The following is a 576,716-nucleotide window of genomic DNA, read 5'->3' as shown; positions in this document are numbered from 1 at the left end:
AAAACAGTCATTTACAAGATCATCATTCTGAGTGGTTATCTTAAATTAATTGCCATTTATCATGCAGGCTAATTTGTGTTATGATATTCTGCTGTCATTTACTAAAACAGAGCCTCGTCCTGATGACAAACGTGCAATTAATACTTGGAACAGGGCATGCAAGAATAACTTTGAGTGATGAGCCACATGCTGCTTCACCAAGTGTCAAGACAAAGACTACGCAAGCATGATGCTACAGTATTTCCTTTTTCATGGTAAGTCATCTATCCATGAGCTGTTTTTTTTTTTGCATAATCTTGCTTGATAACTAACTAGCTAGCACAGTGTATTAATTTTTGTGATGGTAATAAATGCTGACTTCAAAGTGTTGCAGACTGTCAAAACCAATCAAGAATGAGAACACTAATCCCACTGGCATGACCCAAAGAATACATACATTCATCAGCGTTATTGACGATATACAGACGGATCATGCCTTGCTCTTTAGTGGCGACGCTAAACTAAGCTTTGTTGATAAAAACTTATTGTTGGGAAGTCCAAACTTGACTAAATGGGAAGTCAGATGAGGTCCAACCTGCTCACCTAACACATGATGTCTTCTTTCTGGCCAAGCTCCCCAACAACATAGTCTGTCCCATGGAATTCAGCCCACACAGCAACTTTGCCGCCAATAGGGAGGCATTTCCAGGGTCATGTGAGCCTCCGCCATGTTTTCTTCTCTTAAATTGAATTGTGGGTGCTCATTAAGTCAAACAAAAAACAATAACGCCGATCACATGGCCCACTGCCTTAGCTATTATATAATACATTGTGCATTATACCAGTTTGGACATAATACGTGAATTAAACCTTTGTAGGGGGCGCTACAGACAAATTGTGTTGTACTCATGTATGACAGCTTTCAAATATCACATTTTTAGACAGGCCCGATGTGTAAGTAAAGTCTGGTGAATTTTCAAAAATCATTTTCAAAAATGTGAACAATAATATTTTCTTATCTTGTAGCGGTCACTCCTCGGGCTCTAATTGGAGTTTCAAGCCAAGGTTATGCTTTTAAGATAGGGTTAGCGTTTCAAACTTGGGTAAGTGTTTCAAAACAAGGGGTTGGTTTCCAGGCGATTCAAAGTGGGGGACAGGATTAGGGTTTCTAAGTGTTTTTTGTTTAGCGAAGGAATAGTGTTTAAAACTAGGATCGGTGTTCCTAAAGATTAGGTTTTCAAGCTTGGGTGAGGGTTTCTAACAAGGGTTGCCGCTTCAAAGTAATGTTTCAAGCAAATGGTTTAGAATTTCCAAGTACAGTAGGGTTTCAAGTCAAGGGTTATCATTTCAAAGTGCTTTTATGTCAAAGTAGGATTTCAAGCAAGCTCTAACATTCCAAAATAGGGTTTTAAGTCAGGGTTGGCATTTCCAAGCCAAGTTTAGTTTTAATGTAGACATGGTGAGTGTTTTCAGGTCTGGGTTCAGGTATCAAATTAGGGTTATTTGCGCCAGGTTGTTTACCGCGTTCAGACACTGAACATGTTAATCGAATTTTTGATGGAAATTTTGACACCACTTCAAATTATTTCCTTTGGGATTGAATCCAAATATTAGAAACAGCATTCCTATGTGCACAGGTGTACCTAAGTGCCTGTAGATGTTCTACTGCACTCCGCACTGACCTGCTGGTAGTTCTCGTCGTCGGGTTTGAAGCTGTTGTCCACGGGCTGCAGCCTCAGGTTGACGTGCGGGAAACTGTGCAGCCAGTAAGTCCACCACGGCGCGATGTAATCCACGCGTGAAGAAGACATCACTGCCGGCGCGGAGATAAACAAAAAATAAACCACCCCCCAAAAGTTCAAAGCACCTCGTCAGTCCTGTCTCGTATGAGACAAAGGCGGGGATGAAAACATTTTTCCGTGCGTGGTGGAGACACGCTCTCCTCTTCCACGCGAGTCCAAACCACACACAGGAGAATGTTCGAATCCGATTAGATCCCACACTTGTTCGGCAGTGACAAGGAATCACGAGGAGCTGCTTGGTGTATCCCGTGTGTGTTTGGATTCACGACGCGCGTTCACGATTCAGCGGGAGCGCGCTTTGTAGCCACGAGTTGACGTGAGACGCTACAGGAGTGCTTCGCGGACCAGAGACGAGGTCGTTACTAAGTGTTTCACGTTCATTTGGGCAAATTGTTGTCCTAAGTTTGTTACTTTGCTGCTATCTGGTGGCCAACTGCGGAAATGAGAGGTCGAGCGTCACTGTTCAGACATGCCGTTTTGGCTGAATTGCTTTGCTGCCATCTTGTGGCCAAGAGAGGAAACGGCAGTCAATTTGCAATAATCGGAGCACAATTAGTATGAAAAAATACAAAACGCACATGATTTCAGGTTAGATTATTTCAAATTAAATCACTTTCTGACCTGATATGTTCAACCTCCAAAAATAAATGAGTGTAGAGTCTACTGCTCCTCCTGCATGCAGCTATCAGTGAATGTAACCACCAAATTGGATAGTTTATGCATGGACAATAGTTAGCTTTCTATTTTGTACAGTATCCCCATTGTAACACTAATAAAGTGAAAGTTAATATCTTAGTCCACACAAACACAAAAGTACATCAGCATACACAGAATGAACAAAAGTACATACAACTTGACTTTTCCAATTTTTATTACAATTTTCTGTACATCACAAATTTACTTCAGCTCTTTGACAGCCAGACCTTTAAAGACAAAAAAACCCCCAACAGGTTAGACCAACCGATGTCATTGGACAAAGTAGTTTCGTGCTCATTATCACTAACCAGGAGGAAGAGACTGCTTAAGCTTCTCGGCCTTCTCCTTGTCAGTGATGACCAGCGTGTACAGAAATCTGCTGCAGCGCACCTTGAACTTCACATTGTCCTTGTTTTTCTTGATCTTCACGGCTGCGGACACACAAAAGTGTTTACATCTCGGACTGTGAGGCTTTAACGCCCAAGGAAAAGTACTTCATGTGGACCACCGCTGTAATGGTGGGCTCTACATACACTTGGCATCCTTCCTCCTGGCCGTCAGCAGGAAATCTTTGATTTCTTCAATCTTGCGAGGCTGTAAACCAAAACAAAACATTAATATGATGTCCATGACATTTATTTCCACAGAACACATTGCTAAATAATGGCTGTTAGTGGACCGGTGGAACTGGGCTTTCTAAGACAGTCTGAAAGTCAGCACTTGGTCCATCGTTACTCTGGCAAGGGTGTAAATGCACCTCGGGCACAGCAGCCTGAGATGCTTGGACGCCTTGCTGCTAAGTATCAAATACAGTGTTGTCAACATGGCAAGTAGCGTAAAGGCAAGTTCTGAACTCCACAAAATATGGAGGATGTTAAGCCGTCAATGTTGTATTTAATGTTTGAAAATATATTAAATACATTAGGGGCTGCACAGAGATCCTTGCAGATTTTGTGCTCTCAATAAGCCAGAAAACACTAGACAAGAGGCCAAACAGCATGATTTAAGATTCCAGTAGATGTCCGACGTGTAAGCGAGGTTCATTGTTGGGTTAATATTGAACTTTGCAGGTGGTAAACCTCTTAAAGTGATGCGGAAAATGGACCAGGTCATGACTGGCAGTGGTGGAAGTTACCAACTTATCAGATGGTAACAGCTAGTTACTAAAGGTCTAGTAAGCGCCACACTTAAGACAGGAGTTTGCAATATTTGTATTTGAAAATCAGGATTGTATGTTAGTCAAGAATGTCTAACAACTATTAGGAACATTGCAATGAGTACTTAACAGATTATGAACCAGCGTCTTCACACTTCTACATTTTTTATAATCCATTCCAAAAACTGCAGCCAATTGAGAGCATTGTCGAAATTCTAGTTTTGAGAACTTTTAAGATTTCAACTACTAATGATAATGAATATTAACTTTTTTTTTGTAAAGGGGAGGCGTCCATCTTTCGTCAAATTAGGTATTCGTTGTGAGTGTTGTCCCCTCACCTCCGCGAATAGCAACCATATAGTGTACATATTCTCAAATACACACGCCTGGCAAGTCACGTTAGCATGACGTTTAGCAACTCCACCAAACACAACGCCATGCTAATGCTAACAACCTTCGCTAGGGGTTAGCTTCAGTTTACCCGCCGCGGTAGGAGACGCTCAATTTCTCGCCCAAAGCTTAAATGACGTTCCTGGTTCATGCACAACCCTATCAGCTAACACGAGGTATCATGAGTTTGTGACATTTTGGGTTGCTTACCATGGCGCAGTGTCAGCGGACTGAACGCTGAGGAAAGAGCAGACCAGACACAGAGTCAGATAATCGGCTACAATATAGCACACAAACGCTTCAAACAAGAAATTGATTGGTCAAACATTGGCTAAGGAAGGGTGTTATTATACGATACCGAAAGTGAGATGCAGTGTGTTTGTGTTTTAACGGATGGATGAAGATTACAAATCAATGTTAGTGTTAAAATGCTGCCCTCACCCGTACTAGCAAAGAGAGGATGAAAAAGAGGCGGTACTTCCGGTTTAGCGTGTTTATATATTGTAGTAAGGCGAGCGCACAGGGTCAAAAATAAAATTGCAAGAACCTGGCGTTATTAATACAGTATCAATATGTTTTACAAATCAAAGTAACAAAGAAACACGTGTAACATGAACATGCTTAAAAAAATCACTTTTGTTTATTCATACTTTTATTTAAAGGCGATGTAATTTTTATTGACACTTTGTATGTTTCGCTACACTAATATTGGGATTTGAGCAAAGATTTTAGCGTAAGTGTGGCCACGTGTGTGTGTATTAAATGAATAATGTGTGTTTGCCATGGCTTTAATAAGGCCTGTTTGTGTATTCTCCTATAAAATAAAAACTGGGCGAGATTTGTCAATAATTTACACCAGGAGAGGTCCTCTTAGCTGAGCACAGGCGCTTATTCAAGTTTGAGTGACAGGTTGGGCTCGTTCCCATGGAGACAACACGATTTTACGAAGATGGCTAGAGGACAGTCAGCCCCCCACCTCCCCTCCTTTTCTTCTCCATTATCAACCTATAGCATGCCAGTTAGTCAAGCTCACCCCTATAGGCACTCAATAAGTGTCTGGACTTGAGCCTTTGTAAAATTGCAACAGTCTCGTGTCAGTCATTATTCATTACAAAGACATGTAAACATGTTTACAATATGTAAACTGAACTGCTGGAAGGAGCAAAGTCATCATCATCATCATCATCATCATCATCATCATCTTCCAAACCGCTTATCCTATACAGGGTCGCGGGGAGTTGCTGGAGTCTATCCCAGCCGTCAATGGGCGAAGGCAGGCTACACCCCGAACTGGTCGCCAGCCAGTCGCAGGGCACACACAGACACCGTCACTGAGCGGGAATCGATCCCACGCTGCCCACACACAACTCAGGTGTGTGTACCGCTACACTATCAGTGAGGAGCAAAGTCCATCCATCCATCCATTATCTGTACCGCTTCTCCCCACAAGGGTCGCGGGGCGTGCTGGAGCCTATCCCAGCTGTCTTTGGGCAGTAGGCGGGGGACACCCTGAACTGGTTGCCAGCCAATCGCAGGGCACACAGAGACAAACATCCGCACTCACAATCACACCTAGGGGCAATTTAGAGTATCCAATCAACTTACCATGCATGTTTTTGGAATGTGGGAGGAAACCGGAGTGCCCGGAGAAAACCCACGCAGGCACGGGGAGAACATGCAAACTCCACACAGGGAGGCCGGAGCCGGGATCGAATCCACGACCTCTGAACTGTGAGGCGGACGTGCTAACCAGTCGACCACCGTGCCGCCCAGGAGCAAAGTCATGTTTTCTAAAAGGTTGCAATTATGCGTATTGACACTAGAGGGCAGTATTATAGTGCAAGTAGTAGCAGGTTTATCCAGTTTAAATGTGGCAGAAGTGGTTCATTCTGATTAGTCGCACGTTGGCTATCACAAACACTTGCTGTCAGGTATGGGCATAGGGTCAGGTTACTAATCAGGGTTTCAAGCAAAGGTTATGAGTTATAAGAAAGATTACAGCCAGGAGTACGGTGAGATTTCAAGCCTGGGTTAGGGTTTCAAACTAGGATTTAAAAGCCTGACAAAGTGTTTCAGAGTAAGGTTTCAAGCCTGGGTTAGGATATCAAACAAGGAATAGGGTTTCAAATTATGATTTCAAATCAAGTTTAAAGGTTTAAAGTTGGGATTCAAGCCTGGGTTAGCGTATCAAATAAGGTGCAGGGTTTCAAACTAAGGTAAGCCTGGGTTTACAGCAAGAGCTGGAGTTTCAAATTCGGGTTTCGAGCCTGGGTCAGGGTTTCAAACAAGGATTATGATTGCAAGCCTTGGTGTGTATTAAACAGGGTGTTTTCCCTGGCTCAAACTGAGGCTGTGGTTGTTCCATTCTGATCATTGACACATTTGAGTCAAACAAGGCAAGGCAATCATTTTTGCAGAGCACAATTCTTGTACAAAGCCATTCAAAATGCTTACAAACAACCACATACACGTGAGATACTTTCAGATGTCATGTGAGCAGCTAAATAGGACTGTTTTCAGAATGGACTTGCCCTATTACGGTACGTATAGAGACTTAAAATGGAATTCAATCCTTGCAGAAATCATAGGGGGAGCTGTGGATTCATAAAAGGGAATTTTTCAAACCAAGGCTGGTTCGAGTGTTATTTTTTGAACAAACATTTGCTCACTAGATGAGTCAGCCACGGCAGCCAAACTTGAACATAATAATAATTACGATTATGACTTCTCCACACAGACACACCAATCAGGAAGTTCACTTGCTGTTCTTCACCAGACATTTTGGTTCCAGCAGATCAAGATGGACGGCCAACTATAGTTCAATACCCCATTTGGATAAAAAGTAAACAAACACACTCATTTGCGCCTGCCAAGGGAAATGAAGCTTACTTGTGATTTCCAATCGTTTTGTCAATATTTCAACCTCTCAGCGGTGACAGCACAAAGCAAATCATCATCTGATGTTTTTGTGTAGCTGGAGGGTTTGCAACTTGAAATTTAAACTACAGTTACTCCTTTAAAAAAAAAAAAAGAATATGTCATCAGGTTGTCAGCATTTGCATTTGTAACTTAAGTTTTTCACAATCAGTTTGTAAACATCTCCCATTTATTTGCTCATCGTTTGTAACTCACCTTCATAATTTGTTAGCACGGCATGCTTTCAAGTAACTGCAATTTGTAACTCACATTTTTAGCTAATTGGCTTCTTATGTTTTTTTTTTGCAAATTAGTGAGTTTGTAAATCACATTTTTGAGCATTTTGTGTGTGTACAGTATTTCAGCTTGTTAGAGATTATGTTACACTCTACGATTTTAGCACCACATGGATTTTATCTTGTGAAAGAATTGGAAACTCAACTTTTTAACTATATTGTTTTTAATGTCTCATGTTTTTCAGCAGCTGGAGAATTTGAAACTCTTATTCGAGCATCTCATATTTTTTTCCAGATTGATAGAGAGTATATCAATCATGTTTTTTTTTTTTTTTGAATGAAATCATGTTTTTAACTCACCAGAGTTTGTGACTCACGTTTTTGAATGACTTATTTGTTGTGGTCTTTTTGCTTCCTAATCAGTTTGTAACTTACTTGTCACTAACTTGCATTGATAACTAGTTTATTAGCCTCACATGCTTCTAGGTAGTAGGAGCATTAGCGTGTTTCCATGGATATTTAAGGCGTGATGAGTACAAGAGACTCCATAAAATGATCAACTCCATAAGCAAGGTTGAAAATAGACTCTCTGCCTCATCGTTCCAACGGGCCCTTCAGCCACATTGGCGCTTAATCAGGGTATTTAAAGAACTTATCTCACTCCGCGATACCACCCGTTGCCCTAAGAATTTATATTAACATCTTTTGCTTTTGCATCGACGCCTAATTACTGGCGACAAAGAGCAGCTGGAAGGTACGTCGGTATTGGAGGGTGTGTGTGTGTGTGGGGGGGGGGGATTAATGGTCCATGTGAAATGAAAACAGCAAGTGAGATATTGAAACTGTGGCGATAATGAATAAGCCACCAGTCCGATAGAATTAAATCTCTTGGACACACAAATTGTGAGTAGGCTCTTTTGTTAGCATGCTTTCAATGAAATTGGAGACTTTTTTGCAGCCAATACGGTGACAACTATCCACTAGAGATCTCCGAGATCTACTGAGATTACAATTTAAAGAACAGAGTCAGGTAGGACCTGCTAATAGAGGACTCTAGGACTAAACGCCCTCAGGAACTGTTCAGCGTGAGACTTGAATCATGGAAGATATTCTTGAAAAAAAATATGTTTGGGTTGACTTCCGCTTTAAGACTATAATTTAAGTAATTTACATTTTCATGGGGGTATGATATGTGTCAGATTAGTATATGTTGATAGAGGACCAGGATCACATTACAAAAAAACAAACAAACAGGAAGTACTGATACAACTCCTTTACTTGGATAAAAGTAGAAAAATACAAATTCTGAAATGTACCTACGTAAACAAGCAAAAAAATATTTTTTACTGTTCAATTCAATTACATACAATGACATTTTTTATAACATGGCGCAACAACAAAAAAATTCCGCAGACAAATGTCAGCATGACATCAAATGAACTGTAGTTACCTACTTTGCAATCTGTGGCCACTATCACTGACATGGCAAAATGGACGTTTTGTAAGGTGCCCCTTGCTGTGACCCCCAGTGTGATGCGACGAAAGAGTCAAGAGACTGAGGTAGCCGCGGATGTCGGACGTGGCATTATAATTGCCCCTCAACTGCGTGGTGTCCTACCCGATCTAGGTCTCTTCTCAGAGTTGCTGTGACAGGTGCACGGCTTCGCTATGAATTATGGAGCACCCCCGTGGGGCAAATGGTGGTCCAAAATACGGCGAAGGGCCCAGCAGCCTTCATCCGTGTGACATCCTTCATTCCATACAAATTCAAGCGACAGCGTGCTGTCCTTTGTTAGATTGCCGCCAAGGTCAAAGTCTTCAAATACGAAAACCACATTGAGAATCCATCGTCAACAACTCAGAAATAAACCCACAAGTCAAACCTTCAGGACGACATATCACCCCCTCACCCCTTCGTTCGCACGCTTAGGTCACATGTTAACAAGGTCGAACAAATCACCTAAATGTATCTAGCAAAGCAGGTGGGAGAATGCTCTATTACTAATGAGCGCTGGTCAAAGAAAATGACCTCTTGTCTGAGGGAGACGGGTTCTCTCGAGGCTCACCACTTGCTTTCGCAGTACCAAATTATTTTGGATTAAAAACCCTGCTCTTAAATATACGTGCCCCGCGGCCAATCAAAAATATATGCAAAGTTATTGGGAAATAGTTTGACATTAAAATTAACATCACAGGTGCCCTTCTTCATCTAAAAAATGATCGATGCCATTGACTAGTCAAGTATTGATCTGGATTTTTATCAAAGGAAAACTTTAAAAACACATTATTGCAGATTATTCCGTAGACCGACGAGATTTACTTTGACAGAATCTCAATGCGACCTTGTCTCCACTTGCACTCCAAGACCCACGGACACTGTGGAGTGCCTTCCTCTAGGTCCAGTTTTTGAATCATGAGTCGAATCTCTGCCTGGACAGTTCCACGATGGTGTCCAGCCCCGGTGTTCTTTTTGCATGTCGTACCTAACTCAGGTTTTTGTGTTTATTGCTGGCCTGTGCGCACTTTGGAACACCCGTCTTTTGTCTTTGAGATTTTATTGTCACCATGAGTCTAGACTCTGGCTGAATTGTTCCTGATGGTGTTCAGTCCTTGTGCTCTGTCACTATGTCCTCTGTTACCATTACTTACAATTTACTGTCTCTTAAATGTCAATTTTGTGAGATCTCTGTGTGAAAGGGTCTTACACAAGCGGAATGATAACGCTAACAGAATCACTGAGGCTCAAAGAGAAGTTTGGTTACATGTGTTGTCTTGGTTGGGTGTGCAGACTTGGGAGGTGATTAAAAAGCCATTAGCAGAATGACTCTGGCAGGTAATTCACCAGGCAGTCATCAGAAACCCAGTTAGCGTCCAGGAGAGGCTCCCGCGAAAGAAATGACGGAGGAAGATATTATATCAAATTGCTTGTGTGGAAAAAAAAACCTCCTGCTAAATCACTGTCATTTCCCAAGATTTCATTTTGCATTGTCTCACCCGGCAGGGAATGTGACGACAAACTTGTTCGTTCAATTAAGTCCGTCTATGCTTATAACACATATGGAATAATAACACAAGAGGGCAAGGCGGGAGAAAGGACTTTTTCTTTGAGCCGTGACCATCGCGTAGTTATTGCGTTGACACAATGTGATTTTCTAATGTGTATTTGTACTCTACATTGACCAGCAGCTTTACTTCTGTTCTAATCTATTTCCATTCACGCCTTATTTGCTTCCATCTTTCATTCCAAGCTCCATTATCTTTGAAAATTGCCTCCCGCTGTTTGACAATATGAGGCCCCCAGACAAAACGTACAGCACTCGTCGCACAGTGGAATATTTCGTACGGTGTCTTGATAACCTTGTATGTTGCTATTGTTTGATATTTCCGACCTGAGTGTAATAAACACACAAACAGTGGCGGTTATTCCTGGCTAGACAGAGTCATGTTTGTATAGAGCTCGCACACAGAATGCAGGAGAAAGGTTTGTTTGGAAGATGGCGACAGTTACCATCCGGGTTGTACTAAACACCAAGGAATCTCGTGATCACAAACATAAAATAGTTACACTGACAAACGAACCTCCTCCTGGCTTTTTTACCACCATGGATGCCCTTCCTGACTACAAACCTTCCAATTTATGAAGGCTAGGGACCAGCATTGACTTGATCTAAATTACAAACACTTGAGCTCACTAAAAGAAAGACTTATTAACTGCAGCTAGTGAGATGGTAACAAACAAGATAAAACACAAGATGCTAACAAACGAACAAACTAACTGACTAACTAACACCTGCTAGTTAAAAACATGAGAAACAATGAAAAAAAAAATCAACATCTTTTTGAGCGTGTCTGAAATGTAAATGTGTTTGTGTTCGTCTTTCAAGAAAAAATGAACGCTAGTTGACAACCAAAGATTAAATTCATCCAAAGTGCCTAAGAATCAGTGGCGGTGGTTGGCTTATAGCTAATTGCTTGAACTCGCAGAGCGATTGGCAGAATTCTGTTTCAGATAGCTCACTCAAAACCCCGAGGCTGAGCGTCTTTTTTCTTTTCTTTTTTTGTCTTGCCTGGGCCAGTTGGAGCTGTTGTAACTCATAACTTTGACTTTTTTTCCACATCCTTCTCATTGGCTCTCTCGGGGCTTTGAAGATGGAGTTCATCCAGCTCACTCGTTGTCTTTTTATATCCTGGACATGTGAACTTGAGCCCCTGGGAGTATGAAATATAATACTGCATTTAACTGCCATTTATTAGAACAACAAAACTCTTGGGAGTAATAGAATTCCATAGAGCACTGGAAGTTTACAAGTGTAGTGGTCCACATAGCGTAGTAGAGCAATGACAAAACTCTCACAACTACTATAATGCTGTGGACCAATGGAAGTTGGCAATTGCAGGGTGGACCTTTTTGAAAAATAACACTGAACAATTTGAATTCCATCGTAGCCTCACAGTCGATAACCGCCAACAACCAAGAGACTCCTTGCCGCGTTATCATCTGAACCTCAGACGTATTCATATAGTATTCATTATCGTGGCTATCTCCTCCTCTTCTTATTGCACTTCGGCGCTCGCTATCTTCACTCACATTAACGCTGTGCCTGTAATTGCATTAGCAGCCACAAAAGAGGGATGGACGTGCGTGTCGCGTGTTCTGCGAGGTAAGTCGGTAATTGAATTTTAATTGTTTTGGCGGGGGCAGTCGAGGCATGTAAATAAGCAAAAGCAGAAGAGCCAAGGATTTTTGAGGGGATATTATTCAAAATCACTTCTTGTCGCAGTACATTACAGTAATAAACTATGGCAAACACCAAGAGTTGTCTTCTAATTTAATTCTTGCAAGGAAGAGGTGTACAATGTGCAATATACAATGTTTTGAATGGCTGCTGCTATAGTAATGATTAACATGTATTAAACACTGAGCCACTTCTTAACACATAAACTAAGTAACGGACGATTGAACGAATGAATAAACAAACTGCTGGTTGACTAACTGACAAACTAACTATACAAATTATTGTCATAATGAACTGACGGATGAAATGAAATGAAATGAAATGACGAAACAAGTGACTAACTATCTTTCCAACAGGCGGATTAACGAATGGGCAAACCAGATGAAGAAACAGATTAATTGGCTAATCAACTGATGAAACTAGCTAACAACCACTGATGTAACTGATGGAACTACCACACTGTTGAACTTAGTAACTTTGAACAAACTGAGGAATTTACAAACTTGCTTGAATTAACTAATTAACTACGGTACCTTACCAACGAATTCACAACTAACCAAATAACTTGTACCTTTTTTGAGCAAGAAGGGATGAATTGTTGTTGCGTTTCAGTGTAAAAGAAGTAAAAATTTGTTCTGGAGTGGGTAGGTTGTTGTCCCTGAACGGCGCATATCAAGTCCAACATTCTCTGTCACAAAGCTGTCAGAGCTCAGCGGATGCTTCTAAAGGTGAGCTCGACCCGAATAAATCCACTCGTGAATGGTTGTTTGGAGCACAAACACTTTTCTAAAGCCTGCGGCGGGACCCCAGTCACTAAAATTCTCATTTTCAAGCAAGCTGAATTTCTAAACAATCGCCACTTTGTAAGTCAACTAAAGCTCACATTTACAGGTAAGGCAGCATTTCACCATAATGCCACTTTTCTTAAAGGGGGAAATCAACCCAAACATATTTTTTTCAAGAATATGTTCCCAGCACGCCCACTAGTTGAAACACGGCATTCTGATTAATATTTCGTTTTTAGCCATTTCGTCAAATGACATCACAACTACTCAAGGCTCAGGGAACTACCAATCAGAGCTCGCCTGTTTTCTAAAGCTGAGCCGTGATTGGTCGTTAACTGAGCCCTGGATAGTTGTGATGTCATTTTCAGTCGACAGAATTGACAAAATGGCCGCCCCCAGACATGGCTAAAAACGAGTGGATTGACTCTTATTGCACAAACGCAATATTTATCAGAATGCCTTGTTTCAACTAGTGGGCTTGCATAGAACATATTCTTGAAAAGAAATAAGTTTGGGTTGATTTCTTCTTTGAGGTACTCACCCCAGAGTGCACCTGCTTGGTCTTGGCTGTGAACATACATATCTCCAGGTCCAATTGGATTAGAGACAGTGAGACAGTGGAATTGAAATAGTTGGAATACGAAATGGCTTGTGCTTCTCAGAAGTTATTAACCTGGGCCACTGCGGAGTGAGTGTGGTGCTGCCGGCGTGTGGAAGAGATCATAGAACGGGCGGGAGATCCTCCTCTGCGGCACCATTGTGGTCCGGGGTAGCATAGATCAAACTGAGGAATCCCGACAGAGCGCTCCCAAGAAAGAGCTTACCGAGAGGAAAATGGAGGAAACACTCCAAGGAGAGGACTAGCATACATCTGGCCTTTTCAAGATAGCGCCAGGAGATTTCGACTTCTCCCAAATCGGCTTGAGGTGGGATAATGTGGGAGTGCGCTGCTAAGTGACAGATAAGGCAAATGTCTGAGTGGACTGCAGTCATTGTGTTCAGGTATCGATTATTGAAGCACATATGGAGCTGTTTGTATTCCTAAAGCTGTGATGAGGGACTTGACTTAGTCGTGAATAATAATGTTATATATGTTGACTACTTAATGTTGTATACCCTATATTGTAGAAGTCAACTCAACAACAAAGCTTCCCTGTGATGTGTGTTCACAGTATCCTCGTAAAAGAAAGACCAAACTAACTGATACACTTACTAACAAAGTAAGGGACAAGAGAACCATCTGACTGATGGACGGACGGACTGAAGACCTAACACACAAACAAACTGATGGACAGGCGAATGGGTGAAAATATGGAAGAACTGATTGACTCACCAACTAGCAAAGTCACATATGAACTAAGTATCAGAATTTTTTACTTGTCCCCTACAGGTGCTCGTAACCAAGGCCACAGCCCTGCTCTGTCCCTCAGCTGTCCTTGAAATTGTTTCTTTGACAAGACAGCTTTCCTCTTTGCATGGAAACAAATGTCCTGCTGAGGCTAATTTCTCTGTGAGGATGAAGAGAATAGATATTAGCATGAGGTGCGCCGTGCATTGGCTCTCTAGACGATTCCCTGACAGTTGTTCCCCTGTGGCGTCCGCCAGACGCCATTTTTATCTCCCAAATATCTGAGTAATAGAAAAAGGACTCAATTGCACGCCGAGGGGGCTGACGTCTAAAAGCACCTCACTTGACCGAGACTTATTACTGGCTCTTTGGTGAAGTGATGTCTCTGCGATATTGCATCTGATAAGATGGCAATTTCAATAAGAGGCTTGGCCGGCTTGTACACCCCGGGCTGGGGGGCTGGACTAAAAGGGATATATTTCACGAGGGAGCGCTTGATAAAATGAGCATTTGCAAAAGTGAGATCAAAGCGATGTTGCCAGGCCTTCACGTAGGAACTTTGCTCCATTTGGAAGGCGGGGAGGTGGTCTCATGGTGGGAGTCACATCTATTTTCCACCCTGAAGAAGACGCCGCAGTCCTTTAGTGTACTTGGTGATGGTGGCCGCGGGCATTTTTGGGATGTGCACAGTCCCAAATTAAGATGACAGCCAATGACAAGGCCTGATGCTGAACAGATCTCACATCTTAACAAACCAAATATGGTGTGCGTGTGTGTGTGTGGGTGTGTGCGTGTGTGTGTAGTGTATGGCAAGGTCCTGAATGCAATGGATTGCGGTGTGTGGCAGACGTCTGCATCACGCTTGTCTACAACTGAGGTGAGCCATCGCGCATGTCTCAAGAGTGACGGCGTGGAAAAAGGGCATGTGAGAAAAAACAGGGAAGGGAATGCTGCGCAGAAAATACGTTTTTGGCTGTTTGATCTCTAAGTCCAAAAGCGTGTCTAATCATATGTTGCAATAAAGAAGTGGAGGGGCAACAAAAACCAACCCCTAAAAGATAGTTTAAAAGAAACATTCACTGACAAAATGTCAAACAAAAACTGCCTAACTCTCTACCAAAGTAACTGACTAACCTGGTGTCTTAAGAACAAACAAAATAACCATCTAACTAAGGGATGAACTAATAAACTTGATGAAATAACTGACTCACTCGTCTGTGAACTGGCAAATTACAAAAATGCAAAAAAGTAACTGACCAACTAACTAATCGACTAACCAACAAATAAACTAAGATTACCATGATAACATACAAAGTAACTAATTTGCTGAAGAACTGGCAAAACCAAAAATAAAAACACCAACAACAAATCAAGAAACTAACGTAATTGCCCTTGGTTTTAGCAAAGGTAATACAAACCCAGATATTGAAAAAAAACAGCACTGGCATAAATCAGTGTAATGTGAATTAATCATAATTCTTCCCTCAAATGGCTGAAAAGAGCATTTAATGAGGCTGTATTGTAAAAAAAACTTTGGGTGTGATGCTCTCAATGCCATTAGGGGGGAGCTTTTTTTTTTTTTTTTTAAAAGACTTCACGCGAACTAAAACAGTAACAATGGAGCTAAGGTTTTCTTAGTTACATCAGCTTGACTGAAATAAAAATGAATAAGAGCATCATGGACATTGCTTATGTGAAACTAAAGGGATCTCATAGTCCCATAGCCAGTGCACATCTTTGTCTAATTGCCCTGCTTTAACTGACAGCAACAACACAAAGGCACACTTGTGTGACCTGTTTCCTCTGTTTTCAGCAAAAAATTAACTTTTGCAAACTCCCAGCAGCCTTTGAAACTTATATAAACAGACAGCTGTATAATTAATGGCCAAAGCCAAGAGGAATTTATTCGAGCGTAAAGGTCATGCTGAGGGTCGGGGATGCTGTCTTTTTTTTTGGGGGGGGGCAGGGTGGGGGGCGGTCAAGGCGAGAAAAATAAAGCCACTAGATCTTATCACATATGCATTTTCTCGTGATAGCAGGGAAATCACATCAGGAATAAACACTATGAATTGTTAAGAGCTTATTTCCATTCCCGCCGTCCAGTGACCTCTGCTAATCTGCAGAGGTGAATATGGACCATTTTCTTGTTCTTTTTTTTTTTTTTTTAACTGGAAGCTGGAATGTGAGACGCGCCGGGGGAGTGGGAGGCACGGGTGTTGAATACGAGTGTATGTATATTTCATTACAGAGCCGCACTTTGAATTGATGTGCTTGCTGCTATTAAATGCCGTCTGCATTATAACGATGGAAAATGAAGCAAGCCTGTCATCACTGTGATCCCTGAATATTACAGAAACAAGATGAGAGACGCTAGATGAAGCATTTTCACCTTCATTCGGCCAGCAACCCAGTAGTCAAAAGCATTGGTTTGATGGAATAAGTGGAACGCGTAAATGTTTAGCATGTCATACTGACATTTCCTGGAAATGTCTGCTGTTGTATTTGGACTTCTCATTTTGTTTTCTCTTCACAATTTCTCTTCTTTTCTCAAATTTTGAATCACAGTGGCTGAATGATGGCCACTCATGAAAACTAGTTGCCGAACCCGGCACACTGCATGACAGTTCAGTGTTTAGCGGGCCTTATATTCAACTTGAGAGGGTCCTGTGAATAGAGGGAAAAACTTTGCATGTAGGAGAGCATAAAACTGTTACCTGAACTATGGAAATTGGAATTGGATGCGAGGCAGCGGTGATGTTGGCTCCTTGACATATTGATCTGCGTTTAGTTGAGATGCAACACTCATGTGCACTGTGGATGAAGTGGATGTCTTATTAGCGGCCTTTCCAACATGAAGGTCTTTCAGGGATAGATATTTGCCTTGGCCTCGCCATCATAACGCAGACAAAAAAAAGGAAAGACAGAAGTCAAGTTTGTTGTCAGTCAGGTTGAAGTCTATGCAGAATCTCACTGCTATTCAATTTTTCAAGTATGTGCTTGAATTTAATGTCAAGTTGAAGTTAATTTCAGTGACGCAAAAAAAGACTTCACAATAATTACATATCCTATCGCCTTGTGTGTGCTTGAAAATACAGAAATGAGATAGAAGGACAGAAGTGGCCAACTAAGTGGCAAGTGAGCAAACTAACTGACAAACTAACTTACTGACTTATTAAAAGACAAATGAACTGGCAGGTAATGAACTGACAAATAAACTGGCAAAAACTAACACAATCATTGATGTAGTAACTGACAAATTGACTAACAATGGAACCAACTAAAGAACTAACTGACTGAGTATATATGTTCTATGCAAGCCCACTAGTTGAAACAAGGCATTCTGATATATATTGCGTTTGTGGAATAGGAGTTAATCTACTAGTTTTTAGCCATCTCTGGGGGCGGCCATTTTTCTGTTGCCTGAAAATGACATCACAACTACTCAGGGCTCGGGTGACGACCAATCACGGCTGACCTGTTTTCTGAAGCCGAGCCGTGATTGGTCGTTCACTGAGCCCTGAGTAGTTGCGATGTTATTTTCGCTCGACAGAAATGACAAAATGGCCGCCCCCTGAGATGGCTAAAAAGGGATGGATTTTGCTGCTGAAACTCATATTCCACAAACGCAATATTAATCAGAATGCCTTGTTTCAACTAGTGGGCCTGCTGGGAACATATTCTTGAAAATAATGTTTGGGTTGATTTTCCACTTTAAGTGGGTTTGTGCTGAAAGTGGTCTCTTCTTGGGAGAGAAGACGTGCAAGCTACAACAAAGGTCAAACGTGTGAATTATTAAATGTCTTTACCTGGCCTTGGTGACATAGTCCATCATTTCCAAGACCATTTGCCCGCGCCATGTGTTTTTCAATCACGTTTGATGCCTTCAGGGATTCATTACTGGTTGGGATTCCTCTGCGCTCACAGTCCGCTCTCAGAACCATGTTGAATTTTTTACGAGGCCGCCACACCCGCGGGTGTTTCCACTACCTTTAAATCCATGGCAGACACATTGGCTTGCATGCACGCTATCATATCTATACATAATAAATGCAGCGAGACGATGAGCAAATGCAATTGCACCGCTCGGCTTTCTTTTGCTATGGAAATGTTTTCAAATGCATTCAAAGTTATTGCCATTATTTAACGCGCACTCTCTTTGTCTGCCTTAAGGAATATTCTCTTTACCCACCTGCAGGACAACTCTTTTTGTTCTTCTTGCATTACAAGTATAAAAACAAGTTGACCAATATTACTCTTAAAACTTAAAACAATAATTACCTTCATGTGGAAAGGACAAAGCTAGAAAGCAAAGATGAAGATGCTGACTGATAAACTAATTAACTAGCTAGTTAACAGTCTTTCTGATTAACAATTTGTCTATCTGTTCAACCAACAAACCGAAACGAAATTTTCCTAAATATGTCCTTTTTAATATTACAAATTCAACTTCAAAGTTGTCCTAGCTGCAAGTGCAGGCTACCAAAAGAGGCAGCTCGTTCAGAATTGAAAAGCCAGCACGTCTTTGTGTGGGTAGATTGATTCACGCGGTTCGCGACGGCGCAAGAGCCAATCATTATTGTCGACCCACTGAGTGATGACCTCGTTGCACATTGTCATATGCTATGCATAAATGCATGTGCATTACCTACAAATGTGACCGTGAGGAATTATTGCTGTTTCCTATGTTTTCCCCTCGCCGTCTTTTATCAAGAGCAGACCCTCACAAGCCATATCAGTTCCGGCAGAGAGAGTAATCTAACGGCATGAAGGAACGATAAATAACTAGATAATATCCTCCTCTAGGAATGATACGTAACAATTCCAACAACACATGAGAAGCACTGTGAAAGTTTCAACCTCTTAAGCGTTATGCTTCTCATTTAAGAATCAAAATGTTTAACCATAATTATTCATCTCGAAAGTAATGTACATACAGTACTGCACTGTATATCACAAACGTAAACGTGGCCTGTGATTGGATGGAAATGAGTTCAGGATATACCCCACATTCCAGTCAAAAGTCTTCTTGGATAGCAACAGTTACGTTCAGGATGTACCTCATATCTGGCATCTGTTCAGTGTACATTCAAAACAAAACAAAACAAATGTTTAATTAGAGTCAATAACACAAAGCTGCAAGAAAAAGTGGTTGTAAGTCTGACACTGCTTTATCTCCATCTTTTCAAATTAGTCTTGCATTAAGAAACCATACAGAAACATTTTTCTCACTTGCCTCCACAGCTCTTGCAACATTACATCAAGTCATCCTCAGTCCATGCACTTCTTGTCATTCTTTTGAGAACGCAAACTCTAGGGAGCCACGGTTAACTAACTTTATAACTTTATATCTTTAAATGGTCAAAATTACCCTAAAATGATTGCTTCAAAGAAAAATGGCAGACTTCATTAGTCTTCTCACACATGGCTTTGGGTTGTTGTCACACACGAATGCATGGTCGGGGTGGAAAGCTGTCTGTGCACACTTTACAATGGACAACTTTACAGCATCCACAAGTGGAGATCTTGCAGTTCCCTATAAACGCACTTTCGATCTCCTGCGTGGACTCCAGTTGAGCACGTTTATGTAGACCGCCGCCTCTCCTTTGCTGAATTTAGAGGGAATGAGAGGAGCTGCTTCCACTGGGAAGTAAATCGGCTGAGTTCAGTCCCACAACAGTACAAATGCCTGTTTCTACCGGCTCATGACTACGCAAATAGCAAGACAATGAAAACTCTGCATGCGCATAGATGGACCACGCTTTGCACTAGACTTCCACTGGACATGAAAATAAGGCCCTGAATTGGCAACATTTTCAGAACTGTTACTTATTGTCCATTTTTACCAGGATGAACACACCTGCAAAATGCCTTGGAGTATATGATATAGTTGGAAAATAATATTCATGATAACAATACAGAAACTTACTGTAATTTACTATGGGAAAATACAGTTTGTGTGTTGGTGAAAGTCCAAAAGGCAGAAAAATATCTATTTAAAAAAACACACATTATTCAGTATTTGCTCTGCATTGTGCCCTTTGGGAAATATCAGGACGTGAAATGATTGCAGGTACTTCAAGAATCAAAACCCAAAGCGGATGCTTAAAATTGAAATGCTAACTTCTTTTACAAAGGTGTGTTAATTCACACTGACGTTAAGGATAATTGCTAGCGAGCGTTCCCTCTTACTCCTTTAAAGGAAATGTCAGTCATCATTAGCATGCTCATTTGTCCAGTCCCCTCGCCCCCCGTGACAGTGGCGCGCTGACCCTCGCTCTTGGAGCGCCTGGGTGACCCTTTCAAGACGGGTTATCGCTTATGAAAAATGACTTCTTAAGAAACCCGATGTGACACATTATCTCAATATTAAACGGGAGTCTCAGCGAATAAGTTTGCCTTATTAATGAAGGTGCGAGAGGGGCTAAAGGAGCTGCCAAGCTAAGTTAAATGCCGCCGTCAATCGGACCGCCAGTTGACGATGGCGTCTCACCTTGTGTCACGTCACACTATTTATAGACGCATCAGTGTCCCATAGCTGATGGTGGGGCATTTTCCTCAAAAATGTCATCAGCGTAAGCTGCTAAGTGAAAATGAGAATGACCAAAAAGTCACCTTGCATCATGACCCTTAAACCTTTCACACTGTCCATCAAAGTCTGATCCTGGAGCTCCTTCGACCATCCCAATATGTAATCACACAAAAATTACACATTAATCTTACATAAATTGCTTTTATTCACATCTAGCAATAATGCTTACTCGAGTCTTGGCAATGAGGGCAGCAGTCCAAGTGATCCACCAGCTAAAGAGAGACACTGAGGATTCCCTAAGCTACACCACAGTGCTTAAACCAAACACTTCACCTCACCAGCGAGGCGTCTATGTCATGTAAATCCAGCCTAGTGATGTCCTGCAGAGGAAACCAATTCCCGCCGCTTGTATTTGCGATGCAATAACTACTTTCAGAAAAGAGTCAAATCCATTCATCCATTTTCACCCTCTTGCCAAGTTGGGTCTGGATTGTAGCTGTCAAGCTTTGTGGTCTACCCAAACATCTAACCAGGGAGACAAGGCATTTTTGCCCTGCTTGGTCAATCAATCAATCAATCACATTTTATTTATATAGCACTTTTCATACATAAAAATGCAACTCAAAGTGCTTTAAAACATTCAAAGCAAAACATTTAAAAAAATAATAATAATAATAAAAACTAAATAGATAATTAGAAAAAAAAAAAAAGTCAGGTCAGTGCTGCAGGAGCAGTAGTCCAATTTGGGATGCCCTCGTCCCCCAGCTGCAAGGCTGACATAAAGGGGTACCGGTAACTATTGTCGCAGCAGCATGTTCCTACTGTAGGTACACCTCGAGGCCTCCTTCTGAACACAGTACATACCTATCTGTGCCCAACCTAAGGGTGACACCTTGTAGAGGAAACCCATCCCCACACTTGTGTCTGACTACTATCAAAGCTTTTTAAATCAAAGGATAGATTGGTAAGCAGTTAAATCCATTCATCCATTTCCACCCCACTTAATTGGATTTGAGTTATAGGGTCAGCAGTCTCCACCCTCCAGAGGAAATTCATTCTCAATGGTTGTATCTGAAATGCAGTGACTATTATATACGATGATTTAAATGAAGTTAAATCCATCTATTGATTTTTTTTTTTACCCCGATTACGGTCCAGGTTGAAGGGGGAAGCAGTCCAAAGATTGCCCAGAGTCCTCTGTCTCGAAGGAAATACCGTGCTCCAACGTCTACCAGCTTAACACCATAGAAAAGAAATATAGATGCGTGAATAGAAAAGGAGTCTTATCCATCCATCCATTCTTTTGATGCTTATCCAGGTCTGAGTGGTGGGGTGTTGCAGTCTCAGTAAAGATGCCTCCACAGATCCGTTTCTCAGCTATTGGTTAGTGTACTGTACGTCTAATTCGAGGTCTACATCTCACCTCACCAGGGAGGTGTCCAGGCTCAATGCCTGAGGCAGTCCCTGACCAGCTCGTGACGGTTTTCAAAGGTCACTTGAATCATGCAGTGAACTTGGCTGTAACCTACTGGGGAAATTCATTACCAACACCTACATCCATGATGTAGAGCTTGTGACCAGGGGTCAGAAGATAACATGATCAATATTCAATATTCTAGATTCCTTGAACTTGACGTCTGGTGGAGCATAAATAATAACCACCTACATGTACATTTGCATCGACGTGACCACTGAAACTGACAAGTAAAGCATCGCTTCCAAAAGGAAATATGGACATCCCGGACACGTCTCCACGTGACCACACCACGGGATTGTCTGAGCTTACACCAAAGCCCGTCAGAGCTCACCGAATCAGACTCAAAGATAGAAGAATTAGCTGTTCATTTGCAGCAAAATTAATCTGTTTCCAGCACCAATCAAAAGCCGCAAGCAGTGTCATTGTCACCACTATCTCGCCTCCCCAGATAGTCGTGGGTCATTCCGGAGGAGAGGATTTTTAATTTGGTCACAATGATGACGGGATTGCAAACGACGACACACAATGGGAGCCTTTGTAACGGCAAGGGGCTCGCTCGCAAAATGGCAAGCTATCGTCTTGGGAAAAACTCTGACGCCAGCGAACGGGCGGCACGGTCGTCTTTTCACGCCGACGAAGGCCACACAACAGCATGAGTGTAATTGGAGCAGCCGCTGTTTGATAGCCAGAATTTAATCGCGGATCATTAATGCGCTGCCATTTAAAATGCCTCAGCATCCCCGGAATATAGAGAAGGTGACATTTAAAAAGCCCCCAGTTCTCCGACTGATGCCAAACATTTTGCAAGTCGCTGCAAATCAATTCACTGATGAGTTGCCTTGAGATATGAACAGCACAATTACAACCAAGGGGTGTGTGGGGGGAATTAGCCGCAGATGAATATACACTTTGGCAAGGTTGCAAAGAAGCACCGTCGGCTGCTGTTTTCCTTGATTGACATTCTCTACAGCTTGTCACGGCGAGAGCTGAGACCTATCACCTGTATTAAACAATACATTCGGCCTTGCCTCATACATAACCACAACACCTATTGGGTCCGTACGACAGAAAACAAAGATAGCTATAAAGACAGCAATTTCATTCCCCGACACGCTTTCTGCCTCTCAATGTCAACATCGCTCCTGCTACAAACTGAATCAGGAAATTATGTATGTACAGTACACCTGAGGGATATTGCATACATTCATTCGAAATAATGCGTCCCAGAGATTAAAAAAATGGCGTGTGCAAACATCTCCTAGGCCGCTGTCTTATTTGGAGAAAAACCAGGATGCTGCTTGGCTGTCTTTGACAGTGTTTGTGTAGTTTGATTAGATCAATTTGAATGAAAATATAAATAAATAAAGGAAATGCACCAGGTAAACCCTTACAGGTGGACCTTATAACAAGCAGGAATAAGTGCACAACTGCATATAGGAAATCCCTAACTCGTTAAGTTTAACTCTAACCATAACCCTAATCCCTACTAGTAAATTTAAGCATAAACTCTAATCCCTAAGCATAACAATAACCAAAACCACGACTATAACCAGGCTATTTTGACCAGCCACACTATCTGCATTTAACCTTAGAAGCAGTTTTTAAGATGGATTTAAATGAATTCATACTTGGGTCTGACTTCACTTCTGTTGGCAATTTAATAGCATAACAGCTAAATGCTGCTTCACAATGTTTGCTTTGAAACCGGGGCTCCACTAATTGAGCTGTGTTTGCAAACATCAAAGCCCTACTGGGTTTATATCTAATTAGCATTTCAAAACCATTCAATAATTTATAGACCAGTAACAGAATCATAAAATCTATGCTACAGCTGACTGGGGGTCAGTGTAAAGCCTTTAGGACTGGAGTACTATGTTTAAATCTCTTTGTTCTGGTATTCTAGGGTAGCTCCAGCCTCTCGCCCAAATTCAGTTGGAATAGGATCCATCTCACCCGTGACCCAATTAAGGACAGAACTATACAAAATGGATGGTTAAGCAGTCTATCTGGTAAGATAAACTGTTGTATCAAGGCAATCTGGCAACATGCAGCCAAGGTACTTGAGACAAAACCAACGCAGAGGCAACACAAGTACAACTCGCAAGAGTTGTACAAGAGTCAGAACTCGGGAGGAGAAGTCCAAATTTGGAGGCGCGACAAATCAGCGCTGACCTTTTTCGTTGCCGTACAGTGACGATGTTTACGACCTGTTCACATGCAAAACAACTTGGCTGTGCATCCGTTACTTTATATGACCTGCAAACTTTCCCCGCTCGTCAATTATGCTGATTTGTCAGTGCTGCTTGAGTGCTCCCTATTAGCGTTCTGTGGCGGACAACAAAAAGAATTGAGATTAATTCCAAGCACCTGCCACAGAAGAGGGCGAGCCTTCATCGTGTTGGGTCCAGGATTAAAGCAGAATTGATGGTGTATGTGGGCGGTGAAATAACTACATACACGGCCGCAGACCACAATGCCGTGATTTACCATGCTGAGTTACTGCGGCAAACCTTTTGACGCGCTTTAATTAGTAAGCATTTAACGCCGTTTTTCACGTTTAGCAGGGGGGTTGATGAATTGCATAATTAAAGGGCTTACTGTGTAAATCAATGACGGGACAAGAGCGGAGAAGCTAATTAAACATGCAGCATTGTTCCAGCGTTTAGGACACCTGTTGAATGTATGGATGATGGCGGAAGAGTTAGCATGCTAATAGAGCAGGAGGCGTGAAATTAATGCATTTCTCCATTATTACATTTGGGAGTAAAATGAAGGTGAATTCAGTTTGAAAGTCATCAAATGTTTAATATGGTAAAACTTGCACAGAAAATGGAGAGTCTGCATAAAAGAACTTCATAATGCTTGATGGTTTCTTCTCATTTTTGTGCCAGGTGGTCTCATAAATGTAATATTCTCTACAAGAAACCAATATAAATGTAATTTGTCAAGGTAATTTAGTATTTTTCATGTTTATTAGGATGTTTTAAAGTGTCACGTAAATTCACCAATCGCAGCCTGGCCTGGTTCCCTGCCCCCGTGAACAGGTCCACTGTGCGTGACCAAGTCGATGTCGCAACCTGCTCAGGTTTTGCTTTCGTTCTTGATTCCAACTGGGACTGGATCGTGTGACTTCAGGGTTGCAATGGCCGCTGACGATCGCGATCATTTTTTGCAATCGAGAGGGCGGCACAGACGGACAGACAACAATCACACAGCAGCTGCGCTCATTCAGCCCGACAGTTTGTCATGATGGGTACAATCGGCAGAGCGTGCCAAAACAGTCTGGAAAACACGATAAAGATGAGATAAAGAATAAATGAAAACACTGTGCTAACCTGTAGGAAATTAAAATAGCATTTTTTAATATACCAAAAAATCTTTTCAAATGATCTTTTTGATAAAAATCAGGCTTCTAACCTCTTCACAGTAGAGAAACAACTCTTATTAAAGTACTGAATGATATAAGATTGAACACTGATGCAGGAAAGGTGTCGTTCTAGTCTTATTGAATCCCAGTGCAACCTTTGATACAGTAGATCATTCCTGTTGGACAGGATGCAAACTTGGGTAGTATTAAATGGAACAGTCCTAAAATGGTTCATGTCCTCCATGGAGGAAAGGAGTTATTTCGTGACCATTGGAAGTTTTAAAGCTGATCGAATGCCCATGACATATGGGAGCCTTCAAGGTTCAGTCCTTGGCCCTTTTGGTCAGCGTGTATATCTTGCCCATGGGTCAAATTCAAAATTTCTAAATAAGAAAAGGAACATTTAATAAAAAGAAACATTACAAAAAAAATTACAATACAAATAAAAAAACATCAAAAAGTGAACTAAGTGCAAAGAGACATTGAGCGAAAAACAAACAATTAAATTAATGTAATGAAATAGAAAGAGTAACAGTTCACCCAGGGTCTTGTGTTTGAATGAAATGAATTGAAAAACAACATTTGAATCTAAAAAATGAAATAACAATTTTAAAATGATTTTACAATTATAAGAGAAAAAGAAAAAATGGGAATTCAAAAAGAAAAATATTACCAAAAACAAATTATGAAAAAAATACAATAGTTGTTGTTGAAAATAACTAATAATAAACTAAATAAATAAAGAAAATTTATGGATGGAAATGAAAAGAAATCATTAAAGACACATTCAAAACAAAATCAAATTAAATACAAAAGATTTCGAATTTTAAAAATGAACATTTTAATCCAAGATGAATGAAAAGTTTTTACAATTAAAAAATGTTAGTTAAAAATTTAAATAAAATCAAAGATAAGCAATTAAAAACAACATTCAACAAGGTCAGGCTCTTTTACTTTAAACATCATCATTCACCATCCATCCATTCATCCATCCATTACCCGAACCGCTTGTCTTGTCTTCGTCGCGGGCGTGCTGGAGCTTATCCCAATTGTCTTCGGGCAGTAGGTGGGGTACACCCTCAACTGGTTGCCAGCCAATCGTAGTGGTCCAATTCAATTCAATCCATTCTGTGAAACTGAAAACTGGTCCAGAGAAGATGGTAGACGGGACCCAGTATTTTCACTCAGCGAGAGTTATTATTCAACATATTTTAAAAAATATTTTCTGACAGTGGTTCTGAAGTGCCCTGGACCAGATTGTTATTGATTGCCTTGAGGCCGTTGCAGACATTTTCGCTTAGCAAAGCCCTGCCGACGTCGCATACGAATCACTTCACTAAACCGACTGTGACGCCTAATGTCCCATTCCCTCTAAACGACCCGTCGTCTGTTTTACATGCCACCATAGCGCAACTAAACACATGCTGAGCGCTCAAAAAGACGCCCACTGCGAGCGCATGGCTCGGCTTTCCTTATATGCTCTCCACTGACAGGCCCAGCACGTCTATTCAAACCCAGTGTGCGCCAATGACGCTGTCTAAAGGTCATTTCGGAATTGGAGGACATTCCCTGTCCCCTATGAAATTTTAAATACTGTAACCAACGCACAAAATACAAAAACATACACTTGTGTAAATTTATACTGCGGAACCTTGACTTAATGGACTAATTGGGGGAAGGGCTTGTCCATTAGAGCCAATTGTCCATTACATTTAAGTACTTTTTTTTCATGGCCCAAAAACACCCTATACATTACAAAACCATTGTTTTATACTTTTTTGTAGCCTAAAAGGCACTGTGTGAAAAGCTTTAAAGTGCATCCAAATTTACCTTGTTGATGCTTGGGGGGAGGATAATGGCGTTCATCTTCTTGAGCCATGATGTTAGCACTTTCTTTTTCACCTCTGTTACGATTAGATGCAATAGATAAGTGCTTTACGTGTACTGTACCAAAAATAGCATGCTCAAGAGACGTGTACACGACGAGCACCTGAGTAAAAAAAAAACAGCCACAGATATGAATAGGTTGATACCACATACCTTTGAGCTGTGTGCTTACGGTGATGCTAAGCTAATATCAATACATTCCATTACCTTTGATGGGACGGTCACCCCCGCTAATTTGGCTGGAATCTATGTCCATGCATTGCCTTTGATGGGAACACCGTCACTGCCAAGGTACAGTAGCTTCCAAATTGCCGTTTGTTTTAGCCTGCTCTAGTCTATTGTAAATCTGTACAGTATATCTCTGACAAAAGCAGTGCAACCCGGAAACATGTCTCTGTCTGTTGGTGGCACCACAGGGTCGTTTACTGGCTCGGTGGCGAATTGCAGCCAATTCTTGAACTAAAAGACTTAAAAAGCTATTTTAGAAGGGGCGTTTATAATGGATTGAAAAATATTTCTTTCTGTTCTGTTGAATCCAGGGTGTGATGGGTCCGTTAAATCGAGGCTCCACTGTACTGAGATTAAACTTTGCAGTAGCTGTGAAAAAGTGGTGCCTAAATAGCAATTAAAATACCAAATAGCGCTTGAGTCCCCACTAAAATTGCTTTTTTGTCTCGTCTGTTGGTCTATTTTTTCAAAATGCTGGTGCCTAAATTGGTCTGCAATTCTGGAACGATCCCTCTTAAATTTCCCTCTGTCTGTAATTTATCCACATTTGTTAAAGGATTACAGTTAGGTCTTCTGCTCACAAGAGGCACTTTAAGACTTCCACCGTTCAGCCAGCGGGGGAAACAAGCTGTCAGAGGTGGAAATTAAACGAGCCGTGTTCTGAGAGTCGACCTGAAGTGAAAGACTTTGTGCAAATATCACAGCGTGACAAATCACAGGAGCTCTCGTTACGGCTGCGGCGAGATGAGTCACACGCTCGCGCTTGCTGTCACTTGCACTGAAGCCGAGGAGGAAGATGATAAAGAAACAGAAATTCCCTGATAATTTGCTTGTACTTCTTAAATCAGTTGTTGTTTTTTTACCTGTTTGTTTTCATTCATAGCTATTCATTCCAAGCTGTATTTCTGCTTCTCATGCAGGTAACTGCCATTAGCTTAACTACCTTGTGGAAGAAAAATGAAAGCAAAGATGACTTGGCTGCCATTTTGTCTAGTCAGGGTTGGCACAATAATGGACAACACTAAAATGGATGTAGTGAAAGTAAATAAAGTATCTTTATGGTCTTTAATGGTGCCAAACAACAAATGTCTCACAGGAAAGTGATGTTAATAGGCCTAATTTTCATTGAAATTTTCGGAAACAAAGTCAGTTGCAAATTTCCAGAAGATGTTTTTTGGTCACATAATTGTTATTAATACTTCCTATTCTCTGTTGCAAAACAGGGAAGGGGGGAAACTGCACTTAACAGCAGTGATTAATCATTAGGCCTCATTAGGCATTGAACCACTTGAGTGCGCATAAAACCACCTCCTGTATTGTATCTCACATAATGTGTGATGCATTCAACTTTTATGTCTGTTATGGCTCCTTGGAGTGACTATGAATATGAAAAACAAATCATTTATTGACCCCATATTTGTACAACAACATTTTTGAATGTATCCTGTGTGTATACATTTTCCCAAAGTGGTAGTATCGTATGATATGGCATATTGTGTAATAATGTGTTTCTGTCACTTTAGGAAAAAGCCATGGATTTAAGCAGGCAGAAGACAGTGAAAGGAAGAGGAGATTGGATATGCTTGTGTTAGTTGGACAATTTATTCAGTTTTCTACAAAACCTGTGAAAACAGGTTTTCACATTGTACAGAAAATGCAAGCGTGCACTAAACACAATAAACAGCTCACCTTCGAATCAAAGAAGAAACACTGAAAAATACGGCTCGACAAACCGAAAACGTCTGAAAAATGTTTGTTTACCTTATTTGGAGTCATGCTCTTAGTAACTCGCTCCATCCTCCATATTCTTCTCTCCTCACTCTCTTAAATCATTAAACTCTCTTTCTCTATACTTCCCAAAGGCTATCTACCCAAACTGTAGTATCCAAACTATCAAAACTCTACCTAAACTGAGCTGATGGAAACTCTCAATCGACAACCCACGCTTTGAATGGACCCTGAGGGCTTTGCTGTCAAACCTTGCAGTAAAGTCTGAAACACGTTCCGAAGCAGTCCCATGGTACAGCCGGGCATTGAGGCTTTGGACGTTTTCATTTTTGACTTCTCTTGTAAATGAAGGCGAGGTGGAACGCTCCTCCATTATTTGACACATGCTTCGAAGCCTTGGCACAGCTCGTAAAATCACTAGCTGCCGTATGCAACAGTAAACATGGAAATCACTGACATGTTGACAAACAATGACAGACGCCTTAACTCTTTGATGTGAAATTACGTCAACAGGAACTTTTTTTTTCTTATGGAATTGGGCCGAGAAAAGTCTTGGGCAGCTCTGGTTTGATTATTAAGATGGGAAAGTTAAAAAAAAGGATTAAAAAGACTGACTAATGCCTGCATGAAGACAATGACAGTGACAGAACCAACTAATCAGTGGCGCTGCCTGTAGTGTTAGACAGGGAGATTGACTGGTGGCAACATAAACAGTGACTCAGATGCCAGCCAATGATTCACCTCATAATCACATCTTTGTCTTGAGACTAGGTGAAGCAACATGTGGCTTATAGCCAACTTTGTGATTTGTGATTGATCAGATATGAAAAGCAGGGGAGGAAAAACAGCAAAATGACAAATCTGCAGCGCTGCCTCTTAGTGGCATTTTCATAGTGGGCTGCAATTTGATGTTGCTGACTTTAATAATTATGCTAATGTACATTTTCGGGCTGATCAAAATGCCTGTCACATAAAACAAAATGTGGCCTTTTAGCCTGAGTCACTTTTGGGATTAACGCCGCCTCCCTGTATGGCAGTTTCAATTACCGCCCTAGAAATTGCCCGGCGACCGCCTCGCCGCCGCACCTTCCGCCGGCGACAATCTCCATCTCCCAAAATTGCAAGACGGGAAATCTCGTCACATCTTTAAAGGCGGGAGTTGATTGGAAAATGTGCCGAATTGAATTTGGGTTATGCGAGTCGCATCTCTCACGTCACCACTTGAGCTCTTGTGATTATTATGGGATGCAAAGCTGCTGCTTATTTTCATTCGTGTAGTGTTGTCGCTTTTTCATGCACCATAAGGACACTTTATTAGGTACACCCGCAAAGTCTAATAAGGGATAATGGTAATATATAATAAGTAGTAATAGTGGTATTATATACTGTAGCATACACTCAGAAACACCACTCATTCTCTTCGCAGTTTATTCCTTTCAAGAAGAGGGGCTGTATTAAACAAAGTAGAATGCCGCATACAAGGTCTTCTCACTTCTATGTTCACAAAAGAGTACGTAGGAAGAGGTGATCATAACAGCTGTTGATTCTGAATCAACTGGTGTGCTGGCTGAAGAAGGCCAACTTGTAATGGCTGTTTAGTCCGTCTCAAATAAGTGATGACTAAAAATGTTGAGGTTAATGCTGTTAACTAAAGGAGATGTAGTCGCAACCACTGTGGATTCTGTCTAATTTTGTCTGTTGGCTAACGGGTTAGAGGATGTAATGGGTTAATCTGAATAAAGAAACGTTAAAACGGCTGTTGTTTTAATGCCAATTTGGCTGCTTGCTGAAGAAATATTAGTTATAACGGCTGTTGGCCGTCGATTCAGTCTCAATCAGTTGCTGTCTTAAGAAGGAGTGGTCTTAATGTCTGTTGGTTTAGTCTGAACAAGTCTGCCGGCTAAAGAAGTATCGTTATAATTGCCATTGATTCAGACTTAACTATTGGTTGAACCACCTGTTGCTGAAGATGAAGTGGTTGAAACAACTGATTCAGTTTCAACTAGTGTGCTGGCTAACAAAATAGAGATTGTAACAGCTGTTATCTGAAGTTGTAGTGGTTTAAACGGCTGCTGATTCATTGTCAACTATGTCGGCTAGCTAAAAACGTAGAGGTTGTAACCAGGACTGGACTGGCCATCTGGTATACAGGGCAGATGTCCAGTGGGCTGGTGTCTTTTGGGGCCAATGTGGTGCTGTTTAATTATTGTTTTCCTCATTTTACTCCGAGAGACCAGCCCGCAATTTAAACGAACGATCTTATTAATCCATTTACAAAATGGACAGCAAACTAAACAATCAACTTTACTTAACTTTCATGATTTTGAAAATTGTGATTTTTTTTTTTTTTTACATTCAAATGACGCTGTTGGGTGCCAGATAATACAAGTGGCGCTTCATACTTCAGAACAAGTAGCCAATTTTACTTTGACAGCACCAATAACAGATTTTTCAATAAAAAAAAAAGTACTCAACATATTGCAGCGGTTGCCTGGAAACAGACGTTGTTGCCGTCACTGGATTATAAGAGCACACACATATTGTCAACACATGGCACCGCCGCAGTGTTCGTAATCTGCATCGCCGACGTGGACCGCGCACCCCGGGCTGGGATCATAAGCCCCTCGGGGCTGCGGAGCGGCTGATAGGATTTAGAGTCACATTGGCGATGCATTGTGGATGCACATAGATCATTTCTTTGTAGAGGACATCACATTGACTCGCAAATTTCTACGGCGCATCTTAAAAGTGCCTGGAAAAACAATCGCCACCGTTGCCCCTCGCTCTTTCTTCCTCCTCTACCTCACAGGTGGCAATGTAGCGCATGATGTAGCAGACAGGTTCAGTGTGTGTGCGTGTGTTGTGTGTGTGTGTGTGCAGTGGGTATGGAAAGGTTACATAAATAAACCGCGCCTTCTCTTTGGGCCACTTTGTGGCTCCCTCCCCAGGCCCGTGACAGCTTCATAGATTAAGCCCGGAGAGCTTGAAAGTTCTGCTTAGTATTCCAGCGAGGATGCGCTAAACGTGCACAGTTGCTCGGCACCACCACCACTACAGCCACCCCCAAACACACACAGAAAAAAAGAAAAACTAGAAAAAAATGTGTTCAATCTGCTCCTGTGAGCAATTTAAACTGAGAATAAAATGTGTGTGGTGACTTGAAAGAGGTCAGCCCACAGCCCTCCGAGTCCCATGGTGAAAAGAAAGCAGATTTTCACAAAAGATACAAAATGAAAGAAAAAGTAGCTGATGAAGTGGTTGTCATGTCTGGTTGTTTGTTCTGTGTCAACTGGCTTGCTGGATGATGAAGTAGTGGTAACCATTGAGTCAACTCCAACTATTCTACTGGCTAAAGAATTGGTGGTTTTTGGTCTCAACTTGTCTCCTGGCTAAAGCAAAAGTGGTCGTAATGCCCATTGATTCAGCGTCAACTAGTCTGCTGGCTAAAGAAGCTCCAACAGCTGTCGATTAACACCCATCCATACTGCTGGATAAAGAAGTACTGGTTGAACATGTGTTGATTTAGTCCTAACTATTCTGCAGGCTAATAAAATTATGGGGTTTTTTTTGCGGTGGTTGTTGAATGTGTCTAAACTAGTCTGCTGACTTAAAAAAACTGTAGTCATAATGCCAGTTCATTTAGTCTCAACTGTTCTGCTAGCAAAAGAAGCTGTTAATTCTGTCTCAACTAGTCAGCTGGCATACGAAATGGTTGTCGTCATGCCTGTAAATTTCATAGTGTGCTGGCTACAGCAGAAGTGGTTGTGGTAGCTGTTCGTTTGGTCTTCACTGTTCTGCTGGCTAAACAAGTGGCGGTTGCCGTCGATTCTGTTGATACAGTCTTTAGTCATTAGTTTGCTGGCGAAAAAAGATGAGGTTTTATCAGCTTTTGGCTAAAGTGATTGAAACAGCTGTTCATTTGGCCTCCGTTCATGTGCTGGCTGAAGTGAGGGTATGTGGTCAGACCTGTTGATTCTGCCGCAACTAGTCTGCTAGTTAAAGTTATATACGGTATGTCAAATTATTTTCTGATTGAAAAAAACAACAACCAAATATGATTCAAATGACAATTTTAGATGTGGAACCCTAGGACAAGGAGGGAGTCACAGCGCCAATTTCTGTGTGGTTGACGGTAGTGATGTCTGTGGTAGGGATTTCTCTCGAGTTGCCAGTCGGAATTCATGGGGCGTGATCATTTGCGGCCCTCGAGTCCAATTAAACTTAAGTCAGTCATGCTCAGATTTAGATTTAGAGTGTACCGTAGGCATTCCGTCATGCGTGGTCCTGATGCTGCGGGTGGTTCCTCTAACAAACTGCAAGCTGTGCCCCATCATTTAAAGCACACACACACACGCATAAATGCACACCCGCATGTGCACACAAAGGAATAAAGGTCCTGTGAAAAGGACTGTGAATTCACTCTATTTTAACAAATGCAGCTCTGGAATCTCATCCGGCGCCAGCAAAGGTGCGGTGTAGAAGAGTGTGTCAGTGTGAGTGTGTGTGTGCGTGTGTGTGCTCGCACTACAGTAATGTGATTTTATTTGTCTTTAGAGAGGCTCAGGCTTGTATATGAGGCGGCATAATGGGGTCACAGTCGATGTGCGGACCGGGCCGAGGCTCTTATTTCACAGGCGGAGAGATGGAATGTACGAGGCGTGGGGCCAGCCCAGGGGTCTGACTAATGAATTCTCTCCATGGGCGCCGCACCCCCCCCCCCACCTTGTAGCCTACCTGTAGCCCCCCCCCCCTCCTCCTCCGCCATCTTTCCAAACTCCACCTGGATATTAAAAGGTGTCAGGCCCTGCACTGCGGCAGGAATAATACAAGGACGCGGCGTGGCCGAGTGGATGAGGTCGAGCGAATGAAGACTGACAGATGGAGATGACCAAGCTAAGTGGGCCGCTCGCCGCCTGCCTTTCACACAATTATGGCTTTTTTTCCGTGATGGAAAGGACGGGAGGAAGACCAAGCAACGTTCAATGTAGCGGCTGTTGATTCAGTGTCAGTGAAATCTGCTGGCTGAAGAAGTACTGGTTATAAAGACTGTTGATTCAGTCTATAGTCTGCCGCTAAAGAGATGTTGGCCGTAACATCTATTGGGTAAAGCAGAAATGGTTGTAAGAGCTATTGATTTTTTCTTTAACTAGTCTGCTGGCTAAAAAAGTATCGGTTGTAATGCCAATCGGCTGAAGCACTAGTGGTACAAGAGCTGTTGTTGTCAAGTCTGCTGGCTAAAGAAGTCGTGCTTGTGTCTGGTTTCTATTTTGTCTTAAGTAGCTTGCTGGCTAAAGAAGCGGTCATCATAAGAGCTATTGATTTCAACTCATCTGCCGGCTATGAAGTCGGTTGTCATTGGTTCAGTCCAACCTGAATCTGTTGGTTGAAAAGCAGCTCTTGTAACTGCTGTTGATCAGTTTCAACCTGTTTGCATTGTAACAGTTGATGATGTCTCAAGTTGGCTAAAGAAATTGTGGTTGTGATCGCATTGATTTGGCCTCAATTGGTGTGCTTGCTTCAGTAGTTGCTGTTGCAACAACAGTGTTAATCAAGTGATGGTATATCACCTGATTCCGTCTTAGGTATTCTCTTGGCTAAAGAGGCGGGGTTATGACGGCTGATGAAAGCAGTCTCAAAACCTGTCTGCTTAAAGAAGAGGTAATTGTAACTCAACGATTCTGCTGGCTAAAGAAATAAAATGGATTTTTTTTGTGGCCATTTTGGGGCCCTAAAGTACAGTTGGGGAACTAACTCTGCAACAATCCAACCCGTCCAATAAAGTCATAACGCCTTGGTGTAGGTCACAAAAGAATACGACAACAACAGGATTTGTTGTCAGATGCTTGGACTAAAGTGAGGTTTAAAAGGGAGTCTATTAAGCAGCTGCTTGAAACGAGCTCTAATTAAAAGGATGGCAGCTTTATTAGCGCGTGCAGAGCAGCACACTTGATTAGTCGCATGCGTCTACATTCGCATTAAAGAAAATTCTTTTGCTATTGTGAAGGATGTTTAGCCATTGTTTTATTAACCATTACTGCTTTATCGCTGCATCAGTGAGTAGGCTTAATGAAATACAACCTCCCCAAAAAAATCCATCAAATGTCACACATTTTCTTTTAGTAAAAAACAAAAAATACATACAAACATTACATTAAAAAAGATAAACACATTAAAGAATAATTATGATTTTAAAAACCAAACACAAAAATTCGGTATATAGATGAAAAAAATCTTATTTGGGAAATCAACATCAATCAGCAAAGAAGAACAAGAAAATATATATAAAGAAAATGTTGGAATGCATTTAAAAAGAACATTGAAATAAAACATTCTACACAAGAGGAAATATTTAAATTCAATTTCACAAATTTAAAAAGTTCTAAATAATAGCAAATAGAAATGTGAAAAAATATGAAAATGTAAAAAAGACAATATGTAATTTTTTTTAGAATTTCATTCATTCATTATACAGTAAAAATTAAAATTAGTTAAATAGTTAAAAGATCAAAGTTCAAAGTCTATAGATAAAAAACAGAAGTTGAAAAATGTATTATGAAAAGTAAATGCACAAAAGACATGATAAACACATTAAATGAAATTAATTGTAAAAAAATTACAGTAAAGTGTCAAAGTGGTGTCATTTAACCCTTGACTCATGGAAAGAGACTTGAATTTGAATTTAAAAGCGTTTAAATTGGAGCAAATCTGCGCTTGACTGACAGCTCCTTCCAAGAGCTACCACATTTATAACGAGGCTGCACTTCCACCTAAATAATGGATGAAGGGATAAAAATTTCATTCTTTGTTATTATTGTCCTTAATGTGTCATGTGTGCTGTTGCATGGCCATGGTTCCAATTGTTGGAAAATGAGCGGCAAAGAAGTGTTGACAGTTCCTTTGAGTTCCTGCCTCTCATTAATGTCTAAATTGTCTAGCGGGCAGCCTGTGTGCGTGTGAGGTGCGGGTATTGGGGGGGGGGGGTGCTGCGTTGGCTCGCCAACATCACTCGGCCAGATGGCGAGAGGAAGCAGCTGTGACTAATGGCCGCGCAGACGAGCCAGAGCGCCGCGTGGCAATGTCACAACCTTGGAATTGGAATTGGAGGTTGGGAGTGAAGGAAGTGCGATGGAAGTCGATAGCCCGTCACACACAAACATCCTGATTCTGCTCCCCCGTGTTTTGCTTCTATCTGCATCCCCGGAGCACCTCCCGCCATCCCTCCAGACCCGCCTTTCATCTCCCGCCCGCTATTCAGCAGTAAAAGTTCTTCCCGATATCTGCGAGCGGCAAACATCTACTGTAACGCTGGCAAGCGGCGGGCTCATGCCGCTTGATGTGCGTTTTGGCAGGAAGCGTGCATACGGATGAGCGGTTAGACGCGGGTAACGGGAATGGGGCGGGTGGTGGTGGGACAAACAGGCTGCCATTTATAGATAGGCAAGAACACACGTTGACGGCTGATTTATGTTTTATTTGAATGGCTGGAGTGGTTGTGAGGCCTTTTTGGACTTCAGAGACAAGGATGTAATGAAGATGTTTGGGGGTTGTAGGTAATAAACTTAAAGATCCATCCATCCATCTTTCCACGCTTATCAGGGTGGGGTCACAAGGGCAGCAACTTAAGTTGGGAAGCACACACTTCCCTCTCCCCAACCACTTCATCCAGCTCTTCCAGGGGTATCCTGACACCTTCCGAGTTTAAGCGACATGCTAGCGTGTCCAGGGTCGTCCCTGGGCCCTCCTCCACAACAGGGAGGCATCCTGAAGGCATCCTGATCAGATGCCCGAGCCAGCTCGTCTGGCAAAAAAAAGAGTTCAGAGCAGATTACTCCAGTTTTAAAGGCTTTATACTGGGTTAGGGTTAGGGTCTCTCAGCGATAGAATAGATGTTAAAAGTTCTGCTACTGGTCTATAAATCCCTGAACGGTTTAAGCCCTGAATACATTTCAAGAAATGCGAATGGAATATAAACTCAGAAGGGCAGTGAGGTCTGAAGACTCAGGTCAATTTTTTTCTAGATCACAGATTTTTCTGTAACACCAGCCAGCCCTTGGGCGTTCGAGGGGGCTGCACACTGATGCACTCAGAACTCTCCACTGGTCTTCCGGCAGATGTACAGTATGTTGACACTCGAGCAATAGATAAGAAGCACTCCATGCTATTAGCGCTCAGGTGGAGAGGCGATAAGGGAGCTTATTTGGCCAAATATTGGTAGGTGTTTGTCTCTGTGCGAGGACGTGCGGAGGTTAGTGTCGCATGATGTGTCACCCACTCGCCGTTTGACTGACTCAAGGCCCTTGGACCCCGTGACGCCTCAGTGCCATTACGGTGGATTAAAGTGCAAAATATTTGCACGGAAATGCCAGTGGGGAGCTCTTAATAGATGTCAATCAGTCCGCCGTCTCCTCTTGTTGCGTGCTGGGAAAACTATAGTGCTTCAATTCATTTCCATTGTGTAAAGTAGTGTTTGTTACTATTAAAATACAAAGAACAATCACATTGCAGTACAATTATGAAGTGTCGTTGTGTGACCAAAAGTGCCGTGGGCTTTATTTGGACAGGAGTTTATTTCCAGTCATCTTTAACATTTCTATAGAGGAAGGTGGTTATCATGAATAATTTGTAAGAGGAGCTATCACATCAATCATATGTTGTGTGTCCATGTGTCAAGCTAACGAGATACAGCCAAATGGACTTTACCGTAAGCTATATCATTACATTTTACACACTGTACATATATTGATATGTCACTACTTTGTTTAAGTATGATCTTATAAAGAATTGTATTCCACATTTAGCGGATGTGGGTACAAAATGAAAAGATTCAGTGCCAGTTGCAAACCTTGGCGACCCTAAAAGGCAGACAACCTCCCCCCTGAAGCATCGAGTAGTAAGTGATTAGGTTAGTTGAAATGCTCGCCGGACTGCAGGGACGCAGCAAACAGGCCTCTGCTGACAGTGATGAACGAGCCATCTGGGCTTCTGATCGTTTGTCAGTCAGGGCCATGGAGAAGTCCATTAATCAAAACCATTGTGGCCCCGACGCTGTCTTTTTTTTTTTTTCTTTTCATAATACCGAAGTGCCATGAGCGCGTGCCGATGCAAATCAGCTCACTAACTGGATTCAGAGACTGTGCTTGAGGATTTTTCCCAGCAAACGCAACATAAATAGCAAAAATAAAATAAAACAGAATAATTAGAAAAATGTAAAGACACATCATACAATTACTATTATGTGATCGTTCCTCCTGCAATGTCAGTGTCATCTGATTGTATCATAGCTTGCCTCACGAGTTAGTCATTATCACTGCCACCTTGCACAACAAAAATAAACAGAACAAATAGAAATAATCCACAGAGTCAAAAAGTAGTCCAAGTCCAAGAAATGTACGTGTCATATGATCATGTGATCACTCCAGTTATGATAACCGCCACCTTGACGAATGTCACGAAATTATCCACAAAGTGTCGCATAGTGAAAAGATGGCAGACACTGTCAATACTTTAAAGAGCTTACTACTATTTTATTTTGAGTCTGCAGCTCGGATTCCTGGTGTTGAAACACCTGGAAGCCAGATAACAGAATTCCACTCATTGCTGGGGGAATCTTATCTTGGGAAGCAGGCTAATTAACTAGCAGGAGCGTCACTGACCGCTTCTCTCGCGCAGTGGATGCAGCCGATGTCCAGATGGACATTTTTACTTTTGTCCACAGGTGGTAGTGTGCTGCGGCCCTCCCCCGAGCACCCTCCCGCTAAGTTCCGGTAAAAGTTTTCTCGGGGGCGTGTCAGGTGTCGGCAGGCGGCTCACAGCGACGAAATGTCAGTAAACAGGAAATGGGGAAAACGCCAATGAGCTCAGCAGAAAGTCAGCAGGAGGTTAGGAGGACATCTTTGTTGCCGTTAATTTTGTTTGCACGCTAATAATACGCTTTGACGGCGTTGACAAAAAAGCGACTCTCTCTTTCGCTAATAGCCGTTTGCGTTCGGCGTCCCACAGCGCGCGCAGTTCAAGCGCGTCACCATCTTTGCCGAGTAATTGGTGACAAGGCATCACTTGTGACGTTTGACGCGCTGGTGTTTTTATTTTTAACCTCATTCTGAGTGCGCTCAAAAGAAAAGACAAATGCTGGCAACCTGAATCCTGTGGAGTTTTTATGCTGTGCTTCAAAGGAGGATTTCAAGACAGGAGTAGGGTCTCTAATTAGTTTCCAACCTGTGTTCAGGTTCCACATTAGGGTTTCATGCCAGTGTTAGGGTTTTAAGGATTAAGGACTATGTTTTCAAAGTAGGATTCAAAGCCTGCAAGACGGTTTCAAGTCACGGTTACAGTTTAAAGTTTGGTTATCAAGCCTGGGTTAGGGTTTCAAGCACGGTTGACAATTTCAGTCATGGGTTAGGGTTTCAAATAAGATTTGTGGTCTTATAACAGGACTGGGGTTTCAAATAAAGGTTTCAAGCCTGTGTTCAGTTTCTCAATTAGAGTTTTAAATCAGGATTTGATGTGCAATGACAGTTGAAGCCAGCATTAGGGTTGAAACAAAATTTGGGTTTCTAATTAGGGTTTCCAACTTGAGTTAAGGATTTAACTTAAGGATTCAAGTCGGAGTGAGGCATTAAAGTAAGGTTTTAATTAAGTTGTCAAGATTGGGTTAGAGTTTCAAATCAAGGTTTTAAAACACGATTACAATCTCAAAACAGGGTTAGGGTTTTAAATCAGGGTTTCAATCTTCATTTAGGGTTTCAAAGAAGATTGATGCTGTCAAAGTAGGGTTTTAAAGCAGAGTTGGGGTTTTGAACAAGAGTTTCAAGTCACAGATGGAGTTTCAAGGGTTTCATGCCAGAGTTAGCGCATCAGAAGTAGGTTTTAAAACAGGTTTGTGCTTTCTTTCTATCTCAAGCCTGGGATAGGGTTTCAAACAAGGTTCATGGTTTCAATGCAGGGTTTGAAGCCCGTATCAGTATTCATCTTTATGATGTATTTTTGCACTTGTGTCTTTTGCAATAATGTTGTTTTTTTAAAGTAAATTTTTCCGTGTTTTTGTACTAAGCCGTAAAGCCGTAAGAGACGTATTCCACCCGTAGCTGAGGTGTCCGAGCGTTCTGTTTGGACAAAACTCCTCATTTGAGCACATTAGACAAACACTGTTTGTGCCAGAGAGGCGACGCGGCCAAGCGGACGCTCGCTTGCCAAACAAGACTAATTAGAATATAATTATAGGCCACCATTGGACGCCGCCTCGCTTGATTTATGCTAATGAGACTGACAGTAAAGACGAGACTGTCAGCCGCTAAATAAAAGTGACACAAGTCAGCATTCAGTCGTACGCTTTGTTCAATTTGACAACTTTCTCAATCTCAATCTCAATTTTCAAAACCAAGAAGAGTCTTGAATTGATGTATAGGTGAAGCAGCATGTGGCTCATTGTCACGCTGTTGCGACAAAACCCTAATCCTGTCTTGTGGTCATGAGGTGCCTCATCTTCATTTTGATTGCGACAGCGGTAAACCTTGAAAGTCACAACAGCTCATTAGAGGACAACTTTATCACCGCTCGGGACGCTTCTCCGCTGACGCCTTGAAGACGTTTGATGGGAACAACAAATATTTTCCGTTCCTTTTTTTGCCCCCCTCCGCTTATGCAACACACGGTTTGTTACATAACCTAAAAGTTTCACGAGGAAGTGAGGAGGGTGTTTTTTGTTGTCCCTGCAAAGTTGACTTACACAAGTTTGTCACTGCAAGTCTCGGGAGATAATATTTTACCCTCAAATGCACTGCTTTGCTAGTGTAGTGCTACTTGCACTCTGTCAAAGACAACTTTGTGTGTGAAAGGTACTGACACAGAATGGGAAGGATGAGGTGACCTGGAATAGTCTACACACCCCTTTCAAATCAGGTTTTTGTGGTATAAAAATGTTGTTTCAAAGCATTTAGCTCATACTATTCAATAAAAAAACTAAAACAAATAAATGACTGAATTAATGTGGTTGCAGAAGTGTGCACACCCTCTTATAACTAGGATGCGGCTTTGTTCAGAATTAATCTCTCAACATTCAAATTCATGTTAAAATGGACTAAATTAAATTACCTCTCATTGATCCCAAGTCAAGTTTGGATGTTGTAGTAGACTTTTTTGGGCTTGCTAGCAGACACCTGAAGGTTTTGTGCTAACAATGACTAATATTCTGAACAGTTTATTATTATTATCTCCACCTTGATAAAGGCCCCATACAGTATTATGTGCACATTTTATATATTCAGTTTTTGCAGTTTTTTTCTGTGCTTTCAAATAAATTTACAATGTGTTACAAACCTTAGTCAAAATGTGCTTAAGTGTGTGACTGGGTAAAACTATTAAAAAAAAAGTTAGGTTCTCTAAAGTGGATTTTCACTTACAGTATCCTTTGAAAAATGAGATCACTCTATTTCAACCCTTTAAGGATTGTTATTGTTGAACATAAAATTCACTTTTTAGGTATAAATACATTTACCATAAGGTGGATGCTTATTAGCTTTCTTTTCAGAGAGCATCGCATGTTTTGCTGGCTGCGGGTCACTAAGCACATCAGCACATATTTAAAATGCATTAGTGACAAAAGATGCACTCAATTTCCATTCTAATCCCTCAGACTGATTACAAGGTTTGCCACAAGCATGACATTTCATAGACGGGCTGTGTGGCAAAGGCCAACAGCTGCTCCGCGTTGGTGGCGTTCATGAATCATGCTGATGTTCAGCGGATGCATTTTCCCGCAAAGAGGACACCAACATGGCCCAAATGAAAGGAAAATAACAGAGGAAAAAAAAAAACAGAAAAAACATGCAGGTTGCTGGGATTTTATTATTAAGTGAAATGCTTGGGAAACAGCGAGAGTGCAAAATTGCATCAGGAAGGGAACGATCTGCAGGATAGGCGGCCGAGTGCAATAATGGCCAGGTCCGATTACAAGAGATGGGTAAAGAGTTTAATGGGCGGACACATACTGGGAAACCATATTGCCAGCATGGAAAATGGAAGAGAGTGAGAAATAGTGAGAGGGATGGAGATGAGAAGAAGGCAGCCTGGTCTAAAAGTATATATATATATATATATATATATATATATATATATATATATATATATATATATATATATATATATATATATGTATATATTTATCTGTAAAATTCAGACCGTAATTTCATTCTACACGGGCGAATGTGCCACATGCTGCTTCATCTGGCTTACGTGACAGTAAAACCCAATTCCAGCAAGTTCAAGTTCATTTGTGTCATTGAGGCCCTTTTGCTTCGGATGTGATGACCAAAGCTGCGCTGTGTTGTTGTGTGGGCAGCAGTGAGCCAGAGGTTGATGTTGTCATGCAGGAAGTCCGCTGACTTCACCGCGCCAACGCCGATGAGTGTCGTCCCTGGATCTCCGAACAGATGCTCCGCACCAGCACTGGCAGTACGAACGAGCTGGAGGACACGCCAGCTATTTGGGGTAAATTAGTAAAGACAACAGTGGCTCCCCCGGGCTGATACGGACTCACCTCATGCATCGCGGTTTGGCTTGCCAGTGGCGACAGAGCGGAAAAAAAGTGGTGGCGAAGGCGGGTAGTTTGGCATTTATCACTTTGGGTATGTCACTTTGGCGTTTGTCCAGCAGGCAGGTGGCTGCTGAGGACCGCTTGCACCTCATCCGCGTGATTAGCCACTGGCTGTTGGAGAGGAGTTGATATTACAGTTACATACATACATACATACAAGCAGTTTTTGGTGGTGTAGGGAGGGTTTTAAACAAGGGTTGGGCTTTTAAATTAGGGTTTCAAGACAGGGTTGGAGTTTAAAGTTAAGGTTCCAACATCCGGTTTAAACATTTTTTTTAGCCTGGGTTAGGGTTATTAATAACAGTTTCACATAAATCTCTTATAAATTAAAGATTCTCAGTTTTAGGTGTGGAACTAGTAAGGTTTATGGATTCAAATTGTGGTTGGAAATCAGGATTGCTGTTTCAAAGTTGGGTTTCAAGTCAGCACAATTTGAACATTGGGTTTTAATATCAAACTTTTACACAAATTTGGGGTCATGCTACGGTTAAAGTTTCAAAGTAGAATTTCAAGACAGGACTGGGGCTTCTTTCAATCTTTCAAAGTTTAAATTGAGGGTTCAAATCAGGATTAAGGTTTCAAATTTGGGTTTCAAACCAGGATTGTGGGTTCAAAGTAGACTTTCAAGTCAGGTTTGTGCCTTTGATTAAGGGTTGTTTAATGTGTGTGTGTCCATTTTATTCTGCAGCAAGGGTTTGCGCTTTAATTTCCGTGTAATGCTCAATGTAGGACTTACTGTGTCGTTATGTGAAAGCGTCAATCTCCCACTTTGCTGGGTTCTGTGTAAAACGCACTGGCCAATAACTGCTCAGATGTTGCGTTAAGTGTGTGTGAAAAGGACTCGTGAGATTTGTTCAAGTTGAGTGGTGGACAGTTTAGCCAAAGTGACATGTTGGAAGCGTGCAAATGGCGACGTGTCTGGAACTCAGACGGCCATTTGAATAGTCTACCCCGAGGGGGACGGTGCCCCTAATTCCTTCGTCGCCGCTGACAAAATGGCGGAAAAGAGAAGACGGGCGGGAATTTACATTTTAATGTGCCTGTCCCAATCACTTTGGCCAAAAGAGCAAACAGCTCATAATGCCAGGAAACAACGCTTAACTTGATGCGCTAAAGAGGAAACCCAGCTGCAAGTCAATTTTCTTTACATTCACGTTTCCCGCACCACCAAAACAACCCAATACACACACACATACGTACATGCATACACAAAACAACTTCAATGATAACAACAACACAATAACAACCACCACCTCACAACATGAATCCCAACAAACACATACACACACAAAAGCAGTACTTTAATGAATATAATTGATTCTTGTAGTTTAAAAAAAAAAAAAAAAAGTGTTACTCAAAACAACCTTGCAGATTCAATCCCCTGCTGCCAGCACTTTCCCTCTGCCTGCGCCGAGCGCATTTTGGCCTTCGGATGACGTCAAAGTCGGATAAATGCAATCTGGCCGTTCAAACCGCGCCCGCATTGAAAAAATTCGGATACGTATCCGATCCAGGACCACATACGAAAGCGACCCAGCATTTGAAAAATTCGGAATTGAGCCCTTCAGATTATCATAAAAAAATCAGATACAGGTCGTATATGGGCAAAAAAATCTGGGTTGCATTTCCCTGCGGTGTGAACCTAGCCAAAGTCACATTTGCGGTTTCAAAACGCTGCCTTTCAAAAGAACTAATTGGACAGTAGTTGTACCATCTTCCCAAATGCCTCAGTGGTTAGATTTGTTAGCACTTCAATCTAATGTAAACACCTTTTTATTTTTTTTGGTTTGTTTTTTGTTTACACTGGAAGTGGAACAGTGGAAGACATTACAGAGAGAGGAAGAGGGAGGGTGAGAATGAGTGGGGGAGTAAGAGTAAGGGAGGCATAGAACTAAGAGAGGAGTTCATGGCCAAAAAAGGCAACAACTTTCAAATGAAATCATAGCATCCATAGTATCCGTTTTACTTCTCATTGTAGCCATGTAATTTTAACTGTATGTTTACTAACATCGCTTGCTAGCATTCTCTCAAGATGATTTGTGGCGCTCAGGAGTCAGCTTGAGTGGAGACGAGTTGTGTGCATGTGTGTGTTCTCGGGTAACAAATGCCTTTCACAATTTGAATGTCATGTAATAATTTAGCAAAAAGATAATTGAATTATGCTGTTAATGCTGTTAATGATGTTTACATGCTCCAATACTTGTCGCTGTGTAACTGCTTTGCTTGCCACCCGCCAATTCTCATGAAATACCTCCCGCGATTCCCACCATTTCCGAACCCTCGAGAAGAGGTGTTTTTGGCATGGTGGTGGAAGGTATTCCTACCGACACCCCTTTGTGGACATGCCTCTTGTTCAGTCTACGGATGAGTCATGAGATTGATGTGGGCGCAATTCAGAGAAAGACAAGGCACTTCTTTCCTTTATGTCCAGCAAGGAAGGATATTTCCGCTGATGTGGCCAGACCCAGTGTGTGGCAAAAATGTTTCCAAATTAGTCTTTTTCTTAACATTTTTCCTTACAATAGCCTATTCTTTTGCAGTTTTAGGTTTCCAAGTCCAACATAAACAAATATATCTGCTTGCTTGTTTGGTGAAAATAATAATAAGAAATGTTTCAACAGCGTGTGTGTATCTGGAAATATTTCTCTGCATGTGAACAAAGAGTTTTCAACAATTTAAACTATTTTGTCACTATTTTATATTCATAGCAAAGCTGTTGTATTTTTTGTTTGCTCTTATTTTGAAATCATTACAGTTCTGTTTCCTGTTGGGATTCTGCCGAATGTTTGTTCAATAAAGTTAATTATTTAGCTTTGTGTCAGTGTCCACTCCTGCCTCACGCGTCACAAAAGTGTACTAAAGATGAGAGTGCTTTTCATTATGCCTAACAATGTGTTGTTGGTTTAAAAAAAAAGGTGCAAGTATGAAGTCTTGATTTCGATAAACTACAGCATCGTCAGCCTCTTAAAATAATATTTTGACAAAGTTGATTTTTTTGTCTTCAACATCTCCTTTGGATGCTGCCCACCTCTGCTAAAATCGGCTGCATCCTTAGTTAAGCAAATCATTCAATTCTACACCTGAAATGAAATTATTAATACTTATAAGATAATCAGAATGTAGTACAGTTTTATTATTATTTAAGAGTTTTATTTAAGAGTTTTATTTTGCCAACTATACGTGTTATACCAGGTATGAGTCACGTTTGCGGTATGGGGGACCCAAATGCAGTGAGTCAGGATAAGCAAAGCGTACTGAAGAAAATATTTATTCACATAAATCCAAAACTCAAAGTAGCAAAGAAAAACTAGAGAACCAAAACTCAACAACAGGAGAAACAAAAAACATGACAGCGACAACTGCAACCGACTACAACGACACGCTACACGACAATGACCCGACAAGCACTGAACAAAAAACCAGCAACTTAAATACAAGCACACTGACGAGACAATGAGAAACACCTGGACAAGACACACAAGGTAGGAGGGAGCTGATTGGTTAGCACGAGGGAGTGGAAGGCTCACAGGTGGACGCAATAATCATGACAAGACAGACACAGAACACTGAGCGAAACATGAAAATGAAAAAAAAAAAAACCAGACCAAACATGACAGTATGTGGTTTTGTGATTTGTGTTTCAACATTTAATTACGTTTACTCATAATATTTTGACTTTATTTTCAAGATTCCAAAAGAGGAAAATGGTTAAAAAAACACGTGTTTTCTGGAAGCAATGAAAGAATATGAGACACGCCATTCAAGCTTAAGAGTGACTATTGACATGCGAATCCATATTTCCTTTCATTGTCCTCCTTTGCAAATTTTTGCTTCACCACCACAATAACCTTGGGAGAAGAAGTAGCAGCGCCACGGTAAACATTGTCATTAATTGCAATGACAGTCTAATTATAAAAATACTTTTCCTGAAGGACGACTGAATTTGTCACGTCTGTAAAAAACAAGCAACTCCCAAAGCAACAACTGAGAGGAGAGGGAGGCAAGGTGCTGCTGTTCCTGTATTTTTTTTCATTCCTTTTTTCTTAAAATCCATGCAATCATTATTCTTTTCACTGTGTAGCAGCAGCACGGAAATTTTCCCTCCATAGAGCAACAACAAAGGCAGTGCTCTGTCGTTTTCCTGTGTGTATGTGTGTGTTTTGTGAGACTTCACTGCATAGCTCCACCGAGAGGACGGCGGCAATTTGAGAGCAGCAGGCAGGGACTTGATTGGCTCTTATTGCTATTTAAAGTGCTCACTCACTCGCTGAGGCCTGCAATCGAGCGTCACCATTCAATACGTCCAATTTTAGCCTTCGACACAGGCCGCATAGCATCGCATCGGATATCGACAGATCGCACCGAATAAGTCCTCACGGAGGATCATCGAGTTGTTTGTCCCCAATGTCTGTTCGGAGCCTCTGTGACCGTCGCCAAGGCCGAAACATTCGAAACACTTCTCGCTAGTGGAGATATGTGAGTGGCGGTGATTGCTGTTCCACTCCAGTCCAGGAAGGAAAAAATGACCACAGAGTGGGTGTAACGAGATTGTAGTATTACAAAAAATATGATTAATGAAAAAGTGACATTATAAGCAACATTTCAGGAGTTTTTGAAAAAGGTTAAAACATGAGGAAGAAAAAGTCAGAAAGAAAGAAAAATGCTAAGAGTTGGAGAATAAAATTTGGTAAATGATGAGGATAAAAATTGCGCTGTTCAAGAAAAAGTTTGAACTTTAGAAGAAAATATCATAATAGCACCAGAAAAAAAAGGCAAATTATGAGAATATAGTTAGAATAAAATAAACGGGAAACATTATAATTTTATGCGGGTGGATTGTAATATGTGAATAGGGTTGGAATACTATGAGAAAAAAGGTTTTAGTATGACAAGAAAAGTTGAAATAGGATGAGAAAAAAAAATTGAATTAAACAAGCAAATCGTCGCTGTCATGTGAAAAACACTTATGTCCATTTTTTTTTCAATTTTCTTATTTTTACGTGAATGGTGTTTCCGCGTTACAGACATCGCATTAACGTGAAAAATATATATATTTTTTCCAAAATTGGACATGCGTGTTTTTCACAGGACAGCGACGAAATGTAGCATCACGAGAAAACAATGTAATGTTGCGATAATAAAATTGTAGGATTGCAACAAAAAATGTGTCACAATCACAAGAATAAAGTTACAATATGATGAGGAAAAGTCAAATTATGGAAAAATTTGAATTTGATTTAAAACAAAAAGTGTATTTTCTTTACAAGAAAAAGTTAACATATGACATGAAAAGCTGGTACGATTCCAAGAAAAAAGTCATTATTTACATGAAAGTTGTTAGAATATGAAAATAAAGTCAGAATTATGTTTTTACTTGAAAACCATTATTTGATTAAACATCAGAAGAGCAACTTTGAAACGTGTGGGTCGTCGAGAAGTGACATGCTTGTGTTTAATCTTGCCATCTACAGCTATTTTGTACCGCATACCACTCAAAAATCAGTAGATTTCTTGCCTGGCAACAACCCTTCAATGTGCACAGATGGATAAATACACTCTGGTGACACATGTACATCACAACAAAATGTACAATAACCATACAATAATGAGTCAAAATGTCTTTGATCACACATAAACAGCAACCACAAAAGTGGTGCTGAATTTGACCAGTAGAGTGGAAAAAAGAGCTCTCAAATGTGCCTCTTTGCAGGTGTGCCATTGTTTTGCCATAAAAGCTAATTGTGTAGTGCTTAATTAGCCCGTCATTTCGCCACTAAACATAACACTGACATCCTTTGCCACCATGATGATGATGATGATGATGATGATGATGATAACATGGAATTGTTTTGGAGATGTCAATGTGACACACACAGGGACACCCCCACACGCGCACACACGGTGGTGGTCCAGTGAAAGGGTTTTGGAGTGGTACGGCTGACAGGGGGTTGGCGGTGTTGCTTAATGTGGCATCTGTCGCACAAACCTCAGCGTCCAGCTGGAACAAAATGCCTCTGACCACGTGAGCACAAAAACGTGCAACCAGAAGGTGACTTTATGGCATCGCGAATATTCTGCGTACACTATGTCGACTTTGCAAGAAAACAATTCTTTTTGAATGTTATCCTACGACAAAGGTAGTAAAGGTAAAAGATGACCTTGGTTAGGCCTTATTAGCACGAAATGAAATTTGTTGTGCCGTTTTTTTAAAAATGAAGATTTAAAGTGGAAGTCAACGCAAACATTTTTTTTTCAAGAATATGTTCTATGCAAGCCCACCAGTTGAAACAGGGCATTCTGATAAATATTGCGTTTGTGGAATAAGTGCTAATCCAGTCATTTTTAGCCATCTCCGGGGGCGGCCATTTTGTCTTCTGTCGACTGATAATTTCATCACAACTGCTCACAACGGCCAATCACGGCTCAGATTCAGAAAAGAGGTTGTTGTGAGCAGTTGTGATGTCATTTTCAGTCAACAGAAGACAAAATGGCCGCCCCAGAGATGGCTAAAAACGAGCGCCTTTTGCTGCTTAATTTATATTCCACAAACGGAAAATTAATCAGAATGCCGTTTCAACTAGTGGGCCTGCTGGGAACATAATCTTGAAAAAAATATGTTTGGGTTGACTTCCGCTTTAAGTAGAAAATGATAAGGCATCTTTGGATTCTGCTTAACAACATTCCTTTACTTTCTTATATGAGCAAGAGACTTGAAAGATTGTAAGGATTCCAAAAATGCTTAGGAAAGTCTTTACAACAGGTTACTTATAACAAACCTTCACAAAAAGAAAGGAGATATCTTACCTATAATGGGTAAATGGGCTTTCGCTTGTATAGCACTTTTCTACCGACAAGGTACTCAAAGACCTTTAACACTATCTCCTCATTCACTGTCAGGAGCAACAAAGGCTTCAGTAACTTGCTCAATGGCACTTCCACATCGTCGCAAGGGCTGAGCATCGAAACAACAAGCCTTAAGGTTGGGAGACTCTATCACCTGAGCCATGCTATCTTCTAATAACAACCCTTTACCTTTTATTTATTTACATTTTTTACAATTTTTTTTTTTTAAGAAGCACGACTACATGAAGATGCTGGCGAGTTTCATGCTTACGAAGATACTTTTATAATCTTTCCCAGCTTCATCCAAGTTAACAATTCCTGACTCTAAATCTTTTGAGAACTTTCATGGTTCACTCCGGGCAATGCTTTTTGAGAGGAGCTTTAACCAACACCTCTAATCTCATCACATTGATTGGACTCGAGGTTGGCTGACTCCTGACTCCGATTAGCTCATGGAGAAGTCATTAGCCTAGGGGTTTATGTACTTGTTCCACCCTGCACTGTAAAATGTTGACATTATGTGATCAATGAAAACATTGTTTGTGCAGTATTAGTTTAAACAGACTTTGTCTATTGTTAACTAGATGAAGATCAGATCTCATTTAATGACCATTTATGGAGAAATGCCGGTACGGTAATTCCAAACGATTCACATTTTCTTTCTACTGTATACATAGTGGACACAAGATGGCCTGCAGTGTCTCATTGGATATAAAAGTTAATAAATTAAAAAAAACAACCTTCAGACTCACTGAATTATGTTCAAGGGTAAAAAAAATGGTCTTTGACACGCTGCTAGATGATGATAATAAGTCACTTTTTTTTATTTTTGGGGGGTGTCATTTTCCATGTACTCTTTTCTTTGAGAGCGCTTGCGAGAGATCTCAGGTGATGGAAGCAGCACGTCGCCGCCGTCTTAATGGATTTTTGATTTATGCAATATTTAGACAACAGCGTTTTGGCTTTGATGCGGCGGGATGCTTCTCTCTCTCTCTCTCTTTCAATGGAGCTAAATTCCATTAGCAGGTAAAAGCCCATCGCAGATGCGTACGGTGCGATAAACGGCCAAGTTGTTTTGTTTGCGCGCGGTGTAATGTACGCGCCGTGTCAAGAATTTTTTATTTGTCTTGCTCGGGCAAAGTGATACGCCGCTGCTTTTATTGTTTTGTCTCTTGAGCGCACGCAGGACGAAATGGATCATCCTAAAACAAAACAACAAATTGTGATAACTGCAGTGAATTTTGCTCTTATCAGGAGACATATTTTGAAAAGAAAACAGCGGCTCCCACAAAAGATCATGGTCAGCTCATTTTTGGATTCCAGGAAAAGTGAGTTTGTCTGTAACTTTCTGCCTGGGTTGTGAAAGAACACTCAGTGGCCATAAAATGAGGTACACTGCACAATTTAAAGACAACCTAATGTTCATGAACTCTGGCGAGTTACTGTTCCACTTCAGTCCTGTAGGTGGCGATAATTTGCGTTAAAATGGGCGCCAGCTGGCATTTGTGCACAGCAGCCCCGTCTGCTGAATCTAGCAAGGGAATCTAGTGGGTCAATATACAGAAGCCTCAATGAATAAATGAATAAATAAAGTAAAACAAAATTCCCCCAAAATACAAAAGTAAAAATTACTAATACCTTTAAATATACAATAAAATAATTAAATATAAAAAAGGAAATAAATACAACAATCTATAATACAAAAGTAAATGCATACAGAAATAAAATATACAACTAAAAACTAAGCGTACAAAATAACGATAAGATCCAAATATTAAAAATTATGTTTAAAAAATAAAAATCAATGAATAAGTAAATAAATAATAACAATCAAACCCAAAAGATATGATTGATAAAAGATAATCAATGAATTAATAGAAAGATCATAGATAAAAAATGAATACCATATTTTCATGAAGTGCTGAGATTACATTATACCGTAGTTTAGATATACATTGCGTATCAAGGTGTCCGTGGTATTACTATTCTTATTAAGATGGACAGAGTACTTTCAGATGTGGGCAGGCCTGTCTGTACATCTGTAGAATGCTCACACAATGTTCCCATCTAGTTAACGTTGAAGATGTATCCATGGTGATGAAATGTCATCTGCTTCTTTTCTACTTTGCACCAACTAGACTGAAAAAAAAAAACAATCTCCCATTTCCGTCATGCCAGAAGAAGGAAGGTGTTAAGAGTGGGGAAAAAGGAGGAAAAAGTTCCATCCAAGTCTTGAAGGTCGTCGCAAACTTTGCAAGCCTTTAAGCGTAGCTCCGGTGTGCTGTATTCTCCTTTTATACGTTCTCGGTGGCAGTTAAGTGAAAATAACTATCTTCTTACAGCAGCTTAATGAATCTGCATCCATGCTAGCTGCAGCTATTGTGCTGTTGCATTCCGGGAAGACAAAACACTTGTTTTGCACCGAGAGGAGTGAATCAAGGCTGGGAAAGACTTCCGGGCTGGCGACGGAACAACAAATCGACGGAATCGCGCTCGCTTCTGCCGTGTTCATTTCATGAGTGTAATGAGCCGTCGCTTTTGTTGCGTTTATACGCGACAAATTGCGTAGTGGCTGGCAGTGGTTCAAGTCAATCACGGTCGACGCCAGCTGTGCTTCTTGGCGACAGGAAGGTAATTAAAGCGACCTGAGAGATGGAAGTGTGTTTCATCAACACCTCGCATCCACAGTACCACCACCACCTTGATAAACAGCCAGCTAACACAACTGACTGCCTCTGAACTATTCTTATTTTTCCCTTTTTTGTATTGTTATTGTCAAATTTAGGTTTCAGTATATTCTACTATGGTAAAGTTCACTTAAGATATGTTCCAGAACAGAATGGTCTAGTTTAGGCTTACTTAATGTTACAATCCAGAACAAAAGGTCCTGTTAGGCTGTATTCCATAAGTAAATGGTCCAGGTTAGGCTACCCTCCAAAATCCAATGATCCACAATAGGCTATATTCCAGAATGGAAAGGTCTAGTTTTTTCTCCATTACAAAAATGATCCCCTTAAAGTATATACAATAATAGTCCTCCTTAGGCTGTATTCTAGAATGAAAGGGACCAGTAGTTCGGGCTACATTACAGATTGGAGTGTTAAATTTAAGGCTAAATTTGAGAACAAAAGTTTCCAGTTTACACTATATTCTAGGCCAGTGTGTCTCACTTTAGGGTATATTCCAGAACAGAACGGTCCCATTAGGCTGTGTTCCAGAATTTAATGGTCCACTTTAGGCTACATTCCAGAATGGAATGGCCCAGTTTAGATTACATTCCAAAATGGAATGACCCACTTTAGACGATATTCCATATCCGAATGGTCCACTTTAGGCTTATCCCAGAACTGAATGGTTGAGTTAGGGCTACATTCCAAAACACATCGCCGTAGTCAGTTAGTCATCACATGGATGTGACAGTATTGTTTGTCAACACACTAGCATGGTCAGAAGATTTACTTTTATTGATGACATCCCATTGACATAGTTGATTTAGTCATCATATTCACATGGTCAGTAGCATTAGTGGTCACATTGACGGGATCCCGAGAGCTGGTTGTCGCATTTACATGGGCTTTATCATATGTTGTCACATTCACAAGGTCAGTAGATTTACTCGTCCATTCGACATGGTTACTTGGGTTAACTGTCACATTGATATGGTCAGTAGTGTTAGTTGTCATATTGACATGGTCAAACGCGTTAGCAGCGCATAACAATTTGTCATGTAATGTCATCTGTCCCAAATCTTGGGACCTTTGACCTTTCAATTGACATGTCGTAGAACCCTGGTACCTGCTTGAAACGAGCCGACAAGGCCCCCTCCCGTCATCTATGTCCTGCAATGTCCACACTTGAACATAGTGACATTTGTGAGGTGCTTGGTAGTAATTGTCAACCACATGGCGACTCCTCGTTTGTTCCCATGACATTTCGCCTTTGCCTGATTGTCTGTTTAACGCGGGGGTAAGCAAAATTAATTGGAGTGCGGTCCTAATCTGTCTGCTGGAAATGTCACCCCTTTATTGTGACGCCAGCGTCGACTTGTAGGCCACACAAGAAAGGAAGGAAATTAAGAGAAATGCAAAATTACAGGAAGGGAAAAAAAAACGGTGTGTGAAGACTGTGACATTTGGGGCAAGCGTTCCATGTTTGTCCGCTTTACTTTTAACTGAAACGTTCAACATGTTAATTGCTGACATTTGCGCTTGGTATTTGCTGATTAAAGCTCTGCACTGAGCACTAGTCCTACTCATTTAACATAGACTATGATAACGCTCATATCATGTAATATAGCCCAAATTGAACCATTCAGCTCTGGAGTTTAGCCTAAACTAGACCATTCTGTTCTAGAATATAGCCAAAATGTACCATTCCAATCTAAATTATACTTTAAATTTAAACCGTCTTTTCTGTAATACACTGTAAATGAGACCATTTGATCCTGGAATATATGGTAGCCTGAAGTGGACCATTCCGTTTCTAGAATGAATCATAAAGCTGAACCATTACATTCTGGAAACTAGACAAATGTAAGCAATTCTATTCAGCAATACAGCCCATACCATTCCCTTCTGGAATGAACTGTAGCCTAAAGTGGACCATTGTGTTCTGGAACGATTCCTTATCTGGATCATTTCAGTCTGAAACATGACCAAAATTGGACCGTTCCATTCGGGTATCGAGCCTTAAGTGGACCATTCCATTCTGAAATATAGCCTAAAGTGGATCATTATGTTCTGGATTACAGCCCCCGACCATTCTTTTCTGGAATAAATCTTAGTCTGGATCATTACGGTCTAGATGCACAATTCTAGAATACAGCCCAAGGCAGACTTCTCCCGTTCTGGTAAAATGCCTAAAATGGACCATTCCATTGTTGGAACAAATCCTAATCTTGACCATCACCTTACAGTTGACCATTCCATTTTGGAAAAAAATGTACTATTCCTTTCTTGAATGCAGCTAGACATTCCATTGTGGCACCTATATTAAACTGCATCATTCCTTTCTGGAATATAGCATCAAATGGAGCATTTAATTCTGGATGATAGCCCCGAGCAGACAATTCTGTCCTGGAACAGAGTAAAAGCCGCATTTTTTTTGCTTAACAACGGGGGTGGCAAAAAAAGGGGATCCCAGAGTATCTAAACCATGGACCCCGAGAATTGAAAAAAACATTTCAGCAGCCTGTTGGTCAGTGTGTAAAAACATACTTGGAACAGGGATGTAGGCAATGTGCCACATGCTGCATCACCAACCCAAAAGAGATTATCATCTGCTCATGTGGCAGCCTGCACTGGACCGTTTCAGTCCCTTTCTAATTTTTTTTTATATTTTATGATCTTTGTTGCCTTGCCGCTACTGCCACAAGGTCAGGATCAATACTGATGTATTAGTTTCATGTTTCCTGACACCAAATCCATCTGAGATCATTGATGTCGCCTTCCCCCAATCCTCCGCAACAACAAGTCGCTTTCCTCGGCACTGTCATTCATCTACAAGTCTGGCTTTCTGGCATCCAAGTGTGTCACTTTATCATCTCTCGGCTGTGTCTTATTTTTTAATTTATATTTATGAAATTGGAAAGAAGGCACAGTCGCAGCAGATTGAAAGCAAAAAACAAAGATATTTTTTTTTCATTGTATTTTATTCAAAAGGACAACTCACCACACAAGCTTTGCGTGAAAAACACTTATATATTAAGAAACTCTTCTTTAAATAAACAACAGCCTGACCTCACCACTCTTTCTCATAGCATACATTATGGATGGACGATGGACAATGGCAATTGGCGCCATAGAAGTAATAAATCCCTTGCAAGATGTCGAAGAACCCGGGGGAGTCAATGTATCCTGGAAAAGTTGTGTCAGGATTGGATATTCTGGGGAAAGAAGATGAATAAAGTTCCATTGTTTCATTTTACAACATTCATTTTGAGCAGAGAAAGACCTTGGTAAATAAGGCAAATATTTTATCCCATAATGTCACCTGACATGTCCGATCATTTCTTATTTATGTCCTGTTTTGTCTCACGGTATCCCCTATTGTATCATTATGCCTCAATTACTTCCCATCACGTCCTTTTATGTGCCATCTTATCCCTTTATGTTTCGTAGTATCTTAAAATGTCCCTATTGTGTCTAATCATGTTGAATTATGTTCTATAGTGTCCCATAATGTCCCCTATTGCATCTCATAGTGACCCTTGTTGTTTAATCTGTCCCATTAGTACAGATTTTGTCCCTTCCTATTTCTCATCATGAATCGTTATGTCCAATCGGGCCCGATTAACTAGAGACCCAAATAGTGGGAATAAAATTCTGTGTTCAATCATCAAAAACAAAAAATGTGGGCGCAGCTGGCAACAGGTGCAAAAGTGGTGGAGACCATATTTAAAAGAGGGTTCAGAGCTTTAGGTAGCATCCTGAGTGTACATCCTGCAGAACACTGGACAATTTTCAATTGATCTTCTGGACCATTCTGTTCTGGAATACAGTCTAGAATTGACAATACCATTTTGGAACATCAGCTAATGTGGGGCATTCTCTTCTAGAATATATCAGAAATGGGACCATTGTGTTCTGGATCATACAGTAGTTTCCTTATGGAACAGTGTTTATCCTATACTTGATCATTCCATTCTGGAATACAGCCCAAAACTGACCATTCCATTTGGTATTGGAGGCTGGACCATTGTGTTCTGTAATCTATCCAAAACTGAACCTCTCAAAACTGGAATTTCACCTAAAATGGACCATTCTATTCTGGAATGTAGTCTAACCTGTACCATTCCAGTTTCATAATGGAGTTAATGCTACTCTTGTTTTGTTCGTTAATATTGCATGGAAAAATGTAGGCGGCAGAATGTTGAGTTTCCCATCCCTGTACCCTCAGAACCTGAAAACAATCAATTCAGGAGCGTGTTCATTGGCCTATGATGCTGCCTCTTGATCACAAACATACTGTACAACAAGCGGGACATGTGCCGCACGCTACTTCACCAAGTCTAACTGCATTATTATCTGTTCATGTGGCTCGTTGCCCAAGGTTATTTTTGTAAAACTCTATTCTGAGTAGCAGTCGATAGTTCTATGTTTGCGACCAGGAAGCTGCCTTTACTAAGTGTGAAGGAAGCTAGTGTTTTTCTCCAATAGAAGGAAAGAGAAAATATGGACACTTACACACAAAGAAGCGGAGGCACATTCCGCACATGGCGACAATGCTGGAGATCTGCAGCGCCCGGCCGCACTCAGGGCTCATGAGGCAGTTTCGCGTCTTAAGACAGCATTTGGGGCACTTGCTGCCTTCGTCATGGCGATCGTGTCTGCTCTCGGTCACCTGGACCCTCTGAGGCTGTTCCTGGTACATCTGAGGCTGCGCCTGGTACATCTGAGGCTGAGCCTGGTACATCTGAGGCTGAGCCTGGTACATCTGAGGCTGAGCCTGAGCCTGATACATCTGAGGTTGACCCTGGTATACCTGAGATTGAACCTGGTACACCTGAGGCTGAACCTGGTACATCTGAGGCTGAGCCTGGTACATCTGAGGCTGACTATAGTACATCTGAGGGGGGTTTTGGTACGGAGGAGGCTTTGCGTCCAATTCCTCCTCCTCGCTGTGAACGACCGACATGGCGTGGATTACAGAGGCGTGTGAGGCGAGGATGTGTCAAAAGGCTGAAAGACAAAAAGGAGGGTGGGACAGTGTCAGCGTTTTCTTGAGCTTTTCTAAAACAAAAAAACCATCTCTCAGAATCCTTTTTTTTTGTAGCTTTACAATTCCAAGATAAGATCTCCCCCAATTTTTTTTTCATTGACCTTTTATATTGATATTACATTTTTTCCCCTATAGCTCTACAATTTAGCTCAACTATTTTCTAAAAAACAACCAAAAAAAAACTTGTTTCTGATGCCACTACAACTTTAGGCTTCATTACAACAAAATATTGACCATAATATTGCAAATTTTATCTCCAAAGAGCGACATTTTTTCTAAAGATAATTTAAAAAATACTTTTTCTTGCAGCGCTTTGACTTTGTTCTCTGATAGCAACTTTAACAAGAAATACTTGACAAGCATCTTCTTTCTCATAATATTGTAATTTTATGCACTAATTTTTCTACAGAATAACATAACTTTCAGAAGACTTCTACTTTTTGAAAGACAACAAATGAGATTTTTTTCCCCTATGACTAATTTTTGTACAGCAACTTTATAAAAATGTTTTCTCAAGCAATATACCAAAATAATTGTAAAAGCTCACCCCCTCAAAAATTGCTTTTTTAAAAAAAATTTTCCTCCTCAGATCTTCACTCTTGTTCATCCAAAATCCAAGATCCAACATTATTTTTCTATAAAAAAAAAAACAAACTACTTTATTTTCAGTTGTCAGAATGCTATGAGTTAATTCTCAGATTTGTAATATTACAACTTTGTTCTTTTCATGCTACAACTTTATTCTCAGAAAAAAACATCTCCCACCTCATAACACGACGACTATTCTCAGGTTGTAACGCAATGCGAAACCCCGCTATTTTTTGTCATTTCTCATCACAACTTTTATTTCTCAAAATGCGATGACTTTATTCTTAGACTGCAACTTAACAAAAACACCCTTTTCCTCATATGACTGTTTTTCTCACAATGCTATGAGCTTATTCTCAGATCTTATTCTCACTTTTTTTTTTTACCTTGTAGCCTAACTTTCTTGTGAAAACATTCCATGTGCATATAGCCATAGTTTCCACACCCCTGCTTGACAGTATCCATGTGTCATCATGTGTTGTTGTTTTGGAATTATTCACTCGGGCGTGTTTTCCTTTATCACGCTACCATCTTACAAATCTGGTTGCAATCCTTAAATAACTTTTCTATCTGGACTTCAACCTGCCGGGTATTTTTACTCCTCTTGAGTGCGAATCATGAACATTTTAGGCTCCTTTTTGAACACATTAGCCAGTAAAGTCAGATTGATTCTTCCACATTGATGAACATTACCTTACTGCTCCCCTGGCAGACGTGATCACATATTCCGCTATAACCTGGATTTGGAAATAATAACATCTTATACTAGAGGGGAGGGGTTCCGCATTTGATCCAACCGAGGGTAAATTCGATTGTCGGCATCCACAGGGGGCACGGCGGCATTTTAAGTGCGCCTCCTCCCCGCTTTGGAAAGTTGGTGGCTTTTCAATCATAAGTAATGAAATTCCATCAGCCTCCCTGCAGCGAGGGAAAGGCCCATTAGGAAAAGGAGGGAAAGGGAAATCGTGCTCTTACCTTTGCGTTCTGTCGCTTTCAATCTGTTCTCCCAACACCGCCAACACTCTCAACACCTTCGACAGAGTGGTCACATTTGGGGCAGAGCAGGCGTGTCAGCAAGTCTTACAGGTTTTCCAGGTGAGACGCAGGTTGGGTGTCTTAAAGGCGCAGTTGTATAATTAGTCGGTGCAGGACACAACACGTATGACACAACACAAAAGGACAGCGCACCAGTTATTTGCTCTGATTTGACATGCAATGCCAACCAAAGAATAAAGTATACATTACAAATTACTCTTGTTCATCTCAACTGGTACATTTCCAACTTTTATCTTTCTAATATTACGACTACGAATCACAGCTATATTCTTCGAAAAAAACAACAACTTTTTTTCTGCGATATCGCAGATTTTTCTTTTTTGGTTATTTCAGTTGTTACACAACGTAAGGGATGTAAATGCTGTAAAAACATACATAGGGTTGATTGAAAAAAAGTGTTAAGTCATTATTTATTTTCTGGTACTATTAAGCCTGCCTCTCATACCTGTTATCTTGGGGAAAAAACTCTAACAGGTTGATGACAAGTAGCGCCTGTAAAGTGTGACATGCATTAACATAAATCCAGCAGGTGATTCATTAGCACAAACCACAAACCACAAACCACAAACACACACACACCTGGAAATGCAATCAAGCCTCAATAAATAAATAAATAAATAAATAAATAAATATGGAATAATTAATGTTTGATTGGTCGTCAGATTTAATTTGGAGATGGAAAAACGATTCCAAGGCAACAACAAAAGAGAAAATAACAGAAATCACAAAGAAAAAAACTATACATCATCGCCAACTGAGCATCTCTTTTGTTTTTTCTAAATAAAAAAAAAAAAAAAGGATCTTCAGGAGCAACCACAGGGGGCAGTAATATTCCACTCAGGTGCGCTGCCATAGAAGAAGATGGTAAACATAATATGTATGTTTACTGTCTTGGTTTTAAATTGAGCGATTCCCTGCTGGTGATGGGAACATTTTTATTGATATTGTTTACTGACATTATTAAAGAACACCGGGGTCCTACCGAGTTATTAATTTGCAACTCATTTAAAGTTTCAAAAACAATTCTCCAAACTCATTACAGAGCCTATATGACGCATTGTGATGAACGTCACAGCATGCGGCTTCCCTTTTTGTCAGCTATATTCAGAAATGTCACAGAGGTGACAGCAGCCTCAGTATTAGTCAGGAGATCGTGTATATTACATGCTCCTCATCTGCTTGACAAAGTGTGTCGGAAAAGTTCCAGGACTGGTGTCACAAAAGACATATTTCCAATCCAAAGTGTTTTGCTTCCAAGTAATCCCCCTGGAATCTAACGAACTTTTCCAGAAAAGATGCAAACTCAACACAGGGAGGCCGGAACCGATATTCGAAGCCTGAACTTAATATCACTTTTCCATAAGCCCTTTACGGGCCTATCATTTTGTGTCGCCTTCATTAAAACAAAGTTCTTACTTGCAACTTTGGCTGACAAACACATGGCATGTGAAGGTGGAAGGCAGGCTCTTTTGTTGTGTGGTGCTGTTTTCACAGCACACGCACACACACACACACACACACACACACGTGCACAAAAAACATTAAGACGACAGGTGCGCCATCAAGCAGAATAATTCATCGTTTTCTTGCAGCTACTTCTTTGTGTGCGCGCGCGCGCGTGTGTGTGTGTGTGCACTCACAGAGTGCATCGTGGGTATTGCCAGATCCAACTAAAGATGGACTGCCTGTCACGTTTGTGGGAAGATTTTGTCTGCATGGGCAACAGTGCAACACCAGCGATAACGACGACCACAACAAAAAATAGTGAATGGCGATAAGGCAGAGTTTCACACCACTGTAGCAGCGATTACGCCAAATATACGATTGCCTATAAATGGCGCATTTTAGTTTGATTTTGATGATTACTGGGATACATATACACTCTTTTTCTATCGTGCAAGGCAGAAATGATCATTAATGCTGTTTTTTACTCCATGGATTAATTATAGTCAATCTGATTTGATCCTTCAAGATAGACATGCTACAGTACAATTTTCCAACTTATGTCACAAAGTAATGCATTAAGTCTGTGAATAGTAACTTTAATCGGACTACGATATTAGATATAGTAATGTGTGAGATCACCAGTTAGTCAAAATGTCAGGCATTATTGAGGAACGCGTTGCTTAGTAACAAGTTCACCGATGAGGAAGCTTTTCATGAATAAATATGACGTGTGCACCTGTGGCCATGTGTTAACTTTTTTTTATTATATTGCTTACTGTAACTGGAAACGGTGATGAAAATGATGGATAATGAGCCACTAGCTGCCACACCATGTCTCAAAATGAAAACGTGATCATTTTGCTCCCCTGTCAATCAGCGAAAAAAATATTTCTTCATATGAGTGCTATTGAGCGGAATAGCTTCACATCTGTGTTCAGTGAATCGGCGTACTCTTTTTTTTTTTTTTAATAAATATATACTGTACACACATTCAATTACATTTATAGTATTCGAAGCTGGTGTCTGCTATGCTGTGTCATCTTAATTGAAAATAGTCTTCTCAGATTATTACTTTTTCTTTGTCTGTCACGCTGTAATGCGTTTCTGTCAGGGAGGCTCGAATGTTTTAATAAACAGGAATGACTTTTATTATATTATACGCTACATTCCCGTACGTCTCCTAATTGACTCACACATTTTCCACCCTCTGGTGCTTTTCTAGTAACATTTCACTTGTTGTTCTTCCACCTATTTCTGCCTCATCATATATGCTCGTCTTTCTTAATCAAATTTGACACACCTGTGTTGTTTCCTCTTGGAACAAGTGTTCGCCCATCTTTGTCTACCTCACCCAGTGTTCCACCACCTGTGTCTCGCTCACGTTAACTTCATTCATCCCTCCCACTGAATGTCCAGAGGCCTGTGTCTCTCTCAAATTGTAAATAATAAAGCACCTGTTTCCCTCTCACCTAATGCTCCCTCAACTGCAAATCTCACCAAATGTTCATCTCCCAGAGATCCTGTTGCGCAGAAAGCTTATCCACCTGGCAATGATCCCCCACCCATGTCTACCTCAGTCACATGTGTCACTATCATAAGCTGCGAACACACCTGTTTCCTTTTCATTCTCAGTATTCTCCACCTGTGTTTATCATCTCGCTCTCACTTTAATTGAGAAGCTATTCAATTTGTTATAACTGCATTTTCCTTGGTTTTATATTGAGACACAACCCAAATTGAAGGAACAACTACATAATCGAATAAACAAAACAGTACATATTAACTTTGTTTGTAAATATTTTTTATACAGGGAACTAGATACAAACAAATTAACGAGACAACGAGGTACACCTGGACAAGGCCGCAGTAGCTGGACAGAGCTGATTGATAGACACACGCAAAAGGGCTGACAAGAACAGGTGGAAACGAAACCCTAATGACTTGACCAGACATGAACAAGAGACACTGAAAAACATGCCCTAGTGAAACAAAAGTAAATCCAAACAAAGTAATCAAAAGCAAAGTTCGTGACAAGAGGTGGCTGGGTGCGAGGTAAGACATGTGGCATTTAGTTGCCTGCTTTGTGTAGTTGTTGGCCGAGGGACAGTCAAACCCACTAAAATAAGACCATTTCAACACGGCAAGAAATAGGCTGTAAAAATATGACTAGAATTCTTGATCCTTTGGCTATTTTGTCGAAAGCGTGCCCTCAGACATCGAGTAATATAAATTATGATGAAAAAAGACATAAAAATGTTCCTTTTTAAATAGTCAAAATATCTTTGCTCTTTTAACGTGGCAGGATGTCAAGCATGTGTTGGATTCCATCTTAATGAGCAGATGCTCTGCTGCGTCACCGGTTTCACGACACCGGGACAAGTCACCGCACACACTTGCAATAAGGTAATGGGGTGAGAAAGACTTTGATCAGCACGTTTCTGGGTTTTTCTACAATCCACACTGATGTTACACCCTATCGCAGGGAGCTCGTTTTAATTAAATGGAATTGGACGCGCTTTGATCGGCAGCCTGCACCCATTGTCAAACGTTCATGCCATAAATCTTCTTTTTGACTTTCCAAAGCACATCTTTGAAGAAGAAAATGTATCCCCCTGAATAAGACATTCTGAGAGCAGTGCAATGAAGATATTACTGTTATATTGAATAAAAACATATACACAATAATCCCAAAAAGGGTTTTTGTTGTTTATAGCATTTAATTTTTATACTAAGCTGAAATTTATAGTAGGCAGGGGCAAGGATCAGGCTGGCCGCGTAGAACAAAAATGTTTTGACATTTGACAATAACGAATGGCTGTGACCTCGATCCTTCAAGCAGCGCTCCATTAAAACCAGCATCATTGTGTAATGCAGGGGTCTTCAATCCTGTTCCTCGAGGTCCGCTGTCCTGCCTGTTTTCTATCTCTCCCTGCTGCGACACACTGGATTCAAATGATCAGGATCGTTTATCCAGTTTCTGCAGACCTTGCAGATTATCTGAACAGTGCAACAGCAATGAAATACTGTATAGGGTTGACAGTACAGTAATAATGACACTATTGGGTGCATACATTAACACTATTAAGTGTAAATGCCAACACTATATAGTGTGAGAAAAAATACCCCATGCCTCACTACCTTAAATAAAACGCATTATAAAATTGCAATTCAAAACACTTTTCTTTTATTAAATCAATTTCAGGGAGCTCATAGAGAACAGCAGTAGGGTGCAATGCATGTTTTTTTTCATGTGACAACTGCCCATCATGCCAATAAAATCAAGTCAGACACACCAATAACTGAACAAATCCTCCTCAATTCTAAATATAATAACATCCGTGGTCAGAAGAAATGCTGGTTTGCCAAACGGTTAATCATCGAGAAGCTTAAATCACTTAATGGTTGTTCAGATGTTGAGTGATGATGGATAATACGGATATTAACTTTTCACACGAACACTTCAATACAATCAAATGCCTTCAAGGACACTTGGCTTTTCATGTCTTATTTACATGTTGCATTTCAGAGAATAGGCATATTGTTTGTCAAGGAGCTGACAAATGGCACTCATTAGACTAGACAGAGTCAGCTGCATTACTCAGGAGTCTCCAAAAAAAGTCACGTGAAGTATTGACTCTTGTCTTTGTAGTGTATTCATTTTGACTATAAGAAAAAGATTTTTCGAATCGTTGTCTTAGCGATTCAGAGAATGAATGGATGGATGAATTCTGTCTTTATTTACATTTTACATAAATGTCCCACTTCAGTGGAAATGGGGTTTGTAAATGCAAACAAGTTGTATGTTGTTATGATCAACCGTAGATAGTAAACAGATTTGTGTGCTTATTTTAGACTTGAATCTTATATGAAAGTAAAATTTACAGATGAGGATTCATCTCTGTGCTTTGTGGGTAAAGATTCAGTAATTTACCATCTGACTTCCTGTAAGGCATGCCTATATAATAACCTCCCCGTCAGCGTTTGTGTGTATATAGGAGGGCGGGTCAGCACGTGTAAAAAGGTGAAATATAGCATCAGTGAAGGGTGCAGAATAAACCCGACCACTCCAACTTTTTTTTTTTTTTTTTTTTAATTTGGATTGGCAAGCCAGCTGCCAGCAGGGTAATATTTTATCCACAAGTCGTTTTCTGAGCATTCCTGCTCCGCAGTCGAGTCGAGTGCCTCTCCATCATGCTTGTCCAAAGGGATTTTTATTGACGAACACTGAGATGGGATTGGATGCCGTGTGCGTGCGTATTTGTGAGTGATTTTATTGCATTGCAGCCGCAGCAGGGGACTGTGTCGCTAGGTTACAATAAAATAAGCTCATTTATTTGTTGTCACAGACTCAGCATTTGACTCCTGACTGATTTTATTTGATTTTTTTTTCTCTTGCACCACCTGTCTATCTCACCCGGTGGTCTCCAACTTGGGCCTCTCATTCACCTGCCCACCTGCGTCTTTCTCGCTCAAATGTTCGTTAGCATACTAACCCAACATTGCCCCGATGCTCTCACCTTTACATTCCGCACCCTTGTCTCTTGGCTAATACCCAGCCACCTGTGTATCTGTTTGCAATTCATACAGTACACGTGCTGAGAGCAGAAGGGTACACAAATTCTGCTGTGCCGCAAGGAGCAAGCCTTAATTGTAGCAAGAAAGGTTGGCGGTGGGAGTGCTTCAGAATTATTTGGTTTTTTTGTGTCAAAGCCGAATTTGTTCAAGGACTGAGTGATATACGGCACACGTGAATTCTCAAGGTAGAAGATGTTCCGCCGACAACCAGTGGAGACCCAGGGTCATGGTTTTTTTCTTCTTTTGAGTATAAATCTTTTGCCCCCTTGCTCTGCCCTTCCCTCACGCCCGTGGCCGCTGCCGTCTTTCGCCCGTCTTGACCGATAAAGAGGCACAATTTATATCCATGGGTGAGCAAAATTAAATAGACCTGGCACGAGGTGAAGATAAATGGCTAAACACATTTCTTCCCCATTTCTTATTTCCAGAGCATTTTCTCTTTTAAAAAAAAACTGTTAGACTGACAATATACAGTAGTGCAATAATAACAACACATTCTCCGCTAGCGAACACAAAGGGACTGCAGGCCAGTCCTGTACCTGCCATACTTTCCCTCCCTTTAGTCACACCTCACTACAATAAACAGATTTTGTGTGGGTGTCACACAAAAAGCAGCACATATGGCTCCAAAAATGTTGAAAGCCAAAACTTTGTTGCCAATAACACAGGCAACAGTTTTGTAACAACTTCCGGACTCGTTGGCAGGAATAGTCTGGGTTACTCTGAAACCAAGGTAGTACTCTGAACATTCGAAATTTGACCAAACGTCTGCCTGCCTACTTGGAACAAATTGGAGAAGACAAGTGTGCGGTGAAGAAGGTGCACTTACTTAATCACCCTCAAAAATGTTATTTCAAAATGATTTCTATTACAGACCTTGTTTTGAATGTCAGTGTCATTTGCTTTTATCGGCAAAGGGGACAAAATCAGTTCAAATTGAAAATCATATACTGTATATGTTTTTATTTTAAGGCCTTATAGCCCGGCCTCTAGCACGTATAGCATCAGAGTGACTCATGAGATATGAGGCAAGCGGTGAGCATCAAATTAACGCTTATACAACAGGGCTGAAATTGGAAGTTGCTTTACATTCCAGAGAGCACAAAAAATACACTACAGCGAGGAGGCAAATTAACGTGACGCCGCAAGAACACTTTGCCCACATTGCATACCGAACATCCCCAAAGGGATTTTTGATTCCTTGAAAGAGTTTCTTGCCACTCTCTCCCAATTTGGACCTGACCTTTTGCAGGGCGCTCACAATGAAATAACATCAACTCTGGGAAGGATGCAATTAGTGTCGACGTGTGCACAACTCCCGGCGCAACATCTGACTTTGCGGGGCCTGCTCCCCACATCCCCCTGTCCACCTCCACAGGCCCCCAACATCCTGACACGCCACTTGTTTTACTGCTTAATTTACCGGGGCCACACGCGAGTATTTATAGAGCTCGCCGTGCAAAAATCTGAAACATGCAAATTAGGCCCACTCGTAAATAACAGAAGATATACGGCTGCGTAATTGGAAACAGGTAGAGCGCACTTGCTTGTTATTGATGACTCCGCTTCACGTGCCCTTCTCGCTATGTCGAGAGTGCCGAGTGCCTTTGAGGACAGTGGGCCGAGCATCTCGCTCAACTAATTTATGTCAGGTGACAAAATGGGAGGGGGGAATACATCAAATAAAATGGAGGAGCAGCTCCCTGTAGCAAGAGGCGGCAATAAGAGATACAGGGTGGGCCCACCTGGTTGACAATAAATTCAGAGTGATTTATGGGTGACAGCAACGCTTCCGCGGCACATCTCTCACCTCCCGAGTAACTGGAAACAATTGTGTTTATGATCATGAGGCAGACCCTCGTTAGGTTAAGTGTGACAGAGGCTGCCATGTTTGACATGCCATACTTTGAATGTTTGCTCTGTCCAATTTCAACGCTTACTTATGTCCGCCTTGTTAAAAGCGTCAATGAACAATTGTATGTTTACGCTTACAAGGCTGGTTCTGTTCATTGTGACAGCAGCTGCTGTGTTAGAAGCGCTGTACTTGCCTTTGCTGTGCCCAATTTTCTTTTATTTTTGGCTATTTTATTCCAAGTAATTGGAAACAATTGTATGTTTGTGATCAAAAGGCAACTCCCGTTTATCATAATTTGAAGTTCTGCACTCTGTGCATTTTCTCTGTCGAATTTCGACTCTCATTATTTTTCCATGCCTTGTTGAAAGTAACTGTAAACAATTGCATGTTTATAATCATGAGGCAGCTCATTTTTAGTATAAGTGTGACAGCGACTGTCATGTTACGTCGGAAGACCTTGTATCCACTCTGCTTAGTCTGTTTGCCCTGTACAATTTCTCCTCTTTCTTTTTAAAACCATACCCCTTGCGCCGCACCCCCAAGAAAGCCCCCTCGGCGACTATAATTCTTTGTTTGGCATCCAATTATCGTTCTTTCCATTTGCATCGAAACGCAGCACAGATGATTTCAAACGATGGAATGAACCGGTTGCCATATGTCTTCACTCCATCTCTTTATGTTTTTAATCTTGTGTTAAAAATAAAATAAAAAAACACACACCCTTTTTTTATGATGTAATCGGGAGCGCCATCTGTCTAATGAAGGGAGACGATGAAGCACATGGTGCATTTGCATGAGCGGGGGGTAAAGGCGTTGCTCATGCTGCGCTTGTGAGAAACGATCACGTCGCCCGGTCACATGCTTCCTCAAGATTACAATAATTTGTTTCTGGTCTGCCAGATCATTTCACTCTGGACCATTAGGATTTCTCTCACGTGTTCTGTTTCATTCATTCAGTCATTTTTTTCAAAACCACTTTGTAGTCATTCTTTCTTGAGATGAACACAGTCCACAATTGTGTGTTTGCCATCATGAGGCTGCTCATGTTTAGTACAAGTGCCACAGCAGCTGGTGTGTTAGACGGGAGACCTTGTACATTGCATTCAATGTGTCTGATCTGTGCAATTAGGCATCTTTTTGGCGAGAAATGAACAAAAGAGAAATCTTGGAGCGTTTCCCAGTGTTTTTGTTTGTTTTATTGCTATTCAATCATTATATTTACTGTAAACATGTTTGTTCAGGTTTTTCCCCCCTGAGCTGAACATAAATATATATATTTTTTACCATTTTAGCTCCTTAAGTTATTGTTTCTCTTCCTTCCCTGCATCCACCGAGTCTTCTCTGTCCTCCGTAATGCAGCCAGAAGTGGGCTGGAGGTGGGTTCTCTTTCATTGCATGAAGTGATATGAGGACCAAATCTTTCATGCGTCACGTGTATTGACCTCCGTCCCCGAAGGCTGCATGTTGTGTCACATGGCCAGTCCATCTGTTTGGAGGCTGGCAATGAGCATTAATACCGGTGTCTTCCCCTCCCCTGTCCATTTGCTGCGTTTAACCGGGTCTTGACAAAGCATCCACTTCCAGGTGTAATATCCCAAGAGGCGTTCTCTTCCTCTTCCAAAATATGAACGATGCCCAAGTAGTCGCCTGTGTCACTCCAGCTCGTTCCCCCGGCGACACGGCAGAAGTGGCGTAGTGCTCTTCATCACTTCTGAACAGAATGAGATTTCCTCTGAGACGTGTCTCCGCCTCCGCCATCTCATCCTTTTCACTCCAGGCTCCCGGGGCCTGGACGTCACCTCCGATGGTCGGCGGCTCATCACAAGGCTTGCTTGTTGTGGACATATGTCACCTGAGACACAGGGACAAGTGTCTGAAGCCTCAAGGGGAGGAAGAATGTCTCGCTTGTATTTTATTTTATTCCTTTGTGATTGATAGTCAACGATTTCTTTAGCTCTGTGCTTTTTAATGGAGTAGCTTTACGGTGGCATGTGAAAATTGGGTGGAGAGGCTATTGCATCCTCAGTTTACGATGCTTTCGAGGTTACTGCAAGCAATGAACTAGTTTGCACAGCGGCGTGATTTGTCATGTCACGGAGCACAAATTCTGTATGTAGGTGTCCACTATAATTACATTAAAAATAAAAAAATCTAGACATGTACATCAGGATTCACAGTTTTTACTCAGTATTTTGTTGATGCATCTTTGGCAACAATTACAAGTCTTTTTAGATATGAAGCCGCAAGCTGGGCACACCTATCTTTGGGCCTTTTCGCCAGTTCTTCTTTGGCATCTCTCAACCATCAGGTTGGATCAGAGTTTCTCTCGACAGCCATTTTCAGATCTCTCCGCAGATGTTTTGTCGGATTCGAAGTCTGGAGTTCTGGCATGGACACTCAAGGACTTGCACAGAGTTGTCCGCAAGATAGTCCTTTGATATTTTGGCTGTGTCCTTAGGGTTGTTCTCCTGATGAAAGAGGAACCGGTGCCTGTTTCCGGATGCATTGTATCTGTGATGCATGAGCGTAGGTTAGTGATATACGTTTACGTGTTGCTGGGGTAAGAATAGTACTTTGTCGTAAACCGAGGACCCCCTGTCCGATGCTATCTTTCTGCCCGTAGGGGGCGCCTATAAATTTCAAGGGTCTTTATAACACACAACACGAACATGCTTTGACCTTGTATAGCTATTTAGAGTTAGGAGTTTTATGTTTTATGGACAGTCGTCAAACTTCCCCACCATGCTGTGCCCAGACACCATAATGAAAAAGTCCTATTCTCTGCAAATTAGTGTCGCCCATCTGTATAGTGTATGTAAATTTGGTAGCCATCAGACTAATCTCTAGGACAGGTTCAGCTTTGAAGGACACCAGGAAGGAACTTGCAAATTTGATCCCAAAATGGAAGACCTTTTGTTGCTTTCCGGGAATGCCTGTTTGAGACTTTGTTGTTGGTCTATGCATAATTGGCATGCTTGCAAAATTTCATCCTGCTTAGTCCAACTGGTTTGAAGGACAACACTTTCTAAAAAAAAAATCTTGTGGTTGGATTGTTCGAGATTAGTGTTTTATGATTAGTCATCAAACTTTGTCACCATGCTGTGGCCACATGCCGTGACGAAACCTCAAATCCTCTGCAATTTATTGCCACCCATCTGTCTAGTATAGTGCTTCAAATTTGGTAGACATTGAATAAAATCTCTATGACAAATTAGTCTTTTAAGGTCTTCTGGAAATCGACCCCGAATGGCCGCTTCAAACCAAAATGGCTGACTTTGAGGTTTTTTTTTTTATAGTGGGTTTACTCATAATAGACTCCAGGGCTTCGAGGACTGGATTTTCGGAAAGCATTTCAGTGGGTTCTATCGATTATTTGGCCTAAAAACAGCAAAGAAATCAAGGAACTTATCTAACCAGAAGGACAACAATGAGAGCGCAGACCTCCGGCAAGGAAAAATTGAAAAAAAATTATGTGTTTGATGTTTAACTATCAGTCAAACAACTTGTTAATTACTCCAGTTTTTCAAAGTGTACTTCCTGAATAATAGAGGATGCAAAAATATGTTTCAAAAGGTCAGACTTTTATCTTCAGGCCATTGCCATACAAACTGTGAAATGTGAAAATAACACCCTTGATCTGGCAACGGAGTGGGTGCTAAAGCATCTGCCTCACAGTTCTATGGTCTGGGATTCAAATCTCTGCTCCGTTCTTCCCATATGGAGTTTGCATGTTCTTACTGTGCAGGGTGTACCCCGCTTCTGAAACCAAAGTCAGTTAGGATAGGCTCCAGCTAACTTGTAACCCTCATGTATGAAACACTTTGTATGGAACACCCTTGATCCAGTTTTTTCCTTGGCACATGTGCTTGGCTTGCGTATACAATTTCACAGAATCTTTATTTTTGAGGGGTATTATTGCCAACAAACCAACCAATCAAAATCTCTCACCTTGCATGTTTTGTCCTTGATGGTTATAAGTGACATCATCAGAGAGACAGAGATACTGCATGTTTGCTAGCTTCGAGCTGAGAGAATGTACAGTACGTATCAATTGTCTTTCTTCATTTTCTGTTAGCATTCTGTGTTTTTCTCTCTCTCAATTCATTTGGACCAATAAAATCCTGACATTCATGCAGCAAATCTTCAAACCTGCGGAGGCGTTCAGAGACACATCCGTCCATATCCAATTCATACGTGGCACATTTGAAGCCTTCTCACTGTCGGTAATGTGTCAGACTGTTACCTTTTTTGTGTTGACATCTCCATCATCTGGCGCCTTGCGGGGCGGTGACAGAATGACAGAACGTCGTCAAAAACCATCTGTGTCCGGTCATGAAGGCCAATGACAAACGTCCATCACCTGATTAGTCTGAGAGAGAGAAAGAGAGAGAGAGAGAGAGAGAGGGTAAGAGAAAGAGAGAGGGGAAATGTGCATCTTACTGCCGACAAAACAAGCGGTGTAATTAAAAGTCAATGGCTTTTGCCTTTGAGGCAGATTTGTGTGTGTTTTAAAAAGCTAACGAGCGGCCAGTGATGGCGACATAATGGGCACACGTCACGGCCACCGTGGTCCATCTGCAAAGATGGAGCCGTAGAATTGTACTCTGACCTTCATGCTCATTCCTTCATCATGCTGACATCAGGCAACTTGCATTTCTCAGCCGCTCAAAGGTACATCGTTCTCGTCGGTCTTACACAGCGAATTATTTCGCGCTCAAGAGCCCAAACGATCCGAGGCATTGATTAACAGCGGCCGGCCGAGGCCTGCGGCAGTTATTACCAACTCTGTCATGCCGTTTTTAATGGAAACCAGAGGGGGGGGGGGGGGGTGAAGGCATGTATCATCAGTGCGAGCACGCTTTTGAATGATTTATCAACAGTAATTTTGGCGCGGAACCCGTGTGTTTCATTTAACGAGCGTATTTGCTCGCCATGGTGGGAAATTAATAAGCAAATAATTGGCAACAAAATGGCGTGTCACCCTGATGAAATATGGAAGAAAAAAAATACGCTGAGCAATGCTGTCACGGTCACCCGATGCTTACCGGAACCTTCCTCAGGTTATGTGGCATGGATGGGAATTAATGAAAATTTCAGTGGGAAAATGCTAAGAAAAGGACATTAATTGAGAATAGTGATAGACGATTATCGGGCTGATATTCGACCTTTCCAATCAATTAAAAATCAGATGATTTTGAGATGTTAAATTCACTGCTGGTACCTGCTGGCCCATAGCCGTGTTGGGAATTCCCTTTTTTTTTTTGGTCTTTAGACAAAAATAATAATAATGACTGATAAGATTACCTCAAGGAACAGAATTAAAGACCCCTGTTATAAGACATGCTACACTGCCTGGGAGCTCCCTGCACTATTTGTTAAGGGGGAAAAGGATTCTATGTTCTCCTTACCATTATCTATTTCTATTTCTCTATCCACTTTCTGAGATTGAATAAACCTTTAACATCTGAAAATCTGTATAATAAATAATAAATGTGCTTAAAGGCATATCTATCATATGAAGTTTGTATAATTAAAATGTTGATGCCAATACTTTCCCCTATACTGAAAACGAATATCATGTTTTCATGAAGCACTATATTATCAAGTACTTTTATCCTTATTAAACTACATATTACACATTTTTTTGTTGTTCTTTTTGGGGAAGGTTGGTGTAGATTATTGACATTTCCATCAAGTGCTTTAAATTAAGAGTGTGGTCAGAAAACAAAATAAATTCTATATCTCAAATAATCTCATAGAACCGATGTGTTATAACAATCAAGGGGGTATTGGTACACTGAAAATAGCATCCCATACTTTGGATTTCAGGTTATAGTTGGGTTCGTATTTGAGACAGTAAAGGAACAGTACACGAAAACAAAAACCTGTTTTTCTTATGTGCAAACAGGAATACATATAATGACCTTTAAAAGGAATAATCTTAGCCAGAGGTTTAGCTGCACTGTATTGGATTACAAAGTAGACGTGTGGCTACACTTCTTGTCCCTTATGTAATATGTGAGAAGTGATACTGTTTGACTCTATACTGTACTGAAAATACAACCCATTACACTCCGAATACCAATAATCAACAATCTCATGGCTAAATTCCTCTTGGACATTTTGTCAGTGCATCTTAAATGTTTTCAGACACTTAGCTATTTAACATTAAAACCGTGTACATTGTGTCACACCCTGGTAGCGTTTTTAGCCCTGGCGCCGATAAATTTGGTTTTGTACATGGGGAATACACAGGAATTCACACTGCAATTCCTGCAGATTGACAGTGAAATGTCTTGTACAGGTTGCCCTTTCAGAAGGTGATGAGTCTTTCCAAGGAAATATCTTCAAAAGGTTGTAATGTGTGACACGTGTTCTGTTACTCACACTAGTGCTTTTAGTTGCCCTTTTTCATGTTCTATTCATTGAATCTTAGAGTGTAGTTCATTTTGTCCATTTCCCTGTCTGGGTAGACTAAGTGTGACCCAATTAAGATGCCAGTTTGAAAGTGGAGCGCTGTGTTAGCTTGCTGATAGTCTGCAAACCAAAGATTAACAATGAAGAAAAACACGCAGCCATTCGGCTTTCGGATCTTTTTCAAGAGGATTCTTTCGGAGTTTGAAGATCTTTTGATGGCAAAGAGGACACAACTGTACCCAAAGTCACACTTAAATAATCTGCATAATTCTTTCACGCACAGCCTCCCTTTTACACCCCCCTTCATCCCGTTCCACCATTCCCCATCTTTCCCTTCCCTCCATTTTTTTTTTTTGTTATCAAAGAACTTGAGAGCTGCTTTTCATAGCCAGAAATAAGAAGCCTGTCCCACTCGAGTGGGCAAAGTAATTGAGAAATGAGTGGAACAACAGCCGACGGTTATTTAAAGCTTTTATTTATTTATTTGTTTTAGATGGTATCTGGTCTCTGGAGTTGACGAGCGGGAGGAAAACAATATTCATTGTTTTAATGGGACATCGCCCTCCGCCGTCTTATTTCCTTCCACCACCTTTTGGGGTTTCTTTCGAATACATGCACAGCATGTTAAGTGGTCTTCCGGATAAGACATACATATACAGCAACTTTAATCACCAAAGAATTATTATAATTAAATAAAGTGCATTTGACAAGATTTCCCTTTTTCAATTTGGGTCAATGTTCATTTAATTGATTCTGAACTCCACTTTTAACTTCATTGCTATTTTGAGCAGAACAATGCCATAATGCAATTTGTGTTACGGAGATGCAATACTGAGGTCACCAAACCAGGTAACCTCAGCCTCCATGCCTTGGCAGAGCCTAAAAATGCTGTCCATAAGAGTTATGAACAAATTTGGTGACAAAAGTCCACCTTGGTGGATTCCAACCCTCACTGGAAACAAATCTGACATACCGGCGGCAATGCGGACCAAACTCTGACACCGGTCGTAAAGGGACCTAACAGCCCATATTATCCCGCGCGTGTGGATTGAGTTACTTTAAAGAGAAGAACGCTTGGGAATACAAATTACAAATGACTTTCTAAGGTTTAAAGCTCATTAAGCCCTTGCGGTGACCTTCCCAAAGTTCTGACAGCAACGCCGATCAACTATCTGTGAACTGCGCAGTCTGACTCTATCAAGCGAAGCCTGCTTAATTTTGACAGTTCAAACATTAAAAAAAAAATAATCTCAAAAGAAGTCCGATCGTTAGGCACCAGAAAACTTGAAATGGTTGATTAAATGTCAAGTATAAACGAAACTCTGTCAAACGTTAAAATCTGTTACCTTTAGATCACAAGGGAATAGCATCAATAGCATCAAGCAAGCATGAGATGTTAACATTAGCTGTGTACAGTTTCACTCTGTGCTCCTTCTTGTCAAACTACACAAACAGGTGGACGCAAATGAACCACGCCGGTCACATGAGACAAAGAAATGAAGAAAAGGTTGTTCAGAAAAAGATGATATGTGTACCAGCTCAAAGTGCTTTATTTGAACCTTTTCTGCGAATGACCACACCTATTTAACCAAATCAAGTGTGGTCCCTGAGCACAAAATGTTGTTCACTCCGACCATATGAAAAGGAGAAATGTGAGTTTTTACATTGTAAATTGAAAATGGCTCACTCTCATCAAATGTTCCCCCAATGAAGTGTTAATAGCATTGGAGTGTACTTAGAGCACCCACCCCCACAGCACCTCAAAGCACCCCTGATAAAAGGCCTTAATGGTAGGGAACAGTGGAGCTCCAGGCTGCTACGCAACCGCTGGCACTTGTCCTGGCCAAAATGAGGAGTAAATTGAAGGCCAACAAAGACTCCTCAATTCTTCTCCGCAGAGTCCAGCCTGCCTGCTGTTTTATTTTATTATAACACTTAGCATCTGGGGAAGTACACAGGGTGACATCGTTTCCAAACCCTGATTTCAAACCAACACTGTCTTGAAACTTTAAACCACAATTTGAAAACCCATCCATTGCTTGAGCGTTAAATACTGTCTTGAAACCTGATTTGAAATTCTAACCCTGGTTTGAAAGCCGAATTTGAAACTCTAACCCTAACCAACGCTTGAAACCCTAACTTGAGATCCATGCATGGTTTGAAACCCAAGCTCTCGTTTTAAACCCTGATTTAGGCTTGAAATCTTACTTTGAGACCCGACAGACCCTAATTTCATATCCTAAAAACAGGTTTGAAACCTTAATCTGATACCCAAGTCTGTGCTTGCTTGTAACCCCAACTCAGGCTTGAAACCCTAATTTGAAACCCAAACCATTGGTTGTAACCCTAAATTTGAAATCCTAAATCGAAACCCTTGAAATCATGACTTTAAATACCAACCCTAATTTGAAACCCGACCCCTGGCTTCAAACCGTAACCCTTGTTTATTTAACATTAAATTGAGTCAGCTCAAGATGCAGATATCAAAAGTTTCCCTTTCTGCTCATTAGTGTATAAACGAACCTCATCGAACAAATTCCAAACGATCAACTGATTTTTTTATTTTTTACGATGAAAAGTTCATCATTAATCTCCATCGTAACCTTTTCCATTGATGTAAAAGGGTCAACAATAAAAGTGAAACAAAGTCATAGTATGACAGCTTGCCAGTATAGAAGAGACTAATGTGCGTGTTTGTGCGTGTGTGCACGGCGGTGTAATCACGCTTGTCGCCCATCCTTCTCCTCCTCCTCCGGACCTCCTCTCTCCCAGCCTCCCCTTCCTTTATTTATTTAACCCAGTCTCATCCCATCGAGCGGGAGATCAGTCTGCGGAAAGGGCAGATCGCCAAGGCGGCTCTCTGTGACAGAGCGATGCATTACGACATTAAGATGCCTGCGAGGCGCAAGAGAGAGAGAGAGAGAGAGAGAGAGAAAAAAATCAATCATGCACTCTCGCATGCATTAGCGAAGGGCACCTCTCTGCCTCTAGTGGGGTGCACACCTGGCTGGGATTGTTTGGCACTAAGTCAACCCTCCCCTCAACACACACACACACACACCCGGGACACACCATTAGCCTTGTAAAGACGAGCACATCTGAAAAATCGTCACCCATCCCGATTTCTCGTAGACGAATGGCAGCCGTTTAATTGTTGGCCCTCGCTCATCTATTTTCCTGCCTCATCCGTCTTTTTCCGTCATCCATCCTGGGAGGACGCTCGCATGTTTGCGCATCAAACGCAGACGAAGACGACAGCTGATAAATTTGCCTGCTGTCAAGTGAGGTGGCGCCGGAATGATCAAGCGTATCGACCGTAAATGCGTCCCAATGACACCGAGACGTTTACTTGCGTGCGCCCACCAAAGACATCATGGCAAAGTTGGCCTCCTGCGGTGTCTGTTGGCTCACTTTTCCTGCACTGCCTCAGTATGCCGCAAGATTACACCGAAGCACTGGCTAATAGGAAAATAGTAATTGGTATCTTTTTTTTTACAGATTTTGAAGGCCACATACAAGCCTGTGTCTTGGCACTTTCGGCGCATTATTTTTTCAAATCATCTAATCATCTGTAAGCCATGTATTTCTAAGGGTAACGCGGGGGCAGCTAGAGGGTTAACCTGTACAGTTCAAAAATGAAGATGGCAACCATTTGCACTCTGGAACCAATAATTTCAACTATAATTGATGTCATTGGCAACATTTAGTTGTTCTCAAAGTTGACCAAATGGAAGTTAGACTTTTTTAAGCCCTGGTAGAAATAAAAAAAAAATTCTGTACGATGTGACTTTGAAGCATCACTTTGTATGCCGAGTCCTTTAAACAGTTGTAGACTGACAGGAACATTCAAGGTGGATAATTACAATAGGTGTCACTTTAGTGCGAGACCTTGTGAAACATTTTAACCCCATCTGAAGAAAATAACAGCTTTTTAATTATCTCTCAATGTCTTGCATAGTCTGAATTGCCTTGAAACCACTTCATCGCTTAATTCAGTAAATGGGATAAAGAAGCAGCAAAGATGAAGTGGGACTAAAAAGTCAAACATCCTTCAAAATCTTTGCACAACGTTCTCCTTTCTCAAGACTGTTGAGGAGCAGTTTCAATATGGATGTATGCATGAGCTCAGGGTAAGGCAGACTTTTCTCAAGATCAGAAAGAGGGTGAATTTACAGTAAATAGCAAACTGCAATCTCAAGTAGTCCTGCTATAGCTCTCTCAAATGCAGTACGAGTCCCATGAACAGGTTAAATGTTATCTTCTCCAAGGGTGCACCGGTTACTACGGTGATTGTATTGTTTGCAGTTTCTCCGGCCTTTCAGAAGAAATAGTCCATCTCGATTCATGAAATGACAGCTGAGAATGGAGGTCAGATAATGCAGGGTCATTATTGCGTCATTTTTTTTTTTTTGTGAGGGGGGGAAGGGGGGTTGATTATTTTGCTACAGACTTCCATTAAAGCTCTACTTCTGACCTTTATGCAAAAAATGTGGAAGCGGCAGCGCTAACATGACTGTTCTACTTTGACAGCTAAAGCTTAAAGATGACTTGGCAAGGGAGGTCTAATAAAGCCCCAAATGTCCTCCACAGGGGATTGGCCTTATGCGTTTGAGCAGAAACGCCAATTACAGAATGTTTCAAGATGTAGTGAGATATGCCAGGCCATCCCAGAGTGTTTCTACAACTTCATCAGCGCTCACCGGTCCACACTAATTAGGACTAATGAGTCCACACTTGAGGAGGTGACAGGCTTGAGAAAAACAGTTCACCTGCTAAGCACCAGCGCAGCACGTCTACCTTGAGAAAACCTGTGGACTCTCAAGCAAGCTGTTCCATTGTCTGCTCACCGCAGTCGTTCGGAGTGTTTGAAAGTCGCCTCTTCGACAACTGTTCAGGCGGTTATTTTTGTTTTTATGTTGACCACAATGATGAATAATTACAGTAGTTCCCCCTGTAATATTTTTCCAACCTGATATTATCAGCATTATGCCGACAATGTCTTTTGTTTACAACGGAACTGCAGTCTCTAGAGAGAAGACTGCCAGACTGGGAGAAAATCTTATCTGTGTTAGTCGTAGAACACAGCATCTTATATTTTTTATTGAGCAGTTTCTGAGATAAGATGGAGTTGATATCTCATCTTATCAAGGCTTAGCTGCTCGCATTACCACTAGTTTTGACTCAAACAATTAACACTCAGTCATCCTCTGAATAGAAATGATTGCCTTTTCATTTGGGGTTGATTCAACCAGTCTTTTCTCTTTTGTTTTATGGTTTTAATTAAAGAGTTTTATGCGTGTCACATCCATAGAGGAAAAAGATAAGGCGTTGATTCCCACACTCTGAGTAATACTGAGCGGATGGCCATTATTTTTGTCGCGGCTGCTCAGCGTGTTGTTTGCAGCAGACGGTCGTTCCGCTAAATATTCCTCCGGCATCCTGCAAGCATGTTGGGCTTTACACGCAGGCTGCATGAAATTGCCGGGTGAAAGCGTCAGCAGTGTAGCTGTCAAGATTGTGCTTGAAGATGATCGGACAAGATGACCCACTAGGCGGATGGGGTGAGAGCCCGGTTGTGACGTTTGGGTGACAGCAACCGGCCCTGGAGTGGTGAGGTGACTTGTGCTAACAGACAGACGCTGGATTCAACGTTGGAGAACCTTGGCTGCTTGTCAAACACAACAAAAAGGGGCACGGCACAACTGACAATTCACATTTAAGAAGATTGGATGTATTTAAATAAAAAAGTACAGGCTCTGAAATGTACTTAAGAACAAAAAGAAAATGTAAAAAAAATAATTGTTACTGTCAATTATACATAGTACCTGTGTTCCTATAACTTGGAACAATTGAAAAAAAACCCCTCTGCAAACAAAAAGTATTCCTCTTATTAAATTTCATTCACTGCCAGCCAAGTAAAAATGGATCTTTGCAATCTATGGCCATCAATGACAGTGAACTAAGTGAGTTAACTTACATAATGCTTGTACTGAGAAGAACAAAAACAAATCATGTTACGTTTATTTAGCTCAAGAAATAGCTAGCGGTGGCTGGACTTTCATGCGATTAGAACCTGCTTTGCTACTTGTGTACTGAGTAACAGAAAATGCTAAATTCTATGCTAAAAAAAACCAACAACACATTGCTTGTATGTGTTTTTTAAGAATAGACCGGGAAGTTTTGAACACGACACGCTTACATGTTTTAGCCTGTTAAATGTAACACATTCGACACGAATCATTCGTTTGTGTAGCCGACACCATCAAACCGTTTTTTGAAATGAGGATGGGGTATATTTTTTACTCTTAATCTGTTGCTCTTTAAAGTTAATGTTCTTCCAAGTCACTGCTGTGTCTGATTTTTCTGCCTTATAAGACCTTAATATCTAAACAGCAGTTGACTTGACTCTATTTATCTATCTAGGCCCACCCTGATTTTTCTAGGCCCACCCATTAGCCACGTTCTGGCTCCGCCCCTTCCAAAAATTACAATAACAAAGTATGTGTACTTCGTTACTTCCAACCACTGCAAACCTGCAAGCGTAACAAATGTCAGAAATAAGCGTGAAACAAAGACAGCGGAGCAAGAGGTCGAGGTCAACTAATGCTAGAAGGATGACTTCCATCATCAAGATTGAGCGTGATTGTTAACGGAACAAATCAGTATCACGAAGGCTCTCTTTCATGTCAACTTGTAAGCCAATAACTCCCGATTCGTGCTCATCTTGCAAATTGCGGCAGTATCCGATCGGCCCTCCATGCTCCCGTTCCCATTAGAGAGAGCGCAAGCACGGGTGACAGGTTCAAATAGGATTGGCACACGGGAGTCTGCTTCTTGTCAAAATGATGGCACTGAAAATGTAAAACAGCACAGAGAGAGAAAAATTGGAAGCGCTCTGTTTGACCTTGAGAGCAGCGCAGAGCGGTCGAAAAGATGGCAGGCGTGAGGCGCTAACGCCGCCTCGCCTTAATGCATACATCGTTTTCCAGCATAGGGAGACAATATTTGGAAGATAGCCAAAGTGAGTGACATTTATTTAAAATTCTACGACACCGCAAGACGTTTTAATTAGGTGTAAGGCATCACAATTTGAGTAAGCGCAATATCCCTAATTATACATTTATGTCACCATTCATCACCACGGGCCTGGCATTTAATTAGTAGCCAAGGTACAAACGAGCTATTATTAACGTCTAAATCAAATAAACCCAAACTAAAAAATGAGCTTACATTTGCAGAATCGCACAAAAAAAAAAAATCTCATAACTTTACTTTCTGCATGATACCATCTGGCTGCTCTTTTTGAGTCAATTTTTTTTTTTTTTTTTTTTTTTAAACAGGGGATCTCAAATGTCTACTGGCCTCTCCAAAGGGCTTTCAAAGGTTATGAGCTTATTAATTGGAAAGGGCTGAAGCAGAAACCTCTATTTACTGTGGGTAATGCGCAGTCTGTTTACCCACCGTTGCTCTATTTGAGTGCCTGAAATGGGAATGCTGCGGCGTATACAGCTTGCTTTTCCACGCACTTCTTCAACATTGAACAGCTACACATAAAACTAGTGAAAGTTTGAACCCTCCGACGCCGAGAGAATTATTTTTCTTGGTGCAAAGGCCTTTTGTCCGTTTGATAACCTTGGAAGATCAGTTGCACTTCCGTCCCGTTGTCCTTCGACATCTTCCTCCTCCGCCGCCTCCGCCCACGGGCTAGTCAGGATTCAGCCTCTACTTGCGTCCTGTCGGATGGCGCCATCGCGGAAGGCCAAATTCTGCACGCTGTCAAGAGCCTGCTTCTTGTCGGCACTCTTCTTCATTTTCTGACAGAACTAATCAGGCCCTCGATGAAAAGTGTCTGCGGTGGCTTGTTTATCCCGCAGAGGCATGTAATTTTTCCAGCCTTCCGTTTGATTCAGCCCCTCTTTAAACTCTGAAAAGGCTTTTGTGATGGACCGTAAAAATAAAGACGAGCAGTAAAAATAATCTCCAAATGTTTGAGAAAGAACTCAAGCCAAATGTTGTTGGGCAGGTTAGCGGTGTATGTCTTCTTGCTGTATGGGGACAAGTGGTCATACCTCCTTTCAGTTAAACACCGTGTCGTATTTTTAGCTATTGTGGCAGGCGTGATCACTATATCTTCCACACTACGTCCTTGAACCATGACTGTGCCACAGGATTAATGTACAGTATAAAATCCCCGCCATGTGCGTCTCTCTGGCACAATCCATGGAAGTATCTTGTCTCTGCTGTAGAGTTTCAGCTATTATCTCTTCACGCTTTCAAGTATAGTTGGTCTTTGACGTGGGCAAGAATCATATTCATTTTGAAAGACAGGTAACCCTAACTCAGCCAAACACCAACGGTTCAGGTAGCTGAATTGAAATGCTGTCAGGAAGTGTGGCGGTGTTTGTGTCTCCTTGCTGGGCAAAATTGGTCATACCTCCTTTCAACTAAACGTGTGTCGTATTTCTAGCCCTTGTAGCAGATGGGACCAGTATATCTTCCACACTCTGTCCTTCAACAGTGACTGTACCAAGGATGAATGGATATAGTCACCGCCATGTGCATCTTTCTGGGGTAGTCCATGGAACTCGACAATCACAGCTGTAATCCAGTCTTCATACTTTCTGCTATAGCTGGCAAAAATCCTATTTGTATTGAAAGATAGGTAACTCTAACCCACACTAAACCTAATAGCTGAGGTCACCGAAATTCAAATGCTGCCAAACACTCTGTCTTTGAACCGTAATGTAGGATCAATGACTACGTTTACATGCCGACAATATTCGGGTTAAGGTAAAAATTCCGGCTTCTGAAACATTCGGGATAACCTGTTTACATCTGTGAGTCGTGATGCAAGCAGACGTCATTTTTGCTTTTTACTTTCTACTGTCAATAAAACACATTCACACACTCACCACACTAATAAAGGAGTCGGTTTCCTCCTCGCTCCAAAAGTGTGGTTCTGTACTATGTCTGAAATACGCCATGTTTGTGTATCTCTGCTTGTGTATTTCATTTTCTAATAGTCCCAGTTTTTAAGTAATCGTCCTTATACCTCCCCCTCTGTCTATTAGTTTTGACCGACACCCAAGAGTCTCGAGGTAGCTGCCACTCATCATCACTCTGCCGACTGCAATCTTCGACAGCTAATCAATGCTAATTTTGCCTCGCTCTACTGGTTGCGATTGGGCTCTGTGCATCAACTATCTTATGAGTTTTTGTCACCAAGTCTTTGCCGCCGCCGTATTAATGGATGGCGGGTGTCGGTTTGGTCTCCGCAGAGAATGTCTCCAATACATCAGTCATTCAAAAAGAAAATAACATCAAACAAGTGCCAATGGCCTTGTCAGCAAAAGGACCCATCATGGAGTCATTTTATATGCGGCACCTTTGACTTTGCTCGCCTGCTCAATAAATAAGATATGGGCTCGACATTCAATTTTAGAGGAATGCACCTGAGTTATAAAGCTGAGTTATGAATCAGACTACATTCACACAAGAAGGGCGGCAAGAGTGATGACTGATTGCGAGATGCAGACATTTAAAATTCAGCATCGCCGTGTAATGATAAAGCACAGCATGGATGCATGGTACACCCCCCCTCTCTTGGGGCCACATCAAGTTTTTTGTCAGGCCTTTTTTGCAGCCATCGCCGCTGCCGCCGTGACTTATTCACATTCCCGCTTATTTGCTTTCACCAAGCGCACGCCCCTGTCGCCATTTTCCAAAGGTGAAATTATGCTGAGCCCAGCAGGAAAGTAATGAAGGCACAGCGAGGCAATAAGGAACTCGTGGTGAGCTTGCTTTACAGAATAAACTATTTCAGAGATCAAGAGGTGGCGGCCGGGGTGGCTAAAAGGAGTGTGGGAAGATGCGAAATTCCACCGGGTGAAAGGAGCCAAATTGGCCGGCGAGCAAACGTAGCAAGAGGATAAATCAGCGGTAGGAGTTTCTTCTCACAGGGTCTCCCAGTAGCTCCATCCTTGGCTGGAAGAGCATCTTTACACAATTATAATCTGCTGATGTCCCCCTCCCAGCACCCCATTATGTCTTCAGTTTCCCTGATTAGGTCCTACTTGAAATTGTACGATGAACCTAAAATGCGCTACAATATGACCTTTCCAGGTGAACCTAATTTCACCTTCTCTACACTTTTGAACTCACATATCCAACTGTTCATGCTTCTGTGATTTTTGCACAACGTGCTGGTGTCGAACAAGGAGCTCAGTGCAAAAAACAGGTGTTCAATCTATGCATGAATCAACCAATTAATTTCCTGATTCACTTAGAATTGATATTTTACTTTTTGATTGTTTACATTAATAGCCTATACGTTTTTGTCATACAAATAAACACTGTCATATTGACTTCACTACTGCATTAGTGTCGGTTAGTGACAGACAATAGCGGCTTCCGACTTGCATACAAATTTGTCGCTAGAATGGAAGTCCGACGCAAAGTCCGTGTGTGCGCAGCATGGTGTCTAAATTTTATGATAATTCCAAATATTCGACATAGATAAAAAGGGGTGCCCGTGCGTGTTAATCGTTGCTCGCAGCTTTAATTAATGTTTCGATGCACTGCCTGGCCTGGGGTCCTTACATCCGCACTCTAATGCTCGCCACATAATCACAGACTTCCCTCAGCTGAGTAGGAAGTGAAATGCTGGGTAAAAATGAGAATTAGCGCCCGCTGGCCTGATTTATGCACCCCCCGCAAGAATAAGGGACTAATCCCAGCCTCAGCTGCTCTCACAGGCCTGTGCCGGTGGGGCGCAATCGTGCCGCTGAGATGCCGCCACACCAGCCAAATTGGAGGCTTTGTGCTCTCACATCCAGGTATTTTTCCCCAGTTATTTTTTGTTTTTTTTGTGTGAATATTTACAGTAGTTGCACAGAGTGGGCTGCATACCACCCCCCACCAAAAAAATAACCCTATATTTGTCTGCAGGATCTAACCTGTGGCGGCGTGGACACAAACGGCTCTCGTAACCATTCATTTTGCGGCTGCCCAATGGCGTATTTAGAATGGACATGTGCTGTATCCTTTATTTTTTTTATATTTACATATGTACAATTGTATGTTTGTGATTAGAAGGCAATTCAGTGTTCAATATCAGTAGCAACAGCAGGTCTTTCTTGCAAGAAGTACAGAGTGCACCGAAAGACACGTTCAAGATGTCAAAAAAAAATTAAAGGTCATTCGTCATTGAATATTGAAACACCAAAATGTTCAGCCAAACCATACAATTTGGTTTTTTAGCGTAATCCCAAAATGTCATTTGAAACTTGCGGAAATCATCATAGATGTTAGGTTGATTCTGAAGCTCCAAATAACTTCTATTCAACACACACAGAGCAAACACGTACAAACAGACCATACGACAACACTCATAGGCATGTATTCTCTGCTTAATTGGAGCAAAGACTAACTTTTTCTGTATTCCATCAAATTATTTGCTCGTTAGCCTTTCCAGTATGGAACATTCAAATTCCAGATTTTTCCCTTGTTGTGAAATGATTTAATAATAATTAAAATACCGCATATTACCTTGACCAATAGCTACAATGACATTCCTGTTTTTGCTGTCGTTTTTCCACAAGAGCACGGCCCAGCATTTAATAGCCAGTTATGCCCCCACATCAGCCTCCCTGGAGGAACACTGTGTGTGCGTGTTACTGGATGCCTGGTACCTACGCTGTAAATAAAAACTGTCAACATAGCCAGCCTCCATACTTTTTTCTGTTTATCTCTTAACCCTGCAGGGCGCGGTCCACACCTGAGCTTTACTCACGACTGACTCAAATAGGTTTGGTTCAATATATCTTTAATTAGCTGCGCAGAAGCGACATTGCTTGTTATGCCCTCCCAAACGGATCCCGATTCCAATAGTGGGCAGCGGCTGATTGCGGTCTAAAGCAATTAAGATGTCACGCAGCTTGCGCCAAGCTAGGCCCGACGGCGTCGACAATGCCACTTTTCTGGAATCAATTTGCCATTTTCAGGGTCTAAAATCGCAAATGAAGTCGATTCACAGTAAGGTATTGAATAAGTGCAAGCCAGTAATGTAATTGTTGTTTAATTCAAATGAAGCAAATGGCTTCCTTTCATTCGTGTGTGCGTGTGCACGTGTGTGTGGTAATGGGCTCAGTCTGACACTTATTGCGTATATTGGTAATGTGTCTAGCTCCACACATCCATACTGCATCCCCGGTGAAATAAAAGGCCCATTTTATAGATTTAGGCTTTGTCTTGGACCTTCCCTGCTATAATTCACTGCATAATAAAACACCACACAGACCATTTTGAGTCAGTGAAATGAGTATACGGGACCAGAACAGATCATGAATACATTTGCGAGTGTTCCTGGTGCTCTCCCTCATACCAGAAAACCGTCTCCATCCCACCATCCATCGTTACCGCCGTGCCCCTCGCTGATCGTGTTTGAATTCCCAACCTGCCTTCGCCAGATTAACAGCGTGTATAGCGTAATACCATTAAGTGGCCCGTTTTTTCGCTTGGTTTTAAGATCATGTTTTGGATCATAGTGGAAACAGTAAGTGAATAAAATGCAAAACATATAAAATTGTGTAAAAAAGTTTGTGTGTAAAATTAAAAAAGTGAATCCTCCATAAGTGAAAGGTTCTCAAATATTAGTCTATTTTATAGTCTTTAGCGCTCATCCTCATTTGGGTCATGTGTAATCTGGAGACATTCCCAGCAAAGCTGGGGACACCCGGCACTGGCAGCCAGACAATTGCAGTGCACACATGTAGCTGGAAACCCTTACCCTAGTTTGAAACACTAACCCTAGTTTTAAACCCTAGCTGGTAACCCTAACCCTAGTTTGCTACCCTAGCTGGAAACCCTAACCTTAGTTTGAAACCCTAGCTGGAAATCCTAACCCTAGTTTGAAACCCTAACCTTAGGTTGAAACCCTAGCTGGAAACCCTAACCCTAGTTTGAAACCATAGTTGGAAACCCTAACCCTATCACTAGACACAGACAAACAACCATTCAATGACATATTAACACTTAAAAAAAACCTATAAAATAAATTATGAGATTTGTTTCTGAACACATCATACATGTTTGAAGATAATTACTGAAAACAAATGCAAAGACTTAGACCCTAACCTACAGTAACCTTGTGTGACACTTGTGGGGATATAGCGTTGAACTGTTTTCCACCATTTCAGTTTTCAAGATTTTTTAGGCATAGCTAAAATGGTGCTTACTGACATAATTGGGTGTGCAGCATGAGTATGATTGCAAAACACAATACTGCAGATACTGACTCGTACGGCTTGGCAGCTCCTGGCTGGGTTTCAGTTGCAAACCCTGACACGTTTTTTTATGTGTGAAAGCTAAAGTGTATTGTTGATTGACTGTTGAAAGCCCCGCGCGCGATGTCCTGGTGGGACATATTCCAGCCAGCAGCGGCTTTAAATGGATATTCTGCATACATGCAGCGATGTGTAGACATAAGAAAGACATGTGATACTTGATTGACAGTTGAGCGGGGCATGGTTTCATTGCATTGCATTTAGCAGACACGTCCCCAGCGTTCAAGAGCAGGAAGAAAGGCTTGATTTTTCATTATTTTGATGCCTCAATATAGATGGGTCTTTTTCATATAATTTGATCAGTAACAGAGTAACTGTTTATTTTGCTGTCTGGCATTTTGTGAATGCAAAATGGCTGACACATCCTGGAATTTCAGTTCACATATCCCTCTAGTGTATTGCAACAACATAATGAGGCTGTTTTCAGTGGCATTAACGGAAAGAGTGAGAAAGTCAGACCATTTGTAAAACACCAAAAAAGAACTTTTAAGGAACGGAATTCCATCATCGTACTTTTTCCCTGATGAAGGTGCAATTCCTCCTTGTCTAGGAATTCTTTACAATATACATATGTATTTACTAGTGGGTTTATTTTTCATGCACAAGAGAAGTGCTTATATAACAAACGGCCGTTAAATTCATGTTCCACTGTGTATGAAGCGATTAAGATATGGATAGGCGCAAACAGACCGTGACGTGGTCACGCGAAAATGGCGTCACGAGTAGTTGCGAAACCGTGTCCGGGACACTGAACCACTGTCACACACTATGTTTGGATGTGTAATGACAATTAATCAATACAGCTTGTAATGTTGCAGGTTTTAGGAGAAGGAAAACGTGTTGAGAAGGCTGAACATGAAGTTGACCAGCAGCTCTTGAGCAAGTTCACACACACAACGGCAAACTTAGGTGGTGAGAACTTTTGCCACTCATTATGGATTTAATTTGAATGTTTTGTGGATTGCATTTACCGTACTAAGCAGGGATCCCAGAGCAGGGTTATGATAGTTTTGGCCAACTCAAATATGAATCTGCAAATTCAGCTCAATATCAACACATTATTACCATTACTAGGCCTAATTTCTGCTGTATTTAACCACAGGTCAATGTTTATGCTAGGAGTTAGCTAACATGCTACAGGTGGTCAGACAGTCCCACTGTCCTTTTTGAAGTGCTATGAGAGAATCACCCTTTCGGCATGCTGAGAGCACTCAAGCAAAAAATATTTTTTATTTAATTAATTGTACACTTGAACAAATTCATTACCTTCATACAAAGATATTCAGTTGAAAAACAGGTACAAATGACCAATTATACATAGAAAACGACCCGTAAATGGTGACCAATACATCCCGTCATGCCTAATCGTTACCTTGGAGGCACGGTAGACACCATCAAATGATCAGCATTCGTTTCGCAAATTGCAAAATGCCTGCCCCTGACATGCATGCCTTTTCAATCCTGCTGACTCACGCTCAAGAATATGCCAAAAAAATAGCATGTGCAAATAGCGTGAAAATATTCATCGTTCATTACCAAGGAAATGGGACACCATGCTCAACATGTAGCATACTCTGAGTTATAGAATGAAGAAGAGTTTAAAAAAGAAAATGTTAACATTGTATTTTATTGTGCAATTTACCAAAGTTGTTCCGGTGGAAGTATAGAGTACATTACAGTGGTAATTGTCGGAGGTACTTTGTGGACACAGAAAGACACGAGCATAACAAATATCTATCTGCCCGATGTATTGTCACAAATCTCAGTAAGGTTGCTTATTTTACTCTGCTATGCGATATTGTAAGCAGTGAACTCTGGTGATTGATTATAAAGGGAAAAAATATTGACTCTCAAAGTGGGTCAGCGTTTCAGCTTCTGGCTGGATCATGCTTTAAGAGAAGTGTAGGTGTGGGAGTCTTTTTTAAGCAGTAAAATGTGAAACCCCAATGACCTCCCCTGACCCCTTGTTGATGAATGCCACCCGATTGGATGTGCTCTGGCACCCAAACTGTTAGCGCCCCTGAACTTCTGATCACAGAATTGCCCCTAATATATAATACATATTCGCTGCTTCATTAATCTCTGTAGTCTGTCGTCTGTAAAGCCCTCTCGTCTACGTAAATGTTGACCGTGCATTGATTCATGTGTCAAGGCACCGAGATGACATGAATTTCCTCTGTCAAACAGCGAATGGGATGTCACCCGCGCTCCATTTTTGGTTCGTGCTTATTGAATCACAGGGTAATCAACTACATTTTCTTCTGGACGGTGATAAATTGCTGTTCATCACGGAACTCTGTGATGATGACCACATAGCTGGGGGGCTCGCTCGGTGGGGGCGTCGGAGGACAACATGCCAGGAAACATTTCAACTCTTCTTGTCTCAGGGGGGGATCGGAATGAGAGTATGAGGCCACCACTTCAATAAACTCCCTCCCATTGTGTAATACAATAAGCATTTATCAGCTTGTTTTCTCGTATAATGGCTGACTGTCGAATCGCATCATCTCCCCCATACATCAGTCTCTCTGTTTATTCTTGTTGTACCCCCACCACCACTACCAACAACAACAACACCCTGCAGCGAGTGGAAGACTTTAATGTGCACACCAGTGGAAGGATTTTAATTTCTCTATTAGCACACACAATAAAGGCAAACATTTTCAAGTGAAATTCCTGACGGGGATGCAAAAAGGCAAATTATCCATCCTGGTCATTATTATTAAATCGCTGCTATGTGTGCGTGCGTGAAAGGAGATGCACATTTCCTTCTTTCATCACTAATATACCATATAACTTCGACAGAGTAAAATTATATGAAATGAATGTCCATTTTATTTTCCCTTATTTTCTCTGGCGAAATTTTATGAAGAAAAACAATTACATTGATAATAGATAAATAAAGTACAAGTCCCCAGAGGCAATGTACCATTCAAAATATCTGGTAGTGCCGTGTACAAGTGGAATGGTACAGTGTACCGTGTACCATGTTGTTTACATCCATGCTCCTCTAACAGTGGTGTATTTGCGAGTGATTTAGTAGTGTTACTTCAGTTACATTTACCTTTATTCATTTTCAAAATATGTTAGTGTAGTCCCCAAGGTGCAGAGCGAAAAGTCACTCTTGTCACACAAATACATGTACTCATTATACCTCGGAGCACATCTGTGAAAATGGTCAGCTGGCATGAGGCTAGCATCACTCAGTTGCCAAGTGAGAGGAACTGATAAGGGGAATCATCAAGCAAAGCAAATAATTCCGTTTCTAGGAATCCAATGACTGCGAACCAGTTTTCGATTCCCAGAAAAAGTATGTTTTGTGTCTGCTGGAGGGGAAGTTGTGACAATGTGTCAAAATGTCTTCTCAAATACATTCAAACTAGACAGGCAGAGGCTCAAAAGGTTCTCGAGGGGGTCATCAGCTTGGCTAAAAACTCCTCAGATATCGTGAAGAGTCGGTCTGCTTCGGATCCAAACATCGGCTCTTGTTTAACGGGAGGCACATCTCTAACGCCCGCTGTCGTTCCAGCCTGGGCCAGCAGGAGCACTCATTTTCCAAAGCGTCATTAATCTTACTTTTCCTCAGCCTGTCCTCCTACTCTCGCAGGGTGGTCTCCCTCGGGCGCTCATTTAGCTCTCCTTACTGTACAGAGCGCACAGTCTCACACACTCACTCCAATGCCCTCCATATGTACTTTGCTCTTCCCTCCTGGCAGGGAGAGAGGAAACAGGGGTGAGACGTTGCGAGGTGCATTCGAACATGCTGATTTTTTATCGTCAAATTCATTTTTTTTTTTTTATATATCTGGAAGGAAGTATAGTCATGCAGTAGATCACCTTGAAAAGAACAAAAAACGAATAAATGGTAAATTAACTTAAACAAATAGAAATAAGTATTTTAAAAATAAGCAAAAAGTCCAATAATTTATAAAGAACAATACATGAATTATAGAAAGTAAAATATGGTGATATTTTAGATCAGATGTACTGTATTGGTCTTTTTATCCTTGTCATGAAGCAGCATGTGGCTCATTGCCCACGTTTCTTCCTGTACGCTTTCTTTCGAGAAAGTAAGTAATTAGATGTTTAGGACCACAAAGCCTAATCCTCTTGTTGCTGTGTCCTACAGGTGACAAGATGCTACTAGTAACATTAAAAGAGAAGCAGGGATTTCTGGCAAGCACCAGCCATGTCCAACATGTGATAGCAACTGCCTGTATTCTTCTGTCATGAGACAACCAGCAGCATTAAAGGAGCAGCAGGGATTTTGTGGCAAGCACCAACTTTGTCCTACAGGTGACAACAATCTCTGTATATTCTTCTGCAAAGATCCTTCCAGCAACATTAAAAGAGCAGCAGAGATTTGTGGTGAGTCCCCTCTGTGCCCTATGTCACCTATGGTGACAAAAAAATCACCCCTTTATTCTTATTCAAGGCATATTTCTATGTCTTGTTTGCAAGCCGTAATCTTGTTGTGTTCTTTAGGTGACAACAATCTCCCTGTTTTTTTTCTGAAAAGAGGCTGGCAGCAGCATTAAGAGCAGCAGTGATTTGTGGCAAGTACCATATTTGTCCTATAGGTGACAGCAATCTCCCATACTCTTCACATGTCTATGTTTAAGAGCCAATATTCTTTCCACAGGTGATGACATTCAGCTCATATTCATTTGCAAAGAATCTTATAGCGGTGTTAAAGAAGTGGCAGGGATTTCCACCAAGCTGTGCCTACATGTGACAACAATTAGCCTGTATTTTTCTGCAAAGAGGCCTATGCCAGTGTCAAAGGAGCCCCAGCGATTTCTGGTAGGTACTAGTTGACTAGTATACTACAGTTGACTGCAATCTTTTGTATTATTCATATGTCTGGTTTATGGCATTATGATTGAAGTATTTTCTTACAAAAAAGGCTTACATTAGATGACGTCTCCTAAAAGGGTTTCATGGTCTGAAAATCAAGGTTTGACATTTTTTAGACTGAATTCTAAAGCGTATGAATAGACTGTCTGCGTTAGGGCTACTTTTCTACGTTGGCAGGAGTAGCGAGCCATGACATTTTTTCATACTCTTGGACTTGGGTCCATTACGCCTCATTCCGGTACTCTCAGAACAAACTTTTATCGCATTAATTGCCAGCGGACACATTTTAGCTGGAGACAGGAGTAGATTCCGAAGGGGAAATGGCACATGTGCTTTTATTTTATTATGAAGCGCTAATGGTGTGTTGTTTTTGACGGCTATGCTGCCCTCCTGATGGTTTCAGCACTTGGGTGCAAATGAGAGTGGCCGCTATTTTGCTATCATACATGTTTATAAAACTATTTTCACAAATGGACTCACTACACTTTCAAATAGTCACACTTTTCTGCTGATGTATTGTACCACAACAAGCCAGACCAGGCGTAAATATGTGCTCGGACAATGGAGAAAATGAAAGCATGAATCCAGAGTGTGCAGAATAATTTGTCTCAATGAATGAGTCGCCTGTGCTCAGGTAGTGGGACTGATTTTCACTCGGATCATTACTCCCATGCTAATTATCCCAATGACTTCTGTGCCCCAGAGTAATGCCAGCAATAATACATGAGCACCTATCTGATGGTTTAAATCGCTATTTTTTTTCCACTTCCAAGGCCATTTTGAAAGCTAATTAATGCACACGAACTGTTTGCTTTGCATTGAGCAGAGAAATGTGCTTTAATGGTCTCCTCGGGCAGCAGAGTCGGCTCTGGCTTCACAATAACTGTAATTATTAAATAAAGTGAAGGTCAGCAGGAGGGAGAGTCTGACTGCCGCTCAATGTGTCCATGATGGAAACTGAGAAACAACACTCTCTTCGTCACAGCCACTTTATTGGTCTGAAGTAACCGATATTCATAATTGGTGGTTAACTCATTCTATCCCAATGACATGTCATGTCATGTCATCTTCCAAACCGCTTATCCTATATAGGGTCGCGGGGAGTTGCTGGAGCCTATCCCAGCCGTCAATGGGCGAAGGCAGACTACACCCCGAACTGGTCGCCAGCCAGTCGCAGGGCACACATAGACACTGTCACTGAGCGGGAATCGATCCCACGCTGCCCGCACACAACTCAGGCGTGTGTACCACTACACTATCAGCGGACCTCCCAATGACATATTTATGTCATTTCACAATGGGTCTGAAAAAGTCCGGTACTGAATGAGTTTCAATAGATGTTTTTTTTTTTACTGTTGTTTTTTTAAAAGCTTATTCGTATCGATGTCATATTCATCAACACTTGCCATGACATGGCAATAATTTTGAGGGTGATAATCATTAAAACTTCAAAAGGCTGCAAAGAGCTGCAAGCTCTCACATGCACTCTAAATGAGAGTGATTAATGCTCCTAAGGCTTGTGATGACAGCATGACAAAGGAGACAATGACACCCAACTGTTTGTTTATGGACTTAAGAGGTTTTGCTGGGATCAGTCAGTCATGCATTGTCACACCAAAATGCAGTGATGCATCTGATAAACTCCTGGACTCTTGAATCGGTAATTCGGACTAGCTCTGCAAGGTTACTACTTTGAGACCAAAGCAGCTTACAAACTAAGGACAAACGTGTCCTGTACTTTGAAGAACTTATGATGCATGTGCCAATGTTGTGGTAGTGCCTCTCAAAACCTTCGCAGAGGCGAATTACATATGGCTGATGCTTGAGCAGGGTGTATTTGGAGCTAAACGCAAGGCAAAGTTCATCATCAAGGATAAGGATAAGGTAGATTTTTTTGCCAATGGTAGAAGAGTCTAATCTTCCTTATGCATGTTCCATGTTCACATAGCTGTAAAACACAATATTATGTGGACCTTGAAAGATCTGTGAAAATCCTTCAAAACCGCTGGCACGGTGGAGGTGGCTGCTCGCAAAATGGCTGGTCGTTAGAGTCAAAAGAGTTGCAGCGATTTCTTGCAAGTACTGGCTGAATCTTACTGATGACAGCATCGACTTCATAGTTTTAATTTTGACTAGTCCCTCAAAAACTGACCCAAATATCACCCAATATTTCTGGCAAGTAATGGCTGGATCCTACATGTCACAACAATCAACCTTTTTTGTTTTGGCTTTTGACTCCTCCTTCTGAGATAGTGCTTTGAGCAACAGGAATTTTTGACATGTAACATCTGTGTGTTCTACGTGTCACAATAATGTCCCATATTCTTCATTTGTATAGAAAATGAGTGAGGTCACAACAATTCGGCCCAGTTTAGCTTTTCATGGCCACAGTTCAAAAAAGTAAGCTTGAAATACCATACCCTGTGAAGTATGGGACTGGCAGTAGTGTGGTTTTCAACTTTTTTTTTTCTTAGTCAAGGTAGAGTGCATTATTAACAGTTCCTAAACCTTGAAGTATGTCAAGATTTAGCATAGAGTCGAATTCAAAGGGTTCACACAGAGAACTAGACATTGCGGCACTGTGGTCTTGTAACAAGATGTATTTCTCTGGGTTCTCTGCACAGCGAGGGTAGGAATTTCCAGACTAAAAAGCAGACAAACCTCAAGGCCCCGCAGCAGGTGACGTGCACAAACGAGTGGAATAATTGGTAAATAGTCCCACGTACGCTCTTTTAAGCAACGGTGTCACAAGTGCGTGACAGCTGAGATGCGACAAAGGTGGATGACAGAAAACTGAGGCGGAGTGATTCACTGGCTTCTGATGTTGTTTTTTTTTTTTTCTATGGAAGGGGGAGTTCGGAGGCTGGAACGAAACGTTCCAAACGCTGCTCACATTTGATTTTGTCGTGTTCACCATTCGTTTTTTTAAGCCCTCTTGTTTGTTCTGTGCCTCACGGCCAGTGCTTTAATAAACTTCGGGATGGTGTACTGGCTCTTGTCGCCTTCCAGATGATCGAGATGAATAAATGAAGAGTAGGGCCGCCACCGCCGCATGTTCCTGGCGCTCCCGTATCGCTTCCCCCAGCTGTATTTATTCCACTTCTGACAGGAAGCGTAATCCTGAGTGACTAATAGACAGGTGCGGCTACGGAAAAGCCGACTGCGCGTCACACTGGTGGTGAGGCGAGGATGAAGAAATCATTCCTTTCAGACTTTTTCCGTATCCCGCTACCTCAATCTTCTCAAATGTGTACTACTGCTACACAACAATAGCTACTCCACTACTGCAGTACAAGAGCTGCAGTAAAGCGATCAGCATGTTCACTTTTGATTGACGCTGTCTATGAATTCATCTTTTCCTGTCAGGTTGGAATTACCTGAATGGTTCATATTCTATTCTGGCAAATGTGCCTGTTCGTTTTAAACTAGGGTTAGGGATTCAAAAACGGTTTTCAATCCACTATTAAAACTTTAAGCAAAAGTCAAGATTTCAATTTTTAATTTTGATTTTAATACAACGGTTAGGATTTAGGGAAAAAAAAACAACCCCAGACTGAGGACCTGTAAGGTGAGCACAGTATGGATTTAAAAAAAAAATCCCTAAACAAAAACGAAAGCAAAACCTAAGCAAACAGGCATACATTATTACACAACGCACAGACTAGCACTTGTGGAGCTGCGGTGGGGAGTGTCGGCGGGAACATCACAGCCCATCTGCAGGGGGCAGGCTTTACAAGCCATCTCTCTGGGTGCCACCACATCCCATCTCCAGGTGCGCCATAATAGAGGAAGGGGTTGGGGTGCAAGCTAATGTAGGATACTGGGCTATTTTTAATCCATATTGGGTTATTTTATCGCAGCGGTTTTAAGGGTGGGGCTCGAACTAGTATCATGGTTTGAATCAAGGATTAGCATTTCTAATTAGGGATTGATTACAGGTCAGTGGTTCAAAAATAGGTTTTAGGTGAGGAATAGTGTTCATGGTATCACATTTGAGTGAGGTCTTGACGTAATGATTTCAAATTATGGTTTCGAGCCAGGATTAAGGTTTCATTTTAGGGTTTTAAACCAGGGTTATGGTTTTCAGACAGAGGATTATTTTTATAGTTATAGTTTCAAATTAGGTTTTAAAGACCGGGTTACAGTTTTATGTTAGGGTTAGCGTTTTGTTGAGTTTTCAAGCCGGGGTTTGGTAGTCAGGACTCAAACTACCTTATTTGGGTGCTTCACGTTTTTCAAAGTAAGGTTAAGGTTTTAAAATCAGGTTTCAAGGCCTGACTAAGGTTTCAGTTAGATTTTAAAGACAGGATTAGTATTTCAAATGAGGGTTTCAAATCAAGGTTAGTGTTTCAGAAGCGCATTTAAAATGATAGACAGACCGAACGATGGGTGATCACTATTTGGTCGGACAAAATTGTGGATGAACGGATGGCAGAGGGATACGCCGGCTGTAGGCGGAAGGCGATACACTGACCGCAAATCTTTAGTAAAATGCCCAGCTAGGGAAATCGAAATAATCCGCTAAAAGACATAATTCGATTCCAGTTCCATCATTGTACCCTTTTCAACAAGGAGTTCCATACGCGTCAAAGAACAGAAATCTATCCTGGTGTGTGTACATACCGTACATGCATGAACATATATGTACACACAAAATCACACATAGTTTTTTCTAGTTTGGGAATTTGTCTCCACAAAAATCAATCATGACCTCTCATTATCGCCCCTGTTGGTCACCGGCAGACAAAGGCGCGCTACATGACAGTGTGTGTGTACTGCTCATTAGAAGTGACGCCTTCGTGTGGGAGCCTTTTCTCTGCAGCGGACAATTTTGATTTGTTATGGCAGCTAACAGCGAAATGTATTTTGAGCTGACATGCGGATCTGATACATGTAAATGCGATGGGTCAAAATATTTTTTGTAAAAACGTCCCGATTGCCTGGCTGCTCTACTTGGGAGGTGTTGAAGTTGCTGAACCATGCCATTCATTCATCGCATTTACCTGTTGCGATCTTTAGGATGCCATGAGTCCTCTCAATGGTAATACAAATGTAAAAAGAAGCCACATACCTCACGTTACTTCCTGTGTACAATAATTCCCTATTCACGGCTTGCTATTCAACCATTCAAAAAATCACCAGTTGTGATTTTTTTCCCCACCTCTTGCCTCTGTTATTAAGCTATTTCAAGTTAGGGTTTCAAGCCTGGATTCAGGTTTCACGCCAGGATTAGAAGTTCGTATAATGTATCGATGGATGGATGGATCAAACAGGTTTTAAACAAGGGTTAGGATTTTACATTGGAGTTTGAATTTAGGTTTGTGGTTTCCAATTTGGGCGGCACGTGGTTGACTGGTTAGCACGTCCGCCTCACAGTTCAGAGGTCGTGGGTTTGATCCCGGCTCCGGCCTCCCTGTGTGGAGTTTGCATGTTCTCCCCGTGCCTGCGTGGGTTTTCTCCGGGTACTCCCGTTTCCTCCCACATTCCAAAAAACATGCATGGTAAGTTGATTGGACACTCTAAATTGCCCTTGGGTGTGATTGTAAATGCGGATGTTTGTCTCTGTGTGCCCTGCGATTGGCTGGCAACCAATTCAGGATGTCCCCCGCCTACTGCCCGAAGACAGCTGGGATAGACTCCAGCACGCCCCGCGACCCTTGTGAGGATAAGCGGCATCGATAATGGATGGATGGATGGGTTTCCAATTTGGGTTTCAATCCAGTGTTTGGGTTTCTGACTAATATTTTTAAGCATGATATTTCCATCATCATCATCTCCATATTCTTTCCATATTTTGGTATCTGTGTTTTCTGTCAGCATCTTTTTTGCCATTGCCTCTCCTTGTGGTTGTTGTTGAATAAATGTCAGGCTCATTAATAACTCGATAAACTTGTAAATGTGCGGTCCAACTTTCCACAGGCTACTGTTTAATTAAACCGCATAGCAGATGGCGCCTTTTGGAAAGCGTTTCCAGTGGCGGCATATGCATGAGGAGTCATTAAACTTGACTCTGGTGAACCCCGGGAGTCGCATCTCCTTCTCCCCTCTTCCTCCTCATCCTCACGATCAGACTGACAATTGTCACCACGCCCGGTAAACACAGCGACGCGACTGCACGTGGATTCGTTCCAGCAAGTGAAAGGGAGGAGGAGGGGGAAGAGGAGGATCAATTTGTGTGAATTAGTGTGCATTCCGGCTGATGGAAGAGCTGTCTGTTTCCTATCTGTAGCGTTGGGATTTAGACGAGTGTTCCCATCAGTGGCAGACTGGAAAGGCAAGCTGATTCCCAGTGATGTGCCTGCCAAATGAACATGCAAACAAAAAAAACACATGCACTCAAAAAACACTTTTGTTTTCATTCCTTTTCTTTATTATAAACCATCATATACCCCAGCGTTTAGGGTATATGATAGTTTAGTTTTAGCTAACCTCTACCTTTAAATAGAATGCAGACCCCAAGCACTAACCTTATTACCCTATAAAAAACACTTCATGTATTTTTTATAGGGTAATAACATAAACAACTGACCACTTTAAATCACTATCTCTAAAGTTGCTCGATGAGAAGAGCAGGCAGAGGGGAGCATCCCTGCCCCTCTGAGATATTTGCTGCTGGGTACACCTTCAATCCTTGGCAGAAGTGGAGAATGGTGTGCCTGTCAATAATGTCAGTTGAGGGTGTGGCATCTACATTTTGGCCTTCTGATAACAGGTGTGCTGCTGTTTGGAGTTAGCAGTTTCCTGATCTATCGCAAAACTCAGCCAACGGGAGCAGCTTCATCGGAAGAGAACAGGCTGACGGTCCTTCTGGATGGTATGGGGCGGATGGTCAATACTCAGACTCATGCGGTGACTGAAATCAATCGCAAAGTGGATGCGGCTATCACGCCCGGAAATTGGACAGAGGGTTTGTGGATCCCAAAAATTCAGAATCAGACAAATCTCGATAACAAAAGATATTTATTACAGAAATTGCTGGCAAGACAGGAATAACCAAATTCAAGCAAAAAGACGCTTGCAAACGGCAAGGTAAATAGCACACTTGAAAGTACAAAAACGAAATAGCAAAATCCAATTGCACGAAAAACAAAAACTCAGTCAAAATGACAAAGAAACTACAAATACTTACAAACACCAAAATCTAGCCGAGAGTATGAGCATGAACGAGGAGTCTAGACAACAACACTTGAGCCTGACAGTGAGCAAGGTTAATAATCTGACAAGGAATGGTAGCAGGAGTCCTTTTAAACCCTGGTGATTACAATGGGAAACAGGTGCGCCACTAAAGGGAACACACTCCACTCCAGCTGGAGCTTCAGACAGAAAAAAAACAAAAACAGAGCCAAAACCATGACAGTGACCCCCCTCAATCGATGCCCCCTGGTGGACTACCTGGTTTTCGACGGGTGAGTAGCATGGAAAACATGGAGGAGGGATGGATCCAGGCTCCAGGAGCGGGGGACCCACGGATGCTCCTCCGGAGAGTAACCATCCCAGTCGACCAAATACTGAACCCCACTGCCAGGGTGCCTGGAGTCCAAAATCTCCTTGACTGTATACACCGGGCCCCCCGTGCGCAACACGAGGGGGTGGCAGAGGAACAGGCGGTGGCGCCAGAGGACTGGACCCCACGGGCTTGACTAAGGAAGCGTGGAAGATTGGATGAACCTTGAGAGTAGGCGGCAGGCGGAGCTTGACAGAAACTGGGTTCATGATCGCCTCCAACTCGAATGGTCCAATGAACCTGGGTCCCAACTTGCGTGAAGTCCCGGCCAAATTCAGGTCCCGAGCGGAAAGCCATATCTTCTGGCTGGCACCATAGGTGGGTGCAGGGCGTCGACGGCAATCTGCAATCCGCTGATTGCGTTCGGCAGTGCGAGACAGAGCTGCAAGGGTTTTCCCTCCAAACACGATAGTCCCGCTTAAGGTGGCGCTGAATGGATGGCATAGTCACTTGACCTTTCTGAGAGGGAAACAGAGAAGGTTGATAACCATACGCGGCCATAAACGGAGACTGAAATGCCGCTCGACGAAACCAGGGTGTTGCGGGAGTACTTGATCCACGGCCCCGAATGCAGATTGGTGTAAACATACACAACAGAGAGCGGTTTCCAGGTCCTGGTTAACCCCCTCGCTCTGCCCATTAGTTTGGGGATGATACCCTGATGACAGACTCGCCGTGGCTCCCGGGGCATGACAAAACCTCCTCCAGGTTTGAGATACAGACTTGGGTCCTCGATCAGGGACAATGTCAGCAGGTATGCCGTGGATTCGGACCACATGGCGGCATTTAAAATGGACAAAGAAAATGTGCGGACATTTTATTCTGGCCTCTAGTCTAGAAAACTAAACACACGTTCACGCAGGCACACATTACTTTGCATTGGAGTCAAGAACACTGTTCCCTATTCAAACTAATTCAGCGATTGTCATTTATTGTTCGTTAAATGAGAGCAGAAGTAGTTTTTAACTAACATAATTCACACGCTATTACCTTAAAAAAAAAAATCAAGGACGTGTGCACAAAATGCTTGTTTACAAAACAGTGTATACAAATTTAACAAGTTCCAATGTTTGATAAAATCCTGTGTGAAATCTTACTTTTACAACCTCACTTGCCGATAGCGAATGAATACACGATATCAAAACTGACTCGCTCTTCCTGTTCCTTGTTATTTACAGACAAACGTGAGAAATGACACATGCCGAGACAAATCAAAATGCTGTTGATATTGTTCGGGGAAGTGTCGGTAGAGTCTAAAGGTGAATTCATTCACAGCGAGTATGTCATTAGCAATGAAGAGAGGTCATTGAGGTGGCGCGGTGTATATGTGTTTCAATGTCCGCTTCACCAACGCAAATTGAAGGATGCGCACATGACATCCTGTCCTAGTGTACCAATGGCCGCTATTACGATGTAATGGAGACATTTTTCATCAGCTTTTGAATGCTCTCGTATTGAAGCAGACGACAACATGTTTATTATTGCTGCAGAATCATTTATTGCATTGACTGGCATTTTGCTGATTGTTGACACTTGGTTTTTTTCCCTGTAAGTATACAAGTACAATGTGTTCTGATTAAAGGTGGCCATTGTCAGAATTACACGAAACACAAGCCTCTTTGTGATCACTTTTTTTTTTTTTTTACTGTTACTCAGAAAAAAAACCTACAGTAATGATGAACCACATGCTGCTACATTATGTTTTTGGGGGGTTACTGTCAACACATTTTGCCATCTGCCTCAATTTCCCAATTTCCTCTGAGTACTATTTGGCTGTTGAAGTGTTTGTTTGTGTCTTTTGAGCCACCGGATCCAAAACGGCTTTGTGCTGATCACCATAAAAACGGAAGACAAAGCGCTTCTCATAAAAACATCCGATAGCATTGATGGATTCTGTGGCTCTCAAAAGTCTCAACACTTTTGAGGTTTAAAATCGGTCACTTCCTGTCCCGCAGCGGTGCGTCCGTCGCTTTTTGCTTAAGCTCGCCAGGAAGCGCGGAAGAGTGTGCGGGCCTTCATCTCGGCGGGACCACGTTGCTCTAATTGCCGCGTAAGTGAGCGTGCCAGTCCGCCTTCATCCCCACAAAGCCCCTCATTAGGAGCGGTCCGGATGGCGGGATGATGAAACGGCGGCCCCGGTGTCATCCTGCTTTAATTGACACGTGGCGGAAGCAATGCTCGCTCCCTCGGATTCCACCTGAGCCTCGCCTTGCAGCGAGCGCCGTTATAATCACCTTGTCAGTTTTCGACATTATTAGCTAGCCAGCTTCTGGAAATATCCATTGTGATCTACAGAGGCAGGAATGGTGACGTCTAACTAGAAAACCATCTCACATGTCCATTGAATATTCTTAGGAGAAGCTGAATTGTCAGTCAAGGAAAGTTGTTAAAGTGCAGGATCATACTGATAATTTTGATATAATATGACGTTTCTTATAGAAATTTACCGCCTCAAGAACACAGCCATACAACTGTTTACAACACAACTTACACACATAGTTACTTGGGTATTCAGGCTGAAATTTCAGGATGAACCCAAGCAACCGTTCCAGGTGAACTTAATTTGACCTATAAACATTTGAGTACACGCCTAACCGTTCAATGTTTCAGTACTTTTTTCACAGCTTGAGAGAGATTCTTCACAGATTCTGAATAACATTCAAACACCAGTCAGTCACAAATATATTGATTTTGCATGATATTCAACACCAGTTGGAGCAAGGACTCTATATTGTTTATGAAAAATGTACAATTAGCACTTGTTCCTTGTCAGCACTCATGTGATGACGTTCCAAATTCCAGGGAGTGGACAAAGAACGCTCTTGATTTTGAATGACTATTTTAACCGTCGTCGAAAAAAAAACTTGTATTTTTCCGCATCCCTTCAAGTCCTCTACAAACAGGCTTGACAGCGCCACTCTGCATATTTATTTGGCTTTTTCCATTTATTTATTTCTTCTATTTGGCTATTGAGGCCATCTGTCTCTCACATGCTGTTTCCTCTTGCTGCTTTTGAATCCACCAGTTTATAACAGCACACCGCCATCTGCCAAAAGTCATGTTTTTAAAGTGATGGCATATAATGTAGAGTATCTTTGACCAAACCAGTCATAGATATACATTTATATAGACAGATTATTGCTAGGGGTGGGTATTTTATCAATGTCATCAATAAATTCAACTTAATCCTTGTCAGGGGAATTATTTTTTTTAATCATCTTTCGTTGTTCACAGCGTGTCCCTACTGACTTGTAATGCCTACACTAACCGAATGGCTGCCGACCCCTTGAACAAATACTTTTCAAAAAGGCAATTTTAATTCCTGCTAAAAAAAACAGACAACTGAGCGGAATCATTTTCAAGAAATAAGCCCTGGGGAAGGCAATCACGGAGTCAATTGCGCTGAACATTACCAAAGACATGGTGCTCATTTGTATGTTGCAAAAGCAGTGATTTATTAGCTTGTTAAAACTTTTCAACCGAGGTATGTGCTTCCCAGATGCAAATATTTTGTGGCTTGATAGTACATACCAAAGTTTCCTGTACAAATCTATGTGATAAAAGAGACATATGGAGCAGCTGAGATTGACAGTGGATTTTACGATGTTAAGTTTTTGAACATTTTTTAATGTTAAATCAATAAGGATTATGTTTATATGCAAGTTTTGACAAAAGGGACCTTATTTCAGATAATGCACTTCTTTCAAAATTCTCTGTTAAAAAAAGTTTTATTTCTGTGAAAGTTGATGCTTGGAAAGAAAAACAAAGCATGTTTTGTATCAGGAGGAATGCAGCAAATCCCAGAAGGGAAGCATAACAAAAGAAAAATATGTTCTGAATAATTTTATTAACATGTATTTTTTTTCTGATTGAGGGGAAATTCCTTGAAAATCTGAAATCTGATTTAATAATAACAACAATATGATGGCAATGATAATATCGGCTCAATTTTTCCCATCCGTCTCAATGATTCGACTTGTCAATTGAGAGCTGTACATGACGACCCTCCCACCACGAAGCCTACGTCACAGCAGGCTGGTGCCGATTGACAGCTTGGCCAGCTTGAGGCGGTGGAATGGAAGCACCCCACCATGGTCGTACGCACTGAATGTTCGAGAGTGTGCGATTCCCAAAGCGTCTGGCAAAGGCAACACGCTTGCGTCAAATTAAAAAAAAAACCACACAACTAAACACAAATTCAAAAATGATTTCATAATTTACTAAACATTTAAAAGTATGCATTTTTTCATGAATCTCACTGGGTGGGCAGTCTGTCAAACTGGGTGTCCCTGTGCACACCAGGCCCACCCATGGCTCCGCCCCTGAGTGCAGCGCAGCGTCAATGTAGTTTACGTGAGAACAATTAGGCTCAGCCACTTAACTCGCGCATTTTCTCGTTTTGCCCATCTATTTGAGCAAGAAATGATGCAACTTCAGCAATTTTGACAAGGAAAACATGCTTATTGGATTAAAAAAAGAAACAAGCCAGAGAAGTAAAGTTGAAAAAGTTTTATTTAACCAAATTTGGGCAAATGGTGAATGAGGAAAAGAAAAGGTTGCACACTGATTTATTTGACAACGGTGCACGAAAAAGATGCACGACAAAAAGCGCTTGCTGAAAATACAAGTAATAAAGTAACAAACAGAAACGCTTGCAATATGCAAAGCAGTAAAACGTGCTTGCAACACGCAAGGAATAAAACAAAACTAGAGATATCAAAAGAAGAAAACTATAGAAAAACGCAACAAATAGACAACAAAGGAGGACAGGGAAGTTAAAGTATTGCACCAGATAATAAACGCAGAAACACAGTTCAGCAATAGGGATGAGCAAATCATCCGCCACCTTCTCGACAGCAGATTGATAATAGACTGCCGGTGTGCTGAATGAGGGACCGCCCACCAGCACTGGAAAAAAACTAAAAACAACCTGACGGCAGGCAGTGTATACGTGTACGTGTAAAACATTTTAACGTAATTTCCCCTAATATACGTATCCACTTACGGGATGGCAGTTATAGAATGCGTTTCCACTGTCGGCCCCTAAGTGTCAGCATGCCCCGCGTTGCTGCACGCTCCGTCTTCATGTGTGCTCATAAAGAAGCCAGGCTCGTACTCCGCCGCCGCACACGCACACGCACGCCGCGGCGCACCGCACAGCCAGCCGGGCTCTCCTTCTCCTCCTCCTCCCCTGTCACGCTCCGAGAGTACCCTTGTGACCGTGTCTTCCTCTTCCACTTCTCCCTCCGAATTTACTCTCCGCTTGCGTCAAATAGCTTTTGCTGAGGGTGACAGCGCGCCGTCGGTGAGGTTGGAAGTTTTTGTCCAGGGATGCGCGCGGCTCTCCTGCCGAGTCCCGAGGCTCTATCTGCGGGCTGCCGCTCCTGCTGGTGACCCCACGGAGGACGGTACAAGTTCGAAGCGGTGCACACAGGTGTTCCTCGGTGGAAATGGACCTCATGCGGACACCAACCGGAATCGTCTGATTAATTTCTAACATTTTTGGGAACTGCGCGCGCTGAAACATCCCAGCTCTCGGACATTGTCGGACCGCTACTGGCGAGCGCTCATCAACAGCTCGGCTTCCAGGACATCAAGCACCATCAGCATCCAGCGGGGACTCTGCGCACGCTCATACGGCACTTGTTGTACTCTGTCCTGCTGTCTTTTGGGACCATGTCGCCTGGCCCCTGGCGCTCTTCGATGTGGCACGCCACGTGGATTTTATCTCTCCTCTTCTTCACCCACTTCGCGCTTGGTCAAGGTAAGCATTAGTAGGGCAAAGGTACATTAGTAAAGCTTTTACAGCTTTAGTGCACATTCCTTTCTGGGCCTGACAGGTCCCAAATTTCCCCTGAGTCCAGTTATGAATAAGCAGTAGTGTAAGATGTAAAATCTACATGCTCAACGTAGATTGCGTCCAAGACACAAACCTCTCCCGTTATAGAATGGTAGTTGGCAACCATCACCTGATTTGAAGGTGCATTTCACACAGGTTGACCATTGAAATTGTGAAAACATCTCAGATTGTATCTTTGCAGTTTCTGCCCACCCAGATGTTTTATTTTCACTTGCTTGTTGAATTTTTTGCAGGGGTACCTAAAACTGATTAACTGATTTCCCTGAAGGATTAGTCCAGGGAACATTCCGTGACATTTTAGCGGTGATCCACGTCTGTTAGTGTTGTGAAAAATGTATTTTTCAACATTTAAGTTTAGAGTCGTCACCCGAGTTAGGGTTTATAGTCTTCAATTTTGGGTCGGAACCGAATGGTGCGAAAAGGCAGTGTTCAATTTGATGCCGATCTTAAGTTGGGAAGCCTTGTATATGGTTGTCGGAGTCCTCTCTGAACCAAGTACTAAACAGATCTTGGAAAAAAAAAAATCTCTGAAACAACCAATTAATTATGCACCTCTATCAGTTTTGAGAACAATTCTGCATGACATAATTTCCATCCGGTGGAACAGAGAAGGCAACACTTGGAACAGTTTCTCAGTTCCTTGCCATCATTCCGTGTTCTTCAGACCAGGATCATCGGCAATGTCAGAAAAGGGCCTCGACTTACCGCCGCCATTCCGTTTGGGATTCAAGGCTGCATACAATGGGGCAGTATTACCTCTCAAGATAGACTCCAAGCCCTCAGTGCACACTCAATAGCAGTCAGTTGAAATGACGGCAAAAACAAACAAGGCTGATATCCATCATTCATGAGGGTACATCCGAGTGGCTGACATTTACAGGGGCCGGGTAATCGCGTGTGCTCAGGATTAAGAGTCCTGACATTGCCTGATTCCTTACCTTACCGCTCTGTCGCTCTCTTAACCAAGCACCCAGGAGATGGCGCGGATCTACCAAGTAGTTGAAAGTGACCCTCCATGGGAGAAAATGCTCACCTCATTTTTTTTAATGACCAGCCTAGCAAAACCCCCTTTTAATGACGAGAGGATGGCTTCGAGGGCCATCAAGTCTCGCCGAGCGAAGACGGATGGCCTCGTGGATTCTTTTTCCTAAAACAAAAGCTTGAAATACTTTTGTAACCTGACATTTGTTCAAGCGCTGAACTTTTTTTTTTTTTTTTAAATGGTGAATCATCAAACTTTACCGCCATGCTATGCCCTCACACAATTTCAACATTTTTGCATTTCTTGCAATTAAGTGTCCATCCATTATTCCATTTTCCACAATGCTTGTCCTCATTAGAGTCACGGGTGAGCCGCATCCCAATTGACTGCCCTGCCTGCAAGAGGCGGGGTACATCGCCAGTCACTGGACAAATATAAAATAACAATGATTCAGTTATTTTTTAATGAAAGGAAGATAAAACAATGTCATTTTGGCGGAGTTCTGGAGACAGAAAGTACAAAATAATTTTAAAAGTTGACTTTTTAGAAGAATAATCACATTATCCTTGATGAAAAATGAAAACGATGAAAAACAGCAAGAGCACCCACCGCCCCATCCCAAAAAAACAAACATAGCGCGTAATGCACTTTGGTTTGAATGGTTTCAGGGTTCGGGTCACAAGAAATATGGAAAACAATGCAAACAGCTTTAAGTAAATTTGTTTGATAAATGATTGTCAAATATATAATACTGTCCGTCCCGTGATTTTCCATAACCATGTCCTCATTAGGGTCACGGATGAATAACTATTCACATTCACATTGATACCTATGAACAATTTAGTTTGCAGTGAACCTAATATACACGTTTTGGAATGTTTAAGGAATTTGGAATAAACACAAACAAGCACGGGGATAATATGACAACTTTACACAGGACGAGTTACACCCTGCACCTGAGAACTGTGAGGCAGAGTCCACTATTTTAGTTTAATTCGAAATCAGGGTTGTTGCTCTGACTCGGACTGAAACGACATTTGAAGCAGTCGGGTCCAGTGTTCTATGTTTCAGTTTGTCACCGTTGGTGTGGTGGTCCATGTCAGGTTTATTTTGGGGCTTTTAATCTTGTTTGGCACACATACCTATGCATCAGTGCTAATAGATAAGACCTGCAGGCTCCAGGCCACTTTGGGAAAAGTACTCGAAGGTCGTTAGATTATCGTCCTTGAGGATGCTTTTGGCAGCGTGTCAGCGTGTGTTTGGAATTCTGACTGTACGGGACACAAACATTGAGACACAGTAATAGAAGTCAAGGGCGTCATGTCTGTATTTTTTTGACGGCCTGAGGAGATTGGATTGGAATTGTGTGCGTGCAAGAGTTGGGAAATTGGATGCGTTCTTATCATGAGTGGGCAAATGCACAATCTTGGACATGCAGGTGCAATGTGGGGTTCTTCTGTTTTCTTGGTTTTTCTTGACTTTTGCACTGCACGCTCACACACCAGAGTTAATGTAAGGGTTTGGATTATCGATTGGCAATTGTAGATCATTTTCTTAATTGATCTTTTAAAATACAGTAGTGTATTCACTTAGTAAAGGAGAGGTCTTTAGTTGGATCAGAGTAGTTATGAATGTGTTTTAAGCCTCAAACATCCTGAAAACGTGTCTTTAGATCGCTGACTTTAAACAGTAGTTTCAGACCCCTGTCGCAGTGTTTCTCAACCTTTATTGAGCCAAGGCACATATTCCACATGGGAAAAAAATCTTACGGCACACCACTTAGCAAAACGATTCACAAAAAGTAGTTATACAGGTTCATTATGTATTTTATTACTTTGCCTGTTACTATACGTGGTTGGCAAAATAAATTAACAAAACCTTTTTTTTTTTAATGAGAAAATATGTATATTTTTTGTCACAATACTTGGGATAGGATAATTTCCCGCGGCACACCTGATGATCTCTCACACACTAATTTGCCACAGCACACTTGTTGAGAATCACTGCCACATCGTTGCTGAAACTGTAATTCTGAAATCGAATCTTTTTTGAAACCCTTACTTGGGCATGAAACCCTAATCCTGTTTTAAAACCTGAAACCCTAATTTGAACTAACTCATATGTGAAAGTCAAATCCAAACTTGAAACCCTAGACCAAACGTGAATCCCTCCGGTACTCATGGTTTAAGGCGCTACTATTAACGCTCTAACCCAAGCTTGAAACCTTAAATTCAAAACCTTATTTGAAACCTTAACCCTTTGTGGAAACATAATCCAAAACCCAAACAGTGGCTTCAATACCTAATTTGAAACCCTGGCTGTCTTCAAACTATAATTTGAAATCTTAACCCTGCCTTGAAACCCGAATTCTTTTAATGCTATAATCCTGCAATTTACCTTGCTCCCTGAATTACATTTGTTGGAAAATCAGGATGGTTTTAATGTTCTAATCTTTTATATCTATGAGGGGAAAACTGTCATAACATCGTCATAATTGAAGAAAGAGATTTTTGTGATGCAAATAACTGTGACCCAAGGACGACGAATAGATCAAAGTTAAAATGCATCTTGATGATCTTATAAAATTAACGTCACAGAGCTTGTCAAATCAACATTTGTTAGCCCGAAATGAATGTCTTCTTTTTATCTCATAATGAAAATGAAGCGGAAAGCTAAAAAAGAGGCATCTCGAGACTGGCGTGCTACTGATCAGACTTCGCCGGCGGATCTGACTTCTTCGAATTGTCATTCTTTGTAATTGACAGCAAGATGATGTCTGCTTTCTCGTAGCACCTGTGTCCTGTGCAGGGAAAAAGTAAATCCTTACTTCCTGTACTTTTCACGCTTCAGGTTGGAGTCCAGTGGTGGATTCCTCTTGGGAATTAGTTTTCTCTCTCATCTCAGGGAACAAAACCTCCAACTCAAGATTCATTACAGTCCGGCAGAGAGGTGCCAGTGGAGAACCTTGTTTTTGTGGGGTTTTTTTCCTCTCTGGATAGCAGCAAAGTTGTAATGTCGGTGTATGATAATGTGACAGTGGAATCGTGACAAATGGATTTTGCTCCATCAAATGTTGACACGCAGAACATTTGTCAGACGTTCGTGACGCAAATGAGAGACGACGTGATGAACAGCACTTGACTGGTGAGTTGAGGTGCAATTAACACAGATGTTTTGTTTTGAAAAAAAAATACTTGCCAACAATGAGTAGAGAGCTGTGCAAGCCCAAGAAATTCTAAGGTGAATGCTAAGGATCATAGACAGTGCTTTTTAACACAGGGATGGGCAAATCATTGCACGTTTTCCATGAAAAATTGGGGCTAAATGGAGAAAAAAAAATCCTGAAAAAAAAAGGAAAACCCTCCTAAAATATTGAAAAAAAAGAAGAAATGCAAATTTGCGGATATCGAACTGTGAATGTGCATCGGCTGTAGTTTTAAGTTGTAGTATCACCATTCACCAATAGGTGGCAGACTTGTCTTGGTGCGCTTACACTGGGTCTTATACTGTCCTATACTGCACAATGAATAGGCCCAATATTTTTGGAGGATTTGGAATGATATGCTGACCAATCATACGTAGTACCTCAATATTTAAATTTTGAGTGAGTTGATTTGTGACAAAATGCACAAAATGAGTTCTTCCACCTAATGTGTGTTTGCTGTTCAGCATTTTTGATGGGTGAATTTTTATGTTGTTGTTTGCTTCCAAACCCTTTGTTGTTGAATCGTGAGTCTTCTATGCATGCATTGAGAAATGTATTACGACAAATGAAACATATTAACAGCATACATTTTGCACATATACATGGATTTTGCCAATATTTGATATTTTTTGTCATACAGGTACATCTGGTTGAAAAGAGTGTGGTCCCATGTTGCCCCTCAAGTAGCACTGATGAAAAGTTGTGGCCTCCTCTATCATTTAAATTGCCTATTCCTGATTTGACATAATTGCTGGCTTAGAAGGCCACTGCGAAATGGACTACTGATGACTGAAATATTACACAATCCCTAAAAGTTGTATTATATGGTAGGACTGCATTTTAAGAGACCATGTTCACTTACTTGTACCCTCAGGTAGAGCGCATGTACCAATTTGACATTCAACCTTTGCTAGCTCAGCTGTTTTTTTGTCCGTTGGATCTGATTCAAAATCAATAGTACTCTGCTGCTTTTGCTTCTATTATAAACAAATCTTTTTAGAGCTTGAAGGGATGCTCAATGTAGAATTGAGAGTGACAAACTTCTATGATTGAAATCAGGCCAAAAGCGAGGAATACTGGAAGTTGTTTTTGCAAGGAGCAACAATGAGATTATAGTATCATGTTTGCCTGTCACTACAGGCCTGTCACTACAACTCATCCCACTCTGTATTAGTGCTTTCCCATAGTCAGGAATTGGTACTGCCAGCATGTATGATTTTTATGTATACTTACTACTGTGTTATATATGCCGTATGTGCCTTAGCTTGAACAGTGCACTGTTTAACTCCACAGTCTCCATTTTATTGCAGCGAGCCATTTTCTTGCCGCCCTCATACTTTTAACAACAGGTACGTCCAGCGTGGTGTGTTCTTTGTAGCGTCTAGCTACTGAGCTACTGAGCAGTGGAAATTGAAAACAGCCATTACCTACTAGGCTTGCAAAGGGATGGAACATTTCCGGTGAATTTCTCCAAATTTTTGGAAATGTTCCTAATCGGAAAAATGTGACTGCTTCTTTAGTCATTTATTAATGAACACACATATATAAACAGAACGACTGGAAGTACTTAGTGGCAAACAAGTCCAGAACATCCACCCCGAAACTCCCTTTCATAATTGAACGTGGCAGGTGCAGGTCAGGTCGGACAAAAAATGGCGCCACCGACGACGACATCTCGCTCATTGGAGGGTTCACCGAAGTGACAGAGACGCAGAGTAATCAATGTCATTTCCACCCAAACGGTCTTCCCAGCGTCTTCCTAATTTCCTCATCGCATGGCGAGCCGCTTCTCATTTGTCAGGCCCGACACACGGAGAAGTTTCCATGCTGCACGTCGTCTCCGCAATTCGCAGGAAATGACCGGCCGATTGGATTGAACGATTTAGAACTGTGCAATTTTCTCGTGTCAGCTGAGCTAAAAATTCACAAATCTATCTTTAAATGATTGCTCCCAAGAGCAGCTACAACTTTGATGTAGTCAGGTTGGAAAAATATGATTCATGTATGCTGAAACGTAGACGTTTAATTGTTGTTAGTCGACAGCGGGAACCCAATTGATTTTAGGAACGCCAATATTTCTGAGGTCTGAGATTTAAATCTACCTGTTTATGACTGCTCTTTTGACACTTATTCCTGCTAACATCCACCTTGCACAGTAGAAGCGGACAGATCAGCTAAAAATATTCTATTGAGAAAAAAAGTTCAGAGTACCTATTTGCACACGTGCGAGTTATGTCATAAAATAACTATCACTTGTCAATTATGATCATTAACACCATGCACACTACAAATATAAACAAAATGACTAAAAGTAATCATAGGTTCATCAGAAAAATGTCATCACATGTGTCACACACTGGCACGTATATTCATGTAAATGATGACTCCAGTTATTCACGATAATCGCTACCTTGCACAATTGGAATAAGCGAAACGACTGGGAATAATCAGTAGTCAACAAAAAAAGTCATATAATTAAGGTGATGGTTCTTCCCCTCTCTATTTTTGATGAAAGCGTATTTGCAGAATAGAGATAAACACAACTAGAATTTGTTCTCAGTGCAAAATGTCTGGCATGCTCTGTCACTCACAGACATGCACAAGTACAATGTGCTACCATCTAAAAATGCAATCACTCCTCTCACTACTTATTCATCATAACCTCCTCCTTGCACAATAGAAATAATCCGTAGAGAAAAAAAAAAAAAAAAAAAAGTCCTCTTCATGCGTGGTCGTGGACATTTCACAATCAATGCAATCAGTCCTTTCAAATTGTCATGTTACTTTTTCGGGATAAAGGAACATCTTGGTCGATTGCTAAAGCAGCCTGAGATGTTTTCCAGGTCCACAGTGTCCGGCAGGCTAATTAGGCTATTGACGAAAGTCTGCGATAGTTACTTTGCGTAAGCGTGCCGGTGGGACATGCGAGCTCATCGTGTTTAATAGGGCTGGGACGATACACTTTTGTCCCAATCCGATACGGATCCCGATACTTGGGTTGCGATCCGATACTTAAATATTCTAAAAATGTTTTTATATATATATATATATATATATATATATATATATATATATATATATATATATTAAAAAAAAAAAGGGAGGCATGTGTTTCCAAAGTTTTATCGTAAGTGGCATTTGACATTTATTCAAGTGTCATGATTGAGAAGCGCATAAACAGTGCCAGTTACTGTTCCTGATACGCAGGAGTGCAATAAATAAAACTCCATTCACAAAGCTAAACTTTACGGACCTCAAATGTTCCTGAAGTATGTGCAAAACAACATAACATAAGGTATTGAACGTATCCATACTTGATCAATGTATCGATACTTGGTATCAGCATAAAAAGTGTCACAATACATCACGATACGATATTTTTTCCCAGCCCTAATGTTTAACATTATCCAGTTGTGCTTTTATTTACTTGCTGTGGCCTTTGAAGGATGCAACAAATGTGTAATTGTGGCTCGTGTTTCACGCTATACAGTATATTCCGGAGGTGGCAGAGGTTGAAAGCGCCTTTTGTAGTAAACCTTGTGTATTTACAGCTTCTACACTTTTTTTTTTTTAACTCTTTGATATGCTGAAAGTAGAATGCTAATACCTTACACGTGTATTGTGCTCTGCTTTTGAAGCTGCTGGTGCTTTTTTTTTTTTTTCCTTCTTTTTTTTTGTAGCCCACTAGTGCTAACGCTGCATTGTTCGCAGACTTGTGAATGGAGATTTTACATGAGGGCACACCACACTGTTTAATATCACTTTGCGATAAGATCGTTCTCAAATGTAGCCAAGATTAATATTGCAAGTCAAGGCAAAATATTGTATGCTTTCTCTATGCCTACCAAGATGTCGTTTTACAAGGCAGTTTTTGTTTGAATCTTTTCCTTGGCTCAAACATTCTTTACCTTAAAAATAAAGTGATTTTTAACACAGGTTCTGTGTAAGTTTATCTTAAACTAAGTACCTTAATTCTATACGTGCAGGTATTGTAAATACACGTGTTTTTAGGAATATCACCATTGGAAGATCATTTTGCTTAAACTGAGTAATACATTCTAAATTTCATTACTTTCCCCACCGCTTGTTTCCCAAACCTAGTATTTGCAGTGTAGCTGCTCTGCCTTATGACTTGACAATATCCAAGCATCCACATTGGCATCTGGAAGCCTTCAGCACAGACGTAATCATACACCCTTCAAGAAAAAAAAACCCCCAGACCTCTGAAAATAATGCCGGACTTGAACTTTCAAGCTTGGGCTTTAATGCATGCTGCAACCAGCAGGGTGGTAGACGGCCTCTCCCATGGTTAAATGAACCATAAAGTGAGTGGAGCCTCAGGGGTCCCTGACTCTACTTGTTCATGCAGATCCGTGTCTATAATGTAAATACATTTCGGGAATCTTGGGAGGTCACCTTGTGAACCTTGTAATCGCAATTTCCCCCTGGGAGGTGTTTTACGGCGGCGTACTGGGATAAAATGTCAATGTGTGTCTAAAGCATTGATAATAAAGATTCACTCGTTGCATTCCAGGAAAGACCAGTCCCCTCAAAGCCACTTTTCCATGAGGGATGGATGTTTTTTAATCAATCATGTGGAAAATAATTTGTTGTATTAATTTCATACTGGCCATGTTACCCCATAAGAGAGCCGTGTTTTATTGAGTGAGTTTAGCAGGATCATTCAATGTGGAATGTCAAACAGACCGAGTCTGGTTTAGTAATAGTAGTCGACTCGCAGTGTCAAAACATTGTGTGCAAAGTGTCTGACCAGATTCTGAAGTGTAGTTTAACGTGTTTCCCAATTTTTTATTGAGCCAGCGTACACATTTGACAAAAATCGCATGGCACACCACCACAGCAAAAATGTCACAAAAAATGTGTACAGTACAGAGATACCTTGATTTAAGAAATTAATTACTTCTGTGCATTAAACTCAACTGTGACCTGAATTGAGTCAGAAGTTGCTCAGGTAGAGTCTGAGATTCGAGGCAGTAATGTTTCAGTTGGTCAAACTTTTACCCCTACCCCTCCACTCATCGTGAAGTATTAAAAAAAACAAAAAAAAAACACTGTGCCTATGTGGCGGCCAATTTGACAGTGTCGACTTTCCCATTAAAGGCAATGCATGGACATTGAAAACAAGTCGTAACTTTCTCAATTCTCAACCGATGGTCATGATGTCATGCTAGTTACATAGCCGACTGAGATATCACTGTCATTCCTTTTTCTACATATGACAAATTTGATCCTTCACTTATCACGCACATCAAAGATTACTGATCAGATAGCAGCGGAACACACAAATCTGCTATTTGTTGACACACACTGCATGGGGAATAACGGCGCTTTCTCCCTCCCCCTATGATGGTTGGATTAATCAGACATAGCCATATGCTAGCGTGTTGCAATTACACTTAAATCTGACCACGGAAACAGCTGTCGTTATGTTGCAAAAGGACAGAGGACAATCCAAATTGCCTCTGCTTTGATTTGTATGGTGCTTTGATTTCATGAGAGACTGTTTTTTTTTTTTCCTGCTTCATGCAGTCCTAATGATAACTGTTAAGACTTCCTTTTATTGCTTCCAGGTGGTTCCGAACTGCGGATGTACAATGACGGCAGGATTTCTTTTGTCACACCTCATGGAAATGAAAGAAACTGCTCAGAAAATCCCTTTGTCCATACAGAATCAGAATGACATTTATTGTCATTGTACTCCGTGTACGATGACATTGGAGAGACTCACCTATTCAGTGCAAATTCGATATGTTCAAATACTGTAAACAGGGTAAAAGGTTCTAAAAATAAACTTTGCATAGGATATTAAAAAAACATTCTTACACACAAAAGTGGAGTGCGCAGATACTAATAAGATGAGATTTTTTTTTAGATTCTGACAACTTTGAAGAGTCCCTTGCTTTCAAAACCTGCAGCACTGTTGACATTATTTAACCTCTGCCAAAAGGTTTGTGCTACCAGGACTATAATCATTTTTTTGGTCAAAGTTCCGACACCTTGGGTCTAAAATGACTTGTGCTTTGACTTTTCACAAATGAGTCATTTTCAAGGTTTGAATAGAGTGCTTAGAAGTGGTTAAAATGCAGACGTTGTATATTAATCAAGAGACAAGGACAGAAGACGTGGGTGACACATTATGAAACTTCTGTGTTCTTCTAATGTCTATATAGTTAAAAAAAAAAAAAAAAAAAAAAAAAGAAGCAGTTTGCATACTTTATCTAGCATATTAATCTTTCACAACTGTAACAGTGCTTCATTTTGAACCTTGTCAGAAGTGTATACTGCTATGGGTGCTTTGAGCTCTTGAAAAGTGCTAGAATTTTATGGTGCTTGAAATTGTAATTATTTATCTTTTAATATCAAATCGCCCAAGGTGACACCGGGAACCACAATTGTCCCGGCTTAAGTGGCAGAAGTGTGATTGTGTGAAATGGAATAGCAGAAAGTAGAGTGTATTCATTTTCAAAGGCAACTTTTTCCCACGTCTCTGGACAATAGGAAAGGGTCCAACACAAAAATAAGGTGTTGGTGAAGGCAACCTGTGAATTCCCTGGCTTCACGGGTGGAAGGGCAACTGCCTGAAGGGAATAGCAAGAATTGTGGATTCCTTTTCAAAGGGACTGATACAGAATGAGGGGAGACAATGCCAACTTGCAAATTTCCCAACTATAGAAGTGGACTGTGGAAATAGCAGTAGTCTGACACCAGAATGTATTAATTTTCAAAGGCTGCTGTTTCCTGTGTCACTAGGCCAATGTTTCCCCAACTTTTACTGAGACAAGGTACATATTTTTCATTAGAAAAATCTGACAGCACTCCACCAAAATGTTACAAAAAGTATAAACCGTATATACTGAAATAATGCTAATCTCGTTTAAATGTATTCTCAGAAATTTACTTATTCAGTGTGAAATCTGGGCCTATATTTTTCTGTATGAACAGTAGCTGGTAACACGCACAGGTTAATAGATACCTTCTGCTCGTTTTTACGTGTCACACCCCGTGTCGCTAGAAAGGGGTTGACGTAAAATTGTGATGGTGGCAAAGGCGACTCGGGAATTTCCCAGTTTGAGGGGCAGAACGACGGTCGCATGAACGTGAAGAGCAGTTTTATGTCTGTTTCCTTCGTGCAGTTGGCTGTGTGAAACATATGGTACAAAATGTTGTCCAGTAATTTCTCTGCTTCACAGGCTTAATGAAGGCTGCGTAAAAGGGAATAGCAGAAAGTTGGAACCATGGTGTATTATGCTTGGTAATATCCTGTGCTAATTTATTTCGATTCATCAAATTAGTGTCACACGTGACCACTTAGTGCTCTTAGCTGTCGTAACTTAATGGGAGTGACCCCGCGATAATGGAAGGTGTCGACGTGAGAGGCAGCTGATTAGACGCGCACCCTTACTCGACCTCAGATTTAGCACGCTAGCAGCTAGCTCGGAGGCAACAACAACAGCGCAACGGTGTACTCACCAGATGTTGGCAGAAACGCACACAAAAGATAATCACTCTCTCAGACCTGAGCGGAGCAGGCAGGAAGTGCTTCATCCATCTTTTTCCCGTCAATACTTACAATTTTAATTACACCTGAGTGCTGTCAGCCCGCCAAGCCGCCAGGCACCAACTATTGATTCACACGCTGGCTAATTGATTAATTGTGTTCAAGGGGACACTTTTCCCTTCAGCTCCATCCCTCGTTTTGTATCTTTGAATGTTATTCTTTGGCTTTGTAGCACAGGTTGTTTTATTTTCCCGTAGCTTCTTTGCATATGTTGTCGAAGTGGATGCTAATGATTATGTCAAGAAACTTTTGGCCATAAAGTTTAAATACCTGCAAGTTTAAAGACTGAAAACTTGTCCGGATTCCACCCTTCTCCCTCAAATGCCTTGGAAATCTTCCCAAATGAATAGGGATCTTACTTTGAATTAGAAACTCAAAATGTTAGAGGTGGCTTGTCAAACATGTAGCCCGGTGCATGTAGCCTGGTCCTACAATGTGGCACACACAACAACGACAACAGCCTACCATTTTGTTCATATAAAGTGCTGGGTTTTTCCTTGCCATCTGTGTTCTTCCTATAAAAGGGAGGGGAAAAACAATACCCACAAACACACAAAAAGTGCTTTGCACACAAACAATTTGGGAATTGATTGTATGAGAATGTGATGGTCTTTACAGCGCTTACGGGTCGAGGAATCAGAGAGAGGCTAAAGGTAGTTTGTGAGAAATGACGGCAAAGTGCTTTGAAGTGACTCTCCCACACCAGAGCCTTTTGTTTTAGATTTATTCCCCTCATAGATGTACTCGCTTTTTCCTGAAAATATCCTTTATTTCAGCACTCTAGCTGCCACCTCATTCGATACATATTTCAATATTTTGACAATTTGAAGGACACCGTACAGGGAATTAATATATATTTTTTTGTAAAGATCAGTAGAGAGTAGCTCAAAGACCAATTTGAGCAAATGAGTCAAGATTTGAAAAAGAGGAATGACATTATTTCTCTTCACAAATTTCCTCCAATCAATTAACTGAATCAAAAGAAATTAACTCATTCTATCCCAATGACATACAGTACTTCAAGTCCATTTTACCGTGGTTCAATGGGAAGCACTTTCCATTTCATCCCTTCATGTGAGCCGTCCTTACCGTAACTGATTCCTACAATCACATTTTTTGTTTATGTTAACAGATTGAACACCTTCAAATGACCTTTGTTGTTTCTTCATACAGATATTTTTGGGGGGGGGGGAGCGTGTTAAAATTGGACGAACGCAGACATGTACAGGACATGATCTTTCGACCCCAGGACCTCTTCAAACCCCCTACCCTCAAAATAGACTTGAACCCACATTCCATCACTTACCAAGGCTTGCGAATAAGCTCGGGGAACTATGCGGTGGTAATGGTGATGGTCTACTGTGAATAGACAGCAACACCTGAGGAGGGGACTTGACAACTTGTCCGCCCCTTGATTGACACCTCTGTTAAAACGTTGAGAGTAGGCTTTTGATTGACAGCTGTCATGATACCGGGGCAACTGGACACCCAATTCAGAAGGGCGCGATGCATCTCGAAATGTGGTTTGCAGGCAGAGAGGGAGTACGGGGCTTGCTGTCCAAAAAGCCATCCAACTTACTTGATTTTCATGCCTCTTTTATACTTGTTTACGTAATCAATGTTGGCCATTCTTCCTTCCCTCAGGCCGCTTTCAGCCACTTTCGGTGCAACTGGCTCGGAAAAGACGAGCTGGTGATCAAAGCCCACCAACATCGATCGACCGTCTCTGATATTTTTATTACAACGTCTGTCAGTTGTTCTTTATACCTTTCGTATGATTAAGCATTCTGATCATGCAACCGTTACATTCCTCCGGCCTGAGGCCCTGTGCTGCTTTCTTCATGAAACCGAGACTGCCTCCGGCTTAGGGCCAAGAGGTGCTGCCTTCGCTTTTGCCTAAAATTGCTGAAGGCTTGTCATCCATTTATTTGCGCTAGGACTCAAAAAGGGTTCACTTCGTTTGTCTTGTCTGTCTATGGCCCAACAAATACCTTTTATCGTTTTTGGACTAGGGGTCTCAATATCCTTTGAAACTAGTCGCCAAAGAGGTCATAACCCTAACATGAGTAGTCTGCTATTTGACGGTCTTAGAAATTGATAAGGACACAATGCACATGGTTGTAGTTTATTTGGAAAACTTTATCATTAGTGTGGCTGACTCTTGAATTTGAATACAAAGAAAAGCCTTAAAAATCATTGTCGTGTCTGTTAATCCTTTTAACAAGTTTCCAGTTGTCATCAGTGAGGCCGTAACCCTAACAATATTGGCATCATAATTAAATATGTAAACCAAATACCATGCACCATTACATTTTCGAAAATAGTTCTAAATAGAGAGAGTCAACAGGAAGGTCTTTTTGAAAACTTTTCCAAAATGAAGCACTTGGTATTCCTTCAAAAAAAAAAAAACAACACGACTTCAATTTGCTGTTCAAAGGTCTTAAAATTCCACAGACACAGTAAACATTGCTGTTTTCTTTGGAAAACTTCACAAACAACATGGGTTTAAATTTGATTTAAAAAAGTCTGAAAACGTCTAAAATAATAGCTGTCTTTCGATGCTTTAAGGATCTGAACAAGTCTTCAATTTGATTTCTTTAACCATGCCAATAGCCTGTAAATAGTGAGTGTAGTGCTGTATTTTGTGTGGATTATTAAATGAAATACTCAACAATGAAGGCCTACATGTTTTCCTTGCATTTCAATTGGCACTGTTTGCAATGCATTGGTGCAAGAAAGGCGTATGAGACGGAGGCGGTGAAAGATTGAGAGAGACAGGCAACTAAAGGGGAGGGGGGCGCCTAGGGGTTCGTAAAGGATGAAAAGGGGTCTTGGCAGGAGTCTTAAGGGGCTAATAAAGTGAAGTTCTCTCAGATTAGTTCGCTAATAGAGCTGTAACATCCTCTGCTGCTGCTATGCCGCTTGTGATATGGAAGGTGAGGCCCTGACGGATTACCTGCTGTGAAGAAGCTCCCCCCACCACCACCTCATATTCTAACATCACTGATTTGCATTTGCGCCTTTCATATATCATTTTCACAAGTAGAGAGACAACTAATAGAGCCTGTATTTATTTTCTTGTATTTTAGACCGAAATCACTGGAGTGAGAAATTGTGTTGCAGCTTCACACATTCAGATAATTAGTTGCAGCAAGTGCTTTCACCGCAAAAGGTTACTACCCCAGAAATCCAGAAATGTGTCAAACCGCACTTCATACTCATACTTTTCACCAGTTATTCCCAACCACTTTCATGTGAGATTATAGGTCTGCCATGAGAAATTTTCCAATTTCACTTACTGCAGTTAATCTGAAAATGATTTATTCGCTACAAATAATGTATCTTTTTTATTCTGTGTATGCCAGCATGGTACAGTGACAGGCAGAACAATGAAATGCTCTTCCACTATTTGGCAGCAGAAAAAAATGTATTTCTGCAGAGCTATCTTGTTTTATTCGTCTTGTTTTTTTTTTCTTCTGTGTTTGACGTGTAACGTGTACATTGAGACTTTGCTTGCCCTATGATTTTTCTCACGTAAAGATTGGGAAACAGTTGCTTACACTCATGCGCGACAGTCAGAATCACTTGCTGGGTTGAAAAACAGATTCAAAAGTGAAAGTTTTTTTTCACTGTTTTCTGTTTATATGTTCAATAAATTAAAAAACAAACTGTCAGTCCGCAAAACACGAAAAAAGGCCACCTTAGATTGTCATCGTGTGTAAGCTGTTGTCAGAGGTGGAATGAAAATAGCAAGCCGGAAGTTAAAACCACATCTCTTTGTGTTTAAAGTAATTGTTGCTGTCCCGCACATCTAATTATCTTAATTCATAAAGACGCAATGAGGCCAATGAGCCACTTCTGCAACTTCTGTCGAAAAGGCACGGGCAGTTTTACCATTGGCGCTTTCATTGAGTAATTTTCTCAGGAAAACCGTGTGAAAGGGGCTTCACCCTGGCCTCTGCACCTGGAATTTGATCTCTGTCCTTTGAAATCCTCTCCAAACAAGTGTATGTGAGTGAAAATGGAACATCACAGCCTAATATCGGAACCTACAGGAAGTAGCTGGCAGCCATTATTCTCTTCCTCTTATACTCCTTGATGAGAGCACAGATGAGTGTGTCAAACCCACTCATCTGTTGTCCTTCCACTCCTGGTCCACTTTCATGACAAGAAACCTTTCAAGTCCTCCCTAATGATTGTGCTCCTTTTTCCATGCTAGCTATAATCGAACTACTTCCTTTCCTAAGAAACCTCTTGAATGTTCCTTCAACATCAACATCTTTGATCTTTGAACAAAATCGTGGTCTGTTGACGTCAATGGCCAATTATGTTAGTTTTTGGGTTTGGTAGCTTTAAGACCCCAACATCTAATAATGACACAATAATATTTTTAAAAAGAAAAAATCAGACCCCAATGCCAGGTTTGCTTGTCAAAATGAAATTTGTTAAGCATAACTATCATGAGGAGACCTCCAAAAAAAAAAAAAAAAAAAAAAAAAAAAGCCTCACGAATCCATGTCTGAAAAGACATGGGATGGTTTCCATTTGGCTTTGTAGTGGTCAGGACCATTTTCAATGAGTCCTTCCAAGACAGGCGTGTCCTAGACGTTTTGTCCGAAAGCTACCTGCTTTGAAGCACGTACATTAGACAATTCAGAGACTCTATATTGCGAGACATTTTTGTGCTTTTCTCTGTGTTTAGGCAGAGCATGATGACAAAGTTTAATGACTTGTCATGAAACCCCAGAGTTTAATAGCAGAATCTCAGTATTGGCGGCGGGGTGGGAGGGGTTTCTTTCCTCTTGGCAACATTTGATTTAAGAAGCATATTTATACTGTATATTATTAATAGACCCACAAAGAAGTCTCAAGAAACCATGCTTAAAAAGACACACAAAGTCTTTAATTTTGCTTTGAAGCGGATTGTTTGGCCGATTTGGCCATTTCTAAGTGTTTAAAAAACAAGACATATGCTGGATATTTTGTCCAGTTGCTACCAAAATTTGAAGCTGTTGTACCAGAGATTTTGCAAAATTATGAAAAAATTGAAGTTTTGTCCAATTGCCATTTCCAGCTTTAAATATATTAATTTCTGTTTCACTTTAAAAATGCCTTTGTCCTGTTTCTTAAGGGGTTCTGATATGCAATCAACTGTTGAATTGATTTGAATTGAATGTTGGCGGATGATGTTATTTTGAAAACGAATATCATTAATGGCCAAATGAATGAAATTGCTTGCAGGCCTGCGTCCTAAGTGGAGTTAAACCACATGCCTATTCTGAAGCGCGCTGCCAAAATTGGGTGTTTGATACCGGTTGAACAAGGGATGCGTAATGAGCGACATACATACATACACACACACACACACGCACGCGCACACACACTAAAGTGCACTTCAGACTCACAGCACTGCGCTCCAGGCCATTCTTTTTCAACTAACCACTCCTTCATCTTTGTCACAGCTTTTATTTTCTCCTGAAAATGTCCATTCAAAGTGATGCATTTTCGCACCCTTAATTTTACTCCGCATGTGCAATTTTCGTCAAAGAGGAGCGACAACCTTCTCGTAGTCTAGATAGGTGTATGGATGAATAGACAGATAATTCATCTACAAAGCAAATGGACTTTTTACACTACACTACACTTTTGGTCTGTAAAATGATTTATGTTAAGCAAATTATCCTTTAGTGCTATTTTTGTACTTCTTGTGGGGGGAAATAAATGCAAAATGGAATGCAATATCACTGCTATGTGGAAAAACTATAAATCATTCAGCAGCTTGCAAATGCATTAGAAGATATTATACGATAAGGTAAAACGATTCGTGGATAATAGCGGAATGAAATGGGGGGGAATCAGACTTTTCAATATCTCCGAAATAACTTGCACTGCAGTTCCCACAATGACAAATCCCCCATCTTCCATTCTCCTGAAATCTGTGTCAATGACATCTTCCCCGCATAATGAATTCACTGTGCTTTCTTTTTTCCCTATATTTAGCTCATCCTTTATCTGAAAGCGCCAGAGATAGTCTTATTAGCTGGGATTACGTCTGATAGGGGAGCTCTTAATCTGTTTTGTGCTTTATCAAAGTGACATTAATTGAGAGGGTTTGTAGACGCCCGGCGGTTGGAACGGTCTCCCCGTTGAACCCCTCGGCCAAGATTCCTGTCTTTGTGGCGGCACGAGCGGGTACGGTGGGAGTTGAACTGAGGCCGCTGATGCTGCAATGATTAATGAGGCGCGGGTAGTGGTATATCTGTGTTGAATAAGGCTGCGATTACACCTGATTGGCTCACACATGACTAATGGCTTCAAACCTCTCTTGAATTTAATTCTACTTATGTGTGTATACATGAATTCCTGCAAAATAAATATTTCCCGCCCGGCCCACCGGTTTGCACCTTCAGGGATCGACACTCACCCTTGATGAGGGTATCGCAGTCGATGTGCGGGACTACTACTTAAACCAAACACATTTCCGCTTCCCCAAGGGCTGTTATTTCCATTAGGACCTCATGAAATGGCTTTTTGTTTACTCATTAATATGTGCTTTCAGTAGCCGCCACGTAATTTGTTAGCTCGAGTGGGAGGGCCGAGGCGGGGGAGCTGTCGGCGCGGAGCTGTGTGGGAGATTATTGCAATGCCCTCTGCCCTCCAAAGACATGTCTGCGGAATTGATTTATGGAGAGGAAATAATGCACAGGAACTCTTCGCAGTGACTTATCTGTGGCATGATGTCGCACAAGCGGCGATGATGGCGCCTCCTCCCAACCACTGATTATTAGAAATGACACACTCGGAGAGCTTTTTCAATACAATGAGGACCAAAATGGGTGATTTCCTGTTTTATTTCAGGGCACAGGTTGAGACTTTTTTTTTCTTGCGCCCTGTCATGACAGACAAGCTGACTGAAATCTGCATTGATTGGTGCAGCTGTTTGCAATGGGCAATTTCTTTTTAGAATGGAAAATTGGGGATTGGACAAAAATTGCCACTTTTAACCAAAACCAACCATTTCAGGGAATAGGTCCTTGGGACTACATCCTGTCACGACAGACAAATCCACCAAATTCAGGGTTGATTGGAGCAGGCAGTGGTGGATTTTTTTTTTTAACGTAATGATTGATGAAAAAAAACATCATTATTAAGCAAAATGGTTGATTATTATAGGAATGGGTGTCTGAGAATTTGTAGTACAGCTTGAGTCCAACACATCTCACGTTGATTAATGAAACTGTTGGCAGGGGGTAATTTTTCTGGATTGCAATTTGGGGATTAGATACAATTTGCTACTTTCAATCCCAAATAGCTGATTTATTGTTCATTTGAGGGTACGGGTCCCTGTTTTTTTTTTCCCATGTGTCCTGTCGTGATAGACAAGCCCACCAGAGTGGAAATTTTTCTTCAAGATGGCAACTTGGGGATTCAACAAAAATGGCCACTTTGATCAAAAAATGGCCAACTTCCTTTTCAGTGTCATCGAGACTTTTTCATGTGCCCTGTCTGTCATGTTTTGGTTTGGGGTTTTTGGTTATTGTGTCCACCTGTGTGCCTTCCACTTCCTAGTGTTAGCCAATTAGCTCCCTCCAACTCGTGTGTCTTGTCCAGGTGTTTCTCTTTGTCTGGTCGGTATGCCTGTATTTAAGTTCCTAGCTTTCGTTTAGTCCTTGTTGGGTCATTGTTAGTATCTCTGCTTGTCCTATGCTGTCTGTGTCTTGGTGAGTCTTTTGTCAGTGCGTAACCTAGCGGTGTGAGTTCCATTTCGTTATGTTTCATAGATTCAAGCCTAGCTTCCCCGGTCATGTTAAGCCCTGCTTTCTTGGTCTCGTTACGCCCCGCTTCCCCGATCACGTCAAGTCCAACTTTCCGGGTCACGTCAATTCCAGCTTCCCGGTCATGTCAAGTCTTGCTTCCTGGGTCCAGCCTTGCTCTCCCAGTCTCATCGAGCCTTGCTCTCCAAGTCTCGTCCAGCCTTGCTCTCCAAGTCTCGTCCAGCCTTGCTCTCCAAGTCTCGGCCCAGCCTTGCTCTCCAAGTCTCGATCCAGCCTTGCTCTCCAAATCTCGTCCAGCCTTGCTCTCCGAGTCTCGTCCAGCCTTGCTCTCCAAGTCTCGATCCAGCCTTGCTCTCCAAGTCTCGATCCAGCCTTGCTCTCCAAGTCTCGATCCAGCCTTGCTCTCCAAGTCTCGATCCAGCCTTGCTCTCCAAGTCTCGATCCAGCCTTGCTCTCAAAGAACGTCGAACCATGCCTCTTCTGTCACATATCATTAAAATCACCTACACCTACCCCCTGTCTCACAGTCCTTTTTTTGGGTCCACCACGCCACTCCTCGACACTGTTTCCCGATCGTGACACTGTCATGATAGTCCATCCATCCATCCATCCATTATCTGTACCGCTTCTCCTCACGAGGGTCGCGGGGCGTGCTGGAGCCTATCCCAGCTGTCTTTGGGCAGTAGGCGGGGGACACCCTGAACTGGTTGCCAGCCAATCGCAGGGCACACAGAGACAAACATCCGCACTCACAATCACACCTAGGGGCAATTTAGAGTATCCAATCAACTTAGTCATGATAGTCAAGTATAGCAAATTTGAGGTTGATTGAAGCTGGTGGAAAGGGGTGTATTTTTAGGTTTTTTTTTTTTTTTTTTTATGACAACGATCTCCTACATTGTGGTCTTGCATATTTCTCAAAGTGTAATTGCCCATCTGGCTAGGACCTTCAATTTTGATTTGGGGTCATTTGGCTGAATCCCTTTGGAGTTGGTCGAAGCACAAACATATAACCGTTGTTTGACAGCTAGTTCTCAGAAAGTCGCTGATAGCGCCACATTCAGGTAATTCTCATGTACCTACGCTGCCTCAGACACCTCAGCACAGCCGGTGGAATCAGTCGGACAGGCTGACTGTTGCGAAGGCAGACATTGACAGTAGGTTAGTCCAAAATGTACGCATGTTGAAAGCCGCGCTTGCATTATGGACTCCCATCCAAGAAGCCGGAGACTATTACCATTTCATTAACCCCAGCTCACCTTCTCTGAGGCTCGTTGTTGACTTGTCATTTTTGGCTTGCCACCCCTCTGCTTAAGCACATTGGCTGCAATTGCTGTCAGTGTGTGAGATGGCGTTAAGTTGCGGCTTGCCGAATGCACGTGATGGTGGATGCCTCCATTGGAGTCCTAACCCTGTGTTCCACCCAACACACCCCACCGGACTTGTTTTATTGCTCAGTCGTGTCCTCCCTACCCCCCGAAAAAAAACAGGACGCAGCCAGCCTCGGCTTGTTATGTTCTTCCAAGGACAGAGAAGAAAAGTCGAGGAAGCATCTGTTTGAAAAGCAACTCAAGAGTTGGCTTATTTTGGTCCACTGCTCATTAGAGCGTCCCCGCCGAACATTCGCCATCCGCTTAACTGACCCACCGTCCGCCTCTGTGGCGCCTCACTCCAAAATATGTTGCTGTCACCCTCTGATGAAATCGCCCTAACAATATAAACCTCAAAATACGGCTGACATATCTTTTATCATTTCTCCAATTGTTTTTTTTGCCATCCTTGTGTGCAATGTGTTTTGTTTTACATATCTAACCACCCCCCCCACCTTTGTATGCTGGGGTCAGTAATGAGATGCTTTGGTTTCTTTTTCCTGCCACAGGCATGTTTTCTTTCTCCACACACAATACATCATCATCTTCCTTCCTTCTTATGCTTTCTTTTCTCCCACTTTTAAGAATGAGCCCCCCCTGCGGTCCTCATTTGTCTTAGCTCTGTGAAATATGTATGAGCTCTTGTACATTTGCCCTCCGGGTAGACACAGGCGGCATCACCCGTGGCCTACAAGGCCAGAATGTTAAATTGAGAGGCTTTGCCTTTCCACGGAAGTGGCGCGAACCAAACAAGAATCATTATCGATTATGCATTTTAACAGAACTTCCTGCAGTGAACGATTGTGTAACAACACCTGTAGCTCCGAACTGTTTGCAGTTTGGACTGGCAATTGCTGCCTCAACTTAGTTCTTGTCAAATTTGTCAGGGCTATAAAAGACTCTTCTCTGGGGTATGGATCACAAAAGTTTCAGGAACCTTTGGTGTAGCGTCTGATTTACAGGCCTACTTTGGTTTTATTTCACCAGTCAGGTTAACCACCTTTGTTATGTAGCATTGTTAGAGGGGGAAAAAAGCGTCGATAATGTCTATGAGATTAATATTCTTGTAAAAAAGCATCTTACACAGAAGTTGTTCAAAAATACTTATCTGAGCTCTCTTTTAAACCTATGTAAGTCACACCCCACTGTTTTCAGTAAGGTCTGTGTGCCATCTGACGATCAATGTTTTCTTTTATCGCAGATAGATGGTCTCGTCTAACTTTGACATCCTGACATCTTATCAAGCAGAACCTATCCCCAAATCACAAACATACTCAACAGTCCAATCAGTCATTAGTCAGTATTAAGCACACAAGCTCACATATGTGAGACTTAGTTGTGTAAGAATTTAAAGTGAATGTATACTTTATCCATCAAGGATCTGTCTCATTGCTTCATGATCAATGTTTTCTTTGGCTTCTCTTTTTCACCGCCTCGTGAATGTACCAAGAGCTAATAGTTGCTGGGACTTTTGCAGACTGCCAAAGCAAACGTCGTCACTCCAACCCTAAACCATCAGACTGGAACCCTTTCCACTCTGCCCAACAATGTCACTTTTCAATGTGAAAAGTATAAAAACAGAACCTTTTACAAGATTAGTATTAGCATTTAAAATTGTAATTATCAATAATACCATATTGAGCATATCTTTTATGTAATGTATGATCAGTCAGCACAAAATCCTAGCAATAGCGTTATCATTTTGGTGATGTGAATGCAAGTGCCATTGAAACGGATGGCTACATCTTCGGTTTAGCATGGTAGCTTCTTCTTTTCACCTCACCAATGAGAATCTTGTCTAGGTGTAGTGCTTTTTAAGTGGACTCGGCTAATTGCCAGCATGTTGTTGCGTTCTAGATTGTTGAGATAATTACCCAAGTTACCAGCAAGTGCCACTTTTGCACTATTTGGTGTTCATTTGTTCCGACTATGAATCATTGGGTCTGGAAACCCATCAACCAATTTGCACAAGAGAAAACAAATTGTGTGAAAGCATATCATTATTGTTTTCATTTTATAACATTTCTAGTTTTATTTTCAGCCATCTTTTCATTGTTCAGGATAGGCTCGCGACCAGTCCAAGGGGTACCCCGCCTAATGCCCGAAAACAGCTGGGATAGGCTCTAGCATGCCTGCGACCCGAGTGTGGATAAGCAGTTTAGAAAATGGATGGATGGATTTTCATTACTGATCTCCTTATTTCTTTACTGACCACCTTCTCTCATATTTGCTTTTCAATTTTGTATACATTTGCTTGCTTTGCTGAATTATATTTTTTCAAACTACCTTTCCTCCTTTCTTTCTGAGCTCTTTCCTGCCTTTCTTCCCTCAGACACAATTTTTTTAATGCATCCTTCTTTTGCTTCACTTATACCTAATTTTCTGCCTTCCATCCTTTCTTTTTTCCAACATAATACACCTTGCTTAACTTCCTTCATCACTTAAACTGCTTTTCTCCTTTCCTCCTGACCTACTTTCTTCCCTCATTTCTGTTACTTTTTTCCATCCCCCAGACCTGCTTTTTATTTTCCATCATTCCTTTCTCTTCTTAAAATGTTGCCTTCTTTCCCTAAAGGGGACGTCAACCCCCAAATTTTGCTGTGTTCTCTGCAGCCCCTTCAGTCTAAACACGGCATTCTGATTAATGAGTTTGTGAAATATGAATTAAGCAGTAAAATCCAGCCTGTTTTTCCCATCTAATTTCCCATGTAATGACCAATCATGCCTCAGCTTCAGAAAACAGGTGGGCCGTGATTGGTCATTACCTGAGCCCTGAGCAACTGTGATGTCATTTTCACTCAACAGATAGTAGCAAAATGGCCGCCCCCTGAGATCGCTAAAAATGGGTCGATTTTGCTGCTTCATTCATATTCCACAAACACAATATTAATCAGAATGCTTTGTTTAGAGTAGTGGAGATACATAGAACATATTATTGTGAAGACATTTTATGGGTTGACTTCCCCTTTAAGGAACAAAGGAGCTTTTCGTCCTTCCATTCTGAACTCTTTCCCTGCTTTTCTTCCACCCGTTTCTGCCTTATTTTCCATGGACAGTTTTTTTAAATTTATGAATCTTACTTCCTTTCTTCCTTCCTTTCTTCCATGTTCTTGCCTCAAATTATTTGCCATTATTCATGGTACATGCAAAAAAAAATTATAATACCTATTTTTAGGCCCACACTGTGTATAAACAGTTTCATCTCTCTCATCTAAACTTCCCCTCCCATCTGCCGCTAATTGAACCACAATGGCCGATGAAAATGACCGAGAAATGAGGGATGAATGAAAGAGGGAGGGATATTTTCCTCAAATCGTGGTGTACTCTTGCGGTTTGGATGTCGTCCCACTAATTGAAACAAGAGGCCGCAGCATTGGCTAAACTGCAGCTGCTGTAACTCTTTAGCCTGAGCTCGCACACTCGAGCATTCATGACTCGTATGCCTCGCTGCTTGTTTTGGACTGCCGAGGGTCTGAGGGTACAGTGATTAAAAACCTTTTGTCTGTAATTTCGTCTGCGCAGCACCACCATAGGTTTGGGAGGGTGGATGGTCGGGCGGGCATTATGTTGACACGTTGAGGCATCAGGTGAGCCGCTACTGTACTTGAACGAAGCTGGGGCTGATTAACATTGTTATTCATTCATGAGTTCGAGGCTTGGCGAGGCAGAACCGTTACATGAGATGCTATTAACAAATGCAATAGGGCGACAAAAGAAAAATCCATTTTTGCACTATTAAAACAATGGTAAGGAGTAATTGGAGTAGTGCATGTTACATTTATGACGATGTCAAAACCTGAACATGTTAAAATGGATAAATGTTATGAACTTTAAAGGGTGTACATATCATGTGTCAGATTCTACTTTCCGGAGGACTAAAACTGATTCAAGTCCTCGCCGGCACTCCATCTAACGGGTTTGAACTTTCCCTTTCCCTCGCCCGCAGTAACGCGGCCCCGTGGGTTGATGAAAGCTCTCTTAAGCCGGCGTCGAGGTAGACACATCTAGGTTACTAACTGCCACAGTATTAGTCAGTACCTTTTTTGAAAGGTAGAGATTTGGAAGAATTGCTAGTAGTGTCAAAGCCGTTAAATTGGCAACCCTGAAAATACGTTTGAGTGTGACAGAACCAGCTGCTCCCCATAACTGAGTGACTTGAACCATAGTGTGACATGTTAATATTAAGTGTGCTGTAATTCTTTACCCTTTGTTACAGTATTTTAATGTCGAATGTCCTTTATTGAGACAAATTGCAAAAAAAACTAAACAAAAAAAACACAAGCGTAATGAACAGCACACAACTGCACACCAAACAGTACAACGTTAGCACCAACAATCAGTGTGTGTCCAGGCTGGTCCACCAGCAGATTCATCCAAAAGAGTCTGAAGCTGGACAAATTTATGACATTTTAAATAATCGTCCCATCTGTTCGTCTCAAATCTAAACACACTCCATCCAAAGCGAGTGACCTTGAAGACATCCTGTTTGGTCTGGCCTTGTAGTGTTAAATAAACACGCGCTGATAGACACTAGCTAGACTGCAACTGAGGAATGTTACACGCATTGTCTTTTTAGCTGCGTCGCGTTTGGACGACGTCTGCCTAGCGGTTATTATGGTCATTTAATGTAGAACACTGATGTCTTTGTCCTATGCCATTGAAGCTTGAATTCCACTGTTGTGGTGGAATTTGTATTAACTCGAGTGAAACTGGGTGTCTTCACAAAGGGCCCATTGCACTTAAGTGTAAAATTTATCAGAATAAGTGGGAAAAGGTGACTGCAAAATTTCAACTTAATTAATTAAAATAAATAAATATATACAGTTAGTGATTGAAACCTGAGCTGATGTAGGCCAACTGGTCATATTTAGTGTTTGAGAGGTCTTCAGTTTGATGGAAAGTCTAAAATGAAAGTGAAAATGAAAGAGTATTGAACTAAAATGATGACCTAAATTATCCTTAAAAATGACATGTACCGTATTATTAGGACGATAAGTTGCACCAAAGTATAAATCACAGCAACAAACGATGGGGCCATCTCCCTAGCATAATTTGCTAGTTCAGAAAGTGGCATTCGCCACAACAAGGATTTGCTAGGTACAGCACCAAAAGGCGCAATAATTGACCAGGATTCTGTGGGATTCTAGTTAAGGTAAGACATTTTAAACTTAAAAAAATCCTTCCCATAAGTTAGTAGAGAAATTTCCAAAAATCAACCCATTGTTAGCCATCTCAGGGGGCGGCCATTTTGGCACTTCTGTTGATTGAAAATGACATCACAGTTGCTCAGGGCTCAGGTAACAACCAATCACAGCTCACCTGTTTTATGAAGCTGAGCCATGATTGGTTGTTATCTGAGCCCTGAGCAACTTGTGATGTCATTTTCAATCTACAGTAAGTGGTAAAATGGCTGCCTCCTCTGGCGGGGGTGAATTTTACTGCTTCACTCATATTCCCTAAACGCAATATTAATCAGAATACCGTGTTTTGACGAGTGTGCCTGCATATAACATTCTTGTAGAGAAAAGAATTTGGAGTTGTTTTTCCCCTTTAAAAAGGTCTTAAGTACTTAGTATTTAGTTACCCTAAGGGACATATGTTTCAAACTTCCATTCAAAGTAATAAAAATGTAAATGTAATTCCTATGTATATCAGTCATGGTTTAGTAGTTGAGTATCTTTGAAATTAGCATTTTAGCTTCAAAGAGATTTGAATGAGCCACCATCAATCATGTCAAAACTAGCATAGTGAAAATACAGTTCTTCAAAATGATACGGGACGTATCACATATGCCTTGTGGTCATATTGATTCAATTAGAGGCCGTAAGTTGGATTGAAGTGGCCTTTCAAAAGGTCTTATGTTTGATTATTTAAATTAAATGCCTTGATTAACCTAAAAAGACAGTCATTAAATATGCCCTTTAAAGTTCTAGCAAACTCCCTATTTGCATAATGGATATCATAATAAGTAACACTACCAACAATCATACTTAAAATTGTATCGCATTTCTCAAAAATATAACATTGTGAAAAATATGATTCTGTCACCTCTTTCTTAAGGTTCTCATAGTTGTGTTTTGTGAATAAGAAGTGTGTTAGAATGTCATGCAGGGTTTTTCCTGCGTTCAAAATTGCGTGGCAGCTCCCTCCAGCTAATTTTGTGCCGCCCCCAGCAAGAGCAATTAATGTCGCTCAACACAGCGTAAAGCTTCAGCTGTGTTGATTGAGCAATTTATGTCCCTCTGCGGCAACTACGTATTTTAACTGCAGTCGCAGCGTTGCGCCACTATTGAGGCACTATATCTATATCGAATCATGTTTTTTTTTCCAGTGTTGCGGGTGTGTCAGTTGAATTTACAGAATACATGCACGTAATGGTGCATGGTCAGGATGCTACCACCTCTGCCTCAGGTTGCCAAGGGAGGAATGTGTTTGGATGCTAATGATAACGTCATAATACCAAACTAAGTCATATTTGTGTATGACCCTGTGGTGTATTTGTACTTGGCACCTGTGCTGTCGAGTGTATTTTGACGGAGTCTTTTGCACAACTACTCCTAATGGGAGTTGAGGACCAACAATGCCAGATGGAATGGCCTGTGGGATTGCGGCAAGTCTCGGGATTGGCTGGTGCCATGTGCTATGGCGCCCGCTCTGCCCCTCGGCCGTCCTCGCTTGGTGGTGGTCATCCAGGCGTACGTTGGCCTGCCAATTAAAGACAAGCCTACAGTCTGGCCAGAAGCTTTCCTCCCAGCCCACATCTTGTTTTCATCTTCTTCTTCTTCTTCTTCTTCTTCTTCTGCTTCTTCTTCTTCTTCACATGGCATCTCCGACTAATGCCCTGCTGCTGGTCCCCTCCGCTCTACTGTGTTGTAGCTCATTTCAATGGTTATAAAAGCTTCTTCGATCCTGGGTCAGAAAAAAATAGCAAAGTTAGCACTTTGACCCTTACCAATAGAGAGACGAAGAGAGAAAGAAGTGAGAAAAAAAAAGAAGTCAATGTACATTTTTGGTATGCACTGTAACAAGTGTCGTGTTTTCTTTTTTATAGAAATTGTGGAATATGTGACATAACAATGACATCTTGCCTTTCCTTGAGCTCAGCAACCCCAAACCTGTAATCCTGGAATTGCTCCTGACTCCAAGCCTTTGTAAAATGTGTTGGAAATAGAGGGCTGCTCCATTAAGCGATTTTTAACCGTAACCGAATTTTCTGGATCAAACGATTTTAACAACATCCACATCGCTCGGTTTTTATTTTTGGTGTATCTAAGCCACCGTAGTTACCTCTGCATTTACGCTTCCTCCCACGAGCGCGCAGTAATGGCATAACATCCATGGCTACCGGCGATTCTGCTACGTTTGCTCAAGTGAGCATTTCTTTAATAAATTGGACAAAAGTAGATCTGTAGTGTTGCCAATTTATACTGTGGAAAAGGAGAAGGACTGACTGAGTAGCTGGTTGGCAAAATGACTTGCTGACAGACTGTTTGGTTTACAAACTGACTGACTACCTTCTATCATGTTTGATTTCGTTTCAGATGGTATATGCACTTTCTTCTTTCATTATTGGTTTAATTAAGAACAAATCTGAAGTAAAATGCTGTTAATCCCAAGGGATTGTTCTGTGCGTATTAAATTGAATTCACTGGCATTTTGATTTCAAAGAAAGACAAATAAAGTTTCAATAAAAGACAGTCAAAATACTTTATTTTTCATTATTTGTATTTTACAAAGTAATCGGAAAATCGGGTTTGAGAGAAAATAATTGTGATTTTCTTGTTAAACAAAATCGAACAGCCCTAGTTGGAACCATGCTGAATCTCGCATAGCTTTTAGCGCTACCCTGTACTAGATTTGCACTCCATATTATGTCCCTCACGTGCGACACGACAGCTTTATCCAGAGGGCTTTCCGAGTTCTCTCACCTGGATTATAATGTCGATGCCAGAGGTCAGAGGCTTTGTGTGTTGAGCTAAAGTTTGGCAAGAAAGGAGAATGAAAACGGAATCAGGTTGTCGAATTGTCAGCGCGAACGAGGCGGTACGCTGGGAAATCGGGAGCCACGTTATTAGGCGTAGGAGCCTCACCATCGACCACCTGCCCATGTTCAAAGTCTCCAACCTCCATATGGAGAAGACAGATGCGAGGAGGAGATCAAGTGCGTTTGGATTCAGGGGGTATCGCCTTTATAGTTTTGGTTCTATGAAGGTAGCGTTCATACTAGAGATGAAACAGTTTACCAGTAAAGGGTCATCAAATTTCAGATGGTTAGTTTTGCCATTTCAAATGTGACATTTTTCATTAATATGCTATTTTGCGTTTAGGAGCGCAGTGACAGTGAGAAACCAGTGACCACTGGTATTTTGGTATTTTTCCCTGAATATTTTGTTTTTCATCTAATTTTTGTTTCTTTGTTTGTAGTTTTCTAATATTCTAATGTTTTTTTTGTAATAGCTTTGTGTTTTCTAGTACTTTTGTATAGTTTGTAATTTTTTTTTAGTAAATACTTTTTTTGGGTTGGCTGTTTTGTTTCCATTTGTGTAGTATTTAGTTTAATGTTATTTTCAGTGTTTTTGTGTACTATGTTAAATAATTTTGTAGTTTGCAAAATTTACCATTATTTTGTTATATTTTTCCAGTATTTGTCTTTTAGTCTATTAGTGTTCTTGCCAGCCATTGAAATATATTATTGCGTTTTTTTGTAATCCAGGTATGATTGTGAGTGTGAATGTTTGCCTGTGTGTGCCCTGCGATTGGCTGGCAACCAGTTCAGGGTGTACCCTGCCTACTGCCTGAAGACAGCTATTATAGGCTCCAGCGTGCCCACGCCCCTCGTGAGGATAAGCGATTTGGATAATGGTTGGATGGATTGATGGATGTTCGACTCATTTTAGTATTTGTGTTTTTCAGCCAACATTTTTTAACATTTGTGTTATATATTCCCAATGCTTCTTTGTTTTCCCAGGACCTTTTCAAATATTTGATATCCAGTTATATGTTTTGCCTCATGCATGTTCCGTTAGCAACACCCTGACATTACTTTTCGCAAGGTTGTTAATAGTACCAATAAGTAGGGGTGTAACGGTTCACAAAAGTCCGGGTTCGGTACGTACCTCGGTATGGGGGTTCGGTACGGGTTCGGTACAGCAATAAGTCTGAAACCATGAAGCCCGTATCGAGACGGTACGGGATGAATACGACTCCTACCAATGAGTGTGAACATTTTCGTCTCATAATTGCGACGTTAAAATCTTCTTAACATTCATCTCTAGTGCGGACAATCTGAAGAAAGATTCCAATGTAACGAGCCACTATGAGTTTCATGACAGCGTTCTGACCTGATAAACTTTTATCTCAAGGCCAATTATATGAATCGAGTCATTCTCTTTAAATTGAAGGCAAAAGAGCTCTGATCAAATCCCAGTGCAATTTCCTGGAATAATAGCTCGTTTCACAAAGTGACATTCATTAGCAAAGGAACCTTGGAGCATCCTCGTCCTTCCCGAACCTACTTTCGGTTTATTTGCAGCGGGAGTAGGTTCGAATGCATGCTGATCCGTATCCTCCTTGCTTTGCGGATGTATTATACATTAAAGAAGCCACGTGCGTTTTCCAATATACGGTCACTTTCATGCCATCAAACGTCAGAAGCAGCCTTGAAATGAAATCACATGCTGTGCAGAATTGGTGACAAATCGTATGTGCATGTCCTCACAAGGCATGCTTGATCATGAACTACCTTGATGTTCTCACAACACGAAATGGAGCAGCTAAACCCTGCAACATCATATACAGTACAGTATGCCTGAATTTTTCACTTCAAATTACCCTAGAACCGCACCTTTCTGCCAAATCGGCCCATCCGGGTCTTCAGTAGCCCGCATGAAAGTACCGAGCCACACTTGTCTTTATCAGCCAGCTGTAATATTTTGCAACAGAGTGTCGTCAAATTAAGCTCTAAAGGCTTCCTTTTCCAGCTCCTCTGGGTGCGGCGCGTGGGAGCATCAGCCACTTTTTTTTTTAGCGAGCGCCAAGCGAAGACGTTTTCTGAAGACGACGCATCTTGTGATGTGATCTGCTCCCATTGTGCCTCTCCACTCCCGCAAGTTCCCCGCCCCACCTCCCCTAAGGCAAAACTCTTAAAGTGGAGCACATATTTGTTTATGGATGAGGGACGACATCATACAGTTCCCTCCTCTCCGCTCGTCCTGCTCTCCTCTTCATTCACAATCGCCATCATGTTATAAGGGGGAAAGGCCGCTTGATTGATGGACGCCTCAAACGTGGCAGGACATCTGCCATGACGTTTCATCACGTCAAAGCATGAACACGGCCATTAGTGGCCTATCCCCTGTTCCTTTTGATGATCCCTCATATGCATGCAACGCATGCGTCTTCTGCATGCAGCACTACATACAATGAACAATGAATGGATTGACAGCAGCACCTTCCACCCAAATATAGGATTGCTCTGGGACGTATATATTTCAACTGGCTATAAACTAGCCTACATTAGATGGAAACTATGCAACACATATTTTGTCAGTAAGGAGCTGTATTTCGGGGCAACAAATTAGCAAAAACACAGTGCATTTGACATGGAACACTAACCTAACCCTTATATATATATATATATATATATATATATATATATATATATATATGGCTGCTTTATAAACTTTGTAGAAACCATAAACCCAAGGGGAGTTTGGGTTAGGGATATTTTTTTATTTTTTTATCTAACTCTAACCCAGATATGTTGTCACTTTTTCCCACGTTTCGATAAAACACAAAAGCACAACAAAGACCCAATATGCATCATGCGGAGTAATGACCTGTCACAGGAAGTAATGCTTCGCTTCCTTTGATGTCCCATTGCGAGATATTTGCGGCTCTTGAGTGCCAAACAGAGCACTAGCGTTCAATTAGTGCGTCCAATGCCGAGGTGAGGGCATGGGTGGGCTTTACGCCGCAACAGAATCAGTGAAGCGCTGAGCTGGAATGGGAACTAGCAGTCCTTGTAACTTGACAAACATTGTTTACTGGGCTGTTTGATTGTTGCTCAACATGCTTATTTACAGTCCAAGGAGACATTATGAAAACTGGACAGTTTCATTTTTATTTTCTCCACAAACAATTGGGTCTGTCGAGTGATTGCCCACTCATCAGGTGTGACATTACACAACCAAGTAGCCTAACCAACTTGTTATCTGCCTATTTTGAAAATTGTGTGATGCCACAACTTCAGTATGGTTCACAGAGCTGCAGTGTTAACAGAAATTGGCATTTTCCGACAGTGTCACGTATTTGCTTTTGGTAATTACTGCATGCTCAAATGTTCAGCTAACCTTTTGACATGGTGGTGGCACATTCATTCACAATGTGTAATTCAGTGTGTGTGTAAATATGATTGAATCTTTATAGGAACTCGCCAAATGGAGGGATGTGGTTAAATCAACCAGTGGTAGCCTTAAGAAAGTGCCATTCATTTGCAGTATATGAACAGGGGCTAATATCTCCTGTTTTCAAGAGAGTCTCAGAGTCACTGATAATGCTATGATAATGCTATAAAAAGTCACCAGGTTTGTCAGTAGCTGCATTTTGGAAATAAAACCACTAGAAAGGTTTGAAAAGTCACTAAGATGGCCATGTGCTAGCTCCGCCCGCATCATGCATCATGGCAGAGGTGGCAAATCTTGGTCCAAAAGTAAAAACCTGCTCGGCCTTCCACTCGTCGTGGACCGCATCCCACAGATCCATTTCGAAGCGAGGGCATTTTTCAGATTGGATGCTCTGAAAGAGCCGCCACCAGTGCCGGATGGCTTTCATGAACATGTGACAAGTGAATCCTCATATGGTGGCTCCTCATTCTGATGGATAAAAGCTAAAGAACACATGGGCACGTGGTGTCAAAAATGTTCTTTACAATACTGTGCTTATTGCCACACATTTTTCTTTGCTTTCCTAAACAACCTCTGGAGTTCCTTCAGGGCTACAGGTGGGCCACTGACGAGGCCCATAAGGTCGGAACATATTGAGTTACTTGACGCTCGCATGCAGCTTTGGCCACATTACTCCTCCTCTTTTTCCCGGCAGAAACCTGGGGTAATAATATTCTAGCCTTTGACGGCGACCGCGAGGTATTGGAAAGCAACAGGCAGCTGGAGGGCCAAATGAGGGCTATTCATCACCCTGAACCGATTTTCAGGGACTTGATGCATATGCTGATGCATCTGCGGCTCAGTAACCCTTGGGTCTCGATGCTGAGGCATCTTATCTTGTGATTTTCTTTTTTAGATAATACTAGGGCTCTTTTGTCGGATATTCCAAAAAGCACACAGATATGTTCCTGTTGTAATTTTGAATATTTTTGGGCTAAGACTCTGGATCTTTTGTGAGATATTTTCAAAGACAATGAAGAATTTCAGATCCTCGCAAAAAGACGTAGTCCTGGTACCTCGAGGTTTTTTTAGGGATCTTTTGTCAGATTTCCAAAGACAAAGAAGGATTTTGGTGCCTTGCCAACAGCCACCTTTCTGATCCAATCTGTACGTGTGTGTGTGTGTGTGTGTCTTTTGTTTGATATTTTTAAGGCGAAGCAGAATATCAGCTCCTCACCGGCAAATTTGCTTCTGTTACCTTTTGGAGTTTATTTTTGTGATAAATCTAGGGATGTTATATCAAGACAAAGCAGAATTTTAGCTCCTCTCAAGAGACATGTTCTTATTATCCTTGATTTTTTTTTTTTTTTTTTTTACCTATTTACCAAAGATGATGAATTTTAATGCCTCGCCATCAGACAAGTTATTTGGGGATCTTTTGTTAAATGTCCTAAGACAAAATTGAATTGTAAGCTTCATTCCAATGACTGGGTTCCTGTTGTGTTAGGGATAATACTTGTGATATTTAGTTGGATATTTCAAAGACAAAATAGAATTTCAACTCCTTGTCTTTTTCAGGCATTCATGCATTGTTTTGCACTGCAATCATCTCCACACTGAGGTTTTGTCTTAGCTGTTTTAAGGTTTTGCTTGGTTTTGAGGTCTCCGTCTCCAAAGCCCTTACAAGGGGGAATGCAGGCGCAACCCTGCTATTTCAACTCCATATATAGTCACACAGCTCCACCGCAATGTTCAGGCCAGACTGGCTGTCTGGCGCTGGACCGGGGTGTGGCTCACTCGCGAGCGGGAGGATGGCGGGACGGGTCGTTGCCCTCACATCGTCGTCTCACCGAGCGTGATCTTAATGCGAAAAGATGAGCTGTTTAAAGTCGCTCCCACCACAGAGTCACAACTATATCAGGCGCAGGATGTTGTGGTGTTAAACGTCAGCCTGCTGAATATCAAGCAGGCTAGAGTCACCAACCTCCTTGCTCCTCCTTGGACCATAGCAAGCAGTTCTGTTAGTCTTACTTTGGAGAAGGGTGTACAAAAATCAAGAACATACTATAAACTAGAAAGTTAGAAGCTAAATTATGAGCCATTATGGGGCAATTATGTAACGATTATGGTCATTACTTGAATTAATCACGGTTAATCATTTATAATTTAAAAAATGTTAAAATAGCACATTAAAAAAGTGTTTGCTGTAAATTATAACTGATTAAAATGACTGTTGGATGCTGGACTTCCGAAATGAAAAATGAGTTTGACACCCCTGTTCTAGATGAATAAGGGACACAAAAATGTGAAACAAATGAGTGTGCATTTGGGCAGAGCAACAGTTTGGTGACTCACCTTAAAACATAAAACTGTAATGACTGTAATTTTATTTTATATATTTTTATTATTCTGCCCCAATTTATCATGAGTGGAGTGCCCCCCCCCCAAAATAAAATAAAAATGAAAAAACTCATACCTGAAAAGATTCATGCATTCTACCATTTAGATTGTTTGACCATTTCTATGGGTCCCCGAAAGACAATAACTTTTCCTAGATATTTTGTTTGGTGGCTCATAGTGCACTTTCTCCAATACAGAGACTCTACACTGGCTTGTTGTCAGGAAGGTTTTATATGGTCTTTTTAAACATGTTCAGCTACGGATGAGGAGTAAAATCCTTTTTGGCGCAGGTTGATCGGGAGTGACAAGCGCAGAGCATCCCCGGAGACAGGAGGCTCTCTGACATTTAAACGCGGATGAGCTCATGCCAACATGGAAACCTTCGTCCTTGTCCCTTGCCGATACCTTGCTTACAAACTGCATCTGCTCACGGACGTGCCGCTTGCGAGCTGTACCAGCTGTTTACCCAGGCGAGGACATTGGGGAAGGAAGGAGGTGGAGGGAAATAAGGATGACAAACATGAAAGTGATAGCGGAAATGGTGAAAATAAAATAAACCAACACAAGGCGAGAAAAGAGAATTAAGTAGGCTTCCTCAAGGTGTATTTATCCATTACATTTTTATCGAAAGTTTCGGTTGAGCTTTGATAAGAGAGAGATGTGAGTACATAGTTTTTGCATATATACATTTCTGACAGGAGGTGGTGCTCATGAAACTCCCAGTGTGGGAACTTCATCATGCACGAGATGTTTGACCTTGTGGAGTTGACTTTAGAGTTTTGTGTTTTATGGACAGGAAGGACGATTGGCAATGTTAAAAAAATTGCTTAAACTGGCTCCTTTAAATCAAAATGGAAGTCTTTGTTCATCTGTTTGGACACAGCTTCTTGAAACTTTTTTTGCAGATCTACAGTATGTGATAAGACTTACCAAATTCCATTTTTCTAAGTGCAAATGACAGGGTGCTGAATTTTCCAAAAATTCTTGCAGTCATCAGACTTGATGATGGAAAGACAAATTGTTGACTATTTAGCATCATCGCTTTTTCAATATACTGCATGTCATTCAAAATTGGTACCTATCAGCCCAAATCCCTACGACTGCCGTCTTCAATCCTGTTACTCGAGGGCCGGTCTCCTGGATGTTTTCCATCTCTCCCTGCTGCCAACACACCTGATTCAAATCGTTATTCAGCTTCTGCAGACGTTGCTTATTATCTGATCATTTGAATCAGGTGTGTTGGCAGCAGGGAGAAATGGAAAACGTTCAGAAAACCGGCCCTTGAGGAACAGGATTGAAGATCCATGCTCTACAACAAGTTGGTCTTTGGCCAAAAATTTGCAGAAAATGGCTGCATCAAATCAAAATGGCAGACTTCCTCTTTCTTTCAGGCATGAGTTTGAAATGTGTCTACTCATGGCGTATAGTTATGGAAGTCCATGTTTGTAAGTACAATTGGGATTACAGGCTGGAATTCAAAGAAATTCTATTGCTAACACCTGAGACAATTTTGGGGGTCTTGCAAAAGCACACAAAATATACACTTTCACCAGGATGAACATGCCTTGAGTTGAGCTGATTCGCGGTCAGTTTTGAGTATGCGGAAGACTTCTCACTCGCATTCCCTAATAATTAATTGAATGCACATAATTAACATAAAATAATTCACCATTTCTTTTAAGCGAGAGGCAAAATAAGTACGAGACGAGAGAGGCTATTCTTCCTGATCTTTCCGTTCTTGATGTGTACAGCAGCCCGTGCGTGCGGCATTATGAATTCATAGGTTCCGGGGAACCAAATGAGCTCCCGTCACCTGGAATTTGCACTTCCTCTCGATGTATTATTTTTACCAGAGACGCCTCGTAACCTTCAACAGTTCCTCGGTAGCGACGGTCACGGTTGCACCCGGCAGTTTATTAGAGTCTTTTTTTTTTTTTTTTTTTGTCCAGGAGCTGCCCTCATTCTAAGTAGGTCGGCTGAATTCAACTTTCATTGTTTACGTGCCGCAATCCAGCATGCTTGTGTGTTGTAAACAATCTCATGGGGGTCTGGCTGGCAACTTGACAACATCAGGCCTCCTGTGGCATCAAATGCCAACTGGGTATTAAGACAGAACGGATGCACCGTCGAGGGGGTTTGGCACAGTTGACTTACTACCTCCACTTTTGGCGCAGGGGCAGCTCGTGTTCATCAGTCACGTCGCAACAGCTGGGGCCTTATTGTAGCTCTTATGCGTCTGGAGCCCCACTGTAATAACCCCCCTTGTTTCCACCACAGTTCCTCTAACATATGCTGCTATAATCGCTGTCACAAAGGCCTTCTCGGTTTACATAGTGTGTGTGACTTTATTTTATGAGCCAGACATTCCAAAAACTCTCTAGCGTTGCAAGTAGTGCCCACAACGTCCTGCCAAAGCTATAGTTTCCCCCCATGGACTATAGGCATCCAACGCCATACCATTATTCTTGGGGTCACCTGGTGTTTGGATGAAAGATTTCCAGTCATAATACTCAGCCCAGGCAGACCACCCGGGATGGGGTTACCATAGACCAACCTCTACCACGGCTGTTTTCTCTTTGTAGATTTTGGATTTCGTCTTCAAACGCAGCAAAAACACACACCCCCTTCAGGAAACTCTCCTCCAAAAAGACAAGGCTCGTGTTTCCCAAATTTGGTCTTCCACTTTAATCCGACCTTGAATATGGTTTCATGTGGAAGTCATTTTTCCACTAAACTCAGTTGTGGCCAAAGTGTTTTCCAAACCTCCTGGAAATATCTGTAATGAAAAGCAATTTTAGCCCAAGACAGATGGGCAACTCTGGTCCTCGAGGGTCGGTATCCTGGATGTTTTGTATGTCTCCCTGCTCCAGCACACCTAATTCAAATGATCAGGATTGGCATGCAGCTTCTGCAGAGCTTGCTGATGAACTGATCATTTGAATCAGGTGTGTTGGAGCAGGGGGACTTATTCTGTAAAAGATCCAGGATACTGGCCCTTGAGAACCGGAATTGGTCACCCCTGGCCTAATATCACAAATAAAAAGTGCCTCAGTAGACCTCTTTTTTTTTATATACTTTAGATAGCTTTTTTGATAATGCGCTCATTGGGGGAAGTTACCAACCACATGTTGTCACTAACTACTTTTTGTTAGCATTTTAGCGTCACCACAGTATATCCATGTTACGGTTTCTACTTCTTTTTGTGCCCTATCCTCATCTACTCGAAGAAATTACTTGCATTTGTATAGAAGAACGCAACAGTGATGCCAACGCTTGCTTGTATCTGGTGAGCCACCTCACATAATTGAATGTTTTAATTGTTTTACCGTTTTACATGCGTGGTGGTTTCACCTTATAATTTGTCTTGCTTTGCAGTTTTTATACAGAATGGGCAGCCTTTGCTCGTACTTTGTATGACAGTTATTACCAATTAAACCGTACACCACTACTCTAGGTTATCACATAAAAGCATCTCCAAAGACTTAATGACACGTTCCATAACCCTCCAACTGCATTTGTGCCTGGCAGATGCCACTTGCTATTCTTTTTATTTTTTTCAAAAAATGTTTGGCTCTAGATTTATACAAGCGCGACACAATAAATCACTGAAGCGCCGTACTTTTACAAACACAATGATAAAATATTCCCACATGCGCGCTGTTGTTGTGATTAACGGAAACACTGGAAAGCTGCTGCTAATTGCTCATGAGCGCGCATGAAACATTGTATCTATAAATAAACATATTTATTTATACACCATCTGATTTAATTACTTTCCGCTTAAAATGTATTGTTAGTGGGTTTGTTTTTTTACCCTGTGCCTCTACTTTTAATTATAACTCTCACCAGCATTTCAATAAGGCTTTAAAAAAAATAAATCTGCTTTACACAGGTTACAGGATTTTCATAAATTGCACACTTAAGCCCGGATGATGAATCTATTAATATCTAAATGATTCCATGTATTCATCTCCTAACGAGCAGGGTTCAATTAAAACATTTTATCAGTCAAAAATGAGGATGACTTAGTCGAGTTGCACCACAACCGCTTGATCATCATCGTAAACACACACAGTTTTAAAAGAAGAAAGACATAAAAAAGCGAATCCTGCTGTTTAATCATTTAAAAGCTCCGGCAGGAATGAAATGAAATATCTGGGGCGAATGAAAAATCAATCAAAAAGCTGTCGCGGCTGGGTGAGGGGGGGCTGTGGGCGTCAGGCGTCGGCGGCGGTTGGAGGCTTTGTTATTCACTTCCAAACGCTCACTCTGATCCTCCAAAACACAAATCTGACTAATATTAAGTCGAGAAAGTTTTTAAGCTACCAAATACAAACTGTCCCTCACTCTGTGATAAACTGGAACAAAGCTGCCAATGCCTGACACAATACGAAAGATCAATGTACCTACCTCGCGCAAAAAAAAAAAGTTTTAAGCAGTCACAGTAGTTTTTGTCTTATAAGCGGATCAATTAGGATGTTGGCCAAGTGCCACTTCCTGTTTGTATTTGTTTTTTTTAGTCAACATCACTTTTATTTCTAACTTCATTTACTCATTCTATCCCAATGACGTTTTTATGAATCCTCAAAAGTTAACAAATATCTCAAAGCAGGTGTGGGGAAGGTTTTATGCTCAAGGGCTACATTTGATTTTTAAAACGAGCAGATGGGCCTTGTAGTTTGAAGATGTATGTCTAAATTACATCTAAATTACAACTTTAGTACTGAGGATAATTTAGCTTAATAATATAACAATAATATTTTTTTTGTAATTTCAAACGCTAATATCTGTCAATGTTTTAGAAGCACTTATCCTCACTAGGGTCGCAGCTGAGCCGGTGCCTTTGATTTTAAGAGAGAGGTGGTGTACACCAAAGAGAAGTTGCAAGTCAATCCCAGGGTAAATTTAGACAAACAAGCTTTCACACTAACGTTCCCACTAATTTTAAATTAATGCAACTAAATTAATGCAAAAAAAAAAAAAAATCACAGGTGTCTGTATATTGTAAATGCCTGGTGGGGCTGATTAAAGAATGTGTGCTGTACATTATGTGGCCAAATGGAATGCATCATTAATTGACATGGGGTACAATTAGATGGCATTGCCATGGACACTATAGGGTTACAATTCAAGCTATGTGGATTGTTTTGTGTGTTAAAATGGAGGGCATTAACTAGCCAGAAAAGATGCAACGGGGGTGGCGGGGCGCTTTTTAACACGGAGAACTTTTCACTGATCATTACTGTGCTTTAATCATGCACATAAACAACACCATTGCAGTGTTGATGATGGAGATGGCACAAAATCTGAGTTTTCTGGCATGATTTCTTCTTATTTGCATCAGTCGCCAATCTGCCTGGAAAGGAATGAAAGAGCCGCGGCAGGCGTAAAAAACAGGGGAAGCTTGATTGGAGTACAGAATTTGATGCCAGGGCCTAATCATCTCCCCAGGTAGCCGCTAACTTTCGGCTAGCTGATTGAATTACCGGGTCGGTAGAAAGGTTGTCCGCCAGTGGGACCAATTGGCCTCCTGTGTGGCTATGATGTAGCTTGGTGAGGCTGACGCAAATGTCATCATTAGGAGCCATTGTCCGTGTAGACTGGTAGAGAAGATTGGTGAAACACTCAAGACGGCCATCCATGGAAGATGATAACCCAACTTTTGCTTTTTCGGCTGGTCATAAAAAGATGAGTAAAAATAAAGGAGCCAAACAACTGCTGTTGCCAAGCTAGCGGCAGCGAGCGCAACAAATGTGCTCTAAATTATCCCGGCACAAGGAATGCGGCCTGTCAGAGAGGTCCGTAGCCGCCGACCTTTGTCCTTGCAATTCGATCCCACACCACACAAGGCTGCCTTTTTGTGGGCTCACTCATTCCAAGCCACTGCGCTGACCATAGTAGCTTTCCTGACCTCCACACAGATAAATGGAAAAATATAATTTAAATAATGAGGTTTGGTCATAAACCAAAAATACCCAGGTTTACATGGTTTCTGTCGATTAGCTGATTTCATTACATAGTACAAAATGATGTAAAAATCAAATATGTTTTCTTTTGTTGAACATGGTGATAGTGTTAGCGGTCCTACTGTATCACCTTTTAGGCTTTCAAAACCAGCTACACAATTTTTACACATGCTGATGTAAAAGAAGTAAATAAATCAGATCAACAGGTATAGGGTACAAAAAGTTTGGTGCATCGGGTAGGAATCTCAATATATTCATCTACTTCTCATAATCAAAACACCCAATTATGTTTTAGATCATCACTTGAAGAATCCAAGAACTCCATAAATGGCATAGTGTGATTTTAATTGTGCATGTACTGTAAAACTGACCGCTGTCAACACTCCTACAACATTTACACATGTTTGCATATATTGTAAAAAGGACGGCATGATAGCGAATATGTGCCCATAGATATTGCATGATTTGGTTTCTAGAGTGCATGTAAACGCGTTCAACATCCGCTCAGAAAAATCGGAAACGTTATTGCACAGAATAAAGCTATCAACAGCCTCTACCAACTTGGCTTCCTTTGTCACATCTCAGACATATAATAATCACCTCTGGAATTACACCCTGACACATCTTGAGCGAGGCTGGGAACATTTTTTAACTCCCACACCGACCTTTTCTTCTTCTCTCTCTTCAGTTTGCCATCCGTAATTATGTTTGATACCTCTCCTTTGCCGGTATTCTTTCTCGAATCACATTCTTGGTCGGTCAACCTCCGGCAGCTGGCCTTCCATCTTTCCATGGTGCACCTGTTCGCCGTCTCGGGAGTGCCGCTAGTCGGCCGTTGTGATCTCATCTCACTGAAGCTCGTCTGGTTCTCATCATTTTCTTTTTCTTTTTTGCGAGTTTAATCAACTGCTACTGAAGAAGGATTGGACATGTGTCTCGCTGCCTTGGCCGCTGGTGACGTATGTGTTGTTGCGTAGCATTAGCATAATGCTCATTTACCTTGCGCTGAATCATTCCAGGTAATTCAATCTATATGTAAAACACCCGTGTTACTTGGTGACAGCCTGGCTCAGCCATTTCGCCCCGGAGAGCTCTTAGATGCCGTAATTAGAACCCGCAATTGGGACAAAAGTGTGCTAGCTCAGCAAGGACATGCACATCACTCGATCACCAACAAGAGCTAACAGTTTTTGTTTTATTTCTGCAAGAAATGAAGAGGTTGTTCAAAGTACTCTAACTGCTGTCACGCATAAACGACATGAGCACAATTATACAGTATATATTATAAAGGGAGTATAACAACAATCGTGAGCGAGCCATTGCTGTTTACCAAGTGGAAATTTCGTAAATGGCACAGTTGCGTTTGAGCATAAAATGACACGCGCCCTATTGTGTTGCACGGGATACCAGTACCAGTGCCGTAACGTGATTTTTCAACAACAACAAAAAAACCCGCAGCTCACCAACTCAACATGCGCCTGTCTACCGATATGTGAGAAACGCCTTCAGGTGGCATCCCGCCTTCTGCGTGTGAGGAAGATGGGCTTGTTAAAAATCATGACGCGCGAAGTGTCATAATAAAATGTTGGTTTCGTGGCAACACTAGCGCCGTGTGCATCTGATATTCTGGTAGCAGATATTTGTCTAAATCTTCTGACTACTGGAACCACATCAAAATTTTGAATTAATGTGAATTTGATGGGGGCACAACCAAACAGATTATCAGATCCATGGAGATGTGATCGTTGCCATCATATTCACCACACACTGACACATACCTCATGGTTGGAAGGTGATCTCCCTGTTCTCACTTCACTGTACTGTGATCTCCCTAATTTTACATCATCTGCCCGTGGAGGTCTGCTTGCACTTCCATATAAACATTCCTTGTGTGCCTCAACCTGCTGCAGGACTCAAATAAGCAAATAAGTTCCTCCTTACGCCATGTCAATGCCGCAAAACGCCCTTTTTTATATCCACCACGCTGTGTTCACTTGCATGCGGCTTTAGAACATGCCTTACGCTACACTTAATAGAGCAAAATACAGGCCATTATATTATCATAAGCAAATTTCCTTCACAATTTATCTGCAATTCCAAATGAGTCCAATTTACAGGTATATACGCCGCTTGCATTTGACGGACAGCGTTCAAAAATACAACCTCAAGTTCCTACAGATTCTACGACACCAGGGATGATTCTCAAAAAATCAGCATGATTAAATGGATAAAACTTGACCAAACAAGCTGCAACAAAAACGTTTAAATAGGAAACATACAAAAAATTAAAAAGAAACAACAGCATTTCTTCTTTGAACTTTGCAAAGACGACCAATCCATTTTTGCCTGTTTCACCAGGGTATGGATGTCAGCTTTTTGAATGGACTGACTCATTCTGAAAGCCGGCAATCGACGGCACGCTTATTTATACCCCCTTTCTATTCCATGTAAAGTCCATTGTTTATTTTCAACTTCAACCTTCCCCTCATGAATAATTGACTGCATTCATCCATAATTTAAAAAAGCAGGCGGAGATTTACACAGCTATTTGTGTCACTGACTTTTGTTTGGTGGCATATTCAATAATTGTTTAATATATCAAATTGACTGCAAGTGGCGAGCGCTGCGCTGCTTGATGCCACTTCTGCTTTTCTGACTTGTTGGGAGTGCACCGCGCCTGCCAGGGGAGCCTCTTCTTCCTCCTCTTCATGCGCTTCCTCTTCTTTTTCCTTCTCCTTACCGTACTAGTCAGTTTGTTGACATTGAGCACGGGCCTCGTGCTATAGCTGCTTCACATTAGCACCAGTGTGTATCTTTTATTTTCCCCTCAGACTTCCTCGTGTGTGAGAGCATTCAAAGATTGCCAACATTAATAATTCCATAGATGAGCCAGCATGTTATTCAAGGGGTTACTTCCCAATAAAATATGGGCTTCTGTCATGCTCAAGGAATTTCTAAAATGTGATTTTTACCCATACTTCCATTCCACTAGATGTATTATTAACTGGTGTGTTACTTTGGGAGGAACTTTACTCATATTTTGACAGAAGGATAATAATTCTCACAGCCGATACCTTGCGAGGCTGTTCAGGGAATTGTGGAACCAAACGACCGCAATTTTTGATGTTCTGACAGTATCTTAATTTTGGACCTAGCGTGTATGTCAGTCCTCAGTTATGAACCCCACTCAAGTGTTTTTTTTTTTAATTTTGGGTTGGCATATAGTGTGTAGACAAATCACATGGACACAAGAGAAAAATATAGAATCCGAGTTTAGCAGCGGGGATGAAGCCAAATTGTCGGAAGCGTGGCCATGGACATTGAAGCCTCACCGCAAAAATAGACAATAGACGATTACACAGACGGAAAAAATGGGCTTCCGACTATGCTTAGTCTATTTTTTTAAGTTTCCCGTCTACGGTTTATCGCCTACAAAATGGGCATCCGTCATAGCCGAATAGACGGACCGGTCCGTCAAAAAGGCGGAATGTCCAGCTCTGTAAACCTTTCAATGCAGAAGAATAACTATTCAATGTTTCTATACTTTTGTGCACAACTTGCTGTTCTCTGATCCATGAATTGACCTGTGAATTTACAAAGTTGTCCATTTATATGCCTTCCTGTGACTCTTCCAATCCCTCTATACTTCACACAGTGTCATCAGCAAGTTGCATAAATCTTGGATTAATGGCCACTTCCCTCTGAGAACATCCTGTTTGATTCTTCACAATGGACAGATACTGTTGATCAATTGTTAGATGATAGCATGATGAAGAGGTTTGCTTAAATATGAATTATATTTGAACAAGGAAATGTTTAGGTTGATTAATAGATCAAACACTGGTAAATTTTCCCATTCAGCTCCTTTTTGGAGAACAGCAAGTTGTGCAGAAAGTACTGAAACACAATTGGACAAGTGCATTCAAAAGTTTAGAGAAGGTAAAATTAAGCTCACTTGTGAAGGTTATGGTGCATTTTAGGTTCATCATGAAATTTCACCGCAAACCAGAATATCCCTATCTTTTAGTGAGTAGTGTACTGTATGTCAGATGTGAGGCCCCCCTCTAAATCCGAGAAGGCCTGGGCCTTTTATTCTGGTGCTCCCCATAGCTGACGCATAACCATGTGGAAAAAAGACCAAAAAAAAATACAATTAAATAGTACCAGACTTTGAGAGATTCTGCGTAAGTGAACTGTATGTGTCCTACATGAGCCCCATCTCGGTGGGCAACGATACCAGCAGGCCCCTGTACACCGTTCTGGAGTTACCCTCTCATGTTTACATGTAAGGAATACATTTAGCTGTTTTTTTAAGGGTCAGGTGTTTTAGGTTATCTGCAACTTAAAGTAAGAACCCTACTTATATTGATGAAAGTATATACTTATACTACAAGCTGGAGGTGGGTCTGGTTGAGTTTGTTTTGCAGATAACAAATCAAATTGATCATTGTACATTGGGTGTCAAATTGAAGTACGTTTCCACTTAGCGACACGATCAGCATGCACACACGCTTTACGTGCGTTATAGTTTTAGCCCCATCCTCAAATGTGATTTACGCTGATGCTCCTCGAGCGGCAAATTTATGGGCCAGGACCCACTTAAACGTCTGCTTTGTCAGCAGTGAGTCACCATCATGTTTTGCGAGTCACAGGAAATAAGCTTGTAACGCCTTCCAGCTATTCATCTTTGGCTGTCTTCAAATCTAAACAGAGGAATGAAGGATGTTGTTTTTTTTTCTTCTCTTTGTTCATGTCATATGTTTGAGTTGTTGGGCAGACCTGATTGGCTTCAGGCAATTTTGTCAACTCCGCCTGCGAGGAACAACAACAAAAAACGCTACTTGTGTCCTCCCTGCGACAGTCGGATGCGTTGGCTCCCGTGCTTTATGTTTGAGGCCAATTTGACAGCCTTGAAATTGATTCGATGTGTTGTTCAAACAGGAAATTCAGTCAGTTCCTGATAACATGGCATGATGCGTCACGATAACTAGGAGATAAATTGATGGGTTATGGTATCCCAGCCAAACCAATCCTCAGATACCATGCAAATATCCCGTGGTTTTAGCTGTGAGTAGCATAGGGAAAACATCAGAGCAATTTGATTGGATGTTATTTAATTTGATGTTATGACACCAGTCATTCTCTGTCTCTGAACTCTTTGCCTTTGGTTTAATCCTAGGTGAAAAGTTCAATATTTTGGAACAGATAAGCGTTTGCCCTTGCAATGATTTTCCCCAGGAAATTGGGTACGAAATGAGTCCAGGCTATGTCAAAGATCCCTAGTTAATGTGCAGCTCCCACAGAATGGGCAATCGTCAGAGACTAGGCAATGATTATGCCGGTTGCTTATGAATCTCTTCAGGGCGGGACCTTCATCACACACAAGACAACTGTGACCTTGTGGAGTTCAATTATTAGAGTTTTGTGTTTTACAGCTAGCCATCAAACTTGCAATGTCGCCAACTTAAATTCCATTTGGTAAATCAAACTAAACTTTTAGGACAAGTTCACCTTTGAAGGACCCTTGGAACGAAATGTCCCAAATGATGTAGAATGGCAGCTTCAAACAAAAATAGCAGACTCTCTGTGAATTTTTAGGCATTTGTTTTTAGACTATTTTGTGAATCTACTCATGATTGAACATGCCTCCTATATGTCATTTTGCAAGTGAAACTGGTTAAGCGGCTGAATAAAAAAAAAAAAATAATAAAAGATTTAAATCTTGTGGTTGGGTTATTGGAGTTTTGGTGTTTATGGCACGTCATCGAATTTAGTCATCATGCTCCGCCCACATGTAATTACAATAACGCTATTCCCATCTCTCTCTTGTATGGGTTTAAAACCTGGAAATGGCCCTATAACGGTAGATTTCCTGTGACTTTCTGGACTGTAGCTATGCATAATAAGCATTCATCCATCCATTTTCGATTCCGTTTGTCCTCATTAGGGTCACAACTGATCTGGAGCTTATCCCAGCTGACTTGGAACGAGAGGTGGGTTACACCATGGACTGGTCGTCAGCCAAAGGATGCATGATGAACATGCCTACTGAACATTATGTTGCCAAGGGAAGCAAGAAATGTAATTTTCACAAGGATGAATAAGTCTTTCATGCCAATTTCATGGGAATTTTTCACCATGATGGCTAAAAGTAATGAATACGATGAGATGCCTGATTCTGCATCATCTGTCACTGCACACTGCCAAAAACACTGTTAGGTTGGTGTTATCTCATCTGGTCGTCGTCCCTCAAGGTGTCACTGAACACCTGGCCGGTGCAAAAAAAAAAAAAAAAAGGCATCAGTTGCAGCTCGAATTCTTGCACAGCCAGTCGAGGCAGTTGCCAACCCCGCTCCTTGGTCGGAAAACCCGCAGGGGCGCAAGGTGCTGGACTGCGGGAAAGTGTGGGACATTTGGAGGTATTTTTTTTGTTATTTTTTAACACGAGGCGTGAAGACAGGTTGAAGGATTAGGACGCAGACTAGCAAACATATCAGGAACAGAAATCACCTCTTCCGACAGAGTTGCAAGATAACATTTTTGATATAAAACAATATAGAGATTTAGAGTAGATTCACTTTTTTTTTTTTAATGGTGCAGGGCGTTGAAGCTTACCTGGAGGTTTCAGCTACAGCCAGCTATGTCAAGATAAATGAGAGAGGGTTTGAAAAGTGAAGGAGGCAAGACAGGGGGATAGGTCCGAGAGGGGGATCAAAGGAGCGTGGAAGAATTGTTGGAAAGAGCCTTGGAGGGTGAGGAGTGATGAGTCTAAGACAGCTGCTGCATCATTAGTGTATTAGGATCCATCCTGGAGGAAAGGGTCCACTTCCCACGGACACGGTCAAGCAGCTGCCTGTGCGCCTCATACTTGGAGTCATTTCGCATTCATCACCTCTGGTGGTTTTTCTCACTACTCTTTGTCTGAGCCACGCTCACATACACATCCTCAGCCAGAGGCCTTCCATGAATAATGTGGCAGCACGAGTTCACCCCTTCTTCTACAGCGGAGACAAGAAATTCTTGGTTATCTCTTTTTAAAAAAAAATTATATGCGCTCTCCTGCAACTCAAACAAGTTGGGGTTACTACTAAATGTTGACTGAAAGTACAGTGGAGGCGCAAAGGTCGAATGCAAGATAATCGAGGATGCTCGTGTCTTTTTGATTTTGATCACATTTAATATCCCGACTCACGACGCCTATTCAACATGCTGAAACGCCCACTAGACGCTTCCTGACGGGGTCTGACGTTTTGACGATGTTCCCAACATCAATCCGCTGGCGCAATCAGACGCCCCGACGCTTACGTCCAACGTCGGATTGGTGTATCTCGGCTTTAAGGCAGCGTTGAAATTTGAAACCCGGAATGTAGAACTGTGTGGCAGCTTTTTCCCGGCTTGCTATCCTGTGTGTAAGTTCAAGTCAACCTGCATATTTACCGGCTACAGAGATGAGTCTAAGGTCGTAACAATGGGAAGCCACGACTTTGCACTCACAGCTCACACCGATTCGTCTTGAAAACAATGCTCGCTGTCCCAGACTCTGAAGAAGGATGACGATATAGAGTGATCTGAAGAACAAGCAAACTTTGTTTCAGCGTTGCTTTGCTGCATAAATCTTAAAAACTGAATTTTTAACAACTGTAGGCTAATTTTGGGCTAATTTTAGCCCACAATACTGCTCATTACCAGAAGAACATCTTACCTCCAGTGAAGCATGGTGGTGGCGACATCATACTTTAAGCTGTTTTACTTCAGGTGGAACTGGGATCATAGACAAGGCGGAAGGAATTTTGAGCCGTTCCAATTACTAGTGAGTGTTGGCACAAAACTTTCACACTTTCCTTAGAAAGCAAAAAAATGTCAGGCAACGTCTACTAGAACATCTGAACTTTATATGGAGCTAAGCAGTGTCACTTTAAATCGTGGCTGCTGTGTGCTGACTCCCATTTGAAATGAGTTTGAATGTGATAAGGTCATTCTGAACAAAGCCATATTTGTACATTTTACAGTTATACGAGGATATGTCTCATGTACAACCACAGTTGAGTTGTACATGTTATAGGTCTCAGTTTTGAAATTATCTGTCACAAAAACATGTCCACTTGAAGTGTGTAACACTTCTCTTTTTCCTGCCTGCTCATCGCACAGTACTGCAGAACATGGCTGCTGCAATAAGTCAAGGCATTTGTCACAAGTGTGTGCGCGTGTGTGTTTGTGTGTGTAAGTGGAGAGATGGCCAAATCCCATTCCGGTGGAGCTGAATTGTTGCAACGTTTAATATGTACCTGGCAAAATCTTTCTTTGCATCTCCCGTCGCCCGTCATCCGTCTCTAATTGCCGCAGAAATCGCACATCATTTGCGTGTCTGTCGTAAAAAAAAAGGTGGAAAAATCAGCTGAAACTTACGCAGGGGGAGCCATAACCGTTTTCCGGCCTATACGCTTTTTTTACGGTCGCGTTTAGAGCCTTCATAAATACACGGCAAAGCATTAGGGAGCGCTGAGCTGTTGCCAAATCACCAGCGGGATACCTGCTGGCTTCTTCTCCGTAGATCATCGTCTGGCGAGCACATAAAGACAATTAGACGCTCTCATCCACTGCTGCTGTGTCACTCTTTCATTGTCAGCAATTTATATTTACACAAGTTAGGGTTTCAAGACTATTGGTAGGTTTTAAAACTACTGGTCTGGTTGTATATTGATGTTTCATGGGATTTATGGATGCACATTAAGATTTCAAACAAGGGTCAGAGTTTTAAATTAGGTTTTTAAGCAGGGTTAGAAATTTCAATTTTGAGTTGAAAGTAAGGTTTCAATCCTGGATTAAGGTTTCAAAGTATGGTTACAAGCAAGATTTGGGGTTTCAAACTGGTTTTCAAGCCTTTCTCTATAGGTTTAGGGTTTGAAAGTAGAGTCACAAGAATTGATCATCTTTTTAAAGTGTTGTTTTCAATAAACAGAGCTCCCTCCCAGTGGGTATAAATCAGATTGCGTCCCCATAAACTGCATCTGGAAAAAAAAGCATTCAGCAACAAAAAACAGTGTGTGCACTTTGAACTCGCACACATTTAAACACAACTACCCTCCGCCATCCGCTCCATTTGTCCTCCTGCCAAAGTTGATTACATACTGAAAGGGTCATGGGCAAGCACACTCATGCAAAACACATAATTGTTTAGCATAACTTACACAATTGTTTAGCAACAACAAGTGCATTGTTGCGCGCCCGCCGCAAGGTCGACAATATCCCTCCCTTTGAGACGCCACACAGCGAAGACGGAGGCAGATTAAAAAGTCTCTGCAGCCCTTTTTCGTTGCAAATAACAACAACAAAGTGGGTGCTTAGCCGCAATGTTCTCTGACCTCATGAACAAGTTATCGCATAAAAGATGCATGCCTCTCGTAGTGTGTGCGGGCACCTACTGCCAACACGATTCTGCTCAAGTTTACCAAATTGTCTTGAATTATTTCTGCCTCGTTTTAGTTATTTATTTATTTGTAGTTACGCTCCCCCATTCCCAAGCTTTTTAGCACGGGGACGTTCTCCGTGACCGAGCTGAGAACGAGTCAATCAGGGGGAAAAAAACGGAGACGGTTTGGCGGTGCTGGCAAGTTCAAAGCTCCAGGCCCAATCAGGCGGCGATGGCGTCAAATGATGGTCGACCTTCCTGCCGAAGCTGGCTTTTAGCTGATTATGAGTATCTCTCCCGCTTGCGGCTCACTTATCTCGGCTTGGCCGGACGGCACGCTGAATTTTAAACGCTGGATATGGTCGGGTGGCTTTTATCCTGATTATCAAAAACATAGGTGTCAAACTCAAGTCCTGGGGCCACATTCGGCCCACCATATCCTTTTTATGTGGCCCGCGAAAACAAATCATGCGTGTCAACTTCCATGATCCTTGTTAAAATATTCAAATTGTCATGTGTAGTCAATAACATTGAGATTTTGCAAGAATTTTTTATCAACATTTGTACAGTAGCTTGAACAATAGTTCACCAAACTATTATCCTTGTTTTTGTTTTTTTTTCATTTCAAAACTAAATTTGTTTTGTACAGTATATGTAATAATACGATGAGATTATTAAACATTAATTTGTTTTCAGTCATAACGGCCCTCTCAGGAAAGCCGTAACTACAATGTGTCCTGGCCGGGCCTTGCGTTTGACACCTATGGTTTAAGATGACAAAGTAGAGTTTCAAGTCAGAGTTAGGGTTTGGAAGTACAATTTCAAGCAACACATTAGGTTTCTTACAAGGGTTCTGTTTTCGGAGTAGGGTTTCAAGTAAATGGTTGGGTTAGAAAGTTGTGTTTCAAGCCTGCGTTAAGGTTTCCGGGTACGGTTTCAAACCAGGGTTTCGGTTTTGAACAAGGTTTCAAATTGAGATTTCAACACAGAATTAGGGTGTGAAATTATGGTGTGATGGTTTTAGGCAAGGGTTAAGATAAGTACAGTTTAAAGTCTGGGTTATAGTTTCAAACAAGGATTATGGTGTGAAGGTATGGTTGTTCAAGTAGGCAGTGTTCAAGTTCCATAGTAGGAGTTTGTGTTTTCAGACAAGCATGGATGACGTTTCAAATTAGTGTTTTAGAAATTAGGATTCCAAACCTGCGGTTTTAAAGTTGGGTTTCATTCCAGAGTTAAGGTTTCAAAATACTGATTCAAGTCATAATTGGTTTCAAACAAGAACAGAACAGAACTCAGGATTTAATTTTTTATCTGCGTTAGTGTTCCAAAGTTGGTTTTCAAGCATTGTTTTGGGTTTACAAATAGTGTTTCAAGGCAAGGTGAGGGTATCAAATTAATGTTTCAAGACAGGGATTAAGTTCCAAATTAGGGATTCAAAATAGTGTTAGGTGATATTAAGTGGTTTTTTTTTCAGTTTTTTTCTTTTCAGATGGTCATCCAAAAAGTTAGCCTGAAGTTCTTCATGAATATTTCAAGTTGAAGAAACGTAACAGAACAAATGTTTTTGCTTATAAACCTAAAAACCTATGTACACCTTCAGGCTCCAATCCATAAATAGAATCCACTAGTTGACCATGTATTGCTTTTTACTCCTTCCTTCGGGCCAAATTGTTTAAAACAAGCAACCATTGTTTTTTTAAAATAAAAACATTTATAGACATTCTAGCGGAATAGCCAAAGAGTTAAAGCCACCATTTTTTTGTGAGCAACAAAATCATTCTGCAACCGTCCCAGCAGTGTCCCTCAGTCACCACACATTATCGAAAATCTAATCTTCCCTAATTAGAGATTAGAATGTAATAAAGAAAGGGAATATCTTCATGTTTTTACAAGCAGGTGGTCGGAGGCTGCAGGAACACTGCAGCAGTCTCATTACTGCAGCAGGGCCTCAGAGGAGACAGTGACATCATGCCCGCATGTGTGATTCATAGAGCGTGTTCCCCACCTCGCTTTTTATCCAGTCCTCTAGATTATAGGCCAGACTAATGCTTTGTCACTCCCACTTGTACCGCCGCCGCCGTCCTGCGGGCACAACGTGATTGAACAGCGGACGTTCCTGTGTCCCTCCAAGCTGCACTCCTGCCTTACCTCTCAGCTCCTCTTCTTATTATTACACTCTCGCAGGACATGAATAATGGGACGTGTCATCTTCTTCCGGTCACTGGATGGATGGATGGGTGAAAAGATTGGTGGATGGATGGATGGAGGGATGATTGCTTTCTTTAGAAAAAGGCACTAGTAAGAGGTGACATAGTGTCGTGATGAGATGGTACTTGGACTTCAAGACGTGGTTGGAGTTTCAAATTGGTGTTTCAAGAAGTGGTTATTTTTTTCCAATGAAGATATCGAACCATGGTCAGTTTTTCAAAAGAAGGGTTCAAATTCGGGCTTGGAGACAGGGTTTGGGTTTCAAACAAGGGTTAGGGTTTTAAGTTAGGGGTTGAAGACAGGGTTTAAAGCCAGCGTTGGGGTTTTAAAAAAGGGGTATGGTTTCTAATTAGGGTTTCAAGCCAGGGTTAGGGTTTGAAATTGGGTTCTCAAGTCAAGCTTGTTTTTTTTCTTTCCAAACAAAGGCAGTGGTTTCCAACAAGGTGTTAAAAGTCTGATTTAGGATTTTAAAATAAAGGTAGGGGTTTAAAATCAGGGTTTCAAGCCGGTGTCGGGGGTTTCAAACAAGGTTTAGAGTTTCCAAATAAGGTTTCAATCCCGGTTTGGGATTTCAAATGAGGGTTTGAGTTTCAGACAAATATTTTAAGGGTGGGATTTCAAACAGGTATGCGTTTCAAATTGGAGTTTTAAATAAAGGTTAGGGTTTCAAATTCGTTTTAAGACAGGAATAAGGTTTTAAACAAAGGTTTGCATTTCATATTAAAGTTTCAAATCATGGCTTGGGGATTAAAACAAGGGAGAGGGTTTCAGATTTAGTAATCAAGTTGGTCAACATTTTTTCCAAACCCTCTGGACTGGGAAAAAATGTTGACCACCTGGTCGACACAAAAATGTATGTTTCGAAAATCTAATGAATAATTTTAAAACCATATTTGCATTGCCCGGAACCACTGTTAAGTTTTTCCACATGGCATTTTCGTGCTGCAGTCGGCCAGACGCACGTCGCACTCTTCCGTCAACAAGAATATACATCCATGGATTATGCCCCGGGTTAGGTGTTGTTTTTTACTTCAAAATTTTAATAATAATGAATAGGATAATTGATTCCAAAAAGATCGGTTCGAGAGCCCTTAGTACAGTTTCTAACAAATGTCGTGGTGGTTTCATCGAAGAATTTCAAGGCAGTAGTGCTGCAACTTTGATAGTTGATAGTTCACCTCTTCCAAATGTACCGAACTTGTCCAAGCCTTCAAAGCACTCACACTAGCCTTCCCATTAGCCTTATAACATAGGATGGTAAATCCATTAAATTGCCTGGAAGGGTTTGTCTCAAAGATTTGCGGATGCCTTCAGCTTGTTCCCATGGTGTCTTCCTTCCTTCACATCAAACACCCCGAGGACACGTTTGATGTGCTGCTATCTCATTTGGTACTTCCTCATAAACTTCTCGCTCGAAGGCCAAAAACACATTTTACTGGGTATCCGTTTGTCTCTTCACCTTGCAGGGTCGCAGTTGTGGCGGGTGTCCGTCCGTCACCGCGCTGGAATGGACGACAGAGGACACTTAGTTTCATGCCCCCGGCCAAACACCGCTTGTCAATGTAGCAATCATGCTGTTTTTACCATTCTTCCGACGGTTCTCCTCTATCGCAGCATTTTGATCCATGATGCTTCTTATAGTTTGTGGCGATCTGACAAGATATCTTCTGTTTGCTCTGGAAATAATAGACTGTGTGCCCGGGTCTAATCCTATATGATGGCAATCTCACAATCTTACAAGCGCTAGCTTCTCGCGCAGACACAATTCGATACATGGGGTTTGAAAATTAAACACAAGTGGTTCTCAATTGTCCGCAGAGTCACAAAAGACACATAACAAACCCATTTGCGAAACAGTGGAATATATTCAACATATCATCACTCAAGAGAAAGCATAGGCCTTCACCAATGTACTTTATATATTCATATGTTATATGTTCAGTAAGTTTTCACTGAATTATGTTGGAGTGATGCATCTCGACTGAGACACAATATTTGTATGTCGGAGAGGAGCATAGCCCGGGAAGTGAATGTACACACAAACATCTGGTGCATTTACTATTATTATTATTATCAAACCGATTTTAAGCCATTCATAATTAAGGGTAATATTATAAAAAAAAATGGGTGTCAGTAACTCATGGTTTTTCACTATTGGTGTGCTGTACTCCATTAGTGTAGGTTAGTGAAAGACTAGGCCAGATTTCGACTTGAGTGCTAGTTTGGGTTAGATTTACGACTTCCATTGCTACAGAGGACACTCTCCCAAAACTTTTGCCAATATTCGTCTTGTGCTCATCTCAGACTGATTCCAAGACACTTTGATTGGCAAACATCAATAATAATCTCAATTTGAGGCTCGTTAGTAAGTGTTGCACATATGCATGCCATTCCCAGTTGTCAATATTCCATCCATCTATTTATACAAAATACTTCAGAGTTTTCTGCAGTTTGGCAATAAATTATTGCTATCACCCGGCATACGTGATCAGTCAAGCTGTCAGCGCAAAACTGATAAAATGCCCCAAGACGCCGTTTTAAAATGGCATCGTGCTGTGAAATAAATGGCGTGCAGGCGAGGCATTGTTTTTCCCTAAAAAATGCACAAAGGAGTTTTTTTTCCTAAAAACAAGAGGTTACAAAGAAAGTCATGAAGTCATAAATAAAGTAGACATTTTATGCAAAAGGTCATTAAATGATTTTAATTAATGATAATTAATTTCCAAATTGCATGAAATAATCACAAATTGATGTTTAGCATTCTTGGATGATTGATGAATGTACAGGTGAAACAATGGACGTGATTGATTTTTGACAGATGGATGACTGAGGAAGACTGGAACATAAATGGAGGACAACATGACAGATGGATTCAATGGATGATGCTATGGAAAAACATGTCGGAATCTTAGGATAAAGGGAGGGACAAAATGAATGAAGGGATACTATGGAAATAAAGATGGATGACGTAGGAAGATCAGGATAAAGAGACAATCGGGCAGGATGGAATTACAGCCACATGTCAGAATAAACTCATGGATGAGATGTTCAAAGGTGGAATAGATGCATGGGATGGAAGTTCATGGAACGACAGATGAATGTCAGAATGCCTGGGTAATAAATGGAAAAATGGATGATGAAGGAATGAGTGTATGGTATTGAAGAACAGACGGGTTTTAAGGTAAACTAATAATAACATTGTAAAAATGTTGACCAACTTGATTACAAATGAATAAAAAGACACAGTGCTGATAATTGATGGACAAGATGGGTGGTGGAGGGATGAATGGTATGGTATGGAAGGACAAATGGACAAAGGGAAAGGAATGGGATGGAAGGGGACATGGGTCTCTGGATAAAGGACGGGACACAATGGATGGATTTATGAATAAGATGGAAGGACAGATAGATGTGTCAGTTAAGCAAAAAGTTGGAGGCATAATTGGATAGATGGATGTCAGGATAGATGATAGGCAAGCTGGATGAAGGAGGGATGACTGAAGGAACAATAGATTTAAGGCTAAAGACAAGGACAAAATAGATGATGAAGGGATGAATGTATGGTATGGAAGGACAGATGGCTGGTGGGATAAATGATTAACAGGATCATAATGGAGGGGTGAATGTGGTCTGGAAGGACAGCTGGATGTCGAGATAAAGGGAAGGACAAAGCGATTGGATGAATGAAGGAATGAAATAGAAGGACAGATAGATATAGTGATAAAGGGAAGGGCAAAACTAATGGATGAATGAAGGAATGGGATGGAAGGACAGAGATGATTGAATGGAGTGAAAAAGTAAAGGACAAAACTAATGGATGAATGAAGAAATATTAAAAATGCACAGTGGTATGTGAAAAAGCGAGAAAAAAAAAGCTGATAAAGAATGAAGATGACGCAGGCAAAAGTGTTTGTTTGATCAGTAGCTGGAGGGAGAACACTTCTTTGTCTTCATCTTCGTGTATTGGTGGGTCATCCGAGTCAGCATTTTGACCCGTGTCTTCAAAGCCTCGTTTGACTTGCGTGTTGAACTTTTCAGCTTCATCTCCAAGCCGTTTTTGAAACTTTACTCAGTCTCATACTCTTCATCTTTGCAGTTGTTAGTGCTTTTCACCTCAGTTAAGCCACGAGAAAGGCAGGATTCACTTTGGAAAGCGGAAGCACCCTGCATTTCATCTGCTTGTTTGTCGCCGGCAAATGGAGGCAGATGATGAAACGGGTACATCGTATGGATTGTGTACTTTGTTGTGCGAACACAAGTTACATGAAAGAGCCGCTCTGACCCACACCACTGCGAGTGTTTGTTTTCGATGCATTGATCGAGCCACACGCGGCTGCTCCCGGCGCTTTCATCCAGAGATAGGCTGCAGGAGCAGAACAAACAGATGATCGTCTCGGCAAACAAGCCTTCGCCGAGTACGCGGCCCCGCTACGACATGTTCTCCGTAATGGCGGAAGGCTTTTGCGCGGAAAGTTCTTTGAAGAAACTTTTGTCGGGAAACACAAGCGACCTCATTGTGACGGATGACAATTGCTCTTGTGACTCGTTCATTTCTCAGTGACAAATAATGCCACATGTGGAGAGGTGAGTGGCCATTCGATAATTTGGGAATGGTCAAGAATAAGAAATGACTCAAATGCCCAAAGAGATAGTATTAGAATCCTTTTTCAAACTGCCTGTAAATGCCATAAGTTTTTATCTAGCCATTGTTTTCTTTCTTTAGTCATTGTTCTTAATAAACATCACAGACAGAATGAGGGTGTTGAGTCAGACTTGCCGACGGACAACGGTTTAAAATTAGAGTCGGACCAGCCTACACGACCCCCCCCCCCCACCCTTGGGAAAAAAGGCACATGACGAACGACGGGAGGGTACCCACGCTGCAGACGGATGATGAATAACGGACACTGAATTTTTAGTAAAATGCCCAGCTCTGCCATTTTTACTCTGCCTGTAAATGCCATTTTCCTTCCTTTTTTTTTTTCTGTGTTGCTGTTCTTAGTAAAGGGCACTGACAAGAAATAGGAGAATTAAGTCAACCCTCCATTTTTTTATACCCTTTGGGGGTAGAATCGGAAACCAAATTCACACATCCTGTAAAAGCCATAATTTTTTATTCCATTGTTTTTTTTGTGTGTGTCATTGTTCTGAATGGTGTAGTGGTAGTTCGGTGCAGGCAGCATGGGTTCAGTTCAGGTTCACTGAATGATCGGTTTTCAATATGTACCCAGTGACCGACAACCAGTCCAGAGTGTCAGTCAGCTGCGATAGGCTCCAGCTCACCTGTGACCCTGAACATGAGAAGTGCTTTAGGAAATGGATGTTTGTTTGGAATAATCATCTCTAGCATGTAATCAGGCTATAAAGTCAAACTGGTGTTGTTTTCTTTTTTACACCTTCAAAGGTAGTATGCGAAGTCCCTTTTACAATGCTGCCAGCATTTTCCTTTTTTTTTTTTTCGGTGCCATTGTTAAAAAAAGTAGCTCCAAAGAATGGTTGGATGAAGCCTATCCGCCATATTTATAATTTTTATTTTACGTTTTCTGAGCCTCTATGAAACTTTGGTCTTGAAACGCAGAGGTTTACATGACACTTTGTTCCTCTGGGATTCGTCAGTTTCTCCACCACAATGCGACTGTGGGGAGGTGCAAATAATACCACCGCTTTCCGCGTGTCACCGTAAATTGGCTATTTATGAGCAAATCTAGGGGATAAAATGTTGTGGGATTTCAGTGGCTGAAATGTGGAACAAGAGAAGATACAAGGCAGAAAAAAGACAGCAGCAAAGACGAGGCGAGGCAGCGGCATTAATTAAACATAAACGCCAACCAAGAGGAGTTTCGGTCTGTTTGTAATTGTGAATATTTAATGAGGCCAAAGAAAAATTCACTTAGCGCACGGCCATATGCTAACGGCAGAGGACTGTTGGCAGGAATGCTCCTCTGCAGAGCCTCCTGCAATACAATGAAACACACAAAGAAGAAAACAAAAGGTAGACTGAATGTTTTATGAATGGATTCCATTCAGTTCTATTCAACTTTAATCTTGTTTGCATTTTGTATGTTCAGCACCGCATTAGGGATGAGCGTTTGGCGACGCGGAAAAATACCTATCAATTCATTGTGAATTTTAAAGGGATGGAATATGTTCTGAACTCTTGTCTTCGCTTTGGTGTCGCTTACGCCTTGTTTTTCTTTTTCAGACAGCAAACTACTTTACCAGAGCAGGCTGCTACATCTGATCAGATAAAAACGTCTTAGTGATGCAGCATGTGGTCCGGTTCCCAAATTAATTTTTGTGTGCTCTCTTCCGAGTAACTGTGAACAACTGTATGTTTATGATTACCAAGTGGCTTCATATTTTGTTCAAACATGACGACAATTTCACCTGCACCCGCGATGTAATTTCTCCTCTTTCTTATGAGGAACGAAACACAAAGACAACAGCTCAACCTCCTTCAAATCGCATTTGATTTTTTTATGTTTAGCACCACACTAGGGATTGGCGTGTCAAAAAGTGACCTTCAATTCATTTGTATTTAACATAGGGAAGAATGTTCAGAATTCCATTTTCTGTGAAGAAGCTCGGGTTGAACTTCTTCAGACGGCAATGCCTTGTGAAGCAATATGTGGCTCATTGCCCGTGGTTGTTCTGTTTAGCGTTGAACAATTGTATGCTTATCATCACTCCATAGTAAGTGTGACGCTCACTAGTCAGTGTATCTCCTGCATTCCGTGTAGCTGCCCCTCAATTTCTCCTCTTTATCGTAATGAATATATGCAGAAGACTTTTTTGTTTTTTAATGTCATTTCAATTTCTTGAACATTGCAGATATTTTTTTTTCTAATTCCTCTCCCTCGCCGCCTTTCCCCGCTAATTACATGGGGAGTGAACGACAGAAGAAGCCGCTTCTCCACCCCTCCGCCACAACGGTGACATTGTCTGACATTAAGCCATCTTCTCCTCCCTCCTCATCCTCCTCCGCCGCCCATGAGTTGTCACTTCATTGAAGCGGAGTCGGCTGAGTAAGCTCGCGGCCTCCCGCCGCTGCTGCCGTTTGACTTCTTCGCAAGCGTCACAACTGGGTGACATTATTTTTTTTTCTATTCTTCCTGATGATGATTGTTTTCGGTCCTTGCTCGTTTCACGCTCGCCTCGGGGCCCTTTTTTTTTTGGGTTTGTTTGAGGCGCACGCATGAATATTGCATGCGCGTGTCACCAAAGTAGAAAAGGATATGGCAACGGGAGGGGGGGAGAGCGGAAGTCGACCCAACGGGAATTACATTAGGAAAAAAAAGCAACTGGTGTAAATTGTGAAGCCCATAAAACAATTGTGTTTGTGGAGTACTGCATATAAAGTAAAAAAAAATGAAACACTCAACATGTTTGAACGTAAAAAACTCAATATGGTCCAGAGTAAATGACACGGACTTGGAGTGGGAATATGATGTTGACGCAGCAATTTTCGGGCCTTCACAGTTACTTTACGGTATCAGAAGCCCCTAAAACAAAGAGCTGCCTGATATTTCTCCTGCGTCACTCTTCCAAAACAAAACAGCGCAGACATCTAATTAGGAGCACAGCATCAACACAGGAATGTAGTATCAGAAGTCCCTTTTACGTTGCCTGATGATATTTTGTGGTTGTGGAGTTGAAGTTGACCCACACATTACGTAGCTTCGGACGTAATAAGAGAGGCGTAACAGATGCTAGGAAAAAGAACAACATACTTTCTCTTTATTTTCATAATTCTAAATAAACAGCATTGACACGGAACAAGGCAGTCGACGTCAATCTGTGTGTTTCCTGGCTTCGGAGGTAGTATCAGAAGCGTAACATGCGCTGGAACGAAAGCAATATTTTTTACGCATTTGAATCGAGATTCACACCTCTTTTCCTTGTTGCTGAGAATCTGTGTGATTGAAGTCAAAGCTCAAATTTAGCCATTGTATCAGAGGCAGATGATGGAGAAACTGTCCCCTTTCCATATTGTTGTTTTGTCTGAATAAAGGGAGCAGAACTATATTGGAGATCCAAATTGGACCTTGGCAGAAGCCCCTTTTATGCTGCTTGTTAAGATGAAACTTTGCTGGTTTTCATTGCTGTTTATTCAGTCCAGTGACATATACTGCAACTTTTAAAAACATTTTCTTAGATATTAAATCCACTTTTACACTGCCTGTAAAAACCTGCTTTTTATCCGCGTTGCTGTTCTGAACAACCAACACGGACACGGAATTGGGGAAGAGGGGGTGGGGGCACAGGACGGGAACGGCACTGCGGTAAAGACTTGGCTCAGCACAGATGCCGAGTGAATGTTGATCAGGCGATTTTGCCGGGCGGGCGGTACCCACGTGTGGAGCCACGCCACGCTCGCACTGAGAGCGCCTTGTTTGTGGAGAGGGGGACTACTGACTTAGCTTTAAATTTTTTGCCAGCGTTTGTAGATTTTGTCGTCGAGTAGGTCATGCTATCAGGTTACGTTAAAACTTTGATTGCCTTCATAGCGCCACTCAATGTGATCATCAAGCATTAAACACGTCCTGTTTCTTTACATCTAACAGTAAACGACACCACTTCCATTTACTCAGTCGCGCCGCTCCAGCCGATCCACGTTCAGCTTTCTCGGGAGTGTTAATTAAAAAACACGAGCCGTTCACTTATCACGAGCGTCGCATATTCCCACCCACTCAAACCGAGTCGACGCTGTGCCGTGTGTGCGTGAAATCTAATTAAAGGCGTTTAATTTCGCGAGCCGCCTCTCACCTCGCAAATGCATGCAAATGTAATAATGTACAAATTTTCATGATAGGCGTGTTTTTCGCCTCTATATTTTTTCCTCTTATTTCCTTTTTTTTATTGTTTTCTCATTAATTGTCAGTTAATTTAACGCGCATCTTTGGCATCTTATTTTACATAAAGTCAAAGCACAGCTTGTCAAGGCGTATCAAAGGTGTAACAAATGCTGGGAAAAATGCCCCTTTCACATACTGTACTTTTACCATGTTGAAATGGAAATTTGACAACTTCGAAGGTATAGTATCTGAAGCCCCTTTTTCCACTGCTTGTAAAACCGCCCTTTTCTGCATTGGTATCCTGCATAGCTGAAGAAACTACACCAACACGGAAAGTAGTAGTTAGTATCAGAGGCTTGAAAAGGAACGAAACCCAATAAGTCCAAATTTCTGTGTGCATATATTCCTTATCAATTGCTTGTTATTCTACTAAAATTTTGCGGTCCGTTATCGCCTTCTGTCTACAGTCGGGGTACCCTTCCGCCGTCCGTTTATCCACCATTTTTTTTGGGCTGGAAAAAATAGCCTATGGGCCGGTCCACCTATGATTTTAAACGGGCTTCCGTTCTCATTTCCGACTACAAACTGCGACCAAGTACCGCTAAATTTTGATCTGTTCTTTAATTGAACGAATAAAAACGTGGGACAACTACATCTTATCGATGGCGTTTCTTTACTCCTGCTTGAATGACAACAGTGCATCTACAATGCCTCACGTCAGGTCCGTGAGCAAAGATTGTCAGCTACCAACATGATAATTCTCAGTGTACCGTTATTTCCTTTGCACCACAATGTGCATTATAAGCACACACAGCCAAATACAATAAGCAAAAAAAGACGATTACATAGACGGGCGAAAATCCACTTTCGTTTATACTTAATCTGTTTCGTTTTTTTCCCCCATTTATCGTTTATCGCCTACAAAATGGGCGTCCATCATATATATATATATATATATATATATATATATATATATATATATATATATATATATATATATTTTTTTTTTATTTATTTTTTTTAAAGGGCTTTTCACTCTTGCAAGAGTGTGACATATGTTGACCCTCCCAACTCTCCCAAAAATGGGGTGTTTAGTTACTTTTTAACTGACTTTTTTATCCTTCCTTTTGATAAACTTTGCCGAGATAGAATAGGGCTACAAAGTGGCCCTAGCAATTTTACCACCTTTAATAGGTATTATTGGAAAGGCCTTTTACACTGTGAAAGCTTTTTTTCTCTTTCAATACTCTGTTCTGAAAAACACGGCATTGAAAGAAAAGACGATCTGCAAATTTCCTGGCTTTGGAAGTAGAATAAAAGGTGTAACGGATTTAAAAAAAGACAACAAAAAAACAATTCTGTCCCTTTTCTGACTAATCGGAAACTCAAGACGTCATCGCTGCCAGACGAGAGTTCACTCTGGGTTCTCATGCTTTGCTGCTTGTGCAAAACTCGCTGGGAGAGTTGGAGTGGTTTGGGATGATAGCTGGCTTAGGCGCTACTCTCTCTTTTTTTTTTAAGGAATTGGATTGAGTTTCTTTAAAGTAGGTGGCTGCTTTTTTCACATTTTGTTGATGGTACATTAGAGATATATAGATCACACACAATTGTATGTCTGTGGTTAAAAGGTAACTTTTTGTAAGCACAACAGTTTAAATATGATGTAAATAAAATACATTATTGGTGTGTCAATCTTGAACAATTGTATGTTAATAGTCACAGGGCAACTTGTTTCGTCTGTGGAACAACAAGAAAAGCCCTTTAAATACGGTATATTAAAGACATATCAATCACAAGTAATTGTATGTGTGTGGTTAGGAGGCAGCTCATGTTTAAGTGCAAGAGCAACTATCGTTTTTTAAATATTGTACACCAGAGTTGTATCAATCACACACAACTGCATGTTTGTGATCACAAAGCAGTTTGTTTTCCCATAAATTTTACAATAGTTCTTCAACTATGTGATGATACGTAAGGTTTAGCGATCACAAACAATTGTACATTTGTGGTCACAGGCTGGCTCATGTTTAATGTACAGTAAGTTCAACAACAACACCTTTCCTTTAAATATATACAGTAAACATTTGGTACATTAAAGACCAAACCTGTACCTGTACGCATCTACAGTATGACAAACAATTGTATGGAGGCAGTTTATGTTTAGCATACGTGCAACTTGAATTATATATTGTACCTTTAAACATGCCGTAGTACATGAAGTGTGTCACAAAAGATGTCCGTGTGGTGTTGTTGAGTCGCAAGGATGAGAGAGAGGCACTCAAGCTTTTCTGAAGAGCTTTATTTCTGAATAACAAACAATGGCCTCAAGTTTGTGCAAGCAAGTTTCCTCATGAATGAAAATAATCAGTTAGCAAACAATAATAAGTGGTGGATGAACACACATAATTGCTATTACCAGGTAATAATTAAAAACTAACATTAACAATAAACACGTAAATTTACCACGATTTAGAAGATGCTGCCTGACATGCTAGGAATTCCAGCGGCAACTTCTTCGGACGCTGCAATATCTTATACGTCCCCAGTCCTGGAACTTGACATACGTTATGCACCTTATTTCTAAGAGCCAGTGAATTAAGGGCGTAACTTCTGATATGAACCGTAACAGCTGTTTGTTTACGCTCTTAACTTTTTCCGCTAATCCACTTTTAATGAGCATTAAGGAAGCAACACACCAAGCCGACGTGGGCCTTTCGAGACTTAAAACCATGTGGGAACACCCGCTGTTGCGGTTCAAATGAGACATTACAATCTCACAGCCTATCTAATATTGAGGGATGGGAGGATGACAAAAAGGGGCCAAAGATGATGTATAGTCAAATTTTTTGTAACTTTCGTTACTTTTCGTTCGTTTTAGATGGTGTGGCAGCCTTTGATGCTCTGAGTTGTATCAGCACAAACACAATTGCTCTTATTTTGTTGAAATAGGTGGCAAACAGAATCCCATCTTCACATATTAGAGCATACAATAAATCAGAAAATAATCACAAGATGGAGTCACATTATTTGAACCTCCTTTGAAGAAGTACGAAACCAGTTTTGATTACTTGGTGAGTCCTCTAACAAGAAAAAAAATAGCACTGAAAAGATAGAGCAGCAGAATAGCAAACAGAGTTCATGTTCCCGAGCTGCGAAAGGACATTTTTAAATGCTATGGGAGTTCATTGGCATTTACAAAAAAAAAAAAAAAAAATCAATAAATGTTGAAACAGGCCACTATGGCAAAGGAAAACCGCCACCAAGTAATCGCTAACTGCAACATCTGGTGTCTCATCGGAAGTTGCACCTGTAATTTTTCAGACATCAGCATGGATATGGTACTCAAGGTCAATTTTCTTGAACACTGGTGACTAGCTTTTTCACACTTCATCAATGCATACAGTATGGTACATTAGCCGTGTATCGATCACAAACAATTGTATGCGATATTACATTTGTTACAAGCACCTTTAAAAATGACGGAAAGTTGGCCATTAAAGGTGTTTTAATGGGAAGAGCATTCCGTGCGTCTAGTCGATGACAATCATCTCACAGATGTCAGGTGGCTTATGTAACAGTCCATTAAGTTTGTCTCCATGGAAAAAGCTGTGGCGGACACCTCCAGATCAGTCACGTCAGGAGCTCGGATGAATCCTCTTACATCTTTTATGGGACATTAGACCGAGCGGGGAGATGACCCAATTTGAATGCATATGTTTGACACACACACACTGACATGCACACACGAGGAGGCTAATCGCAGTGCTCGTAAAGGAGTGCCAGCTGTAGCTGCGTATCTCTGGCTAAATCTTGTGTGTTTTCACATGAATAACCCACAGCTTGATTACAGCACACTTCTATTAACAAGGCTCTTTCACTCTTGAAGAAATCTGCCTTCATATCGTTGCTCACGCTCCGTCCCGGCAGATGTAATTGTTTTAATTTGCTCGCAGTAGACGTGCTCTCTCAATTAGGACACATATGCCGAATATAGAAACGAGAGACGAACTCACCGTGTTGAGACTTGTGGAATTGAGAAGCTTTTTAGCTTATGCTACGTTCAAGGCAATATTCTTGCCCTCCTCGACGGGGCTCCTCTGTGGACGTTGCCTTTTAATTAGCGCTTCGCTAACGGCCGTTGGCAGCCGACCGCCTGTTATTGGGCCTCACGTGTGCACGCTTGTTTTCGTGTGGGCTTCTGCCTCGGGACTAATTTATATCTAGTTTATTATGATGGTCTCACGCACAAAAACTCAGCTTTTATGAGAAGAAAAATTTTAAAAGCGGTTGTAAGATGTAGTCTGAAATGATTTTCTTGGATGACTTGAAATATGAACAACACTAATAATAAAGGGCAGAATGTTTTATATTAACCCCAATAAAAATGTATTAAATGTTGGCATTGTATTAGAAGAATTTTGTTAGAATTGTTTTTTTTAGCATTTTGTTAGCGTCTTTTTAAAATTTTGTTAGCATTTTACAAAATGCTCTTACGTCATTAAGCATTCTCATTTAATATAAAATGTTAACGTTTTCCTTTAAGGTACTGATGCATTTGGTTAGCACTTGTTTTGCTTGCAATTTGTCATTTTTTTAGGCATTGTCATCAAATGACAAAGTACTCTTAATCCTCAAACATTTTTTAAACCACAAATATTAGTGTCATCCTTTAAAGTAATGCAAAATTATGTTTGCAATTGTTTTGTTTGCATCGTTCCACTTTTCAAGGCATTATGTTATTTAACAAAATAGTCTAAAGTCATGTTTTCCAACCTCAGACGTTGGTATTTTCCTTTAAAAAAAAATTTCAATCATTTTCTTAGCCTTTGATTTGTTCACATTTCTTTCAAGACTTTTGCTAACATCTCACAAAAGACTCTATAGACGCTTTAAAAAAAACATTATCAAAACCTAGCGTTATCATTCAAATGTCTGCTTGGTTACCATTTGTTTTATTAACTTATTTTTGAGTGGTTTGTTAGAAATGACGAAAAAATGCTCTTCACGCTTAAGTCACTGTAAATCATGATTTTCAACCTTATAGATTAGCATTTTCCTTTCAAGTATCATTTTGTTATCATATTTTAGTTTTTGAAGCATTTGTTTGCAACTCTTAAGTCACCTGAAGACATTTTTTTCCAATCGCAATGGTTAGCTTTTGACTGAATTATGCTGCAATTTGTTAGAATTAGTTTGGGAGCATTTTTTGAGGCATTACATCAGCAATTGACAATGTAAGTCGAAAAAAAACAACACGCATAGTCATATGCCTAATATGCCCGGCCAGGAGAGGTGTTTACACGACATTAAAGTAAAGTCGTTGGGGAGCATCGGAGCGCGTTGGAGTGTGTGCAGTGTTTGTCCCTTTGACAAGTGCATTCTAATTGTAAATGAGTTAGTTGTTCAACACGAACTCAAAGGCAACACAAATGCGCGGCAATCATCCGCTTCCCAACGCGGCGCGCGTCGACAAGATGTTCTCTTGCATAATTGTCTCATAAAAAATATTTGTGCGCTCGTCAGAATACGGGAGGCTTTGAACATGAATAATGGATGACATGCTTTTCGGATGCAGAGTACCTGAGATTCATGCAGATGTCCATGTTTGTTTTTGAGCGTGGTTTTTTTTTTGTTTGTTTTCTCACACCGACGCAGCGCTTACTCTCTGATCCAATTAAGTAATATGCTGTGCTTTTCTTCTCGTGAAGTTGTTGGAAGCAAAAACTACCAGTACGTAGACAAAATAAATGTGGTAGGCAAACCAGCTAAAGAATAAAACAAAACTGTTAAGAATAAGAAGGCCTTTATTGATCCCACAATGGGGAAATTTTCATCGTTACAGCAGCAAAGATATAGGAAAAAAACTGTTGTATGAAATGCTGATTTTCTGGCTAATACAACAGTTCCTGTCATGATGTTACGGTCCGATCACTTGTAGCGGCCTGCTGCCACGCAAGCTGACTCATGATAAAAACAGAATACTATACAAACTGAATACTCAAGTCTGAAGACTAGTACATTAATACAGCATCTGTACACCGTAAAAAATTTTGTTTCTACTCAGAGTCCGGCTCAATGCTGAGGTGGAAAATGACCCTCTGATGGTAAATGCTAACTTCAACTCCCGGACGTAAAGCAAATTCAGCTCAATCCACTTTTTCCTTTTAGTTTGAGTGTTGCAAAGTACATAATGATGTGTTCCGTGCAAGGAGAGGTGAGCACTGCATGTTGTGTCCCCGTTCTAAACTTGGCATCTTTGCCCTAAAGCAGATCTCTTTAATTTGACACACGTCTGCTGTTTTAGCTAAAAGCTTCGCTTTTGAGCCCCATTTAAAGGTGCAGTGCCTCTCATTTATTGCTGCGATTCAGCGGGAGTGTGTGTGTGTGAGTGGGTTAGCCTTTTACTGTGTGGGTTATTTCCAGTTGTTTGTCTGCTTTTTCTATTATGCAAGGTAACTGTTATCATAACTAACTTGCGAAAGGTGCATAATCAAATGACAGGTACTGCACGTTGTGAGCAATTGTTATCGAGCCTGTCGGGAACTTTTACTGTTGCGCTGTGGATTATTTCTAATTGTTCTGTTTATTTTGATTGTGGGGGGGGTGGTTGTTACCATGAATAACTGGCAAGAGGAGCCATCACATTAATCGTAAGACATGTACATTGTGGAGTGTGCTGTAAGACTTTTTATTTGACTCTGTTAATTAAGACTTTTATTGTTCTAATTTTATCTTTCAAAGTGGCCATTATGATAAATAATTGACGAGAAACCATCAAATAATTATATGCTGTGTACGTGCCCACCGCTGTACACTATTTTTATTTATTCATTTTCAAGTAATTTACTATGTTTCCAATTTTATTTTGCAAAGTTGCACTTGTGCATAGGTGAGACGAGCCTTCACAATGTGACATGTACAATGGACAGAGCTGGGCATTTTACTAAAAATTGAGCGTCCATTATTCGTCATCCGTCTGCAGCATGGGTATTCTTCCGTCATTCGTCATTTTTCCGGGGGGGAGTCGTACCCGTCTATAGGCCAGTCCGCCTCTTAAACGAGATGAGTCTGACTAAACTTTATATTGAATTACTCTTGAGGAGTAGACTGATAATCATGTCACGTGCCCAAGCATATCATGAACACTTTTCTTTTACTCTGTGGACTATTTCTAGGTGTTCTATGTACATTTTCATTGTGCAAGGCAGCGGCTATCATTAATAACTCATCAAATCTTTCCAGAGCTGTCAGTAGTTGAGCACGTTGCTCTTCCGGATGTTTCCCTGTTTTTCGCTCTCTATTTGAGTCTGTGGTGTGTTATTCAGCTCCCTCACGGTGTATCGAGTCCACCCGGGAAACTGAAAAGATGAAAGGAACACCGCTCCTCTAAACCTCACAGTCTCCCTGACTTCCTCTTTCATACGCAATTATCAGCGTTTGGATTTCTACTAGCAATTCGCATCTCTCTCTCTCTCACCACGTGTCACTGATGGATTTAGACGTTAAGTACCCCCACCTCACCAGCTCCCCTCTAGTCTATGAAATAATGTACCTTTTGCACGGTGATGTCAGACTGTGTCTTTTAATAAAGAAATTGTTTGTGAGAGCAACATGAGATGAGAAGAGTGTTGATTTATCACAGTGCCAATTCTAATCTTATTTTTCTTTTTTTTTTTCTTTCCCCTGCGGTGCTGCTCGCTTTGCCTGCAAAATAAAGGTAAGAAGCCTTTTTATATGATGCTGATTATTCCTATTCATGCCTTTTGTGTATTGTGACTCCAGAGAAGAAGGTTCCGCATAGCTTTAGGGGGGTCTTTACAAGATTCTTTGGATAATTGCTTTAAGAAAGCAATTAGCCCAAATAGGAAAGGAAGCAAACAAGCTTGTGGCATATGTGGGAAAGGAAGAATATTGCACGACTATGGTTGGAAAATAATACATTTAAGAGCCTTTTCACATTTCCCCGAGGTGCACTTTGTCAAGTTCTTGATATTCCACATCTTGTTGAAAAACCTGTGGCGCGATTTTTTTGTTTTGTTTTGTTTGTAAACTCCCGGACAACCTTTGCCTTTCAACATTTTCACAGCACAACACGGAGGAGAAAGTAGCTTATCTGTCCATTGTGCGTAGGGGGCGCGGGGGCGTGGGGTTGGGTCTGGTAGGGTCATAAATCAGAAGCGAATCAGTTCAACAGTTTAACAGGGGTGTCAAACTCCAATCCTCGGGGGCCGCCCTCCTGCATGTCTTAGAGGTTTCCTCGTCCAACACACCTGATTCAAACGATCGGGATCAGGATCGGGATTAGGATCCTGGTTCCATCACAACCTGGAACAGTTCATTTACATTACATGTGTGCATTTTCCCTGCTTGCCTGTGGGAGGTTTATCTGGGTATTGAACCAAAAACTTCAAATTCAATTCCCTTCGCCTACGTAAAGATGCCCACACTTCCATGTATCCAGTCACCTCCTCTCATTCCACTCAGGTGTTCCTGGGAAAGCTCTGAGAAATAGTTCCTTAGGGCTGTCCCAGCACTGGGCCTCCGCTGAGTTAGACATGCCTGGGAATCCTTGCCATTGAGGTACCTGAACTGTGAGGGCTCACATTTGACCAAACTTATCACCCTAAGGGATAGCTCAGCCGTCAGCTTGTAGCTGTGATCTTCTACTTCCGGTAATTACCTAAATTTTGTGATCGTAGATGAGGGTGAGGAAGAAGAATAGTAAATTCAGAGCTTTGCACCAACAATACTGTGAGATCCTCTACTTTAGGTTAGACTTCCAGAAACATATAAGGCGAGTTACCTCGAGCTTGGCCCTCACAAGAACCAGGTTGGGTGCACAGCCGCTACACTGTTGCTATCAACCCTAGCCCCCTTTACCTGTTAAGTTGCGTTTAGTGTAAAATCTCATCCTGTGTAATGTAAATCTTTTAAATTAGAGGACAGCATCGTTTTCAATAATGAAATGTCAGGCAAGCGCACCACATGGCAGAATGCAAACATAAACATGAGGTGTACCGAAGCAATGCGGGAGGTCTGCGTGGCCTTCAAAATGGCGCAATCTTCATTAAACTTTCAGCAGGTCTCTCAAGGCTGCTGCTGCAGCGCCTGATTTGTGGTAAATAATGAGTGAGAGCCTCAGCATCTGATTCTTGAACGTTGCTTTGGTCGCAATCACTCCCAGATACTTAGTCTTCTCTCGTAGCCCTCCTGCAGGTTGCACAACATGCCTGACATTTGGGTTTGACGCACTTGTCAAGAAATATCACAGGCAAAGAACTGTGAATGCAATGCAACATAGACAGAATAATATGCAGCTTTCCCTCCGCTGCGTTTAGGCCCGAAATCTAACCATCTGAGCATCTTACAAATCTCACCCTCGTCTGGTCTGCTCATTAAACGGACTAATTGATTGCTGGCCTAGACCACAGCCAGCGAGCCAGTGTATTAATTATTAATTTGCATGAACAGATTAATCTGGAAGATTGTGTACAGCGTTTAACTTGTGGAAGCAATTAGGGAGCTTCTGTTTGACCAATCGGGGAAGCTGCACTCTAAGCGGAGCTCCAGTGCTCCTCTCAAAGGGGCTGCCGAGCTGACCGACTCCATGCTAATGGCGTTCCAACCACGGGCTCACCACTATTTTCCCTCCAGAACTACTGCCTCCTTGTCACCCTCCTTCTAAGTGGAGTCACAAGTTTGTCTGCCTTTCAGTTTTGCTGTATCAAAAAAGGAAACAAGCAAGTGAAGAATGTGACTGAATACAAATCCCGTCATCACAGGAGCTAGTTGATGAGTCATAGGCATTATATAGTGCACCAATGAATTAATTTATCCATTTGATATAACACTTGTCCTCGCATGGTCAAAGGTGAGTCACAGCCTATCCCAGTTAAGTTTTGGTGAGAGGAAGGTTGTTACACCCCGGACTGGTTGACAATCACAGGACACACACAAACAACCCGCCTAATTCATAACTCCTCCGTTAATTCTAAACAGACCGTCCTAGTGTGATACTTCAGAGTCTTAATGAGCAGAGCTGGGCCTTTTACTAAAAATTTGCGGTCCGTTTATCATCTACCGCCTACATCCGGGGTACCTTTCCGCCAGCCGTCTATCCGCCTTTTTGTCTGGCCGGAAAAAGTAATAATTGCTTATAGGCCGGTCCGCCTATGATTTTAAACAGGCTTCCGTTAGCGTTTACGACTACCAACGTTGACAAACTACCACTCAAAATGGCCGTCCGCCATAGGTGGATAGACGGACTGGACTAGGCGGAATGTCCAGCTCTGTTAGTGAGCACCATTTTGACAAATGACACGTCAGCTGAAAGCGCCTATTGATTGGGTCGTCCCGAGCTACGATTGATGTCTGCTATCCCTCTGCTATTTGAACAGGCATGTTGTGGCAAGTGACAAGAGTTATGCGGATGTTCTCAGCTTGATTGGTAAGACTCTTTAGCCACCTTGCTACCTGGCCCTCAGTGGCAGTTGACGCAATACTAATGACGCCACAAAATGTCCGCTTGCAATCGACCGCCTGTCAGAGACTCTTAACTGCCACGAATAAATCATAGATGCTTCCTCCCATTCACATAATCAGCATCCCTGCCGCTGGAAAGTTGGTAAAAACGTTTTTCTCCCGCTCTCTTCTGTCCAATTTGTTTGGGCTAATGCGCATTGTTTAGGCTGAGTTTGGCAGATTCTTGCTTTTATGAAGTGTCTGGCAGAAGCGACCTTATGAGTGAGTCTCATGCTTTAAAGCCTGTCTGCACAGTTCCCGGCGACTGCGCATAGGCCGCTGTTTCTGCGGGTAGCGGGGCATCACTAAGAAATTGAGACGAGATGAAAAGAGAACATATCATCTGGCTTGGCCTAATAGTGCAGAGCAAGGAGTGGGGGGGGAGACAAATCAAGAATATGGAATAAAATTGGCTGTTTGGCATGCCAGCCTGGGCTTCTTCTATCATACATGGAACAGAAGTAAAATACAATGTGTCCCATATTCGGTTCAGGGTTTAAGAAGCCAGATGAGGCTTTGAACTTCACACTTTTTAATCCACACTCACAGAACTCGGTTGAGGTCAGTGGGAAAGTACCAGCAAATGATAGAATGTGAACTCTTTTTGGCCGAAAGAACTTCAAGGTTATGCTTTCATCTGTATTTTTTTCCAGGATTGCACTACAAGACACCACAAGATACGTAGGGTTGGTTACTCTTCATGTCCTGCTCCGGATACAGTAAATGTAAAAATAGCACAACAACATTTTTGCTTATTTTCTGACGTTACGGACTAAACCAGTAACTGAATAATAATTAATTTATGTTTGGGAATTTTCTGCACTGTCAATTTCAAATTAATGTCCTGTCCTCCGAAAGGATGGAAATTAAAACATTTTTTTAATCACATTCATCAATTAATTGACAAAATAATCATTAGTTGCAGCTCTACACTGTACAGTATATGTCTTTTGTTCGTGTTTACCTTCTTTTAGATTGCTTAGCCTTGGCGGCTATCTCCACATGTCGCAATAAAATCTCTAAATTGCAGCTCTCAAGATGAGTAAGGGTTATACTCGTCGCCACAGGGTGTTTGCAGTTTGAGCACAGTATAAAAAACACACAAGTAAATAATATTTATGGACTGGTGTAAACGTACTCACTGTGTTGTTGTCTTTTGTTATTGTTTATGTTGCCACTTGACCATGCTTTTCACTATAAGCGCTTGGAGATGAGCACGTAGCAGCTCTGCTAATTGCCTTTGCTGTTGCGCTGGCCATGACTAAAGCCTCGCTATCACCCGCTACATCTTCATCCACACATAGACACACACACAGCAATCAGGCGTGTCCACTTCACACACTAAGCCAATTAGCAGCGCTGCAATGTTGCCTTCACCTCCCTGTCATTAGTCTCAGTCAAAGTCGAGGCAAAGACACTTGATCTGTGTGTTTGGATGGCATGAATAATTCCCGCCATTGATTGAAAAAGCCCCCCGCCCTCCTTCCCTCAGGGGGAACTTGTTGAGGAAGAAAAAACACAAGGCCGTACTCGAAAGCGACACACACCTCCACTGCGAAAGCTTGCTCTTAATGAGAAGAATCCAATCACAAGACTCAAACTAGGTTGCCTCTTCCTATTTTTCTCCCACTTTTTCCTCTCATCTTTTCCGCCCCCTTTTAACTTCTTCAATTTATGTAAAAAAGAAATGATAAGTAGCGTATCAATGCCAGCGCAGTCCTCTGGGTTGGGCATGCGACGCCACCCCCGGCTGTGGGGGGGTAAGTAGGTCATGGCAGTGTGTGTGTTTGTGGAGATTTAAGTGTGCTCGGGGGTCAAATGCAAAACGGGCTAGGACAGAAGGGAAGGTATCGCGTCGCTTTAATCACAAGCCAGCACTTCCCTTCAATAAGCTTCCAGTTCTGAGGAATCCGGTTTGGAAATGCGGCGCCGCTATCTCCTTTTTTTTCTCCCCAAAACTTTTTGGATGTGCTCCTTTTTTTTCCCCCTTTTTCATCCCGCGGTTGTTTCGGCAACTTTTCAAAGCGTTCTTCTGATTGAGACAGTTAGCTGGGAGCATTATTGCCTCCTGCGCGACCTCAAGAAAAGCAGGGCTGGCGTATCAACGAAAGCGGACCATTAGTGCTTCGGTTAGACCCCCCCCCCCCCCCCCCACGCCCCCTTTTTATTTTTGCTAATGACTGTGTGCGTCCTCTCTGCAACCTGTGGTTACCTCCGCCAAGGCGGGCATTGCTGGCCCATTTCACACAGCTTTTTTTCCCCCACTCCCTTTCTGTGTCTTAACTATCGATATGTTGACGGAGTTGACGTTGACCCAAGAATTTGCTGCCAATTATCATTGTTGTTCTTTGTAAGGGTTTAGCAAGAAAATTGCTAATTGCTTCAAAAAAGTTAAAGGCGTCACTGCTACCATTTAAAAGCCAGTGATGACCAAAAAACAAAAAAAAGACACTGGCCATCTTATCCAGATTTTACTGTGTGTAGTGCGTAGCAGGAACCAACCTCAACCCACAAATATTTCAGCTTCTGACATCATGTCAGAGGGAAGCAGCAACCAGAGTATGAAGTTAACACCGAGACTCATTGTCTGCGACCATTTCTTGTTGAACGCAATTGTCTCTGTCCGGACACTGATATCTACTTAAATAAATGTGCGAAGCCGTAACAGCTTTGTCAACACACACTATGGACACGGTGATGCCCTGTCTGAAAAGTACAGGACAGTGAATGCCAGCCCCACTGTTAGCACCCCAGTGGGTCAATTTTCCAGAAAGCCTATATGAAAGGGCTTTTGTCTTCCCTACCTCTGCTAGACTCCTTCGCTTAATATCCACATGAATATTAATGGCCATACAGCTGTTGTTTAACAGGACTTGCCGCCGCCACTGATGTTGGCGTGTAATTAGTCGTGTAGAACACTGAGAACGACACTTACGGTAACACGAGATGCATTAGTGCAAGTGTAACGGGAGGGTTGAGAGGCCCGGTGTTGGTAGTAGTATGCAAATCACCAAGTATACTGTATATAACATTAATTAGTACGCACAGCAATGGAAATGTACCTGACCTATTATTATTATTATTATTATTATTATTATGTGTTTTTTGTCCAGCGTAGGTGAAGCAGCATGTGACCCAGTTTAGTTACTCTAATTTGATGTTGACACTAATGGGCATTTGTTTAATGGGGTTAATTGGATTTGGTAATGTCTCTCTGATTGTTCTGAACTAATGTTTCTGTGAGCTAACTGAGAACTTAGACATTGACATAGATGACATTGATTAATTTGCCTTAGTTGATCAAAAATCAATTCCACTCAGTGAAGTGATTGTCCATCTTAACCGATGAACTAAATTAATTGATATTGTTACTTGGGATGTTCAATGCCACTTTTTTTCAAGACGGATACCAGTACAAGTACTCATCAATACCTCTCGTCCATTCCATATATAAAATTTAATGTAACACAATGACAAAACATAACCCTTTTTCAACACTTTACATTGGTCAATATTTTTCAAAAACAACTTCCACATGTATGGATTTTCCAATAGTATAGATTTGTGAAATAAATATTAAACTTACCAAATGACATAGGAGGTTCCGGCCTGACGCCAGTGATATAGTATACTGTAACTAGAGATTCCTACTATGGTTATTAACTACTTACTTAAATTAAGTAATCTGTTATCATTTGTTAATTGTAGAATATTTTCTCTATCATGAAACTACAGTAAGTTCTTCATATTTAATGAAGGCCGTATTTATTTTAGTATTGTTACCTGAATAAACCTACTTTCAGCAAATTAAACTGTGTTGAGGAATGATTGGTAATGTGTTTTTGAAATCATAATCAATTTTCTGTGTGTGGGTCTTTCTTCTCATCAACGACTTGATCCTCCAGGGACTTTTTCCTCTTTAAGATATTTAATTAATTTATTTTCTCAGCATCTCTTGAGAGCAGAACCATGGTTTCTGCTTTTAATTAGTTCCTCCTCCCCCACCAAGTTCCGAGCAACAGTTCTGGGGTTAATGAACAGATGAGTACTTAGCAGTTTATATGCGGCTTTATTCCATATTCCAAGGGAAAACGAGCACAGTGAGAGGTTGTGATGTCGTGATTTTGCAACGTGACTCAGATGCTTACAAATTTATGAGCAACTTAACAAAATATCTAGGACAAGTTGAAAACCATAAATAAATAAATAAATAAATAATAATAACATTTGAAAGAAACGGCCCAAATGACCATGAAGTGGCAACTTCCAAGCAAAATAGCAGACTTTACATGTTGTTTAGGTCATGGCCTTTTGAAACTTTTTGTGGGGTAACTTGTCATCAACATGTCTACCAAATTTAATTAAGCTAAGTGAAACCAGCTTCAGGGCCTTGATTTTCAAAACATTCAAAGGTCCTTTGGAAATGAGAAAATTGACCCTAAAATGGCCTTTTTAAAACAAAATGGTAGACTTTCTGTATCATTTAGAGGATAAATTCTTGAGACTTTTTTCTGAGTCGATTCATGAGCTACAAATTTGATTTACCTTAGTCAAACTGGCTTTGATAGCTGAATTTTTTTAATATTTAAAGGAGCCCTGAAAATGATCTCATTGACCCTACAATGGCCGCTTCAATGAAAAATGCCATAATTCCAGTGTTGGTTAGTGCTTAAGACTTTTTTTCCCCCTCAGTCTACTTGTCACGTAGCTACTATACATGACATATGCCTACCAAATGTCATGTACAGTAGCTACGTGAAACTGACTTTGGGAGCTGGAGATTCAAACAATCTTTGGTAATAATGAATTTGACTCTAAAATAACCACGTCAAAGCAAAATGACAGTCTTCGTTTTCATGTTTTTTTAAGATTTTTTTTGTGGATCAACTCAACATTTTGATGTACAAAAACATCAAAACCTTGTTGTGCATTCCCACAATAAATCGCATCAAGTTCAGCTGAGATATAAATGTGATTTCCTAGTTTGCTCCACTGAATTCCAATAAATCCTGTGGCTAAACCCTTTCTTCCCAAAGTGCTTTTTAGTGGTGTGCTGAAGATGCCTCCTGCTCCGAAAATGAAACAAAATGACCCGTTGCTAAGAATACATGCGGATTCTTGTTTTTTTCTTTGTTTGTTTTCAGGGCCATAGTTTGTGGTGCGCAGGCACTCTAGAAATAATTTCTTACTATTCTGAGGTCAAATGAAAACGCACCATATATGTCGTGTTCATCCATCATGTCACCTTAGATTTTTTTGTTTCTTTTTTAAAATTCAGTCCCCCAGAGCAAATTCATGAAATAACAGAAAACCTATTAGGTGGGTGCACAAAAAAAGTCTCAAAAACCCTGAGAAAATGAGATTCCGATTGTTATCAGAACTTAACCATTTATACTAGGTACTGAACCAAACCTCGAGTATTTGAGTTTTCTTTCTTTTTTGCTGCATTTTTGCTGTTGTTTGTGAGCAAAGCATGGCAGCTAAATTTAATGACCGTGTAGTGCGCTCTGGAATCTTTTCAGAGTTCAAAGTCCAGGCCCAAAAGCGAAGTTTTACTCAGAAAGATGAAATTTGGTGGACATGTCTTTTCATGAGTAGACACAAAAAAAAATCTGTATTCCATATCCGAAAAGATGCAGGTAGTCTGCCAATTTGGATTAAAGCAGGCATTATTCCATCCATTAGAGATTTTGTCCAATTGCTACAAAATTTGAAGCGTGCATACTGACATATAAAACAAGTTTTTCACGTCTAAATTGCAAGGGATTTGAGATTACGCCTTCCTGTGTGTGCAGACCACGGTGGTGAAATTTGATGACTTGCCATTTGAGGGTCAATTTGGCCAATGACAGATTACGAGGGCAATGAGATAATAAGGTCCTGAATGACGGCCAATAAAGATTAATGTCATAACAGCAGATATCATTGCTGCCTAGACTAATCCCCCGCAACCCCTTTTGCCCGGATTAAGAGGAGGAAACGTGCCGGCAAGATGTGGGAATGTTTCGTTTAGACGTGAAAGTGCATTGTTTGCCAGGAATCTCCGAAAGAGCCGTTGCAGTGATTTAGACATATGAGACTGACAAGCTCGATAACACCTTCGGGACTTGTTTTTGGAGTTGTGACGCTTCAGGTCCAAAACCTCCTCAGGGGGCAAAAAAAAAAAAAAAATCACATCTCGCTTAAAGTGAATACAAACTAGAGTTTTCTTGACATCGTACCCCTCTTAATTTCCCTTTTCCACTGGCGAGACAGCAATGTGAACTGCAGACACAGAGATGCACTCCATCACTTCAGCCAGCACGCGGTTAAAACAGCAGACAATATTTCCTCCCATATACTTTGGTAGCTCGGCCTATTCATTATTTATGATCTATTCCAAATTACATTATCTTTCACCGGGCTTCAATTACGCCCTGCCCGGCGGTGGTGAGGAGTGTGACTCACCATCTGAGAGTGGGATAAAGATTCGGCTGAACGGCGAAGTGGAACTTCATTTTCATCTCCCTCTTTCCATTTCTCGGCCATTTTTAGACATTCGCACCTGACAAGTTAATTGATTGGACGTATGGAATCAAATATTCATGCAAGCGTGCAAAAATATATTCTGCAAATTGTACAACGTGATTGATAATAGCTCAGGCGCGCATAATGCTAACACACGCTAATCAAGCAAGCTGGCTGAGTGTTTTGCGTCCGTAATTAAGACAAGAGTGGAAGTGGAGATGGAATATTATGGTCATATAAAAAGAAAAGGGAACTCATTTGATCAAATATTTAGATGAAGAAAGATTACTAAGGAGAATCAGATTTGATTATACAGCTTTTTTTTAGGTCATCTCATTGATGTACAAAAGACAAAAAAAATCAAAGGCCTTCCTTCATTTGACAGTAGGTCGGTCCAAGGAGCGAGCGTCAAGTTTAAAAGAAGTTAAGCCTGAACTCTCCTTATAAAATTACCTTAATCTTCAGCGACCGCAGGGACAAATTGGACTCATCCGTCCATGTTGCTGTCAAAACTTGTCCCTTTAATGGTGCAAAAAGTATATTCTATGCAAATTGATCTGGCAAAGTCACTGACAGAACTGAGGGGTAGAGACTGAATTTCCAAACTCACGATAGTGTGTCCACAAGCCCCTTCCACACTTGCTTTCCCCCGACTGAAATGTCATCAAGCCTTTGTCTCACACTTGGCGTTTGGGTTTCTGTACTCCTTGTCCTGAGTAACCGTAAACAACTGAAAGTTTTGAGTTACAGCTTTATTCTGAGATATATTTTCCTTCAAATGTCTACACACAACACCCCATACTGACATTGTGAAAAATGAAATTTAGTTCTAGATGTGTGCAAATTTATTGAAAATAGTATTTTCTATTGCAATTGCTCCTCTTCCGTGCAAGTAATAAACGAGAAAGACAACTCTCAATGTTTCCTAGAGTTTATTACAGTAATATAGAAAATGTTTCCCACAACAATTTGACTGACACACATGGTTTCTGCTCTTTGCGCTTATGAATATTTGACATCTATTTCATCTTTTTTTATTTTTATTTCTTTCCCAGTAGTAATAAGTGACAAGCGGTAAACTGACACAGGAGCTATGTGTCTGTAGAATTCCACAAAAGGGAATCATTAATACACGGCTGACAACGTTATGGATGTGCAGGCTGATGTCTCCTCATATAGTCGTGCATTATTTAACGCACCCTCTTTAAGTTTTTATGACGTCGAACGCGCATGGCATATTGTCCGTTGTCGTCAACTTTTTTTTTTTTAAGCCTTTTTGCTTTTTTCTTTCTGAAATTGCCCGAGGCAGTACTCTTTTTTTTTTTTTTTTCTCTCTCTCGTCCCAGACATATTTTTAGTTCCCTCCCCAAAGGCCTTCGGTTCCGTCTGTCATCTGAGACGGGAGAAAAGGTGGTGGGATTTCTTTTAAAGTGTGTGACCTTTTCCTCTGTTTTTCCACCTTCCCCCTTAAGAGCAGACCGCAAATATCACGGCGTATCCGAGGTGTGATCCTTTCTGCCTTACAATTTGCAGCTCACTTGCTTATTTCTTTTGAAAGTTCTGTGACGTCCGGGATGTAGCTTCCTGGTAAAGAATTTTCTGATTGTCCTTGTCAGATGTACTTTCTTTACATGTTTTGAATGATTAGTCATTTCCCCGCAGGTGGCAATCAAGCGTCATTTCTGGTGAATTTTGCACCTCTCTGTCAAAATGGTGACTGAGTGCTACATTGCACCTGAAACTGTCCTGCCATTGCCATTACAGTTTCCAAAGGCTTCATATACTACACATACCAAAGGCTAGTTATTTGTGAGAACCTCCACCTTACACAATGGGAGTAAGCAGAGATGGGGTACTCGAGTCACATGACTTGACTCGAGTCAGACTCAAGTTACTAATTTTAGGACTTGCAGCTTGCTTGCAAGAAAACATGCGGATGACTTGACTTGGGACTTGGTATCCAAGTGACTCGACTTAGACTTGAACTTCATGACTTGACAAGTCATCCTGTTAATAGTTTTACATCTGCATTCGAACACAGTTTTCCTTATTTAAAAGGAAAGAAAGAAAAAGAGGGTTTTTGTTTCATTTACGCACATTAGAAATAAACGGAAAGACTAGAAATGATCATTTGGAAAAAAAAAAATCCATAACGTGAAATAAAATACGCAAGCAATATACGTTCATAAAATTTGAATGCTTCTTTTGCTTTTAATTAATTTGTAAATGCTACTTCGCACAGCAGAAATAAACACAATAACTAGAAATAATCCCCTCTCTGTTGTTATTCATGATAACCATATATATGTGTAATGTCAAATTAATGCCATGGCCATTAATGCCGTTTTTCAGGATAACTGCCATCCTTGCGCCATGGAAATAAACAGAAGGCCTAGAAAACATCCACAAAGTTGCAGTAATGCAGCATTGCATAATGAGCGAGCCTCATTGCTCCCTCTGAGTGAGTCTTAAGGAGGACTTAATAAAACATTCTTGTCATCATCTGTCCGTGAAAGAAAAAAAACGCTGCGTCTTCACTTTTTTTTCGCAGAAGCTTTCAGGCTTCACGTCAACAGGCTTTTTTTCCCCTTCCTCTTGCACCAATAATTACGCTCCGCATGCCTCGGACCGGCGTGTCTCTCTTATCGTGTGAAAGTGAGCCAGTCGCTCCTTTCTGGCTGTGAGAAAATGCATAATGTGTGCTTTTCTTGCCGCTCACAAGGCCCCTTTATGCTAATTATACACGTCTATTTGCCGGCTGGCTTCAGGGGAGCCCTTTCCCCACCTAATCCCACCGTTCACTTTTTAATACCGCGCAAACTCAAGCTCCCACCTTTGCTTCCTCTAGTGTGAAAGGTACGTTTTGCATTTCATGTTACGAAGGTGACGGAGTGATGAGGGGAAGTGGAGAGTGGACATGTAATGGGTCATATTGGGTTTATTTTGCACTGGAATCACACTCTAAAAAGACGTTGAGCAGCTCACTGTGATCAGACAATCATGTCATGTAATCTATTTTTAATTTTTTTTAATTGTTGTAATTATGACCTGAATAACATGATTGGTTGTGGTGTTCGTGTGGGTCTGTGCCGGCGATTTGACTGCAAATTAAGTTCTCAGTGGATAAATAGTAGATTTTTTTATTTTTAATGTCGTTCATTGTGCGAAGCAATATGTGACTCAGTATCCCACGCTACTTTTGTGTGTGTACTGTGTGTCCAAGTCAACTGTCAAGAATTGTATATTTGTGATCACAAGCTTGTTGTTTACAGTGACAGAAGCTTCTGTGTTACTCTAAAGAAATAACCTTATTACGTAGGCTATCGCAGGACATGCGTTCATGGACACAAAAGCATTTCGCCAATTAATTTTTTGTTTTCCGCCAATTGGCCTTTCACATTCCCGGCTGCCCAGTAACTGAAAGGAATTGCATGAAAGCGCCTCTTTAATTGGAGTCTAATTAAAAGCAGTATGCTCCTGTGAGTGTGCAGCGTAAGAGTATTTTTGAAAAAAAAAAAAAAAAAAAAAAAGAAAAGAAAATTACAGTCGGCTACCACCTAGTCGAGCTAGAAGACTCTTAATTATGAATCAAGCTTCTTTCGTCTTTTAATCAAGTCGATAAAGGCCAGTCATAAACTGGAGACAAAAGAAGGTTGGGCTAGTGGTGAGGAATTGAAAATGGACCCTCATGGTTGGTCCTTTAGGACTGCTCACCAATGGGGGAATTATTTTTTTGTTTTTTGCGTTGAATGATCCACAGTGTAATCAATCAGTCTGCTAGCAGAGATGTTGGTGGCCGATAGCGGGCTAATTTAAATTGTGTTGAAATCACTGTGCTGTATATGTTATTTTATCTTTTAGTTGCCATGATTCTTCCTGGGTTTCATGAAATCACAGTAAAGTTTGCATTAACAGAAATTAACCTTAGCTTCTGTGTTATAGCCCATAAGCCAGGCTCAAGAAGGGACTAGTGTGTTGCTAGGAAGTTTTAGTGAAAATAGAAATGCTGGCCTATATTTTTCAATTTAATTAATTTAATCTATTTATCTATTCATTAAATAATATAATTTTTGTTTTGCTGTATTTGTGAAAGCCCCATCTGAAAAATGTCTTTGTTTGTAATCAAATGAAAATGTTTTTGACATATGGTAAGCCACGCTGATGAGCTTGTTTGCCTACGCTGTCATTTTGAGTACAATCAGGCTCCACATCCGGCTTTTCAGTGCTGATTGAAGGTGAAAGCTCCCCACTGTCGCTCACTGCGGGCCATGCGTATTTAAATCATTTCCCCACAACATTTCTGTTCTTCCCCTTCATTTGACCGTATCACCAGCGTTGCCGCAGACCAACTAATCAACGGCGCTCGTCTGACAAAGCCAGCGCTAAAATATTTATGCGTCCTCCCTCCAATAAAGCAACCGCAAGATGTTTGTAACATGCGCGGAAATGAACCTCAATTTGCAATGTCGCTAACAGCTAACCACAGTATTAGCATAAGATCATAGGTGTGATGGGATATCACAGTTAACTGAGTCATCAGATTGTCATCAGCTGGGCTTACATTCAATCTTTTTTGTCATAGTGATTGAATATCTCTAGTCAACTGTTAACATGTGACGTGATCTACTCCAAAGTGGCGTATACAATTGTCACTACAAGGGTTGCCAACCGTCCCTCGAAAAATGGAATCAGCCGTATTTAGAAATATAAGTATGCGTCCCGTATTGATTTGTAAAGGGACGCGCTTTGTCTCGTAATATCGTGAGACTAAAAAAATAGTCTGTAAAATGTCGATGGAATTAATGAACAACAGTTCACTTTATATGACAACTTATGGTAATGGTACTAGGCCCTCCCCTTGTTCTGTGACGAATGAGGTGGCAGCAAATTCGTGCGTATCAGGATACAGACTCAGTTTATCTTATTGATCGAGGTAATGTTGCTTGCCAAAGTAGATAGCGGAAGTCAACAAAGCAGCATGACAAATTTGTTGTCCACCAGGCAAAGCCAGAGATGGATATGGTTTGTAAAGAATGATTTTTTTTTTCTCTCTGATCAAGGTTAATATGGGAATGTGCAATGAATGTCAGCATTGTATGGACAAACAACATACAATAATTTTGGGGTGGAATAAACAAGAACAATTGATTGACAAGTACGTGAAATAGATAGATAATACATTAAAGTAATACATTGATGAATGATCGATAAAAAATATACACAAAGCCTTACATTTATTACATTATCAAGCAGATATGCATATTTTTTACTGTACAGGCTGTCGATATTCTACACTTTAACTATAAATATAGTAAAAAAAAACAGTAAGAAAATGTACTCTCTTTCATGAAGAGTAAGTGGTCAAATGTGTGGAACAAATATTCTGCTGAACTGATTAAAGGTGAGGTCATTTTGAGCCGCAACTATGACATATATCATGCTCAGCGTTTTACTCTGCAGTGGTCAAACACGTTTCTGCCAAGACAGAAAGCTCTTTGCCCTTGCAACACCCATTGTATTTCTGATTGGATGACAATACAACCTTCTAAATTATAGATTAATGAATATATTATGTATAGGAGGTAATTGCAAATATCAATACTTAATTTTTTTAAGCTTCAGCTAAATGTCTTTACAGAACTGTCACCTCCTTCCTGATTGTCCAATTTCCTGTTTTTTTTTCTTCTTGTCACCACCCTCTCCCTAATTTCCTGTCTACCTGTACCCGCCAGGATCACTTCCTGTCTGTGATTGATTTACACTCATAATGCTATGTCATGATAGCATAAGGCAACTTATCAAATGCAGTGTTATTGCTGAAAGAGACACGTCGGTAATGGCTTACGATCAGGTCAGAGTTGGCATAATTAGATGATTAGGTATTTTTGCCCTAATTGGCAACGGTCTTGCGTTCGTGAAAAATCCTCAAAATGATGAAACTTGTTTCCCCCACGTTAGAAGCCATGGGCAAAAACGCTTCTCAATTTAGCATCGCACATTTGTCGAGGATAGCGTTTGCCAATCTTCATTGAGCCAAGGCACATATTTTATAATAGAACCTCACAACACCACCAAATAAAAATGACAATATATACTGAAATAATCATGATGTCAATTTACTCGCAAATGTATCTACTCAGTATGAAATCTTGGCTTGCGCAAATACCAAGCTATTATTCTGTTGCATGGCAACAGGTCATTGTATCTTCTACCATCTAGCGGAAAAGCATTTTATTTGTGTACCTCATGGCATGTGAGGTCACACGGTGGTTGGTAAACACTCATCTAGGATACTGTTTGTGTATAAAGAGACACGAGACGGTGTGCATTCAAGCGTGCGTGTATTTTATCATTCTGACGTCACGTACCCCATGCCTGCCCCGATTACATGAGTGGGGGCAATGCCATAATCCCTATAACAGAGACCTGCTTCCGTTTGTGGCTCATTTGAATAAAATCCGTTGTTGAAGTTCATTGACGTATGAAGTGTGCTGTATTCTGTCACGAATGGAACACTTCATGAAACACAAGTTTAATCAAATGGCCTCTATGAGGCAAGTTGCAGTTTTCATTGCAAATTCTCATGACAGAATTTTTTCCATGCCACTCTCAGCCAGCATTAGACGGCATAGGCAAAAACCCCAAAAATTGGCCCATTTGGGCAAATTCCCTTGTAGTCGTTTGACAAAGTTCCTGCCCTCACGCGTTCAAACCACAATGCGTGACTTCTTGCTCAAATGGACATGCGTCCTGGACTTATTTTGCATTCTGTCATCATTGACATGTCCACAGAATTTCATATTGACTGATGAAGCTAGTGTCCAGGACATATTTTTCCATCTTTCCTCCTGGTTTTTAGAGCCGGAAACTTGGCCCAGTACAATCATTTTTCACTGGCCTCCTATGCATTACATCATCCCTCTCCCATCCCCCCAACCCCCAACCCCGTCACCAGGACCCCATGCGACCCCTAGACATAGCGTGCTGCCATTCGTCCCGCCTTCCCAGCTCCTTATCCCGACGTGCTGACATGGCTCAATGTGTCGGGGCTGATGGATGGCCCCCTGCTCAGGAGGGAGTTGCAGGAAGGGTCCGGTCTACTTCCCGGAACCTCGCACAGCAGGCAAAGAGATGCCTGTCAAATATAGTGAGGAAGTTACAATGAATGGTCTGTCGTCCTGTTTTTTTTCCCTGGCGCCTACACTTTCTCCAGCCCATGGTTTCACAAACTTTTGGTGTCAAAGGACCACTGACAGGGAACAATTACTTTTCCATGGACCAACTCAAACTCCTAAAATTAAATTACCATGGGCATGGTGCACACCTTATTTCCATAGGAATCATTATTATTTTGGGGGAATTTCAACCAAATTATTCACGATGCTTAATTGAAAGGAATTCAACCAAATTCAATTGAAAAAATCGATTCTATTTCGCAAGCTGTCATGCAGTAATTACTCAAACACCATGGGTTGGTTCTCGTATGTACAGTAATAGGTATGCATTTTTTAAAACTGTTACTGTACACATAATTCGTTGCAAATTATTATGCGGACCTCCATGTTAAAGTTCACAGACCAGTAGGGGCCTGGGAAACCCCAGTTAGAAAACCGCTGAAGTCTAGCCGTATTTACACTAGATTCAGTTGTTTTATGCTTGTTTCTAGTGTGCTGTTGTTGAATATGCATCACCTCCTCTACTTCCTCCGCTGAGAGTTCAATTCTCACCTCCACTGCTCTTCTTCTTCTTAATCCGTGTCATCTCTTTCTTCCTCAACGCTTGTGACGTCAGGGCCTCGGTGTGCCTCAGAATTATCACCACATAAGTGGTAATTCCCACGCTGCTCCTGATGGGAGGAGGCATTGCACCTGGCAGGGGAAACGCTTGATTTAAGTGAAGAAGAAAAGGATAGAAGGTCCCTGACGAGCAAAATGTTGTCACTTCCCATGGAATAGGTTCATAGGAAGAAAGGTAGGAATAAGTACACTATTTGTAAGTATTGGAAAAAACAACAAAATGAATACATTATCGAATCAATTTATGAAGTGACTGAAACAAATCACAATAACAAACATAACCCCCTAAAAGTCAAATATTTGCGCCCCTGGTAAAGAAAAAAAATATCAGTCCATACACCAATTGCACTGGAATTGGGTGTGCTGGTCTACTTGAATTGGACTGTTACCGCTTGACTGTGATGGTGCGGCTGCGGGGGCACTTGTTGTTTTGCGCCTTAATGGGCAGCATGTTTACAACAGCCCCATTTTTGTTAAGCAAAGAATGTCGGTGCTGTTGAATTGTCTGCGATGATACAGCTGGAGGGATGACCAAATAGGACTGGAGAATTGAACACATTTCCGTATGGGTCATACTCGGCAGTGGACGAGCTATCGGTTGTTAGAAAACTAACTGCCGTTTACTTCAAAACTCATCTTTATATAAAACCTAAGTAATGCTCGCTGTGATCGCGTCATTTATGACATTTTGGCTTGAAGCAGCCATTTTTTTAAGGAATTCTAATGCTTGTACTTTGAAAAACACAAAATTAACATTAGCTTTGCACTTATGAAATTGACAAAACTAACTAATTACCACCGCTGGGCATCGCCTATTTCCCGCCTGCGGTCCCAGGCGGTCCGAGTCAGCCAAACGACGTCGAGAATGGACTTAACCTGTACCACGTCACACACTGGTGCCGCACTCCTGACACGCGGTAAGGAAAAAAATGAAATAAAACAGTGTTGTGTACCTTTTTTCTTTGTTTGGTGGCGTGTCTGCTCGTGCGGCGCCTACTTGTGACGTGAAGATTACATTCTCAACGCCGATTGGCTGTCGCAGACGAGGAATGGACCGGGACCACTTGGTCGATTAAATATGCAGGATGGAACGCGGTGGCGGTTAGGCGATGCCCAGCTCTGCTAATTACTAAACATTGAGTTGCTGCTTGATCACAAACACAATTGATGTCCATTTCTAAAACAGAGTGTACAAAAATAACATTAATTGACAACATCAGTTTCACCTTTGGTCATGGAATTTGGTTGACTCATCTATCTTAAAAGGAAGCACAAAAAAGTCTCTCGGACATGTGCCCAAACCTGAATGTGAAGAACCATTTTGGTTCAAATCTGTTGTTTTCGGGTGAATTTCAGGGCTCACAATTTCACAATCTCCTAATGAGTATTTCGTATTTGAGCATTGAAGCCACATCAGCAGTTGTTATTCTAGACAGATGGGCAATCAAGCATTTGCATCCATCTCATGTGGGCAGAACATGGTGTCTGGCATTAATAAAAACACCTCAGAATGATCTCATTAGATAAATGATACATCAAAAAAAAAATTCAAAGAAATGATTAAAAATGTGATTTATTCTGGCCTGATCTACTCTGTCACTCATCGTCACGTCTAAGGTGATCGCAAGGGAATGGTCACATGACTTTTGCGGCGCGACACAAAGCTCAACGCGGAGGCCTCTGCCTCTAACGGCATCCAGATGACGGGGGGAATTGGGGGCACATTTCCGCGCAAAATGGCTTCAAGATGGATTTGGCGTCCCACTAGCGGACACATGAAAGGATTTCCACGAGGAGCTAAGCCCGCGCACGTTTACACATTTAACCACAAAAACAATTTAAAAAAAAACCACCTAGCTCCGTTGCTAAAAATAGCAACGTATCCGTACTGTTTGGATGGCGTTTGTTGACGGATGAGGCGTTGACGTGCCCTGGAGGAGGCCATGTGGTGAGCAGACACTGCATCAGAGGCTATTTGAGGCTGTGACTGATGACCACAAGAATGCATCTCAGCATGGACAAAAGTAAATCGACGCATTCTGGCAAACAGGAAGTGGAGGAATTGCGGTAAGGTTCCCGTCTTTGTCACCGATTTTCCACCATCTCTAGATCTGAAAGCTTGTTCTTCCACACCAAACTCATCCAAGCACACCCTTTCATAAAGGTCTGCCACCCACTCCACACCAACTTCTTATTAAAGATGCTTACTGGAGTAAATTGTAGACCAGGGGTGCCCAAGACCGGTCCTTAAGAGCACCCATCCCGCCTGGTTTGGATGTATCCCTCCTCTAACACACTTCACTTCTGATCAGGATCTTTATCAGGCTTCTGCAAAACTTGCTGATGAGCAGATCATTTAATTATTGCTGGAAATAATGCATATTGATAAACTAAAATGAAGTAAAACTACTCATCTTTTGAAGACTAACTGTAAAAGTTACTTTAAGTAACACAAAACTCTGCCACATGTGATAATAAATGGTGAAGCAGGATGTGACTCAAGGCTTTTTTTTTTTGAACGGTGAGTTACTGAGTAAATTCTCTGTAATTGTATGTATCTCTTTTTCTGTAGTTTTCACAAAGTGAACTAAAATAAAACTGCTCAACTTTCGAAGACTGTAACTATACAGGCAATGTTATATCTACCACTTGAAAAAAATGTCCAACCATAAATACAATTGGGAATTTTCCAGAGCGTCTTATTATATTACCCTTCAACTTGGCAAAGCAGCATGGGGTTAATTGCCAAAGGCATTTCATAGGTCTTGCTGGAATTATTACATTTTTGTAAACTGCAATAAAATAAAAGTACTTGGCCTTTAAAGAGTAATAGTACAGCCAAGGCAGGCGGATAATCATGTCTTTGGCTCACCGTTATTCCCAAACGACTTTCTCCCAAGTAGCTGTGACCAATTGTGGTGCAGACCTTGTAGCCTATACCGCATTCCATGCATTTTCTCAAAACTAAAAACAACTCCTCGTGTTCACTACTACCTTTTAAAAAAAAATGGAGCACGGTAGTCTTAGAAATGTCAATTCACTCTATTTGTCCTTTGTGCCATTTTTAATCATCAAACAATCTCATTAAAATACGTCAGTGGAAAGACTCTTGCTCACCAAAGAGGAACAATGCGCTTGTGTTGTTTGAGCAGGAGACCGGATGGCATTCTGACCCTTGTGTGTGCGTGCCTGCGCGTGTGTAAATGCGTGTGAGGAGGGTGAGCTCTTTATATGGACATGGCAGACTTTTGTACATGACTGCAGCATGCTTGCTTTCAATGAGCCCAAACATGGCCATGAAGGATGCTTGTCCCAGATAACATGCATACATTACGGGAATGTATTCGCACACGCACACACACACACACAGTGGTGCCCGCCCGTGATGTGATCTTGAAACCTTTGAGTCCATGTCATTGGAAAATCAATATGCTGCTTGCTTTTTCATCCAATTAATTACAGACTGCTGGACTGGCTGTTTGTGTGTGAATGCTTGTGTCTGCGTGTGCGTGTGTGTGTATATGCCACAGTATCAATCTGTTTATCCGTCGTGTATCCGTCTGCTTTATTTTATTAAAATTCATTTTTACCTTGACTCCTTTTTTACCTTAATCCCACCAGGGAAAAATAAACAATTGTAATCCGGTTGAACACTAGGCGGCTTATGGTGATGTCAAACCACAAAAAAAGCACACACTTAAAGAAGTGAACAATGGCGCTGTTGTGTAACCAGATTAGCCCAAAAGCGTGTCACGTCCCAGAAGTCCACACCGCTGGCGCATCCTCTGAGGGACCGGTGTAAATCCTTCAGGTCTCGCTTTACACCTGCACAATGCAGTCATGCAGAAACATGGTCACGCTGCTCCTGAAAGCATAATAATGTCCCAGCAGGGGTCGTGGTGCCGACATGTGGAATGGGAAGCATAAACATGCAAAGCTTTCCAAAATTCGTCTCTTTACTGCAGCAAATATTTTCAACATAGTCAGTTTAGCCGAAAGTGAACAATCCCTCAAAAAAGGGGCTTCAAGCTGTTTCTTGCCATCCGCAGTTGATTGTCAATCTAAAATTGAATCAAAGAGAATTAGACATTTTGCATTTAAAACAACCACATAACTTTGCCTTGAAGTCCATTAGCTTAATATTAACGTAACGTATAATGGGAAATGCCATAGGCAGGTTAATGAATCACAACAGTCTTGCGGTACTGGGCAACGGATGTTTGAAAGCAAAGTTACAACTAATCGTATGTGTATATATGTATATAGCACCTTTTCCTCACAGAACAAGGCAGCTGCTGTCACACATAGTACTTTTGAAATAAAAACACACAATTATTAAGTTACTTGTAACAAAGTGTTGAAAAATAACCTTGAATTTCGACCCGCATGCTCCCTCAGCAAGTCTAAAAATCCTGCACTTCCACAACTGGAAGTATTTAGCAGGACTTTCCATGTTGACATGACCTGGCATGTCCTTTCTCAGTCTTGACAGTAAATAAATATTCCCAGCCTGTGGAACTGACTGTGGCATGACCTGGTCAGCAAAGAGTTCACCGGTCAACATGTAAAATGGAAATCAATGCGAAGTCTTCGATCATGGCATCATTAATTACTGCCGGCGGCCCGTGGTTGGAATGTCAGCGAAGGGGCTGAGGGACACTCGTGCGCAGCTTCGGGAGTGGATGGCAAGGGAAGGTCATCGATAAGACAGTGCTACAGATAAAGTGAAAGACAGCTGAGGTCACGCCGTAAGAGATTCAGAGAGGAAACTCACGGAATATAGCATACAGGGTCTTTGCATTGATATGGGTAGTTCCGTAGTTGCTATCACAACTATGCTAAACATTTGACAAACATACAATTGTTTATTTACTTGGAGATGGGAGTACGAAAATAACCTTAATTCACGGCGCATATCTTAAAATCAAATCTTCTAGTGCATGCACTTGTAAAACAAAACAAAGAGATGTTCTATTACTAAACGTCAAGCATCCTTGTGATCACTAGCATGCATTTGTTTACAGTTGTGTGGACTGGGGGATTCAAAATAACCTTGCACAATGAGCCATATGCTGCATCATCATGTATGAAGAAAATATATTATTACCCATCTCCCGTGGAGAATGATCCTCTGATCTTTTGCAGTCAAGGTCAAAGGAACCAATCAGTTCCACTACAAACTGCGAAGACACGAAACCCATTCCTATCAAGCTCACACATTAGGTCTAAGCATGCAGAACGGCACCCGAATACATTTCCTCAGTAAGCTATGATGGCACCTAGCATAGTGAAGCATTCCTTTGCTTGTTAAAAAAAAAAAAAGAAAAAAAAAAAGTATTCACGGGGATGGAATTACCGGAAGCATTCCAAGCGAGGAATTAATTGTGTTGCATTTTTGGGCCTCTTTTTGTCGACAAGTCAGAACCCTTTGACAGTGGTTCTACCGCAAAACTCATCTTAATGCTTTTGGTGTGCTGTTATCTGCTAAGGGGAAAGCAACCGAGGCCTGCTGCAAATGTTTGACACCACCCAAAAAAGATTTTTACAGACGTGCATTGAGCGTGACCGAGCAAATAAGGAGGATAGGTCCCAAAATAATATCGCTGGAATCCTGAATGGCAAACCGCAACTACGGCAGGGTTCACTGTAATCAGATCGGTTATCTTGGAGTGTGTATCGCAGCAAGCGCTTCGCTAATGATGATTAGTTGACAGAGCCATTGACTTTTGCCCATAAATAACCAGATCAATTTGGGTCAGCATGTTGCTACTCAGCGTGTTGAGTCGGGCCAGTTTCAGGAACAGTGACAGCACAGCATCCTGGCGCTGACTGGCAGGATTATCTGCGCACTGGACACTGCGCTCCAAATCATTCCCATGCATTTGTGATTCCCTCGCAGGGAGTGTATGGTGATTCCTAACACGAGCCCGGGTATACATTCTGCCCACATTGCCGCCACTCGCCAAATGTGGTTCAAATTCAGTGCAGTCGGGGTTAACATTTGGACTCCATCGCTTCGGCTGTCTCTCCTTGCAAATTCTCGAATGTTTCTACAATTGCGAGAACCTTTGAATTAGTTATCAGTCCTAGTATTAACAGTTGTCATTGCATATGTTACAATGTTGGCGTGTTTGCAATAAAATAAGTGAGTTTAATATTAAGAACAATGTTTATTGTGAGGTTTTCCTTAATGAAGTATGCCTCGGGTGAAATTGACCCAGGAACATTATTGCTGCTCCTCAGAAAAACAATGTCATCAGAAAGGGTGTAATGTGCCGATAGGGTTAGAATAACTACACTATTTGTGCTTGCATCCACTTGTGCACAAGAACCCATAAAACGCTTAGAAGGATCCATTGTAGTCGCCTATCACTATGCATTTCTAACTTTTTAATGACATCCACAATATTAGTCGACGTCAAAGCAGTTTCCTTTGTCGCAGTTATCAGAAGATCTTCTTTGATGTTTCTTGTCTAACAGCTTTCAATCGCTCTTCAGTCGTTCCTACAATCACCAGCGATCGGCCTCTAATATTTCAAACGTGTTTGACAGTTGTGCTTTATTTGGCTTTTGCGGTTCCATTGTTCCTGCTCTTTCATCTCCCAAGATTCCCACTGGAATTCAAACGTTGTTGGCATTTTCGTCACAGCCATTCGTCGACAATCATCTCCCCACTTCCCAAAAGTTCCTGCGGCGTGAAAAGCTCTCGGATTCGGGCAGATGTTCGCCCGTTCCCCAGAGAATGACAGAATGAAAATGGATATTCCCATCTGAGAGGAATGTCTATTTCTCCTGCACTGATGTTTTTGCAAGCGTAAGCGATGGCGACGTATCGTCAGTCCTCCTGTCGAAATGTTCTGACTTAAGTCTTCTAATTTTCTGCAGCTTTTGTAGCAATCTTTTGTCAGTATGACAGAAAGGAAAGTGTTCCTTCTGAGTCCTACAGTTACGCTTGGGAATATAGTATGCTGATGGACGGCTCTCCTGGGATTTGCCGTTTCATTACTTCTTCCAGACGGCCTGTTATTTTTTTTAAGTCTGGATGTGTTGTAGGTCACCCCTTTCACTTCCCTGACCCCCCCATGTAAGTGCTTACTTATACCATCAGGGAGCTGAGTTGTCCAAAATGGTACGTTTTGCATATTTGCAATGGACCGGTTAGTCATGCAGTTTAATAATAACAATATTGTCCATCCATCCATTATCGATACCGCTTATCCTCACAAGGGTCGCTTGGCGTGCTGGAGCCTATCCCAGCTGTCTTCAGGCAGTAGGCGGGGGACACCCTGAATTGGTTGCCAGCCAAATGACAATATTGTATGTCAGTCAAATATAGCAGCTACTTTTTCTCTAAAATACACAATTATATATACGTTCATATGCTTTTCCCCCCTTAAATTTATAACTAAACCATTTTGCAACTTTCATTATCAAATATTCAACAGCACCATTTTTACTCTGGGTAACTTTGACCTATAGTCTCATTGTGCCATCAGTTACGTTGTGGGTCAGATTGAACCATTTTATAAAGAAAGTATGAAAATTAAAAAAATATTTTAAAAAAGATTTTCAACATGAAACTGAATATGCCCTCCCTTAACGGTGATACAGTATGCGGATGGACTGCTATGATTGGGTGTGATGTTTCATTGCCTCCTCCAGGCTTCCTGGTTTATCCGCCTCCCCCAAGACGGAGGACATATGGACATGGGCCAGGCCATTCACCTATCAGTCCCCCCCCACCCCCCTTATAAGTACTTTTACCTTCGGGGAACCGCTTTGCCCGCGGGGTAGACATGATCAGGCCGTGACCAATAGCTGCAGTAGTCCGGACACTTTCCCACTGAATCCCAGCCCATAAAAGTGGAGTGGATTGTAAATACATAACTCTTTATAGACATAAGTCACTTAATGCCTGAAATATAGCAATATTTCTTCATGAAAGCTAACGTTTGCCTCCTTTATGGCTGCCTGAAGGGAGAATGCTTTCCAGCATAAATACTGTAGCCTTGCCATTGAGATATGCTTCGACACACCACAGCGCTAAGACCTCAGTTTTTCCTTGAGGCCTTCAATTGTCGCGCTGGGTGATATTGATCTCCTAATGTTATTGTAGTAAAATGAATGTTGTTGAAAAGAAAGGAACCCTAAGAGGTTGGGAGTTCCATCTTGATCACCTTCTACAGAGGCACGATCGAAAGTCTGCTGACCAGCTGCATCAGAGTGGTGAAGATAGTGGAGAAAATCATTGGGACCCTGCTCCTCTCCATCTGTGACTTGTCAGAAGCGTTTCTTGACCAAAGCCCAATGCATCCCCTCTGACCCTTCCCACCCCCGCTATGGACTGCTTTCAATGGTGACCGCTTTATTGAATGACAAAGTATTTTTCTTCCAAGTTTTGCAGCAGGGAAGCAATTTTCACGTTCTTAAAAAGAAAACATTTTAAGCCTAGGTTAGGGTTTAAAATGGGGGTTTCAAATAAGGTTCTCAAGTCAGTGTTTGCATTTCAAGTTAGGGTTTTATATTAGCTTTCAAATTAGGGTATTTGCGGTCATGTAAGTTACAAAGAAGGGTTTAAAGTCATGTTGGACCTGGCTTGATAAGGAAAGATTCTAGTGGGGAAAACTTATTCTCACAATAATTCGTAGAAGCTTATCTTCGCGTTGGTGTTAATTACACCCTGGTAGCCTCCTGTGGCTTCGTCGCAGGTAGAGCGTGTTAATTGAAACTCCCCCATCCTCACCAGAGGGAACAATTAACCTCAACTGGCACCTGTAACGTCTCAATTACACCACCCTTACACCAGTCTTCTGATCTTTTATTCAGTTTTGAAATGTTAGAATTGGCTGCTTGTTTCCAAGCCAGCAAATATGACTCCAGTTGACTGCAGCGGGTTTTCCGCTCCTGCTGCTACACAGTGGAACACTGATCGTCTCTGGTTATCGTGACATTGAGCGCCAGTCGATTTCAATTCCTCTTGCAGCGTCGCTGCCCAACCTCCCCCTTCCCTCTATCCCTTCCCGATCCACCTGCTAATGCCACTGTTTTATTTGCTTACAGTTCCCGTTGAATGAGAGGCTTTTAAAAAAAGAGAAACAAGGAAGGTCAACAGAGAAGCTGAAAGAAGATTGAACAGAGGTGGTCTAATTAGACCAAAGCCATGTGACTGCTTGTTCTCCTTTCGGGAATGTTGTTTCTTTTTCTGATGGCTAAAGCCGAAGAATTCACCAGGAGTTAGTCTGGGAATGTTGTGGTAACCAGTGATTATGGATGATAGGACTGCTTCATCCGGCTTGAAACATTTTCATCCTACCACAAACATCCAAAGCAAAGTTTATGGTTTCAAACAAGGGTCAGGATTTCAAATTGGGGCTCCAAGCCAGGCTTTGAATGTCAAGCCTGGGTTACAGTTTGAAGTTGGGGTTTTAGGCTCAAACAAGCTTTTCAAGATATGATTGATTCTTCCAAGCATGGTTATGATTTTCAAATAAGGTTTTAAAGCCTGGGTTAGGTTTTCAAACGAGAGTTAGTCTTTAAATTTTGTTAGGGTATGATTAAGGAAGGTTAATGGAACTGCAGCAACGCTGCTTTATCCCCCACAAATACTAGTTTTTAGCACTATTAGTGGAGCATGGACATAAACAACATTGCACTTTTCACTGCATTATAGTATACATAACAATATTGCACAAAGTACATTCATTGAATATTAGTTGTACTACCATATATTTTAATTGTATTTTTCTATTGGATATTTGCGTTTCTCTTGTATTTTTCTTTTTCTTTTATACATTGAATTGCTTATCTGTATAAAATATCCTCTACAAATGGAGAAAAGGTCAGACAAAATTTAATTTCATTTAATTTTAAGGAAAATTTGGGATATGTCTTGTTGTCGGGATGTAAAATTTTCGCTATCACTATCATAGCACTACATGGGTTAAACAAATCGCAGAAAATCTGCTTTGCTTGGTTGGACCATCCCCTTCATAGATCATTAAGATGTCCTATAGATAACTGGGCCCACATGCGCGGGTGAACCAGCAAATAACTCTTGCTGATAGCTTCCTTTCTCTAACACCAAGATAATATCAGATTGGATTCCTTGTAAGCCAGCGCCAGGCGACGCCACACTGGAAATATCGTCCAAACGTATGAAGATAAAACACCTTAACATACTAAGATGAAACATTTTAACGGGATTCTACATCCTAATGTACGACGATGGAATATCTTCACCTACAAAGATGACACATTTTAATATACCATGATTACATACTGTATCTTAATGTACAAGGCCGAAACAAGGTTTCAATGCACAAAGATGACAACTTTATGAACTTTATCTCTTTCTATCGAAGGGTTTCTATCTTCATATATGTTAGCTTACCAACTGCCAATTTTACGTCAATGGTGCTCAAAAGGTTGGTGTTTCAAACCAGGATTAGGGTTTTAAGCAAAAGTTAGTTCCAAATTAGAGTTTGAAATGTGTAAAGCTACAAAAAAAAAAAAAACAATTTATTTGCATCAGGAAGAACTTTGTAGGATGTGTAGGCGGTAGAATGGTGATTGTGACTCCACTGACTCCAAAAAAGAAGAAATCTGAAAAGGCCCCAGATAACAAGATATTGTGAAGGGCTTTGACATCTTGGCCTTGGACCTCAGAAGCGTCTGAAAAATGACCCACATGCCATCACTAAGCGGGTCGGCCCTGCTTCCGCCGGCTGATTGTGCGAAAGTAGCGAGCGCTTCAAGGCCACCGAGCCTGCCTAAAAGCACCCTCATCAACTCATCGCTTTTAATAGATGCAAACGTGCTTCAGTGTGGCGAGCAGCCCGCGCTTTATCGCCGTGCTTTATTGTCCGCGGCCGTTTAGCGCATCCCCACCGGTTGCCGTCCATGAATCTGGTCAGGCTTTACACACTGTACGCCATTAATCGCCTTTCCAAATAAAAGAATGTCGCCTAACAGAATATTGAGCTGGGTTTTATTCCCTGTACTATATCACAAGCACTCTGTTGTCTGCTTTACAGTCAGTACACGCTGTAAAGCTCAGCAACTCTGTCGATTCGGTCCCCTGGGGTTTCAATTAGGGATTCCAATTAAAGTTTCAACTTAGGGTTTCGAACCTTCTCTAATGTTTCAAATCAACATTCAAAGCTGAGTTTACTGTAGAGTTTCAAAGTAGGGTGTCAAGGAGAAGGTAGGGATTCATGTTTAAGTAAGGTAAAGGTTTAGGCCAAGGGTGGGTTTTCAAGTAAAGGGTACAGTTTTAAACCCTTGATTAGTTTAAGGTTTCAAAGCAGGGCATGAAGAACGGGTTAGGGTTTCAAGTTAGGGCTTTCAAATGAGGATTTATAGCAAAGGTTTAGGGTTGAAAGTAGGCTTCAAATCATGGGTTATTATTTGAAATTAGGGCCTTAAACCATGGTTAACGTTTGAAATTATGGATTCAAGCCAAAGTTGGAGTTTCGAGCATAGGGTTTTGTTTGAAATTAGGGGTTTTCCACAAGTGATAGGGTTTCAAAGTGAGCCTGTGTTTTTTCAAATGTGTGCCTCAAAATAGGATTATGGTTTCAAATCAGGATTTTTAAGGAAAGGTTTTGGTTGGAAATTAGGCACAGTGTTCTGATTTTGAGACAGGGTTAGGGTTTCTAATTAGGTCTTTAAGCATTTTTTTTTGCATGATTTCTTTCTGCAGACCCTTGTCCTGCTGTCACTATTCTGTGTAAACGCTACCGTGAATTTTACGTCTTCTTCTGTGGTATCCCGGGAAAACTTTTTCCCCGAGTCGAGTCTGTGAAATTGTCATTAGCGTACGAATGAACTTTACTTGGTGTCCTCTGGCTGCCGGCCGGCCCTTGTTTGCGCTCGCCCGCCACAGAGTATACTCTGAAACTGTACACGTACCCTCAGCATAATTGTCAAATATTAGCACGGGCGAGAACACGCCGTGACAGCTTGAATGGAAACGACGGGGGGGGGGACAAATAAGTCAGTATGGGAAGTCGAGCGCTGAGTCATCGCCGAGAGATGACGTTATGATGAGCAGTAATGGACACTTTTAACGGATGCTTATTAGTCATCAGAGTGGTCTGACTCATACAGGGCTTCTAACCAGGGGTTGGGTTTCAAATTAGTGTTTGGAGCCAGGATAAGATTTTAAAAGTTGGGCCTCTAACTAGGTTTAAGGTAAAAGTTTTGGTTTTGAAAGTGGGCAAAGATTAGTTTCTCTTTTCACGCAAAGCCCGGGGTTAGGAATTAGCATTTCAAGCGAAGGTTATGGTTTCAAAGTAAGGTTTCATGTCCGGGCGGGTTTTCAAATGTGGGGTTCGAGCGTTGATTGAGGTTTCAAATTACTTTTAAATTGGGGCTTCTTCAAATCAGGGTTTAAATCATGGGTTTGGCTTTCAAATTAATGTTAGGGTTTCAAACCTGGGTTAGGGTTTCAAAATAACTTTTAAAGCAAGGGTTTGTCTTGTCAAACTAGGGTTAGGGTTTCAAGCCTGGTAAGATGTAATAGTTTAAAATTAAGGATTCGAGCCAGTGCTAGTCTTCAAAGGACAGGTTTAGGGTTTTAAATTAGAGTTTCAAGCGTGTGTTATGGTTTCAAATTGGGACTTCAATGATGAATCAGCATTTCAAACTAAGGTTGGTTTAAAATGAGTGTTTTAGGCAAAGGTATGTGTTCGAAATCATTTTATACGATTGTGTAACGTGGTTTTCAAATTAGGATTTCAAACCTGGGTTAGGATTTTAAAGTAGAGTTTAAAGCATGGGTTCAGTTTCAAACTAAAGTTGGGGTTTCAAACCGGAGTTAGGGTTTCAAATTACGGTATAAAGCATGGGTTTGGTTTCAAACTAAAGTTAGGGTTTCAAATTAGGATTTCAAGTAAGGGTTAAGGTTTCAAGCCTAAGTAAGGGTTTTAAAGTACAGTTTAAAGTGTTTGTTAGGGTTTCAAACCCGGTTTTGAAATTGGTGTGTCCAGCAACTGTTTGCATTTGAAATTAGGGTTTCATTTCAGCATTTCAAGTAAGGGGTAGGGTTGCAAGCATGGGACGTGTTTTCAAATTGGGGTTTAAAGCATGGGTTAGGGTTTCAAATTAAGGTTAGGCTTTCAAATGAGAGTTTCAGGCAAGGTACGTTTTGAAAAAACAATTTGAAGCCTGTGTTAGTTTTTCAAAGAAGGATTACAAGCAAGGGTTAGGTTTTCAAATTGAGGTTTAAAGCATGGGTCAGCGTTTTATACTTAGGTCAGGCTTTCAAATTAGGAGTTCAAACAAGGGTGAAGTTTTCAAATTAGGGTTTGAAGCCAAGTTGAGGCTTTCAAAATAAGTATTGATCAGCGCGATTGAAGAGAGTCATTATTAAAATGAGGTATTATTAGTCCGAAAACAAACAGAGGGCTTTATCACCAACCTGCCTTCCGCCATGTCCTTCTTGTTGTTGCTGTCTGCATCATCAGCCCACACCCTCCACCCTCTCCTCCGAGTCCGAATGCCCACCCATCTCCGCCTTTCAATTGGATTACAATAAGTCCTGATGAGAAGACATATGGCTCCTCCCGCTGAGACTTAATAAAAGTGAAAGTGGACTAATCTGGCAACCCCACGGGGATCTAAAGCGCCTCCCTCCCTCCCCACTTTTCATCTGCTCGATGGATTTGAAGCTACGGCCCACCGTCATGTCCACCAAATGTGGGGAGCACAACCCCAATTTATAAACGCTCACCGTGTACCTCCATTATTGTATGTATATATAAATATATATATATAAATATATATATATATATATATATATATATATATATATATGTGTATGTATATGTATTTGTATATATGTTTGTATATATGTTTCAGTTTGATTCAGTGAGGATATGATTCGATTCATCATGGTGCTGCTCAGTTTTAGAGTATTTGATGCATTGACGTTCTTGTTATTTTTATCTAATTCCACAAGTTAATTGATCATTATTGTACCTACTATGTATTACAGTATTTCCCCTTAGACCTGCACACCAAGCTCATTTTGACATTACATGACAGTAGTCCCAGTGAAAGTAAAAGTGCGTACATTTTTGTGCGCTAAACGTTGCGTGGGAAACCAAGCGTGAATCACGCCGGCTCCATATTTGCTAATCTTTAAATATCTGACTCCTGTCTTCCTGACTGTGTGCGACTTGCAGTGTCGTCCTCATCTGCAGTCTCACCTATGCATCCCTGCGTCGCCAGGACGACGGCCAACCTACAATAAACATTTCCGCTGACAAGGACGGTCGTCTGTTTACTGAGCAAGCACAAGCCTCGCTGGCAGGCCTGCCGCAGCAATGTGGTCGTGATGTCAACTGTCGGTTCCTCCCCTCCGCTCGCCCCCATTTAATGGTCACGTCAACCTTGGACTCCATCATACCTCTTTTGAATAACTTGGTCATTTAGTCAAATTGAACCATGAGAATAAGGTTAAAAGAAAGAAATGTCTTCAATAGTGGCACATACAGTATGGTAAGCTAAATACATGTTAGCTTGGTCTTATGACTGTGAACCTGAACTGATTTGTTTACATTTATTCAAACCAACCTGCGACAATTACATGAAAACAAATGGATCACTTCTTTAATAGAACATAAAACAAACTTAAACCACATCAGCACTCTCTAATGGTCGTACAGCAAACTTCAATAGAAGTCTGGAGTTGTAGTTATTAGTTCTGCCCCCACACCGTTATTGATATCATTCGTCATCCTTGGAATTTTAAAAGGTCATTTGAAACCCAAAAGACTCCCTGTGGCGACCTTTCCTGTCTGTTCTGGACCTCGACAGTGCATAAGCAAGACCCCACGGGACCAATCAATCATCGCTGGATGTAAAGATAGTCCAACAATGAAGTTAGTGGCTCGTTTTTATTGTGGAGCCGTGCAGCACACGTGGTTGTACAAAATAATTTCTGCAGCGTTTGCTGAGTTCAAATGAAATTGGGTTATCCGCGCATTAAATTGCGGCTTTAAAACTTCAAAAAGGCTCCGTCACGCTTGCGGTGGAACGCCATGAAATTACCTGCTCAGTTACCCCGCGCTGCCTTTTTCACCCAATCCGGCACCCTTTACTTTGATTGAATGCAGAGGAGAAAAAGATGCAGAGGATTCAAACTGTCCATTTTTCCTTTGTTTTTCTTAAACCTTTGTTGTGTTTGGTTGTGATCATGAAGCAGCTCATTATTTGGTACAAATGGGACAGCAACTGCTGTTACTGCACTGTGTGCATCCGCACACCTTTCATGTTTCAGATGTTTTGGTGTAGCAGCATGTGGCTCATTATCTGAAATTATTTTCTTGCACACCTTGATCCAATTCACAGTTTAGTTTGTCAGCGGCTCAATGTAAAATAAACTCTTACGACTTGTGCTTTTTGTGCCACTGCTTTTCATGGTGAAGCAGCAAGTGGCTCACTACACATTGATTATTTTGCATGCCAGTAGTTGTAAGTAGTTGTAAACAATAGTTTATTTGTGAATAGGAGGCGAATCATTATTTTGTGCAATGACGATGACCATGGTGACATTGTCATCATAATTTACCGGAGCAGACTCATGATAATGTCTTTGTGTAGCAGCATGTGTCTCAATACCTAGCATTTTTTTTTTCATTTTTATTGTGCTGTTCGAAGTCACAATTATATGTTCCTATGACAGCTCGATGTTTAGTGCAAGGGTTTTTAGTTTTTGCACCACTGATTGTCTTGGTGAAAAAGCATGTTGCTCCTTACCCATAGGTAATTTCCCAATAACCTGTACAGAATTATTTTATGGTGTTTAGAATAGTCAGAAGACATTTGTTACTGCATTTACATGTCTGCCTAATGCACTTTCTTCACTTTCTTGCAAGAATTTTGGTATTTTCCATTGTAATTTTTTTGGAGGGGATCACATTTATAAATGTGTAATTACTACATACACCAGGCAGCCATAACACTTTTAATTTGGGAATGCCTGTACCACACAACTGTGTGAGTGTGTGTGTCTGTGAGTCAAACACTTGGAAAAAAACCTTCGGGCTATGCCAACTGGTGTGCCATTTTACGAGTCCTCACCAGATGGATTCGCGAGCACATCATAAGCACGGAACGGAACTCTGCCGGATGCACCGACAAACCTTGCCCCCGCACAAAAAAAAAAAAAAAAAAAAACTCCTGTGAGTCGTCCAATATTTCCAATATGGATGCCTGGGTTACGCGAACAGCTGTCGGGGCGTGTGATGACGCCTGTCACCTGACAAGCGTATCAAAGTCCGGACATGCGGCCGACGGCGGCACCGCTGCCGCCGGCTACTAGATGGAATCGAGCACTAATCTGGCAAGCGAGATGGGAGCTAAATCCACCCCTACACCCTGCGTACAAACACACGCACACACACATACACCTCTTTGAATGGTCGCCTGCAGCTGCGACACGTTGACCCCCGGTGCAGCCGCTCTGGCACTATTGATGGATGACGGCGTAGCAAAGTATGAGTCACGCTACACAAGCTGTGCGTGCGTGTAGGTGTGTGTGTTTGTGCGCATACCTTCTGGCCTGTGTATCTGTTGTACATGACTAGATGCACATGTTCAATTGATACTACATGCTACATTGATACTACACAAAAAAATTATCACCCACACAAAAAAATGCATATTTGTCAGCATGAGATTGCTGCTGATTTGTAGCAAGTCTGGCACAATACACAGTTTCCTTTTTATCAGAGCAGCTTGCTACGTGTGATTGCATAATAATGCCTTGGTGATGTTTTATCTGTATATGATAGAAATAGAAGGTATAATACCAACTTGAAAGGTGCAGTGTTTGGTAATTCAGGCAAGATGACATTTCAGATTTTTGTTAAAGGCTGACAAATAAATCCTTTACAATTTTGGAGTAGCCTCTTGCCCCAGATCTCCCGAATTGTGCAAAAAAAAAGAAAAACTTCCAAAATGTACAACAAACGAACAGTGTCTTTTATGTTCCCCTTTTGATGGTTTCCATTTCATATTTTTGCAAGGTGGCGCTGCTGCTTTAATGTTTTGTTCCCCCTCTACCCCCCCTTTTTCATTCTTTTTCTTTCTCCATCTTTGTTTGATCCGAACAGTGCTTTTAATCGCCAGAATGTTATGTCAGCTTCACTTTTCTCTTGAATAATAAAAAAGACACCATCTAATGATGGTTTTTGATCTAAATACGAGTTTAGGAAAAAATCCTTCGAAAATGCATAGTCCAAGATTTCTTAGTTACTGAGGGCTGTTCAAATTTTTAACATAACATTTGAAACCGGAATAGGATAACCGTTTCAGAGAATGGATCGATGGATAATGGGTATAAAATTGAACCCGATTTCCAGCCTGCAATACAGTTTACATGTGGTTAGTGCATGTGCCTCACTGTCAAAGATTCTGTTTCCAAATCTCTGAGTTTGCTAGTTCTGTGACTATGTAAAAAGGCTGCCACATGTGGTCAGATAATCAGTCTTATGGCTTGAAGAAGCAGCATGTGGCTCATCACCCAATGCTATTTGTGTACACAATGTTCCAACTGACTGAAAACACGATGACGTTTGTGATCACACACAACTGCCGTGATTATCTGCTCTGTGCAGCCCGTACTTTCTTGCAAGAAAGAATAATGAGTGTCTTGAGACTTGGTGAAGCAGCATGTGACTCATCTGTTTGTACACTACAATTGTATGTTTGACATCACTTGGCAGCTCACATTGTGTAGGTGTGACAGTAGCTGCTGTGTTGATCAGAAGACCTTAGATACTGCAGTCACATGTTTGCTCTATGCAATTTCTCCTCTTTTCCCCACCAAGAATCTTATTTTTCACTGTATTGTTTTGGAAAGCATGTGGCTCATCATCCAGTGTTACTCTTGTATGCCATGTATGTTTGAAGTAACCATACACATGTTTTGTATAAGCCTGACAGCAACTGTCGTGTTAGTCAGAAGACCTTACATTCTGAAATCGTCTCCTCTGTACAACTTCTCCTTTTTCTCGCAAGGTTTATTTTGACACAGAACCTGCCCTTTTGTTTCGGGAATCCTCCCGTCTGTAACTACATTGTAGAGGGTCAACAGACACACATTGCACGTCTGTGTGTATTGTTATCCGAGACCTGCAGAGATTGTCAGCGAAGGGAGTGTAGCGGACCTACTGTTTGCGGCTATTTTTAGCCAAAGCGTGGTAGACTGTTGGCTCCCCACCGAGGGAAGTGGGTCAGAGCCTATTCTCTGGGATTAAGAAAAGACAAAGTACTTCATTTAGCTTTTATTCACTGGTTTTGTCCTCTGGTTTCTTAAGACAACTTTGCTGCGCCTTGCCCAGTTACACTTCCCGCTGCTGCCACCTCATTTGAAGTTATTGCTTAGCCACAGAGCTCAGCACGGTGGTAGAATCACTTTGCATCGTCTGTTTGGAAGCAAGAGGAAAAGGTGACCATGAACAAGGAAAGCCAATGAGAGGTGCGGATGAAGGAATGGGATATTGGGTAAACTTCTGAGTAAACAATGTTATGTTTGTGATCTAGAGGCCACTGAATGTATTAGTAGAACAGAAACTTTTGTTCAAGTCAAAAGATTTTGCATACTGCATTCTGTGTTTTCTCTATGCAACGTCTTTTCTTTTTTGCCAGAGATAACCTAGTTAGAAAACTCTTGGTAACTGCAGTAATATATACTGGCAGAACATTGTGATGGTCATACACTCTAGTCCAAGTCTCATTTGAGAGGAATCATTTTGACTGACAGGCTGCTTCCCGCTGTGACTTAGTGAATAATTATTATTCTATTTCCTACTGCCTTAGACGCTGTCAATTTTCTTCCTGGTCCCTTCTCGGATGCTCCCGGTGATGGTTAGATTGATCCAGACTTTCTTGTCTTTGCCTGCTGCAGAGTATCGATCATCGGGCTGGTGAGGCATGATGGGTAGACGGGATCAAGGAGGAGGAGGCTGAAGAGATGGAGGGGAGCTTGGACTTGGTAGCTTGAGGCTCAATAATGTTGTGAGTGCTGTATGAGGCAGAACGAGTGCATAAGTAAAACATGACGCTCTTTGACTTGACTTAGATGAGTCAAGAGAAAGTCTGAATGAAGCATAGCAACATGCTTGAAATCTTCAAGCTTGGTGAAGCACGATGTGGTTCAAAGTTATTATTGTTCTCCCTTTCCCGAGTAACCATGAACAATTGAATGTTTGTAATCACGCGGAAGTTACAATTTTGTGTATGACAGCCGCTGCCGATTTAGCCGAAAGACCTTGTTTACTCCATTTTGCACGACTGCTCGGCGCAACTTCTCCTCTTTAAGAAACAGTGGTGTCTTTGTCTTAAGACTTGGTGAAGCAGCTTGTGGCTCAAGGTTTATGTTCACTTTGTTCCAAGTAACTGTAAACAAGTGTATGTGTTTAATCCACAGGAGGTTTAATGTTTAATTTAATCATATTGTAAGGTCTTATTTTGCTGGACTGTACATGCAGAAATGTTGGTGTATCCTGATTATTGTGCAAGCACAAGGCTCGCTGCACTTGTCACTTTGGTGACTGTTCTGCGCCATGCTGGATATTTTGGGATAGCGGAGATGTGTCCCTGAAGATACGCCCAGCGGAATGACGATTTGGTGGCAGAAAGTCGGTCAAAAGTAATAAAAAGTGGTGGCAGGAAGTCTAACAAGATTTTTTGGGAATTTGAACAGGGCACAGGCAGACAGCTTCTGAGCTCGACAGAAATGCATTCATAAATATGATAACGGCGGACATCAAATTGTCTTACTTATTGTAGAAATCTATTAATTGAACGCATTCATATTTTTATCACTATGATGATTATTATTATATCCCACTGGAAATCACACAGCTATGGGCGGGTGGGCAGGAACAATCAGTGTTGGTAATAAATATTAGAGGTATATTCAAGACATATTTCGGTTGCGACTGGTTATATCCAGCTCATTCTGGATTTCATGAGTGTACCCTCTTGGCCATACCGCCCAAGAGGAGTGACAATGCTCCAGTCGCGTCCGTCTCCATGCACCTTTTTTAAATACGCTGGCTTATGAGCATCTGCAAAATTAGCAACACCCAGTCTAACTCGTCTTTTCACTGCGCGCTGCATTGGATTTGAATGGATTCATGAAAATAGAACCCTTTGTCTTTAGACTACGCAAATCTCAAGTGGACCCAGAATCTTCCATATCAGTCAGAAGACCTTGTATACTACCTTCCGTGCAATCTCTCCTTTTACTTGCAACTGTTGAGTGTATGTAGGGTGGAAAACGCATGCATGTTGACATCTGGATTCACAGAGACAACGCGGTGAGTGGGCATGCATGCACGAGGATCAATGATTTATTCTGACCGAGAAGTGTTACTCATATTTCAAAAAAATACTCCGGTGCTGCCGAGGGTCTCAAAGGTGAAGTCAAAGTGATGGGTCGATGTGGAATAAATTAGTCCAGGTGTTCATGAAAACAGCAAAGCAACGCACCAGACTTGAAAATTGTCCTCTATTCCTTGCAAGAAAGAAAGGTTGTACGGATCAGGAACATGAAATGTAGAACTGAAGTTTTTGTGGCTGACACAGTGGCTTATGACACAGTTGTACTAAAGACAAGCCACCTGGTGATTACAAACATACAATTACAGTTACTTGGATCAGCAAGTACAGCAATAATCTTGAGCTACATGCTGCTTTACCAAGTCCAAAGACAACATAACAAAGATCTGACACAACACTAAACATTGAGCCACCTAGTGATCACAAACAATCAATTGTTCACGGTTACATGGAACACATACAAAAATAACCTGGATCCACATGCTGCATCATCGAGTCAAAAGATGAATCTTTTATGATCGGTTCTGATACTAGAAGACTACATTGAGCTGCTTTGTGATGTCAAACATACAATTCATTTGGGATACTTGCAACACAAGCGCAATTTGTGTATTTAATCCTACAAAAATTCTCCATTCTTGGTCTCCGATACATAACTAATCAACCAGATTGCACCTGAGCACAGTTGCTTTTTCTGTATTTATTTATTTATTTTTTCTTATTTTGGCTGGCAGCACCGTAGACGAGCTGCTGATCGATTCACTTGGCTGTGCTAAGTGCTAAGCTGCACAGCAGTGCCACCAGGCACAATTGCCTCATTCGAAAACACCCAAAGTGTTCTAATATCCACATAAAAATGAAGGCAAACTAGAGAAAAAGCCTTGAGAGGCTTGTTTCTTCCCTTGCTAAATTGTTCTTTGACACGTACCTGGCGGAGGGGGAACAAACAGAAGTGCATTTGTTGTATTTTACCTGCTGCTACTGATCTTCTCCCTCAACTCCCCTTCACTTTGCTCTGCCTTTGGTATTAGCCTTTCTGTCGGCGTTATGACTAAAAGCATCGGGAGAACACAATCCACTTCACAAAGATCATAAAAGCAATAGCGAGTGAATCACGCTCGCCTTTCCAAGCGGCGTCTCCGGAGACCGACGGCCCGCAGCGCACAGGCAAGGCGGAATATGCCACTGTGTGCGCATTAGAACAAATATTAATCAAAAAGGACATGAAAGCATCCTCTCACAGCCCCCGTTCATTTGCCGAGCCACTCTTTTCATGACAGCAAAGCGTGCGTATGCCTTTGAGAGGAGCCTGGAAGCTGAGACGGCGGCCAACTATGAAAGACGGCGGCGCAGGTGCACTTCATTTTACGTTCTTGGTAAAACGTTGATTTCGGAGGACAAAAGCACTGGGGAGGCTAATAGGACAAGCTCTGGTTTCCCGTTTTTGACCCTAGAGCCGGCTAAACAATGACATGGTTTTGTTTAGCACTAATCTAGAAATGGTATCACGCATTGGCACAGAATGCAGTATACTAAGGGTTGGACCAATTAGTCGATGAGGCGATATTACAATTCCGCTTGACACTTATCGCTTAGCACATTTTGGGCTTTTCATCTTTCAATCGGCCAATTTACAGAGGACTCTCAACCGGTCTGCTGCTGTCGCTATAACGCACTGTGGAGCAGCCAAATGTCCAGCCAACAAGGCAACACACCCTTCATACACCTCCATGGGTCAGAGAGTATGAAAATAAGATGGTGGTGGATAAGAGTAGCAGTTTGCTTCGCAAACCTCCTCTTTTCCGATTGCAGCTATTCTTAAAGGAGTCCTATTCTGAACTTCCTCAGAATTGGTGGCGAGGAATGAGGGCAGCAGCGTGAAGTTAAGCTCCATCTTTTTCACCCAAGTATTTTGTCCAAAAAATATGCATGCAACAACTGTGATAGCAAGAATGTAATCTATCATAGAACTCAACTCAACTGACCGCTGTACTGTGCTTAAAAAATATCAATGACACAATCACAATTGACTATGATTCTATTTTTTATTGGTCTACAAAAACCTCGTTAGGCTAGCTGCTGCTTTCCCACTTGTGAAAAACGTCAAACCGTGTCATAATTAACACCTTTTCTAATTTGCCTGGGTGTGCTACTTGGGGTGCATCCTTTTTATTTCAACTCCAAACTGATGGCAGCCATTAGGGCTCCCTCTTTTCGGAAACGCTCCTATTAGCCGCGTCATGCTACTCGCAGTTAATGGCGTCCTAGGAACGGCGGCTCTCTGTGTTCCACTTGAATGCTGCCTCAGGTGTGCTAAGAAGATGTCAAGAACCCTCCAGTCTCGCACAAGAGAAGCCCACCACAAGGAATATGCATTTGCTTATTGATTATTTTCAGGGCTCTGTGCTCCTCGCCGTATGTTTGCCGAATGTCAGCGGGAATTCTCAAGTCCGTCCGGGGTTGTCCGATCCACTTATCCCGACAAACTAGCTCCACGAGGGACCAATGTCTCGCTAGATGGATTGTAGCGGGCCTCTCAACCCGCTGCGAGCAGGATAATGGCCCTCTCCCCAGAGTTCACCATCGGCAGGCATTAGGCCGTCATGCACCCCAACACCGCCCCACCCCACCCCCACTGTCTGCGTTGTGGATGTCACCATGGAGCCATTAGCTTTTTGCGGCACCTTCAGAGGGAGGCTTCATTGTCAGCTTCTCGCTGTCGCCATTAATAACTCTCACTGTTCCATCTCGGGCTCCTTAACTTCGCTTTTTCTCCCTTCCCACTCACTTCCAGCTGACAGAATGGATGGTAGGGAAGGGAGATGCTGAGTCAAGGGTGAGCTGTCTCTCTTGAAATGGTGCCCAGACCAAAGCAAAACGGGTGAACCACAATAATCTTTCCCAATAAATATCCTAAAAAATAGACATTAATTAACACCATGCTCCCCCGCCCACTTAAGATAGTATCACAAAATCCCCAAACAGGATGGACATTATTCTCTGAATTTAAAACATTTAAATAAAAATACAATCCAAGAAAGGAAACACTTTAAATAATTTCAGTTCAACATTTTTCAAGGACCAAACCCCAATGCCGAATTGGGAAAAGAACCGTGTTATTCTTGGAATTATTTCCAACCCTTTGTTCTCATTGTAGAAACTAGCAGCCACCCCAGTGGGAAGCGTCTTGCATTCAACCGACCACTTCCAAGAGCCACTAACCCTAACCTAAGTGGTGGTGTGGAATCACCGGGGAGCTCCGCACACTTCAATATAAGAATGTGCGGAAAACAAAGCACCATGAGGCAACAAAGGCCATGTCGAGTGATCCACTGCGTAGCGTCGAGAGAGGAGAGACGGGGGACGGAAATTGAAGCCATTAGAGAGCCCTTATTACTTTTTTATCAGAAACTGGTAGGATGTTGCGGTCGGCAGGGAATAAAGAACAATGGAAGAGCAGGGAGTTGTTACTAGATATTAGCGGGGAAGGGATGGAGTGGTGTTGCTTGCAAAGGAGGAAATAACAGAGAGAGACATTTAAGAAATCTGGCAATTAAATACAAGAGCTCTATCAGAAGAAGTGACTGGCTGGTTCCCCTAATCATTAGCTACACACAGCAATGTAATTGTAAAGATTGTGGGTGTGGATGATGCCCTGTTATTATTTTTTACCCTCAAATATGTGTGTAGGTATTGAGTGCAAATATTGATGAATGAATGTACAGTGCAGGACTCACGGGAGAAGCAGGTCAATAGCAGTCAGCCGTGTGTGTTTCTGCACCTTTTAATAAACACAGTTTGGTGGAAGAAATGTCGTCATTACGGTATTAAAGTACACTGATAACATTTCTATAAATATGGAAAGCTCTCATCAAGACTTAATTTGACGTGTGACTTGATGTGGGCTGTTCCAATTAAATTTTGTTGTTGTTGCTGGTGGATTTGGTGGTTAATTGATTTTATTCATTAATTAAAGTTTTTTTGGGGGGGGGATGTTTTTTTTTTTTTTTTTTAATAATTTTCTGCAGTACAAAGAGTGTGTTGACTGATGTGCGCTGCTAACACAAAAAAACTTAGTGAGCATTGACAGCTTAATGATTTGGTCACCACCTCATTCCGGATAACTTTGATGTAACTACAATTATAGGCGTCACTTCCTGCAAAACAGTGGAAGTAGCAGTGAGCCATTTGTGATAGCAGCTTTATTAGCAGTTTTTTGTTTCCTTTTCTAAATCGTAAGCCCTTAAATGCTCATTCATTAAGGAATGTGTTTATTTGTGGAATTACATTTCTTGACAAAAGGGACATTTTTCAAAAATGCACACTTCATAATATAATATTTTGATTATTCCTGTGAAAGTAATCCAGGTGAAAGCTCAAGGGGAAAATGCTGGAAGAAAGCTTGATTTGTGGTGGGGGTGCCTGTGTCGCTTGTTAGCTTTGTTTTTAGCATTAGCCTTCCTAGTTCTGTTTCGTAATGTCTCACTGAACTTGCAGTGAATATTTGTGAAGAGGAGGCGGATGTGGCTACCGTCGCCATACATACTTCTTGGCTCTCTTGACCTCCTTCTCACTCTTACACTCGCGTATGAGCTGGAGGGGATGCTCGTCGTCAAGCAAGAGGAAAAGCCGACTGGAATACAAATTTTCATACCAATAAGAACTGAAATCAACTTGCAGAAAGGGCTGGCAAATATGGACTTTTATTTATATATATATATATATATATATATATATATATATATATATATATATATACATATATACATACATATATATATATATATATATATATATATATACATATATACATATATACATACATACATACATACATACATACATACATACATATCACAGATCTGGGCATTTTAGTAAAAATTGAGCGTCCATTATTCGTCATCCGGCTGCAGCGTGGGCACTCTTCCGTCGTCCATCATTCTCCTTTTTTTGCCCCAACCGCCCCAACCTGAATATAGTTAAGAAAAAAGGAGACTGTGTACTAATGCACAAAAATAATGCAGCCGCTTAAACCTCATGGTGAGGTAAGGAGCTCTAATAGAAGCATTTTGGACAAGACTACAACCCAGACAACTATTTTCTGCATGCCCACCACCCAAAAAAAACAATCCTCTCTGTTTTTTTTTGCTTTTTTTTTTTTTTTTTTTTGTGAAGCAAGAGAGAGCAAGCTCGCCTTGTAGAGCCGCGGGCGGGATTAGAGCCACACGGCGGCGGATCCTTGAAATGTAAAATAGCCACCTTGAGGAGTCTATTTGCCTCCATCAGGTGATGGCGGGTGTGATAAAAGGGCGGGAGCTGGGGCCCGGCTCAGAGTTACAATATATCCACCCGTATGTTTTTCGGTTGACATTCTGAGGGATCTTTACTTAACGTTGATGTAAATAATTGTATGTTTGTGCTCAACAGGTGAAATAAAAAGCCATGTATTTAGGTAAATCAATAGATTTATTTTAATTCATTAATTTTAAAAACAACTATTTAAGGCATCAAATATTACAAGACTCTTGAGTGGTGTATGCTGCATTCCGTGTATCTGCTCAATGCAAATGCTTACACATCATGCAAAGAAGAAACAAGCATCCAAGGTTGCTTTTCAATGCTCTCTTCCAAGTAACCAAGCAATTGTATGTTTGTGTTCACAGCTGTTGTCATGCGAGTCAGATGTTGTATACGTCATTCTTTGCATCTGCTCTATACAGATTTCTTTCTTTCTTGCAAAGGATAGGATATCAAGTGGAGCCCAGATAACTTTTCATTTTTCAACTTGTCAACTTTTTTGTATGTTTTTAGTCATGAAATGGCAGTTGGCCTATCAAAGTGAGCGACAGTGTAGCTGTCAGGTGAGTCAAACAACCGTGTTTACAGAATTGTATGCATTTTTATGCAACTTTTCTACTTGTTGCAATGGATACACATGTATCCCAAGTAGTTTAGAACCCTCTGTTCCAAATAACTTTTCATTACTGCCCCCTGAGTAGCATGTGTGTGAAAGCAGACTGCACTTCTTGCAACTTCTATTTAATTTCTTGTCTTTCTGGCACGGTATAAACAAGCATCCAAGATGTTTTTGAACACTCTGTGTTCAGTAAGTAAACAATTTTATGTTTGTCATTACAAAACCGCCCTTGTTCAGCAAACTCGTGTGACAGCTGTTGCAGTGCTGGTTCAGAGGTCCTTTAGTATTGTCCGTCCGGTCTTAACTTATCTTCTTTTTTGCAAAGAATGCACATGTAGTAGTAACTGTTAACAATTATACATTTGACCTCCTGAGGTAGCCGTTTGGTATTCAGTAAGTGCATATGGAATTACCTTATTTGCTGCATTTTGTGTCTGTTTTCAAATTCTCCTCTTTCTTGCAAGAAATATACATGCATCACAAGAACCTCTGTTCCGAATAACTAAATTGTATGTTTGTCATAACGAGGCTTTAAACTGCAGTATGTGCTTCTCCATGCAATTTATCCTCTCGAGTTTGGCGTGTTTTATGAAAGTAAACTCTTGCCGCTGCAGCTAATAACATTTTTAAGGCAGTGCAAAGCTTCCTCTGCCTTCTTTGTGCTCTCATTTAACCTCGTGCTAATATGAATGTGACACCCGGGGGTGCTCCTCTGGTGGGAGAAGACATCAGCTGGCATATTAGTGTCAAAGATGACCGCCTTGCATATGCAAGATAGGCGTTTGAGATTGGGTCAGTTGCAGTGTTGCGGCAGCGTGGGCTGGAGCGACCCCTCGGCCGACGTTTTTCCCAAATGGCACCAGAACATCTGACAACCAAAGGGTATAGAAGCATTGGGGTGTGTCTCTTTCCCGCCCCCTAAAGGTTGTTGGCCTTCTTTATTTCACACAAGCGCACAAAAAATGGCTCCAGTGGACAGGCTTTTTGGAGAAATCTGCTCTTCCTCTTGCCAAAATATTCCTCAAATTCCCAGCAGGGTAAGTTTGTGTGTTGTGCTTGCAATCGACAAAACCACTTGAAGAGGAAGAGGCTTGAGCCTCGTTATGCCGCCCTATACTGCATTCTGTGCGTCTTCTCTGTGTAGTTAAGTGCTCCCCTCTCCTGTAAGAAATTAACGAGTAATCAAGATTGTTTTCACTCGCTGTGTTCCAAGTGGTTTTCAACAATTGTATGGAGGATCTTTTTTCACCACTGAAGATCTTGTATACTGCATTCCGTGCGTCTGCTCTGTCCCAAGTTATCTTTCTTCCAAGGAACAAATTGTTAGTAGTAGTTTATTAATTGTCAACAATTATGTGTTTACAGTCACAAGAATGTTCCGTTTAACGTAAGCACACGAAAGCAACTGCTGTAACTTGTGTGCTGCATTCTACGAGTTTGCTTTGTCCAATTTTGAGTCTTTCTTATTATTCTTTTTATGCATGCTGTCATCATCGCAGAGCTCAGACTCTGTCTGCCTGCACTTTGTTCAAATTCACCAAATTCACGGGCGTAGAAGTTAGTTTGTATTCAGCAACCAAATTGTCAGGTACGGCGGGCGCATGACAAATAAAATGCCCTCGGTACATCGAAATGCCCAGCGATGGTGCAGGGAGTTGAACCAAATTACCAAACAAGCAGTGCGGCTTGTGTTGGCACGAAAATCAGCATATGCCAGTTTTTTAGTCTCAAGCGCAGCTGTTATGAATATAGAGTCCTATGTTTGCTCTGTCCTATTTTTGACATTTTTATTATTCTTGAACACCTTCTTCCACGCAACTCTAAACAATTGTAAATTTATGACCATGAGGTAGCTCCCGTTTACCTTGAGATCCCGTCCTAATTAGAACATCTTGTTTACTATTCCTTGAAAGACATTCTTCCGCTTGCCCAAATATTCCTCAAATTCACAGCAGGGTCTCCCATCCAACCGTCCCAATTTCCACGTCCAACTTCCAACATTCCCACTTCCAGTTGATAAAACTACCTGAAAAAGAAGAGAAAGCTGGAGCCTTGCTAGAACACAGTGCGGCTCTGACCAAAGCCAGAGATGGCATATTGGATTTTCTCTAAGCCGCGGTAGGTTCGTTGTTATCTCCTCGAGCAGATTGTGCATCTGCGAAGGGGGGAAAATGGTGGAAAGGCAAAGCTCATTTATCACAATTGGCTTTATTGTCAAAAAGGCACCGCGACAAATGGAGGTTATATATCGCGAGAGTGGTATAGGTTTAATAGCCAGTAGTACGTTTTTAACCCTCTGCTACAAGGAACTGTAAACAAGTTTATGTTTGTGCTTACAAGGCGGTTCAGTGCTTAGTGTTCAAAAGACCTTGCATAATGCACTCTGGAAAGAAATCCGAACGCGAGTGGCACACGTCAAAACATTAGGTATCCTTGAATAAATTGAACGAGAGCCAAATAATGAATGCTCAAAGTAATATAAAGCATTTCAAATATTACAATAAAATCCAGAAATATTAGGGGGAAAATACTAAAAGTGTTGGACACAATTCTTCTTTTTTTTTTCACATTCATAGGAATAATTTTTTTAAATCTTACACAAAACCTTATGGGGGAAACAAAATCGTACATAAATGGAGTAAGTTTGGAATAAAATACAAAAATATTCGGAGAAAAAAATGTATGTTTTTCATTATGAGGCAGCTCAGTGTTGGTCACAAGACACGTCTACTGCATTCTATGCATTTTCTAACCATTTCTTTACTGCCTTTTATGTGACGGCCGCTGAGTTGTCGTTTTGTTTATAGTGTCGCATAAAAGCAGAATTAGTGCGCGGCCACAGGGGTTAATGATGAATTAACGGTCCGAGCGCGGATGGGGTGGCGAGCGAGCTCGTAGGGTAGACGCGGGCGAGCACATCTGGACCAATTAGGGAGTTCAGTGTTCCACTCAAGGTCGCTTGTGATGGTGTATGGACGAGCACCACACACGCCACCGGCCGCCTAGCAAGAGACAGGAAAACCAGCGTGACGTCATCCGACTTCAACAACGTTATGAAGTTGCCGATCTGTCAGTCACACACTAACCGCCTCATTTTTTCCCCTGTGTTTTGTAGAAAGAAAAAAATCACAGTGCAGCCTGAGTTTTGCACGAACAGATGTGTCACTCAACATAAACATGGCAGCAGCAAAGGGAAAGCACTTTAAAAACATTCTAGGTTGTTTTCCCAGCCCACTAGCTGGTTAGCTGTGAATTTTCAGCAGATTGGATTACGTTTATCAAGGTTTGGTTGATAAATATGACCCAGATGTTTGGTTGAAGATTGGATTTGGGCCGCCTGAAGAGCTGGGGCGAGTCACCATTTTAGACAATTTTGTGGTGTACTGAAGGTGAAGTAAATTTAATGTAACATTCTTAGAACATGGTGGTGGTGGTGGCTGAATGTCTCATTGACTCTGGACACGGGGGTTAGTGTTCAAATCCTGAGCAGGGTGAACCGTAACCTCCAGTTGGGTTGCTAGGGAAGGCCCATATGCCTAGCCCAAACCACTGCCGGTCCCAAGCCTGGAATAAAAATGAGCTTCCATATCATGCAAGTGACTCGGTGTGGAGACCCCTGACTGAGGAAAGTTCTTCTTGTTCTTCTTAGAAAATATTGGTCATAAAATTATTCTTTTTAACCACAGCTATCCTGACAACCTGGTAACACATTTCTTGGTAACTTTAACTCATCACTATGGGTAGTACGGCGGACGTCGAAGGGCGGTGACGTCAAACACTCCACATGCTACGCCTCCGTTTCGACATTGTTGCTACAGCAACCTGCCAGATGGGTCAATAATGTGGCCCAGTCTGAATAGATCCAGATCACATTTAGACACTTGCTAAAAACAGTGTGGACAGTCAGCCCTAAAAATCGGATTTGAGGAGGAATCTGATTGGAATCAGATATGGCTGTCGTCTGAATGCAGAGAAAGAGACATTTGTTCCTATCTTTCCTTAACTTTGTACAACCCTTGACATGCCACCCATATTTTGCATTCTAGTGTGTGCGTGTGTTTTCAATATGAGTGTATTGTGTATGTGTGCCTGTGGTAATATTTAGACAACCTCCACATCCCCTGGTCCAAACCCAAACAGAGCGTTTCCAGATGGGAGGCAACTTGTAAACCGCTGCCGTCCGTCTCCTTCAGCCCTACATACACACAAGCACACACACACACACACACGCGCACAGACACAGACACACACTGTTTGTCACATGGATGACGTGCAGATGGACAATGGTTGAATGGAGGAGTGCTATACTTTGCTCTTAAAATAGATGCAGATAAGAGTCAGGAAAAGTGAGCGGTTTGGGGCTTTTGGGGTGCTTTTCAGCAAGACAAAGCACTATTGTAACCAAGAAGTTCAGGAGTTTAGTGTAGAACCTTCTGCATTTTCTTCTCCATGCGTAGTGTGATGCAAATGTGGGATAATCCAAGCCACATTACCGCAAGTTTGCCTGTTGAACATTATGTTAATCAATAGTGAATGCTTTTTCTCCCCATTTTTTTTTTGCTTCATCTGGATAGACATCAGCACATTTTTTTCCTAAAGCGTATTGAAGACCAGCTAACCAAAGTGAATGAAATGAATTACCTTGTAGATAGCTTTAATGTTTGTTGTGATTTCACAAGTTGTGTTGCTAAGCAGTGACCTCAGTTGTACTTGTACTTAGACAGTGATTGCAGCGTGCACTGCTAACATTATATATAATATTATAATATAAAATATATTTAAAAAAAAAAAAAATATATATATATATATATATATATATATATATATATATATTAACAAACAAATATACATTTAAAATAAAATATGATATATGCATATATATATATATATATATCTATCATATATATGATAGATATATATATCATATATATGATAGATATATATATATATCATATTTTATTTTAAATGTATATTTGTTTGTTAATTTTATCCATTTTATTTCATTGTATTCATTCATTTTATTAGTTTAATTGTATTCATCTTTAGTTTTAGGCTTTTAGGATTGGGTTTCATTACGCTACGGTATTTGGTCAAAAATATTAAAAAACAAATCTTAATCAAATAAAAACCCAAAAGTATGATGAGCTTTCAAATCCACTTTTCCGCCAATATGGAATCAGGACAACTGCCATCCAATTTTCTCCTGTAAAAGCTTCTTATCAGAATGGAAAGAAGCTGAATTGCTATCAACCATCTGCCAACCATTGACTTTAAATGCCATTATGCTCAATGAAGCTGGTCCCTGTATCCACTGTTCACAAACGTTGAATGTTGCCTTGTTGTTATTGTTATTGTTATTATGTTATTTTTGGGTGTTGGGGGGGTTCTGCTTTGCTGAAAAAGCAATTGACAACCAATGAAGTCTTTGATAAATAGTAAGATATAGAGAAAAACAGCCAGGGAATGTGTTATGTATGCAAAGGTTTTAATCCAAAACAAACTAACCATGAAAACCAAATCTAGAACTATAAAATTATGTAAATAAAAAAATGTTTTTAAAATAATTGACTGTATGTCACCCAAGATGTATTAAGATTTTTTTTAAACGAATACAAATACATAACATAAAGATAAAAAGAAAATAACACAAGAACTACAATACAAATAAAACAACACAAAAATAATGTAAATATTGAGATTGACCGATGATGAATGTTTTTGTTAGTAATTTGTTTTTATTTTGAATAAAAATAAGATACATATCAAAAGTAAATCACATGAACAAAAAAAATGTTTGGAGCAGCCACCTGGCAGCAGTTATCAACGTCATAAACAGTGCTCGTCAACAGGAAATGGTTGGGGGGTTCAAAGAAAATGTGGAAGCGTGCTATTAGGTTCTGGTCCATTCTCTGCTCTAGAATTGACTTTGTATCTTTTTGTTTTCTTACAATACAATCGATTGGGGTTTACAACAATAACCACAGCCTCTGAGACGAAACAACCACTACGTCCGGCGTCCTCGTGGGTTCATGAGGACGCCGGACGTAGTGGTTGCCCCATTGGATTAGCGCAACATCTGTTTAGGCTGTAAAGTCTGGCAGAGATTAAAAAGTGTCACAAACACATGGGCACATGATGTAATCTCATCAAGCGATTACAATCTGTGTAACACAGATATTGTAAGAGACTGGAAAAAAGAAAAAAAGGGAAAACGGTTGAGAAGAGAGAATAATCTTGGGATTATTTTTCCTCTGGATTTGAGGAGTAGACGTTTGTTTGTGGTCATATTCCGTTCTTTCACAAAGGGCAAAAAGGGAGTTCCAGTTGCTTGTTTAAGAGAAAAAACAAGCTCTTACACTGACAGCCGTTTAATTTCATCAGACCATCATTTCTGACACTGCCAACCTTTTAAAAAGAACCATTTTGAATTTATAAATTGCAACATCACAGAGGCCAAGAGTTAAAACACTAATTAACTGACAAAAACAAAATACTATACAGAGAATCCGATTCTGAGTGTCGGGCTGTCTTTCAATAAAAGCGAGAGCAGTTGATGTCAGTTAAGGTCCTGAAAAATGTGCTAAATCAATTAATGAAAAGCATTCCAATCATACAGTCAGAGAAAATCATCACAAGCCAGACAGTTCATCAAAGATGATAAAAAAAAAAACATCAACAACAACCCTCGAAAACCTGACTTAACCCCAGCCCCAAACCTATCAGGGGTGCCCAAAAGTCCAAAAGTATGTACGTCCATTTTTTTCGCAGCACTTACTTTCAACACTGAGTGGTAAGGCTGGAGAGGTTAGGAAGAACTTTGTCCCTCATCCCTCACTTTCTTGTTTTCAACCAATCATTCGATCGGGCCTTTTTTTAGGATGTCACTCTTGGAAGAAAAAGTTTAGACACCCCTGGTTTAAATTGAGAAGCAAAACAGTTATTTTTGGATTAAATTTTCTGAACTTGTCAACAAATTGTAATTCTATTAACCCTTTACTTTTTATGAACTTTACTGTGAATTTACAATAGAATAAATTCACAGAGCAGTATAGATTACACATTCACAATATGGAGTAACTTTGAAAAAACTCATTAAAATGCATTTACACATGGTTGTAGTTAAGTATACACACGTTGCTCTCACTGATGGGTTGGCCTGCTCTGTAGCAAAGCAGAGCAATCTAGTTCAGTTTAGCAGCAAGTGCAGTATGAACTAAAAACAGTTCTTGTTGAAGGAAATGCCTTTTCAGGCAGTGTTCCTGAGAGTTGTTGCACAAAGTAGTGTCTATTGCTGCAGATGAGAACACCTGCTCGCTTGGTATAGAAAATACATTAGGCTAATGATAGCTGGTTATTTGCTTTGGAAATGACCCATTGTTTATTTGATAGATGTGTGAATGTTAGCAGTGGCAGTCATATATATATATTTTTTTAACTCACTTGATTGTCACTGTAGGCTGAGGCTCAGACACTGCAGAAACGCCACCCTGTTAATTTCTACACATTGTGCAACCTTCTTTGCACAATACAGTCTTTCTGTAAGTGTTGGCATTGAGGGAACTGTTCATTTATTTTAACAAAGTTAAACAAGACTTCTGGTCGGCCTGTGTGTGCACGCTTCTTCAGGTCAGCGGCCCGGGCATACAAATGGGGAACCAGAATTTTAAAATACTCCAATCTTGATGCCCTACCCTACCGATACCTTTATCATGGTAAAAAATTGAATGGCTTCACGAGAAGTGTATGCGTTGCGAAATTAACGTAAGTATAAAAAATATAAATCTTAATTTACACTTAATGTGTTACATAGTCCCTTACCAATGCTAAATTGATCTAAAGTAAATAATTATATATAACAGATACCATGTAACTTTGCAACAAACACAAACAACATTGCTGATAAATTATGCAGTAAATCCTTGATGTACTATATATTAATATACTTCGACTTTGAAGGCCCCTCCTCGCGGCTGAGGTTTACAGTAATGTACTGATTCATTTCTGTGTTGTACGTGGCTGCTCTGTATAGTTTTCTCTCTTGACACTTAATTTGCCAGCTAATTTGTTCATAGTTGATTAATCTCCACTGAAATGCCAGTTCCAGCTGTATCCCATGCAGCTAACCATCGCCCTACTTTAGTCGGAATTGTAGCGTATTTACTGCCATGGAGGCGAGGATAAGTGACTTTAAGGAGCCTTGGTAGGACAATGTTTAGCCGTGATAGCAATCCAGCCCCAGCTCGTGTGGAGCAAGTTAGCTTAGTGCTTACCCCTGTTGTTCCCGAGCAGTGGGGAAAGCAGGAAGGGTGAGTAACTGTTCAGTGTGGAATCACCATTATTTTTTGGGTTGTTTTATATCAGCTTGAAGCTGGTTAAATAAAAGGGGCTGTAAGTGCTCATGGTCAGATGTGGTTGAAGTCATTTTCACACTGAGGCAGATACAAGCTTTTTCACCCCTCCCCTAACCCTAAACCCCTGTCATAATCCATACCCATACTGAAACCTACAAACCCCTAAATAATCTCTGGCTCACCCTTGAACAACATGTTTTAGACACAAGCACACACACGAATAGGTTTAACGTATACTCACCGCTAATTAGCCACTAATTATTCGAGCAAGTGTAAACAGATGGCAAAAGTGTCCCATTACTGCTAATGCCCTTGAGCAGCATGAGCCCCCCTCATTATGCCACAATGGTGTTAAATCGCACACACATGTATGAAGATGAGTTACTATTGTGCTCATGATGTTCTAGATTGTTCCACCACAGCAGCGTCCTCACCTTAACGAGTGAGGTTAAAACACGGTCAAAATGGATGAGGAGAATAGTTCTAATTGGTCGGTGAAATGAGTCAAGGAGACCGCCCACTCTCTGGACACGGCTCGACTCCGGGCGGTTGTGGCGTGTAGCAGCAACATGCCGCCCACACCCAGGCAATCACTTGTTCACCTCACTGGCCACGTTTACCCACGCACAAACTAAATACCCTTCCTTTTTGCTCCCGGACTTCAGGCTACGAGCTATTCCTTTTCTCTTTGACTTTTTCTTAGTTCTTTACTTACCCTGTTCTTCACATTGCCCCCATTCCAAAATGGTGCTATAGTGCATGCAGCCTTCTGATGGGTAGGGTTTTTTCTTCAAAATAGGTTTTCAACTAAGGGTTAGGGTGTCTAGGGGTTTGAATGTGTGTTTCAAGACAGTTAGGCTTTCATTAAGAGATTAGGGTTTCAAACTAGAGTTAGGATTTTAAAGTAGGATTTTAAACCAAGGTTAGGGTTTCAAATTGCTTTCAAGCCTGTTTTGAGGTTTTAAAGCATGTTTTGGGTTTCAAAACAGGGTTTTAAACAAAGGTACCTTCAAAGAGTCGAATCAGGGTTTGAAACAAGGGTGTCATTTTGGTGGCATTAAACTTGTTGTTCAACACCTTCGCTTTCCCTCCTGTGATGACAAGGAGACCAACTGCCTGATCCCCTTCTGCTAATGCTAATTGCTACACATTCCATGCACTAATTATCCATCCATTCATTACCCAAACCACATATTAGTTGGCTCTTCATTGTTTATTCTGCTTATTACAACATTATGTTAGCATGTTTTTCTAATAGCGCTTGGCACAGCAAGTTCCCTCTCGCAGGGTTGTGTAAGCAAAGAGTTTGCCGTAATGGAAACGCTCGTGCACAGTTATTGGGTCTGTCTTTTTTTTTTTTTCTCCGAGGGTCCCCGGCGACCAATGAACACAAATTCCAAATTTCCTCCACAAGTGCTTTTCCTTTTGGGTGTATCAGAGGAAAACTACGTAGAGCCCTGCGGCAAGTCATGCTGCGTTCTTTCTGCTGAGAAATTGATGCAAAGAATAGATATATATATATTTATATATTTTTATATATATATATATATATATATATATATATATATATATATATATATATATATATATATATATACATATATATATATATACATATATATTACACATATATTAGCTCGAGAGACAGCTGGGGCATCAAAAAGATGCCTCAAAAAGCGAGACGAGTACGGTGAGAGCACAAAGGAAACGGAAGCGCTTTGTGCGAGCTCACGCGTGAGTCTTGAATGGCAAAGGCCAAGTGGGTTCTTTTCTTTTGAAGGAATTTAGCCCTTCATCTCATGCCCACCCTGCTTGGTAAAGGCCATTGTACCCTTTCTCGTACAATGGCCGTGCTCGTTTTCCGAGAGATTGCATCCGGGGACTCTGAGCCATATTGTGAAAGTGGAACCCTATGCCGACAGGAGAGTCTTTGTTTAATTGTTCCTGGTCTGGTTTGAGCCTGATTGGCTTGTCAGAATCAGAATTCTTGCTGGGAAGAGTTTTTGGTCGCAAAGACTTGGTTTCGTCTTTGATGTTAGATCTGGACACCAGATCAGCATTTGCTTGATTGGTCCTGATCTAGGTTGATCCTTGGCTTGGGTGTTAAACTAATTTATTTTTTACCAGGTGCAAGGTTTTAAAGTAGGGTTTAGTGTGTTAGTTATAGGTAAGGGTTTTAAGACAGGGTTAAGGTTTCAAAGGAAGGTCTCAAAACAAGCAATCTTCTGTACAAGTCCTCCCTCATTAAGTCAATTCAAATTAAAGTCAAATGTATTTATATCACCCTTAATCATAAAAGAGTCTCAAAGGGCTTTACAAGCTCACTATTGACAAATATTAACAACATCCCCTGATCTAAACACCCAAAAGGACAAGCAAAAACTCAGAAACCACACTTGGAGAAAATACCTTGAGAAGGGACCACGGATGGGGGGAATCCCCTTCCAGGATGACCAGACTTCAATGGATACCCAGTGGGTAACATTTGACACATTATTATCTAGAAGAGTGTGAGAGTCAATTTAAAGCATTAAAGGAAGACATCTTTGAAGAAGTGGGTCCTCCCCACCACCTGGCCCAGTCGGTCAATGCAGAATTTTCCATAGCAACGCCTCCGAGATGATGGCCCACCTCAGATCTTGTCTTGAAATTTGAATATTTCTCATAACGTAGCGGCTATCGTTTCCACAGGTAGGGCATTCCAGAGCACTGGAGCTCAAATAGAGAACACGTTAGATTCTGTGGACTTCTTTTTTACAATAAAGATTAAGATACCAGGAAGAGCAAAGCAATGTTTCTCCTAAGACACCTGGGAATACAGCCCACTAATTTACTTTGCAATTTTGACACAGAGACATGGTTTGTGTAGCAAAATCTTGCATTTGCTAAGGTTTACTGCATGTCACTAATAGTTTGTTCAAATGAACACTTTTCTTCACCCAAGCTATCACCTCGCCTACTCATCGTAAGGTCAAAGAGAGGTCATACTTATCATCCTGGAAGGACAGCATTTGAAGTTTTCCCTTTCATGATTGCGTAGTTCCTAAAATTTCATATGGTCTTAGTCAACTTTTTTTTCCCCGTTATAGGCATGAGACAGGAAATTCACATCGGCAATCATTCTTAACCACAAAATATATATGTGGTATGTCATTAGCCCCCAATATGAAAAGTCCACCTGGCAAAGGTTCATGAATAGTCAACAAGCAGTCATGTCAGTCGCCGAAAAGTGGTGGACTGCCCTTGTGATGTGAACACTTGGTTGGGTACTTTTAGGTCACTGACTGGATCCAAACGGCTCGTCTAGTATGACGGAAGACACGCTGTGGATAACAAACTAGTTTTAAACATGTCACAAAAGCAAAAATAACATGATAACAATGTTGTAATACTCCATGATCTAGTCATATGAATGATTAGCATTCAGAAACAAGTTTTTGTGGCATTATGAACGAGTGATCCTTACACAAAAACAGACAAAGTATCACTGTCAAACCCGTTGTGGGAATGTACAGGCCGTGTTGTAAACAGTGAGACCATTCAGGGCACGTGTGTCGTACACAAAAACAGCCCGATTGGCCTGTCAATCACCCGCGGCTCACCTATCGCCGCCAGTGACGTGGTGACGGACAGAGCTGACCTTGAGCGACGACAATAAAGACACTCAAACTCGGGCCAATGGATTTACACTGCAGGTGTGAGGGACAAATTCTGTACATAATGTCATTTTGAATGTCTATACACCTCCCAATGAACCGATTTGCATTATATTTGATGTATTTTTACATCATTCTTACCTCTTTTACGTATAATACTTGAGATATTCATCCATTTTTAATGTTCTTTTCCCCTCAAACATAGTTGGGTTTTTTTCACCATATTTACAAAGTGTTTGTCTGTATACACCTCTAATGCACCATAATTACATTGCTTAGCATTTAAAATGTCAATTTTGCCTACTTAAACTTGTAAGTTATGTTATTTAAGATGCACTTGTACAATTTAGTTTGCCTTACAAATGGACTGTCACTTTTTCGCTTTTTCTACCTTTGGTACTCAAAGTGCTTCACACTGTACCTCATCTACCTACTGATGACGCAGCATCAGGAGCAACTGGGGGTTCAGTATCTTGCTCAAGGATACTCCAATATGGTCACAATTGGAGTATCAAACTCAAAACCTCCAGGTTGGGAAACGACCACTCTACCATTGAGCCATGCCGCCCCCAAGTTACAAGTTCAATCATTCACATTACTAGACAAATTTCAGGAAACCCTTGATTTGTTCAAGTAAGCTGAACTTCACCTGATGAGCTAATGAAACAAAGACAGACAACATATTAAATGGAAAATGAAATTTTAATCATTTCGCTTTTTTGTTCAGCACACACAATCAGTTTCCTGACTTTTTTTTAAGTAAAGTGAACTTATTACATTTTACAGTGTGTTTGATGCTCATACACCTCAAACCTGCCATATTCAACATTGTGTCTACAGTGCATATGCACATATGCCACGCGTCATTATCTCATCTCAAGCTTTGGAGTGCGGACAAAGGCGGGGAGGAAAAAAGGGGCAGAAATCATTTTCTTGTCATTTATGCCTGTGCTATAAAAATACTGTGGCATCTTGTTTTTCTTTTTCTTGTTCTACTCGCCGTCCTCTCAGTGGCCTCATTAAATAAGTCATATCTATGACGGCCACGCAGCAATTTCAATCAAGTTGTGCCGGCTGATTGGCAGGCTTCCTTCAGGGCTTCTGCGACAAAATATGCAGCGTGATGGAATACATAGTGCCTTATATGAATCAAATGAAAAGGGAAAAAAAATCTGTGAAGTGATGGAAGGGAGTACTTGGCAGTCGTGGCTCAGAGGGAGCCAGGAGTGTCCATTTTTAGTCGGACTGGGGTGGGGTGGGGTTGGGGGGCTTTGGTTGATCGTACAGTGGCCGCCTTGCAGGTGGCGGGTAGCAGCGGGCTGTCATTGCCGATGCGGCTGTCATTCAAGGAGGTGGCAAACAAAGGACGGGAGATTCTGAGCGAGGGAAAATGAGCTGACACCCATCCTGACGGCTGCCACATATTCTTGCAGGACACTTCATTGGGAACATCTGCACCATGTGTCAAAAAGTCCCCCTCCTCCCCTCCAAAAAAATGTCCTTATGTGAAGGAGAGGTTGTACAGAGCAGATGCTCTAAACACCCAGCCTCATGATGACGAACATACAATTGTTTACTTGGAGGCACAGAGTTCACATGCAATCTTTGTTTCAGCCGCTTATCTTAGCTTAAAAGCTCAAAGGCAAGATGTTCATCCCACTTACAAAATCAACAAATGAATTACTGCTAAACATTGAGCTACTTTGTGGTCACAAACACCCAGCTTCATGATGACAAATATACAATTGTTTACTTTGAGGAAGGCGTACAAAATAATCCCCATTTAAATCACGTAGTTCAAACCTCAAAGGCAAGATGTGCATTGCACTAACAAACAAGCAAAGTACTACTAAATATTCAGCCACCTCATGAGCACAAACCTACAATTGTTTACATATGATTGGAGCCATACGTACAAAACAATCGCCATATAAGATACCAATCTTGCACTTCAGATGTAAAATGTGCATTGCACGTATTATCAATCCACTGCAACTAGAAAAATGGCTTTTCAACTTATTGCAATGAAAGAGTAGTGTGTAAGATAACTCTGTTAGTTTAGAGACTACTGTTTTCAATTTCAATAAAGAACTCCAAAGGCAAGATGTACTGCATAGTTAACATTTACAATCACAGAAGTCATTGTCTAGTGGCAGCTGTGTTAGATTAGTGGATTATGTTTACAGTTTGTTTGTTTTTTGTTGTGGTTTGAAGCCCAATGTAAATTGGATTTACAAAATTTAAAAAAAATCACTTAATATATGTGTTTACCTAATTGTTGGTCTTTTTTTACCTTTAACAGTCACACAATGAGCGAGTACTTGTCCTTCCCCTGTGACCTCACTTACTTATTGTAGAATTGATTAGTATTTACAATCTAACGTGCTTCTTCTTTGTTCCGCTTCCCATTCATTCCCTTTTGTGCGTGTCCTTGTTATGCGGGCCCAGTGTGCTCAGGCACGAACACCAAATAATACAGCTATTTACCCAAAGACTCCAGTCAGTCTGTGAGCCTGCAATGACTTTTTATTTAAACTTACTCTTCTCATGCTAGAAGACCTTAACTCTTGTTGGCAATAAATAATAAATAATGCATGCTTGATAACATGGAGTGATGTATTGTACGTTCCTTTTTTCCCCAATTACATTTATCGTAGATGGGGTTTTTTTCCTCCAATATATTGCTGCGTATACAGTATGTGATAGTATTGGTATTGTTTGCCAAGTACTGCGATATTGTATCATGACTTACTCTGCAATCCCAGTGTTGAACAAGCACAAACAAAACGGGAGCTTGCAGATGCGATTTTGAAGGACCCTGGCCAAAAAAATGGCCATTTAAAATTCACTTCCTGTGTCTTTGAGACGTTTTTGTGGGTCAATTCATGATTGACATGTCTGCCAATTTTATGTGAGGTAAAAATCTCTTCAGCTGCTGAATAGTATGTCTGTTTCTTTAGTTCAATTAAAATTGTCACTTTTTTTTAAAGATAGCTTGGTTGGAAATATTGCAAATCCTGCCGATCAAATCTCTAAATTTGCAGATATGACTGGTTTTGTAAAATAGCTACTTTGCGTTTGTTGAACTACAGAACCAGCTACAATTTTTGGTGTTGTGTTTTTTCCTAAATTGTCCCGACAAACTCAAATGAACCGATAAAAGCAAGTTAAATCCTGTAAAAACGACACCTTCCGAACAAAATGTCAGACTCCATGTGTGTTTCGCAGCAGTTTTTTTTTCTTTTTTTTTTTATTGATTTTTGGGGTGCCAGGCTTGCTATCGGAGAAGGTAAGAGCCAACTAATTAGCTTTCCGAGCGGCAAGCACACTCCCATCCATCGTTTTTTAGACGCGTCCTTCATTAGTTGGGCTATAGAGGGGATGCAGCCAAGATTCATCTACAATGGAGGGGAGGGGGCCTGCTGATTGTAGCAGAGAGAGCCTTGAGATTCATGCCGCCATGCTAAGATTGCATGCTGCGTGTACAACTACAACGTAACCACTAGAAATCAACTGAATGAAGTGAGACATTTACGCATTTATGAAAATAGACTCCCCGTGCGGGTCCAATTTTAACACTGAGAAGTGAAAACACTTCATCAATGCTGGGAAAGTGTTTTTATTGAGCCTCCCGTTTAAAGTTGAATCCAACTTGACTGGTCTTCGATTGGGTTCCGCTTCTTTGTCTGCTTTGTAGTACTGTTAATTTCATTCAATTTTGTCACTCTAAAAAGTGGAGGACAAGAATGATAATGGCTAATAACAGCACTAAGTTTATAAATATATTTTTTAAAAAATACCTACATAACACTATGCGGCTGTTGTCTGTGTTCTGCTGTGAAACGTTAGCACAGATGCTAACTTTGTTCTCTTGTATACTTCACTTATTGACCTACATTAATTATCCGCGCTAATTTGCAACATCAAGTATTTTCCAAATTCCTCTTTTGCAGCCAATCAGTATCCCACTCACTAGCTTTTCATCAGATTTGAAAAAGGCTAAGGGTGTTTACTTAGTTTGCAATTGTTTTATCTTTGGCTTTTCTTCACTTTTCAACTCAAACGAAGACTCCGAGATGGCACAAGCTATCTCTGACAGTCTTAATGGAATCCCAATGATGGAATTCGAATGATTGCGGCTTGTTTGTGTTGCATCTGGGCATGATGATGAAACAACCCCACTGCTAATTATCTCCTTATTACGACTTAAATGCTTGTTTTTGGCTTAAAATGAGCTCTGATGGAGGAATAATCAACAGTATTGCTCCGCTGCCGTGTTGCATATCAACGCTCGTTAGCTTGGGGGATTATTTGTCAGGATTGCAACTACATGGACTGTTGTTTACCCAACTGAAAAATATACCGTGCTTATCAGAACAAGAATCCTACTTATTTGAAGCTTATCCAGATTGTCAACACTCTGCCAGACACAATTTTTACTTACTTCCAACTGTTTAATTTCCAGACTCAGAGCTTTGTTTGTGCGATTTTGGATCCAAGATGTGCTGACAACAACAACAACAAAAAAATACAACTGAAGTCATGACCTGTCTGCTGAAAAGTCGAAAAGGCGAGATGAGAGTACCTCCTTATTCGGAGCAAAGGACTTTTTGGAGGTCCCCTGTTGATTTTGGATGACGTTGTGCCAATGTGGACAAAAGGCTTTGGACAGGAAGTCGTGACCGGTCCGCCTGAGTCAGGAATATACATTTGAAAATGTAGGAAGTCTGCTGCCGTGCTTAGAAATGGCCATTGTAGCCATTCTCTGGAGCCCTTCAAAGACGAGCTCATTGAAACAAAGTTTGTTGTTTTGTTTCAATTTTTTTGTGGACTAGAAAATGGAACTTTTAAAAATGCTTCATTGTTTTGATGTCCTTGTTATCTTGCAGCTTGTGTGTATGTTGTGCGTTTGTGCATGTGTGCATGCGTGCGTTTGTGTAGTATTCTGAAGTTGTCATTGTGATGGTTTTATTGGAAGATTTGTTGTTGATCCAGCACTCACAGGCTTCATTGTGTTCCACAATGCATGAATTCAGGGGGAAAAGCAGCAGCTTATTATGCTCAATACGCTGTGCTCGACACTCCATCTTCTGAGGAAGTTTTTTACTATTTATTTTTTTTGCCCGCCTTTATGGGTCGTTTGGGAAATTAAATGAGCTTGAACACTGAATCATATAAGAAAAAGAAAAACAGAGGACAATTAGGGTGAAATGAATGGAGCATTGATTGCTTCACTTTGCTATACAATCACTTTTATTTTATTTCGCTTCTCACCGTCTCTTTTATATCCTTGGCTGTCGAGCTCAGTGTGTTAATGTTTACATGCATGCATGTCTGAGTGCAAGGAAAAAGGTGAGTGTACCTTATCGTTGCTAAAGGTTACCTCGCAGATTTATGCATCTCCCTTCAGCGTTATTTTTTTTAATGTTTGAGTTACTTTGGTTGAATGTCCCTGGCAGCCCTGAAATATCACCCAATATTTTTTTTTTACATTTTGAAGCCAGTTATGTGCAGTTCACATTCTTTTTTACTTATTTTGTTCTAACGTCACCACCCAACCTTAGCAGCAAAATATACAAGTATAAATACAAGTACCAACCCCATTTTATACATTCAGTTTCTACATACAAATAAACTAGTAATTACAGTCTCCATCTGTTTCATCAAGAAGTAATTAGTTTTTTTGCCCTGTAATCAGGTACTATTTCTAATGAGAATTGATCAAATGCTACCATGCAACCATACCAACAGTTGGCATATTAAAAAAATAGCAAAGTCGCAATCTAACTTCAAAAAGCGACAAGGTAGAGTGATAAGGATTTTTATGCCTTGTTACCAAGTTCTCTTTCAACTGAGAACTGATTAAATGATAACACATAAGCAGTATATATGCTCACATGTAACAAGGTGTGAACACAGAAATTGTTTACAGACTTCTTAAATGTTAGCAGTTAATCTGCCAACAGAGATAGCAACAGAAAGAGCAAAAGCAGATTGATCATGTTTTTTTCATCCTGCCCTCGTGAGGTAGGCTACTACCTCAAAAGGTTAATAGAAAAACGCAAACATTTGGCATAACTACATTTCGCTCTTTGTGAAGAAAATGCTCATGTCTGTTGCACTTGCAGTGTGCTGTGTACAGATTAAGGCTACCAGCTACTGAATTTATAACGTGTGAGGTCAAAAGATTTGGACAAAGCTAGTGATTAGCTGCCAGGCTACGAGTCTCCTGGGAATGGCAGAAAACATCGCTGGAGCAGAGCCCACAGCATGCGTGTGGCGATTTGGCCGCCTGTGTGTTAGATGTATACAGTGTGTGTGCGCGCGCGTGCGGGTGTAGCGGGCTGGCATGTGCATCATGAACTGGCCTCAACGTGAGCGTCTCTGTGGGACGAGCCAAACATCAGTAAAAGCATGGAAACTGCCATGCTGACAAGCAACGAAATGCATTAGCCCTCATTCTTTGCAGACACGGTTATAAATGTTTTGAATTTTACTATAGTTAGTCTTTATTATGGTTTGAGATTTCTCTTTAGGTAGTTTTAATCAGTTTTCATTGCATTGTTTGTTAGTTGTTATTATTTTAATGCTTCATTTTAGATACATTTTTATTAGTTTAAGTATTAGTTTTAGTTTTTAAAAGTGTTTCTTGTGTGCATGATTAAAAAAACATCAACAGCAAGTAATCTGTAGTAAAAAAAATCCGCAAAATGTATTATTTTTAAGACATTTTATAAACAACCATCCACAAATCAAATACAGATACTGTATACAGTGCAACCGGGTTTAATACTTCTCAGGAATTGAGGAATTGAAGCCACAAACCTGCTAGCATTTGGTATTTCATCGATTCTTATTTTGAACTAGTAGCTGACGATAGAACATGATGTAAAATGCTCAACAATCTGCCTGAGAATTTTTTTCCTGCCAACTAGTGGCATTGTGTGCGTGTTTGTGTACACATTTCGTAGCATAAAACTTTTAGTTTGTCCGTGCGTTTGTTGTTGATGTGTTCTGACTGGAGGCCAATCATTTCACATGGCGGCTTGCTACCAGTTTGTTGTCATCATTTATGCATGACTTCTGCTTTTTTTTCTATACTTTTGCCCTCACCTGTAGGTAAGATGGCCTCTGGATAGATTTTTAGTTTTCTTTTTTTCCTTTTATTTAAAGAAGAGCAAACATACATTAAAAAGATGGCGAGGCAGATGGGTTAAGGTGTACGCAAAACATTTTTAGCATTTAGTTGCAGAGCGTGCCTTACGTGACAGCCTTTTCAAACAGCAAAATGTGCCTTTCTCGGCTGTTAGCTTTTTACGCGTCACCACGCGCATAAACGGCGGCTTTCCTGCAGTTCCCCAAAGGCGATCGGTGGTCCTCCCAGGGCCTGTCGCTCCCGGACAATGCATTCATTTTTCAGCAGCAGCCTGGGGCGGGTGGGTGGTCACGCTTACTCTAAAACTGATCAAAATGTTAGCATCCTCACAGTCGGTTGGCAACCTCTGTAGACAGGTGGCTGCCTGGCTTTATTTTAGCATAACGACTGCTTCCAAGTTGGGCCACCCTTTTACAGTCAGTTTGGAGAAAAGTTGTACAAATAGACTCATTATTTTCATAAATGAATTATTGATGAATTAATTCTTGATGAATTCTCACCAGAGGGCAAACATTTGTACCTGCCGCTGTTCTCAATAATGAGCTTTAATTGACTTAGGCCACACACGCATGCACACGCTCACCCCCTCACACACACACACACACACACACACACACACACAGTTGCCCCCGCGAGTATCCTCTGGCTCGAGCGACGCCCTTTATGCAAACGAGCAGCCTCATTAGACACTAATTCCTTGTTGCCACTGCATAGGAAGCTGGCGAACAGTCTCACATTGGACGTAGGCGCGTTGAGTCCCGCCATTGAGTCGGGGCTCTTTCTTTGGGGGCCGTCACCTCGACTGGCAGCTCAGGTGTCCTCATTCTACCTTCAAGTGTTGTGACTGTGACTACAGCAAAATGTGCATTAATTATACACTCAGCAACCTAAACCTGTTAATCAAATGAGATGTGAGGCTAGCGCCACGTCAGTTGCCACAACGCCCCCACCACATATGCTACATCCGCTGCCATGTCCGCCTGTGGCTCGTCTGTTGCCTCAAGGCCTGTCGCCAAGTCCTCAGGTGCCAGACCTGCTTCCAAAATTCCCGTGCGACAGCCACTAATACATTTGTGGCCCCTGCATCTGATGCTCCAACACCAAATCCACCCGCGTCACATCTGCCTCCGTCGTGTCTGCCAGTGACACATCCGCTGCCTCCACATCAACCGCCACATCCACTATTGCCACATGGCCTGCCACAATTTCTGCCGCCATATCCACGTCGCATCCACCACCACCTTGATCACCACCGGGACGTCCAACCACGCAACTATGTCCACTAGATAGACATCCCCAGCCATTGAATCGCTACATCTGCCGGTGCCTCCTCAGCCGTTGCCTTGTCTCTCACAGCTCCATTCACTGCCACACCTGCCGCATCAGTGCCATATCTGCTGCTACATCCTTTGCATGTTCATCGCCACCTCCGCCACATTAGCTAAATTCCGCCATGTCTGCTACCTCCGCATCCCCCCTTCCATGTCCACTAACGGCACATCTGTCAGTGCTACTGTGTGCCATGACGTCGTATCCATCATCGCATCAAGTCTAGTGCCACAACGCACGCCGCCATGTCCCCCTTTACGTCTGCCAGTACCATATACGCCAGAACCATTTCTTCTAAGGAGCCATCCGCCACCACACTAACCCCCCACATCCACTGGCAACACCATGTCCGTTAGCACCAAGTTCTCCAGCGGCACATCCCTTGCCACAATGCCCTCTGCCTTCTCCAGTTCTGCTGCCATGACACACGTTGCCATGTCTGCCAGTACCATGTATAAAACCGTCACTTCTGCTGCCTAATTCTAAACATTTAAACATCTCTTACTTTGACTCGCACGTCGCAGCAACACATACAAAGAGAGCATACAGCTAAAGTCAATGGCATATACGTTTGCTCTGCTTTGTGGGAATAACTAATACTGCAGCTTAGTAGGTGACCTTCTCTGCCTCAACTTCTTGCTCGTAATTATGCTGCATGTGCATCTAGTAGAGCCAGCATTTTGCAGCACAACATGGTGCTAATTTTAAGTAAGTATAATTTGGACTTGCTTGTTTGTAAAGACCCATCAAGTTTGTGATATAATAGGGATATGAAAAATGAACCCCGATATAGCGGGAGTTCACTTTATCCCCCAAAATACCTTTGGTCACAATACAGTTAAATGCTTCCCCTCCAATGCACAGTACCATATGCATTCACACGTCACTACACCCTGCAGCTCTTAAGTAGTCGTCCTTACAGTGTATCACTTATAATGGACTTCCTAATGAGAATGACCAGTGCAGATAGTCATCAGTGATCAATGATGTCGTTGGCCTCTCGACTTCCTTGCAGCCTGGCGGGCGTCTGTTGGAGGGTGACGCCTTCCCTTGCGTCCCCGCACTCGCTCTTGTGCATTGTTTCCCCTTTTCCCAGATCATTATAAATATGTATCCACTCGCCACTAGTCCGACCTGAAGTGAAGTGTCGGCGAGTGAATATGCATGCTGGTTATGAATATTTATTGTTGACTTATTGAGATGTGTCATGCACTGTTGAAGGGCAACACATGCCTTCACTTCTCTGTGCCTCAGTGTTTATCTTAGACTGTTTAATCCTTCGTCTCAAAATTGTATATATTATAAACCTGTTTGCAACTTAGAGTTTCATGATCACGAATTCAAACTGTGCAAATTTGTAAAGGGAATTAACCAGAATAGGCTGCTGCATGCATTCAGATAATGTCTTGATGGAATATGTGGCTCATTATCCAAGGTCATCGTTGTGCTATTTGTAAACAATTGTATGTTTGTGATCATACAGTGGCGCATGTTTAGTGTTAGTCAGAATACTGCATATTGGATTCCGTGTGTTTGTTCAATACAATTTCTCCCCATCATTTTAAATGTGGCTGGTAATTGTATATCATTTTTTTCTGCAAAATTGGGATGCAAAAAATATGTATGAAAAAGTATGAAACTAAAACAATATTTTGTTGTTGATAACATTTCAGGAACATTAGATATGTTTTTATTAATCAAATCGTTTGGGGTAAAGCATTTAGCCATGGAGTGTTTACTCACAAATTATATACAGGCTATGTTATAAAATGAGTGTAAAAATATTTAAACATCTTTGAAAAATATTTTAATGTAATTTAAAAAAATATATATGGCAAATAATACAATATAAAATGAAATAATTATACATAATGCAGCTACATTTATTGCTCAAAAAATTGAGCACTCTAAAGAAAAACCATGTGAAAACCCGGCATGGTAACTTGATAATTAATGATTAAGAAAATGTTCTTTTAAAAAGTAAGAACTATTTACATTTAAAATCTGATTAGATATGTGAAACAATTAAAGTAACAAATACATGTTGAAAAAATATAATTTATGTTTTTGTACATTTGATTTACTTAAAAACATGAGCCCCATTAAACTAAGGAAAACCATGTAGACACAAACAAGTACTGTTCACTGCATGATGAATTATTCAGTGCGAAAAAAGTGTTTATAATGTATAAGCTCTATTATGTGAGCCCCTTTGTACTGTTGACTATATATCATCACAATAATAAGTCATAATACACAGCCGTGCCTCGCCACACTGCGACGTTAATAAATACACTTCTCACTTTGACACATTGATTTTAAATTGAAGTAAAAAGATGTAAATGATTGCTCTCCCTCGCTTATGTTCTCTTTACTGTTATTTCTTTTTTTTTTCCAACTCGCTTACAGCGCCGTCTCGGCTTCTGTCGTTCCCCCTCCTCCTCCGAGCCTGTCACACCAAAGTGCCGGAGCAAAATATAAGCACAATAGATCATCCTGACAGTTTAATTTCGCCGCTTGATTATCAGTCAATTTGATAATTATATCATGCAGCCATCCAATTAATGGCTTCTATATTTACAATGATCATCAAGTGAGCTCTCTGCGGTGTTGGCGTCGTTCATCAGTGCTGAGATATGAGCATCTCCGGGGAGCTTGACAGTGCGGGCAACTCCTTGATTGAGATGTGTGTGTGGGGGGGGGGGGACAAAAGAAAAAAAGTGTGTGTTGCTTCCGCTACGATCTTGGACACTGTACAGCATATTTTGTGCCTCATCCCTTCATTTCCAAAGCACAGTGGACCCAACACAAACAAGACGACTTCTTGGGGATCAGCTGGATCCAGTCGGGACACTTTCACATGGCGCTTCCCATCTGGAGCTTGTTTACATGACTGCCGTAATCACCCGACACGGCAGTTTTTTTTTTTTGTTTTTTTTTTTATGTCTTCCCTCCAACATCGCAAGTCGCATGAGCTGAGATTCAATACTGTAGCCTTCACAAAGATAATAATTTCAGTTTGAGAGTCGAAGCCTAATCTTTACTCACATGCTTGACAATTTCACATTATCTAGAGCCAATAAATCCCCAATGAAAAGAAGGTTCACTTCATAATTTCATGTCCCCACTCACAGTGACGATTATGGAAGGTGATGTATGGATCTCATCGGGATGGGAGTCTCTCTTCAACTGAGCATTTTAGTTGAATTTCGTGTTTCATGGTGAATCTTTTGCCACCCACTTGTATAGTATAGGCGGTTTAATATTGATGGCATTAAAGTGAATTCCCCAGTAAGCCTTGATTAAAAATGGACAAACTCCACAAATAGCTACACATAAAACCAAAATGTCAGACTACCTGCATTTCAGTCATTGATTTCCATTTGTCCCGCAATGATGAACAGCTGTGCCAGGTTTTGACTGAATTTGATGAATTAGTGTTGGCGGTCACTAACATTTTCTAACACCCTTGGGTGTGTTTCATCTTTCACGGTTAATCATCGAACTTTACCGCCCAAGATCCGCCCACATCCTATGAGAGAAATCACAACTTTCACAATTAAGAATCATCCATTTGTCTAATATACCAGATTCAATTTCCGTGGTGATGGTTCAATCCCCCTGAAAATTTTCTAAATCGCCCACAAATGTCAAATCTCTGAAAAATGACACCTTCAAGACAAAATGTCCCTCTTCCTGTGCATTTTAACAGCATATGTAATCTTTTTGAATCCTGTAATGATTGCACAGGTGGCAGGTGCTTATAATCTCTTCTTGTTTCATAGTAAATCATTGAACTTTGACGCCAAGATGTGCTCACACCCTATAATGCAAACCCTGATTCTTTGCATTTACATTTTGTCCACCTGCCTAGTCTACCTTGTACACTTTTGTAGGGGAGGAAAATTTAAAACAAACTGCTTATATTTTATGTAAACAGGGGCAGATTTAATGACATTTCATACACAAAGTAACTTTTTTCAAATCGGACATTTGTTTTTCACAGGATAGCGATGATATTCTGCCTGTCCGTTTCCACTTTGTTGAAAGCTCATTTGTGCCTGTTGCTTAAATCAAGTGCCTCTTCCTCAAGCTAAAGTATTCCGACCATTTCCTGTATGACTCGACCTCACCACAATACTCACCCATATCACATAATTGCCCCTGCGTTAGCTTCTTTTCTATATAGCGAGTTTGAACACTAGGCAAGGAAACATTGTGGCAACCTTTTGCAGGCATCATAAAATGACGACCCGCTGGCCTTTGAGTTTGACGTGTGTTTTCTTAATGTATTTTTGCACATACTTCAATGATAAGCCAGATTTTGTGTCGATTTGACACACTAATGAGTCTAGCTTTCTTTCTTCTTCATCACAGACGATGTGCCTCCGTACTTCAAAACGGAGCCGGTGCGCAGTCAGCTGCATTTGGAGCGCAACCGGCTGGTGCTAACCTGCATGGCCGAGGGCAGCTGGCCTCTGGAGTTCAAGTGGATCCACAACAGCACAGAGTTGACCCGCTTCTCTCTGGAGTACAGGTGAGCAATTAAGATAGGTTGTTGGTTCATTTAGAAAAGACGGGTTGCATTAGAATAGACGGGTTACAGATCAGTGAAGGCTAGTTTCACTTAGCAAAATAAAATTTGGTTGGCGTGTGTGTATCATGAGTAAACTCCGAAAAGTCTTTAGAAACCTGAAAAGACATGGAAACTCTGCCATTTTGTTTTCAAGTGATTATTTTAATGACATTTCCAGGGGTGCTTCTATAGTCACTTATTTGCAATCCTCATTGCTCGTCCATACTGAGTTTAAATATGCACATTTAACTGAATCTCAGGCTGTTAGGAATTACCCCCTTGCCACAATATAGTGACCTGCATTGGGGAGTTTACCATTTTTTCGTGCTGTTTGAATGTGTTGTGAGTATGGGTTAACTTGATATAGTTCCCTCAATATACCGCACGGCCAGGGGGGTTTTTAGTCCCTCTGGGGCCCCAGGCAGGAGGGAACCTGGACTTGACTTAACTAAGTGTCCAATGTGAAATAAAAGATCCACCCAAAAGATATTCAAAGGTATTGTATGTCTATTGTATTGTGGTTTGAAACAGGCGTTTTAGGATCAATACAAGACAAACTTGTCCTAGATTTTGTCCAGTTGCTTCAAAATTTGAAAAACACATTTCTGGCATCGGGCCTAAACCCGCTGTTTTCTACCTTCTTATTCTGATACAAATCTGTATTATTGGTCAGTCCCCACGTGGGTCTGTTTTTTTTTTTTTTCTTAACCCTCTTTAACGATGTAGTGTTTATGGATTACCAAACATAATTTTTTGGGGGGGGTTCCTGACAAGTGACAGCTTTGGTGATGCGATTCCATCCAAATAAAATGAAAGTGGAAAAACTGGCTTTTTTGTCATTGCATGTGGGGGTGGAGCACGGCGGCAACGTTTGATGACTCAAATCTCTACTGCAAGTTTTACAGAATTTTCCCAGTGCTCACGACAATCACAATTAATGCCACTGTGAACAAATAAGTGATGGACATGAGACAAAACAGGGAGAGGGTTATGGGCAAATATGACAAGCCGTGATTGCCTTGGATGCCAGACCAATTTTTGAAACCGTCCAAAAATTAGCCGGGGCAATCATGGTGCAGCTGAGAAACCTAGGCGGTCAGAGTAAAATGGCGTGAATACACACCAACATGTGACAGTACATAATAGGCCATGACTTAGCAAAATAAAATTTGGTGGGTTTGTCTATCATGAGTAGACCCCCAAAAAAAGTCTTAACAAGCCATGCTTCCAGCCATATAAGTGTTGTTTGAGTATGTCTGCAAACCTTTATGACTTTAGTGCACTGCCATGCATCACAGTAACAGTTCACACAAGATAACGCCATTGAGCTTGCTTTGAATCACATTTTTTGCACTGTAACATATTTTCAATGATGAAGCTTAAAAAGGTTATTAATCTGCTCATTACAGTATGTTACTTCTATTATAGACACCGCAATAAGAGCTATTGTCGCTTCTGCTGTTGCCCGCCTTGCTCTTTTCCTTCTTTGCTCTGCCCTCCTGACACCTCTATCATTCTCTTACACGGCATGCTAAATGTGTGTATGTCTTTTCTCTGTTTGTGTGTGCGTGTACGGGTGCGCGTGTGTGTGTGTGTGAAGTGGTAGGGGTTGGCAGATAAAGCGTCTTTAACCGTAACTGGAAGATTGTTATCATGCAGCCAACACGGCCTTATCACACTAGGTTGTGTGTGTGTGTGTGTGTGTGTGTATACGCTGCATGTTTGTGTTTGTATGTGTGTTTGTGCTGCACACAGTCACACAAACACAGTGCTGATCATACAGTATATGTGAAGGGAAAAAAAAGAAGGATGCCAGCCTTGGCGAGTTGATGATGTCTTGCAGATCTCCAGAGACTGATAAGAGCAGAGTGACACGCCAGTGTGAGAAGAAGTGGTCGGAGTGTACTCGAGAGAGTAGCGCACAACACAGTTACTGCACTGTCTTGTGAAGATGAGTCACACAGCAGCAAGTCCAGAAGGAGAAACAGACAATAGTGTAATGGCGAAGCAGCGTATGGCGCTTTGTGTGGTCCCTTCCAAGTAACTGTAAGCAAGTGTATGTTTGTGATGACAAAGGAACTCCTTTTATTTTGTCTAAGGACCTTGTATGCCGCTTTCCAAGTGAACCAACATGTGGCTATTTATTCACTTATCATCATCTGTTCCAAGTAACAATTGTATATTTCTGATCAACAGGTGATTTGTGCTTAGTGCGAGCATGACATTAGCTGCAGTCTTAGTCAGGAGACATTGTACAATGTACACCGCATTCCATGTGAATCAGCACATGGCTATTTCGTCAAGGTTAGTGTTGAACAGAACACTCAATTGCAAGTACCAATTGCATGTTTGCCATCACACATAGGGTCACATTTACTATAGGTACTTCATTCTGTGGGAAGCACCACGCTAATGAGCAAAAGTTACTTTTGTACACTCTGTTACTGTTAACAATTTTATATTTTTGACCAATATCAAGCAAGCTGATGTTTAGCATAAAAGTAACAGCCTCTCCTATGTTGGTTAGAGGACCTTTATATGCTGCATTCCATGCAAAGCAGCATGTTGGTCATATATTCAGATATTCTCATTTGCTCTGTTTCAATTTAACAATTGTATGTTTGTGATCACAGCGAAGCACATGTTTAATATAACTGGGACAGCAAGCGATAAATTCATCAGATGACCTTGTCTACTTAAATCTGAGCTCACTTAAATCAGCTGTGTGCAGGTGAAGGCTGCAATGTCTTCTGGTTCATGTGATCAAATAGTAAAACAGTATCATTTGTTTTGGACTTGGTGAAGCAGCATGTGGCTCGTGATTGTACTCGCAGTCCTAAAGTAGCTGTAAAGCATTAGCTGGTTGAGGCCATCAGGAGGCTCATATTTAGTTCATATTTAGTTACTACTAAGAATTTTGCCATGTTAGTCAGGAGGCCTTATATACTGCACTCTTTGTGTCACCTCTATGAAATGTATTGAAAGAATTACACTAAAAACACACATTTGGTGTTTCTCAGTGTTATTGTTGTGGTAGTATGAATTAGATTAAGCATGGCATGCCTAAAGTTTCGGCCAGCGAGCGCTCACATCAGTCCCCGGGTATCGCAACAGGAACTGAGTGTGATCTGTCACTCAGTATTGTTGATAGTGTACTTGTTATGCAGCAGATGAAAGTTGGCTGATAGAACTTTTTCCTTTTTTAAAAAAAAAAAATAAAAATTGGGCACCATCCTTGCTGACAGCATTTCCTTTGATCCATATTTCAAACGGCTCCGTTCCAAATTCATGCAACGGCGCTCTTTTTAAGTCAGGGGGAGAGCAATGGGAAAAAAAGCAGCACTCTTTTTTTTTAAAGAGTATTTAAGTGCTGCTGTGGTCCACGAGTGCTGATAGCTGCTTTAAATACTGACAGCATGTGTCATGACCTTGCGTCCTAGTCAATCAGCTAATCAATAGGACCAGGTGGCATCTGTATGCAATGTTGAAGATAGCGTGGAATTGTTTCAGTCACCTTTTTTTTTTTTCTGTAGGAAATACCAAGAAGAATCAAGAAACATCATGCGTATGCTAGGTTTACATTATATTACTGGTGGCCATGGCCCCATATTAAAGTATTTTTATTTATGTATTTGTTTTATTGTCTAACTTGGTGTATGTGAAGCGGCTTGGGGTTAAAGGGGCTCCTGAGTCCCAAGGTCTGAAAGACGCACATATCAGAAATATACAATGTACTTGAAATCATTACTTGGAACTAAGCATACAGTAACCCTGAGTGATGAAGCAGATGCAACCTGACATAGAGAATATAGTACACACGGTCTTCTGACAACAGCAGCTGTCACACTTTTGCTAAACATGATTTACCTTTCGATCGCCAACATCCAGTTGCTATTTGGAACATAACGTAGAAAAATAACTATGTGATGAGCCACATGCTTCTTCTCATTATTATCTGAACACATGGAGCACAATGAGCAAGTTGGCGTAAGGTGGTGGAATGTCACCGAATCTATTCAGTGCAGCGGCAAAATTAAATTGCGTGATATTGAAGATGTAACAGCTCCTCAGACTTGATTTTTTATCGGAACGATGTCCCTTCCCGCCACCGCCGTCTCCTTTTTGAAACGTGTAAATTAGTTTCGGCCGGCAGTACAATCGCAACAATAAGGAAAACCTTCGTTTCCCACCCCCAGTCAATTGAGTTGGAACAAGCGTGACAATACGACTGACACTTTGACCGTGCTCGTAATAGAGCGGCGCAGCCTTCGCTTGCTGTTTGATTGATCCGTGCCGAATAAATCAAACTCTGTGCAGCAATGGATTTGTCACTAACATATTACCAAAAACCCGTCTCCTTGCACGCAAACTCACCTGACATCCGTTGCATCGTTGCAAATATTTTGCAGATGTTGTAATTTTATGGCTGATCTGAATAAATTAAGCATGAATATAATAGAATATATATACATACATACACACACGCGCACACGCACCCACACACTCAAACACATATATGCAATTACCCGGCTAGAGGAAGGAGATAGCTTGGAGCGTAACGCCAGATGACGGACGAAAACGAGCTCTTTGCATTAAATTGGGCTGAAAAACAACCCCATTTATTAACAACATTGGTCCAATTTCCACCTTGGGTTGCAACCATTTTGTGCTTAAGACAAATTGAAATTTAATTCAATCATACACATTTTTGTATTCTGTTTGGTTCTTTGAATTTAATCTATACAGTTGTTCTTCGTGGTTTACTTGGTTATGGGTTCAGTGCATCGCAGATTTTTTTTTTTTTTTTTTTGCAGTACAGTTGCTTAACTACATGTCTCTGGTAACGTAAGCATCATTAGCTTATTGAATATAGCCTACCATCATGAGTTAGAATGAATATAACATATAACATATAACATATATAACAGCTGGTTTTAGAGGGAAGAGGAAAAGGGCCATCAACAAACAGTAACAAATTGCAATAAGCAGAAGCAGACTCTTAGCACACGTGCCGGTAACCTCAACTGACACTGTCACTGAACACCAGAATGGCTAAAGCTATAGCCAGTAAATATGTCCTCTTAAAGCAGAAGTCAAGACAAACTTTTTTTTCAAGAATATGTTCCTAGCAGGCCCATTTGTTGAAACACTGCATTCTGATCATTTTTTTTGCGTTTGTGGAATGTAAATGAAGCAGCAATATGCACTCGTTTTTAGCCATCTCTGGGGGCGGCCATTTTGTCTTCTGTCGACTGAAAATGACATCACAACTGCTCACAACGACCAATCACGGCTCAGATTCAGAAAACAGGTCAGCCGTGATTGGTCGTTGTGAGCAGTTGTGATGTCATATTCAGTCGACAGAAGAAAAAATGGCCGCACCCAGAGATGGCTAAAAATTAGTGGATTAACACTTATTCCACAAACGCAATATTTATCAGAATACCCTGTTTCATCTAGTAGGCTTACATAGAACATATTCTTGGAAAAAAAATGTTTGCGTTGACTTCCACTTTAAGGTCATTTCCATGTGACTCAACTGACGAGGCCTGCCTTTACAAGCCACATGTACACATTCAGTCGTTGTTACTATAGTTTAGAACAGTGGTTCCCAACCATTGGTGTGCAGGCCATTTGGTACTGGGCTTCAGAGGGAAACAGACAAAAAAAGAAGGCGGGACGGCAATTTACGTTTGCTAACTTTCAGAATCCTCAGAGACACCATGCCTTGTCTTTGTGTGTCTGGTTACCACCAAACGGGCAATAACTATTGCTTTTGGTATTTTTACTCTGCACGCAGTGTATTTATTAATGATTCCAAAGTTCACCAAATTCTTGCCAGTTTGTATTTTGCTATCTTTCAAAATGATCGGACACCATGAATAAGATGTCTTTGTGCAAACCCAAAGTAAAAAGTGAGCAGATGCCTTGTGATCTAAAGTATGCTGTGGCTGAGGCGCGTGGCAAATGGGATGCTCTTAGTTACTGAAGGCAATCCATTAAGGTCGCTTGGCCAAAGCGATACTGGCTGGACCAAGACCCCCACCCCCTTACGAGACCACCCACGTAACCCTGTATACGCCATGAAGTGATGCAAGCGCACAAATATGTGGGTAAAGGGCAAGTTTTTCCCGCGACTAATTGGATGTTGCTGGCCGCTCCTTGCCCTCTTGAAAGTGAGGCCACCGCTCATCTCACTTAACAAGCCACAATAACAACACAATCAATGTGACTGCACTGGAAAAAAAATCTACTTTTTCAAATAAGATACTTTTACACAGATATTTGTTGGTTTTCTTTCATATTTAGAGAGCATACAAGAACAAAAATAAGTTGTTTTTTTTAATGCTATGGTCATGCATGCATTCAACATATCTGGACTGTAATGTCACATTTTGCAACTACTTTTGAGTCTCTGAAAATTGAGCTTCTCCGCTCAAAATGGCCTTGATTCCCAAATGGTGAATACTGCATTTTCTTAAATCACCGGATTTAAAGCTGTCGTTTTGCCTCAGAAGATGGGAAATTTGCAGCTCACCTTTGTAGGTCCCTTTCCAGAGTCACACAATTAACACCGGGGAAACAAACGCTTTGATGGGCAGTGTGAAAGGGATTAAACTAAGTTCCGAAGTTCAACTTTCGCTTTTCTTTTTATTAATTGTAAAGACATAGGTGTGCCGCGCAGTCAGAGGGGTGCTGTTAAAATATTCTTAAGATGATATTGATAATTTGTTCAATGAATTGATTTCTACAATGATTCAGAAAGATTGTCCCAGAGCGCCAAATCTGTCTGCCTGCACCTCGATCAAATCCACCCAAATCCCATTACACCACCTGCGCCATCATTTAGAGATGTTCTTGCGAGTCTAAAATCTCGTCGACTTTTTGTCAACAAATTGCAAGATGCCCTGTGGGTGCGGCAGCTTTGTTCACCGGACTCCCAGCGAGGTGTAGTGCATCTACCAAATTCCTAAACATGTTAAACTCCGCTTGTCCGGAAACGAAAATGAACATGTGCCCAATTTTACACTGAGCGCACTGCCGCTTGTCTATGAAAATAGGGCCCAATGTTTCATGCCAGAATTCAATCACATGTCCCAAGTCACATTCTTCACTTTTTTTTTAGTTTTTCCTTGCCCTCCTGGGGTTAAGATCAGGGGATGCCGTTAATATTTGTCAACTGTGGGCATGTGAAGCCCTTTGAGACTTTTTGGTGATTTAGGGCTATATACATAAATTTGACTGTCAGTTATGTGTGGAAATTGGTTTAACTATAATGGACATCTATTGACGTGTGATCAAGATGTGGTTCAATATTTGAGATTCATATTTATGAATACATCCATCCATCCATTATCGATATCGCTTCTCCTCACAAGGGCCGCGAGCATGCTGGAGCCTGTCCCAGCTGTCTTCGGGCAGTAGGCGGGCAACACCCTGAACTGGTTGCCAGCCAATCGCAGGGCACACAGAGACAAACAAACAACCGCACTCACAATCACACCTAGGGGCAATTTAGAGTATCCAATTAACCTACCGTGCATGTTTTGGGAATGTGGGAGGAAACTGGAGTACCTGTAGGAAACCCACGCAGCCACGGGGAGAACATGCAAACTCCACACAGGAAGTCCGGGGCCGGAATCGAAACCACGACCTCTGAACGGTGAGGCGGGCGTGCTAACCAGTCGATCACCGTGACGCCCATTTGTGAATACAATCGAAAGGAAATTCTCATAAAAATATAGTCCGTTGTTGACCACAAACATACAATTGTTTAGTCACAACAAGATGCTCAAAATAATCATGAGCAATGTACCACATGCTGCTTTGGCTTTTGACTAACATACCGCTGGGTCTCCTCATGTTTGCAAATTGTTTATCTGTAGCAGGGTAACTCAAAAATAACTGGATAATTAGTAACATGCTGCTTCACCTTATTATCAGAACGCATGTAGCAGCCTGGGTCTGGTTTGTCCTCACGGCAGTAGCCAAGGTTCAGTGAAATGTAATTTCAGTCGCTTGAGCAGCAATCCCCAAATTGTCTACTTCCTTTGTTCTATCCGTCATCTTTTCATCACTTCCACACCTCTGTCCTCCTTCACACATCCTTCTCATCACAGCTCCTGAGTGGGGACTAATTAGCGGGGATGTGACGGAGCGTGCCGAGCGCCGGAACATCGATCAATCTCTGTCTCACGTCGTCATCTCCCGCTGACTGGACCCTATCACCTGCCCTTCCCCTCCATCTTCCCTCCCCACCTCCCACCATCCCTCCCGCCGATCCCGCCACCTGCCGCCGCTCACCAAAGGTTAATTGTATTCATTATGGGGGAAGTGAGTGAGAGCTTCTGAAGTCACCCTGCAGCTCGGCCTTGGCTAGGTTGAACTCGAATCGCATGATGACATGGCTCGTCATGTGATGTCTGGTCTAAATGTCCGATGACATGTTTTATTTTCATGTGTAGTCAAAATAATCCTAAAATGTAGGCCTTCTACGTCTTTTTGAGCATGGCGTCTTGGGACATGTATGTGGGTCTTCTCATGATTGACATGCCTAGAAAACCTCATGTTTCGAAGCTAAACTGGCTTTGAGGGATGCATTAAAAAAAAAATTCAAGAACTTAGAAATGTATCAAATTTCAACATGCTCCACCCAAATACGAAACGAAATATGCAACAAAAACTCAAATGTTGCACTGTTAGTGTCGCCCATTTGTCTAATACACGTTTGGTAGCAATTGGACCAAAAATCTAGGACAAGCTAGTCTTTGAAAGTTTCCTACAAATGACCAAAAGTGACCCCTTACTATAAAAGGCAGCTTCAAAGTAAATACCCATGTTTGACGTGCCTACAAATTGTCATGGCAGGTGAAACATGCTTGGGGGGCTGAATTCTATCCCCAAAAACTTGAATGTTTGGGGACTGTACATTTCAAAGCATATTTTTTTTTCCATTGGTATGCTTTTTCATTGCTAAACATGATCCTAAAATGGACACCTCAAAGCAAAATGTCTGACTTCCTCTGTCTTATCAGGTTGTTGACTTTTTTTGTGCTCTACCCAAGATAGACTTGCAGAGCAAATTTCATGTCGCTACGTGAAACTGGCTTGGCCAGCTTATGGAAATGGATAAAGGTTACCCTAAAAAGCAGATTTCCTTTGTCTTTCTGTTTAATTGGAATGTGTCTCAACACTATTGTCTATCACATGTGCCCCAGCTGGTCCAAAAGCTTTCTTGCCTGTCGGATAACTTTTAATTGCTCCTCAAAATGCAAAACATCACATTTGCGCCAGCGTCTTCATCGTGCAGACGCCCCGCCATCATCACCACGCTCGAAGGTGGGAAGATGGCGAGCACAGTGTGCGGTGGCAACATTTTCACCTCCCACAACAAGTTTGGGTTTTTTTGTGCTCCACAAAACGTGTTGCGGTAGACTGACTCCCAATTTAAACGCGTACGAAGACTCACTCGCTGATAATTCGGCTGCGGACTGTTTGCGTGACCTCCATACAAGTCTACTTTTATCCGACTCGAGCCACATTCCATGAACAATTTACCAGGTTCTGACGCTTGCCTCCCTCCAATTAACGGCTTAAATGAGAGAAATTCTTCAACCTCTACGCGGCTGAGCTCCTCTCCCGGCGGTAGCTCATTTGGGTGTATTAGACTTGTAAGAAAGCCAAAGACATCATTGATTACCAGCGTTAATGTGCATGAAAGGGTGGATGTTGCACTGCATGCATGGTCAAGGTCAACTACTGTACTCTCCGATGCTTGTGTGTGTATTTGCATAAATGAAATTTGAACATAGGCGTGTGTTTTTTTGTGGCTTGTATCTGTGCGTGTGTGTGTGTTTAAGAAGCGAGGGGTGGTGGTGGTGGTGGGGGGGGGGGGTATGCTCACTGTCGTACCCTCCAGAGAATCATTATCATTGGAGTAAACAGCAGCAGCTAAGCTCTGCTGTCCTCTGCGCCCTTGCTCATCCATTAGTTGGTCTTTTAGTGTGTGTGTGTGTGTTTGTATGCTCGTGAGCATGCATACAATACACACTTTTTCAAAGGGGCTCAAACTAGATGAGTTTTTGTAAAAGTGTAGTGTAAAAGCATTGTCATACTAATTAACGTGTCAATGTGCAAAGAAACAACCTTTAGTTTTTTTTGTATAATCATGCTGATTAAAATTAAAATTAAATTGTGCTCACAAACATGTCTACATCTGTGTTAGTGAGCAGCTGCATACATTTTGTATAACCTTGCTAGGTGGCTTAACATGCCAACAAACAAACTGTAGTTTTCTTATGTAACCTAACTCGCTAAACTGGCTGGCTAGATAACGCAAAAAAGTCAACAAAAATGATATTTTAGTTGGTGGCTGTGAAATCTAAATTGTGTGTTTTATAGGCTTTATATGATCAGGATTTTGGAGCCGATCAGCGAATTTTTAAAAAATGATAACCGATCACCGATCTGATCAGAAGATGGACCAGCTTGTTTGTTTACTGTACAGTCAACCCCAGCTATTTGCTGGGACTTGGGACCAGCCCGGTCCACAAAATAGCCAAAATTCATGTATACTGTAATTGATGCCCACTGAAATGCAGTGGTAAAAAATAATAACAGTTAAGCCCTAATAATATCCCCAAAATGCTGATAAACATTAGAAAATGGACATCCCCCCAAAAATATATATTTTAAAATATTGGAAGAAAATCTGACTGTATATGCTGGGTGAACGATGGCAGCACAGAACGTCCTTGGAGTGAATGAAAGCGTGTTTGCTGTCATCTCTTTATTTTGTGGATCCGATTTATGACATCATTGATCGATGGGCAAATTATACATCCAACCGGTGATTTTGCATAAAATGCAAACTATTTGCCAATCCACCCCAGCTGATCAGATCTGTGTGAAGTCGAGTGTTTAATGTATGTATGTGTGTGTGTTTATGTGTTTGTGCCAGGTACCTGATCCCATCGCTGGACCGATCCCATGCCGGCTTCTATCGCTGCATTGTGCGGAATCGAGTGGGAGCGCTGCTGCAGCGTCGCACAGAAGTGCAGGTGGCTTGTAAGTATCATAGCATGATTTTGTATGTGTATGCACACACAAACACACGCACGCACACGCACTGTGTTTGATTGGCAGTGCATTAAGGAGCGAGCAGGTGGACAGATGTTGTCGCTGAAGGATGTACCTGCTGGACAGCTGTTCCAGTCATTATTATTATGATGATTATGATTATTACGAGACTGATATTGTTGTTGTTTTTGTTGTTTGTCATTGCGTAATACCGCCCCCGCAACATCTGCCGTCTCCCCCTGGCAGAAACAGGCCTGTAATTTAGCTCCCTCGACTCGTTAGTGAGATGTAACAGAACGCAACGAGTGTTTGCCGTTTTCCACCCTTCCCAGAATGCACCACCAGAACCCGTCTTCATCCCACTTGTTTAGACACAAAGAATGAACGAAACAGGGTTAGGTTTATTAAAAGTAGGGATTCAAGACAGTGTTATCGTTTCAAAGTAGAATGCTGTCTTTAAGATTTCAAATTAGGGTTATAAATTGGGGCTTCAAATTAAGGTTTCAAGCCTGGTTTAGGGTTTCAAAACCAGTGTTAAATTTGCAATTTAGGGATTCTCACTAATGTTAGGGTTTCAAATTAAGGTTGAGGTTGAAAAGAGGGTTTCAAGCCATAGTTAAGACTTCAAATTACCATTTTTAATTAGTGTTTTAAGACATGGATTGGGTTTTAAACAAGAGTTTTGAAATTTGGTTTCAAGTCAAACTTAAGATTTAAGTTTTAAGCCAGGTTTAGGTTGTTGTCGGGACACAAAAGTGGGTCGCGAACCCATTATTGGTTGGTTGTGGACAGCTAGTAAAAAATGATATGTATTTGTAATCAGATTTTTTTCTGAATAGTACTGAGATGTACCTAGTTCTCGCATAGAACATTCAATATTGGTTAAGTGTTGGGAAATGTGACTTGAGCTGCTTTGTAAACAAATACAGTGCAATTCAGCGTTTGGCTAGCGTCATAGACGTCATAGCTAGCGAGATACTTTTAGCGGAATGTACAAACTCGTTTGAAACTGCGTTTAAAACTGTCGCAGAATTAGAATCAAATTTATTGTCATTTCACATGCACGAGTACAGGGCAACGAAATTCACTTAAGTCACAGTCCGTCCAAGAGACATAAAAACAATGACCAACAGAGGGGGACAGAATGGAGAGTACCTAAAACAACACCCTGGTTTTCAAAAGAAAAACATATGGGGGAGTGGGGGCGACGCTCCTAACTTTGCTCTTACAAAGGAGGGGTATAGTATGAGATTGGAAAAAACATACTGTATTTTCAGAAGCTATTTTTAAACAGTAAAATTGCTGTATTGTTCTTAAGTTTTACAAAATGGGCGGCAAATTTACAACAATAGAAAGATGCGGGTCCCAGGGTGACAACAGAATCTAAATGACCCTTTCTTATGGCGTTTTAAGCCACAGTGTGGAATAACAAGCACTGCGACTTTGACCAATGCGCTCATTTGATGTGCGATGGAGACAGATGACAGTCCGATACGAACGCATCTCAATCAGTAACCATGGCAACAGCACGGCGCCGTCCATCAAAGCCGAGCCGTGTGAGGGGGGAGTCGAACACTGACTGACCTTTCTTTTCTGCGTGTCTTTGTCTGATTTCTCCTCTCAGTCATGGGCAGCTTCGAGGAGGGTGAGCGCGACCAGTCGGTTTCACAGGGAGAGGGCGCCGTCATCCCAGCGCCTCGAATCCGTAGCTTCCCGCAGCCCCAGGTCACGTGGTACCGGGATGGACGCAAGATCCCACCCAGCAGTCGCATGTGAGCCAATCGCCTCCCCCTCTTTGGCCTTGACTTGGTCATAATGCAATGTTAACTTTTGTGCTTGCTGCAACATGTTTGTATTAATGACATAGTGTTTCAGAAGTTTGCATCTGGCGTCGACCTGTAAACGAGGGTTAGGGTTTCTAATTTGAGTTTTAAAGTAGGGTAAAATAGCGTCTGGATTTGAACGTCTAGGCTTTTAAAAAATAGTTTCAAGCCAGGATTAGGGTTTTAAAGTAGGGTTTCAAATTGCAGTTTCTAGTCAGGGTTAGGCTGTTAACCAAGGCTTTCAAATTAGCATCTGAATTTGGGTTTCAAACCATGTTCAAGGTTTTAAGGGTTTGAGCCCCGGTTGGTTTGACGTTTCCAAGGAGTGCCCGTATATTCTTTCTGATCAGCATGCCAGTCTGATCTGCAAATACAGGAAAGGTTTGATTGAGGTTTTATGCTGCCAACGGAGGTTTGACCATTTATTAAATCCAAAGGTCCATATACTTCTTCCACCCTGCACTGTGATGTTGGTGGGCATGTTCAGTAATAGAAACGCCTTACAAAACGGCTCGGAAAGGTCACTAATCGCCACCACTCGATGTTTTATTTTTGTAACCTCACTAGTTAGTTTAACTTTCATCTTTTGTGCTGAAATCCTGCCTGATCCAGTGAACCTTTGGCCTCTCACGGTTTTCACTTTGTTTTGTTCTTTTTTTTTTTTTTTTTTTTTTTTTGCCCGCATTCGGTTTCCGCCACAACACGAGCAAAAAGCCTCTTTGGCTGCGGGAGAAATGGAATTGCCCTCTTTGTTCCTCATCTTGGGTTTTGAAAGAGAACCTGAGCCAGCTACTTTCATCTCAGCTCGTGTGTGTTATGTTTTTTTTCCCCCACCACCTCCTTGTCTGTCTTCATTTTGGCCTCCAATTTAGAGGTTGGTGTTTCTTCGGCAACGCATCGTCAGTACTCGCTGGTCAGATCCCAGGATGCCCTCTGATGGGATTATTTTTCCCTTTCTGCTCTCTTCAAACGGGAAGGGACAATCAATTGTACTCGTAGTTTGCATCCCACTGATTCATACTGTGAGTTACATGTATAGTCTCCATATTATCGACATGGCTTATTATAATTACTTTTATTATTTTAGCATTTTTGCATTTATTTATTATTTAGATGTTTTTAATTATATCATTTATTATTTTGTGTGTGTGTGTGTGAGCGTGCGCCGTTAAAGGGCGCTCACCCTCCACACAATCTCCTCATCACATCTGCATTTGTCGGGAGTGGGAGATGACCTTGCCCTGGGTTGAAGTGAACCCTCCTTATCGGCTCTTCATCCTCATTATCCTCATCCTCATCAGCATCATAAGTAATGATTGGCCGAGTAGGAATTGACAATGAGGCTCAGAACTTTTTAAAGACGCTCGGACGCAAATGCTTTGACGATATCACGACTCTCGAAGAGCCCAGGTTGCTTTTGGTAACTGTGTTTGAATGCCCTACTTGCGAATGTGTGCTAAAATGATATGTTATGTACATCCTAGATTTAAGGAAATAAGGTATTTTTTTTCTTTATCGACTCCACGGGTATTGTATCGCCAGGGATAATGATACATTGTAGTATCAATGTTTTGTATCACCCCTAAAATGCAGATCATAGATTTAAGAAAATAATTGTTTTAAAAGATACGGTACATTAAATTAGCAATAGTGAACATTTCTATATCTGATACATTTCCATCTATAATTTTTCGTAGGAGATAAATGAAAATTGTGGTAGTTATATTTTGTTCCACTCATAAGATATTAATGAAAGATTGTAATACAATAATAAAACTGTAATGCAAATATGAATAATCATTAAATAATTATAAGTAATATTTATAATGCAATATTTGAAAATAATGAATTCATATTGATAACATTTAACTAATATTATGTATATATTTTTTAAGTAATATAGTACAAATTCTAGGTATATACAGTATACTGTAATCTAAAAATCTAACAACCTTAAAATAAATACACTACAGGTATATAATTACTGTGTATATGAAAAATAATATACTTTACTCTTTCATTGACACTCTCCACCCGGCACCTTCTTTCCATCCTCAGGTGTCATAACTTTAATTTTCAGACTCCCTTGGGGTCCGCCTGGCCGCTCTTCATCACACTTCCACGCTAGACCAAAAGTACAAGAAGAAATATAATTATAGAAATCCCGACCTGGAAGAAGCACCATTTTCAGGTTTCATTCCACGTTGACAGCGCAAAAATATCACGGCTTGCCTCCAGGCTGTTGTCATTCCATCAACCTTTTTTTTGGTTGTTTTTTTACACCGTTTCCTTCTTGTTTTTTTTACACAATCATACTGAATCTTATATGCACATTCTATAATTTTTGTGTCAAACATGCTAGCTAAAATACCAGCAAACTAACTAGTTTCTGCGTAATCATGCTAACTGACTTACGACTAACTCTTAATTAATTTTTGCACTCCAATCATAATACTCAAATTGCAATGTGATCCAATCAAATGACGATACAATTCACTCCAATTATGCAATTATTTCCAATTAATATATGATTCACTGCAGTTATGATGAAATACCATTCACTCCAATTACGACACCATACAATTCACTCAAATTACAATATGATTTACTGCAATTGTGATGTGCTACAATTCACCCCAATTACAATACAATTCACTCCAATTATGTTTTGCTGCAATTCGCTCCAATCATAATAATGTTGATACCATTCACTCCCATCACAAAACGATTCTCCATAATTATTGCACTACTTTAATTATTACACTATTCGCAGGGCATAGGGCCAGAGCCTTGCCGCAAACAGCAAAACAATAAGAGTAATCGGACCCCGAGCCCCCCCAAGGTCTATCATTGAAATGCAATGGATGGAATGCAATTGAATTTATTGTCATTGCACATTAGGCGAGTACAGAGCAACAAAACACATTCTACAGTTTCAATCCGTCCAAGAAACATGAAAAAGACAGTGACACTTACAACAGGAGGAGACAGGAACAGTAATCTGACAGTCACTAGACGGCGCCCCGTTTTCTTAGATAAGAGGTTGAAAACACACCGGATGAGAGAGGGGGGAAAAAAGCAACTCCCAAACTGCTACCATGGTGGAGTCTGGAAAAAACACCTCAGACATAGTGGCAGAAAAAAATCACGGCAGATGTCGAAGATTTGCACGTGGGAGGAATGTGGGAAGTTACTGTGTACATACAGAGTGGTGCCTATAGATTACACAAGATGGTGGCAAAGCCACCTTTTTGTCTAAATGGAGCTACTTAACATGTGTAAATATAGTTTCTTGGCACTAAAATACCACTGGAGTCCCCCCCCCCCCAAAAAAAAAAAGACTAGTTTAAAAAAAACAACCTGCAAACTGATGAATCCACGAATCGCAAATACGCGGGAGAACTGAGGCTTGGCTTCATTAAACTCAGAGAAGAGTTTTGGTTCACTTTGATCTAGAAATCGTCGACATGATTAACTCATGACTCGTAAAACCCAACCCGGCGCCTCTTAGAAGCATGTGAACTCATACCGAGTATCATTTGTGCACAATGTGCCATCAGGAACATGCAAGCTGGCAGCCATTTGCCTCACTGTTTGAGTGTAACTACTCTGCCTGTGACACACGAGGTCTTCTGCTGTGCTCATATTTCCAATCCATGGAGGTTCAAGCAATACCTCTCCGGCTTGATTGACGGCCGCGGTGATCTACAAACGAGGTCAAGGAAGAGCTTCAAGCCGTTTTGATGTACAGCGCAACATGAGGGGGAAAATAAGGCATTTGCCAGTAATACCCATCGCTCTTCTTTGAGCCCAGCGACTTTGGCAGAGTCCTTTGCATTCACTCTGCCTGATTTGTTGTGTAATTTGGGAGCGACTTAATGTACTGTATAATAAGAAGCTCCTTCGGCGAGCACATTTACTCAGAATTGTTGGGCTCTTGCGGGAAAAGGGAGCACATAACTGACCTATCAACAGCCGGGCATGGATTGTTTCTTTCCCCTGTTAGACGACCCACACCCACCTCACAAAGATGAACCATCAAGAACAAGTGGGACCTTTGACTAATCTGCTGCAGCGTCTGATCAATTAATGGCCCTCATCGGCTCCTGTCACTTAGCTATAAATTGGCCATTAGTCAAATGGATACAGTGAATAGCCTGGACCCTTCCATTGAACATAAGTGAGTGGGCATCCCGGGGGCCCTGCGACATACAGCAGACCACCACGTCGTCTATTGATGTTTGTTGCCAGGGCTGCTCCATTACTGCTGTTTTTGGCGCATATCTCAATACACTGCAATTGATACCAGCGCCAGAAGCATGGAACAGACGTCACCAAGGCTGAAGAAAAGCAAGCCGGTCGAAGTTTAAAGTCAAAGTCAAACTGATCGCATTCTTCGATGTGAAGGGCGTCGTCCACTGCCAGTTGCCACTTTGACCAGACAACCAACCTGCAGGTGTGATGATAGAACTGCAAAGGATCCCGGCAGAATCCTTCCAAGAGCGCATTAAGGAATGGCAGAGAAGGCTGGGAAAGCGTGGTTGTCTTCAGGCAGATTACGTCATAGGAGAAAACTTATAATAACATCTATGTTTCGTAACAGCAGAAATGTAACTTGTCAGACACACCGCATGTGCATGGGATGGAATACACTTCAGTTATGATCTGACTCATTCACATTTGGGCACCACAAAATACAATTCACTCTAGCGACGATTTGATTCACTCCAATTACGATATGATTCATTCAAATTAAGGCACAACACAAGATGATTTAATCCAATTATAATGTGATACAAAGCACTCCAATGATGTGGATCCCTTCAATTACAAAGTGACATGTTTCTCTCCAATTAAGATATGATATGATTCACTCCAATTGTCATCCATTACGATTCAATTATACATACAATACAATGTAATTCACTCAATCACAATATACAATAATATTCCCTTCAATTATGATATAATAATCTTAAAATAATCTTAATTGTGTTGTGATTCGTTCAAATTTGAACACAATATGATATTGTCTCCAATTAAAATATGATTTGTTGTACTTCATATAGAATATAATGAAATTAATTCAAATTACAACACAATAAGATATGATTCAATCCAACCGCTAAGCATTTCAACTCCATTTTTAATGTGATACGCTTAACTCGAACCACAATGTGGTACGATTTAATCCAAATACAATACAATTCATTTCAATTTCAATACCATCCGATTCAGTTCATTCCAAGCACAATAACGACTAACGTTCTCGTGGAGGAAGAGACACTTCTGCAGCCTTTTTGCCTTAAAGTGAGCATATTTTTCTGTATTTTTTTTTGGCATTTCCTCTTCTGTCAGCTGCGAGGGTTGTAACCTCACTCCTCCATCCTCATGCCTCCATTACCAGTCGACAAATGGCGGCGGTCAGCCTGCCGACCTCCCCGCGGCAGCGAGCGAGGGTCGTTCGATCTGGCGGTTCAAGTGGCTCGCACGGCCGCATGAAGGCACAACAAGAAAGAAAGGAAGCAAAAGTGCAAAGTACTCAGCAGACCAGAGATGAAAATGCTCTGTTACGGTGAAACGGAAGAGGAGGTGCGGGAATGATTGCGGTTTGTGAAAAATCTCACGAACTTTGATTTGTGCCTCAATGTTCTCTTGTTGTGCTTGCACCCAAAGTAATCCTGGTGCTGAAGAAGAAGAAAATAATGCCGTGAATAAACCCACAAGGTCAAAATGTTAGTGTGTGAATGAAAAGTATGTTTTATGGGGCAATGCGCAAATTCACATGTTCCAGCCACATCCGTCTCACTGCTGATTGCTTTAAGTACTCTGCACATCTGAATTGAGGACCTCACCTGTGTTCTAGCTCGGCCTGTTTTTAATTCAACAATGCACTTTAAGAGTTAATGGGATAATTGCAGTGCGGGCCCCGGTTATTCCTTTCCAATCCCTATCAAACGTAATCCTACTGCGACCGCATTCATCTCACGGAGGTTCTCAGCACCACAGCGATACAACTGATAGCTTTCGAATATAAACTGATTCAGAACAGAAGAAAGCTCCGATGTCACGATAAACAGGCTATTCCAATGCATTTTTTGGGGGGTCGTCATTGCAGTGTTTGATACCTCGCAACTTGGTCAATCGGGGGTCAGCCTACAAATAGTGATTGTAGTTTATCATGTAGTTTGTGCTTTGTTATCGGAGTGAATTGTATCATAATTGGAAGGAATGTTATCACATTGTAAACGGAGGGAATTCAATTTTATTGTAATTGGAGTCAAACGTAGCATGTCCTTGTCTTGAGACTTGGTGAAGCAGCATGCGATGCACTGCATGATGTTATTTTTGAAGACCCTGCTCCAAGAAGCATATTGTAATTGAAGTGATTCATATCAGAATGGGAATTAATCGTATTGTATTGTCGTGGGAGTGAATCATATCGCACTGTAAATGGAGGGAATAGTCCATCGTAATTGGAGTTACACTTACGTCTTTGCATTGAGACTTGGTGAAACAGCACACGACGCTTCGCATTACGTTATTTTTAAACAGCCTTTTCCAGAAAACATATTGTAGTGAGTCACATCATGATCGTAATTAATCGTACAATATTATAATTGGAGTGAATCATTTTGGGTCATAATTAGAATGTACAACCGCATCATAATTGGATTGGATGGTATCATAATTGGACTTGCATCATCATATTGTAATTGGAGTGAAACATCTTTGTTTTGCGACTTGGTAAACTGGCTCCTTGCACAAGGTTATTTTCTAATCATACTATATAACTGGAGTGATTTGTAATGTAATTGAAGTTAATCATATCATAAACCACGGAGGCTTACGTTCTAGATGTGGCCTTTAAGAGAGCAAGGTTCTGTCCCCAAAAAAAAAAAATGGTTACGTTGTCTGTGTTTGTTCCCTGTCATCATATTTTCAACGGCTTTTCTTTATATTCCAACCCATTCCGTTTGCGTCATCATTCCTGCCCTGGAGTAGAGGCATTCCGCCGGAGAGCGTTGCTTGGCACGGAGGACTGCTGCTCGAATAGCAACTTGGCCGGCGCAGCTCTTTTTTTGTCCCCCCCATTTTTGGTGCAAATGCCAGTTGTGCCGGAAGCGAGAAACAAAGCATTAACATCATCACATGTAATCAGCTTCACTAAGTTTTAGTTGGAGTCATTTAATTCTAGTTAAAGACTTGTGTTCTCCATCATTGTCCGACGCACACGTGTAGTAGTTTCGGGTTTGATCGGAACTGGAAAGATGCACATCATCAGCTGCACAGAATGCAGTATACAGATACAGTAGACTGTACATGAATGCTGTCACAAATAAATACAAGCCTCCTTGTGATCACAAACGCACAGTTGTTTATGCAGTTAATTGGAATGGAGTATACAAAAATATGTTTGGGTGATGAACCACATGCTGAATCACATGGAATCAGTACACAAAGTCTTCAGCAAAACACGACAGCTGCTGCCACACTCATACGAAAACCCTGAGCTGCCTCGTGATCACAAGCACACAATTGTTTGCGGTTACTTCAAAAGGGTAATACAAATATACATGAAAGACACATTCTGCGTCTGCAAATATTATATCCGAACCAGTAAATTCCCAGGAACGGGATCTGATCCCCTGCCTCCCACAAACTAAAGCTGGGCTTACACCTTTCCAATTTTCACAGTCTCAAAACTAAAAACTGAAAGTCAGAAGGAAGTTATAGAGTTTTACAGGAGTCAAAGTCTTCTGATGTACAGGTATCTTAAGACTGATAGAGTGGTTCTTAGCTCATACATGTACTATTGAAGTACTCTTCTTTGAATGGTAATACATTAGCAGTATGCCCCGCAATTGGCTAGAGACCAGTTCGGTGTATACCCTGCCTCTCGCCCAAAGGCAGCTAGTCTAGGCCCCAGCACACCCGCGACCCTAGTAAGTGGTTCATAGAATGGATGCATTCATGTTAGCAGCAGCCACAGTATATCAAAGATGTCCCCAGGCAGGAGTATTAAGTGGTCTCTAGTGGAACCTGTCCCGTCACATGGCTCTGCCTGGATGTGCTGTTCGTCTCTCCTTAACTGCCAGGCAAAGAAGTCAAGTCCCAAATTGAGTCGCCCCGCTTTGCAAAGGTCCTCGGGAGTCACCTGGGACTCGCTCTGGACACTTCCTTTCTGCTTACAACCCTGAAGAGATCAATAATTCATATACGTGCCCGGTATGTCGTCGCCGCCGCCGCACCAGCGAGCCGGCATTAAATATTTACCGTGGATCATAAGTAGGAGCCACAGAGACCCCATCCAGCCCCACTTTTAGGAAAGTCCCCAGATAGATGGTCAGTGATTCTTAACTGGTGGGCCAGGATCCAAAAGTTGGTCGCAGAGGCATTTTTGTTGGGTTGTGAACAGTTAGTAATATCACATTTTCCAATATCATGCAGCCCTAGCGTTAGCATTAGGTTAGTGAGACTTGAGTAACCACACTGCCGTAGGAACGAAACTCCAGCCTAAACTGAGGACCCCATGTTGTTCATTCTGAAACTGTTGCTAGACAGGCATGTCAGAAATGTTATTACTAAGAGTAACAGTACATGTATTCCTATTCAGATATTTCTATGAGTTCCCACGTGAAGCATATTGAATTGGTCAGGGACGAGAGTTGAACTACATCATGCTCTAGCCAACTCCGTAAACAAACACAGCGCAGCTCAGCCTCTAGCTAGCAGACGTCAAGGCTAATTATGTTTTTTGTTGGATTTTTATTCATCTACAGCACATTGTTTCAGGTGTTCTTCCTGTTTTTAAACACCGCTTATCCCTTTCCTCGATCAGATCCATCCATCCATTCATTTCAGTGGTGCAAATCCTCAAAGTACTACTGCATATGTTTTCGAAGTTTTTTTTTAACAGAGCTAAATGCGGGTCAGAAGAACTGCTCGAGTCCACATATTGGACTGCCCTAGCTGTAAATGCTAATTGTAACAAGCAGCATGTTCCCTCAGTGCACAGTACCCACCCCACTGCACCCTTACCCGCTCACTCCTCACCCCCCCCCCATCCTCCGTCGACATCCTAATGACGAGACGGCAGTCAGGCGGGAGTAGTGAGTGGAAATGTGGGGCTAAAGATAGGTGACAGGGCGTGGTGGTGGGGATTAAGGGGGGGGGGGGGGTACTCTGTTTTTCACACCGGTATGCGACAAGCAGTAATAATTGCAGCACGTATGGAGAACAATCTGTCATGTTTTGTTACCGGTGATGACAAGTTTTTTCACCGCAAACTGCTCCCCTGTATTAAAATAAAGAGACATCACTCGGCACCAATGAGCAGCCATTTTAGTGCTATCGAGCCAGCCTTAAATTCTGATTGAGGATTCTAAGCAGAAGAATAAATTGTCCGTTGATCGAAATTTTTCACTGAACTTCAAAGTTTTTGCCACGAATAACGTCACCAGACCAGAAGATGTCAGGAAAAACCTGGCTAGAGGATGAACCGTTGTAGTTGGCGATTGAGCAACGTCAATATTTCACACTTTTTGGGGGGTCTTTTGCACTCTTGTCATTTGCTATTTTCCACCGAGCTTTTTCAAAGTTTTAGGCAGTGTTTTAGAATGTTACGTGAGGAACCCTCTTGATCTTGTGTCATCTGACCAAAGTCAGATGACTTATTTTATGTCAGTCAAGTCTGAACTGGACCAATCTTAATATTGTCGCTGGCTTTTTGTTTGCAATTGTTTTTTATCAAGTATTGAAGAATGTCATATTAAGAACCAGATTGATTTTGTGATGATCCATGTTTACCTCATCAGGCATCCTTTCACCTCTTGTTCTTCTGCCAAAAAGTGGCCATTTACAGGAAGTCTGGAAGAGCCGCCGAAGACCAATTAACTTCTGCGCTGCACGATCATGTTTCATAACTCTTATGCGAGGAGGAGGATGTCAATATTTACGCCTTGCTCTGTCTGCGTCGACACATTGTTTACGCGCTCTTGATCAATATGGCTAATGTGGCTTGAAGAGTGTAATTATGGCGTTCAAATGTTTAATGCACTCTCCGGCCGTTGGATGAAAACATCAAATGAAATTTCGCCGTAACCGCGAGGTCTTCGTTGATCCTTTTTTTTTTTAAAGCTGAATTGTATTCGACCAGTATTTTTAGGCATAAAATTAGCTTGGAAGCACCCCCAGATAATTTTTTAATGAATCCTGTATCAGTTTGTAGACATGTCTATTACCTCAAACCCTCAAAAAAGAAGACGACATACCTGTATACACACAGGAAGTCTGCCATTTTGGGGTTAATTTTGGCCATTTCTTGAGTCCTTCAAAAACAAACTTGCCCTTGAGATTTGATCTGACTCCTGCTAGATTTGAACCATGTACTCTGTACAAGACAAATGGGTGACAATATCTTGCAAGTCATTTTAATTTCTGTATGCGCGTGGGTGCTGCATGACAAAATTTGATGACTTGCCGTTTGGGGGTCATTTTGGACATTTTCAAGAGTCCTTCAAAGACAAACTAGTCCTTGAGCTTTTGTCTAATAGCTACCAAATTTTAGCCATTTGTATTACTGCTGGGTTATGCTGAATTGCAGTGAATTTTCTTTTTTTTTTCATTGCTTGTTTGATAAATGGTCATTTTATCAATTCCCAGGTGGCTTTCAAAGAGAAGTTTATCCTACAAAATGTGTCAGTTTTCTACCAAATTTGAACTTCACAAATGATAAAGATGGGAGATGCTGGGTTGCAAAACATTGGCCTTTTCATCATTGCATGTGACAGCAGCCTTACATGACTTGCCATGAAATACAAAACTCAAGGTTGAGCCACCTTGTGAATATATTTTCCCCCTGTTGGATGAAATGTTGGTCACTTATTTTGTTGTTATGTTCTGTTTTTTTAGTGCCATCACACTTGACAACACGCTGGTCATCTTGTCCACGGTGGCGCCAGACGCCGGCCGCTACTATGTCCAGGCGGTCAACGATAAGAATGGCGAGAACAAGACCAGCCAGCCCATCACCCTCTCGGTGGAGAGTGAGTGGCCACATACACACACACACACACACACACACACACACACGCAGACTCGCGTGCACTCACATGCACACACGCAGCAGTCAGCCTATTATGCCCTAAAAGTGCGACAGCTCGGGTTTCGCTTCTTACCCGAGAGGTAGTCAGAGGAAGGCCAGTTTGAAACGGCTGCCAAGTCTCAAACTCTCCCGACAGGGAAGCTGGCTCCCGGAGCATAGCTGACAATTTGCCACTTCCCAGAAGCAAGCTAATGTCAGGAGGCTGCAGGCAGGATTATTGGGCACAGTTCTCTCCTTTTTTTCCCTCTCCCTTTTAATTTCTTCCAAGTGATGGGACTCCACAGTTTGTGTGATCCATGGAGGAGTTTAGCCAGTGCTGACTTGATACTTAAATGCTGATTTTTACCATATCTTCTTTTTTTAATGAGGAACGCCATTGATTTAGCATCCCATAAAATGTTAGTGTATGCTAAAGTCTAAGATTATATCAGTACATGTTTTGCCTTGCAGTTCTCTCAATCTATTTTGATAAAAAAAAAAAAAATGACACACAGAAGTAATGTGCAGAGGTCATTTCATGCTGAAACTTTTTGCATTTCATTTTGTGCCATTTCATCGCATGAGAGGATGTGTACTTTACAGCGAGCACACTGGTTGCTTCCATTATTTCACACTCACCAAAGTGTCCACAGGGGCAAAAATTACACAGATTGACTTTGCATAGTTAGAGAATAGGCGTTGCGGGCAAAGGGAGTTCCACACGTATACCCCTACATCCCATTGCGTCCCATTTGATCACATACTGTACAGCGAGAGCACTGTTTTTTTTTTCTTTTTTTTAATCACGCTTGCCAAGTGTACACAAGAAATGACACGCATGAGAATCGTACAGGACTTCCGTGCTTAAACGCCAGCGTGCGTTTGCCTGTAGATGTCGGAGGCCCGGCGGACCCCATCGCACCCACCATCATCATCCCGCCACGGAACACTAGCGTCGTCACGGGAACATCCGAAGTCACCATGGAGTGTGTGGCCAACGCCAGGTGAACACGCTAAAAAGCGAACTCCGGAATGTAGAGAGTGAGAAAAAGGCAACTGATTCTTCGTCACTCTGCAGGCCTCTCATTAAGCTGAGTATCACCTGGCGGAAAAACGGCGTTGCAGTGAGCAGTGGCCTGAGCGACTTCAACCGTCGGCTGACCATCCTCAGCCCCTTGGTGGCCGACGCCGGCTACTACGAGTGCGAAGCCGTGCTTCGCAGCAGCAGTGTGCCGTCCGTCAGCGCCGGCGCATACCTGCACGTGCTCGGTGAGCCACGCCCGTTTACTTCATTATCGTCAATGAATGACTTCTCGATGTCGCTTGGTTTTGGAATATCGTCTGGATAAAGGAAGTTCAAATGGATCCTGGTTTATTTTCAAGAGTGCCTTTGAATTGGAATAAAGTGTCGTTGACATCAAAACAATCATGGTAATTGTAATTTCCGGCAAAACTTCTTTCAGCTGTCGGGGATGATTGCCCTTTCTCGGAGCTCGAACCCCATCCCATAATGCGGTTCTATAGTCCAGAAGCTTGACTTTCCAGACTTCAATATTTCACCTCGTTATTGATTCTTTATTTTTTTGCTACCCATTACCATTTTTCAGCCAACTACCCCCCTGCTGCTAATCAGTGTCACGGTTCTGTAGCCAGTCCAAAACGGTGACAAAAGGTGTCGCCTGTGAAGCCGTCATTAAGCCGGCTGCCCCTGGCGAAAGCATTTGAATGCCCGAGTCGCTTTTGAACGCTTTGATGGCGTCAAGGTTGGGATGCCATTCAAAGAGCAAGGTGCGCTTAACTTTTTTCCTTTGAATGCCGCCTCCCCTGCTGCCCGTTTGAAGGTTACGGCCGAAAACTGAGGCGGAATACCAAATGTCTCTCCATCAGACTTTAAGCGTTGTCTTATTTTTTTGTTTTTGTTAACCCCACTGGGCCAAGTCCTTTTATTCTTGCCCTTCCAATTAAATCTGTCAGTTCTTGTTTGAAACTTTGTGGATTGCTGTGGCGGGATTTAGGATTACATCACCCTGGCGTTTCTTCCATTCTCCTGTCTTCTCCCAGAGCCGCCACAGTTCATCAAAGAGCCAGAGAAGCACATCACGGCTGAGATGGAGAAGGTGGTGGACATTCCCTGTCAAGCGCGAGGTGAACACATATTTTCTCTGTTTTCACTCCATTCATGGGATGGCAAAATTCTGGTGATTTTCAGCGTTAGAAACGTTTCATGTGTATTAAGGGGAATTCATGATAATGAATGAAAAGAAACTAGGAATTTACAAAAATGAAGGCTGGCTCTTAATAGGGAACTTAAAATATACAGCAGTTGGGGAAATGCATATAAACATTATCCTGACTAAATCAACCAGTATGTGAATAATTTCTCTACTACATATCTACAGGATATCTACTATTTTTATTCTTTTGAATGGGTTGCGTCAGAGGGATGATTAATACTGTATTAAACTCAGCATTCATGTTTTTGCAAGATTTGATTGTGCAATACAATTAAAATTTTTTAAAAATTCAAATTTAACAATTTTAACATTTTCACTTAGGGGTGTACTCACTTTTCTTGCCAGAATTTTAGACAAAATTGGCTGCGTTGAGTTATTTTGAGAGAGCAGTAATTGTATAGACTGTTTTAAAAGCCATTTTGCACTGCAAAGGGAAATGTCATTTCCTCAATGGTGTCCCTTGAAAAGATGTAACAAAATATTTACATCAATATGAGGTGTGTACTCACTTTTGTGAGATACTGTATTTGTGCTCCCACCCCTCTAACCACTAAAAACGTCATTAACCTGCAGGTGTGCCCCAGCCAGACATCGTGTGGTACAAGGATGCCACGCCCATCGACCCAGTGAAAACGCCGCGATACCGGGTGCTGACGGGCGGCAGCCTGCAGGTCAACGGCCTCCTGCCCGACGACACCGGCATGTTCCAGTGCTTCGCTAGGAACGCGGCGGGCGAGGTCCAGACCAACACGTACCTCGCCGTCACCAGTGAGTGCCCCGAAGAACGGGAACAGTTTTTCACCGAGATCAAAGATCGAATTGTGCGTTTCGGGTCTGTCAATCTTCACCGACACTCTGCTTTGAAATTCTTTTACTTTCATTTTTGAAACACACTGAACTTTTGTAATTATTTAGAAAAAAATGCAACATAGCAGCTTTCTGCTAAGGTGAGAAAGCTAATATTTGAGGATTTTCATGATTTTGGGATCTTTTTGTTTAATTATCTTTATTCACCGGAGTATTGAAGAGAAGTTGTGATTTTTAATTAGATTCATTAGATTAGATTAGACCTAATTAAGGCATTTGCTGTGGCATCTACAAGTGCATGGGAAAAGATGTCTCTTGTCACTGCAGTAATTTTTTCTCATTTGGGTCAAATTTGCTCTTGGTGAAGTTAATCAAAACAAAATCTGACATCGGCTCCAAGCATTTCCAGCATCCAATCACGTTGCTTGGATGGCATTCTATGATGCTTACACCGACATATTTACTTCTTTTTAGCATCTCCCTCCATTCCCACAGAAGACATTACTTATAGATATACCGAATTTTGGGGTTTGTTTGCCGCGGCATGGAGGTGAAGGACGTGTCGTAAGAATAATGAACAACACTCGAGTGCAGACTCGAAACCAAGAGCCTTGGCTTACAGTACACTGAGTGGGATTACTTCCTCGCCTTTTGCTTACCTTCTTTTGTTGTCATGTTTTATTTATTCTTTGTGTGCGTGTGTGCGCGCCCATCACAGGTATCGCTCCCAACATCACAGCCGGACCCTCGGACAGCACCGTGATTGACGGGATGTCCGTCATCCTACACTGCGAGACTTCCGGCGCTCCGAGACCAGCTATCACCTGGCAAAAAGGTTTGCATCGCACAAACACACACATTCACCTACACACCCAGGGATTAGAACATATGTTATCTATTACACACGGGAGGATAGTTTGTGGCGGCTTACTGGCTAAAGCCGGCTTGGATCCCAAGGTTTATCCCGCACCGGGCTTTTCTCGTTTTGCATCACAATGAGAAAAACATTGTCCCGGTTTCTCCTTGTCATCCACTTGGAGCTCCTGTTCCGCTCAAGCGTAACATTTTACCACGACTTGTTCAGGCAGACAACGAGTCAGGCCTGAATTTGTACAATCTATTATGAGGTGAGGCAATGATGCCATGGCTCAAAGCACCTACAAAGCATCTCTGTTGTATACAATATTGTGATATTTGCAGCAAACATTTATATTTTTTAGCACTAAACTGCAGTATAATTTTGGTACCAAATGTACCATTTTGCGATTTTAGCAGCAATTTTAATTTTTTTTTTGCACCAAACTTGGTGGTCTCAGGCAGCCAGTTTAGGCAGCAAAATAGTCAGGCCTGCATTCCTCAAAGAACTTCCATCAATCTTTGTTTCCCCAAACGTCATGATTTTGAGTCTGTGGCAGTCTGTTTGGACAGGTAACTAATCAGGCCTGAAATCTATTTCATCTGATCATAGTTGTATACAACATTATGATAATTTTGTTTTTCCAGTAGCAGCCAAGTAGCCAGGCCTGGATTAGTAAAATCAATTTCTACCACAGTTGTTTAAAAACGACAACATAACCTTGTTAATTGAAATGCGTAGCTGGATCAACTTGGGTCTGATGGACAAACTCTTTGACACCTTGGTTGGCTCATACCCATCAGGCGAGCGTGTCTTGGCGAGCGGGTCAGTGCAGCTGCCCCGCTTCACCTTGCTGGAGTCTGGCAGCCTGCTCATCTCACCCTCGCACATCTCCGACGCCGGCACGTACACCTGCATGGCCAGCAACTCCCGTGGCATCGACGAGGCATCCGCCGACCTCGTGGTCTGGGGTAAGTAGAAGAACGTTATTGCTTCTCGTTGCTCCGGAACATTCTGTCATCTCTCCTCCGCCTCCTCCTCAGCTCGAACCCGGATCACGACGCCCCCGCAGGACCAGAGCATCATCAAAGGCACCAAGGCCGCACTGACCTGCGGTGTCACGCACGATCCCAGCGTGAATGTCAGGTAAGCCGAGGCATTCAAACAGCTTCATTCAGCGGGCGACCTTCTGGGGCGGAGAGTATAAAGCCCTCCAGAATAAAGTAACTCCACAGTTCAGTGCTGAATAAAAGTGAACAAACTTAAGACCCGGGTGTTTGCTACTACTTCTTTGCAATGCGCTTTGCAAACTAATTATCATTCCAAGGATGTTCTAAGTAATGACGGTAATAACATGCAATAATAAAACCATTAAATAGGATCTGCGTTTTTATGTATTTTCCAAACAGAAATTGCGGTGTACTTTTTGACATTGTAAAGTGTTTCAGTATTGAATGTATATTAAAAAGTTTTTCAAAAATAAAAATCCCCTTTGAGGTGACAACTTGCAGGCATAACTTCATGGACAACCATTTTGATAATCTATTACTAGTTTAAAGACCTTGTTTAACATATAATTATATCAAAGCAGAATGATTTTCTTTGTTTAAACAAAGAAACAAACAAAGTGATAGCGTGCATTCATGATGTCATTAAATACTATTTTAAAAAGGTAATAAAAACACTGTATTTGGTTATAATTATGTCGTAACATTGTTGCAATATATAAACAAAAACCCCAAATTAACACAATTGTATTTATAACATTTTTAAAAACAATGTGAAAAAAAAAACCTCACCTGTAACATAGGCCTACATGAATGCTGTCATAAAACAATGTCATTTTGACATTAAAGTAATAAATGAATAAAAATCTGCTGCAAGGTCAGAGTAAATAATAAATAAAATATCACAGTATTTCAATATTAAGAAAAATATTAATCACGGAAATTTGGAATTAACATGCATCAATAGAGTCCTAAAAATAATACACTATCATTTTTAATAATGAATAAAAATGTAGTGATAATATGATGATAATGATGATGATGATTATTAAATTACCTGGACGTGACCTATTTCCCACTTGCCCCCAATGCAAGCGGACTGTCACCAAAATGTGATGTACTATTCATAAAACACCACGAGCAGCGCAACTTCTTGGCAAGGTTTTGCTTATTACAAAATAGTCCTGTCATGAACTCTTGAACACTTCTCACAGGCACGTATGGGAGAAAGAGGGCGTGGCCATCAACGTGCACGCCCTCCCGCGCATGCAGCAGGACGCCGACGGCACCCTACACATCTCCCAGACGTGGTCGGGCGACATCGGCACCTACACCTGCCGCGTCACCTCGGTTGGCGGCAACGATTCTCGCAGCGCCCACCTCCGCGTCAGGTGAACCAAAAACTCACACACGCAAAGTAACTTCCTCACATCCCTGACACATTTCCTCTTTATTACCTTCATTGATGTAAAAATATAAAAGTCAAACTTTGACAAATTCATTGAACATATTCAAAAGTATACCTATCTAATCTGATTAAGTTGCCATTTGTTGTGTGTTTGCTCTTTTGTTCCTCTTTAAGATGTGAGTCCGTAACTGTTTTGCATGTTGTTCAACGCAGGCAGCTGCCTCACGCGCCCGAGAACCCCGCGGCTGTGCTGAGCGGGTCCGAGCGGCGCGCCATCGACCTGACCTGGGCCAAGGCCTTCGACGGCAACAGCCCACTCATGCGCTACATCCTGGAGGTGTCGGAGAACAGTAGGTTACCCTTGCCCTGTTTTGCTGAATCTAAGCCACTGTAATTCAATACATGTTGCAGGAAATGCAGACACCACAAAGGCCTCCAGTCTTATACCAGTCCAGCACTTATAAGAAAAATACTCAGTCCATTGTCCAAAGATGACCTTTTTTTTCCATTTTGTTTTTAAGAAATCCCGACATGTAGTACTGTGCTCTTTTGGATTTCAAGCCGTCGCGCTTCAGTGTCGTCACCCCCATTGGCCTGGTAGCATACCATATGCTCTGCCAGGCAGTTGAAAAAGAATTTAATATCAGTACCGGTCATTAAGGGTGTCCATCACTTTTCGTATTTGGTAGGGGAACAGAGTGCCTTGACACAAAAGCGGCGTTGTTGCGTGAGAGCTGTTGAATATTCTCGCTGATGTGCACACAGCAGGCCCACCATCAGGACGCTTACTTGCTCAGAGGCGTTAGGCATGGCGTCAGAAAAATAACTTTATTATAGTAAGAATGCAACTCTATGCTGAAAAAAATCATGTTTCACTTTATTTTCATAAGGTTACATTTTTTGCTAGAAAATTACAATTTTATTCTCATAGGATTACAATCGGTTTGCTTAAAAATTACAACTTTAGTCTGTTACATTTTAACTTTGTTTCTAGAAAGAAGTCAACTTTATTCTCAAATGCAAGGAACGTAATTTAAAAATATGACAAAATTCTCCCCCAAAAAATGACTTTAGTCATGCAATGTGTTTCTCAAAATAATATTTTTGTAGACTTTTTCTTATGAGAATACAACTTTTTTCTTATAAGATTATTACCTTTTCACAAACATGCGTAGTCTTGTAACTTTTTTCTTGTATATTACAATTTGCACAAAAAGTGCAATTTTATTGTCATAACATGACTTCATGTTCAAAGACATTGCTTTCAGAAAATACTAAATACTTTTTTTTATGTATAACTTTATTGAAAAAAACATGCACATTTTTCTTTCTCGTAAAACTGATCTTTATTCTGTTATTTTTTTCTTGAAAAGGTATCACTTTTTATATTTAGAAAAAAAAACACTGTCTAATAAAACTATTACTGTATTCTCATCATATCCTAGGAGTTTTTAAATTTAAAAACAAGAGACTCAATACTAATAAGATTTTGAAATGTATTCTATTGTCGTTTTTTTCTAGAAAAAGTATGGCAATACACCCCAATACATCACAACATTTTGTGAAAAAGGGCAGTTTTTTCTTTTAAAAATCTGATTTTGTTCCCATAAGATTTTTACTTTTTTTGAAAAAAACTTTATTCTCAAAGTATGATTTCAATCTAATAAGATCTCATTGGATTACTACTTTTTTTAATAATTATTTTTTGTTGGTGATGTGATGTGGTAATTTGCAGACGCTCCCTGGGCCGTCCTGCTGGCCAGCATCGAACCCGAGTCGTCTGCAGTGACTGTCAATGGCTTGATCCCGGCGCGCTCCTACCAGTTCCGCCTGTGCGCCGTTAACGACGTGGGCAAGGGCCAGTTCAGCAAGGAGACGGAGCGGTGAGCTGCCATCCCATGATGCAACACTCTGTCGGCATTTATGGCCATAAGGGTTGATGGACAGCAGACGGTCTTTCAGTTGAAAAGTCGTCGGTAAATGGTAAAGCCTGTTTCCGTGGCAACCGCTTTGACGGAGCCTTTCAGTCAAGAGTCGGCGAGGATGGATGGGAGTCAGTAAACCCGCCAGAGTGCTCGCAAACACACACAAACAAACAAAACACGTTGTCACTTGTAAACACGCCACGGTGAGCCCTCCATGCGGCGTGTCGCCTACGAGAAAGACAATTTAATCTGATGTCGTTGTCATCCCATACACTACATTGGGAGCGTTGCATATGCAATGGCTATACTGCACAATTTTTAAATCACAAAAATATAAATGAAAAAGCCTATGCATTATTTTCACTTTCAATTAATAATCTAAACTACAATTTTAAAGTAAAATGTCTATAATCATTAATTACAAAATCCTATATTTGCAATGCTCTAGTCTTTTCAAGAGGCGAAGTAAAAACACACAGGAAAGAATGGGTTTGCACAAGTCTGCACACCTTTTTGTATCTGGGAATGTAGCTGTGTTCAGAATTAACCAATCACCATTCAAACTCATGTTAAATTGGAGTCACCGTGCACCTGCCGCCAGTTAAAAGTGCCGCTGATCAGTTTTAGTTGTTTTTTCCTGACATGTATTGGCTTTAGAGCAAAAGCCTCTAAGAAGTGTCTGTACCAGATTTGGGGCCTCTTACCTGGGGCCATTGAACTTCAATTTGGGTGCCTGTTGTGTGTTGTAGCGTGTCGTTGCCAGAGGAGCCTCCTAGCGCTCCTCCTCAGAACGTCATCGCCAGCGGTCGCACCAACCAGTCCATCATGATTCAGTGGCAGCCGCCGCCCGAGAGCCACCAGAACGGCCTCCTGCGGGGCTACACAGTACGGTAAGACTGAGCTTTGGATTGACTCATGGAGGATTTCATTTACCGCTCAATTTCATTTGTATGGCAGTTGACCTGTTTGGGTTTTGTTTTTTAAAAAAAGAGAAAAAAATCTGTCTTTTTTCAAATGAGTTTACAATTTACACATTTTTTACTCGAAGGGCTGTTTTCCTGAAAAAATAACTTTGTCAAAAAATGTTGAAATTAAATTTTAAAAAATGCTCTAGATAGATAGATGGATAGATATGCGTTTTATATATATAGTATATGTTTTCCTAGTTGCTGCAGCTTTCAGTTTGTCCCATCAAGCAGCACCGCAGTGTGCGTGATATTTTGAGCAATTTTTATGCAAGTTGCCCTTCCTGAAGCAACTCACTCTTGTTCTTTTTTGTTTTTTTTAAATTCTGTCTTGGTTAATAGTAATACTGTACCCTTTGTAGTTAGAACCACTAACAGTCAAGTACTGTATGTGGTTTATTTTGTTGGTGCTCTGTCTCTCCCTAGCAGTGAGTCTGATGTACTGCACAGTTTCACACTAATGGTGGTGACCGTTTGTCTGCGTGTGTGTTTGGATGTGTGTATTTGTGTCAGGTACCGTCTGACGGGGCTGCCGGTGGACTACCAGATTAAGAACATCTCCAGCCCGGATGTCACCACGTTGCTGCTGGAGGACCTCATCATCTGGACCAACTACGAAATTGAGGTGGCCGCCTATAATGGTGCAGGCCTGGGCGCCTTCAGCCACAAGGTCACCGAGTGGACCCTGCAAGGAGGTAATTTGGGACTCAATCTATCGATCTATCCATCCATCCATCCATTGACGTTCATCATTTTTTTATTTTCCTGTCTCCCTCTTCCCGCCCCAGTGCCGACCATCGCCCCAGGCAACGTGCAGGCCGAGGCCGTCAACTCCACGGCGATCCGCTTTACGTGGACCGCGCCCAACCCTCAGTTCATCAACGGCATCAACCAAGGCTACAAGGTCGGTGACTGACACCACCAATTAAAGAGGCTCGCGGTATCGTTCGCTTGTGCCGGCAATGTTAATTGTTAGGCTTCGATACTAAAATATGCATGTGGGTGCTAAGAATGCAGCATTCACTGAGATGAAAGCATTCATACTAAAATCATTGTGTGTGAATGCTGAGGACTAAGCATCCCAACAAAAAAAAAACCCATAAGTGAATACTAAGAATGAAGCATTAAAAAAAACAATGTCGAGACTAAGAATCAATTATTCAAGCATTCATTTTTTAAAAAAGTATAAAAAGTAGAGTCACGATGAGGATCAATCTTTCAAATGCAAAGAAATATGTGACTGCTGAGATTCAAGCATCCATACACAAAAACGTGACTACTGAGAATCGAGCGTCGTTATCAAAAAATATGTGAATGTTGAGACTCAAGTATTCATTCCCAAAAAATACATGAACGTTGAGAATTGAGCATTCACACAAAAAAATATGTGAATGTTGAGAATTGGTAATTCATATGAAAATGTTAATGCTGAGAATTATGCATTCAAACAAAAATATGTGAGTGCTAAATCAAACATTCATGCAAAATATGTCCGTGCTGATAATATTTAAAATATTTCAAGCAGTGGAACTAAAATTACTGAGGATGAAGCACTCAGAGGAAAATGCGAATGTTGTGCATCAAGCGTCCAAACCACATACTGTAAATTAATGTTAAATGAAGTCAATGTTAACCTCCAAATATTGTTAATGAGTGCTGGTGAACAATCATAAAAAAATATGTGAATGCCATGAATGCCAAGAACCCAGCATTCAAACATGAATGCTGAGAAACAAGCATCAGGTGTTAACACCATTAAAGAAGTGTTTCTTATTCTTGTGGCAATACTGAGCGAATGCAGGGAGACAAGCATGCTTAATTTGTGGACGGAAATTGATGTCCTGGGCCAGACGTTCATACTTAGAAATGTATACAAATGCTGAGAATCAAGCATTCATCCTAAACCCCGCCCAGCTGCTGGCGTGGGAGCCCGGCAAGGAGCGTGAGGCGGCAGTGGTGACGGCGCGGCCCAACTTCCAGGACGGCGTGCACGTGGGATACGTGACGGGCCTGAAGAAGTACAGCAACTACTACACGTCAGCGCTGTGCTTCACCACGCCGGGCGACGGACCCCGCAGCCCTCCCAAACTTCTCATGACACACGAGGACAGTAAGTGGGCGGCGCACGGCCCCTTCTTCTTCTTCGGTTTTCACTTTTTCAAATAAGCCGAGCGTCCGATTTTGCGTTTAGCGCCGGGCGCCGTCGGCCACCTGAGTTTCACCGAGATTCTCGACACGTCGCTCAAAGTCAGCTGGAGCGAACCCGGCGAGAAGAACGGCATTCTCACAGGTGTGCCACAAACACACACATCATCCTCTCCCCTTATATATTCAGGAATTCATTTATTATGCATTACCTTCATGATATTAGCGAGGTGTAACCCATTATTAATTATCTTTTGAATTCCTTTTTTATTCTATTTGTTCATTATTTTGTTTATATTAATATTTGTATATTTATTATTATTCATTATATATTGTTTTGTTCTTTTTATACTGTATATGGAATCTGCACGTAGTAAATCCCTTCATTTACATACAATATGTATTCAATGTTTCATTTTGTTTTTATTTTAAGCAGGTAGGTTAGTTGAAAACTATTTCTCATTCACAATGACGACCTGGCCAAAAGCCAGCATAGGGGGCAGTTACGTAAACATAAACATGATTCTAACATCATGTCATACGTACAACATCAAAAATACATGAACACGATACGCAATAAATGCAGCAATGAACATTATTCTTGCATAGAGCCAATAATCTCATTTTATCTAATCGACTTTATTGAAAAGCATTATTTTGTTTTATTTCTTGCATAAAACCACTACCTTTTAAATATTGATGCTAATTCATCCAATATTTATTTTGTATTTTTCTTTAGTTTTGTTTTATTTCAAATACTGTATATAACAATTATTTTAAGTGTATTTTTTTTTTTTTTTATTGACATCCTATTGTGTGAATGCGTGTGTCTTGCTGTCCTCAGGCTACCGCATCTCGTGGGAGGAGTTCAACCGCACCAACACGCGGGTCACCCACTACCTGCCGAGCGTCACCCTGGAGTACCGCGTCACCGGACTCACCGCACTCACCACGTACACCATTGAGGTGGCCGCCATGACGTCCAAGGGACAAGGTCTGCTGTCGTCCTCCACCATCTCTTCGGGCGTCCCGCCAGGTCAGTTGCGGGATGTGGTCTGACTGTCGTACCCAGACTGACCTGCGTCTGTCTTTTATTTTACAGAATATTTTTCAAAAGCCAACAATATCATATTTTTAGGTTTCGTTTCTGATTACATATGTCATGTCATATTTGTACAAATGATATACATGTGTTTAACTGTTGTCTAAAGACAGAAGCCATAAAAATGTCAACATTTTGGCAAGTTCGGGTTCAAACCATCCTGTCATCAACTTGTTTTTATGCTAGCACACACAGGAAGCCCTCTAACCTTTTTTCCGGGTTTGGCCACATAATGTTTTCGCATGCAGTGGATCGATTCTATTCCAGAAAAAAACGTTGTTTTTAATTTACTATAGACATCAAATACTAATAGTGCTGAATATACAAAAAATGTATGTAAAATAAAAAGATTTCAAAGAATAAATCAGAAATTGAATAATGAATAAAGAGAGAAAATATAGCTAGCGTGTAAGAACATAAAAAATATAGATTTAGTTTTTTAATTCCCAGTGTATTTTGATATGAACTGTTGCCCACTGTGTATTTCAAATTTTAATTTAATTTTGTCAACCTCTCGCCTCCTCCCAGAGCTTCCCGGCCCGCCCACCAACATCGCCATCTCCAATATCGGCCCGCGCTCTGTCAGCCTGCTCTTCAAGCCGGGTTACGATGGCAAGACCTCCATCTCTCGCTGGCAAGTGGAGGCCCAGGTGAGCTCGGAGGACCTGATCGCATATCGTCCGATTGTAGTTATGATGTTAGTACAGATTCCTGATTGGTGGTCTTAGGTGGGTGCCGTGGGAGACAACGAGGACTGGGTGACGGTTCACCAGGTGTCCAATCTTCCTGACGCTCGCTCCCTGGAGGTTCCTGGCCTCAATCCGTACACCTACTACAGGTTGGAATGCACCATGCACGTAAAGTGGGGGTTCACCAGGGTTGGAGTTTCAAATTAGGGCTTTAAGACAGGGCAGGGTAAGGATTTCAAATCAGGGTTTCAAAGTAAGGTTTCAATCCAGCATCGAGTTTATGTTTTAAGGTTTTGAAATCAGGGTGAGCATTTCAAATTTGAGTTGTAAGTCTAGAGTAGGCTTTCAATTTACGGTTTGAAACTACTGTTAGTGTTTTGGTTTCAAACTAGGTTTTGAACCTAGGGTTTTGAGTTAGGGTTTTAAGAATGGCTAGGGTTTCAAATTAGGGTATCTAGCCAATAACAGGGTTTCAGATAACAGTGTCTAGCCAAGTGTAGGGTTTGAAGGGCCTTGATGATGGTGAGAAAGACATAATTGTGGTGGTTCATTCTAATTGAATGTCCAGGTTCCGTATGCGTCAGGTGAACATCGTGGGCAGCAGCCCCCCCAGTCAACCCTCCAGAAAGATCCAAACGCTTCCTGCTCCTCCGGACGTCGCGCCAGCCAACGTCACACTGCGCACCGCCAGCGAGACCAGCCTGTGGTTAAGGTGGATGGTAAGCACAGCAGGACGGGTGCGACCTTTGACATTTACCCATAGACGCCTCATTGAGGAAGTTGCAGATGTCAGTGCGCCCGCCATACCGGATGTGTGTGTCCGTAAACTAATGCTAACTTAACACAAAGCGTGCAAAGTTAATGCCACTCATTCACCCATTCACACACTTATGCATCACCTAAAACAAAGTCAGTCTTTTAAACGAATGACTATATATATATATATGTTTACTCCTATGTTTAGGGTATAAGTATGCACCAAACCAAAATATGTAATTGTCTAACCATTTTTAATCCATGTTTACAGCTACTAATGAAACATTGTCACAGTGAACCCCCGCTTTTGGCAGGTTTGGCCCCCTGCAGCAAAATCCACAAGTAACTGACCTCCCACTGAAAAGGCTTATAATTGCCACAAGATGGTGGCGGTGCACTACTTTTTTTGAAATGACACTCCAACATAGTTCCTTGTCACCAAGATGTTACAGGATAGTAACGAAACACTTTTTTTTTTGTCTCAATTAAACTCCTTAACTCACCTCAACAGAGTTCCTTCACACTAAGTTACGAGCGACAAGAAGTGGGGAAAGCACTACTTTTATCTGAACCTCAATTCACTTCAACATATTTCCTCGACTCTTAAGATGCGTGGTGGCAAAGCATTGTTTTTGTGTGAATGAAACTGCTCAACTGATTTCAACGTAGTGCCTTGTCACCAAGATGCAAGATGGCAGCAAAGCACTACTTTTCTCAAAAAAAAAAGCAAAATTTACTTGAAGTTCTTAGTCACTCCCGACCAATTAAAGTAATTAGGAAAGACATCATTGTTTGGAGGCTGGTTTCACAGCCGTAATTCACAGTATTATGCGCCACAAAGTCAGCAAAGTGTATTTGCAAAATGATGGTATAATGGCCAAATGTAATCGATAGTCATTATTATTCTGCCTTAATCTCATGAGATCTGAGTCTAAAACGCTTGGTACATCAGCAACAGCATATGAATGAGGCAGCAGTCGCCCTACGTTGCCACATTCAATACGGTGGCAACGTCTATGTATGAACCGTATGTATACGGGTGCAATGTTTAGCAAACCCCTCACACTCACTCTCCCTCCCTCCCCAGCCTCTGCCTGAGTGGGAGTATAATGGTAACGCGGAACAGGTGGGCTACAGAGTGCAGTACTCCAAGGCGGGTTCGTCGGGTCGCCCGCTCACCCAAGCCATATCCGACCGCCTGGAGAGGGCGTTTACCATCGAGGATCTGGAGGAATGGACCGAGTATGAGGTCAGGGTGCAGGCCCTCAATGGCATCGGGCTTGGACCCTGGAGCCAGCCAATCAGAGGCCGGACCCGGGAGTCAGGTGAGGTTCTATTTGTGTCAACTTTGATTAGCCACTTATTAAGATGAAACGCTTCATACTGATGGATGGTTTATTTTTTTAAATGTAACACCACTATTAATTAAAATAATTCGCAAAATGCTTATGACTATCACCTGATAAAGGCAAACAGCTAAATTGTAAAGGCTATCTGCATACAAAGGCTAGCAGCTAAATCATAGTGTTTCATTTGGCTGTATTCATCCTGAATATGCATTCAATACTGCTTACAATTATTGGCTCAATGCTAACAGCTGAAGTCTGTCTATTGAAGGGTTTTTTTGCTTCAGACAAAGTGGCTGATGGCTAGTTGCTAAACACAGTCAGCTAATTGCTCATATGTAATATATGATCCAAATACTTTTTTTTAGTTTTACTTTTTTGTTAATTTCTAAAAAAAAAAAAAAAATTATTTGTTGTTCAGTGCCATCTTGCGGGCCCACCAATGTATCCGCCTTCGCCACCACCTCCAGCAGCGTCCTGGTGCGCTGGTCCGAAGTACCCGAGCCGGACCGAAATGGACTCATTTTAGGCTATAAGGTCTGTTTGTCATATTGTGAAGCAGCATGTGACTCAATGTTTTTCTTGTGCACTCTGTTCCAAGCCAACATTATTTTGTGATTGAGAGGCAGCTGGATGACAACGTTTGGTTTGTACTGCCCTGCATGCTGCCGGATGCAATTTCTCCTCAATCTCTGCCATTTGGCAGGTGGTGTACAAAGAGAAAGACTCGGACAGCGGCGCCCGGTTCTGGATGGTGGAGGGCAATGCCACGCACAGCGTCCAGCTGGCAGGTCTGGGCAAATACGTCCTGTACGAGATCCAGGTGCTGGCGTTCACCCGCGTAGGAGACGGGCGGCCCAGCTCTCCGGCCATCTTTGAAAGGACCCTGGACGACGGTAGACATTTTGGGTTATTCTCTTCATAAAAATTCATAAAGATCAAAAGAGGTTCTGCCATCTCTGTGAGGGTATTGAAAGGGGTGCATGCCTCTAAAAGTGTGGAAATAATGACATCATCTGCCTCATTCAGTGCCAGGACCACCGATGGGCATCCTGTTCCCAGAGGTGCGCACCACTTCGGTGCGTCTGATTTGGCAGTCGCCCTCCCAACCCAACGGGATCATCTTGGGTAGGCAAAGATTTTCATCTGCATGAGGAGGCGTCATCACAGCACTTTTAAGAAAACTTGTATCCTCTCCCCATGTTCCAGCGTACCAGATCACGTACCACCTCAACTCCACCAACGGCAACACCGCCACCGTGGATGTGCTCAACCCCAGCGCCCGTCAGTACACGGTCAAAGGCCTCAAACCCGAATGCGTCTACCTGTTCCGCATCACGGCGCAGACGCGGAAGGGCTGGGGCAAGGCCGCCGAGGCGCTGGTGGTCACCACGGAGAAAAGAGGTAACGTGAGGTCAAGTGGTGTCACGTTTTCACGTTTGGTTGTAAATAAAGACTAAAACTAATTCTTTCATTGTTAAAAATTGTTTTTATCAGATTTTAACTTTTTTTTAACATCTACAAATGACCTCATCAATATCAGTCCATTTGAACAAAAGTCAATATAGCAAATATATTGTTAGGGATTTTATTTGTTAACATTATTGTGTCTTCACTCCGCTGTCTTTCCCCCCCCCCCCAGCTCGCCCACAGCCCACCAGCCGTCCCTCCGTGCCTCAGAAGGACGTGCGCGCTCGCCGCATTCTTCTGTCGTGGGAGCCCGGCAGCGACGGCCTCTCGCCCGTGCGCTACTACACCGTGCAGCTGCGCCAGCTTCCCGACAACAACTGGACCGTGCACTCAGCCTCCGTCAACCATGACACCACCTCCTATGTGGTCTCCAGGTAGCCACTTTGTCATCGCATTTTTTTCTGTTTGCAAAAGGGAAAAAACGTTTATTTAAATTGGTACTCAGCCCGTATAGTAACAATAATAATACAACAACACTTTGCTGTGCTTTGTGTTGCCAAGGCTAAAGCCCTTCACGTCGTATCAGTTCAGAGTGAAAGCTACCAACGACATCGGCGACAGCGAATACAGCGAGGAAAGCGACGCTATCACCACACTGCAGGATGGTAGGCGATGTGCCGAATGTAAGCAGTTGAGCCAGATGCAACTCATTCCACTCGATCCTTCGCTATACTTTTTCACGCCAGCACCAGACGAAGCACCTCTCATCTTCTCGGTCACTCCCCACACCACCACGTCAGTGCTGATTCGCTGGAAGGTAAGAAAAGACATGTACCACTTTTTTTCTCTTTTTGTTAAAATTGTTTTAATTGTTTGTGGGGTTTTTATTACCCTAATGGTTGTTTTACATCTATGCTTGATGATAGAATAAATAAAATTTCTGACAGTACTTAATTTTTTTTTATATATATATATATATATATATATATATATGTATATATATGTATATATATATATATATATATATATATATATATTTATGTGTGTGTGTATATATAATCATACAGAAACAGTGAAGTTAGAGATTCAAAATTAGATTTTAATTTCTTACAATTATTAATCAAATTTTTGTTTTTTTATTTATTCTCGTAATTATTACAGTCCTGACATGTATGATGTAATCTCTGCCTCTTATTTTATTTAAATTATTAGTATTAGCTATTATTAGACTTACTAGCTTTCTTGAAATTAAATTTTTTTATTGTAAAAAAAAGTTTGTATTTAAATTGTATCATTGTGATTTTCAAAAAATAATATTTAGGACATAATGACAATAGTTTTCACACTCTCTCATCCATCCATTCGTCTCTCCGGCCCTTCCTCCGTCCCTCCCACCCTCTATCCCAAACAGCCTCCCCCCGAAGAGAGGATCAACGGCATCTTGCTGGGATTTCGCATCCGCTACCGGGAGCTGCTGTACGACCGTCTCCGGGGTTACTCCCTCCACGCCATCAATAGTATGTCTGCGTGGGCCGAGCTCACTGGTGAGCATAAAAAGGTTGCATTTAAAAGAGGAGCCACTAGATGGTGGAAGGGGTTTCCTCACCATAATTACTGTAAACGTTTCTGTACTGTACTGTGTGCTTTTGTCAGTGGAGCAGCCAAAATCCCAATGTAGTATTTTATTTTACTTAATGATGCATTGATGACTGGTTAGCACACCCGCCTCACAGTTCTGAGGTTGTAGGTTCAAATCCGGGCTCCTGCCTCCTGTGTGGAGTGTGCATGTTGTCCGCTGTGCCTACGTGGGTTTCCTCCAGCTTTGCAAAAAAAGGAATTCTAATCATTATTCACCTATTCCTTATATATTATATGTATTATATATTATAATTATTTCATCCTAGAAACATTTGAAATTGTTTTAATGTAATATTAATTTCTTATTACTAATAATGACTGAGATCGCCTCCTGCCCGCAGCACCCTACAGCATCCGCAATCTGAGTGATGCCACTCTGACGCAGTTCGAGCTGGACAGTAAGTGTCATAGTTTAAAAAAAAAAGTATGAATAAAAGTAGTATTTGATGAGTCTAATTTGGTGCCCTTTCTGCTGCAGAACTGAGCAAGCACAAGCGCTACGAGATCCGCATGAGCGTGTACAATGCCGTGGGTGAGGGGCCCACAAGCCCACCCCAGGAAGTGTTTGTCGGAGAGGCAGGTGTGTGCGTGCTCTTTATAAAATCAGAGGTGGGCAAACTTTGGTGAAGATTTAAGTGAGGGGCAGGCATGTTTGCATATCTGGCCCACAGGTCAGACAATGTCCACCTCTGCTCAATATCACGTGCAAGTCAATAATGTCTCCTATGACTTATTAATAATTGGATATGGTGGCGTTCAGTTCCCACAGCACCTCCGCAGAACGTAGCCATTCAGTCAGCCACCGCCACCCAGCTGGACGTCACATGGGACCCGCCGCCAATCAGCGCTCAAAATGGCGACATCCAAGGTTACAAGGTAAAAACAAAAAGTGGCCCCAAGAAGAGGAGACGTTGCAAAGAGCACAGAATGCACTAGTCTTCGGCATTCAGTGTCACACTTAAAAACATCAGAATCGCCTTATGACCACATTGTTTACTTGGAACAGAGCCATCAAAAATAACAAAAGGCAATCAGCCCCCATACTTTTTCGCTAAAGCTTCATGACAAGCATAACTAATGTATCCAAATGTATCTAACTCATTCAACCAAATAAAAATAATTTACCTCATTCATCTAAATGTAACTGATTCATCAAAATGTAACAAATTGCACCAAATGTAATTAATACCAAATGTAACCAATGCACCAAATGAACTAACCCAACTCATTTTGTTATAACTATTTCATCAAAAGTTAATACCAAAAAACATTGGTAATTTATCCAACTAAATGTAATTAATTTCACCAAATGTAACTAATTCATGCTAACCCTAACTGATACCAGAAAACAAAGCTAATTCATCCAACCAAATATAACTCATTCAGACAAATGGAATTAATTTCACAGAATGTAACTAGTATTAGCAAATATAGTTACAATAATTCAGACAAATGCGACTAATGCCACCATAAGTAGCCAATTCATCCAAATGTTACCAATTCCACCAAGTGTAACTAATACCAAAAATGTTAACTTAATCTCCCAATGTAAATAATTAATCCAAATATAACTAAAAGAGGTCATTCCAATATATGCAACTAATTCATCCAAATGTTACTAATCCCACCTAGGTCTACTTTTGGGAGTCCCAGCGCAAAAATGAAACGGAGCGTCTCCGGACCTTGTTCATGCCCGAAGGAGGTGTGAAGCTGAAAAACCTGACCGGCTACACCAGCTACATGATCAGCGTGGCCCCCTTCAATGCCGCCGGGGACGGACCACGCAGCCCCGCCATCAGGGGGCGCACTCAACAAGCAGGTAGGTAAGCCGAGCAGTGACAGGCTAAAATAGGCGCTGGGGAGAATGACATTTTGGAACGCGAGTTGTGGAAGGGGTCCATGGAGGAGTTGAGTTATTCCAGCTTCTCCCTACACAATGGAAGCTTTGTTTCTTCGGGGAGAGAGCAAAGTTTAAAGGGCTCTTCTGTTTCCCAGCTCAAGTTCAGCCAACTCTAACACGGTTGGTCAAGCGAGCAAGCAGAGACGCTCGTTATGGTGGCGAACTGGCGTGACCCGGCTCACATTATTTTTTAAGAAGGCCGAGTATCACAGAGTTTGTCACAATACCATATTTTGACAGCGATACAAGACAGGACAGCAATTTAAAGAAAAAACATCTACATGCCTGGGGCGGAGCCATGGGTGGGCCTGGGTGTGCACAGGCCCACCCATATTGACAGACTGCCCGCCCAATGAAATTCATGAAAAAAAATGTAAATTTTTTTGTAAATTATTAAGATATTTTTGAATTTGTGTTTTTTATTTGATTGACTGTTAAGAATGGCACAATTGCAGTTGTCTAAGGAAGACCTGAACTTCATATTCAGTTGATCATTTTATTTTAATATACGTTGTTTCGAGATAGGAGGATTGTACTCAGTGAGAGAAATATTCAGGCCCACCCTGATTTTTCCAGGCCCAACCATTAGCCAAGTTCTGACTCCGCCCCCTGGTACATGCATGTCACTGTGTTGCAAAAGCTACCATGATGTCATATTTTTTCCGCTCCCTAAACTTCTTCTCAGCAACTACATGTACAGTACTGCCCTCGCTGTGTTTCAGCCCCCAGCGCCCCCAGCTTCATCCACTTCAGCGAGCTCACCACCTCCTCAGTCAACGTGTCGTGGGGCGAGCCCGCCCTGCCCAACGGCATCATCGAGGGCTACCGTCTGGTCTACGAGCCCTCCACGCCCATAGACGGTATAACGTCCCTGTTCCTCTTCTCACCACTTAACGCCAACGGTAATCGCTTGGCCAAACGAATAATAACCGCTGTTGAGTTTGTTTAAATGCATCCCGCTCGGATATATTGGATTAAAGGTGTTGATGCCAACAAGAGATCATTTTTTTGAATGAATTTGATGTCTTAGTTTATATTTAATTATAGCTTTACTTTCACTAAGTAATTAAAAATAATTCAATTTTTGTATTACTTTTTATTGTCAAATGCCCATAGTCCGTCTGATCATCTAACTGCATTTCACTGTCTGGCCTATGTAAGAAGTGCTGTAAATATACTATGTTTGCGCAGAGTCTTCCGCGACCTGTGCCGACTGTCTCCACTCCCCCTCCTCCCCCCCAGGCGTCAGTCGGACCGTCATGATGGACGTGAAGGGCAGCGGCCCACTTTGGCTCAAGCTCAAGGACCTAGCGGACGGCGCCACATACAACTTCCGCATCCGTGCCAGGACCTTTGTTTACGGGCCCGAGGTGGAGGCCAACATCACCACCGGCCCCGGGGAAGGTAAATGACCTTGCAGACTTGCATCATTTTGAACCTGACTTTAAATGCTTAAATCGTTTTTTGTGATTGCTTCCCAGGAGCCCCGGGACCCCCAGGAGACCCCTTTATCACTCGCTATGGCTCAGCGCTGACCATCCACTGGACCAGCGGGGATCCGGGACGCGCTCCGATTACGCGCTACGTCATCGAGGCCAGGCCTGCTGGTGAGTGTGGCGAGATTTTTAGTGGATTCTTTCAGGGGGCAAAGCAGTGTCAAGTGTCACCATCTGCCGCCCGCTCGCCATCGGGGGCTCTTTTAATAGCTTATTGATCAGTCCGGACAATCGGCGTCATCTTATGATTGACGGCGCATGGCAGGGTGACGGATGGCTTAACGCATTAAAGATGGGAGTGCATAACCGTCTTTCTACCCTTAAAGCCTGGAGAGCAGATCGTCATTTTCTTTTTTTCATCCAACTTTTGTTCTCTTAAGCAATGAAATGCATCAGAATATACAAGTGACGGTGTCGTGAGCCCGCAGAGGATGATCTGGAATTCTTTCGAGTCATAATGGCGGACGCCATCGATCGCGGGAGCTTTAAAATGAGTAACAGCAGTGACAAACGATGCGCTTGTGGACTTTGAACCAGTAGAACCAGTCAAATGTGATATATGGTTAAGATATATGTTTGTAGACAATGACAATTTCGACGTCTTTGTAACAAAATAGAGGATGGTAATTACCACTCGATTTTTAAAATCAAAAATAGTGCTTCTCTTACACTGACACTTTTATTTTTACATCTTCGATTGAAACAGTAAAGATTAATAAACTCGGGCCAGTGTGCCAGCCACATGTCCAAGGTCTGAAATTATTTTAGAATTATGTTTCTGTCTGCTACAGGGGCTGAGGTATTAATTATTTTGTAGGTGTTTAATTTCTGGGAAAACTTCAGGTTTTCAAGGGTAATTCCAAAGACGACGAGGTTTTGGGGAGCAGTTGAGCCAGGCGCTTTAGGCTTTAATGGGTTAATGCCATACATGCCACCAAGATCGAAGAGTCTTTTTTTTTTAAACCCAGATTGATTAGGTGATGTCTCATCAATGCTTTTGCCAACAAATTAGTCAGAGCCGGGCAGAGAAGAGACATTTATAGAGCACAAACACATGGGATGTAGTATGCAGTAAGTACTGTATCTTGGGACTGTGTTGTGATGGTGAGCATAGACACTGCTACAAAAATAAGCAACATGCTGCTTCACCAAGACATTGCTATCTGATTGCATGGAGCCATGCTGGTCAGAAGAACTTGACTCCTGCATTCGGTCCACTCGATACAATGTCTCCTCTCCTTGCAGGACCACTTTTTGGATGCTTTCCAGTGTTTATTGCATTGTGACAAATGAGCTACGTTGTGTTTGCTTGTCGTGCGTGTGTGGCCCATTAAAAGTTAGCGTGGTGTTTACAACCAGCAGCGGAGGCATGTAATTAAAGCTCTCTGGCAGCACTTCCAAAGGTGAAATATGGCCACATTCTTTTTTTTTTTATATCCGCCAGAGCTGTGAAACTGATGGATCGCTCACGGTTTATCTTAAAGAGGACACATTATGGAAAAATGACTTTTTATTGTTTGTGTAAACAAATACAGCACTTTGGTCATTGGAGCCTCTGCCCACCCATCAAGAGTGAAATCAAACAACCCAGTAAATCTTTCGTTCTGCCTATTTCTGCCCCACTGTTACCAAACCATGAGGATAAATTTACATAATAGCTACTTACCCCGAAGAAGAAGGAAGGGAGCAAGTGAGGAGGGACCAGTCCATGCAAACCCACACCTGGCCTGGTTGAACCCTTGATTTGAAACCCTTCCTGCAAAACCTTACCCAGGCTATGAACTTTATTTTCAAACCATACTTTGATATTACAAAATTAAACAGTAATGGTAATAACTAAATGACAATATAGAATAATAAAAGAAAGGCTTTTGGCCACACATGTTAACAAGGACACTTTTTCGATTGACTTTGCAGATGAAGGCCTGTGGGACATCCTGATCAAGGACATCCCCAAGGAAGTGACGTCGCACACGTTCAACATGGACATCCTGAAGCAGGGCGTCAGCTACGACTTCCGGGTGATTGGCGTTAACGACTATGGCTACGGCTCGCCTAGCCTTCCCACTCCTTCCATATCTGGTGAGTTCCCATTCATTCCTTTGTGCCATACACACGCATCGTGTCGTCCACGTTACTCATCAATCCACTGTAGTCCTACTGAATCGAAAACAGCTTTTAATTTGTTGCCCACTGCAGTGACTGATGCAAAAGCAGGACTCCTTCACATAAAATGATTGATACATAACTTTGAAATCAAGTCTCATGCATACAGAAAACGACTTTTTGACTTGAAGTCCACTGTAGTGACTGATATGAAAAAAAGAAAAAAAATCACAGTTTGGCATTGCTTTTTTTTTTACTTCTTACACCAGCCCAAAAAGTGGCCCCCTTCTACGAGGAGTGGTGGTTTCTGGTGGTGGTTGCCCTCGTGGGGCTCATCTTCATCCTCCTGCTGGTCTTCATCCTCATCATCCGAGGACAGAGCAAGAAGTATGCAAAGAAATCGGAATCAGGTGAGACCCGCCCACACAGTAGCCACATTGCTTTACGACTTTCTTTTTTTATTTTCACTTCCCCGAGGGGGAGCAGTCCAACATTTTTGTCCTCGTAAATCATGTTTTGATTTAACGAGACGCTAACTCCTCCATAAATGCGTCCCAAAACAGATGTGGCCAGGCATAGTCGGAACTTGTCCATTGACTTTGTTTTGCCTCGCTCAGCTCTTCTAGGGAGACTTGGTTATACGTGGGGGGGGTGTTGCCCCAGCAGGGTCACTTACTGCCCATCTATTTGACTGACAGTAGAAAAACAAGAGCCCTCCGTCTGGCTCCTGACACAAATGCCTCCGTGTCAGGCTTTGGTGTTTCTTTTTTTTTTTTTTTCCTTCACATACTTGTGTGTAACCATCAGTTGACCTTAAGTTACCTCAGAGTGACCGCAGAGGCCCCGCTCGCCAAGAATGTTTTTAACCTCGAGCACAGGGGTGCGCCGGGGCCACTTTTATTTTTATACTGACAGACTGGCCTGGTCATTCATAGATGAGTAAACCGCTTATGATAGTTTGAAAATAATAAAATATATGTAAATGAAAGGTACTGCAAATTCAAATCATAAAAATTGTTAATTGGACAATTGTTTGATCAAATAAATGTAAAATTATTTATTTTACCGAAAATGCTCATATTGATTTATAAAGTTTCACCATGTATTTAATTACATGAAGGAATGTTAAAAAAACTTTTAAATATGGCTATTTTAGGGGGGAAAAAAACAGCTGAATTAATGCAACTGAGTTCAATATATCGTGAAAAAATAATTTATTTCAGTAGTTCACTTCAAAAGTCTGTTTAGTTTCACAAAAAACAGAGAAAGCTTTGATTTGATTTTTTTTAGCATTTTGATCATTTAAGATGACATTTTACAGCTAATGAAAAACTCTCGAGAAATTTGAACAGTGCATGAGGAATCTTCAAAATTATTTTTTAATATTAAAGTTTGTGGGTAATTGACCCGCTGAAAAGCATTTCCCAATGCGTTTCATGAATCAGTCTCTGCTTTTTGCAATTTCTCCTCTTGCTCACATTAGAGAACAACAACATCTCTAACGGTCTTGTTCCACCCGGGCCTGTGGTCACACAGTGTCTCTGTACGTGTGCGCAGGTAACAATGCCAACTGCAACGCGCTGACACACGGCGACATGGTGAGCCTGGACGAGGGTCGCTTCCCCGCCCTGGAGCTCAACAACCGCCGGCTGTCCGTCAAGAACTCCTTTTGCCGGAAGAACGGCGTCTACACCAGGTCAGCCTTTGCAACGGCACTTCCAAATCCCCAAGCGATTATGGATTAATGCCGCGTCTTGATCTCGGCTCTCGGAATAACAAAGACCCTCATGCCCGCCCTGCCGCCTTATCCGCCGGATCCCAATTCAAACAAACCTCTTAATCCTATCGTCGTCCGGCTAATTCCGAGCTGTGTCGGACAGGCGGCTGTGTTTACAGCTTTTCTTCCGATTAGTGCGGGGGTTGAAACGCAGAGTGAAGTTCATTTTTATTTGAACTTGGCAACTCATTGCTTTGTCGATGTTTGCCCACAGCTTAGTTTCATAGTTGAGCTTTCTTCATCATCAAGTGGGATTGTTGGATGGGTCCAATACATAAAGCTGGACATTCCACTTGAATATGGATGTGTTTTAAAATGAATGCTGTTGAGCAATTTTTCATCAGCGCGACTGGGGACGGCGTACTTCCTAACCAGATGTATGACAAAAAAAGCCATTTTTAATGAGGACAAAATATGTGCATGTCTGTTTTTTATTGAACCAGTATACTGGATGTATGGAGGAGGAGTTAGATGGGTGGATGGGCAATTTGGTGGAAGAATATGTGATGGATGGCTATCTTGGTGGTTGACTGGGTAGGTGGATAGATCACAAGTTGGATGGATGGTTAAATGGATGAATGGATGGACGAGTGGGTTGACACATGGATTGGTTATTGGAAAGATGAATGGATGATTGCTTTGGAAAGTCCTGCATTCATTTCTTCACTTCTCTGTTTAGTCTTCATTCTACTTGCAAATTTCCCCATTGTAGGACTAATAAAGGTAATCTTCTCTTACTTGCATTCTATTTGAACTGAATTACAGCGGTGGATCGTTTTGTCCACGTGGAATTGAGCCTCTCCAGGAAAATGTTTTAATATTTCACAATTTAAAGACGTGTGTGTGTGTGGGGGGGGGGGGGTGGGTGCATTTTTTGTTTGTTTGTTTTTTTATACATGCAGCAGCTCCACATGCAGCTGGGAAAAGTCAATATGTGTCAGAGAAGACTGGGAAGGTGGGGGGTTAGGTTTGTTTAGCAGGACCACCGGAGGGCATGAAGGGGGCCTTTCTTCCCGCTTACATTCGTTACACTTTTTACAAGTTAATGAAAACAAAATAAAAGTGCTTCATATGGTCGGCAGTTTGCAACAATTTTAAAGGCTATTAAATAGTTTATTTGAATATGAATTAGTTCCGTAAAATATAACAATTAATGAAATTATCACTCAATTACATTGTGAAATGTAATTTATTAATCACTTATTGCACAACTGGTACATTCATACATACATTATGTATTTCATGACCTTTTTAAACATTGAATTAACCTACAATCTAATGGAAATTACATTCATTTAAATGCATTTTATAAGTTTTATTTTATTTATATGTATTAGTATTTCCGACTCTGACTCTGAGCATTTGTGATCATTAAATGGAATATTGATTCATTTATTTTTGCATTCGTTTTTTTACATTTTGAATAACATTTTTGATTAATTTAAATATTTTTGCCATTATTATTTTTAATTATATATTGGATTTTCTTTATTTCACACTTTGTATTGAATTCATTTACAGTCACTTAGTGGATTTATAATCTATATGTTTAAACGTTTAATTAAATAATGGCATTTTTATTAGATTTTTACTTTGTAATTACTTTATTGATGTTTTTAATGTAATTGAATTTACAATTAGTGAATGTATTAAACTGTTTTTATTATTATTTAATGTTTTTTGTTTTGTTAATTTAATTACTTATTTATTAATTTAACAGTCATATCTTTCAAAGTCCCCCTTCAAAAAACTGGTTTGCAGTGTTTGAGATCTGATTGGTTTAACTGCAAATTGTGTTTATTATGCTAAGCATTACATTGATAATATATGAATCTGATTGTTTTGCTTCTTTTTCCTGTTTTTTTTTTTTGTTTTTTTTTTTTTATGCAGGTCTCCTCCAAGGCCAAGTCCTGGCAGTCTCAACTACTCAGACGAAGACGTGAGCACAAAGTATAACGACTTGATCCCCGTGGAGAGCAGTAGCCTGACTGAGAAGCCGTCTGAAATCTCGGATTCGCAGGTACTCGAGCAACACACGATCCACCTTTTTAAAATATATTTACGTAAGGGGGGAAAAAAACGTCTTTCATCATGTCCGTGTCCCCATACTCCACTCTGCATCGTCAGCTCTGCAGTATTTAGTTTTTTTTCCCCCCCTGTCATTCAGCACAAATTCATGCTTTGGCCAACAGAGATCATAGACACTCTGCTGGAAACCATGGCACTGGCCAACGGGTCCACTCAATTTCCAACTGCAAAAATATGCTTTAATGAACAGGCGCAAGCAAGAGTCCTCATGAGCACGGGTAGTTTTAAAAACATGTGTACCCCATGTTTCGGCAATGCTGTAGAGTGTAGACTGTTCTTTTTTTTTCATAAAATCCTGCAGGTTGTAAACTCGATGCTAATATTAGCTTGAGTGTTTACGGTGAATGCAATTCAAAACAGTAGTGAGGAAACTAAACTGTGCAATAGTTAAGATTGTACATCAAAATTTAGGATGTTTAAAAGGGGATTTGGATAAGAAACATTGGGCCCATTTTTTGTGCCCAGCAATGATGACATCCATCACACATATCACAAAATCTGTCTTCGTCCGCTCCAATCAAATGCCACCTGTGCCACAATTTAGGCTTACTTTTAGCTTGTCTATGGTCTAGCCTACTTTCTGTCAGGTGTGCTGCTGGCATGTAAAAGAAAACGCCCTCAGTCCGCCGGAATGTCCAGCAGCATAGTCTGCCAAATTCCCAAACACGGTAAACTAGACTTAGACAAAAATAAAGATGTGCTAGTTTTTATGTCATCTACACGTGCGCCTGTCTATGAAAATGGAGCTCTTTGTGTTTCTTTGCCAATGGCTGGACATTTACATCATATTCAGTTGTTGAGTTCCCAATTTTCCAGAGTATGTCTTTAAAACTACCCGCCTACATGGGGACATTGTCTCAGGGTGTTGGCTGTTCTTCCTCAACCATGGTTGGAATTTTCAGCCTTTTCCGTCTGCTGAGCCAGAGTGGTCGTCAATTCCAGATTGAAACTCTTTCTCTCGCTCTCTCTCCTTATTCTCATTTTCCACCGCCATTGTCTCTCTTATTGTTTGGGAACATTTTTTTCTCCCGAATGTCTTCCATGCATGTTCTTGTTTATGGCAGCCCCACTCCCTCTCATACTTTCTTTTTGTGGTGAAATATCTCGCGGGTTTTTTTTTGCCAGCTGAGTGAAAAGGGTCAAGGTGGAAGAATTATCATTGTTTTGGAAAACCTTCATTATTGTCTTTTGTTTACTCTCGGCCATTCCCAAATGATCTCTTGAGTGTCTGTCAACTAAACATTCCTGGTATGAATTCCACAGCCCCCCAAAAATCCTATCTGGTCCCCTCTAAACACCACCCCCACCCCTCAAGGGCTTCTCACTTTTCCCCACAATGAATCGCCTCAGAAAGGAGCTTTTGCCACTGGATAAGGTTCTCTCCTTTCACCACCTCGCCGACGTTCCTGCTTTTTGCATTCTCTGTATTCACAATCTCCGGAATGGTCATAGAGGGGTTCTCCAGCTGTGTTTTCCAAGGGAAGTGTCGTCTTTTGAGTCCTGCTCCTCTGTACGAGTTTAATACTTGTTTGCCTTTTTTAGACATGTGCTTTCGCCTTCGCCGCAGAGCAAATAGAGATGATCTCACATCTGAGTCACACACAGTCGATCATGCAGAGATTCACTGTAATGGGAATTATCTCATGTTTGTGTTGAGATCAAGTAAATGGTCCTGTCCCCCCATTCAAATAATCTGTCATTATAATCCATCCAAGGGTAAAATGTTCTTCCTAAAAAATATACAGACTGTTTTGGCTTCTGGAGGACCCCTGCTGTGTTCACTAAACAAGTATGATGCCCCCCACTTACTCCTCTAAAATCCATAACTCGGCAAGACAAAGGACTTGACCCACTCTGGTGATTATGGATAAAATGGGATGGGGGAGGTGCTGGTTGCCGGATTAGGTTGTCCCGACTGCAACGATTGTCAATTGCTGAGAAAGTTAGGAGCTGTGCTGGGGTTTCAAATTTGCTCCACCCAACACACGATGGCAAAAAATCTAATTGTTAGCAATTTTGCGTCATATACACGGTCCAAATTTGGCAGCAAGTTTTTCAAAGACACCTGCATTGCCAAAATGTCCGCTTTTAAGCGAAGTTCTGGATTTCTTGTGTATCTTCAAGCATAGCTGCTTGAAACTTTTTTGTGGGTCCACTCATGATAGACCAGCCTCTCAAATTCTATGTTGTTCACTCGCATTGGCTTTGGGGGCCGAATTTTAGTTCTTAAGGTTGTTAAGCGTTTTGTTTTACGGCGAGTTCTCAAACTTCACCACCATGCTCTGTCCACACGCCAGGACAAAAGCTAAAAAATGTTCACAATTCAGCATTGCCCATTTGTCTAGGATATGTGGTTAAAATGTGGTAGCCATTGAATGAAATCAACATTTTTTTTTTTAACAAATGGCGAAAATGTTCAGTGCAAAATACTTTAGCATGCTTCCTGTGTTTTTTTTTTTTTTTGGAGCATGAATCTTCAGGCCGATTAAGTCAAGTCAAACTGGCTTGGGGCAGCGTAATTTTCCAAACAAGCCAATAGATGTTCATGTTTTATGGTGAGGGATCAAACTTTGCCGCTAAGCTTTGACCACACACATTGACGAAAGCTGCAATTTTTCTTTTCGTCACTAAGCTTTGCCCATCTGTTTGCTTTTGAAATACCCCTGGAAATGGTTAAAATGGCCGCTTCAAACTAAGCAACATGGCAGACCTCCTCAAATGTTATGATGTTTGGTCAAACTGGCTTCAGGGGGCTGAATTTAAAAAAAAAAAAACATGTTTGTTGAATTTTCTTATGCATGGCGACTCATCAAACTTTGCCACAATGCTGCACCTACACCCCATGATGAAACCTCAAGTCATCTGCAATTTAGCATCACCTATCTGTTAAGTATGTGTGGTTCCAATTTGGTCGCACAGACAGACAGACCCTGAGTGCTAACTCAGCTAACTCAACTACAGTACCACCCTACAATAAATCAATAAGCCACATACTTAATCGGAGAAATGGATGAAAAAATACATTTTGATTAACCTATTTTAGAACACAAATATTACAGGTGGGACAGTCTGAAGAACGGTTTTTGCCATATGTGGCACACACTTTGCCAACCCCTGACTTAGTGGGAACTTGAGCTAACTAGTGCTGAAGATGAAATTAGCACCTATTGCTGATACAGTACTATAAACACGTCAACATTCTGGCCACATATCACAAGCTCTCTCCTTTTCATTTAGCACCGTAACAATGTAAAAAAAAATGTGTTTGTCAATTGACGCTGACAATTACAAGTGATCCCTCGAGGAGTTCTTGTCTGTCTGTAATTAGCCACAAACAAGCTCAGCGAAGGAGGCATTTGATGGTCAGTGCTGCACTGCAGAACGTAGAAATCTACAGATAGAAGAGAAGTTGTACAGGGCAGGAGGTGGAATGCAGTAATAATAGGGGCCAAGTCTTGCTCCCGATTGCGAACAACCCAGAGAAATTGATGCCCACCCCCGGCAACAAAATGGTAGATAGGCAGGTAGGCACCTTGACTTACCAGGTCATCAATTTTCGAGCTTTCCGCTTGCAAGCCATGGCTCAGGCGATAGTTTTTGCTTTGTATTGCAAGCTAAAATTCAAGGCACGATAACGTTTCAGATAGATGGCAACAGCGAACATTTATAGCGCACAAAATGTGAGCCACCTGATGATCACAAACTAAATGATTTTCTTGGAACAGACCGTACGGGAATAACTGTGGGCAAGGAGCCACGTGCTGCTTCACCAGGTCCGACAGACACCGACAGAAATATGTGTTAAATAAATAGATGAAAGTTTCAAATAAGAGCTAGTTGTCCGTTAACCGACCAGGAATGTTGGTCGATGTCTGTGTCCTTCTGTGATGGTGATGTGCTGTAAAAAAAAAAAAAAAAAAGAAAAGAAAAAAAAACTCTTCTGTTCACCCATAGGAGGCGCTGGTGTTTTCATACGGAACAGGTGGTCTACATACACTTCCACTGCATTTGGTGAGGTTCCTGTCGGCTGCCTGCTTTTGTTTGTTTGAAATTGTCCGGTCCAGACCGGTTCCTCTTGCTAGTTCCCATCCAATTCCAGACTTCTTCTTTCGTGTACCGACCTGGTTTGGCTACAAAGCTCCCGGACAGCAATTCAGTCACTTAGCGTGTCGGAAGTCCTCCTGTGTTTGCTTTTTGGATCCATTTGCACGCTTCAGCCATCAGAATCAATCATGCTTTGAACCATCTCTGATCGTTCTTGGTGTCCATCGTGATGTGTTTAAAGGGTGCTTTCACGTTTTGTATGTTTTCTGTAGACGATGACCTTGGTTCATTCAGTTCAGGTTTGCGCTGTAAAAATTCCAAGCATGCCAAGAATGCGTCACAGAGAATAAATGCTTAATTTCATTTGAATAAAGTTGTAAATTTTTTAGCATCAATTGTGCGAGAATGATAGTAATATTGTATATTACAAAAAAATGACAGCCTGCGAGAATGTTGGATTAAAAAGATTAAAAATAAAATAAAATTCTAATTTTACGAGAAAGTTGCCGTTCCGTCGCTAGTGTGAAAGCACCCAAAGTGTGCATGTTTGTGTTATTTGGTTATGCTTCAAACAAGGACTCCAATAATTCATCTTTAGCTATAGTGTTGCTAATCACTCCAACGTGGCACCTTCGCCTTCCTGTGGTGTATAAATAAATAAAAGCTGTCTTTTTCTCTCTGGCAGGGCAGTGACAGCGAATACGAAGTGGACGCCAACCGCCAGAAGACGCACTCCTTCGTCAACCACTACATCAGCGACCCCACCTACTACAACTCGTGGCGCCGCCAGCAGAAGGGCATCTCCCGGGCGCAGGCCTACAGCTACGCCGAGTCGGAGCCGGGCGAGCCGGACCAGTGCGCCCCCCCGCCCCAGCTGCCCCCTCTGCCTCCCCAACTCAGCTCGCCGAGTCCCCAACCCCAACCCCAATCTCAGCCTCAGCAGCAGCAGGCGCAGGGACAGCCGCCCGGCCAGGGCAGCCTGTTCAGGCCCAAGGGCAGCCGGACTCCCACCCCGTCCCAGCAGAGCGCCAACCCCCCCGGCCAGCACGCCGCCCTCTACAGACCCCCCAGCAGCCTGGCCCCCAGCTCGCGGGCCCCCATCGCGGGCTTCTCCTCCTTTGTGTAAGAATTGCGGAAAAAAAGAACTAAGGAGATTTCTGGAAGTTTCCACCCTGCTTCTTTTTTTTTTTTTTCTGATGATATTCTGACACTTTGAGCAACGCCTTCAACTTGAAACTTTCTAAGTGCAAGACACATAATGAAGCTACACACTTTTTGTTAGCATTTTGTTTGCATGACTTCTTATCATTTCTATTTTTCATTTTGTTTCACAAACTCAAATGGTACAGGCCCCAAAGCTTGCGACACCCCGTTACTCATTTTATGTGAGAATTACGGAAATGGACAAGGAATTTTGTGGAAAGTGTCCACACGTATGTTCGTGTGATTTGCACTTCTTGGTTATTTTTTTTTTCACATTTCCGACATGCCTTCAACATGAGACTTTCTGCAACACTTTTTTACGCACGGTGATGATACATCCACTACACTTCTTGTTCGCGTTTGCATGACTTAACTTTTTTTTTTAAAGATCGCCTTCATCTCGAGACTTACTGCAACACTTTTGACTTAGCTGTTTTTCATCTCCCAGACTTGTCGAAACGCCTTCAATTTGAGACCTTCTGAAACACTTCGCTAAACCTTTTATTAGCACTATGTTAGCATCACTTATTTTCTATCTACGGCACTTTTAGGAACGCCTTCAACTTGAGACTATCTGCGAGACTTTTTGACACATGGTGACAATACATCTGCTAGACCATGTCAATGTTTTGTTTGCATAACTCATCATTTTTTATTTCCAATACTCCTTCAGTATAAGACTTTTTGCCACTTTGTTGGACACATGACGATCATACATCTACTACTTTGTGTTAGCGTTTTGTTTGCATGACACTTATCACTTCTTATTTTTCTTGTTTGCACATGCTGAAATGGTACTACCTTTATATGTCGTACAAAGTCACAAGAATCCTTGAATACACATATACATAGAAACATACTTATGTATGTATATATATACATATATATATATAATATGATGGTATATATTATATATATGTACCAAGAGGACTAGTCAGTGCTCACTCGGCGTTGATGGCGACTGAAATGGTTTTGAGGGGAAAAGTGCTGTTGATTGTATAAAAATTGCAAATGTTTTTTTTTTGTGTGGGAAGAAACAATCAAGTAGCACGTCAAAAATCAGCTGGACTCATACTTTTGAGTGATTAAGGAGTTTGTACCTTGAGTCCATATTCCAACGGATGCCTTTCACGCACACGGATGACATCTGAAAGAAAACTGTGGACATTTACTGGATGTTTTGTGGATATTCCTAATTGGAATAGCTTTGAAATCAATGGCGGTCACGCGAAAACCAAGGAGTTTCTCTTTTTTGTCCCTTCTCGCTTCCCTTCCCAATTGATGATGTCATTGGACCGCCTCGCCATCAATTAAGCCGCTGCCCTGTCTCCAATTGCTTTGTTCGTGTGCGAGTGTGCGTGTGTGTGTGCATGTGCGTGGGAGTGTGTGTGCGGGTGTGTGCGCGTGTGTGTGTGTGTGTTAGCACACGTCCCGAGCTTTACAGATCATTCATTGTGTGTGTGTGTGGGTGTGTGTGCAAGCACAATAAACTGTAAACCTGCCCCGACACTCGTAATGCTACAGTGAAAACTCGCCGGTTAGTTTGAACAAAGTCAGCGATTTCTCATTATCTTGGTTTTTACTTTCTTTTCCTGTGGGGTGATTTTGTTTCGTATGCGTTGAAATGTTACCATGCAGAAGAATGAATATATGATCACAGTACATTTCGGAAATAAATTATTTTTCAATGTTTAGTTGGTCTGGTTTAAATGTTAAAAAAAGAAAAAAAAGGAGAACATCTAAATGTTACTTTTGTTGTTGTCAATAACTTAAGTCACGGAGTATGAAAAATACATCAGTAGTAGTAGAGGTGAAGTAAGAAATTTATTTTTTGTACTGCTAATAGTTAACTGTTATCCAATAGCACGTTAACCTTCATGTTTCTCAGGGCAACGGGAAATTTAGGAAGCAAACAACTGCTATGAATCTTGTCGATAGGGAGGTAGGGAGAAACTTCGTCTGACACCAGAAGGTGACAGTCATTATTTTTTTGATAGGACTTTTCTAAAACTAAACAAGAGGCAAAAGTACATTGAGTGAAAGAGAAAAAACTAACCATACACATTGTATACTAAAAAAGAAAAGGAGGACCCGCGCCAAATTATCGGGTTACTGAATTTTAAGTTATTCGACTGTTCTTGGCTATGATTGCAGTTACAGTGAATGTTTTTTTTTTTTGTTTTTTTTTTATGGATTGTTGTTCTGGCAAGGGAGACTTTGTAGGCTATCTCCTGCTGGTGGGAGCAGAATGAATGAATGATGGAGGAAATGATTCCCAATGTGCACGCTTCATCAGTTTATTCTGTGCTTCAAAAAAACAAAAACTTGTCCAACCGTCAGATGGCATCCAAAGTTAATTGGATGAAAGTCAAGTCAAACCGTGGCTAACCTTGTTAACGCGGTGGCGGCAGGAGGAGATTAGGGAATTGGAATAAATGCATCCAGATGACTAATCCTTTTTTTTAACACATGGGGGAAATTTCCATCTGATGTGAAGTAGTCTTGAATGTTTATTTCACTGTGTTTGAAAAAAAAGAGAGAGAGAAATTTGTGATTATATATTCAGGGGTTGTTTTTAATGTGGACTTTCATTCTGGGGAAAATTTTGACTGTAAAAGTCATACAACCAAATTTAGTTAACTGGCTTCAGTAATTATTTTTATATTTACTGATAAACGTTTGCACAAACTTACAAACTTTAGCCTTTAGTTACATAAATATAATGCATTTGTGTGCCAAATATGAAGCTGCAACTATGCCACATCCGCCACACGACAGGTTAGCTCAGTGTCAGCGTATCCACTAGAAAGGACAACCCAAAGGTTTTTAAAGATCAAAATTGATTCACAATAGTCAGGATGTGTTTTAATGCTATCAACTCGCAAGAAGTGAAACTTCATTTTTCCAAAGTCAACATAATTACACTACAGTACTGTACATACGCTAACAGACCTTGTGAAAAAGAACATTAGCGTAGCATTAGCACGTACATTCGAAAGTCAACTATAAGGTTTGCTTGCATGGTATGCGTGCTTTTGTGTTCTAAAGAGATAAGAATAAATTGTAATATATATTTTTCAAAATGCATCTGTGTACAGCTACATCTACGCCACATTAGCATCCATAGCTGCTAGCTTCTCGAGGCCAAGTTGAAAGGGAGTTCGTGTGCCTTTAAAATTCACGGTGGGGGCGGGGTGGACGCTGAAGGGAGGCCGGGGGAGGGACGCCGGGGGAGGGACGCCGTGACTGTGGGAGGCACGCAAACAGAAACGAATCGAGACGCGGAGCGATGCACGCAGACTAGTAGCGACCCTACTCCAGTGGAAGAACCGCGTTCACCTAACGGACACGTCTTCGTCTCTTCGGCCTACTTGCTTCCTTCTTTGGCAGTTACAAAGTTGCGGACAGAGAACGTGGAAGTTTCTCAACCTCTGGAGACGCCAACTGAAGGTAACTAGTTTGACTTGTTTAACGTGTGTGCTGCTTGTTTGTCCAACTTTTATGGCCGCAAGACAACGACGACGCGTCTGGCACTCAAGTTGTACTTTATTTTCAGTAGTTGAACGTCAGTCGTAATCGAATGTCATCAACAGTGAGTTTCATCGCTCCCACCGCAATATGAAGACAACAATGAGCCCATCTATAACCCCCCCCCCCCCTTTGACCCCCCCCCCTTTTTTAATTATTATTTTCTCCGTGAATCAGGACCACGTTTTGTTGTATTTAAAAACAAAAAGTGAATCTGCCACCTTTTCCAGATGACGCCAGCTCCAGTTGACGAGAACAGTGACCCAATAAAAATACCCTGCTAAGTGGGACATAATTTAAATGAAGCATAAAGTGTTAACTAGATGGCCTGAGGTGCACACAGTGGAGGTAATGTTTTTATGGCACAACTGAGTGTTTGACATTCATGGTGTTTTTATGGCATGATTTATCTTGCAGGTTTCTCCTAAGTAGAGCAAGCTTCCCCTTAAGAGCGGAATATGATCTAATCGGAGGCAGATGGACTGAAAGGTTCTCTTTTCCCAACTTATTATGTAACTTGTAACGCTCTGCACACGAATAGAACGCACACTTTGTGTTGCAAAATTATATCCAGACATGCTATGTTATCGAAGGAGATATATTTCTTAGGCCACAACTATTTTGCCCAGGATAATTAAGTGAAAGTAAACAATGGAGGCTTGTTCGCTGTGTATTATAGCAAATAAGTTGTGACTAGTCTTGATTAAATATTAGATTGTTTGACATAAAGTGAACAATTATTCCAAAAAATAGACTTCAAGCTATTGCCCCTCCCAGTTGAAGTTTACTGTCAAAGTAAACATGAAAAAAAAATTAATGTTGCATATTTAAAACAACCATCACATAACTTTAACTAAGGCCAATCCAATTGCTTAATGGTAACACAGAAAGCAACAGCAAAGACAAGCTGAAGAAAGCTTTGATTTTGCAGTGTAACCAAATATTTAAACACAAATGGTGCAGCAATACATACACACAGGCATATTTTTTATCTTTTGCCAAAAATACCAAATTTTACTGCTGCTTACTGAGCAGTATGTGTGCCTTGTGCACATCTATATGTCTGCGCACACACCAGAACAAGCCGAGTGCAGGGCTGGAAGGGATTAATAGCAATTATATTCATTTCAATGGGGAGTGATTATTTGAGTTACAAAAATGGTCATGAAATGAAATAAACTCATAAGTCAAGATGTGACTGTAATTCGTCACAGGCTTGAAAAATGTTGACAAATGCTGTAAAAGTGGTCTACATTATATGGACATAAATTAATAAGTGCCCCACTCTTGACTGTTTTTCTCTTCCCTCATTCTCATTAATAAAGTGAGTCCTGTATTTGAATTAAAGTTACAGATTGTAGATAAAGCATGTTGTCTTTTTAACCAAGACTTAATTACTTGGCGTCATGGAATGTGGGAACAGTGAAGACAAATATTTGACTTGAGGGCTTTGTTTGTTTGTATGATATATTTTCCATCCATAACATTTGTTTTGCTATACTTGAGATTATTAAACTGAAATCTTAGACACATGTAGGCAGACATTTTAAACCTTGTACAACATCCGCTTGCAATTTTTCTGAAAATTCATCCGCCAGAACCAGTTTTACCTCACGGCATGAAATTTGGTAGGTGTGTCAATCACAAGTCAAGAAGCTATGAATGAAAATACACAGGAGGTTGGCCTGTTTTGTTTTAAGTTGTCATTTTATGGTCAATTTTGGACATTTTCAGGTCCTTCAAAGATGAACTTGTCCGAAAGATTTTGTCTGATTGTTACCAAATTTTAAACTTGTCTAGTAGAGATGATGGGTGCCGGTAAATTGCAAAACACTTCAGTTTCCGTTTGTGCTTGACGGCGAAGTTTGATGACTATGAAAATTGGTATGCATGTTCATCATCAATAGAACTACAAAAATCGTCCGCCATTTTGGTTTGTTGTACAGGTTTGCTTCATTCAAGGACAATTTTTTTGCGTTTTTCCTTGCCCTCCTCGGGGTTACGAACTTTGATGTTTATCAACTGTGTGCATGTGAAGCCCTTTGAGACATCCTTGTGATTAAGGGCTATAAAAATCCATTTGACTTAACAAATTCATCCCAAAGATTGCATGACTACCACTTTTTTCTGCTCTGACTGCTTTTCTTTACAAGCCAAATAATTTGGAGGAAGCTGGCTCGCTGCCCACATGAACTCATCGCAACAGTTTGAAAAGAGGGAGTATTATTGGATTGGGTTAGAGGAGTGTGACGATGAGGTAAAAAGCAAACTTCTTATACACTTGCTTAGAGCAGACCCCTTTTCATGTGACTCACTCGGGAGTCTGTTGAAAAAAAAAATGTGTGTAGCTTTGAGTTACCGTGATTATTGTAACCTTGACATTTGGAGCTTTTACAGTCGCATTTGATGATACTTTGATTTGTTTTGGAATGTCAAGGAGTGCGCCTCAAAGTGGGAAGAAGTGAACCACGACCTTCAGCGACATGTACTTTGGCGTTTTTGTCTTTTGCTTATTTTGAAAGAGTATACAGTCATAACTTTTAAAATTCCCCCAGAAATGTCATTATACTTTGATCATCTCTGGTCTACTTTAATAATGCAACTCCTTTGGAATTTTTGGTCAATTTCTGATTTTGCGTGTGTTTTTTGTTTTTGCTTTGCAAATGGATTGTCTATCAAAGTTTTCGATCAGGTGCTGGATGCTATTTTGCGCTAATAACAGACTTTACTTTGAATTTTTGGTGCCTGTCTGAATTGTCCGACTGCCCACTCATTCGACATTCGAATGTCTGCTTGGGGGGGTTTGGAGGATATTTATGTGGTCTTGTTGAGAAAGTATGATTTCTCAAGGCTGATGCTAGGCGAGGAGCGGAAAAAAAGAACTCTGAATCACTTTCCATTTGAAGAATGTGTCATTAATGTAGATGAAAGGCTTTCATCAATGTGCAGGAACTTCTTCAAAGTGAATTATCACCCGGAAACATGTGCTTACCGCAAACATAAAGTAAAGGTTAAACTGGAAGGAAAAAGGATCTGCATGCTTCTTAAACAATTTTAAACTGCATGAAAATAAAAGCAAATGGAGATTTTATTCATCCTAGACCTAGTTAATGATTACTCGGCAGTTGATTTATTCCTTCCTGGTTGCATATTTGTGGTGTTCTTAGTGTATTGTCAGGTCAAATGTTTGGATTATCCTTCTGTGATAAAATCCATCAGTCAAATTTAAAGGAATAGATTTTTTTTTTTTTAAATCTTAAATGATCTCTTATTTCGGAAAGGTGTTGCCGTTCTGTTCTCCGTTCAGATATGTTTTTATCCACTGTTTATCTCTCCTGCTCACCTGTTGTCATCGATACCAAAGCTGCTCAACCAGTTTGGATGATTCTTTGCGTAGCGTACATTTTGTTGCGTACATTTTCGGAACATTTTGTCTAGGCGCATGAAAAGTCTGCTGTCGACACACCTGTCCAGCACACATCCACTGGAATGGTTTTGTTACGCCAGCTTCATTTATTATGTTGTGAACGCTTCCAGGCTTTGTTTTGTTGATCTTGTTTTGAACAGTTGTTGTTTTTCCTCCCCTGGCACCAGCTTTGCCGTGTTAGGTTGTTGTTGTTTACAGTTTTCAACGTGATTAACGACGGGCGTTGGTAGTCTAGGCCCAGTAGTTGACATGCCACACCTAGAAACTAACGTATAATTGGGCTCTCTAATTGGCGTACCAAATAATGGTGTCAAGATAGGATATTTTGAGGTTACAAAATTACAATGGCTTTATTGATAAGCACAATGCCTCTTTTTGCTCATGTGCTATGGGTGTACTCTGAAAGGTCTTTGTTTGTTTTTAATTCTCTTTCCCTATTGTACATTTTGCAACACAACCCGTCTATTGGTAACTCTTTGTTAGGCTGAGCAAACACTTTTGTCTTCCTGGTGACCCTTGAGCCCACGTACTCGTTGTCTTTGGCAGACTTTGGACTTCCCGTTGCCTAAGCTTGTTAACTTCTCGCGAACGACCATTAATATCAGGTTGAAGTGGTGGGACATGTTCCCCTTTGTCGCAAGCCTCCTGGTATCTTTGTATGTAGTTTAAGCCAGGGGGGGTTTATAAACTGGTCTTGTCAGTCCGGAGACTTCTACAAGCTGTCTGTGCCACTGAAAAAAAAAAAGCCAGAAGCTGTTGAGCCGTTGACACTTATCTTCCAGTCCTACCAAGAAGTTTGACCACATCTTATTTCCTCAAGACCTCTCCTCTAATTTCATTTTAAAGGCCAAACAAACCTAAAGTCGACCGCGCTCGCTCTGTCATTTTAAGTACTACTAACTACACCCCCCACTCGCCATAGAAATTCATTCTGCTTTGTTTTGCTGTTGCAGCAGCTCGGATAGTTAATTCAATGACTTGGCCCCTCGGGGCCATCGCATGAATGCTCTCCATTTGTCAAAAGAGCCGCGGCAAGAGAGTTGGTGTGCCAGCCCTGCGCTCTGCTATAATCCCTCCATGGAAGCCGTAATGAGGGTTCGCCACTGCCTCCTCTCAATTTGTGCTCTTCTTCATCGTTACTGTTGTCCACGCCGAGGGTGGCCAGAACTACAGTGGAACCTCTCAATTGACCACAATATACGTGTTGCGGAAATCCAAAAGTAAAAGTAGGATATTTGATACTCATTGAGGGGAAGTTTAGTAACCTGTGTAGCCATTATTGATGCAACTCTTTTTTTTAAGAAAGCCCAAGAAAAAGCAAAACCTTTTACACTTGTTGGGCGGAGGTCTTGGAATAAGTATTGTGATAATGTTTTTTGACAGTTGTTTTTAACAGCCATCCTAAAAGCATAAACAGATGTTTACTACCGTTAAATGTTACAAACAGTAAAACTGTCTATTTAGGTCTTGTTAACTGCCGCTCAGAAAGTCAAAATGTAAAACCTTCAATGTCTTAGTCTGCAAGCTCGAAGTATAGTTTACCTCAAAATACAACTGTACTGAATATTCCCTCATTTCGTGTATAAGGGCCAGTCAGAGCCTAAGGAGAAGACTTTTTCGGATTTTGCAATTTGAGCGTTTTATGATCCAAAAACTCTGTCGTCCTTGGTCTCTTTGGGTTTGTTTTTGGCCTGTAACCAACATGGACGCCCACCCAGCCAGCACAGCACAACCTCCCAGCACCAAACACTTTGTCCAGTCATGCAGGAATAAGCGCTTCATAAAAGGCCAGCTTGGCTGGAAACACAGAGAAATCATTTTCAAGCCTGTCAGGTGGTGATTGTGTTCCGCCGAGCGTTTGGGAAACCGGCCAAAAAAGCGTTTTGGAGTCAGATAGAGGATAGTGGGCCAGCGGATGCTCGGTTTGCAGTGGGGTGGGCTGGGGCGTCCCGGGCATGTTGACTTTATTTGCTAACGTAAAAACCCCCGTGGCTCAAACACGCCAAATGACGACCTGATGAAATGAGCCAAGAGACGTTTGAATGTTTCCCCCCACTAATCTGTTTGAACTTGTCTGACATAGACACTGCAGTGATAGTCTTCAATCTTGGCCAGGTTTTTGCACAGTCAGGGCTACAAATTAGGGTTTCAAGACAGGATTGGGGTTTGAAAGTAGGGTTTCAAGCCAGGGTTAGAGACGTACCTGCCTCCTTGGTCGGTTTCAGTCCTGTGCTCACTGCCAACCTGCCAATCATGCAAAACACTGCTTTGATTTGCATGGTGCTGCACATCTGGCACACACGCATATCCGGCACAGTGACGGGCAGCTTTGCATGCCGCCGAAGTCATGAAGCAGTGGTGGTTCTGAGTGTTCACATGTTAGACCTGTTCACCCTTATCGAGAGTCACGCCCGTCTGACTAGTTATGCTCTGCGTATTATTTTTCAATTTCCTTTGCCACATGCTTTTGTGTCACGAAGGTTACCCGACCAAGCTAGCGACCGGACATGAAGGCCAACTGGATGAACAGGTTCTCCACATCCTCAATCTGAAGGAACCAACAATCTATGGTGTTGGTTCATAGTGAAGTCACACGCATCATTTCACCAAGGACATCGGTGTAACGAGACAGCGATTGTGTGATGATCGATGAATTGGAAGGAAAAACTTCCAAATGTTAAATTATCGATGATAATGTTTTATGATGGAACATAGTACGTAAACTAGGCAACCAAGCATTTTTCTCATTGATGGTTGCGATACACAGTGTTGATATTCACGTCGTACGACACGTTGTGATATCGCTTGCGATTTGCGAATGAGGCCTCGTACCAATTTGGAATTCAACCATTTTCAGACAAAAACCTCAGTATAGTTGGTTCATTATTTATTTTTTTTTTTCTATGACAGACAAAATGGTCATAAAATGTTTTGTTCAATTGCTGTGACATTAGCAACGTGCCAAGTTTATGATTGCTGTGACATTAGCAACACTGCAAGTTTATCTTTCTATGACCTTTTCAGCAAACTCCCCGCCCCAAACCTAGCTTGAAAACTCCTACTTTGGATTCTGACGATTTTCTTTTGCGTATTTTGGCATGATGTTGTCGAACGATTTGATTGCCCATCTGTCTAAGATGTTAGCTTGACGTTTGTTGTTTTTAAAGGCCTTAACCCAATCCCCATTTTACTACCACTACTACCACAACTACTTAAGAGTTTTTCAAGCAAACGTCCCGTCCGCTGTGGGAACGCGGTCCGTGCTTGACATTGGTCAACAGGACACAAATTGAAATGTTTTGTTTGGCAGAGCGCAGGCCCCTCTGACGAAGCGGCCATTGTTGTACTTAGGCCGCAGGAGTTAATTTGCATGTCAATGTTCCCGACCAGAGTTCCGGACAATGGACACGACTGTGGCTAGTTTGTTGGAGGTTAAATAAAGCCAAGGTTGTCTGCGTAGTAACCCGAATGTAGACGCACAGTAATTTGTGTGAGAAGACAGAGACAACACTTGACTGAGATGATGCTCGTGACTATTAATGTCATTGTCGATAGTTTTAGCGGTTTGTCGTGAATAAATGAGAAACGCGCTTGAAAATTCAAATAGACGCTAAAATAAACCATGCTTAAGATCCACTAGTCTAGATGCGATTGGCTGCGGAGTCGGTGTTTGGAGTAAGGGGAAAGCGGTGCCGCGAGCCACGGGATTACGCAAGCACGACGGATGGGAGTTGTGATGTCATTGAGGGAGAGCCGAGGTGACGTGACGATGATGCCCTTAATCATTCATGGCCTAACCCCCCTCCCTCCCCCGTCGCCGCTCGTCTCTGCTTGCGGTGGTGTCATGTGGCGCTGTGGGTGCTCGGTTACGTAAAGGCTTTTCTCCCTTCTATCAACAAAGAAAGTCTATGAAAATGTCATGATTATGGTGACTAAAATGATGACTTTCTACTAGCTGCTGTTAAAACTGCGAAGAGCAGCAACCAAAATATATTTATTGGAGATGAGTCAAAATATTCTTTGTCTTTTCTTGTACGGTTCACTGCGTCTTCTTTCTCTGTTTGCTGTTGCAGGGATTCAGATTGGATCATTTAAATTTGAGCCGTCTGTAAATTGTTCGAGTTATGATTTTCATGCGTGTCCTAACCATCAAAGAAGGAGGGTTAATGTTTGCCATAACCCTTCTGATGAAATTGACTTAAGATTCCCATCACAACGGGAGTGGCCAAAATTTGCGTGATTTCTGATCACTGCTGAAATGTGACTTTCGTCATCTTGTTTGTATTGTAAGTGACTCGCAGTCTTTTTCATATTCTTTATTTTTCTCGGTTTCGTTGCTGTTGTTCCAGATGAGGCTCTGAAGACAGTGACCCAGATTATCACAGATATCAGTACTACTAAAAGTACAATATGGTATAGTACAATTACGTAGAATCCCAAAAACAACTACTACACTCTGACGCCAAGTACGGTAGTGACAGTGATTCAAACTAAACTTTTCCGTCAAAACCGTCAAAGCAACATTTGTATTCTGAAATTAAAGCACACAGTTTTAGCTTTAGATGTTTCTATCTATCATCTTTTTCATCTTCTGTGACCTTCTGTCACTTGAAAGTCTCCCAAGTGAACACGATAGGAGTGCCTGCAGGTCTCATACTTTTCTTTTGTCCTGTCTGGCTCAGTAATTTCCTCCCGTTATGATGATGATGATCATGATGATGTCCTGGTCAAACACCAAGGGGGCCTCCGAAAGAAACATAAAATGGCTCATTTCCCAGAATGACCATGAAGTCAGGCTTGCACCTTTTTGATATTTGAGAACCCCTCCTGGCATCTTTTATGTGGAATCCCCACCTGATTGTCTTCTTCCCCAGCATGCTTTCATCCATATCAAGGAGCCCTGATCCCGAAACAGGAAGTGTGTTCCATCCATTGTTTCGTTTGAGTTTTTTTTTTTGTGTGAACCGAATCCTTATGTTGGCTAGTGATGAGACGTTCGGGTTGTGATCAAAGCAGAGCAATGCATCACCTCAACCACCGGGATGATTCTCGCAGCAGTAAGACTTCAACTTGTCAACATCACCCTGTCCTTAACTTGAAACCACAGCCCTATCTTGAACCCTTAATTCAAAATCCTAACCCTGGTTTAACCCCCTGATTTAAAACCCTAACCCTGTCTTGAAACCTTACTTTGAGACCCCAAATCTGGCTTGAAATCCGAATTCGAATCCATAACACTGGCTTGAAACACTACCCTCATTTGGAGTCCTACTTTCAAACCCTAAGCTTGTCTCGAAACCCGAATTTGAAACCCAAACACCCTCATATTTGAAACGTTAAGGCAGGGTTGAAATTCTAAATCTGTCTTAAAAGCCTAAACCTTTCTCCAAACCCTACTTTGAGACCATTACTGTATCTTTAACTTTTAACAACACCTGATTGACCCCAAATTTGACACCCTATCCTTGTCATGAGCGCCCTAATTTGAAACTCTATCCTTGTGTACTGCTTTCCGCAATTTGTTCAGTTTCTCACAAGAATGCAAGTGAACTCTTTCCCTGTATTTATAACAAAACATACGGTGGCTATAACTTCTTCACATCTCTGTTGGATTGTCGTTTTTTACAAGATGCATCATTTTAAAACTTTTTTCCAACATTGATGTGGACTTTTTAAATGGGACACTGGCACATCAGTCTGATAACGGAATGATCATTTGCATTAGCCTAAAGCTGCTTAGGGATAAGCTAACGGCGCTAGTTTGATCAAGTCCCCACCATCTGGTTCTACAGCATTCATGCTAATGTTTTTGTAATGTATTATTGTGCTCACCCCATTGATTCCACAGCAGAGTTATGCATGTGTGGGCTCGAGACCGTGGTCTGAAAACACAAAGCGATGTTTTTCACGCCGGTTAACACTTGCACATTAGCACAATGGTAGCACACACAAGTGGGCCTTAAAATCTCTCTAGTGAGCGCTTTATGAGGCAGGAGTCACTGGCCTGCTAATATCGCTAAAGCATATCCATATTAGCCGTTTTTTCTGGATCATAGCTCAACTACCTCTTTTGTCTTGTTTGCTGGAAACGGCATTTTTGGAGGCTTGCTGTGCAGCCACAAGTGTGTAAACATTTTAAAGACTTTTTTATCAAATCGAACCGATGTGTGGTTAAATGGATTGTTAACACTGCCACTCTTTTTTTTTTTTTTTTTTTTTTTTCCCCCCCAAATCCTCAATCTTGTTTAAAACATAAAACCTAACCACCAATTGGAATCCTAAACAAAGCATGTCTAGAAATCCCAACACTGGCTTGAATCCCAAGGGCTTGGTTTCTAACCACAATTTGAAACCTTAACCCAGGCATGAAATGATCAGAAACACCAACCCTGCCTTTAAACTAGTTTAAAACATTTGAGATCCCAATTTGAAACCCTCACACTCCTGGATTCAAACCTTTACTACTTTCTTGAGTCCATATTTAAAATCTTAACCATGGTTTGAGACCACAAATTTGAGTCCAAAACATTAATTTGAAATTAAGGCCTAAATGATATGGGATTTTTTTTATTTAGGCCGATTTCCGATATCTGGTAGGATAAAATTCTGATCACCGATCAGGCGAAACTTTGAATGTTTTACAATATTTTGTTCTTTAGTGTTTATTTAACTCTACAACAGAGCGACGAATTAGATTATTTTTTTGGGGGGGAGGGGAGAGCGGATGTTTGAATTTTATTTGCATTGTGATGTGTTAATCTGTGGTTATATATATAATTTTTTTTTAACCGCCTTGGTAACAATTAATATTTACCCATTAAATCAGCCCTCTTTGAAACCCTAGCCTCGTCTTAAAACCCTAACAATGGCTTGAAAGCGCCAGTTTGAGTCACAGAATCATAATTTGAAATGCAAATAATGACTTTTTGCAAACGATCATTTGAAACCTTAACACTTGAAACAACCTTCAAACCACGATTTCAAATCCTAACCCAGGCATAAAACCCAAACGCTCAAAACACCAATTTAAAACCCTACCTTTGTTTTTCTAGAAGCCTCTATTCCCATTAGAACACTACTAGCAAACACAAGTGGCTCTTAAAATCTCTCCAGTGAGCACTTTATGATTTAGGAGTCACTGACCAGCTAATCCCGCTAAACCGTATTCTTATTAGTCGCCTTTTCCGGCTCATAGCGGCCTGCAAGCTTTAATTTGTAAGCGCTGCCCTGTGAGTTTTGATGTTTCACAGGAGAGCAGATACCGAAACAACAAGTCGAAGCGCTGCAGGCTAAACAGACAGACTGCAGACAGGAGGAGAATGTAACAAATATGGACGCAGCGATGCGAACAGCCTGTAAAACGAGCTGAAGAAATGCCGCTTCACTTAATTTTATTTTTTTTCTGCGAGCGTTCCGGCTCCAAGCATCCTGCCGGTTACGCAACTGTCAAGGGGCCCAAAATGGGAGCTTGCGAGCGCCAGCCACCTGTGAACGTTTTTAGAAAGAAATAGAGAAATCCAAGAAAGGACATTTGACAGACGACACCGAGTTATTCTCACAAGTGTTATCCAACATCCTGATGGACTCACTAACCAATGAAAGGCTTTGTTTTGGACTAACAAATGTTTCCATATTTGAACAAAAGTAGATGTTTTTTTTACTGTTTAGGAAAGAGGCGATTTTCCATTGCCGTTTGTTTGCCCCGTGCCCCCAAGACAGGACTCGCGGAAGCGGGACTTGCCGTATTAAAGTGAGGGCAGTTTGACATTGCTGTCTAGGAAAATCACACTCTGCTTCCCGTTTACCGCTCTCACACTTCTGTTAGACTGAAAAGATGTTATGATGACTGATATGATACAAGTCGCAAGATCTGTAGCTTTTTCAAAAAAAAAAAAAACGATCCTGCCGATATTTGCCTTTTACAACATCGGAAACCGGCAAATATGTAAGCCAACTTTAACCTCAAAGCATTAAGCAAAGGCGATAAATATGTATGTATGTGATTTAATTTTATGTGATTATGTCATTGTGGAGTGTTCTGAGTGGAATGAAGCTGAAACATAAAATGTGGAAAAAGAATAATTTCCAGTGTAATGCGTCCGTCTCACTGTAATGTCCTTTTTTCCTCACAGGCTGATTTCCTGGAGATGTCATTTTGACTATGAGGACCAAAATGGCTGCCCACATTACGAAGCACAGAGAGTGTCTTTGATGAAGTCAACCAAAAGGTTCCAAGAGATTCCTCGATTCTTGAAAGAAAATCATCTCGCTCCACCGGCGACAAGCGTCCATCATGCCGATCCTCAAGCAGCTGGTCCACTCCAACCAGTCCAAGCGGCGTTCACGCGCCGACCTGACGGCGGAGATGATCAGCGCTCCTCTGGGTGACTTCCGGCACACTATGCACGTGGGGCGCGGCGGCGACGCCTTCGGGGACACGTCCTTCCTCAGCACGCGTTCGGGAGAGGCCCCCGACGCCAAGCACAGCTCTCCGGGTTCCAAGCCGTCGCTGCTGGCCCGCACCTTCCGTGGCAGCAAGCGCTCGCACTCTGTCAACCGCGGGGACAGGTACGAGTACAACGCCGCGCCGCCGCCCGCTGCCTCGGCCAACTTTGTGAAGAACGCCATCTCTCTGCCGTACCTCAACCACGAGGAGGGCGGCGGCAGAAGCCACGTGACCGGTGTGTCAGCGGCCAATAGGCCGGCGGCCATCGCCACCTTCGATGCAGAGTTTGACGAGCGCAACTTTGGTGAACTCACCGAGCTGCCGCCGTCCCAACCCAAGAGCGGCGGCGGCGGCGGCCTGAAGCACGCCGAGTCCATGATGTCCTTCCACGTGGACCTGGGGCCCTCCATGCTCGGCGACATCCTGAGCGTGATGGAGAAGAAAGACTTTGAGGACGACGACCTGGGCTACGAGGAAGGCAAGGGCAGCGAGGGCCACGGCTCGCCCGCTCACATCCCGCTCATAGACGACGCCCCTCCCGCCGAGGAGCGGCGGCCGCCTGCCAGGCCCCCCCGCATGATGATCTACCAACAGAAGGTCATGGTGGATCCCTACAGCCCCGAGCTTCAGACCAGGAACAACCACCAGTACCTGGACAGCTGCTCCGTGTCCAGCTCCGGTTCTACCACCGAGGAAAAAACGCCGTACCTCCACCACAACGACACGGACAGCGCCAAGTACAGCTCGCCGCGCGGCGACGACGACTTCTCTTACATGGACGATGACGACGACGAGATCCGAGTTTAAGGCCGGACGCCGTTGCATCCTGATCTTTGGGGATGACCTCAACCTTCCCCTACGCGATCGGGCCGCGGTGACGGCGTCCAATACTGTCACTCGTCACCTAACCTCGTCCATCCATGACTCTGGGGAGCTGGTGGCCATCTCTGGATGACAACAGTGCAATGTTGAAACAGGAAGTGGAAGTTGGGGCTGGGAATGTGATCAAGAAGTCCACGGTGCACCACGCCTTTGCCCAAAGTCAGCTGCAGCCCACCCACAACCCCACTGAGGACTGACTCCTTAAAGGGGAAGCCAACCTAAACATTTTTTTCCAGAATATGTTCTATGCAGGCCCACAAGTTGAAATATGGCATTCTGATTAATATTGTGTTTGTGGAATATAAGTTAAGCAGCAAAATGCACCCACTTTTAGCCATCTCAGCGGGCGACCATTTTGTCACTTCCGTCGACTGAAGATGACATTGAAGTTGCTCGGGGCTCGGATAACGACCAATCACGGCTCACCTGTTTTGTGAAGCTGAGGCATGCTTGGTCATTATCTGAGTCATGAGCAACTTCGATGTCATCTTCAGTCGACGGAAGTGACAAAATGGTCGCCCCCTGAGCTAGCTAAAAACGGATGGATTCCTCACATTCCACAAACGCAATATTAATCAGAGTGTTGTGTTTTTGACAAGTGGACCTCCATAGAACATATTTTGGAAATAAATAATGTTTGGGTTGACTTCCCTTTTAAAGTATCTGTAGGCTGTCCCATTTTTAAGTTTAGTCTTAAAAAAGTAGGGCGTCCAATTGCACTTAAAATGGTGGGTCGCTTCGAAAGAACTTTACAGACTGTTAAAAAGACAAAGGTTGAGTATGTGTTTTGGTGATTGCCATGTAGACGTCATTAGGGAACGCAAAGCAAAATGGCCTCCCAACAAAAAGCTCCTCCGTAAAATGGACGTCGTCGTGACAGTATTCGCTTACTGTGAGCACAGGACTAAACGGACGAGAGAATCAACCAATTGACGGACTCTGTGTGGTTGTCGTTGCTGCGCTGCAGTCATCTTGTTACTCACAGACCACAATTTTAGGTACACCTGCACCCAAAAACCACCTGCACCCATATATTCATGACATCTTCATAACAATAATACATATATGAATTATTTTTCTAATTGTGGTTGTAGTTTGCATATTACTAAATAAAACTAAAATTACAATAAATGACATATGTAAATCTTAAGTGAAAATATTTTTGTGAAAAAAAAACTATTACTTAATTTATTGACTTTGCACATAACTAATATATTTAGTAATATACGTCCCACAACCACTGTAATTTACTATGATGACATGAATGATGACATAGTTTGGCAATTATTAGATTAAAAATGACAAATATTTTGTAACGTGAAATGCAACAGCTCGTATAATAAACGTAATTTTAAAAAAAATTAATAATTGTAATTTTATTTTAATGATGAACTCTCAGTTCATCATTTGTACTTTTGAGGTTGTAGTTTGCATATTTGTGAATAAAACTAAAATAGCATATATATATTATATATTAATATGCATGCTATAACACAATTATTAAAAAATATATTTTACTAAAAAAAATACAATGCATTTTAAAAACTAAATGTTAGTAAAGTATTTAATTTTTCTCTTTAGCAATCCAGAATACGGTGCAGGTGTACCTAATGTTGTGTCCAGTGTGTTGTACGTTAGCCAAGTATATATTAATAATCACTGTCGCTAACATTAGCAACAAGTTATTTTCCTTGTGTTTATAGAGATGCAGTTTCATATCAGTCTTTTTTTTATACATATACTTTTCTGAGGTTAAAGGGCCAAATTTGAACATGCTTATCATCCACTCTGCGGGATTGTGGGAATTGTGCCATCAATGCTGGTGAACAATTTTTGTTGCGTTATCCAGCAATCTGATTGTGAAATTGCTGTCAGGAGAAAACAACGATGGACCATTACATCAAATTGCTGTGAAATGCTGTCTGAGCTGCGTGGACTTTTGGGGTTTTTTTTTTTTTTTTTTTTTTTTGTTTCTTTGCAAATGAGCTGCACGGGAAAAAGGGGTCTATTCAAACTAGAAACAGCTGTAAGAAGACGTTTTATTGACAAGTTTGTGCCATCTTTTTCCTCCTTTACAGCACAATAACACTATCCACATTCTTTGTTTTTCAATAAAAAAAAAACAAGGCTGGTGAAATGATGTCATATTTGTGTCTTACAGCATATTGTTTGCGACCTACCAAATTAGTTAAACAATAAATTCTAAGATAATTTAGGTCGTTGCCAAAATCGTACCTGGAAAATGATTTTCAGGTTTTTGTTTGCTCGAAAGGCCAATAAAAGTCCAAGGTGATGGTTCAGGCTGTAGGGTTAAATGCCATTGGTCTTTCAGTTTGGACTCCAAGCAACTTTTATGTGCATACCGCCATCTACTGTACGAGAGTGTGTAGCACTCAATAATTACCCACCTTCACATTCGAAGCAGTGTCCCGCAGATATTAAAAAAAGTGCTGCCCTCACACACCTGATCCTATCTCCCTCAGCAACCGTCCATTCACGCTGCACCGCTCTCACGCATCATTTTAGTCTCTCTGTCTGTACACATACCTATATATAATTTTATCACATTAATGCTAACACAGCAAAGAGTTACAATTCTTGTTTATCCTATTGATACCTGATTGTTAGTCATTTTTTTTAACTTGTTCATTTTTGAAGCAAGTGATTTACAAGATTCCAATTCGTTTCATAATTGCTCCAAAAATAAACTCCTTACAGGGACACACCTTTGCTTTTTATTTGTTCTTTTCATGTTTGGCATTCTCAATAAGCCGAAGTAAACAAGAGAATGGCTTCAACAAATCATATTTTCTGGAGCGGCCATTCGAACCCGGATGCTGTGACATGCGTGTGATTCGCACTCCGTATCCCAACGGAAGTGGTTTGTTCAGACCAACCAATCAGCGGACGGACAATGCTGACATTACAAAGGACCATCGCGGTGAACTTTTAAACAGTCCCTCTTCTAATATAATTGACCGCCAGCGCCACCAGTGATTCTGAACGCCCCGGGCCCATTCAATTGTTTGAATTTGAAGAGTCTCAATGATTGGTACCTCCAAATCTTGTTTTACTTTTATTTTTGTGTTTTTATACATTTAAAGCGATTTTTGTAAAATACATTTTTGAAAAAGCCTTGCAAATGTTCTTTTTCCGTTTCTACTGCATCAAGACAAATGTTTTCTGAAGAATGCGATGTTTTCCTGTTCTAGAATGTGTATAAAAAAAATAAAATAAAATACATTTTAAAAAATTGTAATTCATGGACGCAAATGCCCGGATGAAGTCGGGCGTGCGCTACCTGTATGCAGCAGCCAATCATATTTCAGCGGGGCGTATCTATGTAGCATCATAACAATTTGAACAACATGAATGTTCAGCGAACCGCACGAATGCTTCCAGTCAACACATCAGAAGTACATGATCGCTTCCCGGCACACGTCCCCTGCTTCCTCACCGCCGCCGATGCTGCAGTTCTCCTGCACGACTGACTCGCATAAATTCCCCTTGCTCAGACTGGGTACGTTCGCGTCTCTTCTTTACACTCGACGCTCTCGATCACTTTACAAGTTCTTATCAGGCAACGTGGTGGCGTTCCGTTTCATAGGAGACGACTGTCAGTGGAGTTCAAAGTTAGAAAAGACGACTTTTGAAAGCTGTCAAATGGACGTGTAGGGCGTTGCACTTCCTACTTCCGCGTCGTACGTCATTGGGATTTCAGTCCTTCGTTCCAGACCACTTGGAAATTGTGTGTGGGGGTTAGGGTTAGGGGGAATACTATCTGTTTTACGACTAGCAGGGGAAAGGGAAAACAAAAACACGGTTGGCGATTCGTTAAGCACCTAGTTTCGAATTAAAACATTTTTTATGTATAATATTCATCAATACTATGTGCTACTCTTTCAAACCAGACATCATTGCAATGTAGAAGCAATATTAAATTTAAATCATTAATTCAAATCAGACATATTTTAAAGACAAAAGGTCATCTGCGATTATGCAGCTTTAGCTTCCTCTTGTGGTCACTTACTTGAACAGAAATGTAATTCCTTGACGCGACACGCACAATTTATTATTGTGGTGGAGGAACGGCGTTTTCTTTTATATCAATATATATTGATCTGTCATCAATTAATGTGTCCTACACGAATTATTGAAAGTTCAAAGTGACTGAGATACACTGCAAACTACAGCTGTGCGATATAACAATATAGATAAATACTGTACATATAAATACATACAGATGTAAAATGTCTATCGTACGATATAATCCTCTTAAATAGTGAGATTTGCCTTGCTGCTACTGAGGGAGTCCTGTAATGCCTTTCCCACCATGAGAAGAGGATGTTAAAGTGTCAGGAAATAAATTTACTGGATAATTATTATGCATGCTTAAATGTTACTTGAAGCACCGTGTTGTATTTATTTGAATTCTTTGCACTTTATTGCATTGCTTAAGGTGGTTGTACCAGATATTTTCAATGGGACCACCGAATTGAATTGTGGTGGTCTATATAAAATTAGTACTTTATAAATAAATGTGTATCTTTTTAATTAAATAAAAGATCACAGAAAATTACCGTTAGTTTCATGCAATTTTAAGGCAAACTGTAACATGATTCATAAAATTATCGTGATATAAAATCTTGACCATATCACACAGTCCTACTGCAAACCATAATGGACAGATGGTCAAATAAAACCACTGCCTGTGTCATATTTTTGCCAAAGTTCTTGTATTGGATTGTGCACGTGTACCCAATAAAGTGTCCCAAACTTGCCCCCAGCCCAGCAGCGAACACACGACGCTCTGGGTCTTCTTCCAGCCTGTACCAAGTCACGAAGACCAGCAGATGACCAGGCTGGCCACCCCCAAGGAAAGCTGGGTGTCCCCACGTGTGTTTCTTGGGTTAACTTGGACTTTGTGGAAGAAAAAAAAGGGCAATGTCTTTAATTTATATTTGTTTCTTCTAATAAAGCACAAGTAACAAACAACACTGCCTCTTTCCTTCAGTTGTAAAGTGACTCGCAATGGACGCTCTGTATGTTTGAAACATATGTGGCTTGACAATAAAAGCCGAAAAATCTGGTTAAATCAAGTCCTGAAGACATGTTTTTAACTTGAGAAAGTTTGGAGCGAAACACAAGATACAATTAAAAATGTTTTTAGTGAGCTTTGAGTAGCAACGCCGCCTTGTTGTGTGACCGTCGTTTTACATTTTGTATTTGTGGAGACACGGCGGTGCTACCGTCGAAGCTGGTTTTAAAAAAAAAAGAGAATGCGTAGTCACGAAGTCCATGTAACGTATTATGCATGCATGATACACATTTGACATCGCACTGCTACACTACACTTTCTAATTTCACGATGGCGCAGATTCGATAGCCGAATGGTCTAAAATGTTGCGTGCGGTTCAGGCGATCCTGGTTCGATACCAGCCCACCGCTCCGTTCCCAAATTAAACTTTGCGCAGAGCTGGATTTGAACCCGTGCTTCCTGAAGCAAACGTAAAGTCTTTAACCACTCGACTGTCGGACATTGCTAATGAATGGTCGTATGGTTGTATTTATACGATGACCTACGCACTGTACCGTAGTTCGTTACCATGTTGGATAAATGTGACTTTAAAAGGGGCGGTCGCACATGACACTGTAGTCGAGCGGATTATTCCATTCCCCGTGACTCGGACGAGCCTGGTACGATCCCAGGAGAAACTAGTTCTGCTATCCGCCAGAGCCTCCACTTTGTAGCTAGTTTCTTTACTATTAGCCTCTGTGTTAAATAAATTGTACATTTTGTTAACTTTTTTTTTTTCCTGGAAGTGACGTAATCACCGGAAACCTATATAAGTGGAGCCAAAGGAGCAATCATTCTCTTTCTCACCTCTGACAGCTCCGGTCGTCCTAGTCCAGCTGCTGCTGCGCACGCATTTCCACAAGATGGATCGACAACTTTGACAAGGTGAGTGTTCACTCTTTTAATAGCCTCGTAAAACTCGCAGCTTTTGCTCACTTTGGACGAAAAGTAGCACTTTTGGTGTGCTCACGCCTTGCTAAAATGCTAAGCTAAAACGTTTGCAATTAACTTATACGACCTGAAATTGCACGAAAACGCATTTTTTGGGGTACGTACATTCTGATACATGGATGAACGCAATAATTTTAGCATTTCATCATGGCAATTTGTGTACCAACTATCGAAGCGTTTGCTCCAACCTTTTTCAGCATCTGGACAACAGCGCCGTTTTGACGAAGGTAAGTAGACAAAACTTGGGACAATTCACACACACACACACACGCACGCATCAACTTGATTCATTCAGTTTAATTGTGAATTTCTGTCCACAGGTGCAAATCTCCAAAGTGAGCTTCAAGTGGCCGACTCCTGTGACTTCAGAGGTTAAGTGTTTTAATCAAGTGTCTAATTGTCTCATTTCTGTCCGCAGGATTCCATCTTGAACAGAGCAGCCAGATTGACTGCAAAATGGCAGAATTCCTGTTTTTAGAAACACAAGATGGCATTAAACAGACTTTTAAAAAAGGATTTGACTGCGTGCTTATTCTTACTGCAGGCTTGCATATTGAAAGGCCCAAATGAGCCTAAAATGGCTGACTTCCGGTGTCTTTTTGGAACATGGCTTCATGAGACTTTTGCCAGTCTACCAAATGTCAGGTTGCTAAGCCACTAGCTTGTAAGACTGAATATTGGAAAGAAGAATGCTTGCTTACGGATTTGACCCACCTTAAGTCTGTGCTCATTTTAATGTGTGCTGCAGGATAACAAGCTGAACCTTTTGCGTCACCCCAGGAAGAAGCACCAGCCAAGATTCTGAAGGAGTCCTGATGTGTCCATTCCCCTTTTTTTTTTTTTTTTTTTTTTTTTTTTGTCATGACAGAAGTTAACAGAGCTGTGGAACAAGAATGTGTGAGGTGAGCTTTTTTTTTATGCTTGACATGTTTCAGAACACTCAACAAGGTACTTTACCTTTTTGTCCTGCTCATGTCCACCAGGTGACGCTGAAGAACCTGATTGTGCAGCATGGATGACTTGGGAAGCAGTGCTGGCTCCTCTTCGTCAAGGTTGGGACCTGTTACAAAGACAAACTCTGAATCAAAGTGCTTGACTGTTTGTCGTTCTAGGTGGCACTGGTGCAGGCCTTCAGGAAACATGGCGTCATGATCAACTTCCTGTCCAACATGCTGTCAGGTGATGAAAGCTACAAAAATAAACTGTAGAAGTTTAGTCCTCACCTGTTCTTTTGAATTTGCATGCAGTGCAGCTTCCTGTCAGGGACTGTGCCGAGACCCTCCACCCGCTGGGCAAAGAGACAAATTCTGCATTAACATGCGGAAGGTCCTCAAAGCTGCCGACATTTTCAATGTTGAAATAAAAACGTACTAAATTGCAGCTTGCCTGGTCCCTTGTTTGTTTGTCCACGCTGGAGAAGCCTCCACGCCAGTCCAGAGTTTCAGGAGCTGGCTGACTTGACCACGCAGGGACCGTCGGACATGACGTCCAACTTGCCACGGTGTACCAGATGACCGCATCAATGAGGAGCTCCTGCACAAGCGTACAGTAAAACTTGGCTGCATTTCTGGTTAGTAATTGGCGTCTACTCACATGTTGCTTGTCATGCAGATGGAGCCACTGGGGTGAACTGTGTCAAAGTGCAGCTGCCTGAGGAGGAGCCCTTTTGTTGGTAAGAGAAGGCACATTTCAGATGGCATGTTCCGAAGTTGAATAATGACTCTTTTAGTGTCAAGTGTGGCGCAAGATGTCGTACCGGCTCACAGCCCAAGAAGAGTGCAACACATGCCAGCAACTGTTTTCTTGTTGCTCCTCATCCACAAGGTGTTAAAGCCAAACTTTGAGGCAGCCTGAGAAGAAGTGGGAGACATTTACACTTGGACGGTACGCTCTTGAAATTCTTTGACTGCACAATCCCCAAACTTTTTTTTTTTTTTTTTTTCCTCCCTCCTTTCTAGGCAGCAAGGAACATGATCAGCTTCCATCATGCAGCTGTGACTACTCAAGTCCCAGAAACAACTAGTCTGTTGCCTCTGGTAGGTTTGAAGCCTAAAACATCTTATTCTGCACCAAAGATTGACTTAACCTTTTGACTCACGGATCCCTTTTTGTCTTAGGCCCACACGCTTGTCTACGTCGTTCTTCTCACTGCCCGACCACTCCACCTGCTGCCCGACCACTCCACCTGCTGCCCGACCACTCCACCTGCTGCCCGACCACTCCACCTGCTGCCCGACCACTCCACCTGCTGCCCGACCACTCCACCTGCTGCCCGACCACTCCACCTGCTGCCCGACCACTCCACCTGCTGCCCGACCACTCCACCTGCTGCCCGACCACTCACCGCCTTGCAACGAGCAGACTGTCATCCAACTTGTAACTTGTTTGTGATTGTATACTCTGCAAAAGTAATAAAGCTTGATTACAAACACTTTAACTCTCAACTTCATTCACAAACACATCACAAAAATCATAACATAGAAAAAAAATCTTACGCTAAAAAATTAACAAAACAAAAAAAAACCCTAACATTTTTTTTCAATTTTTTTCAAATTTTTTTTTTTGTTTTTTTTTTTTATCCCAGAATTTTTTTCAAAATTTTTTTTTTTGAAAAAAAAAAAAATACTGGGTGGAGCAAGGAGGATAAAATGCTGTGATTGGTTGAAGTGTGGGTGTGGCCATGCAAATTAGATGCGCTGTGATTGGTGGAGATTTTAAATAAAGTGCTGTGATTGGTCAGTTTTGCCAAACCGCCAGATACACAAATTTCTGCATTCTGATTGGTTGCGGGCATGGCTATGCAAATTAGAGCTTCACTGTGATTGGTGGGATTGGATTTGGGGGCGTGGTTATGCAAATTTGGGGCACTCTGATAGGCCGGCATGTCAAAAGTGGGCGTGGCTATGCAAATTACTGCATTCTGATTGGCTATGCAAATTCGAGCTGCCCTGTGATTGGTGGATTCAAAATTTGGGCGGAGTTAGGGGCGGTCCTAGCAGCAGATAGCTTTTTTGAAGGCACTATCGAATCTTCAGGTCAAAGTTGCACTTCAGGCACTACATGAGACACAAGTCTTTTACCATTCCCCTCAATCTCACATGACCCAAAGCTCGATGAATTGAAAGATCTCGAGTTTTGAGTCATGTGGAGACAAACAGGAGTAGTAATGGTACACTTGTGTCCACAGTAGTAGTGACTGCAACTCTCACCTCAAGACTTCAAGCAGCCGTTGAAGAGCTTGCTACTTGCATGCATTGAGGGCAGATTTACCAATAAAACGCAAAGACTCCCGTTCAAGTTGAACAATTTATTGTACAGAAAAGATGACATGACAAAGCATTTGACCAAGCAACGTTTGTGCGGGCTAACGCAAGTTGCACACACAAACGTTGACGACAGGCCGTGGATGGAAGCAGCCTAAGTTGTTGTATGCTTGATCAGCTGCTGTGTGATGTCACTTCCTTCTAATGATGCACCCATAGTAGATGTGGCACCAAGGGGGGCGTGAGCACATCCGACATCTCGCACTGGCACGTGCCATGCCAAGTGCACGTGCCATGCCAAGTGCCATGTACTGCACATCATCATCACACACTTCCGGACATGTTTTCCAATGACACTGATGTGAACCAAGTAAGTCAAAAACTAACTCGGCCCACATCAATGTCATTGAAAAACATGTCCAGAAGTGTCTGATGCCGTTCGTGGAGTACATGACACAGAAGTTTAAGTTCAGTGAGAAAAAGGTCGGCGCACTCACGTCCACCTTGTGGTAGAATGTGACATCACACATGAGCTCCTCATGCACACAGCACTGCTGACTGACTACTCACATGTGTCCAAATGCAGGTTGCCGTCCCGTCCGCATGGCCCGCAAGTCCGTCAGCTGCACCTTTGGACGTGAAGCCTCTTCCATCTGGTCAGGCAGAAACAAAACAAAAGCAATGAGTAACACACTTCTTGACTGCAAAAAGTTGAATATTGTTGCTGTCCTGTGAAAAACACATGTCCAATTTTAGAAAAAAATAAAACATCACATTAATGCGATGTCTGTAACGCGGAAACACCATTCGCATAAAAATAAAATTGAAAGAAATGGACATAAGTGTTTTTCACATGACAGCGACGATATACTTCAACCATTCCCACATTGAGAGCATTAAATTGAACATTTTTCACATATTTGTCATTTTACCAGAATAAAGCGGTATATTTTTACGTGAATTTCAAAAAATGGCCACGCATGTAAAGCATGCGTTTGGGCAATCACCTCCTGGCTTTTTGTCCACACCGGACATACAATAAGCAACTAATGCTCCTTTCAATCAATAATGGCCACAAAGTACAGATACTGAAATAATTTGATGATGTGCCATGCGTACAGAGTCTAATATTGTTCAAAGCTTGACCAAAGTAGAACTACCTGAGGGGGCAAATTGCTGCTCTGATACCGTTCTGTCACCTCTTGTAAAAATACCACTTGATTCTCGTAATATTGCAATTTTCAAATCTCACACTTTTCCGCCATATCGTCCAGCCCTATTTGGACTATAATGTTTAAGAATTGTGGTGGACTTAGGTTTTTATTTTCAAAATCAAATGAAAAGTGCTCAACTTGATATGTTATGAATTAAAAATTGAACGTGTATTTCTTTAACACCATATATTTTTAAAGGCAGGGTTCTAATCAACAGTGGCCCGGGTCCACTACATGGCTCTCGGGTTTTGATTAAAAAACAATTCGGCTTTAGCTTGAGCAGATGTAGCTCATGTTTTGATTCACAAGATCGAGGCACGCGCTACATAGAACCAAACGGAAGAAAAAGCAGCATGCGCTACCTTTGTTGTTGACGTTAGTCGCGAGATGTGCAGGTGGAAGGCCAGCAGCATGTGAAGCCATCACTCTTCCATTGTAGGACATCAGCTTCTGTGACACACCAAACAACATTCAAGTCCACGCGTTCCATGATTTACTTGCGATTGACACCTGGGCTCAATTTGTGGGCGTGCTTGTTGACTATCCACCCTTTGTTGACATTAGATTTTAACATAGCCAGCTTCCAGTGACGTAGAGAGTAACAATAAACAAACTAGACGGCCTAAGTACAGAAACATGCTTCCACCATGTGGAGATACATATATACAACATTTAGAGTTTAAAAATGTTTCAAATACTCACTCGAAACGCTGGCAGACATTTATCGGAAATGATTTGTGCTGAACCGGATGTTTACACGGAAAGCGACGAGGTTCTATTCAAAGTCGGAAGAAAGTTTGTCTCCCCTGGCGGTTGTTTTACTTTATTGAATACAACGTATTAAAACAACTTTATAATAAAAAAAAAAAAGTGCGTGTTTCATTGAATAAACTGTCAACGCAAAACATCTTTCCAAATCACCTGTGGAGAGGGGAAGGGGATTGTGGTTTTGCTGTTTTTTAAAAATCAACACTTGGTTGTCCCCAAAATATGAATGGGTGCTAGTTTTGGGTTTGTGTTGGACACTTGACCTTTGGGGGGCAGTAATTCATTTGTTGTGACCAGTCTACCGTAAAGAAAAAAAGAAGAAAGAACATCCATCATTAGCTAAACCGATATTCCTCAGAACATCGTAATTGCAACAGCTCATACTTTTTCCTACCTTTTACGGTAACAGAATACTTCGTGGAAGTTATGGAAAAACTTTCAACCAAAGCTCCAGCAAGTCAGCCACAAAAGAGAGTGAGGTATGTGATCTGCTTGATTGTCGATGCCAAAATATGGACCAATAACTTAACTTTTTAATAAATTTGATACTGGTGTTATTAATAAACGACGGCAGATTCGGAATCGGCACCAAAAAATAATTTAGGAAATGCATTTGCATCTGTGATTTGAAAAAATTGAAAAAAAAAACCAACATTTCGGTTTTTTGCGTCACATGTTATTGTTCAGCGAAGCAAGAAGGATGTTTAGCATGCTTACTATGTTTGTTGGTGTTGGTTCTACAAATTGAAGGGGGATAAGGCGGAAAGGAAGTCTACAGACTCCCGAAAATGATCACAAATCAGGGATTTCACGCCCCGGAAAAAAAAAGTGAAAGACGAAGACGACTGTTGCTGGTTGCAATAAACAGAGGCAGCCTACCAAACTAAGACTATGGTTGACTTTGACCGGATCACTTTGTCACAGGAAAATATTCTCTGAAATACGATCGCTCTTTGTTCCATTCTTCAACTGTAGTATTTTTATCTCATTAGATTGACTTCCCTAAATAATATGTATTTATTTATTTTAATGTGACTGTCCTGTAAAGTAGTGCGTTGCCCCGCCAGTAGCAGATGAGACCAGCAGCAAAACAAAACCTAAGAGGTTGTTTTTTTCCTTACTTGCAGCGATGAATCGGGTCAATGTGTCAACCGAGTGGCCCGCACCAGACGTCCAAAAGCTCCAGGCCGCCCTGTCACAGAGAGGTAGGTACCCGTCAACCTGACGCGTCTGCGGCCGGCCGGCTCGTACACACCGGTGGTGGAAGTAATCCCTCCGCCTCGAGGCTTGTCATTTTCCCCGTTTGGTGCGAGTGGGTGGTATGCCCTCTGATTGTCGCGCTGAGCGCGGATGGACTTGACGGTCCGTGCTGTGTTTTTGGGCCCAGACGAGGGCAGACACGCAACTTTATGCCCCGTGGTTGGGCATTCTCAAACTCCTGCAGGGCTTCCCTTAGACAGACGTGACCAAAATATCAGATCCTGCCATACAGCGCTGCCGCGTCACATCACACGGAAATATGTTTACTATGTCAACATGTTCACAATTGTATCTTGATTGATTTAATAACAGTACAGTTTAATCCATTTATGTTTTTGCTCAAACTAATAGGAAATGATTGTATGTTCCCACGCAAAACCACATGATCGTTTGTCAAAAACAATTAGAACCTTGAGGATTTGGATTTTACAAAAAAAAGGACCCGTTGAGTTTAAATGTAATAATACTAATAATAATAAAAATAAATATTTAATTACTGACAGAGTTCAAATAATGTTCGACCAACAACAATTTCTCTGATCAATAACCCGTCGCGTTTAAACTCAAGTGTCTCATTAGCGCTCAGATGACTGAACATTTTACTGTTTGTGAACTTTACTATAAATTACTCAAATGGCTGTTTTTAACCATTCAATTTATTGTTATATTTTGTTGTATTTAGTATTATTTTTCACAAGAGCCTTATGTTTTATAAGTTCAAGACAATACAATAATGCTGTTACTGAAAGCATACTGAACACCAATTGATAGGCTAACTCCGGGGTGCCGACCCGCTCCGGAGCCGCATGCGGCTCTTTCCTCTTTATGTTGCGGCTCTGCGTGGTTTGGGAAAATAAATTATAAATGTATGATTGAAGTGCATGTTATTTGTCTCAAAAACGTGCATCGTGTTTTATATAGTATAGTCAAAGTTTTTGGCCACTTTCATATGTGGAGCTGTGTTGGATACCTTTTTGATTTTTTTTGTTTTTTTTTTTTGCAATGCGACTGCAGTCTGAACCTCCAAGTCGCACAAATTCGACATTGACGCCAGGAGCCCAAAATGCGCTGCACACCGGCAGAGGGATCAGTGCTGACAGCGACTCTACAGTTGTTTTTATTGATTTTAATTTAATCCCACTTGAAGCATGAAGCACAAAGTGGACATTTATGGTGATAGTCGTAATTTAGCCACGGCTCGATCGGCTATTTTTTTATTACTCGCGGTTAACACGTCAAGTCAACTTAAGTGACGTCTCCGTTAAATGAGATCGAAAAAGCCTCGCCTCATCATTTCCCCCAAATACTGTATTTCTACGTCAACAAGAAATACGGTTGTCTGCTGAGCCACAAACGCAATTCACACGCAGAGTAATGAGAAATGCACACACAACATTAAAAAACACATGAAAATCACCAATTTATTTGTGGATCTGAAAAATGTGAAATTCGCGGATGCATTTGTGTGTCTAATTTTCAGGCAAATCTCTCCCCGAGTTCACCTGCTGCTGGTCGTCTACCTACACATCTCACCATCAACATATTCTTCAAAGGTATTGCATGTTGCATTTTCTTCTATGTAGCAGTATGCCTCTGGTGCTCCAGGGGGTCAAAACATTAGGGACACCGGCACAGTCTAATGACACCCAATGTTGTTATTTTATAAATATACTTTTAGTTTAAATCATGGCTGTGAAGAAAAAGCAAGTAGCAAGTTATGGTTTAATAAAATTAATGAAAAATCAAAAATTGAAATAAAATAAAAATACTTTTTCAAAAATGAAAATAGTAGTCCCCCCTGGGTTCACGCTGCAAATGAAGCCACCACTCTGGTGAGCACCCATAAAGATTGATTGCTGAGGCAGCTTTTAAAGACAGAGCTGTCAAATTGTATGTTGTCAATAAATGTAGTGTGCTGGGACGTGACGTTGCCAGACAGAAAGAGCCTCCACCCCAACATCAACAATTTAGCCAAACCTTTGAGTATGCGGTGTACAGGTGCAGCTTCACTGAGAGGCGTCTTGAATATGTTGCTGACCAAAATTTTATGTTGCTTTTGTTCTGCTGGCGATTGCAGTGAATAAAAATCATTAGTGTTGCTTTTTTAAACACCTTCAAATTGTTAAGAATGTTATAATCTAAATTGATCCTGAAAAAAATAGTTAGTGCTGTCAAGCGATTCATTTATTTTAATGAATGCAAAATTTAACATAAATCGTAATCACATTTTTTCAACTATAATTTTATACGAAGCTTGTAACAGATACTTACTTTCGCAAAATCTTGGAATAAAAAAATGTAAATTATATTTTGATTCAGAGCCTGTTCAAATTGCTTTCTTTGGCACTTGAATATGATTCTTTGAGTATGTGGGGGTGGAGCCTTTTCTGTTGCTGGAATGACCTTCCATTAAATGTCAGGCAAGCCACCTCTCTGTCCATTTGTAAAAGCCGTTTGAAGACACATTTCTAGTCTTTGACTTTTGATCCGACGTGAGACTGACACATTTCTGCTGTTTTCCAGCACTGTCTACTGTCTATAGTAATTTGTGTTTTAATTTATTGCGTGCACTTGTTATAGTTTTTGTTATTGTAATGTAAAGTGCAGCTGCAGTTGTGATGAAATACGCGATATAAATAAAGTTGTATTGTATTGTATAGAAATACAGTTGAACGATATGCCAAAGACATATTTTGGATTTCTCCAATGAGTAACTTTTTAAAGTAAAACTACGTAAAAGTCAATCTTTGTCGGTCTTTGCGCCAGTGACTCTCCTCTAAAGTTTGGCTGCAAGGTGAGCAGAGGTCACCTCCCACAGGAATTAAATAAAACTGAGTTCTGTTTTGTTTTTTCGCTTTATGAAATTTAGATTAATCTCCAGAATGAACGCTTTAATTTTGACAGCCCTAATTAGAGTCCAATATTGCATTAATGGACAATTTAATGTGCGATTTCCCCAATTAATAATTTGACATTCTAATTCAAAGTATTATTTGGGCCAGGGAAAAATAACAAGCAAAACTGTTATCTTACATCGGTCAACTTAAAGTGTGGTATACTTTTGCTAAGAGTTGTGTATTTTGGAAATGTAAAGTAATACTTATCAGGTGTTGTAAAGTGGCATTTTAAAAATTAGAGGTAAAGGAATGCTTTCAAGGGGAACAGATTGTTGCCCATTGGAGTCGTTTTACTTTTTGTGTAGGTTTGAACAATATTTAACTACTCTTTCTTAGCACATGAGCTGACTATTTTCAGTTGGAGGACTTTGAGGCCCTGCTTGAGCAGTTGATTGAAAGGAGCATGAATTGCTCATTGGATGGCAGGTGTGGAGAGAAAGCCACCCGCTGTTTGCTCACACAGATGCATGACGTGTGTGGGCACATTTGCAAATGGATGTGTTAAAAGTCAAACTATACCACCTTATTTTTCTAGCAATACGACTTGAATCTTAAAATTGACTTAAAAAAAATTAGAAAACAACTTTTATGTCCAGAATAGAGTTAATTACTGCTTTTATTTTCTGCCTGACCAGATGGAGGAGGCTTCGTGCGAAAAGGTGCAACCGACGACTTGTGGGACATGGAGAAGGGAAGGCCAAGCTGCATTTGGACCATGTGAGTATTGAGCAGTGTGTGAGTATTGAGCAGTGTCGTGTGCTTGAGGAGCTGATGTGTGATGTCACATTGCACCACAAGGTGGACGTGAGTGCACTGAACCTCAACTTATGCTTCAGGCACTACATGACACTGTGAACCACAACACCATCATCGTCAGACACTTCTGGACATGTTTTTGAATGACACTGATGTGGGCAAAGTTAGTTAAAGAATGTCATATTTAAAAAAAAAAAAAAAAAAAAGTATATCTACTATTTTTGACTAACTTGGTTCACATCAGTGTCATTTAAAAATATGTCCAGCAGTGCGTGATGATGGTTTTGTGCTGTACACTTAGTTTTTGTCCCAGTGTGCTCACGTCCCCCTTTGGTGCCATCGGCTAAAGCATCATTTCAAGTAAGTGACATCAGGCATGAGCTCGTCAAGCAGGCAACACTTAAGCTTCTTTCATCGTCAATGTCTGTGTGTGCAACTTGAGTTAGCTCACACAAACATTGACTGGTGAAATGCTTTCATATCGTCATGTTAGCTTCTCCGTCCAATAAATTGTTCAACTTGAATTGGAGTGTTTGTGTTTTATTGGCAGATCTGCCTTCATTTGAAGCCTTTCATGCATGTCGGTTGCTGCATTGGAAAACTATTCCAAAGGCTGCTTGGAGTCTTGAGGTGAGAGTTGCACGTCAGTCACCCCTACTGTGGACACAGATGTCACATTACTACTCCCGTTTGTCTCTTCATGACTCAAAACTTGAGCAATCTTTAAATTCATCGAGCTTTGGGTCATGTGAGATTGAGGGGAATGGTAATAGACTTGTGTCTCATGTAGTGCTGAAGTGCAACTTTGACCTGAAGATTCGAAAGTGCCTTCAAAAAAGCTATCTGCTGCTAGCACCGCCCCTAACTCCGCCCAAATTTTGAATCCACCAATCACAGGGCAGCTCGAATTTGCATAGCCAATCAGAATGCAGTGATTTGCATAGCCACGCCCACTTTTGACACGCCGACCAATCAGAGCGGCCCGAAATTTGCATAACCACGCCCACTTCCTGCCCGCCAATCGCTGCGCTGCTGATTTGCATAGTCCCGCCCACCTTTTGACCAATCACAGCCTTTTGTCTGTTTTGCTCCACCCTCTTCCAGACCCATCGGCCAATCAGAAAGCCTTATTCCAGCCTTGCCACACCCATTTTCCAGTACATTCCACCCAAAAAAAAAACGGGAAAAAAAAAAATTTAGAAAAAAAAAAAAAAAAATTGGGAAAAAAAAATTTAGAAAAAAGGGTTTGAAAACATTTTTAGATTTTATGGTTTTGTTACTTTGCTTTAAGCAAGTTTTTTGTGATGTGTGTGTAAGGATGAAGTTGAGAGTTTAAGTGTCATTTGTAATCAAGCTTTATTTCTTTTGCAGAGTAGACAATCGCAAACAAACAAGTTACAAGTTGGATGACAGTCTGTTCGATGTCCAGTGCTCAAGTGGTCAGCCAGCGAGAAGAACGAAGACAAAGTTGCAAGTTGGATGACAGTCTGCTTGTTGCGAAGCGGTCAGCCAGCAAGAAGATCTTGGACAAGCAAGTGCACCTAAGACAAAAAAAACAACATCCGTGAGTCAAAAGATAAGTCAACGTCTTGTGCAGAAGATGTTGCGGGCTTGAAACCTACCAGCGATCAAGACTTCACAGGTGCGTGATTATGATCTTGTTTCTTGCTGCCTAGAAAGGGGAAGAACAAAAAAGTATTGGGTCAGAAAGTTGTCATGAGAATTGTGCAGTGAAAATAATTTAAAGAGCATACCGTCCAAGTGTAAATGTCTCCCATTTCTTTTCAGGCTGCTTCCAAGTTTGGCTTCAGAACCTCATGGATGAGCAAGCAACAAGAAAGGCAAAAGTGTCGCTAGCTGTGAGCAGGTACTCCATCGTGCGCCACCCTGGACACAAGAACAAACCATTCAACTTTGTCGAGACAACTGGAGCATGCTAGCTGAAATGAAATGTTCCTTTTCTTACCAGCAGAGGACTCCTCAGGCAGACGCACTTTGAGTCATGTTGCAGCACTCCAGTGGCGCCATCTGCAGGACAACAAACGTGAGTAGAAATTTATTACTAACCTGAAATGCAGTCATCTGGAACACCACTGCAAGCTTCATTAATGCACCATTCAAGTTGGATGACGTGTAAAGACAGTCTCCTCGTAGCTGTATGGTGAAGTCAGTTGGCCCGCAAGGAGCGCACTAACCAGCGTGGGGACCTAAAGACAAAGGTTAACGCAAAAGCTATGGCATGAGCAACGTAACAATCTAGTGTTTCACCTTTAATAACATGGCGACTCATTTTTACTTCACTTTCAAATACTTGGATTCACTGTAGGCTTCCACTGCAGCAGCTGGTCGAACTCCTGAAACTCTGGACTGGTGCAGAGACTTCTCCTGGATGGAAAAAACTACAAATACCACAAACGATGGACCAGACAAGCTGCTATTTTTTAGTACTTTTATTTGGATGTCTTAATATTGACAATGTAAGCAGCTTTGAGGACCCTCCACATTTATGGAGAATTTCTTTGCCCAGCAGGTGGAAGAGAACCTGACGGCACTTTTACTGGAACCTGCCGTACATGCCAACTCAAAGAAAAAGCAGGCGAGTGCTCTTTCAACATGCCAAGTTTTTTGTAGCGCGTTAAACTGTCAGCAAGTTGATCATGGCGCCACCTAGAAAACAAAGAAACAGTCAAGTACTTTGATTCATCAAGTTTGTCTTTTGCAACAGGTCCCAACCTTGAAGAGGAGCAGTCAGTCCTGACAACATTGGCAAAACTGCTGAGAAAAAAAAAGAAAATGCTCACTCCGTCTTGTTCCACAGCTCTCAATGAAGCTCTGGCATGACTGCAGAAAAAGAGGGGGAGGAAAAACAAAGAAGTTTGAAATGGACGCTTCTGGAGAGTCTTCCTTACGTCTCATCCAGAATCTTGGCTGTTGCTTCTTCCTAGAGTGATAATGTAGCAAACATTAAAGTTGCCATTGAGTACATGTTCCTACCTGACTCGGGTATCAAATCCAGGTCCAGAAAGTCAAACCCCTGCCACAGTTCGGCTGTAGCCGCAGGTGCTTCCACTCAAGCGGCAGGTAAACGAGCTCCCCAGAAGCACCTGTGGCTGGATTTGACACACCTTTGCTGATTGATATCACAGGAGGCCCTTTGCTCAGCAATTGCTGAAATTAGTCAAACATTTGTACATGTATGAAAAGGTGTGCGTTTTACCAGTGAGGAGAGCAGAGCTGGATGCCTCTTCAACAGCATGGTGGCCTGAAAGAAAAGGGAATGTAAGCATTCCACTTCAAAATATTCAGCCTGAAAAGCTAGTGGCTTAGCAGCCTGACATTTGGTTGACATGCAAAAGTCTCATGATGCCAAGTCCCAAAAAGACAGCAAGTCACCCATTTTAAGGGTCATTTGGGCCATTCTATTTAAAATGAGCCTGTAGACAGAAATAAGAATCAACAGACACACAGATACTTGATTTAGTCTGTTTAATAATGATATGTTTTATATAAAAACACAGAAATTGTGCCATTTTGCAGTCAACCTGGTCGTTTTGGTCAAGATGCAAGCCTGTGGACAGAAATCAGACAGTTAACGCGCATGTATGAAAATATACTTGATTTATTAAGTTTAATGGTGAAGTTTTGTCTACTTACCTTCGGCAAAACGGCACTGTGGTCCAGATGCTGGAAAAGGTTTGAGCAAACGCGTCGTTAGTCATTGTCAAACAAAGGAGCTGCATTACTGTTGAGCAAACATCAACGTAACCACGAATAATCATTTAAATTGTGTTCATCCATTTATCAGTGTGTACGTTCCAAAAACACGTTTTGGTGCAATTTAAAGTCGTAGGAAGTGTTAACTACCAACGCTTGAGCAAACGCTTTAGCTTGCCATGAAAGCAAGGCGCACGCTAAAAGTGCTACTTTAGTTCGAGGTGAGCAAAAGCAGTGCGTTTTAAGAGGCTATTAAAGATTGAGAACTCACCTTGTTTCAGCAGTTTCCGATGAGCTTGTTGAGATGTGTGCTGAGCAGCAGGAGGACGAAGACGACTGGACGCTGTCTGCATGCTGAGAAGGGATGATTGTCCCGGTTTCCTCGACTTAAATAGGTTTCCGGTGATGACGTCACTTCCAGTGAAAAAAAAATTAAAAACTTTTAACACAGAAAGCTCAGAGATAGACGGGTGTAAATAAGTTGTGTTATATTGTAAATGCGGTCGCGAAGTAATGGAAGCATTGTCATATATACCCACCGGGATTCGAACCCGAGTAGTCTGATAATAAACAGTGGAAGTCTACCACTGGACCACCACTTAGTCGAAGTACTTGATGCTCTGTGTAGTACATATCATACATGATGAAGCAGTGACAAGCGAATGTGTAGATTAATGCACACATATTGAACCTACTGAATGTTCTCGGAAGATCTGACATGGTCGAATGGTTAGTCTTGCAACTTGGAATGTAGGAGATCCGAGTTCGAGTCTTGCTTTGTCTTCCATTTAATTTGTAAATGGAGCAAAGAGTGAGGCTCGAACCCGGGTCTCCCGAACACCAAGGAACTTCTTATACCACTCGGCCATTTTGGCGGAGAAAACACGATTTTTTTGTCTATTTATTGGATTATGGTCAACAACAGCTGTTTTACAGACATCCATCTATCCGGCCACTAACCGAGCCGCTTATCCGCAGTTGCATGAAAAAACGAAATGTAATTGGGGAGAGGGTTGGCATCCCTCGTGAAGTGGTCACTTAGACCGCTAACATTCCATGTGGACTGTGTGATGACACAAACAAATAAACACCCACCCCACAGTGTTTACTACCACTAACTTCATGATGTCCTCCAACAGGAGAGAGTTTGCAAACTCTACTTGGTTTGAAATTGAAGTCGAATATGACAAAGAGGCAGTGTAGTTTGTTACTTTTCTTTATTGGTGATCGTAAATACAGTGCTTGAATAAAACACACAAGCGTCTTGTCTGCTTCAATCACAAACAGTCGCAAATGTGTAGTTCGTGTTTTAGTTTCAAGATGCTTTGTCGATAAAGGAAACGCTGCTGGGGGGTTGAGAAGCGTCTCGTCTCCGCGGGTGGGGGGAGTGGGTGGGTCGCTTACTGGTCCAACAGGTCTGTAGCCTTCACCTGCAACACACAACGAAACATGGTGAAATCAAATTTAATAATAAATAAATATATATCTCTCTCTCTCTGTCTCTCTCCTGGCTTTTTGTCCACACCGGACACACAATAAGCAACTAATGCTCCTTTCAATAAATAATGGCCACAAAGAACAGATACTGAAATAATTTGATGATGTGCCATGCGTACAGAGTCTAATATTGTTCAAAGCTTGACCAAAGTAGAACTACTTGAAGGGGCAAATTGCTGCTCTTATACCATTCTGTCACCTCTTGTAAAAATACCACTTGATTCTCGTAATATTGTAATTTTCAAATCTCACACTTTTCAGCCATATCGTCCAGCCCTATTTGGACTATAATGTTTAAGAATTGTGGTGGACATAGGTTTTTATTTTCAGAGTCAATTGAAAAGTGCTCAACTTGATATGTTATGAATTAAAAAATGAATGTGTATTTCTTTAACATCATATATTTTTAAAGGCAGGGTTCTAATTAACAGTGGCCCGGGTTCACTACATGGCTGTCGGGCTTTTATTAAAAAACAATTCGGATAATAGCATTCAGCTTTAGCTTGAGCAGATGTAGCTCATGTTTTGATTCACAAGATCGAGGCACGCGCTTCATAGAACCAAACGGAAGAAAAAGCAGCATGCGCTAGCTTTGTTGTTGACGTTAGTCGCGAGATGTGCAGGTGGAAGGCCAGCAGCATGTGAGGCCATCACTCTTCCATTGTCGGACATCAGCTTCTGTGACACACCAAACAACATTCAAGTCCACGCGTTCCATGATTTACTTGCGATTGACACCTGGGCTCAATTTGTGGGCGTGCTTGTTGACTAGCCACCCTTTGTTGACATTTGATTGTAACATAGGCAACGTCCAGTGACGTAGAAAGCAACAATAAACAAACTAGAGGGCATAAGTACAGAAACATGTTTCTACCATGTGTAGATACATATATACAACATTTAGAGTTTAAAAATGTTTTAAATACTCAGTCGAAACGCTAGCAGACATTTATCAGAAATGATTTGTGCTGAACCGGATGTTTTTACGGAAAGCGACGAGGTTTAATTCAAAGTTGACGAGGTTTAATTCAAAGTTGGACGAAAGTTTGTCTCCCCTTGCGGTTGTTTTAAGTATATTGTAACGTTAGAATAAAAAAGTGCGTGTTTCATTGAATAAACTGTCAACGCAAAACATCCTTCCAAATCACTTGTGGAGAGGGGAAGGGGATTGTGGTTTTGCGGTTTTTTAAAAATCAACACTTTGTTGTCCACAAAATATGAATGGGTGCTAGTTTTGGGTTTGTGTTGGACACTTAACCTTTGGGGGGCGGTAATTGATTTGTTGTGCCCAGTCTACCGGAAAGAAAAGAAGAAAGAACATCCCTCCATTCATTAGCCAAACCGATATTCCTCAGAACATTGTAATTGCAACGGCCCATACATTTCCCTACCTTTTACGGTAACAGAGTACTTCGTGGAAGTTATGGAAAAACTTTCAACCAAAGCTCCAGCATGTCGGCCACAAATGAAAGTGAGGTATGTGATCTGCTTGATTGTCGATGCCAAAATATGGTCAAAACCTTAACTTTTTAATATATTTGAAAACTTGGGTTATTAATAAACGACGGCAGATGCGGAATCAGCACCAAAAAAAAACTTTTAGGAAATACATTTGCATCTCTGATTTGAAAAATCAGGAAAAAAAACATTTCTGCAAAAGCCGCATGTTTTCATCATCCAGAATGCAGTGCCCGCTTCCATTTCGGATGCCATTCCCCGCTATCACGTCACTTTTTTATTATTATTATTATTATGATTATTATCAGTGGGGTTTTTTTTGCGTCACGTGTTATTGTTCAGCGAAGCAAGAAGGATGTTTAGCATGCTTACTATGTTTGTTGGTGTTGGTTATACAAATCGAAGGGGAAAAGGCGTAAAGGAAGTCTACAGACTCCCGAAAATGATCACAAATCAGGGATTTCAAGCCCAGGAAAAAAACAAAAGTGAAAGACGAAGACGACTGTTGCTGGCTGCAATAAACAGAGCCAGCCTACCAAACTAAGACTATGGTTGAATTTGTTCGGAACACTTTGTCACAGGAAAATATTCTCTGAAATACGATCGCTCTTTGTTCCATTCTTCAACTGTAGTATTTTTATGTGACTGTCCTGTAGAGTAGTGCGTTGCCCCGCCAGTAGCCGATGAGACCAGCAACAAAACAAAACCTAAGAGGTTGTTTTTTCTTTACTTCAGCGCTTGCAGCGATGAATCGGGTCTATGTGTCAACCGAGCTGCCCGCACCAGACGTCCAAAAGGTGGCAGCACCCCTCCAAAGCTCCAGGCCGCCCTGTCACAGAGAGGTAGGTACCCGTCAACCTGACGCGTCTGCGGCCGGCCGGCTCGCCCACACCGTAGTATGCCTCTGGTGCTCGAGGGGGTCAAAACATTAGGGACACCGGCACAGTCTAATGACACCCAATGTTGTTATTTTATAAATATACTTTTAGTTTAAATCGTGGCCGTGAAAAAAATCAAGTAGCAAGTTATGGTTAAATAAAATTACTGAAAAATCAAAACCTGAAATAAAATAAAAATACTTTTTCAAAAATGAAAATAGTAGTCCCCCCTGGGTTCACACTGCAAATGAAGCCACCACTCTGGTGAGCACCCATAAAGATTGATTGCTGAGGCAGCTTTTAAAGACAGAGCTGTCAAATTGTATGTTGTCAATAAATGTAGTGTGCTGGGACGTGACGTTGCCAGACAGAAAGAGCCTCCACCCCAACATCAACAATTTAGCCAAACCTTTGAGTATGCGGTGTACAGGTGCAGCTTCACTGAGAGGCGTCTTGAATATGTTGCTGACCAAAATTTTATGTTGCTTTTGTTCTGCTGGCGATTGCAGTGAATAAAAATCATTAGTGTTGCTTTTTTAAACACCTTCAAATTGTTAAGAATGTTATAATCTAAATTGATCCTGAAAAAAATAGTTAGTGCTGTCAAGCGATTCATTTATTTTAATGAATGCAAAATTTAACATAAATCGTAATCACATTTTTTCAACTATAATTTTATACGAAGCTTGTAACAGATACTTACTTTCGCAAAATCTTGGAATAAAAAAATGTAAATTATATTTTGATTCAGAGCCTGTTCAAATTGCTTTCTTTGGCACTTGAATATGATTCTTTGAGTATGTGGGGGTGGAGCCTTTTCTGTTGCTGGAATGACCTTCCATTAAATGTCAGGCAAGCCACCTCTCTGTCCATTTGTAAAAGCCGTTTGAAGACACATTTCTAGTCTTTGACTTTTGATCCGACGTGAGACTGACACATTTCTGCTGTTTTCCAGCACTGTCTACTGTCTCTAGTAATTTGTGTTTTAATTTATTGCGTGCACTTGTTATAGTTTTTGTTATTGTAATGTAAAGTGCAGCTGCAGTTGTGATGAAATACGCGATATAAATAAAGTTGTATTGTATTGTATAGAAATACAGTTGAACGATATGCCAAAGACATATTTTGGATTTCTCCAATAAGTAACTTTTTTAAGTAAAACTACGTAAAAGTCAATCTTTGTCGGTCTTTGCGCCAGTGACTCTCCTCTAAAGTTTGGTTGCAAGGTGAGCAGAGGTCACCTCCCACAGGAATTAAATAAAACTGAGTTCTGTTTTTTTTTTTCGCTTTATGAAATTTAGTTTAATCTCCAGAATGAACGCTTTAATTTTGACAGCCCTAATTAGAGTCCAATATTGCATTAATGGACAATTTAATCTGCGATTTCCCCAATTAATAATTTGACATTCTAATTCAAAGTATTATTTGGGCCAGGGAAAAATAACAAGCAAAACTGTTATCTTACATCGGTCAACTTAAAGTGTGGTATACTTTTGCTAAGAGTTGTGTATTTTGGAAATGTAAAGTAATACTTATCAGGTGTTGTAAAGTGGCATTTTAAAAATTAGAGGTAAAGGAATGCTTTCAAGGGGAACAGATTGTTGCCCATTGGAGTCGTTTTACTTTTTGTGTAGGTTTGAACAATATTTAACTACTCTTTCTTAGCACATGAGCAGACTATTTTCAGTTGGAGGACTTTGAGGCCCTGCTTGAGCAGTTGATTGAAAGGAGCATGAATTGCTCATTGGATGGCAGGTGTGGAGAGAAAGCCACCCGCTGTTTGCTCACGCAGATGCATGACGTGTGTGGGCACATTTGCAAATGGATGTGTTAAAAGTCAAACTATACCACCTTATTTTTCTAGCAATACGACTTGACTCTTAAAATTGACTTAAAAAAAATTAAAAAACAACTTTTATGTCCAGAATAGAGTTAATTACTGCTTTTATTTTCTGCCTGACCAGATGGAGGAGGCTTCGTGCGAAAAGGTGCAACCGACGACTTGTGGGACATGGAGAAGGGAAGGCCAAGCTGCATTTGGACCATGTGAGTATTGAGCAGTGTGTGAGTATTGAGCAGTGTCGTGTGCTTGAGGAGCTGATGTGTGATGTCACATTGCACCACAAGGTGGACGCGAGTGCACTGAACCTCAACTTATGCTTCAGGCACTACATGACACTGTGAACCACAACACCATCATCGTCAGACACATGTTTTTGAATGACACTGATGTGGGCAAAGTTAGTTAAAAAATGTCATATTTAAAAAAAAAAATAAAAAAAAAAGTATATCTACTATTTTTGACTAACTTGGTTCACATCAGTGTCATTTAAAAATATGTCCAGCAGTGCATGATGATGGTTTTGTGCTGTACACTTAGTTTTTGTCCCAGTGTGCTCACGTCCCCCTTTGGTGCCATCGGCTAAAGCATCATTTCAAGTAAGTGACATCACGCATGAGCTCGTCAAGCAGGCAACACTTAAGCTTCTTTCATCGTCAATGTCTGTGTGTGCAACTTGAGTTAGCTCACACAAACATTGACTGGTGAAATGCGTTCATATCGTCATGTTAGCTTCTCCGTCCAATAAATTGTTCAACTTGAATTGGAGTGTTTGTGTTTTATTGGCAGATCTGCCTTCATTTGAAGCCTTTCATGCATGTCGGTTGCTGCATTGGAAAACTATTCCAAAGGCTGCTTGGAGTCTTGAGGTGAGAGTTGCACGTCAGTCACCCCTACTGTGGACACAGATGTCACATTACTACTCCCGTTTGTCTCTTCATGACTCAAAACTTGAGCAATCTTTAAATTCATCGAGCTTTGGGTCATGTGAGATTGAGGGGAATGGTAATAGACTTGTGTCTCATGTAGTGCTGAAGTGCAACTTTGACCTGAAGATTCGAAAGTGCCTTCAAAAAAGCTATCTGCTGCTAGCACCGCCCCTAACTCCGCCCAAATTTTGAATCCACCAATCACAGGGCAGCTCGAATTTGCATAGCCAATCAGAATGCGGTGATTTGCATAGCCACGCCCACTTTTGACACGCCGACCAATCAGAGCGGCCCGAAATTTGCATAACCACGCCCACTTCCTGCCCGCCAATCGCTGCGCTGCTGATTTGCATAGTCCCGCCCACCTTTTGACCAATCACTGCCTTTTGTCTGTTTTGCTCCACCCTCTTCCTGACCCATCGGCCAATCAGAAAGCCTTATTCCAGCCTTGCCACACCCATTTTCCAGTACATTCCACCCAAAAAAAAAAAACGGGAATAAAAAAAATAAAATTTAGGAAAAAAAAATTTAGAAAAAAAGGTTTGAAAACATTTTTAGATTTTATGGTTTTGTTTCTTTGCTTTAAGCAAGTTTTTTGTGATGTGTGTGTAAGGATGAAGTTGAGAGTTTAAGTGTCATTTGTAATCAAGCTTTATTTCTTTTGCAGAGTAGACAATCGCAAACAAACAAGTTACAAGTTGGATGACAGTCTGCTCGATGTCCAGTGCTCAGCCAGCAAGAAGATGACAAAGTAGCAAGTTGGATGACAGTCTGCTCGATGCCGAGTGCTCAAGTGGTCGGCCAGCAAGAAGAACGAAGACAAAGTTGCAAGTTGGATGACAGTCTGCTCGTTGCGAAGTAGTCGGCCAGCGTGAAGAACTTGGACAAGCGTGTGGACCTAAGACAAAAAAAAAAAAAAAATCTGTTAGTCAAAAGTTAAGTCAACGTCTTGTGCAGAATATGTTTGGGGCTTGAAACCTACCAGCACTCAAGACTTCACAGGTGCGTGATGATGATGTTCCTTGCTGCCTAGGAAGGGGAAGAACAAAAAAGTATTGGGTCAGAAAGTTGTCATGAGAATTGTGCAGTGAAAATTTAAAGAGCATACCGTCCAAGTGTAAATGTCTCCCATTTCTTTTCAGGCTGCTTCCAAGTTTGGCTTCAGAACCTCATGGATGAGCAAGCAACAAGAAAGGCAAAAGTGTCGCTAGCTGTGAGCAGGTACTCCATCGTGCGCCACCCTGGACACAAGAACAAACCATTCAACTTTGTCGAGACAACTGGAGCATGCTAGCTGAAATGAAATGTTCCTTTTCTTACAAAGCAGAGGACTCATCCTCAGGCAGACGCACTTTGAGTCATGTTTCAGCACTCCAGTGGCGCCATCTGCAGGACAACAAACGTGAGTAGAAATTTATTACTAACCTGAAATGCAGTCATCTGGAACACCACTGCAAGCTTCATTAATGCACCATTCAAGTTGGATGACGTGTAAAGACAGTCTCCTCGTAGCTGTATGGTGAAGTCAGTTGGCCCACAAGGAGCGCACTAACCAGCGTGGGGACCTAAAGACAAAGGTTAACGCAAAAGCTATGGCATGAGCAACGTAACAATCTAGTGTTTCACCTTTAACATGGCAACTCATTTTTACTTCACTTTAAAATATTTGGATTCACTGTAGGCTTCCACTGCAGCAGCTGGTCGAACTCCTGAAACTCTGGACTGGTGCAGAGACTTCTCCTGGATGGAAAAACCTACAAATACCACAAACGATGGACCAGACAAGCTGCTATTTTTAGTACTTTTATTTGGAGGTCTTAATATTGACAATGTAGGCAGCTTTGAGGACCCTCCACATTTATGGAGAATTTCTCTTTGCCCAGCAGGTGGAAGAGAACCTGACGGCACTTTCACTGGAACCTGCAGTACATGCCAACTCAAAGAAAAAGCAGGCGAGTGCTCTTTCAACATGCCAAGTTTTTTGTAGCGCGTTAACCGGTCAGCAAGTTGATCATGGCGTCACCTAGAAAACAAAGAAACAGTCAAGTACTTTGATTCATCAAGTTTGTCTTTTGCAACAGGTCCCAACCTTGAAGAGGAGCAATCAGTCCTGACAACATTGGCAAAACTGCTGAGAAAAAAAAAAAAAAAATGCTCACTTTCCACCACCGTCTTGTTCCACAGCTCTCAATGAAGCTCTGGCATGACTGCAGAAAAAGGGGAGGAAAAACAAAGAAGTTTGAAATGTACACTTCTGGAAAGTCTTCCTTACGTCTCATCCAGAATCTTGGCTGGTGCTTCTTCCTGGAGTGATAATGTAGCAAACATTAAAGTTGCCATTGAGTACATGTTCCTACCTGACTCTGGTATCAAATCCAGGTCCAGAAAGTCAAACCCCTGCCACAGTTCGGCTGTAGCCGCAGGTGCTTCCACTCAAGCGGCAGGTAAACGAGCTCCCCAGAAGCACCTGTGGCTGGATTTGACACACCTTTGCTGATTGATATCACAGGAGGCCCTTTGCTCAGCAATTGCTGAAATTAGTCAAACATTTGTACATGTATGAAAAGGTGTGCGTTTTACCAGTGAGGAGAGCAGAGCTGGATGCCTCTTCAACAGCATGGTGGCCTGAAAGAAAAGGGAATGTAAGCATTCCACTTCAAAATATTCAGCCTGACAAGCTAGTGGCTTAGCAGCCTGACATTTGGTTGACATGCAAAAGTCTCATGATGCCAAGTCCCAAAAAGACAGCAAGTCACCCATTTTAAGGGTCATTTGGGCCATTCTATTTAAAATGAGCCTGTAGACAGAAATAAGAATCAACAGACACACAGATACTTGATTTAGTCTGTTTAATAATGATATGTTTTATATAAAAACACAGAAATTGTGCCATTTTGCAGTCAACCTGGTCGTTTTGGTCAAGATGCAAGCCTGTGGACAGAAATCAGATAGTTAACGCGCATGCGTGAAAATGTACTTGATTTATTAAGTTTAATGGTTAAGTCTTGTCTACTTACCTTCGGCAAAACGGCAATGTGGTCCAGATGCTGGAAAAGGTTTGAGCAAACGCGTCGTTAGTCATTGTCAAACAAAGTAGCTGCATTACTGTTGAGCAAACATCAACGTAACCACGAATAACCATTTAAATTGTGTTCATCCATTTATCAGTGTGTACGTTCCAAAAACACGTTTTGGTGCAATATAAAGTCGTTAACTACCAACGCTAGAGCAAACGCTTTAGCTTGCCATGAAAGCAAGGCGCACGCTAAAAGTGCTGCTTTAGTTCGAGGTGAGCAAAAGCAGTGCGTTTTAAGAGGCTATTAAAGATTGAGAACTCACCTTGTTTCAGCAGTTTCCGATGAGCTTGTTGAGATGTGTGCTGAGCAGCAGGAGGACGAAGACGACTGGAGGCTGTCTGCATGCTGAGAAGGGATGATTGTCCCGGTTTCCTCGACTTAAATAGGTTTCCGGTGATGACGTCACTTCCAGTGGAAAAAAATAAAATAAAAAACTTTTAACACAGAAAGCTAAGAGGTAGACGGGTGTAAATTAGTTGTGTTACATTGAAAATGCTGTCGCGAAATAATGGAAGCGTTGTCATATATACCCACCGGGATTCGAACCCGGGTTGTCTGATAATGAACAGTGGAAGTCTACCACTAGACTACCATTTAGTGGCAGTCTCCGACACTCTTACAAGTACATATCATACATGATGACGCAGTGACAAGCGAATGTGTATATTAATACACCGATATCGAACCAACCGAACGATTTCAAAAGATCTGACATGGTCGAATGGTTAAACTTGCTGCTTGGACTTTAGGAGACCCGCGTTCGAGTCTTGCTTTGCCCTCCATTTAATTTGTAAATGGAGCTAAGAGTGAGGCTCGAACCCGGGTCTCCCGAACACCAAGGAACTTCTTATGCCACTCGGCCATTTTGGCGGAGAAAATGCGATTCTATTTATTGGATTATGGTCAACAATCTGTTTTAGCTGTTTAACAAACATCCATCTATCCGGCCACTAACCGAGCCGCTTATCCTCAGTTACATGAAAAAAGGAAATGTAATTGGGGAGAGGGTTGGCATCCCTCGTGAAGTGGTCACTGACACCGCTAACATTCCACGTGGACTGTGTGATGACACAAACAAATAAACACCCACCCCACAGTGTTTACTACCACTAACTTCATGATGTCCTCCACCAGGAGAGAGTTTGCAAACTCGACTTGGTTTGAAATTGAAGTCGATCATGACAAAGAGGCAGTGTAGTTTGTTACTTTGCTTTATTGGTGATCATAAATACAGTGCTTGAATAAAACACACAAGCGTCTTGTCTGCTTCAATCACAAACAGTCACAAATGTGTAGTTCGTGTTTTAGTTTCAAGATGCTTTGTCGATAAAGGAAACTGCTGGGGGGTTGAGAAGCGTCTCGTCTCCGCGGGTGGTGGGAGTGGGTGGGTCGCTACTGGTCCGACAGGTCTGTAACCTTCACCTGCAACACACAACGAATCATGGTGAAATTAAATTTAATAATAAATAAATATTAAATAAACATTAATACTATGATATATATATATATATATATATATATATATATATATATATATATATATATATCCTGGCTTTTTGTCCACACCGGACATACAATAAGCAACTAATGCTCCTTTCAATAAATAATGGCCACAAAGTACAGATACTGAAATAATTTGATGATGTACCATGTGTACAGAATCTAATATTGTTCAAACCTTGACCAAAGTAGAACTACTTGAGGGGGCAAATTGCTGCTCTGATACCATTCTGTCACCTCTTGTAAAAATACCACTTGATTCTCGTAATATTGTAATTTTCAAATCTCACACTTTTCAGCCATATCGTCCAGCCCTATTTGGACTATAATGTTTAAGAATTGTGGTGGACTTAGGTTTTTATTTTCAGAATCAATTGAAAAGTGCTCAACTTGATATGTTATGAATTAAAAATTGAATGTGTATTTCTCTAATACCATATATTTTTAGAGGCAGGGTTCTAATTAACAGTGGCCCGGGTTCACTACATGGCTGTCGGGCTTTTATTAAAAAACAATTCGGATAATAGCATTCAGCTTTAGCTTGAGCAGATGTAGCTCATGTTTTGATTCACAAGATCGAGGCACGCGCTTCATAGAACCAAACGGAAGAAAAAGCAGCATGCGCTAGCTTTGTTGTTGACGTTAGTCGCGAGATGTGCAGGTGGAAGGCCAGCAGCATGTGAAGCCATCACTCTTCCATTGTAGGACATCAGCTTCTGTGACACACCAAACAACATTCAAGTCCACGCGTTCCATGATTTACTTGCGATTGACACCTGGGCTCAATTTGTGGGCGTGCTTGTTGACTAGCCACCTTTTGTTGACATTTGATTGTAACATAGGCAACGTCCAGTGACGTAGGAAGCAACAATAAACAAACTAGAGGGCCTAAGTACAGAAACATGCTTCTACCATGTGTAGATACATATATACAACATTTAGAGTTTAAAAATGTTTTAAATACTCACTCGAAACGCTCGCAGACATTTATCAGAAATGAGTTGTGCTGAACCGGATGTTTTTACGGAAAGCGACGAGGTTTAATTCAAAGTTGGACGAAAGTTTGTCTCCCCTTGCGGTTGTTTTTGTATATTGTAACGTTAGAATAAAAAAGTGCGTGTTTCATTGAATAAACTGTCAACGCAAAACATCCTTCCAAATCACTTGTGGAGAGGGGAAGGGGATTGTGGTTTTGCGGTTTTTTAAAAATCAGCACTTGGTTGTCCCCAAAATATGAATGGGTGCTAGTTTTGGGTTTGTGTTGGACACTTAACCTTTGGGGGGCGGTAATTGATTTGTTGTGCCCAGTCTACCGGAAAGAAAAGAAGAAAGAACATCCCTCCATTCATTAGCCAAACCGATATTCCTCAGAACATTGTAATTGCAACGGCCCATACATTTTCCTACCTTTTACGGTAATAGAGTACTTCGTGGAAGTTATGGAAACACTTTCAACCAAAGCTCCAGCATGTCGGCCACAAATGAAAGTGAGGTATGTGATCTGCTTGATTGTCGATGCCAAAATATGGATCAAAACCTTAACTTTTTAATATATTTGAAAACTGGGGTTATTAGTAAACGACGGCAGATGCGGAATCAGCACCAAAAAAAAAGTTTTAGGAAATGCATTTGCATCTCTGATTTGAAAAATCAGGAAAAAAAACATTTCTGCAAAAGCCGCATGTTTTCATCATCCCGAATGCAGTGCCCGCTTCCATTTCGGATGCCATTCCCCGCTATCACGTCACTTTTTTATTATTATTATTATTATTATTATTATGATTATTATCAGTGGGGTTTTTTTGCGTCACGTGTTATTGTTCAGCGAAGCAAGAAGGATGTTTAGCATGCTTACTATGTTTGTTGGTGTTGGTTATACAAATCGAAGTGGAAAAGGCGTAAAGGAAGTCTACAGACTCCCGAAAATGATCACAAATCAGGGATTTCACGCCCAGGAAAAAAACAAAAGTGAAAGACGAAGACGACTGTTGCTGGCTGCAATAAACAGAGCCAGCCTACCAAACTAAGACTATGGTTGAATTTGTTCGGAACACTTTGTCACAGGGAAATATTCTCTGAAATACGATCGCTCTTTGTTCCATTCTTCAACTGTAGTATTTTTATGTGACTGTCCTGTAGAGTAGTGCGTTGCCCCGCCAGTAGCCGATGAGACCAGCAACAAAACAAAACCTAAGAGGTTGTTTTTTCTTTACTTCAGCGCTTGCAGCGATGAATCGGGTCTATGTGTCAACTGAGCGGCCCGCACGAGACGTCCAAAAGGTGGCAGCACCCCTCCAAAGCTCCAGACCGCCCTGTCACAGAGAGGTAGGTACCCGTCAACCTGACGCGTCTGCGGCCGGCCGGCTCGCCCACACCGTAGTATGCCTCTGGTGCTCGAGGGGGTCAAAACATTAGGGACACCGGCACAGTGTAATGACACCCAATGTTGTTATTTTATAAATATACTTTTAGTTTAAATCGTGGCCGTGAAAAAAATCAAGTAGCAAGTTATGGTTAAATAAAATTACTGAAAAATCAAAACCTGAAATAAAATAAAAATACTTTTTCAAAAATGAAAATAGTAGTCCCCCCTGGGTTCACACTGCAAATGAAGCCACCACTCTGGTGAGCACCCATAAAGATTGATTGCTGAGGCAGCTTTTAAAGACAGAGCTGTCAAATTGTATGTTGTCAATAAATGTAGTGTGCTGGGACGTGACGTTGCCAGACAGAAAGAGCCTCCACCCCAACATCAACAATTTAGCCAAACCTTTGAACAGGTGCAGCTTCACTTAGAGGCGTCTTGAATATGTTGCTGACCAAAATTTTATGTTGCTTTTGTTCTGCTGGCGATTGCAGTGAATAAAAATCATTAGTGTTGCTTTTTTAAACACCTTCAAATTGTTAAGAATGTTATAATCTAAATTGATCCTGAAAAAAATAGTTAGTGCTGTCAAGCGATTCATTTATTTTAATGAATGCAAAATTTAACATAAATCGTAATCACATTTTTTCAACTATAATTTTATACGAAGCTTGTAACAGATACTTACTTTCGCAAAATCTTGGAATAAAAAAATGTAAATTATATTTTGATTCAGAGCCTGTTCAAATTGCTTTCTTTGGCACTTGAATATGATTCTTTGAGTATGTGGGGGTGGAGCCTTTTCTGTTGCTGGAATGACCTTCCATTAAATGTCAGGCAAGCCACCTCTCTGTCCATTTGTAAAAGCCGTTTGAAGACACATTTCTAGTCTTTGACTTTTGATCCGACGTGAGACTGACACATTTCTGCTGTTTTCCAGCACTGTCTCCTGTCTATAGTAATTTGTGTTTTAATTTATTGCGTGCACTTGTTATAGTTTTTGTTATTGTAATGTAAAGTGCAGCTGCAGTTGTGATGAAATACGCGATATAAATAAAGTTGTATTGTATTGTATAGAAATACAGTTGAACGATATGCCAAAGACATATTTTGGATTTCTCCAATAAGTAACTTTTTTAAGTAAAACTACGTAAAAGTCAATCTTTGTCGGTCTTTGCGCCAGTGACTCTCCTCTAAAGTTTGGTTGCAAGGTGAGCAGAGGTCACCTCCCACAGGAATTAAATAAAACTGAGTTCTGTTTTTTTTTTTTCGCTTTATGAAATTTAGTTTAATCTCCAGAATGAACGCTTTAATTTTGACAGCCCTAATTAGAGTCCAATATTGCATTAATGGACAATTTAATCTGCGATTTCCCCAATTAATAATTTGACATTCTAATTCAAAGTATTATTTGGGCCAGGGAAAAATAACAAGCAAAACTGTTATCTTACATCGGTCAACTTAAAGTGTGGTATACTTTTGCTAAGAGTTGTGTATTTTGGAAATGTAAAGTAATACTTATCAGGTGTTGTAAAGTGGCATTTTAAAAATTAGAGGTAAAGGAATGCTTTCAAGGGGAACAGATTGCTGCCCATTGGAGTCGTTTTACTTTTTGTGTAGGTTTGAACAATATTTAACTACTCTTTCTTAGCACATGAGCTGACTATTTTCAGTTGGAGGACTTTGAGGCCCTGCTTGAGCAGTTGATTGAAAGGAGCATGAATTGCTCATTGGATGGCAGGTGTGGAGAGAAAGCCACCCGCTGTTTGCTCACGCAGATGCATGACGTGTGTGGGCACATTTGCAAATGGATGTGTTAAAAGTCAAACTATACCACCTTATTTTTCTAGCAATACGACTTGAATCTTAAAATTGACTTAAAAAAAATTAAAAAACAACTTTTATGTCCAGAATAGAGTTAATTACTGCTTTTATTTTCTGCCTGACCAGATGGAGGAGGCTTCGTGCGAAAAGGTGCAACCGACGACTTGTGGGACATGGAGAAGGGAAGGCCAAGCTGCATTTGGACCATGTGAGTATTGAGCAGTGTGTGAGTATTGAGCAGTGTCGTGTGCTTGAGGAGCTGATGTGTGATGTCACATTGCACCACAAGGTGGACGTGAGTGCACTGAACCTCAACTTATGCTTCAGGCACTACATGACACTGTGAACCACAACACCATCATCGTCAGACACTTCTGGACATGTTTTTGAATGACACTGATGTGGGCAAAGTTAGTTAAAAAATGTCATATTTAAAAAAAAAAAGTATATCTACTATTTTTGACTAACTTGGTTCACATCAGTGTCATTTAAAAATATGTCCAGCAGTGCGTGATGATGGTTTTGTGCTGTACACTTAGTTTTTGTCCCAGTGTGCTCACGTCCCCCTTTGGTGCCATCGGCTAAAGCATCATTTCAAGTAAGTGACATCACGCATGAGCTCGTCAAGCAGGCAACACTTAAGCTTCTTTCATCGTCAATGTCTGTGTGTGCAACTTGAGTTAGCTCACACAAACATTGACTGGTGAAATGCGTTCATATCGTCATGTTAGCTTCTCCGTCCAATAAATTGTTCAACTTGAATTGGAGTGTTTGTGTTTTATTGGCAGATCTGCCTTCATTTGAAGCCTTTCATGCATGTCGGTTGCTGCATTGGAAAACTATTCCAAAGGCTGCTTGGAGTCTTGAGGTGAGAGTTGCACGTCAGTCACCCCTACTGTGGACACAGATGTCACATTACTACTCCCGTTTGTCTCTTCATGACTCAAAACTTGAGCAATCTTTAAATTCATCGAGCTTTGGGTCATGTGAGATTGAGGGGAATGGTAATAGACTTGTGTCTCATGTAGTGCTGAAGTGCAACTTTGACCTGAAGATTCGAAAGTGCCTTCAAAAAAGCTATCTGCTGCTAGCACCGCCCCTAACTCCGCCCAAATTTTGAATCCACCAATCACAGGACAGCTCGAATTTGCATAGCCAATCAGAATGCAGTGATTTGCATAGCCACGCCCACTTTTGACACGCCGACCAATCAGAGCGGCCCAAAAATTTGCATAACCACGCCCACTTCATGCCCGCCAATCGCTGCGCTGCTGATTTGCATAGTCCCGCCCACCTTTTGACCAATCACAGCCTTTTGTCTGTTTTGCTCCACCCTCTTCCAGACCCATCGGCCAATCAGAAAGCCTTATTCCAGCCTTGCCACACCCATTTTCCAGTACATTCCACCCAAAAAAAAAAACAGGAAAAAAAAAAAATTTGAAAAAAAAAAAAAAATTGGGAAAAAAAAATTTAGAAAAAAGGGTTTGAAAACATTTTTAGATTTTATGGTTTTGTTACTTTGCTTTAAGCAAGTTTTTTGTGATGTGTGTGTGTAAGGATGAAGTTGAGAGTTTAAGTGTCATTTGTAATCAAGCTTTATTTCTTTTGCAGAGTAGACAATCGCAAACAAACAAGTTGCAAGTTGGATGACAGTCTGCTTGTTGCGAAGCGGTCAGCCAGCGAGAAGATCTTGGACAAGCAAGTGCACCTAAGACAAAAAAACAACATCCGTGAGTCAAAAGCTAAGTCAACGTCTTGTGCAGAAGATGTTGCGGGCTTGAAACCTACCAGCGATCAAGACTTCACAGGTGCGTGATTATGATCTTGTTTCTTGCTGCCTAGAAAGGGGAAGAACAAAAAAGTATTGGGTCAGAAAGTTGTCATGAGAATTGTGCAGTGAAAATAATTTAAAGAGCATACCGTCCAAGTGTAAATGTCTCCCATTTCTTTTCAGGCTGCTTCCAAGTTTGGCTTCAGAACCTCATGGATGAGCAAGCAACAAGAAAGGCAAAAGTGTCGCTAGCTGTGAGCAGGTACTCCATCGTGCGCCACCCTGGACACAAGAACAAACCATTCAACTTTGTCGAGACAACTGGAGCATGCTAGCTGAAATGAAATGTTCCTTTTCTTACCAGCAGAGGACTCCTCAGGCAGACGCACTTTGAGTCATGTTGCAGCACTCCAGTGGCGCCATCTGCAGGACAACAAACGTGAGTAGAAATTTATTACTAACCTGAAATGCAGTCATCTGGAACACCACTGCAAGCTTCATTAATGCACCATTCAAGTTGGATGACGTGTAAAGACAGTCTCCTCGTAGCTGTATGGTGAAGTCAGTTGGCCCGCAAGGAGCGCACTAACCAGCGTGGGGACCTAAAGACAAAGGTTAACGCAAAAGCTATGGCATGAGCAACGTAACAATCTAGTGTTTCACCTTTAATAACATGGCGACTCATTTTTACTTCACTTTCAAATACTTGGATTCACTGTAGGCTTCCACTGCAGCAGCTGGTCGAGCTCCTGAAACTCTGGACTGGTGCAGAGACTTCTCCTGGATGGAAAAAACTACAAATACCACAAACGATGGACCAGACAAGCTGCTATTTTTTAGTACTTTTATTTGGATGTCTTAATATTGACAATGTAAGCAGCTTCGAGGACCCTCCACATTTATGGAGAATTTCTTTGCCCAGCAGGTGGAAGAGAACCTGACGGCACTTTTACTGGAACCTGCCGTACATGCCAACTCAAAGAAAAAGCAGGCGAGTGCTCTTTCAACATGCCAAGTTTTTTGTAGCGCGTTAAACTGTCAGCAAGTTGATCATGGCGCCACCTAGAAAACAAAGAAACAGTCAAGTACTTTGATTCATCAAGTTTGTCTTTTGCAACAGGTCCCAACCTTGAAGAGGAGCAGTCAGTCCTGACAACATTGGCAAAACTGCTGAGAAAAAAAAAGAAAATGCTCACTCCGTCTTGTTCCACAGCTCTCAATGAAGCTCTGGCATGACTGCAGAAAAAGAGGGGGAGGAAAAACAAAGAAGTTTGAAATGGACGCTTCTGGAGAGTCTTCCTTACGTCTCATCCAGAATCTTGGCTGTTGCTTCTTCCTAGAGTGATAATGTAGCAAACATTAAAGTTGCCATTGAGTACATGTTCCTACCTGACTCGGGTATCAAATCCAGGTCCAGAAAGTCAAACCCCTGCCACAGTTCGGCTGTAGCCGCAGGTGCTTCCACTCAAGCGGCAGGTAAACGAGCTCCCCAGAAGCACCTGTGGCACAACTGATTGATATCACAGGAGGCCCTTTGGTCAGCAATTGCTGAAATTAGTCAAACATTTGTACATGTAGGAAAGGGTGTGCGTTTTACCAGTGAGGAGAGCAGAGCTGGACGCCTCTTCAACAGCATGGTGGCCTGAAAGAAAAGGGAACGTAAGCATTCCACTTCAAAATATTCAGCCTGACAAGCTAGTGGCTTAGCAACCTAACATTTGGTTGACATGCAAAAGTCTCATGATGCCAAGTCCCAAAAAGACAGCAAGTCACCCATTTTAAGGGTCATTTGGGCCATTCTATTTAAAATGAGCCTGTAGACAGAAATAAGAATCAACAAACACACAGATACTTGATTTAGTCTGTTTAATAATGATATGTTTTATATAAAAACACAGAAATTGTGCCATTTTGCAGTCAACCTGGTCGTTTTGGTCAAGATGCAAGCCTGTGGACAGAAATCAGACAGTTAAGCATGCATGAAAATATACTTGATTTATTAAGTTTAATGGTGAAGTTTTGTCTACTTACCTTCGGCAAAACGGCACTGTGGTCCAGATGCTGGAAAAGGTTTGAGCAAACGCGTCGTTAGTCATTGTCAAACAAAGTAGCTGCATTACTGTTGAACAAACATCAACGTAACCATGAATAACCATTTAAATTATTGTGTTCATCCATTTATCAGTGTGTAAATTCCAAAAACGCGTTTTGGTGCAATTTAAAGTCGTAGGAAGTGTTAATTAACTACCAACGCTAGAGCAAACGCTTTAGCTTGCCATGAAAGCAAGGCGCACGCCAAAAGTGCTACTTTAGTTCGAGGTCAACAAAAGCAGTGCGTTTTAAGAGGCTATTAAAGATTGAGAACTCACCTTGTTTCACCAGTTTCCGATGAGCTTGTTGAGATGTGTGCGGAGCAGCAGGAGGACGAAGACGACTGGACGCTGTCTGCATGCTGAGAAGGATGATTGTCCCGGTTTCCTCGACTTAAATAGGTTTCCGGTGATGACGTCACTTCCAGTGGAAAAAAATAAAATAAAAAACTTTTAACACAGAAAGCTAAGAGGTAGACGGGTGTAAATTAGTTGTGTTACATTGAAAATGCTGTCGCGAAATAATGGAAGCGTTGTCATATATACCCACCGGGATTCGAACCCGGGTTGTCTGATAATGAACAGTGGAAGTCTACCACTAGACTACCATTTAGTGGCAGTCTCCGACACTCTTACAAGTACATATCGCACATGATGACGCAGTGACAAGCGAATGTGTAGATTAATACACTGATATTGAACCAACCGAACGATTTCAGAAGATCTGGCATGGTCGAATGGTTAAAGTTGCTGCTTGGACTTTAGGAGACCCGCGTTCGAGTCTTGCTTTGCCCTCCATTTAATTTGTAAATGGAGCCAAGAGTGAGGCTCGAACTCGGGTCTCCCGAACACCAAGAATCTTCTTATACCACTCGGCCATTTTGGCGGAGAAAAATGCGATTTTTTTTGTCTATTTATTGGATTATGGTCAACAATCTGTCAGCTGTTTTACAAACATCCATCTATCCGGCCACTACCCGAGCCGCTTATCCTCAGTTACATGAAAAAACGAAATGTAATTGGGGAGAGGGTTGGCATCCCTCGTGAAGTGGTCACTTACACCGCTAACATTCCACGTGGACTGTGTGATGACACAAACAAATAAACACCCACCCCACAGTGTTTACTACCACTAACTTCATGATGTCCTCCATCAGGAGAGGGTTTGCAAAATCAACTTGGTTTGAAATTGAAGTCGAACATGACAAAGAGGCAGTGTAGTTTGTTACTTTTCTTTATTGGTGATCGTAAATACAGTGCTTGAATAAAACACACAAGCGTCTTGTCTGCTTCAATCACAAACAGTCGCAAATGTGTAGTTCGTGTTTTAGTTTCAAGATGCTTTGTCGATAAAGGAAACGCTGTTGGGGGGTTGAGAAGCGACTCGTCTCGTTAGGTGGGGGGAGTTGGTGGGTCGCTACTGGTCCGACAGGTCTGTAGCCTTCACCTGTAACACACAACGAAACATGGTCAAATTAAATTTGATAATAAATAAATATTAAATAAACATTAATACTATGATATACATATATATATATATATATATATATATATATATATATATATATATATATATATATATATATATATATATATATATATTTACATATATATATATTTTCATATATATATATATATATATATATATATATCACCAAACTAAATTTACCAGTGTGTGCGTGAAAAAGATTAACGAGAAGAAACTACGACCAATCGCCATCAAAATTCACGTGCACATCTCAACTTATGCCCACAGAAATCTCTTAAAATATCAAAACAAATCTCATGTACATGAAGTGTTTTCCTCTTTGAGTGCGCATGCACCTATGGAGAAGAAAATGTGAATGTCCATAAAATCTCAAATATTGCTGCGATCCTTTTGATATTGAGAAAACAAGTTTACCTTCCCGTTTCGTTTTGAAAAACGAATTCTGACGTTTTTACATTTTTAGTATCTGCTTCCAAAACCAATATTCAATGACCAAAAGTTAGTCTCAAACACCTGCTTCTGCTTCTGTTTGAGAGAATCTGCTTCTGTTAGCGACGAAAAGCTTTCGTTAGCCTTCTGAAAATGACAAACGAGGGTTTTGACGCCCACCCAAAAGAAAAGCGATCGATGAAAAAAAACTGTCCACCTCTTATTCACGGATAGCTGTTGCCATGGTTACAAGGCACGCACAACGCAGTCGTTTAGCATTCTGAAGATAGCTAGATAGACATTCATATTTGACAAGATCGATATCATACCTCTGGTCAGTAATCCAGACTTCCTGTTGACGTTTCTAAGGATCCAAATCTCCAATCACACCCAATTTCCCCACGCTCGCCTGCCTGTCTAAAGTCTAAGTTTACTTCTCCATCCCTACTAATGGTTAAAATTCACCTACGCAGTCGCGTAAACTATCAAAATATTTACACACACGAGCTGCATTGGGATTGTGGGATATACTATTTTTCGCACGTCGGAGCACACAATTGTCAACAATAACAATACAAAATCCATCTTCTTCTTCCTCTTCTTACTTTCCGGCAGACTAGGCACAGTAAGTGCATTGCTGCCCTCCACTGGTCAGGTGTCCCACACATACATAAAACCAACATTAGTCCCCAACAAATTCTATTGTACAACCCAGTACTTTTTAAAAACTGCAAAACCACCCTTTCCCTCTTCATCAATGAAATACCCATGCCGAACATCCCTCTCAAAGTCAAACCCCCAACATCCCTCCAGCCGAACGCACCAGCCACCACCTCCCTTTCCGCGCATATAGAGGACAATGTAGCAACACATGCTCCACCGACTTCCTCACACCACACACCTCACAACAGCCATCAATGTGCAATACAGAATCCAATTTCATGGTTGTATTTTTATGCAAAATTGGTCTCGCTTTATTTTTTCAAACCAGCTAAAATAGTTTGTTGTTTTCCGATTTGAGTTTCAAAATCAATTGTGTCAATTATATTAGAAGAGGGACTGTTTAAAAGCCAACTGCGATGGTCCTTTGTGATGTCAGCATTGTCCGTCCGCTGATTGGTTGGTCTGAACAAACCACTTCAGTTCCGCAATGTGTGAATCATGCCACGACACTTGGGTTCATAGGGCCGCTCCAGAAAATATTTGTTGAAGCCCTTCTCTTGTTTACTTAAGGTCATTGAGAAAAGCAAACAGGAAAAGAACAAATAAAAAGCAAAGGTGTGTCCCTGTGTTAGCATTAGTGTGATAAAATTATATACTGCATAGGTATGTGTATTGTATTTGTAAGATAATGATTTGACTGTATGGATATGTGTGAGAATGTAAATCAGTTTTTCGGTTGACTTCCTCTTGAAGGCGAGGTTGGAACAACATAAAATAAAAACAACAGGCTCCAGAAGTACACCTTTATTATTCTAAATACAAAATATTTGAACATTCAAGTACACAGCTGCAGCAGCCCTCTGGGGTTGCAGAGCACGTGCTCCTTTATGTCATCCAACAGCTTTCTTGGACTTCCGGATTCTCTGGAAAGAACACATACAGAAGTTGGGAAACTTACTTAAGTAAAAAAACATATACAAGTGCAGTGGTTGGGGGGCACTGTTGGATGCTTCATCATCCAGGTGAGAATGTTGGTCTTTCCCCATGGTTGTAGAGAAGTATGTATGTATGCCCCAAAATGTTGGCCAACTGACTTCAGGAGACATCGGTGATGCTAATTCAACGACCAATTGTGTCCATACGGTAAAATTATTTTCAACCTTTTCTCGCAGTACCACTATTATTGTCCAGGCCTGTTTCATGAGTTTATGATTACCATTTTAAAAATAAAGCTGCTCAACCATAATTCAAGAGCCGTTTCTGATTTTCACTAGTTCGTTTTCATTATGTTTTATTTGTTTTTATTACTTCATTATTATTATTATTATCATCAGTATTATTACTTTAACAGGATACCAACAATTTTTTCCAGGTTACAATACAGTTGACGATATCGTCTTCAGGCGCTACGCTGTCGCCATCTCCTGGTCTTTAGGAGAAATTAGTTTAGCGACAACTTCCAGGAATTTAAAACAGATATGCGAGCCGTATTTCAATTTGTGACACGTGCTGTATTCTATTTTCGTTTTAGAATTACATTCTTTTTTTAAATATTTTTTTTCAGACATTTCCTTACGCGTTCCAGACAACAAAATAGAAAATTAAGATGGCTTTCAATTTTGGTGTTTGTATTTTTGAAATGAAAATCAAACAAGTCGTTTTTCCATTTTTCTTATCTGCTTCCAAACATAATATCCAATGACCAAAAGAGACACGGACCCAGTTCAATTCCCAAATACAAAGCCATTAGGTGTGTTCATTTACCGCCACCCCCTAATTTTTCTGAAAAGAGATTTACTATTCATATTTTTTTTTTCAACTACTTTACGTTTTCTTTCCTACGGATTAAAAAAAAATAAATAAATAAAAACTGTCTTATGTCTGGTGCTTTTGGCATAATGTTTTGTTCGTGAAACCAACTTCTACTAGTATGCATCATCCATTACCTGTATTTTTTTTAAATGCCTAAAGTATAATAGTTTTAAAAATGTTCAATGTTGATCAATATGACTTTACAATATGGCTTTACGATGTAAGACATCGTATTTTAGCTGTAAAAAAATTCCAATCCTTCTGCCTTTGCTGCAATCACCAGAAAGGCCAACTGGTGGCATCATCCCAACGTCAAGACAGGCTACATCCATCCAAGAGTGAGACCCCGCCCGCTCGATCCCTTTTATGCAATTATGTGCACAATTGATTTAGCGTGAGCTTCACAGCAGTCTCAATCTGTTCACCACAAGACCTTCCCCTTCCTTCCATTCCTACAATTTAAATGTCTTATACATCATATCTCTTTGTAGATCATAAGAAAGCCTTTATGTACTGTACTTGTAATGTTATGATCTTTAATATGTATTGCGTTAATTAAAAAAAATGTCTATATTGTGTTATATTAGTCTATGTAGTTTGTCGTTTTTCTAAAAAGAAAAAAAAAGGCTTATAATTACGGTCGATTGTCTAAAAAAAAAAAAAAAAAGTTGGTATGAGACTGAAAATGGAGGAAAACATCAAGAATGGACTACTTTGACACGCCTGTCCTCGTGATGATATCCAACCCCACCTGAACGTGTTCATTCATTGGCCTCTCGGAGGAAGGAAGAGGGTCCTTGTCTGCTGACAGCAAGGAAGTGCCGCCTGACGGGATGTGCCGTGTCAGAACGCCGTGACCTCACGCTGGGTGGAAACAGTCACAACACGGTCACTTCATACACCGCCTACCGGTAGGAATTCACCAGTGATCCAAAAAGACACCGAACAACTACGCAATTTCCCTTTTTGCCCAACGTAACTCAACCGTTGCCACTCACTGGAATTTTAGTGATCCGGTCACTTAAAGCTTTCAACCTTCCAATTATTGCATCATGAGGGCCAACGGCTGCACTGATGTCACAGAACCCTGTGCACGTGCGGAAGGTCAATCTCAGTTGTGTCGCTTGGTGGGCAGTGGGCCTTAGGGAATTGTAGGGTTAGATTTTGGGGCTTAGTGTCGAGGGAAAGTAGGGTGTTTGTTGGTGTGGGGTTTGTTAGGTGAGGGTAGGGATTACGTTTGCGAAAATTGGGGGATGGGGTTAGGGATAAGCATTAAGGGTTTGTAGGGTTAGGCTTGGAATCCTTAAAGTGGAAATCAACCCAAACATATTTTTTTTCAAGGATATGTTCCCAGCAGGCCCACTAGTTGAAACACAGCATTCTGATTAATTTTGCATTTGTGGATTATAAATTATGCAGCAAAATGCACTCATTTTAGCCATCTCTGGGGGCGGCCATTTTGTCTTCTGTTGACTGAAAATGACATCACAACTGCTCACAACGACCAATCACTGCTGACCTGTTTTCTGATTCTGAGCCGTCATTGGTCGCTGTGATCACTTGTGATGTCATTTTCAGTCGACAGAAGACATAATGGCTTCCCCCAGAGATGGCTAAAAACGAGTGGATTAACCCTTATTCCACAAACGCAAAATTTATCAGAATGCCCTGTTTCAATTAGTGGGCTTGCATCGAACATATTCTTGAAAAAAAAATGTTTGCGTTGACTTCCACTTTAAGGAATGTTGGTGATAAATTTTAGAGTTACGGTTAGAAGGGTTCGTAGGACTCAGATTTAATAGAGTGAAACGTTGGGGTTTAAATTGTAAAGTTATGGTTGAACCCTGAGACTACTGGAACGAAAACCTCATTCCTGTTGAGAAGGCAAAAAAAAAAAAAGTAAAAAAATAAATGAAACCTGCACAGATTCATGGATCAGACATTTGTATATGGTCGTGGTGAGTTGTGCTCATATTATCACAGCTGGAATGTAATAGTGGTTTAAAAAAAAACACAGGCATGCATGCACGTACGCACAGACGCGCGCACACACACACTGAATTTCAGACATGTTTAAAGGGAGCTTGGGGGGTATTTATAAAGTGCAAGCCCATCCGACCCGACGTGCTTTGGATGCTCCGGGTGTTGGCACAAGTGAGCAAGTGAAAAGAGCAAGGGCATTCCTTTGCTAATGCTAATGCTAACATCAATTTCACACAATTCTCTCAACGAGGGACAAAACTTTGAATTTTGAACGGCGGACCAAAAAGACCAGGCTGAGTGTGGCCGTTGTTGTGACCCAAGAAGTGTCACAGACACTTAAGAGTAGTACTGTGTACTCAACCTGAAACAATTAGGTCTACTGCACACCGAGTGGACCATCGTGAAAAAATTTACAGTTGCGAGTCTTCACTGCGAGAGTTTACTGTACTGTATTATTTTTTATTGAACCACAAAATCATGGTGTGATTGTCAGAGATGGGCACTTGACCCTTTTTTGCCGGTCTGGCTGCGACCCTCCACCCTTATCCATAAAAATTATCACCGGGCCGGAGGGTCTGACCGGTCCGGCCCAGGGACGGACTGTCCAACTCTGGTGATTGTCAAGGAAAAAGTGGATTGGCACAAGATGTGCAAATGAGCGATAATAAAGGAGAAAGTGTGGATATTTTAAGAGGCTATTGGCAATGATCGATCGCCTCATTCACTGACTGCACTCGTGTATTTCAGTAAAAGACATTTTGGCAAATAATGCTCCTTGCTCTCACCCGAAATTGGGAGGTGGTGAGTTTATTTAAAATATCAATTTGAAACCCTAACTCTAGCTTTAAAACTTACTTTTGAGCCCAGAGGATGCGCTAGTCCTTAATTTAAAACCTTAATTAAACACGGTGACCCTACATTGAAACCCTTAAAGTGGAAGTCAATCCAAACATATTTTTTTTCAAGAATATGTTCTATGCAAGCGCACTAGTTGAAACAAGGCATTCTGATAAATATTGCGTTTGTGGAATAAGAGTTAATCCACTCGTTTTTAGCCATCTCTGGGGGCGTCCATTTGGTCATTTCTATGGACTGAAAACGACCAATCACGGCTGACCTGTTTTCCGAAGCTGAGCCGTGATTGGTCATTACCTGAGTCCTGAGTAGTTGTGATGTCATTTTCAGTCGACAGAAATGACAACATGGCCGCCCCCTGAGATGGCCAAAAACGGGTGGATTTTGCTGCTAAATTTGTATTCCGCAAACACAATATTAATCAGAATGCCTTGTTTCAACTAGTGGGCTTGCATAGAACATATTCTTGAAAAAAAACATGCTTGGGTTGATTTCGTCTTTAATACAGTCTTAAAATATTAATCTGTTAACCTACAATTTTCTTTAATATCTAATTAGACACCATCACCCTTATTTGAAACCCTTACACTGGCTTCTTTAAATCCTAAACCAGGCTTAAACCCTGCATTCACAATTCGAACCAAGACTTGAAATCGTACTTTACAACCTTAAACCTTGATTGCTACGGTAAGTTGAATTCCCAAAGCAACGTTTGCTAAGGTAAAATCTCGAGGACGAAGTGGCAAGCGAGCAACATCGACGGAAGCGCGTCAACCTCGTAACTCAATACGAAAGGCGTCGGCGTCATAAATTCTGTGTTTCCAAAACTCCTTGGACAGAAGGCAATCGATATTCTCATAAGAAGCCTTCCCACCGGTGACTTTGTCTGAACTGCAGGCATCGTAAAAAGATAATGGTGCCTGCTTGAAAACGTTTACAGCGCCGTCACGTGACCGGACAGTGTCGGCCTTTGTCGCACAGCAGCAAACGCATCGGAACAAGTTCCACCTGTGAACCGACAGGGGGCGTCACCGTGCTCTGATTTCTTTCAGTCCTTCTATGACTTCCTCGCCCATCCTTGGCGGATTTTCTACCAACGCCCTCTCGGCAGCCCCTCCCGACCGGCGACCTGTCTGCAGTGCTGACGTCACTCAAGCGATCCATTCTGCCGCCGCCTCCGAGCCGCGGGCGGGAGAACGCGAGGCGGACGATCACACAGAGGCCGGCTTGTGGCACCGGCAGGACAATAAGTACAAACATGGCGGCGACTCGCCTGAAGCGGCGGAATAAATGAGGTCATAAAAAACGTGTCTGACATGACGTATTAGCTATAAAATGGCTGGTAATTACAAGTCTTTCCCCTCTTGGTGACACCAAAGTGGAGAGCGTACAGTATGTTGCCACTGTGCTATGTTTATTATTGTTGTCATTGTGGTGCTAGGTTTTTAATCAATCATAATTTTCATACTGTATAGATATTGTATAATTTGTATATATAATTTTATAATGTATGATTTTTTCATTCTTTGTACTTTACTATATTTCTATTAATCACGTTTTTATTTTTTCCAATTTTTTTTACAGTATTCACTTATAATTTAGTGGCAAAGTGAGGCTTAGGCCAATTGTACTGCAGATCTGGACGAAGGTGCAAAGCCACAGTTCTTTTTCAACACCATCGTTTCTCCATGAAGCAAATTCGGATTTGCCGAGTGTTGTTCTGAGGTCTGCTCTTGGTTGCTCTTGCTAGCGTACCTAATGTTTTGGCTGTTGGGTTGACACGCTCTTGCGGGTCCACCGGGACACGTCTGTGGTCGGTGGTTTTGGCGCTTGAGAGGCAAAATGCTTCCAAGTCGGGCTAGGATCGCCCACGTGACGGTGGGTCTTTGGGTGGTCGCCCTCTGAAACGAGCGCAGCTGGGCAAACGACAGACAAGCTTTTTCCCAGAGTGACGGCAACTGGCATATGTCACATTTCCTGACATTTAGCTGCAGGGCTTTCCCGGAAGTTGACGACGTCACGCTCGGGTCTCGGCGTGGATTTCTGTCGGTTTGGCGGCGGCCGCGCCATTTTCGAGTTTTAGATTTCCTTGCTGACCTTGGCAGAGTTGCTTTGAGGTCAACAAGGCATTCCCAGCTGCTGTGGGCCGTCTCGCACTCACAATCGCGTACACGCGGACCTCTCACGTGGCTCATGCACCTGACACAATGAACGCATGGCAGACTGAATACAACCCTTCATTTTTCAATCGTGCCTCACTAGGGTTGCTGGTGACTGGTGGACTGCTCGCCATCTTAAATCTCAAGGCACATAACCATTAGCATTCACACTGACAACTATGGACAATTCAGAGTCCTGAGAACATGCAAACTCCACGGAGTCAGACACCTCAAAATTGTGAGGCAGAATAGATGGGCTAGGGGTGGGGTGATCCAATGTACTGATCAAGAGCACCCTTCATCCGACAAACAAGACCACGGACACGGCCGGGTCACACTTTGACAAAGACCTCGTTCTACTCGGGTCCCAAATTTGGGAAGCAGGAGGACAATTTGAGCACTTGTGCGGGGAGGCCGGCATGCTCTCGGTGGGGGAGGTTCGGGCGCAGGGGTTGGAAAATGCCTGGAGAAACAAAAAGGCCTTGGTTTTAAATGCCTCTCCTCCGCCTCATGCAGAAGCGGCGCATCTGAATCTCCCGGCCCTCTCGCTTTTGTTCGGGATGAAGGAATTTAGCCGACACGGATGATGTTGGCACTCAAACGTGTCTATTTGGGTGTGCGATCAGAAGCCGCCAAATGGCATCGGGGCGTGTCTCGCGTGCCTGGCGACGCATCCGACACCTTCCAGCGCGCTCTTTGGCCTTTGGCGGAGCACGCGCACAGATTGAGCGCGAGGCGGGCGGGAATGCGTCGAGAGCAGCTGTTTGTGTCGGGAGCTCTCAGCGCTCAGGTTGCACTCTTTTAGAAATCATCCCCCTGGACGCTGAGCTGGATTACAGACAGACATTCCGTGATCGACACATATCAACAAATCTTTTTTAAACGATTCATTTAAGACTGCAGAAGATACTGGCTAGCTAGATTCATTTTCACAAAGCTATAGTGTTTTGCCATGGTATAACATTACATGAAAGACTGCTAGTGAACTGCTCCATCATACTTTAGTGTTACAGTCTTCACTGAAACATGATTAAAAAAAAAGGTAACCATCTCTTTTTTTGAGGGGACTTCTAAGCAGCTAATATGATTGGCTGCTTGAAAAGTTGAGTAAGCAAGTCGCCTCTTTGAAGTCAGTTGCCACCAGTTCACTTTTTTTCTCCTCCTCAACGAGCAGAGATGGGAGGGGTGAGCAGTTATGCACGGAGAATGAGGTGGGAGGGACATGACAAGAGAGACACCGCAAACACTGATAGCCTTTTGCTCTGTTAATGTAATGTCTAAAAAAAAAAAAAATGGTGCCAGCGGGTACTAGTTAGCCTCAAGGGCAACATGAATAGACCACGGTTCTGTTGTAAATAGAGTTCACCAGTGATGGGACACTGTAAATTATTCAGAAGAAGTCAAACAGAGAAGAATGTTAACATTTATTTATTTAAACTTAACATGGTTCAAGTTTTTTTCTTAAAAAAACATTTGAACCAATTTTAACAGCTAAATTAATGCAACCAACGTACAGGACTCTGGATCGTGTAAATGATCGGAGAGCTGGATTACATAATTAGCGGGCCTATGTGTGCCATGGGCTGGATGTGGCCACCCCTGCCCAAGGAGGAGTGTGACGAAGAGCAACCAGTCGAGTTTGACTTAACTCGGCGGGATGGCGTTCTCATAGAGACCCCTACGGCAGTTTGCGCTTGTCGAGTTAGCGCCAGCGGTTGCGCGGCAACTGGAAGTGCTCGGATGAAAATCTCCTCCGTCCTAAATCTTTCTCGTCACTTTTTTGTTCCTCACTCGCTTTCAATCACCTGCTGGAGCGTTCCACTGGCTGCCGCCGTCGCCTCAGAGCACCTTTTATAGTTGCTCAAGGCCAATGTCCTTTCTGCACAAAGAGGTTTCTGTCGGTGCATGCACGGCAAAGGCTGCACAGCTGGACTTGCGATACGGCACTTGGCTCAGGATCGAATCCTCTATTTTGTAGGTTTAACATTGCCCCAAACTCTTTTCCTGTTTTCATATTTCATAAAAAATTAGATAGTCACACAGAGCATGAGAGCACGCCCAAAAAAGTCTAAGGAACTCAACCCATGACGTCAAACAAAGCGGGAGTTGGCCATTTTACTTTGAAGCAAAAAAATTGAGTTGATTTCAACCATTTCGCAGTTTTCCTCTTTGAGCATTCTTCCACTCACTTCCAAATCTATGAGAGACGAAGGAAAACGATAAATTGCAATGCATTTGAGTTTTCACCATTGTGCGTGGGCAGAACGTATCTTGGTGCCAACATTTGATGCTTTGCTTTAAAACCGAAGTGCAAATAACTCACTTCGGCCATTTTTAACTGGGTGTGCTTCTTTGGACAATTCAAATTTGAAAGTTTGCAAAGCTTTTGAGTTTTCGCATTGCATTCTTCATACTTCTCTTTGGGTCTACCAAATTTTAACAAAACATAGTCAACAGATGGGTGATACTTTGGCATGAAAAATTAAAGCAGAAGTCAACCTAAACATGTTTTTTTCAGTAATATGTTCCCAGCAGGCCCACTAGTTGAAACGCGGCATTCTGATTAATTTTGCATTTGTGGAATATAAGATAAGCAGCAAAATGCACTCGTTTTTAGCCATCTCTGGGGGTGGCCATTTTGTCTTCTGTCAACAGAAGATGACATCACAACTGCTGACAACGACCAACCACAGCTGACCTATTTTCTGAATCTGAGTCGTGATTGGTCGTTGTGAGCAGTTGTGATGTCATTTTCAGTCGACAGAAGACAAAATGGCCGCCCCGGGAGATGGCTAAAAACGAGTGGATTAACACTTATTCGACAAACGCAACATTTATCAGAATGCCCCGTTTCAACTAGTGGGCTTGCATACAACATATTCTTGAAAAAAAAATGTTTGGGTTGACTTCCGCTTTAAAAAACAAATTTTTTCCCATTTCAAGTGACATTAACAAAATATATAACAACAATTATAGAAAAGTTGTGAGTATGTTTTCCATGTTTCCTATGAAACATCCGCACTGTGTTGTATCCGCGTATACTGTATAAGCAACTGCATGTTAATGAAACCCAACAGTAGTGTAGATGTTGCATGGCAATGGAGCGGACACCAACATGTTTATAACCGGTCGCACGGCAACAGCACAGACTCTATTGTGTTTCCGCACTGGATACTCTTGACAGGAAGTAGACAGACAACCCTGTTGTTTAAAAGTCCTTCCAATCGCATGAAACAATTTCAACCATGTATTTGATGCTACAGAATGAGTTACACTGGGGCGGACTCAAGCCTCCCCTGACCCCCATGGCCCCCTCCCAGCTATGAAATCCAGGCTTCCAGTTGCGGGCGTCCAGAGTGGGCCGGGGGGCCATGAATGGTGGGCTTTGTCCGCTCCGTGGTCATCACATTCCATCGGAGGCACTGTGTTGAGCGCAGCAGAGCGGAGGAGAGGCCGCAACCATGCAGGGTGGCGGGGAGGAGGGTGGGGGGGGGGGACTGAAGGGGGAGGGGGGCACTGTCCAGACTCTAACATATGACTCTGTGACATTTATTTATTTATTCAATCACTTGGTGTGCCAGTGTGCCAGCATTCATGCTCTGCAAGCTCCACTAATACCACAACTTGGTAGTGCTAATTCACCAGCGAATCTTTTCTCACTTGTCACGTTTTAGGGGCTACAAAGTAAACTTAAGTTCTCTCGCAGATAATTTGGTCCATTTTTATTTGGGTGCCAAGAAATAACCTAGTTGCAATTGTAACTAGCTGGTTTCATAGTGGGAAAAGATTAGGTAGCAAATCTCTGCCCATTTACTTTGCAACAATCTTGGAAAAACGGAATGTTTCTTTGGCCGTGTTTCTAGCTGCCATGCTAAGGTACAGAACTATTCCAAACATTTTGTTTTTTGGATGCCATTTCAGAAAATCACCACCCCCGTCCCACTACACATCTAACAGGAACCAAGCAGCATGCTTACATTTGCCGCATTCTGCATTGGCTGCAGAATATACACAGCTCTAACACTTTTCTTACGTTCTGCGACTTCTTTTCCACTCACAGGAGGAATTTCATGGCGGGCTGGCTCATTCCTACTTTCTTTGGAGAGAGTTATATTTATAGCCAGTGAGGTCAGGGTGGGACAGGAGTATGTGTATGTGTGTTTGTTGGGGGGCGGACTTCTTTAACCTTGCCATGTTAAGCGATGCTGAGACTTTTCATTCCATTCTAAATACAAGCCACCATGTTTACGCTAATGGTGGCTTGACCAAAGGCCCAAAAACGATCTCAGAATGTCTTCCTCAAAACAAAATGGTCGACTTCCGATTTCTTTGACGTCATGCCTAGCCACCACCTAGAAGAAAATAGATGTGCTTCCACTCAAAACAAACTTCGAAAAGTGATTTGGTAAGTAGGCTTTATACAGAGAAACATTTTTTTTAAAAACAGCAATTTTTCAACATTGTGACATTTGTTACTTGTGTCATGTGTTTCACTTTCCCACTGTTTTTTCTTCGAGCTTTTATCTTTGGGAAACCAATACAGTATGAGAAATGTTAGCTCAACAACTAAAGGCAATCAGAGTAGTTCATTTAAGGCAATTAAGTAAAATAGAATAAACCTCTTAGTTTTAGGGCTGGTATCACAACAGGAATTCCAAAAATTATGCACACGCAGTAAGAGACCTCATAGTATTAGACACAAATTATATGCGCAAAATGTTATAATGCCAAGTTACATTTTAATGTCTTTTCTCTGATTTAATCATCCAATGACAGAAAGAAGAAGGAAGAGTCAATGGGAACAGGAAGAAAATCACTACCATAGCGCAAAAATGTTTTGAATGAAAGAAGCTTTGATCAACTTGTTAGTTTAAGTATTAAATCTATGTTGAGCCATAAAGTAGAAATTATACAGAAAGCACAAGGTTGATAAAATGAATTAGTGTTTGCTTTCCAACCATAAATCACACAATATCAATGTTGATTCAACCATCATCCAAACCAGAATCTACAAGCACATTTGAGTTGTTTTTTAATTTAATCAATGTTAAAGAAACAATATTGATTCAACCATCATCTCAGTTTATTTTTACAATGTAGATTCAACTGCATCTTTCAATCACAAAATGTTGCTGAATCAACGATTGACCATCAATCTTCGACCGTTACCAAAAATGAACCTCCTTAACTCAAAGCCAACATTGATTTAACATATTTTGCTATCTGAGTAGTCCGACATTTTTACCCTATAAAATGTACTTTACGGTTTCAAATTTTCTAGCGTTACAAAAGCTCTTGAGAAGACATAGGTGAAATGATCCTCTTTTCTAACATTGATGTGTAACTCAACACAGATTATGATTCAGTGTCCTTTTCCTGCTGCATCAATTATTCAACAGGTGAGTGTAATCCAAACTGGCAGCTCTTTTTCTTCAAGCTTTGCTTGCCAGCTCAGATTGCTTGTCGTCTCATTTCACGCAAAAATAGAATTTTTTTTTTTTTTTTTTTACAAAACACTTTCTTTTCTACAACGCAAAAATCAAAATGCTGGCTATGCACCTTGCCTAGCTTGTGCTATTTTTTGTAATCAAATGTATGCATTTCCTCTGTAGCTTTTAGCGTAACTTCAAACTACAAAATGATAAAATTACAAGCAGTCGCAGAATTTCCTCAATTAACTGTGCACTTAGTCTTACTTGTGGAAGTAATTTGATTACCGTGTAATTAAATGCATTTATTCAGTCAAATTTAACTTAAAAAAAACTATTTAATCAAATATTAGCCTTCTAATTTGTACGTCAAATCAACAATCTGCTCATGAGCACTTAAATTAGCTACCACAAGCTGGGAAAGATTTCCTCTCTGAAACGTAACTGAACTAACAAAAAAATAATAATTCAAAAAATTATGTTCATCCTCTATAATGTAAAATCTAAAAATAAATACATTGTTTTGCACCTAACCTGACTTGTGGTAGCCATGTTGATTAAATTTAAGCATTTCATAAAATTAATGATCTAACTAAATAAAAAAATAGCACCCGCAAGCTTGCAGCATTTTTTTTCAATTCAAACTAAGAATTTCCTCTATAAAATGTACCAAATGTCACTTTTACTGTAAATTACTCTTTTAAAAGAGGTTGGCATTCTACAACGCAAAAATATTTTGGCTCGGCGCCTAGCCTAGATTTTGTGTGACGATTTAATTCCACTTTACTTTTCCCCATTCAATATACTGTAACTAAAAAAATTCACTTGACACTAAGTTCCACAAGTCATTGTATTCATGCAGCACATACTGCACGTTGTTTATATGTACTGTGCAGTATCATATCAACTGCGTTCTATTGTGTTGTATTGTATTGTAGCTTTTCAGGTGCAATGTTGTGTCATTTTACACTCTGAGGCTCTTCGGCTTCTTTTATTGACAAAGGAAAAGCACCTGCTCAGCATGAGCGCTGTCCGCTGGGGAGGGCGACGGTAACCCGCGGCAACCAGCATTGTGTCAACAGAAATCTTGGACGGGCCGCTTGACGCTGCCATTGGCTGGCCTGGCCAATGAATGACTTGCACACTTAGAATACATCAATGTATTATGCATGTGCCATCACCTTGTGGAGGACTTGAGCTCATTTGCAGGTGAGTGGCACAGAGAAAAGGAAGCTTGAAGTTTGGACGGTAAAGGAAGACGTCTTGAAGTAGATTCTTAGGCATGGAGTTGACAGCCCCATATGCTCGACCCAAGACCAGCCACTTCCTGCCCGCCATCTCCACCATGGCATCCAGCTACAGAAATACACAGCCAGCCAGCCACAGCGCCAACCAGTGGAGAACCAGCAGCTACTACAGGAATGAAGGCACCGTCCCCACTTTGCAACGAGGCATCCCAGATCTCATCCCCACAGACACCATGTTCTACCCATCTCACCGGAGTACGCTGAGCACCCGTTACACACCCGATGAGTGGTTCAAGTCCAACCTGGGCAACTACCGCCAGTCGGAGGCGTCTCGCAACAGCGCAGAGCGGCTCCGGCGCGACACAATGCGCCTGATCCAGGACAAGGAGCAGCTGACGCGCCGCACGCAAGAAATTAGCAGCAAGGACATCGGCGAGCGCCTCAACGACATCGCCTTTTGGCGCTCGGAGCTGAGCCACGAGGTGGACAACGTGGCAGGAGAGACTGCAGCGCTGGCTGAGGTCAAGCGGCGACTGGAGAGGGCCTTGGCCGAGACAGAACGGCCCCTTCAGGTGAGGGTCCTCAACCGTTAACGTCGGAGATCTGATAACGCCTCGTGGTAACTAAAAATCTCGAATGTAGGTTATTTAAGATTCATTGGTTTGCTCTTCCAAAACAACAAGGATGAGACAGCACAGCAAAGTTGTGCCATATGCCATAATTGCCAAAGAATAAGCATCCAAAGATGTCCATCAGTTATTGTCACAATACAAAATCATCTACTATGATAATATTTTATGCCGAATGCACAGTAAACCCCCGCTCTTCGTGGAGGAATAGGGACGGAACATTGCCAGAGAACAGAGGAAAAAATGCAAGTATGGCTCCTAAAACTTGCCATTAGCAGAGCAAGAAGAGACTCTCATAACTTGTTCTGCTAACAAGCCGTAATGAGTTACCACGGGAGTAATGGTCAGAAAGTGTCAGTCCACCCTATGACATTACTACATTATTATTTCATTATATTATATACTGTGTACAGTATTGATGTATTAGCACTGTACAGGATGTTAGCCATTAGCAGCTAACTTGCCAACAGGTGTCCACCTGACCTAAGACAATCGTAAGCATCCAGAATAAATGTAAATATTACATGACATTGTCTCTCAGCTTCACAGCATTAATATCTTATGTCCATAATATTCTGATGTATTAGCACTGCCTTTAGCATGAAGATGTGATAACTTCAAAGTCTACCTCAAACAAACTACCAGTCCCTTGTTGAGGCTTGTCTATTTTCTGTCCGTCTTTGAACACACTTTAAAGAAAGCCACACGATCTGAATATTTTTTGCCTACTGTGTACAATGACATATCACTGAGAACCAAGCAGTACGTTAGCTGTTAGCATCAAGGTGTGTTAACTTTTCGCCAGGTGTCCCAGGAATGTCTGTACCACCGCGAGAAGCGCATGGCCATCGACCTGGTCCATGACGACGTCGAGAAGGACCTGATCAAGGTGAAAAATGGAAATAAATAAAACGATAAAATGCAATGACTAAAGTATGGATTCATACAGGAAGTGGAGGTAGTCAAGTCCTGTCAGACTAGGATGAGGCAACATCTGGAGAAAGCCAAAACCCAGCTGGCGTGAGTCTCATCGTGGCGGGTGCAACGGAAGCGCAATCAGGTCAATGCCTTGATATTTGTCGGTTTATTGGGTGTGAGGCACTAAACAGGTTGAACCGCGCGGCGCAGCACGAGCTGGAACGAGACCTGAGTGACAAAGTGACGGCGCAGCGGATAGACGACCGCTGCCATCACCTAAGGAACACGTCAGACGGCATCGGCTTCTTCCGCGGCATCGAACGACTCGACCCCTCGTGAGTGGCGATCGATCAAAACCAATGTTTTTCAAGTTTTTCAACGTTTTTTTTTTTTTTTTTTTGTCCCGTCATTTGCACCCAGGGTCTCACTGCCGGAGTCGTGGTCCAAGTTCACCGACGACAACGTGCTGCGCTCGCAGGGCCAGCGCGCCGCCTCACGCAAACTGCGCGACGAAATCGAAACGCTGCTCAGCGTCACTTCCAGCGAAATGTGGAGCCAGTTCAACAACGTCAACGTGTCCTTCACCAGCCGCGTGGCACAGACGGCCGACGCCCGCAACAGCCTACAGGCGCACCTCGCCAAGGTCCACATCATCACGATCTCACTTGTTTTGTGGGTCATTCGTCATTGAGGAGGGTGCCGCTTCTACACTCAAATCCGTTTTGAAATCATCCATTAAGGGATTCTCTATCATGTTTTTCCTAATTAGGGTCAAGGGTGAGCTGGAGTTATACAAGCTAATTTGGGCGAAAAAACTGTCTGATGAAGTCTGAACTAGTTTGAGAATTATAGTAACATTTTGTAGAATTGCTGCCCCACCACCCTTCCCCGAAACATTCTAACTCTTCAAGACAATATTGTAAAGACAAACACGTGCATCTATATTAGGGAAGCAACCAAACGGGGTATATCATTAAGCACATTGTCAACAATTAGGCAATTAGAGCTCAAACGTCAGCCAAACACATCCAAGTGCCTTTTCGGCCAGGCACACTGGAGCGCTTTGTTGTTAGCTGCTTATCTCATTATGTCGGCATCACGCAGACCCTGCAGGAGATCTTCCAGACGGAGATGCTCATAGAATCCTTGAAGAAGGCTCTGCGGGACAAAGAGAGCCCACTGAAGGTGGCCCAGACCAGGCTGGAGGAGCGCACCCGCCGGCCCCACGTGGAGCTCTGCAGGGACAACCCACACCATAGGTAATTCAGGGCACTTAATATTCTGCCAGATTTTCTTTCTCTTTTTTCTTTTTTTTAAATCAATCAAGCCATAATTCAACACCCGTTCACGCGCCCAGGCTGGTGGAGGAGGTTCGTGAGATCGAGGACACCATCCGCAAGCTACAGGAGAGGCTGCTCGAGGCTGAGGGCAGCCTGCAGTCTCTTCTGAGGACCAAAGTGACACTGGAGCATGACCTCTCCATCAAGGCCAACTCGCTCTTCCTGGACCAGGAAAAGTGCATGAGCATACGCAAGACCTTCCCCAGTGTACCGCGACTCACCGGATACACTTGAGCAATATTAGTTTTGAGTGAATTACAAGGCGTGGGGGGTGCAAAATAACAACATGTGACTTAACATTTTTGTGTGTGTTTCTGGACTATAAAGAAAGACCCAAAAACAGTAAAAAAAACAGCAATCAACAGAAAAAGGGGGGCGAGGGGGGGGGGCAGTATAGTGGCTGACAGTAATCGGACTAGATGATTGGTGCTCATGCATTCATCATCTGGCAAAGCCAGGACATCATTTCAAGTCAGATATTGTTCAAGCAAGATTGTTCTTCTTTTTTGTTGCTTTTATCAAAACAATAATAATACAGATTCCACGGACAAGATGCACACTTTGGTGTTTGCTGCTTTTGAATTTGTCAAGATGCTATTCCATGCGGTCAACAAATCTCTCAAAAGGGCTCAGTTTCAACTAGTGGGCTTGCATAGAACATATTCTTGAAAAAAATATATTTGCGTTGACTTCCACTTTAAGAAACATTTTTGGATGAATTGTACTTGTCAGAGTAATTTTACTTGAGTACTTTTGTTAAGAAGAAACATGACTTTTGCTCTGTTACATTGAGCTACAGTCTGCTCTCTACTTAAAAATCTGTTTGTTTTGGTTGATCAGAGTGACTTCATACTTTACACCCTTAGCTTATGTTGTTGCCACGGCAACCAACAACCTGACACTTCCAAGAAAAATAAAAGTAGCACCAATCCCCCTGGTAAGATGCCGAGTTCAGTTTTTCCCATGTTTGAATCGACGATGACAATGTGATTCCACGCTGTCAACATCATTTTGAAAGGGTTCAGCTTCTAGTGTGTCCATGGTAACTAACGCCTTGATTGCAAAAATGACACACAATTTAGTGATTGTCACATTTGAATCCATTAAGAAGTGACAACGCTAATATGTCCTGTTTGAGTTGTTTTTACCGACTACTTTGAGACATTTTGGAGTAAAACGATTCATAGCACAAACGCTGCACTCAAGACGTAGCGTCTCTCTGCATTGACAGAAGTAACTATAGAACCCTACATACGTGTCCATCTATTTTGGCGACTGCAAATGTATCCCAATGCTCGTTCATCATCTGTGCAGAAACACACACACACACACAGCGACAACTCCTTCACATTTGTCATCTTAATCTGACCCGAGTGTCACCTCATGGTCAAGGCTGACGTGTATACACCCCCCCCCCCCACACACACACACACATACACACACCCCAACACACAGTAACTTGCATCTTTATCAGCAGCTTTACGATGACTCAGCACTTGACACCAGCCCCGGCCGCCGAGGCCCGTCACACGCCGTGATCGAGTTGCCGCCACCGCCCCGAGCGCGGGGCCGGGTTTGCGGACGGTGGCAGCATACTAATGCTTTTAAAAATCAATAGATGAGCAGGCACGAAATTAAATGCGCGGGCCTGATTGCGGTGCAGTTTTCGCCGTTTGTGATGCCGGAGGGAGTGACTGCACTGATGCAACTGATAACGCGGTGCGTGTGCGTGTTGTGCCATTGTATTTGTGTGTGTCACTTGCACTTTGCTTTGGGTGTAATATTTTACAGCCTCACTGTTACTGTGCTGTGCAAACACACTGAGTTTGACTCAACACCGGCAGCTCCATGGCGCCCTCAACGCGTGTGTGCTTAATAGAGGTGTGTGCACATAAACACCCAAGAACATTCCAGAGCCGAGCAGATAAAATAGACCCTTTTGGGAAAGGTATGTTGACGCTATAATGCAAACCAAGTAATGAGCATGATTAAATTCCATCATAGATGCCCACAAGTAACTGATGCGACTAACCACAACGACTCGGCATTAGTTGATATTTCTCCCTCCAAAAAAACAAAATAAAGAAAAACGTAGAAAACAAAGGACTTGTGGAATGAGTCAGGCTAGCAGCATGACCTGTAATTGCAATCCAGAGATATCGTGCAAATATTTGGCCCGCAACCCAAAGGAGCTATAAACCAAGTAATAACTATAAAAACAGTTGGGTGAAAAAGGGACCGAAAGTGAGGTCAACAAAGTCCGGCTCGGATGTGGAGCTCTCTCCAATGTCCAAAAATGTACAGGAATTCCCTGTGAATTCTTAGAGAAAGTCTCCCCAGGAGGCCAGGAATGAAAACTTGTTTTCTCTCTATGTCTCCATTTAGGTGGGACACAAATAGGCGCTCCTCTTTGACGCCCACCCCCACCCCCAAGCAGGGCCTCCCTTCACCCGTACATGCGGAATGTACGCTGGAATTCTTGCGACGCTCCAAACATATTGGCGGGTTATTTTTAACAGCCGCGTGTTATTTTGCATCGTTACATTCCGACGGCGCAGAGACTCGAGAGGGAGGGAGGGAAAGAGAGCGAGAGTTTTTCCCTTCTGCAATTGCAAATGGAGCCTGAGCAAAAAAAAAAAAAGATTCATGTCAGATTCTCTTATTCTGAAGGATTACTCGAGTCAATTGTTCCCAAAGAAACAGAATGTAAAATATGTCGATATACAGTTGAGAGAAAAATCATGTGAACCCACAATATCTATTTTAAGACTTGCAGTATAAGGTACCTGAGACTCAAGGTAGTATATGTCATGTACAAAGTACATCAGAATAGTTTCTTTCTTCTACCAATTTCGAGTGATTTAACCTGGAAGGTAATATTAGTCATTGTTATTTGTCATCACGTCGGTCAGTAGTGCATTAGCTGTTAGCATGAGACAGGGACCTCCCTTGCGGTCTCTTTGGCGGTTCACATCAGACTCCGGGCAGGGAACGTTCATGGGAACTTCCTGTGGCTGTTGGAGAGCAGCCACAGTGTGGAAGGAGCCTCTCGAGAGGCCGCCGAGCGTTACTGAAAGAGAAGACGAGGCGAGGAAGCCTTCAGACGAGAAGATAAGCACCCTGCGGTTTCCCTTGCCAACGGTCTTACACTTGGAAGACATGTTTCCTCACTCTTCGTGGGCTTATTTCTATTCAAAATGTCCCTATACAGGCCTGATAGAGTTCACAGCAGTTTTAGGAAAAGTATGCCCACGAAGCCTCTCTATTTGGTCTGCAATTTCTACCATGATGAGTAGACCCACAAACAAGTGTCAAGAGCCAAATGCCCGAAAAGACACAGCAAGTCTATGACTTGGGTTAGAACGGCCATTTTGGGGTCATTTCAGCTACTTCCAGGGTTCTTGCTAAAGTGAACTTGATCAAGAGGTTTAGTCAATCCAATTGCTAGCAAATTTGAACCAAGTATATTACACAGATTGTGATATATTTGAGTTTTCATCTTCAAGTCTGCTCAGAGAGTGCTATCAAAGTTTGACAACACTTGATATTGTTACGTGACCAAAAATTGGTTTAAACGACACCCGGATTTTTTTTTTTAAATTGAGCTCCAATAGCTGGTTTTACTTAGGAATACAACATTTGGTGGGCATGTCTATCATGACATATTAAAAGCCAGCAATTTAGGATAAATTTTGACCATGTCTACGGGTCCTAAAATGATGAACTTGTCCACGAGATTTTAACTGACTGCTACCGATTCATGAACATTACAACAGACAAATGGGTGACACTAAATTGTGGATAACTTGAGTTTTTGCCATTGTGGGCAGAGCATGGCACTTAAGTTTGATGACTCACCATCAAACCCAAAACTCTTAATAACCATAAACATTTTGGGGAACTCTTAACTCTATGATATAAAATTTGATCGACACGTCTGTCATGAGTAAATGGATGAAATAATCTGAAAAAGCCATGCCAGAAAATAAAAAGTCTGCCAATTTGCTTTGGCCATTTTAGGTTAATTTTGGCTATTAAAACGCAATAGCTATGACAAAGCTTGGGTGTGTAAATCAGTGATTTATCAAAGGTTTTGAGAAAAAAGACAGGGTGGTCATGGTGGTTTGTGCATGTGCACTCGTTGCGTTTGGTCTGGTCTGATTAACATGTGACGACGGGTCAAAACAAACAAGTCCATCTGTTGTCTCCCCCGTCTCAATTTCTTGTTCAAAAGCAAGAGTGAAATAGCTGGACCACTACACCAGCTAGACTTAAGCTCCATGCCAAAGCAGGAACTCTACTGATTTCTAAGGATATATCAATCAATAACTCTACTCATTTGGAATCTGCTACCGCTCAGTTGGCCAAGAGCACAAAGACCTCTATTGATTTTCTATTTAGGACTGTCAAGATGGCTCGCAAAGTATGTCCAATATTTAGGTGCTATCTTATAAATGATTAACTCATTGTGTGGTAAGAACGCGATATTGGTTTACTTAGCATCGATGCCAAAAGGTAGAGGCAGGTTGTCGACATTCTTGCTACATTTTCTGATTTTGTGGACTTAACAGTTAATTACTTAACACAATTGGTCATGTGCTAACAGGAAGCAAGAAAAGAATGGTTCACACTGATTTTTTGTTTTTTTTGTGGTTGAACGTTCCCGCCAATACTTGTGGACAGATAAAATTAACTTAGTCACCCAAGCACCTCATCCCCACTGTCAGGCCACCTTTGGAAGCCTGGAACAGATAAGTACTTATGCAACATGACTCTAAAACAGCGAGCCCGTCATTGCTTGTGGATGGATGAAGCTAGTACGACTTTTGCATATCGACATTCCCACTCCCTGTCCTGCCACCACCCTTCTGGGGTTGCCTTTGACCACCTTGGTGAGCCATAAATGAAGCGAAGGACTTCACTACAAACAAACATTTACTCCCCAAACAATGCACCCATCCATACTGGTGGGTGGATGAAATAGCTGAGACTCTTGCATGCCACCTCACCGCCCAGCCGCACTCCCCCACACTATCCCCTCAGGGCTTCCCCATAATCACCTCGGCCAGCCTTGAATGAAAAAAAAAAAAAAAATCGAAGGATGCCCTGATGCATCCCTTGAACGTTTGCAGCTCTCAAGCAGCAAGGACCGTCCACTGTGTCGTGTCTGCGCAAACATGCACATATAAGGCATGGAAAACATTTAACGAGAAGCGGCAGGCAGTGGCGCGTTTTACTGCTCTCTCGCCACTCTGCCGTCGTCTCATTGGGCTATCAGCGGGGTTGCTAAGCACTCCGTCGGCAGCCACTTTAAGACTCGTGCTAGCCTCCATCTTGACAAGTGCGGTGAAGAGCGTAGATGTCGACACATCTTAGTGGCTAAAATGAGCGCAGTGTGTGTTTTTAGTGACTCGTAGCGACAGGAAGCGCACGCCATGACGCACGCGCACCACTTCCTATCTTTATGAGGAACTCTGCCGGCTGAGGATCCACGACAGCAAATATTTGGGAATATTTACAGCTTTGACCGCTCCTTGCACATTTCCTGGAATTCCGCTCGTTGCATCGCTATGAGCAACACGGGTGGATATTTTTACCCACACTCACACACAGAGTGGCTACAGAAGAATGAGTCATGTCAAACAGAGGGGAGAGCCCTACACAGATGCTAGCTAGCATAGCACGTACGTTCACATGGGCAGTGAGTCACCGGGCTCATGAGATGACCCTTGATGTTTATGTTTCCCATTGCCATGGAAACTACAAGCATCCTCAATGGGAAGGAGCCCCCCCAGCTGGCCGGCGTCATCAGAACATTATAATACTAGTAAACGTAGATCCTGCTCATGGCAGCCTCTTTGCATGATATACTGGGAAGATGATATTGAATATATATAGTAACATAGTATAATAAGTATGACAGCATGTAATAATGTCACAATCACACTTTAAGTACAAGGTATGAATTCAAAATAAAAGGGTGATATTGAAATTTTAAATCTTATAGCGAAACTTGAATGCCCCTCCCACCCAGTTTCTGACCAAAGCCATGCCCCTCACTTATGTAAACAAGACATTCACTGTACCTGCAGTGCGCTGTAAATAAGCCGATGTTAGCCACAGCTGCAACATTGGTAGCATGACTAGTTTTTAATGCAGTGATACTGTAACAATGTTATCATGTTAAAGTTTTATTTTTTTAGTATGTGTAATCAATTAAGAATCAAAAAGAGAAAAACTTAACTGTTGAGCAGAAATGTTGCCAATTCCAGCTTGGTTCTCAACCTCTGAAAGGCAGCTACTATGTTCGCCCTTATTGTGCATCGAGCTGTCCATTTTCTTCTTTTTCACTTTTGTTGCTCACCAGAGTTGGATTTTCTGTCGTACTTTCAGCAAAGCTCCTGAATCCCACGGGTATTTGTCATTACTGCAGGGGTAAGTACACAAAAGGTTACTGACACTTCATCTGTCATACCATCTGTTACTGATTGGTTGTTAGTCCTCGGGCATGGTGGTTTCTTTAAAATTAAATGAGATGGCCAGAGAGGGTGATCATTTTGCTAATGTACTACTGTCTACTGATAATTCTAATAAATGTGACAAAAAGCAATTTTTACTAAAGATTGCAAAATTCCACTTAAATTGTAATACACTGTATTTTAGATTTTCTTTAGCTGAACACAATCAACAATAAAATCATAAAAGAATAATTAAAACAAAAATTAAAACCATTTTATCATTGTTACTACTACTCTCTTATATAATATATACATTAAACTAGAAAAGCAAGAAGTGATATTAGATGCGTGTAATAAACCAAAAGGTGGATTTTTTTCCGAGTAACTACAAGAAGTAAATTGACTTATTTGTGTAGCAGTTTTCTACCTTCAAGTAGTTGCTCAAAGTGCTTTAACACAGTCTCCTCATTCACCTTCTGATGATGCAACATAAGGAGCGTTGGTTCTGAGTCTTGCTTCAACATGGTCACAGGATCAAACCCTCAACCTTCAGCCATCACTCTACCTGAGCCAAGCCGCTCCATAATAATGCGTTATATACTTCCAAATAAAATAGTGAATTTTCAAACAATTAGATAAGATACAGTACATACTGTAAATAATCAGTTTTTTGTTGAATATATTTTTCTCAACTACTTCAACCATGAGTTAATTTCCTTTCATTCATACAACCAAATAATGGTGGATTATTCAATATATTTATCTATTTATGTATTTGTTTATCAATAAGCACTCAAACACATTGTTTTATTTGTTGCAAAAATATATAGATTATTTTAAAATAACTTTCAAAACTACATTAAGTTAAAAAAAGGAACTTACTGTCAAATATACTGGCGGAGTTTTTTTCAAAAATAACTACATAAAGTAATCATGTGACGTATTTTTGGCAAGTATAATAGTACACTATGGAACTGCAGAAACAACGTCAACTAATAAAGCAGAATTGGAAATTCGAAAAATGCATTTCTCATTATTCTTTAAATAAAACAGTTCAAAATAGTGTCCTGGAAAGCATATATGTTCTACTACTACAGTACTAGCAAAACAGTGATTACACATACACACTTAGCTGGTAACCAAGGCAACGGCGCGCCTTTACGCAGCGTGTGTCTATATGCGGATGGGGGCAGGGCCGCCGGGGCGGGTCTCATCTCTTCCATAATGAGACACTTTATAAGAGGCAGCCGGCTGTCAGATCTTCGTCACACACAGCCGTTCAGGACAACACTCGCTCCTTCTACTCAGGCCACTTGTTTGGACAAAAACTGATTACCGCGTTATTTTTCTCCGCGCCGTGAATACACGCTCGCTTCTACAAGTAAGTACAACTTGCTCGATTTTTTAAAATTTTTTAAGTGCACTGGAAAGTGGACTTTGTGCTTTAAGCTGAGTATGGCTGACATGATTAAGACGATAAAAATGGTTGCATGCGTTGTTTAGCGTGTAAATGCTCGTTAAAGGTGAAACTTGAGGCGCCGTTATGGCTTTCGGTGCGTAAAAAGTGGGAGCGCTTGTCCGGAGCCTGCTGCAGTGACACACCCATGTCCCGCTAGCGTGAGCGCACATAAGCGCGCGCGCGCACACACGCGCACGCGCACACACACACACACACGCTCTGATTCCTCCTCTTCCTCGTCTTGCTCCTGCAGACTCTTCTGTCGCAAAGATGCTGCTGCTTCTCCTGGGCATCGTACTCCTGCACGTCGCCGCTCTGGTGCTCCTCTTCGTCTCCACCATAGTCAGCGTGAGTTCCGCTTCTGCTCATGTGGGGTGTTTTTTCTTTTTTCTTTTTTTTTTTTTTATGGCGTGGTGGATGAGTTGGGGCGGGGGACTTAAATGTAAACAATACATGTGTCACGTGAGTTTTTGATTTATTTGATTTTTTTCATCCACAGGTGTGGACCTCGAGTGACATTGGCACCTCGGACCTGTGGACCAACTGCTCCATTGTCAATGGAGGCTACCGTTGCGACGGCGCCTCCACTGGAGGTCAGAGTCCTCTTCATTCTATACTACGGATTATTATGAGGATTAATATTCATGAGCAGCAGTAGTGATAGCAAAGCAGCCCCGCTGCATTGGGGGACCCCCAATGACATTGCTATGATGATTGGCATTATTATCATTACTATTGGTATTATTGACATTATTGGTATGATTATTGACAATGATTATCAATGTCATCATCGTTGTCATTGATGAATGGTGGTAATGGTCCAAGTGCAATGAAGGGCCCACAATGACATTAACATTATTATTGACATGGGCATTATTTACAATTATTAATCTAATAATAATAATAATCAATTTATATGATTCATTGTACAGAAACTAACATTATTTGTGTGGTTACTGATCATTATCAAAATGTCATAAAGCAGTACCGATTATGAAGGATTCATGCAATGTAATTAGGATTATTGACATTATTAAAATGATCATCATTATCATTGTTGATTGGTAAGGCAGTGGGAGTGCTATGGGGAACCCACAAAAACATTTTCAGCATTATAATGCTGAATGCTAATAATCAATATTACTGTATTGCCATTGCTGATATTATTTACATTACAGCCATTATTAGTGCGATTATAAACATTAATATGATAACCACCAGTTTTAAAAAGTGCCAGTGCTAGGAACTTATGCAATGACATGATTATTAGAATTGATCACTGGTAAAGCAGTGGGAGTGCCACGGAAGACCCACAAAGACATTATTAATATGGTTAATGACTATTCATATGGTTCTTCTTCTTATTTTTGTTGATTATTCATGGGATGATAATCAATAATAAAGCATTTCCAGGACTATGAAGGACTTACGCAATGAGATGATTATTGGAACGGATGACTGGTAAAGCAGTGGAGTGTCATGGAAAACCAACAATAGCGTTATTAAAAAGAAAAAAAAATAACAGTACTATGGAGGACGTAACACTCAAAATGACATGATTCGTATGTTCACCTGCAGTAATTAAGGAGTGGCAGTGCTTTGGATGACTTCTTGATGTCATACACTGACATTTGTATTACTATAGACACTCTTGTTACTAGATGGTCATTCGTATAGTAATATGATGACAGTGCTGTGGATTACTTATTATTATTATTATTATTATTGTGACAACAATATGGAGTTTCTTGAAAACCCCCAATGACATTATTTGAATTCTTATGATTATGACTAGTACAGCAGTGACCATGCTATGGAGGACATTGCTGTGGCATTAATAATACTATTCTGCTGCCGAGTACCATGGCAGCGCCTATGGAGGACAGTGCAGGATGACTTGCCGATTATGAGGGCGTGTCGGGGTTGCCCCTCTGGCGCCATCTAAGGGAGGGAATGCATTGGAAAGGCCGCCGCTTGTATAAATAGTCGGTGGCGTGATGTCCATATTGAGGTCCCGTGTGCAGAAACAGCATAGTGACCGGCCATTTGGGATGCATGTGCGTGTGGGTGGGGTTGCGGAGGAGTATTTAAAGGATGCCTGTGTGTGTTTGTGCCGCTCATGCTGATGACGGGTCACGCCCAGTGTCAGAGCACGGTGTCCCATCTTAGCTTGCAGTGTCCAGCGGGGCAATTTAGGGAGGCAGCAGCTGCGCTCTTTAAGAGATTTATATAGCATGTCTGTGACAAGATTTGAGTAGAGGTTATTTTGTGCCAACTTTAGAACGTGCAGAACGTTTTTTTTTTGTTTTTTGTTTTTTAGGTTTTAATGCCAGTGATGTCATTGGTCCAGAATGGGCCCAGCTGGGCCAGCCCAGGCCAGGCCGTGTGTTTTGTCAGGTAGTTTGTTTGACTTGGCTTTCACGCGGCCCCATGACGCACTGTGTTTATTTAAGCAGGGGTGTGTGTGTGCGAGTGTGTGCGTGTGCGTGCATGTGTGTGTGGGGCAGATGACATGAAGATAGAGGGGCAGCCAGGGCAGGGGGTGTCAAGGGTGCAGGGCGTCGCCATGAGACATGATTGACTGTTCAGTAATCAATTTTATTTTATTTTTTTTAACACTAAAAAACCAAATGACCTAAATTTTATGTCGCCAGGGAGACAAGCATGTTGCGATGTAGGCAGTGAGAGGGCGGCCAAGGGTACATACTAACTCTTATTTAAACACTGCACTCTTTCATCCAGGAAAAAAATATTTAATAGAATTTAGTCTGGAAGGTAAAATTCACAGAGAGAGACGCTAGCAATGCTAACACCTAGCACCGTGACAAAACAAGAAAATCACCCGAAGGCTACACTAGTTTCAACAGAGGTGTTGTTTCAGGTGGATGTTCGAATATTTAAAAATTGTATGACGATAGTAATGCTAAGACGTAGCCACCTAACGCATCTACCGTTTGGACTGTATCCTACAATTTGACAAGGCAACTCTAGATTGCCTTGTTAAAGACTTTATTATACGCGATGTTAGTAATGCTAACATCTCACCACCAAGCATCCTTTCAGGTCAAGGGAATCTCACGTTTGTTTGACTATATGATTTAAGTAAGCAGTTTAACTGGGATGGTAGATTTTCTGTTATTACACATCACATTAGTACTGCTAACACATAACATTGTGACAGAACAAGGAACTATCCCATGGGTTCCCAACGTCTACTGAGACATTTGATGGCAAAAAAAATGTCATGGCACACCAAACAAAAATGGCATCAGAACCTGTCACTATATATCGCTGACTGATTGTTACCGGATTTTAGAATATGCAACATTAGTAATGCTCACACATTGTCACCTAGCACCATGATGGAATGGGGAACTCTCCAATAGGTTCAACTGCAACCATTTCAACAAAACAAATTTCAGAGGACGATTAATGTTTTTGTTATCATATGCATCGTTAGTAACGCTAACACATATCCACCTAACATAGTGACAACTGTTATTTTCCTGTTTGGCATCAGAGTGATGCTCAGCGGCATGATTGATTTGTGTGTTTTTATGACACCGGGAGGGAAATGTCCCGTGTTGACAGTCAAGGAAGGAAAAAGGCTCGCCGGCGTAGCATCCGTATTTAAAGGCCAACGGACGGAACATTCCGCTCAGCTATCATCTTATCAGCCGGCGGGATTATGTAACATTTGCAAAAACTAAATCCCGTGGCAGGGTGGCGGCTGCATTTTGGCGAGATGGCCGATGCGCTCCTAATAGTCCAAGCGTGTCGGCTTTCCTCACTTATCTCATCCATCTCGCTCGACAGGAAGCGGTCCACCACACACACATACACATGAACACACACATACAGAGATAAGCACTGCATGCTTTGTTTAGAAAGCAAAGGCACAACATTGTCATTCTATAGCCTAATTTGATGTAATTTGAATTTCTATACGGGCAGTTGTTATAACATTGTCACAAAAGTTTCACTTAGCAACATGAAACTTGTTTTCAAACTTTGGTGGACATGAGTATATGCTCAAAAAGTTCTCAAGTCCATCTGTTTAGTATACAAGCTCCAAATTTGTTCATAATTGCACAAAATCTTGAGGGCAAATTACTCTTTGAAGGACACCACATTACCCTAAAATAGATGCTGAACAAAAACGGAATCTAGGCATGGGTTTCTTCAAATCAAAATGGCTTTGCAGTCCCTGAAGCCAGTTTCACTTAGGAACACAAAATATGGTGTTAACTTTAACCTTAACAGATAGACTTGGCCTAGAGATTTTGTTCAATTGCTACCAACTGTGAAATATGTATACTAGACAGATGGGTGACACTTTCTACGTCCACTCTTTCAATTCTGGAGTGAAGTTTGATGACTCAGTGTAGTTGGCAGAGCATGTACGTCAATTTATTAGATAGTCATACTATTACACCGATGAAATAAAAATTCTGCTTTGACATCAATAAAGCAGATGCGCGTGGGTGTTGGTTGATGGCCACGTTGAAGCGTATATGTTGAGAATGAAAGCACATTCACCTTTACATTGTGGCCTATCTGGAAGTCTGGGAAATTCTGAGCATCCCAGGCAGTTAATGGGTTAATGGACTCCAGTGTTTTGGCCTTGGAGGTCTCGCCATGTCTAGATCGATGAATAGTCGCTGGTCCTGATGCAAGGGATAGATGGAGGGTAGTTGTGTGTGTGTGTGTGTGTGGGGGGGGGGGGGGTTAAAGAACAAGATACCCTGGCTAGTAGCATCTTTATGGATCCATTACAAACTCCCTGAAGTAAACATGCTCTGGACAGCTCCTGCACCGTTGTTTGTTTGCCGCCCTCGTTACAGCTTTAATGACAGCCGTTTATTCCGCTGCCGTCTCCGGTGACTGGCCTGTTATTGATTATGTCTCCTCTTGCTTTTTTATATCCAGAGTGGATCCAGGCGGTCCAGGCCCTCATGATCCTGTCCATCATCTTCAGCTGCCTGGCGCTCTTCCTCTTCTTCTGCCAGCTCTTTACGCTGCAGAAGGGTGGACGCTTCTTTATCACTGGAACCTTCCAGATCCTTGCCAGTGAGTACACGACCCCTACACAACCAAAAATCAAATACAAAACACACCCAAGCTGGTTGTTCTTTGCTTCTACAGTGGTGCTGACAAAATGAGGACGTATCGCAAAGGCAATTTAACTAAACAGCCTGTGTAGGATATTGGATGCTAACACAGAATGAGGAAATCTGTCCAATTCAACAAGGAAGTTTTTATAGGATTATAAAATTGCTGTGTGTTAAACAACCAACCTCAATGTACGACTACAACTATGGACTTTACACCAAGGTCCTAGGTCCTGCATTGTGTCCTAGGTGATCTCCCAGGGTCTTGTCCTGGTTGGACATGCCCAGAATCCCTAATTGGGGATTTCCAGGAGGCATCTAAGCAAAATCCTAGACCATCTTACTACTGTTGTAAGCGCTTAACAAGTCTGCACCCTTGCAGACTACGTAGCCTGGTTCAGCTCCCAGCTATAGTGGGGTTATGACTTCCTTGATTTCCGAGACCTGCCCAAGGGTCAGGTCCGAATTGGACATGCCCAGGACCCCTTGTCAGGGAGGCATCCGAGGGAGAGCCTAGACCATCCGACTGCTTCCCTGGGTGCTTACAAAATGGCCATCTCCATTGACTCTGTAGCGGGGGTTCAGACTTTTAACTATAAGTACTATGACATATTCTCGGTCTGCCCTAGCTGGACATGTTCAGAACAACCCATCAGAAAGGCATACAGGGAGCATCTAAGGGAGAGCCTAGACAATCCGACTGCTTTCTTAGGTGCTTACCAAGTCATAGCCTTTGTGAATCACACAGGCGACAGGTGGGTCCTCCGAATGGTGTGGCCGGACTATGGGGGATCTGACTTTAGACCTAGGTCCTGTGTCTAGTTCTGGGTCTGCCCTAGAGTCTTTAAGTCTTTTCTTGTTTGGACATGGATGGCCAGAATACCTTTTCAGGGAGTGGGGGGGTGTGTGGGGGGGTACTTATGGGGAGAGCCTAGACAGTCTAGTCTTACAGCAGGCGTAGACTGGATAGTGTCCACCAAATGGTACAGCTGCAGAGGTGGTTTCTGTCATAGACCTAGTCATAGGGCCTGTGTTGAGTCCTCGATCTACCACGGTGTTTTGGACTTGCCTGAAACACCTTGTCAAGGAGGTATCAAGGATCTGAGCAAGAGACCAGACCACCCAACTGCTTTCATAGGCATTAGCCAGTCGTCCCCTTGGCAGACATACTGGGTGGTGTCCTTCGAATGATGTTGTCCCAGCTATGGTGTGGTTCTGGCATTTGACCTTGGTTTAGCTTTGTCTTGTCCTACATTAAGTCTCATCCAGAGTCTTGGACATACCAGAAATACCTGGCGGTGTGTTTCAACCCAAACTCATTTTTTTTGTCTCTGCTTCCCTTGTCCAGGTTTGTTTGTGATGAGCGGCGCCATCATTTACACAGTGATGAGTCCAGAGTGGGTGCCTGAGACGGACGAGTTTGGTTACTCCTACATCCTGGCGTGGGTGGCCTTCCCCTTGGCGCTGATCAGCGGCCTCATCTATGTCATCTTGAGGAAGCGAGAATGAGCGCCACCATCCCCACCACTACGCTGACGTCATCTCCCCCCAGCTACGCCGCCACTTGCCGACGCCTCCGAGCAAACCGACCGCGTCTCCGTTTCAAGATGTATATAGTATCTATGGTTTAAAACCTATTTATAATGTAACACTTTTACATACGTGTACATAGTTTTTGTGTTGCTTTGTCACGTGAGCTTGGTTAGCTTGATTAAGTGCCTCCGCGTTTGTTTGTTTTTTGTTTGTTTGTTCATTTGCCAAAGCATTAACAGATGAGTACATTAACCAAAGTGCATGTTTAAAACAAACTAGAAGGATTAGCAAGTTATTTTGTGTGTGTGTGTTTAGTTTGAAAAGAAGAGTGGTAAGCAAGCCAGGATACAACAACAATAAGCGATAGCTCTGGTCCTTTTTGTACGTGTGAGCTTTTTATATTTCTTTTCGACAAAAACAAAAGATGGTGCTATTATTCTATTATAAATATTTATCATTCCTCTTCCATCACGCCACTCGTGGGTCGGTCGGTGGACGTCGGATTTCAATCCATTCAGGCCTTTGGACTATCAGTATTAGCTAGAATAGTACAGCGCAGTAATATAATATACTCTGCGGCTTGCGCTTTGCAGCTTTCTCCTCATTATTTGCCTGTATTGTTTCGTTTGTGTTCTTTTTCCATAGCGGCTATACCACTTTGTATTTATGACTGTTAACCACATATGCAAATTAGATGCAAACAAGGCCAACTTGGCAAAGAAAGAGCACGACGCGGCCGTACGCATACTTGAACTCCCTCGCACAACATCGTGTAGTAAAGTTGCGCGTGACAAAAACATGCACATGCCTTAACTCCATTTGAAAATGAAAACTCATGATTAGCTAGCTAGCACTCATGTATTCCGCCAATAAAAGGGACTGAAGTCGCACTAATTACTTGATGCATGTGAGAATAAACAGATGTCACACACATACATATGTGCGCGCACACACCCACACACACACACACACACACACACACACACACACACACACACACACAACACTACACTACCAGGGCTGCAAACGTGAAAATAAAAGCTAATTTTGAACCATTTGCATTGTATTAATCTGTGAGCTGATCATATACTGTACAAAAAAAAAAGCTGCCAGCACTATCAAGCACTAAGCGGCAGCCATCTTTCATCTATTGTATAATGTCCAGTGTGGGTCCAGTTAGAAGAGACGTCGTGCTCTGATGACGACTGCCCGGCCATTTTGCCGCGTGTGCTTTGTGTGTGCGTGTATTGTCTCATGTTTACACGCGTGTGTAGCGTTCACCATGTTACCAAAGCTAACTGTGACTTATAGCGTAACCAATAAAGAGGACCTCTCTGACCACCAAAAAACGTTTTGCTTTCATTGTTTTAAAGTTTTTTCAAATATTACAGCGTCCAAATAGGAATGTTTGATGACAAATTACACGCTTGAATAGATAACATGAATAGACAGTAACACTAACTTTGATATAATGAGGTCTTTAAAGCAAAAATGTGGTGTGCCATTTGTTTACGTATCGATACATGAGCAGCAAATACCATATATATATACACATACATACATACATACATACATACATACATACATACACATATATATATATACACACACACACACACACACACACACACACACACACACACACACACACACACACACACACACACACACACACACACACACACACACACACACACACACACACACACACACACACACACTGTATGTGTGTGTACAATGCTGTTTTTCATACAGAATCAACAGCAGAATATCAAAAACCTCAAACCCTCAACAACATTTCCATCTGGTGGCTGTGGCTGCTTAGTGCAACAAGGTGCACACAACACGATATGCCGAGCACGCACTGCCCCTTTCTGGAAAATTGCCAGCATTACAGCTCAGTTCACATAACTTGGAAGGATCAAGGAGTCCCCCGAGGATACGCAGGCATAATTTTTCTTCTTTTTGGTGTGTGTGTGTGTGGGGGGGGGTGTCTTACTCCATTGTCCCCACATCATTAACTCGACACATGATCGATTAGTCTGGTCAGGATGTGCTTCTGGTCTGCCTTTGCCGTCATCTGCTACTCATGTCTCATTTGGCACCATTGTCATAGTCATGCCTTGTCATTAATAACGATACTAATTAAAGCACTTAAAAAGGCGATTTGGTAAGTAAGAGACAAATTGTGATGCCAAGTAAAAGAGCTGAGATCAAAGATGGGGAACACTATCAATTGGACAATTTTTAGAAGATCTTCGAACTATGTGGCTGGATGATATGGCTTCAAGATAAAATCTCTGATTCTTTTCCACTAAAATCCAATTTCTGATTTTAATCCCCAATCCCCCAAATTTCCATTATTGATAGTTATTTTTTAAAATTTATTTCTAAGCAATGCGTAAAGCAAAACTTTGCAAACATCAAGAAATCGAAACTGTACAATTAGGCCAATTTTCCAACTGATTAAAATTTTCGCCTTCCTGTTATATTTTAAATCCTATTTTTGAGTAACACGCTGAGCAAAGATCAGCTCAGAACTGTACTAATTGTACGATTTTCAAACAGTCATCTTCCAAATGTTCAGGTTATTTTTGTATTTCTAATTATATTTATATATGACCATGATGGAAAGCTCATGTAGGATGGCTCAAAGTGTTCGAATGGTACCAATTTTTACCCGATTTCAGGAATTTTGTCGAATACTCAATTTGCATTCTACAGTATAACCAAAAGGTGCGCCATCATCTATCACTGTTTGGTGGAGGGGTCCACTGTGACGGAAAATTAGTTCAGCCGGTGCATGTTTTTTTTTTGGAGGGGGTGTGGTCAGCAGACTCAATTAAGGCTCATGAAATGCAAATAGCACACGATATGAGAGGTTTGGGGGTCTCGCCACCATCTGCTTGCCATCGCCGCCGCTGGAAGCGCCTCCGGGCTCGGCTCGTTTGTGTAATGCGGGCTCATTTCTCCTTTAGCACATTAGCATTAGCGCACTGATAATTTGGAACGACTACACATGGCACCGAGGGTCAAAATTCCCTCCTTAACGACATAAACAAATTCACGTGGCGCACAGAGCTGACACTTCCAATGCCATCCATGCTGGCGGCCCTTCCAAGGTCAAGACCCCCGCCATCAAGGTCATCGGGGCTGCACGTTCAGCCATCCATCAACGCGAGTGCATCAAATAACTTTTGACAGCTGTCGAGCTCAAGACGTCAGTCTGAAAAATTGACATCATTATACGATTAGATGATGGTGAAGCAGCATGCAGCTCGTCACTTGAGGTCATTTTTGCATTCCTGTTCCAAGTACATGGGGGCCCTTTATTTTTCCAGTGACTTCATAAGTTAGTCAAGTCGGTTCAGTTACTTTGTCAGATAGTTTGTCCGTTTGTCAATTATTTGTCAGTTAGTTCTTTCGCGCCTCTGCATGATTTGCCCTCTCTCGCAAAGAATCAACTTGCAAGCTGTTGGCTTCAAAGCACACAAGCATGCTTACTTAACTGCTTTAATGAGCGTTTACTGTTTTAATTAAAAGAAAGGAAGAAAGTGGATTGTTTGTCATCTTGATGGCAGTCCTTCATGAGAGACATTAGCCACTTAGCTCAACGCGTTAAAAACACTGTTGCACTCGCTGCAGTAAATCACATGCACACACTGAAAGGCCATATGGTCAACATATTCCTATACGGTTCAGGGACTTTTATGGCTGGTGTTTAAAGAAAGGGAGGTGGGGGGCCGGGGCAGGAGGGGTTCCTGAGGCAACCTAATATAGTCGGCCCCCAGTCCATTAGCGAGACCTTATTTCTATTAGCTGTGTCAGAGTGGACGCCCTTGGAAACCTCTGTTACATTTGGGAAACACGTGAAGGCAACACAAAGGTGCTGCTGCAGCATCAAACATAAATCATTTTTTTTTTTCAATGTAGTGCCATCTGCTGGATCTTGTGGAAAAATTCACACAGACAGTGCATGTTATTGCGCCACAAAGCTCAGACTATAAAAACCAGGATACCAACAGGACGTTTGGAGGAGGAAATGCGCTGCTGTTTTCCCGCTCGTGGCAGCTGGTACTAAGTCAAAGGCCTGGACTGACCCCAAGCTGCCACTTTGCGCTCTCGCTGATCCAGAACAGAACGCGTGGCGACACATCGTACCCTGACCCCCCTCCCGCCGGGCTAATGTGTCAACTCCCTCCGCAACGAGCTGCCACAACATTAGTGCAATGCTGAAAGGAAGTCCATCTTATTGGACTCCTTGGCGAGGTGTTTTTACTTCTTTTTTTTTTTTTTGTAATTTTTTTTTTTAACGACGCGTTGTAAGTAACCCCGAGTCGAGATGGTGTAACCCCGCATCTGGACGCCACCTGGAGTGGTGGAAAAGTGGACGTGACAAGTGCTAAAACATCTGGAAACTTCCTCCTCTTGAGCTATGATTTTACAAGTGTTACTTTTACATTCCAACGCTTACGGTTCAAGTAAATCGTCTGCGACACAAAGACAATGTTAACAATTGAAGTGCTCACGCTTTCATGCTATCTTTTAATCACTTGGTCCAACCGATCATAAAAAAACATAAAAATAAAAAATAAAATGTGGCACCTAAGCAAACACAAATTTCTAACTGAAATATATTCAATGTCGCTTTTGTCACTTGTTGATTGGCTGAATTTGGCCCCCCAAGCAAATACTTACCATTTTAATTTTTCGACCAATGACTAAATACTAAATTACAGACACCGCCCCCCCCCCCCCCCACACAAGGAATGCCCCAAAAATAAATCAGATTTGAAACAAGCTGAATTTGCACAGCTTGCATTCTAATAAATAAAACTGCATCGTCCCAAAACAGGCGGAGCTAATCAAGGTTCAGCAAGATAAAATGTCAGAGAGACTTGAACAAGTTCCGCTCAATAACAGATTAACATCGTTAGCCTGGGGTGCAATCAACATGGACGCAGCCGGACGTCGTATCTGCACCTCATTTGCAAATAAGCGTGGCTCCATTGTTCCATCTTCTTCTAATTTAAAAAATCATTAGAACCCTGAAGCGAGACAAAAGACGCCATAGGACGGTCAATAAAAGCGTAATTGGTCAATGTCGGACAGGCAAATGGAGATCGCGGTGTTGCCAAAGCATACCAACCGGGGACGCTAACGGTGTGTTTAATTTTGTTAATTCTAGTGTCTGCAATGACAAATATGCTTGACCATTAAGCCACCAGCGGGGACTGACATCACCCAGGCTGACCAGGCACTAGAAATAGTACCTCGTAGTACCATCCGACAAACGTCAGACGTCAATAAAGTTCATGCCAACTAGCTTTTAATGAAGTCTCCTTTCATTAACAAAACCGTGATGAGAATTGATCCATTGACTACCAACCGTTTGACCTCTGAACCGCCAGTGACTCTGGTTAAACTATAAGCCAGGGAAGCACCATGTACATCTGCCAGGCAGCAGGCATAGGAGGGGACATTGTGGAATATTGGGAATTGAGGTAATAAGATGAAGATAAGAAGCTGAAATTCCAGTAGTAGGAACAGGATGGTCTATCCCAAAAGCATCACAAAAGTCCCGTCTCAGTTTTCCTGGATGGTCAAACAATGATGTTTCTCTTTCCGTAATCCTGGTCTATGCAAAACCATCCCAAAGGTCCGGTCTCAACGTTCCTGGAAGGACATGCAATGTCATTGCAATGTTGATCTAACCAAAATGGTCCTGTCTCAATTTTCCTGGTTGATGCTGGAAGGACGTTTCTCATTCTGAGAAAATCCACTGCTAGTTGACGCGCCTAACTAGATAGTTTCCCAACAGGAACCATCAATGCTTGCACAAAAAAATCTCTACTGACTTGTACCAAAATGTAAACTCTAGTTGACGCTTCGAACTGGAAACTTTTCAGACAACGACAACTTTTCCCATTAAACTGTTGGAAGACAATTAATTGCCCGTACAGGTAGTTAACATTAGTAACTAGACTATTTTCCAGAAGTAATGGTCGATGTTTAGGCACAGAAAATTGCCGAACGTTGCTCTTTTGTCATTTTCTTCAACTTTCTGGGATTGTTCTGTTTTCATAATCCCGATCTACTCTAAACTATTCCAAGAAGTCCCATCCAAGCCTTCCAGAATTATTATATTTTTTTAATTCTCTAGTATGTGAAATCATTCCAAGGCTCTTGTCCCAGCCTGAATGCTGTTGCACCCTCTCGGACAAATTAGAGATGAGCCCGAGAGTCATTTTGGAAGATCTCTGGGGCGCACTATGGTCCCAGATGATGCTGCCGCTCTTCTCTTTATATGCTAATGGAGCTACCAAGATGTGCTGACATGTAACAGCTTGGCCCAAGTCGGCGGGGGAGTGCTTTAGGTTGCCGTGACGCCGCCCAGCGGGGGCTCCCGGGCATCCCCGGGGCTGAGTTGTGGGGGCGGCAGGTGGAGCAGCACAGCAGCAGTTGCTGCCCTGTTCCGTCATCATCTGGTAGAAGATAGCAGCTGGGCTTCACTTCCAATAATCATGACCCCCACAACACGACACAATGGGAAGGTCTCCAAACCCGGTTTGGACCGCAAAACCGGCCCACTTCAAAGAAAATCACAACTGTGTGGCCACAATCCAGACAAATTTGTCTGATGTGTGCACAAAAACTGAAATAAGATGTTCACGCTTGCTTTTCTGTACGGTGGGAAATAGTGTGAAAAGCACTGGAAACATTCATAACCGGACACTTTTCCAATAATGAATGATAAACCTTTGTGTAAGAAATTCAGACCAAATCATATTAAATGTAAGCAGCTTTCGGTACACATTTTCTAACAAAGATTTTGTGAGAAATTAAACAAAAACTATATAAAAAAACTTTTGACATGGACATGTAGCATTGATGTACAGAAAAATTAAGACAAATTGATGTTCGTAACGTGGCGATTTCCCAGGAGTAACGGTTGACATTCCCAGAAAAAAAATGTGTGCAAAATTGTATAAAAACATAAGTAGCATCTGTAGTTTCATAATATAAAAAAATGCAAGAAAATATACAAATCTTAAATTACTGTTTGATCTGGATAATCCCCCTTTTAAAGAGTTTGTTGCGAAATGGGGGCACTATTTCACATTCACAACTGGACAGCTTTCCAACAGTGATGGTCAAGACAACACAGAAATTTTTTTTAAATAAAATCGCACAAACTCCAAGTTAGGTTTAATGTTCACAACTGGATTGTTTTCTGCCTCTGTCAATGCTAAAAAAAGATTTATATTTATTTATGTATTTGTTTTACAAGATCGTACAATTCCGGAAGTAACAGTGAATGTAGATCTTACTAAAACGTCAGCACTACTTGAAATTGAGAACCGATTACTTTCAAACGATGATACGCAACTTAAAAAATAAAAAGTACAAAGATGTACAAAACACAAACGCGCTATTTGACATTTATAACTTTCGAACTCTAAGTTTTCCAACAATGACCGGAAACTTTCACAGACAAAAACAGGCATGAAATTTACTCAAAAATCAAAGCAATATTCAATGTTCCAAACTGGATTTACTAGTGCTAATGGGCAATTTTTTACACCAAAAATTGTACAAAATCTTTCAAAACCGTAAGTGTGATTTGTTGCTCCTAACGAGACAGTTTTCCAACAATGACTGGCAACTTCGGCACACAAAATCTGAATGAAATTATTTATTTGATGTTTATAGATGGGCTACCTCAAGAACTAACGCTCTTGGTTTCACTTAACATTTAAAGACGAAAACAGATGTGCTCTTTCAAGCTTGGAACTGCCTGCCCGCTGCACTTAAGACCAAGTCAAATGCAAATTGGACTTTATTTCTCCCGTCAAGCTCTTTAAATCACTCGGGACATTTGGATGCTAATGCTAGTGTAAGAAGAAGGGAAAAAAGGAGAAGGAGGTGTTGGTCTACAAAGGCCACAAGTGCCTTAATCCCCAGCAATCGCCTCCAAATGAAGCAACTTTCCAGCAGGAACAGTTTTCCTTTCAAAGTGCCATCATGCTGTCATTAATGAGGTGCTGTAAAAACACATTGTCTGTGCTGCGGAAGGGGGGTGGTGGGGGCGGCAAACTCCCATTGACAGGAAACTTTCACTGTAAAGTGGAAAGCTGCAGCCACAATTAGAGCGTGTAACGCCGCCAGAATGGGAACCACAGAGCTGTTTGCGTATTAAAAGCGACCTGCTGGTGACACTGGAAGCTTCGAAACAATCGCATTGTCTCCAAAAGTGGCTCGAGTGCCAATGAAAGTGGATGACCAGGGCATAGTCATCACATAGGATGCTGCTGGCTCTTCTTGTTGATTTCCATATCAACTGCAACATCGTATTCTGCTCATACAGGTATATTATTTTATTTGTGTAAATTCAGTCTTAGCTTCTTATACACAGCCAATTTATTGATGTAGTCGTTTCGCTACAATGACTATTCTTGCTACTCTTCAAATTCAAATCACATTCTATTTATATGTTTATTTGTGGAGCGATGTCATTAACTGCTTCTGTGTTGACTGTTTACTGAGATATGGTTGTTTTGGCAACATATAATGCTGCTGACTATTCCTGCCGCTTTGCATATATTCTGCAGTATTTTGTTCATGTTATTTCAATTTTAACTGCATACCACGCACGCACACATATACATATATATACACATATGTATATACACATATACATATATACACATATATATATATACATATATATACACATATATATATATACACATATATACACATATATATATATACACATATATACACATATATATATATACACATATATATATATACATATATATACACATATATATATATACATATATATACACATATATACACATATATATACACATATATACACATATATACACATATATACACATATATACACATATATACATATATATATACACATATATACACATATATATACATACACATATACACATATATACACATATATATACATACACATATATATACATACACATATATATATATACACATATATATACATACACATATATATATACACATATATATATACACATATATATATACACATATATATATACACATATATATATATATACACATATATATATACACATATATATATATACACACATATATATATATATACACATATATATATTATATATATACATATATATACACATATATACATATACATATATACACATACACATATACATACATATATATACATATATACATACATATATATATATATATATATATATATATATACATACATAAAATAGCTTTAGGGCTGTGTTAATCTTTACTCCAAAAAAAAAAAAAAAAAAAAAGCACACAAACTCAGCACGGCCATAAAATGGCAGGGACAATTTGCACTTATTAGAAATTAAATGGCAGGATTGTAGACGCCGTGTCAGCAGGAGAGGGGGGACTTGAGTCGTAAAAATGCAACAAGGGCACACAAAGCTGTGTTTTTTTGGGATAGTTTGCTTTATTCTGTCCTACCTTAGGGCGAAAGCTGTGATGAATATTTGACACATTTAGAGCCCAATTACAACTAGCTAAATGAACTAATGGAGCATGAGGCGAATCTGCAATGCAAACAACACTTTTTTTGGTATTCCTCATTAGAATGAAGACAGTATCATTTTGCTATATTGAGTGGTTAACTTGACCAGGGCACTCTTGTAAAAGAGGTTTTTAATTTCAAGAGGTTTTTTTTCCTGGATAAATTAAAGGTTGAATAAATTATTATTTTAATAACAATAATTTATAAATTTGTGACAGTTTTGGAATGGACATTGTCTAAGTTTGCGAAAAACTACACTTGCATGAGTATGCAAAAGCTGCACTTAGTTTATTAGTCAATTATTTATACAGGTAGCATGAGCATGCAAAATTAAGCTTACATAGTTGCCTGTCTTCCATCACGCTGCTGATGGCTGTCAGGCTGCTGGCGAGGTTTTGCTAAATGCCCTCGGTTCCATTTATATAAATCCAAGCTATTTTTGTCATTATTTGGCATGATTACCTATTTGCAGCTATTTGTGTATTTTTGTGCTCCTTCTGTAACGCCTTAAGGTGCTGACCAAACGTTACTTCTAAGGCACCACGTTAGAGGAGGATAGCCAATTGGCTTGACAGTGAATTGCAGTGTGATGGAAGATTCCAACTGAGGTCAGACAGGCAGCAGTTTGGTTTATACTTTGGGTTTGAACTATCAATATGGGCAGTCCTTAACTCCCACGAATAGTGACGGTTCACTGTATTATTTTTAATGGTGGCCTGACTTTTTGGGCGTTTTTGTTGGCATACAGGTTAAAGATTGATGCCCGGATGCACACTCACTCCCCTCTCCCCTTTTAGTCCCGCCCAACCTAAGGCGTCCTTTGAACAGACCTGAATCCTTAGCACAGCCCATTGCACATGAAAAAACCCCACAACAAAACAAAAAAACAAGCCGATAGGTTCCTTTTGAGCTGTGAGAGGTAAAACCCTGAACTTTTTAAAGGCCCAGCTCATTGTCCCGCTACCACAATGGACGCTCTATCTGCTGCGCGACAATAGCAGCTCATTCATGCCGTCATTAACCCTTCTGTGGAAAGCAGAGAATGGGAGAGTTGCACCGTAACACCTCACCCCGCCCCAGAAGAGGGGCTGGCCTTTGGTGGTACAGCCCCTCCTTTGTCCCTTTGTGCGCCGAGTGATGGATCGTGTCGGGCGGAGGGCAAATGAGGACCGGAGAGAGGAGCGCGGGGCTTGACTTACAACTTCAGTTCAGCGAGCGTAGAAATGAAAGACCCAGGCGGGCCCATGTGATCAGCACGTTGCCTTGGGCGATAAATAAAGGACTGGAGACCAGGTGGAGACGTTCCCAAATGAGGCAACGCAACTTTAGCTTGAGCAGGAGGGAGGACACAATTGGCTTTGATAACACGACATAAAATCAATAGATGTCCTGGGTACTGATGCTCATTGGTTCAAACAAGTGGTTTTATATTGGCGCAGTGTCTAATTACAAGTTACGTCATTAATTGGTCAAGCAACCCACTATCTTGTATATGAAATGTTGCAGCGCTATAAATAAATAAATACATGGATACACACACACACACACTTGTATATTAATGTGTTTTTAAGTGCGCATAAAAGCAGGATAAATGTTGCCGTTCCACTCCACTAGACGAGCGCTGTTCATTGCGTAGCACCATGACTTGCCTTCAATTTTCACTGCGCACACAGTCATATATAATTTGTAATTAAATCACAATTCACCCATGTACTTCAATCTCCATGTTTTCCCTTGAACTCTGTTGGATTAATCAGTCCGCGTCTGAAATCCAAACCAAACGCCGCTTCTTAATTACAGCGGGTTAAATAACGTAATTAATCAGCATCGTCTTGTGAATAATAAATGATCTCTTCTTTCCAGCTGAGGTTGAGCGTTAAGGGGCGGCGCAGTGATAAAACCACACACTGTTCAGTCGGAATTTGCACAAAAAGACAAATCATGTTTGGAGATACATGCATTCCATTTTACAAGCCCAATTATTGTGCTCATAACTGAATTATAGCAGCAATTATAAAGTCGAGTGTGTAAAAGCTTTAACAAAATGGACGACTTCCTAAGCATCTTCAGACACGGGGCCCTTGAGACTTCTCCTGTCATAATAAATGTGTCCACACAATTTCCTATTGATCGGTGGAACTTATAAACCTGCAAAGCAGCCATAAACGGTAATAATTTCAAAAAGCTTACAGCGGGCGCAACTGAATTGAGTTTTTCCGTCAAAGCACACACTCAAAATTGAGCCAATTATTTTGTTCGACTGTATATTGCATAAACGCAGTGACGGTGCAAATGGAATAAAGAGAATGATTTGCAGCGCCAGCATTCCCGGGCTCTCGTGACTCGCATCCCGGTGTGTGTTCCCTCCTTTAATCAGCACAGACAGACGCTGAGTAATAATCACTGGCACTCAATGATAAGGTGTGTGTTTGTGTAAAGTGTTCATTTTGGCGGGAGTGGCAGACAGCAGGCTAAGCTTCTTCAAGCTTAATGAGGAGCCACACAACTTCACTCGATTCTCCTCCCGACAACGGCGGCTGTTTTTTTCGGACATACTTTTCCACTCTGCTCTCATCCGTCGGAATTAAACGCCTCCCTGGGTGTGCGTTTGTGTCGTTAAACTCGTCACAACACGTGGCAGCAGAAGTTGCTCCGAGTGAGGAAGGAAAGAAACGCACAAACAGACTACACCAACAACACACCAGGAAGTCAATAAAGATGAAGAGGCATCATTTTTCATGGAGAATCTTCCAAATAATTAAAGTTTAAAAGCATCCTCCGATTAGGTAGCAACAAAATGCTTGTTTGTTCGTCTGAGTCGTGAAATTTCTCTCAAAATTGTTTCTTTACTGCAAAGTGGCCTACTTCCTGTTCAATAATGTCATGGGGCTTTAAGTATTTTTTTGGTGAATTTTTCATGCCCACACATTTTTTGTTGATCTTTTTTTGGGCCCTCTTTAACTGGAATTTGTCCTAAATATCAAATATTTCAAAGCAAAATGGTTGACTTCCTCTACACTAACTCACACACTCATGAGGAAAAGCATTATAAAAAAATGGATGGACAAAACAACTGAAACTGTAGGTGGACGCCCTGCTAACTGCTAACACGCTAACGGCGCATAATATTGGATCATTTCTCTAAAATCTAAAATTTCCCTTAAGAGCACAATGTGAAAAAAACTGAGTTTGTCACCGCTGAACATAACATGCATTTATTTTGAATTCTGTGTGACATGCAAGAAAAAGATCTTAAATGATGAGATGAGTGTGTAGAAAATAATTTCAAAATGACGGTCATTGTGCCATTACAATAAATAAAAAACGCGCCATCCGCCCGGGTGCTCGGTTGTTATCTTTTGTCGTTTCGTTCACTTGCGTTTGAAGGGATTTGACTGGCCCGGATTGCTAATCCCAATTTTGAACATGAATCAGCGTTCCGGGCTAATTCCCTGCCTCTTTCTCATGATAATGGGCCAAGTCGGAGACGCAGCCGTCGCCATGAAAAATGCCAGCCTGGCTTATCTCGCCGCCACAGCTTGCCGGACGCCGTCAAGAGAAGACAACCGTATCCCCGTTTTGAAATGAGGCGCGTTTGCTAATGCTGGTTGGTGCTATCCGTGTGATGTAGTGCGTGGACGACCGGGTCTTTTGTATGTTGGGGTGTGTATGCAGAATGCACTGACTCATCAGGCTTGCATTTCTTCATACACGGTATAAAATACTATTTCATATATGTGTGTCCAGAGTGTTGTCCGCCACTTGACCAGGATAAGATGAAAATTATATAAAAATGGATGGATGGATGGATGGACTTTTCCTCCTCTGAGTCACTGGTAATGTAGTTGGATGGTCTCCAAATGTGGTTACCTGGTGATCAGCTCAGGGTATTGTGCTTCACATAGCTGACCCTACAGTTGACTGGCCATTAGTCCATGGCGTATTCTGCTTTTAACCTCAGTTCCACCACAATGGGCTCTAAGAATAGGATGAACAGTGTATAAAAATGGACGGATAGACTTTTACTTCTGAGGGGTGCAGCGGTTCACATAGCTGACCCTGCAGTTGACTTGCTACCAGTAAAGCATGTACTGTAGTCAGTCTTTAGTCCCAAATCCACTGCGAAAGGTCTGTTCCTCTTCCTAGTCATTGCAAGTGCAGTGGTTCAAATAGTATTAATTTGAATGCCTCAAAAAGGCAATCTCGGCAGTCCCAGCCACGCAGCCAAAGGCCGTTATCAACCGGGCTGCGCTGGAGATAAGCCTGGCGGTGTCCGATGTCTCGCCGTCCCCCGCATGACGCGCAATCGCGCACCTCCTCAAATTAAACCCACAAGTTCCTTGAGAAGTCTTTGCAAGGCCTTGTGCAGTCACAGGCGGGATAACGAGCAGGGACGGTGATTACGATGGCCTCAGCAGGGGTGTTAGTGGGGTAAGGTTAGCGTGCCAGCGGCGTTCCGGAACCATGAGCTCACAATGTGTTTAAACGTGGATACGGTAACCCGTGTTTGTGACAGTGCCCTTCGGACTTGGACGGGGTATAGCGTGTCTGAAATTTTCCAAAGTGACATCATACACACGAGGTGGCAACTGTATATGGAAATAAATGCGGTTGGTAGAAAGCGTCCAAATCGGGATCATTGTGTGTAAATTTCCGATACTGAATGTCGGGGTTGAAATCGACTTGTGAATTTCACACACTGGCTATACAAACCAGATTTGTTTTTCTGGCTTTTTACATAACATCTAATCGCCAAAGGGTGAGCTGCAATGTATATGTTGGCGTTGACAAATGTTCAGTATAAAAAACAAACAAACAAACAACCAGACAAACTAAATAAGAATAAAGCATATAAAAAGATGCCAACTTACCGGAAAAATCTTAAAATTTCTTTTCAGGTTTCGATCGTCCAATACCAGCATGTCTTCTTTTTGAGCCGTTTCTCCCACCAAACGATCAACCTGTTTAGAATACAATACAGAAGAATCCTTTAATAGTCTGGCTATGTATGTATGTTTAAATGGCTCATTAAAGACTCTAAATCAATGGTCTCAAACTTGCGGCCTGGGGGCCATTTGAGGCCTGCATAATGATATTTTGCGGCCCCCTATTTGTCATCAATGTTAGTGCGGCCCCCATGTTTTTTGGCATGTCATTGTCCTGCATGTAAATCACCTTTGGGCTACCATAGCTCAAGCTAATGACAGCCAGTCATGTCTTTTTCAAGATGAAGAAATGTTGGCAATTAGAACAGTCATTTTCAAGAAAAAGATGTGTTTTGTTGAGGACATGGGGCAAGCACCGACGAGATGAGAGAGAGCTTGACCACGTTCTGAAGAACCATTAATTGTTCTGAACCGTTATTAATAAAGATTGAGAAGATTGATTTAGTTGTACCTTTTTTGAATACTTGTACCCATTTTGCGGAATACTTGATGCACACCCAGACTATCTACATCAGCCCTACATAAATTGAGTTGGAGAGTTGGAGACCCCTGCTCTAAATTGTCAACAGGTGTGAATGTGAGTGTGAATGATTGTGTTTCTATATGTGCCCTGCAATCGGCTGATGACCAGTCCAGGGTGTACTCCGTCTCTTCCCCAAATTCAACTGAATTAGGCTCCAGCTCACCTGTGCCACTAATAATGGTAAGCATTTGCATAAAATAGATGAATGGATGAAATGGTCTGTTTGACTGGAACCCCTTTAAAACAATACATTCATTACAAATGCTAACAAGTATCATCAATTTACCAGAAGTAAGACATTCTTACAAGGAAACATGTTCTAATTATTCTCTCAAGTCTTATTTTACTGTGTTAATATACTATTCATAAGTTCTATAAGATCACCAATTTCTCTGAATTTTCTTAGAGTATCTGTAATTTTGCAGAGCACAACTATGAAAACAGAAGACAATTATGGGAATCGCAAGTGAATATTTATAGTCTTAATATTTAAATGATTATATGCACTATTGTACAGTTTTCAAGACTATTTTAATATTGTAGCCACTTTTCATTACTAACATGCAATAGTCACAGTCACCACTAGGGGTTGCATACACCACATGATTCCCATCTGTGCTGCCGTCATGAAGCCGCACACACAACCCTCTACACACACCTGATACAAGCACACTATGAGAGTTTTCTGCAACTACTAGTAAATTTGATACCTAAATAATTTGTAAAAATGCATGCACGTTATTAATAATCCTCAAGGGAGCTCCTACAGTTTAATGAGAAACAGATGACAATCATAATGAAGGAAAATAATACACAAGACCAAATGGCAGGACGCCTGGTGAAAAAAAAACAAATACATGAATGCATGAACGAATGCATAAACAACTTGCTCTGCTCGAAATACTGCTGTGAAATGATCCCTACCCTGTCAATATCAAATTTGACTTGAAAGCATAAACGCTAACCCTGCCTGCCTTTAAACCTTAATTTGGACCCCTAAAGCTGATTTTAAAACTATTAATGTGAAACCGTAACTCTGGCTTCAAATCCTAACTTGAATATGTAATCATAACCTGAATTGTGAAGTCTCGAAAGTCTAATGTGAAAGCCCAACACTGTCTCGTTATGTTAGAGATGTTCTTATTGGGGTAACCAAAGGCTAAAATAGTTTTATATTTGAGTGTTTTCCAGTAAAGGATTTTGACAAATGGAAAAAAAAGAGACTGTGTCGGTGTTATTACATGCGCGCGAGTCGCCATCAAAGCGGATTAGCGGAATGGGATTGCAATGCTGTCTTTGATCAAGCAGATTACTGTAAATCTTCCTGAATGAGAAGTTAGCCAGCGACAGGGCAGAAGAGAGCGGGGGGGCTTGACATTCGTGCGGGTTCCCGATCTTAGCCGGATTCTTCCTGGCTCGCCTCTCGCTTCCAGGCGATTGGTCGCTTTGAGCTCGCCAGGAAGACGAAACAGATGACAGAAGATAACTTTCATTAAGGATGCTTTTGTTTCCTTTGTGGATGTAAATGAACAAGAGGCGGCATAACGGCCGAATGCTACTTTGATTTCTTGCTAGTTCTTGACCGAAAACGATGCAGTGAAAAAACAAAAAACAGACAACAATATTGTGATGCATCATCATCTCCTACGACACATTATCATGACTTCAAACATTGGGATTATCACGTCTATCCTTTTGATGTTGTGAATCTGTGTTCTTCCAGTTACAGAGAGACCCTAATTTAAAGCCCCAATTCTTTCTGAGAACCCCAATTTGAAACGTAAACCTTGACTTGCAACCCTCATTTGAAATGCTGACCCAGACATCAAACCCTTATTAGAAACCCTAATCCTAGTATGAAACCCAGGCTTGGACTCCCAATTTGAAACCTTAACGTTGCTTTGGAAGCATGATTTGGAACCTTAATTTAGAACCCAAACTGTGTCTTGAAACTCTAATTTTACGGTTTAACCCCAACCGTAGTTTAGAACCCAACCCCTGGCTTGAAACACTAACCCTGATTTACAGATTCTAACCCTTTCTTGAAAGAGTACTGAACTCTTGCTTGGAATTGCTAATTTGAAACCCTAACCATTGGATGAGTCCGTAACCCTGGCGCGAAATCCTAAAAATGTGTGAAGCTTGGAGATCAGATACTAAGAAGTCGTTTGAATTTAAGTACAAACTGTTAACTGCAGAACGGTACCAAAGAAGGATGGACTGAATTTGCCTGTTTTTAATAAAACGCACAAGAATGTTGGTCCTATGAGAGTGAGAGATAAAAAAAGAGGACAGAGCCATACAGGAGCTGGCAGCCTCTTAATCCGACTGTGGAATAACAGCCAGGTCCTCATAAGGACTCCTTTCACATGAATCTGTGGGGTTTTGCTACTTTCTGGTGCCTGGGGTGCAGGGACAAACCGCCCACCTTCCCCCCCAGCGCTCCTTCCCTAGTCATCCTCCTGCAACCCTTTGTGGGCCTTTTCCACTCGGATTTCATGTTTGCCCATCTCACGGCTCGGAGACGAGGCAGGCAGAAACGCTTCACAAAAGACTCGGTGAGACGTCGACCCCCATTCTCCACCTCATCCCTGCGCTGCGTAGACGTATAAACTTGTATCGGTAGAGGCATGCATGCCAATTGTTTCCACCAGAGGAATTAAAAGCTTTGGTCAGTTTGCCACAAAGACGTTTCTGTTTCATTTTGGGTTTTGGTGTTTGGGGGGTCGACAATTCATGAGGTGACCTCACCATACATATGTTCCGCGATGATAAACCTAGCAGACGACCAGAAAAACAGACATGGGGTGAGGGGGCTCTCCTCAGCTGTTTCTCCTAGGCAGAGGGTCTTGGGGTGTTCCCTTGGGGAGCCCCTGGAGCTGCAAGTGTTAGTGTTGCCGCCGGGGTTTATATGGACTCCCTGCTGAGAGCATCTCCTCACAAGAGACAATGCCAGGCATTTATGCTCCGGCTGACCGTGCCGACCCCCTCAACTCATTCCCCCTTAAATCTTGCCGAGCCTGGACTGGCGGCTTCTTTTCAGGGAGCCCTTTCACGAGGCCCCCTTTGGCGAGCCGCCTGGGCGAAACGTCACTGGGGAGAAAGGAGGTTGCAGATCTAAGCATATTTAGGAGCCTTTGTGAAATATATTTTCATTTATTTTGAAAAATCGTTTGTAGGATCAGCAAGAATCATAGACATTTGATGGTGCTTATCTTAATTCCATCTTGTTCCGCCCAAGTTTGGGCGAAGAGGTGTAGGATCGGTTGCAGTGTTAAGGTGCAGTTCCGCAATGATGGACACTGGGCTACAAACATGTCTTTGTGCATGCCAAGGAGATGAGAGACCCCCACTCCACCTCCAATGAAGAAGAGGCGTCCTTTCATTCTTTTTTTGTGTGTTCTCTCAGCATTCCAACGTATCCCTTTAGACCCGATTTTAAGAGGCCGTGTTAAATGTGCAGAAATGGTTGTCGCGTCAGTGATTGACGTCTCGGCAGTTTGTCTGTAGCGGCCACATTTCTCCCGCCGCCACCGCGACTGATTTATCGTGGTTTGCTTTTCTTAGTGTGACATCCCGTGAAATCATTCCGTTACAGTGCCGACATTTCACATGATGCAAACGTGTCAAAAAATGTCCAGATGTTTTTGAGTTTGGGAGATTAGTAGCTTTGGTGTGTTGGGTTTTGTTAGTTGGCAGGATTATGCAAAAAGAAAGAAATGAATTTTTGGACTGGACAGCTGGTTCAGATCCAAGACCCATTCAGGCATACGTATGCTTTGCCGTTTTATGACATTGCTCAGAAAATTCATAAATCTCAACGACTGACTCTGGCATAGGCAAGAGGTCAGTATCCTTGAAGGTGTTGGCTTAGGGATGTTCGCTCACGTAGGAGCTTCTTCAAGTTCGAAGTCTCCTCCTATCTTTGGTGCTGCAGATGTCCACCCTGCACACCACTTTAATAACCAAGTGTGGCAAAGGGTGCTAACCAGGGTTTGAATTCAACAAATGCAACGTACCTAACCCCCCATAAAGAGACTATTGTAAATGCCCCCCATGCCTTGGAGACAAGTAGCCAGAAAAAAAAGTTGATCATGAAAACCGTTTCAAACTCCTTTTGTGACATTAACAGAATCAAGCGGAAAACTTACACTTTTGATCACTGCCACTTCAGTCGACAACTTTGTTCCAAATCCAGAAAATTCAACATGTTCGCCAAACAACTGATTGCACCCAATCCCAATTGACAACTTCATTTAGAAGAATGGAAGTGGCCCAGCAAACAGACAAGATTGTCACCCAACCGTCAACAGTTTTGCTCCAAGCAAATGAAAATCAGAAAATTCGCAGCACATTCCATCAACTGTGTAAAACTCAAAGGTTCAGATTGCACCGGTGTCGACAATCTTAGCCGGAATGACGTAAATCAACCAGAAAACAGAATGATTATCATACAACAGTTCCCAAACACCATCAAAATCTTTGTTCCGAACAACTGAAACCAACAGGAAGTTGCCTGTTTGCTGAATAATGAAACGCACCGTCCCACGGACACCGGTGTCCAACTTCACTCTGATCACCGCAAATCGGGCAAAAAACCCCGACATTTTACGGACAACTTTGCTCTGCACAATTCAAAATGGACCAGAAACTCGATCAGTTCACCCAACAACCAATCGCACTCACTGCCCGGGACTTGTTGACAACTCTGCTCCTAAACAGACTGGAAAACTGTCATGTTCACCAACAACCAATACATAGTGACCCAAACACCCAAATTACAACTGGGACCCTAGTCTTTTACAATGTTTAGTCCAATTAAAAGATGTAGTCTTTCTCCATGATTGCTCACAGTGGAAATGTAAAAAAAATAAATTTTGCCACAACAGTTAAGCATGAGCCTTTTTAGAAATGACACAGCTGCTCTTTGAACTTCTTCAATGTGGACCTCAGGAGGGGGGTGGGACCCTTACTCACATGGCTACCTTCAGGTTTCACCTTCCCAAAAAGATTAGTCGAGATTGTCAAAGGTCTTATCAGGGGCTCCGACCTGAGTGAGTTTGTTTATTGTTTGGTGACACGTGTTCACAGGTCAAGCATGTCTGGAGCGCAGAACATGCCGAGCAGATTGCAGTGGGCAGGTGGCGAGTCAAAAAGGTTAAAACGGAGCAGGTCGAATGGTACACACTGTGTGTGTGTGTGAAATCAAAGTTTGCGTACGTGTGTGGGGTTAGGGTTAAGAAGACACACTGGCTTTAACCCTTTGAAATCAAGCACTTGGCCTTTAAGGTCTGGCACAGGTTTGCAGAAAAATGCAAGCACATGTTATCCAGTCTGCAACGGGTGCATTTTGGGTATTGTACATTTTATCTATACATTTTGCCATTCAAGACAGAGGGAGAGGACTTCATCTGGCAATCAGTTCAAAAAGTCGTCTTAAACTGAAAGACTATTTTATGTGCTTCAGCTAATAGGTTTGATGATGAAAATGTCTTTGAAAGCATCGAATGTTTTTTTGTTAATGACTACTGCAATAAGTGTTCCTAATGTCCATAAACTTATGTTCACGGTCTGACATCAATTGTGGCTAAACTTTCCATTTGCCTTGCGAGTCTCTGGAGCCAGTTACTCCTTCGCACGTGGGTAAATGTACAAATGTGGCAATATTTGATGGCAATGACAGATGTAAATAGGCTGATTGAAACCAAACTCTTGTTAATGAAACGACATGGTGGTCGACTGTAGCCAAAAAAGGGTGGCCGACGTCTGAGTGTTGCCATCACTGATTGACGGTGAGGAAAATTGCAACCCTTTGAGGCAAAGCACCTAAAAGCAGCCAGTAGAGAATTTAGAATCAATATGGGTGAAAGAACTTACCCTTAAGGTAGGGCTAGGCGATATGGCCTTAAAATTTTCGTGGACTGTTGATTGACTTAAATCTCAATAGAACCCCTCAATAGGATTCTTGCTTGTGACACATGACAGTCAGATAATGTCTTGGTGAAGCAGCATGAGGTTAATTGCATGAACTGTGTCTTTGTGATGGCAACATTTTGTATTAGTGTGACAGCAGTCAGAAGACCTTGTACGCTACATTCCTGCCCTATGCAATTTCTCCCTTCTCTTTCCCGAATGAAAGACTTTGTGTTTCCCCTAGTGTTTATGGCATTAATATATCAAATATTGCCACAACACTGCTTGTTGTGGCAGTGACGAATGGCCACTCGTAGTCTAATGAAAGCGTGCTGACGTGTGAGCGGCACAAGGCAAACATGCAGCGTGGTGCGGCGCTGTTTGACTTGTAGTTACTCATTAGTCTTTATTTTCCAAGCGGCCTTTTGTCAGAGCTGTTTGTTGTACTTGGAGTCTCTTTGGTGCGCAACATAAGACAAACGCACCTCTTGCTGTTGTTATAATGAAGCAGAGTGGGGCACAGAAATCACTGCTATTAGCTTGAGAGTATATTTGTCATGCTTTAGTTATAATGGGCAGCTTGGTTATTTGATTATGACTAAACGGCGGTTTTCTTCTGATGGCGATTCATGTACGAGTTTCTCCCCCAACCGCCAGGGTGAGGTTCTGTCTGGTGGTGAGACACAGACACACATTACGTATTAAGCACGCACACACACTAGTGTAGCCATCGACATGCATGCTGTGGTAACACCGCCCCCCTCAAAATAGTGCTTGCTTGAGGGCGTCTACACGGTTCTAGTTCTGGAACTAATATGGATCAGCATAGTGAGAGAGACCAATGCAAAGCAGACAGAAACACAAGATACATGTAAATCTTTAATAACCAATAACAAACTACTTACTATAATTTTCCAGCATTAGGTGTCGGCTCCCTATTACTGCCTAAATGAATACTCACCATATGATTTAGATAGCAAGGTATTAAGTCTGAGCTAATAAGATAATAACCAACTGACGACCAAGCTATCAAAATAACTAACCAACCAAAAACTCACAACTACGACAACTTAAGATGGTATCGCATTTAGCGGCAACCTTTAACGAACCCATTTGAAAAAATTAACATTTGCAATGTTTGTAAACACTCGCAAGCATTTGCCGTTCGGTAAAATAGCACTTTTTAAATCGACAGATTTACAAACAATAAACAAAAGAATTGAGTTGTAAATCTACAAGCCTAATAACTAGTTGTCAGACAAACCAATCAACTGACTGTTTGATGAATAAACAAACAAACAAACCAATAGACTAAAATGTCAAAAACTAACCTATGCAATTTACAGACAAACTATCTAACCAACCAACTGACCAACAAAATAGATGGACAAACTAATTATGTAATCAAACAACCAAAACCTCACAACTCCCACAAATAGCTAATCAACCAACCGACAAAAAATATTTAACCAGCCGACTAACGATTCCAGGAAGTACTTAACCAACCAATAAACAAATTGCCGGACAACCAAAATACCTGACAAACCAGCTAACTAGTTAACAAACAAACAAACAAAAAAAAAAACCTCACATGGAATTTCTGGAAAGGAAGACAAACACACTAACCAAACCAACCATAAACGGACATACAACTAACTAAAACAACGAACTAAAGAACTAACTGACCAACACACCAATGACTGGATGAATGAACCAAATACATAACCAGCTAACCAAGAAATTAACCAACCAAAACCTCATCAATATAGTAATTTACAAAAAGAAGAAGAAACTAACCAAATGAACCAATGAGGGAACCAATTACCCAACGAGCCAACCAACCAAAACCTCACAACACACATACAGTAATTTATGGCCAGAATGCCTGACAGAGCCCCTAACTCGACAACGGGCTGACCAATGGATGGATGGTGGGGCAGGTGCAGCTGAGCTCCAGAAGCATATTTTGACATTTGGGAAAATGAGGGCATAACAATTAGGATGTCTTGTGTGCTTTGGCTCAAGTGCAGGGCAAGGGGGGGGGACACATATGGTGTTCATCCAGCGGGGTCTTGGCCCACCTTTCAACAAGATGGTCATGCACACAAATGTCGGCATCTCAGGCCAACAGCTCACCGTGGCAGTCCCCCCCCCGACAAGCAGTTCATCTGCTTCATCCCAGCGATGAACAATTTCTTTCTGGAGGGCAAAGTGTGCCAAGTGGTCAGAGAAACGAGGGAGGAGGGGGGTGGACCTCACCCAGTGGCAGAAAAACACATCTTAAATCTGCGCTACGGCGTCGGCAAAAACCAGAAACACCCACATCGTAACCCCTTTGGAATCCTTTTAACGTGTTGTGGTTTTGTCCTCATTCCCAAATCTAAACTTTTTCTCCAGCCGCTGACTCATCTGGCCGCCATCAGCATTGAAGTGTGCGAAATGACAGAAACCATGTCATAAAGCGCACAACATCATTTGCTAACCTCAAACACGATATTGCGAGCCATCGTCGCATTTGTGGTGTGGCTTTAGCGCCAGACTGTCCTCTCATTTCAGTTAATTCCTTGCAGGAAATAAGAGAAATTGCAGTGTTCAAGGTATGCTGACTACCAAGGCAGCCGCTATCACACTTAGATGACACATCAAGTTACCTTATCAAGTCTAAAGACAAAACACAATTTGATCCCATCCCATGCCGCGGACTGTTCTGCTAAATTTCCATTGTAACTGGTACCAAAACGTCCCATCATCTAGTCACTGATCATAGTACAACATAGTCCACAACTGCAACATAAAAAAAAGAAAACTGCACAATTACGCTAGTTGTAAAACGCCAAAGACAAATGAGACACCACAGCTCGAATTCACTTTAGTCATGTCAGCACTAAATGTACACAGTGCGCGCATTTGGTCTCTTTTGCAAGCATTCACATCAAAAGTTGCAACATTGGAAGCAAAATCGAGCAGTTATTTTATTCATTATCGGTTTTCAGAATTTTTTTTTGGACAAATCCGAATCGCCCTAAGAATAATCCACATCAGTCGGGCCCTACAACATTCTATTCCTTTTCTCCTCCACCATCAAAAATCTGACATTTTTTCCCCATGTAAAGTAAGCTTGTCTTTCCAACAGAGCTGATGACAGCATATTAGATAATTAGATTCTTTTTGGGGGCTCTAGTAGCATTGCTAAGATGGAATCTGGCACTTTTTTATATGGTTAACCAACAAATGTCAACTGTTTCATTCCCTCTTTGGCTAACCATGTAAACTAAATAATGAAAAGGGGGTCAGGGCGGTGGTGCAGAGGCACCCTGGGAAGCTTCTCCAAATATGATACTGATAAAACAAAGCCCCACGCCATGAAACATATTTCCACTGCACCGGTTTTCTTTCACAATTTTAGGGCTGAAGTGCCAATGGTTTTGGCTGCCGCTTTAAAAAAAAGAAGAAGATAAATCCATCCCTGTGCCCAAAAACCATGGCGCCTGGGGGCAGAACCAAGTCCCTGGCTCGGAGACACCAAGACTCGGGCTTGTAATTCCTCAGGGGAGGAGGAATAAATTGCTCCCTGGTCTCTTCGGCCCGACGTTTGGCTCTGTCATTGCTTTTCTCCTTGCTCGTGTCATATTTCCAACTATTTCACATGCTCATTAGTGCCATTAGGGTGGAACGTTAAGAAGAAACAAGGGTGGGGTCTGCTTGAAAATGCCAAACACAAATGTGACAATACAGCTTGATCAATTCACTTTTGTAGTGTCAGCGCTAAATGTACCTTGCACCTTTTATTTAGCATTCACACAAATGTTGGTAACATCAGCGCAAACACTTCCCAGTAAAAACCTATATCGTACATACAATAAAGCCACAGCATTTTGGACCCAGTTTGGGTTAATAGTGACAGGTTAGTATCATTATTGGAATTAGCGGCGAAGGGAGTACTGTTAGGTTGAGTTAGGGTTTATGGGGAGGGGCTACGAGTTTGGTATTAAGGTTTAGGGTTAGTGCTTAGGGTTAACGTTCTGAGTTAGAGTTAGGGGTAGACTTAATAGCAATCAAAATATATGACTTCCAAAGACATAACTCATTGGTTTAGGTTATAAAATAGGACACAAGACAAGGTATTAATAAGGATGACAAAAATAAAAAAAGTCAGCTTTAGACTTGACTCATCGGAAGTGTCAGGCTCGTGTGTGTGTGTGGTACACAATTAACAAAAAACACTTATTCACCGTGCGGCTACATGCTAACACACATGTTGTACATGTTCTACATCTGCTTTGTGTTTGTTCTCATGCCTCTGGCTGTCTGAGCATCCATCGTCCCTTTCTCTGCGCCCCCACCCCCATACTGATTCCTCTGACTTGTTGCATCCTGTTAGCCTGAGGGGGAGTATGCAGCCTGCGGGCCGATTAGCAGTTGCTCCCCATTCATACAGCTCAAGACCATGCAAAATACAATTTAATTTGGAGTGTATTATTATTATTATTATTTTTTTTAGAAAAGCTTTCAAAAAGCTTCAGACTTTATTTTTTCATTATAGTTAGAAAGGATGGTTTGTTCAGATCTGAAATGTAGTTTGACCTTAGACGTAAAAAAAAAATTCTGTTAACTCAAACACCCTTGAGGTGCTACAGCTTGGAACTGGCCAACAATTTCCCCAGAGATATGGCTGTAAAACAGAAAAAGGAAAAAAATAAGGAAAACTAAAGGGCTAAAAGGCAAAAAGATGGAAACAATGAATGACAGACTGAAGAATATGAAAATAAAGGAGGAGAGATGAGAAAAGGGTATAAACTAAGTGGAAAAAGAAAGAAAGAAGCGTTAAAAGGGAAAAATACATAATAGTAAGAAAGTCAAGAAAACGGACAAAGAAAATGGAGAAAAAAAGGAAGGAAAAAAATATAGGAAAAAAAAGTAGAAAATGGAGCGACTACAATTTCCACCTGCTTGACTCTTCGAACAAAAATAAAAAGGGAACACTCATCCATTTTTGATTGTCTTCCTTTCTTGTTTTCATGGTTCTGGTTTCTCTCAATATGAACAAACAACATCAGTGGAGCTCATTGCCCTCCTCCTCGTCCTCGCACAGCCAAGGACACGCACAACAACAACAACAACAGGACGTTATCACTGGCACTGATGTCCTCCGGTTCGTACCCTTGGCTCATATCCGCCGCCGCTGATTCCTGCTAACTGAATTGGCAGCGACGGCACAGCCTTTGCTTGATGGGATCTCTGCGGCCCAGCAGCAGCAGCAGCAGCAGCAACAACAGCATTACGATTGGACAATGGTGGTAAGTAAATACGTGCAAATAATTATTTGAGTAGTTGAATAATTCCTTTTACCTTTACTAGAGTCTCGTATTTTTTTAATCCAATTATCTGTAGTTTTATTTTAGTACATAATGTGATGACTTTTGAGAGCTCTGTGTGTGCATAATGAGAGAAGGTGTGTGTGCGTGTGTCAACGGCAAACCTACCGGACCACATGGGCACATCCTGCCTTAATCACGCCGGTGTTGCAGACAAACTGGTGACAAACGATGACATCGCTTTCCTGGTCTGGTCAGAGTCACACAGCCCCTTGATGATTCAAGAAGACAAATTGTGCTGTTATTTTTCCACAATTTAAAAGAGTTCCCAGATGTCTTAATAAAAGTCATCAAGCATATAACATTGACAAAACACAGCACATAATATTCACTTGTTGAATATTATCAGTTTGGGGGGGCGGTGTGGGGGGCAGTTCTCAAATGCTGGGGACAGCTTTCGTTACCAGGATGACAGATAGCAAGTAGCCTTAACGCCGCCTTTGGTCATTGTAATAATGAAAGGAAAAGGACACGAATGGGAAATGGAGAAAAAAAATATTTGAAAAATTAGAGAAAGGAAACATCCAAAAGAAGATGAAAAAGGGAAAAAGCAACCAAATAAAATCTCCAATTGCCTTTCCTTGATAAATAATGGGTAAAAATGTAAAAGGATAAAAAGTGAAAAAGGGGAGAACGATTGAAAACTGCAAAAAGAAAGGAAATGAAAAAAGGAAAAAGTATTTTTCAACTCTTCAAATGCACTGCTACCAATGTTCTACCTTTGATGCTATATTTAATCGCACATTTTCAGAAAAGGCAGCTAACTTGGTTGTTCAATTTCACACATGATGGGAGGGCAGCCACTCTAGAGACAGAAAAGTGAAAACAAATGCTTGTACACCAGTAGCTCTATCATGGAGGTCCAATCTTTATTATTGTTCTTGGTTCCTGTTGCCTTCCATGAAGTACTGCTTCAGAACTTTCCTAATACTTTTACTTTATAGTTTTGTACTTTATTGATTTTTTTTTTTTGCTGAATGTCCTGAAAAACGAGGTCTCCAATCCGTCTAATTCTCCGGCTTTCGGCAGCGAGCTCATAAATAAGAGCATTACTGCGATGATATGAAGTATGGAGTCGCTGAATCTTGGCTTTGAAGCACTGCCCAGGCAGGAGGAGCCATTAAGGGCCCCCAATGAATCTTTGGTCCGGGCCAAGTGATCCCAGGAGGTGGTAAATCAATCCGAATATCCAGCAGTGTCATCGCACAGTTAATAGTTATGAAGGAGCTTCATAAGAACCGCAGTTGGACCCTGCATTCTTTTTCTCCCGTCACATTTTCATAGCAGGAAGAATTTGATCAAAGAAGATCCTCATACAGTTTGTCCGTTGCTTCTACTGTCATCTCGCGGGGAGAATATTTACAGTCTTCAAACCCGCTGACCTCGTTGATCCGTCGTTTGCCCAACCTGGAAACGATAAGTCATCTTTGCAAAGTCAAAAAAGACCTTTTGTCTTGTCCTCCTTGGGATCGGTGGAGATGAATGTGCATTCGCAGATTAACATTTTCCAAAGGAGCTCAAACATCCGCATGGGACCCGTAACAATGGAGAACTTATTTTATTAAAAGGTACAACTCCAACTAAACTGTTGTCAGTAGGTTCTAATCATGTTCTCATTAAAGTTGTGGTTGAGTTGTAGCCTACCGCAGCTGATTTTGGGCGGGAGGCGGAGTACACCCTAGACTGGTCGCCAGCCAGTAGCAATGTAATCCTGTTCCAAATTTCATGACAAGGTAGAAAATTAATGTGATAGGAGCCTTTTAGTGCAAACCTAAAGCCTGTTTTTAAAAGGAAATAGCAGGATCTCAGGCAAAAAAGTAACGCACTACAATGAAAACAAAACGGATGTATTTCCACAGCAAAGAGAGACACTTTGAATATTACAAAATTTTGAGGGTGATATGAAAATTTGAAAAGCACATGAGGGCCTCTTTTACAACAACTCTTTTGGTGTAAAAATATAATGTGGTCTAATTACTGCACTACTAGGCATTTCTGTATATTCCTTTATGGAACAACATATATTGTTGTTATATATGCATATATGCTAGCCCAACTTAGCATCTTTAACAATGTGGTCTAATTACTGTAGTACTAGGCATATTTGTGTACTAAAGACAATCATTTATATTGTTGACAACTGACATTTTGTGATAAAACATGAGAATTGATATGTAGGTTTTTTTTCATGCAACCATAGAGCAGATTTTGATTCCTACAATTCGCGACTGTTTTTATGGTTTGAGCTCTGGATACAAAATATTTCCAACGAACATCTTCGGCTGACGACGCCCTGTCCGTCGTCTGGTCTCCATGGTTGCCTCTGGTTTGTTGTGCGGACATTCTACTGGCCTCCGCAGAGCTATGACTTCAGCTTCTTGCTTGGACTTAAAGCATCTTGAAACATCTTGAGGGAGCGTTCCAGGAGGGAGCAATAATTCATGGTTTACACTCGTGTTTTGGATCTACGTCCGGAGAGGAGGCCAGAAAGCCGACGCATCCGCCCATCGCCTTCGCTTTCTTTCCAGCCAGACTTCTCGATAGCGAGGCTTGAGGGGTCTCGGAGAAACATTGGTGGCAAATGGGGGTTCGTTATGGAGGCAACCAATAACTCTTGGTGAACATCTTGAGCTCCTGGCTGGGCTTTCAAGTTTTGCCTTGTATCATCACTGTTTCAGGCGGTCCCACGGGTCCTTCAGGACCCTCAACTTCCTCTATCGCTTTCCACCGCCTTGGCCCTTTTACAGTATATCTCCTTTAAGCCTCAGCAGCTTCCACGTTGGAGTCGTCATTACTCATTCCTTTTCAGAGCGGGTAAGGTTTTGATGCGTGTAGCGCCGGATTATGCATGAACGTATGCCTCAGATGTGCTCGCGCTTCAAAGTCTTCAGTCTGAAGGCGCCACTGTCAATCACACGCAAAGACTCATTATCAGGTTCTAAAAAGGAATCGGCAGGTGTTTATCAGAGAATGAGGTGCCTGTTCTGATCGGATGAAGTGTTCAGTTTGCCAAGTTCACTTGTATTTGATGTCGCTGCTCGTAGGATCTGGGAATTTGTGCCAAAACCTGACCAATTCTGAAGCGGTTTGTTCGTCTCAATGTAAAACTGATCGTTTGAGAGAATCTGCATGACCTGTTTCAACCTGTTGGTTGGTGTCAGAAGAAACAAATCTAAGAAGAAAAAAATATTTACCGTAGCTATTTACCTAACATAAGTGTCATTTCTAAACATACAATTTTCCTCCAATTTTCTATGGGAATCTACAGTTGAATGGAATATATTTGGACATATGCACACCCAAGCTACAGCCTGGTGCTGTAACCATGCTATCATCGTCCTTTATGGAACAAAGTATATTCTCCGGTATAACAACTAAAACACGTGGACAAGCTGTCCTGTATGCTATCCAAAGTTAGCATCATTAACAATGACTTCAATTGACAAAAACAAAAAATACAAAGGTGACCTTACAGTGGGGTCTCAAGAGTGTGGCTAATTTACATAACACGCCGCGTCGCGTTAGCTACGGCCCTGATCGTCATGGTAACAAAGTCTTCCCGCTGATCAGTAGAAGGGGTGGAGTCAGCAGTGGCTCATTTTCATGAGCCAGGTCGACCCCCTAAAAACTGATGAGGCTAAAGCAATAGTATGTAAAGCGTCCACTAATTTTTGATCCTTAGTATGTTTTGATGATAGCGTGTTATAGACGTGTTGAGAAACCTGGCAGCTGTTTGCAATTGTGTGTGTGGGGGGGGGGGAATGCATGCCTCCTTTAAGTGTTGATAAAACCCTCATCGGGGATAACTTGTTTTGTTATTTACCATTACTCCTGCCCTGTCGGCATGACAACCTTATATTTCATACATATTACGAGACAGATTTTTACCCACACGCCAAGAGGCATACAGAGAACAAAATGAAATTCCATAAAGGGAGACCACTCCAATTGCATACGTGCCTATAAAACCTCCCTGGCTGTTATTGGCTGCGGGTCAGAGTTCAAGTGTTGAGGGAAGTGCTAGTGTCCCCGTGGGGAATGCCGGCTAATGGAATGGGAGATTCGGGTCAAATGACATGATTTGGAGGGAACGCCGGCCGGCCGCTGGGTGAGCTTCAATCCGCGACAAAGATCTAATGTTCAATTTGGGCACGCGGGCAGCAACTAGCGACAGCCGTTAAAATCCCATTGAGCATCGAGGAGAGCAGTAAATCTCGATGCACGTCAGCCCCGATTGTGTTAGTGCTAAATAACTTGACGTCTCCTTGCCTTTTGCCTGCAGTTTTCCAACACTCATCACATGGAAGTCATTTTTAATAATGAATAGACACAATTTTGCTTTCAGAATCTGTCAGTCTATGCTCAGCAAATAGATTTGTGGCCATATTGTGAATCAGTGTATCACAGCCTTGATTAGGCCAGGGCACATATTTCATTAGAAAAATGTCACGGCACACCACTAAACAAAAATGTCAGAATAACTATATACTGTATATTGAAATCTCGATGATCTCATTTCAACTTATTCACAAATTTACTTGGTCCGGGTGATATATGAGCCTGCTCAATTGAACCCAAATCTATCATTCTATCCTATAAATGGTAAAAGGAAAATACACAGGATAGTGTACATTCTGCTGGAAACACCTCTATTATGCTTCTTCTCAATATACGTCACAGGCGTAGATCGAGCAACATATTTGTTTTTAACCAATCAAGGACTAAATTGGAATGTTGTGGCACGGTGGCTGGGAATCACTGTGCTAGATTACTGAAATAAAACACCAGGAAATGCCAACAATTGTCTTTTTCCTGCAGGAAGAGGAGAGGTTGAATAGAGCCAAACTGAGTTCAGTACACAAAGGTATTTGGAACTTGGGCAATTAGACATGTTGCTTCACTAAACCCAATTCAGTCTGCACTGGTGAATTTGCATGACAATTGGATGGCAACAATATTGACCTTTGGATACTAGTGCTTCAATATTGTTCAATACTGCAACATTGTGATATTTTCTTACATCGCATCATCGTATAAAAACTTCAGTCAAATCACAGCAGTACAGCAAGACTATGTTTATATTCCGCTTCGACTAGCTTGTTTGCCACCGCACAAACAAAAACAAGTAAACAGAAAATCCTCACATGGATCACTCCCAGCTGCTTCCGCAACCCCTTGAGCACTAATTTAAGATGCCAAAAGTGTCCCTGTATGTGTCGACCTATTTTTCTTTTTCCTCCATCTTGAGTGGCAGAAAACCATTGAACTAAAGCAAAGGCAGCTGTGCTTGCAAAATAACCGTAACGTCGGGACATTTACGACGAGCCGGTCACTTCACCAGTCAGTCTTGTCAGCTTCCTTGACAGGCCGCAACCCCCGAACTCCAAAACACCAAACCCCTTATTCCACAAAGTGCCAGTTTGGGGGCATAACAGGAGTGACAGGCAGTTGGCAGGAGGGCGATTCCCGAGTGAGCAGAGTCTCTTGAACTCACCACCAACTTCACACACACACACACACGCACGCACACACCCCCCCACACACACATGTTGACATGTCTCAGCTATGACAACAACTTGGTATAAAATACAACACTCATGATACATTACGAACAGTTATTGCTTCTTTAAATTTGTGTCATTAAGAAGGCATGTATTTAACGCAGGTGTTTGGTCAAAATCTATTGTAACTTTGTGGCGTTTATTTTGCTGCCATGCTACAACTGCACAGAATGACAAAAACTCATGGCTTTGATAGCTATGGGACTAAATCTCTAGGACAAGTCCATCATTAAATGATGCCTGGAAATAGCTGAAATGGCCCTAAGATGGCTATTTCATAGCAAATTGACCAATTTCCCGTGCCTTATTAGACATAGGTTCTTGAGATTTTTTTATGTGGGTCTTCTCATGATAGACATGACTAGCAAATTTCATGTGGCCAACTTTGATAGCAATTACATGAAATTTCTAGAAAAACTCCATCTTTGACCCCTAAAATGGCCAAAATGAACTCTTCTAACCAAAATGGCAATATTTTACTGGGTCTACTCATAATAGAGGCACCAACCAAATTTCAAGCCTCACCCCACACAAACAACCAAGAAGCCCCCACCCCAGGAAACATAAGCAAGCTATTTCACCCCAAAACCCTGCCCCCACTACACCCCGGAGAAGGCCAGCAGAATACACATGAAGGGCTTACCGGCAGGCGTGCGTGCGCGTGTGCATGTGTGTGAGTGTGTGTGTAACGAGGGTCTGCAGGGAAACAGATTACAACATCAGCACCAATATTTATTCTGCACACTTCAAAAAGGACGTTGCAGTCTTCACTTCCCGTCTGCCAGATGTTCAGCATCTTGTCACCTGCTTTAGCTCGTCTTTCTTTTCTGATTTTTTTCCCTCCAAATCATACACTTGGCAACAAACTCAACTTGTATATGCGTGTGTGTGTGTGTACGCAAGCAGCCAATTAAAAGATAAGTGCACAATTAAAACAGGGTGCTAAAGCTTCTAGAAGTTGTCCTTTATCGGTGTTTGTGTTAATTGTGAGGTTCGCTCGCTGGATTAAAAGGTCACGAGATATTGAGGGGGGGGGGGGGGGGGGTCTGAATGGCTGCGGTCGAGTACAGTTGGGTGTTAGCCGAGTGTCCTCCAGAGATCTGATCGCTATGGAGATGCTAGGATGGAGGGGAGGAGGAGAGTGAGAGGAAGGGGGGGGGGGGTGTTGGTGGTCAGAGATAAAAATCTCGCCCTGATCCAGACAATTAGTCTGTGTTTACTTCAGGAAGCTCGTAGTGATGCATCAAGGGAAAAGCGGGTAGAGGGCTGCATTGTTGCATCATTGGAGGGACCCCAGCCCCTCGTCTCACTTTTCCTTCATATAGTATGTGGTTCAAATTTGGTAGCATTCAGACAAAATCACTAGGATGAGTTAATTTCCAAACGGATACTATTAGTGGCGAGAAATGAGCCCAAAGTGCTCATTTTTGGGATGACTTCTTAAGAGATTTTTGTGGGTCTGCTCATAGTAGACATGTCTACCAAAATTCGTAATGTTCCGTCCTTCAGTTTTGTCTTTCATGGCTCATCACAAATCACCGCCATGCTCACACACAATGACAAACTCGAATAGGTCACGATTAGACATTGGCTGTTTGTCCAATGGGAAATTTCGAGCAACCTGATGGATTCATAAAGCAAAATAATCGCTTTGTGTTCAACTAAACAGGCATACATTTCATACCGAATACATATGTCAGGAAAGTGAGAGGAAATTAATCATTTGTCAATTTTCTTTGTCGCATTTTTCTCTCAACAGAGGTTGGGAAACACTGCATTCATTTTCCTTAAAGGACAGAAATGGATTTCTGTGCCATCTTTAACTTCCTAAATCGCCCTTTGGGAATTGAAGCATTTTTTTGTGCGTGGTTCACACAAGGATGAATACAGGCATGTGTCTGGTTGGTAAAGGGCTCAGACGGGTGACACAAAAGGTGTGCCAAGGGTTATCAGCACGGGATGAGCGCTGAGATCAGAACTGAGGGCTGCTGCTGCTCTAGGTCTCTTATCTGGAGTCTCCGTGCTCCCATAAGTCTGCTGAAAAGACACCCATAACCCCACAAAACACTCCCCCACTGCTGAGCATATTCCTGGATGTCTCCCAGGAATACGTCACGTGACATGAGACAGTATGTCGGATAATTAAACTAATTAATCAGCGTAACTGTTAAGTAATTGACTCTTGATTGGTTAGTGGACTTGACTTAAATAATTCCCCATTCAATTACACAACACATGGTAATTCACACGCTCTCCCAAAAGCGCACCACCCCTGCCACTCCCACCCATACGTGCACATGGTGACCCCCAAAAAGAATCCCGTTGGCCTTAAGGCAATTGTGTCAGTGGCAGGAAACGCAGACGGCAGAGTAATAGAAATCAGAGAAGAAGATGCTGCTGTTCAGAATGCTAGTCTCCTATTTTGTCACTCTACATGTCGACATGACAGTGATTAGTTGCTACGTCAGTCTTTTCTACAGTACCTGACAATTAATGCAAGCAGCACTCACGGTGATTAGTTGGTCAGGTCACTTGCCCTTTTATTTGTCAGTCAATATGTCAAACATCAAAGGTAGCACCTTGTTATTGATTGGTACCATACTTAAAGCGGAAATCAACCCAAACATATTTTTTTTCAAGAATATGTTCCCAGCAAGCCCACTAGTTGAAACACGGCATTCTGATTAATAGTGCGTTTGTGGAATATGAGTTAAGCGGCAAAATCCACCTGTTTTTAGCTCTCTCAGGGGTGGCCATTTTCTCAATTCTGTCGACTGAAAATGACATCACAACTACACAGGGTGATTGGTAACGATCAATCACGACTCAGTTTCAGAAAACAGGTCAGCCGTGATTGGTCGTTACCTAAGCCCTGAGTAATTGTGATGTCATTTTCAGTCGACAGAAAGTGACAAAATGGCGGCCCCCGGAGAAAGCTAAAAACGAGTGGATTAATTATTCCACAAATGCAAAATTAATCAGTATGTTTCAACTAGTGGGCTTTCATAGAACATATTCTTGAAAAAAATAAGTTTGGGTTGACTTCTTCTTGAAGATATATTGACCAGTCCACACGTTATTACCAGGCAGCACCAGCGATTGGTTGATAAATGAATTAATCAGCTTTCAGTCTACATGTCAACCATTCCATATACAGAAAAAAAAGGGCTGCCCTGCAATAAACAATTCCAACAAAGTTGAAAGCGTACAACTGTCTAAAATGTCATGCCAAGCACTTCAATTAAGATTCAGGGATAACTAGTGACAAGTCCAACCTGTGATTGATGAATTGATTAAGGGAAGTTACGTTTGATTTAAGTGTATGTTTAACCTTGGAATCAGATCAGAAGCATGATGTTGTCAAGTCCAATTCCTGATCCGAGCTCCAGCTTTGAGTTTGGGTAAAGATCGGGGTCAAGCTACGTTCTGGGATTCGAGGTCCTTTGAGGGCGTCGGCCTGAGATTGAACGAGCGACCTCGTCCCGATGACCCCTTAAGCAAACGCAGATCAGGGGTCAATGCGGGGTGAGGGTCCCGTGGCGCTGAGGGTTATGGGGGGGCAAAGGAGTTGACTCAGTTCAAGCCGAACACCTTTTAGCCAAGCAAAAGTATCAAGCTTCAAAGTCGCCGTCGACCTCCGGGTCTTTGGGTAGGGGGGGGTGGAACTTGATATTTTAATTGATGGTCATCTTTACGAGTCGCCGAAGAAGATTGATTGCGTCCAATGTTGACGCGGGAGCACGAGGAGTGGGCAATGGGGTGGATACTGCGCCCCCAAAATAGTGATGCCGCCTCCAAATATGTGACAGTGATGAGTAATGATGCCCCTGCTCGCTAGCTGACCTGAGAGCAGCACCCAGCCATCGTGTATGTGTGCGGCTGCCGGTCAATTTGAGGGGAGGCGATTAGGAACGGGGCTTGCATGCGAGACTTACCATTACCGAAAGAGCACTGGCGGTAATTAGCAAGGAGCTCAAGCAGTCTTACTCTTCATTGGTTGGTCAAATGTCCAACAATGTCAAACCAGTGACTGTTTTTAGGCATAATTTATTCTTGATTGATCAGCCCACATTTGAATCATTACACCACCCAACGGAGGTGGGATGACGTCTCTAACTCTTCATTGTTACGCCGATAATTATCCATAATTATAATAATGATAATTATTTCTTAGAACGCTGTCATTTTTGTGGCTAGCTTTTTAAAGCAATGTCTTTGACATGAATAAATTAAGTGTGAAGGCGAGTTGAATCCTGGTAAATACTGCTCAACCTTTTTTTTTTTTGTATGATCTAATGTTTAGCCGTAAAGTGTTAAAAAATGCCCGTTTTGTGGCATCTGTTTCCTTTTTGTCCACCTTTTGTTTCAACCGTCATGAATAATTTCACCGCCCTACTACATTTGCTTGTCAGTGACTTTAAGGCTGTTTGCCTAATAAGTCTCATTTCACTTCATTAACTTCTGGCTCGGGGGGCCGTTCAAGCCCTGATGATATATTACCAGACGACACAAAAACACACACACACACACACACACACACACACATACACATACACATTGATAGGCTGGGTAGCCTGAGGTTCAGCGGAGCACCCAGCTTGTAGGAGAGCAAGGAAGCACACACAGGAAGGTGAAGACAATGCAGGGTAGTGCCGGTAATTGATGCCGCTACTCGGTGAGCTCTTGCATAGCCTCAAATGCAGCTCTCACACACAATTAGAGTAGAGATTGTGCACAACAAATCTTATAAAAACAATACCTTATATTCATGTAGCTTCTTGCAAGGGACCCAAAGACGGTTAATGACTCATGAGGGTAATTCAAATGCTGATGTTTTCTACTTGTCAATCATTACGCTGTAAGTCGCACCAATGGTCAGTTGGTTAAATCACCCAGCATTGGTTCATTTAAATGTCATTCGTAAATGACATAAATGGTCGTAAATGGCCGATTACATCATCTACTTTTCGTTGGTTGGTTGACTTGTCAATTATAATAAATATATCACTGAAAAAGGCCTTCGTTAAACTGTTGGAAACAAACCATTGTCCAAAATGTCAACATTTCTGGACTTTTTAATCGAAACAACTGCTATTTTCTGTCACTGCAGAGTGCTACGTTGGCAAGATTAGTGACTTGGGGGTAAACAAGGCGACCGGCAAAGTCTCCAAGGATAGTCATTGCCAAAATTCCTGAGATGCTCCAGTTGCACGCGTATAATTTTGCAGCAAAATAAGAAACGAAAGCTTGTGCCGATGACAGCTTTATTACGGTGCATTCGCTGAGTTGAGACTTTTGCACTGGCCAAGGGCTGCTCCGTGAATAGTTCTCTCCAAACGTATTCTTTGCTTTTTGATGCAAGTTGGCCCATTAGGAGAATATAATCACTTACACGGGCCAGTTAGTGAGTTTGTCTCCAGTTAAATTAAAGCCATAAAGCACTCGCAGCAAAGCTCATAATGGGCTTGCGCCTGTGAAGTGTTTGCTTGGCGCCATTATATTCAACGTTCCTTATACTTTAGTTCGGGCTGGAGTGACTTTCCCCGCCTTCCGCTGGTTCAAGTCAGGGATTACCAAACGTTTCAAAATTGAAATAATATTAAGATTAAAATAAACATATTCTGTGTAAAATATAACTTTTCAGTACAAGACACTGGTCCGACATTATTTCCTGTTCAGTTGTCAATTAAACTTTTATGATGGCAGTGCTGCAGAGAGCATCTTTTATTCATCTGGCCTACTTTGAGAGCCACATCTCTCTGCTCATATTTTTTAACTGGCTGCAGTAATATCTTAATGTGTACTGATTGGATGGCATCTTTAAAGCAAGGTGCAATTATGCGGTCACCTTGCATATTATTACATACATACATATCATATTTATACATATACAGATATACCGGTATATATGCATATATACATATACAGAATTTAATTTCAAAATTAAAAACTTAATTCACTTTTAGCTTTGCACACCAACATCTTTAAAAATCCATAAATTAAAATTACAAACGTAAATTATAATTTTGATCCACATTTAAGTGCATCTGTCCCTATATTAAATATATGTAATTAGAAACTAAAATAAAAACTAGCTCCACGTTTCAGGTACTTATCCAACCCCCCCCAAAAAAGAAAAATTTGATCAACTTAATTAAAAAAAAAAAAAAGTGCTTTTTACATGTTTGCGTATCCATTAAACAATTAAATATAAACTGTTTTACTTGTTCTAAAAAATGCATTAAAACATGAAGTTCAGCCATAAGGAGTACCAAAATAACCTTGACTTTGGCAAATGAGCCATACCGGAGAACACAAAACGTTCTTTAAAAAATGATTAGGGAATATTTCTGGCACTGCATCCTTAAAACCAAATCTGCGAATAGTCTTCAAACAGGGATTGAACTTTGGAGTGCTGTGTAGTAGCTTCGTCAAAGTTGTCTGACAGGACGCATCAGAAAGAATCTCTAAATCTCAGCAGGTCAACTTAAGTGCACTGCGCTGTAAATTACCTCTGCCGCATGCTCAGTGCGTACGTGCTTCCAAGTCACACGTTTATTGTGTATTGTAGTCATCCCGTTAACCGCGTTGCGTCCCGGCCACCCAGCAGACGATAGAAAGGTTTTTGATACAGTCCAGTCCACTATGTCGTCCCCTGAAAGGTTCCATTTGGTTTTAATGGAAACCAGTCGCTTCATGGCGGGAAAGAGGGCGGGAACTGACATGTGGTTCAGGCACTGAGGGAGAACGGGCTTCGGGGCGAAGAGGCACCCGGACCAGGGTCAGAATCGCGGCTGTGATCGTGAGCAGACGTGAATGCCGCATGCGAGACCGTTTTTTTTCCAAGTAGCTCTCATTCAACTTTTTTAATTAACCGGATGGCAAGAGCGCATGTTCAACGTCAGAGGTAGTGATTGGGTGCCCATGTTTGGCAGCAGATATTTCCTCTTTCCTCCTTGGAGACCGGTCAGGTTTTTATACCAATCGTTCTCAAACTTAGACAGTTACTTCACTGATTTAATGTGGAATTTCCAACAAGATTGTTCATTGTCAAACCAAGTACACTATAAATTTTAAAGATGCTCTGGCCCAGATGGCCGAGAGGTAGTGCAGCGGCAACATCAGATCGGTACGATTCTTTTAAAAGAGACTTCACTAGGCTTGCCTTATATTAAAGCAAGAAGGAATTCTTAATGACTTCCAACAACTATGTCAAATGTTGAAAATGGTTGGGTCTCTCCTGACTGTAATTTTGAAAGGCTTGGAGTTCCTGGCCAGGTTTTTTTTTTTTTTTTTTTAACAAATTTCACTTATTGAATGGTTCAGGGTTGATTAAGTGTCAAAGCAACAACCACACTGGGAAGACTTCCTGTATCAAATCAAGAACCCTATTCATTTTGAATAATCTCAAAAGTAAACCGATCTGAATGTTTCTATCACTCGATCCCAAAAACCAGTCTGGACTTTTAGTATTATGAAGCAAAATTTCCCCAATGGATTTCTTTTAACAATAAGCACAACCTCCAGGAATAAACGTCCAAGCAAGAACCCTGCCAATGTTGAACGGTGAAAATCAAGACAAATATTTTTTCATCTGAAATAAAATCTTTGGGACGATGAATACAAAACACTCAGTCGAGTAGATGGCCTGATATGTTGCTCTAATAATATGTGGAAGAATTTAATCGAGTTTCGGCTTTGATGAAGGTTCTCGCGGGGAAGGCGGGAGATTGCGCTAAGTGCACTGCGGGAGACCCTCGGCGCAAAAGTTACAAATCCAGCATGGCTCCTGCAGACAAACCCAAACATGGAGAAGATGAGCAGATAGCCTCTTAGCCCGGCTAAGGTTTCACATGAGGGGGAAAACTCAAGATTATTCCTACCCGCGCTGATCGGGAGATTACGTCGAGACGACGTCTGGTTTTGAGGCCCTGGTGGAAATATCTATATGCAAAACAATGCTATTTTGGTGATTTATCATCTCCAAAATGTCTCCTTAGTTTTAGTTGAGAGTGGCTCTAAAAGCTCCGATGGAATTCTTGAGAAACTTTATAGTGGCACAATGAGTAAGGTTCATTGTACAAGGTTAAAAACAAGATGTGAAGTGGTGTTGGTGGGATCATTACCAGAGTCAGCTTTTCAGGGGAAAAGCAAAACCCACAGTAGGATTCTTCAACTGTGCTCAAGGGGCCAGAAAATCTCTGTATCGTCTTTTCTGTGAGAGTTTAAGATTGTTTAAATTTGAGCCATGACATATTTTATGTCAAGGAAGGAATAAAGTAATTTCAAGTAGTAGACATAGCCCGTGTCTTTGCAGAGAGACCCTGGACATGGAACATCAATTATAATTGGAGATATGACATACTGTACATGTGGAGGGTGGGTAAAAAAGGATAATTGATTTCAAGTCCAGGTTTGGATCCAAACCGAAGTTCAAGGGTTTAAGGGGTTTTCAAGTTGGAGATTCAAGCCAGAGTTTCCAAGCAGGGCTTCAGGTTAGGAATTTAAATTGAGATTTCAAGACTATAATATTAAGATTACAAATTAGGAGAAGGGTTTTGAATTAGAAAGTTAGCCATGTATTAATGTTTTCAAGCTTGGGTTAATGTTTCAAAGCAGGGTTTTAAACTGGGGTTTTAACTCTGGCTCTGGACTTCATTGTAGGGTTTTGGTTTCAAACTAGGCTTTGGGTTTTAAAAATGCTTCAAATTGTGTTTTTTAAGTCTTAAACATCTAGTGTTAAAGGCGACCTGAAGGTAAAACATTTCTTTGAAATAAGGTGTTCTGTCTTGATTTCGTCTTTCAAACCTTTTTCTTTAAGTTTCATGTTAGTTAAGATAAGGTCTGATTGGGCCAGTGTTGCGTTTTCGTGCTGTTTTAAAGTTTGAGAGGTCTGTGACATGTCTGAGGTGGCAGCAGGTGGAAACAGCAGAATGCACTTAGATGCTGCCACCACGTTCACGAGCATCTCAAAGCCACAACGATAATAGATGCCAAATGCGGCGCGTCCATTTTACAGTAGCTCTTGGCCTTCTCTCCAAACACAAATTTAAATGACTACCACTTTCTATTCTTGTTCCAGCAGGACCCCAAGACACCTGTTCCTGTATGAGCTTATCAGGGTGTTAAAGAAGCTTCTTTTCCATGTTGGAAATGGATCGCAGAAGATCCGGAAGGTTGCTGCCCCCCGAGGGAAAGGCTTATCTCAGATTTGAACCCATAGAGACTGGCGGACATCCAAGAGAACATACTGAGCCCTCAGCTGGTCTTACCTCCCTTGTATCTTTTGGTGGCAGACGTGGTCAAGAATGTTTACTTCCACCTTTATTCCTCGCAATAATCAGGCCATTGGGGCTTGAGCTATTTTTTTTTCTCAATTTAATTTAGCTTAATTGTCAGGAAGTTTCCTGCTGCCAAATTTGGTCGCTACATTTTGCACCTTTTCCAACCCCTATCGTGATTATTTAAAAATATAAAAGGGATGAATGACTTCAATTTCTGCTGAGAAACAGATAAAATGAGCAGAATCCTTTTCACGTCATTTTCCATATGACAAGAAAGGAGCCGGATGGCAGGAAATTAGTCAATAACGTTGAGCACTGCAAAAAGACTTGGTGCCTATTTTACAGTATACATGATGAAAGCAGCTATCCACATGTTGGAAGATTTTGGCCCGAGCATACAGGAAATATATGCGTTGCCTGTACAATTCTACATGAGGAAACACAGAGCTAAGGGGGTGTGTCATTACTCGCGACAGACTTATGCACTAGCTGAGCCATGCAGTTGGATGGCTCATTTTAACAGTTGAATATTTTAAATCATGTTTACATGCATCTTATTCTTACATTGTTTTTCTAAACCCTTATTTTCGACTTGTGTGGAATTTAATGCTGCAAAAAAAACATTGGATAAAATAGAATCAGAATAAAGCAAGGGGGAAAAAAAACGAGCAAAATGTGTTTTGAATAATGTCATTGTCATTTGATTTTTCTATCAACTAATCAGGAAAAAATGATTGGCATTGAAGATCCGATTCTAAATATTATATTTAATGGATATTACAATCAAAGAGGTCGCCTCAAAGTCTGCAGGGATGACTCGCGAGTCGCAATTCAGCAAAGAGCTTCATTAGCGACTGTAAGTGACTGTTTTGTCTGCGGGGCCAAAGATGTTTATGATTTAGTTGATTTAGGCTGCCTCTGAGCGATACGGAGAGTTGTTTTTGCTGTGAAAAACATTTGCAGGAAGAAAAACAGTAAAAGCCAAACTAAAATATTTTTGAAAAAGAGATGGGTCGTAAATGGGAAATTTGCGTGGGAAATCAAAATCAATAGTGTTCGCAATTGGAAATTACAGTCCAATCTAATGAGTAACCAAGCATGTAGAAAACAAAGGAATTCCAGCACAACATTCCAAGTTTTAAGGACGTAAAAAAACATCCCCAGTGTTTGTATTTATACAGCAACTGTGTAGGTATTGCATATTCTGCAGTTATCATAAAATATCCTCCTTGAGACTTTACATTACAGCAGAATTGAATTTGCAAATGAATAAAAATATTATGACACAAAGTGGACTCAAACTGTACTCAATTTTTGACAACTGCAGCACATCTGTCTTGCATGGCGTCTTTGTTGACAATAAGAAGTGCGACCCAATACTTGTCCCTGTGTGACCTGGAGAGGAGCACATTAGGAGGGGCGACTTTAGCGAGCAGCTAAGCAAATATGGCGCCGCGTCCTTTGGCCGAAGCAGGTGAGCTGACACCCAGTTGACCCAGACGGAGCTGCCACTCGTTGTGTGCGGTGATGTTTTGAAATGTGTGTGGTACAAGTGGGGGGGGGGCGGCATTGGGACAGGGGACAGGTGGTGTGCGTCCCCCCACCCCCAATTCCCTCACTCATAAGAGTACCCTCCTCCCCCTTAATGTGCTGTAGGAAATCCAAAAACAAATTCCTGCCTTTTCTTATTAAGATAGATGTGTTTTTTGTAAAGGCCAACGTAAACACTGAATGCAAACATTCCAAGTCTATCGAGATGATGACCTTTCTCCCCCCCGCACTCTGCAGTGTCACAATCTGGGCCAAAATGACAAATAATGAGCCTGGGTTAAAGAAACCACTATTCAAACATTGGGTTCTTAAGAGTATGAGGACATTTTCTTTGGTTACTTAAAACAGCGTGTAGGGGATTTCCATGTTTCTGCCTACAGCAGAGAAAGTTTAAGTCTCGAATTTTGTGTGGGGTTGGAAGGGTTTGCGACAGATATGTAGGGGGGGGGGAGATCAATTTAAGTATGGTCATCAGAAAACATTTCAAACTCAGCAGAATAAAGATGAGTTGAGAAGTACTTGCAAACAAATAAGTAGTGCTGTGAACAAGTTTGATCTTGACAAAGTCCGAGACAAGACCGGAGGTCCACCCAAAAGCGCTTTCCAGACAAGACTACAAAACATGCCCTCCAATAGCACTTAAAGTCGTAATTTATATTCAAGATGGATCTTGTGCATTTGATTGCCGGCACTATTGAACACAATTCATTCACTCATTCAGCACGGAAGGTTCAAAGCTAGAAGGGGTCCTCGGTTTAGAGTTCGGTTAAACACTTCTGGGCCACAAGTATAAAACAATCAAATGAAATCAGCAGTACGATTGTAACCGAAAACAACAATATATTCTTACAGCGCTGGGCAGATTAGTTCATAGCCTTGAAACATAACATGGAAATTGTCTCATAGCTTCATTTTTGGGATGTTTTTTGGTTAAAAGATGCAAGTTGCCCATCTGTGGTGCTTCCATAATATGATTCAGGATGAGGCCACTGGAGATCCGCCTTGATCGGCGTCTCGAAGACCTTTGGCCAATAGGAGGTCAGGCGAGAGCACAGAGAGCAGACGCCAGGCATCCGTCACATCAAGCGGGATCCAGATTCTTGATGGATGGCCAATGTTGTACAGCGCCGACACGTCCATAAAGAGAAAATGAGGGGTAGCCAGACTGCACAAGAGGGCCATGTCAGTCAAACACCCCGCAGCATTTTGGTTCAATAGATAGTTTTCAAATAAGTCGAACGTGAGGCTTTGTCAAGCGCTTTGGGTGCCGTATGGTGTCGATGACGCTCTATATGAGAGCACTCCATTTTCCACTTCCATCAAATTGGATTTTTCCTGTTATGTCTTTGTTTTGGAAAAAGTACAGGGAGTGACCTTTCGATTCCATTTGGAAGTTGTTTGTTACTGTCAGCATGAAAAGGGAATTAGGATTAGGTCAAGTCCAAGATCTAGTTGCAGTGATATTACCGTAAGAGTTACCGCTAGATTCTGTGCACCAAAAACCTGCTTTTTTTCATTTCAGTTGCTAGAATGATTGCTTAGAATCTTTGCTAATGAATCAATGTAGTGCGTATGGAACTGGTTCCAACTAGCCACGGTCACTGGTACAAAACACTATACAGGGGTTCCTGACATATGACAATTTGAAGTTCCAGCCTTTCTGTCACCTTCTTTGTAATAGTTTGCATTTGGAGCTCTGATGCTGTTACTACTTTTACTAGTTCGCAAGCAAAACTCAGAGGCTTCTTTTTATAGATCCCGTGCTGTTGCCGCCGACACAAACCATCCGGAGCATCCTCTGCGATTTGGGGAAAGATACATTTACCCCCCCAGGCGAGAGACCGATGACAACGCTCTGGTTTATTTCTTGAAGTGTTTCCCAGATGTATGACAGGGTGTGAGAATGAGAAGATGCACGTTGAAAGTCCCAAAGCGGAGATGGGAGGGCATTCAGGGTAGCCGCGTCACGGACAGGCACGGTGAGAGGGTGTTATCGCCCCTACAACAAGCTGAGAGCAGACGCCACCGCCTCCAGGGAAGAGGGTGACACTTCTCGGCAGGATGAGATAGGATATGACGGGAGCGCTTCCTTTAAAAGGTACTTCCTTGGAGTGGGAGGATAAGACTGAAGGAAATCACAAGGAAGTTACATTTCATCTCCCCACCAGCCCCCAACTGCTGAAAAAAAATCCTTTAGATAAAAGCATCCACTCGGAACACTGTGAAAGGTGGAAGCCGAGACAAAAAAGAAGGATAAGGATGGAAGGGAAAAGATGATGGATGCGAACGCATTTAAAGCTGGTAGCAGTAAAGGCGAGGTGCCACCAAGGTTCGCCCACAACAATGTCATGAATACCAAAAAACTCATTGTATCTGTCCTGTGTGTCTGTATATGTGGCTAAAATTTGGTAGTAATCAGACAAAATCTCTGGGACCCTGGGGGAAAAAATTGACACAAAAAATAGGCCCATTCAAAGCAAAATAGCAGACTTGGGCTGGCTTTTCAGGAATGGCTTTTTGAGACTTTTTTGGGTCTACTCTTGATATTCACTTCTGCCAAAAGTCGTGTTACGTAAAGCTGGCTTTTTGGGCTGAATTGGCATACGCTCTCAAAATGGAAATTTAGTTTGTGTCCGTGCCCTATGTTTTTCAGTATTTTGTTGGATATTTGTTTTTTTTACTAAGTTTTTGTTCCTTATTTAGTGTTTGTTGGTCGTTTGTTATGTTTTGTGCTATCGTTGCTGTTTTAGTGTTTGTTAGAGTTTGCTTTTGTAATTTGTGTGCATTTTTTTCTTTTGTCTTTGGTTTGCATTTCTGGTACATTTAAGGACCTAACATTTTTATAGTCTGATATTTCTGATATATGTATTTTAATTTGACACTTTTTGTTGTTTTTTTTTTTTACTTTTGTGCTTTCATTGTTTTAAAAATGTGCATGTCTTTTTTGTTACTTTTTGAATTCTTTATTTTACGTTTGTCAATTTTTGGGGGGGGTTTGTTGCATTTTTTTTTTTTTTTTAATATCAACAATAACAGACGAACAAAACACTTTCAAGTAGGCCTAAACCATGCTAATGATTGTCAACAGGTGAAACTAAATAGTTTCGAGTCATACCTGCTCATCACTCTCATCCTTCTTTAGGACTTACAAGAACAATTGAGCTTGGACACTTAAAGTAACAAATTTGTGCTAATTGCACCCAGAGTTTCTGGGAGCCGGCAAATCCTGGGGGCCAGTCAGGCCGGCATCAATCACAAGGGGAGTGGGATGGCCACACAAATCCCCCTCAGAATGGGGTGGGGGCACAATAGGCTGCTGACCCAGAGGACCGGGCGGTGGTGGGGGTCACTGTGTCCTGAATGGATCGTGGTCAGCGTTGACCTACACTTTATTTACAAGGAAGGATCATGGACATTGGTCAGTGGGATGGGACCAGGAGGTCTTCGTTATGGGAACAGAGTTAGCTAAGATTTGCAATGAAACCGAGTCGGACAAGCTCATCTGATTTGCTAGTGATACATATTTTATACTTCAAAGGTTATTTTATTGTGCTAGCAGATGGTAAAGCAGACGATCACAATTTAAAAAAGTTCCCATGTGTCCTATTAAAAAGACTCTGACATTCTTCGGTCAGAAAACACAAAGCATTAAACATTACAGCATACGGTGAAGTGCTTTTTAGGGGGAGTGGTTCTTCATCCGTGTTTCTTAGCGTGATGCAGCGCGCATGCGAAGAAGCAAGCGGCTACTCAATCTTCACTCAATTTCTTATGACTTTGTGAGGTGTTATTGGAAACTTCTGGAGAAGATCCAGAGCAGGAGATACTCACTGATCTATGTCCAGACTGCAAATGAATGATGCTTGGGCTAAGACCCATCTGCCTTCATTTAACCTTTATACCCAAAAAGCATCACTACGGATTGGTAGAGTTTGCCGTTTTTGTCCCATGTTAAAACTGCCTATATGACCTGTCATTAGAATATTATTAAAATGATAGCTGGATAAAACATACCCCTCTGGTCCCTTCTTCTTCCTCTAACTTAACTTTTAATTATTATTTCAAAACTTCTCACAGTGCGACAAAAAGGGTCAATTAGAGACTGTTGAAACAGAATGCATGACTGACTAATGTGCAAATAAATTTTCCCTGTACGCCATGTACACGCCCACTCATTCTGCCCGTCCCGGCTGCAGCAGGCAGCCTCATTGCGCTAATAGTTTTCTTGGGCGATTTATTGAACTTGAGTGAGAAATGAAAGTTACAAAGAAAGAATGGGAAAGCCTTTGCAATAAATCAAGAGTAAACATACGTGATGCTAAAGTCGTAGTTCTCACCATGTCGTCGGGTAAGTTGATCACCTCTCTATTTTTAAATGATTGTACATTCCCAAAAAAAAAAAAATTTAACATGTTTGGCAACTTTCTAATGTGATGGGTGGGCAAGTACTCCACAGACCCAAATATTTGTTTGCAGTGAACGGAAACATCCTTGCATCATCAGTAAACCATTTCTTTTTTTAGGGTAATGCTGTAAAATGACTTGGAAATCATGCGTTTTGGGGACTACAGTTTGTGGTATATGTATGGTTAAACAAATATTATAGGCAATTATATACGGTATATTTTTCACAGGCGGTATCCATTACACCGACGTGAAAGGGGTCACTGCAATTTAGGTCAATTCTCTACGATACGTCCCTTTCAAACTGACATTATCAACTAGCTAGATTCTGCCTGAAGAGACAAAAAAAAAAAAAAAAAAAAAAATCAAGCTTCTGGTTTTACACTTCATTTAGCAACTCGCATCCCACCAAGCAAACGGTTCATCTTCAAGAGCGAGATTTATCCTTGCAATGATGGACAGACCTCAACTCTGTTCTTTTCCCAAAGCTCTCGTTGGCTTTCAAATCATTTCCAATGGGACTCCTTGCGGTGTTTGTTGATTTTGTGGAGCTCATGGCAGCGCGTCTCTGGAGGAGAAACGTCACATCTATTTGCATGATTTTCTCTCTGTAAAGTCGCCAAAAACGTGACATTCTCGATGTGATGGGCTTAATTTGACATTCGCAATATTTAATTGCCTCTCTCTGGAGTGTCTGATACAAAGTGGAAGGCCGTCCTGATCCTCAAACCGGTGTCGCCACCTTGCCGTCGTCAGGAGCGCCTTTGATTGGGACTAATGTAAAACACAGGCTGCGAGCACCCGGGGGCTCTTCCAAACGAGATTAGAGACCCTCACATATGGCGCCTAATCCGCTTGATTTCAAGTGAGGCCTGGTTAAAGCGTTTCCCGTGTTCCCGCTTCCTGTCAACATAAAACGCCGTTGCAAGAGTCTTGATAAATCGAGTTAGTGATTCCTCTGGCATAATGGTCTTGGAATTAAAACACCACATAGATTACATTTTCTTTTTCATTGATATTTTAAGTTGCGGTCATTAAAAAAATATTGTCATAGTTATGACACTATCTACTAATATTTTAAGTATTTATTATACCTTACTTTTACAGAGATAATGCTGGCTGGTTTGTGGTTCACAAATTCCCCTAAGTCGCAGAAACTGCACATTCTTTGGGCTCATTGTGTAACACTAAATGCCGCAAGATGTTGCCAAAGCCCTGGCAGTCGTAACTGATGTCAAGGAAGTACAGTGACCCCCCGCTATTAGCAAGGCATAGGCACTAAGCCCTGCTGTGAATAGCAAAAATCCGCGAAGGCTCGACGGCCACCCAAAAGGACAGTACAGCTGCGATTGATTCAATGCTCTGAGAAATTTCAATTGCCATAATTTATTTGACATACTAATAAATTGAATTACTAGCTTGGTCACGGAACAAATTCAACTTGTAAGTGAAGATACCGTTCAAGATACCACCATACAAACATTTTTAGAGCGAAATCAATTACTTGCTTTTAGTTTTTTCTTGTTGTGCTGATAGGAGATTTACTGTATTTCTGAGGTTGTAGCCTCTGTCACATTTTCAGACTTCTTTTGTCTGAATAGCATGGTCAAAATATTAGGAACGACTCTCAGTATGATGCAATGCGGTTAATACAATACAATACAATTTTATTTATATAGCGTATTCCATAACAGCTGGAGTGTAACAAAGCACTTCAATAAATAATAATAATAATAATATATAATAAATAGTGATAGTTATAATAAACAATAAAAAGCCATAATACAAGTTACTTCATTTAAATGTATATTAAAAAAGAAAACCAAAAAACATTTGCTAAAGCTTTTGTATTGGACATTTATTATAAAACGTAGCCTACGTATCCCATATCAAAGACACCCCGGGCAACAAGAGCTTAATTTATTTTTGTAGTTTTGGACTCGCTGATCATGTGCCTCCTGCTTTACCTTTTCCAAACATCCCCTCTCTCAGTTCAGGTTTCCCTTCCCGTCGTCATTCCAGCTGTCGCCAGTCTGGCCGGGCTGCGTTTATCCAGTCGGGCCTCGTCTCCGCTAGCCGTGCAGTCCCCAGACTCTGACCTCAACTCTCCTAGCGGGCGTGATTAGACCCTGTGCAGGGGGTTTATGACTTCATGGGCGAGGGGGCAGGGTAGTGTCCAGTCTTATGATCGCACATACAAAAGTTGGAATAAGTCATTGGGAATGACCTACCAGTGCTAGTAGTAGTAGTGCGAATGTTGCTGCTCAGAATTTCCAAAGGACAAATATTTGTGGGCACATTGCAAGGTGGGAGGAAGATCGCGCTTGGCCTGAGGGAGTGTGGATCGGAAGTGAAAAGGTTGGCTCTGGGAATGTGGGGAATCCCCGACTTGGCTTTTAGGAGGCAGGAAGGGTGTTCTGAGGCCTACAGGTGGTGTGAATGGAACGACCAACATGAGAAACGTTTGCTAGATTTGTTTCAAAACGGGAATCCTGCCTAAAATTCCCATTGGGGCCAATTTTCTCTCGTCACCGCGGCGCGAATCCTGTGACAAATCTACATCCTCCATTAAATCGAGACAACCAGGCGTCGTCAGCAGGTGTATTAGTGCTTCCTTTTGGAAATTCCCGAACATACCCAGAGGTGAACACTGCCTCATTCATGTATGGTTTTATTCTACTCCTTCCTGCAAGGCTTGGCATGAATCTTTTGAAGCTTGCTGAATATATGTCCGAACATGGTTTGCGGGATTTCAGAGGCATGTTTTTCTTGAATATTTCCCTTCTAATTCCGAATTGTATTAGTAATAATGTTGTGTTAAATAATTGGCTTCCCAAGCACAACTATAATCATTAGGGCCCAAGCACGACGTAATGGCCTTTTGAAATTGCTTTGTTTATGTGTTATTATTACTCGGATGTATAATAAATATGTATTTTGAGGGCATTTCACACCTAATTTTGCCCATGTGATTGACAAAATTGTGTCAGTAGTACCTCGGGGAATTTGGGGAAAAATTCTGCCTCCGAAGACGGCTTTACAGGGCAAAAATAAATTTGGTAGGAATGTCTGCCACGAGTAGACATCCCCAAAAAAGTAAAGACAGCAAAGTCTGCCATTTTACTTTTAAGCGGCCATTTTAGTGTAATTTTGGCCCTTTCCGGGGCTATTTCAAAAAAGAGAAACCTGATTGTTTTCCTCCTATGAAATTTGAAGTATACATTGAGGGTTTCATCATTGAGTGTGGAGGAAGCAGAGCAACAAAGTGTGATGACTTACTACAAAAAAAAAAAAAAGAACGCTCAAAACTCAACCACAAATATGTTTGTAATTTCAACACCCAGAAAAATATGATTAGACCCTAGCCGAAAAGATGCAGGAATAATAAGCCGAAAATGGCTGCTTGAAAGCAAAATGGCAAATGCCTTTTCAAGCCATTTTGGCTGAAGGATTTTAAATCAAGTTTGAAGCATGTACAGTATACCAGACAGATACCAGTGGAAGATGAAGACATCCTGAAGAGATTCATTGGCGCCCCCTACTGCAACGACATTCCGATCTTAAAGCTGTTCGCCACTTTAATTAGAGCTCGTGATCATAATTAATCAATCACGTAGATACAACATTTACAACACTTAACCAAACGTAACTGTCGTTTTGCTAACGACACCGTTAAGCTGTCAGTCGTCATAAAGTCCTTCCGGAAGCTTCAATGTGCCGTTCGTCCTTGCTCTTATGAGGCCACCGCGCCCGCTCATCTCCATCTTGGCTCCAGCACCGCCCATAACGCGCGACGTGCGCACGCTGGGACTAAATGAGTAATAGAGTAATGAATCGGGGCACATTCATGTTGAGAGGCTCTCCTCAAGCAGACGGACCGACTGTTATTAGCTGCTATGAGATTCCCGAGGCGAGGGACGCCAATTCCACAGCACGCAATCCTCCAAACCAGTGGCCAGGAAAGAAAACTGATTGTGAGTGTGCGAAATTGACACAAAACAATCCCAGCCTTATGTCGAATCAAATGGGAACACGCTCGCCATTTCACACAGCGTAGGCAGTATTATTTGGCGCACTGGCTGCAGGCAATGTTAAGATGTGGCGTCTCTCCATAGCCGCCATTTGGGATCCAAGCCAAAAACCATCTGGAGCATCCAAATCCAAACGTCAGTCACACTCTCTCAGCTTATGTTTTTTTTTTAGCTAGTTGATATTTTCATTATTTAAATCAGTCATGATGTATATCACCTCTCTCAAAGTCAACTTACAGAAGGTGGATTGAAAGATGATTTAACATAAATGTGGTCTATAGGTTGCGTGTTGTTAGCGCCTAAAAAAAAAAAGAAAAAAAGTCCACCTTCCGCCGTTTGCACCCCCCCCCCCCAAGTCTGACCTATCAGAGTAAATGTGGACAAGCTGTCGCTACGTTACACCAGTGTGAATTCCTCACTTCCCCATAGATCACTATCATTCTGACGTCCATTCTTTCATTCAAAACACCTCCCACGCCACCTTTTCGAGTCTTTCAACCCCAACACCTGATTCGTCACAGCCATCGCGGGTGTTATTTTCCCCCCTTCTCCCATCATAACCAAGAAACTCTATTCCACTTGTTGCCGTCATACTTGTCCGCACCTGTCCATCAAGACCCTGTTGAGTTTTCCGTCACGTAAACACCCCCCCTCTCAGAAGACGCTGTAATGCCCTTTTTATCAATCCCCCCCATAACCACATACAGTGGAAATGTTGAAATCTTTTACACAATTTAGCATTATGAAAATGAATCGTGAAATTCATGAAGCTGCAAAATCGCTGCTGGTCCATGTCAGTCCTTTCTTAATTAAAGTTCCACAGGTGAAAGACGCTAGTCGTCTGTTTTTGTTTTTTGAAGTAGTCACTAATGTGGTGGGATAAGCTGCAAAAAATAAAATAACAGATCAAAATCACTAAATTGCCCAGCACTCTATCAAAGAATCAAAACATCACAACAACCAGGTAATGAGACTGAGTTGCTTACACAAAATGGCGGCCTTTATTGACCAGGTGTAGTTGCTTTCACCTGATCCATTTATTCCTGCCTTCATGTGGCAGACATCAGCGGTGGCGGGGATCTCTCTCCCGCCTGAATCATTGATGAGCGTTCAGGCCGCCGGCGTAATCCCGACCGACACTAAAAGTCTGTCTAGATTTAGCGTCATCAAATTTTCATCGGTAAAAGTGCGGCAGCAGAGCTCAGACTCTTTCCTCTCCCAAGATGCACTCTGGCTTTTACCCAAATTCCACTCTGTTCATGCACTACATGAAGCTCCGCTAGCTAAGGCCAAGTGGCCATAATATTGGAAACAGCTGTCATGATAATATTCTATTCTACGAAGAATACACCTTTTCTCTAAAAGAGAAAAAAATATTACTACAGTAGTCACACAAACATTATTGATATTTTATTCCCCTGAAACAGCAATTATTTTTCTGAAAATGTAACTTTTTTTTTTTTAATTTAAAGGTTTTTTTTCTTGGGGGGGGATATCACCTCTTGAAATATTATACTTTTATTTCTTAAAATAAACAAAAACAATCAGTCATATCAGTACAATCATTTTTCTTGCAAGATTTGATTACTTCCTCAAATAAATTGACTATTCTCTTAACATTGTGCCTGACAAAATTGTCATAAAGATTTATATGTATTTTTTCATCCATCCATCCATTATCCAAACCGCTTATCTCTGACTTTTTCAAGAAAAATATGACCTAATTGTTGTCTCACTTTTTATTATTATTTTTTTTCATAATATTATAACTATTCTTCGTAGTATAGCGTTTTTGTCTTTTCGGGAGCTCGAGGAAAAGATTAGATGAAGGTGAATGGTAGCTAGCTCTAAGAGGCTAATAACATGAGGCCTCTTATCAGGCAGGACATTAATTGGCTGGCGGGGTGCAACTTGTCAGCATCAAAGGAATGGTGCGGCGGGAGCGACGGGCAGATAACCCCCGACATGGAGGTAATATTTCTAATTACCACCCACTTGTGCCACTGTTACTTCCATTTGTTCTCTACAACCCCATCCCCCCGGGCACTCACACTAATGGACAGAATACGGCCGAGTCTCTTTCCAGCACTTTACGCCTAAATTCTACTTCTTCTATTTCTCCTTCTTTCGCCAACCACTCTCTTCACTGTTGTGAGCAAAGTTGGGTGGCAGCCTCTTTTCGGCCACTTGCACCTTGTAAGAGCGCCGCTCTGTAAAATATGCATGACGACACATTTTCATGCAACCCGCTGACTCCTAGCTAACTGGGGGGAAAAAAGTATCATCAAAAGTAACAATAATAATGATCAAGCACTAGTACTTGTCAGTGTTAATCTGAAAAACTAAACAAAAACTAAAAAACAATTTCTCTACTCAGGTTTCTTTTATTCGGTACCATGTTAGCATACCAATGGTTATTATGTCAGCATTTTATCAAATCTTGTGAGAGACAGTACCAAGAAAATCCCATGTCAATTTGCCTCAAAATTTTCCCTCTTCAGGTTACCATCTTGTTCTATGTTTGCGTACAGCATTTCGATCAATTCTCATTAGCCATAGTACCCGATGTCAAATCCTTATCTGAACTCTTCTGTACTCCGGTTGCTCTCCTGCTATATGTTAGCATACCTACATGCTTATCGGGTCCATGATGAACATCTATTCAAGTAAAAATCAGACTTAATGTAGATAGAAGAGTCAGACTCCAAGAGAATGCTCACGGAGAGGTTTACTTTTCCTTCTCTTTCTCATCCAAGAAGAAATTGCCGCCATCCGTCTGCAAATACGGCGGCCTGCGGCGGACCCGATGGTTCCCCCTGATGAGAGCAAGCAGTGTCCGGATGCTCTCGCCGTGTGCATTATTGATGGTCACACGCCGCCACCATTTTAGTGCCTCAGCAGGGGAACAGCGGGGGGGGGGGGGGGGGGGGGGTCCACATAGCGAGCACCGTGTATCAAGTCCATCAAGGAACATTTAGCATGTAAACAAACACACCCGAGGATTGCGTGGGAAGGGTTGTTGATGCACTCTTACATAAGCAATAGTGATATTTACAATAATAATCTGTTTTATTGTCACGTTTCTCGCCTCTGTGCAATCAATTCGTCAACAGCGGTGGTTGTCAGCAGCCATAATGCGACAAACATCTGTCCTGCTTTTGAAACCTATTCCCTTTCATCCATGCAGTGCACCTGTCAGCCACCTTGAGGGTAAAGGGGCGAGGCGGGGGGTTACGAGGACGGGGGGGTGGCTACACGTGTGAAACTAGTCACATGTGGTGACTTTGTAGCATATGTACTTTTTCTGAATACAAAAAGACACACCATGCATGTTTCCCAGACTCCAAAAGTTAAGCGTCAAGGGTACAAAACTACAGGATTCGAGGATACTACACAAGTGATAAGAAATTGTAACTCTTGAACAGACCTCTTATCGAGACAACACACTCTAAAGCATGTAGCATTTGTGTCCATTTGTTTCCTACACAGTGCAAATTGACACTAAAGTACAACGTAGGCCTTGTTGTCTGACTCAAAGGTACAGTAGCTGTACCTTTTCCAGGTCCTTAAGGTCCTTGATATTTGCTGATGTCGAACATTTAAGGGCAAGGTAATAAGTGAAAAGATTTTTATTTTTTAAAAAACATTTAAAATTTAATTATAAAATATTAATTTTACACTAAAGTGCTGTATAGGGATAATTGGAATCGAATTTAACCGATTGCACTTTTTTTCCACATCGTTAGGCATGCAGGTATGTTCGCAGGTGTAGAACCTGTGAGGGTGTTGGCCGAGTGACAAGACTAAATACTTACAGCTACGTTCTATCATTATAAGAATTAAGATCAAAAGGTTCAAAGACAGAAACTTGTGGTTATTAGCCTGGTACACTTACTGAGACTGAAACAATTACCTTGAAGTGAGACTCCAATGTACTTTTTCCCAGGTCAAAAGGCTTCAGGTTAGGGGCGGAGCTACGTGATGGCCAGGGGTGGCCAAGGCCTTGTCATTCTCCGGTCACTGCCACACCTAGGGGAAAATTTTCATATCATGATTCAGAACAAATGTACAAATAATCTCCATGCAAATGAAAATAATCTGTTTTAAGTAAAGAACATTTGATTCTTACAGTCAACAATCAAAATCACGTTGCATCATGTCGTTGTTGTTATATGTTAAATGGGAGTCAGCAAACACCTTCCACCATTCAAAGTGCCTCTGATTAACCCCAAGTATAGATGAGTTGTTCTAGTAAGCTTTTCCTGTCATTTTTTTCATTGTAGTAGAAGCCTGGAAGTTTTATTCTAAATAAACAGAATTACTGTAGGCATTATCTTTATCATAACCAAGTACATCTGACTAATTATTGAACTCGAAGGTGACAGATTGTGTCCAAAAAGGCACAAGCCCATCAAGTGGAGGCAAGCATCAACACCCCAAAAGGTACATTAATGTGTCAGTGGTGTACGGGATTCAGAAAGACCAAAAAACTAGCCTTGATCTGTCTTGACCATTTTGTAATCTAGCCAAACTCGCGTGCGTAGCGTCATCTGGCTCTGCTATTCTAAAAGAGCCTAGCGAGCCTAGACGACTAAATTATTAAAGCGCCCTGCTACCCACCCCCACACCAACAACTACCCCTCACCCTGCAGCCCTTCTGCCATGTTTCCCGCCATTACGACAAGTGGATGTTGTGATGTTGAAGCTAATGCGATCAAACGCACCACATAGCGAGCTAGTCCGGAGGGACGTGAGGGTTGGCGGGGCTTGACTCGTGAATCGGTGGGCTTGCGTGCCAAGCGCTGCCAGGTGTCTGTTCCCGTTCCTAAAGCGCTTGTATCCAAAACAGACCGGGAGACATGCCGGATGATGACGCGTCGTCACCTGCAGACGCTACACTTTGTCAATTGTGCGCGGCCGCCATGATTTTTTTGTTTTGCTTGAGAAAATCATTTCCCGCCATCGCTTGGCAACGTGCCTGGACCCCCGTCGCTGCCGTATCGCCTCGAATCACACAGCGGGATGATTGGGTTAGCCAGCGGTTAGCACAGGTGCACGTCAAGCGCTTCCTGTTTGTCTTCCTCGTGTCTTTCAGCGCTCCAGCTGAGCAATTATCTCGACTTGTACACATCCATGATGGTTTCTGACAACATGGTCACCCCCACATCGGATTGTAATGTTTTTTGTTGACTTTTCCTGTTGTGTTTTGCACAGCAATGCATCTAGCAGTTTTTAATGTAGTTCCAAGGATTTGCGAATTTAGGGTTGCAAGTCTCGGTTAGGGTTTTAAATTGAGGTTTGTGAATATCGTTTCATCCCTGTGTTATGGTTTCAAGACGGGGGTATGGTTTAAAATTAGGCTTTAAAACCAGGATCACAGTTTAAATGTGGCTTTCAAGGTAGGGTTATGGTTGCAAATTTCGGTTTCAAGGGTTTCAGGGTTACAAATTCAGTCTTACAAATCAGGGCTCGTGTTTCAAACCCAGTTTAAAGGGTAAATCAAGTCATGTCAGTGTTACGGTTTCAAACTGGGGATTCAAACCAGAGATAATTTTCCAAATTAGTCTTGCAAGACAGGGTTAAACGACAGAAGTAATGCTCCAAGCCATTGTAACGGTTTCAGGTTAGGGTTTCAAAGTAGCGTTAACAAGACAGGGTTGGTGTTTCAAGAACAGGTTACAGTTTAAAAACAGAGTGTCAAGACAGGTTAATGGTTTAAAACTGGATTTAAAATTAGGGTTGCAAATCTGAGTTTCAAACACTTGTTCCACTTTACAATGAGCTGTAACTGAGATTTTCGAAGCGTTTTATAAACTCCTAAATGAATGTTCTTGTGCGGAGGTGTTTGCGCGGCCTGTAAAGAAAACAGGTGAGCTACTGCTGCTGCGTCTACTTACGGAAACATTGGCGGCTTTTAAAAGAAAATAATTCCCAAACAGCTGCAGGGTATCTGAAGCCACCCGCACTGCTTCCGTCAGGGCCCTGCCACACCAAACCAGAACAGGAAGTATCAACCCACCCATCCATTTTCCATTACGCTTATCCTCTATTAGGGTCACGGGTGAGCAAGAGCCTATCCCAGCTGACTTTAGCCAATAGACGAGGAACACCCCACACACCTCTTTTCAGTGTGGTTTGGTTATATTACACAAAATGTCATAAAAATAAAGGCGAAACATGTACCATACTCTATGTAAAATTATTTTTATAATACAAACAATTATTTGAGATGAATAAAAACAAAATTTTACCTTTGTTGCACAAAGCTGAATCATTTTTGTGAAAGCAAACAAAATGTAGAATAAGTGGTCCTCAGCCGTCCCATTTGAAGAAATATCAAAACAAACAAAAACGTCCTCTAGGTGGTGTCAGTGTACGTTGCCCTCCAAATGACCTGTCTGGTTTCTTCTTATCGACATACCTCCGCGGCACGCATTAACTATCATTTTTAGAAGAAATAAACAAATAAACACGCCAAACGTCGTGGCAGATTCCTAGTATCAACTGGTTTCGCCCTGCTTTGATTGTTCTGATGAGACACCTGTTGCACGGTGCTTGCACGCGTCCTACGTCAGCACCACCTGGAAGTGGCTCTAGTAGTCTTTTTTTTTTTTTTTTACACTTTTTAAACGTAATCACCTTTTCGGATCACGTGACACTGGAGAAGGCGAAACTTTCCACCTAAACATGTCAGGAAAATTATAACCTCCCCAAACAACCTGTCTGATATATAAGAACCAACGATTCAAATTACAATTAAGATACTATGTATTATATGACATTATGTAGCTACATATCTAGTTATGGGTTTTTTTTTCCAAAGGAAAAAACTTTCGAATTGCACATGCAAATAATACATAAAGGGCAATGTCAATGTTTATGTACTATTTTGGCAAGATTTGGTACTGCTTTAAATCACTCACTTCTTCACATTATTTATATTCAATGTTAGTAATAATTCTATATACACATTTATGTATGATTTACTAACAATTCTGAGGGTTATACGCACATGTATGATTTTATTCATGGCATGAATGTACTGTATTATATAGTTAAGTCATACTACAGTATTGTTCTGTCTTTGTGTACGCAGTATTATATTGTATAGTATTGAAATAGTATCCTCCGTTTGTGGAGATAAGTCAAAGAGACACAGCACAAGAGTTTGGTAAAATATATACTTATTTATTTCTTCATACAAAGAAATATTATGAATGTTTAGTATTTAATTGTCTAGAAACGGCCGTTGGATTTTGCTCTTTGCATGGTGTGTAAAATTCACACACCAAAGAAAATAATAGTCTTCGAGGCTCCGTGTCACACGTGTTGTAAGACAAACAAACAAGTCAGGTTGAATAAAACTCAACCACGTAAAAACAATGCAGCTGCGAGTGCAGGGCCACTTTTTAATCTCGTTTCGCATGATTGCGGCGGTGAAGGTTTAGACCCTCCCCCTCAAAAATCTTCAAAGTCTTTCTACGCAGAACATGGCAACTGTAAATGCTTCTTCAAACATTGCACCGAGGATACAAGACGTGAACACATAAGTTGGGGCTCCAGGGGGAAAAAAAGCAACTTAACACAGACAACCACCCGAAAGGAGTGGAATTGTGTGAATTTAAGAGGCACAAAAGAGTATTTTTTTATTATTTTTTTGCTACTTTCAGACCTCACATTTTATGACATCTGTTAATGTATGGACAGACAAAAAGCGCAACAACAACCGTGCACAATCTCCCTTCTTGCATATCAACGATTCAAGTAGAAAACAAAGAAGGAAAAGCAAAACAATAAAATAAGGCGGTGGGATATGTGTAAATGTGATTTTATTTTGTTTTGGCAAAAAGTTGAGCAGGGATCGTGAGACGTGTGAAGAGTTTGTTAATAAGGCATACAACATGTTGGTTGGATGCTACAACACTAGGCTATCTTAGCCTCCCCGATGCTCCAAATACGGTGGAGTGAACAATTTCAGCGTTGGTTCAAAAGATGGAGATCAATTCGCCCGTTAGCGACACAACATTAGCATAACGTCAAAAATCTTTGACGGACAGCTCGTCTGTTAGCGAAAGCAACAGCAGGGGGAAAAGGAGTCCTACTAATGCAAATGTTGGATGTATTTTTTAAGCACACGTAGAGGATTGATTAGTCCAATTTATCCACGTGTTGGCATTCAGGAGGGCAGCGTCAGCTGCTTGCTAACAAAGTAGATCGGAACAATAGCAGATTTACTCGTGAAATTGTAAAAAGTAGAGTTACTAGCGATACAATCGTTGGATGCGATACTACCGATAACTCTAGCAGCGGCACTAGTATAAGTTGTGTTACTAGTGATACCAGTGCTAATAGCGACATTCCCTATAGTTGCAATAGTTACTCGTGATTGTAACGATAGTAGTGGTACGCTACTAGCAAGTAGCAATAGTATCACAATTGGCGATACAAGCAAAATGTAATGATAGTAACAATACTAGTGTTACTAGTGACATTATTGATACCAGTGATGCTATCGCTAGTCGCTCTACGAGTAATTGTAACAATAGTATTAGTACAAGCATTAGTTGCGATAGTAACTAATCTAGTCATCTAGATTGGGGACTGGCAGTGCTAATAGCGATAGTACCATTAGTACCGGTGGTAACTATAGGAGCTGTAGTAGCGATTCCAATGATAGTCAGGAAACCTCAGTGAGCACTTTGTACCCGTAATTCTGGTTTTACTCGGAGCTCTGTATTCAATCCATCAATGATTCTGGTTTTCTTAACTTGGAAACCAGTGCAGGACCATGCGGGCTGGAATCAAGAGGAATGTTCGTGAAAATCAAAACAAACCAAAACAAAAAACGTGTGAGCCAGATGTTATGAACAAATACGGTTAGGCAGCTTAGTGAATTAATTGCTTAGAAATAAAAATAAATTATTATAAAATAGATTTCTGTACATTTTACATATATATAGCAATATCTCCACATTTTGCCATTCAATTACCAGGGATCTGACAATAATAATAATAATAATAATAATAATAGTAATAATAATAAAAAATACAGATGAAGTCTTTTTCCCCCCCATATCAATCCCAACCAAAGTTGTGCGCTGTCATCTGGTAAAACTTCATGTTGAAGGGCCGGTAGAAGTCTCTGAGGCGGCGCACTACCTCGGGGCGAATGTCGGGGTGGGTGCGCCCTTTGGTTTTGCCCAGACAGTGGGGCTTGCTGCTGCCCTCGGCCTTCTTTAGGCACGGGAACCCCTTGGTCTGGTTGAAGTAGAAGTGTTTGTCAGTGATGATGCGCTTGAGGCCCAGGAAGTCCTGCACACGTCCCAGCTCGCCAGCCGGGTCGCTTATGAGTCGCTCGCCGCTCACAAACAGGATCTGCTCCATGGGGAAGTACTGCAGCCAGTTGTCCAGGTGCTTGGCGTAGATGCCGATCTGGATGGCGCTCCACGACGTGTCGATGAGGCCTGTAGTCCTGTTCTTGAAGGTGAGGCTCTCAAAGGACGGAATGTCGGGCTTTTTGGACAGCGTCTGCGTGTAGTCCGAGATGGCCCGGGTGACCGGGTCCCGCACCACCACGATGAGCTTGGTGTTCCGCGACATGGCCGAGATACGGGCGGGCGCCTCTTTGGTCACGAAGTAGCTGGGGGTCTTCTCCATGGTGATCTGGCCTTCCAGCGTCTTGGGCATCAGATCCCTGCCAGGATGAGAGACGGGACTTTAGCGATGTTGTGTCATGTAATCGAGTAGATGGAGTGCATTTGTGATCAATGACTCGCAGAGCCCCACTTAACCTCATTGGAGGAGTCAAAAAGCAATTAGTTGTTCAGTTAAACTGATTGGCTCACTGCATGAAATTTATAAATGACACTAACACAAAGAAATTATGTTAACTGTGAAGGCTGGCGGGCTTCTACCGCTAGCCTCTACCTGGCATTATTGTTAGGCTTTGGTGAATCAATCGAAAGGTTGACACCACTGAAGGCAAAACGGTGAAACAATGGTGGACAGAGATAAAACTTGAAAAATTACATGAGTACTATGAGAACAAATTGGAAGGAAATATTTTCATGGATTGGTTTGTTTTTTGGCGAAATTTGTTTATCACTTTTGCGATTTAATTTTTTCTGAAGATGCCCGCATTGTACTTTCTGAAAATGTAAAAATACAAAAACAAGTTTAATCCTACTCGGCGGCGCATACATTTGGTTTAGCGATTATGCTGATTCGAGCGGCACGAATCCCTTAAAGTCTTTGCGATCGCAGGAGCGTCAAACAAGAGGACGCTTGGATGGCGAAACAGTAAAAAAAAGCGCCAAATTCCTCAAGAGGCCCCTTGCTAAAAAAAAAATCTTCACCTCTGACTTTTCTGTGTTGAAAAGAGAGCGGGTGGAGTTTGGCTCTTAGGGAAAACAATGCCCATTCTCCTCCCTTGTGATTTATGAGCTGATGCTCTTAAAAGATGCTGTCAGCAAGCTCTTGTGTTTCTTTACCACCTTTTTAAAGCGGGCCCCATTGTGCGTTGCGGCGAAAAGGTCCGAGGCACGCACAAGAGACGCTTATCGAGGGCCCGGAGAAACCTTTCAAGGGGTGCGCTTCAAGTGGAACATGCGAAAACATCCCAACGCCAAAAACAGCCATGTGGACGAAAAACCGAAGACGCCTTCTCTTTGGGGAATGTTTTCCAAAAGAAGAAAAAAGGAGACAAAAAGTTAAAAGCAGCGATAAGACACAAAGCAGAGGCTCTTGTCACATGACGCCATCAAACGGAGGTCGGCCGCCCACCCCCCTTGCACCTCCCCCGCTACCACCCACCAGTTCCCAGCTGAGATAAACACAGAGGAAGTGGGTTATTTCTGTCTGATGTGTCCGTCTTCTTCCTGTCGCTTTTGATTGGACGATAATGGCCCACCGCAGGCTGGTTTCTGTTTGATACAAAAGCTTTTTTGCTTGGCTTTGGATGCTGAATGCATTTGAATGTCAAATTGTGGAGGGGTTGTTGTATTTGAATGCAAGCAAATAAGCAGGCGGGTTTGTGTAGCCTTGAAAAGGCAGGATGATACTTTTTTTTTTTTTTTTTTTTTGATGATGACGATACCACACTTGAATTCAAATTAAAACGACCACTCGCGCCATCGACACTTGAGTGTGATCAAAACGCCCTTCGACTGTGCCACTTAAGCGCCACTACACATTGCCGCATTCCATTACCGCTTTTCTGACCTTGAAAGTCCACTTTTGCAAACCTAAGAAAAGTTTTAGCAAAGTTAAGCAATAGCATACTTCTGACATAAGCTACAAAAGTGCCTTTTGTCCTCAAATGAGTCCGAATGCGTTTAGTGAGGACTATTTAAATGTGATAAAAAAAAATTCCACTTATAATGATTGTGTGGAATCAGGAGGTACTGCACCTAAATTCACCCAATTTAAAAGAACGGCCACTCATGGGGAAACAGCCTCGCGCCGACAAGCACCCTCAACACTTGAGTGGGATCCAAAAGCCACTTGAGCGCCACTCCACATTCATTCCCGCCTCCATTGATCCCCGAGATTTCCCGGCAGGCTCCATAGGTCCGACGGCAAAGTGACATCTCTCAAGAGGGGAAGGAGGAAACGAGCACTGAAAGGCTCCTTTTCTTCTCCAGAGAGCCTCTCATCCTTATCCAGATCCTTCACATGAACATCAAGTAGGAGACACAAAGATCTTTTTTTTTGTTTTTTTGTTAAAGGATCCATGAAGGATCCCCGACGCCACTCGATTGTTCACATCAAACATACCGCACATGTGCTAATGTTTGCAAGGGGAACGCATCGCGGTGCTTTTAGTCGCAGGCGCTCATGAGGAAGCTTTATTGTGCGCATTCGTCATACGAACGAATGCCACTGAGGCCTTCTGCTGTATATTTTATAAAGTGGCACTTAAGCACAAACAGAAGCCAGGCGTCGTGAAATAAAAGTCTGCGCCGACAAGGAGTTTAACCGCGGAGTGCGGCGTCGCTCGTAAATCCAAAAGCGTAGGAGACGACACGCTTTGGAGTCGCGCCCGTTGCATAGCTGCAAATGTCAATTCGCTCATAAATCGCATTCGGATCGAAATGGCAAAGAAAGAGGACGTATAACGCCATCCCTTGATATCATCCAAATGTTAGCATAGCGATGACACCGGAGCAGGCTGACTTCGAAGCTCACACTCTGACGCCTGGCCATGACATCTTTGCTGTGTCACCGATTTTCTTGCACGCTTAAAAAAAAAAGTAACATTTTGCAAACGATAAAAGCTGAGGCTGAGTGACATAAAATCACACTCCCAAGTCCAGCTGCGTATATTATCCTTTGACCGAGTTGGAATCCGTTGAACGAGGGCTCTGCTATTAAATGTGATAACACTAACAGAAAACCATAAATGCTGTATAAAACATTTTTTTTCCCCCAAATTCCAATATTTCAGAACTAACAAATGTTACAGTGGCAGCTCACTTCATGTATCAGCTGCACATTGTTTCCTTTTGACCGCATCAGAATTTATTCACTCTCCTATTGTGTGATACAACTCAAAAGCTCAAGCAGAAAGCTTATCAAAAAGAACGTGTACAGGAAATCAGGATTTCCCTGTCCCTGCCGGACTGCTGATCCGCTTGATAAATGCAGCTTCGAAACGGTGGCAGTGTGTCACGGCAGCCTGGGAACGCGCTGACCCTCCGCTCCAACCCGAACCCGAGTCGACCCTGACCGCTGCAACCCGTGCCATCCATCATCAGGCCGTTGAACGAGCAAATAAAAAAAAAAAGAAAAAAAAGAAAGAAAAACTGCAGAAAGAAAGAGTCCACACCGTGTCTTGGATGCGACATCAGAAAGTAGCAAAGACATAAATAGAGAGCAGAGATGATTGTGGTTTGGGTTGCGGTCTACTTGTGACAAGCTCAAATGATTCAATTCCATAAGTAGACATCATGCGCCCTCCTTAAAGCAGAAGACGGGAGTGCCTGTAGCTCGTAACCGCGACGGACTAGAATTGCCCAGCGCTAACGAGATTGCGGCCAAGCTAGCAGCATGCGCTACGCGTAAAACCAAGGAGCAGTTGCTTGCTTTTTCTTTTTTTTAAATATTTGATTAGATAAAAAACTTTGGAGATAGTACCAGAGCGTTATTAAGACTGAGACATAATGTGAAAAAAAAAAAAATGAAGCACTGAATTCTTTCCGGATGCCCTGCGTCAAAGCCATAAGCAGAGGTGGGCATTTCACTACATTTTGCTGGTCCGTCATTCGTCAGCGGCCAGGGTACACGTCCGTCATTTGTCAGTCCGTCATTTTTCATGATGAACTGAATTGTAATCGTCAGTCCGTCAATTGGTCCACCCCAAAAAAAGGCGCCTCCGCCCGTGACGGAGTGACAGTCCACGTGGCTAGTGACTATGACGAATGACTGATGGGTGAAAACGCACTTGCGTCATTTGTCAGTCCGTTAGTTTTAAAAGGTGTCCCATCATTCGTCAATCGGCAGCAAAACGGATGTCCATCAGTGATGGACCGGTCCCGTCAGTCTGACAGGATGTCAACCTCTGGCCGTAAGTGGGTGGAACAGTGGCAGTGTTCTATGCGTAAGACACAGAATGGGGTAACGAATCCGAGCAGGCAACGCTCCACTTTCACAAGGTAGTATCAGAAGCGAGATCGGGCCTGTGACTTACGGAATTCTACAACACAAGACCCAGAATAAGGGTGACGAGGTAAACCTGGCAATTTTCAGCCATCAGATGTCATTAAATTTAACACTTGACGCCAGCACTGGCGTCATCGAAGCATTTGATCGTGGAATGCGGTGTCGCTGTGCAAATTTGGCAGGGTCGCTGCGTGAAAGAGGATACCGACTGTCAGCTCGGGAGGGTTTAGCGGGGTGTTAGCTCTCGGCGTATGCGACAAAACCGGCGAGCTGTGCAGAGCAACTTCAGGTGAGGAGTCAGCGTGTGTGTGTGTGTGTGTGTGTGCGTGTGCGTGTGTGTGTGTGCCTTTCCTGACAGTTGACATGCACCATGAGACATGCGACGCCTTGATCTCGCTGCAGCGAAGATGAATAAAAGATGAAAAAGCACATGCCACCTCAATCTTCCTCACCACACACACACACACACACACACACACACACACACACACACACACAGGAAGCGTGTGGGGGGTAGCATTTGGAGGGGGCTTGGTTTTGTTTTGCATCAGCTGTAACTGGCAGTGAAGACAGGTGAGCAACGATAGGTTTCCCCACCAACTTCTAATTCCAAATTTTTTTCTCCTCTGTATTTTTTATGAAGTACGATGTGATGAGAATTACTGAGCATCATTTTAAAGATGCTAATAAAAAAAAAGTCACAAATAGTGGTAGTATTTTTTTTTTTTTTCCGCACGACTATGTTGGCTGCTTCACTCGCCCCTCCCCTACCCATTTTAGAGTCCCTGTCGGACATCGGGTTGTTCTCATATTGCCGTTCGGTTGATGTTTGTGCGTAAAATAGGCAAACGTCGCGCGGGCTTGATAAACGCGCAAACGGAACTATTTTGACTCACTTTTTGTTTATGAAGGCCCCGGTTGGTCAAAGAGACAATTCAAAAAAATAAAAAATACAAAGAGCGAATGCTAGCCAGCTAGCTACTAGCATATACTAAATGTCATTTTTACGGGTGAGCTGCTACTGCTGCTGTTGGTATGATCCCAGTTGTCTCAGCATACAGGGAAGTGCACATATTTGAGGCAGTGCATGCGGACGTTGGATTCTAATGAGCTCTGCGCTTTTACTGCCAGGCTAATGGAAACCTCAGGAGACCTCAGCCATGTGTCTCCCGGAGGCGGTCGCCCTTCTCCTGCAGTCTAATGGCCACCTCTGGGACTTCATATACCTGGGACAAGAAAGGTGGCTTTGCAGGTTGACTGTCATCACTTTCTCCTCCTTCTCGGTTTTTGGAGGGGATTAAAATCATTGTCATCGCGCGGTGATAATGATTAAAGTGCGTGATATTAATCTTAGCTCAACCTCTGGGAAAAGCAGCAATTTAACGCCTAATGTGTGTTTTTTTTTTATTTGTATTTTTTTTAGCAGCGGTGAATGGATGTTTATTAGGGGGTGGCATTTGCTGGAGGGGGGGTGCGCACTGGCGTCTGAATTATCACCTCGTTAAAAATGAGACTAATTTGCAAGGGACACACAGGGAGGGTTTGTGTTTTTATTGTGGATTGTGTTAACACATACATTAGTGTGTGTATGTGTGTGCGCGCGGCGGCCATATTGTCCCGATCGGTGTGGGCCGGGGTGCTTGGGGGGGGGTCCCCCGCTTTCACAATTAACCACTTGTAATGGCAGCTTAGGCAGCAGGAGTGGAGGGAGGGGGCATACATGCTGACCAAAGAGGGTTTAGGGACACACTTGTGGTCAGCGAGGCCTGCAGGGAGCGTCGCCCCACATTGGACGGGTCAAGCGTGACACACACACACACACACTGGATGACTGTGAATGAGTGGGTCCCCACTTCTCACAATGAGGGGAAAGGTGTATGTGTTGACTGTGAAGGGGAAACCTGTGGGACAACTCAACATAAAAGCCACTCATTTGTGGACTAAAGAATTGAGGGCCTGCTGTGAGTGTCGCCGGACATTCTGGAATTAAGAAGGCAACGGAAAAGTCCTCATGATGAGACTTATCAAGCGGTTAAACCACTTACAAACAGGGAAGGCCAATTACAGATGTGTGTTTTTTGTGGAGGCAATATGTGCATCCGCTACGTAAACAGTGTGACTTCAGTCCAGTTCAAGTTTTGAAAGTGAAAAGCTGGATGTGACTTGTGTGTTAAGGCGATACGCGTGGACAGGAGTGACAGTATGTATATGTATTAGGGGTGTAACGAATTATACTTAACAAATCCCGTCTTCCAATCAGCCAATTTACAGAGGAATTTTGACCCACCTGTCGTCTTGCATTTTTAATTTGTTTCTAAGACTAAGGTTTGGATAGTGTAAATCAGGCTGTGACGCATGTTAAGGTGGCGAGACTTCACCACACAAACAGTATGACAGTCCATTTGGCCATTTGGAAAGGTAAATGCAGATGCGGTTTGTTGGTGGAAGATGGAATGGCAATGAAGCAATACGGCCGAGGTGCGATGGTTCCCGATCGACATATCAACCGTTACGTCCAGTGGTCAGATGGTCAACAGACGGCAGTGTGATCCTGCACGCCCTCCATTCAGGCCTGGGCAGTCGATAGCCGCTGAGCGTTCCGACGAAGGTTCCGCACCAGCGGCGATGCAAGCCTCCGTGTTGGCAAAACGGCGCCACAGGAGGAAACGCGACGGTTTGATGCTTTTGCGAGACGGTGCAAAAAGTTAACAAAAGGAGCAGGTGGCCTCTTTTTGGGAGGGGACGGGAAAGGAAGGAAGGTCACGGGCGACAGACACTGGACGGGGGTCACCTGCCAGGAAACTCAAACGCACCCCGCCGAGGACGAATAAAAGCGTGAGCAGCCATCCAGGACTGTCCCGGATGTGTTCCGGGGGGGGAAACATAAGGGTGGGGGATTTGCGGATTTTGGGACAAAAACTTCCCAACACATCTGAAATCACAAGATTATCATTATCATCATATAAGCCAGTAGTGATAAATAGAGTGAATGCTTTATTTCATATAATTTCTCTCAAAAGTATTGAGCTCTGTTTTTCCTGCTAAAACCCTCAAGTAGAAAAATATGATGGTTAAAATATGCATTAGGAACAGCTTCCATCATGAGGTGTTTAGTTACAGCAGACAACACGTGGGGAGAGGCGTTTATTTGCAAAAAATTACTTGTGAGAATATTGAATTTAATACACACTCAAATTATGCAAATTTGCCCAAGTGTCCAGACATTAGGTATAACCTTAAAGTAATATAAATATATGCATGCGTTATGATTATTTTTATTTGGTCAAATTTATCCCAACACGACTTGACCTGCATTAGTGGAATAAATCCCCTCTCGTGTAAACAATAAGGTGGTCTGATACATGCAGAATACTACTGACTATTATGTTATTATAATAATTCTCACCATTGCTTTATTTCATAGTACTTTGCTTGGAGAGCAATATCATTTTGCTCGTGGAGAGAGAAAAATAACAAAAACGTGTGCACTCTTTGCTAGCTGCTAGCATGCTAACGCGAGTCAGCCACACACTCCAGGCCAGCCAACAGGTGCAAAGACAAAATGGAAACAGAGAACAAATGCACTCTGGTTCACACGCAGTTGATCATGCTTTCTTTTTTTTTTTTTTATGCGAGGGGAGGCCTTCACGCCTGACCTCCATGGCGGGAGGTGGGGGGTGGTGATGTGTTACGGGAAAACATGTGAATGCGTCTTTTTTGTGTATGAATAAAAGCAGTTTTAAACGTGCAGTGGAAAATGCTAGCGCCACCTACTGATCGCTGTGAGGAGAATTCAAGATATTCCAATGATTGTTTTTCCCTGTAAAAAAAGGCAATAAACATCCATCCAATTTCGAGACCGCTTATCCTTACTAGGGTCTTGGGTGAGGTGGAGCCTGTCCAAAATGACTTTGGGCGAGGATTGGGTCGGGGAACACACTGGATTGTTTGTCAGCCAATCAAGGTACATGTAAACAACCAACCATTCACACCTATGGACAATTTAGAGACTTCAATCAATCTAACATGCAGGTTTTTGGAATGCAGGAGGAAGCTGGAGTACCTGGAGAAAGCCCATCTAATCACAGGGGGAACATGCAAATGTCCATGGCTGAGATTATAACATCAAACCTCAGAACAGTGAGGCAGACACCCTTAACTCATTCCATCCCAATGACATATTTAAATGTCATTTCACAGGGGCTGAAAAAGTTTGAATTTACATCCCATTATTATAAAAAAATAATTAAAATTCAGTTACTGGTTTGGCCGGTAAAATGTGAGAAAATAGGCAAAAATCTTGAACTTTTGTTTTCCAAAGTTTACAAATGTCTTATTTTGACTCAACAAATAATCTTCTTTAATGGAGAACTGCAGAAAGCGGAAAACATTTACTGTTGTTGAGAGGCTGAAATTCTGAGGATTTGCACAATTGTAAATTGAACTCGGTCTCTAAACAATTAACTGATAAGCAAAAATAATTAGTGCTTCATTTGAGAATTAGTTGTCGATAACCGTCGCGCCTCTGATATAGTACCACATTAAACTACAGCAACAAACACACAATACTGCAACATAACTGACACATGCGAAACTAATACCACAAAATATGAGGATCATTAGTCTTTTTAGGAAATGCACTGGAAATACAATTTCAAAACTACTTTACCAAAAGCCAGGGAAAAAAAGTTCTAAATATGAAAAAAGAAAGATTTCTGTTTTTAGTCAGTGTTTGGGTCGAATTTGGGTTCAAATAAAAAGTAACAAAATCCCAGGCTTCCCATCACCCACCCCATTCACTTTCACTATTAATTCCAATCAATTCAGTCGTTCTAAGTATCTAAAGTGTTTTTTTTTTTTGTTCCATCATGCAAAAATAAGATCACTTAACCTTTGTGTTCTAAAGTAACACAAAATAAATGATTAACTCAAAACAACAAGTAAGTAAATAAGTAAGTAAGTGAATAAATACATAGGCAGGCACATGAGCTTATTTACCATTCAGCACATCAAAAAAAAATTCTGGCATTAACGGGGTAACAACGTAAATAAAATCGTCTTGTAAACAACAAGCACGCATTCGATTTATTTACGACTCTTGGAGTTGTCTTGCAGATCCACTTTTTCCTGCCTCAGCCCATTATCACATTTGTGGCCTCAAACAAAAACATTATTTTGGCGTTAAAAGCAATAAAGGTTTCAGTTTTTGCAGAACTTTGGTGGAATTTTTAAAGCAAAATGTGCCAAACCAAAGAGTTTCATTCAAACCAAACACTGGCCTCACAGCAATAAATGCAAAAGTGTTTAAACAAAATAAGTTAAATAAGAGCTGCAGTGTTGCATCGCGTCCAATAGAGATCAGTGCACGCTGCACATGTAATGGAGTATTACGCCAAAAAAAAAATGCACATAAAATGCATTTCAGTCGGTGCCCACGTGCTTCTAATAAATTTTAAATCGTAAAATACATAAAACACACAAACAAATTGCTGCAAAATGAAGCAAAAACTGCAAAAGTGTATTCCAATCGATGCCAAAGTGCTTGTTTTTGCAATGAAAGGTAAATGTATGTTAAAAAAGCAACAACGAAAGCGTGAGGAAAATATTATAGACATTAATGGTATAAAATGATGCAAAAACTGTGCATTACAATCTGTGACAAAGTGCTTCTTTTTGCATTCAAGTATCATTAAGTGAGTATTGTGAGAAAAATGTGGACTTTGGTGGGGAAGAAAATGTTTTTTTTTATTTTTTTAAAATTTCTATAAAACGATGCAAATCTGTCAAATGGGAGTCATTTGGAGGGCGGTCGGGGGATCTTACCTGTACCACTCCAGGCCGTTGTCGTAGTTGCGGTCGAAAAAGTGCGGCTCGGCCCCAACGGCCCTGATGTCGGGGTGCACCCGCAGGAACTCGAGCAGCGCGCGCGTGCCTCCCTTCTTCACCCCGATGATGATTGCCTGCGGCAGCTTCTTGCTCCCGGCGCCGTTGGAGAAGCTCGACATGGCGCTGGGCTCCGGGGCGCGTGGTTCCAGCTCGTCGTTGAGCAGCAAGTCCCGGGACGCAGCCCCACGGGCTGCCGCCGGTTCCTCGTAGTAGTCCAAGTCCTCCCACCGGAGCCTGGAGAGCAGGTCGGCGCGCTCGGTCCTCTCGCCTGGCACCGCCCGAGCCCCGTCCCGGTCCCGGGGCGATTCGAGCAGCACTCCCGTGGAGCAGGGACCCACGCAGGAGTAAAGCACGAAGATCCAGATGAAGAGCATGATGCTGAGGAGGAGCGCCTTCTTCTTGCGGCAACACGGGCTGGGACGCGGCGGGCTATATTCCATAAGCCTCCCCGATCACAAGCACGTCCCAGCGGGGCATGTCGCCTCCGTCACTCCGGTAATCCCCCTCTACGATTCGCGCTCATGGCTCACCTGGAATCGTCTCAAACTAGGCGACTTCAGTGTAGAATGACTGATTTAGAAGAACATATCCGACAGGGGGGACTCGTTGAACGGGTTATTAACCATCTTTTTAAAATTGGGAGGGGAAGTGTGAAAGTTGGCGACGCAAGTTCCTCCTGGTTGCCGACGCAGGTTCACCTCACATCGGAGTCAGCAGACGCCGCGCGCGGAGCGTTATAAAGCAGCGGCATAATGATTGGCAGTTGCGGTGGCCAATCACAGCTCTCACTTGGCTAGCACACGCAGCCGTTTGTTGTACAAAGCGAGCCAATTAGGAAAAAGAAGGCGGGTCTGAACTCGTGCGCTCCTAAAGTATGCAACAGGCGAAGGAATAGTTTTTAATTGATTGAAAACTCAATTTTAAACAAATGTCTTTAAAAGCTGCTCTTTAGAGTGTTAGTCAGTCTCACAAGGTATATAAATGAAGACTTGAAAAAAGTTGGAAAGTTGTTGTAAAAGCTGTCACAGAGTTAATAATGATTAACAACAGGGAATGCAGCAAACTGTAGCATTAAATAAACGAAGCGATTATCAAATAACGTCATATTTTTCCTTAATAAAATTGAAGCACTAATTCTTTCAATGATTCATGCACGGATTACACCACGATTTCAAAATGCATTATTTTGAAAAATGTAAATACGTTTTCGGAGAGTCATTCATAACTTTTAAATAGCATTTAAACTAATAACAGTTGATAGGAGATGCAGTCATAAACATTTAAACCCATTTTGGAATCGACTGTTTTCTTAATTACTGGGTGGCTCATTTTTGTAGGTTTTATGTTATTGTGTGAGCATGCACGGAAATACATTACATCAAAAACTGAGTTGAAAGTTGAATATATTTCTTTTCCTTTACAATTTTAATTTAGAAATGTGAATTTTAAAATACCATATTTATAATTAAGTTAGTTTGTACAGTTATGAATTAATCAAATGTTTATAAATTGCCACAAAATTAATACCATTGTAAGTGAAAGCAGACTGCATTCATAAAAATAAAAACATTACATACAATTTAAAGTTTCCAAAGTAGATGCACAAATATAGATCATGCATGTATTGTTAAACTTCACCATACAGTATACATGTAAATTAATAATGAAGAGCATAAGCGATATCAATGTCCATGCAAAAACTCTGAAGTTCGGCAAAGGTTGCTCTGGTGATTATTTAGAGTGGGAATCATGTTACTATTACCTCACAGAATTACTTTTGCAAAATAAAAATATCCAATCTATACATTTAGACAAAAAAAGAGACATTTGAGTGAATTTTGGTATGTACTCACCATGCAGGCTTACTTTGATCCAACCATGAGTGTTTGTGCGTAATCGCTGTTGGCTTTCCCATCTAAATGTTGCAGTTGAAAGGACACATGCACAATAATGCTATATTTTGCAATCACATGTACGTCTCTTTTTTCACCAGCTAAAGCAACAGGTGGCACCGTAACCCCTAAATGTCTTTGCATCTACCCAAATATACGGAAAATCACAGATTTCCGATAATCAACATTTACCCCATTCGCTTCTCCCAGGATGAACTTGCATCAACTTCCAGTAAACACAATCTTAAATTAAAAAAAAAAAACAAAAAAAAAACATTTTAACAATTCAATATAATGAAGTGAGTTGACTTGGAAGAAAATACCACAATTCTAAACATATCCATCAATAACTGTTTTTGCAACGTAAAACGACTGACTCTGCAATTGCCTTCCACTGTGCTCTTTTCTTCTCATATGGAAAAAACACGTGGAAATGATTCCGCTCATGTTGCCTGTTTCTAAGCAGGACTTAGAATTGAAATCTTCAGTTTCCAAAAAGTTATTTAATCATGACTGCAACGTAAACGTTGAAATAAAAAATAATACTACTTAAGTTAAAACAGTAAAATCAAACACCGTAGTGTCCTAACAAACAAGCTAACAAAAACATGTCAATGTTATATTTCTGTCTTCACATTTCTTTTACTGTTTTCAAAAACGTTGTTACGTATTTAATTTTTACTGTTTTCAAAAGTAATTTAGTCCCAACAAAAACCTTAATGTAAATGTATATCACTGAAATTATGTTTTTTTGTCGTAAAAGAAATGTGACACACATACTCAACATACCATAAATCTACAATTTTAAAACATGATACTATGAGCACAAACTTTAACATCATACCAAAGAAACAAGCTAAAAAAAAGTTTTCCCTTCGATATCTGTATTTAAGTGATTTGGTTTGTGAAGTCAGTCGAGATTGTAAACCTACAATTAAACAACAAAAATGCTTATGATGAATTAACAATTTACCAAAGAGACAAACTGACAGTTTTTTCAATTAAATTCTTTAAAAAAAAGGCATTTAGTCACCTCAGTATGACCATTCAATAAGATAATTTTTAAAAACATAATTGTCTCTTAAAAAAAGACAAAAAGGAACGGCGGTCATCTTCCCAACATTTGCTGCAAAATGATGACAAAAATGCCAATCTGACTGTCCTGCTCAATCCTGTGCTGACAGTTTATTTGTATTTCATTGTTGGGGGTAAACCAGGACTACAATATTACGTTTTATTGTGATATATTAGTGGTATTGAATGATTCCTGGTTTCTCCACAGGATGCCGACATTCCCGTATTATTTACCTTCCAGTTAGCATGCAGCTAATAAAAGCTGAGCTATAAGTGTTGAGTTCCACATATGAAAAAAGGCAAATAAGTGTTTTAGGCCGAGCTGGTTGACATCGGATCCCCGAGCTGTTTTTCCGTCTTCTTGTTCTTCGGATGAAACAGCTGGCCCGCTCAATCCCCTTTCACCCTCTTGGATAAAACTCCAGATCCGCTTGGGCACTTTACGAGGACGCCGCAGCTCGGGCGGCCTTGGACAAAATCCCTCGGACCACCCCTCGCATGCCCCCCACTTCCCTTCACCATGTCGCAACCTTTTATGGCGGCAGGATGGGCAACGACAGCGATGTAACCAAACACCAAAAAGTCGGCCTGAAGGGGCGTAAAAGGGGCGCTCGTGTTGACCAACAGGTGCCGCCGCCTGGGTAGTATTGTTAAATTAGAATGATTAAAAATTCAGCCACTTGGGTGGATGCTTTAAGGAAGAACTTTTTTTTTGCTTTTATATATTTTTTTTCAAATGTGATGTCTTTGGAGATTTTAATAATCTATTTTGCATCCTTCCTCTTCAAGACATAAGTAATCTACATTGTGGTTTCAAACAATCGACAAAATTAATGATGTTACCGTGGACACCCTGATCAAATACATTATTAATCTAGTTTTACACATTTGGCTTACATTTTTAATGAACAATCAGTTACATGCCCTTGTCTCTTAAAAACACGATTAATCTCCATTTGAGGACAGAACCTTAATTTGAATCTTGTTCAACCGCCGTCGGGTATTTGTTGAGGCCATATGTTCGCAGACTGAAGCATTTAGTGAAGATATGGACTGCAAGGTTAGCTTCTCGTGCAGGCTGTTTGCTGGTTACTAGTGATTAAAATGTAGCATTTTCTTGTACTCTCGAGACTGAAGCTATGATTTGGATCTCGCGTGACCAGTGTTGTGCATTTGAGCCCATCTGTTGAAGCACTGAGTAAATATGCGAACTGCTGTTTGCCTTTTAAGATAGTCTTTTCAATAACTTCTTTTGACCAAAGTGACTATTTGGATCTTAAACCACCCGTGTCGAGCATTTGAGTCCATCTGTTTGGAGAAACAAAAAAAAAGCACTGAGTGACAGTGTAGACTGCTTCGTCAGCTTCTTGTGCTTGCCACTAGCTAGTCACTTATGATTAAAAGGCAGTGGTTTCTTTTTGTTTTTTGAACAAAGAACTATGACTCGGATCGTGTTCGATAGTGCAGTAGCTCTGCCACCTTCTTGTGCTAGCTGCCGGCTAAACAGCCGCCATATGCTTGCCACTTGTAATCAAAAGGTAGAGTGTTTCATGTTCAACAGTGGAGTAGTTTTATTGTTTTCATATGGTCATTTTAGACCGATTAAGGTCATATGACAGTTGATCATGATTAAACGTAAATAAAACATTTCCTGTACAGTTAAAGGTTTCAAGATGGCCTACCTTTGATGAGGGTTGACTTGGGTTTGACACCCCCGCCTATCATGAGAGGTAGTGCTGGGAAACTCTTATAAATAATTACATATTTACAGTGGAAACACTGAGGTCTTTAAAAGTTCTTTTGGGTAGAAATGATGAGTTTGTCACATACAATTGTGTTAGCTTGTGGTAGCGGGGTCGTCGTCATCGCGCGCTTTCTTGCATGTGAGCGCGAGTAGCAGCAGCATGGGCAGGTGCCACAGGCTGCAGAAGAACAGCTTGCGAGCGCTGGCGCGGTCGGCCCTACGGTAAAATCGGAAGGCGAGAAAGGTGATGTACACGTTGATGGGCAGTGACACTAGTGGAAAGGTCCACGTGGTGACGCCCAATGCGGGCGCGGCGGCGGCGAGGCCCGCAAGGGCCGCGCTATGCCGCAGGGCCACGCGCCGGCACATTGACGGGTGCGTGACCGACATCATGCGGTAGCCGCCCCGCGAGTAGTCCTCTCTCAGGTTCCAGCTGAGAGCGTTGAAGTGTGGGAACTGCCAGCTATACAGGAAGCCGCCCAGCAGCAGCGCGCCTGCAGAGAGGAAGAGTCGGGGCTTAGTGTGTGACCACATGCTGCCAACTATTCCTGCTCCTGTTCATTATTTTGCTACGGACGTGGCAACATTCCCAAACTGTTGGTGGGTACCTGGGTCCAGGCAGCCCGTGGCAGCTGTCCAGCCCATGACAGGGGGTATGGCGCCCACCACGGAACCTGCCCACGTGTTGGCGATGGTGAGCCTCTTGAGTGGCGTGTAGCAACACGTGTAGAGGAAAATGTTGAGGGCGCCCAGGAAGCCCGTCAGAGGGTTGACGGCATAGGTCAGCAGCGCCACGCCGGGTACGCCACAAGCTAACGCAAAAGTGACGGCATGGAGAGGGCTGAAGATGACGATGAAAATGGAGAAAAAGAGGAGCGTCAGGTGAGTCAGTATACGCACACACACACACACGAGAGAGTAAGCAAGAGCCTCTCCAAACAGGAGGCTTAAAAGAAGCTCATCTGATCAGTGTTTTAGGCCGGAAACATCGACAAAATGCCCAAGATCAAAACCAGAAGGTAGAAAAAAGCCTTTAAAACAGATGAGGGCTTCCACATTCTCCTCTTCGTCTACTTCACTCATATTGAAAGCAGCTTCACGTTTGCCGCTAGATGTTCCATAAATTAGAGAGTTCCGATTCACATCTTGACCAAACTGAGGCGCCTTTTTCTACAAAATTGGCTTTTTTTTTTTTTTTTTCTGGGTGGCGGATGCATTGATGTAATTAGGGGTGTTTTATGTGGCCTGAGTGGGCGGGTGGGCAAGGGGGCTGTGGATCAGTGAGATTCAAGGAAGGGATGTTGCGTCACAGGGCCTGAGGTGGCTTTGATGATGATGTCAGGTGGGTAACGTAAAAAAAAAAAAACACAAAATTTGGATTTTCTTAGTAGCCTGGGAGCCACTGAGAATCCTGACGTGACACTGTTCATCCTTTTCACATGGTGGTGCCAGTGCTGGTTTGGAGCTAAAGGCAAAATCAGCTCTTTGATTTTTTTTTTTTTTTTTTTTAAACAAAAACACCGCTTCTTGTGAGCCAAGAGGGATCTTTGCTATATACAGACCGAAGAACCCTTGTTAATTTTGTCTGTAGCGCTGAACCAAATCAAGTGGGACCGGTTCATCAGTGTGAAAAGAGTACCACTTGTTCCCCTTTCACACTGGGTTCAGAAGTAAAGCTAAAATAAGCACTGGCTCTTTTTTTTTGACTACAAAAGTACCCATTTGTAAACCCTTTCACACTGAGCGGTTGACAATGCTGGTTCGGAACTAGAGCCAAAATTGGGATTGGATCTTTGATCTCTTAGTTCGGTGACAGTAGTTGCTATCGGCTCAATGGGAAAGGAGCAAAAGTGGTTCAGAGCCAGAGGCAAAATCCTTTGTTTTCCTTTTTGGATTGAGTTCGGAACTAATGCCAAAATTAGCACCGGTTCTTTAATCTTTTACTGCAAAGCTGCATAAATAATTAGCTATGCAAGGGGAGAGGAAAAAAACAGCAGTCAACCAAAGCAGAGGCCTGTACCTGATCTGTCCTCGGACTAGTGGACGGTTCTTGGTTCGGTTCATGTTGGAGTCAAAAGGCACCTCAAAGTACTACAGAGACAAACACAAAGCGGATAATTGCATGAGACACACCAACACAACACGAGAGTGTGTGTGTATATAGTATACGCACATGGTGCAAGTGGTACAACTCTCCTCCTAAAACAGCAGTAAGCGACTGTCACTTAGGTTGAGATAGTCCAGCCTTAACCGGCCTCTTTAGCAACATTTATTTACATTCAAGCGACATGTCTTCAAGTGTTATTTTTAGTGCTGATAACCTCCGGAAGGGAGGACATGAAAGGTCAAGCTGTGAATTTGTGGAGTTGACTGTTTAAGAGTTTCCCATTTTACGGCAAGTCGTCAAACGTTGCAAAGTTGGCCGCAATCGGACAAAATTTATAGGATGGGTTTATCCTTGAAATGTCCAAATTGGTTTGAAATAGTAGTTATCTGTTTTATGGCGAGACATCAAACTGTGCCACCATACCACGGCTACAACAAAAAATCCCTCAGAATTTAGCATTCTGTGGCCCATGTGTTTACTCTTCAGTATGTATCTCTAAGCCGAGTTCATCTTTGGAGTACCAAATGCTGATCCATCAAAATGACCAAAATCTTTGATCCATAGACTTCCTGTGTCATAACAGACCAAGTTTCCGTTTTTTTTTTTAGGGTCTTCTCATGTACGCGCGCCCACCGAATTTCACACGGCTAAATGAAACTGGCTTCAGGGTCTACATTTTTAAAACGTGGCATCAGGCTGCTTACTGCTCACCCTCCACTCAAGTCTAAATGGCCTCAAGGTGGTAGGTGGAGGCTGTTGGGTGGGAGGTGATGCTGAGGGTGTGTGTGAGTGTTGTGGGATACAACTCTGTGGAAAAACTACTTGTACACCCGTTTTATGGTCCGCTCTGGAGAACGCTTTAAAGTGCTCCCACGAGATCGGCAATGTGTGACTAAAACGCAAACACATGGGGTGCTTAAATACAGGAACTAGCTATTGTGCGCGTATGTGTGTGTGTGTTTGCTTTCCTCATAACGGCCAAGGACTAATGAAGAAAACAGATCAAGCGAGTGTGAATATCTAAGTTAAAAAAAAACAACAACAAAAAAAACCCCGCGACTCCTTTGTTAAAAGCCGCTGCCTAAATGAGGAAGCAGACATTTTATTTACAGTGATATAGATCAGGCAGTGCACCTTCCAACGACCATTCGCCGAAGTTCGGAATGCGGGAGAACCACTACTTATTGCGGAAATAGCGGGGGCACTAAAATACATCACGCGCCCACAATGGTGGTGCTTTTAATGTTCCGTTCCGATCGCACAGCTGCGTACGCGGCCGTGGGACTTGGAGGTCGGGCGGAGGTGTTAATTCTATTTCCTGGGTCAGGAAATGCGTCGGGAGAGAAGCGTCGGAGCAGAGCGGCGCTGAAACAGGCCTCACGCAGGACAGCCGCCAACTTGATGTCCGGTGGACGAAAGCATCGACCCGCCCACCAATCGTATTATTGCGACGTTAAAAACAACAACATCGATGTGTTTGGAATATGAGCAATAAACCACAGAGGGAATGTGAATTGTAGTCAAACGTTCTGGGCTGCAATAGTTCACAAATACTAGAGTGCAGGAGCTGTGTGTTATTGATTAATTTGACTTCATTTGTCAGGACGTCCACTTTTTGAGCTGCTTTCATAGTTCAAATCACATTGCCGCTGATGTGCACTGCTTGCACTAACAATATGGTTGTGAAAAGAGTGGAGCAAGATTACAAAATCAGTCAGTCGCCAAGTCCTAAGTTGTTCACGTCAGCCAACTTAACACACTATATTGACCATTGGGACTCACTTCTAAATTGTTTATCGAAAATGTGTACGGAGAAAATTGCTTGAAGGCTCTCTGCAAGACAGGTGTCAAATTTGATAACAAATCGGACAAAATCTCTAGGAACAAACTCGGAAGGATCTCTGGTAAAAAGGATTCTAAAATGGTAGCTTTAAAATAAAATGGCTGGCTTGCTGTGCGTCTTTTCAGCGCTCTTGAGGGTAAACATGAAAAAATGCTTCATCCAACACAGGTGTCAAATTTGACAAAAATCAGACAATATCTCTGGAAAAAGTTGATCTTTGAAGGACGCCAGGAAAAATAAGAATTGAAAAAGTCGCTTCAAACGAGAATGGTAGGATGTGCGTCTTTCTGGGCATGGCTGCTTGAGAGTTTTGTCTCCTAACCACCAGTTCAATCGTGCTGGGCTGAAACAGCGTCACAGCTAGCAGAAATTGATCAACTCAATGCAACACAGATGTAATGCTGTTCTCAGAAAAAAAATGATTAACCCGACCTCAGTAATAGTCAAGTGAGTCACAGGAAAACAAAATCTTGTGTGCGTCAATGCAAATAAAGCACCCATGTGATGATCATAAACATAGCAAAAATTTTGATTGAGGATGCCAAAGAAAAGTGTTTATGGTCTCTCGATTGAAAACGATCAATAGGAAGAGAATGTCCAAGTCCGTCCACCATCTTTGCTGTCCTTGCCAGTATTTGTCCACTTTTGCTGTTTTATTTAGTCTTAGCCAACCAAGCCCATCTGGTTTGCATCAGCCAGCCGCCCAGCCCACTTTCATTGTTTCCGCCCGACACCCCATGTGTGTTACACTGTTACTGTGACAGCGCTGGAATATTTGCTCCATTTGCGTGTTGGCAATTTCAATTTCGGCGATTAACTTTGAGATTTATTACTTACAAATGATTTGGGAACAATTTATTAACCCAGAAACTGCTAGAAAAAGACTTTGCTGTGGCAGTATCTTTCCGCATACGTACACTTGTATGCACACTTTACTGTAAAACAAGCCATCAAAACAGTGACGTAAGCAAAAAAGCTGGAGTGGACTCTGTTCTTTTAAACGCACAACCGAACACGTACTCCACAAGTGTAATGACAATTACGTCGCAGACGAGGACAGAAACCAGGCGACGCGGGGAAGTTAAAAGAAGATCTGAAGATCCTTTGAGCTATTACAGCTGAACGTGATCCAAGACCATGCAAGCAGACGTCCATTGATAACAGACTGCGTGACAGCCTCTTCCTACACACACGTGACACTAAAGCTTTGAAGATAGGAAGGATGTTCCAGAAAATTCCGCAATCCGGAATGGGAAAACTTAACAGTCAACGATGAATTGTGACACTTTGAGAAATTCAATGTGAGCGATTGTGTGGTGATGTCAAAATGTCAAAGAAATTGTAAAACTAGTTGATTAGATGATTACATCACCTTTAAAAACGAATTTAATGATGAGTGAAAAAAACTTGTTGCAAAAAGAAATCTTTTAAAACTTGTTTGGTATCAGGAGAAATAAAGCAAATCCCACAGGGAAAAATGATTCATTTATTTGGAATAATGCATTTGTCACTTGCCTCTATTATAACTGAAGGGGAAAACAGATTCGAATATGGGACTCTGAACTCATTCACTGCCAATGACACATTTATTTCCCAATAACCCAGACATTCAATCTCAAGTATGTATTTATATATATACGCCATTTTGTTCCAGGGCAAGAGCGCTTTTATCATTTCCAAAACAAAATGGCTGCCTTTTGTGCGAGTTGCCTTTTTTTTTGTTGACACACAATAGTATGCGTCAATGACGCAATGACAAACATTGACCAAAGTTTATTGTGGTGTTTGTTTGTTCTTTTTAAAACAAACTTCTTTTCCAAAGTATTTTAACTATTAAACTGCCTCCGTTAAAAGTCGGCGTGCGTGCACAAGAAAACAGACACACAGCTGAGCAGCTGGAAGGCTTTGGCTCCCAGGAACGTCCGCCGGTCCAAACACGGCATTCTTTTTGACTCGTTTGAAGCAAGCGCAGGTGTTCGAAGCCCAGAGTAAACAAAACAATGGGATAGCGTCGACGCGTGTCAGGACATCACCTGTTTGATGGGCCAAATCTACTGGAGAAAAGCGGCGCCGCTCTCAAAGGGCCCCTCGTTCAAGGCTTCGCCTGCGAGCCGGCCCTCTGATCGGCCGCTCCACAAACAAGCACCAGAGAGATTTGCTCAGATTAAACTCTCGTCACAAGTCGCTTCAATGGTTCTGGCGGGCGAGAAGGCGATGAAACTAAACAGACACTCAACGCAAACAGCAGAGAACAAAGTTGCATGGAGGTGATTTTGAAAGGGCACTGCTGCTCGAATGAAAAGGTTTGGAGATCAAACAGGTCTGCACATTTACTGTAGGAGAGGTTTTGGATAAATTAAATTTAAGATCGATGAGCAGGCCCATACAACCTTATCCACGACAAATTGTCAAAATGATGATTGAAATGACGCAATGCTAGGTTAAAAAAAAATCTTCGCAATTCCCTAGTTTGAGCTCAGGGAGCAACTAAGAGGTCATTTGGACTGTCTGGTGATATTAACATTGGGAAAACCAAGAGTGATCTTAATTTGTGGCGAAGAGAAATTGCATAAAATATAAAAGTGGAATGCAGTATACTGTCCACAGGCTTCCAACTAACAGCAACTGCTGTCGCACCTAATGAACTGGTGCTGCTCATTAATTTAGAATATCGTAGATAAGTTCAGTATATCAGTGAAGTCATATAATATAGATTCATTAAATAGAAAGAAACATCGTTTTCATAGTTTAATTTCGGTATTAAAAATAGTTTTAACAGTTTATTGTTTTTTTTTCTTGGGGAAGGAATTTTGGATTGTCATGATCAGTAAGCTATAACCATGAAAATTTGTTAAAGCAACACTGTGAAGTTTTTGTTGATTACGGACGGCGGCGCCATGTGGGTTAAAGCGGTAGTTGACAAAAGTCAACCACATTTCTCATGCGCGCCGGCGTATAGTCTCGTGAAATCCCGAGCTCTCGCTGGCCTGCAAATTGGACTGAATTACATTTCTATTTCCAGTGGCAGTGTGAAAGATGAATAGCGATGAGGTAATGAATCTAATTTTGTTCAATTTTGTTTTTTTTGTGGCTTCTGCCATGACACCAGTAATAGCGCGTAGACGTTTGAATCGACTTCCGTCCTAATAGCGAAAGGAGGAAGTGAGTATGCTGTAAAGCAATTCATGACATTTGTATTTTTTGGTGTGCCAGGGTTGCTCCTATCCTCCCCAAAGTTGCTTAGGGCCAGTAAAAACGATTCAGGGCATGACAAAAGTCCCATTCAACTACTTGTAAGTCAATGTTTCATCAAAAGAGTTGTGAAAAAAATGTTATTAAGGTTGAATTCTTGCCCAGTGCTGCTTTAAATCATTAACTATTTAACTGAAACTCTGGATGTTAAAAAACATCTATATGATATGAGGTTGACTTTTCCAATCCAAAGACATTGAATTTACTAAGATGCACCTGTATACATAAGCTGCTTTGTGACTGTAACATCGAAACGTTGACAGCCACTCAAAACAGACTCTACAATATCATTGGATAATGCGCTATATCTGACCTCACAAAGACATTTTTTGCGACTGCTACCCTTGTGCCAAGCGTGTGACGCCCGTGTCGTTCGTTGCCATCCCTACAGAGTGGAAATGTAGCCTCGACAAGAATACTTTTTGACAGACATCTGACAGATCATTTCGAGTTGCCGCCGGGAAACTAAATGCTCGCCGTACCCCTGGCGGACACGCTGAAGAGAGACAGACTTCGCACCATCTCCTTGCAGCAGATGCATTAAACAAAAAACTCATGAATAAATCATTATGTCTGTAGACGTTCTAGTGCTGTACAAAAAGAATTCCACAGGTGGAATTTCCTTAAGCGTCACCATTTTTCTAAGCAGAAATTAAGACTGCCTGTGCCTGTTGAGCGGCACCACCCCTGGCCGTCCTCCGTTAACCAGTTTAAAGCAGATTTCTGATCATAGCTATCTGCATTCCCTTACCCTGTCTTGTTCATATCGACAAGGAGCTGTCCGTGAGGCCTTTAGTGCTTGTACTCCTCTCCGATATCCGTACAAAGAGATGCAGCTGCATACAGAACATCTAAACACTCAGCTGCACCCCGAGACAGTTGAGAGCCTTTCATACTTCACGTCACATACACCTGCATAGTTATCAGCAAGGTTTATTTCTATTAAACACACATTCTTCAACCGTGTGATCTGACGCATTGGTGATACGGTACGGGTCCAAAAGTCACCCTAATCGCGCACGCCCTTGTTAGCCATGCTGAGACCAGAGAACTCAGAAAGGCGAAGGAATTTTCTCCTCTGGCATGGCGCACATGTTTGGACTGGAGTGAAAAAGCAAGCGCATCAGCAGCAACAACTTTTGAATTTGCGATGCCAAACCACGTTCCACAAATCCAGCCCAATAGTCAAAATCACGAGACCGCCAAAGGATTGAGGTGAATAATTTTTTTTTAAGGGTGCCGTTTGCATTTTGACAGAATATAGAAAGTTATGATTTGAGATCTGTCATGGCCATAATCTCTCTGCTGCATTAAATGAAACATGGTCGTTTCCAACAGTTCACGCTTATATTTGGATTAAGTTGTGTTCTGCTATTTAGCATCTTCCATTCCTGCTTTCACCCAGAAATGTTGACTTCGTGCTCGCAGCAATACCCCAACGGTCATGTGAAAAATCTGGGTGGACAAATTTTTCCAAAGGAAGCAATAAAATGGATATTCTGCAGTCAAGTTTGCATATCATGCACGAACAAGAACTATTCTTAGTCCAACCGAAATGACAAAAGCAATGATAAGACATGCTCAGTACGCCTAACAAACTGCGACATAATTTATTCCCCGCGGTCGTCAACATAACACAAAAATAGAAGTTCTATTATTTTAAGCCTCACGCCAAAAACTTTTTTTACGTGATTGACTGGCTATAAAACAAAGCTTCCCTTGATCAAATGATAGAAAAAGACTAATGTTCTAATTTTAGCCTATTGTTTTTCTACAAAATCCCCATCGTGCTGGTTGTATTTTCACCAGTTAAGCAAGCAATCCTCAGCAGGGTTGGCATTAATTGCCTGTATCTAACACGAGGAGATTCAAGCACGTCACTGTGTCCTGTACTCTTGCGGTTAATCGAGAGTGCGCCAGCTGAACCGCTGCCAAGCCCTTTATGCCAATCGAAGCGTCGCAGTCGCTAACGGCGGCGGTCAGGAGGTCGGAGAAGCTGCCTGGGCCCATAGCAACTGTGTCATATTTTGAGGGATTTTATTGGCTTGATCCGACGGGTGCGTTCGGAAAAAAAACGTTATTGTCCCGATACAATAGGGCGAGGACAAAAAAGCGGTCTCTATATCTTGGTATATCGTAGACAACCAATTGCTTTTAACCAAAGCCATACCACAGCAGTCAGTTGAAGAGCCACTATTACAGTTGAAGGGGCTTCTCCTGCCCACTCAAGCACTAATTACAGGGCAACATTGAAGAGATAATGGGTGCACGCAAGCAGGAAAAGACGTATCAAGCGTGTGGAAGACCGCAACGTACAGTAAGATCTCAGTACAAACACACACAGTGGAACTATATCATCCTCAGAATCTGGGTAAGCTACACAAAGAAAGCGTTCCACACCCTTCTGTGTGTGGACACACGTGCACACACACTGGTTTTGCAATGCGATTATAGCTGAGTGGGAGTACAATGAATGGCAGCCTCTACTAGAATGTGTTAAAAGCACTGATGTGCATGGCGGTGGAGGCATGTAGGCAGGCAGGTAACCCTTGAATTGTATCCAAAGGGGTTAAAAAAAAAAAAAAAAAGTTAAAAAAAGCCCTCTAAAGATGTCAGGTTATTTTCGCACAGGAGACGAGGTGAAAACTCATGCATATGTTTTTGCATATGTAAACAGAGAACAAGGGCTAATTGTATAAATGGAGCGTGGCGAACAAACAGACGTGGCGACTTGGGCGCAGCGCACTTTGATTTCCTGAAGAGAAACGCTTGAAATGAGCGTGCGCTGTTGTCTCGCGGGCATCGCTTGCACTAGCGGGTCTACTTTTGTCAATTATTCACACCTTTTAGCGCCGCTGCTTCCCTTCAAAAAGTGCGGGGCCAAAGTTGAAATTCAACTGTACGCAAATTGCACACACACACCAAAAAAAATAATAATAAATCAAGATGACCTAAATATCAGCACTGCATAAAATTCATGCTTTATCTTCTGTGAAATCACAATTGCAAAAATCAGCATAATTTCCGCAAGCACATAAAAAATAGATTTGTCTAATAGATTTGCTTATGCTGGTGCCTTTGCCATATTACCCAATTTTGATTGAGTGAGTAGCTAGCATAGGCGACTAACCGGACTTGTCTTTTTTGTTCAATCATCAAACATTTGGTATGGTCAGGTTTTCTGCTCTATGTCGAGTTGCTAGATTTTGCCATCATGGGTTACCGAAGACCAATGGCCAAAACGCGCTTTGCAATTTATCATCGCTCATCAGTCTGGTATGTGTGGTTCAAATTATAGTCATCTACTATTGGCAAGGCATAGGGACCAAGCCCTGCCGTGAATGATTGGGAAAAATAATTATGAAAATGAAAATGAAAATTGTGATTTGGCATTTCTTTGTTTTAGTCTAATATTGTTGTTAGTTTATATACTAATGTATATATTGAATGTTTTAACTTCACCATTGGTATTACTTTTTTGTTTGCTCTTGATCCTAGGGTAGCGTTTATGGAATGGGTTGTGCGGAGAAATGTTTATTGATGAGATGTGCGTTTGTTGTCTTTATATAATTGAAAATCTGTTTGAGTTTGGAAAAAAAATACTTCATTGACACCAATGACTACCCCACCTTCCTATTTAGATTTTGACAGTATCTTGTGGCATTTTAGAAAGAGCACAAAGGGTAACGTATTCAGAAAAAAAAAAAAAACGCAAATTGCAGTCTTTGTGAATGAACCGCAAATGTGCTGGGAATTACTGTACAGACAGTCTCTCTAGAGGTTCATCTTTGAAAGACACCTGGAAATGGCTGCTTCAACATACGTTTTTTTTTCTACTCATGATGACATTTTGAAGCAAGAAAATACAGCAAAATGGTGAATAATCTGGCCTAATTATGACGCAAAAGCAAAGCATTTTTCTTTCACTAAGAACGTAAAACTTCAAAACAACCTTCGAGGACTACACCATGCCATCTAAAAACGCTCACACAAGCAGTAAAATATGACGACAATCCGTCAAAGTTGTCAAACGTCACCTTCATTCTTTCATTACCCGCTGAAAACGAAGCAAAGACAACAAACGCATCACGACGCGTTCCGCTTTCTTTCTGGACATTTACTCAGCTGTTGCCAAAAACAGCGGCAGAGGTGCAGAAAGGTTCACCGATGTCAGGCGCCGTTCATCTGGGCGGTTCCCCCTTCTGGCTCAAGTCTGACTTGTGTCGGCATTTCAGGCGAGAGGCCCGTAATCACAGTGTTTTGTCCTCAGCTAAAAGGCCAATCACAGAGGCGGGATGCAGGGCCGCCAACTGTCCGTAAAGCTTTTCAGTGGAAGGCAATCACGTGAGCTTGCAGCGAACCATCTTGACAGGAACTAATAACACGTTGAGGTCATCCTCAGTGACATAACCTTTAAGGATTATTTGTGTAAAAACTAAGGCCTAAACACTAACACCGGCATGTACGAGACCTACATTACAAACAAAATTCCAATATTTGTTCCATGAAATTATATTACATGTGTTCCCAAAAGTAAATTCTCTTCATTTCACAGCATTTCTGTGATGTGGATGTCATTGTTTTATTTATTTTTTGTCAAATCAGATTTAAGACTCCATGTCCTGCCGTGTCGATCTAATCTGCCTTGGATCTTCAAAAAAGTATTGTTGGTATTTAGAAATCTAGTTTAACGCATCAAGAATGGTCGTCAGGATGTTGTGCACTGACAACCACATCAAAGGACATCTCGATGAAAAATAACTAAACTGCGACTAGTTAAATGGTTTAACTCATTAACATCTTGCCCATGTGGTCCAATTAGCAGTGCTCTTGCTCCTATGGTAATGCGGCTAACCTTTTCCCCTCGCTGTGAGCGCTTATCATACGAATGTTTTTTTGTTTTTTTTTGGTCTTTATCAGAGCATAGCATCTGTCTGCCATCTGAGGCTGCGGGAGATTTGTACAGTTCAAATGGACACAAGACAAAAAGGCTTTAAATAAATTAAGCCTAAAACAAGGCGGCCTCGTTAAAGATTCATCCGTGATGGGCGGGAGACCGTCGAGGAGTCCTCTTTGCACGGCAATTAGAACTAAATAAAAGGACTCTCCATGTGTCCTCGATGAAGCCGCAAGCATCAAAGGCGCTCGAGTCAAAGATCAACGCGCTCTTTTGTTTTAGCTGAGCTCGAGGAAAATGACATCTTAAGCGCGGCATCTGCGCAAGGGTGCAAACGCCTTGTCAGCCATTTGGCGACTGCGTCACATGTTCTTGACCTTTTAAGCTTTAAAAAAAAATATATCCCCTCCTAACGCATTGGAAAAATAACCTTAATCCATAAGAAAAGATGGCCACCGCTGCAAGCGACACCATACAACGATGGGGTTATTACATTCTGAGAAATTGTATGAAACCAGTGATTGACTGCCCGTCGCTTTGTTGGTACCAAAAGAAGACGCAACAGTTTCCGCTTGCCACTGCGACACTCTTTTACAGTAACAATGCCATTGGCGACAATGGTGCTTGCTTTCAAAAGGAAATGGTGTCATTACGTGACGATCACAAAGTAGTGAACGATAATACGAGCAGTCATTGTCGTGCATTGTTAAACGCACCTCAACATCGGGTACACTTATACAATACACATGAGATCCTTAAAAAAAGAAATCTGCCTTTAAAAAAAATCCGCTGAGTTTTAGTAGTTAATATGTATAATATTTTGACTACCTGCAGAGGAGCTCAATAACAGATGAGAATATATCGAAATCTTTAAGAAATTCTGCTATGAAGGATAGTTAAAACACCCTGACAACTGCTCTAATGAAAGGACCTTCCTATCAAGACGAGGGCCCAGCCCAAAATGCAGACAAGCAGGAGGGTAAATAATGCATGCTTGAACAGGACACAATTTAGAGTGGCCAGGCAGGGGGGGCTTGCGGGGGCTCGCTCGTGCGTGCCAGCCTCGCGACGGGAGACGACGCGCAGACACAAAAGAAAACAGGAAAACAGAAAAGACAAGACTTGCCCGCTCCAACGCGCACCAAAGCAAACATGGCGAGGCCGACTCGGTATGGAATTATGCTGCGGGGTGCCCTTACATGTACCCCCACCCCCACCACGAGGGTCTATTAGACACTGGCTGGAAACTCTGCTCTAACTCAATTATCCAATTAGTTCACGTAGTGGCCAGACTGCAAGGTGACGACGGCCGGAAAACCTTCAGCGGCCAAGCGCACGGTGTGGGGCCTCCATACCAGAGCTGTGAGATTCTTTTCACCCAGGAAAACAGAGAAGTTCTGCAGCCACGACAAAACATTACAGATGGATTCCTGATAGTTGCAATGTTTGTCCTTAAAAAAAGGAACGAAAAAATATCCACTTTTTTAACGCCTGCCAAAAACAATAAACATTTTTTTAAATATTTATAATTTTTTTTTTTTTTTTTTTTTTTTTTTTTAAATCATTGCTCCTGGAAATAATTAGTACTCTACTCACCCCAACTTTATTTATATAGCACCTGCATGACCACACATAATCTTTCAAAAACGAACACGCCCGCATATTATGTGATGTTACCCAAGTGTTCTTGTTGTTCCTGGGTTATTTTTTATTATTACTTTACATTTCTTATAATTGTATCATTTTTGTATTTGTCCTGGAAATATTTAGACACATTTTTCAATTATTTATATTCCTCACTTTGCTGAAAACCATTTTTTCCTCATTAATTTCATAATGTACATTTTTCTTCTAATTGGAACATTATTTTCACTGTTTAAGACTTTTTAAAGATTCGCAGACACTTAGCAAAAAACAAGCCTCACATTAACATTTCTTTACTTAAGACATGACGACAACTTGAAAGCCGACAAAAAAAAAACCTTTGAAAAGAACAAAACAAAAGGTGGGCAAACTTGTTGGGACTGCTGTGTCAAAGCAGTAATTAGTACAGATCAAGAGGTGCTGAGATCACTTATTACACAAACACTTTGAAAATCACATTCCAATGTACGCCGTCAACACAGCAGCAGCGGAAGGCGGCTTCGTTGTTAGGATTCTACAAAACTCTCTTTTGATCTTTCTATACATAAGTACATTGGAAAATTCTGTGGCCTAGACCAATTTCCCGAAAAAATTAAGCCTCTAAATCACACAAAACTTCAAATCAGCGGTCTGTACTCCGGAAACCTTTTTTTTCTTTGCGACACGGAGCGGTTCCACATAAAGACATATTTTAACAGACTGGTATAAAAGCAAATAAAAACAAATGATTAAATATACAACTTACCATTACGCTGCATGTAGTTGTGGTAATCAGTAGGAGCCGTGCACTTGTTTCGTTCCAAATAGTTGGTCTTGGGGTAATCTTTTTTTTCTTTCCCAAAAACTCAAAAGGCTTGTCTATTAATGCTGTGTGTGTATGCTCTCTTTGCCAAAGCCATTTTAATGGCTTCATTGTGTCATTTGCGAACTTGTCATGACATAACGCAGAGAGCGGATGTTGATGTTGCCAGTAGCATTATGCTTGTCTCAAAGATTAAGGCATGCAAGTCCAAGTGCACACAGACCTGTACAGTGGAACTGCGAAGGGTTCATTAAACCAATGATTTCTTTAATCAGTATGCAGTACTGACATAAATGTGGCAAGCTTAGCGCTAACACATAACACTCGTCATGAAAAGAACTTGCCACTCATCTTATTTTCCAAACAGAGTCCAGACTACAGAGAGGTATGTGATTGGGTGATAATGTATCACATCAGTTGTCCTGTTGCAGTTTTAAATGAATGAGTTTAAACTGTGGGGTAGGACTGATAGAAAAACGTGCAGCTGGATGTTAAGACGTCAGTAATGGCAAGTTGATACTATAAACAGAGTTCTGTGTGAACGAAACATGTGCCATGTTCATGAAAATGTGTGTTTTTTGATCAAAACATGTATTAAAATAAAACACATTCGCATCAAAGGTGCAAGATTTGAGTGCACATATTAAAACATTGTCACTTGTGGAACTGTGAGTATGGACACGTCAACAAAACACTAATATTTTTGTGGAGGGAAAACATTTTGAAATATTATTTTAAGGCCCAGTCCTATTTGTATGATATGTACAATAGGCTTGTTGCATTCATACAAGCTCACCTGGTTAATGGAATTGGCGGCGCTGGATGCGAGTCCTGTCCCCAGACATGTTGCCAAGAAGATGGCAGGATCAAAGGGCACCGGCGCCATGGCATAACCAGCTGCCGCCGTCGTGACCACAAGTGCTGAAACGCGCAGCAAGTTGGCATCGCACACGGTGAACATTTATTTCCGAGTGATTGGCCGTCCGCACGTTCTTACCCGTGAGTTTGATTTTGGCGAGTCGGGCATAGACGTCGGGAAGGTCGGCCGCTTCCACTTTCAGCTGCTTCCACTGTCGGTCCAGACGTGCCTCTCGTGCCTCATCCGTCTCCAGCTGTACGTGCGGCGCCTCGTCCGACGTCGTCACGGTGTTGGATGTTTCCTGAGCCATCTCCGAGGTGGATACCTCCACCGCCGCGGGCTCGATGGTCGGGATTCTCTGGACCTGCCGCTCATCGCCGTCGTTGTCGTCCACGTCGGCATGCACTGCCGACTGCTTGGGGACGGCACGCTGCTGAAGCTCACCCAGGTTCTTTGACACATACTGACGGAAAACAAAAAAAGTACAAATACGACAAACTGTATGTGATGTACACCACATATACACAAAACAAAACATTAACTGAAACATAAAATAATCCATTCACAAATAACCAGACAAAAATCTACTCCTCTAATCCAAAATACATAACAGTTGCCTTCAAAATGCCCATTTTCAAGCAGAAGGATTTTATTCCCTCTGGATGCACGTGACATTTAAAATGTTAACAATATTAATTAATATACATTCAAAATTGAATAAATAAAAGAAAATAAACCACTTAAATGTCAACATATAAATAGAGAGAAGAACAATGACTGAGCTGAGCATTGATGAGCTGAAGAACTAAAGCAATACAAACCCTTCTTAAAGAACAGGAAATAAAAAAAGAATATACAAATAATTGATTATAAAAAACTAAAAGAAAAATAAAAGCTGTGATAAATTCGAGACCAAGACTCATTAAATCTAAATAAAATGTAGTTAAAAACTATTCAAAAACAATAAAGTAGTAATTTATGAATTAAAGTTGAGACAAAACGTGAGTGATACGAGGCTTAGTTAAATAAAATAATACATTAAAACAATACAAATGTGTATAAATAGATTACATTAAAACAAAATAAATATAACATAATAACAAACATTATAGTAAGTTAAGATAAAATGTGAGAAGTCAAGGGGGACAAAGCCAAGTTTAATCAAAAATGATTATAAAATATATAATTAAAAACAAAACACATATATGGTATAAGAGAAATAATGGAAAAATACTACCGGTAATTTATTAAAAGTAAAAGGTGAGTTAAAAGTGAAGAGTAAAAAAACTAAATCGGAATAAAATACAATCATAAAATACAAAAATGCTGAGAGGAGGTAAAGAGATCTTATTTAAGTTGAGAAAACAAAATAAAATAATAAATGCTTTTAATTACTATAAGAAAAAACAAGTAATGTAAAATAAGCCTTGTTTAAAAGAAAGCATATTTTTAAAATACATAAAAATATGCATCCAAAAAGGAATGGTTGAGCCTCATGAAAAAGTTACCTGGCGTTTGAGGAAGTTGAGGTGCTGATAGGTCATCCAGTGCGACGGATCTCTCCTGTGCAGTAGAACGAGGCCGCGGGCTGTCTGTTTGCATCGGGGACCACATCCCACCAGTTTCTGCTTTATGCTTACACCAAACAAACCTACAGGACAAAAAACAGCACAATCCATATACTAAGGATGAGAGAATTCAGCAATAAAATCATTTAATTTCATTTGTAAGGGCGATCTTTTTAAAACCATTATTTTTTTGGATTGCATAATGCGTCTCCTCACTGCCGGGCTTACGTTAACAACTTAGCTGCAAGCAGAGAAGAGCTAGTTTACAAAATCACAGTCACTGTTGACAATTCAGCGATTTGGTCCGCATATTTAGCAACTTTTCCAACCGCGTGAAGAAAATGCTACCGGTACTTTAATTCCTGGTAAGTAACTGACAAGATGAGTGGAATCATTTTCACATTGATTGGTTGATGACAAGAAAGAAGCCCGGTGGAACGCAATCACAGTTAATCATTCTAGGAATAGCCAGAAGACATGGTGCCCATTTATACATTGCAAAAGCAGTGATTTTGCCATATTTTCTAAACTTTTGCCCCGTGGTATGTGATTTCAAGTCACACACATTTTGCCAAGGTCACCTTGCTTCACCTGTACGACACCAAATGAGAGACCACTGAAGAGCTGGATGGGGTACAGTGTTAGTGTTATTACTCTTCAATATATGCAAGTTGTGAAACATTTAAAAAGGGAAAATATGAATTCATTCTGGGTCATGTTTATGTTTTTTTTTTAACAAAATATATTTTTTTCAAGAGGGAAAACTTTCACATTATCCGCAAGGAAAAAAAAAAGTATTTCCATTATTTATGAGTATGTTGATGCAAGTCAATAGAAAAGAGAAAATGAAATAAAGCAAAGCAAAGAAGGAAAAAAAACTCATCAATTATGTCGTTATCTCATTTTTCAATAAACAAAGGGGGGAAATAACTTAATGTAACTGGCATCACAAAATAAACACGTTCACTATTATCCCACGTCTGCCAATAATTCATAGTGGTAGTAGCTCATTTGTTAAGACTTGGGGTTTGTAACTGAAGGCTCAAGGTTTAAAAGTCGCACTGTCGTGTCTGCTTCCAGGCTGAACCCAACCACCCAGCTCAAGAAGTGCAGCGCTGTTTGTTTTCACTCTGACATCTCTCCTTGCATGCCTATATGTGTGCGTGTGTGATGTTTCTCTGTTTGGTGTGCAACAGATATATACAAGCAGAGCGTGAGTTGAAAATCCCTTGAGTGCTATCCATCACAAGTTAGCTGGAAAACGCCAACGTTAGCTTACTTTGCGCTACTTCCCATTCACAAAAAGCAATAAAACCCTATCACTGTTACAGATCAGCCCCTTCTTAATAAATATAAGTCACTGCAGAAGCAGACGACCTCATTAGAAAGGTCAAGTCACACACTAGCAAAACATTCTTCATGGGTAACCTATTCTAGCTTAGCTACCTAGCTAGCTTCTTCGTGCTCGTTCTTTTAAAGCGTACGCGAGTTTAGAATGGCAACAACAACAGCAGCATGCAACCGTGCAGACCGCGTTCGAGAGCCGTTACCTGATAGCCGACTACATTGCGTCTTATACATGTTCTTGGTGAGAAAGAGCCGGCTTCCTTATTGGTCTCCTTCACATGCAGTGATCCGCCATTTTGACCTCAGCATGTAGCGGTGGCAACTATTTCCGGGGCACAACACGTCACATGACCAACAAAAATATATAATAATGCTAATAATAATAATGCTAATAATAATAATAATAATAATAATAATAAACATAATAATAATCTAAAACATACAAATAACTTGAAATTCAACATTATTTTGTTTCTTACAAATAAATTTAACCAATAAAATTTAATTTACGAATAAAATCGTTGTGAAGCCCTCACTTGATGTACATTTCGTATATGTTCACAATCACTCCTGCTGGGGGAAAACAAAAAGTGCAATTTTTATTACCTTTTGTCCATGAGGTGGATGTCAACAACAAATGGGTGCCAAGAATTGGAACATTTTTAACAATGGAAAGTTTGTGAGGTCATTCACCCTATGATGCCTTTTACATTGATCTAACCTCTCGGTGGTGGTCTCAGTTTGGCTTCTCTCTACCCCACCACACATTTTTTTGTACTTTCACTGCTTCTAGGAAGAAAAATATGGCTGTAAACATCCACACAAAAGAACCACGTCACAATTGGCGAGTGGAGGTATGGTTTGTCAAATAAAAACAGGTTGAGTTTTCATTATGGTTTATTTCTGGCAAAAAATGGAACATTTCATAAAGCAGATTAAGAATACAGTACCCAAGGTATTCTGACTAACACACAAACTAATCTCACACTTGTACATAACTAACAATGAGAGCCTGCACTTGTGATCACAAACTTGTAATCTTTAGCATGCTGTTTCCCCAAGTCACCAGAGAATAGTTTCTGATTACATGTATAAATTATCTACACTCTGAAGTTAAGAGCCTTGTGGTCTACGGACGAAGCGAGTCGGGCTGTGCAAGAATGGGGAACACACTAATGCAAAACTGGTTGTCAATCCTGGGTTTGAAAGCATAACCAAATATTGAAACTCCAATTTCAATCTTAGGCCTGGTTTGAAAGTCTAATTTGAAACCCTAACTCTGGCTTCAAACCTTATATTTAAACAATAAACCTGTCTGCAAACCCAAACATGAATCCCTAATTTTGGATTGAAAACCTACACCATTTGAAACCCGAACTCAGGCTTTTGAAACTCTACCTTGCAAGCCTAATACAGGCTTGGAACACTACTTTGCAACCCTACCTCTGGTTATAAACCCTATTTTTAAACCCTAAACCTGTCTGAAAACCCCAATTTGTAAACCTAACTTTTAATCCTTAGCCATGAATTGAAAATTTATTTTAATCCTAGACCGTGTCTTGAAACCCAACTTTGAAATGCTAACCCTTGTTTGAAACTCTAATTTGAAAACAAAATTTGAAACTCACATGCTCTGCATTCATACATTTCCCCTTCACACTTGACTCAATCTCAGCAGAATTTGCATTGGTCAAAACACTGAGTACCTGTAATGAGATCTCCCTCCCCACCACCATAAATAAAATGGAATAACAGAGACTCCCCCTGCCCGTGTCTGTCATTGCCCTATTTTACCCAGCCTGATTTACAAGCGGTCCCACAGGCTTGCAGTGCCATCTCTAATCCCAGAAGAACAAGCGTCGGATTGGCGGCGGAGTAGGAAGCAGACAGTGCTGCATAGCTCGAGCAGAAACAGATGCGCCGGCGCTGTCCTGTTTGTAATTGATTTTCAAGGGCGACGCTCTTGTTGTCTAACGAGCCTCTGGCTGGCGCCCTGTTGCTAGTCAAGCACAGGGCTTGTGAGTGGCTGCAAACACGTGAAGTGGCCCAGCCCTCAAGTGAAGAAGAAATATCCTCTTACTGTCTTCTTCAAGACATGTGTCCACCATATGCAACTGATGCTGTCTACTTGGACACATCCTATTCTTCCAGCAGTAGTATTAAGGCTAATTTATAGTGCTGGCATGAAACCATAATTTAATGAATTCTAAACGTACCGAACACAAAGGAAAGGACAACACCCCAGATGGGACTCGAACCCACAATCACTGGCTTAGGAGGCCAGTGCCTTATCCATTAGGCCACTGGGGCACAAGAAACTCAGCAACTTTTACAAAAATCCAATACCAGTGGCATCAGGGAATTATACCAAACAACAAGGTAAAGACAAGACCCCAGAATCCCTGGTTTAGCAGGCCAGTGCTTTAGGAGGCCAGTGCCTTATCCATTAGGCCACTGGGGCACAAGGTACCCAGCAACATTTTACAACATTTTACATTAGGCCACTGGGGCACAAGAAACAGCAACTTTTACAAAAATCCAATACCAGTGGCATCAGGGAATTATACCAAACAACAACAAAAGGACAAGACCCCAGAATCCCTGGTTTAGCAGGCCAGTGCCTTGTCCATTAGGCCACTAGGAACCCAGCAACATTTTACAGAAATCCAATACCAGTGGCATAAGGGAATTCTAAACACCAAACAACAAGGTAAGGACAAGACCCCAGGATCCCTGGTTTAGCAGGTCAGTGCTTTAGGAGGCCAGTGCCTTATCCATTAGGCCACTGGGGCACAAGGTACCCAACAACATTTTACAGAAATCCAATACCAGTGGCATGAGTTTAAGGGAAGGACAACACCCCAGATGGGACTTGAACCCCCAATGCTTGATCTAAGAGTGGAATTCCTTCTCCACTAGGCCACTTGGTGAACAAGAAACCTAACAACATTTTGGAGAAATCCAATACAAGTGGTATTAATGAATTCTAAACGTACTGAACAAAATGGGAAGGACAACACCCCAGATGGGACTCGAACCCACAATCCCTGGCTTAGGAGGCCAGTGCCTTATCCATTAGGCCACTGGGGCACAAGGTACCCAGCAACATTTTACAGAAATCCAATACCAGTGGCATTAGGGAATTTTAAATGTACCGAACACAAGGGAAAGGACGACACCCCAGATGGGACTCGAACCCACAATCCCTGGCTTAGGAGGCCAGTGCCTTATCCATTAGGCCACTGGGGCACAAGGTACCCAGCAACATTTTACAGAAATCCAATACCAGTGGCATTAGGGAATTCTAAACACCAAACAACAAGGTAAGGACAAGACCCCAGAATCCCTGGTTTAGCAGGTCAGTGCCTTATCCATTAGGCCACTGGGGCACAAGGAGCACAGCAACATTTTACAAAACTACAATACTAGTGGCATTAGGGAATTAACGTACCGAACAAAAAGGAAAGAACAACACCACAGATGGGACTCGAACCCACAATCCCTGATTTAGCAAGGCAGTTCCGTCTCCACTAGGCCACAAGGAACCCAACAATGCGTTGCAGGAATGCTTGACTTGAATCCACAATCCCTGATTTAGGAGAGCAGTGCATTCTGCACTAGGCCATAAGGAACCCAACAACACTTTAGAGAAATCCAATACCAGTGGCATTAGGGAATTCTAAAAGTACCAAACAGAAAGACAGACTCGAACTGACAATCCCTGATTTAGGAGGGCAGTGCCTTCTCCATTAGGCCACAAACGGTAAATAAAAGCTGATATAGATCCTGTGAACACAGTCCACATGAATATTTTGGAGAATGAAGCCTCAGCTGCCAGGCTGACGTCAAGCCCCTCTCGATGGACAGCAGGTATTCTCAGGCCCCTGACGTTCACCAGTGTTTATGTGCTATCTCTGGGGCTAAGCTTCTAATTGGTCACGGCTCATCCATCAGATGGGGAAGCCCCCTTTCATGGCCTCATGCAAGCACGGGACATGAGTGGGCCTCGTGGAGTGGACTGATAAAAGGCCAGAAAGTCTGCTTTGAGACAAGAGGTAAGTTTGTCTGTGGTCTTTGGCTTGTGGGTTTACACACAGTGCCTTGGTTTGCTGTGTCATTAACAAAAGTTTGTACGCTCAAAAGGACCACATGTAATTCCCAGCAGCCACTGGTAATAACTCATGTCACCCCTGTTGTAAATCTACCGAGTGTGGCAGCGGTAGCTTTCCACCTAGGTGAGAGTAAATAGGCCTCGCTCAGTTTCACTTGCGTACCTCTCGTAAATTCTGTGTTGGCTTTGCGGGATCGCTTCCTTCCCAGGAGAGGCGGCACTAAAACCCTAACCCAGGCTTGCAACCCTCATTTGAAACCCTATTTTTCGACAGAAACCTAGGATTTAATTTTCTAATTTGCAACCCTTCACACCAAACTTGAAAACCTGGACCTTCCTTGAAAACCCAACTAGGAACTTGGCTGGCCGATTTAACCAGCCAATATAATTTTTTTTAAATTGGCCCATTTTTTTAAAAAGACATTAACACATTAAAACATAAAGCAAAGATAATGAAAATTATTCAAATATTGCCCCATTAAAAAAAAGATACGCCAAACTGGCCCCAAAAAATATATATCATCTGCTCCTAAATTTTCCTGTCTGTTGCAAAGTTACACCAATCCAAAAAGTCAAATTATTACTAAGAAGAAAACATATACTGTCTTAATCAAATATTCTGCCTGCAAGTCACATTGTTGTTGTTGTAAGCATTAAGTGACCAACATCTTTTTAATTTTATTCACTGTTTTCTTTTTTTTTTTTTTTAATAATCGCACGACTAATAAATTGTTGGAATTTAGTCTGCCAAATATCAGAATCATATGTCAGATATAATCATCAAATCATATATAATCATCAAAATCCATATTGGTCAGGCCCTTCTAGAACCCCTAACTTGCAGCCATAAGATTCTTTTGAAAGCTTAATTTGAAATTGTACTGTAATCTGAAACCCTAAACCTTACTTGAAAACCTAACTAGAAACCCTAACTTGCAACATTAACCCTGGTTTGAAAGCCTAAAGTGAAATTTTAATTTGAAACTCGAACCCAGGCTTGAAACCTAAATTGAAACCCTAACCATGGCTTGGAAACGTAATTTGAAACCCTACTTTTAAAAAAAATCTTGAAACCTTTACGAGCAAACCTAATTCTTGAATCCTAATCCTTGAAAAATTAAACTGAAACTATAATTGTGAATGCCCACTGTGGCTTGAAACTCTAATTTTAAAGCCTACCCAAGCTAGGCTTGAAACACTAACTTACAACCTGAACTGCGCCTTCTACACTGATTTGAAACTAATTTCTTGAAACCCTGACTGGAACACTAACGTCAAACATTCAACTGACACTTGAAACTAACTTGAAACCTTAACCCCAAATTGAGGGTAGTCGACTGTAATCACAAGGAGTCAATCTGCAAAATGGACTGTGGCTTCCACCTGATTTACTAAAATGATGTCTGCCTTGGAGGCAATTTATTTTTACTTTTTTTTTTTTTTTTTTACCATCTTTGTAACCCAATCGATCAATTACAAAGTATTTGGCCATCTGAAATATTTATGCAGAGACTAGAGATTCAAGTGAAAATCTGCAACGGATCAAGTTCAGCAAGTTGTGTCCGTCAAAAGGGCAAAAGAAATCCCAGTCCAGGCCCGGTGAATCATTGATTGCAAAAGCAGACATTAAGAGACAATTCCTAGTGAAGACTCTTCCCTCCACTCTGTCGGACGTTTATGGCTTCACCGGAGGAATAATGTCCCATTGACCTAATCATAACCCATAACCTAATCCGGCTGTGTACTTCTCAACCTGCTATAAATCCACTTTACATTGCCGGGAATCTGCGTCTCCATCTAAATTGAACCCAATTGACTTTTAAACTTTAGGAATGGCACGAAAACCGCATCATAAAACCTCTTGAAATATTCTTACTCGCTGATGTTTTAACTGAAGAAGCATGTTTCTTTTTTGCGCAATTCCTTTTCTTCTCTACCATCCTTACGAAGGCCTTTTAGAGTGATCACTCTGCCATACAAAGCGTCTGGAAGCTCAACTATTTTGGGCTTTTTATATCCCTTTCTGTGTTTAAATGCTGGAAGATGTTTCCCTCACTTCACTGCCAAGCTCCGCCCAAATGCATGGACAAAAACTCAAATTTCTCATGATTTAGCATCGCTGTCTGTCTAGTATGTTGGTTCCCAACCTTATGTGAACCAAGTAGCATATTTTATAACAGGAGAATGTCAGCGCACACCACCAAACAAAAAAGCCTAAAAAAAATATACAGTACTTGTATAATAACAGAGACACAGGTTCATTCTTGTGACATTCAGTTTGTCCCAAAGCACAGTAATTAAAAGTAAAAAAATATATATATATTTCATTACATTTTCTTTTATTATGCTGATTTTAGAGTTATGTGCTTGGTCAGGAAACAAAATTAAAATTTGCAAGTCAAGATACCATGGTATATTGTATATGGTTTATTTGTTACCAATCAGTTTGAATCTCTCAGGTGTGTCCATATGAAGAACCCTTCGAAATGGCCAAAATGGCCCTAAAATTTCTACTTCAAACCAAAATGACAGAATTCCAGTGTGCTTTGGGGTATGGGTCCTTGAGACTTTTTTGTAGAGCTACACATGGTAGAAAAGTCTATTAAATATCATAGTAGTAAATTAAACTGGCTTTGGGGACTGAATTTTGATTGGATTCCAAGGTTCCTTGCACTCCAGGGATAGATACAAACCATTTTATCTTTGAAGCTGCAATGATGTACTGTGTTTACACTTACACACACACACATCCAGAATTGTTTTTCACTCTTTGTCTTTCAAAACACCTCTGGGTTCTTTACTGAGGCCTGTAAGTTTTCACTGGGCGGAATTCCATCGTTGTTTATGACACAGCGCCAATCCCGACGCAACTCCTCGTTACGGACAGCCAGCACATGGTTTTCTGTGTTGTGGCTTTGTGTGTACTCTGTTTGTGTGTGTAGGGTGACCAGTTGGAAACTTGAGCCAGTTGGATTCATGAAGGCCTTCTTTCATGTCCCCCCTTCTCGTCCACTGCCCGACTGGAGTTGTGCTTCTTTAAGCCAAATGTTTTCTACCGGTAATTGAGAATGTTTGACGGTCCTTTTGACAGGGTGCTTTTTTTTGTGTCACCCATCTCCATCATCATTCCAAGCTCATCCAAACCAAAGGTCCAGATACGCTATAACGGCCTCAGAACACTGCCATCTTTTTTTTCTTTTGGTCACAACTTTTTAGGACATTGGTGCCACATGGAAAACTCATCATCTGGCACTTGCGGCATAAGTCACAGAGGCGGAAGATGAAGGGGGTGGGGAAAGATGGACATTCCGTACGCTCTGGAATGCTGGGATACTTTACAGGGCTGTTGTGATGGTCACCACACGTGTGGTGCGTTTTAACCACCGGCACTCCCGTCAAAACAAGAAACTGGCTCAGTCTGTGTCGAGGTCGGCATCCGGAGACTTCTAGTCGAGATACAGCGCGTGTTTGTGTGAATTTGCGCGCGCATGTATGTGTGCGTGTGGGCGCGTGTGTGTGGTGGGGATTACGGATGCATTTCCAAAATTCTGTATGTCAACAAATGACAGGAAGGAGAGGTCATGCATCCCTTTAACATTCATCAATGAGGCCCTTGTGTAGTAATGCAAATGTAAGAAATACGAGTATGTGTGTTCTTGTTTTACGGCATTCGTGGTAGGGCGGGGTGATATGCATTCAAAACAAAATCTCTGAATTTTTCCACAAAAATCTGATCCTGATATACTAAACAACTTTCAACAGGTTTTCAGCATTAACTAGCATCAACTTCCACATACTGTAGATGGCAGATTTTTTTTTTTTTGGTGGATGAAAGAAATACTTCCTAAATGTTACTTGTGTCATAACATGTACAACATGGCCTTTAAGAAATTAACATTTAAAATATTTATAAATCACTGCTTTTGCGGTGTATAAATTGGCAGCATGTCTTTGGCACTGCGACTGTCTTGGACCGTTAAGTCAAGTTTATTTATACCGCTTTTAATCACAAAAGAGTCTCAAACTGCTTCACAGGCCCACAATTTAAGATTGGTGACATGCCCTGAGCTAAACATCGAAACCTTGTTCACATGCAAAACAATGTGGAAATGGTTCTGGTTAATGAGGGATTGAAAATCATTAGTTACGTTTTTGAAAAATAGTTTGGTCAGTAGTTGGTTGGCCCTAAATATTGCAACCAAATCATTTGTCTGGCATCACCTATTGCACTTTTGTAAAATGTTTTTTTGGTTTATTTCTAGTCATCAAACTTCACTGCCTTCTTCCGCTCACACACAATGACAAAAACTAATCACAATTTAGCATCATCTACCTGTTTAGAAAAAAACAAAGGGCAAGTTTACTTTCGAAGCAAGCCTTGGCAATGGTCAACATGGCTAGCACGACTCTTAATTAAATGTATGCTTCAAACCAAAATGACGGACTTTCTGTGTCTTTTCAGGGAAGGGTTCTTGAGTCTTTTCGACTCGGGATTCCGTGAGTGTGTGTATATTTTCTCCCAAAAACCAAAACACAGAATAATGTTGGGATTGCCGTGAAAACAACAAGTAATAAGTGGATTTGGAGAAGAAGAATGAAGCCCAATGTGTGCTGTAATGGATGCAGGAAATGGATAGTTAGAGTTGAAATTAAGGCACAGCTCACCCATATTTGTAGAGATTAGCCTTCTGAACGTCTGACACTCTCTTTCATCGTTTCGAGACGTTGGTGGAAATGAGGTAACGAGGAGTCAGTCGAGGACATATGTGCTGAAGGAGACATTGTAAGTTAGAAAAATATAAGAAATACAAAATGATCACTAGCAACAAGGGCTGGGGGATTAATTGATTTTATACAAGAGTTTGAATTTGTCAAGACTATTTTCGTAATAAACTTTTTTCTTTTTACTAGAAAAAGAATTATTTTGTCGATGCCGCGTAAAATGAATTTGATAACTCAGGAGAAATAAAGTGCACTCCGGAAGCATTAAGGAACACATCAAAACTTGTTTGATTTCATTTTATTGTCACTTACTTCTTTAAGCAATGGAAGAAAATTTGATCAAATGATTTTTGTGGGGAAAAAAAAGGGAAATTTTAAGTCAAGGCCATATTTCCCAGTCCCACTTACAACTCTCCTTCACCGCTGAATCATCATTTTTATTAATGTCATTAACAAAATGAGAGCTGATCAATATTTTTATGGACACTTAACGGCAGAGAACATTTGGCAGATTGAAATGGAGAGATTTTCTTTGGCGGGCACCAAAATCGTCCAAGCTGGAAGCAAATGAAAATTTGCAGCCACGGCGACGTCTTGAGCGATATGACTTTTACTTACAGGCATCACGGAAACACTGAAATTAGCAACCATGCTAATAGCTGCGAAGTAATAGAGGAATGCGATATATGGACACAATTGCCTCCATGTCCTCTGCGTTTGCTGTGGATATTGATCACGCTGACCAGCGTCAAGCGCGTTCAAGCACGTCTCATGAATAATTCGGCCGCTTTTCCTCATGTTTAATTCATCTGTGGAGAAGCCGTCCGCATGTGCGCTAACTGCCCAGCGCCCGTCGCTTTTATTGGACTTTTATCGCCGCGCAGAGATAAAAGCGCAGCAGTGTGTGTTCCCGGCGCGATCATTAAAAGGAAACAAGTGCGTCAGCAGCGGCCGACTCGCAATTTCTCCATCGCGATCATCTTCGATTAGACTTAATTGGATTATGTATACGCGCAAGCGTATCGTTTTTAGGGCGTGTTTATGCAACAGCATCCCAGCAAAAACTGCCAGATTTTTCTTAAGTGTTTTTGAGAAGCTTTATTTACAGACAACGACGTCGACCTGCAGAGAAAACAATGCCAGGCCACTTGTTGGTGATTTGAAAAAAAAAAAAAAAAACACAAACTGCTTCTACTTGTTTCTAGAGTTTGAACTCAGAAAAAAGTCATTTTCAACAGCAACAGCAATCTTGTTTTGGGGCTGCTTCGCTATTTAGTTAAGGGCCTGCATGCATTGCTATCATCAATGGATGCCACAGGACAGCGATTTACAGGACAGAAGGAAAAAACTGCAAAACATACACCTTATGGAGTGGGTCAGTCAGAGCCCTGACCTCAACCTTATTGAGATGCTGTGTGCATGACTTCAAGACAGCCAATCACACCAGGCATCCCAAGAATATTGCTGAACTGAAGCAGTCTTGTGAAGGGGACCGATCCAGAATTCCTTTTTAGCTTATGTGCAGGTCTGCTCTGCAACTGCAGGAAATGTTTGGTTGAGGTTACTGCTGCCAAAAGAGGCTTAACCACTTATTAAATCCAAAGGCTCACTTACTTATTCCACCCAGCACTATGATGTTTACAAGTCGTGCTCTGTCAAAACATGAAAACATACATTTGTTTGTGCGGTATTAGTTTAAGAAAATAGTGTTTGTCGAGTGTGGTGAATCGCTTTGTACATGAACATCAGATCATATATTACGATGGATTTATGCAGACATCTAGGCATTTCTCAAGGGTTGATATACTTTTACTTTCAACTGTATCCGTTTGTGTCGTCTTCTGCGTGAAACGCAAGTCAACTCCCGACACTTACACCTCTCCGATGCGTCAGTTTAGCAGAATCTCCATGTGAAAGGGGCTAGTAATTACACTTCCCATTGGAAACATTTTTTCCTTATCTGTCCCTGAAACCATCCCAACCTCCACTGATTCTTTTCTGGGATATTTTCCACTCCTTCACATTTCTCAATCAATCTAAAGCCCTTAATTGGCCATATGCTCTGGTGGGAAAGCACAGAAAGGAGAGAAAAGGGAGGAAAGTGTGCAGACTGCCTTGGTAAACAGACGGCGACGGGAGTGATAAAGTGTGTCCTCTTGGAGGGTGTCGGTGAAAGAGAAGTTCTAATGAATCCAAACATGAGGCGAGCACTTGGGGTCTTTCCACACAGGCAAAACAACTGTTAGTACCCTGTGCAATTGCATGTAAATGCTGGAAGAAGGAAGAACACTTGAATTGAGGAAAATAAAAATGATTGATGCAGATCCACTTATTATAGCAATGCTTTGTTACTCCCCCTATTGGCTGTGAGCAGAATAGAGACGACATCAGGGCGATTGGATGTAGTGCTTTGATTTCTCTCCGCAAAGCAGTGATTAATGGCTCGCCTCGGTTTTTATGATTCGCCCGTTTGTTTTTGTTTTTTTTCCCCTTTCTTGCCAACAGAGAGAAATTGCCAAGAGCAGACACAAAATGCAGGATACGAGGTATTCTGACACAGTCGTACTAAACACTGATGTATAAAATAAAGACAATGAAGTGTCTGAGAATGCTCTTTGGCAATGAGTCACATGCTGCTTCATTCATGAAACATCCATCCCTTTTCTATAGCACTAGTGCTCATTAGGGTCACAGGTGAGCTGAAGCTGATCTCAACTGTCTTTTGAGGGGACAAGTACACCCAGCAGTGGTCACCAATAATTCACATACCACATAACCGCAACTATATAGATAAATAATTTGCATTCACATTCACACCTATAGGACAAATTTAGTCTCCAGGTTTTTGGAATGTGCGAGGAAGCCGGAGTACCCAAAGAAGGCCGATGCCAGCCCAGAATAAAACAATAGCAGTGTGGTGACTTTGACAGCTTACACATTTCTTTGTAAATGTCATTGAAAATGAGTAAGTGCTCCAGTGTATGACGGTCACCACTTTCCAATGCGTTCCGTCTGAGTCGCTTTTAAACTGGCTGCATTAGAGAAACCTGTCATTTATTTGAATGCAAAACCCTTTCAGCAATGAGCAACTTGCTCGTCATTTGTCAACATAACAAAGCTAACGCTAGCTCCCGTGGCCCATATGGCAGCGATGATCACACGATTTGCTCAAAGTATTGTAGCTATGACTGGAAGCTGAAGTGGAAGCAAGGTGGCCCATTGAGGCATTTGTGACAATTTACCCACTTGTTGCACTCCCCAAGCTCTGGTTATGATGAAAGTGTCATTGAGCTGGCATGGGGTTTGGTTTCGCAGGCCACTAATTGGGGATGGCTGTTAAACAGAAAGGCCAGAACAAAAATTTGAACCCAGAACCTTCCAACTAGTTCTCTACACATAAACAAACCAGTACGGTAAGCAACACTTAGGCGGTTGTCTAATACGGGATGTCTTGTAGGAGACAAACATTGTCACTTATAAACATTTCACGCAGGAGCAGCTGCAAGACACGGAGCAGCTGCACCGCCGTTTGATGACCTCATTACAGCGCTTCTACTTCGTCTTCTTCTTCCAAACTGGCGCCGCAGTCAGTCTGATGAGAATCTGGCACTTACCTTTATTAATGGCAACCCACCCCCACTTCTGCAACCCTGTGCTAATAAAAGTTAACACGGTAAAGATGAGCGCCCTGCTACGTTTGCATGCGAAACACAAATGTCGGTCATATTTCTACCAAGTCCAAACAAGATGAGTAAGTTGTCCTTGTCCAGACGCAGCCCGTATTAACGTGTCAGAGGATATGATTTATGGCTTGTCCGTCCCGTGCTCAAGCTAAATGACTGGACGAGTTTTAGTTCCCCTTCTCCCCTAAACGCCCTTCTCACTGGGAAAACAAAAAGGACAAGAGATATGAAGGTGATTGACAAAATATGTCCGGACACATCAGAGGATGGCAGGTGAGGTAGTTAGTGAGATTAGGCAACAATGAAGCTTAGTTAGCATGATTATGCAAAACATACCACACGTATTTGCTATTATGATTAATGGTATGCAAAAATTAAGCTTAGATAGCTTGCATTATTATGCATATTTATGATAGTTTATAGCATGATTAGGCAAAAGAAATTACCTTTAATTAGTTGTCATGTTAGTTTACATGATTATGTTTATGATTACGTTTTTTCACAAAAAAACGTGCATTTTGTCTGTACGTTAGTTATTTAATAATTATGACAAATCATTAATCACACAAATACATTTAATTTTTACGTTAGTTTGTTAGAATCACTAGTTTGTCAATTATTTAATAAATGAAATTGAATAACTTTAGTTTGTGCTTTATTATGCACATGTAGGATTATACAAAACGAAGTTCTTAACAGAGTTACAATAGCATGAATGTCATAGAAGAACAAATCGTATTACCATGATTCCGCAGAAACTAGGATTAGTTCATTAGTGCATTAGTTAGTTGGCATGATGTTTATTTGCATGATTAGGCAAATTGATTTAATTTTTTTAAAGTTTTGTTAGTTAGCATGATTATGCAAGACAATAAATCAGTATGATTATAAAAACAACTACACAGTACATAGTTTGTTAGTACATTAGTTAGTCAGCATTATTAGAAAAAAAATTAAGCCTATTTAGCTATCTAGCATGATCGTACAAAACCCGAACCAAACATCTTAACATCAGACATCAGCCGCTAAAACGCTACTCTGTAACTCATCCATGCCAATACAAATCAAAACCACAACTCGAGGTCATTAGCGTTAGCAACGAAGACATCGTTCAATGACCGGCATCGCTCATGGCTAAATCGAAAGTAAACTTTGTAATCCTGGGGAGATTTACACTGCTGCTAATCCCACGTTTTGACTCACAAAGAATTTAAAGTGCCGCACACTAACCAAACAAGGATTAGCACACACGAGAAAAGTCACTTTTCAAAAGCGGTGGCTTAGAAAGTTGTGTGAAAGTATTGACGTGGTCGCTCACTGAGCAGCCTCTTCGCAGGTACCACAGAGCGCTCTTTAGCACCCGAAATGACTCCCTCGAGTGCCCTTGATGCGCTCTAAGAGAACAAGCTTGCACAATAACATCTGCTCCTCCTGAAAGTAACTCCTCCGAGACAGCGAGGTGCCAAAGGGAGGACTTGTAAGGGTGCCAAGAAGAAGTTGCATCCACCCGTAATTTACTAGCCATAATATTGACAGCGCCGAGTAGCCTGGGTATCATTAAAAAAACATATATTTGCCTAATGTTTCCAATATCATTGTAATGATAAAAGATACACTACATACACAGTAAATAAAATTACATAGTGAACCCTCTCTATTGGCGGGGGCAATAAATTCATATTGTTGTCTTAGCAAATGACAAACGACAATGTGGCACTGGTCTTGATTGATAAGCGGATGCAATTACTGTCCGGCGCGTAGAGCCATGTGAAGCTACTGTGTGACATTTTAATCTCGCTACAGATTAATGGTATGCTGCGACAGTGCGGAATATTTCCACTATTGATTTTTCTTCCCTGATGAATCAAGCGCTTCCGTTCAAGTGACAGCTTTAGCATACATCTAGTAGCTGTGGGAGATTTATTCATTCACTGTTCATTTAGTCCACTATACTGCACCACGCTGGCAGACGTCTACTGTGTCTACTGTGTGGACTATTCTTCTACGCCACAGAATGAAAATAGCACGTGCAAAGCAAAAGAATGGAACTGCCAGAGTGTAGTTAGTTAGTCTGATTAGGCAACAATTTAGTTGGCAATTTAGTTGCCCTAACCCAAAAACGAAAGTTCCAAAGTTTGTCAGTTGCTTAGTTCATTCGTTAGGTAGCGAATATGCTCATGCACTTACACCACTTGGTTAAGTACTTAGATAGCAGATGTGTCCAGGTCCAGAAAGTAAAAACCCTTCCACAGTTACCTTTGGCCAAAGGTGCTTATTAAACCGGTGCTCGCCTTTCTTTGATAGCTAAGAACTTTGTTGGTAGGCTAATTCAATTGGTTGGCTACTGAGCTTGAGTACGCAAAATCTAAGCTTACTTTATTAGGTATCATGCCCATGAAAAAAACCCTCCACTTTATTTTAACATATTAGTTAAAAAAATGTCATGGTGAAGCATATCAGTGATCCCCAGAAAAAAAATATTGTTGCGTAAGTTTGTGACTTTGACTTTACCGCATTACTGTCACCTACAGGCCTGAATTGGAACATCTCAATTAGTCTGTTTAGCATTGTGAAGCCAGTTAGTGTGTGTCATTCAAAAGTATTTATCACTGCCGTTTACAGGAAAAGAAGTCAAAAGCAAGCTGTCAAAGCAGCTTCCCTGTGATTTACAACATGGTTTTATTTGTCTTGTAAAAATCAAACCAAAGTTGTTTGAGGAATTCCAAAGTGCGACTCCCCGGGCTTGTTTACAGCCAGAGAGAACCACAGTCAAGGACGGTCAGCAGATAGCATGCAGGAGAAAGCGGAGGACAAGGAGGAGGGAGAGGAGAGGCCAACGCGATAGTAAGAAAGTCAGCCAGATAAAGACCTCGTTATGACGACAATTTAAGACCGGAGACAGATGGACAACTTGGAACATTGCTGACAGTCCAGGTCTCTTCACTCACATTGTGTGTATGATGTTAGCTTGATTATTAAAAATATGAAGATTTATTATTTAGGTTGCATAATTACGCAAAACATGAAATTATTTAGTTGAGGTACAGTAGGAAGGGAGGGAGAAAAACTTTGTGAACAGGTTAGTTAGTTGTTAGCTAGTCAGCACGATTACGTACAAACAACACTAGAGTTTGCTATTAAACACAAACGATTTTTAGTTAATTAGTTCACAATAACGATTACTCAAAACACCATATTTGTCCGTTCGCAACCTAATTATTATTTTTGATTATTTAATTAATTTTTCAAAAATGAACCTTAATTAGGTAGTCAGTATGATTATGTAAAAACATTTGGTGAATTAGTTAAGCGGTTCCTTGGTCAGCTAGCTAGCATGAACTGCAAAACTACAATGACACTTTTTTTTTTGTACATCAGTTAGCAAACTAACTGTTAAAAACAGTGCGTTGTAAATTTGGTGCATACGACTGTATGCGGTGTTTATTCTGTGGTAAACATGAGCTAGCTCAAGGACTAAAGACTTCAAATACATACAGTGTCACTACACGTGGCAGTAAAAAAAAAAAGTAGGCCACACTAAAAGTTAAGACCAAGCATACTGGGGGAGGAGGAAGGACAAGTTGTCACTAAAGCGGGATGATATGCGAGAAATTGGTTTACTCCCCAAAAAAAAAAAAAAACAGTTTCATTTAGCCTCCATAAGCCTCGGTTCAGAGGTGCCAGTGAAGGAGGGGCTCCGCCGCCCTTTGGTGCCAGGACAAAGCCCAGCTAAAGCTAAGACAGCCTCAAAATTAGCCATGCAAATCCTGCACTGCATGGCTGGATTACGCTTGAAATGAAACTTTGGGGATGGAGAAGACTCTTATTAAGATTTTTATTCCCTCGTAAGGCCCTAGAGAGCAGTTTAGAGCGAGCATGCAAGAAAAGGCTTCATCAGTGTTCCAACCATTATAGCTCACGCTAGGCTGCTCAGCAGAATGTACAAAAACACAAAGATGAGACACCACTTGCCATGCAGGACAGCACAATGTCATTTCTTAGTGTCCCTCTCTGGTAGCCTTAATAGTGCCACAATATGTTCTATATTACTGTAACAAACATTGGGAAGAACCAAGTGTTCTTCTGATTTAGTTATACTAAAAATAGGGCTGGGCGATTAAACGATTTTTTTCAAGAATTTTGAGCTTTTTTGTAAGAATGATTTGTTTTGAATTATTTTATTTTGCAGCTTCCATAGTGAATTTTGGTCCCAGCATGTCCCTCCCTGCCTCTGACTGTTAAATATAACTCTATCCATCCTGTCTATACCTCTTGTCCTCATAAAGACAAGCAGGGTTACAGGTGAGCTTGAACCTATCCTAGCTGATTTTGGTCGAGAGGGTTACAAGAGGGGTACACCCTGGGCTGGTCATCGGTCGATGGCAGGGTAAATATAGACAAACAACCATTCAGACCTATGGACAGAGTTTTAAATTACCCTAACAAGCATGTTTTTGGAGTACGCTGAAAAAACAACAAACATGAATTTGCAAACATCAGAACAGAGAGGCAGATGTGCTAAACACACTTGTCCACCATGCAGACTAGGTACAGCTCTCTAAATATTTTGGGATTTTTTGTTTGTGTGCCTGCGTCAAAATAAATTATGCAAACAGTAGAAGAAGAAGAGGCTGGCGGGTAAAAATAGGGTTTGCTTCAGCATCAAAGTAAGGTGTGAATAATGACAAAAATGTCCGCCATGTCCTCAAAGGCGAGATGCTAAATCGGCTGTGAAGATTGACAGCTGAGGTGTGTGTGTGTGTGTGGGTGTGTGTGTGTGTGTGTGGGTGTGTGTTTGGGGGGGGGGGGTGCGTGAATGTGTATGTGAGGGCGTGGCATTACAGGCCGTGGACCAGACGGGGGATTGGTGCCGTCTGACTGCGGCTTATCACTAGACTGGCTGTCACCTGGCGAGATATGAGCTGAGCTAGCTTGCGGTTAAAGCCCCACGGCGGTATGACGAGCTGATGCTACGCTGGTGAGACTCACTCGTGTTCGGACGAAGCGACATCATCCTCAAGAACGTACAAAAAAAAACCCACGTAGCATTAGCATATACCAAGGGAATATTTTTTTTTTAGGTTTTTTTTTTTTTTTTCCATGTTGGTTGGGTTTACGGTAGCCCCAAAAGACAGGTATGCAAACAAAACCGGAAATAGAGAGGATTCTTATCAATGGATTTCCAGTCGTTTTTTTGGTCGTTCAAGACTGCACTAGCGAGAATAGCTCTTCAGTTGGCAATAAAAACATGAAGTTGGGGGCATTTACTTAGAGCACTTATGCATTTTTTATGTGACTCGTAATCCAAACTGTGCCACTTTGTTTTTGCATGCCAGAGTCCTGTCCACTTTGTCAATCAGGCGTAATGCGCAGTGTCATTGCGTCACGCTGCAAAAACACACATTTTCCATCCTCGAAGCAGTCCTTGATTACCTCTCCTCACCCCTTATAAGTCTTTGTAATACTTTTGTTGGGTTAGTTTTATCATATGGTAACGTCTTTAGTACATAAGTTAATATAAATATGTTCCGAAAAGGATCTGGGTTATCCAGAACTTTCAGTCAAAAGGAAAAGTCAGCGCTGCTTAATTTGGTGACTTTTCTGAGCCCTCGTTAGACAAAAAAAAAAAAGTGACTAAAAAACTTTTTCATGGGAGTCCTGAGTCCAAAATACAGTTACATATTTATTTACATGGATACAACACAAGACATTTACAAACATATTCTGATTTAATTCCCATTAAGAAACAGGCAACTGAGCAGAATCATTTTCACATTGATTTCTGTATGACAAGAAAGGAGCCTAGAGGAAAGAAATCCCTAAGTCAATCATTCTGAACATTGCCGAAGAGATAGTGCCAATCTATGTTGAAAAAGTAATGATTTATTGATGTGTTGGAAAATTTTGACCTGAGGTATGTGCTTCAAGGCTGCAAATATTTTATTGACGTTGGCTTGCCAATTTGAGAAATGACTATGAAAGAGCTGCAAGCAGACATACTGCATTGCACCAGCTGAGTCATTTATGATGTTAAATTGTTGAACATTTAAAATATATATTTACTAAGGATTGTGTTTACAAACATGTTCTGGCAAAATAAAAAAAAAAAAATATATATTTTTTATTGTCATATACTGTACTTTTGTATAAGTGAAAGGGTGGGGAAAGAATAAAGGGAAATCGGAAAACCAGATTTTTTGGTGAAAAATATATATATATATTTTTTTTCAGGCCAAATTGCCCAGCCGTACTGTCAGATCTTTGACGGTTGTTAATTAATCGTCGTTTCCGTGGATAGCCCCGTCCAGACAGAACTCCCCCAATTTCTCAGAGGGGTCCGGGCAGCGTGACATCACACGGCTGCCGCGTGGACACAATGAGGACTTTGAGGGTGCGGTGGTCGGCGAAAAAACAAGCTTACGACATGTACGTCAACACGTCTGAATAACGTGCAAAAGTGGAGATGAGAGTTAGCGTCTGGAAAAAATTAAGAGAAATGTTTGACTTTTGGGGGTGGGGGGTGCGCATGCACACACACGCACACACGGATATCAGACAATTTGGAGGGGTGTGTAATGACAGCCGAGGGGTTTAAATATTTAAAAATAAATAAAAAGCAGCGGTAGCATTTGAGAACGGATCTCAAAGTGGACGTTTTTTCAAAAGGACACTGTTATTGTTTCCATCAGTAATATTGCAACTTTCCTTTAAATAAAAAACTGTGACTTTATTCTCATAGTAAGAACATTCTTGTAAAACTGCAGCTTTAATCTTGTAATACTAGACTTTTTTAAAATAAATATGAGTATATGAGAAATATGTAAAATAAAGACTTAATTCTTGAAAACATACACCTTTTTTGACAAGAAAAAAATACAACTTCACTCGTGTAATAAGTATATTTTTTTCTCAAAAGAGAACTGTATTGTTGTTATTATTATTATTATTTATCTATTATTTACTTAAGAAAAAAGACAATTGTGATCAGACTACAACTGTGATGATGAGAACTCCTGGAAAAAAAACCCCACAAAGGTTTCACATTTGCGGGGAGGGAGCGCACCCGCACGCCCGCACGCACACACACACACACCCACACACCCCCCCACACACACACGGATGTCAGACAATTTGGTGGGCTGCGTAATGACAGCTGCGGGGTTTAAATATTTTCCCCCAAAAACGTAGCATTCCTCACAGCTAGCGTGTGTATTTTGCGAACAAGCAGGTGTTTGTGTGCCGAGCCATCAGCTTTGCCTTATTAAAACGTCGTCCGGCGCAGGCACAAGTGCATATTTATGTGCTGTTAAGCAGAGCCGCTGGATACTTGGCTCGGCCCAGTCAGACGCACTGTCACCCACAGATAAGCTTTATTACTGTGCTGCGTGTGTGCGTATGTGAGGAAAAGATGGATGCTCCTCCATTATGATGATGTTCTGGCAAGGTAATGTATTCCAAGCTCGCAGTTGTAAATGAGTGGTGTCAAACTGTGGCCCCCATCTCTGCTATCTGTACATCCAAATGAGATGGAGGTAAGGGGGATTGGGATGCGAGGGGGGGGGTTCCAGTAATTTATGGCCTTTTTGTTCTTCTTTTCATCCTGGATGAATTAATAAGAACAGTTCCAGGAGTTCCACGTTGATGTGGTCAGGCAGACACACGGACGGAGGCTTGAAGTTTTTACTTTCCATCCATCGCTATGTATTTTTGTAGTATAAATCACCAACAAGGGCCTTGATGTTGTCATAGCGATATTGTATTCCACTAGCGAGTACAGTACAGTGAATCCTTGCCACTTTACAGATGAGATAATCTGTTGTTAATTTCCACTACTGCCAAAGCGATCCAGACCTTTCCCTGCATCATCTTGAGAAGTTTACTCTGAATTTTTCTTTTTTTTTAAAAAGCCAAAATATTCTTCCAAAAAAGCAGGTTAACATTCAATATATAAATGTAAAACGTGGAGGTGGGGGGAGATGAAAACAATGAAAAAAATACTGTAATGAAAGAAAATAAATTAATAAAATCCACAAATTTGTGAATCTGTGCGTGCCGAACAACAAATATGCAGGGGTTGACTGTAGTTTTAAGTTGTAATATCACCAATCACCATTAGATGGCGGACAGGTCTTAGTTGCACTTACACTAGGTGTCATACGGCCCTACAACATGAGTAGACCTGATCATTTTTTGTAGATTTTGAATGATATACAGGACATACATAGTACCTCAATAATATCAAGTTTTTTTCTTTTTAAAACAATGTTCAAAATGAGGTCTTGCACTTACTGTTGGTTTCTTGTTCAGCAGTTCTTTGCTGTCCTTGAATGGTCATTTTTATGCGAGCCCTTTGCACTGGGGGGAAAAATACAGTATGGGGTTATTTTGTTGTTTGCTTCAAACACTTTGTTGTTGGATTAGGATAATGGATCTTTTATAAATGCAATGAAAAATGTATTATCAAAAAAAAAAAGAAAATATTAAGAGCACGTATACACATATTTTGTGCTATTTTAAATTTAAAATAGTATTTTTGTCATACATCTGGTTAGGAAGTGCATGGCCCTATGTAAAAACAGGTGTATTTTGCTGTTTAATTGATTTTCCACAAACGCAATATTAATCAGAATGCTGTTTTTGGACTAGTTGGGGCACATAGGACATATTAATGTAAAAAAAAGTTGGACTTAACTTCCCCTATACACGATTTTTTATGTTTAAATTCCGACTTTAGTTCAAAAACTTTTTTTTTCCAAATAACGCTTAATTGTTGTACGACTGCAATGTCTTTCTCTTGAAAGTAACTATCTTCATAATGTTAAGACTTTTTTTCCCCCCAAAAATATATGAATACTGAAGAATAAATTTTTTTACTGGTAATATTAAGACTTTATAATCTACAAAATATGACTTTATCTTCTGACAAATGCACATCTTTTCATGTGACTTGTTGAGACAAAATAATCATTTCAAACAAAGTAATGGCAGCGGTTCATAATCCCTTCATTGGCTTGTGGAAGGCAGTCATCTAACAGGACCTCTGAGGAGTGTGTCTGCGTGTGTGAGTTGTAAAAAAAAAAAACAAAGACGATTTCACGGGCAGACGTTGACAATAACAAATGTTCTTCATTACATATTTTGCAGCTGACCGGGTAAGAACTCGTGTGCTGTGAATATGGTGCTCGGCGGGCGGGCGATGAGGTTAGCGTCTCGCTAACGGCTGAACGATGTTGAGTTTACGACGAGAGTGACAAGGACGGATTGCCTCGGGGGCTCGTCTCACCACCGTTAGCTGGAGCAGGAATGCAACGGAGGACTTCGGGTTTTTAAACTTGCAGGATCGTTCAGGCGTCAAACGTAAGAACCCCAAACATTTAACAGCTGTATATAAACCAGACTTGAAACCCATATTTGAAACTTAAAAATGACTCAAAACCCTATTCTGAAACCCCAACCCTGATTTGAAACCGCACTTTTTAATGTGACCCTGGTTTGAGCACCAAATTTGACACGACAACCCAGTTTTGAAACTGTACTTTGAAATTTCGCCCTGGCTTGAAACCCAATTGTAAAACATAACCCTGTTTTAAAACCCTACTTTGAAACCGTAGCCTACGTTGAAAACAAACTTCACTTGAAACCGTACTTTGAAACATAACCCTGTCTTAAAACCCTGCTGTGAAACCCTAACTCTGATTTGAAACTGCACTTTCAAAGATGGCTCTGGCTTGAAACCCTACTTTCAAATTTGATCATGACCCTGAATTTAAAAACCTAACCAGGTCTTAAAACCCTAGTTAAAAAGACCTCATTTGAAACCCTAATCCAGGCTTTAATCCTTTATTCAAAACTCTAATTTGAAACTCTAATCCGAGTTTGAAATACTTTACTTGAAACCCTAACCGTGGCTCAAACCTCAATTTTGATACCCTTAACCTGTCTTGAAACAATAATTCCAAACCCTACTTATATTTGTCACCCCAAACCTGACTCAAAAAACCTACTCCAAAAAGATAATCCTATTTTAAAACCTTAATTTCAAACCCAAACCTAGTTTTGAAAACCTGACCCCTGTTTGAAAACCTAATCCTGATTTGAAAGCCTGATTTGAAACCTTAACACCAACTTGAAGCTGTACTTTGAAGTGGGAACCCTTGTCTTGAAACACCTCTTTGAAACTATCATTTGAAACCCTAATCTTTATTTGAAGCCCTACTTTGATTCCTAACGCTGACTCGAAACGCTACGTAGAAAATTTAACGCACTGTGACTGCTTTGTCGGGTGTGTTGTATATTTAGTGTCAGGGAATGGCGTGGCTCCCAACTTGCTAAGCACGTTACTCTGCTGTTTTGAGTGCGGTTTGAATATATCAGGTGTCGGCCAGAAGCTCACAACGGAGTCGCTCCGGCTGCCAATCATCTTGCTTCTCATTAGCCGCAAGGTTTTGCCCGGCTCGACGAAAGCGCGGCGGATTCCGACATTCCTAGAAGTCTTGGGTCGGGCTGGCGTAAGGCCGTCCTTGTAGCGCGTCCAGGAAAAGCGGGAACGTCTGCGGCATTAAATGGATCTTTTTCCAGCCACTTCAACCGTCCGTTTGTCATTAGCGGCTCGTCTGTCTGCACAGCGAAGGCAATATCCGCCGCAGCCTTGTCTCCCGCTGTATCTCTGCTCATACAGTCTTCAGGGAGTTTATTATTAGGAAGGAGGGGGGCTGAGGCTGCCTTGAATCCCAAACCCAGGTTCGACACCCCAATTTGAAATCCTAACTCTGGCTTGAAAACCTACTTCCAAACCATCACTCGGATTTGAGACCCTCCTTTGACACTGAAAATTCAAATGGTTTGACAAAACCTGAACACTGGCTTAAGCCTACTTTCAAACGCTCACCTTAGGCTTGAAACCCTACTTTGAAGCCATACTTTCAAACTCTGCAATGAAACCTTACCATGAAACCTGTCTTAAAAACCTATTTTGAAACATTCACCCAAGCTTGAAAGCCTATGTACTTTGAAACCTTAACTTAGGCTTCACACTCCAATTTGAAACCCTAACTCTATCTTGAAACCATACTTAAAACCCTATCCTTGCCTTTGAACCTAAATCCTAATTTCCAAGCCTATCATGAAAACCTGACAAAAAACGGACATAAAAACTTAAAGCTTACTTCAAAACCCTAACCCTTGCTTAAACCATAGCCCATGCTTGAAACCCTAACTCGGGCTTGAAGTTCTCATTTGAAACCCTTAGTCTGGTTCGGGGACCATACCTTGAAACCCTAATCTTTCTTTTGTATGTTAGTATGATTTTAAACGGGATTCCGTTTACCAACTTCCACTAGCACTGCTGTTGGGTTGAACTAGAACGAAACACCTTATTCAACAACTGCTTAGCGGATCTGTCTTGTGAACCCTCAACATGAGCCAGTGTGTGCTTTGCGATTGAGCGCGGTGATTAGAAGCGCGCGGCGTTCGCTGTCGTCATTGGATCCGCAGGGTCTGATGGGTATCTTCAGGAAATGGCGGATGGGACTTCCACATATTGCTTTTTAATGAACACGCTCTAATGTGACGCCTCCGCTGCTCATTTGCTGGTCGCCAAGATCGTATCACCCTCAAGCATCTCCAGCTTTTGCCCTTTCACTTGAAACTGGTCACGTCAGCTGTTTTGCTTTCAATTACATGTTATTTACGTCACCATAGAGCCTTAAAATAATTAACAATTCCGCTTTACATTGATTTTTCTGTTTTGCTTGTTGAAAAAGCAAATGACAATAGCATTATTCAAACCCTGAGGTATTGTCCGCCAACCCAACAACACGGCAGCACATCTGACCCGCCGCGTCGAGGTCTCCGTCCACTTTTCCGGCACGCCGCCCCTCACATTCTCATGCTAAATCGCCGGCAGGCAGAGTAGCAGATGTGAAACATTTGGTTCCGTTCTTGTCCACTTGTAAAGGAATAATAGGGCCCGTTATCACCATTTTGTTCCTCTATGTGTCATAAAATAAAGAGTTCATGGAGGTGGAGGGAAACTTCCTTGGTGGCCTCTTTGCGGCTGGGAGAGGCAGGGGGGACATTGTTGTATTAAAAAAAATAAAAAACCCTCACATCATTGTTTGTTTTTTAGCAATGTCACTCAGTGGGTATAGACCTCCACCAACATGTGTGTTTGACTACTTCTTGCTTCATGAAGGATTGACATGATGGAATATTTACCTGTACCATTATGGCTCGAGTTGATGTGAAGGTGGACTCTTGGACTCTGGAAATTCATTTTCACATGAATCCATATTCTTTCTGAAAGCCGAGAAGTTAAGAGTTACGATGAATTCGTTAAAATAAGTTGTTGACACAAGTCTCTGGTAACTCAGAATATATTAGTTATAATTAAAGTGGATGTCAACCCAAACATATTTTTTCAATAATATGTTCTACGCAGGCCCACTAGTTGAAACAGGTCATTCTGATTCATTGTTAACTGTTGCGTTTATGGAAGATAGCAAAATCCACCTGTTTTAAGCCATCTCAGCGGGTGGCCATTTTGTCACTTCTGTCTACTGAAAATGACACAGTTGCTCAGAACTCAGGTAATGACCAATCGCAGCTCACCTATTTTTTGAAGCTGAGCCATGATTGGTTGTTACCTGAGCCCTGAGCATCTGTGATGTCATTTTCAGTCGACAGAAGCGGCAAAATGGCCGTACCCTGATATGGCTAAAAACGAGTGTATTTTCCTGCTTAACTCGTATTCCACAAATGCAATATTAATCAGAATGCCTTGTTTCAACTAGTGGACCTGCATAAAACATTCTTGAAAAAAATATGTTTGGGTTGACTCCCGCTTTAATACAAGTGGATATAATATAAGAGAATAAAAGCAGTGCAAATAGGGAAGTAAAAAGTATGTTGCATTAAAACTACTCTGACAGTGACTATTTAAAAACGTACCTAAGTAAAGGTAATAGAGTAAATATAGGTCGTTAGTACACACCGTTGGTGCTATGCGCTGCTGTAACGAAAAACATTGTTTCATTAGGACATTGACGAGTTCTGCAGAGAGGTTCCCGCCTTCCTAGAAGATAATTGGCCACTGTCCGCTTTTGCATTTTCCTGATTGGTCGGAAAATATGTCCGTCAACGATACTGACAGTCGAGAAGTTTACAACTGTGCACATGTGCGGTACCCGAGTCAGAGATTCAGAGGATGCACAAGTCACCTGTCATCTTTTAAAACAGAAACAAAATAAAGTTCCACGCTGACTTGCTGTAACGATTATTAACGCATTCGAATGCACCAACGCGAAGCAAGTATTTTGTCGCGCTGCGGATAAACTCGTCGATGTCTTTATGGCAACGGGACGACTCGGTGATGCGCGCCTAGCATGGCGGTGGCCCCCGCAGCGACCACCCAGGGATGGCGCTCGCCGGTGAACCGGACGCCCCAGTCCCGGAGAGCGGCGCTCATGCTGGGCTCGCTGCTCACCTCTCTCCTCCTGCTGCTCCACTGCACGGCCGCCCCGCCTCGAGCCAACTCGCGCCGGGCAGTCGCGGAGAAGCTGGAGCCCGACTCCCGGAGGAGGCTCGAATGGACCAGCGGGGATGAAGCTGCAGGCTACTCGGCCCCCAGGCGCCCCCCGCGGGGTCTCGCGGACGATCGAAGTGGTCTGTCGGTTCTGCAAGCACCGGAGAAGAGGGAGGAGGCTGCCGGCATCTTACCGGCGCCGGGGCTGGTGGTGGCCGGCCGGAGGTTATCACCGAGGCTTGCAGGTAGACTCAGCCCGCTCGGGGAGGGTGCCAAGAAGCTGCCCCAGGCGCTTATCGTCGGCGTGAAGAAGGGAGGCACCCGGGCTCTGCTGGAGTTTCTCCGGGTCCATCCGGACATCAGAGCCGTGGGAGCAGAACCGCACTTCTTTGACCGCAACTATGACAACGGCCTTGAGTGGTACAGGTAAATGTTCCAACGTGTTGTCCTCCATAAAAAAGTTTTGGGCGTCGACAATATCGTTTGCCTGACACCTTGACGACTCTATGTAAATTCTTATACTTTTTTTGGGTGCTAGTTTTCATTTATTTAGACCGCATCCGACATTATGTGCTTTCAGGTATTAGAAATCGGACTTTCACCTAATTTGAATTAATGTTGAATGCATATTAGTATGGAAACGAACTTTTTATTTGAAATTTTGCTTTGCATGACACCTGACGTATGAGCCTATTTGTTTATTTATTTATTACAAAGTGTTGCTGGTATTTGTTTATACACACCTTTACATCAGTACTTATTAGAATATTTTTCTTTAATTTAAATCACGTCATGCATGTTAAGCTGCCAATCCAATAGGTGTCATCTCTTAGCATGTCATTACACTGCAAGTTTGAGACTTGAATGTAACTTTCTCTTTGTTATAGAAACTGCATTGACTTATTCATATAACACACATAATGTGTCATGATAATACATGACTTATATTTGAAACAAGAAAATATATTTTATAAGCGGAAAACTTTTTACAGGTGCTTAAGATTGTGTTTTGACCTGTTAAACACAAACTTTCACTTTTTGTATGAGTTTGATTGGGACAATTACTGTATGGTGAAAATTATCTAAAATATATTAGTAATTTTCTGGTTTGGTTTCAGCTGAAATATTCTCATAAAAATTATTGGTGCAAATAACTGTGCAAATATTTTAAGGAAGTGCAAAGCAAACACTTGTATGTGATATTTTCGAAGTCTATACTTTTCAAATGACAAAGTTTCTAAGAGGTTTAAGAGAAGCTCTAAAATGCAAAATAAAGATAGTAAAAACTAAATGTAATTTTCTAAAATGAAAGCGCCAATGAAAAGAGCCGAAAGTATTCACCATCAGTAATATTTTAGAATTTTAATAAAATGAAAATCAAGACAGCTTGTTTTGTGAAGGACAAAGTGCGTAAACAATTAAAAAATAACCTAACTTGGGAATTATTTATTTTATCTAAACAAAAGTCAAAACAAGGCTTTAAAAAAGAATACACCAAAAATAATTTAAAGCTAAAGTATTATTTGTTTACAATTATTTAAAAAAAACAATTCAAAACAAATGATCTGCCATCTCAAATTATTTTTTACAGTATTTTTTTAAATAAAATAAAAACAATGGGTTATCTAAAAACAAAAATATCAAAGAGCGTGTCAATTACTGAAAAAAAAAGTTTTTTTTCTCCCTCCAAAACAACTTGGCAAAACTCTGCAGATACAAGTTATTCCCGAAACAAGTCCCCCCCCCCAAATAAAAACCTCTTCATGGTAAAATTCCGAGTTTGTGATTAATTTCGTCTGTCACGGCGAGCGTTGCGGGTTCACGTTTCTGTGGCCTGGCGAGGGAATAATGGTATAATGCGCCCCCCCCCCGCCCCCTGCTCCCCCCATTCCCATTAACTCTACTGTGTGTCTAATGGGGCTGCGCTATATAGAAGGATTAGGGGCCATAATAAAGGTTACCTGAGTGTCTCTGGAGGAATAATTCACCTTTTGCGTCGAGTTAACTGCCATGAGTGCATGAGCCGGACCGCCAAACTTTTTTCACTCCACAGTCCACACACATACACACCCACCCCGTCTGGCTCCACGCACACACACACACACACACACACACACACACACACACACACACACACACACACACACACACACACACTCTCTCTCTTACACACCTCCTTCTTTGTTCCTCCATGAGAGTGAACATTCTCTTTTTGCCATCACTCTTTCTCACCCTTCTGTTTACCTATTCATCCATTGTGGGATCGCAGGGAGGAGGGGCTGGCTGTTATATCCATGAGGGTCCCATCTATCCCAAGATGTTGCCAAGATTCCCCGGAATTTTGGACCGTGCCGCCAAGGACGGCCCGCTGCCCCCTCCTCTGCCGCCTCCTCCTCCTTTTTCATGCTGCCCATTTTATTAGAGGAGCAGCCTTGAATGGCAAAGAGGAATAAATAAGTGTTAAAACAAGCAGGCCCGCTCGGCAGGAGTTCATGTGCTGGAGTGTTCTCCTTTGATTGTAGCCCCCCCAACACCTCCTCCCACTTAAGATGGGAAGTGGTTGGCTCGGGGTCATGGGGAGGCATGTAGAGGCTTGTGGTTAAAGCCGGAAATGTTTCCGCCTTTTTACCCAGGTCGCTGTTCGGTGTTAACAGCACCGACACGGAGTAGAAGGTACAAAGTCGACCTGCCAATTTGCAGGCTTCGGAGGTGCCATCAGAAGCCCCTTTTGCTAATGTCTCGGTAGAAGATATATATATATGTATATATATCATATCTGTCATATATGTCACATCTGACTCCAGAGAGTAGTGCCTCACCAGTCATGAACCTCGCCGCACGTCACTGACTGGGGGTGTGGTTAAACACTTCTGTCGCCCTGTTTAATGTTGGTGACATTACCTAATTAACCGATTTTGGGAGGCTATGAATACCGCACGAGGCTTCTGTCATTTATTGGCAAGTAAATGACAGCTCATTTTTGCCAGGCAAACTGTGTGAAAGCAGTGAAATGTGAAACTTAAGTCAACCATCAACAGCACCATTTCACGCTGTAAGAGTTTCTATGTTGACTAGAAAACAAGTCTGACATCTGACTAGTCTTAATTTTAATCCTCCCGTCTAAAAGTTATGTCGTCTCTTGTCTGCATGCGGGAGGCGCGCATCCATCGCAGGATCTTTGTTTATCGCCGGGGCCAGGACGGGTCGCCGGCGCCAATCCCTCCCCGATGGGAACCCGCCGACCATATTTTAACGCCTCCTAAGCTCTTAATGGGACGTGGCAGCTCCAACAGGCCTCCTTCTCCGGCGTTCCCCCCCTCCTCACACCCCAGCCTCGCACTTGTCCCGCTTGTGGGAATTTCCACCCGGCGCCCCCAAACAGACGCTCACAGGCCCAAAAGCAATGATGCAAAACGCTGTCATTTGTCATAAAAGTGGACTTTTTCCACTGCATGCCTCCTCACTACTAGTCTCGGTATTATGTCACTGGGTGAGCAGTCATCTATTGTTCTCGACCTATAAAGTAAAGTGCTCCGAACATGTAAAAATCACAGAGATTCCATTATCTCAATCGGCTCTTTGAAAAAGAATTGATAACTAACATACAGTACATGCCAGGTTCAATAAGCTGTTACATGTATGTACTTATATACATACAGTATATACATACACTATATATGTATACATACATACATAAACACATGTATATGTATACATAGTCCATATATTTATATGTACACATACATATCCAAATGTGTAAGAATGGTTAATTAGCTTTTTTACTAAAATTGTTTGCAAGCCATTTCCACACGTGATCATGATTGGTCGCACGTGTGGGAAAAAAAAAAACCTCCTCCCTAATCTGCCTGCCACAGTTCATCTATCATCTCCTCTGGTTGTGGTCCGCCGACAGAGGAAATGTGCTGCTCTCATTAACATGCAAATCCTCATCTAAGGAGAATAGGATAATAATGGCGTCGAAGAAAAAAAAAAAAGCCGGTGTAGCGAGGATGTTGCTACCATTAGCTCCAAGACTTACTTGGAAAGCAATCTCGCTCCAGTCTAACATGCACTTACTGTAACAATTACCAGTATGCGGGTTGAGATTAATCGAATTACCGGGCGGCTTTCCTGCACTCGGACGCCGGCGCATCAATCATGGCGCTGCACGCCGCGCGGACCCTTCATCACCGTCCTCGCGAGACGCCGGGCTGAGCTGTCGCCCTCCATCTATCAATGAAGCGGTCCGGGGTGGCAAACTCATTTTCTCGCACGTTTTCTCGCTTTAATCAAGCCGGCTGGCGTGTGCGGCAGAAGCTGTCAGCCATCTTTCCCGCAAACGAGCGGCATGACAGACAAGATGGGAAGTAGAAAAGGCCAAGACTGCGGCAACCACTACGAACGTAGCAAATGAAAGATTAGGGCCGCTGAAGATCTGCACTTATTTTTTCATACCATGTACTCTTACATCTGTTACCTTAACACTAGGGGAAGAAGTTATTCATGATAACTCCCACCTTGCCCAACATCAATGAACAAAAAGAGCATGCAATGTACATGCCAGCATGAATGTACAGTCACCAAATAGTTCATGTCTCAGTTGCGTATCAAAAAAGCGATGAAGACAACCGTAACCTGCCCTTTTTTTTTTTTTTTAAATACCTTGCAACTTTTGCAACAATTGGAACCAGTTATTCATGATAAATGCCACCTTGCTCAAAATAAATAGACATAACTACTAGAAATAATCCACATAGCATTCATTCACAACACAAATTGCATACATGCGTACCACTGTGAAAAAAGTCAGTGGTACGCATGAATGCAATTTGTGTTGTGAATGAATGCTATCCCTCCTCTCACCTGTCACTAATGATAACCACCATGAGCAATAAAAAGAAACGTACATATGAACATGACAAGAAATAATCCACAGTCAAAAGAGTCCACGGCACGCTCAGTCATACACTGTAAATTAATGCAAACTCTCCTCTGCAGTGATTCATAACCGCCACTATGCACAATAGAAATGAACAGAACAACTTGAAATAATCCAATTAATCACACAAAAAAAAAGTCCATATCGCACTCTTTCATGCACATTGCACATTTCATGATTAATGATGCAATCGCTACTCTCGCCGGTTATTCATGGTAACGGCCACCTTCCGCCATAAAAATGAAGAGAAAACCTACAAATAATCCCCCCACTCATAAAAAATGTGTATGCACGCAATGTATGTGTCATATCATCACGCAGTTGCTCCCTCCCTGCAGTCATTCATGACACTGCAACAACAACATCTTTCTATGGGTTAAAACGTTACATTCATATTATCTGAACCAATCCGAAAGGTGCCAGAGTTTGCTCATTTTAATAGTCTGACAGAGAGATACACGCACACGCACACACATACAGGTTGGGCAGTCAAACAGAGGTTTGCGCCTGAGGAGGTTCCTGCCGTCTGTTCTCCGTCCGCGACTCTGCCAGGGCTATTGGCGCCGAGCCGTCCTATCGCCACACAGGCGGCTGCAGATAGCAAAACGTGCATGGCGAGAGTGCCAGCGTTCGTGCCTTAGAGCGCACTCGCTGTGGATGCTCCGAGAAAAACTTCCTTGAACAATCTTTCTGCCTGCCTGCCAGGGGAAAAAAAAAACTTTTTTCTTTCAAAGCAAACGTTTAAAGTTGGAAAATGGAAGATGCATGGAGAGCGAGCTTCCTTCTTTCTGTCGCTTCAAAGGCTATTTCACCCAAAAAATGGCTTTTTCCTACTGTTTGAGAAAAACTGTAATATTGATTACTACATATGCAATATTAGATGCTGTTTCTTTTAATCCAGTGAAGAAAATGTCACTTATGTATTTAGTTAGAAGAACAGATTCTAATTTGCAATGGTGACCTGGCTGCAGATTGCAGAGTAAAATATTTTAGTTCATGTTCAAAAGTGACAGGATGATTTTTTTTTTTTTTATGTAAATGTTACACAATTTAAAACAAGAAAGGTTTCATTTTTAACAATAAAAATGGGGAATAAAAGTTATCATACTTTTTACATTCAAATATGGAATGCAAAAACACACACATTTTATATTTCAAGATCTCACTGTTATTTCAAACAAAAATAAAAGATGTTGAATTTACAAGATGTTATGCATTTATTGAAAATAATAGTTATTGCATATTTGTCAACTACCTTTTTTACATAAAGTGAAAGTTTACAAGATAATACACTATTTTCAATTGCAAAGAGTAAAATAAGTTGAATGATTAGAATGTTACAAGAAATCACACTAATACTTTACATTTAAAAAGGTAAAAAATAGTCAAGAACAAAAACAAAACAAAATAAAATTAGAAATATTTGTATTCATTATCCGATCCGCTTATCCATTGTAATAATATAATGAATATAATAGTAACAAAGCTATTAACTGTGCTACTACTACTACGACTACTACTACTAATAATAAAGTTAAATGAGTGGAACGTTCCAAGGCATCACAGTATTAGTAAGTAAAAAGTAAAGTGAAAAGTAGTGAGGTAAAGTAAAAAAAAAAAAATGTAATGTAAAGTTTCAAAATATCACACTGACTCATTGTAATTTTTAGAAATAAAAATAGAAAATGTACACTACTCTTTCACTTGTTAAAAAGTGATCTTATCATTTAAAACAACTGTAAAGAAAAACGACAAATATATCAGACTATATGAAGTCTTTGCTTTGTCACCAGTAACACAATGCTGAGCTATAGACTCTTTTTAACTGAAATTACTTATGACAAATGTCATAACTGCATAGCACCAATATCTCGTAAAGGTGGCATTTTCTCCATTGTCCACAATAAGATCGATCGAGGCTGTGTATCCTCGTGTTTTTCTGCACACTCAATATAAAGTGACCCCCGAGCACTCCATTGGAAATACGAATCCCAAAATAAAAGCTGGGTTAATATATGGGCTAATACCTCATAAAAGGCACGACAGCTGCTAAGCGGACTGGAGATATGACGGGAGGGCGGCGATTCTTGGCGGGTTGGGGGGGTGCACAGGTTGCCGACTTGTGTACACACAAACGCCGAAAGTGAACAAACAACGGAATCCTTTAAACAATGTAATGCGAGGAGGAACCCTTCACAGCCATCTGCGGGAGCTCCCAGGGTGGCACGTTCAGCGGACCCCCCTCGGAAGCAATCAATCGAGTAGCCGCTTAGCTTCAGGCTAGCTCGCTCGAAAGTGTTCGCCGATTACCACTAGCCAAGTGAAGAATGACAATTACAATTACATATATGATACTTAGAATATTATTATAATAATGACCAAAATGATCACGCTTATCAGTATCATCACAATTTCGTCAAAAGAAATATGACAGGGATTCGCTAATGGGAGTGGCTCAGGCCAAAATATTAGGTACACTTGAACAAGAGCCAAATAAATAAATATTACAAAAAACATATCTAAATAAAGAAACATTGGACAGAATGTAGACAAATAATTGGGAAAAAATACGAAGGATAAAGTACAAAAGGTTTCGAGAAAATATGGAAATATTTAAGTCAAATTCACAGATATTAGAGAAGCTATTTTCAAAACTAACTTTTGCAATGAAAAAAAATCCAAGAATCTTAACAAAATAACATACAAATAATGTTAAAACAAAATATAAAAAAACAGTCAGACTACCAAAATATTTGATCCCAAAAAAACCTAAGTCGAATGAAACACACAAATATTAAGTAAAAGTATTTTAAAATATTGGAAAAAATTGGAAAAGACAAATACACAAAGATTAGACGAGATGTTAATAAAAATACTAGACAAATAAAGTAATCAAATAAATATAGCAAAGCCTTTTAAAAAAGGTGACGAAAAAAAGCATTCTCTGGAAAAAATATCCAAACTATTAGATGGAAACTTTAAAGAAAAATTGACTGAAAATGCTGGAAGAAATAAAAAAAATAAAAGACTACGAATACACAATGGAGATAATTGCACAAATATTGGATTTCATTAAACAATTATCAGGATAAAAATTCCAAAATATGAGATGAAACATGCATGAATATTAGGAAATGGTTTGTCAATAAACCATTTCATCCCTACTTTAGCTAGCCCCTTACACAAAACAATGTGCAAAAGCTACCAGATAGCTTGGGGCTAGCTTCTGAGGAGCCTAACAACAGCTCTTATTTTAGCGATGAGTGTGTCAGGTGCTTGTGATCCAGGTGGAGCAATCCTGCACCTGCTACCTGTCCTCACCCCACCAGGGCAGATTCCCCACATGCCGCAGGGCAGCTGCTGGCAGGCACTACTTTGGAGAGCCCTGCATGGGGCCCCACAGGTTCAGCTGCTAAGGGAATGTAAGGATGTCATAGGGGATGGCGGAGGTCAAGGAGTTGGCGAGCGAGAAGGGGGCCGCCTGAGGAATAGGGCGGGTCGGGGGTTTGAATGGCAGTCGGCGGCGTGTTGCATGCCTTCCCCAGGAGGTGAGCGTCCCACTTTTACAATCGCGACCCCTCGATAATCACTTTCACAATCCAAAGGCGACTCAAGCGAGATCACGTTACATCCGCTGTGTGTGCCGGCTACAAGTCCACCCTCCGCACCTACACCCCCCCCCCCCGACCTCCGCTGGGGCTCTGCTTCACCTTCCGTCTCCCCACCCGATCCAACCTGTTGCTAGCAGATGTGACACACTGCCATCTCTCCCTGCTGCAACACACCTGATTTAAATGATCAAGATTGTTATCCAGCTTCTGCAGACCTTGATGATTATCTGATAATCTGGTGTGTTGCAGCAGGGAAGGGATGGAAAACATCCAGGAAACCGGCCCTCAAGGTACAGCATTGAACACTGTTGTAGAGCAAGCACATCTTTGAAAGACACCTGAACAAAAACGACCATAAAATGTCCACTTATAAATAAAATGTTCAATGTCTACGTATGATAGAATTGCCAATCAAATTTCATGTTTGTCGGGAAATGTATCCGGGGACTTAATTTTAAATTAATTCTGCAGAACTCTACAGAGACAATTTTTAAAAGTGAGACCTGTAAAAAAAATGTCCCTAAAATGGCCGCTACAAACCAAAATAGCAGAACTTCCTCTGTTTTGTAAGACATGACTTTTTGAGACTTTTTTGTGGGTCTGCTCACAATAGACACACCTACCAAATGTTATGTTCTGAAGGGAAAGTGCCTTTTGGGGTCTGAATTCTTGAAAATAATTTCTATTTTTTTGTTGGCACTTGGAAAAAAATAACCCTAAAATGTTCACTGTGAAGTAAGATGGCCGACTTTTCCGTGTCTTTTTGAGCATGGCTTCTTGAGACTTTTTTGTGGGTCTACTCATGATAGACACTTAACAAATTTCACGTGCAAAGAAAAATGGCCTTGGGAATTTCTATTTTTAAGGTTGATATACACTCACCTGAAAAACATGGTTTTGGGGTATGGAAAAACTCTGAAAAAGATTTATTTGTCCCAAGAATAATAACAACAAAAAAGTCTTTGTTATCATTGTTATAATTGTCTTTTGTCCAACATCGTCAAGCTTTCGGCTGGTCAGGAATTCTTTGAACACCCACTGACTTATTGATCCTATTGTTTCCTGATGTAAAGGTGTTGACCCCACACGCCCGGAAGCCTTTTTTCCCTTTCTTTTTATGGGCTGCTTTTATGTGGAAAGCGGACACCTCAAGAACGGGGGTTAAATCACCTTTACGGTCAAATCCATTTTTCCGACCCTCCCGCGTGTGCTACTCCTTCGCCCCTCCCGTCTTTTCCCTCCCATCTGCTGACATCCTTTCGGCTTCTGAGCAACATTAAATCTTGTCACTGGCTTATAGATAAACGATCCAGCTGTGACTTTGTCTTGGGACAGGGTGAAGAAGCATGTGGCTCATTGCCCAAGGTTAGGCTTGTACGTCAGTTTCAAATAACTGTAAACAATTGTATGTTTGTGATCCAGGCAGTTGTAAACAATTGGTGATCATGATGTTTTGTAACATTGGTTAGGGTTACTTGGATCTCAAACATGCAATTGTTTGCAGTTACTTGGATCACAAACCATAGTTTGGATTAATTTTTATTTTTTCAAAAATGCTTGGATTTAGTATAGCTTTTAATAGTTTTAGTATTAGTTTTTTAAAATATTTGGTATAAGGAGTTTGTTTATGGAGTGCAAGTATGAGGTAATTCAATATTTACTATTCTGTATGGCTGTAAAGTAAAACTGAAATAAATAAATTTAAAAGAAACCCCGAAACCCCCTGTATGAAATTATTTGATAACGACAAATTCAAAGGACATTTTTGCTATAATTATCATTTTTCTTAATTTTACAAACTTAAAATCTACTCAGTTATCGTTTTTTTAAAAGCAGTTTTTATTTTATTACATTAGCCTGTTCACTGTTATATTAATCACAAACACAATCGTTTATGACTACTTGGAACACAAATACACTGCCCTGAGAATTCGCGGACGTTGTACTGTGTACGTCATCTGCACCGTACAACTTCTCTTGCAAAGAATAAATGACAAAGTGTTATGACACTTATTAACAGAGTATAAACTATTGTTTGGACTGAGTTTGGACCACCATTTTGAACCCTTGATAAGTCATTTCAACCTTCAGGCATGGAGTGGGCGTCTTCCCAGCAATTTGCAACATTTTATTTGCTGTCATAACTCAGTCATCAATAAGGAGGAGGAGCAGCAGAATGGGTGAGAGTGGGATGTTCTCTAACAAGACGCCCGCGTGTTCTTTATCCACCAAGTACGGGTCCCCAACCCACATCAATTATTAACCTGGTCAATTAGCAAGGCTGCATTATTCACTCGGAAGCTGCGACAACGTCCATTAACGGAGGCGCTCTCTTCCCGCGTGACACACCATATTTGCACGTGTTAAGTGCCTTACATTTATTTTCCCTTATGCTACGCCCACACGGACATGGGAATTATTTTAAAATGTGACATATGCTTTATTTGATGAAATTTGGGAGGCATGTGCATCATGAGTAGATCTGATAAAAAGTCTTAAGAAGTCATACTTGAAAAGACAAAGGATTTATGGACCCTCTGCCATTTTGGTTTGAAGCTGTCTTTTTATCTTTTTAGGGACAGGGGGGGAGGGAGTACAAAACAATTTCGAGAACGATCGTCTACGTTTTCGTCATTGCATGCAGGCGGCTCATGGCGGCAAAATTTCAAAGTTGATAAAATGTGAATTTCTTAATCAGTCAGTTCTACAAGGTCGGATCTTGACCAATCGTGTGATAAAGGCCCCACCTCCTTGGTAGAATTTTATGCATGCAACAACTTCTCCGCTTTAATCAAGCGTTGTTTTCCGGAATTATACATCAACATCCAGTCAGCTTGTCACCACGATTTATGGGGCATCAAATCATGGGAGAATCGCTTTCCCGGTTGTCCCTGTTTTCCACGGATCGCTGGACAGTTATTTGATAAAAGCCATTTATTATCATTTGCTTATCTCTGTAATTGATGCCCAACCTCCCGCGAGCCCTGCCATCATGTCATTGTATAAACACTCCGGAGAAGTTGGATGTTGTCAAAGAAAACAGCTCATGTCCAATATTTTACAAAGGGAATGTAGCCTAGCCATGTTTGCTTGAGAACATCTTCACCTTTAGTAAGAGTCTCATTAAGTCTGTTGAGATGCATCCACATCGATTGAGCTCTTTTAGGATTCACCTGCAGCGCTGATTAATGGACCTTCTCAGACAAGCCGGTGTAATTAGGCTAGAGTTGTCAAGCTAAATCCTCCCCCTTCCACTCCACCACTGCCGCCGCCACGCTTGACGACTGTGCACCGGGTGAAACATTGCGTGAACGGCCCACGCGGACCCTTCTTCTGACACACCATTTGTTACCGTCACACTATTTTCCACTCAGCAGCCCGGCGGCGCTAAATGTTATTTTGCACTTTTTCTGGCTTCTAATCGCTGTCGGCCTGAATCCAGCAGCAGCAGCAGCCGGGATAGCCCCCACCCCTTCACTCCGCACCCGCAGACGCTTTTATGCCAGCTTCGCCTAGCACGCACAAAATGTGCCTTGGAAAAAGGCGCCAGCTATAGTTTCTAATCAACTTTTTAGCCTGATGACCATGTTAAAAAAATGTCTCAGTATAAAACTAAAGTAAAACCACTCACCACTGTCATTTCAAATCCGAATCCAGACCCAACTTAATTTATTTGTGTTTGGATTCTATCGAGCCGTGGGATATCATGCAATTTTTTTGTTTGGTTTTTGGTTACTGTATGCTGGCCACAAAGAAAGAAAATGATAAAAAGTAAATTAATCCATTATGACTAAAAGTTAAAGAATTACTCCTTAGATTTTGACATAACTTCTGACATAACGCTACACACAAAGTTTTTGTACAAATTTGTTTTTGATTTAATTGTCATGCTGTTTACAAAAGTACTAAAATACGCGAAAACATGCAAAATTAATCACCTTGCCCTAGGGCTGGGCGATTAATCAATTGTATCGATTAATCTGACTTCATTTGTCACTGCAATTTTTGTAGTTATTTGTTTTGGAGGCTGAGGAGCTCGCTTACAAAAGCAGAGTCAGTGTTGCCTATTTAGCAATTCAATCGCTATATTTAAACACTTTGGGGAGCCCTCTAACTACTATTAAATTTGCATATAAAATTCTGTTGGGTTTTTAACCTTTACGCGTGTTTGTGAGCACATTAGTCCTTATGCTAATGTGTCTGACAGCGCTTCGCATTAAGCTCAACTGTCTGGAAACTGAGCGGCATTAATGTACATCTCGTTTTGCTTTGCTGCTTATTTTCTAATCGTGTATCTTGTGAAGAATGACTGTTGATGCGCTTTCCACATTCATTGTCCTAATTGCGCTGTGGACAGCAGAAGCGTTTCTCCACGCCCGCATCAGTCACTCGAGCCTGGCAGAGTTTTATCACGCCAACGTGATCTCCCGGCGGAGTTCTTTCTCAATGTTAATGTGCTTTTAGGACGATGGCGTCAAAGAGTAATATTGAAAAATATCCTTCTGGTTGATGCTGTCAATTATCCGGCCTGTGAATGCCTCATTGATTCTCTCCATGGCAACGCATAGAATGCGAAAGAAAGAAAACAAAGATGTTAGGCTTTCAGACATACAGTATGGATGAATTGTCTTCATTGGTTAGTTGTGCTTCATTCACTTTCACTAAGCCCCACCCCGTATATGCAGACAGACCAATCACATCGCAGAACTGAGGTCCAATGCAACTTATTTCGCTTGGGTATTTGGTTAGAGTAGTTTGTGATTATGGTTAGGATTGGGGTTTAGTTTAGGAATAGGGTGTAGGTTAGGAATTTTATTGATAACGTTTAAAAGACAATACAGTATATTTTTCAATGGGCTCCTGTGTAAAGTAACTGTAACGCAACTGTGATCCTTAGAGTTGTTTCTAGTATTTATCTTACAGCAACATGAGAGGGTTAGGACGCCTCACAAGGAGGGTGACCTGCACTACACTGCATCCTTTGTCCTCAGGCCCCCGTCATGCTATTTTATTCCTAACGCCATCCGTTTCCACGCAGCGAGGCCCGACAGGCTGAAACATTAGCACGTTGTCAGCGGCAGCTCAGACACCACCGTCCTCTGTTACACTTCATATTCAGCCTCGGGGATGGAGTTACCTCGCTACAGTCTGGGGAGGAAGAAGAGGAGCCCCCCCCTGATTTCTCACAATGTGGGCAGGGGGGTTAATTGGGGGGTCCCGGTTGAGCCGCCGGCGACCGCTGGCTCCAGTTTGGCCTTGAACATTTTTCACCTTTTTCTCACCACGACGTCCCGCCTTGCTGCTCTTGTGTAATGTGACCTTAAACACTTCCCGACTGTTACAGTAAAACGTCTCCAGAGATTGCACACTTGGTTTATTGTTGTAAGTGCTGCTGTTTTGGTTAGCAACAGAGTTCACAGGGGCTCAGCAGTTAAGTCTTCAACCACAGCAGTTTTGTGCGTGTGAATCAACGCAGTTGAAATTACCACCTGAAAATGTCCTTAATGATGAGAATATAGGGCTACAAAGTCATAATGTTTTCAGGAAAAAGTTGCAAAGTTATAATAAATGTATATTTGAAAAAAGTCCATCTCACAAAATAAAGTTGTAATTTAATGGGAAAATATAAAAGGTTTCCAGGTTTATGTTGAGTTGTGCTAAGTGGGGAGCATCCGTAGTTGCTAATCCTGTCTGTGGCGCTCTCGCTGTGGCTTGGCACGAGGACGCGGGAAGCGATGAACGCTGCCAGGCGCTTTGTGTTTCCGAGCCTGGGAGAAAGGGGACGAGGAATGGCGGAACACACGGAAAAGAAGAGCTGGCATAATCGCTTTGACGCTCTCCCGTGTCATGCCGGACTCTCACGCCCGCCTCGACTTTCGTTGCTTTGGACAGAAATCGGAGCTGGGTACTTTGCACCGGCGAGTTTTAGCTATCTCGTAAACTTGCTGCTCCTTCGCTAGCAAAGCGCACGCCTCCGTTTTAAAAGTTTTACTGTCAGATATTTGGCTTTCGCAGTGCTACGGCTCTCCACTTTCATACGCAGATGAGGTTTCATTGCTTCTTTCCCTCGGTGGCCCACGGGTTCTGACACACACAACTGCAAAAAACTACAGAAAAAAAATAACTGACTGTAATGTGGTACATGGGAAAGGCAATGTGAAACATAAATTCAAACACTGAATTCGACTGTAACCGTAAAACGTCTCCAGGTAAGTTAAAACTCCCCTTTAATTAATTGGTGAGACGTTTTACATGCCTAGCTAGGTGATGCTGTTTTGGTTAACAACAGAAAGTTAACATCTCAAATGCACAAGTTAGCAGCTCTTGATTCATATCCTTAAGCTTCCAGGGGATGAACAGAAATACGGTGAGTAAGACAGGACTCAAGACTCTTCCGGGTGCAACTCCAAGACCATACTTTAATTAGTCTCTAGCTTCTGATACAAGCACATATGTAGGAGTGGGTATGTAGTCCAGGAAGAGAGACATTTTAAACCAGTCCAGCTTTCTTGGATCTTGGTCAGTAGTAATATGTCTTTTTTAGTATGTAGTTCGTCCTTCTGGTTCCCCGAGTCAAGTCTTTACCAACTCGGTCACTTAATATCGGATAGACTGAGCAATAGAAATGAAAGACATAAGAAGTGCAGAAAAGGATTTCCGGCAAAAGCAATAAGAAAAAAGGAATAACGGGACGGGATTGTCTTTTTGCCAGTGAAACACTTTTTACGGCTTATGCATCTGTTATCACACTCGAGCGTTAACGTTTGAGTTTCAGTCGCCAACAGGCTCATTTTGGAGCATGTCGCCATAGTAACCATCCCAAAGACAAAAGCCGCTGGCTAATTATCACAGAGCGAGTGTACCACCCCAACTCCAAAGCTCTATTGTGCACTCCATCATTTTTGCTTGATGTATTCAAATCAGGCTTATGCGGAGCGTTTTAACACCCTCAGATTAACTCAGCACTAGTGAGAAAAATATTGGGTGGCAGGGGGTAGGTGGTAGTGGTGGTCCTAATGACACCACATTGACCATGTAAGCCAACATTCCCGGGAGTACAATACGTTAAAAATAAGCTTTACTATTAAACGTTAAGGTATCTTATCTTTCCACGAGCCGCTTAAGCCCGCTAAAAGCTGACTTGGCAAAGAGAGGAAGTGTCAGTGAAGCTAATCCCGCTCGAGTGTCATCGCTGCAAAGTGGGTCAGGGAAGTATGAAAAAGTAATGCAAGGGCTTGGAATATGCCTTGGTAGCGGGCCGTAGAGTGCATGGAGTGCTTAAAAGAACACAGAGCTCCAGGCTATAATGCAAATTCCTCAAGTAACAAACTAGCTATTAGCCATGCTAATAGTTCGCTTTAAAGACAACTTCGGAAACTAAACTAGTGAGTAGATGACCGAAAACACTTTTGGGACCTGCAAATTTTCGGATTATTCTTTAGTTCTGTTACTATGTTGTCCACTGTTGGTTTGGAGTTTTATAGATAGCTAGTGCAAGTCAGCAACAAGATTGAAAATACAATTTTATGATCACAATATTGCACTAAGATGCAGATGTGAATGTGAACAGCAGCAAAAATGGTATTTAACGCAGCAATATATCTATATCTATACCCTATATCTATAAATACATATTGTGCTTTAGCATTCGGGAACACAAACTTGTACTATGTTATGCATACAATATTTTCAGATGTTAAGGAAGAGCAGGAAAAATAGTCAAGAACATGTACAGTTGATGAGAGTACCTGAAACAGAATACTTTAATTTGCATATGTGAACAGAAGCAGCAAAAATAGGCAGTGGCATGGCATGTGACTTTATCGTCATGTTAGCTTCTCACATGCTAGCTCGTCCCGTCTCCGACCGAGTCAGGTCAGGCTATAAAATAATACGCTTCCAAGTTGAGTTATGACATATCTTTGCGTCTTTATCCTTCCTCACCCTCAGCCGTCCTCCTCACACCGCACCTCACTGATACGCCTTCCAGCTGAATAATTCACCAAGCATGTTGCCGTAAAGATAAAGCTTATTTTTTTGCCCCTCACCCTTACGCAATAAACTGGGGACTGACTGGCACAGCACAGTGTGGTGGAAAAAAAGACCTGATCGTGTTGTATAAATAAATTTATAAGGACGCACCGGCTAACTCAAAAGCTAACTCTATAAAATTTTTACTCTGGTGGAGGGCGGCAGCTTGTTCGCCACGGGAAGAAAAGTGAGGATAAACTAGAGGGCAAGGTGAGTACTGTATTTATTTTTACAAGATGTTATTTCTACCGTGAGAGTGTGTGATACAATATTCTTTCTCATAGTCCATTTATAATCCATATCTCACAAATAGCACATCTGATTTATTTTTTTTTCCTTCCCGCGTCATTGGGGCCTCTAATATTTGAGGGTGAGATGGATGTTTTCCAAGTGGAGCCCCCAGATGAGATGGATTGCTGTGGCGGGAAGCCAGAAGAACAAAATCAGCTTTTGCTCTGGAGTTTTTTTTCTATGACCGAGGAAAACTCCATTATAAAAATGGAAATTTGCATAAAGATGCCACTGGACACATTCGGCAAACGCTTGACCAGAACTGTTCCAACATAGATAAGCATACCACAAAACACAATCGTGTTAAGGCAATTTAAAAAGTAGAGTAACAGGCAGACCTTCCCATTCATTCAAGCCATGTACCCACACCCGTTTGCACCCATAAAAAAAAAAAAAAAAAAAAGTCAAAATAAAACCCACTCAGTGGATGAGCAGGATAATATAAAAGGTTTTCAAGAAAATAGATGCAGGGATGGATGGTTTCTTTAAAGTTGAAAACCGCCAAATTGGCACACAAAAGCAAAACTCTCCAGAACGTCAGAAAACAAGCGGGGTGGCGCATGGGAACCGTCCGGGGGTAGGAAGCAATTTGGAGAGACTAGACAATTACAAGATAAGAGAGCCGTCATGCAGTCGAGGAAAAAACATGCGTCGACGCCGTCTTAGAGTCATCCGCCGGGGAAATGGCAAGCTTTTTTTTCTTGATAAAGAAGCAAACAGAGATAGCGACATCACTCGGGCGGAAAAATGAGTCAAAGAAAAAGTCAGTTTTAGAATAACAGGAAGTTGATAGTGAGATTGATGGAAATGTTCATGATAAATGTATTGTGTGGGACCCATTTGAATTGATGTACAAAATATTTCAGAGAAGTATGACGAATATCCTTTCAAGTCTTAAACATTTTGAAAATGCTGTCTGTTCTTTGAAGATTTATTTGGATTAGTTGGAAAATCTGGTGTTTACGGATAAAGTGTCAGAGAACCAACTTCTTGCCGACATACTGAAACATGCACGGTTTGATTGAAATAAATGGACAGCGAATGTGTCATAAATCCATTTTAATGTGTTATGGTGACAGATAACATATGTTGAAGCTATTAGGGTGAGAAAAACAGGCATCTACCTCAGTGTCTTTGCTACCCTGTAGTTGCCTGGGGGCTGGCAATGTATATTTCCTATTGAGGTGGTTCTGTGTTCATATTTGATGATTATGATGAATGCTGTCCAGATGTTTGCCGATACTGGTATAAATAAAGAACTTCAAAGGCTTGGAAAGGTAGCAAAAACATTGTATGGAAGTAATATTACAATACACTGTAAGATAATGAAGATAAGGAATGACTGCGGGGACATTCATGCACTCTCAAAATTCACTCTCAAAAAAAGTTCCTGATAAAGACAAAGATAGTACATCAGGGGTCCCAAATTGTCTCTACAGTACCCACCCCAGATTTTTTTTATTAATATTTAGCCCTCGAAGGCAGTTTCAACTAGCAAATTAAAATTTGGTTGGCATGTCTAGTCTACCATGAATAGACCCACAAACGAGTCTCAAGAAACTGTGTCCGAAAACAAAAATTCTGCTGTTTTGGTTTGAAGCAACCGTATCTAGGGTGTCTTTTTTTTTTTCCAAGTCTCCAGAATTTTAAGATAATTCAACCCTCGAAGGCAGTTTCACTTCACAACAAAAAAGAACTAGGTCTAGAAAAAAGTCTCCAGAACCCATGTCTGGAAACACACAGGAAGTCTGTCAGTTTGAAGCAGATGTTTAGGATAGGGTAGTGGATTGAGGTTTTTACATCACGTAAACTGCACTGGAGTTTGTAAGCATACTGAGACCACCTCTTGCAGAGGGGCTTACACCAGTTGATTTGGTCCAACCACAGTTCACTTGCTATGTTCACATGTTGAAATGAACCAGAATCTTAATTAAAACGAGCTAACATATTCGGCGAATGACGATCATTCTCCATTTCTTGCCACACTGTTATGCAAGGCAGGTAAAATCTTGAATGTTTAAAGCCTGCACCGTCGGGCTTCCCCTTCACCACACGGCAGCCATTACTCTAAATCACAGCCGCGACCTCCTAAACTCGCATCCACTGACCTGGAAAATATGTGGTGGGGTCCAAGCCTCGGCGAGCTGGCCTCTGCTTGGCCAGCAAACAGCAGAAATATTGAGCCAATTACAAGATGATTATCTGCTGGCAGTGGCAGGGGAGCTAGCTGCGGGTGTGAGTGTATTTATGCCTGCCTGGCAGCAGGAGCAGGGAAAATGAATCAAAAGGCCTGCCATGTGAAGAAGAAGCACTTCTGCCTCCTTACCGCCACTTGTCCATTGACAAGACGCTGGCTCCCATCCAAAGCCTTTCGTTTCCTGGAAGGAGAACACCAGGAGGCGGCTGCCGTATTGTCCGCAAGACCTGGTGGTGCATGTAGGCGTTGATTTTGTGGCTTTCATATGACAGGCAGACATGAGTCACGTTCATTTACAAGCAAAGGGAAACAAGCAACGCATCAGACTACTTCTTTTATCCTACAAAGGCAGCATTGAGCGATGCACTGCGCATGAGTGTGTACATTGGATTTGTCCCGTGAAAAAGCGAGGGCATGCCTTTGAACCATCGAGTCCTGGCATCCCATTCGCTCTTTTCCATCTGTGACGTCAAAGTACTGACAGGTTCACAAGACGTTCCTGCGCCCGCATCCAAATTCCTCTAAAAGTCATCTTGTTCTCGCTGTTTTTCTTGCGTCCCTCCCAAAGAAAACCCAAGCCAGCAAGATGTAAGTTTGATTTAAAGCGGTCGGATGAAGACATCAAAGTCAAACGTGGAGGAGCAGTAAAACACTTTGTTACATCACTGACGTTGCAGATAAAGTCTCTCGGTGAGGTAAAAAACGGAGTTGAAAATGCTGATTTCAGTGGTGCTGGCTCTGGACTGTACATGAATTGGCCAAGCTTACAAGTGCAGGGGAAGCCGGGTGCAGAAAAACAGTCTTCAAACACATTGCATGGAGGACAAGTATTACGCCTCTTTCGAACTGGCCATCTAAGCGGGCTGTTTCCTGACTCGCTGTCCTTTGGGTTAGGCACTGATGAAGAATGGTGGGGAGAGTTGAAGTCAGCCCTTGACCCTACCGATTATGAAGACTAACTTTTGAGATTTATTGCCCACTGCCCTTCATGTTGAAAGCAATTATAGCTGACCCAGACTGACATCATCACGCATCCATCTAAATACAAGAAGTCACATCGGCATTGATATGTGCTGTCTTTCTTAGACAAAATTTCTATTTTCAAGCCTCTGATGCTCCAATTAGCTAGAAGGCAGTATGAAATGGGCTTTGGAATTGAAACGACTCTTCCATTCACGCCGTTTTGATTCAAGTTGTTAAAAATTGAAAATATATTGAGACCTTATCCGGAGCCTCTCCACAGTTAGATTATTCTTCGTTTGCCGATGCCCAACAATAAAACTCCATAGCCACATTCACACTGGCCAGCTCAGTGGCTTGCTTTCCTGTGTTTAAGACACTGGTGCAAGATGGGTGCTGAAGACAACCCTGCACATTTGCCGGCTTCAAAGGGGGCAGCGAGAAGTCGCAACCAAAATGTGAGGTTTAGCACCCCAGCACCTCTGATACTATATCAGAAGTCGGCAAATTCAGGATTAAGTCTTACACTCCCATCTTCCATCTGTACCTTACACCAATCATTCCGAACCTTTGTGCCACGAGAGATTAGATGTGCTGCATAAAGTTATCCATTGCACTTACTTTGTTCAAAAACATGTATTTATGTGCTACACTACTTTGTTCATTTATCTATGCCAGCAACGTATTGTATAGTGACAGACAGAACAATTAAATTATATTCCACGAGATGGCAGACGGTACAATTAACCTGTTGATCCACCTGTTCCCATTTATATAGCAGGATAATAGCTTTGCTTTGCTTCTATGAGTAAATTTGTGATTAAACTGAGACGATATCATGTTTGTGTCAGTATATACACTTGGTGTGACATTTTTGTTTGGTGGGGTGAAATATTTCATGTAAAATATGTGCCTTGACTTAATAAAGGTTGGGAAACACTGCTTTACACACAGGACAGTGAGCCAGGGGAACAGGCGGATCAAAACCGGCTAGATTAAGAGGATAGCGGGAAGCCTTGGCTAGAGCAAGTAGGGTTTAAAAAGTTTAAAACTGATACTCAATGACCACAGCCCTGACCCAGATCCTGGTGTTAAAAACTTGATTAGTTCTTTTTGAAAATCATAGGTGAATAAATACCGCCTTTACAGTTCCGCCTCTGTGCCAGGAAGGCGGTGGAGAATGTATCCATTTCCCATGACTGCACTTCCTGGATGCACCTGAAATGCTTCTTGCGATAACTATAAAAATTACATTGCCCCAAATACGCATGATGACTTGCACACTTGTTTGGCTTCATGTCACACGCCACATGCCGCCATCCACCTCACTGACCCTGAAACTGCCCTGCCCCACTGAGCGGCCCTTAACAACCCTAGGGCCTTTGCTACATTGACCACAGAACAAGCGTGACGCTCACCATCAAATATGGATGCCTCCTTTAGCACAGCCTCATCTCTTTTTCATACACCCAATAATGTTCTCGTGTGAAGTTGCCGTAAGGGTGCTTTTCCTCGAGCTGAAATTAATTCGCTCGCGGTGGGAAGGCGATTTATAAGCGCCCGCCGACATCAAGCTTTACGAGAGAATTTCCAGCAGGCATTTACTGTGAGTTTTTTGGACATTAGTGACTCAGGTTGCACGTGTTGTGTGGTGAGTGAGGTCCACGGATCTGCAAGACCTGATAGAGCTCATAGTTCAGAGCCATAAATTCTGACCCTTCAATACAGTTTTACCACAGTTCAGAGCAGTATATTCTGGTCTTGCTTGTTTTTCCACACATGGTCGTTCAGAAATTATTCATAAGAAAGCAACACAAATTGCAAAAATTCCTTTCTCCGTCCTAATTTACAGTGTTCTTTCCTGTACCTGACGACAAAGAAGCAATAAACATTCGGCAATCAATGGACGAGCCAAGCATATTGTGAAACTGCAACTGGTATCCCACTGAAAGAGTTTGAAGAGTTTGGTTATTTGGGACTTAAAAGAACCTTACTAGAAAGTACTTGAAGAGAGGTAGCTAGAAGGAAGAAGCTTCAGAGTTGAGTTTGGATGGGTGCTTAGCGGGATGTTTGACCAGGCCACTTTGTCAGCTTCAGTCCTCGCCTGCCGTGGGTGATGAATAATTGACATCTGCATTCTGTACTTCAAGTGAATTTTAAAACTGCATTCTGCAGAGGTTCTAAATGGCAGAGAGAGGCCATGTTAATCATTCATGGCTTGCTTTTTACCTGCTTTGCTTCGGGTCGCCCGATGGGAAGTGCAGAAAGAGGCGTTGGGATGTTTTGCCAAGAAAATATCTTAGCGCAGCTTTGTCGGTGTAAATATTTGAGTCTGGATTCATGAAGTGGCTTTCATCAGTGGTCTTTCATTTCAGGGAGGTTTGGAATAAACGGTCGGACAAGTGGAATTGCATAGCTCCTGGATTCTAGTGGACTCCCCCGGCCCGCCACCGAATTTCAAATAAACCTGATGATGAAGCACGAGAAGTGAGAAAAACACATGCAAGGCTGATGTTGTTCATCTTTGGTTTAAACAGATGATCAATTATGCTGAGAGGCCCTTTAGACTATCAATATTTCACAAGTGGGCTTCACATTGTATGATAGCGAAAGTATACTGTTTCAAAAGTCCCCCTGGGAGCACCCAGCTTGCTTTCGTAAACCCCTTACAGCCACATGGTGGTGGAATCCTGGAGATGTTCACCACAAGAATGTCCCGACATCCCGGGACATGCAGACACTGCAAGAATCAATATTTGCTCACATCACCTCCTCTCAGCAGACACCTGATCAAGATCAAATAAATAAAACTGGTCCTGTGTTATTCTTGACTGATTGAAGCCGCAGCGGTCCCTGTCACATTTCCCGTGTCTGTGTGAAAGGGAGCCATCCATCCATTTTATACCGCTTGTCCTTTCCTGCGTCAATCTCAGTACTGATGCTGCACTACCTACCTATTTGGACCGGACTTTGGACTAGTCATGTGACTCATTCCTTTCTGTCTCTCATCCTGGCAGGGATCTGATGCCCAAGACCCTGGAGGGCCAGATCACCATGGAGAAGACCCCCAGCTACTTCGTGACCAAAGAGGTGCCTGCCCGGATTTCGGCCATGTCAAGGGACACCAAGCTGATCGTGGTGGTGCGGGACCCGGTCACCCGGGCCATCTCGGACTACACGCAGACGCTGTCCAAGAAGCCCGACATTCCGTCCTTTGAGAGCCTCACCTTCAAGAACAGGACTACCGGCCTCATCGACACGTCGTGGAGCGCCATCCAGATCGGCATCTACGCCAAGCACCTGGACAACTGGCTGCAGTACTTCCCTATGGAGCAGATCCTGTTTGTGAGCGGCGAGCGACTCATCAGTGACCCGGCTGGCGAGCTGGGACGTGTGCAGGACTTCCTGGGTCTCAAGCGCATTATCACAGACAAACACTTTTACTTCAATCAGACCAAGGGGTTCCCGTGCCTAAAGAAGGCAGAGGGCAGCAGCAAGCCACACTGCCTGGGCAAAACCAAAGGGCGCACCCATCCCGTCATCCGCCCTGAGGTGGTGCTCCGCCTCAGAGACTTCTACCGGCCCTTCAACATGAAGTTCTACCAGATGACTGCCCACAACTTTGGCTGGGACGACTGAATGTGGCGAACGAGGACGGGGCCAACGACGACGTGCCTCACTGCGAGTGCGATATCAGGGAGAAATACGAGAGTATTACACTCGCGTTTACAATCTATAGTCCCCCTTCCCCGCCCCCCCATGAACTGGATAAAGCTAAATTTGATTGTCAAATCCAACAGTTACATTTTGTTGTTTTCTAAATTGAAATTAAACAATTTAAGTTAGCTGTAGAAAAAAAAAAACTTCGTCAACTCAATATTTTGGTTTGATTAGCTACATTGACATTGCCTGGAACCTGATTTAAAATGAATAAATGCATATACATACAGTATATATAATTAATGGTGCTAAATGTAAATATAAAATATGACAATAAATGATAAATATAACACAAATAGTTACAGAAAAATAGGAATACATTTTTTAAAAGCTATATAAATACGGTTATAAGTAATAAACTAAATAGATACAATTAATTAGTAATAATTAAAAAATACTTTCCATCAAAGCGCATTTACGGACAAATCCTCAAAGCCAACAGTTCGAAACAACGGGGGTAAAGTCAGCTGCAACCCTTGAAATGAAAAATATTGTAATTTTAGTCATTATGTTACGTCAACAAAAAAATGCAAAAAAAGCAGACGTTCACTTATCGTTTAATCAACAAAATACATTACAACTTGGTACTTTGAAATCTGCCTTTTTGAAGTGTATAAATCAAGAATTCACCACTTTAACCTAATATTGTTGGCTTTGATGCGGAAAATGTGTTGTTTTTCCCATGAAACCTCAAAGTGAACCCATCAAATATGCAAAGTGTGACGCTGTGTTACTGGAACAATCACAATCAGATGTTTATGGAAGGACTCGTGTGTTGGCTTGATTAATGCTTTTGTCTGAATAGTAACAAATGCACTGACTGATATAACACCATACAATATATTGTATTTGAAAGCTGACATACAGTAGATAGCTGCTTTTGAATCTTGACATTTTTCTACCAACAAAATCCTTAAGTATTTTTGCAAATCTATTTATTCCACACACATTTTGAACTCTCACGTCTGACATTTCACTCTGGTGTGTTTACAGCACATGCTTCCATTTCACTTCCACTCTCTTGTCTTTGCAACAGTTTTTTTTTTCCACGCTCGCCGCCACCCGAGCTCCCTCGTCCCGAAGCGGGACTCCAATTTCCTCGGACGTGCCTCCGCTCGATGTCACTTTTAAGGCCTGCGGGGCCGCGTGTGCTGCTCACGGAGAACAATGGCCCGTTTGTGTTCCTCCTTTTGTTGTGTGTGGATTTAAGAAGCAGATGTGCATCAAAAGAAACACAAACATTGAAGGGTTTTCTTGTTTGAATAAATGTTGCAAACATTGTTGTCTCTCGATTAAATGTCCTCCGCAAAGAAGCAGGAAAACAAGATGGGATTAATTAAAAAAATTATATGTTTAGTCTTTGGCATCATCAATCATTCTTTTTTTGGCCTTAAGTAATGGTCTTTGGTCTTGTTTTTGGAATTAGTTTTTGGTATTGGTGTTTATTATTGTCTTTAATGCCGGTTTCCTGTTCATTGGTCTTGTTGATATTGTTGTCTATGGTATTGTTTGGGGAATTGGTCTTTAGTATAACCATACACATGCATCCACCAGTAGGAAAAAAAATTGTAATCTCTTCTGGGATTAACAGAAACAAACACATAACCGTGAGTGCAGACCAGCAGTCAAATGGAGCTCTGCAAAGTCTTTGTTTAGCCTGACGAATCTCAACAATCTGTTTTCTTGGCTCATGCCATCGCACACACACGCACACACACATATAGCTGAGCACCTGTGTAGGGTCACCTGTGCTCAATTAACCCCCTCCCGGACCCCCTCTTTAACTATAAGCCATCAAAATCCCCCTTGTTCATCTCCACACACGCAAAACACTGAGCTGGATCTTTGTGCACAAGACGGGTGGGCTACCACGGCCCCCTAACATTAGCCCCTCGTCTGATGATGCTGACGTGAGCGTGGGGTGGGGCGGTGGGGGGCGGGTTTGGGGGGTCGGGGGATCTGGTTGGGGAGGCGTTCATAGACCAGGAATGCGGGCCTTCTTTGTGACCACACGCATGTCTAAAGACTCAGACACAGCGCGGATCGCAAGTGTGTTTTCTCTCGTAATCCCCAACTGGCCGAGTCTGAGCAAATATCTCCAGCAGGCACGCTCCACGCTAACACCAAGCTAATCAAAACAGCCGAGTGGGGTGTCCCCTCCCACCCCCTTACCCCCCAAACCCTAACCACCTAGCACACTCAGAGTGATGGTTTGATGCCAAGTAATCCTAATTAGAAACAAATAAATCAGATATTCCCGTGAGGAAACACTTGACAACGCCCACCCTGGCACTTCCTTTAGTCAAACTATATTGCTTGCGGGGGAAAAAAAAAATGTATTTACCGTGGCAATAGTAATCCGGGAACTGAAAACCGGCCTTTTCCCAATCCGCCGTCACGAAACTTGTCAGCCAAAAGAAAGAAGCAGATAGAACAGCCTTTTTCTTCTGTTCTCAGGAATCTATGCTATTTGTAGAGTATGAATACACTGTATGTAAAATAGTCTTCAGATTCCAAAGCAATTTCCCCCAATTTCCCCAACATCAAAAATCATTTCTTCCAGGGTAACTGTTTGGTGTTAGTTCTCTGGGTTTTGGTTTTTTTTTTCGATAATGTACTTTGCTGTTGGTCTTCAAGTAGTCATTTGATATTGCTTTTTGTATAGTCTTTAGTATTGGTTTTTGATCATTAGTATTTGGTCTTGGGCATTGGTCACTGATAGTGGTCTTGAAAATCAGTCTTTTTGGTATTGATCTTGCAAGCTCTGGAATGCCACAGGCAAAAATATCCCCAAAATGTGAGGGTGCATACAACGCAATCTTCTCCTACCCTGTGTTTCTCTTTGAACAGCAATGCTTGTTATTTGTGGTGTGGGTGTACAAGTGCACTGCATCACACGAACAGCTGTTTCTCATAGTTATGTCTTATTTAGTGACACGAAAGGCTCAAAATATGCTACAACCACAATAACAATAGTCAATTAATTAAAATCTTTTGTTTTTTGATCCAGTAGCTGTATGTGGTGCAGCTGTACCTAATATTGTGACAAACGTCCCACAGAAAAAATTCTGTGAGTTGTGGGAACTCCCTCCAAACGGCGTGCGAAGGTCTCGCCGCCGTGTGACTCAGAGGTTCCAGGACGGGGCGTTCAGAGCCCATGGGGAGTTTGACTCGTGTCGCTCGGCATTTGTCAGCGTGCGGGGAAAATGTGAGGCGAACATGAATGCGTGTTAACCGGAGCGTCAGGCTCAATCAAGGCCTCGCTGAGAGGCAGCAGGTACACCGCATCTGCGATGCATGAAGACGTGTCTGGAAAGCGTTCTGTCAATTGCAACAAGTGACACTTCAAAGAGCAGCCATTTTATTTTTGAAATCGCTGGCGAAAAAGCTGCTTTTTTTTTTCCATCGCAAACAAACAGGCGGCCAGTTTCACCAACTGGAGTGACTTTGATGTGACGCCTTTGACTGCGGCGGCACGCCATCCCTCAGTTGGCTCCGACCCCTTGAAACATGTCCACGAATACAAAGAAGGTATAGATACAAATGCTAAAATAACTATACAAATGGTCAAAGCCCAATATACCATCAAATATCATCGCAATATCAATGATTCATACCAAAGACAACATTAATAAATATCAACGATCACTACCATAGACAACAAAGATGGTATCGAAGTCCTATACAAACTATCAAAGACCAATACAGACAAGAGAAGACAATACAAGACCAATGCTGAAGATCAATAAAAGACCTATAAAAATGATGAAAGATAAGATAAGATAAGATAAGATAAGAATGCCTTTATTGATCCCACAGTGGGGAAATTTTCGTTGTTACAGTAGCAAAGATATAGGTCACACAGGGGCGGCGGCATAATGTGGCCATTAATGTATAACATTGACGGCAAACATTTAGAATCAAACCTATGTAGATATACGCAGTAACATGTGTATATACACATGTGTATACACACCAACCTACATCTACATAAAAAATATGAGGAACACTCATTTTGGCCTGTACATAGTACAGAGGAAAAAATACTCTAAGTGACAGTGCTGCAGTGCTGTAGTGAAATGTAAGGAACAGCATTGGAAAGGTGGCATCAATGACCAATACTATAAAATATAAAAGACCAAGGGCAAATAAAACCAAGATAAATACAAAAAACAACATCGAACAGCTTTACTAATCTTCAAAGACCTCAGAAAAACCTATGGCCAATACCAAAGTCAACATCAAAGACAAATACTAAAGACAATTTCAAAAACTAATCGAAAAACTGACAAAGACAATACCAAAGACAACATCAATGACCAAGTACTTGAACAATTTGTACAAAAATACCATAGGCAACATCAATGACCTATACAATAACAAAGACAAATACATCAAAGACGAATACTCACAACAATCAAAGATCAATCCAGTGATCAAAGGCCAATAACAAATTTGATAATGACAAAAAAAAACCTCTTAAAGACCAATGCAAAAGACTAAGACTAAATGCAATAACAAAGATCTATGCTAGACAGAGCGCCAAAAATCAATACCAAAATCCCCCAAAAAGATCAGTACCACAGAGTCTTTTGTAGAGTGTTCTATTTGTAATAAGTTTTCCAAAATGAATTTTGCGTGTCGGAAAAACAAACTGCATCCTTGTTTATCGCAGTGAAGGTTGTAAACATTTGTCCGCTGATAAAGTGCAGGCGGAAAGAAGAAATAAATTAGCCGGTGAAACAAATCACCTTAAATAAAACATCAGCAACTTGTTCCCATTCACTGCACCGTGTGTGTGCGCCTCATGAATAAATGACAGGCGGGACATGTTTACCTCCCGCTCATTACACTCACAGCACACACACACACAAACGCACACACAACTTTTCCAAACACACAGAAAGTAGCTCAAAAGGGCCAAAAGGTGCTTGTTAATAATTAACTCAAATGCAAAAAACTCAACACGTAATTATTCATCACCACAACGATGGAAGGGACCTCCCTGGGGCATCTGTTTGCACAGACCAATCAGATTTCTTGATTGATGTTTTCGCCCAATGACTTCACCCTACTTCCTGTTGTCTTATCGGTTTAATTTTGATGTAAAAGTTGCACATCGGTCACTTTGATGGACTGTAGGGCTGTGCACGAATCAGCGGTGGTGCCACTTGAGATGCAAATTGGCCGTTAAAAACGAATGCAGAATCAGAATGTTCGGATTTGAGTCAGAACGGATTGTAACTTATTGTCAGAGAGGAAAGTTTGGGCGGAAACATTCATGTCTCAGTATGGTGTATGTCCGTGGGCGGTGCACAAGCTTTAGACGCCATATGGTGTGGGTAAACTTAAGTGCACTCCATTTACCATTTTGATCAAATTGGATTTTCCATATGTTAGACTATGAAGCGTTTTTCCAGAAAAGTACAATAAGCATCGAGTGCGTTTGGTACTGGCTCGTTAACGTAAACACGAATAGCGAACGCAAGTTTTGGATGAGAGTCCAGAAAATCAGCTGTTTTGTCTATATACATGAGTCGTGAATGTCAAAGTGGAGCATCCGTCACTGCAGTGGACAGCTATTCAAAAATATATTTTTTATATACGTGAGTTTTGCATCGGTTACTACTGTGGACAGCGGTTGAAAGGCCCTAGCAAATACTGTGTTTTTCTGACTGTCAATGTAAATGATGCGATGGCGCACGTTTGACCCCTCAGGTTGTATTTCCCGCAAGGTGCGTGTCAGGTAAGCGACACAGGTGGACGAGTGCGCAGAAGGGGGCTCGGGTGTCCCGTTTCAGGCGGCAGCTGGCGAACGAGGCCCGGCCTCGAGGTCACCCCTTCCCCTCCTCCCCGGCTCCCGCCTCCTCGTCACCCTCTCTCGGGCTCCGGGCCACCTCTCCGCTCCGGTCCCGGCCTGCCGTCACCTGATCTCTGCTCGGCTCGCATGGGAACAGCGCGGCCGCCGCACGACAATGGAACGCTTTTAATTACGAGGCCCCGCGCGCTCAGGTGCCGAGCGGCCCGAGCGCGCCCCGTGTCAGCAGTGCCGGCATTCGGCCGTGTCGTCTCGCAGGCATGGCGACAACTGATCACATTGTAGAGGCGTGTAGCGCGCAAAAAGGCCACGGAGGTGAGTGGTGTTAATTTTAGCCTGCGTGACATGCGCATATCACGCTGATGCTATTTTTAAAACAATACCTCACTTTTAACTATCGTGGACGGTGGATATGGCACAGTGTAAAGATGTCTTTTTCATGTCAAAGGTGAACATCAGTCACTACAGTGGAGTGCTGCCTAAAGGTTTTAGTTTTTAATTTTAGTGTCACATATTTCATTCCTAAATAGCTGTCTACTGATGTGCCTAGTTGACGTAATGTGAGAAAATGTCAACACTCCTTGCAAAATGTGTGTGGGGGGGGAAAAACCCTGAAGGAGGTTTTTTATCATTCAAGCACGTAATGGTTAAGTCCACCTCGAGGGCAGGCGTTAAGCGGAGGCCCTCACATGATGGAGATCTCGGCTCGTCAAACATGGCCGCCCCGCGCGGCGGCCTTACGTACCTCGCGAGCCGATTCCGATGAGCTCACCGGCAGGCGTACGTCCACTTCCCCGAGTTTAAAATGAACCATTTTAATGACGTGCTAACGCTGGCCGGCGCATAAACGGCCTCACCGCTGTCACTAGGTGACCGACTGCGTCTGGGTGGTCATTGGTGCTTCCATGTTTGTTTGATCCCCGGCCCGCGTGACACTCGCTTCCTGGCTCGAAATAGGCCACGGTGGCATTACGATGTTTGCACTTCCAGCGGCGGGTTCACACGGATGTCTTGCGGGGTCGTGTTGGGAGATCTCCCTGGCTGCTGTGTGTTGGCTCAGACCGTTTAGTTTGCAGTGCATACTGTTAAATATATTGCAAAAAAAAAAAAAAAAAAGAAAATCTCACTCACTGTACTTCTTCAGCGGGTATAAAAAGTCTACACAGCCCTGCTCAAATGCCTTTTTTTTCTTTTTTTTTTTTTTTGAAAAGGGGACCATATTTCTAAACCTTTTACACCATTAACGTGAACTACAACCCAATATAATTTATTTTCTTTAAATCGTTTTGAGAAGGAAGTTGCGAAGTGGCTAAATTCTGACTTAATCATATTCAAACTCACGTAAAACAAATCAGCACACACCTGCCACCATTTAAAGTTTATCTGATTAAGCCCAAATAAATTTCACCTGTTCTAGTCGGTTCATACTGACATTTTCTTTGCTTTCCAAAAGAAGCTTGAATGTTCTGTGCTATCGCTGACTACTATTTCAAACGGTTCATAATTTCTTCCACCTTGTTTAAGGCACTAATTCCAGATGAAGAAAAACAGCCGTAAAGCATGACGACTGGGCCATAACAAAATCTCCCAAATACACGTGGGAAAATTTGGTACGGTTTGATGAAGTCAAGGTTTATAGTAATTCCAAAAGGTACCTTTGGCACAAACACAATGCTGCTTATCATCAAAAGAACACCATACCTATAGTGAAGCATGGTGGTGGCAGTTTGGAATAGCATGGTGGGAGGAATTATGAACAGTTTGAAATCATTCTTTTTTTTGTTTTGTTCTTTTTACAATTAAGGGTTTTATGCCACCAAATCGGCCATTTGAGCATGGGTGTGTAGACTTTTTATATCTACTGTATATGCTTGACATCAAAGTTGCCCATCTGTCAGGACAGTGGACGCTATTGTGCCATCCCATGCAATGCCGCCCACTGGTCAGTCGTTGGGCGTCAGGCACTGCAGTGGACAGCTATTCCCATTCTGCTTTCTTCTACACGCTGGAGTCTCAGTGTCAAAAGGAGTTTATTTGGTCCCCTGACAAATGAAACAGGCTTCACCAGGCTTCACTCGCGCTCTTAAAGCGTCTCCAAGGAAAATTGAGTTAGCGAGCTCTTTGCTCTTTCGCCCTCTTTCTTTTCCTCCTGAGCAGCCGTCACAAAAGTTTCTCTTTGAAGGCACAAACGAGTCAGGATCGACTCTTCTGGGAGACTTACGGAGGCCTTGATCCGATTACCCAGTAGGCACCACCCTCCTGAAAAATGTGTCTGCAGGCCCCCGCGCCGCTTTCTAAACTTTCGCTCGCGCGCTGCACTTTGATGGGTGGGAGGCGAGAGTAGTCTGTCAATTGAGACGCTGTTGAAGTTAGCATCGCAGAAATACGATTTGGAATTGGAGCAAACCAACTGTACCACAGTTTATCCCGCCTCTTGCCCAAAGTCAAATGGGGTAAAATTATGATGGACATGTTTTGGGCACTTGACTGGAATGTTTTGGGCATGTGATGGGAATGTATTGAGTATTCGATGGAACGTTTTGGGCATGAGGCGGTAATACGACCATTAATTTTTTTTAGCATTAAATGGGAATGGTAGAAACTTATGGGCACCTGACGGACATGTGATGGACATGTGGTGAACATATAATGGCCATGCATGTGACGGACATATCATGAGAAATTTGGGGGCATTCAAAGTGAAGATTTTGGACAATGGGACGTGATTGGGAACGTTTTGGGGCACCTGATGTGCGTGTTGGGGAATTTGATGTGTGGGTTTGTGGGTATGTGACAGAGAGTGATGGGCGTATAACATTTGGCCATTTGATGGTTGGTGCATCAGTGGACATTTGATGGAAAGGTTTTGTGCATGTGACATATCTAATCAGCATGTGATCAAAATTTTATGGCACGCGATAGGAAGGGTTTCTTTTGGCAAATTCACGTACGTGTTTTGGGCAATCAATCGGAAAATTTTTGGCATGTGACATACAGTTGAGAATGTCTGGCCATCTGATGATGTACATGATACGGGCATTCATTGGAAAGGTTTTGGGCATGTGACAGATGTGATTGGGAATGTTTTGGGGCATCTGATGGGATAGCTTTGGGAATCTGATAAAAAAGGGTTTGGTCATGTGATGGGCATGCCATGTACACAGGCATGTTTTGTCCATCTGAGGAGCACATTTTGCTCATTTGATGGTTAAGTTTTGGGCATGAGACAGACATATGGTGGAAATTATTCAGGAATGTTTTTGCCATCTAATGGGAATGTTTTGGAAAAGTGACAGATACGATTTGGGCATGTGGTAGACACGTGACAGGCATGTTTGGGCATGTGCAAAGTGTTTGGTATTGCTGGACTATTAAGGTTTGCAATCAGATCCCTAAGATCCTGTCAAAGTTGGTTGTAGGGGTCAAGGTGCTGGAAAAAGTGACTTGATCCCATGCGGGATTTGCCACTGATGAGACGTCCAGGCTGATTAATGGCTGACACAACATTTGGAGGACATCGCTAAGACTTTAATTGGAGCAGACAGCAGATAACGATTGACTTCTCAGTCTCTTCAATGAGCTGAGGAACCTGATTAGCGTATTTACTCGAGCACTTGTCCCCAATTGGGGAGGTCAAGTGTGGGCGGTGGATTGTTCCCAAATGAAAAGTGATGCAGGTGCTTCACGGCAAAGGGGCTTGTTTGGGGCGACTCCCGAAGAGGCCAGACTTGGAAAAATCACATTAACAAGCCGGATTGAAGTATCCGGAGCGACTCTGTGCAGCGGCTGATCCCATTAGAGCAATACCTCCACCCCCTCTGACTCCCTTCCTTCTCCGCCATCCTTCCTTTAAACCCACAGGAAATGGCTTTTTATGAAGCCAAATTAATTGACCATGAAACCGGCCCACTAGCACATCGGTGACAGATTATGTTCAGTGCTGATTCATCACATGTTTACAACAGAGCACTGTCAAATTAGGCCTGCTCGTGAAGTATGGGAGGGTAATTAACCGAGACTCAACACAAGCTCTGATTCAATGTTTTGGGCATCTGATGGGACGGTTTGGGCATCTAATGGACATGTTTGTAGAATGGGGTGGAAATGTAATGGTGGTGTTTTGGGCATGTGATGGGTTCATTTTGAGCATTCGGAGCGAGTGTTTTGGATATCTGATGGATATGTTTTGGGCATTCTATGGGGATGTTTGGGGCACATTTTGGCCATTTGATGGAAAGTTTTTGGGTGTGTGGTTCGTGCATGTGAAGAGTATGTTTTGAAACTGGATGGGAATGTGCTTGGCATGTCATGGAAATGAGATGGATATCCTTTGGGCATCTAATGGATGGTTTGTGCATTCTTTGTTTCGGTCAGGTGATGGATGGGGTGTTTTGAACATAAAGCATATGTTTTAGACGTGATATCTTTTTAGGGGTTATGGGTTTATAAATAATGTTTTGGACATGTGATGGATACGTTTTGGGCGCATTTTGAGCATTTGATGGAAAGGTTTTTGGTATCTGATTGGAATGTGATGGCTACATTTTGGGAATGCAAAGAAGGTTTTGGGCGTGTCATCAGGATGTTTTGGGGACACAAAAATTTTTTTGGGGGGGGGGGGATATGATGGGAATGTTTTTTTTTTTATTTGTTATTCTGTTTCGTTGAAAAGCCTCATTGCGTTACCAAATATGATTCCAAAAGCTAAAATAGTCAAATTAGCTACGATGTCATTACACCTATACACATTCAGAGCTAAAAGTAATAAAATGAGATCCAGAATGTGTTGTTTATTTTGTTAGAGATGAGTCCCACTAGCAACAGATGGCAAGTTGTGGCTCCATTAGTCCGAGGAGCTCGCTTCGGTGGCTTCCGTCAACAACAAGGCGCGTGCTATTGATTTGTCGCTGAAAAGAAAATTACAACACAAACCAAAACATCTACTTTGCAGCTCACGGCGACGCGATGCCGACATGTTTTGCTTGATTTTGGCAGACATGACGGATGCCCTCGACAATGGCCACCTGTGCTTTCACAAGCTAAACAATTTAGAATCAGATTCAAGACCTTTTGAAAAGTTTTGCTGTGTGAAGCCCCCCGCGGAGGTTCCCGATGTGCTGGTGACTGCAGGCCACTAATGGAGGCTAATGGTGCAGAAACAAAGAGTCTGTCTGCTAAGTACAAGCAACAACACACAGCTGCCTCCTGATATTAACACAGTCTTTATATAATATGACTCCATACATCACATTACATTACTTACACCAACACAGTTTCTCTTTGTCACGTTAGAAAAGAAGTATTATGTTCTCATGAAGAATCATGTGTTCTGATTCATTATTTTTATAATACAGAGCGTGTGAGGCTGCACGCCAGAGTGTACATATTTGTGTGGCTTAATTGTGTATGGTTCTGCTAGTAATGTCTGACTATGGCTCTTTGATCACAAATAATTGGGGAATGTTTCGGGTAGGTGATGACATGTTTTGTATATGTCATGGACATGTTTTGGTAAAGTGATGTCAACGTTTTGGTGTTTTCTTTGTCATGTTATGGACATGTTCTCGGCATGTGATAGACATGTTTTGGGCATGTGACGGACTTGTTTTGGTCAAGTGACAGAAACCTTTTGGGCATGTGGTAGACATGTTTTGGACAAGTGACGGACTTGTTTTAGGTATGTGATGGAAACGTTTTGGGCATCTGATGGACATATTTGGGAAAGTGATGGAAATGTTTTCAGTATGTGATGGACATTTTAGGGCAATTTTTGGGCATGTGATGGACATACAAAAGGACATGTGGGTATGTTTTGGGAATACAATGTAAATGTTCAAGGGCACAAGATGCTTTGGGCATGCTTAGGGCAGGTGATGTACCAATTTTAGACACATTTTATGGCATGTAATGGACATGTTTCTGACATACTTTGAAGCATTTGATGAACACCTTTTGGACATTTTTGGATATCTCTTGGTTTTTGCCTCATTTTCTGCCACAAATTGTCATGAGCAGCCACATTTTTTCCTGAATAACACTCAGTGCCATTTCCTGTTCTATGGCTATCATCACGTTTCCCTCACCGCCCCAACTGGCATGCATCCACGGATCATAGTCTCATGATATTTGCTGATTTTGCACCGCACTGCAACATTCCTGGATGCTCCAAAATGTTCCATTCCCGCATTGCGAGGAGGGGCCATGACTGGAATGTGCACCAATTAGGCATCCCAAGCGTCACAGTGTTTTGTTTTGTATTTTTTCCATCCCCAAGTGTCTCTACTTGGCCCCCGCCCAGTCCCGCCCTCGCTGTCTGTCTGTGTAAACAACTTAATCACACTCAGAGGCTTGCGGACTGTGAGTTGGGCCGCAGCTGTCAATCATCTGAGTTGGACTTATTTGGTGGAAAAAAAGGGGGAAAAAAAGAATACGATGTAGTACCTGTTAACACAACTGCAGCAGATGTTTGCTGGCTCCTTCACGCAGATGCGCCTGATCCAAGATGATTGGTCGTAATTATAGGCTGTAAGATGATAGCGGAGGACTGACTGACTGCTTGAGCGTCCGAGTGACGGGTGAAAGCTGCCGCATAATAGGAGCACCTGGTCGCCCCGGAGGAGGACCAACAGGGATGCGTTTGTGTGACATCACAGCAGGGGGTGCTCTGGGAGGCCATGATGGAAAATGAACTAATATAAGACAACATGCTTTTTGTTGTCACTGATCAGAACAAGAAGGCTATATAATATACAAGAAAAAGTACTTGGACAAATTCTAACGTAGCTAACACTTACATTAGCCGTGGCTGGAAACCCTACTTTGAAACCCTAAATTGTCTTGAAACCCAGCCTAGCGTTTGCTTGAAACCTTAACCCTGTCTTGAAACCCTAATCTTAGTTTGAAACCATAACCGTGTCTTGAAACACTAATTTGAAACCATACTCTTGACTACAACCTAAACTGAAACACAAGCCCTTTCTTAAAACCATAACCCTGTCTTGAATCCTTCATTTAAACCCTAATGCTGGTTTGAAACTACAGTATAACCCTGTTTTGAAACTGTAACCAAGGTTTTAATCATGACTTAAAAACATAACCCGAATTTTAAACCTGAATCCTGATTACAATTCCGAAATTGAACCCCCGTTTTAAAACCCCAACTGAAAACCTTAACCCAGGCTTCTGTTGGCCAGTGGGTCAATGTTTGTGAGAATTTTGATGTAAAGTTCTTTCACACCAAATTCATCCAAGTCTGCATCTATCAGGATGTGCTTATTGGTGACAAAAACTCAACTTTCTCTACTTCTATTCAAATGTTATTGCTAGCACGAGAACCCAAAAAAAAAGAAAGTGGCGTGGTATCATCAAACATTTCAAGCTTGAAGAAACTCAAAGCAGGAAGTTTTCAGACTTTTCCGTGTGAATAATTCAGAGATGTTTTTCTCCACAACTTTACAAAAGTTCTGAGCTGTCGCTCCACACGTCACAAAGACGTTTTCCATCCCATTCCAGCGTGTCCACCGTCACGCTTCAGGTGCACAAAATGGTACCATTGTCGTCCGTATGGGCCATCTGCCCCGACGATGACAAAGCCCCCACTCCTCACCCCACTTGTTGTCATCGCAGCGACGCATTGCCGTCACCACGTAATGAACTCGGACGGCTGATTTAAAGCGCCATTAGCGTCACGAGCCGGCGGGCGGGCAGCGGGAACGGCGGCGGCGGGCGCAGATGGCAGCGTGATCGTCGTAAATGTTAGCGACGAAACAATGAGCAAACTTTGTGTGGCCAATATCCTGCATCGCTGGACTGGAAAATAAAAGAAAAACAAAATGTGACGCGGCGTCTTTGAAAGCACAAAGAAAAAGTGCGGAGTGACACTCCAGTGGAGTTTGTTGACTCATGCTGTCAGCCCTCCGCATCTTTTTCATCTCGCCAGGCAGCCATTGTGGAAGGTCGCGAGGAGACAAGGCATGCTGAGATATACACGAGTCGGTGGGCACCTACGGGGGGGCAGCAGCACCGGTTGCTAGGATACACAGGACAGCTGTCTAGTTAGCTAGATGGACAAGAGCTCTATGAATGTTCTATTAAAAACAGAAACGTTGCTGCTAAACTAAATTGCTTTGAAGCTGCAACTCAGGCTAGAAACCCTAATTTGAAGTCTAACTCTAATTTAGAACCCTAACCCTGATTTGAAACACTTACCTTGACTTTTTAAACACTGTACTTTAACACTAGCTTGAAACCCTAAATTGAAAACCTAACCCTGGCCGAAAACCTTAACCCTGTCTTGAAACTCTATTTCAAAGTCCTAACATAAGCCTCAACCCTAATTTTGAAATCCTTACCCTAGCTATAACACTAACGCTACTTTGAAACCCTATTTAGCATAATTTGAAATTAAAATGGAACCCAAACCTTGAAACCGTAACTTTAAACCATAGAACTGACTTGAGATCCTAACACTGGTTTACAAGTCATTTTTGAAACCCTGTCTTGAAAGCCTAACCTGGGCTTGAGACTATTTAGAAACTGTAACCCTGACTTTAAATTCTAACCCTAACCTTGATATGAAACCGTAATGCTGGCTTGAAAACCCTATACTTTGGCTTTGAAAGCCTGACTTCACTTACACTGGCTTTAAGTCTTACTTCGAAAACCTGAACCTGTCTTGAAACTGTAATTTAAAACCCTAACCCTGGTCTAAACCCCTAGTTTGAAACCCTTACTCTGGCTTGAAACCCTAATTTGAACTTTAACACTGTCTTGTTGTCTGTTTGTTTCGCAGAAGGATAGCTTGAGGATCACCAAACAAAATAGTAGCTAGCTAGGAAAAGCGATAAAACCAAAAGTACAAAAAAATATAAAAATACATGATGTAGACAGTGCCATCTTACTTTTCTTGTTGTATTTTAACTTTGTGGGGTCATAAATACGTATTTCAGCGCAATGCTTGCTCCACAGCACTTTAAGAGCAGTATGGAATTAAAAAAATGTATATATTAAAAGGCAGTTAAACGAGATGATTGCTACGAGTGGAGCGAGTGAAACAAATGGAGCTTTTGGCCGTCGCCTTTATGTGATGGAACAAGTGCTGAGTTAGTGCCGTGACTGTAGAGATATGATTAAAAAAAAAAAACAAATGGCGTCTAGTCGTCATTCCCCAGCTGGCACGCACACACGCAGGCAATATGAAACGCATAACGCCTCGCTGAATTCATGACACTGTCCATATAAAAGCTGCTAAACGTCTACATAAACATCCTCTCGACTGTGCCGTCCTTCAGTTCCCAGGGAAATAATAAGAATAGGCGAGTCTCCAGTAACTCGATAGCGAACTCGATGAAATGCAATCAGAACAAGGTGATGACAACGTCAGAGACGCGAGGATTCCTTCCTATCCTATTTCCTCCCCCGCCCCGCGGTCTTTATCCTTCCCGTGACACCGCTCGCCACTAGCGTTGTGCTAATCATCACCATCAAGCGGCAAAGTGCTTCACATGATGGTGAATGCACAAAATGTACACATTCCAGCAAAAACTGATCATAGTACAACGACATAAGAACATTTAAACTTTTCTTGCCATCATGGCTGTGTTTTGGCGTTTAAATTTCGCACAGTACTCAAGATGCTAACAGCCAAGCAAGGCTAATGTTTCCATTCCAATTGTGGGTGTGGTGTCCCTGAGACTCAAGCATTCTGCATCTTAACTTGGCCAAGGAGTAAATTACTTTGAACTGGAGATTGTGAGTTATGCTAACAAAGAGGTTGTGAATGTTCCACCCCGGCCCTGTGGGTGGCAGTACTGATGGCAGTGAATGAGATAAATTATATTACTGTATTTATTTATTGTTCTCCCTTTGAAATGTCTTAAAATTGAGATACACATGTATATTTACTTTATAAGCATTTATATTGTATAGTTATTATTACGATTGTTATTTGATCATCATTACTTTCAAACTACTTCTATGAATAAATTGTTATTTATTTATTTTTTAGAAATTACAATACAAGTCAAAAGTGTGGACACACTTTCTAGGGCAATTCTTTGTCCAAACGTTTGACTGGTATTGTATTTAGAAACTATTACTGTTGTATTTTGTTCATTTTTGCATGTTTTCATAAATTATATTTTTTAATATTTATAAAACTTTTGCAATTGATGGACAGTATTTCATTTGTATTATTTTTCTTTTATTTTTATTTCAGTCGTGTCAAATTTGATTGTACAGTGGATCCCCACCATTCGCAGGGGATGTGCGAGTAACGTCCAGAGAATGTGGGGAAGGTCTTCAAGTAACAGTCAGGCCTTTAATCAGCTCTGTATTGGCGGGGGGTTAGGCTGTCATCTGTCCAGGGGCCCCGGTAGCCTCCTCTGAGGAAAGCTCGGGTCCCGGGAGAGCAGCTCTCAGCTCAGCGTTACGTTCCCAGGAGCGGACGAGGCTGCGGAGCAATCAGCGGCCACTCATCAACTTTAAGCCACACTGGCCCCCGTTTAACCCTCGCATGTCCACCTCTCTGGAGCACGCAAGCTGGCAAAGGGTGGTGGTGTCCCGTTTCTCTGCTGCTTTAGCCTCTGAACTGTGAGGACAGATGGGAGGGGACCTCAGCCCCCCATTAGGGACCTCCTGGGAGGCCAGATAGGTCCCGGAGAGATGCATTTTGATACAAGCATACGTTATGTTTGGAAGCCCAGTGGCATTCTGCACAGGAATTCAGAGATGACATCTTTTACATTACACTGATAATCTATTGAAATATACTGTTGACTAGGGTCAGCATTTCAAAGAAAGGTTTGAAAATAATGTTTAAAAAACAACGTGATGGTTTCAAAGGAAGGGTTTTCGCATTTCAAGCCTGGGTTAAGGTTTCAAACAAGGCTTAGTTAGGGTTTCAAGGTTAGGGCTATACATTTGGCAAAAGGAACATTGTGAAAAATTCTTGAATTTTCTATCTGGATAAACAAAGGTTCAATAAATAAATTAGGGATTCAAGACAGGATCTGGGAATTCAAGGCAGGATTAGGGTACGATGTTATGGATTAAGGTGGAGTTAATAAATTGTGTTTCAAAAGTGAGTTATGATTTCAAAAAAGGGTTTCAAGCAAGGTTGGGGATTCAGGGTAAGATTCGAGCTAAACATTAGGGTTGCAAGCTTGGGTCAGGTTTTCAATGAAGGGTTTCAAGTCAAGTTAGGTTTCAAGTTTGGGTTACTTGTCAGGATTAGAGTTTCAAACTACGGTTTCACGTTTGGGTTGGATTTGGGTTGGAAGTAGGGTTTCAGATCAGGGTTAGGATTTTAAAATAGAGTTTCAAGCCTGGGTTAGGGTTTCAAGCAGAGTTGAGGGTTTTGGTCCTCAGGAAGTATTATATGATCTAATATCGGACTACACAATTTGCAACATAATTCTAACATCATCAAGTTAACAGCAGCATGTCATACATACTGATATATACAGTACTTGGTGTAGCAACATGTGGCCCATCATCCATACACATTCTAGCTGACTAGTAAGTGTAAACAATTGTATGTTTGTCACCAGGTGACTCCTCGTGTTATAAAGTGACAACAGAGCAAAGCCGCTCCATTCAAGTCATCACTTAGGCCGTGATGCCCGACGCGGAGGAATTATTCATAAGTCATTTACGACCCGTCTCATAAGATCAGCGTGAGTGGCTGTTTATGGCCCGCTGTGATTCTTAGCAGGCTTGTAAAAGAAACTCTGGGTTGGTGGAATTCACTTAAGTTAACAAGGGGCAGGCGGGCTGAGGTGAGAGAACACATCTCGCTTGCACGGGGAAAGCAGAGGGCCAACCGGTGGGACGACTGGTGTGACAACGTTCATCCATACGTTCATTAATCAATAATTTGTCTTCGTCCCATCTATACATCCATCGATCATTCATACCATTATATAGTCACACATATTTACAGTTATCATTCATCCATTTATGACTCAAACATCAATCATCACTCATCCTCTGATCTGTCTGCATATCCATCCATCTATAAAATAAGTCACCAGTGCATCCACCAGTCTAGTTAGCCATAGAAACAAGTCAAATGTTTTGGCTACACTAGAAATGATAAATTAAACTATTTAGATTTGAAATTCCTTGGGTGAATGTCATTCATGGTTTAGAACCAGTAATACTTCATATAAGCTTTACATTATATATAGCTAAATGTTATGTTAAGCAGTACCTTATTTTCCGTCTCATACGTCAAGTACCGTATACAGTAGTACTGCTGTAAACATATCACGGCCACTCCGTTGCTGTCTGAAATGCAAGCCGACCTCAAAGGGCAAACGTGGTGCAGACTTCAATTTTTGAAGACAGGGCGAACCTCCGAGGAACTTTTTCTCCATCGATAATTCAAACAAACCAGTGGCCCACGATCTTGCGTCCAGCTGGCACAGCCCGTGTAAACAGCGCAACCAAGAACTCCTACGTAGTGGCGGCAGAAAGGCCGCATCTGGGTTCGGCGTGTCAAGAAAAACCTGAGATGTTTGCGATACGGACGCCCGGGATGGTCCTTCCCAACAGTCGGGAAAAATAATCCGTAAATGTTTACTTCTGGGAACGTCCTCGCTCGAGTGGCATGAAGACATGACGGCTCGTTCTGATCCGTCCCAAATGGGCACGGCGTCAACGCGACGGAAGGTGAAAACAAATCCCTCTTCGCTCTCATGTGAACCTAACTTTTCCCACATGGAAAGACAGACATTCCGGGAAAAGTCTGGCTCGGCCGAGAAGCCTCAAACCTGAGATTTGGTTGGTGATACTGTATGCTGGCAAAGAAGGCGCTCATGTCCTCGCCCACAGAGGACAACCCTTAGCCAAAGCGACGCTACACCTGGCTTTTATCAACATGTAGAAAAGTCATTTGTTGGCATCTGGTCACGTCCATGACAACGAGGCCTATTATAAACAAGGCAAACATCCAGAAAGTCTCAAATTAGTGTCACGGATCATTAGACACTTAATGTTTAACTCCTGTAACCAAGAAACAATGTTTTTGTGAGATGATTCAAAACACGTAGATCCATATGATTTTGGTTCTTAAAATAAGACTTTTGAAAAACTCAGGATTTCTATGGAGAGAGGAAATTCCCATTTTTGGGCATTCTTGTTTGACATTGCAGTGTGACAGAAGACACCAAAACCACTTTTTTCATGTTGCTGACTGAAACTGACTTTGGGTGCTCAATTGTTCCATCACAAGAAGAATCAAGGAAATTACAAAATTAACTCTTAAATGGGAGCTTTATATCAAAGTGGAAGACTTACTGTGTTTTTTCAGGCATGGCCTTCCATGAATTTTTTTGTTGGTTCTTCAGGGGCTGAATTAGTCTTTATTCGAGTTTTACGTTTCATGGCAAGTTATAAAATGTCACCATTGTGGTCCGCCCACACGCAATGCTGAAACTGAAATAGTTCACAATCAAGTGCCATCCAATTGTTCAGTATTCAGTATTGGTGGTTCAAATCATACAAATAAAATGAAAATTCAGTCTTTGAAGGACCTAAGATATATTCACAGGGATTTTACTAGGATACAAGTTCAGTTGTGACAGAACAATTTAAAAAATGAGGAAAGTTGATCACCAAAGGCATGGAATGGTTTGCAAACCAAACTGCAACTTGGAGGTTGGTATCATCTAAAAAATGTGCTCCATAGCCTAAAATGGCAGAAGACTTCCAGGGTCTTTTTGAGACTTGTTTTCGTGTGTCTAACTCATAATAGACATGCCTATCAAATTTCACATTGCTAAGTGAAAACTAGCTTCAGGGGCTGAATTTAAAATAAAAATGTGGTTATTTGAGTTTTGTGTTGAGTCATCAAACTTTAAAAAAAGACTCTTAAATGGCAGTTGTGTATGTGACACTTTGAAGCTGAAGAGTGCTGCAAAGTCAGCCGTAAAAAATGGATGGGATGAAAGCGTCTAATCTGCGGGGGGCCACAAAGCACAAAAAAAGCAGATAGGCGTCATGGTAACAGGGTCACTCTCAGCTCTACAAAAAAAAAGGCCTCATACTGACTAATGTAATTTAAAGGAATGTAAACATTGCAATACTGTATGCATACGCTGTTTAGACAAAAGTATTTGGACGCCTACAGGAAAGTGAGCCCGACGAGTGTGCAGCACTTAAGAGGATTTAGAGTAGAGTGGCTAGACAGAAGCATTTTCTTAGAAGAAAGCACATTGCAGTCCTCTTCGAGTTTGGCCAAAAACACCTTACGGACTCTCAGACCATAAGAGAGACAATTCTGTGGTCTGATGAGACAAACATTGAATTCAGAGACTTGAATCTGAACAGCTCTGCAAAGCTCCCCATTCAACCTGATGGAGCAAAAAAAGGTCGCCTACTATAAAGAGGAACGTTGAAAATGCCTAAGACAGGTATGCTAAACTGTGGCATCATGTTTAAACAGACTTGAGGCCTTTAATTTTTTCAAATATGATTTCTTAGTTACTTTCCATGCTTTCCAGATGCACTGTATGTGAGTTGAGCTGAAAAACCTGATAATTAAGGAGATGCCTTGTGATATCTTTGAATCAAAAGGTTGTTTTCAAGGGACCACCTCGCACCACCTGTGCAATGACAGTGCAGTGTGAGTCGCGAAACCGGATGCTCAGCAACGGTTGCTGGTCTTTTTACTGGCACGGATTTACCCGTCCACTTATCATTCCCAAGCCATCAGCAGCTCGGCTGGCGAGCGACACTGGAGAGTGATTTCTAATACGCTGCACGCAAAGCGATGACAACACACACATGGAGATTAATGGAGCAGCTCTGTGTTCTTTTTTTCTGTGTGAGTTGGCCCACTAAATGGACTTGATCACCACACAGCAGTCCAGTTCCAATCCCCTTTCAAATTTGATTTAAAAAAAGAAAAGTTGCACTCTGATGAACGTAAGCATTTTTTGTCTTTCAACACTGAGGATAAAGATATTAGCCCTGCCCCCCCAAAAAACACTTATCTCCAAAGTTAATTTATTAAAGAAATCTCAATATCCCCCATTTTTTTTATTTTTATGTCCAATTTTATGCATTTTCTAAATATTTTTTTCATCCACAAGAAACATGTTGCACTCACAAAACAAAAAATATATATATTTTAATGTTTTTTGTTATTTTTAGCCATAGCAGAAAAAAATGCACAATTTTAGTTCTTTGATACGTTTTTAAAAGGTCTCATTTTAAAAGGGGTTCACTTTAAAATTCGTTGTCCTTTATTATGTCATGGATGATTTTTTTCATGTATTTTATCTACCATTAATGCACAAATCCCCACAAAAGACCAAATAAAAAAACTCCCATTTTTGCATGTTTTATTTTTATCTATAACTCAGAAAAGCACATAGCAGATTTTAGTTCATAATTTTTCAAATGTATTATTTTTACTGGGCACATTTTATGTGGCATTGTTCTTTTTATGTCTTCATTTATTTTTATATGTTTTTGTTCTTTTAATTTTAATTAATTTTTCAAATGTATTTTGTTTTAATAAGGCTCACTTTAAAATGTGCTGTCGTTCTATCGCTGGATAAAAAACATTGGGTATGCTTTGCTTTGTTTAATTCTTTTCATTTTTTAAAAAATGCTTTACTTAATTTGTGTCACTTTAAAATCTGCTTTTTCATTATTAATTAAACACACCTCCGATCTTATTTTTTCGCTATCATTCCAGAGAATTAGGAGTTACTGTACACGATTTTTATTGGACAGCGGTTAGGCTCCACCTCCTCTCATCCAAACATGGTCACATACTGCATATACGCAGGTGTCTCTTTTTCACTGTAGACGATAAGGGAAGCATATTCTTATTAATAATAATAATATTGCTATTAGTATTCACGAGTGCACAGAAAGCAAGTTGTTGTCTTGATTTGTTTTGACAGTTGGCAACAATAAGAAATGCGCCTTAGCATCGCCTCCAGTGGGGCCCAACAACGACCCTCATCGAAAGTATGAGCAATCATGGCCAACATCTTCGGACGTGTCTAAGACGTTTTGGGGCACCGCTGACAAACAAGATGTCAGCGTTCAAGTTGTGTTTATCTCCGTGGACGCTCCTCGCACCGTGGCTCTGCTCCAGCAACAAACGCAAGAGATAAACCTCAGTAGAGACATTGTGAGGATGAGGAGAAACAGCTAGTGGAATGTTTGGAGTGCACAAGCAGGGATTTAGCGTAGCATGCCTCAATGCTAATGCTTTGGCTCCAGGTTGTTTCAAAGCGTAACCTTTTACGTGACAATGTCCAAGTGCCTGTAAAAGCTGAAATATGCTCTTTGTGAGCATTGGCATTCCTGCCAGGAAAGTATTATGAATAATGCCACACACGCACAAGCACACACGTGCAGAGCATTAGCAAAATGGCAGTTTGTTTCATTTTATGTCGGATGCACGTGAAGCCCAAGCATCGCTCATCAAGTGGCAGCAGCCAGCGGCTCGTTCATGCATGCGGCTGATGCATTAGCATCCCTCCTCCTCATGAATGGCACAAAAGATATTATTAAAAAACATGATGTAATATTAAATCTTAACGAGCAGCAGAAAAATGGCTTGGCTACACTTCGTCCATTTTATACACCACCTAAAAACACAGCAAAGCAGACCGAATGCTTCGCTTTGTCCGCTGGAAACATTGCTGTCCAAATGAGAAAACAACAGGTTTGAGAACAGATTTTTGCAATCTATTCAATATGCAATACTGTCCTGAGTTAAACAAAGCAAAATAAAAGCAAATTCACATGCAACAAACTACAATGTGAATAGAACCCTCCAAAATCACCTACATCTCCATTTTTTAATTATTTCAGTTTTTTTTTTATTTTGTCACATTTAGTTTTTATTCTTTCTTCCTTTCTTTACTCCCCCACAAAGTTCAAACTTTCTTGTGACAACCGCACCACCCAATCGCATACAAATATGGTCATGTATGTAAAAACCCACAAAGGCATCACCATGCCAATGTGAGGACGTCATCAGGAATGCAACAACAGCATTCAAACAACTACAACGCTCATAAAGAGTCTAAGCTTTACTTTGACCAACTTCTACAAAGTCATCATAAAAGTCTGTCTTATGGCCGCATAAAGGAGGACGAGTCTGGAGGAAGCGTGCGTTCACATTCCACTCTGCGATGATGTGTGTATTCCCTGCGACGTTTATGGCTTGCCGTAATGGATTGCGGCCTGTTAAAGATTCCCTAACTGCTCCGTCCTTTAGTGCCAAGCGGATTTGCGTTTGGCACGCCGCCTTTTCTCTCCCGAGAGCGCTACAATTTCAATTAAGCGCTACCAGTGCTTTTCCCGCTGCCTCGTAACTTGATTTCTTTTTTTTTTTTCTTTTTTTTCTCATTTTCACGAGCCGCAATAATCCACAGCCTCTTGCCTTTACCTGAAATAGTTTCTTTTATCTTCTATCCATTTGTGAAAAGCTCCATTAAAGCTGTACATGTGTACAAAAGTATTGGGACATAACTCTCAATTGACTAATGGATCAATCAGGATGGACTACAACTCTAAACTCGACCATCTAAGCGGCAAAGTCACACATCAAGTAAGTTTGGTTCAAAAGTCACAGGTGAACAAACGTCTACTGTCATGCCTCAAGAGTACCAATTTGGGCGAAGTTTCAGTATAAAAGGGGCTAAGCGTTCCCGGCTTGCTCCAAAAAAACGGCGGACTCCAATGATTTTGCGAATCGGGAGACACACCGGAAACCCTGCGGACAACAACACACCGACTCTAGTGAACTGGACCACAATGGCAACACAAGTCCACAGAAAATTTAATTTATTACCACAATGACATAACGATAAGAGGTCAAAATCTCACAAACAAAAAAAAAATGACGTGAAATGAATCAAAAGGACACATTGTCTGTCATAAGAACCGATGAGGTATTGAGATTCGGGAACAACAAAAGAGTCTCATCCAACCCTTCATCACAAGGTCATGTCCACCTAGTACTGGTCCGTTCAATCCGTCCTCAACAGTGGAATATAATTAAATCCTTGGTGTTATTGTTCTAACCCGTTTTCAATCCTATGCTCTGTTGACAGCGTGAAACATTTGGCAATGACACCGTTTGTGCGTCCAAAATGCAAAGCAGACATGATGAATTAGAGGTAAGGGACCGCATCCATCGTGATGCATCGCATTGAAATTCTTCCGCCAAGACTGCCCTGCCACCAGATCGAGTGGGAAGTGGCGCTGGGGGTGGGGTGATGAATGCCCCTTCACGTCACAGACCTAAAGTGCTCTCATAGATTACAGCAACACGCAGGACGCCGTCTGACACGAATGCGTCGGGATGACGGCTCATCTTTCTTCCTGCTCGTCTTTCTGTTTTGTTTTGTTTTGTTTTTATCGATATGCCAAGGACCTTTGGACAAACAGGTTAAAAATATCATCCAATCACTGTCTTGTTGATGGTCAGACAAGATGGAGTGAAGGACAACCAAAAAAGAGGTTCTAAAAACACTAGAGGAGACCTGGTTAGGTCAGCATCGGGGTGTGTGCACCTGACTGTCCTGGCTAAACCTTGAAAGAATGTCTCATGGCAGTTGTCTTGGGTCTTGACTTGACAACAAAAAAACAGTGAGGAACATGTGCTCGCACTCGTCACTTGTCAGAAAATAGACTTTACGGATCATGAGTGACTGAGCCGCAAGTGCGACATCTGCTTGCTCGTGTCGCGTCTTGACATTTCACTTCTGCTGATCCCTTGATTCCTCCACGACCCAAGGTTGCATCTTCACCAGAGCAGCTGGAAGCTATTGAGCTGGCAGCAGAATGGCTTGATGGACTAACAAGACGTTTGCAGGATCAGAACAGCTATCTATCTGCTTATCCTGGTCCCGGAATCTATCCCGGTTTACTTCGGGGCTAGAACTGGGGTATACATCAGAGTTGTTTGAACCCAGAATATCTGACCCTGAGGCTAAACGCTAAGAGCCCTTAGAATCTTTCAGTTAAAATCATTCTGAAGTCGACGATCCACGTGTTATCGTCAGTTTAGCCACTGGACTAAAAAAAATGGTTACTTTCTTTTCTGCTTTTAGGGAAAAATATTGGCACCCTAGAAGCGAGTCTGAGTGTTGGTTAAAACCAGAAGCACCAGCATCAGCCCAACCCTTAACCCCAACTCTAACTCCTAAACCTCAACCCCATCCAAAACCGCAGCCTTAGCTCTAACCTCAACCCATACTCTGACTCTGTGATTCTTCTTTTAACAAACCCACCCCAGAATTCTGCTGCTACATTTTTAAAAACAATTTGACTTCATTGTAGTTGTAATCTAAAGGCCTTCTTTTTGGGGCAGAAGTGAAGAGCATCTTTTTGGATTCAACGCTAAAGGAATCGACCAGGGGAAATTCTACAATTCCACCTTCTACAATCTGGCCAGATAACACTCATCAGGGCCTGGCCTGCCCTAGTATTGCACGCAGCTTTGTCTCATCTCAGGTCAAGTCAGATTCTTGCCTGTGAAGTTGTTAGTTCCATCTTCAATTGGCACATTCTTGTCTTTGGGTAAATGTCCTCAAATTTTTCCAGTTTTTTCGGGTTGTTGTTGTGACACATCGTGGACGGGATGAGCAATGTCCCGTCTGAGAACTTCTGGCACCCGCGATGGCAGCTTCATTCTTCACCGCGACCGCTCTCCTATCCTCTGCACGCCTCCTTATCATTTTCCCTCCAAAGGCTGTCACCGCTTCCCTCCCGCCCCAAACTTCCCCTACCTTCCCTCTGTGCTCCGTCTTCCCTTCTGTCAGCGGGACGCCGACAAACGCCGACTGCAGTGTGTGGGCGCTTTGTGATAGTGGTTAATAGACGGGGCAGGATGAAGCTTTGCGTCCCGCTGTCGCAAAATTGCCATTTGTTTTGTGCGGGATCGGCGAGGGGATCTGGGGTGGGCTCCCACGGGATGTGACGGACTAATGTATCACTACAAAGCCATTAGGCACTCTCAGCAGGAAAATATCCAATCGTGGCATCTACTCTGTACTGATTTCACACTATTCCTGAGCGTGATAACTGCATCCTTTTATGACTCTTTTATGTGGCTGGAAAATTGGACAACAGATGTTAATTACAATCCTTCAGCAGGATTTGACAAGGGAAGAAATGGACAGTAAAATAGAATCCGAGCATCTTCCAGCTTGTAAAATGGAATCTCACTTAAGTCAACTCAGCTTTATTTATTGAGCACTTTGGAAAAACAACCTCATCTGAAACAAAGTACATTAATAAGATTGTGAACTGCCTTATTTTAGAAGGGTCAATTTCTTTACGAGTAAGTTGTACACTAAGAATCAATTGAGAGTGAGTAAATGTATGATGTTTGAATGGATAGATTAATAGATAAAAAGACGGTCGAATGGATGGATGTATTAAAGGAATCAATGTGTGGGTGGACGGGTAGATGCTTCATGGATGGATGAATGAATGGACAGATAGATGGTTGGATGCATGAATGGATGAATAAACAGATTGTGGATGATCCGTGGCTGAATGGGTAGATGAATGACGGATGGTTTAAGGATCGATTTATGATTTATCAATTGATGAATGAATGATGACTGGATGGACGGTTAAGAATGCAAAGACTGGATTCAAGAATGCCCTGATAGATGACAAGTTGGTGGATGAATGATGGATGGATGGATTGTGGATGATTGATAGATGGATCAAAAAGTGGGAGGGTGAATGGCCGATGGCTGCGAAGCTGTATTGGTTGCTGGTTTGATCGATTGAAGAGTTATTGATGAATGAATGTGACTGGGTGGATTGGTATACGGAGATGTGACTGAATGAACGGATGAATGTTTGTATTTAGCATCGAGGTGTAAAAGTGCAAACAGTACCACTGAACGTTCTAAAATGACCATTATTTTTACATCTTATATTTCTAAATGACATATAGTTGATTTTACTTTTCAGATGACGTCGATGGCAGCGTTGGTGATCCCTAGCGTGTCATTGCGGTAATAACGGTCAAAATCGACAATTTCTCAACCTGCCGGAGTTATTTTTTTTATGCGTTTGTGCAGTTAATTCAAACCATGTGAAGCTCCACTGAAGGGCGGCAAACCACAACTCCCAATCTGCAGAGAAGCCGCCGTCTGATGTGGCCTCGTCGGGACGCTCGCTACACAAACACTCGGGGAATGAAAAGATGTTTCCAGACTATCACAGGGTGTCGGATTTCCTCTGTTTGGGAAAGAGCTCTCCCTAAAATGCTCCTGGAATCTACTCGCTTTCAATCCATGAAGTCCTGAATTTGTTTGTCTATTCAAACTTTACTTTATCCAACATTTGGGAAGGACAATTCTAACCTTGTCATTTCTACTTTGCGCTTTTATTGTTGAAGAAAAGCAGTGTGCTAACCAAAGAGCCGTTTTAAACGCTCGTATGTGTTAAGACAACAGCTGCACCAGAATCACTTACGTATTTTATCTCACCTGATACTTTTTTTTTACCCCAGTGAGAACTGTAAATGTGTTCTGCTCAGTATCTGACATTTTTGTACCCAAATTTCGCACATTATCCACTTTTCCCCCACCCTAAATTAAATCCCTAACAGCTATTACAGATGTGAGGGCGAAAAGCTATATTTACAGTCTTATTTTTCAAGGAAAAAGTATTAATCTTTCAAAAATATATTTGTATATTTAAATGAAAAAAGTCATTGTCATTGAGAAAAAAACTGTATTTTTTTTAGAACAAAAATGAAATCATATAAGAAAAAGTTGCGCTAGCCTATTGTGGGTTTTTTTCATCTAGAAAAAAAAACTCTAAGGAAAAAAGCCATGTATTTTGGCTTAGGATAAAGGTGAAGTTTGTAAGAAAAAAAGTGCAATGCATAAATAAATACAGGAGAACCAAGTAATTATTTGATTAGGAGAAGTGAGGGAAAATAATCAAAGCAACAGTTTGTCAAGTGGGTAACATTAAATTGAATCATCAAAGTTTACTGCCATCCTGCGCCCACATACAACAAATTAAACTTTGCAATCTAGTGTCACAAATTTGCCTAGTATAAAAGGTTCGGATTTTGTCGAACAAAATCACCAGCACAAATTTGTATTTGAAGGAGACCTGAAAAAAAAAAATTCCTAAAATGACCTTTTTGAACCAAAAAGGCTGACATCCTATGTCTTTTCAAGCATGCTCCCTTGAGACATTTTTTTGGTCAACTCTTAACTGACAAGCCTACCAAATTTCACGTTGCTAAGCGAGACCAGATTTGGGGGCTAAGTTCTTAAAGTTAGTTTGGGGATTTTGTGTAGTCATTGTCATCAATCAAAATGTTTTGCAATGTAGCTGTCCATCACTCTAGTACAGCATTCAAATTTGGTAGCAATCACACAAAATCTCTCAGAAACGTTTTTCTTTTAAGGATCCCTGGAATTGTTCAAAATGGCTGTTTCAAGCCAAAATGGCCGACTTCCTGTATCATTTCAACATGGCCCCTTGAGACTTTTTTGTGTTTCCACTCATGAGCGACACGCCTACCAAATTTCATGCTACAATGTGAAATTGGCTTTGAGAGCCGAATTTTTTATTAATTAATTTTTTAAATTACAACATGCTCAGGCCCTAATAAATATTGTTCGCCGCAGTGAACTCCATCATGTAAATCAGTTGACACCTTACAAAAAGATCGCACACGTCAGTCGGGGCCAAACAGATGTATGGCACTGCGTCATTAATCAAGAATGCTCAACACCTCCAACCCCAATCGTGTGCAAGCATTTGAGTTTTGGGACAAACCAACTAACAATAAAAGAAATGTCCTTAAAATGTCGAGGAAAGCCAGTAGTCAAGAAACGGATTACTGTCCTCATTTGACATAAGAAAAACAGGCGACACATTGGAATAATTAAAAGAGGGTGTTGGATGAAGTGGTCTGTTTAAACAGCTGTAGATGAAATCGACGGCCACGACATTTTGGGTCGTTTCGAAGTTCAAAATGAGTCGCCGAGGACTCGCTGACACCATTGTCACCGGGCAGGTGTTACTGTTTACCATCATCTTTTTCAAGTGACGGACAGCTGATGTAAAGTGAGGGAAAAGTCAAACCTAAGGGCTACACACAGAAGATCAGCATGTCTTATTATTATCCTATGCTGCAATTATGTTTGTGAGCATGAGGCGGCTCAATGTTTAGTATAAGCATGACTGTGGTCAGAAGGCCTTGTGTGCTGCACTTTCACAAGAATTCTTTATTTTTAAACAGAATTACTTTTTCCCTGAGAAAAAGTAATTTTACAAAAAATGTTTTTTTCTTTTTTGGGGGGTACGGTGGAGGGAGTGGCATTTTGGCAGAACAAAGTCAGAGTATGTTAAAGAAAAACGTTCATGTAGCTCATCAAATACTATATTCTGTTCTTGGTCTAGTAACTGACAGACAAAAAGTAATTGTCGACTTAACATTTTAACATTTGCAACTTTCACCAAGTGTTTAAAGAAGTAACTTCAAAATAATAAAAGGCGTCATCAACCTTACCTTGGACGTCGCTTTTCGTGTTGTTTTCATCTTTGGCTCATTGTTTTTGTCTTTGGCTTATCGGTGGAAAAACAAACAAGAACACAGTGGAAATATATGAAAACTTGAAATCAAACAACCTAATGAACAAGTCATACGTTTGTAAATTGTGACAGCAGAAATTTATCGACATATCGTTTGACCCAAGGTATGTGCTTCCAGGCCACAAACATCTTGCTGAGGTCACCTTGCTGTACCTGTACAACTCTACTTAAGAATAAAGCATGAGTGAAATTGCAAAAGACATGAACATGCCGAGCAATGCAGTTTGACAGCTGTTAGTTTATTTTTGCACATTTTAAATGGTGGGGGTACAACATTCAAAGCGTGTTTGTTATCAGTTGAATAATGCCATTAAAATGAATCAAGTCGGTCAGCCCTAGTTTGTCATATACAAACTCAACTGTTATCTTAAAAATGTCAACACATTTTGTGTTGGGGGGTCATTAAAATATATTTAATTTTTGAATTCGAGCTGAAAAATCTAGATGACAAGGAAAATGACAATTATTTTTCTGACCTAGTCTGACCGCTCGTTGATCGTCCATTAGCATGAGCAATGTCATTAAAACTGCAAAGAAGAGGTGACACATGAAATGTCACCATGCTTGAGGAAGTCCACTCACCCTCCATGAATCGCCTTCTTGTTCCACGGGGGCCTCCCCCAACGCCCCCAACTGCACCAAATGACCTCCGCACGGGGAAGTTTTACGCAGCTGCCCTTTGACTCTCACGTCTCCGCATTTACGCGTGAGAAAATAGCGAAATTATGACTACTTAACGCTGGTCGCCGTGTGTCTGGAGCTGTTGGCATTGACAGCGTGAGTCGGAGGCGGCCCCATAATGAACCCTTTCACACGGCCTGGTTGTTACATTTTTTTTTTCTCCCTTCAGGAGAATAAAATGCATATAGCGACGACATTGAGACTGATTACAAGGTTATGTTTCAGTGTATCTGTCAAAAATGCAAATAGAGCTATCACGCTTGGTAATACAGTCAAGGATTTCAGGCCTGTCAGGTAAGTCTGTAGCTAAAGATGGCCCCCTAGTGGACAATGCAAAACGTACACTTCTAGCTGTGGAACAATCAAGATTGCAATGTGACATGTGCCCCAGTCTCCAGCGTTTAGTCGTACTTTGCCTCAAATGTGACACCTACAAATGAAACCTTGAAATGTGACCTAATTTTCCGATTTATTGCGAGATGCATTACTACAGTCTTCAAATGTGACCTTTCAAAACAGGTTTACAAATTCAGCCTTCCAATGCGTCCTACAAAAGCTGCTTTCCAAAGCGGCCTTCATATACAATAAAAAAAAAATAGCCTTCAAATGCAGCATTCCAAGGAAGGCTTTGAATGTATTCTACAAATGCAGCAATCTATAATTGCTTGCCTTCAAATGTGACCGACAAATGCCGCTTTCAAATGCAGCCTTAAAATTAGCCTTTACTTGCAGCCTTCATTACGGTCATCCTTCAAAGATCTTCAAATATGGGCTATAAATGTTGCCTTCCAATGTAATCTACTAGTGTGTTTAATAAATGTGTTTTTTTTTAATGAAGCCAGCCTTCCAGTTTAACTACAAACACAGCAATCACGTGAAGCCACCTACAAACACAGCTTTTCAATGTGGCATTTTTCAAATATTGTCTTTAAGTGTGGCCCTAACAAAATAAGCCTTCAAATACAGCCTACAAATGTGACTTTCTTCACCCCTTTTTCCAAGTTCCCCACTACTATCACTCGCAGCCTCCACTATCCCGAGATCCTTTGCGCTCCACTGACCCAGACAAATGTCACTTTCAAATGCGTGCTGAATTGACAAAGATTTGTTGGGCAAAGCTTGCCATTGACACAGCGTGACCAAAAACGGGGGGGGAAATTAATTTGACAAATGAACTGTGATGCAAATGTGTGATGCCTTTGGCGACGGGGATCCACAGAGGCGGGGTGCGCAAAAGATTCCTTCTTGATCCTTTGACCCTGAAGACCTTACCTGTCAATTATGTCAAACTTTTGCCTCATGCATACATAAAACCAGAGCCTTCTTTTCTGAGTGGGATTTTGCACTTATTATCCTTGGACAAGAGCCCTCATACCTAGCTCTTTGTTGTTCCCAGCTGTTCCGATGCTGTCAAAGAAAAAAAGGGGGTTGCGGGGTCCTTCCACCCCTGATCCTCAAGTCTAATGACGCCCCGGAGGCAGCGGGCCAAGAGGGCAGCGTGGCGGTGGGGGGCAGAGGTCGCCCCATCGCTCTGATGATGACTTCACTTCATCTTCCACCAGAAGCTGAAGAGATCTTCAAAAGATGCTTTCGGGGATGACTTGTGAGGAACGGCTGAGAACTTTCCGGTTCAAACGGCAGGTGATCGGTGGCCGGGACAAATGATTATAAATGACTTGGGATCACAGACTTTCCACCTCAACTACCCACAAAGACAGGAAATAAATATTTCAGTAAAATTTCTTGAATGGAATGAATGGAAGGACAATTTGTCTATTTTTTTTTTTTTTTTTAATGGGGAGAGATGATGGAAAAAAGTGAATAAAAGAATCAACAATCTAGCATTCAATGATACAATACTGACATCTATTGGCACTTTGATGAACTATTGTAGATTATTGTTTGAGCGTGTGAATACAGAGAATCAAGTATAAAGTCAACTATTTTGATATTCCAATAATATTCAAGCCGTAGCTGTTGTGAGGAAATGCCAAAACATCCAATGACTGACCTTTGATTTTCCTCCAGATAAAGACCAATATTTAAATAGTAAGAATGCGTGTTTGGACTGAGAATAGCTCTCACATCCCAAAGGGGCTGCACGTTTTGTCCTTTGACGGAGTTGTGATCCGTTGAGAAAGGGCGACGCTGTTATGCACCACTAGGCTGTGAAATTATCTGATTATACAGAATTGTGTTTTAATGGCGCTTAATAGCATCATCATTTCTTGAGGAATCAGAACTCGAAATGTGCAGCTTCATTGGACGGTTGCGGTATTACTTTGTTCATATTTTCCGGATAATATTGTTATAGTATTGATAATATCGGACTTCAATGGCCAGTAAAACAATCACGTTTTGGCATTACATCAAAACACTCCTCATATGCTTTGATATCCTTAGTTAATATATTTAAAGGACACGTTATGCCACGGCTTCGGCAGCTGTGTCAAAATGACTCCTTCACTCAGGAACGTTGGGCAGCCAACCTGCCAAGTCATTGGCTAAAAAGTTTCTGTGGGTGTGGTTATGTTAATTAGCCCACGTCTTTGCGGAAATGCACAACAGCTCGCTTTACAGACACACATAATTAAAAAATTGACTTTAAACAACACAACAAACCTTCACATTGTATTCCTGCTAATCGCACGATCTCTCAGCACATGGGATAGTCTATTTGTCGAACTTTGAGTGGCAGGCCGCTGAGGGTTCCGGACGGATGTCAAGGGCCGGCGGCGGTGGCAACGTAGCGGGCTGGTCTGCGAGCGGCGGCTGCCGTGCTGCTCCACGCGGCCCGTTTGTTGGCCGGCGTCGGGCGTCAAAGGTTTAAGCAGGCTTCTCAAGTGCTGCGTGACTGCGGGAAAACACAAACTATTAGAGCAGACGAAACGCGACGGATCCTCAACATCACATCAGCCTTGTGATCGCACGCATCGTTTACTTGGAACGGTTATTCACCTTGTTCTGTGGTTACGTGATTTGCCGTGGCAGAGCTGGAGGGAAGGTCCGGCTTTGGCGGCGGCGGCGAGGCGTCCGAACCGGAACTTGCCTCGTCTGCCGGCTCATCGTAATCCCAGAAGACTTTCGCAAACTGGTAGAGCTTCACACAGGAAGTGGCATTGACTAAAATGCTGAAGAGGAGGAAGCCGATGAGAGCCTTTTCAAAATAAAGTGCGGAAAGCGTCAGTACGTGAGGCTAACTTGTTCTCGCAGAAGTGCAGCGACAGCATGCGACCGGTGGTCTCGGCCTCCACCACGATGGTTCTTAGGCAGTCTCCTGTCAGGAAGTTGAAGATGCGGATCTTTCCGTCCACGCAGCCCGTGACCACTCGAAGGTAAGCCAGCGTCAGAGACTTGACCTCCCTGGAGAAATCGCCAATCACAGTCGGAGGAGATGCATTCATTCCGCACAAGGGCTTCCTGCCTTCAACCCCAAGCATGGCTAAAAACCCTAACTTCAAAACCGTAAATGTTAGTTTGAAACCTTAATTTGCATGGATCTTTCTGATGAGGCCCTACATGATTGATTGATTGACTCCTGCCTGGTCAATGCTTACTTTGGGTGACTGACGGTCATGAGGCATCCTTTGGTTTCACATCTGCTGCTCCAGGCCATCACCTGACCGTTGGTGTCGGCGGACAGGAGGTGCCACTCGTCTACAAACATGCATCGGACCGCGCTGTTGTGGGCGTCGATCACCTAGCCCCGAACGCGTATTAGCATCGAGCTCTGAGAGCGGGGTCGGCAAGTGGCGGTTGGAGACCCTCACCCTCAGCAGGGAAGCGTTCTCGGCATCCCACAGCTTGACGACTCCTCGGTCGCAGCTGCTGAACACGGCGGTGGCGTTGATCTTCACGCAGCGCACAGAACTGCGGTGCTTGAAGTTAAAGTCCTCCAGGTGCTTCTCTGTCTGCAGACTCCACACTGGCAGAGTGAGCATGAGTACAAAGATTAGGACAGAGCAATTCGTCTTCATTTATTTTCCAGTTGCAAACACAACTCAAATTAAAAAACACAACCGACCCCCAACCTTACAATCTAGCATTTGACCCAAGGGTAACATATAGACTGAACAAAAGGTGTCCAAAGACTAACCCTTGTGGGACCCCACATATCATAGCCATTTGTTCAGATTCAAAACTTGCAATCATCACAAATTTTAGGACGGTTCTATTGAATCCTAACCAAGTTTTCAGCCTGTTCATCAATACAAAGTATATTATGATCAACTGTATCAAACACGCACTATTTACCTTATTTAATATTTACCTTTGGCGGTGCAGTCTTTGGCACCTGACACGAGTCTATCGGCGTGGATGTCAAGGCAGTTGATCATGCTAGAGTGACCATATAACACCAACACACATTGGTCTGTCCTCACGCTCCAACACCTACACATAGCAAAACAAATTGGTGGATCAGACCTGATTCAAAATGGCCGAGGTAGCCAGTAAGCGGACGCCATGACGTCCACCTTATGCTGGTGTCGCAGCTCGCCGTGATGACCAGTTGGCGCTCGGGGCATAGCAGGACAACACGGATGCTGCCCACGTGACCCTTCATCAGCCCAACCTGCTTGGTTGTGGTCCCCACGTAGAGTAGACGCACGGCGCGGTCCTTGGACGCTGAGCTCAGCATGGGCCCGCCCTTGTAGTCTACCACGCGGTGGGGGTCTTCGCTGAAAAAGTCAACATACCACCATGACATGGTGAGGTGGTCAAAATAATGGCCTGGTCCTTCTGTTAGAACAGCAAAGTATGGACCACACCACATAGGACTCACTCCGTTCTTTCATCCGGCCTGTTGCATTAATTTTGTATTTATTAGGGATGTAACAATTAATTGAAAAATCGATTTTAAATTGATTAATCGATTCGAGAATTCGATTAATCGATTCGATAATATGATTAAATTCATCTAGTGGATGGCTGCAGAACCACACTAGTGGACAGAGACAAGCATGGTAGCAATTTTTTTTCAAATCGAATCGAATTGAACATCGGGAACTGAAAATCTAAAATCGAATAGAATCGAGTGGAAAGTTAAATCCCTAATATTTATTCTTTTTTTTAATTTTTTTTTTTACTAAATCTCTACCTGGCTCATCCCTGAAAAATCAAATGTGACAAAAGAACAGTTTGCCCATCCCTGATGAAAGAAGATGCTTACCTGTCAATCAGCACTGAAGTGAAATATGCGCCGCAGTAAATGTTGCGCTCCTCCATCCGCACCGTCTTGGTTTTGACGTTGGCGTAGGCCGCTTCAAAGGGCCACTTCTTCAAAAACACAACCACACATTCATGTCGTAAAACGTGTTTCAATTGCAAATGTCATTCAATCATCAAGTGTCATCTAATTAACATACTAGCAAATTTAGTGTCGTTTTGATGATAGCAAATGAACTAACCAAGCTTGGTTTTCACATAATTATGCTAAGTGGCTAAAAGACGATTATATTAAATAGCTAAATCATAATCATGGTAAGAAGTGTAGCTTTTGGGTCATCATGCTCAATAACATACCAAATAATAAGTGTTGTTATTCTATTGTTTTCCAATGCCTTACATGTGATGACTTCACTTCCCCACTCTCGTGTTGCTCCGCCGGCACCTCGACGTCCACCATCCTGGCGTAGGAAGGGCTGACCATATGAACGCCTTTGTAGCGCTTAAAACCAACACGTGTCAGAACACCACCGCCACCAACCGTAATCATCTGCTCCAGCACCGCACCCACCTTCATCATGGCCTCCACCTGTTCCTGGTAGAGCTTCCTGAAGCGCATCTCCTCCATGGTCTCGCCCGCCAGGTTCTTCCACTGCTTGCAAACCTTCATGCAGCGCTTCAGCATCGCCTCGTCGAGCAGCCCTGACTCCACACACAACGTTCACATATAATCCGAGCTGACTTTGGATCAAAGGTGGGTTATTCATATAGACGAACAACCATTCACACTCTCATGCACACCTGTGGATAATTGGGTCACAGGTGAGCGGGAGTCTATTTTACAGTCTTGGGAGCAGCTGGGTTTGTGCTCTGTGAACTCTGCCTAGCGACAAGTGACGCAACAAAATTGAGGGTTGGAGCCATTTTAAGTTAAAGGATGTCTCTAAAATGATCAATCGATTTAAAAATAGTTGTCGATGAATTGTTGCAGCTCTTCTTCTTAACCAGGGTTATTTTCCGAGTAACTGTCGACTATTGTCTGTTTGTGATCACTGGGCTGCTGTGTTAGTTAGCAGACCGCTGCATTCCGTGTATCTACTTCACTATGCAATTTCTCCCCGTCCTTGTTGGTTGAACCTTTGGGGATGTTATGGAATGGCAAATCAAAACATGTAACACGTGAGAGTGCCTAACGTGGATGTGGACGTACCCAAAATCTTCTTGGACAGGTCAGCGGAAAGGCCACCTATGAAGTCTCGGGTTCTGCTGAGTCCTAACGAAGACCTCGAAGATCCGGGAGGGATTGGGACAACAGGAAGAACAGCATCCTTCGTTGAATCATCCTTGCTGGTTGGGTTGCGTTGTTTACTAGAGCTACTCTTCACTGCAAAATACATCAGAAATACAATAATTGAATAATGTCTTCCGTGAAGCAGCATGTGGCTCAGTTGATTTTTTTTTTTTTTACATAACTGTAAGCAACTGTGTGTTTGTTATCCTGACTCTGCTCGATGTTTCAAACAAGCATGACAGTAGACGGTGTACTGATTTCTATGCATCAAATGCAATTTCTCCTCTTTCTGGGCAGGAACGAATTCTAAAAACAACTCAAGGGCGAAACAGTGAATGTTGACTCAGTTTTGGGGTGTTTTTTATGAACTGTATAAGCATCAACTGCCCATGTGCTAAACAGAACTCCTTGTGCAAAGCATTCCATGCATCTGCTCAATAAAATTTCTCAACTTTCTTGTCAGAAATAAATGATAATGTCTGCGTTCAAATTTGGCTTGTGTAAAAAAAAAAACCCAATACGAATCATTGTGTAGTAGCTACCGTGCTGGTCTTGAGACTTTTGCACACGAGCAATTGGTGCAATTTCTACTCTTTTCTGCTCGGCATGAACTTCGGAAAACGCTCTCAGATTCTGGTCCTTTTGTGTAAATAATAAAATGAACGTATGTCGTATATTTCAAACCTCACCTTCCAGCTGTCGCTGAAGCCTGCTCACCACCACACCGATGAGATTTTTGGCCATACTCAACAGTTCCGGGTCGCACCGCAGCAGCAACAGGCAAAGGTAACGCGTCTGGACCCATTCCGGGCTGCTGTCGAACCATTCCCAGATCTCCCGAATCAAGAGCGACGGCCGCGTCTTGCGGTCGAGCCGCGCGTAAAGCTCCGGCAAAGTCTTTCCTTTGGTCGGTGTGAAGCTGAGCAAGTTCCACGATGTGAGGCGCAGCGACCTCTGGATGTTTTCCAACACCGGCACGCTCCCGCAACGCACCAGTAATCCCACAACGAAACTCCGGCGGGACTCGTCCGAAATCTTCCACAGATTCAGCGGCGTAGGCGAGGTCTGGCTTGTTCTGGGGTCGGAAAAGAGGCAGGACGGGCATATGCCACACGGCTCGTCCGCGTTATTACACGCCGGCTGGCGGGCTGGAGACCTCTGAGACTCGGACATTTGGACTGGCTTGTTTGGGTTTGGGTTGGAAGCGTAGTTACCAGGCAATGCTCGTTACTACGACACATGATTCTTTTACGGTGTGTGCGCATGTTTGGAATGCATTTTAAATGACTTTGTGTAAAGTTTAAGTGTAACTCTTTAACGATTACGTTCAATATGTGTGTTAATAGGGTCTTGATGATGTACACGCAGTCGCTACACAGTACACGTCACGCTTCAAAGGTGACGACTGCAGTACTAATTCGGGCTTTTTAAAAGCGAGAATAGCGATTCGAATCATGTCGTGGAGCTGTTTTAACATGTCAAATGTATCCATATCCTGTAGGGATTTTTTTAGAATGACGTTGCTGAGAAAAATATAGATTTAGCGAAAAAAAAATACGTGCGCCGCCCGGGAATCGAACCCGGGTCGCAAGAATGGGAATCTTGCATGATACCACTACACCAGCGGCGCTGTCTGAGTCAGCCTAGTTTTCTACTTATGAAGAAATCTCCTTAATCTTTTAAATTTCTTCCACTTATAATAAAACGCATTCATCAAACATGCCACCCATTTTGGAAAGCGACTCCTTTATTCCGGACGTCTCCGTGCTTCGACTTTCCCGTGACGCAGTTTCATTACACCATCTTGGTCAGGGCTCGTCGTTACGTCATCGATATTCGCAATGCATCACAATCACAATACGTTTCTTCGTGGCCTTGGATAGTTTGTCAATTCTTTAAAAATCAATAATGGTAAAAACGTGATTATAAACAGCTGCAAAAACGCAGGTAAACAATGTCATCGTAACATTGTAATACGTTGCTGCACAAAATGTTAAATCAGTATGAATTGTTCAGATTGACCACTAGATGGGGTTATTATGCTATGTATGAACACTTAACCTCTTAAGCCTCTCCCGGGCCCTTGACTGCAGAAAGGATCAGTGAAATATTAAACTCATCACTTTCCCCACTTGAGCGCCACCTTAGCTCGTACTATTGCTCCGCAAAGGTTTAGGCAGTCGGGCGGTTCTTATTTTATTTGTTGAACATTTTTCACTTTCAATCTGAAAGGCTTCTCCAGTTAAAGAATAGAGTCCCTCTACTCGGCGGGTGAGTTCAACTATAAATTTGTGGTCAGCCTAAATTTTAAAACCTTAGAAGCCTATAGTATGAAAGGTGGGAAATGTTAAACAAACAAGAACAGCCCAATTGCTTTTATTGAACCTTTCCAGATGACACGACTAGAGGACTTAGAAGCTACACAGACATCTTGCTTTTAGTGTTATGGTTTAATAGTGGTAAGCACGTCTCCCTCACAGTTCTACAGGTTCAAAATCTCTGCACCACCCATCCAGTGTGGAGTTTGCCTGTTCTTGTGCTTGAGTGTGTTTTCCCCAGGTATCCAACTTGTTCCCACTTTCCAAAAACATGCATTTTAGGTTAGTTGAAGACTAAATTGTCCATAGGTGCAAACATAAATATGAATGATTGTCTATTATTGCCTTGCGATTGGTAAGCGACCAGTCAAGGGTCGACCCTGCCTCTCACCTCGTGGATAGATGCATTATTGCTTCTAAGCAGCTGCAGGCCGCCTCTGCAATCAATTCTAACTTTATTACTTGGGCAGCCGCTTCAAAATTTAATGTGATCGAGATGAGGCGGTGAAGTTATTTAGGGGTTGACTAGCTCAATTGTCCTCAGTTCAGAGGCCAGACATTTCCAAAAGGTCACGCTTTTTAAGGGTTAATGGATGTCGCGGCGTAAAAAGTCAAGTCGTGCATTTTTTAAATCAACGCGCAGATGTTATTTGAGTTTTAATTTACTAAAAAAACACACATGTTGCACATTTAGCGAAGGCAGTGCTGTGATGCTGCTTAAATCGCTCAATGGAAGCACTCAAGGTCAGTTAAGTGTGTGTTTTAACATACATTGCATAAAATTTGCATTGTTGTAAAGGCAAGGAAATGCATTCAATAATGAGAAAAGTGCAACCAATCTAGCAAGACACAACAAAAATCAAAAGAGGACCTATTAAGTTTTTTTTTTTTTTAAAAAAACATTAATGGCGACAGATGGTGTGGACTTGGAAGATTAGCAAAACTGTCAAATATCAATCAATAGTTCTTTTGTTTTAAATAACATTTTGGAAGGTTGATGGATTAGTTAAAGTGGCAGTCAACCCAAAAACGTTCTTTCCTATAATATGTTCTATGCACCTCCACTAGTCTCAACACGACATTCTGATTAATATTGCATTTGTGGAATATGAGTTAAGTGGTGAAATCTACCCGTTTTTGTCCATCTCAGGGGGCGGCCATTTTGCCATGTGCTGTCAACTGAAAATGACATGACAGTTGCTCAGGACTCAGGTAACAACCAATCAAGGCTCAGCTTCAGAAAACAGGTGAGCCGTGATTGGTCGTTACCTGAGCACTGAGCGACTGTCATGTCATTTTCAGTCAACAAGTGGCAAAATGGCCGCCCCCTGAGATCGACAAAAACGGGTGGATTTTGCTGCTTAACTCATATTCCACAAACACAATATCAATCAGAATTCCGTGTTTAGTCTTAGTGGGGCTGCATGGAACATATTCTAGTAAAGTAAATTTGGGGGCTGACTTCCCGTTTAAAAATGATTAGTGATCAAGCACCGACTTGAACTATTCACCAATTTAAGCACCACTCCTTTGCCCATCTTTTGTCAGATATCAATCAAAAACAAGAGAGCTTGTTTTACCGGACATGAATTGCTTATCGCCACCTGCTTTAATCTGACTCTGTAAATTGACAGAAGCGTGAATACATTACTTGTAATAAAAGTCTTATCAATAATTCACGCGGTGCAATTCTCCATTACTGTACTTTTTTTCCCCCCCTTATTGTTACTGTCTTTGCAAATGAGTGATTTCAACTTTAATCCTCCTGTTGTTTGCGATATAATTGCATCATCTTTTCTCAGAAATTGTAATTACTTCTTGGGTGCTTCTTATTTTGAGTCCCCTCCCCCGAGTGAGCTGTGCTCAACAATAAACAGTCACTTGCTTTGTGTGTACATATAAATATGACAGTGAACGGTGGGTCCTGACACACGAGACAGCGATGGTGCGTCATCTTTAAACGTTGGCAGATTTGACATGAAAGCCGATAAGATGACAGAAGTCTTGCCGCATTCACAGCAAAATGAGTGACAATTTTCATTGGCAATAGTCAGTGATTCGGACTGATTCCATCAAGAGTGTGAACAAATGTCAGCCTCCGTCATGGAAGAGCTTCCAGAAGTAAAGCTGGAATCACTTAGTCCTCAAAATCAAGAAGGTTCATGCTTTGGCAATGAGAAATAATCCCTGCTGGTTTTAGGTAAAAGAGTAATGAAAAGTGACTTGCTACTAAGTGACTTTAGGCCCTTCATGGAAGATGAGTAGGGAATGACTGACCTGTACTGAAGACTGACCATTAAAGAGCAAGTGATTTAACCAACCAATGATTGATGGTTGACTTGTTTTACGGGACATGAATTGCTGAAAGGTGGAATTAGTTAATCCTTGCTATTGGTTGAGCTCCACTAGAATCATGCATCGGGAAAGAAGGCACAACAGATGGTTGATGAGAGATTATCACGACGGGAAGAAGCGCCGTGAGGCCAATTAGAGGAGGGGATAGGGATACACAGATGGCAGGAGGACCAATGAGAATTCTTCGTACTTAGCCACTGGACACCGTTTGTAGTCCCATTTCATCCTGATGAATAGCAACAATGACGTTAGTTAGCATGATGAGATAAACCTTGGCTTCCTATCGTTTTATCAGATACACCTATCTGTCTCCAACCATTACGTTTCGAATGCTACAGAGGTAACCAAAATTTCAGAAACAGCACTAGCGTGATGCAGTGCACAGTAAAAAACGAAAAAAATCGATTTAATGGGAGTCATAACATTGAAGTGTAACAGCAATCGATCCATGATCAGATTACGGTCGTTAAAACTTGGCAGACTGTAAATTTTAATGTTTAATGGAATGTGGCGAGCCACTGGAAAAGCACTTTGCCCAACACTGGGATGACTGACAGTTCCATGGCAAGCAATATGCAAATTAACTCTTCGGTGGTCCCAGGTATGCTTTTGCTGTCAAGCTAATTGGCCAGTTAGCGCCCAAAATCAGCCATGCATCTGGATCAAAATGGACGGTTAGGAGTATAATGCGCGTTTGTCTTTATCCGTCAATCAACAGGCCGCATTGTTTCTAGCCCTGCTCTTTAGATAGTACCCTTCCAACACAACGGAAGAGTACCAAAAAAGTACATTTAAATAACAGGGCTGAATACATTAGGCCTGATTAGATTCTTAATATCTGCCCGTTCACAAGACAAATTTTCCACTCCCGAGCATCAACAAGTTCTTCCCGGCTGCGTTTTGAGCGCAAAGAGACAAAACTTACATCAGTCATCCTCCTCTTGGCTCGTTTCTTCTCTCCACGTGTCAGCCGGCGTCTCCCGGACCGTCACTGGGCCCGACAGACTGATGGACGGTCTGTCGAGGGAGGGCCGCTCGCAGCTGTCTCACTCGGGAAGCGTGAAAGGACTATTTCTTCTCATTAAGGAGATTTCCCCCTCCTCATGTGGCCCTTCACGCCGCCATGTGGAGGAATTTTTGATGGAATGTCTTTAATCACCTTTGAACTCTCACAAGTTCTCAAAAAGAAAAGAGAGAGACAGGATTCCAGCTTGGCCCAATGAATTAATAAACGGCAGCGTGGATAGTTTGAGATACAAAGGAAAAGGATCACCAGAGGAGACGTGAAGGAGGAGCAACAAGCAGACATGTTAGGGGATTGTCTTCATGAAACATGACAATTTTCTGCCTTTTTTTTTCCAACGGAATATGTGATGAGAGGCTGACAGAAAAGGTGGAATAATTTGGACCCTCAAGACATTCAACTGTCAGCCTCCACATCCTTCCATCTATAGGACGTAGTAAAAAGTTGTTCTTCTCTGGAGCGCCCACCCCCCAAAATTCGCCAGTGGAGCGAAACACACTGCTTGGACTTGACAACGTGAAACTTATTTCGATTTCATGATTGAAGTGTATACTGATCAATGAAGAGTCAGTGATGTAACCAACAACTGGCATTGATTGGCATGTAAACGAACCAATAATAAGTAAGTAGTTGTGGTTTGACCAAAGAATAATGATTGACATAACCAAGTAACCACTAGGTGCTGCATGTAATGATTGACAGTCAAAAAGGCGGAATCTAAAGAAATTGAACACTAATTGGCCAATTTGTTGGAGGGTAAGTGTGAACTTCGGACCATGAAAAAGTTCAATTTATTTGCATATTTCTCTCTGTGGAGCTGTCAATCATCCCAGTGTCGGGACAGAGTGCTTCCCTGTGGGTCACGTGCTTTCCCAATTCAAAGACCTCCCCATAGCACTGAGGTCTAAATTAGCATTAAAAAAAAGAAAAAAAAAAAAACCTAACCAATCAGACAGTTTCAGACACATCGTTTTTGTCTGACTTCTCGGCTCGATGGCTCGGATCTGCCTGTGAGTTTGAGTCTCCTTTGGCACCAATTTGTGTGAAAGATTCTTGTTCCTGAGTGAAATAAAACAGTATGGCGCTGGAAAAATAAACTCATAAACTCACCTGACTATTTATTTTTTGTAAAAAAAAAAAAAAAAAAAAAAAAAGCAACCATTCTAATCAAACAAACGGTGGCATTAGGCTACACTAAATTCAATTAGCCTGAAGGAATAACTGATAGTTTGTGTGTGTGCGTGCGTGCCAACGCACATGTGTACGGCGAGGCAATTGAGATATTCCCTCCAGAAATATTATGGGTAATAATGTGTCACTGGTGATTGATGGTGCACTAACTGATGGCATGGGCGTCATTCATTCACATATATGCCATCAGCGCGTGCGTGTTTGTGTGCGTTATAGTTCCATTGCGTGTACATGTTCCTCATGTTGTGCATATACTGTACATGTAATTCTTTATAGAGTATATCTTGATATATTTATCATATAAAGCTGTGGAAAGAGCTGTGGAGTGAATATAGTTTATCTGAAAATATTTTGTTTATAGCTCAAGATAGAGTTTAGATAATCTCATAATACGCAAGTGCACTCGTGACTGATATCTTTGTGGCTTTTTGGTGGTCAGTTGTTACACAAAAGGCCAAATAGAGACAATACATTCGCCTTAAAGAAGAGGTCAACCCAAACATATTTTTTTCCAGAATATGTTCTATGCAAACCCACTAGTTGAAACAAGGCATTCTGATAAATATTGCGTTTGTGGAATAAGAGTTAATCCGCTCGTTTTTAGCCATCTCCAGGGGCGGCCATTTTGTCATTTCTGTCGAATGAAAATGACATCACAACTACTCAGGGATCAGGTAACGACCAATCACGGGTGACCTGTTTTCTGAGGCTGAGCCGTGATGGGACGTTGCCTAAGCCCTGAGTAGTTGTGATGTCATTTTCAGTCAACAGATATGACCAAATGGCCGCCCCCTACGATGGCTAAAAATTGGTAGATTTTGCTGTTTTACTCATATTCCACAAACACAATATTAATCAGAATGCCGTGTGCATTCTGATTGATATTGTGTTTGTGGAATATGAGTTAAGCAGCAAAATTTCAACGAGTGGGCCTGCTGGAAACATATTCTTGAAAAAAATATGTTTGGGTTGATTTCCCCTTTAAACAATGTTTTTTTTTGTTTGCTAATAATGTGGCTAACTAGCAGGCTCCTTCCTGGTTTATCGAGAATATGGGGAAGTGAAAAGCGACTCCAACGGCAAAAAAAATAGAAAAAAAAGTAAACAAGAAATTCAAACAATCACGGCCTGGTGTATTTAAGTTTGTTTGCTCCTGTGTCTGTTAGTTTGCAGGTGACTTCCTGGTTCAAAGAAGATGACATGATACCATTTTAGCTTGTAGGACGTAAAATATAAATGATTCCATTGTGACTCAAAAAGCAAAAGAGAGGCTAGATGGACGGGCCTCTGTGATTTGTATTCGTGAAGGGGGCGTTATCCTTCTAGCTAGCTAACAGCCATCACAACAATCGATAAAGAAAAAACTGCAAGACACCTGTGTGAATGCATTAGGATTAGGAAGAGTGTGATTTTTGATTCATGTCACACGGCACTTAGCCTGAAATGTGACACCTTGTTCATCTATCTTTCCCTTTTGTCCTTTACTTTCTCGCTCGCTGGGTGTGTTTGTGTGCGTGTGCATGCGTGTCATATTCATCAGATATTGACCATGTCTGTTTTGACGGCCCAAATCAATCCGGTCCCGTGTAACGAATGAGGAGATCAAATAAAATGGCAAAGGTTGAGCTGTATTCGACTGTGAGATGTTACTAGTGTTTTAACCGTCAAGCAATATTTCCTGGACTTATGTTCAAAACTAGTCCTACAAATCAGCAGAATCATTTAAAGTACGACGGGTT

The 576,716-nt window shown here is 41.6% G+C and overlaps 15 protein-coding genes, 10 long non-coding RNA genes and 4 other non-coding genes across 77 annotated transcripts in view; 11 read left to right on the top strand and 18 right to left on the bottom strand.

Annotated features, from left to right (window-relative positions):
- ttyh2 (tweety family member 2) overlaps positions 1-2,115 on the bottom strand; it is a 27,777-nt gene extending 25,662 nt beyond the window's left edge. For 2 of the 4 annotated variants that reach the window (XM_086017451.1, XM_086017453.1), the window contains exon 1: positions 1,662-2,115. In XM_086017451.1, the coding sequence (XP_085873577.1) occupies positions 1,662-1,790 (129 nt within the window). In that variant the 5' untranslated portion in view covers positions 1,791-2,115. The remainder of the gene's footprint in view (positions 1-1,661) is intronic. The other 2 variants (XM_086017452.1, XM_086017454.1) reach the window with 1 other exon arrangement.
- A 519-nt stretch (positions 2,116-2,634) lies between these two features.
- On the bottom strand, positions 2,635-4,514 carry rpl38 (ribosomal protein L38). The gene is made up of 5 exons (XM_086016857.1): positions 4,465-4,514; positions 4,234-4,260; positions 3,011-3,071; positions 2,786-2,908; positions 2,635-2,704 (listed from the first exon to the last, which is right to left on the bottom strand). The coding sequence occupies exons 2-5, from the start codon at positions 4,234-4,236 to the stop codon at positions 2,679-2,681; spliced, it is 213 nt and encodes a 70-aa protein (XP_085872983.1). The 5' UTR covers positions 4,237-4,260; positions 4,465-4,514; the 3' UTR covers positions 2,635-2,678.
- A 50,817-nt stretch (positions 4,515-55,331) lies between these two features.
- On the bottom strand, positions 55,332-62,065 carry LOC147129236 (uncharacterized). 5 transcript variants are annotated; one of them, XM_086016906.1, is made up of 6 exons: positions 61,804-61,904; positions 59,503-59,549; positions 58,977-59,116; positions 57,961-58,048; positions 56,879-57,373; positions 55,332-55,578 (listed from the first exon to the last, which is right to left on the bottom strand). In XM_086016906.1, coding segments are annotated over exons 5-6 (453 nt in total). In that variant the 5' UTR covers positions 57,330-57,373; positions 57,961-58,048; positions 58,977-59,116; positions 59,503-59,549; positions 61,804-61,904; the 3' UTR covers positions 55,332-55,576. The 5 variants fall into 5 exon arrangements, with proteins under 5 accessions (XP_085873032.1, XP_085873030.1, XP_085873028.1 ...); XM_086016904.1 differs by lacking the exons at positions 57,961-58,048; positions 61,804-61,904 and adding an exon at positions 61,973-62,065; XM_086016902.1 differs by lacking the exon at positions 57,961-58,048 and having other exon boundaries at positions 61,804-61,901.
- A 361-nt stretch (positions 62,066-62,426) lies between these two features.
- Positions 62,427-100,555, top strand: LOC147129235 (uncharacterized). 2 transcript variants are annotated; one of them, XR_015082619.1, is made up of 7 exons: positions 62,427-62,555; positions 62,806-62,906; positions 87,512-87,602; positions 90,823-91,061; positions 91,179-91,249; positions 91,336-91,496; positions 98,263-100,555. It is a non-coding gene; the product is annotated as an uncharacterized LOC147129235 (long non-coding RNA). The 2 variants fall into 2 exon arrangements; XR_015082618.1 differs by lacking the exon at positions 87,512-87,602.
- A 3,404-nt stretch (positions 100,556-103,959) lies between these two features.
- On the top strand, positions 103,960-300,729 carry sdk2b (sidekick cell adhesion molecule 2b). Of its 4 annotated transcripts, none has more exons than XM_086017151.1 (46): positions 103,960-104,818; positions 241,953-242,112; positions 253,112-253,218; positions 254,855-255,002; positions 265,968-266,101; positions 267,032-267,143; positions 267,218-267,408; positions 268,201-268,284; positions 268,947-269,141; positions 269,899-270,015; positions 270,840-271,007; positions 271,080-271,182; positions 272,258-272,434; positions 272,665-272,801; positions 274,187-274,334; positions 275,126-275,266; positions 275,855-276,036; positions 276,130-276,245; positions 277,256-277,451; positions 277,533-277,631; positions 278,331-278,522; positions 279,117-279,238; positions 279,317-279,426; positions 279,846-279,996; positions 281,121-281,358; positions 281,801-281,916; positions 282,086-282,275; positions 282,409-282,507; positions 282,589-282,783; positions 283,022-283,223; positions 283,351-283,454; positions 283,536-283,606; positions 284,201-284,333; positions 284,769-284,825; positions 284,906-285,007; positions 285,188-285,303; positions 286,060-286,246; positions 287,050-287,187; positions 287,519-287,731; positions 287,809-287,934; positions 289,741-289,905; positions 290,199-290,339; positions 291,487-291,625; positions 293,597-293,726; positions 297,749-297,805; positions 298,524-300,729. In XM_086017151.1, exons 1-46 carry the CDS (start codon positions 104,731-104,733, stop codon positions 298,962-298,964), a joined length of 6,738 nt encoding a protein of 2,245 aa, XP_085873277.1. In that variant the 5' UTR covers positions 103,960-104,730; the 3' UTR covers positions 298,965-300,729. The 4 variants fall into 4 exon arrangements, with proteins under 4 accessions (XP_085873277.1, XP_085873276.1, XP_085873279.1 ...); XM_086017150.1 differs by having other exon boundaries at positions 291,466-291,625; XM_086017153.1 differs by lacking the exon at positions 297,749-297,805.
- A 1,581-nt stretch (positions 300,730-302,310) lies between these two features.
- cdc42ep4b (CDC42 effector protein (Rho GTPase binding) 4b) lies at positions 302,311-317,461 on the top strand. Of its 2 annotated transcripts, none has more exons than XM_086016617.1 (2): positions 302,311-302,491; positions 314,129-317,461. In XM_086016617.1, the coding sequence occupies exon 2, from the start codon at positions 314,290-314,292 to the stop codon at positions 315,247-315,249; it is 960 nt and encodes a 319-aa protein (XP_085872743.1). In that variant the 5' UTR covers positions 302,311-302,491; positions 314,129-314,289; the 3' UTR covers positions 315,250-317,461. The 2 variants fall into 2 exon arrangements, with proteins under 2 accessions (XP_085872743.1, XP_085872744.1); XM_086016618.1 differs by lacking the exon at positions 302,311-302,491 and adding an exon at positions 302,936-303,058.
- Positions 317,462-318,510: 1,049 nt separating this feature from the next.
- LOC147129232 (uncharacterized) lies at positions 318,511-320,319 on the top strand. The gene is made up of 2 exons (XR_015082577.1): positions 318,511-318,844; positions 320,112-320,319. It is a non-coding gene; the product is annotated as an uncharacterized LOC147129232 (long non-coding RNA).
- Positions 320,320-321,033: 714 nt separating this feature from the next.
- Positions 321,034-323,783, top strand: LOC147129231 (uncharacterized). 3 transcript variants are annotated; one of them, XR_015082575.1, is made up of 12 exons: positions 321,038-321,286; positions 321,550-321,579; positions 321,673-321,687; positions 321,771-322,016; positions 322,101-322,254; positions 322,336-322,404; positions 322,465-322,531; positions 322,600-322,895; positions 322,964-323,024; positions 323,082-323,236; positions 323,311-323,388; positions 323,470-323,783. It is a non-coding gene; the product is annotated as an uncharacterized LOC147129231 (long non-coding RNA). The 3 variants fall into 3 exon arrangements; XR_015082576.1 differs by having other exon boundaries at positions 321,034-321,286; positions 322,605-322,895; positions 323,082-323,388; XR_015082574.1 differs by having other exon boundaries at positions 321,036-321,286; positions 323,082-323,388.
- On the bottom strand, positions 321,635-327,868 carry LOC147129230 (uncharacterized). 4 transcript variants are annotated; one of them, XM_086016621.1, is made up of 11 exons: positions 327,719-327,868; positions 326,192-326,279; positions 325,186-325,268; positions 323,439-323,752; positions 323,109-323,202; positions 322,946-323,015; positions 322,724-322,885; positions 322,576-322,640; positions 322,310-322,412; positions 322,067-322,232; positions 321,635-321,820 (listed from the first exon to the last, which is right to left on the bottom strand). In XM_086016621.1, the coding sequence occupies exons 2-5, from the start codon at positions 326,240-326,242 to the stop codon at positions 323,180-323,182; spliced, it is 471 nt and encodes a 156-aa protein (XP_085872747.1). In that variant the 5' UTR covers positions 326,243-326,279; positions 327,719-327,868; the 3' UTR covers positions 321,635-321,820; positions 322,067-322,232; positions 322,310-322,412; positions 322,576-322,640; positions 322,724-322,885; positions 322,946-323,015; positions 323,109-323,179. The 4 variants fall into 4 exon arrangements, with proteins under 4 accessions (XP_085872747.1, XP_085872745.1, XP_085872746.1 ...); XM_086016619.1 differs by lacking the exon at positions 327,719-327,868 and adding an exon at positions 326,532-326,599; XM_086016620.1 differs by lacking the exon at positions 327,719-327,868 and adding an exon at positions 326,532-326,599 and having other exon boundaries at positions 322,739-322,885.
- Positions 326,931-335,028, top strand: LOC147129229 (uncharacterized). Of its 8 annotated transcripts, none has more exons than XR_015082567.1 (9): positions 326,931-327,076; positions 327,725-327,802; positions 329,338-329,410; positions 331,390-331,471; positions 332,882-333,377; positions 333,483-333,554; positions 333,654-333,729; positions 333,837-334,106; positions 334,236-335,028. XR_015082567.1 is itself a non-coding variant. In XM_086016624.1 (5 exons), the coding sequence occupies exons 1-5, from the start codon at positions 327,024-327,026 to the stop codon at positions 331,651-331,653; spliced, it is 387 nt and encodes a 128-aa protein (XP_085872750.1). In that variant the 5' UTR covers positions 326,937-327,023; the 3' UTR covers positions 331,654-331,669. The 8 variants fall into 8 exon arrangements, 1 of the variants encoding a protein (XP_085872750.1); XR_015082564.1 differs by having other exon boundaries at positions 333,480-333,554; positions 333,665-333,729; XR_015082563.1 differs by having other exon boundaries at positions 333,480-333,554.
- Positions 333,946-335,595, bottom strand: LOC147129228 (uncharacterized). 6 transcript variants are annotated; one of them, XR_015082572.1, is made up of 7 exons: positions 335,496-335,595; positions 335,165-335,194; positions 335,053-335,078; positions 334,728-334,772; positions 334,505-334,640; positions 334,244-334,351; positions 333,946-334,177 (listed from the first exon to the last, which is right to left on the bottom strand). It is a non-coding gene; the product is annotated as an uncharacterized LOC147129228 (long non-coding RNA). The 6 variants fall into 6 exon arrangements; XR_015082573.1 differs by having other exon boundaries at positions 334,312-334,351; XR_015082568.1 differs by having other exon boundaries at positions 334,505-334,635.
- Positions 335,596-338,080: 2,485 nt separating this feature from the next.
- On the top strand, positions 338,081-342,813 carry LOC147129227 (uncharacterized). Its single transcript, XM_086017449.1, has 4 exons — positions 338,081-338,197; positions 338,915-339,021; positions 341,022-341,103; positions 342,494-342,813. The coding sequence occupies exons 1-4, from the start codon at positions 338,145-338,147 to the stop codon at positions 342,579-342,581; spliced, it is 330 nt and encodes a 109-aa protein (XP_085873575.1). The 5' UTR covers positions 338,081-338,144; the 3' UTR covers positions 342,582-342,813.
- LOC147129226 (uncharacterized) lies at positions 342,460-345,286 on the bottom strand. Of its 6 annotated transcripts, XR_015082720.1 has the most exons (12): positions 345,166-345,286; positions 344,844-344,873; positions 344,732-344,757; positions 344,407-344,451; positions 344,184-344,299; positions 343,986-344,033; positions 343,483-343,849; positions 343,299-343,391; positions 343,147-343,212; positions 342,935-343,067; positions 342,809-342,855; positions 342,460-342,724 (listed from the first exon to the last, which is right to left on the bottom strand). It is a non-coding gene; the product is annotated as an uncharacterized LOC147129226 (long non-coding RNA). The 6 variants fall into 6 exon arrangements; XR_015082722.1 differs by having other exon boundaries at positions 343,299-343,849; positions 343,916-344,033; XR_015082721.1 differs by having other exon boundaries at positions 342,809-342,851; positions 343,299-343,849.
- An 812-nt stretch (positions 345,287-346,098) lies between these two features.
- LOC147129225 (uncharacterized) lies at positions 346,099-347,429 on the bottom strand. Its single transcript, XR_015082627.1, has 2 exons — positions 347,372-347,429; positions 346,099-346,325 (listed from the first exon to the last, which is right to left on the bottom strand). It is a non-coding gene; the product is annotated as an uncharacterized LOC147129225 (long non-coding RNA).
- A 314-nt stretch (positions 347,430-347,743) lies between these two features.
- Positions 347,744-353,974, top strand: LOC147129224 (uncharacterized). 3 transcript variants are annotated; one of them, XM_086017447.1, is made up of 10 exons: positions 347,744-347,895; positions 348,622-348,728; positions 350,719-350,800; positions 352,209-352,400; positions 352,547-352,625; positions 352,728-352,802; positions 352,913-352,977; positions 353,085-353,202; positions 353,286-353,354; positions 353,484-353,974. In XM_086017447.1, the coding sequence occupies exons 2-7, from the start codon at positions 348,633-348,635 to the stop codon at positions 352,950-352,952; spliced, it is 564 nt and encodes a 187-aa protein (XP_085873573.1). In that variant the 5' UTR covers positions 347,744-347,895; positions 348,622-348,632; the 3' UTR covers positions 352,953-352,977; positions 353,085-353,202; positions 353,286-353,354; positions 353,484-353,974. The 3 variants fall into 3 exon arrangements, 2 of the variants coding, with proteins under 2 accessions (XP_085873573.1, XP_085873574.1); XM_086017448.1 differs by having other exon boundaries at positions 352,902-352,977; XR_015082716.1 differs by having other exon boundaries at positions 352,204-352,625; positions 352,731-353,202.
- Positions 352,203-354,827, bottom strand: LOC147129223 (uncharacterized). 9 transcript variants are annotated; one of them, XR_015082728.1, is made up of 12 exons: positions 354,733-354,827; positions 354,395-354,424; positions 354,286-354,311; positions 354,075-354,177; positions 353,961-354,005; positions 353,753-353,862; positions 353,492-353,599; positions 352,873-353,425; positions 352,725-352,786; positions 352,513-352,645; positions 352,381-352,430; positions 352,215-352,300 (listed from the first exon to the last, which is right to left on the bottom strand). It is a non-coding gene; the product is annotated as an uncharacterized LOC147129223 (long non-coding RNA). The 9 variants fall into 9 exon arrangements; XR_015082727.1 differs by having other exon boundaries at positions 352,219-352,300; positions 354,080-354,177; XR_015082729.1 differs by lacking the exon at positions 353,753-353,862 and having other exon boundaries at positions 352,203-352,300; positions 354,080-354,177.
- A 3,009-nt stretch (positions 354,828-357,836) lies between these two features.
- On the bottom strand, positions 357,837-445,735 carry LOC147129220 (uncharacterized). 5 transcript variants are annotated; one of them, XR_015082667.1, is made up of 6 exons: positions 445,405-445,735; positions 443,067-443,182; positions 414,431-414,533; positions 402,437-402,526; positions 379,651-379,833; positions 357,837-357,957 (listed from the first exon to the last, which is right to left on the bottom strand). It is a non-coding gene; the product is annotated as an uncharacterized LOC147129220 (long non-coding RNA). The 5 variants fall into 5 exon arrangements; XR_015082669.1 differs by lacking the exon at positions 379,651-379,833 and adding an exon at positions 359,598-359,710 and having other exon boundaries at positions 357,863-357,957; XR_015082668.1 differs by lacking the exon at positions 379,651-379,833 and having other exon boundaries at positions 357,840-357,957.
- Positions 370,343-373,751, top strand: tekt3 (tektin 3). Its single transcript, XM_086017103.1, has 7 exons — positions 370,343-371,091; positions 371,954-372,037; positions 372,098-372,168; positions 372,258-372,401; positions 372,487-372,709; positions 373,171-373,325; positions 373,424-373,751. The coding sequence occupies exons 1-7, from the start codon at positions 370,555-370,557 to the stop codon at positions 373,638-373,640; spliced, it is 1,431 nt and encodes a 476-aa protein (XP_085873229.1). The 5' UTR covers positions 370,343-370,554; the 3' UTR covers positions 373,641-373,751.
- On the top strand, positions 381,084-389,022 carry pmp22b (peripheral myelin protein 22b). The gene is made up of 5 exons (XM_086017296.1): positions 381,084-381,245; positions 381,577-381,671; positions 381,823-381,916; positions 386,253-386,393; positions 387,783-389,022. Exons 2-5 carry the CDS (start codon positions 381,594-381,596, stop codon positions 387,941-387,943), a joined length of 474 nt encoding a protein of 157 aa, XP_085873422.1. The 5' UTR covers positions 381,084-381,245; positions 381,577-381,593; the 3' UTR covers positions 387,944-389,022.
- A 1,230-nt stretch (positions 445,736-446,965) lies between the features above and the next one.
- Positions 446,966-459,401, bottom strand: hs3st3b1b (heparan sulfate (glucosamine) 3-O-sulfotransferase 3B1b). Its single transcript, XM_086017268.1, has 2 exons — positions 458,636-459,401; positions 446,966-448,847 (listed from the first exon to the last, which is right to left on the bottom strand). The coding sequence occupies exons 1-2, from the start codon at positions 459,136-459,138 to the stop codon at positions 448,229-448,231; spliced, it is 1,122 nt and encodes a 373-aa protein (XP_085873394.1). The 5' UTR covers positions 459,139-459,401; the 3' UTR covers positions 446,966-448,228.
- A 3,809-nt stretch (positions 459,402-463,210) lies between these two features.
- cox10 (cytochrome c oxidase assembly factor heme A:farnesyltransferase COX10) lies at positions 463,211-482,074 on the bottom strand. Its single transcript, XM_086017556.1, has 7 exons — positions 481,931-482,074; positions 480,321-480,463; positions 478,951-479,275; positions 478,750-478,874; positions 465,429-465,499; positions 464,017-464,249; positions 463,211-463,902 (listed from the first exon to the last, which is right to left on the bottom strand). The coding sequence occupies exons 1-7, from the start codon at positions 481,959-481,961 to the stop codon at positions 463,502-463,504; spliced, it is 1,329 nt and encodes a 442-aa protein (XP_085873682.1). The 5' UTR covers positions 481,962-482,074; the 3' UTR covers positions 463,211-463,501.
- Positions 482,075-483,964: 1,890 nt separating this feature from the next.
- trnar-ccu (transfer RNA arginine (anticodon CCU)) lies at positions 483,965-484,037 on the bottom strand. The gene has a single exon. It is a non-coding gene; the product is annotated as a tRNA-Arg (tRNA).
- Positions 484,038-484,744: 707 nt separating this feature from the next.
- Positions 484,745-484,817, bottom strand: trnar-ccu (transfer RNA arginine (anticodon CCU)). Its single transcript has one exon. It is a non-coding gene; the product is annotated as a tRNA-Arg (tRNA).
- An 86-nt stretch (positions 484,818-484,903) lies between these two features.
- trnar-ccu (transfer RNA arginine (anticodon CCU)) lies at positions 484,904-484,976 on the bottom strand. The gene has a single exon. It is a non-coding gene; the product is annotated as a tRNA-Arg (tRNA).
- A 5,527-nt stretch (positions 484,977-490,503) lies between these two features.
- Positions 490,504-509,592, bottom strand: LOC147129214 (uncharacterized). Its single transcript, XR_015082737.1, has 4 exons — positions 507,727-509,592; positions 506,460-506,540; positions 502,533-502,598; positions 490,504-490,607 (listed from the first exon to the last, which is right to left on the bottom strand). It is a non-coding gene; the product is annotated as an uncharacterized LOC147129214 (long non-coding RNA).
- LOC147129213 (heparan sulfate glucosamine 3-O-sulfotransferase 3A1-like) lies at positions 507,435-532,870 on the top strand. Its single transcript, XM_086017550.1, has 2 exons — positions 507,435-508,191; positions 530,812-532,870. Exons 1-2 carry the CDS (start codon positions 507,626-507,628, stop codon positions 531,431-531,433), a joined length of 1,188 nt encoding a protein of 395 aa, XP_085873676.1. The 5' UTR covers positions 507,435-507,625; the 3' UTR covers positions 531,434-532,870.
- On the bottom strand, positions 509,727-561,877 carry LOC147129212 (uncharacterized). The gene is made up of 3 exons (XR_015082738.1): positions 561,534-561,877; positions 560,869-560,924; positions 509,727-510,196 (listed from the first exon to the last, which is right to left on the bottom strand). It is a non-coding gene; the product is annotated as an uncharacterized LOC147129212 (long non-coding RNA).
- Positions 561,878-564,243: 2,366 nt separating this feature from the next.
- Positions 564,244-569,711, bottom strand: fbxw10 (F-box and WD repeat domain containing 10). Its single transcript, XM_086017728.1, has 12 exons — positions 568,779-569,711; positions 568,009-568,182; positions 567,370-567,500; positions 567,199-567,300; positions 566,803-566,909; positions 566,108-566,311; positions 565,903-566,024; positions 565,403-565,557; positions 565,190-565,332; positions 564,834-564,995; positions 564,591-564,763; positions 564,244-564,486 (listed from the first exon to the last, which is right to left on the bottom strand). The coding sequence occupies exons 1-12, from the start codon at positions 569,260-569,262 to the stop codon at positions 564,257-564,259; spliced, it is 2,187 nt and encodes a 728-aa protein (XP_085873854.1). The 5' UTR covers positions 569,263-569,711; the 3' UTR covers positions 564,244-564,256.
- Positions 569,649-569,719, bottom strand: trnag-ccc (transfer RNA glycine (anticodon CCC)). The gene has a single exon. It is a non-coding gene; the product is annotated as a tRNA-Gly (tRNA).
- Between the last annotated feature and the right edge of the window lie 6,997 nt (positions 569,720-576,716).

This window comes from Filicampus tigris, chromosome 19, assembly GCF_054856515.1.
Source record: "Filicampus tigris isolate MCC_2025a chromosome 19, RoL_Ftig_1.0, whole genome shotgun sequence".
Classification (NCBI taxonomy): domain Eukaryota; kingdom Metazoa; phylum Chordata; class Actinopteri; order Syngnathiformes; family Syngnathidae; genus Filicampus; species Filicampus tigris.
Note: the sequence above shows the minus strand (reverse complement) of the source record. Positions and strands in the feature narration are given on the sequence as shown.

Coding starts and splice junctions, on each gene's coding strand:
- LOC147129227 (XM_086017449.1), top strand. CDS start 338,145: ATGGAAAAACTTTCAACCAAAGCTCCAGCATGTCGGCCACAAATGAAA. Junction 338,198..338,914: donor CGGCCACAAATGAAAGTGAG/GTATGTGATCTG, acceptor TCTTTACTTCAG/CGCTTGCAGCGATGAATCGG. Junction 339,022..341,021: donor GGCCGCCCTGTCACAGAGAG/GTAGGTACCCGT, acceptor CTGCCTGACCAG/ATGGAGGAGGCTTCGTGCGA.
- sdk2b (XM_086017150.1), top strand. CDS start 104,731: ATGTCGCCTGGCCCCTGGCGCTCTTCGATGTGGCACGCCACGTGGATT. Junction 267,409..268,200: donor CGCATACCTGCACGTGCTCG/GTGAGCCACGCC, acceptor GTCTTCTCCCAG/AGCCGCCACAGTTCATCAAA. Junction 282,784..283,021: donor GGTCACCACGGAGAAAAGAG/GTAACGTGAGGT, acceptor CCCCCCCCCCAG/CTCGCCCACAGCCCACCAGC.
- rpl38 (XM_086016857.1), bottom strand. Junction 2,909..3,010: donor CAGGAGGAAGGATGCCAAGT/GTATGTAGAGCC, acceptor GTGTGTCCGCAG/CCGTGAAGATCAAGAAAAAC. Junction 2,705..2,785: donor TAAGCAGTCTCTTCCTCCTG/GTTAGTGATAAT, acceptor TTGTCTTTAAAG/GTCTGGCTGTCAAAGAGCTG.
- tekt3 (XM_086017103.1), top strand. CDS start 370,555: ATGGAGTTGACAGCCCCATATGCTCGACCCAAGACCAGCCACTTCCTG. Junction 372,402..372,486: donor ATCGAACGACTCGACCCCTC/GTGAGTGGCGAT, acceptor ATTTGCACCCAG/GGTCTCACTGCCGGAGTCGT. Junction 372,710..373,170: donor TACAGGCGCACCTCGCCAAG/GTCCACATCATC, acceptor GGCATCACGCAG/ACCCTGCAGGAGATCTTCCA.
- LOC147129236 (XM_086016904.1), bottom strand. CDS start 57,329: ATGTCGGTCGTTCACAGCGAGGAGGAGGAATTGGACGCAAAGCCTCCT.
- hs3st3b1b (XM_086017268.1), bottom strand. CDS start 459,138: ATGGAATATAGCCCGCCGCGTCCCAGCCCGTGTTGCCGCAAGAAGAAG. Junction 448,848..458,635: donor AACGGCCTGGAGTGGTACAG/GTAAGATCCCCC, acceptor TCATCCTGGCAG/GGATCTGATGCCCAAGACGC.
- LOC147129229 (XM_086016624.1), top strand. CDS start 327,024: ATGGAAAAACTTTCAACCAAAGCTCCAGCAAGTCAGCCACAAAAGAGA. Junction 327,803..329,337: donor GGCCGCCCTGTCACAGAGAG/GTAGGTACCCGT, acceptor TCTAATTTTCAG/GCAAATCTCTCCCCGAGTTC. Junction 329,411..331,389: donor CATCAACATATTCTTCAAAG/GTATTGCATGTT, acceptor CTGCCTGACCAG/ATGGAGGAGGCTTCGTGCGA.
- cdc42ep4b (XM_086016617.1), top strand. CDS start 314,290: ATGCCGATCCTCAAGCAGCTGGTCCACTCCAACCAGTCCAAGCGGCGT.
- cox10 (XM_086017556.1), bottom strand. CDS start 481,961: ATGTATAAGACGCAATGTAGTCGGCTATCAG. Junction 480,464..481,930: donor GCAATGTAGTCGGCTATCAG/GTAACGGCTCTC, acceptor TTTGTCCTGTAG/GTTTGTTTGGTGTAAGCATA. Junction 465,500..478,749: donor CCGCCAATTCCATTAACCAG/GTGAGCTTGTAT, acceptor TTGTCTCTGTAG/TACTTTGAGGTGCCTTTTGA.
- LOC147129224 (XM_086017447.1), top strand. CDS start 348,633: ATGAATCGGGTCTATGTGTCAACTGAGCGGCCCGCACGAGACGTCCAA. Junction 348,729..350,718: donor GACCGCCCTGTCACAGAGAG/GTAGGTACCCGT, acceptor CTGCCTGACCAG/ATGGAGGAGGCTTCGTGCGA. Junction 350,801..352,208: donor CCAAGCTGCATTTGGACCAT/GTGAGTATTGAG, acceptor TTTGCAGAGTAG/ACAATCGCAAACAAACAAGT.
- LOC147129230 (XM_086016621.1), bottom strand. CDS start 326,242: ATGCTGCTGGCCTTCCACCTGCACATCTCGCGACTAACGTCAACAACA. Junction 323,753..325,185: donor CAACCTGCATTTGGACACAT/GTGAGTAGTCAG, acceptor TTACTTTTGCAG/AGTATACAATCACAAACAAG. Junction 323,203..323,438: donor AGGGATCCGTGAGTCAAAAG/GTTAAGTCAATC, acceptor ACTTCTTCTCAG/GCTGCCTCAAAGTTTGGCTT.
- LOC147129213 (XM_086017550.1), top strand. CDS start 507,626: ATGGCGGTGGCCCCCGCAGCGACCACCCAGGGATGGCGCTCGCCGGTG. Junction 508,192..530,811: donor AACGGCCTTGAGTGGTACAG/GTAAATGTTCCA, acceptor TCATCCTGGCAG/GGATCTGATGCCCAAGACCC.
- pmp22b (XM_086017296.1), top strand. CDS start 381,594: ATGCTGCTGCTTCTCCTGGGCATCGTACTCCTGCACGTCGCCGCTCTG. Junction 381,672..381,822: donor TCGTCTCCACCATAGTCAGC/GTGAGTTCCGCT, acceptor TTTCATCCACAG/GTGTGGACCTCGAGTGACAT. Junction 381,917..386,252: donor CGACGGCGCCTCCACTGGAG/GTCAGAGTCCTC, acceptor TTTTATATCCAG/AGTGGATCCAGGCGGTCCAG.
- fbxw10 (XM_086017728.1), bottom strand. CDS start 569,262: ATGTCCGAGTCTCAGAGGTCTCCAGCCCGCCAGCCGGCGTGTAATAAC. Junction 567,501..568,008: donor CCTGTCCAAGAAGATTTTGG/GTACGTCCACAT, acceptor GTGTGGAGTCAG/GGCTGCTCGACGAGGCGATG. Junction 566,312..566,802: donor ACTTCAGTGCTGATTGACAG/GTAAGCATCTTC, acceptor TGACTTTTTCAG/CGAAGACCCCCACCGCGTGG.